Here is a 576716-nt window from a genome sequence, read left to right as displayed (position 1 = left end):
CCCTAGTGTGTCATTTGGAGTAAGGCTGGTAACCGTGAGAACTGAATGAAAGCAGTGCATGTAAATAATAATAATAATGGTGTGATAAAGGTGAAGGAATATAAAATTGGAGAGCAGGGAAAGAAAAAACTTTATTGTTTATCTCCCATGTTTCTAACGTTAAAAAGTGTACTCAGATATAGTAGGAGAAACAAATATCTACTATGAATTATCTTATGAGGTCAACATGTTTCTGCAGACTTTGGACCCGCCTAGGTGCCCTGATGCATTCTTCAGGACCAAATCTTGCTACTGCTTGTGCCCCCCAGTGAAAAGAAAGAAGGAGGTGTTTTTAAAAAATGCAATATTTGCAAAAAGTTTTACGTTACTGCAAGCGGAACAATAGTCCCTTGACTGGTTCAAGTCCTCCTTGCTGAAATGCAAAAAAATGACAGACAGACAGGCACATAAATGTGGCACAACACAACATTTAGAAAAAATGTTTAGGCTCGAAAACACATATGTTGTGAGAGCATGGTGAAGGTATGTAAACTTCATATCCTTCTCAATGTACTATGATTTACATTACCGATTATTATGTCTGACAACCCCGGCTTACCTTAGGGGTAGGAGGTACACTCTGCGCCTCACCTGGCTATGGCTCAGGTAGGTGGAGCCCCGCGCTGAAAGGATAAAAAAAGTACATATACACACACAAGAGAGAGTGTCAATCATACCACACGTAGTGTAGGTCTTTAGAGCTTAGCAAATTATTGTGTAAATGTATCTGGTTATTCGGGTTTTCATGGAAGAGAAGGGACTGATCAAAAAGCCCTTCCTCTATATTTATTTGCGTCACCAAATGTAGTTTTATTAAGGGTGACTCGTAGCTCATATTTCTAGACAATGGTACATAAAAACATAGAAACACATATAACTCACGGTACTGGGAACGCTCGTCTTCTCACTGTTCTCACACTGTCCACATTCTGAGAAAGAGGGCAAGTACAGTTTTGTTCTTTCTACCAACAACGGACCATCTGCGTGGCAAATGTAACCCCTACTAGGATTTGATGTTGTCACTCATTTATTCTAAGTGCGTTTAGTCGCTTGCACCAATACAAGTGCTGAAAGATCCCACTGACCACTCGCAAAGAATCATACAGCCTGTGATGTAAGGATATTGCCACAGCCTTATCGCTTCAATGGATAAGCAGACCAAATCAGGCGCCTGCGGCTCGGAAAAGAGACTGTTAATTTCTTACGAAAACCCGGAAGTACTATTTGCAGTGGGAGATGCAAAGAGTTCAGCAAAATTAAACAGGGTTTAAAAGATGCCCCCTGGTAAGTAACATCTTGCGTCCTCACGATAAAGCTAACTTACTGCTTGCAATAGGAGTGCAAAGAGTTTAAATGGCCCGTGACAGGTAGCAACTCGTATTGTCAAACCTCATGTTAGGTTGCTTACCTCTCCGTCGATACTCCAGGCGTCCTCTGTGCCGTTTGGGGAGGTACCGCGGTAGAGGTAAGCGCCATCTTTGCATCTTTTCAAAAACGTCATCTCGCTCGATGTCGCAAAAGTCACGTCTAATAGATGCCTCTTGGAAATGTAGTTTGGTCGCCCTGCGACCCCGTGTTCATATATTTTGAATGTTTTATTCTTGTATGCAAGATTACTTGTTGCAAATTTATAGATCTAATATAGCTGGAAAGGAGTTTTATAAAAAGCATCATCTTTGTGTCTTCTGTAACCCGCGACGTCATCTCACTCGACGTTGCGGGAGTCACGTGTGTAATGCCTGATGGGAGATGTAGTTTAATCTCCTTGCGACCTGACATTCCTATGTTTATTTCTCGAAACATTTACGAGGAGTTCTCCATATTGCTAAATTAATTAATAGTTAGGCGAAAAAGCGTTTTAAATTGTTAGCTACAAAAGGTCACAAATCTGCTGTCTATTTGCCCAACTGTGAGAACCATGGTGAGATCAACGTACAGCTCTCCAATGCTGGTGTATCATATATATGGAGCCTTTGTGTCGTGATCTTATAATGGTGTGTCGTATATATATTGTAATGCACATGTATTCTGTCTCAACACTGCTACATCAAGGTTACGGGGCCAGAAGTGTGTGGTCCAGAGCACGTGATCATGTGGCTTCGTATGTATGGACCCACTCATTGTACATCAGTGTGCGGTCTATCCATTTCGTGAGTAGAGTAAGGGACCATGTTCTATACCAAGTCCTCCTCTAGTGAATTGCGTACATATTCATATTGTTCACCACAAACACAACTGTCTACTTTGTGTGTTCATTATAGCAAGAGACCTCACAAGCCGAACCTTCTCATATATGCATGGAATATCATCTTCTGTATAGAGAAGAGTGCGCGCGAGGGTATAACAGTCCCCGCCAGATAGACATTTATTCATCACAATGACATCCAAGGGATGTCTTCGTTAAGACCAAGCTTGTCGGTATCGAGTTTGTAGACCCATTTCTGTTCTTTTTATAAAGAGATATCTACTGGTGTCTACAACATGGGCTGGAATTGCCGGTTGTTCAAGGACTGTCCATGTAAAATCGGTGGGACCATGACCCACTTCTAGGACGTGGTTAGTCAACCGGGTCACTTGTTTTCTGCACCTAATGGTGCTTTTATGCTAGGATATGCGAACCCTGATTTTCCTGGTGGTCATGCCCACATACTGCAGCTGACAAGGGCAAGTGATTAAGTAAATTAAATTGTGGCTGTTACAATTAGTAAAGCGTCGCTGCTGCCAGGGACGACTACGGCTGATGTCAATGCTGGTTGACTTAGAGGTTTGGGGACATGCTGCACAGTTTCCGCAGGGATGATGTCCCTCAACTGCTGGCATATTCCACAAGGTACCTACAGCTTGTACGTGCGTAATCTTGGGTCTGGTATGCACCAGTCTGTCTCTTAGGTTCATACCCCGTTTAAAGGCAAAAAGGGGTGATGGAAGCTGCTCTGATCCTGTGTTCAAAATTGACCAGTATTTTTTTTACGATTTTCTGAATGTTATTCGATTGTGTGCTAAAGGTTTCACGCACGTAATCCTCTGCATTTTCTCTTTAGGGGTAGATGGTTCTAATAGTGCTTCCCTATTGTTGTTCCCTATTGTTGTCCACTGGAGAAGGTCTTAAGTCTGAACTATTTAGAAAGCCCATGGCTAGAAATTCTTTGCTGTGCTACGACAGCTGTCATCCTAAGGCACTTCGAGATAATCTCCCGTATGGACAGTTTTAGCATATTCAACGGAACTGTTCTACCAAAACGGCATTCCAAGAACATGCGAAAACTCTTGAAAATCAATTGTACACTAGAAAATACCCAAAGAAGCTGGTACGTCGTGCTATGAAGAGAGCAGCGAACAACAATAGGGAAGCACTATTAGAACCATCTACCCCTAAAGAGAAAATGCAGAGGATTACATGCATGAACACCTTTAGCACACAATCGAATAACATTCAAAAAAACACTGGTCAATTTTGAACACAGGATCAGAGCAGCTTCCACCACCCCTTTTTGCCTTTAAATGGGGTATGAACCTAAAAGACGGACTGGTGCATACCAGACCGAAGACTACGCACGTACGAGCTGTAGGTACTTTGTGGAATATGCCAGCAGTTGAGGGACATCATCCCTGCGGAAACTGTGCAGCATGTCCCCAAACCTCTAAGTCCATCAGCATTGACATCGGCAGTAGTCGTCCCTGGCAGCAGCGACGCTTTACTAATTGTAACAGCCACAATTTAATTTACTTAATCACTTGCCCTTATCAGCTGCAGTATGTGGGCATGACCACCAGGAAAATCAGGGTTCGCATATCTGAGCATAAAAGCAGCATTAGGTGCAGAAAACAAGCGACCCGGTTGACTAACCACTTCCTAGAAGTGGGTCATGGTCCCACCGATTTGACATGGACAGTCCTTGAACAACCGGCAACTCCAGCCCATGTTGTAGACACCAGTAGATATCTCTTTAAAAAAAGAACAGAAATGGGTCTACAAACTCAATACCAACAAGGTTGGTCTCAACGAAGAAATCCCTTGGATGTCGTTGTGATGAATAAATGTCTATCTGGCGGGGACCGTTACACCCTCGAAGCGCACTCTTCTCTATAAAAAAGATGATATTCCATGCATATATGAGAAGGTTCGGCTTGTGAGGTCTCTTGCTAGAATGAACACACAAAGTAGACGGTTGTGTTTGTGGTGAACAAAATGAATATGTACGCAATTCACTAGAGGAGGACTTGGTATAGAACATGGTCAAATTTCAAATTTCAAATTTATTTATTATGTTTTGGCTCTCAAAGAGGGCCACATAAACATATACAATACACAACAGCAAATACACAGATAATCCAGAAGTTTGAAGAACAAAATTCAATCCACAATAGATATACACCGGCAAATTAATCTAGCAAGGCCGGACAGACAAGATATCTCCAGTTGCATATTAATAAATAGCTAAAAATCCTTTAAAAAAGTTAAAAATATAGGAACAGAACATTTCGTTCGGAGGGCAATAAAGTGCATGAAGAAAATCCTTTAAAGTGACAATGCTAAGGCGGAGACAGATTACTTTTAGCCATCGATTGCGCAAATTACGTAGCATAGGACAAATCAATAGTACACGCATACAGTCCTGGGTGTTCAATTTACATAAATTGCACAAAGCAGAAGTGCCATGCCATTTGGATAACAGTAGATTTAGTGGAATTAAATCATAGCGTAGCAAAAACCAAAATCTACGTATCCCATGCGGTAGGTTCCATAGGGCATAGGGTTGTGGCTGCTTCAACCTATAGGAAGAGATGAGAGGTTCCACGTTCCTTTTGTCACCAACTGACTTTTTATCAGAAAGGAAACAAAACTCCCACGAAGCCTCCTTAAGGACCTGTTTTAACAGCGAGGGGGAGTAGGAGAACAGAACACTTTCATCCAGTTTAAGTATCATTACAGCACTTCTAAAGTTGCTTACGAGTTTAGAGAACTCTTTAAAATTGCCCAGTAGTTCATTTTTGAGGAGAACTCGCAGGGTGCCATCTCCCGCTCTAGCCAAACTGGCCACCCATCTTATTAGGGCGCATAGACCCTGAACCCAGGTACTCCTGAGTCCAAAGTCAAGCCTACAAGCGGCTAGTGGGCAAGCATTGTTTAGAGTAGAGAGGGATCTTAAGAGTTTCCCCTCAATCTTATGGCAAAAGTCCCAGTTTTTCACCTCTATTAATTCAATACCATACAAGATAGTTGCGGGGATTTTTGCTCTAAAAACTTCTAGAAGACTGGAAAAATGCCTTTTCCCCGTTGCCTGGTATAGGGACTTTAAACCATTGCCATGGGCAAGAGCTTTGCGAGAGCAGTGCTCTATATGGAGCTTCTCACTCATATTGGCCGAAAATATTTTTCCCAAGAAAATATAGGAAGTTACGACCTCCAATCTATGCCCCCCAATAGCCCAACCGAAATTTGTGGAGCGGCACTTCTTCTTACCAGCTATACACATCACTTTACTTTTGGTAATATTAATCTTCATGTGATGATCACCAGCAAAGGCCTGGAGAGCCTGTAGCCGATTTGCAAGACCGATTGGAGTCAAGTCAAGAATAAGAACATCATCGGCATACATCAGGCAGGATATTGGAGTCCCTCCTACCATCGGGGCAATCCCCTCACTGGCAGACACGGCAGCAGGGAGGTCAACCGTATATAAGGAGAACAAAAGGGGAGCCAATAAGCAGCCTTGTTTAAGGCCATTCCAAGATGGTATTTTGGCCGAAAGCCCCCTTTCGCCCCCCATTAGGACCCTGCACCAGGTCTCAGTATGCAGAGACCGAACCAGTTCCAACAGGGGGGTAGGGACACCAAGCGTCGCCAGTTTTCTCCACAGCGTTCCACGATCTACTTTATCGAACGCTGTGGAGAAATCAATAAAGGCGGCATACACCACTCCTCCTCTCACCTGGACATATTTATCTGTAATCACCTGAAGGGCGGTGAGATTATCTAGCGTACCATGATCCCTACGGAAACCGGTCTGTTCAAACGGCAGAATATTGCCTTCCTCGACCCAATCAGAAAGGGAACTAAGGAGGCATTTCGCAAAGACCTTTCCGATGGAGTCGAGGAGTGCAATCAGGCGGTAATTACTAGGGCTATCCCTTGTACTCTTCTTAAAGATGGGGACCAAAATACTTCCTCTCCAGGAAGCAGGAACAATTTTGGAGAGATGGCACGCCTTAAACACGGGGTACAAAATTTTACTCCATCTTAAAAGATCTTGTTTGAGGACCGTCATAGGGAGTTCGTCCGGTCCCATGGCCCCAGAGGGCCGCATATTTTTTATAGCCGTCTCGATTTCTTTCTCTGAGGGGTGGAATGCAAGGTCTTCAGGGGCAGCATAAATGGAGTTCTCAATACCAGTAGTCCCGTTCCCTGCGTAGAGCTCTCGGATATGAGAGGACCATACCTCTTCTGATATAGGAATGGGGGTGGGACTATGACGCGTACCACACCCCTTCCCAATTATTGCCCAAAAGTCTTTAATATTACCATGTACAGCAGATTCCCTCAGATTAATCCAAACTTCGTCCTCCCTTTCCTTTTTGATTTTTTGCTTGAGTCTACTTCTCTTTCTTTTTAACCTAGCAATTTCTTTCCCACGTTCCAGGACTCTTTCTAAATACTGTTCGCGAACTAGTTTATTTAATTCCCTATTCAGAGTACGCAATATATTAGGGACCACTTCTCCTTTCCTAGGGGGAACAGTTTTTTTTGCGTACAGTAAAATCTTTCGCATGAATTCTTCAAAATAAACTAATTCGCTGCCATTCCACTCATTTATTACCATTAGGGTATCGGCCAAAAGGTCCTGCACCCCATTAATGGCGGCAGAGTTCCAGAAGCATCTTCCAGAAGAGGCATGGAAGGTAGCCTCGTTGCCATTAAGCGACCAAGACACAGTATTCAAAGAATTTAAAGACAATGTTAAAAACAATATACTATGATCGCTGAGTGACGTAGGTATAATCTTAAGGTCCTGAATATGGGGAAACAGACCATAGTCTGCAATAGCATAGTCCAAAATAGACGACCCAAAGGGGGATTTATGAGTATAATTAGCGGGGACGTCGGATGGAAATCTTCCATTTAAAATAATACCATCCCCAGTCGCTAGTTCTTTTAACAAAATCTTCCCTCTTTTATTTGTCACCAGGTTCTCAGGAAAAAGCGTCTGTGGAATAAAATGTACCTCTTCCTTAACTTTGTTCCTGAAGAGTTTCAGACTAGCGTTAGAAATTTTGCAATTCAGATCCCCTACAAGCAAAATTACCGGGGAAGATGGGGAGTTTTTTATCTGTTCAATATATCGGAGAACCTGCTGCAGACTAGCATTAAAACACTCCTCAGGGGGTATATACACATTAAAAATTACCATAGGATATTTTTTACCATTATGGAACAAATTTTCTAGGGTTATTGTGTGGAAAAGTCTACTAGGATCAATATAATGGGAGAATCTCCATTGCAGTTTATTTGACAATAAGCAGGCAATCCCCCCCCTGGCATGCCCTTTCTTAGAGGGCACAGCTGGTACTTCCAGGACATAAAAATCTTTTGATGGTGTTAGCATATCAATGCACCATGTTTCCTGAATGCACAATACATCCGCATCCAGAGAAGATAAAAAGGCAACTTTCTCTGGGCTGCTGTGGAATCCAGCCGCATTCCAGGAAATTATTTTTAATGAGGTGTTAAAGATGGTGAAACAATTTGGGGTTATCCTTTGTTTTTGTTGATAATGCACTATGGAGCCAATTCCACCGGTTATTATCATCTATAAGTGAAGAATTCTCAGTTAGAGGAAGTGGCTTCACGTGTGAAACTGAGCGTTTTCCCCTAGAGACCCAGATTTTTAGGTCTCTAAGGGGGGAGGTTACCCCGTTTTGCTCACCACCCCCAAACACCTGGTTACATAAAAGATTTGGCTTGCCTGGGTTGGAGATAGGGAGAATGTCAATACCTAAACGCTGAAAGTTTTCGGCTTGTTCTAGTATCAAGTTTACTATAATAGGCGAATAAAATTTCACCCGTATACTCAATACCCTACTTCCACCCAACAGAGACACCAATTCAATGTCTCTAGATTGAATATGGTAGAGACTTTCAATCTCACTAAAACGTTTGAGAAGCCAAGCTCTATTTAACAAAAGGTCAGTATCAAATAAAGGTAAGAAGTCTAACACACGCACATCCACCGGGGCCTTAGTAATATTTACAGATCGGGCAGGCGGGCAGTGATTTTCAGACTCTAATGCTACAGCAAAGGGGGGGGGCCAAAGGGTTAAGAGCCCCAGGTGGATATGAAATTGGCACTCCTAATGCGCTCCGTGGGGGAGAGCATAGGAGAGAGCCCCCCGTTTGCGGTATAACTTCCTGAGTAATCGGACTACGTTGTTCATTTTCCCCCTTTACAGAGGTTAAAGTAGTTAAGTTCAAATCAATGTCCACCTTTAAGGAAGTAGAAGAGGGCTCCACATCGATTTCATCATTCTCCCTTGACACTGTAATATTTTGGAAAATAATCCTCCGCTGCTTTTTCTTTCTGTATTTTCGAATTGGTTTCCTCTTGTTCCCTTTATTAATTTTTTGTTTACCATTTTTTCCCCTTTCTTCTTTTACCTCCGGTTTATCGTCCAGGGGTTCTTTTCCGATCTCAGGCATAAAAATAGGAAATAACTCCTGGACCACATTAGGGCCAGGCAAAGGTTTATCATCCTCCTCTATCTCCAAAGCTGAGTTTTTGATGCAGTTGGGAGCTGCAGTAAAAGGTATGTCCTTGTGTGATTCCAGAGTAGGAGATTCAACCTTCCTATCAAGTTCCCCTCTAGTGTCTCTGGTTTTCCCCTCAAACACGTAATGCTCAGACTTGGGGGGAGAAGCATTCCTCATATCAGGCGATTTTTGCAGCAATGTCTTTAAAATTTGAGTGACTGATTCCAAAATACAGTCCGAGCTGCCTACAAATTTCCCCAAAAGCAGTAAGATTGAGGCTAGGAGTTGTTCCAGAGCGATCATGGACTCTGAGATCGGCTTTTCTCGTGCTTCCACAGAGCAACGATTATCCAAGAGATTAAGATCGGGGCTCCTTGAAACATTTAACAAGTCGGATATTTCATGGCCATTGAACGATGGGGTGCTACTATACAGCAGTAACCCAGAAGGGGTGGCACCCCCTGAAGCTTTAAACTGCTCCAAAGTCTCCACTTTAGCTGGGCTTACGTAGCGTCCCCAAAGTTCCAGGTCAATAGATAGTGCGGACAAGTCGCCCCTCGGCCTATCATTCAAAGGGGACTGAGGCATCGGTGGTATATGCACTGGATCACCTACGGCCATCACCTTCCCCTCTGTGGAGTCCCGTAAGGAAGACCCCCCTACCATTGATTGTAGGGCCCCTTGCTGTACCAGAGGCAGTTGGGGGTCTATGGGGGTTGGTGTATGAACATCCAGGGCTTTAATATCCGAGCTTTCTGGAGTAGCAGGTTTGGATTTTTTTACAACAGATAGATCCCAAAGTTCAGATAATTGGCATTGACCTTTCAACGGTGGGTTATTCACTGATTTGTTTCTTGTGCGGGTAGTAGTTAATTTTCTGCCAGGTTTTTCTCCCACTACCCTTCCTGAGCGAAGAGTTTTAGACATTTTCCGTACTATTTTCCACAGAGATAAACTTAATCAAAATGGACAGTCCCCAGAGGAGAGTGTACAATAGTAAAATATTGTTATGTAAAAAAAAATAAAACTTATAAGAACCTGGAGTGACGTCAATCCCTGACCGGCCACGTCAGTATAAGGAACAGTGTAATAATATCAGTACACGGATCGTTCTCAAACCAACAGAAGTAAAAACATGTTCATCGAGGCAAAAACAAAATATAAATGACCGGGCCCAGCCCAGCCTACCTCGGTCACTGAGGGCCACAGAGGGCCCGCCCTTTGCCCGGGCTTCGCTCCGGGCGTCCCGCTCGCGTCCCGCGAGACGGGGGTGTCGCCGTATTTCAGCGCCTCCTGGCGCGAAACTGACGCGGCAAATGCTGCTAGGGCCGCTGGGATTTGTAGTTCTTTTGACCCTGCTCCGCACTCAGCGCTCCGCTCGATGTTATTCACAGGACAGGTCTGGAGAGCGGGAGGCGGGCGGGCGGGCAAATACGCTGGTTAGAGAGCCCCAGGTGCAGCGTTCTATGGCAAAAGCGGTTCAGGCAAAAGCTTCCTCAAGTGAACATGGTCCCTTACTCTACTCACGAAATGGATAGACCGCACACTGATGTACAATGAGTGGGTCCATACATTCAAAGCCACATGATCACGTGCTCTGGACCACACACTTCTGGCCTCGTAACCTTGATGTAGCAGTGTTGAGACAGAATGCATGTGCATTACAATATATACGACACACCATTATAAGATCACGACACAAAGGCTCCATATATATGATACACCAGCATTGGAGAGCTGTATGTTGATCTCACAATGGTTCTCACAAATGGGCAGATAGACAGCAGATTTGTGACGTTTTGTAGCTAACAATTTATAAAGCTTTTTCACATAACTATTAATTAATTTAGCAATATGGAGAACTCCTCGTAAATGTTTCGAGAAATAAACATAGGAATGTCAGGTCGCAAGGCGATTCAACTACATCTTCCATCAGGCATTACACACATGTGACTACCGCAACGTCGAGTGAGAGGACGTCGCGGGTTACAGAAGACACAGAGATGATGCTTTTTATAAAACTCCTTTTTATAAAACTCCTTTCCAGCTATATTAGATCTATAAATTTGCAACAACTAATCTTGCATACAAGAATAAAACATTCAAAATATATGAACACAGGGTCGCGGGCGACCAAACTACATTTCCCAAGAGGCATATATTACACGTGACTTTCGCGACATCGAGCGAGATGACGTTTTTGAGAAGATACAAAGATGGTGCTTACCTCTACCACGGTACCTCCCCAAATGGCACAGAGGACGCCTGGAGTACCAACGGAGAGGTAAGCAACCTAACATGAGGTTTGACGATACGAGTTGTTACCTGTCACGGGCCATTTAAACTCTTTGCACTCCTTTTGCAAGCAGTAAGTTAGCTTTCTCGTGTGGACGAGAGAGATGTTACTTACCAGGGGGCATCTTTTAAACCCTGTTTAATTTGGCTGAACTCTTTGCATCCCCCACTGCAAATAGTAAGTCCGGGTTTTCGTAAGAAATGAACAGTCTCTTTTCCGAGCCGCAGGCGCCTGGTTTGGTCTGCTTATCCATCGAAGCGATAAGGAGGTGGCAATATCCTTACATCACAGGCTGTATGATTCTTTGCGAGGGGTCAGTGGGATCTTTCAGCACTTGTATTGGTGCGAGCGACTAAACGCACTTCGAATAAATGAGTGACAACATCAGAACCTAGTTGGGGTTACATTTGCCACGCAGCTGGTCCGTTGTTGGTAGAAAGAACAAAACGGTACTTGCCCACTTTCTCAGAATGTGGACAGTGTGAGAACAGTGAGAAGACGAGAGTTCCCAGTACTGAGAGATATATGTGTTTCTATATTTTTATGTACCATTGTCCAGAAATATGAGCTACGAGTCACCCTTAATAAGAACTATTGTTACTTACCTGCAAACAGGTGGTTCTCCAGTATAGGTGTCTTTCATAGATTCACATGCTTGAATATTCCCCGTTGTCGGAGTCCCACGGTAAATAAAATAGCAATAATATACATTATATATATATATATATATATATATATATATATATATATATATATATATATATATATATATATATGAAATAACATAAAACCTGAAATATGTATTCGAAAAAAGGCATAACAAGCCTACACATATTTCTACATAGGAATGCATGGAAAAGGAAAAAACCATTTGCAGTCTATCCTTGTCATTATGTTGGTCCAAACCGCAGCCAATCAGGCGTCAGCAACCCTCTAGAACCTTCTCCTCAGAGCTCAGCACCTCAAATTTTCGTAGCACAAGAGTGACCAAAGAGTCTATGAGGAGAAGAGAGCCTCTGAGGGGAGGAGGGAGGGTCGCATGTGAATCTATGAAAGACACCAATACTGGAGAACCACCTGTTTACAGGTAAGTAACAATTGTTCTTCTCCAGAATTAGGGTGTCTTTCATAGATTCACATGCTTGAATATAGAATAGATAGCAGTGAACACCAATAAAAGAGTTTCCAAGGTCAGGAAGCATATGAACAGACTGAAAAAACGTATGTATGGAATACATATATATATAGAAATAACAGTCAGAAACAGTCAATAAAATACTTGGAATATGTTGTATGTGATCTTTGTCTCCCTGTGGCTCACATGATGTCACTGTGAGAATACCTGGTGACATCATAGAATGTTGGGGGCTTTGCCTGTAGTTTACTGGCAGTTGGTGCAGGCAGGCTGAGTGACAGGGAGGTCACTCCTGGTGGAGTACTTTATTACCATCTTAACATCTGGACTTGTAACTATCTTGAATAAAGCAACTTGAATATATTCCTGACTTCTGAACTTCTTTTACCCACAACATTTGGCGACGAGGATGGCACTCGAGCAGCCAAGCGTGAAAGACATGAGCTGCTAAGTGGAAAGGAAATTGACAGTGCACCTTTTTCCTCTATAATTGAAAACAACAACTCTGGTGCTGATTTATTTCTGAAGCATTGAAGTACTTTCACTTTTACATTGAAGTCTTGTATACAACGACCAATATCTTTTGGACAGATTTGCTATTTTACTTGCTGAGTTAAGTGCATCGTTAAAAACTGCCTTAATATATTTTAAAAGTTAACCACAGCTCGCGCTGCCTCACCTGCTCCTCAAGTCTTCCTTTGATTCTATTGCAGGACCGGAGGCTTCAGATTATGCTTCTCAATCTTTACTAGAAGCTCACAGCAGCCAATGAAAATGCTTGCTTTTCATATTAATAACGTTAAACACTACATATCCCATCATGCCTAGAACATAGGCACGCCCCCCTAGTCCATAAGAGGCCTCTGCCTGCCGCCATCTTCCTCTTTCTTTGCTGCTCACAGCAAGAGCTAAGTGCACTTTGTTTACTCCCTCTGCTATGGGCAATATTGCTTAACAGTAATGATATTAACAGTAATGATATTAACAGTAATGTAGCGTATTTGCTAAGGATTAAGTCATCAGACTTTCATGCTTAAACCTGTGGGGTTATGGGCAAGGGATTGTCTCCACTTTTACCTGTTTACGGAGTATTCTGAAGTGTAGGGGGTGTTGCACTGGACCACTAGCGTCGCGGCACATAGCGAGTCTCTTCTCATTCCTCAGTGGCTTGAAACGCCCGTGTGGCGCGAGGTAGTGTCGGTCGCTGACCGGGGGCAGACGGGCACCGTATAGCATAGTGAGCCTCTATTGTCCCGGCTGTTTTCCCGGGGAAGAGCGTCTCGCGCATGCGCATCGGCATCCCTAATAGGCCGATGACGCGAGTAGGGTCTGGGTGGCTCTCGGCCGTGGCGTGCGCCTAAACGCGCTGAAATTGGGCTAATTTCTAGTAGTTTTTCAGTCGCGTTTGGGCTGCACGTCACGGTGCGAACCTGAAACTGTCAGTCATAGCGTTTTGATCTATTTGAGACAACGGTGATCCCTCTGCTCTATCGAAACGCCTGAAAAGGTAGTAAAATATTGTGGCCAGTATTTAGAGTGTGCACACGCTCTGTGGATCGTGCATTGGCCTGGGTCTTAGGCCCCTGTGACTACAGCTTTGCTGAGGGGGTTTTGAACTTTGTGACATTGAGTGTGCTTCAGGGCTGACCCCCCCTTGACCCTCCTAGTGTCTGGACAGTGTGTTTGCATATCTTCATTGAGGTACTGTTCAGACAAGAAATACCACTGCAATGGCAGAGTGGGGACAGTACAATGAAGACTATGCTGAAGAGGACGTGTATGATGGACAGCAGGACGCCGTCCTTGAAGACAACATAGTCAATGCATTGGACGCATCAGTTCAATCGTCAGTCAATAGGGCTATGAAGACTACGGTCCCGCAGACAGTACAACAAGCCCTGGCTACAGCCCTCCGTTCAATAAGAAAGCAGTTGGAGGGCTTTGCCAAGAGGCATGGCTACGACAAGCCGCAAAAGAAGAAAGCGGTCGCTTCCACTTCCGGTCAACCGTCAGTTGACACTGCCACATGGCCTCATGCGCAGGCCCTAGCTACCCTTCCGGACACGGCAGAGCACTCCTACTCTGGGAGCAAGGCCAAATCTAAGCGTAAGGTCCATGTAGATGTGGACTCAGACACTGACACGGACACTTCCACAAACACTGACACGGATTCCTCTGAAGAGCATCACCCTCCAAAGATGGCGAAGACAGCGCCAGTGAATGCTCCCCAGGTGATCACACCATTTACATTCGATCCGTCTGACATCATGCATCCCAGGTCACAGGACTGGGTGCCACCTCCGGCGGTGGCTGCGTATATCCACGACATCCTCAGACGGAGTTTCCCTAGGGAAGTCAGGAACCGCCTCAAATCGGAATGCCCGAGTCCGGACATCCCGGACAAGGTTGCGGAGATGCCAGAAATCGACGCGCGTCTCTTGACCTTCTTAAGGAAGTTTTCAAAAGATCCAAAACGAGGTCTGGATAGGGCATGGTCAGGATGCCAGGACAAAATGTTGGATGCTGTCGGGCCGCTGGCCAAGATTCTGGAAATGGCTCTTGCAGCCAAGGAGGGTTCCGCTCCTGTAGATCCGGACGTACTAGCAGGGTGGACCCAGCGAGCCATATGCCTACTGGGCAACGAAAATTGTGCCATCTCTTCTGAGAGGAGAAAATCGCTGCTTATGAAGATGGACACGAATTTGACAGAATTAGCGGATGCAGAGCCGGGACCCCTTGCAGCGGGTCAATTATTTGGAGACAAATTTGTCAAGGACGTCTCCAAATATGTAGGGACATTTACGGCGCTGGACAAGGCGCAATCCGGCATTAAGAGGGCTCTAAGCCAGGGAGTTTTTACCAGGGCCGGACGAGGCGGGGGCCGCTCGTCGGGCCGAGGAGGTCCACAAGGTTCCCAAAGAGGAGACTTCGGTCGGGGCAGGAACGACTATGATTCCACCCTTGGTGGGACCTTCTACCCCTCCCGCAGGAGGTTCAACAGGAGCCGGTATCAATCCAGTAACAATAGGGGGACCTTCAAACACCAGCAGAACTCAGGTGAGAGTAACAAAGGTTTGTCTTCTTCCTTTGGGGGGACGGACGCAGCACTGCCTAGCGCAGTGGCGGGAACTTACACAGGATGCATGGGTGTTACAAACTGTTCAAGGTTTTCACTTGGAGTTTTATTCTCATCCTGTTCAGTTGGGGCTTCCTGCAGATCTCCATTTTCCCCAACAAGATCTCAGTTTTATAGACGAAGAGATCATCGAGTTTCTGCAGAAACGAGCGATAGCACCGGCCCAACAAGGACCTCGCGGTTTCTGCAGCAATATCTTTGTTATACAGAAGAAGGGAGGCGGAAACAGATTAGTTCTGAACCTCAGAGACTTCAACCAGTTTCTAACATACAATCATTTCAAGATGGAGGGCATCCATCTTTTAACAGACCTTCTACAGGTAGGAGACTGGATGGTCCGATTGGATCTGAAGGACGCTTACCTGTCGGTTCCAATTTTTCCCCCGCATCGCAGATATCTTCAATTCCGGTGGAGAAACCGATGGTACGAATATTTGGTTCTGCCTTTCGGGCTCTCCTCGGCTCCTTGGTGCTTCACCAAGGTGATGAAGCCAGTGGTGGCATATCTCCGGGAACGGGGTATCCGCCTCATAATTTACCTGGACGACATCCTGATAGTGGATCAGTGCCAGCAGACACTATTGCGACACCTCAATCTGACGACGACATTGCTTCAAAACCTGGGGTTCGTAATCAACACCAGGAAATCTGTCATGGTACCGACTCAGGTGATAGACTTCCTGGGTTTCACGATCGACTCCATGACAGCGCAGCTTTGCCTTCCAAAGGACAAGCTCAGGGACCTGAAGAAGGAAATAAGAAAACTTCTGAACGGTCAAGCAGTTTCACTCAGGGCGATTGCCAGAGTGGTAGGTATATTGGCATCGTCAGCACAGGCGATACTCCCGGGCCCTCTCCATTACAGGGCCCTGCAACAGTTGAAGATCAGACACCTACAGAAGGGACTTTCGTATTCGGACAGTATCCCTCTCACACAAGAGGTGAGAACCGAGCTGCAATGGTGGCTGGGACACGTAGATGCCTGGAACGGCCGAGCTATCTTCGGCTCTCTCCCAGAAATAACTATAGAGTCAGACGCCAGCCGGTGGGACTGGGGAGCGCGTTGCGGAGACATTTCCACAGGTGGCAGATGGACTCCAGAGGAGCTTTCTCTTCACATAAATTGCCTAGAGCTGCTCGCGGGGTCGTTCGCGGTGCGGACGTTGTCCCCGAGGCAGACATCTTGTTGTATCCTCCTGCGCTTGGACAATGTGTCGGCAGTGAGGTACATCAACAAGTTGGGCGGCACGAGGTCGTCAATGCTTGTGCAAATAGCCAAGGGCTTTTGGCACTATTGTCTGGAAAATCAGATATCGATAATCGCAGAATATCTACCGGGTCAGTCCAACCAAGTGGCGGACTGGAACTCGAGGTACCTCAGGGACTACAGCGATTGGAAATTGCTCCTGAGGGTGTTCCAGTGGCTGGAGAGAATGTGGGGTCCGTTCAGGACGGACTTATTTGCCTCCAGACTAACTTATCAGATATGCAGGTTCTTCAGCTGGAGACCAGATACGATGGCGCACGCGACGGATGCATTTCTCCAGGATTGGACGGAGGGGATACAGTATGCCTTTCCCCCCTTCACGCTGATCCCCAGAGCAATGTCTCAAGTGATCAAGCAACAGGCGGAAGTTGTCATGGTGACCCCATGGTGGACGTCACAGTCATGGTTCCCCAAACTGAAGCAGTGGAGTTGCGACCGGCCCAGACTCCTCCCGATATCGGAGTCGTTATTGCTGGGTCCTCATCAGGAACAGCATCCATTGGTAATGGAAGGCAGGCTACAGCTGATGGCTTGGAGGCTTTCAGGGAACAGTGGCAGTTGCCAGGTGTTTCGGACAGAACTTACTCGTTCATCAAGCAGGCCTGGGCACCATCCACGAGGAAAAGATACTCCTCGGCCTGGAAGAGTTGGGTGGGTTGGTGCTTGGAACGACATCTGGATCCCGTGGGGGCATACCTATCGCATCTGCTGAATTTTTGATCCAATAAAGCTTCCGAGGGTTTGGCGTATAGGTCAGTCAATAATTTTAGGTCGGCCATCTCAGCAGGCCATGCTCAGCTAGATGGAAAACCAATAGGCATGCACCCAATGGTGTGCAAATTGCTTAAAGGAGTCAGAGTGGCAAATCCTCCGAAACCCAAATACACCGGGTTGTGGGATGTGTCGCTGGTGCTGGAGTTATTTAACAAATGGCCGGTAAATTCACTTATATCCAGAAAGCAGTTGTCAGCCAAACTGGCCATGTTACTCTGCCTCTCGGCATGCAGGAGGTCATCGGACGTGCGAGCGCTGGAGATTACAGGTAGAGTATTTATTCCGGAAGGAGTTTATTTTTCCATTTCAGGACGCACCAAGACTTTATCGCGGCATATTTCATATAATGCTTTTCAAGGCAATGACAAGTTATGTGTTGTAAAATGTTTGAAAACTTATGAGGAATGTACAGCGGCCAATAGACCGCAGGGCTGTTCTCAGTTATTGATTGCCATACAGAAGCCTTTTAAAGCGGTGGCAGCTGCCACCATAGCCAGATGGCTTCGTTATGTCATGAAGGAGGCTGGGGTAGACTTCACCATTTTTGGTGCTCATTCAGTCAGAGGAGCCATGGCATCAAAGTCATTTATGTTGGGTTCCAGCATACAAGATATAATGCGTAGTGCAGATTGGTCATCAGAATCGACCTTCAAAACATATTATTATAAGCCGGTGGGGGATATTACCTCTGTTGTATTTAATAAGCGTTAAACAAGCATAATCTGAAGCCTCCGGTCCTGCAATAGAAGCACAAATTTGCAAGCATTCGCAACAAGAATTTGCAATTATATTAAGGACACGGAGGCGAGGATTATCCCACCCGGCATGTTATGTATAATTGCTTGCCCACCCAGTTAGTTATGGTGGTTACGGTCTCATATCCTTTATTCCAGGTTCTGATAAGAAGACCGACTGAAAGTCAGAGAATACCAGGATATTGCGCCTGAAGATGTTATGTTCTTCCACGTTGGAGGAGTTGCAAGTTATCCAAGTTGTTGTTGGAGCTGTTCGCCGAAAGAAAGAGGAAGATGGCGGCAGGCAGAGGCCTCTTATGGACTAAGGAGGCGTGCCTATGTTCTAGGCATGATGGGATATGTAGTGTTTAACGTTATTAATATGAAAAGCAAGCATTTTCATTGGCTGCTGTGAGCTTCTAGTAAAGATTGAGAAGCATAATCCTCGCCTCCATGTACTTAATAGAATTGCAAATTCTTGTCGCGAATGCTTGCAAATTTGTGATTCTCTATGACGTCTGCCTACTCCTGCTATAGACGCTTTGGTGCACGCATTCTCCTCTAGCCATCCGGCACGCCTGCGCCTGCGTCCATGCCTACCACGTCACTTGAATACCTCACTTGTACACAGACGGACATTCTGCTGTTGCTGCAAGATTTTCATGTTCTTCGTGTTCTTCGACACGATCTCGGAGTAGTATTTGGTGATTGTAGTGATAAGTATCCTTGCTGTGAGGTGAGCGTTCATCTTCTACTGGTTCTTCCATCTACTCGCAATATTAAATTTGACTTAACAAACACGATGTCACCCTTCAAGACTTTTCCACCATGATTCAATAATATATACTATTGCCTCAGTCTTCCATTGACCCAGACTACGGTGACTACGTTTTATTATTTTAATATATTCTTTTGTTTATATGATGTTTTATTTTGGCATGGACTTCCAGTTTCTTATTTTTGCTATCTCTTTGTTTAGCTATTAACACCTTCCGTGCGGCCCCGATTTCTGCTCTGTGCTGGACATTCCAGAACAGGGTGTGGTTGTGACGGAACCATTCCGTCATCAGCACAGCTCAACCGTGACTGATGACAGAATGGTTCCGTCACAAGCATCGAAGGGGTTAAGAAATGATCGGTTCAATGTGGGGTCATGGTATTTAACTTTTAGCAGAGTTTACATATTATTTAAAGTAGGTTGAGTTTGCCATCTTTTGGCATGATTCGGTATTACATTACATTATTTTTACTTGTATTTTATTCAAGTGTTGATATTCGTGCATTTTAAGTAAGTGCACATGAGTTGTTGACATGTTACACTAGTTTCTGTGCTAGCCTGTATTTCTTGAGTAATGTGCACGTGAGAGTGTGTTTTTATTATTGATTATTTAAATATTTGGGTGGGGTTAATCCTGTAATGTGCACATGTGTGTCCCAGTTCATTTGCATTATTTGAGTATTTGGGTAAGGGAAATCCTGTAATGTGCACGTGAGAGTGTGTCCCAGTTCATTATTGATTATTTAAATATTTGGGTGAGGTAGATCCTGTAATGTGCACGTGAGAATGTGTCCCAGTTCATTATTGATTATTTAAATATTTGGGTGAGGTAAATCCTGTAATGTGCACTTATGTGTGTCCCAGATCATTTGCATCATTTGAGTATTTGGGTGAGGGATATCCTGTAATGTGCACTAGTTAGTGTGTCCCAGTTCATTTAATTATTTAAGTATTATGGTGAGTGTATCCCTAGAAGGGTGAGTGTATCCCTTGGTATTGTATTCTTGTGGGATCAGCGTATAATTTCTTCACGCATGTTTCTTCCTTCTTGTGAAGATTCAATCTGTTTGTAGTTTTTCAGTGCTGGTTCGCTGTTAACTCTGCGGCTCCTGTTATCTTTGTCGGTAATTGGATCTATGTTGTATAAGGGGGATCTATGCTGCATTAGGGAGCCTGAGACGTCAGGTTTTCTTGTGCTACACATGTGATACGCTTATTTTTTTTGCCTCCCTTTATGAGGAATGGGGATGGTGTACGTGTCATCTATTTGCATATGTTCAAATGATTTGAGTATGTATGTTTTTACTTTCATTCGTCATATGGAAGTTATGTTTTGACTGTGCATTTATGTTGGTGTTGCTTTCTCTTATTTATCTTTTGTTACTTCTCTAAAGAAAGGAGATATGTTGTATGTGATCTTTGTCTCCCTGTGGCTCACATGATGTCACTGTGAGAATACCTGGTGACATCATAGAATGTTGGGGGCTTTGCCTGTAGTTTACTGGCAGTTGGTGCAGGCAGGCTGAGTGACAGGGAGGTCACTCCTGGTGGGGTACTTTATTACCATCTTAACATCTGGACTTGTAACTATCTTGAATAAAGCAACTTGAATATATTCCTGACTTCTGAACTTCTTTTACCCACAACAGAAACCAATAGGAGGAGGGTAGAACAGAGGCTCACCTTATTGAAAAAGATGACGAAGCACAGCTTGTCCTACTGCGGTATCCGCTTCATTCATAGCACCCAGGCAGTAGTGTTTAGTAAATGTGTGTCTGCTGGACCACGTGGCTGCTCTGCAAATTTGATGTAACGGGACACCAGCAAATAAGGCAGTGGAGGACGCCATCGATCTGGTAGAATGTGCTCTCACCGAAGACTGTAGAGGCTTACCTGTCCTTTGATGGCAGAAAGCAATGGCCGAAGACACCCAACGGGCTATAGTAGGTTTGGTAACTGGACGCCCTTTGTGAAAACGTTCATAAGCCACGAAGAGTTGGTCAGATTTGCAAAACCGAGCCGTTCTATTGATGTAGAAATTCAAGCACCGTTTAATTTCTAAGGAGTGCAAGCGCTGTTCCGCATGAGACTCTGGGTTAAGAAAGTCCTCAGAAGAACAGGTTCATTGATGTGGAAATCTGAAGGTACCTTAGGCAGAAAGGTAGGGTTAGTGCGAAGCACCACACCATCTGGTTGAAACTGAAGAAACGGATGATTTATTTATTTATTTATTTATTCAAAGTTTTATATAGCGCGAACAAGATCCTTACAGATATCAGAGCGCTTCACATGGACAAGGTAGGGGCAGTAGGAATGAACAGAGATAATGGGAGCAGTGTAATAGTCATTAACATGGTAATAATCATAACATACATAAAACATATGCATATACAATCAAATAAACAAGTAATATAAGACAGCACAAGTCGTTGATCACACTACTGATCGTAAATGCATGAATGTCACTCACGCGACGTGAAGACGTCAATGCCAGGAGAAGAGCAACTTTCCAGGTGAGATACTTTAAGTCAGCTCTATGTATAGGTTCGAATAGTATCTTCATTAGTTGTGCCAAAACAATGTTAAGGCGCCAAGCAGGAGGAGGGCGCCGAATAGGTGGAAATGTACGAAATAGTCCCTTGAAAAATTGGCGTATTATCCTAGAAGAGCAAAGGGAGGTGGAGCCATCTTGGCGAAGCGTGAAATTGCCGCCAGAAAAACTCTTAAAGTGGCATGAGAAAGTCCGGACTGAGCTAATTGTAAGAAGAAAGGAAGGAGCTGTGCATGTGTTGCACGAATGGGATGAACACCAGTAGCAGCACACCAATGGCAGAATCTCTTCCATTTCAACTTATAGGTTTTTTACAGGTGACGGAGCTATGGCCTGCGCAAGGATGTCCCTACAATCTTGCGGAACGGCTAGATGGGCAAATTCGCAGTGTTCAGGTTCCAGGCTGATAAGCTCAGAGAAGAGGGGTCCGGATGATAAATTAGACCCCTGTCCATGGTGCGAAGATGTAGAAGGATGGGCTCGCATTGGGACAGAAGGAGCAGTTCCGAGAACCATGCCTGTCGCAGCCACCTGGGAGCAATGAGAAGGATGTGGCAGGGCTCTCTCCGCATCTTCCACAGCACGCGTGGCACTAGAGGGATCGGACAGCCAGGTCTTGAGCTGCTTCCTGAAGGCGAGGTGGTCTTGGGTCAGGCGGAGGTAGGAGAAGGACCTTCCTCCTGTGGTGGCTCTTCGGATGCGGGGGACGGCGGCGAGGGCGTGGCTGGTCGATCGGAGCTGACGAGTGGGAGTGTAGAAGTTGAGGCGGCTGTTGAGGTATCTTGGGCCTTGGTTGTGTAGGGCTTTGTGTGCGTGGGTGAGGAGGCGGAAGGTGATTCTCTTGTTGACCGGGAGCCAGTGCAGGTCTCTCAGGTGTCCGGAGATGTGGCTGTGTCGGGGGATGTCGAGGATGAGTCTCGCTGAGGCGTTCTGGATTCGCTGGAGTCTCTTCTGGAGCTTGGCGGTGGTTCCGGCGTAGAGGGCGTTGCCGTAATCCAGTCGGCTGGTGACGAGGGCCTGGGTGACCTTCTTCCTGGTCTCGGTGAGGATCAAACCTGAAGATCTTATGTAGCATGCGCAGGATGTTGAAGCATGACGAGTAGACGGCGTTGACTTGTCTGGTCATGGAGAGAGAGGAGTCCAAGATGAAGCCCAGGTTCCGAGCGTGGTCTGTCGGTTTGGGTGCGCTGCCCAGGGCGGGGGGCCACCAGGAGTCGTCCCAGGCGGAAGGAGAGGAGCCCAGGATGAGAACTTCCGTCTTGTCTGAGTTCAGTTTCAGGCGGCTGTCCATCATCCACTCGGCTACGTCTTTCATCCCTTCGTGTAGGTTGGCTCTGGCGGTGGCGGGGTCGTTGGTGAGGGAGAGGATCAGCTGGGTGGCGTAGGAGATGATGTTGAGGTTGTGTTGGCGTGCGATGGAAGTGAGGGGGCTCATGTAGACATTGAAGAGGGTGGGGCTGAGCGAGGAGCCCTGAGGGACACCGCAGATGACTTTGGTGGCTTCTGATCTGAACGGGGGTAGGCGGACTCTGTGTCCTTCCGGCGAGGAAGGAGATGGTCCACTCCAGTGCCTTCTCCTGGATTCCGACGTTGCTGAGGCGCTGCACTAGGGTGCGGTGGCAGACAGTGTCGAATGCCGCGGATAGGTCCAGGAGGATGAGGGCCGCTGTTTCTCCGTTGTCGAGCAGGGCTCGGATGTCATCAGTGGCTGCGATGAGGGCGGTCTCGGTGTTGTGGTTGGCCCGGAAGCCAGACTGCGAGAGGTTGAGTGATCCGTTCGTCTCGAGGAAGGCGGCCAGCTGCTTGTTGATGGTCTTCTCGATGACTTTGGCTGGAAACGGGAGGAGCGAGATGGGGCGTTAGTTTTTGAGTTTGGTGGGGTCCGCTGATGGTTTCTTCAGTAGAGCGCTGAGTTCGGAGTGCTTCCAGCTCTCCGGGAAGGTGGCGGTGTCGAAGGAGGTGTTGATGATGTCCCGTAGATGGGGTGCGATGACAGCGTCGGCTTTGTTGAAGACGTGGTGAGGGCAGGGGTCGGTTGGAGATCCGGAGTGGATGGAGTTCATTGTCCGGGTGGTGTCTTCGGTGGTGATCGGGGTCCAGGCGCGGATGGTGGTGGGGGGGGGGCGTAGGTGTGGTCGTGGGGTGCGTCAGTTGTGTGCTGAAGCTGTTGTGTATGTCTGCGATCTTGTTGTGGAAGTAGGAGGCGAGGGAGTTGCAGAGGTCTTGCGATGGGGTGATGTCTTTGTTTCCGGCGCTGGGGTTGGAGAGCTCTTTGACGATGGTGAAGAGTTCCTTGCTGTTGTGTGCGTTGTTGTCCAGTCGTGTCTTGAATGCAGTGTTCTTGGTGGCGTGGATCAGTTGGTGGTGTTTTTGGGTGGCGAGCTTGAGGGTGATCATGTTGTCTGGTGTCGGGTCTCTGCGCCATGCTTTCTAGAGGGCTCGGCAGTTCTTCTTGGAGCTCTTGAGTTCGTTGGTGAACCAGGATGCTCTCTTGCTGCCGGGTCTGCTGGGCGGGTACCTCAGTGGGGCGAGGTCATCTGCGCAGTTGCTGATCCACTTCGTGAGGTTGTTGGCAGCCTGGCTGGGGTCCGCTGAGCTGGAGGGTGGGTCCTGGCTCAGGGATGCGGCAAGCTGGTCGGCTGTGATCTCGTTCCAGCTTCTACGTGCAACCTGTTGCTGGTGGTGGTGGGTCGTGGTTCTTTTGAAGCTGAAGTGGACGCAGCGGTGGTCCGTCCAGTGGGGTCCGGTGGCGTGGCTGAAGGCGATGTCCTTGCTGGAGGAGAAGACGGCGTCGAGTGTGTGTCCGGCGTAGTGGGTGGGGGTGTTCACCAGTTGCTTAAGTCCGAGGTTGTTGAGGTTGTCCAGCAGGGCGGTGGTGTTGCTGTTGTTGTTGTTCTCCAGGTGGAAGTTGAGGTCGCCGAGGAGGATGCAGTCAGCGGAGGGGAGGGCGTGCAGGCTGATGAAGTCGGCGATGTCTTCGCTGAATTGTGTGCGTGGTCCCGGGGGTCTGTAGATGAGGGTGCCTCTGAGGGTGGTCTTGGGGTCAGTGTGGATCCGCAAGTGCAGGTGTTCAGCGGTTGTGAGGATGTCGTCGGTGGTGGTCGTGATACGGATGTTGTTCCTGAGGATGATGGCGATGCCTCCTCCCGTCTGGTTGGCCCGGTCCCTCCGGGTGATCTTGTAGCCATCTGGGATGGCGATGGCGATGTCGGGTGCTGAGGAGGCGTTCATCCAGGTTTCCGTGAGGAAGGCGACGTCTGGAGATGTGGTGTCGAGGAGGTTCCAGAGTTCGATGGTGTGTCTGTGGACGGAGCGGGTGTTGAGCAGGATGCACTTCAGGTGGTTGTTGCTGGTGCTCTGCTTCGTGGGTGCGGGGGCAGTGCACGTCCGGATGCAGGTGAACTTGCAGGAGTGGTCCGTGGGTGCGTCTCGGGGTGGCACGGTAGCATCCCGGGATCCGGTCGGTGTTGAGTGGGTTGAGTTCGGTGGAGTCGTAGGTCCAGCGGGTGGGCTGGTGTGTGCGGGGGGCCAGGGGTCCTGGCGCTGGGCGCGGTCCAGGCGCGGACGGGTGTAGACGGGCTTACCTTTGGCGCACCTTCGGCGCTCAATCGGTGCTCCCGCTGCGCGCGTCCGCTGCGCGGTCGCTCTGGGGGCCGGGAGGGCGGGTCAGCTGGGTGGCGGGAGCGGGGCGGCCAATGGGCAGGAGGGGGGCGGAGACGCCGGAGGGCAGTGGCGGGAAAGGAGGACCGAGGGCGGCTCAGCAGTGGCTGGGTCATCCGGCGGCTGGGCAGGAAGCACACAGGAGGGGTACAGAAGGCAAAAGGGGAGAGGGGAGAGGGGAACACAAAGTTAAAAACACAGGGCGAAAGGCAACAGTGGAACAACGGCACAATACAAACGGCGGAGTGCAGAGGGGGAGACAAAAGTTAAGTGAACAAGTCGAAAGGCAACAGGGGAGACACAGGTAAAACAGACGGCGGACTGCAAGGCAAAATGAAGGCAGCAGCAGGGAAGTGCGCAGCAGTCAGCAGGACAGGGTGCTGGCAGACAGCGGGCAGGAGCAGCGGTGTGGGGGCGACCTCGCGTAAGCAAACAGATTGGACCAGTTCATCAAAAGGGCATTGCCCTGTGACCCTCTGTGGGGATGCCAACTTGCGTAAGCTGGGCATTTCCGGTTCTCTGGTGTGGCAAAGAGATCCAGTGACGGGCGCCCCCATCTACGAAAAATCATTTTGAGTGTTGGCTGATGTAGCTCCCACTCGTGGGTTGACGAGCTGGATCTGCTGAGGGAATCCGCCAGGAGGTTGGAGATCCCTGTAAGGTGAACTGCGGTGATCGTGATTTGGTGACTGAGCGACCAGTCCCAGATTGTCTGTGCCAGAAGAGACAGTACCGGAGATTTTGTTCTGCCCTGCTTGTTTATGTAATGCATGCAGGTTGTGTTGTCTGTTTGTATAAGGACTGACTCTCCTTGAAGCACGGGTTGGAATGACTTGAGTGCTAGAAATATAGCCATGAGCTCCAGCCTGTTGATATGCCAGGCTTTCTGAGGCAGAGTCCATCTTCCTTTTATGGACAGGTCTTGGAGATGTGCCCCCATCCCTCCAAAGAGGCGTCCGCTGTGAGCGTGAGATCTGGAGTGACGGATAGGAATGATGTCCCTGCTGAAAGATTTACTGTTTGTGCCCACCATCTGAGCGCTCTTTTCATGCGAGCTGAAACACATACGAGATCGTTGAAGGATCCAGTGACCTGACGCCACTGTCCATCCAATTCCTCCTGAATGGGACGTGTCCGCAGTCTGCAGTGCGGGATGAGTGCGATGCACGATGACGCCATCCCCAGAAACGTCTTCAGTAGTCAGACTGAAACGACTGCTTTGTTAGTAGTAGAGATCCTAGACGAAGAATCCTTTGCTGACGTTCTAAGGACACAAATGCTTTTGCCAGAGTGGTATCCAATGTGGCTCCTAGAAAGTCCCTGCAAGAGGCTGGATGTAAGTGAGATTTTTCCAAGTTGATAGACAGTCCCAAGGAGCGAAACACCCTCTGACAAAGGGATGTATGTTGACGCAGCTGCATGCAAGACTGTGACTTCAGGAGGCAATTGTCGAAATATGGGAATATCTGGACACCCTGGAGGCGCAGATAGGCCATGACAGGAGCCAGCATCTTTGTAAAGACTCGAGGAGCGGAACGGAGGCCGAAAGGCAAAACCTTGGACTGGAAATGTTTCCGCCCCACACGAAAACGTAGAAACTTCTGATGATGTAGGAGTATTGGAACATGGAAGTAGGCATCTCGGAGATTGATAGTTGCCATGAAATCTCCGACTAAGAGCAAACGCATGATCTCTATAAGCGTTAGCATGCGGAAGGATTGACTCTTGAGATACTGGTTGAGCACTCTCAAGTCTAATATTGCTCGCCAATCCCCGTTCTTCTTGATGATTAGGAAAAAACGGGAATAAAATCCCTTCCCTCTTTGAGACATTGGCACTACTTCTACTGCACCCTTCTGAATCAGAAGTTGAACTTGATGGAAAAGTTCCTTGATGTGAGCAGGTGGCGGTCCGGATGGTGGGGTTGGAGGAGGAATTTTGACGAATTCCATCGCATGGCCCTTTTCTACGATGTTGAGAACCCAACGGTCCGAGGTGATGGAGGACCATTGAGAACAAAACAGGGAGATTCGACCTCCAATCTCCTGGGATAAAGGGGAGTCATTGTCGTTTGTTAGTAGATCCTCTGTAAGAGGTTTTCCCTCTATAGGTCTTTGAAGGCTGTTGACGAGACTACTGTTGTTGGTTATTGGAGTAACGTTGGTTGTTTTGGTAATAGGAGCGATATTGATTGCTTCCTCCTCGAAAATTAGAGGTGGTGCCGCGTCCTTGAGTACCCCGAAAGGGCTGTTTTCTAAATTGTAGAGTTCCCAAGGAACGTACAGTGTCCGTGTCCTTTTTTATGGACTGTAACGCCTCATCAATATGCGCTCCAAAGAGTGATTCGCCATCATATGGCATATCTAGGATCTTCGCCTGAACTTCTTGGCGGAAGGAGGTGGACCGCAATCAACCTTGTCTACGTAAGACAGCTCGCTGGAAACCAGTGTAGGCTACGTCTACTGCACAATCAATCATTTCTTCTGACGTTCTCTCTCCTTCCTGGAGAAGTTGTAATGCCTCCGCTTTAGAAGCATCCGGAATCAGCTTCACATAGGCACTCATATCTGCCCCAATTTGGCGGTCGTAACGACCCAAGATGGCTAAAGCATTAGCCGCTCTCACCGTAGTGGAAGATTGACGAGAACTTGCGGCCTATAGCATTAATGCGACGGCCCTCACGGTCTGGTGGCGCCGTAATAGTGGAAGCAGGATTCCTGGATCTCCGCTGAGCTGCCTGTGTAACCACCGAATCCAGTTTCGGCTGGCAAATGAGGCATGCTGGGGACCCGACAGGTGCCTTATATTTCTTTTCCAAACTGGGTAATTGGGCAGGCAAGGAATTTGGTGTTTTCATCAATTTTACCCCTTCAGCCCAGATAAAAATCAATAATTGGAACAGTATGAATCTGTTTGAATGGTTCACTTTTAAAATCATAAAGGAAACAATCCTCTCTTTGGACTCTTGGCAATTTAAAACGCTAAGCCGCTCTGTCCATTAACTGATGGAAGCTTGCAATATCCACAGGTGGAGAATCCCCTGGCGTTACTGAAGATGGGGACGGTCTTTGGGCCCGATAGTCATCCCACTCTGCCAAATTATCATCACCATCAACATCCGTAACCTCCCCATCTTCCCGATCAGGAGGGTTCTCCTCATCATTGTCAGGATACACAGTTGTGTGTATTTGAATTGATGTGTGTCTCTGAGGGACAACAGGTGGTGGAGGTATTGAAGAAGCTGATGGCTGCTCCGCAGTAGTTAAGATTGAAGGAACTGTAGGCACCTGTGGTGATGGAGGGAAACGCCTGTTATAGTCGTCTAACATATTTTGGAGGTTTGAGATGAGCGACAAAGGCAACGTCGCTGTCGGAATTTAGACAGGAATCTCTTCATCTTGGCCATACTGTTCTTCATCATCATTACTGAACTCTTGGCACTTTATGATCAAGTCAGATGGACTATGTGCTTGTGTGGAAGACTCATATACGTCCTCTTCAGACTCCTGATCTGAGTCCGTAGCAAACAAAGGTGAGGGAGGCTGTGCATCACCAGTAACTGCGCCTTGGTCCATTGGTACCTTACGGCGTTTGTGAAGAGTGTCAACAGTGGCTGAACCGCTGGAAGATAGTGGCAGCAAAAGGCAGAGAGGCAAATGTGGACGGCATTGTAGACGGAACTGTTTGGTCTACATTCCGAGATTATCGTCTATGTCATCGTTTCCGCTGATGATGCTGTTGTCGGCAGAGACGACGACGAGAGCTTTTTGTTCTTCGTCAACGAAGCAGTCGTCGACGGTAACGCAGTCGACGAAGCAGTTGTCGACGGTGCTGTCGTCGATGGCAATGGTGTAATCGACGGAACCTTCGTCGACAGAAATGACTTCTTCTTCATCGATGGAACTGTGATCGACAGCCCACTCGTCGACGGAACACTCGTCGAAGGCGTCCACGAAACCCTCATCTTCATACCTTTCGTCGACGATGATCTAGCTGTCGACGGAGGAGGTTTCTTCGTCGTCAACGATGAAATTGGAATAATTGAAGACACAGTTTTAGAACTGAGAATTAGCTTCATCGACGACGAGGACGTCGACGAACGGACTGTAGACGACCCAGATGCAAGCGTCGTCGTTACTGTCGTCGTCGATGATCCAGATACAGCCAATTTCGTCAATGGGACTGTAGTCGACACTGTCGTCGACGCTGAGACAGTTTTCCTCACAGAAAAACCTGAGGAAGTTGCAGCAGTCGCCTGAGAGCCAGGTCTCGTGGGTGCAGAAGTAGTAGGAAGAGGTGAAGACACCGCAGGGGCCAAAGAAAGAGACATTTTGCTCTTTTTAATAAATGGAGAAGGCAACTCCTGCACACTACTACGCTTGGAGGCTGCTTGGGAATGGCCAGAAATAAGACTTTCAGCATCAGAAAGTACATTATCCTTATCCTCAAGTCTTTGGAGCCATAGAAAAAGACGGCCTTCCCTGTTTTTTAAAGTCTTTGTGGAGAAAGTTCTACAGAACTTACAGCTACCCACTTCATGGTCCGGGTAAAGACAGTAAATACACTTACTGTGTGGATCCTCTGAATAAAGATGCAGCTTTCCACAAGAAGAGCATGCTCTAAAAAGAGACTTCTTACTTAAAGACATGTTGAAAAGAACCAGGAAAAACCTGAAGAGATGAGAAAACTGAGCAGAGCTCAGGGAGACTCCCTTACACACGACGTGCGGTAGAAAATCTGAGGTGCTGAGCTCTGAGAAGAAGGTTCTAGAGCAGGGGTCTCCTAACCGGTCCTGGAGGGCCGGATCCATGCCAGATTTTTAAAATAACTACATGTATCTCAATGGGGATATCCAAAAAATCTGGCATGGATCCGGCCCTCCAGGACCGGTTTGGAGACCCCTGCTCTAGAGGGTTGCTGATGCCTGATTGGCTGCGGTTTGGACCAACATAATGACAAGGATAGACTGCAAATGGTTTTTTCCTTTTCCATGCATTCCTACGTAGAAATATGTGTAGGCTTGTTATGCCTTTTTCTAATACATATTTCAGGTTTTATGTTATTATATATATATATATATATATATATATATATATATATATATATATATATAGTATATTATTGCTATTTTATTTACCGTGGGACTCCCACTCAGACGACGGGGAATATTCAAGCATGTGAATCTATGAAAGACACCCTAATACTGGAGAAAACTACATTTGGTGACGCGAATAAATATAGAGGAAGGGCTTTTTGATCAGTCCCTTCTCTTCAATGAAAACACGAATAACCGGATAAATTTACACAATAATTTGCTAAGCTCTAAAGACCTACACTACGTGTGGTATGATAGACACTCTCTCTTGTGTGTGTATATGTCCTTTTTTTATCCTTTCAGCGAGGGGCTCCACCTACCTGAGCCGTAGCCAGGTGAGGCGCAGAGTGTACCTCCTACCCCTAAGGTAAGCCGAGGTTGTCAGACATAATAATCGGTAATGTAAATCATAGTAAATTGAGAAGGATATGAAGTTTACATACCTTCACCATGCTCTTACAACATATGTGTTTTCGAGCCTAAACATTTTTTCTGAATGTTGTGTTGTGCCTGTCTGTCTGTCATTTTTTTGCATTTCAGCAAGGAGGACTTGAACCAGTCATGGAACTATTGTTCCGCTTGCAGTCACTTAAAACTTTTTGCAAATATTGCATTTTTAAAAAACACCTCCTTTCTTTTCACTGGGGAGCACAAGCAGTAGCAAGATTTGGTCCTGAAGAATGCAGCAGGGCACCTAGGCGGGTCCAAAGTCTGCAGAAACATGTTGACCTCATAAGATCATTCATAGTAGAGATTTGTTTCTCCTACTATATCTGAGCACACTTTTTAACGTTAGAAACATGGGAGATACTCAAAGTTTTTTCTTTCCCTACTCTCAATTTTATATTCCTTCACCTTTATCAAACCATTATTATTATTATTATTATATTATTATTATTTACATGCACTGCTTTCATTCAGTTCTCACGGTTAACAGCCTTACACCAAATGACACACTAGGGCAACCACTATTCTTGACATCAAGTGGTTGCAGGATTACTTTCCTCGGTGGGAGGAGTCCCAAATGATGAACAGGGCGGAACCGATTGAAAACTGATGGGTACCTTTACAATTGTGGGGATACCCTGTGGTACTTGATTGAATCTCTTTTTTTCCCCTTTTGACATATTTCTGTTGATAGTCAGGCTCAATTTAACATTTTCTTAGACCGACAATCACCCTTTTGTGTATTTATTATAAAACCAGATTGATCTGGGTGTATTAAAGAGGAGATTACTGTCCCAAGTCGTGTAGCAAGAACCTTCGCTAAAATGTTTGCTTCCATGTTGATCAACGAGATGGGCCTATACCAGCCACAGCTGTCTACCGGTTTGCCGGTCTTGTAGATAACTGCGATAGTGGCTAGACGTTGGTCTGCTGGCAACTTTCCCTTCTCATAGCTTTCCTCGTACTTAGCATGTAAATGCGGGGCCACCTTAGAGGACATGACTTTGAGGAACTCAATGGGGGTACCATTCGGCCCCATCACTTTCCCCGACTTAATTTGACCAATGGCCTTCTTGATCTCCTCACTTGTCAGGTCCTCATCCAGTGCGTCTCTGTCTGATTCTGATAGGGTCGGCACGTCGCTGTCCAATAGGAGCTAATGTGACTCTTCTGCCGTGTACGTGGTAGAAGGGGAATATATTCTTTCTAGGTGGTCTGCGAATGCCTCCGCGATGTCTCTGGGATGATTAAGTATCTCACCATTTGGTAGCGTCAGTCTAGGCACCCATCTCGTACCCAGTTCTCGCCTCTCCAGCCACGCTAGGGTTTTACCTGCCCTGTCTCCCAGTTCATATAGCCTGTGTCGGGTGTTACGGTGTTTGGCTATCATGTGTTCTTGTGCCTTAATTCTGTTCTCATCCTGTTTTAAGTTCAATCTATGGTGCGTATCACTTGAGGGGTTATTTGCTTGGTCTGCCTCTAGCCTTTGGAGTTCCTCTTCTATCGGAACCAGTATTTGACACCTCTTTTGAATATACCCCGTTTTTAAGGACAAGTCTTGCCCCTTCAAAACCACTTTATACGCTTCCCATATGGTTTGTGCAGAGTCAACCGAACCTAGGTTTTCTTTAAAATAGTTCTCCTTTTGCGTGCATAGTTCTTCTTTAATATCTGGTATTGTCAACAATCACGGGTTAAGGACAATAGTGGTATGCGTCTGTCGTTCCCAGTGCGTAAACTCAATCCTTACTGGGGAGTGGTCCGAGACACCTATGGGTAGGACCTGAGGGCGCCTAAAACTACCTATTGAGGCCGTGTACGTTAGAAAGTAGTCTATAGGGGAAAGACTTTTGTGTACGCTAGAGAAGAACAATAGTTACTTACCTGTAATCTGTGGTTCTCCAGTATTGGTGTCTTTCATAGATTCACATGCCTGAATCATTCCCCGTCGTCGGAGTGGGAGTCCCACGGTACATAAAAAAGCAATAAAATGCTATAAATATATAGTAATACCAATAGAAATGAACCAGGAAGTAAAACAGCCAATGGTACAGTAGGCAAAAACTTCCCATCTATGACTATCATAGTCATTTTGTATAGTCCAAAATACAGCCAATCAGGCGCCAGCACCCACCAGAATGTTCTCCCCAGAGGCTCAGGCTCTCAGATTTTCTCGCAAGGAGTGAAGGTAAACCATAATAGCCTAGAAAGCCTCTGAGGGGAGGTGGGCGGGTTGCATGTGAATCTATGAAAGACACCAATACTGGAGAACCACAGATTACAGGTAAGTAACTATTGTTCTTCTCCAGTATTAGGGGTGTCTTTCATAGATTCACATGCCTGAATCAGAGTAGCTAGCAGTACATATCTTTGCTGAACAGACGCTCATAACACCCAGCTTGTCAGCTAGTAATGTAAATAACAATGCGAAGTGAATAAACACATATCATATAAAGCATAACATAATGCAATCAAGAAAATATGTGAAAACATAACATAAGAAGCGTCTGACAGCAGAACACAAGGAGGTGGGAAACAGAGGCTCACCTTAATGAAACAGGTTCCGTAGAACAGCTCGACCCACAGAAGTATCAGCCTCGCTGATGGACTCTAGACAGTAATGTCTGGTAAAGGTATGGCGACTTGCCCAAGTCGCCGCCTTGCAGATCTGCTGAAGTGGGACTCCAGCGAATAAGGCCGTAGATGAGGAGACTGCTCTTGTAGAGTGCGCTCTGGGCGCAGATGGTAAAGGTCTCCCAGCCTGTGCATGGCAAAAGGCAATGGCAGCAGAAATCCATCTTGCAATAGTCTGTTTTGATACTGCCTGCCCTTTACGAATCGCACCGTAGGTAATGAACAACTGGTCAGAGGTGCGTACAGCGGAAGTTCTTTGTAGATAGAATTTGAGACATCTTCTAATGTCAAGCGAGTGTAAAGCTCTTTCCGCAGGAGTTTGCGGGTCTGGAAAAAATGATTTAAGAACAACAGGTTCGTTCAGATGAAAATCCGAAGGCACTTTAGGAATGTATTTGGGATTTGTGCGAAGTATGACAGAATCGCTAGTGAATTGGAGGAAAGGATGATGAACAGTGAAAGCTTGGATATCACTAACTCTCTTGGCGGATGTTAAGGCTAAAAGCAGTGATACCTTCCATGAAAGATACTTCAAGTCAGCTCGATGGATGGGCTCAAATGGGTGACGCATGAGTTGACCCAGGACCACATTCAGATGCCACAAAGGGGGTGGACGACGTACTGGAGGGAACATTCTAAAGAGACCCTTAAAGAACTGTTGGATAATCCTTGATGAATACAGAGAATTGGACCCATCCTGTCGATATCTGGATATTGCAGCCAGAAATACTTTCAAAGTAGCATGGGACAGACCTGTTCGTGCCAACTGCAAGAAAAAAGGAAGAATTTCCTCAGGCTTTGCCAAAAAGGGGTGAACACCTGCTGAACGGCACCAGATACAGAAGCGTTTCCATTTGAGACTGTAAGTCTTGATGGTTGCGGGTGCTCTAGCTTTGGCCAACACCTCTTTACAGTCTGCTGGGATGTTCAAGTGTGCAAACTCATGGTGTTCAGGAGCCAAGCCGCTAATCTCAGCGATGCTGGGTCCGGATGGAAGACTTGACCTTCCTGAACACTGAGCAAGTTCGGGATTGGATGTAACTGAATTGGTTTGCTCTCTGATAGTAGGAGGAGCTCCGTAAACCAATACTGGCGCGGCCATCTGGGCACGATCAGGATCAGTCGGCAAGGTTCCTTCCTCATCTTCCGCAGAACCCTGGGGACTAACGGAATCGGTGGGAAAGCGTACGCAAACCTCAGGGACCAATCGAGGGAGAATGCATTCCCCAGAGAATTCTTGTGGGGGTGCCAGCTGGCGAAGCTCAGGCATTTGCTGTTGGTACTTGTCGCAAATAGGTCTAGGTCTGGCCAACCCCACTGATGAAAGATGTGGTCCACTGTGTTCTGGTGAAGCTCCCATTCGTGGTTGGTGATTGTGGTCCTGCTGAGTGCATCCGCAAGGACGTTTTCCGTTCCCGGAACATGCACCGCATGCAACTGTACATTGTGGTGAAGAGCCCATGTCCATAATTCCTGCGCCTCTTGAGACAGGAGAAGAGATCGAGTTCCTCCCTGTTTGTTGACGTAGTGCATGCTTGTTGTGTTGTCCGTTCTTATCAACACATTGGTGTTCTGAATGATGGCACAAAACGCCTTGAGGGCAAGAAAAATGGCTCTCAGTTCCAAACGATTGATGTGCCACCGTTTCTGTTGTACAGTCCATTTGCCACTGATCGTGAGGCCTTGCAGATGAGCCCCCCAGCCCTCGAGGGATGCATCTGTAGTGATGGTGAGACTTGGTGGTTCTTGAAGGAACGCATGACCCTGACTGAGATGACACCTCTGTGTCCACCACAGAAGAGACTCTTTCATGAGTGGTGTGATTTGAATGAGGTCCTCGAAAGTGCCTGAAACCTGTTGCCACTGCAGGGCTAGTTCCTCCTGGAGCGGCCTCATTTGAAGCCTGCAATTTGGAAGTAATGGAATACAAGCCGATGCCATCCCCAGAAAGGATTTGTATAGTCGGACAGAAACTGACTTTCTTTGCATGAGATCTTGTGCTAGCCGACTTATTTTCATTTGTCTCTCCTTTGAGACGAAAGCTTTGCATTTGTGAGTGTCCAACATTGCTCCTAAGAATGCTATTCTTTGAGACGATTGCATCTGGGATTTGGAGAAATTTATTGTCAGGCCTAGAGACTGAAACAGGTGGAGACACTGGTGAAGGTGACGTTGAACGGTGCCATGAGAATTGGCCTTTATAAGGCAATCGTCCAGATATGGGAAAATTTGTATTCCCTCCAGCCGGAGGTGCGCAGTTACTGGAGCTAAAACCTTCGTAAAAACTCTTGGAGCTGACCGTAGTCCAAAAGGAAGGACTTTGAATTGGTAGTCCCTGCCAGCCACCCTGAAGCGAAGGAATTTCCTGTGGCGAGGTAGGATGGGGATGTGGAAATATGCATCCTGGAGGTCTAGGGTGACCATGCAATCTCCCGGTGATAAAAGATGCAAAATTTCTTGAAGAGAGAGCATCCGGAATGATAATTTCCTTAGGTATTTGTTTAATGCTCGAAGATCGAGGATCGGGCGCCACTCCCCGTTCTTCTTTCTGATCAGGAAGAACCTGGAGTAAAATCCTAGTCCTCTCATCCTCTGAGGAACGCCCTCGATAGCTCCTTTTTGTATCATCATTTTGATTTGGGTAAACAGCTCCTTCAGGTGAGCTGGAGGCGGGCCCTTTGGCGGTACATTTGGGGGAAATTTTTCGAATTCTAGGGCATGGCCCCTGGCGACAATATCCAGGACCCATTTGTCCATTGTTATCGACTGCCAATTGGAGTAAAATTTGGAGATTCTTCCGCCAAGTCTTTTGAGAGGGTGAAAAGACGGTGGTGGCAGGTGAAAAATATCATTGTCGCTTGTCCTTGCCGCGGTATGTAGCCCTACCCCTGTTTGGGGTGTATTGAGATCTTTTCTGCCCATAAGACTGGTAGCGCTGATTTTGGTAGCGCTGATTACCCTGACGGTATGAGGATTGCTGATGTTGTTGCTGGTATCCACCTCTATTGAAGGACGTTCCTCGTCCTCTCGCTCCTCGAAAGGGCGGCTTGTGAAATTGTAGAGTGCCTAAGGATTTGGCCGTTTCGGTATCCTTCTTGATAGTCTGTAAGGCCTCCTCTACCTCGGGGCCGAATAAATATTCGCCATCAAATGGCATGTCTAGAACTCGGTTTTGCACTTCCTGTCTAAAGGCAGTGGAACGTAACCACCCCTGTCTACGGAGTACCGCAGCCCCTGCTAATTGGCGAAAACCTGTAGATGCCACATCAACAGCTGAATCAATTATTTCTTCAGAGGTCCTTTGACCTTCATGGAGAATCTGGAGTGCTTCCGCCTTAGATGGCTCAGGGAGTAGATCGATAAATGGTGAGATGTCAGACCACATTTGACGGTCGTAACGACCTAAGATGGCTAATGCGTTGGCAGCACGGACAGTTGTTGCAGCCATGGTGGAAACTCGTTTTCCTATTGAGTCTAGGCGTCTGCCATCTCTATCCGGCGGTGCCGTAACTGCAGAGGACGGATTTCTGGCCCTTTTCTGAGCCGCCTGGACAATTACCGAGTCAAGTTTTGCTTGTCCAATGAGACAGGCAGGCGTCTTGTCTGGAGCTTTATATTTCTTATCAATTCTTGGCAAGACTGGAGGAATGGAAGCCGGCGTTGACATCACCTTAACACCTTCCTTCCAGATGAATTCCACAATGGGTATTGTCTTAATTTGTCGTCTGGGCTGATCTTTAAAATCGTAAAGGAAACATTCTTGTTGAGTATGCTCCATCTTCATATGAAAACGTGCGATTGCACGCTCCATCAGCAAGTGAAAATTTGCTACATCAACAGGAGGAGAGGCCGACGCAGTCTGAGGAGATGTAGAAGGAGATTGGACCTGATAGTCCTCCCACTCCGATAAATCATCCACTTCTCCTTCCTCCCGTTGGTCGTCATCTTCCGAGGATTGCGGGTCCTCTTCGTGAGCAGGTTGTGGGTGTGAAGGTGGGCACACCGATGGGAGCACGGGTGGAGGCGTTTCCGAAATTGGAGTTGCTTGTCCAGAACCTGCCAATTCCGAAGGTGGAAACCTCCGATAGTAATCGTCCAGCATAAATTGTAAGTTGGATATTAAATCCAAAGGTACTTGACCAACAGGGGTAGTGACCGGCATCGATACCTCAGCAGGAGTGTGAGGATCCTCATATTCATCATCTTGAAGTTTAATATGTAACTCCGATGGACTAGTGGCTTGTCCAAAAGTATTCTGGACCATCTCATTGTCACTGTCAGAATCCAGTAGTTGGTCTGGGACTTCAGAGGACACCTTGTGAGGTGAAACACGCAGGGGTGAAAGCCTCATTACAGTGTTGCGCAGCTGTTCTGCTGCTTGGCGTGGTGTTAAAAACACCGTCGACGGAGACCACACCTGAAGTGCCGTGCATGAGGATAACTGCGGCGTCGTCGGAGGGTTAACTTCCGACGGATTTGTCGTCGACGGATCACCTCTCGTCGACGGGACACTTTTTGGCAACGAAATAGTCGTCGTCGACGGGACACTCGTCGTCGACGGGACACTCGTCGTCGACGGGACACTCTTCGTCGACGGGACACTCTTCGTCGACGGGACACTCTTCGTCGACGGGACACTCTTCGTCGACGGGACACTCTTCGTCGACGGGACACTCTTCGTCGACGGAGCACCCTTCGTCGACGGGACACCCTTCGTCGACGGGACACCCTTCGTCGACGGGACCGTCTTCGTGGACGAGTCACTCCTCGTCGACGGTGGTATTCTCGTCGACGGCGTAGAGCCTGACGACGAGCTCGTCGACGGAGTCTTTTTCGTCGGCGGTAAAGCCTGTAAAGACGTCGACGACGAGGCGTCGACGACGGACGTCGACGAAATAGGCCTCACAGAAACAAAAACCATCGTTGGAGATGCCGTAGACGAGGACATAACCATACTAGGCTTAGGAGATGAAAATGTTACCGTAGATGTCACTGAAGTCGTCGTTCTCGTCGACGAGGAAGCTGAAGAAGACTTCACAGGAGGCGGAGATGAATTCTGTGGTAAAATCCTGTCAGAAGATAGGGGAAGCTTGAGTTTTTTCCCCTTTGAGGAAGCAGAAGCGCCTTCCATGCCCCTGGAGGTGGGGACAGCCTGAGAAGTGGAAGGCTGATCCAGTCCTTTAGCAGGTGGTTGTTTTTTAGGCAGCTTAGCCTTGGGAGATGACATTCCCTCAGGCGCAGATCTCTTCCTGGAGGCTGAAGTGGAAGCAGATGTGACACTGCCTACTTCTGAAACAGTATTAGAAGAATCCTTTAGCCTCTTCAACCACAGCAGTAAACGACCCTCTCTATCTCTGAGAGTCTTCTGAGGCATGGTTCTGCAGATTTTACAATCAGAGGCCTGGTGGTCTGGGTAGAGACAATAAATACACTTTTTGTGTGGATCTTTCTCAAAAAGCCGAGGCTTACCACAGCAGTCACAGGCTCTGAAGAGAGATTTCTTTGAAGACATCCTGAAAATAAGACACAGATGAAGTAGAAGTTAGAAAAACTGAGCAGAGCTCAGGGAGACTCCCTTCACACGACGTGCGGTAGAAAATCTGAGAGCCTGAGCCTCTGGGGAGAACATTCTGGTGGGTGCTGGCGCCTGATTGGCTGTATTTTGGACTATACAAAATGACTATGATAGTCATAGATGGGAAGTTTTTGCCTACTGTACCATTGGCTGTTTTACTTCCTGGTTCATTTCTATTGGTATTACTATATATTTATAGCATTTTATTGCTTTTTTATGTACCGTGGGACTCCCACTCCGACGACGGGGAATGATTCAGGCATGTGAATCTATGAAAGACACCCCTAATACTGGAGAAATAAGTGTATTGTGTGTCTGCCGGTTGTATTTCCTGCCCAACGTCTGAGAGCCCCAGTGCAGTGGTGAATTCTGCTATAAGTTCATTTGGTCTAGCTCCTGGCCGCTGTGGGTGCCTGTCAGTCGTATCATCCATCGTCATGTTATAGTCTCCTGCCATAATTAACGTATCGTCAGGAAGCCCGGTCAGCACATTACCAAGGTCTGCCAAGGCAGTCTTACCCAATGACAGCGGCAGATAGAGATGACATTAAGTGCTCTTCCCACCCACTGGGCTTCTAATACAGCAAATCGCCACATTGGATCTGCCCATGTCTTATGCACAATAAGGGGTGTACTTCTTTTTACCAGGATACCCGTTACCCTAGAACCAGTGGTGTAGTCTGCATGGACTAGGAGTTTGTAACCCCATCTAGTGAGGGCCCTGCTTTTGTTGCCCACCAGGTGGGTTTCTTGTAGCAGCACTAGGTCTGGGGCGTGCCTTTTCAGATACTGTTGGACGATTCCCCGTTTTATTTTATCCCCCATTCCATTGATGTTCCAAGACAAGACAGAGAGTGCTAGATCCCAGTCAACATCCATCTCATAACACACTGAAATCTGCAATACAGTAGATCAATGATAAGTGAATATATGTCATGGAGAACCAATTGAGTGTGAGCAACTCCTCTTTGCATGTGTCTTCCTCTCCTAGAACCAACGTGAAAATCGGCATTTAACAAGATACAATAGCTACAATTGAAGTCAACATAACTCTGAATAAATGAACACCTCTCCCTCCTTCCGTCCCCCACCCCCCTCCCTGCCTCTCTGCCTGTGGATGTAAAACTACCCACTCCCCAACTAGGCAGAGTGCCTCTCTCCCCCCCAGAATGCTGAAAAGGCGCGGACTTAGCCAGCCCCCATCCCGGCTAGTGTCATGTTACATCATGCCTGTTACAATCTGTCTCCTGTCCGTACCCTATGAGTGTCCCGAGAGGGTCCCCTACAGTGTGGTGCAAACCAGCTAAACATTTACTAAGCAGAGCCTCAATCGGACACATGCATATATCAACTTTAGAAACAGTCTCTCACCCCCGGCGATACTTGCACTTCCGCAGATCCATTGGCCGGCGCCCCAGATCTCCAGGCATTATGCAGGCTCCATCGTCTTCTCACCTCCACCAGTGGAGTGACCCACAGGCAGTCCGTCCATGCTTCCCCTCTGCTGTCTGGGTCCGCATGTACGGTCTCTGTACCCCCACCCTCTGCCATCCCTCCAGCCAATCCCACACCTCCTATGGTGATGTGAAGGACCATGTTTTTCCATCTGACTCCACTCTAAGTTTTGCTGGGAAGAGCTTGGCATACTTTACTTCTCTGTCTTGGAGCTCCTTCTTCACCGCTTGAAGCTGCGGCCCTGAGCCTGGACTTTGGCCATGAAGTCTGGAAAAAATGTAATCTCGCTATTGTCGGTCTTCAGCGGTGGGCTAGACCTCACCATCTGCAGTATGATGTCCCTGTCACAATAGTTAAAAACATGAGCAATGAGGGGTCTAAGGAGGGGTCCTGTCTTCGACCTGCCTCCCGGTACCCGATGCGCCCTCTCTATTGGGAAATAGCATGATAGGGTCTTGGGTTGCAAATGTGAAGTGATCAAAACCTCTACATATAGATCAGCTGCTGGCCCTTCGGCCAGCTCCGGAACACCTAAAATTCTTATGTTGATTCGATGTGTCCGACCTTCATAATCGTCATCCGCTCCTGTTTAGTCTGTAAGTCGGCCACCTGCTTTTGGAGATGGGATGTGTCAGTTTGCAATGCTGGAGTTACAATTTTGAGTTCCTTAACTCATTCATCCATTTGACAAAAGTCTGCTCTGATCAGTGAGACCTCCACGGTGACGGAGTCTAATGAGGTGCGTACTCTATTGATCACCGCCATAACATCATGGAGCGTTTTAGGGCTATTTTGCTTCTCAGCCTCCTCCGTTTGGTGCGGGTCTCTGTTGTCCGCCGCCTTCCCCCAGGTGAATTTCGCAAGTTTGTTCTGCACGTTGGCCTTAGGACCCCTGCTCGACGGCATATGCGCACCCCGGGTTCCCACGAGTCAGTGACAGAATATCCCACTGGAATATCTGCCACTTACCCAGTGAGTCAAAGGGCCTCGTCGGTGGCCTGTCAGGGTTCCCGCAGGTCCTGATCTCCGAATGCTGCCACTTCTGGACTCTCCTCTGTCCGAGAGTTCGTGTTGCGCAAATGCAACAAGCTACAAAAGAGGGGAGGGGTATCTTAGTAGTCTGCAAGATATTTGCCAGCCTCTCCAACAGTACTTTATTGAGCAGGGTCTCTCACCTTGACCACAGTTACTATCAGATCCACTTCATGTGCAGTTTGCACCTCCCCTAGTGACCTCACTGGTGACAGCATGGGGCGAGGAGAAGCCCCACTCAACTCAATATAAGCGCTGCAACGGGCAATATTATTCCCTCACGGCCCCTTCTTTACTCAAACTTCTATGAGCGAGATGATCACAGCTTCACTGCTGGCGGTGCACCCTTGCACGCACAAAAACAGCTGGGGGCAGCACTCCCAACACCCAGAACACAGCGATTACATCAGCGCCCAGTAAATCCAGATGGCTCACTAGCAGTGTGCTGGCTCCTTTTTCTTTACGCAAGGGCCTGGGTTTTAATTCTTGCCAAGATCCAGAGAGGGGGGAGAGAGCAGGTCCCCACGTCCGGATAACTTCCAACTGTGTCTCTCAGTCCGCACTCTTGTACCGAGCAACCACCATGCTCTCCCACCACTGTCCACCCCCCACCGGGGCTCCGCCACCTCTTAATTTTGATTGGATCCTAACAGTCTCTCAAAAGCCGGGGTCTCAATTAACAAGTGCCTCCCCTGGGTGGCCGCTCCGTTACCTCCGCTGCTGTGATTCAGGAGTCTAGGCCCGACTGCAAGCGACCGCCAGCCTGGGTTCGATGTTGCAGCTAGGTGTAGGCCTTTACGTTCCCATCCGTCGCCCTCCCAGGCCTCGTATCCACCTTGCTTCTGGCGGAGCCTTTCCGGCCTTCAGAAGCCGGGGCCTCGAGTTTCTGAGGCTGCCATGGGACGGCCGCCTCCGTACTGCTAGGTTGCCGCACCTGCAACTTGGACCTCTACTTTTGCATCCGCCAGGTCAGCTTATTCCTTGCTGGTCCACGCCTCACTCCACACCTTGTACCAGCTGGGAAGCGGCACGGGAACCCCACAGGACACTGAACTCCATCTAAGGGCCTCCGATAGCCGCCATGTTGGAAACCGCTGTCTGTTGCTTTTTCCTCGCTCAGGAGCCGCCGTCACCGCTCAGTCCGCATTTAATCACCCTCCAATCTATTCCAGACTCCGCTACACTCCTGCACTGGGCGTATTAGAGGCATATGGCACTGGATTATGCAGGATAGCTGGCGGGGAAGCAGGAGCTCACTTAGGCTGCTGTCATCCTCGTCGGCTGCTAGCCATGACCCCTCCCTGGGAACGGTTTTGTTTGCTTTAAATTTAATCTATCTTCTGAATTAAGAATACTTTTACATTTTCAAACATTTTTTTAAGTATTGGCTTTATGACCTGCACAGATTGAGTGTTGTATTTTAGCATACATTATTGCCAATGCATTGTAGATTTTACCTGCTTTTATTTAACATGGCATCAAAAACAATACAATTTAATTGAACTGAACTATTGGATTTCTCAGGTGCTGTTGAGTTTCCTTTCAGTTTTAGAGTTGAGTTTGCCTCATTTGTTGTTGCTCCTTAGCGGTGCTTGTGGTTCGTGTAAATCTTTTGATGTTACCTGCAGCTGGATTTGGTATCCTCACATCCTCTTGGAATGCAGTGCACTCATCTAAGAGCAGCTGTTTCGGGGTGCACAGAATGGGTTCGCTCCTCCATTGTGCTTGGAGATGTCTTTCATAACTGAACTCTCTTTAGACCAGGATTTTGAAGCTCTTGCTGCAGAGTCTCTTTTCTGTGGCCCTGAGGGACTTACTCAATTACCCTTAGCAAGAGCCTTGGCTTATTGCTTCATGGCTCCTCCTCATTCTTTGAAAAGTCTTCACGTATTGTAATATTTACACTCAGTACTTACACTTTCTTCTATACCTATAGTAATGCAATTCATATTCTCCAGGCCTAGAGAGATTTAATAATGATATATTTATATAACCGGTTCTGAATTCAGTCTCCAATGAGGGCCTCTTACTTCTTTGCGTCAAGTACAATTTTCTGTTTAGGCCTCTAGAATTGCACTCTGGTTTGGCACAGCTTGATATTTAAGATGAGTAGTTTTGGAGATTGGCACCTTGGTTTTCAATGGGGAAAGGGCTCTTAGGACGTGGAGTCATACCTTGTCTGCTTTGTCTGTTGTAGATGTTATAATGCCACCATGAGGCTTGAGAAAAGGCTAATATGGTTAATAATAAATACAATGTACCCACCAACTCCTATTCAAGTAGTTCTCAGTCTCTATACTTCCAGAATATCCAGCCATCTAACCCTCTCTGATCTGAAGTGCCTCTGGTCTTCCTCTGGACATGTTGAGATCGGGACTAGGGCTTTAAAAGTCGGGTCATGGTAAGAGGGCCTGATCTTTGCTTTAATATTTGCTGACTGCACAAAGACAATGTGCTTACTTAGACCTTGGATTTGTAGGCCTAGACATCCCACAAATCCAAAAGGTTACTGTTCTTCAGCATTGATATCTTTCATATAGTCTCTTGCTTGAATTGATCCTCAAAGTGAGGCAGGAAACACTCAGTAGTCGATGTTAACATAACAATATACACATACAGCAAAATACCATTGGGCAGTCACAGAGTACTTGTAGCAGCCAAGCCAATTGGTTTGTGACCTGAATTCTCACCATTGTGTTTGAGAGACGCAGAGCTCCAACTCTCCTCAGAGACTGCAACCCTTCCATAGATTCAGATGCTTAAAGGAAATATTATTTACTTGTAATCCCAGGTCTTCACCAGGGGTATGCACTTTTAATCTATAAAAGGTAGAATATCTCAGTGCATGTGCAAGATACCAGAACACACTTGTTGAAATGTCATGTTTCCCAAACCACAAAACAGAAATAAAACAACATTTAATGTTTTTCAGTTAGCCACATTCACCTACCCATGTACATTTTAGCTGGCTGAAACATTCGCCCAAAAATAGTTCCTGCTACATAAAATGACAAGCATTAGCAAGATCAATTCGCCTGGCCTTGGCAAGCATGCATTTTTTATTTTTGCTAAAGTTCAAAAAACATTTTGATAAAAATAAAGAAGCGGACCAGCATTCAAGTCACACCAGCCCTGGAGCTGAAGTGCATTCCTTTTCAGGCGACCGTGTACAAATTAACAGTGTTGGAAGAGGAAGTACTGTGATTTTAGGGGTTGTGACCTCAAGGGGTCAAATGTGAATTCAGAATGTCACGGAAGGTATTTCTACCTACTTTATGAATATATTTGTAAATTACTGCCAATTATTTAGTTGTGCCTGTGTGTAATAAATATACTTTTCCTTTTCCACAGAAAAATGACAGCCTGGACAATCATTTACTTAGTGTTAATATTGTGGGCCAGTGAATGGTGATAACCAGCCCACAACACCTTCCATGGGTAGGCCTTGGACTGCTCTGTTTTGCTACACTGAGAAAGTCAAGTGCTACAATTGGGTGCTTGGTTCACGAAGAGGAGATCATTTTGGACCTATTATTTGCACAGGCCTCACATCTTGCGCAACCAACAACATGATTTCCTACAAATAGGCAATATGTCGCCAGTCACTATGCAAGACATCCGATGGAAGAAGTGAACAACCCACAGACCTACGCTGCATCATGTAGTGGGTAGCAGCAGATGTGAATATCACTCGAACAGACCAACAAATAAAGAAGATTGACTGAAAGCCCGTCCCTGTATGTGTAAATGCATTTGACTCTTGTTTCGATTATTGTTTTGGGTACTGGTTATTATTCCTGTATATGATTATTGTATGTACTCCCCTTATCTCTCTATGCTCCATCGCATAGCCCATTCCTACTTGTGCACTAGTTGATTCAATGCCCATTAGATTCCCCATGTTAGACTAATGTTTGCCTCAAATTGTAAAGCGCTCTGATATCCTTCAGGATCAAGTCCGCGCTATATAAAACTTTAAAAATAAATAAATAATGCTGCTGAGTGGAAAATACATTTTAAAGGAGAAAAAATAGATTTTCATATGAAAGAGAGGAGGACCATGGATGCGCATTCACCAAATTGCCACAGATATAGATATATATATATATATATATATATATGCTGTCCGTTGCGGAAATAAAGTAAATTGCTCATGGAAATCTGGGTCTCCTGTTTCTTGGCGGTGCTGCGGCTGGATTCTAGTCTGTTACATTGTTGTGGAAACCGGTGTGGATGGATATATATATATATATATATATATATATATATATATATATATATATATATATCGGAAAAAGTCAAGACAAGATTTAAGTCCCACTGAGGCATTATGAAGGGCACAGGTGGAAAGTGTGCGTAATGCCCTTAAGGAAACGGTTAACAACTGGAGACTTAAAAAGAGAAGGCTGATCTGGAAGCCGTAGAAAGGCAGAGATGGCCGAAAGATAACCTTTGATAGTGCCCAGAGCAGAGCCCTGCTGGGCCAAGGAGAGAAGAAACAGAAGAACCTCAGAAAGAGGGGCAGAAAGGGGATCCACAGCCTTTGCTGTGCACCATGCCACAAACCTGTTCCACCTGCAGGCGTATACCGTTTTGGTGGAAGGACGCATGGCTGCCAGAATGACATCACAGACTTCGGGAGAAATATCAAAGGGTGTCAACTGTCGCCGCTCCATCTCCACGCATGGAGGTGGAGGATGGACAGGTTTGAGTGGAGGACCGTCCCCTGCTGCTGCGACAGAAGATCCTCCCGAAGAGGCAGACGGATCGGGGGATCGATGCTCATACTGAGTAGCTCGGGAAACCATACTCTTCGAGCCCAGTCAGGAGCCACAAGAATGACTTGGGCCCGGTCACGCCTGATCTTCTTCAGCACTCTGGGTAGAAGTGGTATAGGCGGAAAAGCGTACAACAGACCGCAGCCCCACTCACGAGGAAAAGCGTCTCTGAGCAAGCGCCGCCTTGGAAATTCCAACACACAGTTGACATTGCGCGTTCTCTTCGGTGGCGAATAGATCTGACCGAGGCTCTCCCCACTGCTGAAAGAGACCTTGCGCCACGTCCGAGTTCAGACACCATTCGTGATCCATCATGCACCGGCGGCTAAGTTCGTCCGCCCTGGTGTTCAGAGAACCTGCCAGGTGTTGAACCACCAAGGTAATGCCTTGATGTTCCAGCCATGTCCAGAGGCGCAGACCCTCCTGACATAGGGCCTAGGACCCTACCCCGCCCTTGTTTGTTGCAATACCACATGGCGGTGGTGTTGTCCATGAATACCTGCACCACACTTCCGCGGACAGAGGGAAGGAATACCGTCAGTGCAAGCCGGACCACCCTCAGATCCAGAAGGTTGATATGGAGCCGGGACTCCGCTGGAGGCCTCTGATCTCCGCCTCTCCCATGTGGCCTCCCCATCCCAGGAGGGACGCATACGTCACCACTGTGTGCTCCGGTTGGGGAAGGGAGAGGAATCTGCCACTGACCCAATCGCGATTCGTGAGCCATCACTGCAACGGACGTGCAGGGCCCTCCGAGATCTGGACGTGATCGAGCAGGTTGCCCTGATGCTGTGCCCACTGGAATTTCAGGTCCCACTGCAGAGCCCGCACATGCAATTTGCCATGTGTCACCAGCAGGATGCAGGAGGCCATCAGGCCCAGAAGCTGGAGGGTCATCCTGACCGAAACCGGGATAGAGGCTGAAAGAGCGGAACCATAGCCTGACTATCCCGGACTCACTGCTCAGGAGGATAAACCCGAAACAGCGTTGAATCCAGAAATGCTTCGATGAAGGGGAGCTTCTGAGAGGGACTCAGGTGAGACTTCGGCACATTGATGGAGAACCCCAGCAAATGCAGGAGGTCGGCCGTAGACTGGAGGTGGGCGACAGCTGCCTGGGGTGAGCCCGCCTTCATCAGCCAGTCATCGAGGGAGGGGAAGACTGACACCCCTGACCTGCGCAGATGAGCTGCAACCACCGCCATCACCTTCGTGAACACCCGAGGGGCACTGGTAAGGCTGAAGGGGAGCAAGGCAAACTGAAAATGCTCTTGGCCTACCGTGAACCGCAAGTAACGCCGGTGGACTTGCAGGAGGGGGATATGAAAATATGAGTCCTGCAAGTTCAACGCTACCATCCAGTCTCCAGGGTCCAAGGCAGCAAGGACCTGGGCCAGAGTTAGCATATTGAACTTCTTCTTCCGAAGGAAGCGACTGATGTCCCGGAGGTCCAAGATGCGGTGCAAGCCCCCCTTGTCCTTCTTGGGGACCAAAAAGTAGTGGGAATAACAATCAATCCCTACTTCCTGATCGGGAACGCACTCGATGGCCCCCTTGGCCAGGAGGGCCGTGACTTCCTGATGGAGAAGAGCCAAATGATCCCACGACATGCGGTGGTACCGAGGTGGCATTGCTGGAGGGGAGGATAGAAAGGAGAGCAAGTAACATTTGCAGATTATCTGCAGCACCCACTTGTCCTATGTAATTTCACCCCAGTGGTGGAGGTGGTGACGGACCCTGCCTCCTACCGGCATGGGGTGCTCCCTGAAGCTCGGAATAGGAAGGGTTGAAGGCGGAGGCAGCAGGGGTGGAGGTGGACTGACCTGCTCGCTGGTTACCAGACCCGCCCCTGCGGAAGCCACGTCCGCGGCCGCGTTGAGGCTGGTCCTGCACAGGCTTTGTGGAGGAGCGTGCTTGGGTGCTTTTACCCTGGCCACGAAAGGAACGAAACCCAGTCGTGGCTGGGCTCTTCGTGGAAAGACCCAAAGACTTGCCCGTGGCCCGTGAGTCTTTAAAGCACTCCAGGACACTGTCAGCCTTGTCGCCAAAGAGGCCAGAGCCATCAAAGAGCATGTCCATGATCGAGCCCTGGACATCGGGTGAGAACCTGGTAGACGGCAACCAGGTATGGTGCCGCAACGCCCAGTTGTGGAAATTGCCCTGCCCAAGGAATCAGCCGTGTTCAGACCACACCTGATGGCAAACTTCGCGCATCCTTGCCTTCCGCAATCGCTTGGGAAAGAACAGCCTGGACATCCTCAGAGCACTGAGGCAGGACCTCTGCTACTGAATGCCACACTGCGTGGGAGTAACGGCACAATAAGCATGCAGTATTAACCGACTACAACCCCAAGCTGGCCGAGGAGAACAACGTCTTGCCATATTGGTCCAGCTTCTTAGAGTCCTTATCCAGCAGAGCCGTGGGAAAGGCGCTTTGCGACGTTGAGGCCTGAATGACCAGGCTCTCAGGCGTGGGGTGAGTGGTCAAGAAGGCAGGATCACCAGGCGCCAGGCGATTACCCCTAGCGACGTTCTTATCCACCGGTGCCCCCGAGGCTGGCCACAACCTAGTGCCCAAGAGTACTTCGGTAAGGGCCTCATTGAAAGGGAGCAGCGGCTCCGACGACATAGACGCCATCTGGAGCACCTCCGTAATGAGGTTGGTATTAAGGGCCACCGTAGGGAGGTCGAGATGGAGAGCCTCCGCAGCCCAACGCAGCACCATAGTGTAGGAAGTGCCATCCTGCATAGTAGGCGGAGGGGAGGCAAACCCTGGGTCAGAAGACACATTAAGTTCACCCGCATCTTGAAGGTCATCCACTCAATCCTGCTCGGAGTCACACTGCCGCGCAAGGGGGTCCTCGAAGCTGTCCCAATCCTCGTCCGGCTCTGGAGTAGAAGGAGCCGGCCGTGGCGGCAAAGCATGAGCCGGAGAGGGGGAAGCGGCGCTGGGTATGTCGCTGGCCAGGGCCGAGCCGTAGCCGCATCCAATGCGGATCCCAGGTCGGAACAAAATGGTCTGAGAACCGGGGCAGGGGTGGAATAAACGGCACCCAGTGCAGCGCCTGTGGTGGAGCCAGGGGTGGCGCTGGGGCCGGAGTCAAGGGCAGCGCCGGGGCCGAGCCAGCGGCGCTGCACCTTGAGGCGCTGGATCCAGTGGCTCCGGGGACGGAGGCGGTACTGCCGGGCCAACAGGATCTGGACATGAGACCGCGGGGCCCACAGGCTTGTCGGCAGGAGCCCGAGGCCCAAAAAGGTGGTCCATGGCAGCAAGAAACTCTTGCATCTGTTCGGGAGTCGCCGACGGACCCGCGTATGGAGGGTAGGGCGCAGGACTCCCAGGCTCCGGATGTGCCGCAGGGGTGGGGTCCCTGTTGCCCACGTCCGCCTCCGAGGAGCGATAGGGGGACGTGGGAGAGCAAACACGCTTCTTCGACTTCTTTTTATGGCGTCGCTTACCGGAATCTGAAGGTGAAGACTTAGAGCCAGAGGAGCGACGGCTCCGGTCTTGCGAGCGGTCCCGCGAACGGCCCCTAGACCTGGAGCGGCAGTGAGAGGAGTGCCAGCTCTCCAGCAACTTTGGGCGCCCCTCCCGCAAGGCCTTCGGGGCCATGGCTCGACAGTCCCTAAAGCCCCGGGAGTCATGGTCGGTGTCCAGGCAGACATCGTGAGGGTTCGCCACCAACATATTACGGCGGCACGACCCACAAGACTTAAAGCCGGGTTTCCCTACGTGCACCAGGAGACAAGATAAGGAGACAAAAATGTCTCAAAAGTAGTAAAAAAATGACAGAGGTACGTGCTCAATCCGGATCTGTGCTTTTAGAGCGGAAAAAGAAAGAACTGACGTCAGCGCACATGGGTGGCGCCTAAGTAGTCTCCGTGACGTCATCCTGGTGCTTACGACACCAGTGACGGACGCGGACGCCACCTACCAACGCGCAGGGGCACTGTTAAGCAAAAACTTTCCGGATCCAGTCTGACGCCTGGGGATTATTCTAAGGTAAGGAATCCATCACTAACGTGTCTCTTTCAGATTGAGAAATTTGACAAGTGACTGACAGATTCCAGAAGTCAGGCTTAAGGACAGTAATTAGATATTGATCTCTTCACTTTAGCAAAAAATAAAGACTACACGAACGGCTCGTATGCAGCCATATGTTGAAAGACTGAATGGACTGATATTCAAGTGCCTGTCTCGAGAGCTATTGACAGTGTAACTCTCACGTTTAAGATAAAGCCGGGGTTAATGATCTTTCCATTTCTGAATTTTAAACTGCAAGAACTGCTTATAAGCTGCTGAATGTTAAAATGTATGTATTTATCTTTTAACATGTGATTATAAATTAGGGGTAAGGAGACATTAACCCCATGATGTACTGCTAAAGCGATATTAGAGGGTATCTTGTTATTTAATTGGCAACATATGAGGAGAGTATTTAAATTGCTGAGAAATGGTGCTATGTTAGTTTGATAACGGCGGATTGAGCAGCCGAAACACGTTCCTGTTTCAAGCACTGTCTACATATAAAATGGAAAATTCTCAAGATGTGAAGTGCAGGCTTTCTCTTGATGGGGGGGGAGGGAATTGTGATATACGGGGTCAGTAGATCGGAATACATGTCTCCACTTTTTCCAACTCCTATCAAGATTAAAGTAAAGTTGAACAGTAGATCAGAATACGCGGTGTATGTACTAGAATGTCCCTGTGGTCTGAGGTATGTAGGGAGCACCAGACCACAGGTGTACAAAAGGATCTTGCAACATCTGAGAGCTATAACAAATGCAGATCCATCATACCCGGTTGCAAGGCATTTTGATAAGGTTCACGCTAGAAATGCCTCACACTTAATCTATTTTGTGATCGATACTGTACCCCCACAGAGAAGAGGTGGCGACAGGCAGTCTTTACTGAGAAAATTGGAGACTAGGCACATTATTCTACTAGACACCAAGATGCCTAACGGGCTCAATACAAGCGAAGATTGCTACACTTACTTATAACAGGCAGTAACCACTTTGGAGAATTATATTTTGCTTACAATGTATTATACAGATAGCAATTAACAGTGGCTGGACTGGCTGTAAAGAAATAATGAACTACCCCACAAAAAATTCCTCCACACGAATGTAATTACATGATATTTAACATCTGTCTTATGATTTTAAACTCACTGGTAGCACTTTATATTTATTGTATAATGGAGTCAGGTTTGCAACTTTGCACAGTGATAAAAGCGTATTTTGCACAGTGGTTTTTCCCACTAGGGCAGTACTCTACCTGTTGACAATGCAACTTTGCACACGGACTTAGCTCATTTTTTACACCTTGTTTGCCCACTAGGGCTGAATGTTTGCCAGTTTTAAAAACCCAGTATAAAGTTTACATGCGTTCTGGCATTAATGTGTTTTATTTTCTCTGTTGCTTAAATGCAAGCATACGGTAGAATTGTATACACATTTTAGCAGTTGGGGCAATGATTGAGAATATTTATTGTTTTAAAACAGTTTATTTATTTAAGTGTTTTAACATTATTCGTAATTGCCTCATCCGCTTTCTCCATTTTTACAATTTTGTGCAACATTTTGGGAGAACTACCATGAACTGAATATCTGTGTATAATCATTTTATGCTGATGTAAGGTTTTGGTTACTAGGATTGGGTTAAGTCCTTCCATGTGCATTATGCGATTGAGAACGTGTCAGTAACTCTTCTATCTATTATGCAAATTAACATTATGCACTTTAAAATGGGTGCTCAGCCTCCATGTCAGTGTCACGTGATCAAGGCTTGGTGAAGCCGAAACGCGTCATGGCGGACTGGTGCTGGGTCTTTGAATAAAGAAATTCTGCACTATCTATGGGTCTTGCTTCGTTTATCTATCTAGTTGCTGGCCATTTGGACGTCTACATACCGAATATATATATATATATATATCGTGACTGAGGTACGGAAGTTTCCATTAAAAGGCATGATTTGCACTCAGTACACGATGAAGAAATGTGGTTTTACCGTCATCTACATCAAAACCCAGTAAAGACTTGCAGGACAGCCATTTAGCATTGTGGGAAATAGAGTCCCGTTTTGATCGAGCTGAAAGTCATCCGCAAGCCTGTGCTGCCAATTGGAGGTTAATGTAACCTAAATTAAAAACTTGTACTTAACTGTGCATAAAGGGAAAGAACACCATGAAAGAATAAAACGAAAAAGACATTGAGGATGAACTGTCCCTTTAATTCAAACAAACCCACTGACTTTGCAGCAGTTTGGCATTTGATAAAGAGTCACAGACTCGAAACGCGTCATGCCCATGAATCTTTTTAATAAAGAATACCTTTAAAGTAATGCTGGTGTGGCCTGGATAACGTGACAGACGGAGCGCGTTTCCTTTCTTTGGAGATATATATATATATTTTATTTTGGGAAGGTGGTGTAAATAGGGCCCCCCTCCCCAAGCTGATTTCGGCCGCATGAACCCCTTCTCCAGGAGCCGCCCATGTAAATTAGATGGCGGCAGTGAGGGAGTGACCACCCATCTCTCAGCCTCTCTGAGGCCCAGGGACCCCCCCCTTCACTGGGGCTACTATTTGAACAAGTATTGAAAATGCAATAAGTCTTGCCTTTGACTAAGTTTAAGCCATTTGCTTTGCTAATGGTATTGTATAGCAATGCAAATGGCTTTAACTTAATAAAAGGTGAGACCTATTGTATTTTCAATGCTTGTTTTCCAATGAGATATTTAAACAACAGAGGCGTGGTCAGCAGATTAAAGTTTCTATCAAACTTTGAGCAAGCAAACTATTGTGCGTTTTCAAGGATCGAGGACCAGGTTTAACGCTGGAAAACCCGGCGAGGATTGCAGGATTGGAGCAGATGTCCTATTGTATATGTGGCTGTAATGTGGCTGTAGCCTGGGGCGATAGATAGATCAAGTGTCTGTCATTCTCTGTGCTTTTGTGTCAATGCACCTTATTCTGTAGGAGTGATTTGTGATAGACGCATTCTAAGAGTATTTTTTATTTTTTTTAATAGTACCGTTTGTGGTATATGTGTTTCTTACTTCTAGCCGGGGGCATTGATATTATGTGGATTTGCCGCATGAATCCACTTGCCATTGTTGCCAGAAAAGGCAGATTGTGTCACTATAATCTCGCGTTGTTGTCTTTGTAACAACCAGTAGTATTGTCTGGGCAGCAGTTTTAGTTCATTGTTATACATTCGGCTCATAATTTTGCCAATCGGCTACTAAAAGGTGACCAGTTAACCTTTGATGTGGCATCTCGAGTTTCAGTAACTTTTGAATCGATTGAGCTAGCAACTAAGTCTTTCGAAAATGATAATTGTACGGCAGAATGTGGCAAATCCATAATTATGCAGGAAAGACAGGATTTTCATTACCGCATAATTACTGCAACCCTGAAAAGTGCTGCTAGTAGCAAATGGAGTCAGTTTCGCTATGCAGCAAAGTTGTGCCTGTTTTCCTAAATGGTTAAATGCCCCCTAAACCCCGTCTACTTTTAGTAAATGTGCAATTAATGTGTAGCGCCCAATGTCTGCAGTTTGCAATATATAAGCGTTAACAGTTTTGCCACATAAAGGAACTAGGTGCAGAAAATAAAGTGATTTGCCTAGGATCATATAATATATTCTGTGTGGGGGGGGGGGGATTATGAGGTGCTCGTTCAGTCCCATCTAATATGTTAATAATATTTGCATTTATATTTTTTATGTGCAAATTTACCTGTCCAGGTTTCAAGATGCCGATTCTGTGTAGCGCTCAAATGCTTCGCCACTTCTAAGCACTGTGGTTAACAGGTGTTATTACTACCCGGTGTCTTAGTACGCAGTATGTCGACCTTTGAAGGCTGAAAGGATTAGTTGGCCCTTGCAGGGTTTGACCCCGAGCGCTGTAACACCAGCTGTCACCAGTGAACCCTTAAGGGGCGGTAACAGAAGGGAAGCTTCACCACAAAGGGCAATCCGCTTTTAAGTAATTTAGCCGTCAGATCACACAACTGGGGTACTAGCAGTCCTCTGGGGGGCGGCACTTGTACTGTCTTTTGGTCTCTTGGGGCACTGCGCGTCAATCTAATGGGAACCCACAACAGGCTGAAAAATACGATCTGAAACGGTGACGTACTGTATTTGAGCACGCCTTTTTGTTGCACTTCACAGCGGCCGGGGCTAGTGAATGGGCAAATGGCAGATGTATGCGGAGACAGGGAGGGGAAGCAGAGGGGGGCGAGGGCAGATTGTGGTACTAGGCCCGGAGAAAGAACAAGGAGAGTAGCCTAACGAGATGGTGAGGGCATGGCCCCAACGAAGCTCTGAAGTAGAGACATATTTAATATAAGGGACTGAGGAGGCACATTTTTCGTGGTCCCCAAATTTGATTCTGCAGGCCACCCATGCCATTCAGTATCTCGCCCGCCCCAAAAAATATATTTTCCTCCGCACTCTGATGCTGCATACAGTGCTAATGAAAGAAATTGAATGTTCAAACAGGGAGATAAAATCTTGCTGTACAAGGGTTCCGTTAAAATAGCCCCCTCAACGGGAAAGGCTATATTCGGGGTTTATTTCTCGTGTTACATTGCAAAAAACTATTTAGGCACCAAACCCACCTCAGCTTACAAGAGCTAGCAACAGTGTGTCGCTAGCTCTTGTAAGCTGAGGTGGGTTTGTTGGCAAGAAAAAACAAGCTGTCGGCGTTGGGAATAAATATAGTGCATAGCAGATAATGAGTGTGTAACGCCGCAAGTGAGCGATCCAATCCCGGTGGGCGGGGTTAAAAGGAGACAAGGCAGCAACAAGGAGGGACTAAGAAGCCTCCTTTTCAATTATGAGCCTGAGTTTTGCATGCAGGATGACGCCAGTGAATGAGGAAGATAGGCAGGGCTTCAGCTCCGCCTCTTAGAGCTTTGGTATCTGTATTGATTCCAAGAAGCCTTTGTATGACGAGAGCAGCGCATGCGCTGCTTCCGCCAGCCGAGACCTAAAAAGTGGATGAGGGGCTCGGCCCCCCTGCTCAAGCTTGCAGAGGCCTGGTTGAACATTCCCAGGGCCCGTCATGTTGTTCAAAAGCAGGAGGGGCGTGTGGCACCCTTTCACGAGCCTCTCTGAGGCTCCAGGGACCACCTTTCCCAGGAACCAAGAATAAAAAATGGGAGGGAGGGTGGTATGGCCCTCCTGTCCAAGCTTGCAACGGCCCGGCGATCCCGTCCCCCGAGGCCGACACACATATCTAAAGGTGAGGGGAAGCGTGACTCCCCTCCCCGAGCCTCTAAAGGCCCCAGACCCCCCAATTCCTGGAGCTGCCTACATTGATGTGTCCCAGGGAACCACTCCCAGGACACAGCTTCTCTGCCCGCAAGAACACGGGCAGGGAAAAAATGTGCACTCCCATCTGGGGGAATTTATAATGATGTGAATACCTTATTGCTGCGACTATGTTAAAGCCTTTCTGTGCATGTTTAACATAATACAGCTCACTACATCTACTGTGGGACACGCATCTCGATGACTGGGATGATTCAAGCTTGTGAATCTATGAAAGTTTTAATATTGCAGAAGTACTCATTGACAGAATAGCTGTAATCAATGGCATGGATTTTATCAACGGTATGGACTTAATCGTCGAAGAAGTAGGTCAGAGGCAGTAAAAGGGACTTTTATATGGCCTGACCTTCTCAGTCAGGTTCTCGTTGTTGAAGCAGTTGTCACAGTGCTTTCGAAATCTGCAGATTCCTGATTATTAATGTCGACCATGAGCAGTTCTTAGCCGTGGTCATTGACGAGGAAGTCATCAGTGGGATTGTCATTGATACAGGTACTGTTTGTGAGGAGAAGGGAGGTAAGTCCAAACTTGCAGAAGATCTTGATTTTATAAATGTATCAAATGAAGTGCCACCGGAGCCAGCAGTCTGGACTTTAGTGGCAGGCACAGAGGATCTTTTTGTGAAGTTCATGAGAGCCTCTCAAGAGAAGCCTGTGAATGATTCCTTAGAATGTATGATTTGCACTTCTTTGTCTTAATAAAAGGAAGCATGTGGACACCCTTCACTGATTCCATCTCTGGCCGGAGGAACCAGAGTTCAAGACATGGAGAAGGTAACCCTCTCTGTCATTAAAAGTATTAGCACTGAATGTGATAGACACACTGCAGTTCTTGGGAACAAGCCCAGAGTTGTGGAGACATTAAATGCATTTAGTGTGGAGATGGTCTGAATAAATACTGTTTGTCTGCACAAGATGTACAAGGTTTGAGGAGAAATTTAGAGTGGGATGAAGTGTCATCTATTGAGATGATGATCCCATGGCTCAGCTGACCAGGCAGCACACATGGGGCAGAAGCCACTTACTTCCTCGGGGTGAAGAATTCCCAGCTTGAGGTCATGGAATATTCAAGGATGTGACTATGAAAGACTCGGTTCTGAAGAACTACAAATACATTATCTGCTTGCCCATAAAAAGTTTGTGTGGGCCGCAACTCATTGTATCACCAGACCCTATTCAAGTTATTCATCTAGACTTTAAACCCATCAACCTCGTAACTCCTACTTGAGTTTGAAAAACCAGTCACAGACCTAATGGGTAAATACCAGAGGGGTAATTTTGAGGTAGGCAGTAATGGGGTATCTACCGACAATCAGTAGAAGCCTAATCTGCCTACCTTTCAGTTCCCTTGATTCAGTTAGAGGGGGGAGAGTCACCATCTTTCAGAAAATGAAGCTTTACCCATTACCATCAAAAAGACAGACCAGCGGCCTTAGAACTACCAGCCATCAGAAGGACTCCTCCATCTAGTGTAGGCCATTTGACACTGTTTTCCATCCCAGGACCGTCGTACATTACATGGTATTCTAAGGCCCAAAAAAACAATAATGCCACCAGACGGTCAGAAGAAACTCCAGCACACCTTCGTTGCTTTGTTTTCATTTTTCAGAAACAAATCCTGAGTGTAATGATCTACGTTGGAAAATTTGGAAAATTCGAGCCTGTGCATTGTGCCGCCATGACATGGCACCCAACAGGTAGTCTTCAATTTTGCTCGTGTTGTAACAGTAAAAGTACTTTTATTGAAAATTCCTATACCTCAGGCAGACTGGGATTGAAGTGGCAGTGTGCCTCCACTGGAACAGTCAGCCTCGGAACAGTCAGCCTCAGACCAGTTCGCCAACCTCAACGAGGATCAAATTCTAACAAGCATTTGCAATGCAATAGGTCTCGCATTAGGAAAGTTTGAGCTATTGGTATTGCAAATGACACATTTTTTATTTATGTGTTGGTTTTGAAAATAGCGAAATTAATAGCTTTGTCATTTACAATGCCAATAGTTATAACGTTCGCAAATGTGACACCTATAGCATTCGTAATGCAACGTGTTTTGTATTTACGTGACGTAGATATATGGATATTACAAATAAGAATGGCTTTTAATTTTTTTAAACAATTAATACTTAAATAAAAGTGTCAGGCTTGTACTTGTCCTTTAGTGACGTAGGATAACCAATCTAGCAATGCCCAATGCAATTGCCAATCATCTTACATGTCTTGTTAGTGCAGGTAAAAATGAAACATCATGCAGCAGCGCCATGCAGGCAGGGGGCATATAAAGCCAGTATTCGTCAAATTTTGTGCCGTCCCACAGATGTGCACCATATTACTGTGGTGTTCTGCGCCTCTCCAATGTCTGAAATCATTACAAAGTTTAGTCCTGCATAGTTTCTCTGGTGACCAGTTCCAGCTGCGGACAGTCTTCAAAAAGCTATATTTTAGCAAGCTACACTGAACGCTTTGACGTAATCGGCTAGTCTTGGTTCCCACCCTCCTTCACACAGTGTTTCCCCCCATGTGAACGGTGTGTAGGTTGGGCTGAGGAAAACACAGTGATTAATCAGGGTGGCAGATAACCTCCACAATCTGTCACCTCGCCCTTGGATTGTGTTAGCCACGAAAGACAACAAGAACAAGCCTGTTGGCTTTGCCAATGCAAGTTGGGCCCGTTCATTCCTACGGGATGTTCAAAGCCACTGTATTTTTCGATCATGCTGTTGACTGTGACTGCAATTATGTGGCTGTTTTCAATCATTCCAATAAAATAAGCTAATGCACATAAACAGACTATGCAGGTGTGTATGCACAATTCAGATATTTCATATGCACTACGTCTCGCTCCTCGCACACGTGACGCTTGCTTAGGAAGTACTCTACCCAAGCCCGACAAACAGTGGTCTGTCAACAAGACACCTGAATAAGAGCACTTGAAGATACGTTCAGCGCCTCCCACTAAAGGCAGAACCCATGACAAGTGGAGCAATGGCGCGCGCCCTGGGGGGTGTTTTAAGAGCAGCTGAGAGCCAGCCTTTATTTACCCAATTAATCTTCATCTTAGTCACGTTATGGACAAACATGGCGCTGCAGTGTGAGAACAAATACTTCACTGACTGTACGGCGATTGTTGCACAGATAGGGAAACATTGTTAGGTGATAGAAAACTGCAGACTTCATTTATGATAAACTACGTTGAAAAAAACTGTCATATCGGTGTGGGCTCAACATCCTGTGATTGTGATCAAATCCCTTATCTCCTCGTGTCGAACCCCAAACAAGTTAAACTAGCACTGCGAAGCATGCACCAATCAATCTTAATAGTCTTACCTCATTTAAATCGTTCAAAGACATTGCTCTCAATTTATCTTACTCGTCTGCCTACTTGACGATCCCTATAAAAAACGAGTTTGCCGTTTTAACAAATAAAACGAAGGTAATTTTACCTCGTATGCTCAGAACACAAGACACTTATCACTAGAACAGACTCAGACAGCGCGTAACCAAGCTTGCTCCCCGGAGAGATACTAATCACTCAGACATGCTAAGAGTACGAAAAGCCCAACAAACCAAAAGAAATTCTTTTTAACTAAGAACAAGCTCAATATTAAAGCTCAACATGCAACGTGATGTATTGGCAAAACCAGGATTGTCCGAAAGCCACGCATAACAGGAAATTAATTGGTAGCTACGCCATTTATTAACATTCATAATTCAACGGAACACCATCTGCATTGTGGACATCGGCAGGGAAAGCAGAAAAAAAGAAACTAGCGTGGCGTCAGTGTTGCCAGATTTTTAGACCCGTCCCAAGCCCAAAGCCACTCAAATATAAGCCCAAAATAAGCCCAATCAGACCACTTTCAGCCCACAAAACAGCCTAAACTCGCAACTCTCAAATAATGCAGAAATAGTCATCAGACACCACTTAAAAGATGAATATAAATTCTATTCAATAGACAGATAGTGGAAAGGGATTACCTGGGCACCTGAGTTAATGCTACTCATTTTCATGACCTGTCACCACTGTGACAGTGCATAGCTACCAAGGTTTCAGATTGCTTATATGTGATATTTTCATAATTTCAGTGTAATTATGAGTGACAGTCAAAAACTACGAAATCAAGCAACGAAGATGAGGGAAATATATATAACAAATTACAGCCATTTCAGCAGCGAGAAACTCTACGAAGATCCTAAACTATTGCAAAGCACCAGAAATGGAAGGGGACTATTCAACATGAAAACAGACTGCAAGTTGCCACGTTTTGAAGAGTGCTTATGCGTGACATTTTCAAGGTTTCAGAGAACTTATGAATGACATTCAACTGTTAAATGTATGACACTAAGAGTGACACTTTTTAGTGAGCAAAATCAAGAAAATAAGTTCATGTAAACAGACAAACATAAGAAATTAAACTCATTTAAGCAAGGACAAGCTATGAAAAGAAAATGAAACTGAAATCACATGATCCTACTGACAAACGATTGTATACCCACAATCTAATCCTACATGATTTTACACTTGTGGTCACCACTGCTGCTTTCAGAACCACCGAGAAATTGCACTGACTGTAAAATTGTCAGACTATGACTGGGTCACAAAGGGCAAATGCTAGCAGCAGTAGAACTTAAGTTTACACAGTGTGCTATGTGTGTCTTTTAAAAACAGCATCACTGTGATTGAAAACAAGTCGATTAGTTTATTTTGCCTATGCTCTCCCTAAAAGGATCGCAGCAATGACATCCTAGGATCCGGCAGGACTTGTAAAAAAAAATGCCTGATCCTGTCTGGTGTTAGACATGTGCAGAGTCATGAGAACACTGAAAGGAGCTTGTCCTGCCAAAAATTACCTGCCACATTACAGTGACTGATTTATAAAAAGCAGATGATATATTACTTCTCTTATATTACTACTTACTATTGCAGTAATTCAAAGCTGGCTTGGCCCATCACTACTGTGTGTCAATTGTCCAGCGGCCTCCCCTCTTGGCGGACACTGTGACAATTGTCGGGGTTATTACCGGCCCTGCCTCAGTGTAGATGGCGCTGCTGGCCGACCACCCGCTGGCGCCACGCTGTGCGGGCGACTTCCTTCTACCTCCAGGGATATGTGAGTACTGCCGGTCGGAAGAGGGAAGACGCTACTGTGCTCCTGGCACTTGCATGTGTGATTGCTGGCATATATTTCGTTTGCTGCTTTTTACCTAAATAAATAATATTTTGCCTCATATTTGGATTTGTGCTGACTTTCTGTTCCTGGGAGACCGGAATTGCAGTTTGCGTGTATATATATATATATATATATATATATATATATATATATATATATATATATATATATATTAAAGCACAATATCTATTATTACACCTAGTGGTTACGAAAACATAACATGACGAGGTATTCAGATATGGTTTGTTGTACACTACAGTAGAGAATGAGACAATGACTGGATCCCTAGTTAGCTTGTTTTAGAAGGCTATACCCTACCTGTTATTTGGATTGTGAAAAGCAACTCAATGGCTAAATTAAAACCTCTTATGGCTCTGAAAAAAGAGAGATTTACATTTAATATTTTACCGGCATCAGTGGTTTTATTAATATCTTAGGGACACTTCTATAAAAGAGAACGTACCTCTAGTCTTATAAACTATTAGGCGGAACAACTTGCTTTGCGATGCAAGGGTCTATAAAAAGACTGACCATCTTAATGGTCAGTGTAAAATGTAGAGTCTTTCATAAGAATAAAGGATGAAAGTTGAAGGTATCTTTCAGGAGCAATTTATTCGCCTCACCCACAAACAGCCAAAGTGTACAACTGCTCAGATATCACATTGCATTCTCCATTCTAAGAATGGTCACAAGGAAGAGATCTAAACTCTATAAGGAAGCAAGAGCTTGTATGCAAAGTAAGACATTACACATCTCCCTCCTTTACAACAGCAATAAACACAATAAAAGAAATAAGAAAAAGAAAAGAGAAGAAAGAAGAACTTAATATTCCTAATAGCGAAAACAAATGAGAATTAAACATAATCTTTCATATAAGACGGTGCTAAACATAATCTTTCATATAAGACGGTGCTCTGCGTAGTCTTTGACTTCTCATGCGATGAGCAGTAGGATTGCTAGAACAGGAAATAGGAAGATTAACAGTGGCAGAAGATTCACAAACAGGATCAATGTCACCTTGAGAAACATTCCTTGATCTAATCACAACTACCCGACTTCTATTCCAAATCCTTCCATCTTGTGTCTTAATGGCATTACCAAAAACTTTAATAACAGGTCTGACATTAGTATATTTAGACCAAGATCTTCTTCCAACAGGTGCTTTTATTTTGACAAGATCACCTACTTTAACTTCCTGAAATTGAACACATTTTTTTTAATCAAAATATACTTTTCTACAAGCTTGTTTTTCTAATTCCCTCTCCCTCCAAGCACCAACATGATTGTCAACGAACCCCTTGTTCAGATTCATCCAACCAGGACACCACATTGTGTTAGGTACTCTACCTTTGAATAATTCAAAAGGAGATTTACCAGTGGTAGAGTGAGGGGAACAACGGTAAGCCTCAATTCTTTCTCTAAGTGCTTCTTTCCAATTTAAACCATTGGCCCTTGCAAGCTGAATACATTCTTTTAACGTTTTGTTGACCTTCTCAACTGCACCATTGGTTTCCGGGTGGTATAACGAAGACCGTTTGTGCACAATACCACATTTAGTAAGGTAAGCATCAAACACAGCAGAACAAAATTGAGGACCATTATCAGATAAAATACTGTTTGGAAAACTCTCTCTCATGAAAATCTCAGACAAGAATCTGATAACAGAATCAGATGTTATCTCACTTACGGCACTCACTTCAATCCAACGTGAATATAAATCAATTAAAACTATCAAGTAAGGAGTGTCAGAGACACCCGTAAGAGGACCCAAAATATCAATAGCTAACTCATCCCAGGGATGGTTAGGTAAAACTCTGCAAACCAAGGGCATCTGTCTGGTTTTCAGAATTTTGTCACTAGCGCAACATTCCACACAGTCTCTAACCATACGTTCTATTTCTAAATCCATTCCAGGCCACCAAAACTGAGTGTGCAACATTTCCTTGGTTTTCACTATACCTAAATGACCAGTGTGTGCATGTATCAATAATCTTTTCCTTAAAGTAGAGGGAGGCACAAGTCTCAAGCCTCGTGTCAACATGTCATCAGTTATGGACAATTCCTGAGAGACTAGAGACCATGGCTTTTCTAAACGTTTATTATCCCTTAACAAGGATAATACTTTAACTAACTCCTCATCCTTTAGCAATTCATCCTTCCACTCATCTTTTCCCACAACACCCTCAGTGACTTCACAAACATTGAGAAAATCATCTTCATCCACAAACACCTCATCATTACATAAGTCATCACCTTTTACAAGTCTCGAAAAGCAATCAGCAGCTTTATTTGAAACACCAGGTAAGTATTGTACCTCAAAATCAAACTCCTGCAAAGATATAATTCATCTTCTAATCCTAGAGGAAATAGAATCCAAACCTTTCTTACAAAAAACTTCTTTCAAAGGTTTGTGGTCTGACTTAACAACAAACTTGGTACCCCAAATCAAATTCTTAAACTTTTTTAGAGCCCAGAAGATAGCTAATGACTCTCTCAATAACTGAGTAATTAAGTTCCGGTCCACGAAGACACCTTGAGGCACAAGCAATAAGAGAATCATAACCATGCTTATTTTGTACTAATACCGCTCCCAGACCTTTGTCACTTGCATCAGTAAACACATATGTTGGCAAACCAGGAACAAATGCTTGAAGACAGGGAGCTTTCTTCAACTCCTCTTTAATCTCCTCAAATTCTTTTCTACAGTCATCCGACCACTCAAATGTAACATTTTTTGCAGTAAGTCTTCTCATATTTTTTGTTCTATCCGCAAAATGTAGAATAAACTTCCCATAGAACTCTACCATGCCAAGAAACGATAGTAACTCATCTCTACTAACTGGTTCAGCCATGTTATCAATGGATGTAACTAAATCTGACTTTGGAAATACACCTTCACTCTTAATACAGTGCCCAAGATAGTTCACTTCCTCTAAACCACACTTGCACTTCTCCTTTTTAAGGGACAAACCAGCCTCAGACAACCGTTTCAACACATCACACATCCGTTCATTATGTTCTAGCATGTTGGCACCATAAATTAATAGATCATCTTGGTAGCATTTCACCCCCTGAAGTCCTTTAAGAATATGTGTCATTATTCGTTGAAATACTGAAGCTGCTGATATTAAACCAAAAGGCATCCTTTTAAATTTAAAGGTTCCCATGGGGGTTATAAAGGCAGTCAAATCTTGGCAAGAGGCATCTAGTTCCACCTGGTGGTAGGCAGAAGCCAGATCCAAGGTGGTAAAGTACTTTGCACCTTCTAATGTACCCACTATCTCATCAATGTTGGGCAACGGAAATCTGTCTACCACTACCTCTTTATTTAAAGCCCTTAAATCAATACATAAGCGAATTTCGCCAGTTGGCTTCTTAGCTATAGCAATTGGAGCCAACCATTCTGTTGCTTCTACTGGTTCTATAATATTGTTCTCAATCAGCTTTTCAATCTCTTTTTGTACTTTTCCTTGTTCAGCTAAAGGAATCCTTCTTACCTTTGTTATCATGGGGATTGCATTCTTTTTTATTTTATGCAATGTTTGTAACCTTTTAAACATCCTAACTTTTCTTTGAATACATTTGGAAATTTCCCTGCAAACATTTCTGACAAATCTTCCACCTCTTGTATTTGCACCTGAGGTGAGGCATTCGGATTAAGTGTAACACCTAAATCTCGCTGGTCTCTCCAACTAATTAAGGCATCACCCACATTCGTCACATATATCTTACCAGGAATAATGCGACTTCCCAATTCAAGAGTAGCCATGAAATAACCTAATATTTTAATTGGTTTCTTTCCATAACCTAATGGTATGATATCGCTTTTGAAAAGTTTGACATTCTTTCCAAAAGTCTTATGTAATAATTCTTCATCAATCATGGTGATCTGGGAACACGAATCAAACTTAAACTCAATCATGGCATCATCCACTTTCACTAGATGTGAGGGATGTTCTAATGGACCACCATTGACGTGGAAAGTTACAGTTTTCACCTGGGGTTGAGACCATCTTCTATTCACATTGTCCCTCTTGTTGCTCTTAGTTCTACAGCACTTTGAGAAATGACCTCTTCTACCACAATTATTACAAATGGATTTCAGAACAGTTTGGCGAGTTAGCTAGATGACCAATATTCCCACATCTAAAGCAAGAAAATTTGTTGGAAACATTAAAGTTTGCATTGAAAGTATTCATTCCATTTTCATTTTTTTCACCAGACATTTTTTCTTCTTTCTTTACTTGACATACAACTTCTTCAACTTTAGGTTCTTTTTTCTTTTCAGGCTCAGTCGTCTTTTCCTTTTCTCCTTTTAATTCATCTACACATTTTGTCATATGTTCAACCTGCTTTGCTATAACCAGAACTTCTTCTAATGGTGGTTCGTCTTTCAACCATAGTTCCTTTCGAATGCTGTCATGAGCACATTTCAAAACAAATTGATCCCTTATTCTTTCCTCCAAGGTCTGTCCAAACTTACAAGATGAGGCCAACTTTCTTAGTGCAGAAACATAGTCTTCAACTGACTCATCCTTCTTTTGCCCTCTTAAACCAAAATGGTATCTTTCCATTATTGTACTCAATCTAGGAAGATAATGTCGATCCAAATGTTCAATGGCTATCTCGTACTCATTTAAATTTCTTTGTTCAGATGCTGTGAGTTCTGGTAAATGTTCCAACACATCTTGACCTTCACCTCCTAAACAGTGTAACAATAACGAATGCTTTCTTTCTGCACTCAAGTTTGTGCCACATACTCTTGCATAGTTTGCAAATATTTTTTTCCATTTTTTCCATTTTCCATTTGGCTCTCCTGGACTTGTCAAAATAAATGCGGGTTGTGTTACATTCTGCATTTTTTTTATAAGTGACTTTTCCTTCTTAAATGAAATGAACTCCTTCGTTTAATATTTCTTGTAATAAGAATTTGAATGCTCCTTGTAATAATGAAGAGAATGCTTCTTGTAATCATAAAGAGAAGAAAATCCCTTGTAAAGATTCTTTAAAGAAATTCCATTCCAATTGTGATCTGTTGTGTAATAATTACTTCTTTCTTTCTTCCAGTTTCTTCCACTTTTTTTTAACTGTTTATGTCACAATGCTACCATAAACACTGACGCGCTAAGTTTGCTCTTTACCAAAGAGTTTTCTTATTGTCAAAATTCAGCAAGCGTCATAATGCTCATTAATTCATTGACGCGCAAGAATTCCTATCTTGCAGCTACTGCTCGTTCCACTAGAACACAAGTTAACTTCACGCGAGGCCGAACGTTATAAGTCAATGACACGCACAGTATGCGTCATTGAAACGCACGGCCATTGAGCTGCATTGTTCAAATCCAGCGCGAGTGCTTTACAAACTGTCTTTGAGCGCGCCGCGCCTATAACATTATATTTCTTTTTTTAGTTATTTTAAGTCCCTTTTTATAATAAACCTCCCGCTGCACTCCTCACCGTACGGACTTTTCTTCAACCGTGGTGATGAACTTAAAGAGCTGCCGCCGGGAAGACAACGCTTCCTTTGATGTAAAAACAGGCGCTGGAGAGGTGGGAGATGCCGCCGGGAAGACAACGCTTCCTTTGATGTAAAAACAGGCGCTGGAGAGGTGACTGGTCGGGGACGGCTGTGTGTTGAGGCGGAGAGGTAGGATGATCGTCGCCAGTGTAAAATGTAGAGTCTTTCATAAGAATAAAGGATGAAAGTTGAAGGTATCTTTCAGGAGCAATTTATTCGCCTCATCCACAAACAGCCAAAGTGTACAACTGCTCAGAATTCACATTGCATTCTCCATTCTAAGAATGGTCACAAGGAAGAGATCTAAACTCTATAAGGAAGCAAGAGCTTGTATGCAAAGTAAGACATTACAGTCAGCACTTCACTAAAACTCATCACATCCTGAAAAGCAACAAAGTGCTTGCTACCAACCATACAAAGTTACCGTTGTTGAGTTCTCTAGGTAAATCTAGGCAAGGGTAGTCACAGCAGGGCACGGTATGTGTTTGACAGACGTAGTTTGTAGACAACAGTGAGATAGGCACTTTTTATTAAACATGTCAAAGCAATAAAATCAAACCATGACAGCTAAGGAAAGAAGTAGTAATTGCTGGTGGCCTATACGCAATAGTGGGACTATGCACCCAAATGACATATTGGGGTAGTCAGTCACACTCATGTTGTACTCACTAATCGAGGAGTATCCCCTCTGTTTGAAGTGGAGCTTGTACTTACTTACTTAACTAGTGCTGTGCCATTGGGGCCAGAGTTTACCTGAAGTTCATAAACCAGCTCCATGTAGGGGACAGAGGCAGGGTTGGTGCTGCCAAAAAGGCAAGGTAAGTCAATAGTCTTAAGAAGCCACCTAGCTGTTGTACCAACTTACAGCACACAGTCAGAAAAATTACACTTTTGTCAATCTATTGGCAAAACGCTTGCAGGGAAAATGCTATTTTAGGTAGAGCATTGAAAATAGTTTTACATTCCTCGGAACGGAGAACAGCACTGGTGATCAGAGGCATTTATGTCACTTCATTCCACCAGCAAAGGCAAAGTGTTTTCTCTTGTTTTCAATATACCATCCATGCATTATTTGTCTTCTTACTAAAACCACCAATTACACATCAGGTACCAAAATGTTTGATTTTTGTAAGAATTACACACTGTTAATAATAAACACCTTTTTTTCAGAATCATTTTTAAATACATCGGAACTGACAAATTTGAAAATAGGTCACATACTCTCCTCACAGTATTACATAAATCAAACATTCATTTATTGGCTGACCTGCTTGCCCAGTTTGTGGGCTACAAAGGAGGCTTCTTCGTCAATTTCAGCTTCATTAATTGGACGAATACGAAGGGCCACCTACAAAAGAGCAACAGCATTTGTTTAATTTGTGTACTTTTAGGCTGGTTTTCTTCATGCGTACTAAAGCCATAAACAACTTTATTTTATTTTTTATTTATTTGAAAAGTTTTATATAGCGCTGGCTAGATCTGGAGGTATCCAAGCACTTTACAAGAGGATCAGCGAGTTACAGGTTGCATAGTTACATCAATTAAATCAAAGAATCACAGAGGGAGGAGGAGAGGGAGGGATGGAAACACAATGGGGAAACGAGGAAAACAATGTCAGATGACCTTTAAAAGCTTTGTTCCGGGTAGACTTGTAGATTACATCCTTGAAGCAAGGGATTAATAGATCTATATCCATCCACAGACAGGAAAGAAATTGGAAGAAAAACTGCACCCCTGATGGCCTTATGGTATGGAAATCCCTCAACACAACGTGCACAGCTCATCACATCAGCCAAAGCAAAGTTCTATAGTAACACCATCAATGAAGCTACCAATAGAAGCAGAACATGTTTCAAGACCATCAAGCACTGCATCAATCCCCAGCCTGACCAACCTAATCCTCACTTCCACAGAAAGGTGCAATGGCATGAACCTCTTCTTCTGTGAAAAAATACAGAAGATCCATCAGAACATCGATAACACCAAGCTTGCTTAATTTCTCACACCCACCACCTCCTGTAGTCTGCCGCATTGGTCCGCTATCAAAACCCTATTACTCGCAGATCTCATAGACATACTCAATCCCCCAAAGTCACTTCGAATGAAGATTATGTATTACCCTCACCTTTATCAGGACTTCCTGTCTGGGGACTTTGTCACCCCTGCTCACCACTGTCAACACCTCCCTCAATCAGGGCATTTTCCCAGAGGCACTGAAGATATGCCAGATCCTCAGACTCCTAAAAAAAACCTGCGCTAGGTCCTGATGTCCTAACCAACTACTAGCACATCATTCACCTACCATTCATCTACAAGTTCATTGAAAAAGCAGTCCATGTTCAACTCCAAGATTACATCAATGATAACCATCTCCTGCATGACTACCAGTCTGGCTTCATATCACAGCATGAAGGCCACTATTTTACACACCATAGACACTGACCTCCTGATCACAGATGAAAATGGCTCCTGCTTCCTGAAAATGCTACTTTTGATACAATCAACTATTGCACCCTCACACATACCTGGGAGTCTCGAATGGGATTCACTGGTAGTGTCCTACACTGCTTCTCCTCCTACCTTTCCAACTAACATCGGTTTGTTCACATGGGTATTTCCAGACCCAAAAAAATCCAAATCAACAGTGGGAACCCCCCAGTACCCTCGGGAAAAACATTGCCAAAAATACAGACACCCTGGTACCAGCTTTTTCTGCCTTCTAAACAGAGTGAAACCATTTCTTCAGAAACTGAATTCAGAACTGGTGTTGAAGCTCAGGTACTCTTGCATCTGGATGGTGGTAATGCCATGTTCCATGACTTCCCAGACTTTACACTGCCTTCCCTTTAGGAAAGCCTTATATCCGAAACACGTCTCATCCAGGACCTGAAGAAATATAATCACATCACCACCATCCTGATGGAATTCCATTGGCTCCCCTTGCCGACTTGCACCATCTTAAAAATCAGCTGCATTTTTCTTTTCTGATAAACAATTTTATTAGGTATTTAAATGCCACAAAGTGGCCAACAAGATCTAGGCACAAGTTGAGCATTTAATATCACATATACAGGCGAACAACGAGAAAGTCAGGACATATACATAAATGAGTTATTGTGTCTCTCCAGGCCTACGGTGTGAGTGCTGCAGATCAGAGGTGCAGCCTCTTCCCCTACACACGCCCAATATTTTGGGGACAACCTCTTGCCTCAAACACCACCTCCTCCTGTTGGGCACACCAGTCAACCCCAAGCCGCCACTTGTGATGGCGGGGGGCAGGATTCATTCACTTTGCTGCAATGTTGCGTTTTGCGACCAGGCGAGTTGTCCTCAGGAAGGCCATCTCGGCGCATGTGCCCCTGGCACCCTCTGCTATTCCCAGAAGAATCAAGTTGGGGGATAGGGGAACCATCCACCCCAGTAACTCTGCCAGCTCTCTTGCCACCACTGCTGAGTATTTTACAGTGGATCACAAGACCAGAACATGTGAAAGAAGTCAGGCGACGCAACTGCGCATCTGGGGCAGGTGACATTGGGTCTGGGAGACCATCCCTGTGTAGGTGTAAGGTGGAAGGTATGTTACGTGAAGGTAGCAAGTCTGTATGAGTCTCAATTTGGAGGAGATAGTGAGTTTACGGGGAGCCATTAGGGCGTGGCACCAATACTCCTCCTCCAGTGGTCCCACCCAGCCCTCCGACTGGGTCTGCAGGTGATGAAGTGAGCCAGGGGAGTTTATATGAGGGTGCAGTAGAGAGACACTTCAATGTCCTAGGTTGCCCATTAGGATTTTAGCTTCAAGTGGATTAAACTCCGGGAGGGGTTCTGTGTTGCCTATGTGGGTATGGAGGGCGTGACTGACGTGGAGGTTTTTGTAGAATTTTAAGTGCGCAAGGGCAAATGACTCATGTAGGTTAGCAAAGGAACTTATACGAGTTCCCAGCCACACTGCCTCTAGTTAGAAGATACCGATGGAGTCCCAAGTCCGGAAGCCAGCAAGTATTGCTACTTCTTTCAGCCAGGTGCCGTGCCATTGCGGGTTTGTTGTGTAAGTTTGGCATCCCACTGCACATGACGTAAGGCTGCATGCCAGGCTAAGAGGCACAAATTGGATATGCTCAATCAACCGTCATAGGGGCCTTACCATAGAAAAGTGCATGCATCACCCTATAGTTTTCGGAACTAAGATCTGAAGTTGAGGAAGATGTAGTGGAAGTGGAGCAGTATTAACATTTTGTACAAGGATATATGACCCATCACGTTAAGGGGGAGGGCATGGGTCTGTGGGGGATCCTGAGTGGATGGAGTTCATTAGGCGAATGGTGTCTTCAGTGGCCCCTCAGGCTGGTGATGGGCCATCAGGAAGTGAATGTCACACATCGCTCCCTTTGTGTGTGACTGTCTAGAGGGAATGCACAAAGCCCACCTGCCACCCACCCCAGACATGTATTCAGAGACAGGCAGAGGCACAGAATGGTTAAAGTAAGAAAATGCCTACTTCCTAAAAGTGCAAAAAGAACAATTGGTGGATAGAATGCAGAACAATGTCATACATTCACCCCAGTACAGAGATCTGGGCCTAAATCCAACGTTTCTCTGCTCCCCATGCCATTCCAGTTTGAACCCAGCCATATGCAAATCAATCTTGACCCTGCGCCCAATGGGAACAGTCCAGTCCGAACTGCCAGGCCAGGTCCTCCCTGGACTGGAAACAAGCATCCTAGGACCAGTTTTGGAGTTTCACCCCTCATCACCCAGGATAGCCTGAATCCAGTGGCATGGAGAGCAATTTCAGTGGCATTTTCAGACTTACAATTTAAAATCCTACTTCATCATAAATTGTGATTTTAAATTCCAGAGACACCAAACTCAAGATTTCTATCTTGTCCCAATTAGGAATTACACTTATAAGGTGCAATAAGGCAATCCTAATGGTAACTTCTGGGCATGATAGGCCTTGCAGTAGGAAAAACAAATGTAATAGTTTTTCTCTATAGACATGTAAAACTTAAAGGTTTATGTCCAACTTTTTAAATATACTGCACCCTGCCCTTGGAACTGTCCTGGGCCTACCTTAGGGGTGACTTATATGTATTAAAAAGGAAGGTTTGGGCATGGCAAGAAGGTTAACTTGCCGAGTCAAAATGGCAGTTTAAACAGCACACACAGTCTCTGCAATGGCAGGCCTGAGACATGTTTTAAAGGACTACTGAATTTGGTGACACAATCAGGACAGCAGGCCCACTTGTAGCATTTACTTTACAGGCCCTGGGACGTGTAGTGCACTTTACTAGGGACTTATAAGTAAATTAAATATGCCAATTGTGGGTAAGCCAAAGTTACCTTGTTTTAAGGAAAGAGCACCTACAAAACAGGAGGTCAGGGGGCAAGAAACTCAGGGGAAAACATGCCAAGGATTCCGGGTCTAACATGTGCTACCCCCCCCCCCCCAGTTGAAAGTGGGGAGAGCTGCCCACACCTTTGGGAGTTCTCTTCACTAAGGCAGAAAAATCTGGAGAGACCATCAGAATAGACGTGATCTTTTCCAGGGCGGTGTTCCACCATAAAGTCCATTCCCTGTAGAGATGGACCACCTTAGCAGTTTTGGATTCTCACCCCTCATCTGCATTAACCATCTGAGGGGCATGTGGTCTATCTGAACCCGGAAGGGAGTGCAAAACGGGTATGGCCTTAGATACTTCAGCGCCCAGACCAGAGCAAAGGCTTCCCTTTCTAGTGTGCTCTACCTCTGTTCTCTGGGAAGTAGCCTCCTGCTGATGAAGGCTACAGGTTGATCCAGGCCCTCTACATTTAGGTGTGAGAGCACGGACTTTACACTATGCTCTAAGGCATCTGTCTGGACAATATATTCTGGGAGAAGTCAGGGGCCTTTAGCACGGGGCTGTGCAATTGGCCTCCTTCAGGGCGTCAAAGGCTTTCTGGTATGCATCAGTCCAGATCGCTTGACGTTGATGCTTCCAGGAAGTCAGCTCCGTCAAGGGGAAAGCAATGGTACCATATGCCTTGACGAATCTCCTGTAATAACCAGCGAGGCCTAAAAAGACTCACCTCTGTCTGGGTCTTGAGGGGTTTCCAAGACAGAATTCTCTTAATTTTGACCTGGAGGGGATGCACATTGCCACCTCCTACTCTGTGACCCAAGCAGACCACAGATCCCTGCCCTATCTGGCACTTAGTATCCTTGATAGTCAGGCCTGCCCTCTACAGAGCCTAAAGCACTTCCTTGAGTTGACAAAGGTGGTCCTCCCAGTTGGAGGTGAAGACCGCAATGTCATCTAAGTAGGCGGCCCTGAAGTTCTAAAACCCAGCTAGGACCATGTTGACCATCCTCTGGAAGGTGGTAGGGGTGTTCTTTAACCAAAAGCGCATGACCCAGAACTGGAAGTGCCCCTCTGGTGTGGAGAACGCAGACCTCTCTTTTGCCCCCTCAGTAACGGCAATCTGCCAGTACCCCAACGTTAGGTCCTACATACTGAGTAACTTGGCAGCTCCAAGCCGAACAATGAGCTAATCTGCTCTGGGGGTGGGGTGTTCATCAGTCTTAGTGACTGCACTGTGCCCATGGTAGCCCACACAGACCGAAGTTTAGGTGTGACACCTGGAGAGGCAGCCTTGGGGACCAGCACCACTGAACTGGACCAAGGACTATATGAAGGGTCGGTAATCCCTAATGCCAACATTTCGAAGACCTCCTCCTTAATGTTAACCCTCACTTTGTCAGACAACCTGTATATTGTATTTTTTACGGGTGGGCTGTCCACAGTGTCAATATTATGAGTGCACCATATAGTGAGTACTGGGGTAAGTGTGAAGAGAGAGGCAAACTGCCCTAACAAGTGGTGGCAGTCTCCCTGTTGATCTAGGGTAAGTGTAGGAGGGGGGTTGACACCCTCCACGGACCCATCCTGCTCTTTTAAACACAGGAGTTTATGGAGACGTTTACTCTCCTCCTCCACCCCATCATTAGTTACCAGGAGTATGGTGATCTCAGACCTCTCGAAGTGGGACTTGAGGCACTTAACATGAAGGACACTCAAAGGGTTTTGAGTTCCACCAGGTAGGTGACTTCACTCTTGCAATCTTTTACCTCATAGGGAGAAGACCAGTGGTCTTGCAGAGCATGGAGATCCACAGGCTCCATTGCCTATACTTTTTGGCCAGGCTGAAACTCCACCAGAGTGGTATTTTGGTCATACCAGCGTTTCATGTCCTCCTGGCAAGTTTACAGATTCTCCTGGGCGAGCTTCCGGATGAGGACTGTTTGGTTGTGAAATGCCTGCATTTAGCTGACCACATCCGGGGGGCCTCTTCCAGGATCTTGCTCCCAGCCCTCCATTACCAACTGAAAGGCCCTCTCATAGGGTGTCCGTACATAAGTACAAAGGGGCTAAAATTAACCCCCTTTGGAGGTACCTCCCTATATACAAACAAAAGGCATGGCAGGAAGACATCCCAATTATGCCTCATTGTGTCTGAGACACATAATTATGCCTTTCAGGGGTTCATTTCAACCTATCAACCAACCCATTGGTGTGGGAGTGGTAAAGAGTGATGAACTTGTAGGTCACCCCACACTCCTTCCACATGGCCTTCAAGTAGTAAGACATGAAGATGGTACCCTGGTCAGATACCACCTCCTTTGCAAAACTCACATAGGTAAAGATCCCAATTAGTGGCCTCGCCATCACGGGTGCAGTCACCATCCTCAGGAAGATAACTTCCTGGTACATGGTGGCATGGTCCTCCAAGACCAGAATTAATCTGTTGCTCATGGCTGTCCTGGGGACCAGAGGCCTAATGATGTTGAGGCCCACCCTCTCAAAGGGGGTGCTAATGACAGGAAAAGGTTGCAGGGGAGCCCTGCACTTTCCCCATGTCTTGCCACTCGCCCGGCAGGTAGGACAAGACTTACAGTACGTATCTGAGGCCTCGCTTATTTGAAAACCATAAAAGTGGGTGACAAACCTGTCAAAGATCTTGTCTTGCCCCAAATGACCTCCCAGTGGCACATCATGAGTCATACCCAGTAGGAAGGTCCTGTAGCACTCGGAGACCACCAACACACTTGCTGCTGCAGGCACAGGAATCTTAGGTTCACTATGCAGGAGACCATTCTCCCAATATATTAGGTGCTTCCCAGAGGTGTTACCAGGTGCCTGGGTCTCCGCCTGCTACTGCCGACCCTAAAGAGAAAGGCATTCTTTCTGACGCCTTGCAGAACTCCTCTGTGGCGAGACCCCCCTTCCTGCTACCAAACATTCAGCTCAGGCATGTTCTCCAGTTTGGCCACTTTCTTCTCTGTAGCTACTGGGGATTCACCTTCAGGTTCAGCCTTCTCCTGAACCATGGGAATTTCAGAATCTGGATTCCTGGCCCTTTGCCCTTTGTCTTTTTGTTTTGGCAGGTGCCTCAACCATTCTTCCAGGCTTGAGGTTCTCTTGACTACCCTGATGGGCTACCATGGACCGTGTGGTCAGGCACATCCACTCAGGCAACCCCATGTCCACGTGGGACTTGAGTCCCACCTCCTTTCAGGTGGTATGTTCCAGGGAATTACTTAGCACACAATGCACAGGCATGGACCGACTCACAACTACCTCAAGCAGACCTGAGACCCCCCCCCCCACCATTCAAAAGGAACCAGAAACACTGAGTAGTGGCTCTCACGGTTGTCAGCTGCATCCACCTGGCAGAACACATTACGTACTACCTGCTCTGAGGACACTAGATAACACAGGATCCTATGTCTCTCAGAGCCTCCACCCTCTGCCCATTGATGGCCCACTGAATGTACTCCTTAGTCCTGACAGGCATGTGGGTCCTCTGTATCATCTCTCCATCACCCTGGGACACTAGGGCAGACTCTGCAACTTTTCTCAGACAATCTGGGACCATCTACTACCCAAGTACTGGACCAGCCAACCCAAGTGACAGTCCACCGGTGGGGGGCTATGCCCACTTGGGACACTTAGGATCTCCCTTGAAGTACCCTTCCTGCTGACACTCAAAACACTTCAAGGGTCCCTTCCCTGTAGACTTAATGTCAGGGAACCACTTCTACTTTTCAGTAGGGGGATAGACGCCCTGACCAACAGAACTAGTTTGTGGCCCTTTGGAGAACTCCTTGTTTTTATTTTTGTCCCCTCCTCCTTTTTCTGGGGAGGAACCTGCCCGCCCTTGTGGTGATCCCCCAGATACCTTTTTTTTTACATTGGTGCTGACCCAGCGGTCCGCTTCCTTAGCCAGCTCCCTGGGATCAGTGAGCCTACTGTCAACAAGGTGTTGGTGCATATATGGAAAACAAAGAATAAACAGGCGCTCTTGTGCAATCAAATTGTACAAACCCTGGTAATCTTTTACCTCACTGCCTTTCACCCAACCATCCAGTGTCTTGCAAAAGGTATCTACACAATGGAGGTCTGTTCGGAGAGCCTCTATTTCTGAATTTCTGTCTGTACTTTTTTGGGGTCAAACAAAACTTCCTGATTAAGGCCTCTTACATGATGGGATACCTCTCCCTGTCACTCCCCTCTAGGGACAAGAGGTTTTCCCTCCCCTCGCTAGGAAAGTGCCTCCACAGACAAACTCCCCAATTCTCTTCCGGCACCTTGCGCATTGCAGAGCAATCTCATAGACCTCATAGGTCTCAGATTATCTGTCTATGTCATCTACCCCCACAAAATCACACACCAAATCCTTGTGTATATGAACCCTACAGTCAGTAGTCACTAAAGAAATGCTGCCACCATCTTGCCTGGACTCAGCCCTCCTGGCTTTGACGTCCAGCTCTCTCAAGCTCAGGTCCTGAGCCAACATAATTTTCTTCTCCAACATAACCAATCTTTTCTCCTCCATCTCCATGGTCAGCCTTTTCTTCTCTAAGGCCTGTTTCCTTTGCTCTGCCTCTAATTTGAGCTTAGACAGCTCCAATTTTAACTTTATCTCCTCCCGCTTGTCCTCTAGCACCTCTGGGGACAAGCCCTTAGATTAGGCACTGCTCACTGCCTGGGGTGGAATCACCAGTCCGGGAAGGATGTTGCCCTCTTCCTCCACAGGCATCTGTCCAAGACCCTCTCCTGGGCCCCGGTCCAAATCACCCCCACATTCTGTTCCTCCTCATCCTCCTCTGGGGTCTCATTCAATGGAGCATGGCATTCAGACCAGGCTACCAGTGCCTTCTGCACCTCCACCTTCCTGGTGTTGATCTTTGCTGGAAGCCCAAAGTCCTTGATCAAATCCTTGAGCTGGACCACAGTGTAACCCTGAAGCTTGGCCAATTCAAAATCAATTTTTGCAGGTGCAGAAGTAGAACCTCTAGCTAGAGACATCATTTCAGGAAAAAGCAAAAATGCCAATCAGGGAGAATCTGAACACTTAAAAAGGTCAATCAGAGAGGGCAGGAAAAAAGATTAAGAACAATTGCCAATCGGGAGAAAATGACTCGAATTGGTCTTATATGTGGATGGTAGTGTAACCAAATTACTGTAAGGCACTGTACAAACACATGTTCTATCCTCATCACTGACCAATAATGTAAGAAATTGGGTCTCTAGTTGGCAAATGTATTTTCTCATTTATTTATTTTTGAGTTTTATATAGAGCTAGCTAGAGCCGATGGTTTCAGAGCGCTTTACATATTATGAGAATACGTTTAACAGTAAATAACATGTGAGGATTCATGAGGATAAAAAAAGGCATCAAGAGTGAAGAAACCATACATTATTACATTTTAAGAAAATGAACATCAATCATACATTAGAAAATTAACACCAGTAACATTTAACAGTAAAGCATTAATGTAAGGACAATAAGAGAGATGATAAACTGAAGCAGGTCAGATGCATGTCTCAGAGGATTTAGTCGATGAGGGTAGGGTTTTTGAGAATTGTAGATCAGTTTGTTTGTGCTGCAGTAGCTGTTGAGTACTACAGATTTGAGGTCCCGTTTGATACAGGGGAAGGGGGGTTGCAGCGGATATCTTTGGGGAGCGAGTTCCAAATCTTAGGAGCATTACCTGAGAAAGAGCAGACCAGAGAGGATTTCTTCTTCAGCTTTAGAGGTATAAGAAGAAGAGAGTTGGACCTGCTTTGGTCCGGCTTCTTCCTGCTCTCGAAAGTTTGATTTCAAGGTATTTGGGACTTTTTGTGTGAATGGCTTTGTGTGTGATGCAAGCCGTCTTGTAGATGCATCTTCCTTGAATGGGAAGCCAGTTGAGACTCAAGAGGGCTGGTGTGATGTGATCAAAACATTTAGTTCCTGTGAGGAGCCTGACAGCAGAACTGAGAACTGCTCTTAGGTGGGTGAGGTGACTTTTTGGAGTTCCTGTGATGATGGCGTTACCGTAGTCCAGTTTGGATAGGACTAGTGGTTTGACTACCATTTTAAGATCATCATGGGGAATACACGATTTGATTTTCTTGAGATGCTTTACTGTGAAGTGTGCTCCTTTGGCTGAGTTGTTGATGTGCACTTCCATTGACATCATTGACATATTTTTGTCCAAGATGATACCCAAAGACTTTATGGAGTTAGATAATGAGAGAGAACAGTTTAGAGCATCCATGTTCTTGAACCATTCTTGAAATGGTAAGGTATTTTTTTCTTGGGGAAAGGGGGAGAAATTCAGTTTTATTGAGCTTTAGATTGCTGTTGTTTAGCCATGTTTGCAGCTTGATCAATGTGGCATTCGGGAGGCTGATGTCATTGGGTGATTTAATTTTGAAGTAGAGTTGAGCGTCATCGGCATAAAGATGATATTTCACCCCAGATTGCTTCAGAGTTATTGTGAGGGGTTCCATGAAGAGATTAAAGAGGGCGGGGGAGAGGATAGAGCCTTGCAGCATACATTGTGGAACTGGTGCAGGCTTCAAGAGACAACTGCAGATTTTCATTTGTTGTGAACAATGCTATAGGCAGGATGAGAACCATCTCAGGTCAGTGATGCCAGTGTGGTTCTTGAGTGTCTCAAGTAAAACAGTTATTTACTTATCAAAAGCCACAGATAGATCTAGTAGGATTAGGAGACAGGACTGTCCTTCATCTAAGATTCTGTAAATATTGTCTGTTATATTGAGCATAGCAGTTTCTGTTCTGCAGCCTTTTCTGTATCCTGACTGGAATTGATCGAGTTGTAGCAGCTGTAGCAGGACACACTTCTCCAATGTTTTGGTTAGCAACGGGAGGTTAGTGATTGGTCTTAGGTTATTGAGGTCATTAGAGTCCGGTCCTGACTTTTTGAGAATAGGTGTGACTGCCCAAGTTGAAGGGAGTCAGGAACAAGGCCTAATGAAAGAGGTGTTGATGATTTTAGTCCAAAACGGGGATATGATATGGTCGCGGTTCTGTACTAGGGTGGATGGGAGGGGATCAGCGATGTGGGCTTCATGTGCTCAATCATATTGAGGTCTTCAATTTCTGTCATGGCTTTGAAGTCTGTCCAGTTAGCCTTGTTTTTCAGTTGTAGGTGATCATAGTTGTCATTATGTTATTTTGGGCACTCTGGTCCTTAATTATGTCAGAGGGGAGGCTTCCGAGGTGACCTGAGTGACAGTGGAGCATTTTTTTCAAAACATATTTTATTGATTTTATACAATATCATGTCATATAATAGCATTTATACAAACATTCCACAGACTAATCAATAGACAATAGGTTAACATTAATATGCTTGTACCACCGAGGTGTATTATATATATTGTTGCTTATTAAAATAGGGCAATAACCTCCTATTATCCACTTATGGAATTTTGTGATTTGCTTGCTAATTATCTTCCATTAACAAACTACTATAAAACAGTCCCAAACATCCCACCCCCTCCATTCCTTCTGGCTCATCCCCACTCATATAATTCAATCTCTGGATTCAGTCTTGTCTCGCTATATATGACAGATTAGGCTCTCTTATGTAGTGGCCCAGCCAGAATCGCCTGGTTCTTATCTAGAATGGAACAGGGATGAAGTTCCCACCACTGAGTAAATTGAGGGGTGTATATTCTCTGTAGGTTATGCTAAAGAGGGTTCAACTGTCTTAAGTGCCTCTAATATTATATCCCATTCTATAGAAATCGGTGTCTTCTTCAATCTCGGATGTTCCTCCCTTCTAATTACTGCACCTTCCTGTCTGACCCAGTGTACTGCCTCCTCGCGCCAAGTGTGTATGGCTGGGGGGATGGTGGATTTCCATCTCAGGGTAATGGAGGGCTTCGCTACAAGCAAAACGAGGTCCGCAAATCTAAGCTGCACTTTGTGCGCCTTTAGGGCAGTGGTAGAGGCCCAATATGCAGCGTTCTATTTTGTCACAATTAGGTATACCTGTTATGTCTCCTATTGTCGTGGACATATCTAGAGCATATGCATCAAATCCCCATCCTCAGTCTGACATTTTGGGCAACAAACCCGGGCTTCAGGGTACATGCAATTTAAATGGTGTGGAGTGAGATAGGCCCTATGTAATATCATATATTGTATTAGCTTGAATTTAGCATTACGGGACACCCTCTTAGGAAATTCCAGGAGAGAGGACAAGTCTTTATCCGTAAGGTCCCTTCCCAGGTCTCTAGACCATTTCTCCTTTAACGCTTAAAGGGATGTACCTGCGTGTGTTCGAGCGTCCCTGTATAACCATTGTATAAGATGACGACCTTTGCCCATCAGATATACAGCATATATCAGCTCCTGTGTCAGGTGTTCTTAACCACCTGGTGTCCAGTGCTTCTTTATGTATCTGGTAATGACTGCATGTAAAATAAAAAGAGAGCGTGGAACTCCCTGCCTCCGAGTAAAATTTTCGTGGTCCATCAGTGTCCCACTCTCAAAGATGCACCCACTGTAGAGACCCCTTCTCTTGACCACCCACCCAGGATCTGTCTAGTGAATAACCCCGTGGGCGTAGGGATTCCGAGCAGTGGAGTGTTAGGAGAGTCTTTGTTTTTTTTTTTTTACTTTATAAAAAGTCTGATTAATGTCCATTTAGTCAAAAAGACCAAAGCCCATGTCATCATTCAGATTCTTCAGACTCTTCCTTCTTTTCCTCCTCTTTCTTCTTGTCCTCGGCAGGAGCAGCAGCAGTTGTTGCAGCAACTGCAGCACCAGCTGCAGGGGCACCTCCACCACCAGTTCCTAGATTGCAGATCAGGCTTCCGATGTCAATGTTAGCAAGATCCTTTGCAAAGAGACCAGGCCAGAAAGGTTCCACCGACACTCCTGTCGCCTTAATCAGCGCATTGATTTTGTCCTCCGTGACGGGCACATCGTCGTCGTGGAGGATAAGAGCAGCGTAAATACAAGACAGCTCGGATACTGAGGCCATGGCGTCAAAGTCTGGGTCGCTCTGGGTGGCGGAGGGGTGGATTAGAGGGTGCTAGTCGCCGGATTGAAGTACGCTCCAAAACGGCCTTAGCTTCCAAAGAAGAACCAAGCACCTTGTAATCCTACAGAAAAGAGGAAGCAGATGGGCGGGCATAAGCTATATATACTGCTTAGAGCTGACAATCAAAAATAAATAAATAAATAAATTAAAAAATGAGGAGAGTCTTTGGTTGGTGTATTGTAGGGCCTTCTTACAATACGTCAGAGCTATCCGTAATAGCAAGGGGTAATTAGGGGGAATCTTACTTTGTGGGAATAGTAAAGTGTATAGGGTACCATGTTGTATGGAGTGTGCTGTGTAGCCCAGTTCTTGTAAGTTACATCCTGCGAGCCAATATGTAGCCATTGCAGCTGACTTGCATAGCAATATGCAAGAAGTCAGGTGAACCTAGGCCACCTCTATCCATCTCCAATTGTAATTTGGACAACCCAACTCTTCTACAGCCCTGCACCCAGATGAGATCCACTAGGAGTGAATCCAGAGTTATAAAAAGGGAGATAAGAATCATTACTGGCAGTCGTGTGAGGTAGTATAATAAGCGCAGAAGAACAACCATTTTGGAGATGGCTATTCTACCCATCACTGAGAGAGGCAATGACACCCAAAAGGAAATCTGGGTACGCAAAGACTTAACCGTCTTTATCAAGTTGCCCTCCACATTTGATACGGTACCTCATCGCCAGCTACGTGCCCATCTGTCCAACATTGGAATCTCAGGCCAGGTGTGGAACTGGATTAAATACTTTTTGGCTAACAGAACACAGCAAGTGTGGCTGCCGCCTTTTTCATCCACTTTGAGAAGTATTACTACGGGTGTTCCACAGGGCTCAACATGGAGCCATTTACTCTTCACTGTTTATGTGACACCACTGATCTATTTGGCGGAAGGGCTGAGCTCCAAAATCATAGCCTACGCTTATGAAACCTAGTTGCTCTTTACATGGAAAAAAGATGAGGTATCTCCGGACACCGCTAAAAACTGCCTGACTGAGGTTTTTAAATGGTTGGCGCGGGCCCAACTTAAATGTAATGAGGATAATACTGAGGTTCTCCTCTACGGGTCCTTCCCGAGGAATTTTGGGGATGACCTGTGGCCCGAGGGCTACCCCATGTCAAAAACCATGGGTAGCCCAGCAAAAAATCTGGGGGTATAGTTTAGTGAGGACCTCAGATTCCTAACACAGATTAATAAACTGCGGGGAGTGTGCTTCGGCACACTGCAACTCCTTAAGAAATTTCTTCCGTTATTGCCTAAAGCGGCTAAAGAAATGGTGACCCACACGCTCATTCTTTCGCGGCTAGACTATGCAAATTCTCTCTGTATCGGCCTTCCCCGCTATCAGCTGAAAAAGCTACAGATCATTCAGAATGCGGCACCTAGAATGCTACTGGGTATTCCGGGTAGTTCCAGCATTAAGCATTCTCTTTGTGATTTGCACTGGCTTCCAGTTGACCAGCGCATTCTGTTTAAGGCATTGAACATTGCCCATGGTGCCCTCTATAAATCAGGACCTCTATACCTCAGGAGTCACTTCGAGTTCTATGTACCATCTAGACATCTCAGGTCGCAGGGTCAATATCTCGATGTTATCCCTCGTCACCGTCTCGTCAGAATGGGAGGTAGCTCCCTCTCTGAAAGGGCAGCCATGGCTTGGAACAGCCTGCCTTTTGAGCTCAGGAACAACCACGATCCTAGGCTGTTTAAAAAGCAGTTGAAATCCTTGCTCTTTGTTTAGTCTTTCAGCCGCGTCTCTCACTTTCACTCTCCTCTGTACAGGTTTTCGCGCCTGGACACTTCAGAGTAGCCGCACGCGTTAGAAATGCTGGTTAACATAACATAAGTCCTATGGGGATCTATATATCTAGACTCCCAAATACTTAAAGGTGTTTGGGGCAAATGAAGGAGAACGCTGTCCTAACCTAATGGTCTCTGGGCACTCTTCTGGAAAGAAAAAGAACGCATGGGACTTCTTTTTATTTATACTGAGGCCTGAGATACATTCGAATTGTTTAAATATATACTGGGTATAGGCTCTAAGTCACTCGACAAGTCACTAATGTACAAGATAAGGTCATCCGCATATGCAGACAGCACATTTGTCATGTTGTCTACCCAGATCCCCACTCCCTCAGCCTCCATCCTGAGCCTAATAGCAAGGGGCTCCAGTGCCAACACGAACAACAATGGTGACAGCGTTACATCTGGTATGGTCGTGAGACGTAGGCTCCAGACCTGCTTCGTGCTGTAGGGACCATGTATAGTAGTCTGACCCAGCTCACATAGCCTGGGGGGATGCCAAATGTATCCAAAGCCATCATCATATAATCCCAATTGAGGGTATCAAAAGCTTGGTGCAAGTCAAGGGAGATACACCCAGCATCCACCAAGCCAGCAGGAGTGGCTTCCATTACAAGATATAATCGTCTGATATTCATAGAAGTACTACGGGCTGGGATGAAGCCACATTGGTCAGCATGTATAAGTTGTGATAAGTAGGGTAGTAGTCGACGAGCCAGAATTTTGCTTCTAAAGTTATATTCTGTGGTTAAAAGTGATAGTGGGCGAAAGCCTGACATGTCTGTTGGGTCTCTGCCCGGCTTTGGAAGGAAAATGACCAAGGCTTGCATGGTAGTGGGAGGGAGGTTGACAGTCTCCAAAGCCGATTGATCTAATTGCTCCAGATGAGAAATTAATAAATCATAGAAGCTGTCATAGAACTCTGCCTGAAGGGCATCAAGGCCTGGGGTTTTTATCAGGTGGGAGGTCTCAAATGGCCTCCTTTATTTCAGTGTTGACGATTGGACCAATTAGGTCGTCTTGTTCTACTTTTGAAAGTTGGGGATAGATTAGATCTTGTAGAAATACTTCTATGGGCTCACTTGATGTATTCTCAGAAACCTTGTATAGTGTCTCATAATATTCACAGAAGGCAGTGCATATTTCTCGCTGTGTGGTCGCAGTGATGCCATCCAGTCGGGTTATATCGTGTATGGAAATAGAGGGGTATGTATGCAATAACCGTCCGAGGAGCGCTCCTGATTTATCTGCCTCAGCATGTTTAAATTGGATGTAAGATTGGAAATCCATAACCCGCTCGAGTAGTTCAGTATGCTGAATATGTGCCTCCTGTAGTGCCTTTTATTTAGGGCGGTCACTGAACGTGTCCTGTTCAACTTTATACAAACTGCCCTCTATGGACTTAAGGTTATTATGTATCTCCTGCCTGGCCCCTACTGTGGCGCCAATGGCAGTGGCCCTCATTTTAGGTTTTTAATGCATCCTATTTCATAAGGAGTGAGGACCCCAAATTGGCATTCTCTCTAAAAAAAAAAAAAATTTTAAATCTTAAATCATACGTTCTTATATAGCGCCTTTCGCCGTAAGGTCTCAAGGCGCTTGCTTTGGGAACCCGTCCTGGCCTTTCCCTGTGAGATTACCCCTACTGGGCATCCCCAAGGTGAAGACCGGGCATCCCCAAGGAGAAGACCAGGCATCCCATCGCAGTGGGGCCGTAGTGGAGATTAAGCAAGCTATTGCCCAGAGTTGGCGAGTGTAAACCCCCGATTCGAGTAGGCACCGAGGAGAGAATTATCGAGTCCGTGGACATTTTGAGCTCAAGGCCCTGCAGTGTCGGGGATTGAACCCTGGTCCCGGGTCTGACCTCTGCATCAGGGACTGCCTCCTCTAACCGGTGAGCCACACTTCTCCACTCATATAGTAGTTAGTGATTGTCAAAGCCATAGTGGATTGGAAGACAGTGTCCTCTAACATTTGTGGCCATAACTTCCATGTAAGGACTGATGTAGGAACCCTACCCCATGTTAACACTACTTCCAGTGGGTTATGATAAGAGAAATTCTTCCCTAAATATGCGGTGTGGGTCACTTGGGCTGCTATAGAAAGAGAGCAGAATATTCTATCCAGTCTTGTGTGTAGTTGGTGGGGCGGGGAGTAAAAGGAGTATTCCTGACTATTGGGATTCTTAAAGTGATAGACGTCCCCTAATGACCAGCCCATCGCACTCCCGCGAAAGGCCTCTGCTTGCTTAAGCAGGATGCTTCTGAAGTGGGGGGTGAGATCGGTCCATCTGAACATCCAAAACTGTGTCATAGTCCCCTCCTAGCACCCATGGGAATCCCGCCCTGTCTGCTAATATTGTGTTGAGGCCCGTTAAGAATTTGTCCTGGTCATAGTTCGGTCCATATATACTGCCTATGACTATGTAAGTGCCATCTAGCGTACCATGAACAACAACATATCAGCCCTGTGCATCTATGCGCTTTTCCAGAGCCACAAACGGAACCCAATGCCTAACCCATATAGCTGCTCCCCTAGCAAAGGCGGAATATGATGTGGTGAACATTTGGCCTCTCCACTTCTTACAAAGTTTGGTCGCCTCAGAATTGGTGAGGTGTGTTTTGTGTAATAAAGCAAACTGTGTCTTACGTTTATTTAGTGGAGCATGTATTCTATGGCGCTTCTGTACTGACCCCAAGCCACTGACGTTCCATGTAATTATATTATATGTTCCTAACGTGGTCATGTATGTGTCAGTCCATTCCTAGACACATCCGAGCCTGTGTATTTCGTGAGGTGGGGGTAGGCCAGATTCCCAATAACACATTTCAAAACCCAATACTACGTCTAGCCCTAGAACTATGCTGGTCCAAACAAAATACACAACTGTGTAAACAACAACTCTAGTTTCGATTTGCATTCGCTTCAGGGGTGGTGACTCCTATGTCTAACAGCACACGTTACTGTGTGTGCTACCTTTAGAGTGACCGGACCAATATTTTATATAAAGGATACAGAGAAGCTGGGGAGGAGACTGTGTCATTTGAGTTACAGTGTCTTCTTCAGCTCTTAAATTGTTTCCAACTCGGGACGGTGGCCCATGTGAGTCCCTTTCAGCCCAAGAAGTCATTCACAGTCTTTGAGTTAATAGTGGGGAACAAAGCTAAACTATTCTCTGGGTCTGAGTGCATGGTAGTGTCCTCCGAACATTCCAGGGAGGATAGGGGGTCAGAGTCTCTGCATGCCGCTACTGCAGCTATCGCCGACTCTCTGCCTCTCAAGGCCTGTTCCGGAGATGGGTTATTCGCTTTGGTTTTGTGGATCGATTTGGTGTGTCGTGGCCCCCGGCCCATGCCCTGCGTTTATCTCTCAGGTGTTTGTGGGGGTAAGATGGCCTCTCTCCAGTCCCCTACGACCTCTGGGCTGTTGTAAAAGTGCACGTTTTGCTCATGTATGGCTTTCAAACTGGAAGGAAATAACAAGGCCTATTTGAGGTCTGAGGTCAAAGGTTCTAAGTTTCTACTTAATTTCTTGATACGAGGCCCTCTGTCACTGGACCAAGACTGTGTAGTCCGGGTACAAGGAGATCCAGTGATTTTCATATTGAATAGAGGATTTCTCCCTAGCAGCCGGAAGTAGGGTGTCCCGGTCTTTATAATTCAATATGCGTGCTATCAAAGGGGGTGGAGGGGCACCCACTGATGGTTTCCTTGTAGGGATTCTGTGGGCTCTCCCAACACAGAAGAGGTCACACAAGCCCTCTGGGGCCACCCGCTCACGCAGCCATTATTCCATGAAGCGAGTTACGTCTGGGCCTTCGCAGCGCTCCGGTAGGCCTATAATTCAGACATTATTCCTCCGTGACCTGCCTTCAGCTTCCTCGACCCTGTCCTGCAAACAGGACACTTGGCGTTGCAGCTGCGCTATTTGTACTGCATGGTCTTTAACCCTTTCGATGCTGATGACGAGCTCATCTCGTCATGATGCACGGTTGAGCTGTGCTGATGACGAGCTGAGCTCGTCATAAACAATGGGAAAGTGGGGGCCTGCAGCACAGGAGGGGAAAACACCTAGCAGCCAAGGTGTTAAGTTGCGGTAGCAGGTCTGTTAAGACTGATTTGTTGCTCTTCACCGTGGAGGCCAACTTGTCATGATCACCCTTGAGAAGTGTGAAGCCGGTTGTCAGGGAGCCTATTTGTTGCTCTATTGCCTTCCTTGACTCTCTTACTTCTTGTAATATCAGGTCTAGTTTGTCTGGGGCGGGCTCCATGTTAGTTGGTGGAATGCAGCTCATCGAAGGTGTTAGGACTGGTATTGTCTGTATCGTCCTGCTGCGTCGTGCCAGTGGTCATCAGTTCTGGCACCTTGCTCTTTGTGCGACCCATAGTGTACGGACGGTGGGGTTAATCACAAAACTTGTTTGCCAGGTCTCAAAAATTGTAGTGCCCACAGTCTGAAAATTCAGGTGTTTCTCAGCGCCTCAGGTTGATGTACACCAGGAGGCCACTCCAGTACCACTTGTATCACTGTGATTGTGTGAATGGGGGGCTTAAGTTTGTGACTATCGAAATATTGACTGGGACAGGCACCAAATTGGGTCAGGGGGACCAGGCAGTTCCTCTCTGTGCTTCCCTGTGTTATTACTGAGGGTTATGGGCTCTTCACAGCAGACAGCCCCTCGGAGAGAGTGAGGATACTCTTGTCAGTCCTCCACGGTAATTGATATATCGGCCTGTTCAGTGCCTCACCAGTGTGATCACTGTACATCCACAGGCACCAGGGCAGTTGTCCCCCGTTCACTCAGTACTAATATTTAGGCTAAAAAGACAGTGCATCACATTTTCGGTACTATAGCTGTTCATTCCATCCGGCTGCTATTGCCATTATTAGAGTGCTTTTCGCTGTTAGGGTGGAAGATTACAGCATGTTCCCTGCCATGCCATCCGTCATCACGTCCACGCCTACACAATCCAGATCAGTAGTCGGTGGAAGGGAGCCCAGTCACAGTCACGAGTCATCCACTGTTGATGCAGCAGGAGCTTCAGTACGGCTTTCGCCAAGGTCTTGGCACTGTAGAGCAGAATTTGAACTTATGCCTCCTATTGGGGAAATATACACAGGCTAAAAAGGGGAGCCTATACCTGTGTATTGTCGACCTGAGTTCGGCTTTTGATGGTGTTAACCATCAGAAGTTGTGGAGAATACTGGAAGCCATGGGGGTGGAAACCCCTTCTTAAGACAATCATATCTTGATGCCCGGGGTAGGGTTCGTTATGGGAGAACAGGAGAACTCCGTGATAATTTCCCTGTCAGAAAGGGGGTAAGGCAGGGTTGCGTACTAGCACCCTTCCTGTTTACCCTCTATATAAATAACCTGGGGGATACCCTATCTAGGGACTGTCTAGATATACCCATTGTTGGTAAACGGTCTATTGGCGTACTTTTATACGCTGATGACGCAAAACTAATAGCCCGTACACCACTAGGTCTGCAGAGACTAGTCACGAGTTTTGTGTCGTATATGTCTAATTTAGACCTAAATGTAAATATTGCCAAAACATTTACAATGAAGTGTACTAAGCCTTCTACTAAGTGCCGTGATATTTTTATTGGTAACAACAGTTTGGAATTTGCCAAGTCTCTCTTATTTGGGCATTGTGTTTGTAAACAGGGATTCGTGGGCTCCAGCTATCAATTAAATTGCTCTTTGCTAAAGCTGCGGGAGCCCTTTTAAATTTCACTAGGAAGCTAGGCAAGTTTCCTATTAAAGATCTATTGATAATTTACAAGGACAAATGCATTTCAACTGCACTGTACGGAGCTGGCATTTGGGGTTATGCAAGTGTAGAGTCAATTCAGAAAAATCGAGAACAGTTTTTTAAAGCATCTTTTAGCTGTTCCAGATAGCACTGCTACGTACGTTTGTCACGCAAAACTGGGACTACCATTTGTGTCCGACTTAATAAAAACAAAGCCAATACTATTGTGACAAAGTCTGGAATGGTATTTCTACCAGTCTCAACCGGGACGTGATAAACGACTATTTGAATTTAAAAGGGGCTTTACGTATTCCCTGGCTGGTGTATGTAAAAAAAAAGCGTGAATGACATGAGTTATCCCGAGCTTTTCGATAAACCTGACCGTCTGACTTCAATTACGAGGAAGGAGTTAAAGTCCCTATGTTTCAGTCACCTGGAGATGCTTAGATTTTCCTCTATTATTATGAAATCGACAGTCCGTGATAATCAATTGATTCTGACCAAACCAGGGTTACAACCTTATTTGTCGTTTAATCTGAGTATATGCGCTAGGATGCTTTTAACACGTTTACGTCTAGGTAATTTTCATAATATGGTTTCATTCCCCCAAATTACTGATTGGTCAGGTCTTTTGTGCCCATCCCCGTGCGATGACATCGCCCCACAGTCGACAATACATGTCATCTTTTTCTGTTAGTTTAACACCATACATAATCAGGAAGAAATGGATCATACCCATTTTAAAAACACAAGGTTTGAGACAGTGTCGACCTGCATTTATAAAACTGCAATTTGTGGATGATGAAATCTGTACTGGCCATATAGCTATATTTTTAAAAGGGGTGGTTAGATCTAGAAACTCGATGTAAACAGCGTAACTGATTTTCGATTTTATTCACGTCAGGGATGTTTAAAGAAATCTGTATTGTATTTCTATTGCATTTATAATGTTCTTACATGAATTGATACATTTTGTTTTTAAGACTTTGTTTTTATGATGTGCTTTTATGATTTAATTGTTTTTAAATCGAATAAAGCATATTTTGAATTTGACCCCTTGCGCAATTCTTAAATTTGTCTACTTTTTTTTTTTTAGCTTTCCGTGATCATGGGTTTCATACCCATATCTACCACTAACTGGAAGGAGGTTGAAAGCACAAAAAATAAGAAAAATAGGCTATGTCCCAGAGAAATGCCAAAACTGTGTAGAAAATGTTGGTTTTCTGAACAAAAGGCTGCCTGTTCCTGAAAGCTGGGAAGATGGTGATTTTAGCACTGCAAACCCTTCATTCATACCATTTGCAGGGGGGGGGGGGGAACAGATGTATTCTTCTGCAGCGCTTTTTTCCCATTTCCCCCCCCCCCCCAAAACTAAATTTAGATATATTTTGGCTAATTTCTCATTCCCCTTCAGTGGAATCCACAAACCCTGGGTACCTTTAGAATCCTCAGGATGTTGCAAAAGCAAGACAGACATGGTGTGTATACCTTATGTAGAGAAAACGTTACATCGGACTAAGCGCAAACTACCCCAAATAGTCAAAAAAGGCTTAGCACAAGGAAAAAGGCCTAGCAGCGAAGGGATTCAGAGTCAATCTGCACCACCAATCTCTGTCACATTAGGCCAGAGGTCTTCAAACTGGGGTCGGCCCCCCTAGGGGGGCCTCGAGTGATCCCAGGGGGGGCGCCAGGCTAAGCCCAAAAGAAGCATTATGCTCCCAGCAGTGTTTTGTTTCAAGCATGGAAGAAAACGAGCAGCTGTGGCCTCTCTGTAATGTGCCATCTTTAACAGCTTATTTCATGTATATCAGGCTGGGAGAAATTGTCAGAAGGGAAGGGACTCCAAATATTCTTCTACACCCCCACCCCCATTTCTATTAATCAGACTGTAGGTATTTTTACACGCAGTAAGGCCTGCCTGACCACAATAGTATGTTTGGCAATCATGTATTTGGTTGCATTTTTTAAAACACTAAGAGGATTTAACTGGAATAAAAAAAATTTTTTTTTTTAAAAATAATAAATAAATTGAGACATATTTAAACAGTGCCAATTTAATGGAATTATTGTGAATCATTCTGAAGCAGGGGGGGCGATCAATTAGATTTTTTCACTGGTGGGGCGCTGCGTTAAAAAGTTTGAAGACCACTGCATTAGGCTATCCCTGGATAAATACATTGAACTAAGTATTCAAGGTCTTGCAGCTCAACCTATAAGAGGGTCTTTTCCCTAAATCTTCTTAACCATGTCTATGAAACAGATACACGCCCCGCCTCTCCTCCTACCCCTTTTCATGTTTGGCGTTTATTGGTATACAGGCAATACAAATTAGATCGTATTTCTAGGAACAGAATTTACCTATGAAATCCTGTTCAGACAAGTTACAATACCTTTGTGCCTATAGCTCGCATAACCTTCTAGATATACTGCACGCATTGTTTAGATGGTAGTCGTTCTGGACCTGGATTGTTTTCATATATACAATGGCCATTCTCTTTGTAACAAATACTAAATGTAAACCAATGGGATTTCATGTGTAATCTGCACATTGTATCTCAATATCGTCTGATTATATGCCTTTTCTCTTAAATTAATAAAATACTTTGTAATTTAAAAAAATTAAATGCCACCCTCAGTAGTGCACAGCCCAACAGCAATGTCTATTTTAAAGTGTGAACAGTGTGTCAACTTATTCTAAAAGTCTGATCGCTAAAACACCGACAAACACCAAGATATGAATTTTCAGTGGAAAAATACGTATCAGGTTGCGCTCCATAGTCCCATCTACGGAACCTCACGGTCAACAAATATAAACTCTATAGTATAAATAATGAATTGCAGGATTTAATGTCCCTCAGCGTCACAAGTGGCGATGTTTGATTCTCGCGCGGCTCTTTGATAAATCGGCATTATAGGACGCCGGGCGCTTGCTGCGTACTCACCGTGAGCTGCTGCACCCTGGGACCCCCGCGATGGTCTTTCATGTCTCTGGATGGAGTGGACCTGCAGCCGTCAATCCGGGACCTCCACACGCACCCCTCCCCGACGTCAAACTGGGAAGAGATTAGAAAACAAGACAGGTAAGAGTGACTGCCTCCCGAGCCACCCCCCCGTGACACCTAGATAGAAGAAGGTGAGGGAGCCGCCACAGCCCCAGGACATCATTACATCAGTGACAACAGACTGCCCTCGGGGCGGAGAAGAGTCGCGACTGATTTTCAGAAGCACAGCTCCTGTCGTCACCTCAGGGGGATGCGCTGGGAGAGGATGTCATCTTCTGCAGCACGCAGACTAAACACAAGGGAGGAAGGGAGAACGGCCTCTATTCACCTGCACAGAGTATCAACACTTACTGAAGAAAGACAACTCCACAGGGATAGGGTGGAGGAGAGGGAGGGAAGGGTGGAAAGGATGGCTGCGGTGAGGTGGTTTAATAAACAGATAGAAACCCTCTAACCACCTGTGGGGAATATCCCAAGGGTTTAGTGTTGTTTATTTTAGGACCGGAGATTATATGGAAAAAAGACTGGATATGGCAAAGAAAAACACAGGAAGGAAAAACTGTGTAACTGAGTTAAACAAGGAGGGAGGGACATTAAAGTAACGTACGATAATATTAACGGTAAGAAAGAAAAACTGAGGAAAACAAGCATTAGAAATGCAATAGGTCTCGCAGCATTAGAGTTAGTGCTTTTAGAATTGTTTATGGGTTTTTTTGTAAATCTTTAGCATTTTTGTTTCCTGTAGCCAATGCTAAAGAATTAAAAAAAAAAAGCCATAAACATTTCTAAAAGCTCTAACTCAAATTCTCCGAGACCTATTGCATTGGAAATGCAATAGGTCTCGCAGTAGGAAAGTTTGAGCTATAGGTGTTATTTATTTTTTTGTTTTTTATTTATGTGTTGTTTTTTCTAAATAGCTAAATTAATAGCTTTCTTCTTTACAAAGCCAATAGTTATAATTTTTGTAAATGTGACACCTCTAGCATTTGTAAAGCAACATGTTTTGTATTAACGGGACTTATATGTGACTTATATGTATTGATATTAAAAAAATCAATGGCTTTAAAAAACAATTAATAATTAATACGTAAATAAAATGGATTTTATTTTATATTGCCAATAGCTTAAAGTTTATTAAATATATTTAGTGAAGATGCTGTGGTTGCGGTGAGTGAGGGTGAGGGTGAGTGAGGGTGAGTGAGGGTGAGTGAGGGTGAGTGAGGGTGAGTGAGGGTGAGTGAGGGTGAGTGAGGGTGAGTGAGGGTGAGTGAGGGTGAGTGAGGGTGAGTGAGTGAGGGTGAGTGAGTGAGGGTGAGTGAGTGAGGGTGAGTGAGTGAGGGTGAGTGAGTGAGGGTGAGTGAGTGAGGGTGAGTGAGTGAGGGTGAGTGAGTGAGGGTGAGTGAGTGAGGGTGAGTGAGTGAGGGTGAGTGAGTGAGGGTGAGTGAGTGAGGGTGAGTGAGTGAGGGTGAGTGAGTGAGTGAGTGAGGGTGAGTGAGTGAGGGTGAGTGAGTGAGTGAGTGAGGGTGAGTGAGGGTGAGGGGGTGAGAGGGTGAGGGTGAGTGAGGGGGTGAGGGGTTGAGGGTGAGTGAGGGGTTGAGGGTGAGTGAGGGTGAGTGAGGGTGAGGTGTTGAGGGTGAGTGAGGGTGAGGTGTTGAGGGTGAGTGAGGGTGAGGGTGAGGTGTTGAGGGTGAGTGAGGGTGAGGGTGAGTGAGGGTGAGGTGTTGAGGGTGAGTGAGGGTGAGGGTGAGTGAGGGTGAGGCGTTGAGGGTGAGTGAGGGTGAGTGAGGGTGAGGGGTTGAGGGTGAGGCTGAGGGGTTGAGGGTGAGTGAGGGTGAGTGAGAGTGAGGGTGAGTGAGGGGTTGAGGGTGAGTGAGGGTGAGGGGTTGAGGGTGGGTGAGGGGTTGAGGGTGAGTGAGGGTGAGGGGTTGAGGGTGAGTGAGGGTGAGTGAGGGTGAGTGAGGGTGAGGGTGAGTGAGGGTGAGTGTGGGTGAGGGTGTAAAGCAACATGTTTTGTATTAACGGGACTTATATGTGACTTATATGTATTGATATTAAAAAAATCAATGGCTTTAAAAAACAATTAATAATTAATACGTAAATAAAATGGATTTTATTTTATATTGCCAATAGCTTAAAGTTTATTAAATATATTTAGTGAAGATGCTGTGGTTGCGGTGAGTGAGGGTGAGGGTGAGTGAGGGTGAGTGAGGGTGAGTGAGGGTGAGTGAGGGTGAGTGAGGGTGAGTGAGGGTGAGTGAGGGTGAGTGAGGGTGAGTGAGGGTGAGTGAGGGTGAGTGAGGGAGGGTGAGTGAGGGTGAGTGAGGGAGGGTGAGGGAGGGTGAGGGAGGGTGAGTGAGGGAGGGTGAGTGAGGGAGGGTGAGTGAGGGTGAGTGAGTGAGGGTGAGTGAGGGTGAGTGAGGGTGAGTGAGGGTGAGTGAGGGTGAGTGAGTGAGGGTGAGTGAGTGAGGGTGAGTGAGTGAGGGTGAGTGAGTGAGGGTGAGTGAGGGTGAGTGAGGGTGAGTGAGTGAGGGTGAGTGAGTGAGGGTGAGTGAGGGTGAGTGAGGGTGAGTGAGGGTGAGTGAGGGTGAGTGAGGGTGAGTGAGGGTGAGTGAGGGTGAGTGAGGGTGAGTGAGGGTGAGTGAGGGTGAGTGAGGGTGAGTGAGGGTGAGTGAGGGTGAGTGAGGGTGAGTGAGGGTGAGTGAGGGTGAGTGAGGGTGAGGGTGAGTGAGGGTGAGGGTGAGTGAGGGTGAGTGAGGGTGAGGGTGAGTGAGGGTGAGGGTGAGTGAGGGTGAGGGTGAGTGAGGGTGAGGGTGAGTGAGGGTGAGTGTGAGTGAGTGAGGGTGAGTGAGGGTGAGTGAGGGTGAGTGAGTGAGGGTGGGTGAGTGAGTGAGGGTGAGTGAGTGAGGGTGGGTGAGTGAGTGAGGGTGAGTGAGTGAGGGTGAGTGAGTGAGTGAGGGTGAGTGAGGGTGAGGGGGTGAGAGGGTGAGGGTGAGTGAGGGGGTGAGGGGTTGAGGGTGAGTGAGGGTGAGGGTGAGGGGTTGAGGGTGAGTGAGGGTGAGGTGTTGAGGGTGAGTGAGGGTGAGGTGTTGAGGGTGAGTGAGGGTGAGGTGTTGAGGGTGAGTGAGGGTGAGGGTGAGTGAGGGTGAGGTGTTGAGGGTGAGTGAGGGTGAGGCGTTGAGGGTGAGGTGTTGAGGGTGAGGCGTTGAGGGTGAGTGAGGGTGGGTGAGGGGTTGAGGGTGAGGCTGAGGGGTTGAGGGTGAGTGAGGGTGAGTGAGAGTGAGGGTGAGTGAGGGGTTGAGGGTGAGTGAGGGGTTGAGGGTGAGTGAGGGGTTGAGGGTGAGTGAGGGTGAGTGAGGGTGAGTGAGGGTGAGTGAGGGTGAGTGAGGGTGAGTGTGGGTGAGGGTGAAGGTGGGTGAGGGTGAAGGTGGGTGAGGGTGAAGGTGGGTGAGGGTGAAGGTGGGTGAGGGTGAAGGTGGGTGAGGGTGAGTGAGGGTGGGTGAGTGTGAGGGTGAGTGAGGTGAGTGAGGGTGAGTGTGGGTGAGTGTGGGTGAGTGTGGGTGAGTGAGGGTGAGTGAGGGTGAGGGTGAGTGAGGGTGAGGGTGAGTGAGGGTGAGGGGTTGAGGGTGAGTGAGGGTGAGGGGTTGAGGGTGAGTGAGGGTGAGGGGTTGAGGGTGAGTGAGGGTGAGTGAGGGTGAGGGGTTGAGGGTGAATGGGGGTGAGTGAGGGTGAGGGGTTGAGGGTGAGGGGTTGAGGGTGAGGGGTTGAGGGTGAGTGAGGGTGAGGGGTTGAGGGTGAGTGAGAGTGAGGGTGAGTGTGGGTGAGTGAGGGTGAGTGTGGGTGAGTGTGGGTGAGTGTGGGTGAGTGTGGGTGAGGGGTTGAGGGTGAATGGGGGTGAGTGAGGGTGAGGGGTTGAGGGTGAGGGGTTGAGGGTGAGGGGTTGAGGGTGAGGGGTTGAGGGTGAGGGGTTGAGGGTGAGTGAGGGTGAGTGAGGGTGAGTGAGGGTGAGTGAGGGTGAGTGAGGGTGAGTGAGGGTGAGTGAGGGTGAGTGAGGGTGAGTGAGGGTGAGTGAGGGTGAGGGTGAAGGTGGGTGAGGGTGAGTGAGGGTGGGTGAGTGTGAGGGTGAGTGAGGGTGAGTGAGGGTGAGTGTGGGTGAGTGTGGGTGAGTGTGGGTGAGTGAGAGTGAGTGAGGGTGAGTGAGGGTGAGTGAGGGTGAGTGAGGGTGAGGGTGAGTGAGGGTGAGGGGTTGAGGGTGAGTGAGGGTGAGGGGTTGAGGGTGAGTGAGGGTGGCGAGGCTCGTGGTTGTACGCAATTGACTGGGAAAACTCGAAAGACCATGATCTGTGGAACGCCCTGCACACAATGCAAACCTCACCGCCATCTTGGAACTATTTCCTTATCAAAACAATGGGAGTGATGATCTAAGCACTAATTAAAAAACAAAATGCAATTGTTTTTAAGTTTGTTGTTTTATTGAGCACTCTGACGATCTTTTAGGCTTGAATATGTGGTTTACAAAAAGTTTAATGAACCGGAACCCCTGCCTCATTTCCTTAAACAGCAGGCGCGGTTTGGAGGCGCTGCCCGTATAGTTAATTCCTCGTTTCTTTATAGTTTTGACACAATTTAGAAATTGACCTGCAGGGGGTTGGCTGGCTCGTAGCAAGGACTTTTCGCCATGCAATTAGAATGTTTCGAAACATCTTTCCGGGTGCGGTTGGCAGCAGAGTGCTTCCAAGTGAAAGATGAGGCAAGTTCACAATTCCCATGTGTAAACAAAGCCAGGCATGAATAGCAAGTCCCTTTCCTGTGTTACAGTCCGATCATTCTTCCTCACTAAAACAAGAAGCAGCCACCATGTTGAAGCTGGGGCGTGACGTTGCAAAATGTGCCTGCTCCGTGCGTGAGAGAGATGGCTTACTACAGCATGAGTTGCTTAATACCCCAGTACTAGCGCGTAATTAAAAAGTCTGGGTCTTCTTTTATCAGTACGGCGCCCACTGAGCTTCATGGAGCGTGGGGCCGTGAAACGTGCACCGTGCTGACAAAAAGCTTGTGGCCACGCACAGAAGTGCCCCGTGTAAATAATAAAATAAAACTAAATGAAATTAAAAAAGAAGCACTGATGAGCAGCGGCAATGGGGGAAAGGAACATTAAAAAAAAAAAAAAAAAAAAAAGAGAGAGATATCGCACACAACCACTTAAGAACCAGAGCGTAAGGAAGCTGTACTTTACCGGTGCACCTCAACCTGAAGGGAAGTGACATGTCGGAACAAGCCTTTCACCGTAACACGGCGGGCAGGGGAGGGGGCGGGCAGGGGAGGGGGCGGAGAGGGGAGAGGTGCGACACGGCAGGCAGGCAGGGGAGGAGAGTAGGAGGAGGAGGGGGGAGGAGAGTAGGGGAGGCACGGCCTAGCGGCAGGCAGGCAGGGGAGGAGAGGAGGAGGGGGGAGGAGAGTAGGGGAGGCACGGCCTAGCGGCCGTGCAATCAAGTAGTGAGGGGGCGGAGCTGGGGGAGGCTGTGAGAGAGAGTAGGCAAGGCAGGCGGCTGGGGGCATGTGCACGCGCATTTAAGCTCAATGCGCATGCGCATTGAGCTTAAATTTCTCGTGCACTGCAAGGGATCGCCACGATTCCTTGCAGTGTGGATAAAGAGCGGATAAGTGCCAATACTCTCGCCTTGCTCGATGCGCATGCGCATCGACAGGCGAGACCTAAAAAGACGGAAGGTGGAAGGCTCGATGGGGCGATTCGAGCTCTGTAACTGAAATATATGCACCTGAAGCTACATTTATGATAGGTTCAACCTTTTTAATCATGAAAGCTACGTCTGCTCATGGGTTTTTGTCCGAGCTAAAAGCACATTTTTTTGACTGTACAATACTGCCCATAGAAATGTAAAGAAAATTATGAATAATATCCTGCGCCTCCGCATAATTAATGAAATAACGCCTGGAGGAGGCCACGCTCACTAGCACATACATAATCACTGGGTCTTCTATGAGAGAGTGCTGAGGCAACCCTTTTACAGGATTATTACCTCACCCACCAATGCTTCATCATAGAGATACCTCCTCATATTTTGAGCCAGGTCGTAATGCGGGGTACAACCGCCTCTCTGAGAAGGAGGAGCCTAGGGACGTTTTTGTGAGGAGAGGTAAACTAAAACCTATAGGGGAGCAGGGTGTGGTGTAGTGAGCAAGAAAAATAAGTGTGTGCGAACTAAAACTAAAGAAGAAGGATCGCAAAAACAAACTTTAATGGGGCATCCGTGGGTTAGGATTAAAATAAAGCACTATGACAGGGGTTGATTAAACCTGTCAAAGAGCAGTGGGGGGGGGGGGGGTCGACATTTTCAGCCTTACACCCTCCGCAGAGGTGTAGCGTCTTTCTTTAGGACCGAAAAAAAGAATTAGAAGAAAACAGGGTGGAGTAGGTTCTACAGACATGCAAACAGAAAGTGAAAATACAAAACTAGTGGATGAAATTGTTTGTCACTTCAAAATGTGGGATCCACTGATCAGTGTTTACCTGTAAAAGAGAAAATGTGTTCAAACCAAACACAAAAATCGCTATAACGCACTCGACAAATGAAGATCTAAACAATGTTTGGTATTGATGATTTGAAACCAGTACCAAACTGGTAAACCAGCTTAGTAATGTCTTACCCGTAGTACAGGTAATCGAGTGACACCTTGACCTCGGCGCAAAAATTTGAGGTGGCATATAAGTACGAACTAAGATGGTAACAGCTGGTAACTTAAAAAAGGGGGGGATGAGTTATTTAAATCAAAAGAAATTGATAGTGCAATCTGATCTCTATGAGTGCATTCCAAAAAACTAAACTAGATAGTTCATGACCTCCATAGAACCAGTAGTAACTGAAAGAATAAAGGAGAGATACAAGCAAAAGAAAAGGAGAAAACATAACTTTTTCAACATTCGTATATTGTCTGTATTATACAATGTTAAGAGGAGTGTAATTCTCCAAACAACAAAGGAGTCAATGGTTACAAAAATCTATCTAACCGCATTGTTCAGAAACTAGGATATTAGCTGTGCGGGCAGCGTAGAACAAGAGACATCTGTCCGCATAGCAAGGGAATCGATGGTTCAAAGAAACGTGTTTCCCCATTTTTTTTCTTCATCACATTTTATTGATTTTAACAGTAAGAAATAATAGTACATTCTTGCATAGTTTGTAAAGATGTGTATGGTACAGCAGTACTTATGGCAGGCAATACAGCAAGTATCCATCTGTAGTAACCATATCTCAGTACAGCCCGTCCAAAATGACAACATTGATGAACATTGCAATCAGGGTACATTTATAAGAAAAAAGTCAATAAACACCCAATTCCTCCCCCCGTCCCCCCGTAGTACTTGGTTTGCTATGCCAGTGGTACATTGCGCTCACATCCGATATATTGAGTGCTCAAACGTTGCCTGTAACTTAGAAAAACGTTTTAACCCATAGTTGTATTACGAAAACCTCCACCTCGGAGAAAGCTTTCCTCAACGCGTGACATACATAGACGGTTCAAAAAAACAGACTAGATCGTTTTGTGCACAGCAAGAATCCTACACTATTAAAAGTTGGGGCATTAATTGTGCAAGAAATGTAGACAAAAAAGAGAAAAGGGAGATTGCGGCCTACTTTGCTAGTCCGATGCAAAGGGCGCTGATTTGCACCTTGGAAGGTGATCCGCAGCAGCTGCAAGGGACCTTTTAACTTTCTGTATAGAAAAAACACTTCAAAGACCCCTAACAGGTGACCGGGCTACGCAGTCTGCCCGTTGTCTCGTGATGGGGCAAAAAAAATTTAAAAAAGGATGGAATTTGTAGTTCAAAACAAAATATGTGGCCACTTTCTCGATTGAGAAACAAAACTGCTCCGTGCCACGAGCAGTCATCCCACCCCTATAGGGTAGAGAATTAAGGGTGAGGTTGGGCATTGTAGTTCTGAGGTAATAGAAATTTTCAGGTAGCTAATGTGTCCCCCACTCGCACCCTATCCATGCACCCATGTTCCTTGTATGTCGTGTAACTTCTGTCCCGTACATGCTAGAAAGATGCATATACATTTGCGTCCATCCTTAACATGTCAGCTATCCAGTCCTGCAAGAAAATCCCGTTAATTAGGCTTCTAGGCATATGGTGCCAACGTCTTTACATAGTGCACTTCTGAATCTCACACACGTTTTTCTCCATGTTTCCTGACCCAGTCGAGCTAGGCCCTTAAACGAGGCCCCGAGTCTCATCTCTCTTGTCTCCGAAAGCTGTATGCATCCCTGACCCCTGCTTTACTTCCTGCCAGTGAAGCGGTGCCTGGCTCGGCCTGCTTGCCTGCCAAAATCGTATTTTGCCTACAAGTTATCTGCTCAGCCTCCTCGAAAACACATTCCAGTCTAGTGAAATAGGTAAACATATTCCCGGCTGCAGAGCAAAGGGCCCTGCCTTCCTGTCTCCATGCAAGTAAATTACTGCTCCCGTTACCATGGTAGGCCCATGGCCCATGGCCCATGGCCCATGGCCCCCGCACTCTACATGAAGATTCATATGCACGCACTAGCATTCAGTATTGAACGGCCTTTGCACTAGAGACCTTTTACTTCAGACACTACATCCTCCAAACATGAGATACCAGATATGTTATAGGTACAGGTTGCCCTGACATTCCAGACTCCAGTCTCCTCCACTAGTGCTAAAGTCAAAGCCCCCAGTTCTCCCCAGTTCCACGTCATGCTCGGTTGTGCGCGCATTCAGGTCATAGGTTTCTGCTGATCCTGCAACTTTCTCTATGCATCCACCCACATGTGACGTTTCTTGTGACGTTTCTCTGACATGTGCAGTGCACGCCCATGTGTACGCCTTTTTACACACCTCCTGTTACGCACATGTGTTCTTATCTCTTTCTTTTCACCTGTTACGCCTACTGTATTGGTTTCAATCGAACTGTTTTACTATATATAATGTGTAATGCTAATAAAACGTTGAATGTCCCTTCCTGAACCTTAGTGGTGATGGAACATGATATCCAATCCTCGAGGATTTTCCATTAAAGCCCGTATGACTCAGATCCCACGGACTCTGCCTCTCATTTGAATGAGCTGTCTTATTAATAATTATATGGAAAAATGATACGGTAAAATTAATTTACCACAGTTCAGGAGAAATTTCATAAACGCTTCTGCGATTTAGGGGGCAGAACACCCTGTCCTTCGTCTAATGAATAGAACTGTAGATTTGGTCGTGGTATGCAGATGCCCTAACTGCATGTAAAGAAATGTGAAAAAAAGGGCGAGGGAGGGTGGGTTCTCCCTCATATTTGTAACTAAGACTTTGTACTTAACAAATGGCTGGTGTTGGACAGGCCACGTGTAAGGCTTGTCCCCTCCCCGCACGACCAGGCCCGAGCCCGGCTCTTCAGGTGTTACAAGCAACAACCACCCGTTTCCCGTCTCATATGGGACCCCTGCCCCTGAACATCTCCACATCATGGGCCCGATTCCCTACCGGCCCTCTCGCCCGGTCTGGGCGCCATCTTGGACACAGCACCACGAGGCCGCGTGGCCTCCGATCAACCCTAACCCTGGGCCTGGCCAGGCCCCGACATCCCGGCACCACCATCCACCCAGGAGGTGAGCGGACTACTTGGCAGGTCAATGGGAGAAAGAGGTGTCGATGGCTCTCCCCCGCCAGGTGCCGATCGCCCCCAGCTCCCCCAGGCGCTGGCTCCACCCCCCTGCTGGGTGTCTGGACTCCCTCATCCCGGACCTCCCGACCTCCAAGTGCGAGGGTCCGGACATCAAAGGGCGCCAGACCTATAACTGGGGCAGCTCCAGAGCAGGAAGGCAGTTGTATCCTGGAGTCGAGAGACGCAGTGAAGAACTCATCCTTGACGGACTACTGGCGCTGCCGTAGCCCTGCCTTGCGAACTATCGACCTGCCTGCTGGCGCTGCCGCAACCTTCTGAAACCTTCATCGTCGTCGGGACCTGCTGGCGTGGCCGCGGACAGTTTGTAACCACCACCTTCATCGGGACCTGCTGGCTCCGCCGCGGACCGTCGCTACCTTCAACCATCCCGGGACCTGCTGGCTCCGCCGCGGCCCTATCATCTAGAACGCCGAGCTCGAGGATTGTGAGCTATTTCATCTACCACCATATCCACCAGATTGGTAACGAGACTGTCCCGCTACCCCTTTACCCAACCAAGAGACTAGAATAGAGGGGACCCCTGAGTCCAGACCTCCTTGTACCATTTCACCGTACTTAAAGAATTGCTTATAAAGTAACGTTGAACCTTATCCTTGTGTGGTGTACATCTGTGGGGGGGAAGTTACTTGTCTGTACGATCGCTGGAGACGGCTCTCCCCGGAGACCTCTCCCCTTGTCCTCGGCCGACCCTCCCGGTCCGTCTAACAGCTGGGTGTGCAACTACCAAAATAAATCTGTAAAATACATAGTTATAAAAATCATGGTAATAGAGTGTAGACACATACGTGCTTTTGTAACTGCTATTATTCACCAGAAAAATATATAGCTTTTAGTAGATCATACACATGGTGTGATAAAACCCTCATGTGGTGTAAGCGACCCATATCAGGATCGAGATAAACTAAACCACGGGATCTCATCATTAAGACCAAGACTGGTACTTTGGAGCCTAAATACCGAAAGTTATTCCTTCCTAAATAGGTGTTTGACATGTTTGTGACAGGTAGGGAAGCCATTGGTTTGTCTAGTACTGTCCATCTAAGGTCATCAGCATCAGGTTCCTTTTCTAAAAAGTGTGAGGTTAGTTTGGTGGTCTGTTTCTCGCAACAAATGGTACTCTTGTTTACCAGGATACGAGTTTTAACTTTCCTAGTGGTCATACCCACATATTTCAAACAACAAGGGCATGTTATCAAATAGATTAAACAAACCAAATTACAATTTGTGTGGTGTCTCTGCTCCCACGCTCTGTCTGTGCCTATAACAATGGTAGTAGAGTGTGAGGTTTGGGCACACATGCTGCAGGCACCCCATGTAAAATGTCCTTTTAACATGCGGAAGGTCCTAAAGGGTAGATTGTTGATTCATATTCTGCATTTTAGGCTTTGTGTGTACTAGTTTGTCTTTCAGATTAGAACTTCTTTTGAAGGTAAACATAGGTTAAGGTAAACACTGTGACCCTTAATTTAGCATTCTGCAATTCTTTTTAATGGATTCCTGGATCAAACCTTATATGTTGCTAAAAGGAGTCACACAGATCAATCTATCTGTAGATTCTTTCTAGAGACTCTGCTCTAGGAGAGCTTCACAATTGTTTTTTTCTGGCTCTTTTTGCACACCTTTTGACTAGAGTCCTCCAGAAGGTGACCTTGTAGGTTCTCTGATTGGCTCTTATATTTTTCAACTGGTTTACAGTTGCGTCTTAGGAAGATTTGTCTTAAGTTTTCCCTCTCTGAGAGAAGGAAACAATAGTGACAGACCAACTAACTAACACCAATCTCTGTAAGAAATCCACATTTATGCCTCCTGCACATTTAATACCTTCTGAAGTTACCACTTTCGAGAAGGCAGTAATGAAAGACATTAATTGAGGTCTCGCAACTAACCAGCCTGGTTTCTGCAACCTCTCAAAAGATGAACACCTAGCCCTTCAAACTTTGGGGACGGATGTATCCATCCCTATAAAACCAGCTGATAAAGGGGTTGCGATTGTTGTCACTGACACCTCCGCCTACCAGAAAGAATGTATGAGGCAATTGACGGTCAGGATTGCCTATTAGCCTTTAAATGTGGACCCCACTAAAAGACTCCTAGGGATCTTCACCTCCCTAGTATGGGCCGCACTTTTGCCACAAGCCTAGCAAATCTGTATGTCCACTGGGAGGAAACAGAGACCATTCTCGATTCTATGAATCTTTTTCGCTAAAACAATATTCTTTGGAAGAGCTATATTGACGATATTTTGGTTATATGGCGTGGCCCTGTAGAGGCAATAACTCTTTTCTATCAGTGGCTAAATACTTGCAATGATATTTTTGAAATTCACATGCAAATTTAGTAAAATAGGTCTTCCTTTTCTTGATCTTTTGATCTATGCATGTCAAGGAACACTCTATACAGAGTTAAATAAAAATCGAATGGGAAAACATTTATTGCTGGCCTATTCTAGTTTCCATTCAAAATCCCTGAGGGACAATTTGCCTTTTGGTCAATTTTTTAAAGCTAAGATGCAACTGTACAGAAGCTGAAAAATATAAGAGCCATGCAGAGAACCTACAAGGTCACCTTCTGGAGTGTCATTACCCATGGACTCTGGTCAAAAGGTGTGCAAAAAGAGCCAGAAACAACAAACGTGAAGCTCTCCTAGAGCTGCGTCCCCAGAAGGAATCTACAGATAGATTGATCTGTGTGAACACTTTTAGCAACGTATCAGGTTTGATCCAGAAATGAGTTGGAAAGAATTGGAGAATACTAAATAATGTTTACCTAAACCTACTTGTGCCTTCAAAAGAAGTTCTAATCTGAATGACAAACTAGTACACACAAGACCTAAAACAAAGACTATGAATCAACAATCTATCTACCCTTTGGGACCTTCCACCTATTAACCCCTTCAGCGCTGCGCGAATTCCGCTGCGGTGCTGAAGGTTCTAAAGAACCTATGGACTCATGACGGAACGGTTCCGTCATGAGCACAGGCCAACCAACGCTCATGACGGAACCGTTCCGTCATGAGCATGGAAGGGGTTAAAGGACATGTTCTATGCAGTGCCTACAGCATGGTGTGCCCAAACCACACACTCTGCTACCATTGATATTGGCACAGACAGACCATGGGAGCAGAGACACCACACAAATTGTAATGTGGATTGTTTAATCTATTTTAGAATGTGCCCTTAAGGTTTGAAAAATGTAGGTGTGACCACTAGGAAAGGTAAAACTCGTATTCTGGAACACAAGAGTACCATTCGTTGCAAGAAACAGACCACCAAACTAATCGCACTCTTTTTAGAAAAGGGACATGATGCGATGACCTTAGATGGACAGTACAAGACAAACCAATCGCTTCCCTACCTGTCACAAACATGTCAAATACCTATTCAGGAAGGAACAGCGTTGGCTATTTAGGCTCCAAAGAGGCAGTCATGGTCTTAATTATGAGATCCTGTGGTTTAGTTTATCTTGATCCTGATATTTGTCGCTTACACCACAGGAGGGATATATCACACCATGTGTATGACCTACTAAAACCTATATATTTTTCTGCCGTTTAAAAGCAGTTATGATAACATATGTCTACACTCTATTATCATGATTTTTATAACTATGTATTTTACTGATTTTGTTGGTAGTTGCATACCCAGCCATAATGCTCCAACTTTTAATAGCCATTAAATATAATGGGGTGGAAATGGATTTATCTCCCAACAGAACCATTGCCCAATTTTTAATAGTGCGGGGTTCTTGCTGTACACAAGACAATCTAGTCTATTTTTTTTAACCGTCTATGAATGTCACGCATTGAGGAAGGTTTCCCCCGAGGTGGAAGTTTCTGTAATATAATTATGGGGAAACACGTTTCTTTGAAACATTGACTCCCTTGCTATGCAGACAGATGTATTTTGTTCTACCCTGCCCACACAGCTTACATCACAGTTTATGAACAATGCGTGTAGATAGATTTTTGTAACCATTGACTTCTTTGTTGTTTGGAGAATTACACTCCCATATAGTCATCTACAGAGAGTTTTTAACACCATATAATACAAACAATATATGAATGCTGAAAGTTATTATGCTTTTTTTTAACTCATATCTCTCCTTTATGCTTTTAGTTATTATTGGTTCTGTTGAGGTCATGAACCATCTAGTTTAGTTTATTGAATGCACTCAGAGATCAGACTGCACTATAAATTTCTTTTGATTTAAATAAGTCATCCCCCCCCTTTTTAGGTCTCGACTATTTTATCACGCAAGTGATAAATAGACGAGAGTATTGAGGGCCAAATAAGCTCTGAAACCAACGGCAGATTTGCCACAGTTCATGTGCTCCGTGCGCGTGCACAAACCAGCTACGTCACAAACCACCATTTGTCTGTCAGTGCCTCACACACTTCAAAGGCTCCGCTCCCCGCCCCCATCAGACCAGGTGAGAGCTTCACACTTCAATGGAATGCTCTCCCCCGCCCCCATGCCTCTTCTCTCACCCTTTCGCTTCTCTGTGACGCTTCTCCAGCGTGGCATGGCCCGTTCCCTCCCACTCGCTCGCATCCCGCCCCCCCCACCAGGCTCTACTGCACAGTCAGGGAGTTGTTGCACATTCACTAAAAGGTATTAACCACTTTACAGAGCAATCCAACTAGCTTTTGCCTTGTCTTCATTTCACGGCCGATTTTGGTTTTTTTGCGGCCGCCAATGCTTGTTTTATGTCTCCCCACCCCGCTCCGAGATCGATTCACGGCACTCCCACGGTCGAAGACACAGGAGGCTCTCCCCGCGCCATGACAGACGCATTTTTCCCTTTTTCTATCTTTTCAAATTCCTTCCTAATTTGTTAATTGTGCCTTCCTGACTCTATAACTCTTCCCTGCAGCTCCGCTAGATCAGTCTTCAGCTTTACCCGCAGTTCTCAGTGTAAGGATGAAAAATTTAATATTATCCCTTTCGCATCTCTATATTTTGATCTTGCAGTCGCACTTCTTCTCTCACTTTTACCTCACTCTGCTCTTCCTCTCGGGCTCTCTTTGTTTCTGCGGCTGTCATCCATCTGATTTCTCACATGCTTTCTGTTTCTCACACCAGTATTTCCTGTGACACTTCACCCCTTTCCCACCGATTCCTGCCACCCTCTCATCATTCTGCTAGTGCTATCTCGGGCTTTAAGTGGGCCGGGGGAGGGGCATTGCTGCTTAGTGCAATGAGCTTAACTACCTTATAGTTCACCATTTCGGCATGTGGAGGGTCACTCAGCACTAATGCATGAGTTTGAGTTTAAAACATTTATAAAGCGCACGTTCACCTGGCGGTTTCATGGCGCTGTGGTGTACTGAACATCAGAGAACAGGAAGGTCGGGAGAGAATAGGGTGGTTATAGTGGGAAGGCTTGTAGAAAAAGAAAGGTTTTTAACGCCTTTCGGAAGGGAGAGTAATGAGTGGAGGATCTGAGGTCGGCCGGAAGAGAGTTCCACAAGGTAGGGGCGAGTGTGGAGAATTTCGAGCCCCCCCACTTTTTTCGCCTAAAGCGGGGAACTGTCAACAGATGTTGGGAGGATGAACGTAGTTCCCTGGCGGGGGCGTAGGCTTTAATTTCCGAGGAGATGAAGGCAGGGGCTGATCCGACCCGAGCCTGAAAAGTGATACATCCCATCTTGAACTGGGATCGTTCTCGAATGGGGAGCCAGTGCAAGGACTTGAGGAGCGGGGTAACGTGATGGAATTTGGCCAGGTTATAGACTAGGCGGGCGGCCTGGTTTTGGACCAGCTGTAATCGCCGCATACTGTATGCGGGCATGCCACAGTGTAGGGCGATGCCATAGTCTAAGCGAGAAATAACCATTGCCAGGACAATGAGTTTTAGGGCAGAAAAATAAAAGAAGCGGGAAACCCTACGGATGGTGCGGAGTGAAAGAAAAGAAGAGGAAACCGCTGAACTAACCTGGGAGTGCAGAGTGAGTTGATCGTTCAGCTTGATCCCAAGCGTTTTCACAGAGGAGAATGGGGAGGGGGAGGGACCTAGGGAGGAGGCCAAAAAAGAGGGGTCCAGGGACTGGAGCAACCACCTGTCAAAACCAGCTCAGTTTTGTCTGGGTTTAACTTCAGGTGGTTGTAGTTCATCCAGTCCCGGATGAAGATCGTAATAGATTGGAACTTGGCCATGGATTCGGGGGATGGGGACAAAGAGAAGATAAGCTGGAGGTCGTCCGCATAGTTATAGACGGAGACCTCCATTTGCTGAAGGGCAAAAATGAGGGGGGCAATGTACAGATTAAATAGAAGTGGGGAAAGGGAGGAGCCCTGAGGAACCCCTCATTGTACCTTCCGGGGGTCCGCCGAGAAGTCACCCAGGCGCACTGCCAGGGTGCGGCCCCACAGGAAGGAGGACAGACAGACCAGGGCCGAGCCTCCAACCCCGGCCGCCCTGACACGGGAGAGTAAGATGGAATGATCGACCGTGTCAAAGGCGGCGGAGAGGTCGAGGAGGACCAAGGCCTGGGGGAGGTTGGTGTTCATGCCCTCTCTGAGGTTGTCGAGGACCGATAACACCACAGACTCTGTGGAGTGTGCGGGTGGAAACCGGCCTGACGGGGGGCTAACACCCTGTTTTCCTCCACGAAGGTAGTGAGCGCTCTGGTCACATGTCGCTCCAATACCTTCCCAAGAAAGGGCAGTAGAGAGATGGGGCGATAGTTGACTAGAGCAGAGGGGTCAGCGCCGGGTTTTTTAATGCATATTTGGTATTATCACATTCCCTCAAAATATTTTGTCACGCAATTCAGAGTGCCAGTACTTGCTTGAATACTGTGCCTGCAATGCGCTTTGCACCGACACTAAGGATGTCTGTTGTTCTGTGGCTCTGTGAACAGGCCCAGGGCAGAGGAGAGGTCACGGGTTATCAGCCATTTACAAGTCACAGACTCCCGTGGCTGGAAGCTTTTGACCCAGCTTTACTGTAGTATTCATGGCAGTACTGGCAGCTCTTTCCCTCCCCCTCCCCCCTTCGCTTTTACTTTTGGTCCCGGCAGCCTCTGTTTTGTTTGAGTTAGGGGTGGTGGGAGTGGGCTTGGTTGAGGGCAGATTGTCTCTTACAGAGCTCTCGCCACAAAGCACCAACCCACCCCCGAGCCTTCCCACTCACACGGTGATTTAAGATCTCTATCAAATACTAGCAAAGCATTGCCGGTTGCCACCCGTGCCTTCCTGGAACTCACTAGTGTTCAGAGGGGAGGAGGGGAAGTGGCTTCCGAGTTTCGAAAAGCAGTTGGCGCTGCAGGAGGTCAATGGCAGTCACTAGTCAGCCCACTCCCGAGCAGACCATTGTTATTTCCAAACACCAGGGCTTTAAGTGGGATAGAAAAAACTATGAGGTTTCTTATTTTAGCGTGGCCGATCTAATAAAGGGAAGGGCCGAAAGCACTTAAGCTAAAAATCTATCCTTAGCTTAGTGTGCTGCCCATCTGGAATATTTTGCTGCTTCTGTCCATTCATCCAGCTATTTAAAAATAGTAACATTACACCTACAATGAGCACTCACAATACCATTCCATACCTACGTAAAAAAATTATAAACAGGGCCTCGAAATTAAAATAGTACTTTCACCAAGTTTGTCTTTAACAAGTGTCAGTGCGCTTCCAGTTCACTAGAAAGCGCATGAGCAATAATTGTATGTTTGTGTGGACTTTTGAGTGCCACAAGCCACAGAGATCAACCCTTAGCGCTTGCATACTTATTGTTTGAATAGTTTTGAGGCAGCTGCACATTCAGTTTACCTGTGTTAAATCCGTACAGGGTTTTTTAGGTGCTGGCAGGGCTTTAAATGGCCGGGTCTCACTGGGTCTGATCATAACTCAATTGATGATTCCAGCCACAAACCTAAGCTCCTGTTCAATCCAGCATTCAATCGTAGTGTTTGGTAACTGCCTGGCTTATTAAGGTACTCAATTTCAGGGTCCACTACTTCTGATCGCTTAGAAGGTGCTCTGCAGTCCATCCTACCACAGTGCATGCTGGGAACCACAGAGGAAATGTAGCTCCTGATTGGCACAATGTGGTGGGTGGCACTTATCTTGGTTTTTTTTAATTCTTTACGAAAAATGTAATGTTTTGGTCTTTTTGCACAACGTGAAGCAGAATGTGCAGTGTATTTTCAGGGCATGGTTCCTTCGCCCCAGTCCTGCCTTCTTTAATAGATCCTCGATGAAATACATCATTCTCGTCCAGAGTTTCCCTATCATTAAACACCTTGTTTTTTTCGTTGCACACTTTAAAACTTTCTCTTTGGCACACATATTACCAGCCGTCAGTGCACACTTTCACAAGGCATACACCACTTGCCGTCAGTGTTCACTTCCACCAAGTACACATACCACCAGCTATCAGTGCACACTTTCACCAGGCATACACACCACCAGCCGTCAGTGCACACTTTCACCAGGCACACACCACCAACAGTCAGTGCACACTTTCACCAAACACACACCACCAGCCATCAGTGCACACTTCCACTAGGTATACATACCACCAGCCGTCAGTGCCCACTTTCACCAGGCACACACCACCAGGCGTTGGTTGGTGGTGTGTGCCTGGTGAAAGTGTGCACTGTCAGTGCACGCTTCCACCCCAGGCATACACATCAACAGCGATCAGTGCACGCTTCCATCATTCACACACACCACCAGCCATCAGTGCACACTTTCGCCAAGCACACAACACCAACCGTCAGTGCACGCTTTCACCAGGCACACACACATCACCAGCCATCAGTGCACTTTTCCACCAAGCACACACACCACTAGCCATTAGTGCATGCTTCCTCTAGACACACACACCACCAGCCATCATGACCAGTCAGTGCATGCTTCCATCATGCACACACACTACTAGCTGTCTGTGCACACTTCCATCAGACACACACCACCAGCCGCCAGTGCACGTTTTAGCAGGCATACACAACACCAGCTATATTTACATGCTTCCACCAGGCACACACACCACCGTTTGTCAGTGCACCCTTCCACCAGGCATACACACCACCATCCGACCCGCCTAATTGTTAGCCAACTATTTTCTTATGTATTGTCTTTTACACACGTTTGTTAGGCTGATCTATTTTAGTACACATTATGCTGCAATCTGGCGTTCATGAGTTTTTTTCTGGCACACCTCTACCCCAAGGCCTCTCACTGACAGGTGTGAACTCTAGCACTGCCACGCTCGCGAATGCCTTACAGAGCAACCCCACACACAACCACACACACACACCACAACACACAAACACAACCACACACACACATTTACAACCACATACAACCACACATAAAAACATACACACAACAAACACACACACTCAACTACACTGACCGTCAGTGCACACTTTCACCACGCACAGACACCATCACTCATCAGTACATGCTTTCACCACACACAAACACCACCAGCCGTCAGTGCACGCTTCCACCAGGCGCACACCAACAGGCATAGTACACACTTTCAACAGGCACACACACACCAACAGGCATAGTACACACTTTCAACAGGCACACACACACCATCAGCCATCAGTGCACACTTTCACCAGGCACGTACACACCACCAGTCGTCACTGCACAATTTCACCATTCACACACACCACCAGACGTCAGTGCACAATTTCACCATTCACACACACCACCAAACGTCAGTGCACTCTTTCACCAGCCACAAACACACCACCAAACGTCAGTGCACTCTTTCACCAGCCACAAACACAACACCAAACGTCAGTGCACTCTTTCACCAGCCACAAACACAACACCAAACGTCAGTGCACGCTTTCACCACGCAAACACCACCAGCCATCAGTGCACTTTCAAAAGGTACACACACCACGAGCCGTCAATACACGCTTTCACCAGACACACACCACCAGTTGTCAGTGCACGCCCTCACTATCTATCGCCCTCACTCTATCTATCTATCGCCCTCACTCTATCTATCGCCCTCACTCTATCTATCTATCGCCCTCACTCTATCTATCTATCGCCCTCACTCTATCTATCTATCGCCCTCACTCTATCTATCTATCGCCCTCACTCTATCGATCTATCGCCCTCACTCTATCGCCCTCACTCTATCGCCCTCACTCTATCGCCCTCACTCTATCGCCCTCACTCTATCGCCCTCACTCTATCGCCCTCACTCTATCTATCGCCCTCACTCTATCTATCGCCCTCACTCTATCTATCGCCCTCACTCTATCTATCGCCCTCACTCTATCTATCGCCCTCACTCTATCTATCGCCCTCACTCTATCTATCGCCCTCACTCTATCTATCGCCCTCACTCTATCTATCGCCCTCACTCTATCTATCGCCCTCACTCTATCTATCGCCCTCACTCTATCTATCGCCCTCACTCTATCTATCGCCCTCACTCTATCTAACGCCCTCACTCTATCTATCTAACGCCCTCACTCTATCTATCTAACGCCCTCACTCTATCTATCTAACGCCCTCACTCTATCTATCTATCGCCCTCACTCTATCTATCTATCGCCCTCACTCTATCTATCTATCGCCCTCACTCTATCTATCGCCCTCACTCTATCTATCTATCGCCCTCACTCTATCTATCTAACGCCCTCACTCTATCTATCTAACGCCCTCACTCTATCTATCTAACGCCCTCACTCTATCTATCTAACGCCCTCACTCTATCTATCTAACGCCCTCACTCTATCTATCTAACGCCCTCACTCTATCTATCTAACGCCCTCACTCTATCTATCTAACGCCCTCACTCTATCTATCTAACGCCCTCACTCTATCTATCTAACGCCCTCACTCTATCTATCGCCCTCACTCTATCTATCGCCCTCACTCTATCTATCGCCCTCACTCTATCTATCGCCCTCACTCTATCTATCGCCCTCACTCTATCTATCGCCCTCACTCTATCTATCGCCCTCACTCTATCTATCGCCCTCACTCTATCTATCGCCCTCACTCTATCTATCGCCCTCACTCTATCTATATGTCTATCTTTCGCCCTCTATCTATCTATCTATCGCCCTCCCTCTATCTATCTATCGCATCACCACAGCATCACTCAGCACCTCCATAGCATCACTCAGGGGCACCACACCATCACTATGCTCTACCACAACATCACTGAACGCCACAGCATCACTCGTCGCCACCACAACATCACTAAGCACCACCACAGCATCAATCTGTGCAACCATTCAACAACAACTGGTTCAAATATGTTCTCTCAATGTATCAAACTTTAATACAAATGTAATCAACCCCTGTCATAGTGTTTTATTGTAATACTAACCTCTGGACGCCCCATTAAAGTTTGTTTTTGCATTCCTCTGCTTTAGTTTTAGTTCACACACACTTCTTTTCCTTGCTGCCTACACCACACGCTGCTCCTCTATAGGTTTTAGTACGCCTCTCTTCTCACAAAAAATATCCCTGAGCTCTTCCCTCCCTGACAGGGGGTTGTAGCCTGCATTACTACCAGGTTCGTAATGTGAGGAAGTATCCCTATGATGAAGCATGCCACCTTCGGCTATATGAGGCAAAACGTCCGGTAAAAGGGTTACCTCAGCACTCTTTCTCATACAAGACCCAGGGGTCTATTTGGTGCTTTCAAGTTGTGATAGAGGGGAGTTGTCCCCTGCAGGTCTTTTAACCTCCTCAGGCCCTCCTTTTTGTGTTATTGACATACATAATCACAGCAATAAGTCTCCCCAGCTCATTTTGAATTGCCATTCAACTATCTGCTTTAAATATGTTTTTGGAATGCAACTATTTCTTAAAGAAACATAATTTTGTCTTCAAAATCACAGTTTACATTTGTAGTAAATACATAGTCTACAAACTTCAGCTTGTAATTTTTATCACGTACTCACATGTATAAATGCCGCAAATGCACAGGTTAACAAAAGTAGCTGATTACGGGGGCCAAAAGATGGGGTAAACCTATGATCGGCTAAGCAGGAGGAGGAGTTGATTTAGGGCTAAGGAATACAGAGTACTCAACTCCAGAGATAACCTGCTGGCTGGCAATCTCCATGGTACTAGATGATGCATCTCTTAAGGGATCCGGACTAGTAATAGTATGGGGAAGGGGGAGTTGGTTAGCATTCTTGACCAACACTTGGCATATTTGATCTAAATTAGCTAGAGTGCTTATTCGAGACAATTCAACAGTAGAGAACTTTGCGGGTGCCCTTAATTATTTTTAACTTTCTGTACTTTGGGAGCCAGTTAACGCCCGCTTCTTGCACTTTTTATTGCACTGAAGTAGTAGTTCAGTTCAGTAAAATCTTCATTTCGATGAAAAGTTCATCATAAAAAGTACATAATACAAATGATGCATTATACAAAAAATATACATTCATTGTGAGACTGAACCATAAGATTTGAAAACATATTGCACAGGGGGTTGTTAAAAGTGTTAAAGAAATATTTCAAAATTATCATTATTCAGTCACGGGGTTTCCTGAGTCTTACTGTTACTCTCAAAAAATGTATAATTGAGCACAAAGTACGGGTATCAGCAGCCATTTGTAAAAAGTTCAGGGCAGTCTTGGCTTGGCGGATTTTAGCCTCCTTTAAAATATCAACCAGAAATCTCCGACGGGGCATTTGATAAAAGGAACATGAAAGTACAAAATGAAGGGTGTCCTGCGGAGACCTATTGTCGCAGCCGCAGGCACCCTTCTGCTCAATTGTCACTGTAAAACCTGAGGGATAAGCTAAAATATGATGTAACAAGTTAAGCCTAAAACGACACATTAAAAATAAATAAGGTTCCATGCCCGCCCCATTTCTCACTTGGCAATGTGCCACCACTGATTTCTTTGATAAATCGGAGCTTAATCTTTCTGCTTCAAATGTATCTAATAGTTCTCTTTTAATTTGATGTTTGCATGTAGGGGTAATGGAAGTCGGGTCACTAAACAGTGATGGGTGGTTAATGGCTTCCAGGGTCTCTTTAATGTACCTTAACCACGGAATATGGAGGTGATTGACTTTAGGCAGGCAATCGCTAATTATTTGCCTGCTTAATTCTGCTACAGGATTTACCCATAGCCTGAGCCATGTCATTACAGGCCTTAGCTTTACCAGATCAGTGATGTAAGGTATCCCCAGTTATGTGTGTGTTATTCCTGCTGGGGTGCCCGGTGGTACTTTCAGAATTCTTCTCAAGAATTTATACTCCTCCAGTTGCAAAAGCTTAGCATCCCTGAAGCCCCAGACCTCCACTCCATATAAAGCTTTTGCGGTACTAACCACTACATACAAATTCATCACTTGCTCCGGAGACCACCGCCCCAATCTCCGAGCAAAGTTATGAATCGCTCCGTTTGCCGATACCAGCTTTCTACATCTTTCATCAATTAAAGGGTCGAACTTTGTATCCTTGTCAAACAGCAAACCTAGATAAGAGAATGAACTTACAGTTTCTAGTTTGTGGGACCCTATTTTGAATGCAAATTTCCTACTGAGCTTCTTGCCGGCTATCATAACATAGGATTTACTTCGATTCATCGACAAATCTAATTTTTCCATGAAGTCCACGAACCCGTATACGAGTTGTTGTAGGCTCCGAGCCGTCCTGGCAAGCAGGACGGCGTCATCTGCATACAACAAAACTGGTATATGACGGTTTCCTGCTTTGGGGCAATCCACATTTAGAGCAACCAAACAAGCTTCTTATACTTTTTATTGCACTGAAGTAGTAGCTTTAAAAGAGGTTTGGTGATTTCTGAATTTTGATGTCTGTGCATTATTGAAACCTTTTAAATAACTTAAAATATCTGATAGAGATATCTACAGCAAATTACTTACCTTAGAATATTCCCAAGGCGTCAGACTGCACCTGGAAACATTTTGAGCAGTACCCCTGCACACCAGTAGGTAGCATCATTCGGCTCTGCATCAGCCGCCCCGGATGTGACATGCACGATTCCTATATAGGCGACACCCCAGTATGCTGACGTCAGTTATTTTCTTTCAACGTCAGTCGGCACATTTCCTAAGAGAGCTACCTCAGCCCTCCTCAAACCCCCCCCCCCCCCCCCCCCCCCCCCCCCCCCTCCCAAGTCTTTTTTGACTGACTTTTCCCCTGGCTTTCTCTGAATGTCTCCTAAGAATGCACCAGGCTTCAAACCATGTGGTGCCTCCCACAGGAAGATGCCTGTGATGGACCCTAGTTTGCCTCTGGTGTTTGCAGCGGAGACATGACTCCATGACCTGTGAGGCTTGGCGCTCTATGAATCGAAAGGTGCTGAGGAAACAGTTCCCTCAAGCTCCTTGTTACCCAATACTGGACGACCCCCTGATGCGCTTTATCCAGGTCATAGAGATGGACCCGCGAACACTTGCAGAGCCGCTACTGACAGTCATCGTCTAGATCCTAGTCATCGGGTAAATCACATAAGAAAAAGAAGTCCAAGATGTTGAGGTGCTCTTCGACTTCTCCACACTGGTCCAAGTCATCGGAACTGGCAAGGGAGCGTCGGCAATCTAGGCCTTGCTCCACCAAGCATCTTGTACCAAGGTTGGCCCGACACTCAGAGTTTCCAGGAGCTGGAGCGACCTCTGCCCAACCTCTGCCCAACTCAAGGAGTTAGATAACTCCATAGTTGGGATGCCCGACCTTTCTAGAGTGCTTTCGGGCCCCACTGGTGTGAGAGAGGCCCCCACTGGTTCCCAATCCGCAGATTCCCCCTTAGCACTGCTGGATACGGAATAGTGCAGCCCACAACACTGCAACCTTCCCTGGCACCTGTTCCAGTGCCGTTACTCCTGGCGCCACTGATGCCCCGTGGCAGCCCCATCCTTACACCAGATTGCGATACGGAGCCAGATGGGCATGGCCCAGTGCCAACTCTGGCACCAGCTGGTACCATGCCTTTTGACAGGTCTGGAGAGAGTAAAGATTGAGGGGTGTCAGACAACACTTACCACAATTCACTGGGTGATACTGAGGAACTGAGGACAATTGGTACAAGAAACTGGCTACGGAGGAGGGTGTCTCACTCACGATGGTGGTGCAGGGGGCAGCTGAGGTCTTGGACCTTCAACTGCCTACAATGGAGGTCAAGACGGATGTCTTGACAGGAGGTGCTTCATCTAGGAATCGCCCCTTATGAACCTTTGTTACTACACAATGAAGCCATTACATATGTCCTCCTTGGGGCCTTGTCCAATCCATGCACTAGGGTTTCTGTGCACAGGATAATTGGACGCCGCCATCGCCTCACTCCCGGGGGCTCCAATTTCCTTACCAAGCACCCCACCCACAAGAGCTTGGTGTTCAAGCTTCCACTTCCTGGATCAATCCCAGGGCTTCCCTACCACTCCCCTGGATAGGGAAAGCAAAAGGCTGGATACCTTCGGTAAGAGGATTTTCTCTTTTCCCATCCTAGCACTGTGTTTGGTGAACACCACGTGCTTTTTAGGCTGATACCAATACACTGTGTGGTTTTGGTTGTGGAAGGTTTGCCAGGGTCTTGGAGGAGGCACGAGCCATACGGTTTCAAGCAATTGCTGATGGGCAAGGTGCAGCAAAGTTCACCATCAGGGCTGACATGACCGACTTGCTGGGCAGAGCGATTTCATTGTGAGTGGCACTGAGACGACATGCCTGGCTGAGAACCACTGGTTTGTAGGGGGATGTCCAAGCTTTGCTCATGGGTGTGCCCTTTGATGGCTACCGCCTAAAATGGGGTGAAGGCAGACTAGGAGCTGAACCACTTTAAGGATAGCAGGGCTAGGGCTTTGGGCCTATTGATTGCAACCCCAATCTGCCTTTTGCCCCTTCAGTGGCTACAGTAGCAGCTATCGCCCATGTCCTTTCCTGCCCAGCCACCATGATCATCAGGGTTCTCAGCCCTTTCTCGGCCCTGGAAGCATTTTCCAGAGATCACGTGGGACCACTAGCCAGACATCAGGTCAGTCCACCACAGCCTCTAAACTCCTTTAATTTCCCCTATATCAGCATGAGCACCCATAGGGATCAGGATCCGTCATTATCTGCCTCACTGGAAGTCGATAACATCTAATTAGTGAGTTTTGCAAATCATCCAGAAGGGCTACTCCATTCCCTTTTCTGGAAACACTCCCACCCATGCCACCCACTTACAACTGGCAGATGGGGGACCATCTCTCCTTGCTCTGTCAAGAAGTATTTGCTCTTTTGGCCAAAGGAGCCATCGAGAGAGTGCCGCATCAGAAGTAGATTGTGGGTGTTATTCCCCCTACTTTATGGTACCCAAAAACGAAGGTGGCCTTCGTCCTATCCTAGAACTGAACCTTCTCAACTTCTTCCTGAGAAAGGAGGAGTCAAAAATGCTCACCTTAGCTCAGGACCTGGACCCTGGAGACTTGATGGTAGCAAATGACTTACAGGACGCATATTTCCACATCCACATCCTGCCGGCCCCCAAAGGGCTACCTACAGTTTACGGTGGACCAAGAGCACTTCCAGTTTACCATGCTCCCCTTCATCCTCACGGTGCCCCTTGGGTGTTCATGAAAGTGATGGCAGTGGTTGCAGCACATCTGCGGAGGTCAGGGTATTCCAGTCTTTCCCCACCTTGAAAATTGGCTGGCCAAGGCCAACTCGCTATAGGCAGTTGTCTCCCACCTCCAGACAATGGCGGACCTCCTGCATTCACTCGGGTTCGCTATCAATGTACCAAAGTCACACCTGACTCCCTTTCAGACACTTCCTTTCATTGGGCCTTTCTGGACACAGTACAGTTTCAGGTCTATCCACTTGCACTGCGAGTCCAGGATATCTAGGCTATGATTCTGATGTTTCAGCCTCTATCCTGAATTTCGGTGCGATTGACTGTTGGGCCATTGGGTTTGATGGCCTTCTGCATCCTGCTTGTGACACATGCCCATTGGCATATGAGGGCTCTGCAGGAGGACCTACAGTTCCAGTGAGCACAACATCAGGTGAATCTCTCCAACATGGTCCAGATCTTGGAAGGAACTCCAAACGACCTCCAGTGGTGGTTGACGAGCCACGATTGGTCAGAAACAGAACCCTCTCCCTTTCCCACCCAAAGCTGATGGCAGCCTGGGGAAGCCATCTAGAAGAGGTGATCAGAGCACTTTTGTCTTTGATGGAGTCCAGGCTTCTCATCAACCTGCTGAAGCTCCGGGCCAACCTGGTTGGTATTGAAAGCCTTTCTTTCTTCGATCAAGCGAAAGGAAGGTGTTCACGGACTACACCACTGTCATGTGGTACTGCAACAATCAAGGCGGTTGGGGTTATGACTCTTTCTTAAGAGGCCCTGCACCTCTCAGCTGGCTGGAACGTCATGGAATTGCCCTGGTGTTTCAACAACTGTGGGCTCTGTGAACGCCAGGGCAGACAAACTTAGCTGTCAATGCCCAGTGGATCATGAATGGCATCTCCACCCAGAGGTGGAGCAAGGTCTCTTTCAAGAGTGGGCAGAGCATTGGTTCGACCTGATCACCACAACCGAGAATGCACACTGCCATCAGTTTTGCGTGCTAGAGTTTCAAAGACTGGTCTTGCAATGAGACGTTTTACGTCTTGAGAGGAAACTCCGGCCTCCTGAATGCCTATCCGTAGATACCACTTCTGCCCAAAGTTCTCAAAAAGATCAGGAATGACCAAGCCCAAGTCATTCTTGTAGTCCGGATTAGGCATGGAGAGTTTGGTATCCTGAGTTTATGAGCATCAGTCCTCTGATCAGGCTGCCCCTTCAGGAGGATCTTTTGCCGCAGTAACAGGAGGTGGGTCTGCTGCTGAACCTGCGCACCCTCTATGTCTTCATGCGTGGAAATTGAGTGGCATCAGCTGACAGCTTTCGACCTTCCTCCCAAAGTTTGTGTTATTATTCTGGCAGCCACAGTCTCTCTACCAAGATGGTATACACCTGCTATTCGGACAAATGTGTTGCATAGTGTGCATCTAGACACATTGATCCTTTCTGCACCCTTATCCTAGGTTCTTCTATTGTTCTTTCTTTGGTCCAGCAGGTCTCTGCTCTGGGCACTGTTAAAGGTTATCTGTCTGCCATTTCGGCATTCTTGGGATGCCAGACCAACCTTCTTTGTTCTAGTCACCCATTGTGCCTAGGTTCCAAAAATGACTACAACACGTTTCCTCTAACCCATTCACCATGCCCCACTAGGTCCTTACCTTCCTCATATGCGCTCCCTCTGGCAGTTACACAACTGCCCACTACGCTAGCTGACTATCAAAATGGCTTTTCTGGTGGCAATAACACTGGCCAGGAGGGTCAGCGAACTGCAGACCTTCTCTGTACACCCTTCTTATACCACCCTTTACCCAGAAAAGCTGGGTCTTAGGATCCATGCTGCCCTCCTCCTGAAGGTTGTGACACCCTTTCAAGTAAGCTGAAGCATCACCTTGATTAGCTTCTTTGATCCGCCGCACTCTTCTAAAGAAGAAGAAGAAAGACTCCACTGTCTGGACCCAAAAAAAGCATTGTTGTTCAACAGTGATCACTCAAGACAGTTCCGGGTAAATGTTCAACTCTGAGGAATATGATGGAGCTAAGAAAGGGAAGGCAGTGCAGAAATGGACCATCTCATGCTGCATAAAAAGCTGCAATGCATTAGCCAAAAAGCAACCCTCTGAGGGTTTGCTTGCCTATTTTACCAGATCCAAAGCTGTGACCACTGCATTAGCTTGTGGAGTCCCTGTCATGGATATCTGTCAGGCAGCAATGTGGGCGTCTTTGCACACGTTCACCAAGCACTACTGTTTGGATGGTCAGGTCCATCATTAAGGGCGCTTTACCTTTTCGGCCTGCTGGACTTTTTGGTTTAATCTGTTTACAGACCCACCTCCAAGAAGGTTTTACTTGGGTATCTATTCTAAGGTAAGGAATCTGCAGATAGAAGTCTCCTTCAGATAACTTCATTGCTGCCTTTTTAGAAGACTGAAAGCAGATGCAGAATACTAGGTGGATGGCAGATGCCATTCTTTTTTTCCTTATATATCTTGCCGCAAAATGCCGGCTATACCCTCTCATAGAAGTTAATTTCTTTTTAAATGACAATTCAAGTAAGTGGTGTGGGGGATTAAGTTCAGAATTCGTACCTGATGTAAGTAGGTGAAATATTTCCTAGCAGAAAATGCATTTGGAGCAGGCACTGACTGTTCAACAGAGGACAGGGCAAACAAAGTCACTGCTGTGACTACATATTGGCTCTTGAAAAATGACACCCAGATGATGCAGTTTGGGGTGGAGGAGCCAAGGAAACAGTCTGCCCCAAGACCTGATGGCATAGTCTTGGCGTGATTCGATTCTTAGAAAATACCGTCTATGTTGCAGTGGTAGTTGGAAACAGTGGAGTGACTATTGCCACCCTACCTCACAAGATTTGTAGCCATCTTAGGTGTGGGCAGCATGCACTGTAATCACAGTCCCCCAAAAATGGTAAGTAGCAGCAGCATGTGAGAGCATGGCTTAGGGCTATCTGGAACAAGACAACAGCATTGCACAGAGAGAGCTGCAACCAGTGAGACGAGTGTCATATTACACACGCACCAGACTGTGTCTAACTAATTGGGGCATCCAGAGGACATCCCACTGCAGCTTCACCAACATGCCCCTCATTTGTGCAGGACCCCCTATACCAAAGACAAGAACATCTACACTTGCTACTCAGAAACAGGGCATTATGCATGTTCTCCTTTCTCTTCCCTAACTGGTCTGTAGACAAAGCAATTTTGCCATCCTACATCAGAATATGGCAGACAGCAAAGGAGTGACAGGATATGAGGGCTCATCGGAAGAAAAAATAACAGAAAGATGGAGCAGAACATGGAACAGAGTGAAAGGGAGATTTAAAACACGGGTGATGCAAATAAGAGGGGTGAGACATTAGATAGGTAGATGGTCTAATGTGATGTTCAGTCTTTTTAGCAGGTGGAGATGAATTCCTTACTTTCACACACCCTTGCACCCACTGTGCAATCCACTACCAGCGAAGTATGCCACTACAGTCATAGGCATGCACCGTTTGCCCAATACTGAATAGCTGGGTAGAAGACCCTTCAACCTGTCTGACCAAAACATCATTGAAGAAATGGACACTTTTGAATTCTCCCGAATTACCATTGCCTAAACTCACTAATGATGACATTGATAAAAGTTATTTTCCACAATCACTGTACTTATGACTGGCCCCAAGCAGTTAGAATGGTCAGACCATAGTTTAATTAACAGTTATGGTGGTCAGACCATAGGTTCATTAATATCTCTACTAAAAGCATGCTCGGTTTAAAAAGAGGAATCTTTCTTTTGCCCCTGAAAACTTTAGTCCGCAGAAATATAAATGCTAAACTTCTGGATGTACAAAACTGTTGCTCGACACACTAGACTCAATTTGGTGGCACCCAAAGATATTCTGGCACATCCATAAAAATAAAATGTTTCTTGTGCATTCAGCATTCTTGCTCTCGGCGCACCTGCAGGCCTTATCCCACAAATATCAATCAGTGATTGACAGATACCATTCACCAAGTTAAATGTCAAGGCAAGGCACTGGAAAAACAAATTTACTCTCTCAACATACCACTTGCTATCTAGAGGTGACACATCAGCTTGCACCAGTGCTCAAAATACTTCCAACCCCAAACTACTGAGGCAGATAATTCTACAAAAAGGTGTTCATACCTACAACCGGTTGCTAACCCTTTGTCTAATTATGTGTCCTGCTACCCTCAAATGAGCTGTGTGGCAAATCTCTTGCCTTCTCTGCCAACAAAATAACTGCTTGTAACGAGGTAGGGGCGCCTACCTCGTATGAATGGTGGAACCCTCGCCCTGCTGACCCTCCACCGACTCCTTCTTTTCAGTCAGGACGGTGGGACGAAGAGCGACGCGATCCGGAAGACATCGACAGCAACAGCGGCTCCTTTAACTGGGCGTTCGCCGCAGAGGAGGAGAACACACCCCGTTGGACGTCAGAGCATCCCGATTGGCCAAAAGCAGGGAAGTGACGTTCGTTGGGTGTGCAAGCACCCCGGAGGAGGAGAGACAGGCGGAAGCAAGAGGAGCGGAGAACGGAGACGAAATCGAAGAGCGCGTGGAGGAAGCCAGCCCGGAGGAACATCGCGGAGGAGACGGAGAGGCGGAAGGTGGAGGGAAGCCAGGAGGCCAACGACCCTGCGGACCGCCGTGCCACGCTCCCGAGGGAGGAGTGTAGCTGTCACAGGTACGGCGGCGTTGGGCAGCTTGGTTGGGGAGGCGAAGTGAAAGCGTGTAACATAGTGCAAATAGTCCCTGTTCGTTCCTACCCTGTGTTCTTCTCCCGTCCCATCCACTTCCCCCCCCCCTGTACCTACCTTTACTACCCCACCTCACTGACACCCCCCCAGCACTTTAAATAATAGGAGACATGATACACTGGGTTTCCCTCACGTACCCCGGACCCACTGGTGCAACCCCATAGAGGACAGGACACTAACGGCTCCCTTTCTGTTGGTTTTCTTACATGCACCCGAGCCTGAGGCAGCGGAGAAAACACCTCTTCGAGGAGACACCGGGGAGAACAGGCATTCAACGCCCGTTTAAGGAGAATAGAACACCAGCGCCACGGACCCCAGCGTGTTCGCCCGAGAGAGACTAACGCTTAGAAATAGAAAGACGTTGATGTCCAAACCTGCAAGAGCGATAAAAATAAAACCCTCTTTAACCCCATTACTTGGTGTCACGGTCGTCCCTACTCCCACGCCTACACTGGTGTCAGAAGTGGGATCTACCCCTTCAGAAACGACCATGGCCATGGAACAAGTAATCCAGACCCTCATAGACGGGCAACAAAAGCTAGAATGGGCAATCAGCCAGCAGATTAACACTGCAGATGCCGACAGAGAACTTTTCAAAACCTCCATGACTCAGCAGATGGACAATCTCCACAAAGTCGTACAGGCACCTAGTGCCGCGATACCGAGACTAGGCGGACCACATCCATCGGGAGTGGCCCTACAGAAATACGTGACAGGGGAAGATCCAGACGCGTTTCTGTTGAATTTTGAACGGGCAGCTAGAGCTTGTGGGTGGCCTGAGGACAAATGGCCGTTCTTCCTTGCGCCCCTGTTGACAGGAGAGGCCCAGGCTGCCTACCAAGTGGCCAACCATTCTGGTACTTCCTCTTATATGGACATCAAAACGGTGATACTAGATCATTTGGGAATGGATGCGGAGTCATACAGACTTCGTTTCCGAAAAGAAAAAGGTATTACAGGGGAGAACCCTAAAACCATGTACTTGAGAATTAAGATGGCCGCGAAGAAGTGGCTAAGACCTGACACACGCACCAAGGAGGAAATAATGTCTAGCATTATCCTGGAACAGTTCATGGATGTTTTGCCCTATGGCACCCAAAGATGATTGAGACAACATCCAGGTCTGACGGCAGCACAAGCCATTGAAATGGCCTCGAATTACAACAGGGCTGCTCCCAGGACATTCACATGGGATACAGACAAGAACAGCAAGCCAGTCCCGACTCCTGCAAAACAGGATAAGGATAAAAAGAAACCGGTCCCCGAGCCCCTCAAGCCCCGACCATATCGACCTGAAGGACCCCCCTTTATGAAGGGCCCGCAATGCTATGAATGTGGAGAATGGGGACATATAGCCCGAATGTGTCCCCACAGAAGAACCCCCGAGGAGCCCATGGAAGTTGGCTACATCCCTAAAGCCGTGATGTACACCGCCGAAATGGGACCTTCATTCTATGTAAGGGTACGAGTAAACTGCAAACCAGTAAAGGCCCTCCTTGATTCCGGGTGTAGGCAATCTGTAATTCAGGGGAAACTGCTACGTCCTGACCAGATAGGCCGTGATGGTAACGTGCACATCAGATGCGTTCACGGCGACGTTAAAACATACCCTCGAGCAAGCATAACCATACATCCGATAGGCAGAGAGCCCTGTATAGTGAAGGTGGGGGTGGTGGAGTCCTTACCTGAAGAACTCATACTAGGAGTAGACAACCCCGATTTCCTGTCCCTATTTAAGAGGGAACTTAAAGACCTTCTGGCCGGGGCATACCTGTTGGTCGAACCATGGGTATTAGATAGGGGTTTTAAATTCGCCCAATCCAATGACCCTTCCCTCCTTAATGCGTGGGAAGCGGCTCACATCGCGCAAAACACCCCTACCCAGGGGTACCCCAGGTTCAAGATAGTGAACGAATTGTTGTATAGAGAAGGGAAAGCCGGAGATACGTCTCAGCTAGTGGTTCCAAAAGACTTCAGAGAGCAGATACTGTTCTACGCCCACACCCACCTTACAGCGGGACACAGTGGGGCCGAGAAAACAACTCAGAATATAGTACGGCTATTCTTTTGGCCAGGGATTTATAAAGAGGCGGAGATGTACTGCAAACAATGCGAGGTGTGTCAAAAAAGGAATCTGACACGTCCGCCTGCAGTTCCCCTACAGCCCCTACCCATCATAGGAAACCCATGGGATAGAGTCGGAATGGATCTCATCGGTCCACTACCTCGGACCTCCAGAGGACACACCTACGCCCTCGTGGTAGTTGATTACAACACCAGGTTCCCGGAAGCCTTCGCCCTCAGCGCCCCGACTACCAAGAATGCAGCAGAAAAACTGGTAGAGTTGTTTTCCGGGGTGGGGTTTCCGAGGGAGATCCTAACGGATCAAGGAACCCCCTTTGTTTCTAGGATGATGGTAGAGGTATGTAAGTTGCTGGACCTCCGCCATATCAGAACGTCCGCCTACCATCCCCAAACGGACGGCCTCGTAGAGAGGTACAATCGGACGTTAAAGGCCACCCTAAAAAAGTTGTTGAACGCAGAAAATAAGGACTGGGATAGGATGTTACCCCTAGCCCTATACATAGTGAGAGCCCAAGTACAGAGTAGTTTAGGGTTTTCACCATTCGAGCTCCTCTATGGAAGGCAGCCCAGATCCCTCCTTGAAATCACAAGAGAAGCCTGGGAAAAAGAGGAGGCAGCGGAACAAAGAAGTCTCCTAGAGTACACCCAACAGTTGAGGTCTAGACTGGGGAAGCTCAGGGATTTGGCTTACTCGAACCTAGAGAAAACCCAACGAAGCCAAAAACAGTACTACGACAAGGGCAAGAAGTGGAGGACCCTAGATGTAGGGGAATGGGCCCTGGTACTCCTTCCATCCTCATCACAAAACTTCAAAAGTGAATGGAAGGGGCCCTATAAAGTCCTCAACTCTTATGGGAGAACAACCTACCAACTGCAAATGTCTCCTACACGGAGGCAGACCTTCCACATTAACCTCCTAAAACGGTGGATAGGACCTCCTCCTCGATCCGCCCATCTGGTGTTGCCATCCAGCAACACTACTTCCACCTTGGTGGATCTTCCAATAAATACCGAGCTGACTGATTCAGCAAGAAAGGAGTTGATCAAAGCCCTGACCCCTTTTTCCGCAATATTTTCAGACACCCCGGGATGTACCCATTTGGCAGAGCACCAGATCAAAACGAAGGAAGGCCAAGTGGTAAAACAGAGGGCATACCGGATACCAGCAGCAAAAAGGGCCGATGTGAGGAAAGAGGTACAGGACATGTTAAGATTGAGGGTGATAAGGCCTTCCAGGAGTAACTGGGCATCGCCCATAGTCATGGTCCCGAAGCCCGACGGGTCTACCCGTTTTTGTATGGACTTCCGCGCCTTGAATGATATTTAGTCCTTCAATGCCTTCCCCATACCCAGGGTGGACGAATTAATCGAACGTATTGGGGAGGCCCGTTACATCACTACCCTTGACCTCACCAAGGGATATTGGCAGGTCCCACTGAGGGAGGAGGACCGCCACAAAACCGCCTTTGCCACAGAGGATGGACTCTTTGAGTTTAATGTACTCCCCTTTGGACTCCACGGAGCCCCGGCAACATTTCAAAGACTAATGAATAAGGTACTAGCCCCCCATACCCGATATAGTTCAGTATATCTAGACGATATAGTCATTTTCAGTACCACCTGGGAGGACCACCTAGAACATCTGACTAATGTCCTGAGGGCTCTACAGGAAGCAGGGTTGCATGTGAATGCAAAAAAATCACGAGCTGCGTTCCCGAAAGTGAAGTACCTGGGGTTCATGCTTGGTGAGGGAGTGATTGCCCCACAAGAAGAGAAAATCAAAGCCATCACCCAGACCCCCTTCCCATCGACAAAAAGGGAGCTACGAGCGTTTCTAGGCCTAATCGGTTACTATAGATGCTTCGTTAAGGATTTTGCTGACCTATCCAGCCCCCTTACCGATCTACTTCAGAAAAACGTCAAAAACACCCTTCCAATGCCTCCCTCAGAAAAGGCCCAAGACGCCTTTCAGGCACTGAAGACTGCAATCACAACTAGTCCAGTCCTCATACCACCAAACTTTGACAAGACATTTTCCCTGGCTACTGATGCCTCAGACAGTGGAATCGGTGCAGTTTTGTCCCAGGAAGGAGAGGATGGTATCGAACATCCTATACTCTACGTGAGTAGGAAGCTCCACCCGAGGGAACGTAAATACCCCACGGTGGAAAAGGAATGCTGGCCATTCGCTGGGCAGGAGACAAACTACGATACTACTTGGAGGGTAAGGCCTTCATACTCTTCTCGGATCATGCCCCACTGCACTGGATGCAGAAAAATAGGTCTCAGAATGCGAGGATTCTAAGGTGGTTTCTGTTTCTACAGCCCTTCTCCTTCACAGTGGTACACAGGAAGGGAAGGGACAATGGGAACGCCGACTTCCTTTCCAGGATGCCTATTCGCCCCGAACGGGCGAATCCAGGGGGGGGGAGGTGTGTAACGAGGTAGGGGCGCCTACCTCGTATGAATGGTGGAACCCTCGCCCTGCTGACCCTCCACCGACTCCTTTTCAGTCAGGACGGTGGGACGAAGAGCGACGCGATCCGGAAGACATCGACAGCAACAGCGGCTCCTTTAACTGGGCGTTCGCCGCAGAGGAGGAGAACACATCCCCGATGGACGTCAGAGCATCCCGATTGGCCAAAAGCAGGGAAGTGACGTTCGTTGGGTGTGCAAGCACCCCGGAGGAGGAGAGACAGGCGGAAGCAAGAGGAGCGGAGAACGGAGACGAAACCGAAGAGCGCGTGGAGGAAGCCAGCCCGGAGGAACATCGCAGAGGAAACGGAGAGGCGGAAGGTGGAGGGAAGCCAGGAGGCCAACGACCCTGCGGACCGCCGTGCCACGCTCCCGAGGGAGGAGTGTGGCTGTCACAGGTACGGCGGCGTTGGGCAGCTTGGTTGGGGAGGCGAAGTGAAAGCGTGTAACATAGTGCAAATAGTCCCTGTTCGTTCCTACCCTGTGTTCTTCTCCCGTCCCATCCACTTTCCCCCCCCCCCTCCCTGTACCTACCTTTACTACCCCACCTCACTGACACCCCCCCAGCACTGTAAATAATAGGAGACACGATACACTGGGTTTCCCTCACGTACCCCGGAACCACTGGTGCAACCCCATAGAGGACAGGACACTAACGGCTCCCTTTCTGTTGGTTTTCTTACATGCACCCGAGCCTGAGGCAGCGGAGAAAACACCTCTTCGAGGAGACACCGGGGAGAACAGGCATTCAACGCCCGTTTAAGGAGAATAGAACACCAGCGCCACGGACCCCAGCGTGTTCGCCCGAGAGAGACTAACGCTTAGAAATAGAAAGACGTTGATGTCCAAACCTGCAAGAGCGATAAAAATAAAACCCTCTTTAACCCCATTACTTGGTGTCACGGTCGTCCCTACTCCCACGCCTACACTGCTTTAACTGACAGCATCTCTTCCACCAGCCCCTGAACTAATGGCCCTTGACCAATAGTACCTACCTGCTCTTCCAACCTTTGTGAGTTCTCATCAGTTACTGATTATATTACACAAATCTTGATGTTCTTCAAAATTCAAGGGCGTTTGTAATGCAAAAGTGGTTAGTGTGGGTTTCATTGGTCTTTCACCTTTCACTACAAGACTAATTATTACCTCCTCCTGTGATTATGGCCTGAAACATGTCATAATCACGCCTATTGCAAAACCTTTTCAGACTAAGCCAATCTTTCAAACTACCAGGCTATCTCAGACTTACCCTCTGTTGCAAAACAACCGGAAACAGGAATGAACAGATCTGGAATCTAATGGCCTTCTCACTGACATTCAATTGGGATTTGACCCATAAGAAGCAAAGTCAGCACTGCTAAATATCAGGGATGAACTACACCGTACCCAGGACCAATGCACACTCAGCTCTTAAATTTATAAGAGCTTTCGGAAAAATGGTGACACTATATACCACAAGTTGATCCCCAGATGTCGCTTTTGGTTGGCATCAGTAGCATTGCTGCTATTTTGGTTTACTTGTTTCCTATTTGTTGTGTTTTTCTAAAGCACTGCAAAAAACTTTGGGGTAATTTTGAAGTGCCGTGAATTAAATACAGAGACAAATAACAATGGAATATGTTTTGGATAATAACTGAACACCTCTGAGTGGTATTATAAACAAAATAAATCCACCAATCATGTATGCTGATACAAAGGTGACAAGACCTTGGAGAAGCGTCTGCGGGGTGAACAGCGAGAAAACTGGGTTTAGGCATCTGACCAATAGGTCTGAGGATAGGGGAATAGAGGCAGGTCGGGGGAGGGATAGCCAGAAGCCTACTTGAAGAGCAGGTTTCTGGCAATTCCTAAATTTGAGAAAGTCAGATTCCATGTTTAAAGACCGAGGTAGAGAGCTCCAAAGGGTTGAGCATTGTAGACAAAATGTAATTCCTCTGAATTTCTTCTAAGACATTAGATGCCTGGAGGGACGATAAGGGACAAACAACCTTGACAGATAAATCAGAGCTCAGCCACAGAAAACTTTTTGGATGATACAGATTTATTTATTAATTAAAAGTTTTATATAGTGCGGACGTGAGCCGAGTGGGTATCAGAGCACTTTACAGGAGTACAAACAGTGTTGCAGGTAAAAGAAAAAAAGGAAAAAAATCCAATAACAATGATAAGCAAGTAATGGAGCAGTAAAATATGCCCAGGCAAGAGGAGATAGTATAGCAAATAAGTTCACCAGACAAATCGAGGGGTAAAGCACAAACCAGCATCATAGTAGACATAGTCAAAAGCATCGGCCCCATCCTGACAGTAGGTGACGTCAAACAAGGTCATTCATCCATAGGGCTTTCAGTTCTTTTGTGAATGAAGCCGTAGAGGGAATCAGTCTGATGTGTGGAGGCAAGATGAATTTGAAATGTGCTCTTTCCTTTACACGAGCCAGTGGAGGGCTATCAGCGAGTACAGCATAAAGGCTTTAGCCCTACTGATGGTGAGAAAATGTTCACCGATGAGAATGGTTTCTCTTCCACTAAACACTAGAGTATTTTTTTTCCAAACCATTAAAACACGCTACACAAGGGAGAAAATTTATATCAAATAATATTTTGTTTGCTGGAATGAGCAACTGCTCGACCAATATGTCAGCAGTCCCCTCCCCATACAGCAATACATAGAAAACTGCCCAGCAAGCAGCACCGCTCCCTTTAGAGCACTGCAGATATCATACTGCAAAGGCAAGCAAGCACCCTCCTTCCCCACTGCCCAACCAGCCACATCCAGCAGATTAGCTACTGCTGGTGCTTTAGGGTGAGATCTGGCAATGGGCTATTCAATGCATGTGCACAATACAGTTGGAGAGTGGGGAACTTCAAGATGTATATTTTGCAGCAGCCAAGGTGGGGTAGGTGGTATTTTATTTATTTTCAAAATAAAACTACACCATCTGCCACAGCACCCCCAATATTACATATACAGCTCCTACTATACCATCTGAGAAACCCACCCCTCGATCCTCAGTGCTTCCAGAGCAAACTTTCCTTGCCTGCACAGTGCTGCTTGCTGTGATGTGGTACCAGAGTATGATCAGAGCAGACACATTTCTTGTGCTACCTAAGAGCTATAAAGCACTATGCCATTGGAAACAAATGTGGGATCAGACTGCTTCACCTCCCAGCAGGTTCGCCCCTAGGCATTATGGTCAATGCAGTTTGCCAAGTGTGTGTACTTGCAAAGTCTCTTGAGTGTTTCACCAGGTAGGTGCAGGTTGGTGCTGGCCATCTCGAAACACGTGTTTCTGGATTGTTATCCATCATCAGTAGAGATTAGGCAATTCGAATGTAAGGGGTTAATAATCCAGAAACACGTGTATAGAGATGGCAAGCACTTATTTGCACCAACCTGGTGAAATACTTGAAAGACTTTTGCAAGTACACACGCTTGACAAACTACATGCACCATAATGCTTAGGGGCGAACCTGCTGAGAGGTGAAGCAGTGTGATACCACATTGGTTTCCTGTTTAAAAGGCTCCCTCGAGACATTTGAGGTGACGAGCTCGTGGAGAGGCACCTGCGCGCCTTGAGAGGTACAGTGACCCGAGAATACTTTGGCAGCCTACTCAGCAACCCCAAATATTTGAAATGCCTAATCTCTACTGACGACAGATAATAATCCAGAAACACATGTATAGAGATGGCAAGTACTTATCTGCACCAACCTGGTGAAATACTTGAGACTTTCGCAAGTACACACGCTTGACAAACTACATGCACCATAATGCTTAGGGGCGAGCCTGCTGAGAGGTGAAGCAGTGTGACCCCACATTGGTATACCATGCATTGGAGTTAATAATTGATCATCTAAACCTAACGGGACAATATTTTGTAAACGATGTTTAAGGCGTGAATTTTATGTCAGGCGATATTTCAGCATCTGGTGTTGAGACATACAACTGTCTGCTACTGCATCGAAGCTCACAACATTAGACCACACAAGCACACAACTAACTCAATCAGAGACTCGAAAGACCCATTCGACAGTGGCAGATTGCCCTCTAGGCCAGTCCGACCCGGCACCTCGGATGGGTACGTTAACGTAAATGTTTCTTTCTTAAGAATACGAAGTGGTTCATATTCTCATTAAGGTAATGTGAGATTGAAACAGTATAGATATTTCTCATCTTGATATTGATATTGCTACTGTTGCTACTGCTAGACAGTGGTTCACCCTGTCACGCAAGATCCCCCCCCCCCCCCCCCCCCACACACACACACACACGCAAAAAATGAAGTTGCCCGGTGCAAAACTAACCACTGAGATTGGAACATACCATATTGTGCACAAAAAGCACAATATTGCTTGGAGATGTTTGGCAAACTCAGATAAACTATACTGGGGCATGTGCAATAATTTAAACATGTTTGAACGGATTGACAAACCTTTGCCAGACCCTGCAGGTGTCAGGTGTTTAATTCCTGGCACAAGTGTCCAATCTTCCTGGCAGGCGCCCCATACCTTGACAGGGCCCACTCACCAAAAGGTGTCCCCCTCTCTGGTCACCCTAGGCCCAAGCACAAACGACTCCCCTTTAACACTGTTTACCTGGCGCACAGTCTGTTGGAACTGTGAGGTTGAAGGTCACCAGAAGCCCCCGTGCACTCGCATTATTCCCAACTTGATGGTTGCATACTTAATGGCGGGAGAGGGCGTGCGGGGAGGAGTGGAAACTAAACGCGCACCGCGGTCACTCTGCCGCTACCGTTAGTCAGCTGGGGGGTTTCCATGGCGACGGGCACGCGCCGGTGCTTTAGACGGCCGCGGCGCGCTCCTCTGTAGCCTTCACACCTGAAGATGGGATGAGTCCAAAGAGAGGAGGGGGAGGGCAGCCCGCGCGCGGTGGAACACACACCCCATTTCAGGATGTTATTTGTTAGCCAATGTCGATGCAGTCACGTGCAGTCGTGGAATGCAATAGCCGATCCACCTTTCATCTTGCTTGTTGCATTTAAATTAGAGAGAAATAATTAGTGTTGTTCTGGTTTGACGACGAGAAGAAAGAAATTGAAATGTATTGTTCATTTAATAAAAACGTACAATATGTCGCATTTGCACGTTTTCCATACATAGTATTACTGTTGGACAACTTTATAAAAGCATAATAAAAAAAAATAAGGGAGCTTCCCGTGATAAAAACACTTAATTCTTCAAGTTAAAAATAAACCAGCTAAAAAACCTACTGGTAAAGTGTATTTACAAGAGACATAGTCCACCTACTATTTCTGCTTTGCCTAAAGTGCCCTATTTCTTCTGTCGATTACTAATCATGCTACAATCTATGAGTAATCCCATTCAGTTCTAGTCACTCCTATCATTGTGGCTTATGGTTCGTCTTTCGCTGCAATGGAGTGGCGCTATTGTGTTTGGTTTAAATCGATTTATTCTTCATAAAGCGCCAAATATCGCCCAACCTGACAGCATGAGCGGCACTAAACAGAAAAGAAGGTAGCTTGCCAAAACTGCTAAAAATATGTTTCCAGAAATAAAAGCTACACTCCATATTAATACAGCTGAGACTTTTGAATGCAAAGAGCTTCCTCCCTGGAGTAACCATGGCCCTGAATATCAGACCAGTAATACATATAGGGCGCGCTGTCCTTGTTTGGGCCACGCGCAAACAGGGACAGTGCGCCCTATTGAAATGAATGCGCTGACCCCGCCCACAGTCTAAATTGAGGCCGCAGTGTGTTTGGCTCTAGAGGCAGTCTTACCATCCATGCTGCTATGGGCATCCATGTTCTCAGGTCCTCCAGGCATGACCTCCTACAACCGAGGCCCATTCTGCAGGGTTGTGCAACCACAACGCCCTTTGTAATGAGGACTCAAGGGATGGAGGTCCAACTTTCATTGAACAGAATGACTAGCAGAGGGGTACACTAAGATACGTAATTTGAAACAACAAAAACATTTATCACCCCAAATATTGGGCCTCCCCATTTCTTGCTAAATTTCATAAGAACTAAAAGGTTTTCATGTAGCTACAGCAGACTCATTCTCAATATTATTCATGTAGCCCGCCACAGGTGGATGCGTTTCATACAACTACTAGTTCAAAACAACTAAATCAATGTATTGCCTTGCAGTAAATGGTTTCTAGAACTCAGAGACTCCTTTAATCATGTACACACTGCATCAGCACTCTCTCTGGTGGCCACTGTGGGACCATTTATGCAGATAGGTGAGTTTTGTGCTACTGCGCCCCTCCTCTAGGTCAGTTTGTGGATAGTTATCCCATACTATGGAGCTCCTATTGTCTTCATATCCACTGTCTTCATTGCATGCAGTGCGGTGCACTACCAGAAGGCCCTGCAGGATCTTCCCATAGAATGTCAAATGAATCATATATATAGGTTTGCAGCCCTCAGCCCTTTGCGATATGACGTGTGCGTCTACTATTAATTTCTTGAGCATTTCACTTCATACCACAGTTACTAAATGCCCAATGTTGTTTCTCCATCTTCCATGACAGTAGCTACATTGGTTCTGCCTTCTCGGGTGAAAATAAGAAGTTTAAGTACTTTTTTTCTCCGATTTCTCTTAATGTCATACTGCTGTAAAGTCGATTGTTGCAAAATTGAGAAATCCTCCCTTGGCCTACAACACAACAATTTTGCTCTCTTTCCCTTTCTTGATCTTCATGTTGTAATGTATGGTTATTTCTATAGCGCTTTCTATGCCTCTAACACTTGTGAGGTTCTGAAGCACTCTGATTTTCCTGGGTGCCCTTCGGAGGAGGGCATGGCTGAAAACGTGTTAAAAGGGGTTCAAAGACAACCAGTAACCAAAGACCCCTTTATGTTGCCCGGCGGTGTCGCCTCTATGACCCACCAATATTAATCAATGAAGAAGCAGGCGCTGGAGACTGGAAGGCAGGAAACGAGGATTTTATTCTCTCCGGAGGAGAACACATCAATTCAGACAGCAAGTATCGTCACGAGGTGCTCTAACCACATCTCTGAGGCCTGGCCTCTTATACTAGGGTTTATGACCTTTATTACACGTAACACATTCTCGCAACACTTTGATATTTGAAAGAACATCCTCGGAATCTCCCCTTCAGGCCCGTTCCCACATACATTTACAGTTGAATTCCCCACCCCGGTCACAACAGGTGATGATTGTCGCGCAGCAGGGCATTCCGCCGATTCACGGAATGCGTGGAGTTGATCGGATCTCATAGGGTGGGGGCTTTGATCGGCTCGAGGGTCTTTTGATGGGGAGGGGAAGCTTCCTACTGTACGGGGTAATAAACAGTATCCGCAGGGCCAGGTGGCGGCCTGGGAACAAGGAAGACAAACGGGGACACAGGGAAAGGGGGTTTGCATCAAAAGGATCTGAGACCATGAAAGGAATGAGGGGAGGTGTCGCGCTGGGAACAGGATGGGATTCTGTGGTGAAGCTGCGCTGAAGAGGGGTTTATGACCCAAGGCATGAGAGAGCGGGGGTTGTCAGCGTGTGGGGGATGCTTGCGAGGTTAGGAGAGAGAGAGAGAGAGAGACGCGCTGGCTATCAGCGAGGGGCAGGGAGGCCATGGTGTTTAAAATGGCTGCCGCTTATGCGCAAGGCATGTGAGAGTGGGAATGACCGGTGCGTGGGGGTCTTTCGTGAGGGTGATTCTGATCGTAACGGCTAAAATATGGTGGATGTGCATGACGAAAAGTGTGGCATCGGGAAAAAGGCAAGATGGCGTAGATAATGTTCACCAAACTGTATTAATTTTCCACAGTCCTCCCTTTAACATTTCCAAGACATCTTGCTGGCCTATTTCCTATCTATACCTATTGCAGCGGTCATAAGTAAGGGAGAGGGGACTTAGGCAAAAGAACTGTACATAAACATCACATTATAAACATCACATTGAAAAATCTCATCATCTAGTAGGCGGGTTCATCGTTAAGTTGGTTGCAGAAAAAGTCATAGTAATGCAATATCAGACTAGAATTATGTAGCGAGGGCGTTGGGTACAGATCATAGATACTTATAGTCATTTGGAATAGGAACTGGTAAGTTATCATATAAGTAAGTCCTTTTTGTACTCGGCGGGAGCATAGTCAGTCCAATGGTGGTTGGGAGAGAAATGAGATATAGTAAATATCAGAGGTCTCAGTGTCTTTGTCGTCTTCTGTTGGCACTGTTAAGCACCTGGATTACAATTCGTTCTGTCAACAGGAATGTTCATGTGGATTGAGTCGTTGGAGGTCTGCGGGCGGGAGTGCATCTTTGTTTTGTTTCGCCAGACCTCTTGAGAGGAATGCATCATGGTTCCGGAGCACGTGCATTTTTCTTCCGTAACTCAGAGCATAGTTATTAGGAGGCAGAAAGGATTGTGATAAAAAGTGCAATTGTCTTTGAGTGGTGGGGTCTGTTTGTTTCTTGAGTCTCTGTGGTGGGTATTTCCTGTTGCTTCCATCATCATCGAGGCGTTCAGCAGCGGGTAGAACCACATACTTCGTTCATCTTCTCTTCGGGGGCGACCCTTGGTGGAGTTCTAGGTCACCGTTCTGAGATTAATATAGTTCGTGGTCTACTTAGTCGGAGCTCCCTCCCTTTTGACGCAGGGAATACCCTTCTCTGGATAGCTCAGTAGGATTTGGAGGAACTTGAAAGTTCAGGTGGAAAGGTGTGTGTGTGAACAGTCCTTATGGTAGGTCGGAGGAGGAGGGGATGGAGCAGGGCCAAGTCGGGAACAGATCAGGGGGACGGAGAATTTGAGACAGGCGGGTCCATAACCAGGTTCAGAGAGCGGGGACTTTTTTTGGCACACGTCGATCATAGAGCAGGGGCTTCAGGTCAGCCCCTTCCTTAGCTTTGTCTGAAACAGTGCCTTATCCTGCGACTCCTTACTGCCGTGGTCTCGCCTTGGCCTCCGTCGCTGAGGTTCCACGATCCGCAGTCAGGCCGCGTGCTCCCACATCCGGTCTCTTTCTTCTCCGACAGTGGTACCCTTAAATGAGTTCGAAAAGACAGTCTTTAGAGATTTTGCAGAAGAAGGTAATTACATAAACCTATTTCTCTCCCAACACCAAGCAACTGGGGTAAACATCCGCTACATTGAGATTTGCAGCCAACGTATAAACAATTGATGACGGGTTTGCTGGATTTCCTACAACTTCCCTCTGTGGCTAATTCTTTGGCGTTTTGTTGGTTATTACATTCATTTGTCGTGGTACGAGGTCTGATACCCATTCATTGCATTCGTCTATTACAGTAGATGTCAGTTCTTCTGGTAGAGACCCATTTCCCTAGTACGAGTCTTGCAAGGCTAGGCCGGTCTTCAGGGCTTTGTATCTTACGGAAAAGTGCAACGTGCTATTCACCATAGTCTGATAGGCATCCTTCTGAGGGATGAACATAGGCTAAACGACTCTCCATTACATCAATGCGTCCTATCTTTTAGCTAAACATCCTATTTTCAACAAGGTTTACTGCAACAAGTTCCTTCAGTTTTCGATCTAATTTTAACTTTGCACACATCTTTCTAACTTTCTATATAGTTTCTCGCAACCTGGCTACTACAAAAACTCGGGGGGGCTTGCGATAATGATTAAACTTATCCTTGGGGTGGGTGGGGTCTTATGGAAAACAACTAGGAACACAGTGAATTGGAGCAAGGGGCGTTTTTCAGATTCTCGTTCAGGGCAGCTGATACCAAACTGGGGGCATTTTGGGAAGACGGGGGTGTCTCGATCATTTTTTACTGCTTGGGGTATGGAGACAACTTGGAATGGGGAAGGTCGTGTTACCACAGACATTTTTTTTTTTTTTTTTTTTTTTATCATAGAAGCCACTGACAAATAGTTCCCTGACTGTGGGTCAAATTTAGGGAACCTTAGTCGTCTTACCTGTCCCTTTCCTTTTGGCCAATTTAATTTTCATCCATATTTAGCAGAAAAGGAGAGGTAGTAACGTGGTATCGATACGATTTTATTTAGGACGAATTTGTGCAAATACTTGTGGTATTTGGGGCCAATCAGGAGGTGCACCAGGTTCGCCAATTAGGTGCCAGTCGCTAGGAAGAGGGAAAGTGTGGAGGGGTGAAAGAGAGAGAGAGAGAGAGAGAGAGAGAGAGAGAGAGAGAGAGAGAGAGAGAGAGAGTAACAATAGGCCAAATAGTACACGTGTGACATGGAGAATGACCGTGTATTGTTTGGGCTATTCAGTGCATTACCCAACGTTAGGCGTTTCGGGTCTGTGTTAGGATGTAGAAAGCATGCAGTTTTGGGACGGAAGAGCATTAGGTCAGGTACAAAAAGGTCGCGCATTGAGTAGGGTGTCTTTTTGTGTCGTCTTGCAGCGTTAGTCCGTTTTCATGCATCGGGCGTGACGTGGCTCCAGATCCTTTTACGGTACCCTAATCGGGACTCCAATGTAACCTGCAGAGGGAAAAAAGGAGGAAAAGGGAGGGGGAACAACATCCGAGCACATCAAATGTACGGGCACGAAAGTCCTTTACTTACCACATACTCGTACTTATCTCCTCGGGATATAATCCCTAGGGTCTTGGTTTCTGAAGTCAAGGGGGCGGGCAGTGTGATAGGTGGTTCATGGGGGGGTTCGAGGGTGGCATTATGGATCGTGTGTAGGGAAACGCTAAAAAGAGGAATCAGAGGTGCCTAGCGCGAGGTACCTGGTTTTGTAGAAGTATCTGGCCATCGGGATCCTTAAATCATTCCCAAAGCTGTGATGTTCTAAGGCATATCAGTTCTTCGGTCAACCCTGTCCCTTAGTACCTTCGACCACCATACCTTTATAACATTCTATCAATCACACCGCTTTACTTTACCCATTCTCAGAAGTCGAGGTCCTTCTTCATACGTTAGTTCCTGAGCTTAGTCGCATATTTTGGAGGCAGCGTATCATACCTTTGATTCGATCATCACTCCAGGGCCGAACAACCATTTTTCAGATAACCTTAAAAAAAGAGCAGAACGGTTGCGCACAGAAAAAGCCCTCCCACCAATTCCCACATTTACAAAAGCATGTGATGCCTATTCATAGTTTGGAAAACCTTTATTTGCATAATCGTTCAGTACGTAAAATGTGAGAGTGCAATCATATTTTGGCCGGACATGTCGACGATGGAAGCACATACAGTAGGGGGGTTATTTTGTAGCACAAGAACATGTTAAAAAAGGCCTAATTAATTATTTGCAAGTAACTAAAAACGTTTCATTGCGTGATGAGGGATCAGGGGCATTTCAGTTCATAAATGGAAACACAGTCAAACTCATCGTAATCGCATTTCCTAGATGTATACCGTGGGTGTGCATCACAAGCGACGTTATGTACCAGTTACAATAAATATCAAAATAAATCGTTCATTGGAATCAACATTTTTACGGGACCCCCCTTTCGAATGTTCGCCAAGTGAACCCTCCTCCCTTTTTCATCAAGTGCGCAAAGGTTCGTATATATATCTTAGTACATCAAGTCTCATTAGCTAAGGAACACCACGAGGCATCCGTTAGTTCCTATTGATACCGGCGCCATTTTGGGCGAGGCCGGTTTAGTCCGGAAGTAGCATCAGGGGCAAAAATGTCTCCGACGATTGGCGGTTGGACCAGGGTCCCTTTCGGCAGTTCAAAAAAACCTGTGCTAACAGAGGGGCTGGTGGTGCGGACCGTCAATCAAGAGAGGGAGGGAGGTAGAGTCTTTCTTACCGGGTCATGTTGATGTTCAGCCGGAACTTACTCGAGTTTGTTAGCCCATAATGTTCCTGGGTGGTTCAGACTGAAGCTGGTGCAGACACGAGAGCACCGCCATCTTGCTGCTGTGCCGTGGTTATTTCATTAGTGATCAATGCAGCTGTTCCCCACCGGAAGCCTGAAGGGGCCGAGGGCTCTTGGGACTTTGGTAGAATCTTCAAAGTCGAGGGGATGTTTGTCGATGGTGGGGGCTTGCGCCCAGGTGGGCAAGTGCCCGAGTTGCAATTTTCGGACAAAGTTACTCCAGCGGCCTAGACCCGCCTTCCAGAGGGCCCAGGCGCCATTTTGAGACCCTGCAGCTGCCGCCCTTCGTCGTATCTATCAGGAGTGGAAGAAACTTCTTGTGGTGATGAAAGCGGAACATCATGCTGTTGGAGCAGGGCATTTTGGTTCGGGGCGCCAGGGTGCAGCTGTGGAGCCTTCATCTGAGGAGGTGAGGGAGGCTCATCCGTGCCGTCTCCCTCTCCCGGCGCATCCCACGCCGTTCCTTTGAATCAGGGGTGCACATGATGACCACCCTACACCCCTGATTCCGACTCTTGGGGGACCATTGTACGTCCGGTGCTGCGCAAGTATGCCCGTCGGACATTGTATGTCCTGTGCTACGTAAATATATGTGCGTCGGACATTGTAAGTTCTGTGCTGCGCAGGTATATGGCCGTCGCCCGGCTGGAGGACATCGGCGCCGGGCCAGGGCTGGGAAACCTCCTACCTGCGGAGGCGGGAGAGGCTCGTCCGCGTCGCCTCTCCCTCCCTGCCCACCCTGCATCAGTTCGATGGAGGAATTCGTGATGGCCGGACCAGGAGATACGAGGGAGGGGGTCATTTGCATCCGCCCCCTCCCTACTCGTGGCCCGGGGGACGCCATCCCTGGAAGGGTAGTATGGGAAGACCATTTCATTGCCTGCTTTGAGGAGCCTCCTGTACCTTCTCGCCGGCGATCTCTTTTGGTCTATGGCTGTTGGCAGGCCCCGCCCCACACGTGCTATGTGTTTCGGGTGGGCGGGACCGTCGAACTGTTACATTTCGAGGACTTCCGGAGTGAGCGTAATATGTTTTGTCTTTCTCCTATTAGTACAGTTTGCTTTAGAGAGTGTTTTACTAGTTATTCTATTTACCGTTGGTTGTGTGTTATCTTTACCGTAATTAAATCCTAAATTATATAACAGATGCTTGGCTTCCTTGAGTCCTTTCTCTAACGGGGGTTGTTTACACTGGCCTGTAATTGTTTTTTTTTGTTTTTCAGAGTGGGGGAGCAACAGAGAGCAATCAGTCCCAGAACTCTAACATGTCGTTAAAATTGGTCTGACGAAATCTGTGCCATCGAGCATAATCAAACGTGGTGGTTCTATCCGTCCTGTCCGTGCTAGTCTGATTGGTTTTTATCTCGCGCCTTTTCCCTTTCTGTCGGCCAGTTCTTTCTGTCGACCCTCCGCTCTTACCTATGCTCTGTAGAGTCGGGCATTGGGCTTTCCAGTGCCCGAGGCATCTACAGAAAGCACATTGGTTTTGTTTTAAATCTGTTCGTCCTGTGCATAGTGTCGGGGGATTACTTTCGGGTCGTTGTGTCCCGGGGTTGTTCTGTCGGCACATCCCTTTACACCGTTCCCTTTTCATGTCTACTCCTCGGAACTGTGCCATTACTGGCCCTTCCCTTTGCCTACTAGACGTTTGGAGGGTTGTCCGTCGTGTCTCTTCACCCTTTCTGACTTCATCGCTTTCCTTTCGTCGTGTGGCTTCTTTGCGCCACATACCGAGACTATCGAGCATAATAGGTGTTGTTTCATTCCTACGAAGGGCTATTTCTACCGTTTCTATTTTGTCAAGATCGAAGGATCCTATCAGTGGCCACTGACTTTCTCGATCCTTGTTCGTATATTTATGCCACAGCTGGCTATAGGCTATAGCGATTAATCCATGCTTCATGAACATGTCCTTATTAGGGGTGCCTTCCAGCGGAGCCGGATGGTTCATCTCTAATAAGCGGTCCGGGCTAAACAGGCTACTAACCAGTGGGGAGAAGACAGGCATGACGGATCACAATGGGGATAATAGTCAGCACTACCTATCTTATCACTGCGTGCAAAGACTAGACAGAATATTTCTATTCTACGTTGTTTGCAGGCAGTGAATACCTCATGAACCAATCTTGAGCAATCAATGTTAGGTCAAAAATAAAAAATCAATATGGTCAATGGGGAGAATAAGTAGGCTCGCAAAGGTCCGCGTCACCTACCCTTTCACTGTCTGCAAAGAGGGGACCTATTCTTCCCTGTTTGCAGACAGAGAATCTCCAGAAAACAATCTATAACAGTTAATCAATGGGGGAGGGGCAATTGTTCAGTGGGGGAGAAAGATAGGTCCGATGGATGTGTACCTATCCTTCACTGTTTATAAAGGGAGAGCCTGTTGTTTCTCCGTTTGCAGACAGTGAATCTCCAAATAAATTAACAAAAAGTAATACTAGTATTTTCTCATCAATTATCAATCACTTTCGCAATTCGTCGTGTTTACACGACCTTACCCGGACCGCATGGACAGTTTCTTGTCTTCCGAATCCAGCGCCCGATCGTCCTCTTCTCTTCGTACTCCTTGCGGCACTCCTGATGGTTCCCAGTCAGGACCGCAGATCACTCGAGAGAGGTCTGTTCGGAACCAGTGAAGTTCGGATGATCGGCTGTCAGACGAGGGTCTATCGGACAGGGTACCTTCCGATCGTTGCAGTCGTTCACTCTGTCGTCAGGACCTCTCCCACTGGATCCACGAGTCGCTGATGGGCCCCACGCTTGGGACGCCAATTGTTAAAAGGGGTTCAAAGACAACCAGTAACCAAAGACCCCTTTATGTTGCCCGGCGGTGTCGCCTCTATGACCCACCAATATTAATCAATGAAGAAGCAGGCGCTGGAGACTGGAAGGCAGGAAACGAGGATTTTATTCTCTCCGGAGGAGAACACATCAATTCAGACAGCAAGTATCGTCACGAGGTGCTCTAACCACATCTCTGAGGCCTGGCCTCTTATACTAGGGTTTATGACCTTTATTACACGTAACACATTCTCGCAACACTTTGATATTTGAAAGAACATCCTCGGAATCTCCCCTTCAGGCCCGTTCCCACATACATTTACAGTTGAATTCCCCACCCCGGTCACAACAGGTGATGATTGTCGCGCAGCAGGGCATTCCGCCGATTCACGGAATGCGTGGAGTTGATCGGATCTCATAGGGTGGGGGCTTTGATCGGCTCGAGGGTCTTTTGATGGGGAGGGGAAGCTTCCTACTGTACGGGGTAATAAACAGTATCCGCAGGGCCAGGTGGCGGCCTGGGAACAAGGAAGACAAACGGGGACACAGGGAAAGGGGGTTTGCATCAAAAGGATCTGAGACCATGAAAGGAATGAGGGGAGGTGTCGCGCTGGGAACAGGATGGGATTCTGTGGTGAAGCTGCGCTGAAGAGGGGTTTATGACCCAAGGCATGAGAGAGCGGGGGTTGTCAGCGTGTGGGGGATGCTTGCGAGGTTAGGAGAGAGAGAGAGAGAGAGACGCGCTGGCTATCAGCGAGGGGCAGGGAGGCCATGGTGTTTAAAATGGCTGCCGCTTATGCGCAAGGCATGTGAGAGTGGGAATGACCGGTGCGTGGGGGTCTTTCGTGAGGGTGATTCTGATCGTAACGGCTAAAATATGGTGGATGTGCATGACGAAAAGTGTGGCATCGGGAAAAAGGCAAGATGGCGTAGATAATGTTCACCAAACTGTATTAATTTTCCACAAACGTGTTGCTTAGGGATCAATCTGTGCATGAAGTTTGACGGCGAGGTTGGTGCATGTTCAAAAACACGAGGGTGTTGCGCACTCGTAAGAATAGGCACAGGCGTGCAAGCAGGGGGTCAGACCTTATTTGGTGTGGGCCAAGGGGCAGACAGGGGCTACTGGACCTCAACCATTCGGAATGAGGTAGTTTGTCACTGATGTACGGGGGGATGGGAGGGAGTACAACTCTTTCAACACTTGGTTCTCAAGGCAAGGTGAAATGCTTTTTTTATGGAGGCAGTGGGGGTGTTCGAACTCAACCAACAGACAATAATATCCAGTCCAGCGATATCTTTACTAGAACAAAAGAATTTTAATCACACAGTTGCACTAAATACTACCCAATTTGATGATTACACAGGTTAATGTCTGATTTCGATCTCTCTGGTATGCACTAAATCCAACCTGCTCTGCTCTACTTCCAGGTGATCCACTTGGCTTTGAGTTTCTCCCCGGGTGAGTTCAGTAGTAGCATGAATCAGGCACTTTTTTTTTAATAAGTGCTCTCTGTCAAAAATGCTCAGTTTATTGTAAAATAGATGCAACCATTGGATAGGGCTGCAGCAGTCTCAGAGGCTGTGCTCCCAAATGGAGTGAGGGTAGGTGAAGCCTCGGTTGGCCCTTATGGCAATCACACAGTTGGAGCCTTCATCTGGACCGACAGCATTTGCACAGTTTTAGCTCTCATCCGGGCCTACTGTATACAGGCAGGTGTAGGACTCATCAAGGCCTACTTAGAGAGAAAAAGCACACGCATCGACCATAGTTATGTTTTTTGCAAAACTTTGAGTAGCTGCCGGGCCCTCATCAATCTTAAAAAAAAGGCAAGAAAGAGAGAGGAGGAGGAGCTACGCGGGCATCCAAGATGGTCGCGTGAGCAGAGAGCTCCCGAGACCCGCGCCGTCCTTCTTTATCTATCCTGCACCTATCCTGGTCATTTTGACGGGCTCTTGCAGCGCCATCATCGCTGATGCTACTGATCCTTTTCTGGTCGAAATCGGACCCTGGGGACCATTTCTCTGAAATTTGCAACTTTCTGGCCTGCCCGCGGGCGCGACCGGGGACTCTGTTGCCCACTGTGGCCGACCTGTAATTGAACAACAACGGCTGCCTGGCATCTGGCCCGCCGGAGGTGTATTGCTTTCACTTTCGGTTTCCTTCCCTTTGTTCCTGTCTCCTCCTACTCTGCCTCGCCTGCTGCCCTCTCAGCCTGCACTATCCTCCGTGGGACTGGCAAGGAGCCCGCGACACCTCTGTCTCAGTCGCGCGTCGGAGTTTCGAGACTTTTCTACCTTCTCGTCACTTCCCCTGGCTATCCGGCCGACGCTGAACGCGAGATGGCAACGAAAGCGGAGGCCGAAAAACGCCGGAAGGCTGCGACCCGGGGGGGATCGATCCAGTCGAACATGATCGAACGCTACACCCAGCCGAGAGGCTCCCCCGGGGCCGTCTGCATGGGTGCTGAAGGACTTCAAACGGACACATCGTCTACTTCGGAAGTGTCGCTCCAAGACCTTTTGGCTGCCATTACTGGACTCAAGGCCGACATGAGTCAACAATTCGAAGCCATAGTGTCCAAAATAGACACGGTGGCGGTGGATGTGACTCTGATTCGGGCCGACTTGGCCAAAACAAATGAGCGGGTGAAGGCACTGGATCTTAAAACGTCGAGCCTGGTGAACGACATGGCTGAGGCGCAATCCGAAATTGGCAATCTGCGTGCATCGCACGACTTACTGCTCAAGCGGATGGAGGACTATGACAACAGGGCCAGGCGGAACAACATACGCCTTGTCGGAGTGCCGGAAGGTGATGGTGCTGTAGCGACCGATCTTTTGGTTGAGGAACTTATAGTCGCCCAACTGGCTCCGGCAGGACTTAGTAAGTTCTTTGCCGTGGAGCGCGCCTATCGTTTTCCAGGAGGTCAAGTGAAGCCGGGGAACCCGCCGAGGCCTATCATCGCGAGGCTCTTTCACTACCGGGACAGGGATGCTATCCTCCAGGCCGCCCGTAAACATGGTCCCCTGAAGTATGACAATAACTCTGTCTCCATATATCCCGATTTCACTCCCCAAGTGCAGCGACAAAGATCAGGCTTCCTTGGAGTGAAGCGTCGCCTGAGAGACCGGGGACTGAAGTATGCCATGCTGTTTCCGGCCCGGCTCCGGATCGAATATCGGGAGCGTGCCTATTTCTTTGATCAACCTGAACGTGCAGCCGACTGGTTGGACTCGTTGCCGGCAGATGACTTTGGGAGCGGAGGCCCTGGTGGTGCGGAAGGTGGTGCAGCGGCCCAGGAGTAACTGAGGCCCTGGAGGTTCCGATTGAGACTATGCAACGTACTGTGTAAATTGACTTAGTCCTTAATGACTCTGCCCGTGGCGGTGCGGTAACGGGTGATTTCTCCCTTCCTCCTCGGGGGGTTCTTTGTGTAGAAGTATGGGGCGACAGGCACACTGCAGTTGGGGGTGGCTTTTTAGTCAGCAGGGGTGCAGGGAGGGGGGTGTTGTAACGGGTTTGGGTTTTGGGGTTGGCGTTTGGGGACTGGGTTGTGTTTCGTTTAATTTGTTCTGTTTTGTGTTTCATGGTATTTCGTATCTTGCAATGACTTTTCATAGTGGTCCTGCTGGGGGGTGGGTGTGGAATGTTTTTGTCGCAATGGGGGGGGGTGAAATGCGGATTATTTCTTGGAACGTAAATGGTTTGGGTGACAGGATTAAGAGGGGCATTGTATTGCAATTCTTGAGGCGCCACGCCCCTGATGTTGTGTTCCTTCAGGAGACCCACTTGATTGGCAATGCTTGCAAGGCCTTAGACCGCCGGGGTTATCGACTGGTTGCACATGCGGGTTTCACCTCGGGTTCCCGGGGTGTGGGTATTATGGTAAAGTCTTCCCTTGCTCTTGCTATCGACGATGTTATCCTTGATGAGCGTGGGCGGTATGCTGCTGTTTCGGGGAGGTGGGAGGGTAAGCAGGTCGTGTTTGTTGTTGTCTATATCCCCCCGGGACTGCAGGCTACCACTTATGCTGATTTAGGCAGGACTCTCCTTGGGCTGCCAGACGGCTTGTTGGTCCTGGGCGGGGACTTCAATTCTGTCATGTCCGGCGACTGCGACCGGCTACCCCCTAGAGTGTTGCCACAGTCCCAGATGTGGCTCAGTGAAATGGCTGACACTTTTGGCTTAGTAGATGTCTGGCGCTCACTACATCCCACACTCCAACAATACACTTTTCACTCTGGTGCGCACGGCAGCCTCTCCCGTATCGATTATTTTCTTATGTTAGCCTCCACTTTGTCCACTGTTCGTGAGATTCGGCATCTCCCCCGGGGTATCTCGGACCACTCCCCCCTGCTGATTACGATTTCTGTGGGCGGTCTGCCTGGTAATAGAGTTCCCCCGATCCCTCCCTGGCATTTTCGAAACCCCCGGCTCCGCTCAGACTTGATTAAGGCAATAGATTGCTATTTTTCTGAGAATCTGGGCTCAGTCACTTCCCCCACTGTTCTCTGGGAGGCCTTCAAGACGGTTATTCGGGGTTCCGCCCTGTCACTCATTGCCACTGAGCGCAGGGTCAAGAGGGAGGCTGTTGTGGCTCTTGAAACCGAAATCACTGCGCTTGAAAGTGAGTTGGGTGGGAATGACACGCCTGCACTGTTGCACGAATTGGAATTGAAGCAAGCAGACTATAAAGCCTGTGTCACGGATGCTGCTAAATTGATGCGGTCTAATCAACTTGGTCGACTGTATGATGTGGGTGACAAAGCTAGCAAGCTTCTTGCGTGGCTGGATAAGACTGAGCGTGCGAGTCGTGTTGTTCCTTCCATTGTTCGTGATTCTGGAGAGACTGTCTCTGATCCGGGTGAGATTGTTGAGTGCTTTGTTGACCACTTCCGTATGGTTTACACGCCTGTTAGTGATCGAGATGAGGCCGACTCCAGGCTACTCCTACGTGACATTGCCCTGCCTACTGTGTCTGATGCGGACTGCCTCGCTCTGGAGGCCCCCTTTACTGTCGACGAGATCGCCCTTGCGATTCGTTCCCTTCGCTCGGGTAAGGCAATGGGCCCCAATGGACTCCCCATTGAACTTTACAAACTTTGCCCAGACAAGATGGCCGCCCACCTGCGTCACATGTTTCTCGAGGCGGTTGAGGCTGGATGCCTCCCCCTTGAGCAGCACCTCGCTACTATAGTGGTCATTTATAAGGATGGCAAACCTCGTGACCGTTGTGCCTCGTACCGCCCCATCTCCCTCCTTAACGCGGAACCCAAAATCCTCGCTAAGGTGCTGGCCACTCGGATGCTTGCTGTGATTTGTGACCTGATCCACCCGGATCAATCCGGTTTCATCCCCCACAGAAACACTGCTCTTAATTTGCGTAGGCTCCACAGTGTCCTCGCGAGAGCTTCTATTCTCGCCGAGCCAGCAGTAGTCGCTTCCCTCGACGCCACGATGGCATTTGACACTATTGAATGGCCCTACCTATGGGCAGCCCTCGCTAAATTTGGCTTTGGCCCCAATTTCATCGCATGGGTCAAGCTTCTTTACGAACAGCCGCTGGCTCAGGTCGCGGTGAATGGTAGATGCTCAGACCCCTTCCCCTTGGACCGTGGCACACGTCAAGGCTGTCCCCTTTCTCCGCTTTTATTCGCTTTGGCACTCGAACCTCTTGCCGCGTGGCTCCGGTGGGAGCCCTCTATCAAAGGGATCCGATGGTCCCCTGACCTCGAGGATCGTGTCTCCTTGTACGCGGATGATATCCTTCTTTATCTCACTTCCCCTCAGAAGTCACTCAATGTTCTCTTCGACGTCCTCACGTCCTTCGGTAAGAACTCTGGACTTGTCATTAATTGGACCAAGTCCTGTGTCTACGCCATAGCTGGTACCCTGCCGCCTCTCCCCCGCAGATTTCCCATCCTGGTAGCGACTGACGGCTTTAAGTATCTGGGGGTCCATGTATCCATGATCTCTTCGGTCCGCTATGAGCGGAACTTGTATGCTCCGCTCCGCAGACTGAAGCAGGATGTTCGGCGTTGGCGCGATCTGCCCCTATCTCCATTAGGCCGGGCGGCGCTCTTTAAAATGATGTCGCTCCCCCGATTCCTCTATGCCCTGCAAAATTTCTTCGACCCTGTTCCAGCTCGCTATTTCCGTGAAGTCGAGAGTTTACAGCGGCAACTCATCTGGGACGGCCGTGCCCGCATTGCCTTATCCAAGCTCACGCTCTCCTGGTACGACGGAGGTATTGCGCTGCCGGATATTAGACGATACTACTGGGCCTCGCACCTGAGCGCCATCAACCATGCGACATACTCTCCGGAGCCCGCTCCTGCCTTTGCTTTGGATAAACTGCTGTTGCCCGGTGGCAACTTTAATAGGGCGCTGTATTCTAAGGCCCCCTTCCGACTCCTTACGGGCCCAACGAAATGTGCTGTGCGGGCATGGCGGGACGCTACGGTGGCCACGGGCTGGGGTGGTAGACTGACACGTATGACGCCGCTGTATGATTCGGAACGACTGGGCAACCTGTGGAAGACGAAAGGGTTTGAGAAATGGGACATGATTGGGATTAGCACGGTGGGGGACCTGTGGGCACGCGGCGCGGTTAAGTCCTTTGAATCATTGAAGCTGGAATACCGGCTCGATGATAGGGAGCACTTCCGGTACATGCAGGTGAGGCATGCCTTGTCTTCTGTCTTCCCCTCCGGTACGGACGTTCCGCAGTCCTCCCCTTTGGAGGATCGAGTTCTAGATGGCCACGTCCCAGACAGTACCATCTCCTTAATTTACAAGAAGCTTATTAATAACAGAGCTGACCAGCTCGAGAAGCTCCGGGCTGCCTGGACGGCTGACGGACTTGAATTGGACGACGAGGACTGGCAGTCAGCTGTGTCCTCCCCTAAGGAGGTGGCTATTCCGGCACGACTTCGCTTTGTCCAATTGAAAATCCTCCATCGTGTGTATCTTACTGGAATGCGTCTGGTGCGAATGGGTTTGGTTTCGGATGGACGATGCAAGCGTGGATGTGGGATGGATGGTACCTTTCTTCATGTTCTGTGGGAATGTCCGATGATTGCAGCGTACTGGTCTAGGGTGCATGATGTGATGAGTCGTGTCACGGGGGTCCCATTGCTTCCTGAGGCACGTCGTTGCCTGTTGAATGTGTGGGAACCGTCTGACTGCACTGCTGCCCAGACACTTTGGGTTACCTTAGGCAATATGATTGCGAAGAGGGATATCGCGCAGCTTTGGGGCTCCCCTAGACCGCCAGTGCTAAGTGCCTGGAAAGAGAACATGGACTGGTCCATGTTCCGAGAGAAGACGGTATATGAGGCCCGGGGGCGTCCAGGGAAGTGGTCCAGAGTTTGGGCTCCCTGGAATACTTATCGTGGAGACATCTGTTCTCCCCCGCTTGACTACGAGGTCCCTCTCTCCTCCTTCCCGTGATTTACGTTCCTCTCCTATTCTCACCACATGCTTTGTTCTCTTGCGCGCGCCACCCCCCCCTCACCATCGTCGTTCCTCCTACATCCATCCCCCCCCCCCACCTCCAGCAACCCTTGCCACTATGACACCATGTGTTTGTTTGTTTGTGGTCATTTCGACAAAAACATAAAATTAAACCTTTTTTATCCTATTTGTATGATGTTATGCTCTTGCCGATAATGTTGACGTGAGAGATTGCTCCAGCAACGTACTGCCTCATATTGCACTTTTCGCTCAGCCTGTTTTTGTCATAGCGGCCGGCCCAGCGGGGTTGTAGGCAGACGCTGTGTATTGTGCATTCGTAAATAAAGGTTTAAAAAAAAAAAAAAAGAAAGAGAGAGGATGGCAAGAAAGAGGAAGGCCAGAAAGGAAAGGAGGAAGGAAAAAGGTAAGAAGGAACAAAAGGAAAAGGAATGCAGAAAAGAAGAAAAAAGAAGGAATGAAAGAAGTAATGCAGAGTTGCAAAGATAGAGCACCCTCATCAGTTTATATTCAGAGTCCATGTGAGCTACGTGTATGGTGTGAAAAAGCCTCAGTCAGATAAAAGGTCACTTAAAAAAAATTCATGTTGGAAGGAGAAATGAACTGAAAATCCTATAATGTGCCCTGAGCTCGTATCTGGTAGAAAGTTCCCACTATCACATCAGGCTTTACAAAGAAAGGCAACACTAAAGAAATAAATGAAAAACACTGACACTGAAGAGAACTACCTTGTGTGCGGATGTCCTCGTTGCGAAAGGTCACTCAAAGTGAAGTTAGCCAATGACTGGAGCCGGCTGCCCCATGCTGTAAGCTGTAGTGGCAGAAGCACAATGTAAATGACACATAAATAGACCAATGGATGACGAGAGGTGACTGAAACTCCTGTAAGGAACTATATTATACGGGGGGCGCTAGAGGGAGCCAAGCAAGATGGCTGCTCTTGCGTGAGGCTCTTGCTGCTCGGAATCACACCCGACAATTATCCTCTTCATCTTCAGCCTATTCCTGCTTTAAAAGGCGCTGAACGATCACCGCGTTCGCGGAGCTTCCCGCTGCTGCCTTTATTGACTTCGGAGCTGACCTGAACGCTTTAAACTCGGGCTCTTGATTCCTCGGCCGCGAGGCCTAAGATGGCGGCCGCGGTGTCCTGGTGAGCCGAGCGGGAAGACATTGCCGCGGGTGGGGCGGACCCACCACCCGCAACCACACTGTTGCTGTGCCCCGCTTTGTGCGGAGCCCCGCTGGTGCTGAGCCTGCATCTGCCTGCAGCTGATCTTTTCCCCGCCCTGGCGCTGTGCCCGGGTTCTTCGAACAAGAAGCTAAGGCTCAGCCGACCCATCCAAGCGGCCTGAGCGGATGGGGACGTCGGCCCGCCGGGGCCTCTGCGACGCGGACGCTGAATTGAGGCCGTGAGTGGCTTGCGTTGCATCCCGGCCCCCTTGGCCTACCGGAACCTTCTGTCCTGCCGCCGTTGTGGCCTGTGACCCAGCGACCGCTCTCCTCACTGGGCATGGGACTTGCTGCTGTCCCTGGGGGCCGAACTGGGATGGGCTGCAGTGCTACAGCACTTCGCCGCATGCCTGCCTTCCTCCATACACGGCGGCGTCATGGGCCACTGCGGGGTGTGATCCAGTAATCTTCATACACAACAAACCCCCCCATATGCTCCGGGACTGCGGCGCTGGGAGGAGAATCATACGCTGATCTGGCCGCGCACGCTGAAGACCCGCGGGCGGAGGCTGCCACGGCTCAGGCTACTCATGCCCAACCGCCTCACGAGGCTGCCTGCTGATGCCTGTGCCCGCCAGTTTGAAGCCTACAACGCACACCGGCGAGTGGTTGCACTGCACCGATCTCTGGATACTCTGACCCAGAGCTACAACACGCGCACCGCTGGTGGGCTTGGCCTGGGCTGCACTGGGATCCATCGCCGTGACTCCACGGATCCACGCAATTCCCCTGTCCACCCCAACACCGGGAGAGTGCGGCCTGTGACTCGGACCCACACCGACTGCTTCAGAACTCCACAATCATACCCTGGTAATCACTGAGATGCACGGAGCACAAGGTCAGCCGGCGATAACTTGCACCTTACCTTCTGCCCACTGCACGCTGGTCTGTTGCTTTAGAGATCCATACCCCGCTATCACGAATTACGGTTGGCATTACTGATGTTGTTCCACCCTACCACATAGAACCTTTGTTGCAGGGGACCTGTTGATATACCAGAAATCCGTGCCTGCTCTGACTGCGGTACACTCTCCGTGCCACCTCGACCCACTTAAGCCACAGCGAGGCTCTGAGCCACTCCACAGCAACAAGCCTATTCACCTTCTGAAGTGAACTTCCTCACGTGCTCCGAGGTGAGTACCCGTTGGAGCAAGACAGCGCTTTCCGCACATAGGTACTCTTAGGGGTAGGTGAACACCCCACTGACTGGAAGACATCCCTCATGCCACCCTGCATCCCACGGCCATCGAGAAAGGGGGCGCAACTGTCACGACCACAAGACCGCCTCTTTCTGACCACAACTGCTCCTTCATATCTCCCGCTCCATCACCATGGGGAAACCAGATGGACGCCAACCGGAACTCAACTTTGACACTCATAAGTCTGCCCGCTTCCAGTCGGAACCAGATAAGGACCAGGCCAACGCCCACCCACCTCTACCGCAGATGTCAAACAACTCTTACTAGCAAAGCAGTCCAGCCTAACATCCATTGAATCAAAAATTTACCCTATGAATGCTAGAATAGATGGCCTTACCCATAGGGTTAAAAAACACGATGACCGACTAACGGAGACGGAGCGACGCATCTCTGATCTGGAGGACACTTCCACCACCACTACAAATTGCACACTCGAGATAGAAAGGGTCCTAAAGGTTATAGTAGCCAAAAACAAGGATTTAGAATCCCGCTCAAGGCGCAACAACTTGCACATCCTTGGGGTGCCGGACTCGTCAGCCACCGGCAAGATGGTAGACTACGTCAAGAGCCTCCTTATAACATTGTTTGGCAGAGAAGCCTTCTCACCAGTCCTCGTTGTCGAACAAGCACACCACTCACTGGCGAGCCGTCCCGCTCCTGGGACTCCTCCTTGCCCAATAATAGCCTGAATACTTAATTATCGGGACCGGGACATAGCCCTCCGCCTCTCCAGAGAACGTGGTAAGTTACGATATGAGGGGACAGAAATATCAATTTGCTCTGACTTCACCATGGCCGTACAGGAGCAAAGAAGGAAATTTCTCCAAGTGAAGAAAAAACTGCAACAACTCAACATGCCCTACGCTGTGCTGTTCCTGGCCCATCTAAAGGTCACACAACAAGGAAAACAGCATTTGTTTAATAACCAGCAACATGTTGAAGACTTCCTTAAGACCTTACCCAAAAGCCTAAAGGCCGGTCCTCTCCAACCAACCGACTGGAAGGCAATGGTGGCGCTTCTAAAATAGAGTGAATCCACGCGGTGCCATCCATGCTCTGGGAACCGCAGACCATAACATAACCCGGGCATTGAACTCTACAAGAAGTCTCAGGAGATCACAAAGAACTATACATTACAATGACAAGAAATAATACTCTCCTAACATACTGGGAACATTACTAGTCCCCAACGGAGCTGCACGCTCCCTCAGTGAAGACCTCCTCCAGACAAAGACTCTTCTGCAACCTTAACAAAACATTTATGCTTCGTAGACTGGAGATGAGAACTGGTCTTCACTCCATTAAGAACACTTTGCATCACCTCTTTGGAGGAAGCCATCAAACTGATAGCCGCAACACACAATATGACGAGATGAATATCTACAACGTTGCCCGAGCACCCTCGCTCTCGCGAGGTGACTGGTTTGCCATCTATATTCCACCCGACAGGAAAACCCTACGAGATTGCAGTTTACAGTTATGCCAATGTTTAGGCCACCTTTCCCAGTTAGGAATCTGGCACAAAGGTTGAATTGGGAGGGACGTGGGGAATGGGCCACAGAAGGATTGGGCTGCTGTCGTGGGAGGGGGAACCCTGCACTGCTGTTTGAGAGGGACAGGGTATTGTTTTATGCCACCATCCACTAGATCGATTAGCACATGTATGCCCAAGCTGCAAGACTGATGTAGACAGTGTCCACACTTTAGTACCACCTCTCTGTATTACCACCATGAAAGTCCGCCTTAGACCTCCTGCATATAACTTCCTGACCTGGAATGTACGCAGCCTGGGTGACCCCTGTAAACACCGGCACATTCTCTCTTACTTGGATCGCCATAATGTCCACTGCGCTATGCTACAGGAGACACAACTTAGCCCCACTGCATCGACCACATTTGCGTCCCGATAGGCACACTACAGACACTTCTCCTCATACTCCTCTTACGCCCGAGGTACGGATATATTGGTGAAGCACTCACTCCCTACACCCCCATAGGATCCCACGAAATCCTGCAGGGCGGCTACAGCATCCTTTGCTTTCGTCTGGCAGCTCACTCCATAACTCTGGTTTCCTGCTATGGAAAAAACAACGATGACCCTGAATTTTTCCGTATTCTCTGGGGAAAGATACTAGACATCGGGTCCACACATCTGCTGTGCGGCGGAGACTTTAATGTTACCCTAGATCCCACACTGGACCGCTCACACCTGTAACCGTACTATTACTCTAGTGCACATTACACCCTCAAAAACATTGTCGAAGATTGTGATCTGACTGACACCTGGCGTACCCTGCACCCGCGGCTTCGGGAGGGATCTTGCTACAACACTGCCCGCTCCTTCTGGTCACGAATAGATGGGTGGCTCTCACTAAAGGCCTTACCCCTTGGTTGTCACACGCCTCCTACCTCTCCCGTACATACTCTGACCACTCCCCAGCGCTCATCACCTTCCCGCCCCCACACGAAGACTCGCCCTTCCTATCCTGGCACCTGGCCCCTCAAAACCTGCTAGACCCAGTGTTCAAACAAGAACTAGAACAGGACATAACTGATTTCTTCCCGCTAAACGAAGACTCTGTCGGGCAATATTCCACGATATGGGAAGCATTTAAGGTCACCATACGTGGAATCTATATCGCAAAAAGTGGGGGAATCCTGCGGGATATCCGCTCCACACTCCGGAGACTGGAACTAGAGCTCGTCAGGGGCAACATCCAGTGATAGAACTGAAAACCCTTCTGGGTTTTTACAAACGAGCGTTCACCGTCGTTTCGTCGTTTCAACGAAGAATAAACGCGATCTACTATGCACGCAATGACGCGATTCTCAAAACATAATTCCAGCATCTCCCACACTTCCGTCTACATGATTGGGTTGTGGTTCTGAAATTCTGGACCCTGCTGTAATATGGTACCGAGGTCCAACATTCGTGTTACAAAATATCATCGTATCATGACGAATTTGGGGCCCAATTCACAGAATGAACTTAAGACTCAATCCTAAACTTACTACTATTTTGGTATTCACAGAATGCACTTACTACCTTTGGCATTCACAGAATGAACTTACTACTTTTGGTATTCACAGAAGTTAGGATTTTGTCTTAAGTTTGTCTTAAGACAAACTTAAGACAGACTTAAGTTAGGATTTTGTCTTAAGTCTGTCTTACGTCTGTCTTAAGTGTGTCTTAAGTTTGTCTTAAGACAAACTTAAGACAAAATCCTAACTTCTATGAATACCAAAAGTAGTAAGTTCTTTCTGTGAATGCCAAAAGTAGTAAGCGCATTCTGTTAATACCAAAATAGTAGTAAGTTTAGGATTGAGTCTTAAGTTCATTCTGTGAATCGGGCCCTTGGTGTCTACAGACCGGTAATGATTAGGGCACTATCCCTATGCATTCGCGTCGTGATTGAGTGATGCTATCACCTTTAAATCGTGGTTTCCGTCCCGAACCCTCAGACTCCATTTTGTAAACGGCATCCATCTAGTGGCTTGCCCTCATATAGTCAATTGATTAAGGCCGAGTTTGATCTGAAAGGACACGTCCACCTTAGCTGACTTCCCCATGACCTGGCCTAACTGACTCCACTGCCTCCAGCCAAACCTGTTTGGGCAGCTCCTCGCCCAGTGGCCGAGTAAGATAGCATCAAGGCACAACATGCCATAAACCATTCACTACATACAGACCATGTTTTCTACACACATACACCTGTCCATGTTTCTTGTTTATGGCCAGTTTTACGACGAGGAGGTGCCCGGTTTTATTGGGGTTTCATCGATATCTGATGGTAGTTCTGGGCCGGGCTGGGCCATCTATCACAAACTGGACATTTAAAATATGGGTTGGCCGACATGACTGTGCTTTTTGCCTTATTTTGGAAATATGTATATGACCATATTGTAAACTAAAGAATTCTTGCCTGCAGCTGTTATTTTTGTATAAAAGGAGAAGGCTGGTTCTGTAAAAACGAACAGTCTCCTGAGAACTTACGACCCGTGCTGTTGTAATTCTAGGACGCTTGTTACTTGGTTGCAGCCAATAAAACTCGATCTCTGACTTCACCTAGAAGACTCTTGGTTTCTGTGGTCCGGAACAGGGAGAACTCGGAGGTCCTTGGGTGTTATCCCCTGGCACCACCGGGTTCCTAAAAACCCGGCACCTCAGTTGGCGCCCAACTCGGGGCGGTATCAAGCGGTATCGGTCCAAGCCAGATGTTCGTGTGGAGCTTCGTGTGAAAATTCCGGAGGACGGCCAGCCACTTCAGCGACCCCTGTATGTCGACGTGGTTCCGAAGGTCTTTGCTGCGAGGTTCCCCGCGTCCCGACGGCTACGAAGGACTGCTGCCCTGACTATGGCCCTGTTTTGGACCCAGTGATCCTTGGTAGAGCGAAACGATAGACGAGTCTTCTAGTGACGTCACCGTTCTTCAATACTTCAGTTAAGTATAAGTGGAGCGTCTCCCAGTCCTTAGTTTTGTTCTTAGTTTTGGTATCTTTGAGATACACCTTGTTTGGAACTTGCAAGCGCCAAAACCGAGGGATTCGTGTATTCACGAAAATATCGTAATCGATAATCCCTTGAAGTTTGAAGCTAGACTAGTGAGCAAAGATGCCTGGTCTTAGCAGACTTGGAAACTTGTTTTGTCTTGGTTGTAGTAAGGACTCCCGATTAGAGGATTCGTGTCCGGTTCCTCCGATTGGAACTCCAACATATGAGTTATATATAAAGCACAGAGTAGGCCCTATCACGTATAATGAAGTGTGGATAAAATACACCCGTAAAGATGGTGTTTTAAAATGGCCCCAATATGGTAGCTTTGACGCAGAAATTTTAGATAACCTCGAGGTCAAACTGTTTAAGAAGAAAGCCCGGCCGGCGATGTTTGACTCTTTCCGCTTATGGCGAAAAGAAGCCAAACAGAAAGAAATGAAATTAGCAAAGAAAAATAAAAGAGGTATGTCAATGGTGCAAGCTGCCATTGCATACAGGGATAATGAGGAAGAGCAGGAAAGTGAGCAAATGCTCAGAAGCAAGAAATTAGCAGTAGATAAATGCTACCCGATGTTGCCCCATGAAGGACAAGATTCAAATGGAACATCCGAGAAAGATCCACTAATGTCCCATTTATTGAATTCACCACCCCCATACACATCGAGTATTACTGGACCCCCGAAGCGTTTCGTTATACCGCGCCCCGGCGCACGAAATGCAGCTCTTGCACAAGCACCAGCTCATCTTCAGCTGGTTCCTACTTCTCCGGCGCAGCCTTCTCAAGGGCCGCCGCCTTTGCTACATACTCCATCTACTTCTTCTACAACTTTGCCTACTGCTCCAACTGTTTGTCCTGATACTACTTCTGCCACTGCCTCGACTTCTTCTGCTATTGCCTCGACTTCCTCTTTGCATCAGCCTGTCTTCTCTGGCACATCTGCCTCTCCGCAAGCTTCTCCTTCTGTTCGACAGAGAGTGGCAAGTACTGTCACTGGTCTGCTCTCACCTTTCTTTGGGTCGCCTAAAACGACCCCTAAAACAGGACGTAGACAGTTGCGTAGTCAACTGCCTGATTATCAGGAAAGAGAAGTGTTGAATGAGTTAGCACGCAAATGGGTTACCGATACTGTTAGATACGATGTTCAGTCTGTTATGGAAGTCTTCCGACAATGGGATGCACCCACTCAGAGATACGTATTCGAAGAGATGTGTGTCTATCTTTGCGAAGATTTGGAGACGAATGATCCAAAACGCAAAATGAAGGAATTATTCCGTATGCGTTTCAAGTTCTATGAAGGAATGATTGTAGGTGCCGATGTCGAAAGAGCGATAGATTTGTTGTTATCCTATAGGAGTAAGGGAAACGTTTCTAGATCACTGTATGAGGACGACATGTCATGTAGGAAAAAGGCGCGACAGTACCCTATGAGAGAAGTTCCTCCAGTTTGGAGGGAAGGTGATGCGAATGCAAACCCACCCATTCCACCGCATTTTAGCGTGTATGGGTACATGTCCCCTGGAAAAGATCCGAAGTTTTAGCACTTAAGCAGACATTACCTGATCCTCGTAAAAATCATGCAGGGTATTATAAGGAGTTGTCACAAACTGCCAGCTCATGTATAATGAATTTAGCAGATGTAGACCTGTTGTTTGGGAATGTTGTTCCGCAGCCCTTATGGAGTAAGATTCGTCATACAGATCATGATCAAGAATTGGGTGACACGTGGGCTAATATTACTGCTGCAGATGCTAGACAAATTGGTGGGTCCAAACCTGAGCCTTTAGTAGCTGAACTTCCTGGTAGAATTATCACGTACATGAAGACTCTAAGGCCTGAATTGCGCGTAAATTGGGACAAGTTGTCTGCGTGTAAGCAGAAGAAAGATGAGAATGTGTCTGACTTTTTCACAAGGTTTGAAGAGACTTTCGTCGATCACAGTGGTCAGGATATGGCTACCGAGTGTGGCCAAAGATTGTTTGTAGACAAATTTGTACATAATTTGCTTCCTGAACTATGTAATAAATTGAAAGACTCAGAGAGTGCTTGGGCTGTTTCCACGTCAGCGCAGATTTTAGCCACAGCCCAGTACTACGAAAATAGGCGCAAAGACGAGCTAGATAAGGCAGACAGAAAGACAAAAGATTTAAAAACTAAAGTTCTTCTCCAGCAAGCCTATCTGCCACGCACTCCTAGTCAGCCCAATTATCAGCAACCACAGCAGTATTCGAGAAACTCGCAAGGAAACGAGTTTTCTCATCAGCGTTTTCCGTATGGTCCGAATCAGTGTGCATACTGCAAGGAAGAGGGTAATTTCAAGAATAATTGTCCAGCTCTGGCGCGACGTCTAAATGGTGTTTCCAGTGCAAGAGGTAGAGGTGTTCAACAGGCTCCTAGGGGTAGGGTCCGTGGAAATTTCCCCCAGAATACCACTTCTTTTCTGCCTCAGAATTCTATGAACAGCTTTGATCAACAGAATAACGCGTCTTCTAGATCAGCTCAGTACTATGCTGACGACTACTACGCATAAAACGAGAATGAGGGTAATAATTGCTAGGACAGCCATGGACAAAGAGAGGGAGTTGTTTCAGTTCCAGTAGATCAGAATGGACCTTATGTCGAGGTGATTACATCAGGAGTGTCAGAACCTTTTCTGCTGGATACTGGTGCTACGAAAAGTTCTATTATGCACTCAAAACTTCCTGGCGCACCTTTGTCTGGCGAAATGAATGTTTCAGTAGGTTTTTCTGGCGCCCCGGTTAGAAACCCGATCTCTAGTCCTATGCCCCTTTCTGTTGGCCCATGTGAATTAGAAGCACCCCTCATTCTTACAACAGGTTGTGGTGAAAATTTGTTAGGTTAGGATTTGTTAAAAAGATTATACGAGACTTTGTACTGTTCTCCTTCGGGAGTACAACTTACCCTTGGTAAGAAAGTGGTTTCTCCGATGTATCTATCAAGGGAGAATATTCCAACCGAATTGTCATCTCTCCCAGATATACTTTGGGCTACTGGTTCTAATGATGTGGGTCTTTTGGAGATAGCGCCATATGTCATTACATTGCGAGCCAACGTTAGGTTGCCACGTATTCCCCAATACAAGATCTCCAACGAATGTGAAAAGGCTTTGTTAACGATCGTTTACGATCTGATCGAGAAAGATGTCATTGAAGAGACAACAGGCAACATTTGTAACAGTCCTGTTTTTCCAGTCTTAAAGCGTACTGATCCTTCACAGCCCCCTGTGTACAGATTTGTGATTGATCTCAGAGAAGTGAATACAATTGTTGTACCACAGTTTCCAGTTGTCCCTGACATTACTGCACTATTGACTATGGTTCCAGCTTCAGCCACTTGGTTTTCGGTGATTGACCTGAAGAACGCCTTCTTCAGCATCCCGATTGCTGAGGAGAGCAGAGATATTTTTGGCTTCAATTTAGGAGGACGAAGCTTCCGCTTCAAACGCGCTCCTCAGGGCTATTGTGAAAGTCCATCGATATTCAGTCAGGCTCTGAAAACACAACTTGACACGATTGTTTTACCTGATGGTGCGACTCTGATTCAGTATGTAGACGATCTGCTGATTGCTGCAGATACTGAAGAGATTTGCAAGCAAGCCACATTGTCGTTATTGCGTCATTTATGTGACATGAAGCACAAAGTCTCTCTTTCAAAACTGCAATTTTGTCGACAAGAAGTGACCTACTTAGGTCACATCTTATCGAAGGAGGGAAGGAGACTGACCCCAGAGAGAATACAGGCAATTGCAAGATTGAGTGCCCCAAGGACACAAAGAGAAGTGCGTGCCTTCTTGGGCATTACATCGTACTGTAGACAATGGATACCGAATTTTTCACTATTGGCTAAACCTTTGCTGGCACTAATCTGTAAAGACACACCCGATCCCATGCCTTGGTCTGAAGAGTGTCAGACAAGTTTCCACAAGTTGCGTGATGCATTGTGTTCGGCTCCTGTGTTGGGCAACCCCGACTACAGTAAGCCTTTTACATTATATGTCCATGAGAAGGAAGGTTGCGCATTATCAGTCCTGACACAATACTTTGGGGACAAACAGCACCCATGCGCGTATTTCTCAGCGACTCTAGATCCTGTAGCTAAGGCATTACCAAGTTGTCTGAGGGCCACCGCTGCAGCAGCTGTCTGTATTCTACAGTCTGCTGGGTTAGTGATGAATAATACTCTGATCGTTATGGTCCCACATGCAGTAGACATTTTGCTAAACAGAACGAAGACACAGCATTTAACTAGTGCTCGACTGTCCAGTTATGAGCTGACACTATTAGCAAGTCACATACACATAAAAAGGTGTGATACACTCAACCCCGCTACGTTATTGCCCATTCCGGCAGAGACAGATGAGGTTGAAAAACAGGATTGCTGCTTTAGGACAGAAGAAGAGACAAAAGGGAGAGTAGACTTGCAGAACACTCCCCTTCCTGAATGTAATGATACTTTATGGGTTGATGGTTCATGCTTCAAGTTGCCAAATGGTGATACGACTGCAACATATGCTGTAACGACATTGCACACGATTGTAGAGGCCGCGCGCATTCCCCACAATTCCACGCAAGCAGCCGAGTTAGTTGCACTTACGAGAGCGTGTGTGTTGGCAAAAGGAAAGCGAGTGAATGTGTATACTGATAGCCAATACGCCTTTGGCGTGGCCCATAGTTTTGGAAGATTGTGGCGTGAACGTTGGTTCCTGACGTCACATGGTGCAAGAATCCAACATGGTCAGCTAGTTAACGAGCTTCTTGAGTCACTGACCTTGCCACTACAAGTTGCGATTATAAAATGCAGTGCGCACACAAAGATTCAAGATGATGTTGGTCGTGGGAATGCATTTGCAGATGAAGTTGTGAAAGAGACTGCAAGGAATACCATGAGTCGGATGTATGTTGTAGGTCATGCGAGATGGATTGCCGCCGTGGGTATGTGCGAGGACACTATTGAAAGTGTGAAGTCTATACAAACTGATGCCACTGAAAAAGAGGTGAATGAATGGAGAGAGCATCAGCGATGGCTGTTACCCGATGCATACGTGCTTGCAGTGGTGACAATGGCCCATGGAATGGCTCACCTTAGTGCAAAAGGAATCTGTAAGTTGTTGGCCCCAGTATGGCAGAATAGTGGTATCCTGAAATGCGCAGAGAATTTGGTCAGGAACTGTATGGTGTGTTTGAAGTACAATCCCGGTAGGGGAACCCCAACTCCAGCTGGTCATTTTGCGCCTCCAACGTATCCGTTCGAGGTTTTGCAGCTCGATTTCATCCACATGGAAAGATGCAACAATCTGAAATACGTGCTTGTTGTTGTTTGCGCCTTCTCCAGATGGGTGGAAGCGTATCCCCATAAGGACAACACTGCCTTTTCAACTGCCAAAGCCCTTGTCAAGGAATTCTTCCCTAGATTTGGTATGCCTAGAATGGTCTGGAGTGATAATGGAAGTGAATTCGTGGGACGAGTGATGAAGAGAGTGTGCGAATGTCTAGGCATACACCAGAAGTTCCACGCTGCAAATCACCCCCAATCAGCTGGTTTAGTAGAATGCTACAACGGCACCCTAAAACTCAAACTAGCCAAGATCCAAGCCAGCACAGGTCTTAAATGGCCTGACGCCTTGCCTTTAGCACTCCTGTCTACCAGAATGACTGTCCACTCTAGACTGGGACTTAGCCCCCACGAAATAGTGTTCGGGCGCCCAGCAAACATATGGGGAGTGCCAAGGCCCAAGAAACTAAGTGAGATAGAGCACCCTGTACTGCTTGACTATTTGTGCGAATTGACAACTAAATTGCGTGTTTTACACCAACAGGTTCACAGTTCCTCTCCGCCAGCATCTGATGATCCCGGTCATGCGATTGAACCTGGCACCTGGGTCTTGGTGAAAAACTTTCAGAGAACGAAAAACGAACAGCCCAGGTGGACCGGCCCGTACCTCGTCCTTCTTTCCACAAGATCAGCCGTTCGGGTGGAAGGGAAGAAGAACTGGATCCACAGGATCCATTGTAAACGGGTCCCTCTGCCTCTTCCATATGACCGGTGGGTCCAGGAGGGAATTGCTGACTCTGAGACCGAGTCCGTACCACGCTTTGCACCCTTCAGCGATGCACGATTGAAAGGAACTGGTTCAGAAAAGGAGAGTGATCACATTCTGCAAGGATTTGTGCCACCGTCAATGCAGTTGGACACTACAGAACCTGAAACATTGTTTGAAGACCACACCGTACCTGGGAAACAACGGTATAGTCTAAGGCCAAGAGAAACGAACTAATGACAACGAACTAATAAGAACTATTTCCCCAAGAACTATTTTTGATTTTACAGCTCTCTCGCCCAGGGAACTTGCTCATTTTTGATTTTCGAACCGCCATCCGGTTCTGCTGCTAGGGTCGCGGTTGATAGTCTGGGGAGTGCAGCTGAGACGTTTAGGTCAACGGTTCTGTTTGGCCCGAGGGAATTACCCTGGGCTGAACAGAAAGCACTCTTTGGCAGAATCAATCTCCCACCGCGGGCAGCAACTAGAGGATGGAGTTTCCAAGGGTAGAGAGACCTGCTAGATCCACGAACTTTAGAAAGAAAATATGCACTGTGATGGCCAGAAAAAGATTCCTGATAATATGTATTTTAATGTTGTGTAGCATAATGATGTTCATGGTTGGCTATACTTTATTCACATTTCGAGTTACCTTTGTAAATAACACTCAGCCCACACCTCCTCCTACCGTTCCTCCACACTCCTTTCACCCTCTACCTGAACACGAGTCTGCCAGAAGACTTTAATTTGTAAATAACTCATTCATCCAGCTCCTACACCAGCACCAGTCTATAATGAACACCTCGAACTGTTGGATCTGTGGACTTATGCCACACACAACAGATAAGGGCATCCCTTACTTCGTCCTGCCATTCAGTTACTATGGTTCTCTGTGGGCTTTCCAGACGATGTTCCTGTTTGCCATAGAACCATATCCCCCGCGTCCCACAGGGAGCAATTCCAGCAACAAGGCCCTAGTGGCAGGAATAAGGAATATGAGCAGGGATATCGACACGTATCGAGCGATTCCCAAAGATGAGTTTACCCTGTACAGTAGATGGAACATCACTAAGTATGGGATTTCCTTGAGTGAGAACAAGAAAACAAAGAAATCCTCCCCGGTTTGGATAGTACCCCACCGAGGTCACCTATGTCTGCAAGGTATTGGCAGGAATCCCAAAGCACAGTTGGGGAAGAGCATATGCACGGAAACATATGTGTTTGCATCCCGAACTTCCCCTCCATTCTTAGCGGCTAAGGGTACCTACTTCGTCTGTCATGACAAAGCATACACATGGTTGCCCCCTGACTTCTCGGGCACGTGTTTCATCTTGTTTCTGCTGCCACCCACCTACACGGCCGGGGCAGATTATCATCGGACAAGGACAGTTAGGGGTGTCGTGAGTCAAGACGACACTGCGGGTCAGGAGTTTGGAGACTTCGCAAAGGGTTTTCTGCCGTTTTGGGGGCCCATGGTGAACAGCAGGAACATTCGCCAGTTAACGAGGGTAGTTGAATCCGCCATGACCGAAACGGCCGGTGCCCTTAGTAACTTGACAGCTGAGCTCCAGTCGGACCGACTTATGACTCTTCAGAATCGGGTTGCCCTAGATGTCATACTTGCAGACCGTGGTGGTGTATGTAGAGTGATCCAATCCAGTTGTTGCATTTTCATCCCTGATAATGCTCCGACAGTGTACCAGGCCATCTCCAAACTGCACAAAATCTCTGATTCCCTTCACGTGGATAAAGGGGATTGGTCCCTGCTAGGGTGGTTCTGGGAACTGATCTCTGCCTGGGGATGGAAAACTCTGATCTTCATTGGGATGATCTTAGCCATTCTGTTTATGTTCTGCCTGTTTATGCAGTGCGCTCCTGCAATATGTGGCCTCTGCGCTACTTCATGTGTAAGGAAGCCTGTGTCAAGGGACGAATTGAGCAGCAGAATGATGCTACAGCAGCATCTCCATGACTTCATGAATACCGAATTGGACTCAGATTAGCATGAGTTATTGCCGAATATGAGGGCAAAAGGAGGGTCTGTGGTTCTGAAATTCTGGACCCTGCTGTAATATGGTACCGAGGTCCAACATTCGTGTTACGAAATATCATCGTACCATGACGAATTTGGTGTCTACAGACCGGTAATGATTAGGGCACTATCCCTATGCATTCGCGTCATGATTGAGTGATGCTATCACCTTTAAATCGTAGTTTCCGTCCCGAACCCTCAGACTCCATTTTGTAAACGGCATCCATCTTGTGGCTTGCCCTCATATAGTCAATTGATTAAGGCCGAGTTTGATCTGAAAGGACACGTCCACCTTAGCTGACTTCCCCATGACCTGGCCGAACTGACTCCACTGCCTCCAGCCAAACCTGTTTGGGCAGCTCCTCGCCCAGTGGCCGAGTAAGATAGCATCAAGGCACAACATGCCTTAAACCATTCACTACATACAGACCATGTTTTCTACACACATACACATGTCCATGTTTCTTGTTTATGGCCAGTTTTACGACAAGGAGGTGCCCGGTTTTATTGGGGTTTCATCGATATCTGATGGTAGTTCTGGGCCGGGCTGGGCCATCTATCACAAACTGGACATCTAAAATATGGGGTGGCCGACATGACTGTGCTTTTTACCTTATTTTGGAAATATGTATATGACCATATTGTAAACTAAAGAATTCTTGCCTGCAGCTGTTATTTTTGTATAAAAGGAGAAGGCTGGTTCTGTAAAAACGAACAGTCTCCTGAGAACTTACAACCCGTGCTGTTGTAATTCTAGGACGCTTGTTACTTGGTTGCAGCCAATAAAACTCGATCTCTGACTTCACCTAGAAGACTCTTGGTTTCTGTGGTCCGGAACAGGGAGAAGTCAGAGGTCCTTGGGTGTTATCCCCTGGCACCACCGGGTTCCTAAAAACCCGGCACCTCAGGGTACACGGAAGTGTGGGAGATGCTGGAATTTGGTGGTCATACTGATGGTACGATCCGATTATGTTTTGAGAATCGCGTCATTGAGTGCATAGTAGATAGCGTTTATTCTTCAATGAAACGATGGTGAACGCTCGTTTGTGTCCCCTGACGAAGGGACCACATTTATGTCCCGAAATGCATTGAGCCATCGAAATCTGATTTTGAAAGAATATGTTTTGTTTAGGTTATATTATGCAGTACAAAGTTGAGTTTATGCAAATCTATTTGTGATTGAATTGTTAAAAATCGAAATTTTAACTGCTCACAAAAGGTTATGAATAAATTGCACGGATAAAAGTGCTTGAAATTTGGTTTAAAATTGTGAAGAATTGTTAATTTTTCATGGTAGTGCGCACCTAAGTCTAGTAAGCAATCCCAGCTAGCTAGCCTCTTCTTTACTTGTACCAAACAGAGGCACGTCTCACAACCTGCGCACCCTGTTCGCAGTCCTCCATGATATTGATCCAGATACGAGCACGTCGGTTGTATTTCTCGACGCAACCAAGGTGTTTGATTCACTAGAATGGGACTACCTTGCCTTCGTCCTGCAACGCATGGGGTTTCCTGCTCCATTCCTAGCCTGTATAAACCTGCTATACACTGGCCTACAGGCTAGAGTCTTGGTCAACGGCGTTCAATCCTCCCCCTTCACCATAGCCAGAGGCACTCGCCAAGGGTGCCCTCTCTCGCCCCAGCTTTTTGCCATAGCAATTGAAACCCTTTTGGCCAAATTCCGACTCCATTTCCGGAATCACGCTCTCATCTATCCAGAGAGGCAAATACTAGTCTCCTTGTACGCTGACGACCTTACTCTATACCTGTGCAATCCAGAAGAAAGTCTCAATCCCATTCTCAGGCTACTCATCCTTTTTGGTCACCTCTCTGGGGTCAATATTAACTGGGGTAAATCCCAGCTATACCCCCTTACGGAAATCACCACGCGCTTCGAACCTGATTTCCCACTCACATGGTGTGAAGATACGCACACCTATCTCTGAATAGTTATTTCTGGGAACCGGAACGACTTGATGTTGGCCAACTACGGATGCGCGCTCGATTTTCCTAACTGAAAAAATCACCAGGTGGATATCGCTACCCTTCTCCATGGCTGGGAGAGCTTCCCTGATAAAAATGGTGGTGCTACCCAAATTGCTCTACCTTTTCATGAATATCCCCTACGCTCCTAGCCGCCATTTTTTAAAAGATATTAAAACCCAACTAATTCACCTTGTTTGGGCGGGAAACAAGGTAGGCTGAGCTGGGACATCCTCATGTGACCCTTTGCTGCCGGAGGATTTGAGATACCAGACCTGGAACTATATTTCAGCTGCGCCCAGGCTCACTTTGGATCCTACTGGATAAACCCTCCTCCTTATATGCCCCACCTGGCGATAGAGGACGGATACATGACTCCCACACCATGCTCTGCCTATCTGAGCACCCCTGCTGTCCCGAGATGTCTGGCCTCCACCACTGTTCAATGCAGTACCAGCGCCTGGCATGACCTAGCTCAACAGCTCCACTGCCCACTACTTTACTCACCCTTACTACCCCTCCAGGGAAGACAAGGCCTCCCGGTCACAGGAAGGGGGTTGTCGCCGGCTTTTCCCGTAAGCTGTCCATCCTGACCTGGGGAACACTCTACATAAAAGGCAAATTCTGCACCAGCGAGGAATTCATCGGAACCTCCCCCCTCCACCCCTCTTGAACAGTTATACTATATCAGGCTTAGACAGAACATGCAAACCCTCACCCCATGCTTCCCACAGGAACCTCCCATTATGCCCCCCTTCACTCCCTTCTGCAGCAAACTACTCCTACACATGTAGTGTCACTCCTATATCGTACCACCCAAACAGATCGCGAGTGTGATCTTCCCCCAGCTAAAAGTCGGTGGGAGGAGGAATTGGGGTCTCCCCTCACTGAAGATTAATGGTCCTTCTGCTGTCGCCAAACCGGTGATGTCTCTGCCAGCGGTAGTCTGCACATCATCCACTACAATTATATTCACTGCTTGTGTTACATGCCTGCACGCCTGCTTCGCCTACATCTGTGCGACAATGATCACTACAATCGCTGTGGGGAAGAGGGAGCTGACTTCAAGCATTTGGCTTGGGACTGCCCGTTTGTCTGAAACTACTGAGGGGAAGCTATGCTCGCTTTGGATCAAATGACTGGGTTACATGTTTTGAAAGACCCCCTCACCGCCCTCCTGGGATATACTGAGCCGCTGCCCGATAAGGTGCAACGGTATGTTTCATTAGCACTCCTCCTCGCCAAAAGAACAATCACCTGTAGTTGGGGCAGAGGAAGAGCTCCCAAATTTAAAGATTGGCTACACGATCTTATATATTGTCAAGAACAATTGCATAACTATGCTGAACTCTTACCACCTTCCTCTCGCCCACGCGATATATGGGCTCCTCTCCAGATACCACAGCCACAGACACAATCACAGAATCCCGCGCTGATGGGGATGGCGCACACGGCGGGGATGGGAACTGATGCATGTGGGAGATCACGCAGGTCAGGATGTAATAACTAAATGTGACAACAGAGTATAGGATAAAACCATTTATTAGTGCAGCTGTGTGGCAGGAATCAGCACATGTGGGCTCTTTCTCCTTTTAAATTGGCGAACAGTGCTACTGTTACTTCTTTACCCTGTTTTAGATTATAAATGTTCGAGGCCTTTCAATGCCGATAACCATACTTGCCACCTGATGTGGCTGGCCCGATGTGGTTGTAGGCGGCTTGCTGGGTGCCTCGTCCCCGCCTATAATGCCTTACGAAACGTCAATTTGCATTGCCGGCCCGCCAGGGATGTAGGCATCATGCTGTGTATAGAAACTCTTGGCATCAATAAAGGTTTTTGAAACTAAAAACAAAAAAAGAAAAAGGAACTAACTATACATATATTTATAGTAAAATCAAAACGTCTTGGCTTACGCCACACCTAAAAGGACAAGTTACTTACCTTCGGTAACGCCTAATCTGGTAGAGACATGATCTAGCTGCAGATTCCTTACCTTTGAACTTCCAGATGTCAGGCTGGATCTGAAAGATTTTTCTTAGCAGTACCCCTGCGCAGTGGTAGGTGGCATCAGTCTAATCCGCATGATGTCGTCGGCGACCGGTTTGTGGTTGTTGTGACATCTGAGTCGCCAATATAACCTCCCCTGTAATGTGCTGATGTCAGCACTTTTCACAGCTTTCAAAGCCAGAAACACGGAGCCATGAAGTGACTGACCATGGTGTGTTAAAAAAGAGACTAGGGGCCAGATGTAGGTAGCCCAATACCGGTCAGAAACGGCAGAAAATACCGATTTTCGGCCGTTTCCGACCGGTATTGGGCTATGGAGATGTAGGGTATTTTTACCGATTCGGTAAATACCGAATCGGTATTTGCTATTGAATCCTATGGGCTTCAAGGCCCATAGGATTTAATAGCAAATACCGATTCGGTATTTACCGAATCGGTAAATACCGAATCTTACGGAATCGGTATTTTTTACCGATTTTTTACCTACATAGGTTCTACCGATTCTTAAATACTGAATCAGTAAAATTCGGTATTTAAGAATCGGTAAAACCTATTTACCTACATCTAGCCCTAGGGCCCTGAAGGGGAGCAGCCCTAACACTAAAAGACAATTCCGCAGTGCCGACAGGATGAGTGGGTCGGTAAGGAATCTGCAGCTAGACTATGTCTCTACCAGATAAGGCATTACCGAAGGTAAGTAAATTGTCCATCTGATAGAGACATCTAGCCGCAGATTTCTTACCTTTGAACAAATACCCAAGCCCTACCTTCCCCGGAGGTGGGACTGCGGGAAGCTTTAAACCAAGAAATCCTGTAAGACAGAGCACCCAAACAGGCCCACCCTGCGAACCTGAGAATCCAAACAATAGTGCTTAGCACATGTGTGCAGAGATGCCCACGTGGCCGCTTGACAGATGTCAGAAATAGGAACACCACGCTGGAGGGCTGTGGTGGCAGCTTTCGCCCTGGTGGAATGGGCCCTAAGGTCTTCGGGAGTCTGCTTTTTTGCCAAGGCATAACATATTTTGATGCACAGGATAACCCAGCATGGTATGGTCCTCTTTTGGACAGCACACCCCTTTTTTTGCTCCCACATATCCTATAAAGAGTTGGGCATTGTAGGAAAGTAAGATCTGCTTTCACGGTCATCACCACTTTTAGCTGGTGTCATTATGTTTTACCTACTAGACTGACTGGGATCCTGCTAACCAGGACCCCAGTATCTGTGCTTCTACCCTAAATTAAACATGGTGAGTACTTAGGTACACTCCAGATTGGCTACTGGTGTACCCTTGTAAGCAGGGTCGGCTATAGGGCGGAGCGACTGGTGCAGCTGCACTGAGCGCTGACCTGGAGGGGCACACTGACCTCAAGTGGGTGGGCGCTCTATTAGCAATAAATTAAGATTTAAAAACACCTGCTGTAGAGTTCCTTGTGCCCAGCTTTCAGACAGCAACAAAAATGTCAAGGTAACTCTTGAGTTTAATGTTCTTACTAGAGAGAGAGATCAGAGTTCTGCTAGTGAGTTTTTCACTCGTCCTAAAGTAGCGCAGAGGGTTAATATGCTTGCTGCAAACAACAAATGTGTATGCTTTGTTGATAGCTGAGCGAAATAATAAAGCCAGCCTTTACCAGGGCTCTAAAACAAATGAAAGGTATGTGAGAGAAGGGCTGTGGAAAAATGAGGGGCACTTTTGCCAGGTAACAGTCAGGTAATCCAAAGAGGGGGTCATGGGTGGGGGGGGGCGCCAAAATAGATTGTTGCACCAGGCGTCACCAGCGATAAAGCCGGCCTTCTTTGTAAGTCCCTAAGGTACCCAGGGCATAAGTACACCGGGGGTCTCCTATGGGCTGTAGCATGTTTTATGTCACCCATGAGAGACCATTCAAATTGTGACTACACACCTGCCAATGCAGCCTGTGTAAGCTGGTGTTAGCACCACTTATGACAGATATAAGTTTCCTTATATCTCAGGTCACTGCACTTAAAACCTATAAGTAGCTTTGCGCAGTAGCAGTATTGGAGCCCATGTGGTCCAACCGAGGAACGATTATTGCTTATTGAAAACTTTACCCAATATGTCACCCCTAAGACAGGCCTTTCAATCCTGAAGGCAGAATGCTTGGTTCTAAGCATGAGGGTGCCCCTGCATGAGCAGGACACCCCTACAACCTTCGGAGTCCATTCTCCTGTGTTGCAAGTGCATCAGTCATTACGATACTTAGTGCGGCCATGCCACATTGCACGATGACCATCTCTAACCTGGCTGTAACAAACCCTGTTATGTTTGGTATCAAACATGTTGGAATCAACGCCCCACACCATAAACGGTGTGGGAGGTATTATTCCATGCACTGTAAAGCTCCTCCGGGAAGCCCTCAGTGCCCCCGGTACCAGTCTTCAAGACCCAGACAGCAAACTATGGCTGCTGCCGACCACAGGCATGATTCTGCACTCCTGCTGCTGAGCCAAGCTCGAGAAGGGGAAGGCAGGACAATAGACATCCTGTCACGCAGAGGTGTGACCACCTCCCAAACAGGACTTAGTGCATTTGGACAGGGTGAGGGCGCTTGCCAGCGCCACCAAAACTGCTTGAAGGGCACATTTGGTGCTCTCCCTGCATACTCCAGTTCAAACCAGTTCAGGCAGCTGTTGGCTCACGGTCTGGCATGAAATTCGACAAAGGACATGGGAGTATCCTCCCCACTGTGCAGCCCCTCCTCTGGGAAGGACCCCTGAATTGTTCCAGCCCTTTCCTTAGGATACGTAAGGGCTTAGCAGTGGGTGGTTCCTTTGATTTGTCGTGGGACAAGATTCAGTCCAAATACAACTTCAACTGTCTGGGCTCTCTGGACATCCCTCGACTTCACGTTGGGGAACCGAGACTGCAGCTGGAAAGACTCCTGCTGCTCCTGGTCTCGTCGTCCTGCAAGTCTGTTGCAATGTCTGTACCTGTGCATTGTACAGGTTCTTCACAAGGCCTGTGGACATCCAAGACTCCCTCAAGGCCTACACTGTCTTCCTAGCAAGTTGGATGCCAGTATTACTCTTCGGAATCGCTGGAGCAGTATCCCTGTGCACCATGTCAACTTCCTTTGCCAAGGCTTGTTGACTCTGTCCTCCAGAGATCTTTGGGCTCCAAGAAGCTCCTGCCTCAAGCATCCCCTGCAGCGAAGATCTTCACCTTCACTGCAACCATTGCACTGTGGGCCTTCATCCTTTGGTGAGCTGCTCAAGGTCCTCTTGCGACTCCAATTCCTCCGGCCTGTGGGTCCTCTTGAGGGTCTCCTTTTTCTCCAGTGGGCTTCCCTGCTTGCTCGGGCTTGCTCTGACCTACCCCCTCATGGTGAGTCACTTAGACCTTGCTGGTCCTGACACTGCACCTTTTTCTTCAACTACGTTGTTTTCTGCTGCCAAGGCTTGTTGGTGCCCCTGCCGGACACTGACCTCTTGGCCCTCGTCAACCGACGTGGGACAGTTCATGCACGGCTCCTGGACTCTCTATGCATCGCCTGGTCCGTACAGCGGCAACTTCAAGGGCACCGTCAACTCTCCCACAACATCCCAGACATCGGTGGGCATTTGTCTCCTGGTCACTTCTGAGTGGCATAGACCCTGTCCTCTCTGCTTGCAGGTCCCTCTCATCTTGAGTCCACCTTTGGGTTCCAACGGACAATTTTACCTTCTTCATCAGTGGCATCTTTCTGCAGTCCTCCATTGTAGTCTATGGCGGTTTCCGACGTCACTTCATACCTATGCCCCGGCTTCCCTGGTGTAGGTATCCTGGTTCGTGGGGTATCCAGGGGTGGGGAGACTCTCCAACCTTTCATCTTACACTGAGTTTCCTCAGGATCCGCTGAGAAGGGTTCTTCTTTAAAATTGCAATCCCGACTTATCCATTGACTTCAATGGAGTACGCAGTCGTGTTCCCACTCAGCACACAGCCTTCGTGGGGTTCCTAGATACTCACCCTGGGTGGTTCCTTGGGTCCCCGACTCTTCTATGTTTTCTGCGTTCATTCTTGTAGTAAGTCGTGGTTCACATTCCACTATTTTTGTATATAGTTTGGTCTCCCCTTCGAGACCACTGTGTATTTGTGCTATTCTATTCTATCAACAACGTTTTATGTGTAATGTGTTTATATCTCCAGGTAGGAGATAATAGATTGTGTTAGTGAGTGTTAGTCAGCCAGTCAGTCAAAAATCTTTATTCGGCTGAGTATCAGCTAAAAAATAATACATTAAAAAAACGACATTTCAAAGAAATTTACACAATCAAATGTAACCAACCTAATCACTGCTCAAAGAATCATTTTCCATCAATATTCCGGAGCCGTACACTAGAGGAAATGTACTTATAAATCATCAACAAAAATGTCAAGGTAACTCTTGAGTTTAATGTTCTTGCTAGAGAGAGAGATCAGAGTTCTGCTAGTGAGTTTTTCACTCGTCCTAAAGTAGCGCAGAGGGTTAATATGCTTGCTGCAAACAACAAATGTGTATGCTTTGTTGATAGCTGAGCGAAATAATAAAGCCAGCCTTTACCAGGGCTCTAAAACAAATGAAAGGTATGTGAGAGAAGGGCTGTGGAAAAATGAGGGGCACTTTTGCCAGGTAACAGTCAGGTAATCCAAAGAGGGGGTCATGGGTGGGGGTGGCCAAAATAGATTGTTGCACCAGGCGTCACCAGCAATAAAGCTGGCCTTCTTTGTAAGTCCCTAAGGTACCCAGGGCATAAGTACACTGGGGGTCTCCTATGGGCTGTAGCATGTTTTATGTCACCCATGAGAGACCTTTCAAATTGTGACTACACACCTGCCAATGCAGCCTGTGTAAGCTGGTGTTAGCACCACTTACGACAGATATAAGTTTCCTTATATCTCAGGTCACTGCACTTAAAACCTATAAGTCACTTTGCGCAGTGGCAGTATTGTAGCCCATGTGGTCCAACCGAGGAACGATTATTGCTTATTGAAAACTTTACCCAATATGTCACCCCTAAGACAGGCCTTTCAATCCTGAAGGCAGAATGCTTGGTTCTAAGCGTGAGGGTGCCCCTGCATGAGCAGGACACCCCTACAACCTTCGGAGTCCATTCTCCTGTGTTGTAAGTGCATCAGTCATTACGATACATAGTGCGGCCATGCCTCATTGCATGATGACCATCTCTAACCTGGCTGTAACAAACTTTGTTATGTTTGGTATCAAACATGTTGGAATCAACGCCCCACACCATAAGCGGTGTGGGAGGTATAATTCCATGCACTGTAAAGCTCCTCCTGGAGGGCCTCAGTGCCCCCGGTACCAGTCTTCAAGACCCAGACAGCAAACTATGGTTGCTGCCGACCACAGGCATGATTCTGCACTCCTGCTGCTGAGCCAAGCTCGAGAAGGGGAAGGCAGGACAATAGACATCCTGTCACGCAGATGTGTGACCACCTCCCAAACAGGACTTAGTGTATTTGGACAGGGTGAGGGCGCCTGCCAGCGCCACCAAAACTGCTTGAAGGGCACATTTGGTGCTCTCCCTGCATACTCCAGTTCAAACCAGTTCAGGCAGCTGTTGGCTCACGGTCTGGCATGAAATTCAACAAAGGACATGGGAGTATCCTCCCCACTGTGCAGCCCATCCTCTGGGAAGGACCCCTGAATTGTTCCAGCCCTTTCCTTAGGATACATAAGGGCTTCACAGTGGGTGGTTCCTTTGATTCGTCGTGGGACAAGATTCAGTCTAAATACAACTTCAACTGTCTGGGCTCTCTGGACATCCCTCAACTTCACGTTGGGGAACGGAGACTGCAGCTGGAAAGACTCCTGCTGCTCCTGGTCTCGTCGTCCTGCAAGTCTGTTGCAATGTCTGTACCTGTGCATTGTACAGGTTCTTCACAAGGCCTGTGGACATCCAAGACTCCCTCAAGGCCTACACTGTCTTCCTAGCAAGTTGGATGCCAGTATTACTCTTCGGAATCGCTGGAGCAGTATCCCTGTGCACCATGTCAACTTGCCTTTGCCAAGGCTGGTTGACTCTCTCCTCCAGAGATCTTTGGGCTCCAAGAAGCTCCTACCTCAAGCATCCCCTGCAGCCAAGATCTTCACCTTCACTGCAACCATTGCACTGTGGGCCTTCATCCTTTGGTGAGCTGCTCAAGGTCCTCTTGCGACTCCAATTCCTCCGGCCTGTGGGTCCTCTTGAGGGTCTCCTTTTACTCCAGTGGGCTCCCCTGCTTGCTCGGGCCTGCTCTGACTTACCCCCTCATGGTGAGTCACTTAGACCTTGCTGGTCCTGACACTGCACCTTTTTCTTCAACTACATTGTTTTCCGCTGCCAAGGCTTGTTGGTGCCCCTGCCGGGCACTGACCTCTTGGCCCTCGTCAACCGACGTGGGACAGTTCATGCACGGCTCCTGGACTCCCTCTGCATCGCCTGGTCCGTACAGTGGCAACTTCAAGGGCACCGTCAACTCTCCTGCATCCCAGACATCAGTAGGCATTTGTCTCCAGGTCACTTCTGAGTGGAATAGACCCTGTCCTCTCTGCTTGCAGGTCCCTCTCATCTTGAGTCCACCTTTGGGTTCCAATGGACACTTTTACCTTCTTTATCAGTGGCATCTTCCTGCAGTCCTCCATTGTAGTCTATGGCGGTTTCCGACGTCACTTCATAACTATGCCCCGGCTTCCCTGGTGTAGGTATCCTGGTTCGTGGGGTATCCAGGGGTGGGGAGACTCTCCAACCTTTCATCTTACACTGAGTTTCTTCAGGATCCGCTGAGAAGGGTTCTTTAAAATTGCAATCATGACTTACCCATTGACTTCAATGGAGTACGCAGTTGTGTTCCCACTCAGCACACAGCCTTCGTGGGGTTCCTAGATACTCACCCTGGGTGAAATGAAATGAAATGAAAAAGGTTCTTAATAAAGCGCACTGTGACCAAGTGGCTTCCTGGCGCTAGAGGTATAGAAAACTGAGGGAGATGGGAGGAGTCAAAAGTGATTAGCAGGGATAAGCAATAGAAAACAGATGGGTTTTTAGGGCCCTGCGGAATTGGGAGTAGACAGTGATGGATCTGATAGGTAGGGGGAGACTGTTCCAGAAAGAAGGGTGGTTCCTTGGGTCCCCGACTCTTCTATGTTTTCTGGGTTCATTCTTGTAGTAAGTCGTGGTTCACATTCCACTATTTTTGTATATAGTTTGGTCTCCCCTTGGAGACCACTGTGTATTTGTGCTATTCTATCAACAACGTTTTATTTGTAATGTGTTTATATCTCCAGGTAGGAGATAATAGATTGTGTTAGTGAGTGTTAGTCAGCCAGTCAGTCAGTCAAAAATCTTTATTCGGGGGGAGGAGCCAAGCAGGCATCCGAAATGGCCGCATAGTCGCTCGGCTCCGCGAGCCCCTTTGCCCCACACGTATATCCTGGCGTTTATCCTGAGCCAAGACGGCGTACTTTAATAGGAGAAGGAGAACGAGACCTTACCGTCTGCTCCTGAGGCTCCTGCGTGCGGCAGGCCCTGAGAACCATCCCCGACTGCTTTGCGGCCCACGTGGTGATGAGACCGGGGCGTTGACCTGGCTGTGCATCCGGCCGCGACTGCAACAACAACGGCCGTTGGTGGCGATGAGGAGCCGGCCGGAGGGTGCCGTTGACTTGAAGGGCTGCTGATGGCGGTGAAGGCCCGGTCCACTTGGCGGTGACCCTTGAGGGGCAGTGTGGCGAAACAGGATCGGAGGGGGCGCATGACTCCTGCCCCCTCCCCAAACTCTTTGCCCGGGCATAACCAAGGATTGCCCCCGATATAGGCGGGCGACTCCCGGGGTGCAGCAGGAATTTTAGCCTTTTGGTGACTCTCCCCCGGGGAGCCCGCCCCACAGTTTTGAGCCCCGGTGGTGTGTCCGGTGGCGCCCCGCATTGGGGCCTGGTCCCTGAGTGAGGTGGAGAGGGACGGGGCCAAATTGACTAAGATGGCGGCTGGTGCCCTCCTCTACGGTCCATGTCCATGTCGGACGGCTGTCACACGGATGGGGCCAGGATGCTTGCAACGCACGCAGGAGCCCACATCCAAGGACGTATTGGCTGCCCTAACGGATTTGCACGAGACCCTGATTTGTCATGCTCGGGACCTGGATAGAAGAATGGCCGCCATTGCAGTCTCGCCGTCTCTAGCGGCCATGGTCCACTTCCAAGGGACTGCCGACGAACCCGCAGCTATGTCCACGGAGGGAGTCCCAGCTCCGCCTAGGTACCGAGAGCCGCTGAAAGACCCGGTTCCCATGACTGATCGGGCCGACATGGATCTAAATGTGGGTGTCTCTTTGGGACACATGTTCAACTGGCGGCTGGGGATGAAACGCTATTCTCCGTATTGGACTGTCCCAGCTATGTTGTGGCGCTTGCCGGACTGTGTGACTCTCCTTTCCTGGATGGTACTACTGTGTGTTAACTCTGGAAAGTTCCTGGGGTCAACGTCGATATTACCGGATCTCCGCTGTCGATACTTGGATGGGTTTGGATTGTTGTACTTTTCTATGGCTACGCTCCGACCTGACCCGCCCAGATCGTTCGGACCTTCCGGACTGTTCTGTAAACTGATTGACGAGTGGACTTCTGGCGGTAACATTGCCAGACAGGGTCAGGGATGATGTGGTTTACAGTCTATTGGCTTTATTGTTGACAGACGGTGCAGTGGGTATGTTTGACCGGGATTTCATCGCTGTTGTGGCCGGGACTTGATGTTCTTCATTACTGTACTACTTCGTTTCTGGGATCTTCCTGGGGGTAGGGGTGAAGGGTGGGGTTGGGCGGCAAGACCGAGGGCCCTCCCCCGCTTCTTCTTATTCTTTTTCTCTCTTTTTTCTCTTTTCTATATTTCGGGTCTCTATTAGGGCAACAGGCACGCTGCTGGGGGGGGTAGGCCATGGCCTTCTGCGGGTGTGCAGGGTGGGGGGTCGGGGGCGGGTGTTCGTTAGGTATTTGTTCCTATGGCCCTTTAGTCTTTCCTCTCTTTTCAGTGTCGTTGTCGCTCATGGTCTCTGCAATATGTTTCGTTTTGTGGGGTGGGGTTTAGATTCGCTACGCGCCGGGGTTGTGCCTGCATTTCTCCTGCTTTGTGTATCTTACCCCTGATATTTCCTTCGTATCTGTACTGTTTGTAGATATCCTGATTCGAGCGTAGTATTGTAGGACTGTGCAACACCTTTTCAGTTTCTTATTTGAAAATGAACCTCTCAAATCCTGATTTCAAGTTTGTGCATTTGATTACAAGATCTGTCCTAGTATTTTTATGACCCCGGATTTCGAGCTGCTATAACTTCTCGATATTGCTTGCTGTACTTTTGCTTTGTTTAGCGGCCGGCCGGGATGGTTGTAGGCCCATACTTGTAAATGCTTATGTTACTAATAAAGGTTCACAAAAAAAAAAATCTTTATTCGGCTGAGTATCACCCAAAAAATAATACATCAAAAAAACGACATTTCAAAGAAATTTACACAATAAAATGTAACCAACCTAATCAGTGCACAAAGAATCATTTTCCAACAATATTCCGGAGCCGTACACCAGAGGAAATGTACTTATAAATCATCAGACAGATGAATTCATAATTTAAAAGAAGTAAGTAGTGTAATGCGGACCGACATTTTCTTACATTTAAAATTCTTAACAAATGGTTTTAGAAAAGTACGTCTAGGGTTAATATAAAGTTTGCAGTGCAATGTGCTCTGTGTATACTCTCAGTCTCTAGGGCACAACTCTAATTTAGCATCGCAATATGAATCTCGTGGGTATGAGACCAAAAATGAGAGATACCCATCCTAAACCTGATCGAATAAAACATTTTGGCATGATTGAAGTAAAAAGAAAGGTAGGGCTCAATACCTAGGGAGCTAACTAAGAGCGAGTGCTCAACAACCCTTTTTTTTACTGACTCTCGACTATCTCCAACTTGGTACAAATAGGAGAGAAAGTCTCTTTTCAGCTTGGCTCTCGAGATTTTAGCTATGTTTCCGGGGGTATCAAAACAATCCAACAATCCCAACTTCCCCAATTGTTCTTGTATGTGGGTAATCCAAGGAATTTTTCTCACACAGTCCAATTTCAAACAATCCGAGATTATAACGCAGTTCAGAACTGTTTCCTCTTTTACCCAGATATTATATCAAAGCATCAAATGAGCTAATTGGGTACGAAAAGACAGTGGAGTTACACCCAGTTCATTATGACAAATAGTAGCAGCGGTGCTTTTGGGCACTCGTTTCACGAACATGTTCTCATCTCTCTGTAGGCCCAAGGTATTAGAACAACCCCAAACTCAGGCACCATACAAAGTAACTGCGCAATGAGTGTTAATAATAAATACATATTTTTTATAACCACACGGTGTGGTTCTTTTTCACTTAACTCATAACATAAGATTAAGTGCTGGTAAAACAAGATGCTTTACACTACTTCTGGACTAAGCCGTAAGGCTCCTCTCCACAGCTACCATTTACAGAGCTTTCTAAGGTTGTCTAAGACCACTAAAATCACCATAAGGGTTGTCTGGATTAGTGCAGTGCAGGGGGCTAGACTTGATAAGTGAACACCATATACTAAGCCAGCCTCCCACAGTCATCCACCCAGAACTCTTTTGTACAAACAAGATAGAACAATAACACTCTTTTAGGGTCTGGACAGTGGAGATGCTCCTCTTCCTTGGAAGGATGCGGAGGTGCATAGACAGTGGGCAGAGCAACACACTGTCCCAGATGAAAGGGAGTTACAACCTTGGGCAAAAAGGATGCCCTAGTTCTCAGTACCACTTTGTCCGGGAAAACTGTCAGGTAAGGAGGCTGTGATGACAGTGCCTGTAGTTCGCTCACCCTCCTGGCAGAGGTAATTGCCACCAAAAAAACTGTTTTGATAGTGAGCCACCGTAGAAAACAGTTGTGCATTGACTCAAATGATGAGCACATCAAGAAAGTAAGGATCAAATTAAGGTCCCATTCTGGCATAAGAAAAGGAGAAGGGGGAAAAATTGGAATAACCCTTCAAAAATGTCTGTTCCAGAGGGGACTTAAAGAGTGAAAGCTGATCTGGCAGCCGAAGAAAAGCAGAGAGGGCCAAAAGGTAGCCCTTCAAATTGCCCAAGGTAGAGCCCTACTGGTCCAGGGAACGGATAAACAGGAGGATATCTGCCAGGGAGGCAGATAAAGGGTGACTAGTTCGTTCTCTACAATATTTACAAAATGTATTCCATTGGCAGGTGTATACAGATTTTGTGGAGGAACGCCTGGCTGCCAGAATAACCTTGCAGACTTCGGGAGTAAGGTCAAAAGCTGTCAACTGTCGCAGCTCAAACTCCACGCAAGGAGGCATAGAGTAGACAGGTTTGGATGGAGTACACTACCCTGATGTTGCGACAGAAGATTCTCCTGAAGGGGCAGCCTGATCATTGGATCGATGCTCATATCCCGAAGCTCCGGATACCAAACTCTCTGTGCCCAATCATGAGCCAAAAGATTAACTTGTGCCCGGTCATTCCTGATCTTCTTGAGCACTCTGGGCATGAGTGGTATGTACAGAAAGTCATACAGGAGGCATAAGCTCCACTCGCGTCGAAAAGCGCTGCCGAGCGAGAGCCGCCTTGGAAACTCCAATGTGCAAAACTGCTGACATTGCGCGTTTTCTTCAGAGGCGAACAGGTCTAACCAAGGCTCTCCCCATCACTGAAAGAGACCTTGTGCCACCTCCGGATGGAGACTCTACTTGTGATCCGCAAGGCACCTTCGGCTGAGTTTGTCTACTCTGGCATTCGGAGAACTGGGCAGATGTTGAAACACCAGGGAAATGCCCGTTGTTCCAGCCAAGTCCAGAGGCACAGGGCCTCTTGACAAAGAGTCCTCAACCCCACTCCGCCTTGTTTGTTGCAGTACCACATGGCGGTAGTGTTGTCCGTGAACACCTGAACCAGCCTTTCCTTGATTGATAGTAAAAAGCCTTTCAGTGCCTATCGGATTGCCCGAAGCTCCAGCTTCTGCCAGAGATCAGAGTCCTCTGATCTCCACCTCCCCCAGAAGGCCACCCTAGCCCAGAAAAGATTCAGTCGTTACTACTGTGAGATCTGGGTAGGGAAGAGAGAGGGATCTGCCTCTAACCCAATCATGGTTTGTTAGCCACCACTGCAGGTCTCTCGCAGTGCCCTCAGATATCTGAACCAGGTCGGTGAGATTTCATTGATGCTGTGCCCATTGTGGAACTTCAGGTCCCACTGCAGAGGCCGCATGCACCACCGTGCATGGCCCACCAGCAGGATGCAGGAAGTCATGATGCCCAAAAAGCATCAGAGTCATTCTCACCGAAATCCAGGCTATATGCTGAAACATTTGTATCATAGCCTGAATAACCTGGACTTTCCAGTTGGGAGCATTGGCCCAAACCTTCACTGTGTCCAGAACCGCCCCAATAAAAGGGAGCATCTGAGAGGGAGTCAGATGTGACTTCGGCACTTTAATAGTGAACCCTAGCGAATGCAGGAGGTGGGAGACGACTGCTTGGGGCGAGCCCGCCATAAACAACCAGTCTTCAAGATAGGGGAAAACTGGAACCCCTGATCTCTGCAGATGGGTTGCAACCACCGCCATCACCTTTGTGAACACCCATGGGGCACTGGTGAGGCCGAAGGGGAACACAGCAAACTGAAAGCACTCGTGGTCCACTGTAAACCGCAGGTAGCGAGGATGGGTAGGCAGGATGGGGATATGAAAATAGGCATCCTGCAAGTACATAGTCCATAATATCCTGTTTAGGAGGTTTGGGAGGTTGCTTCCAGCCCTCCTTAACTAGACACAATGAACCCCTAACTGGATGTCCAAACAGAAGTTCAAATGGGCTATAGCCAACCCCCTTCTGAGGAACCTCTCTGTAGGCAAAGAGAAGGCAGGGTAGTAAGACATCCCATTTTCGCCTGAGCATTTCTGGGAGGCCCATGATCATACCCTTCAGGGTCTTGTTGAACGTTTCAACAAGTCCATTGTACTGTGACAGTAGGGTGTGGTGAACTTATAAGTCACTCCACGCTCTTTCCACATTGCAGTTATCTAACTGACATGAATTTGGTACCTCTGTCTGTTAAGACCACCTTGGAGAAGCCCATTCTGGAAAAGATTCCCATGAGGCCCTGGCCACTACAGGAGCTGTATTGGTTGTAAGGGGAATTGCCACTGGATAACTAGTTGCATGGTTCACCACCACTAGGATGTAACTGTGCCCAGATGCAGTTGGAGTGTTCAAGGGCCCAACTATGTCAATCTCTACCCTCTCAAAGGGAACCCCAACCCCTGGAAGTGGAATAAGGGGGCATTTGTAGTGCCACCTGACTTACCACTGGCTTGGCAAGTGACAAAGGAGCGACATAACTCCTTGGTGTCTTCAGACATATGGGGCCAGTGAAAATGAGGGACAATTCTGTCCCAAGTCTTATTTTGCCCAAGGTGTCCTGCAAGGGGAATGTCATGTGCTAGGGAGAGAAGAAAACCTCTGAACTTCTGGGGTATCACGAACCTCCTGGTGGTACCAGGATTGGGGTCTCTACCGTAAGAATACAGAATCCCATCTTTCCAATAGATCCTGCGGGATCCACTGACATTCCCTGCCTCCTTAGCAGCAGATTGCTGTCTGAGCTGTTCAAGAGAGGGGCAGGATTGCTGCTCCAAACTCAAGTCTGCCCTAAAAAGGACCCCTACCCCTAAAAACTCTGCCTGGTCAGGCCGAAGTTTATCTGGGACAGATCCTTCACAGGAACTGAGATCATCTCCCTCAGGAGATGGATCCTCACTGGGAGTTTGGGAGGAGGACAATTCCTTACCCTTCCTGCTCCTTCTCTTAGGAGCAATGTGGTCCATTTTTTCAGGAATCAGTACTCCCTCAGTGCTCAGCTGTTTGGCCTGGGCCCTAGTTACAGCAAAGACACTGGCAGAGATGCCCATAATTTCTGCATGAGTCCTGAACTCTACCACAACTCTCTTAGGTCCAGTTACCCCTCCCCAGCTGAGATTCACAACTGCAAAGGAATGATTAGTCCTGACACTGCTAGCGTTGGTTACTTGGTACATTTGTCCAAGTATGATTTGTTCAGGGGACACAAGTTTCCCTGTCACCATTGTGACACTGGCCCCTGTGACCCTGAAAGCTACTGCTTCTTTTCCAATTATCAAAGGCTGTTGTCTGTACTTGCCCAGGTTATTGGGACTTACTAGTAAAGTGGCAAGATCCATGCCACCATCACATAATAAAACAGCGTTAGCTAGAGTTCTGACTAGGCCAGAACCCATCTCAGAACCCAAGGTTAACCCAACAAATCGCTTGGTTGCTGTACTACTACTTGTACTGGTGCTAGGGGGTGCAGTTGCCTTTGAGGCAGTGGTAGTAGGTTCCTTGGCCATTGGACAGCAGCATCTCTTGTCCAATGGGTTTTTAGTTTACACAAATAACACCTAGGTGTCTTTTTGCCTTTCTTGGAGTTTTGAGACTCATCCCCAAATGCTGATTTTTGGGGAACTTGAGCAGACTCTTTTTTGTCTTTGCCCTTTTCCCTACCCTTCTCCTGGGGTTTAGAAGACTCTTGCTTCTTACTGTTACTTCCACCCCCATGGTTATACTGCTTGACCCTGGTGCAGACCCATTCGTCTGCCTTCTTTTCCAATATTTGGGGAGAGGCCAGATCTGAGTCCACCAGGTACTGGGCAAAAGTTGGTTCTGACAGTTAAGGATGTTCTCCCTCTGTACAATCCCTCCTAGTCCTGTACCTTGCTTTCATGAAGCCAGCCTTTCAGAGCCTTAATAGCACTATCAATGAAATCTACCCAGTCTTGGGTGTGTGTCTTAATTCTGTATTGCTCAGTGGTTAAGCTAATCCCATCTAGGAGTGCCCTCTTCAGGACTTAATAATTGTTAGCATCCTCTTCTTTAACAGTGAAGAACATCCTCTTCTTTAACAGTGAAGAGTGTATCTCTAACTTTGTTAGCAAAGGAGAGAGCTGCAGGATAGATTCCCACTGCCCTTGAGGGACCTTCTGAACTTTACAGTCCCTCTCTAAAGCAGTGATCCATTTATGGATGTCATCTCCCTCCTGGTATGGAGGGACTGTCCTGCTCAGATTCTGTCAAAGGATGCTTCCCAGATTCTAGAAACACTATTCCTGCCACCATGGGACTCTAGTCCCAGTTTCTTTCTAGCTCTCTGCACTTCTAGGGACTCATGTCAAGGGCCAAATGAAAACACCTGAGCTTCAGTCTTACTTTCTCAAGTTTGATCCTTTGGTACTCCCTTACTAAGGAGTTTTCCCTCTCATTGGGTATGGAGGTCCCTATTGAAGTGCCTGAAGCTCCAGACTCAACAGAAGGGGATCTAGACCTCCTCTGCCTACTCTGAACCCTCCCAGCAGGAATAAAGGGGACACCCTCTGTGCCATCTGCACTATTCCCTTGGGGATCCGAGTTCACCAACGTAGGGTCCTCAGACTCCTCTTGGTCATGCTCAGAATTAGGGCCAATAGGGGTAACCCCTCCTGCCCCTTCTTCTGGAACATCCCCATCAACTTTGTCTTGATCCTCTGACCTGTCAGGGTTCTGGAGATTATCTATGATAAGCAGCTCTAAGAGATGCTTAGTGGTTGGTCTGCCTCCTGTCTTTAATTTCCTAAAGGTACACAGGGTTCTTAGTTCCTGAAAGATTAAGACAACTGTATCTAGAAGACTGGGCTTCGGTGGGGTCCACTACTAAAGACTTGGTGTCTAGGTGTAGTGTGGTGTTGCACCTACCTACCATAGTGTAAACTAAACTTCCTAAGACTGGAGAAAAGGTTGTGCTTGGCCCTTAAAAAACCAATCTAAAAGTTCAGTCGAACTTACTTATCCTATAAAATATATGTGCTAATGGACAAGTTACTTACCTTCGGTAATGCCTTATCTGGTAGAGACATGATCTAGCCACAGATTCCTTAGTTTTGAACTTCCAGGCGTCAGGCTGGATCTGGAAGATTTTTCTTAGCAGTCCCCTGCGTGTCGGTAGGTGGCGTCGGTCGACTCTGCATGACGTTGTCGTCAATATAACTGCCACTCTGTCGCGCTAACGTCAATACTTTTCATGACTTTCCACGCCAGAAGTGCGAAGCCATTAAGTGACTGACCATGGTGTGTGAAAAAATTAACAGCTAGGGTCCTGAAGGGGAACATCCCTGACACTTAAAAACAATCCCGCAGTGTGGGGAGGGTGGGTGGATCAGTAAGAAATCAGCAGCTAGATCATGTCTCTACCACATAAGGCATTACAGAAAGTAAGTAACGTGTCCACCTGATAGAGACATCTAGCCACAAATTCCTTACCATTGAACAGCTACCCAAACAATACCATCCCGTAGGAGGGATTGCGGAAAGGTTTTGACCAGAAAATTCAGCAATACAGAGCAGACGAATAGGCCTTCTCTGGGAACCTGGGAGTCCAGGCAGTAGTAGCTGGCAAACGTGTACAGTGATGCCCATGTGGCAGCTTGGCAGATAACAGGAATGGGAACACCAAGCCGTGGTGGCTGCTTTTGCCCTGGTGGAATGGGCACTAAGCCCTTCAGGGGATCTTTCTTTGCTGAGGCGTAACAGATTTTTATACAGAGGATAACCCAGGGGAATATAGTCCTCTTGTGGACAGTACAACCTTTCTTTGCACCCACATAGCCTGTAAAGAGTTGGTAATACACCAGAAACTGAGGTTCGATCGAGGTAGAACGGAAACGCTCTTTTTGGGTCCAGACGATGGAGACGCTCCTCTCTCTTGGAAGGGTGCATAGGTGCATAGAAGGTGGGTAGAGTAACCGGCTGTCTGATATGAAAGGGTGTTACCACCTTAGGCAGAAAAGATGCCCTTGTGCGGAGCACCACTTTGTCCAGAAAGACCGTCGGGTAAGGAGGCTGAGGAGAGTACCTGCAGTTTACTTACCCTCTTGGCAGAGGTTAAGATAAGAGGTTATTGCCACCAAAAATATTTGAAACACAGAGAGGCAACATAACAATTATTCAAAGCATAAATGCACAATATAGTAATCAGATCCAGATTCTTTCTTCGTTTCTCAGTAACAAATCTTTTAATCTAGTCTTGTTGTCACACAGAGTGCCAAGAGATGTTACAAAAACCAGCAAAAACAGCCAACGCGTTTCGTCCCACAAGGGGCTTCCTCAGGGCTGTAAATACAATATATAATTAGATCATACTTGTGACCCGTACAGATATTTGTACATATGTAAAACATATACAACACAATGACATTCATTAGCATTGGAGAGATCCTCCCAGTAATACACTAAACACCACACATCTGTAGATTCATGAGCCTCTACATTCAGCAAGAATCAAGAAGAAGAAATAAAAAAGACGAAAAAAGCAGGTCAAAGCAAAGAAAGAGAGAAAAAGAACCACCGAAAAGCGTATGGTGAAAAACACCATATATCTAGAAAACATCCTAAGGATACAGACCTAACCCATATCCTGTCATCGTCCAGAGAATATGTATCAGTGGAAACAACAAAAGTATGTGTCAAATGACAATGCTGCTGATAACCACTCAGCACCATTATCCAAAACACAAAAAAAATGCAAAGACTCCACACGTGATACCATCTATAGACCTAGATTGTTGAACAAATCCTTACAAAACTTCGCAACGTTAACGCTCAAGAAGTAGATCACTTACGATCCCTGTTAGTGCTTATATCAAAGCTAGAGGGGGAACAGAATAGGTAAAAGGTTTCCACAGAGGAAGACTAAATCAGCAACTCTACCATAAGGTGTTAAGTTCAGAACATGTCAGTGTGCACCCATATATACCTCAATAGATCACGACCCAGCACTCAATGCTGGGATAGTGGTGCCATGGACTGTTGCCCGTATTCAGTTCCTATATTACAATTCTCATGTGTTGTATTCTGCAACGTAAAAAAACATACAGTCGCCTTAATATCCCCCATTGTGATATTACAAGACAAACGTCCACAATGGTAGGACAGCACCAATTTTACCTTCAAATGTGACAATGATAATTCAGACTAGACGTGATTACTCCAAAACTCCATTATAGGAAAAAGGGTCAATGCGATGGTTGACTCCCCTAAAAAATATTAAAAATATCATGTACACAAGTACCATTCCCACTGCAGAAAATTATCCTTATGTGTATATAAGTCAGAAATCGCTATTATCAGGTTTTGCTTGATTGTTAATCTCCCATGGGAGAAGTGGGTAGATTAAAACAAAGAGAACCAAAGAAAGGACATACATCATACATACGTCTACTACACTTAAATTCTCAAAGTAGCAGACAAAATTTTATTAGTAATATATAAAAATTGAGTATGGCACGATGAAAAAATGAAACCGTGATAAATACGAACAAAACATGCATGAGCATGCCAAGCCCGTGTTAAGGCTAAGCGATTCCACGCCTGTTGCAGCAAAGTTCTAAACAGCAATGCTATATATCGTACAACCGATCTATTTTTATATATATACACAAAACTGAACACTTGAGCATATCTCAAGAGGAATACACATATACATCTCTTATTCTAGATTAGTCGGGGGAATTTCAGCAATAATACTAACACGGAGCGTATGTTTGAACCTCCATATTACGAAGCCGATTTTGTCAAAAATAATCTAGACATTTGATGTTTCCCATGAGAAGTCCCCAATACCACTCTTTTCCAAGTCACATAACATGAGTTAAAGCATATACTTACAAAAGGCATGTTAGCGTTCACTCACGACGATCAGTTACAAAATCGCCGACTCCATAATGCGCGCATCTTCAAATCCAAACAAGCATTGGAAATGCAATGGGGCTCGCATTAGGAAAGTTTGAGCTATAGATCTTATAAATGAATTTTTTTTATTTATGTGTTATTTTTTAAAATAGCTCACTTAATAGCTTTGTCATTTACAATGCCAATAGTTATAACTTTCGCAATTGTGACACCTATAGCATTTGTAATGCAACATGTTTTGTATTTACGTGACTTAGATGTATTGATATTACAAATAACAATGGCTTTTAATTTTTTAAAATAAGTAATACTTAAATAATTTATTTAAATTGTAATGGCAATAGCTTAAACTTTTGTAAATAACTTTTGTGAGGATTATGTTCAGTGTTTTTTATTGTGACGAAAATCCAAGAACAGAAGTGAAATATTTATTTGTGTTCAAATCATTTTTATTGAGCAAGAAAAGGAGAAATGAAAATAAGGTACAAACAATAATACATACATACATGAATCATTCCGTAATCAGGTAAAGTAAAATAATGTAGTACAATTACAAAATACCAATGCAAAATACGAGTCCACATAGCGCATAGAGGTCTGGTGGCATATCTATGGTTAGAGTACGCATTTGAGCTGGCATTGAAGGCACATTATTGTACACGCTAGAGATCGTCAACAATCAGAGCAGCATTCTCTAGTATGAGGACTATATCAGCTAAGCCACATCATAAGAGACATTAAAACAAGCGTATGTAGGCTAGAAAAGAAAAACAATTAACATACATTGTGTTTCACTAAATGTAATCTTTAGTGAGTAACATATGGTACTGCATGATGCCTCTATACCAGTTGCCAATGCCGTAACTACCAGTTCGGTTTACTTTAGAAAGTTACAATTGAAAGTTACAATAGTGCCCTTGTTACATACTTCCAGTGTTGGAGGAGATTGTCAGACATACAAATAGTATAGGTAACTACTTAGGGTGGTTCAAACGAGAAGGAGGAAGCGTCAAGAGCGTTCCACAATTTTTTGCTGGATACAAGCGATGGAGAAGAGTGCAAAGCAGTGTTGTCAGACCCTCTGATGCATGACACCCAATCTTTCCACAGTTTGAATGAGACCTCCGAGGCACTTTTCCATTTGCACAAGACAACTTTGCACGCTAGTGTGAGTAGTAGGTCAAGTAGTTGACGGTCATGGTCTCTTGCAAGTGTTTGGTCAATGGCACCCAGTAGTACATAAATAAATTCCCTCATTGGTTTAATCTTAAATATGTGCTCAATGCAATCAAAGACGTTAGACCAATATTTTTGTAGTGAGGGGCAGTGGAAAAGCATGTGTGGTAGATCCCCTTCATTTAGGGAACAATTCCAACATGTGGGGCTGTCTCTTAGGTTCAGTTTGAATAATTTTTGGGGGGTCCAGAAAACTCTGTTGATCAACATGTGCTTGGTTTGGGAGAGAATCGGGGACACCTTATGTGTAAGAGCCGAAGCATGAATCTTATCCCAATCAAGGTCTATGCCCGTGTTATTAGGTTCTTCTTCCCATTTAACTTCGTTCCGTCTTTGGGCTTTGCCTAGCGTTGGTAAAAGTATTTTATAAACTTTCGAAACAAAGTGACCTGTATATTGGAGGCGTGGGAGTACCGATTTCAACCAAGGATCTGAGGGTGTAAACGAGCGGGTGGACAAGGCCGTTTTCAATTTCAGGAATGGGTAAAAGTCTATTGGTTGGAGGGAATGTTTAGCTTGGATCGTAGAGTACGGTAGTGGCAGTTGGCCATCGTACAAGTCTGAGACCATGTTGATGCCGTTAGTTGACCAGTGTTCCCAGAAGGGTGATTTTCCGTTAATCCGGATGCTTGGATTATGCCATAGGGATGAGGAAGTCGTTTTTTTTACCTGTAGGCCAGTTCTATGGGTTTGGTCTAATCTAAGAAGTGCTCTCCTAGTGTTAAGCATAATGTACTTGGAGTGTGTGAGGTGTGACAGGTCCATGGTAAGTATCGCTGGGAGAGGGGCATTGCCTATGATGGAGCTCTCTATTTCAACCCATAGTGGTATGTAACTTGAGCCTTCATTAAACCAGTATGCCCCTTGTTTGCACAAAAAGGCAGTTTGGTAGTTCCTAAAATTGGGAAGGCCTAGGCCGCCTTGCATCTTAGCTAGTTGTAGTTTTTTCATAGCCACCCTGGGTTTCTTCCCTTGCCATAAGAACATACTGAATAATTTGTTTATCTTTTGTAAAAAGTCTTCTGAAAAGGTCATTGGGAGCATACTCGCCAAATAATTAATTCAGGGAGTAATCATCATTTTCAGTGTATACGCTCTCCCCCACCACGATAAGTATTTTGGAGACCATCCATCGAGGAGTTTGATTATTTCCTTTAGGAGTTGTTCTTCATTAATTTTTAGAGTCGTAATTAGATCTTTTTCGAAGTCTAAGCCCAAGTACTTGAAACTCTTAGGTTGCCAGGTGAGCCCGGAATCGCCTAGTATATCTTTACTACCCATATTATTCAATAGTTTGACCTCAGTCTTTTCTTTATTCAAGGAGTAGCCAGACACGTCGGAGAATTCCTGTATGGTGGATATCAGGGCAGGGATTGCTTCTTCAGCTCGCTCAGTGAGTACTAAAACATCATCTGCATAAGCTGTGAGTCTTATAATGCAGTCGTTGAAAGGAATCCCTGGGATGTTATCATTGTTGCGGATTTGATATAGAAAGGGCTCAATCGCCAATAGGAATAGAGAAGGGGAGAAGGGGACAAGGGGCAACCCTGTCTAGTCCCTTGTTGTAATTTAAATGGTGATGAAAAAGCCCCTCCCGCTCTTACCCTCGCTGTAGGACAAGCATATAATGACATTACCATTTTTGTGAAAAAAGGACCTAAACCAAATTTGTGCAGGACAGCCTCCAGATACGACCAGACCACTTTATCAAATGCTTTCTCTGCATCAAGTGTTACCGCTGTAGTAGGTGTGGATAGAAATTTTGCCTTCTCAATGACATGCGCTAGGATTCTAGTGTTGTCACTTGATAACCTATTTTTTAGGAAGCCGGCTTGTGAGGGGTGGATTAGGGTTGGAAGGACTTTCTGTATTTGTTGAGCCAATATTGAGGCCAGAAGCTTACAGTCCAGGTTGATTACCGAGATGGGTCTATAATTCTTTGGAAGCTTAGGGTCTTTCCCTTCTTTAGGTATAACGGCTATAACCGCTTCAGCTAGTGTCCCTGCTACCTCTCCGGTCTCGACTATTTCATGGAACATATTTAATATTGGTGACGTGAGTGACTGGGAGAAACATTTATAAAATTTTGCTGTGAACCCGTCAGGTCCGGGAGCCTTCCCACATTGAAGTGATTTGATCGCACTTGAGACCTCCGACTCTGATATCGGCTTATTAAGGGTCTCATGCTCCGTTGTGGAAAGTGTTGGTAGATCACATTTAGTGAGGTAGTTTCCCACCCTCTCCTTTTCCACACTATTATTTTTGGCATACAGCTTCTCGTAGAATTCTTTGAACAATTCCGCAATTTTGAGGGGGTCTGAATTGGGTACTCCTTTGTCATCCATCAGGGAGTTGATTATGTTTTTTTGTATTTTAAATTTAAGGTATGCTGCTAAACCCTTCCCTGCCTTGTTAGATTCGCCGATTTTAAGCCGTTTTCTTCTGTCCAACCAGACTCCTGCTCTTTCACTTATCAGTTTATTGTAGGCATACTTCTGGTTTGTTAAATTATTGAGCGTTTCAGCAGATCTATCTTTTAGATATTCATTTTGGAGTTTTGAGATGTCTTCTTCGAATTTTAGTAGAGCAGCATTATGATTCTTATTTACAGCAGACGTTATTTTTATTATGAGGCCCCTTGTGGTACTCTTTAGAGCCTCCCATCTAATGGAATCAGTGGTGTCGCCCTTTTTATTGATTGTCAAATATTCTTTAATGGCTGTTTCTATGGTGTCTCTGTTTTTCTCGTCGTTTAGGATGGCGTCATTAAGGCGCCACATTGATTGACGAAGTATTGGTTTTACATTTGTTATAGTAAGTGAGATGCATGAGTGGTCTGAGACAACCCTTGGCTCAATACTTGTGTCCTCAATCCTGGCTATAGCATTTTTGGTGATGAATAAATAATCGATTCGAGAGAAAGAGTCATGTGGTGGGGAGTAAAAAGAATAATCTCTACCAGTGGGGTTTTGTAGCCTCCATGTATCTATCATATTAAATCTGGTGCAGAGCCTGGTAAATTCTTTATGGGCTTTGTTGGGGCGGAAGTTACATTTAGAATCCCTGTCCAGGGTAGGATCTAGCGGGAGGTTGAAATCTCCAGCAAGGATATGGATCGCCGTGTCCGGAATGGTATCTAGTCGTTTTGTTAGTTCTGACCAGAAGGAGGGTTCGTCTGAGTTAGGGGCATATACGTTTGTGATGTAAAACTCTGTGTCGTCTTTAATCAATTTCGCCGTAACCCATCTACCTTTTGAATCCATTGAGGAAGAAACTATGTCTATGTTGGCCTTTTTTTCTATTAGTATTACCGCCCCGTTTTTCTTAGCTATGGCCTCAGATCCCACAAATTCCGTATAGAATTTATTCCGAGGTGTATGGAAGTGTTTTGCCTCTAATTTTGTTTCCTGCAGCAAAGCTATGTCCCCCTTCTGTGTGCGTAGGTAATCTAATATTTTCTGTCGTTTAATCGGTTGATTTAAGCCCTTCACATTTAATGAGAGTATTTTAAGGTTACCTATTCTCGTTGTCCCTATAGGTGTGTCAATGGAGGCTGCCATCATGTATCATAGGCAGATCTTGTAGAAGAACAGGTTGAACCTACTAGTCGACAATACTTTGTAACTAAGGAGCCCCAGAGTAGGAGTAGGGCAATGATCATGATTTATGTTGATGAGGCCACATCACCAACAATTACGTGAGGTATTCCGAACTGTATTGGTAGGTGTACTCTTCGTGGGCAGAGCAACTGCAGTAAGACGTAAACACTGGTATTGGTGTAGGCAAGAGCGATAGTTGAATCGAGAAACACAGTAAAAAGCGTCGTAGAAAATAAAGAAAATGTAAAAGAAAGCAAAACAAAACATTCCCATACCATCCCCTGTCCCTGGGCCCTCCCCCCAACCCCCAACCAACCCCCAACCCCCACCCTCACCCTCACCCTCAACCCTCCCCTCCCAATTGTAGAAAAAGAACATGGCAACTCGGGAACGACCACGAGACCGCCTCCAAGCAACTCACTAGATCAAATACATTTTAAGAACTGCAACTACATTTCTGAACATGAAAGTAAACAAATATGGATCCTTAAGGAGCCTCATCAAGGAGCCATCATTTGGATCTTGTCAACAGACGGTTTTAGGCAAACCATTAGTACGCCAGGTATATCTGTAATAACTTGCAATCGAACCATACTTGAACACAACAAAATTAGCGTTATTCATATAGACTTAGGAGCATTACGCAATGAAGAGAGTGCTGAGCATACTGTTTAGCAGTGGAAAATCATAATTTGATCACAGTAGCTTAGGCATCAACAGATAATGACCAAAGTTATAGGACCATAACACAGGGCGAAGACAACTGTGTGTGGGATATACGCAACTGATCTCAGGCATCTGGCGACCAGAACACATGAGGACAGTGTAGAGTTTATGTTAGAATGTGCTATGAGGTTACAATAGCAGGTGATCATTTGTAGCCAGGTGCAGTCGCACCCACCAGCTCCGGTGAGGTAACTTCCATGCAGCCGTTCTCCTGGTGATATATTAGGCGTCTGAGCTTTTGTGGGTCGGAGAAAACATGGGTTACACATTGTATTGTCACTTTAAATTTCGCAGGGCCAATGAACCCATATTGGTGACCCAATGATTTCAGTTGTGGTCTCAGCGCAAGAAATGCTTTCCTGATGTCCATAGTCTCTTTACTGTAGTCCTGCGATATATGTATTTTGTGCCCTTTCCATAGAACATGGTTATGTTTGCGGACAAATGTGAGAATTTGTTCAACATGTTGGAACCTCAGTGGTTTACATATAATCGCTCTTGGGCCTTTCTGATCTTTTGTTAGTCTCCCGGGAACTCTGTGCGCCCTGTCGAACTCCAGTGGTTGGGCAAAAGTGAGGTTTGTGGCCTGTGTAAACCATTGCTCGAGGAAGGCTACGCATGAGCCCTGGGAGTCTTCCGAATTTTCTGGAATACAAAAAATTCTCAGGTTCCCCCTCCTATTTCTATCCTCCAACTTCGCCAGTTTCCTAGAAAGGTGGTCAGAACTCAAGGTGAGATTTTTAATAGCTCCGCAGGTTTTGTTTTCAGTGTCTTCCAACTTGCTTACTCTACTCTCAGTCTCTGTCAGCCTAGAGTTAATATCTCTGATATCCTGTCTGACCACAATTACTTCTTCTTTAGTGGATTTGGCCAGATCTTTAACTTCCTCCAGTCTGCTCAGAATGATTTCCATAGCTTCACTAAATTCTTTCTTCCCTTTGAAAGGTGAAACCGGCGTTGGCGGGTCTGCTTTCAGCCGCTTAGAAGTCTTCCCGTTTTCTTTGTCCCCCATTTTGAAGACAAGGTGATGGGGAGATGCTTGATCTTGTGTCGCTCTTGTATGGTATCAGGACACAATTCCACTAATGTTTCCTAGCGTTTCAGCGTTGAACAGTGTCCTTATGAGTCATATTTGCTCATGTAGAACCCTTCAGTGCTCGTTTTATTCTCCAGATGGACAGGCCAGGCCAGGAGACACGTATCTAATATTGCGCAGTATCAAGGTCAGGTCTGTGACAATATATACCAATTAGTCAATTTTCGTGTTCAGCTTCATGGGTGTTACATCAATGGCCGCCATTTTGTAAGCAGGCAAATGTGGGTTGGAGAACCTCGTGTCAATGGACTCCACAACCGGGGCCTTGTTTAGCAGAGGCAACTTCGAGCAGCCCTCTGGAGTTGATTTAGATTCTAGCGCAGATTCTGGCGCAAGGAACACACAGCATTGTCTCCATTATTTTCACTGCCTCGCCTGCGTTTACAAAGCTCGATTCCTAGCTTGTTCTCGTTGATTTTGAATGCACGGCATGACCTTGGAGCGGTGCTTGAGTTACAAGTGTCCCGCCAGCAATTAATGTCACTGTTGCATTAGCTTGCAGCCTGGTCACGTAACAGAAGTGAAATATTAACATCTTTTTGTGATTTGTAATAAAGCGTGAAAGCTTGAAAACAGCTTGAAACATTGAAAGAACATATTTGAACCACTGATGCTGTGGTTGCGCTGAGTGATGGTGTGGTGGTGTGGTGGTGCTGAGTGATGCTGTGGTTGCACTGATTGATGCTGTGGTTCGTGCATCGGTGGAGCTGTGTGGGGGGTGCATCGGTGGAGCTGTGTGGGGGGTGCCTCGGTGGAGCTTTGTGGTGGGTGCATCTGTGGAGCTGTGCGGTGGGTGCATCGATGGAGCTGTGTGCTAGGTGCATCGGTGGAGCTGTGTGGTGGGGGCATCGGTGGAGCTGGGTGGAGGGTGCATCGGTGGAGCTGTGTGGTGTGTGCATCGGTGGAGCTGTGTGGTGGTTGCATCGGTGGAGCTGTGTGGTGGGTGCATCGGTGGAGCTGTGTGGTGGGTGCATCGGTAGAGCTGTGTGGTGGGTGCATCGGTGGAGCTGTGTGGTGGGTGCATCGGTGGAGCTGTGTAGTGGGTGCATCGGTGGAGCTGTGTGGTGGGTGCATCGGTGGAGCTGTGTGGTGGGTGCATCGGTGGAGCTGTGTCGGTTGAGCTGTGTGGTGGGGGCATCGGTGGAGCTGGGTGGTGGGTGCATCGGTGGAGCTGTGTTGGTGGAGCTGTGTGGTGGTTGCATCAGAGGAGCTGTGTGGTGGTTGCATCAGAGGAGCTGTGTGATGGGTGCATCAGTGGAGCTGTGTGGTGGGTGCCTCGGTGGAGCTGTGTGGTGGGTGCCTCGGTGGAGCTTTGTGGTGGGTGCATCGGTGGAGCTGTGCGGTGGGTGCATCGATGGAGCTGTGCGGTGGGTGCATCGGTGGAGCTGTGTGGTGGGGCATCGGTGGAGTTGGGTGGTGGGTGCATCAGTGGAGCTGTGTGGTGGAAGCATCGGTGGAGCTGTGTGGTGGTTGCATCGGTGGAGCTGTGTGGTGGGTGCATCGGTGGAGCTGTGTGGTGGATGCATCGGTGGAGCTGTGTGGTGGGTGCCTCGGTGGAGCTGTGTGGTGGGTGCCTCGGTGGAGCTGTCTGGTGGGTGCATCGGTGGAGCTGTCTGGTGGGTGCATCGGTGGAGCTGTGTTGGTTGAGCTGTGTGGTGGGGGCATCGGTGGAGCTGGGTGGTGGGTGCATCAGTGGAGCTGTGTTGGTGGAGCTGTGTGGTGGTTGAATCAGTGAAGCTGTTTGGTGGGTGCATCGGTGGAGCTGTGTGGTGGGTGCATTGGTGGAGCTGTGTGGTGGGTGCATCGGTGGAGCTGTGTGGTGGGTGCATCGGTGGAGCTGTGTGGTGGGTGCATCGGTGGAGCTGTGTGGTGGGTGCCTCGGTGGAGCTGTGTGGTGGGTGCATCGGTGGAGCTGTGTGGTGGGTGCATCGGTGGAGCTGTGTGTTGGGTGCCTCGGCGGAGCTGTGTGGTGGGTGCATCGGCGGAGCTGGGTGGTTGGTGCATTGGCGGAGCTGGGTGGTGGGTGCATCGGTGAAGCTGTGTGGTGGGTGCATCGGTGAAGCTGTGTGGTGGGTGCATCGGTGGAGCTGTGTGGTGGGTGCTTCGGTGGAGCTGTGTGGTGGGTGCATCTGTGGAGCTGCTTGTGGGTGCCTCGGTGGAGCTGTGTGCATCGGTGGAGCTGTGTGGTGGGTGCCTTGGTGGAGCTGTATGGTGGGTGCCTCGGTGGAGCTGTGTGGTGGGTGCCTCGGCGGAGCTGTGTGGTGGGTGCATCGGCGGAGCTGTGTGGTGGGTGCATCTGTGGAGCTGTGTGGTGGGTGCATCGGTGGAGCTGTGTGGTGGGTGCATCGGTGGAGCTGTGTGGTGGGTGCATCGGTGGAGCTGTGTGGTGGATGCATCGGTGGAGCTGTATGGTGGGTGCCTCGGTGGAGCTGTGTGGTGGGTGCATCGGTGGAGCTGTGTGGTGGGTGCATCGGTGGAGCTGTGTTGGTTGAGCTGTGTGGTGGGGGCATCGGTGGAGCTGGGTGGTGGGTGCATCAGTGGAGCTGTGTTGGTGGAGCTGTGTGGTGGTTGCATCAGTGGAGCTGTGTGGTGGGTGCATCGGTGGAGCTGTGTGGTGGGTGCATCGGTGGAGCTGTGTGGTGGGTGCATCGGTGGAGCTGTGTGGTGGGTGCATCGGTGGAGCTGTGTGGTGGGTGCCTCGGTGGAGCTGTGTGGTGGGTGCCTCGGTGGAGCTGTGTGGTGGGTGCATCGGTGGAGCTGTGTGTTGGGTGCCTCGGCGGAGCTGTGTGGTGGGTGCATCGGCGGAGCTGGGTGGTTGGTGCATCGGCGGAGCTGGGTGGTGGGTGCATCGGTGAAGCTGTGTGGTGGGTGCATCGGTGAAGCTGTGTGGTGGGTGCATCAGTGGAGCTGTGTGGTGGGTGTTTCGGTGGAGCTGTGTGGTGGGTGCATCTGTGGAGCTGTGTGGTGGGTGCATCTGTGGAGCTGCTTATGGGTGCCTCGGTGGAGCTGTGTGCATCGGTGGAGCTGTGTGGTGGGTGCCTTGGTGGAGCTGTATGGTGGGTGCCTCGGTGGAGCTGTGTGGTGGGTGCCTCGGCGGAGCTGTGTGGTGGGTGCATCTGTGGAGCTGTGTGGTGGGTGCATCGGTGGAGCTGTGTGGTGGGTGCATCGGTGGAGCTGTGTGGTGGGTGCATCGGTGGAGCTGTGTGGTGGGTGCATCGGTGGAGCTGTGTGGTGGGTGCATCGGTGGAGCTGTGTGGTGGGTGCCTCAGTGGAGCTGTGTGGTGGGTGCATCGGTGAAGCGGTCTGGTGGGTGCCTCGGCGGAGCTGTGTGGTGGGTGCATCGGCGGAGCTAGGTGGTGGGTGCATCGGCGGAGCTGGGTGGTGGGTGCGTCGGTGGAGCTGTGTGGTGGGTGCATCGGTGGAGCTGTGTGGCGGGTGCCTTGGTGGAGCTGTATGGTGAGTGCCTCGGTGGAGCTGTGTGGTGGGAGTCTGGGCAGAGCTGTGTGGTGGGTGCATCGGCGGAGCTGTGTGGTGTGTGCATCGGCGGAGCTGTGTGGTTAGTGCCTCGGTGGAGCTGTGTGGTGGGTGCATCTGTGGAGCTGTGTGGTGGGTGCATCTGTGGAGCTGTGTGGTTGGTGCATCAGTGGAGCTGTATGGTGGGTGCCTCAGCGGAGCTGTGTGGTGGGTGCTTCGGTGGAGCTGTGTGGTGGGGCATTGGTTGAGCTGTGTGGTGGGTGCATCGGCGGAGCTAGGTGGTGGGTGCATCGGCGGAGCTGGGTGGTGGGTGCGTCGGTGGAGCTGTGTGGTGGGTGCATCGGTGGAGCTGTGTGGCGGGTGCCTTGGTGGAGCTGTATGCTGAGTGCCTCGGTGGAGCTGTGTGGTGGGAGTCTGGGCAGAGCTGTGTGGTGGGTGCATCGGCGGAGCTGTGTGGTGTGTGCATCGGCGGAGCTGTGTGGTTAGTGCCTCGGTGGAGCTGTGTGGTGGGTGCTTCGGTGGAGCTGTGTGGTGGGGCATTGGTTGAGCTGGGTGGTGGGTGCATCGGTGGAGCTGTGTTGGTGGAGCTGTGTTTGAATGCACGGCATGACCTTGGAGCGGTGCTTGAGTTACAAGTGTCCCGCCAGCAATTAATGTCACTGTTGCATTAGCTTGCAGCCTGTTCACGTAACAGAAGTGAAATATTAACATCTTTTTGTGATTTGTAATAAATCGTGAAAGCTTGAAAACAGCTTGAAACATTGAAAGAACATATTTGAACCACTGATGCTGTGGTTGCGCTGAGTGATGCTGTAGTGGTGCTGAGTGATGCTGTGGTTGGTGCATCAATGGAGCTGTGTGGGGGGTGCCTTGGTGGAGCTGTGCGGTGGGTGCATCGATGGAGCTGTGTGGTAGGTGCATCGGTGGAGCTGTGTGGTGGTTGCATCAGTGGAGCTGTGTGGTGGGTGCATCGGTGGAGCTGTGTGGTGGGTGCCTCGGTGGAGCTGGTGGTGGGTGGAGCTGTGTGGTGGGTGCATCGGTGGAGCTGTGTCGGTTGAGCTGTGTGGTGGGGGCATCGGTGGAGCTGGGTGGTGGGTGCATCGGTGGAGCTGTGTTGGTGGAGCTGTGTGGTGGTTGCATCAGAGGAGCTGTGTGATGGGTGCATCGGTGGAGCTGTGTGATGGGTGCATCGGTGGAGCTGTGTGGGGGGTGTATCGGTGGAGCTGTGTGGTGGGTGCCTCGGTGGAGCTTTGTGGTGGGTGCATCGGTGGAGCTGTGCTGTGGGTGCATTGATGGAGCTGTGTGGTGGGTGCATCGGTGGAGCTGTGTGGTGGGGGCATCGGTGGAGCTAGGTGGTGGGTGCATCGGTGGAGCTTTGTGGTGGGTGCATCGGTGGAGCAGTGTGGTGGTTGCATCGGTGGAGCTGTGTGGTGGGTGCATCGGTGGAGCTGTGTGGTGAGTGCATCGGTGGAGCTGTATGGCGGGTGCCTCGGTGGAGCTGTGTGGTGGGTGCATCGGTGGAGCTGTGTGGTGGGTGCATTGGTGGAGCTGTGTCGGTTGAGCTGTGTGGTGGGGGCATCGGTGGAGCTGGGTGGGGGGGTGCATCGGTGGAGCTGTGTTGGTGGAGCTGTGTGGTGGTTGCATCAGAGGAGCTGTGTGATGGGTGCATCGGTGGAGCTGTGTGGTGGGTGCATCGATGGAGATGTGTGGTGGGTGCCTCAGTGGAGCTTTGTGGTGGGTGCATCGGTGGAGCTGTGTGGTGGGGGCATCGGTGGAGCTGGGTGGTGGTTGCTTCGGTGGAGCTGTGTGGTGGGTGCATCGGTGGAGCTGTGTGGTGGGTGCATCGGTGGAGCTGTGTGGTGGGTGCCTCGGCGGAGCTGTGTGGTGGGTGCATCGGTGGAGCTGGGTGGTGGGTGCATCGGCGGAGCTGTGTGGTGGGTGCATCCGTGGAGCTGTGTGGTGGGTGCTTCGGTGGAGCTGTCTGGTGGGTGCATCCGTGGAGCTGTGTTGTGGGTGCGTCTGTGGAGCTGTGTGGTGGGTGCCTCGGTGGAGCTGTGTGCTGGGTGCATCGGTGGAGCTGTGTGGTGGGTGCCTTGGTGGAGCTGTATGGTGGGTGCCTTGGTGGAGCTGTGTGGTGGGTGCCTCAGCAGAGCTGTGTGGTGGGTGCATCGGTGGAACTGTGTGGTGGGTGCATCGGTGGAGCTGTGTGGTGGGTGCTTCGGTGGAGCTGTGTGGTGGGTGCATCTGTGGAGCTGTTTGGTGGGTGCATTGGTGGAGCTCTGAGATGGGTGCATCAGTGGAGCTGTGTGGTGGGTGCATCTGTGGAGCTTTGTGGTGGGTGCCTCGGTGGAGCTGTGTGGTGGGTGCATCTGTGGAGCTGTGTGGTGGGTGCATCGGTGGAGCTGTATGGTGGGTGCCTCGGTGGAGCTGTGTGGTGGGTGCATCGGTGGAGCTGTGTGGTGGGTGCATCGGTGGAGCTGTGTGGTGGGTGCATCGGTGGAGCTGTGTTGGTGGAGCTGTGTGGTGGGGCATCGGTTGAGCTGGGTGGTGGGTGCATCGGTGGAGCTGTGTTGGTGGAGCTGTGTGGTGGTTGCATCAGTGGAGCTGTGTGGTGGGTGCATCGGTGGAGCTGTGTGGTGGGTGCATCGGTGGAGCTGTGTGGTGGGTGCCTCGGTGGAGCTTTGTGGTGGGTGCATCAGTGGAGCTGTGCGGTGGGTGCATCGATGGAGCTGTGTGGTGGGTGCATCGGTGGAGCTGTGTGGTGGGGGCATCGGTGGAACTGGGTGGTGGGTGCATCGGTGGAGCTGGGTGGTGGGTGCATCGGTGGAGCTTTGTGGTGGGCCGCATTCTGTGCCACTGTGCAGCTGTGCTCGCTTTTACTGTATTTCTGTGACTTTGTTACTGTCCCCGTGCTGTTAACTGTGCCCCCTGTACTTGTATCCCCCCCTGTGCTGCTGTCCCCTGCACCCGCTCCCCGCTGCCGCTTCCCGCCGCCGGGGAGTGTAGACACGCCCCCTTCCTCCCCGCTCCCGCCTCCCAGCTGCCCCTCCCTCCCTGCACTTGGCCATAAATGGCGACCGTGCGCACGCGCAGCGTGGGCGCGCCGACTGAGCGCCGAAGGTGCGCCAAAGGTAAGCCCGTCTGCTCCTGGACCGCGCCCAGTGCCAGGACCCCTGGCCCCCGCAGACCCCAGCCCACCCGCCGGACCTACGACACCACCGAACTCTACGCACTCAACGCCGGAAGAATCCCGGGGTGCTACCGAGCCACCCCGAGACGCACCCACGGACCCTTCTGCTGCAACGCCTGCAAGTTCACCTGCATCCGGACCTGCACCACTCCAGCAGTGCTCAAGACCTCGACGAGCAACAGCAGCAGCCACCTAAAGTGCATCCTGCTCAACACCTGCTCCGTCCACAGACACGCCGTCGAGCTCTGGAACCTGCTCGACACTACTTCACCAGACGTCGCCTTCCTCACGGAAACCTGGATGAACGCCTCTTCAGCGCCCGACATCGCCATCGCCATCCCAGACGGCTACAAGATCATCCGAAAGGACCGCATCAACCACACCGGAGGAGGCATCGCCATCGTCCACAAGAACACCATCCGCATCACGACCAACACCGACGACATCCTCGCAACCGCCGAGCACCTGCACTTTCAGGTCCACATCAACCCCAAGACCACCCTCAGAGGCACCCTCATCTACAGACCCCCGGGACAGCGCACACAATTCAGCGAAGACATCGACGACTTCATCAGCCCGCACGCCCTCTGCTCCGCTGACTACATCCTCCTAGGGGACCTCAACTTCCACCTGGAGAACAACAACGACCGCAACACCACCACCCTGCTGGACAACCTCGCCAACCTGGGACTCAAGCAGCTGGTGACCACCCCCACCCACTACGCCGGACACACACTCGACCCCGTCTTCTCTTCCAGCAAGGACATCGCCTTCAGCCACGCCACCGGACTCCACTGGACGGACCACAGCTGCGTCCACTTCAGCTTCGGAAGGACCACGATCCACCACCACCAGCAACAGGTTGCACGCAGGAGCTGGAACAAGATCACAGCCGACCAGCTCGCGACCTCCCTGAGCATGAACCCTCCCACCAGCACAACGAACCCTAGCCAGGCGGCCACCAACCTCACGAAGTGGATCAGCGACTGCGCAGACGAGCTCGCCCCCCTAAGGACCCCGCCCAGTAGACCCGGTAGCAAGAAAGCCCCATGGTTCACCGACGAACTCAAGAGCTCCAAGAAGAACTGCCGAGCCCTTGAGAGAACCTGGCGCAGAGACCCAACACCGGACAACATGACTGCCCTCAAGCTCGCCACCCGAAAACACCACCAACTCATCCACGCCACCAAGAAAACTGCATTCAAGGAACGACTGGACAACAACGCACACAACAGCAAGGAACTCTTCAACATCGTCAAAGAGCTCTCCAACGCCGGTAACAATGACATCACCCCTTCGCAAGACCTCTGCAACTCCCTCGCCTCCTACTTCCACAACAAGATCGCGGACATACACAACAGCTTCAGCACTCAACCGACGAACGCCACGACCGAACCACCGCCCCCCACCACCACCCTCTGCGCCTGGACTCCGATCAGCACCGAAGACACCGTCCGCACGATGAACTCCATCCACTCCAGATCTCCGCCGACCCCTGCCCTCACCACGTCTTCAACAAGGCCGACGCTGTCATCGCACCCGACCTGCGGGACATCATCAACACCTCCTTCGACACCGCTACCTTCCCGGAGAGCTGGAAGCACGCCGAACTCAGCGCCCTACTCAAGAAGCCATCGGCCGACCCCACCGACCTCAAGAACTACCGCCCCATCTCACTGCTCCCGTTTCCTGCAAAAGTCATCGAGAAGACCGTCAACAAGCAGCTGGCCGCCTTCCTCGAGACGAACGGATCCCTCGACCCCTCGCAGTCTGGCTTCCGGGCCAACCACAGCACCGAGACCGCCCTGATCGCAGCCACCGATGACATCCGAGCGCTGCTCGACAACAGAGAAACAGCGGCCCTCATCCTCCTCGACCTCTCCGCGGCCTTCAACACTGTCTGCCACCGTACCCTAGTACAACGCCTCAGCAACGTCGGAGTCCAGGAGAAGGCACTGGAGTGGACCATCTCCTTCCTCGCCGGAAGGACACAGAGAGACCGCCTCCCTCCGTTCAGATCTGAAGCCACCGAAGTCATCTGCGGCGTCCCTCAAGGCTCCTCGCTCAGTCCAACCCTCTTCAACGTCTACATGAGCCCCCTCGCAGACATCGCACGCCAGCACAACCTCAACATCATCTCCTACGCCGACGACACCCAGCTGATCCTCTCCCTTACCAACGACCCCGCCACCGCCAGAGCCAACCTTCACAAAGGGATGAAAGAGGTAGCCGAATGGATGAAGAACAACCGCCTGAAACTGAACTCGGACAAGAGGAAGTCCTCATCCTGGGATCCTCACCCGCCGCTTGGGACGACTCCTGGTGGCCCCCCGCCCTAGGCAGCGCACCCAAACCAACAGACCACGCACGCAACCTGGGCTTCATCCTGGACTCCTCCCTCTCCATGACCAGACAAGTCAACGCCGTCTCCTCGTCGTGCTTCAACATCCTGCGCATGCTACGTAAGATCTTCCGGTGGATCCCCACCGAGACCAGGAAGACGGTCACCCAGGCCCTCGTCACCAGCCGTCTGGACTACGGCAACTCCCTCTATGCCGGAACCACCGCCAAACTCCAGAAGAGACTCCAGCGGATCCAGAACGCCTCAGCACGACTCATCCTGGACATCCCCCGTCGCAGCCACATCTCCGGACACCTGAGAGACCTGCACTGGCTCCCGGTCAACAACAGAATCACCTTCCGTCTCCTCACCCACGCACACAAAGCCCTACACAACCAAGGCCCAGGATACCTCAACAGCCGCCTCAACTTCTACGCTCCCAAACGCCAGCTTCGATCGACCAGCCACGCCCTCGCCGCCGTCCCCCGCATCCGAAGAGCCACCACAGGGGGACGGTCCTTCTCCTACCTCGCCGCCAAGACATGGAACTCCCTCCCCACCCACCTCCGCCTGACCCAGGACCACCTCGCCTTCAGGAAGCAACTCAAGACCTGGCTGTTCGAGCAGTAGCGGACCCCCCCCCCCCCCCCAGCGCCTTGAGACCCTCTGGGTGAGTAGTGCGCTATATAAATGCGATGATTGATTGATTGATTGATTGATTGGTGGGTGCATCGGTGGAGCTGTGTGGTGGGTGCCTCGGTGGAGCTGTGTGGTGGGTGCATCGGTGGAGCTGTGTGGTGGGTGCATCGGGGGAGCTGTGTCGGTTGAGTTGTGTGGTGGGGGCATAGGTGGAGCTGGGTGGTGGGTGCATCGGTGGAGCTGTGTTGGTGGAGCTGTGTGGTGGGTGCATCTGTGGAGCTGTTTGGTGGGTGCTTCGGTGTAACTTTGTTAGAAGAGTTTGCATGCTGGCTATCCTTGCTGGAGTGGGATAAGCTAGAGCTTTTGAGGTGTTTATTGTGGCACCGAGGTACTGTTGTACTTTGGATGGTTGTAGATGGAACTTGGCGTTGTTTATTGTGAACCCCAAGTCGTGAAGCAGTTGTATCGTGGCATGAGTGTGTTCCATGCATTGGGTGTATGAGCTGGCTTTTATGAGCCAGTCGTCGAGGTACGGGAAGACATGGATGTGCTGTCTTCGTAAATGCGCTACCACTACTGCTAAGCACTTGGTGAATACTCTTGGTGCTGTTGTGACTCCGAATGGGAGTACTTTGAATTGATGGTGCTGCCCGTCTATTACAAATCTGAGATACTTCCTGTGAGCCTTGTGAATGGGAATGTGGAAGTATGCGTCCTTGAGATCTAAAGTAGAAAGGAAGTCGTTTTGTGAGAGAAGCGGAAGGACTTGTTGGAGTGTGACCTTGTGAAAATGGTCTGACTGTATGTATATGTTTAGCGGTCTGAGGTCTTGAATTGGCCTTAGACAGGCGTCCTTTTTTGGTGCAGAGGAACTGGTTCTATTGCACCTTTTTGTAGCATAGATACTACTTCTTGCTTTAACAGTGATAGATGTTCTTGTGACATTGGACGCTGTTTTGGTGGTATGTTTGAGGGTAGATGTTAGTTCTAGACAGTAACCTGACTGAATAATTTGTCGCACCCACCTGTCTGATGTGATGTTGGTCCAGGCAGGAAGGAATTGTTGCAGTCTTCCCCCACAGGAGTGGAATGTTGGGGGGAAGGGGAGGAAAGTCATTGGGTAGGGGTAGAGGCAGAGCGGGAGTTCTTGGTTTTGCCTCTACCTATGTTGTTTTTACCACTGTAACCCCCTCTCTGGTAGCCCTTAGTGAATGTAGATTGGCTAGGGGTCTTGTAGGAAGTGGAGGGGCTTCCGGAGGACTAGCCTCTAGTGTTACCTCTGATTGATGAGCGACGAAAAGAGCATCTGGGAGCTTGCTGCTGCAAGGCTCCCATAGATTTTGCTGTATCTGTGTTTTTTTCATCTTTTCTAAAGACACGTCAACATTTGGGCCAAATAAATGTGTCTCATCAAATGACTGATTAAGGATGGAGTTTTGTACCTCAGGTTTAAAACCTGAAATACGTAGCCAAGCATGTCTACGTAGAAGGGTGCTGGTATTGATTGCCCTTGAGGCAGTATCTGCAGCATCTAGGGCACAACAAATGGAAGTATTAGTAATATTTTTACCTTCCTGTATAAGTTCATTGGCCCTATTTTTGTATTTGTCTGGTAGATGCTGCATTATGGACTCTAGTTCATCATAATGTGCCCTGTTATATCTGGCCAGCAACGCTTGGGTGTTGGCAATGCGCCAGATATTAGCTGCTTGTGACGCTGTTCTTTTGCCGGAGGCGTCAAGTAGCATAGATTCTTTGTCTGGTGGTGAGGCCTCACCTGATGTCTGAGAATTAGCACATTTACGTGCATTAGACACTACTAAAGAGTCTAATGGTGCTGGACCTTTAATATAAACTGGATCTGTAGGGGCAGCTTTATATTTTTTCTCAATGCGAGGATTGAGGACCCTAGCCCTGACAGGGTCTTTAAAAACCTCTGTTACATGTTTGATGACACCCTTAAGCATTAGCAAAATGGCAGTAGACCTTTGTGTTTTATCAAAAGTGTCTAGTAGGAAATCTTCCTCCGGCGCATCAGTGTGCAAGTCCACCCCATTATATTGGGAAGCTCTTTGGACTAGTAGGTTAAAACCTATAGTGTCCTCTGGTGGGGAAGGCACATCAGGGGTGTTGTTATCATCCCATGGATTAGGTGACTGAGGCAGTGGCGTCAGTAGGGTTGGTGTCACCCAGGGCGGGTAACTCATGGTGTCACCCCCTCACGACTTACCCCATGAATCCATGATGGACCTCCTCCGAGTCCGCCAGTGCCAAATAACGGGACCATCAGAATGGTTTCAGTGCTAACTCCCACATTGCCCCATCCCTTGTCAACCAGAGTCCCCACCTCTCATTTGCCCCTATTCCCTCCAGGTCCGGGACCCGACCGCTTCATTACAGAAATGCTCTGCAGTCTGCGCATAATCCCCCCTCTCCATCCCTGCAATACCCCTGCATCCACTAAAAAAACAAAAGAAGGGTCGGCTCACAGCATCTTTGCCATGAACAAAGAAAAATATTGAGGTGGCCTTTGATGTTTTTCTTCAGAATTCTGTTCCATTGGGGATGAGAGTACAACAAACTGACATAAAAAAACAGGCCGACATTGGAAAATATGATGCCACACGCTACATACACACGCCACCAACCAGTAAACTATTCTTAGAACACTAGGACAACTGCTAATAGACAAAGCAGAGTTCCGCATCTCAAACTATAGGGTGATCTTGTCATAAGCACACTACATGGAGCCGAGATATCAGAGGAAGACAGCTCGGAGCACTCTGGGCAATGGGAGAGGAAGTAAGAGATAACGGGTGAAGTGAAGGGTGAATAACATTTTATCATTTCAAGACAGTGTTTCAACTTTTGTGCAATGCCTTGCACATGTGCACGCCTCTGTCAATTCCAGAGCAATGCTTCTTTCAGTGAACGCTTTGAATAAAAGGTGCGCCCTTTTTATTCATTCCAAAGCATGTTTAAAATATTAATGTTGTTTAATGCCTGTGTGCATTAACCCACCGAGCTCTCTGACTGACCCCGTTATACGCCTCACTAAACTCCAGATTAGACTGCGCGTCTGTGTATACGGTGGAAGTCTTTCTTAAGGGTGGGGGGGTCAAATGCCGTTTTTGTTTTGAGGATTACTCCTGTGACCGTCACAGACGTTTCAGAAGCCCTGAGGCAGAATTGAATATTGTCACAGGTGGGTGGTGTGCGCGCGGGGTGGGGGTGGGGGGCTTAATAGGCACCGCTAATACTTCGAGCCGTTAATTCATTGTGTCAGTGACTGCAGTTATGCTAAGGTTGGTCTCTGGCAGAAGCAGCGTGCAAGAAAATGTTCTGCCTCATGCCACGCAGCCAGTTTATAAACCTTGGCGACTGTGTTAAAGTTCTTCAGTTAAACTATCACCTGAGAAGTTGAGAGCTGCGAAGGTGAACAATCTCATAGCACAGAGAGAGACATAGAATCAACGGTGTCACCCCACGTGTTGGTGTCACCCGGTGCGGTCCGCACCCCCCGCACCTCCCTAGTGACGCCACTGGACTGAGGGAGACTATTGGTCCCTGCTGGGTCATGTGCACCCCCACCTGTGTCTTCAGAGTCTGTGTCTACATCATCGTCTGGATTAGGGGATGGTGTAGGTGAATGGTGAGGTGGAGGAGGAACAGTATGGGGAGGTGTCGAGAAGAGAGGTTGCAATGTCTCTCTTTGGAGGAGGAAGAGGTGCTGGCGCATCAAGTGGTCTTCTTGGAACTGAGAGTCAATTGACTGGTTTTAGGATCCTTTACAAGAGTTTTTTGGTTAGGATCAGGTGTGAAAAGTTCCTGTGAATAGGGCAGATCCTTTGGCATTGAGGATGCTACTTTGGTTTTTTCGGCACCTAGACGGTAGCTACTTTTGGACCTTTGGTTTAAAAGTGTGCCCTTTTGAAATGTCCTTTAGCGGAACCTGTTTCTTCGGTTCCAGGTGTTTTTTCGGTTCCGAAGCGTGTTCTTGAGCTTTCGGCGGTTTTTTAGTCAGCTCCGAATGCGGTTTCAGCATCGATTAGCCGCTGCCAGTCTTCGGCGCCATGTGCTTAGGTGTCGGAGCAACGGTCGGCGTGGTTGAGGAAGATGGCTTTTTCTTCGGTGTCCGCATAAGATCGGCACCGGGGATAGGCTGGCTCGAGCCCGAGCCGCCTGAAGGCTTAATGGGCTTCTTTGCCGGGCCCGAAGGCAGGGCGTGGGAAGCAGTCTCAGTGTGAACCCGGGCCCGAAGGTGAGGGCGTGCCCGAAGCCTTTTTAGAGGGTGTCGAGGAAGGGTTGGGGTCGATGATCTTACTTACGACCCGTTGAGCTGGATTAACTTCCTTGATGTCGGAGTCTTCGGCGTCTGAGGAGCTGGTACTCTCTTCGGCGTGCTGGTGTTCTGGCACGTCGACGCCCTCTTCGAAGATGTCGTCGGGGATGGAAGCGGACGAGCGAGACATTGTTCTTCGAGCTCGTCGGTCCCAAATCGTCTTCTTGGGGCGGAAGGAGGCAGAAGCTAAACAGTCTTTGGCCTTGTGCTCCAGTGAGAGGCAAAGGTTTCATACTTCATGTAGGTCGGTGTGGGAAACTTCGACCCACATCGAGGACACTTTTTGAATGGCTTTGAGTCATCTGTTGTCTGGCCGCTCTTGATAGAAAAAATTAAAATTGCTGCAAGAGACGTAGCAGGAAAAACAGGTGCTCACCACAATGACTTGGGTGAGGAAAAGCAACTGGTTGTCCATTAAGAACCCCGGATTTTTCACTGCCTAGCCCATGGGGGCTGGTGAGTCAGCTGGCCAAATAACTTAAAGCAGTATCTTAGCACCCTTTCCAAAGAAAAGTAACTCTGTCTTTCCTGCGTTACAATTCAGTGGATTCACAGCAAGCCACCCAAAAACTGCAGAAAGGCAAGCACTGATAGGCAACCCAGGACAGACCCTCCAATATTTCGCGGTTTGCCGCAAAATCTGCACTTTTGTAAAAATGCAGCGATTTTTTACAAAAGTGCCCGCGAAATCGGCATTTATCTATTTTTTCTCATTGCACCTATTGCATCTTCAACCCTTTGAAAGTGTTTAATTAGCTCGTGCAGTTTTACTGTTTTTAAATACTTTTGTGTAGTCTCTACATTCTTTATTTCTTGTCGGTTTGAGTCATGCATCTGTCAGTGTTGAGCTTTTAGGCTACCTAATGGGCATCTCCGGTGCCTTTGTTCGCTTCGATGCGCTTACGAACAGATTTCGTAGTTTGCAGGAACTTTGCTCCAGCGCATTAAACCCATTGCTTCTGTGCCTCCGGGACCCTGTCAGTGATTTTTTAGCAGAGGCCCGCCCTGTGGATGCTTTTTCATATGGAATTGGGGCATGCGCAGTTCACTGCCCCCTCAGTTTTGTAAATTGGCTGCTCCCAGCTGGTCACCCTTGCTCATTGCACCATCAGGATTCAAGCAAACCGGGCCGAAGACGGCTGTAATGCCAGAAACCGGTCCCCGGGAGCTTGTTTCCTTCCCAGTGTAAGAATTGGCTTTTGTAGTTTGGTTTGCCCTGTTCCCATCATGCACTGGGACAGGAACAGACTAATTTGCATACAGCCAGGTTCTGAAACTGGGATGGTGCAGTGAGCTAAAAAACGGTGTTGGATCTAGCCCTGATCTCTTGACTGGGTGAGAGCTTTCTGCTTAATTCAGAGACTCTGTCCCTCACCACCCCTTGTTGTAAATATTTTTGTCCACCCTAAGCGTGGAAGGGTATTCTCAGATGTGAGACCCTTGCTCATTGCACCATCAGGATTCAAGCAAACCGGGCCGAAGACGGCTGTAATGCCAGAAACCGGTCCCCGGGAGCTGGTTTCCTTCCCAGTGTAAGAATTGGCTTTTGTAGTTTGGTTTGCCCTGTTCCCATCATGCACTGGGACAGGAACAGACTAATTTGCATACAGCCAGGTTCTGAAACTGGGATGGTGCAGTGAGCTAAAAAACGGTGTTGGATCTAGCCCTGATCTCTTGACTGGGTGAGAGCTTTCTGCTTAATTCAGAGACTCTGTCCCTCACCACCCCTTGTTGTAAATACCCAGCTGGTCACAGGCCTTCACAACTGCCCCGTCACTCGGCCCCCTAGAGCACACAACCCACGAGATAAGAGAAGGGACGCTGACGGGCATCATGGGAACAGAGTTAAATGGTCAAACACAGGCAATGGCCTGGGCTGCCTGAACTTGGCTTTCCGAGCTGGCTGTAACATGGCACCCCGAATGTGGGGGAGACGGGGTGCTCGACCGGCAGCATCCCACACTTCCCAGGCTACCGCGTTGTCTGGAGTGGCAGCTCCGAGCCAATAAGGTGTTGCAATTAATCTGGTGGGTTTTTTCATTCCTCTTCCTCAAACCCTCCCTGGTGACATTCTCATATGTTCAGAACTTTTAAAACAGTTGTACAAGCAGCTCATATCCTGCCCACAAAAACTACCTTGTTGCATCATGAAGGGTGGAGCTAGCAAAACAGGCACAAGCCTGTGGGGGCGCAATGATCTTCGAAGACAACCAGTAACAGATCAGCAAACCCACAATGCCGGAATCCAATAAAGCAGGGTTATCCCAGGTCCTCTGCAGTCTAGGGCAGCAAGACGGAGTGATTGTGATTGTTACATCAAATTGTTTGTATGTTGTGCTTCATACCACACTCCTGCCGTTTCTAGGGGAGGGCATATCTTATGGTTCCATCACAAAGGTCGCACTGCAAGGACGGTTAGGGGGCCTCTCTCTGCATACCAGGGCCCCTAGTCCCACCCCAAAGGAAGCACTGACTGTCACTGCCCAGGGTCCTAAAGGGGGTGGTGATGGACGGAGCATCTGAATCAATCAAACACTCACACCCAGTCAAAAGATCTAGGTTTAATCCATCACTGTTCTTTAGCCCACTCTGCCACCCCAGTTCAGACATGGCTATATGCAAATCAGTCTGACCCTGTGCCTCATGGGAACAGTCCAGCCCGAACTGCCAAGCCATGTCTTCCCTAGACCGGAAACAAGCTTCCGAGGACCGGTTTCTGGCATTCCAGCCGTCTTCAGCCCGGCTTGCTTGAATCCAGTGGCAAAGTGAGCAAGGGGTCCTCTCACCGCACTACAGAGAGAAACCAGAAAATCTGGATAAAATTGTGGCTTCCATGCTGAAATTGTGTGATCTTAGGCAAATATTTAATTTCACTAAGGTAGGTTCTGGAATGCCATTTCCTATGGGATGCTACCAGGCCATCTTTGATGGGCTTCTCAGAACCTATTCTAACCGCTTCGACGCTGATGGAATTCCCCCGCAGTGTGGGAGAATTCCACACGTGCGCAGAACGGACGGCCCCTGGCAGTCCTCAGCACCCGCCCACAGTGATGTCAGACGGCAGGGGGCCGTCCAAAGCATGGAAGAGGCTAAAGCAAATGGAGGATTGCATTTCCAAGAGATAACAGCCTTCACCTGTTGGCTGCATCTTCTGTATCCATATCCCAGGTTGCCGATTTCAAAGCAGAATACTCTGCTAAAACAGTTTCCATTGATTTAAGGCTGAGAATTAATGATTAGGAGTAAAATAAAGTGCAGCAAAAATGTAGCTAAAATTCCAATTTTGTGCCACAAAATTGGATAATCCATGCATCTATATCCTGGGGGGTCGGACAGGAAATGGCTTGTTGTTCTTCCATGTAAACAACAGCTGCGTGTCATCGGTGTATGACACAATTTTAGCCCCCAGCCATTCCGCCAGCGGGGCAAGGGGTGTGAGGTAGATGATAAACAGTGTTGGACTCAACGCCGAACCCCGCGGGACTGGCGCGAGGCATTAGAGTAAGGATGGCGCCAGACCTCTTGCCCCCTCCCCTCAAGGAAGGATGCCATCCATTTCCAGGCTTGATCCCTGATGCCAATCAAGTGGAGCCGAGAGAAGCATACGTGTGAGACCGTGTCGAAAGCAGCAGATAGGTCTAACAAGACCAACAGCACTTTCTCACCTGCCTCCCTGCTAAGCCGAATGGAGTCAGCTACCTCCAAAAGGGCTGTTTCCTTACTATGATTAGGTCGGAAATCAGACTGGCCTGGATGAAGTAGGCAGTTAATTTCAAGAAAGGAGGATATCTGCTGAATAACATGTTTCTCCATGATTTTAGAAAAGGCCGGGAGAAGGGTCCTTTGCTTGTTTCCATTTAGAAGAAAGCGTGGCAGATGTAAGGGAGGAATTCAATAGCTGGTTCATAGATGGATTTATGGCTTCCGCTCTCAGGACTAGAATAGAAACAGGGCGGGGCCGGGTCAAACGGAGAACCCGACTTAAGACCTTTAAAGGCCCTAAGAGAATCTTTCAGGGAGATGGGGTTCAAGGAACAGGTCACTGAGAGGGGGGAGTTTGCAATGGTACAGTGTGTCAAGATCATTGCCCTCATCTAAGACAGCCATTACACTAAAGGGGGTTTTACCCATGCAGTCACGGGGACCTGGGCGCTATGTGGTACATATAAATAGGGGGTCCCCCCAAGAAAAGGTGTATTGTACTAGCTGTACTAGCACTTAACAAAATTCAAGGACAAAGTTCACATTTTTATGAAACTTGCAAGTATTGTAATTTGTTAACAACACTGAACACCTAAGCTGGTGACAATCACTTTATATTAATTGATATTAATTAGGAAGCCCCAAGGTGAGGGGAGAAAGGAAAAGAAAGGGGGTGCTTAAAGGTGTGAAGTACAAAAAGAGATAGGCATATTTAGTCAGAAAAACCAAATGTTGATACCACAATCAATACAGGATCAAACATTTCAGATGCAACAAAACCGAAATTTGTGGCCAAAATTGATAAAACATAGAAAGGAGACATTCTACGGTCACAGCCTATAAATGGAAATGTCAGGGACTCGAACCGGATGTCCAAAGAAACAAAAGCCGGCGACGTTTCGACCCCTGTATTATAGGTCAGATTAGGTCCTTAAGCGGGGTCTTCATCAGGACAAAACAGGGAAGGAGGTAGTTGGGCAAAAATATCTGAAAAGTTAAAAACAGAGAATTACTTTCCGCCTTCTCACCCACGCACACAAAGCCCTCCACAATCTAGGACCCGAATGCCTCAACTCTCGACTGTCCTTTTACAAACCCACCCGTCAACTTAGATCGTCCAATCACGCCCTCGCCACAGTCCCGCGTATCCGGAAATCCACCATGGGTGGCAGATCCTCCTCCTACCTGGCTGCCAAGACATGGAACTCACTCCCCACTCACCTCCGCCTTACTCAGAACCACACCTCCTTCAGAAAAGAACTTAAAACCTGGCTTTTCGACAAATAAGTAACCCCTCCCCCTAGCGCCTTGAGACCCTCTGGGTGAGTAGTGCGCTTTATAAATGTCAGAACTTGAACTTGAACTTATTTTGCATGCTTAAGCTCTCTTCAGCAGAATGATTCTTCAAGGTGAGGGAGAATGGTTTAGACAGCTGGGTCTGTAGATAATTCCTCCTGGAATGTCCATGGTATAGAACATTTACATAGGCCAATTGATCTTACAAAGTAATGCAGAGGTATTGAAATCATGTGTTTCCAGGTGACACGGTTACCTGGTGATAAGTTGTTTCAAAGCAATTTTGTGCAATTCTCAAAAGATGCAATTTAATCAGGAGCTGGACTTTCATTGGGGGTACTTTTGACTCTAATTTCTATGAAATGTGCAAAAACAACACCAGGTTAATGTACACTAGTTGTGATTGGGTGCTGGCATGTCTTAAATCTGTTTGATGGCTTCTTGCCTGTGGACACTAAGTCGTCACTGTATATGTGGACCTAGGGCCAGACTTATAATGATAAGCAAAGGGAGTTCTTTGATAACGATATGATGCATCTGCCAGGATGGATTCATCTCACCCGTTTGAAATGCGGGACACTTCTTTTTTTTTGTCATTTTATTAATATTTAACATTTTAAATCAGAATATTAATAAAGCACACACCAGGGCTCTTTAAAAAAATTTTTTTAATGACATTAACAGATCCATAGTCACCAAGTACATCGTAAGTGGACCTCAAATGTCTTTAGGTCTCGGGCCCATGGCAGTTCTTCGGCGTACAGTTCCAACTGGGACCTACAATAGGCCAGATCCGACAGTCCTTTCTTCTTGGGGGGCACAGCTCGTTTACCCCAATACAGCGCTACGCTTCTTAATGCCAACAGCAGAGCTACAGCCACAAATTTACGGTTTACCGGTTGCAAGCCCTTTATCAAACCCAGCAGGCACACTCTAGTATCACATTCCACAGCACCATGGCTGTGAGTGCTTCTGTGATTTGAGTCCAGTATCACTTTATAGAGTCAAAGTTCCAAGCTAAGTGCAGAAAATCTGCATCCACCAACCCACATTGCACTCAGTTCGCATCTTCTCAGGCCAGATTCACATAGTTCAGCAGGCATATAGTATTTGAAGTGTATGATAAGTAAGTAGTAGTTTAATTGTGGAAGACTTGAACCATCTTTACCCAGTAGGGTAAATCTACACAGCTAAATACTTGAAATTATCAGAGGCTATTTTCCCATATTGTTGCCAAACAGGGAGGGCTAAAACATGGGCCACGTTTTAGCTGAATCAGGTGGTTTGATTATAGGGCTGTTTTAAGAGTGATATACCTGCAGCACAAATCTATGCATATGGTAATCAGAAGTGTCCAATAGATTACATATTTATCCATGCATTGTCTTTCGATCTGTGTAAGAATTTTAGAGTTTTAAAATGCGTGTGATCATTAGGCACGAAGAGCAATATTGCCTTCTGATATTCTACAAAGGCAAATCGTGATCCCTTTAGAAACTTACATTCCTAAATGCATATCAATTCGAATAGATAAGTATATAAAATTGTTGCCTCATTATCAATAATCAAATGTTTCTTTTAGAGGGAGGAAGCTTTTGCAGATGTTTAGAAGCTTTATGAACAAAACTGAGGAGGTGGTGGTTTGTCTTACTCCATCGATTGTGAAGTGTAATGCAACTGCCTCAATAAGGACGCTATATTTCCTAAAAGAGTAACCATGGTTTAATGGTCAGTGCCAAGTATTGAAAATAAAGCTTTGCATTATGGGTCTCTCTAGTTGCTCAGCGGAGAGGGAAAAGCAGCATACGGTTAACACCGTGGCAGCGGTGCGGATTACGCCGCGGTGCTGGACATTTCAATCGCGGGCGTGGCTCGGACGGCCCCCGGCCGTCATGCGCACACGCTCACCGTGACTCATGACGGCTGGGGGCCGCCATGATCACGGAAGGGGTTAAAATAGACTATTTTGCTTTGGTAAAGGCAAATAGACATGGTATTTATAAAGCAAAAGGCAAAAATATGACAACATTCTGGAAGTTAGAACAGCAAGGCTGTAAGGTGGAAAGTGAAATAATAAGGCATATGGTACCAGATAAAGTCTGGGAAATCTATATAAGTAATATTTATAAGGCAACTGAAACCTTAAGGTAAAAGTGTGAGGGTTTACCCAGATGAATTGGTTAAGCATCTGAGTCCTCATTGGAAAGGAATATGCTACTTACCAGTATGCATCTGTTCTTGGCATGTAGGGCCGCTAACATTCATATCTTGTGCATAGATCTCCGCCTAGTGTTGGGTCCGGATGATTGCACCTTGTTGTCCTGGAATAGTCTTTGAAGTATCACGAGATAGGTGGTTCTTCCCCTGGACTACAGTGCGCATGGGCATCCTCTCCATCCTTAGATTGTTTTTCGCCATTGTGGCAGAGATGGAGTCCAATACAATACAAGATGACCATGCTTACAAATAATTCTGACTACTACAGCTGCGACAGGCACCGCGGAGGATGGGCGGGCGATATGAATGTTAGCGGCCCTACATGCCAAGAACAGATGCATACTGGTAAGTAGCATATTCCGTTCGAGGCATGTGGGTCGCTAAATTCATATCTTGTGCATAGAATAAATAGCAGTTTCTCCCTTAGCGGTGGTTGCCCGGGCCAGCTGCAGCAGCCTGAAAGAGGGACTTAAGAACAGCCTGTCCTACAGCAGCTTGCTGCTTGGAATGTACATCAACACAGTAGTGTTTGGTGAAGGTATGTATGTTATTCCATGTGGCTGCTCTACATATGTCCTCTAATGGAATGTTACCCAGGAAAGCCATGGATGCCCCTAGCTTGCGTGTGGAATGCGCTCTTGGGGGGACTGTTGGTGTGCGTTTAGCCTTCTGATAACAAATCTGAATACACTGAACAATCCATCTGGCTATACCTGATTTGGAAATGGGTTTGCCCTTGTGCTGTGGTGAAAAAGCAACAAAAAGTTGTTTTATCTTCCTGAAATCCCTCATCCTGTCTATATAGTACAGGAGAGCTCGTTTGACGTCTAATGTGTGCAGTGATCTTTCTGCTACCGAGTCTGGATTAGGGAAGAAAACTGGCAGTTCAATAGTTTGATTAATGTGGAACTGAGAAACTACCTTGGGCATGAATTTAGGGTTAGTGCGTAGCACCACCCTATTTGCGTGAACCTGTATAAAAGATTCTTGAATGGTTAGGGCTTGCAGCTCGCTAACCCGTCTCAGCGACGTGATCGCTACTAAGAAGGCAACCTTCCAAGTTAGGAACTATATCTCAAAAGAGTGGAGAGGTTCGAAAGGAGGTCCCATCAGTCTGGTCAAAACTATATTAAGATTCCAGACCGGTGAAGGTGGCCTTCTGGGTGGAATGGCTCGTTTGAGTCCCTCCATAAAAGCCTTTATGGCTGGCACTCGGAACAGTGAAAGGTGTTGCCTGTTCTGTAAGTAAGCAGCTATTGCCGCCAAATGAATACGTATAGAACTGTATGCCAGATTGAATCAGTATAAATGTAACAGGTAACAAATAATGTTCTGTGTTGATGCATCCAGCGGGTTTATGTCATGGTTGGAACAGTAAATGACAAAACGTTTCCATTTGGCAGCATAGCAGGCCCTAGTTGTAGGCCGTCTTGCCTCCTTGATGATGTCCATACAATCAGGAGGCAGGTTTAGATACCCAAATTCTACGACTTCAGGAGCCATATCGCAAGGTTTAACTGTTGCGGATCTGGGTGCTGAACTTCGCCATGGCTCTGGGTGAGAAGACTGGGTTTAAGACGCAGTCTTTGATGAGGCACCACGGAAAGTTCTAGGAACGTGGTGTACCATGCTTGCCTCGCCCACGTTGGAGCAACCAGGATGCGAGTCATCGAGGGCTGTCTGAGTTTCCGTGCCACCAGATGTATGAGCAGGGCCGGCGGAAAAGCGTACGCAAATCTGCCTGACCAGTTCATCCATATCGCATTGCCCTGAGACCGCGGGTGTGGGAACCTGGCGGCGAAGTTTGGGCATTTTGCATTCTCGTTTGTGGCGAACAGGTCGATGTCTGGATGTCCCCACTGCTGGAAGTACGGTTGCAGCACCGAGGGATGAATCTCCCACTCGTGCACTTGATGGCTGTGTCTGCTGAGCAGATCCGCCATCTGGTTGTCCTGGCCCGGGAGGTGCTCCGCCATGAGGAAAATGTTCCTCTGAATGTCCCACTTCCACATGCTCTGAGCCAAGTGTGACAACTGTGGAGAGTGAGTACCTCCCTGCTTCTGAATGTAATACATGGCCGTCATGTTGTCCATCCAGATCAACACGACCTTGTTGCACAGATGTATCTTGAAAGCCTTGAGTGCCATGAAGATTGCCATCAATTCTAGCAGATTGATGTGCATCCTTTTTTGTTGATCCGATCATAGTCCCTGCACTGTATAATGAAGGAGATGCGCCCCCCCCCCCCACCCCAGGTGGGATGCGTCTGTCGTGAGCACTACTTGTGGTACAGGCTCTTGGAACGGTCGTCCCTGGCAAAGGTTGCGTGTTTCCACCAATGCAGAGAGTTGTACGCACGACCGGTCACCAACACTAGGTCTTTCAATTGTCCTTGAGCCTGATTCCACTGTCGTGCTAAACACTCTTGGAGCGGACGCATATGCAGTCTCGCGTGCGGGACTATGAAGATGCAGGAGGCCATCATGCCTATCAACTGCAGAAACACTCGCGCCTGTAGTGAGTGTTGTGGTCTGAATTTGCGAATCAGCAGCTGCATGCTGTCGATTCGCACTGAGTTTGGCTGGGCTGTAGCTGTCACAGTGTCCAGCGTCGCTCCCAAGTATTGCTGTACTTGAGCGGGTTGAAGATGCGACTTGGGATAGTTCAGAGAAAATCCCAAACTGTGCAGAAGATGAATTGTGCGGGACACGTGGCTGGCGCACTGCTGGGCCGACTCCGCTTGCACAAGCCAGTCGTCCAGGTAAGGGTAGACATGAATGTGTTGTCTCCGAAGGTGTGCCGCCACTGTCGCCAAGCACTTGGTGAACACTCTGGGAGCAGTGGTCACTCCAAAGGGTAGCACCTTGAACTGGTAATGCTTGTTCTGTATAGTGAACCAGAGGTATTTCCTGTGTGCCTGATGTATGGGTATATGGAAATATGCATCCTTCAGATCCAGAGTTGCCAGGAAATCCCCCTGACTGAGCAATGGCAGGACCTGCTGCAGAGTCAGCATGTGGAAATGTTCTGAAAGGATGTATAGGTTCAAGGGTCTCAGATCCAGAATGGGTCTGAGAGACCCGTCCTCCTTTGGGACTAAGAAATAGAGAGAGTACACCCCTGTTCCGTGCTCCTCTAGAGGCACCAATTCTATGGCCCCTTTTTGCAGCATGCTGGCCATTTCTTGCTGTAATAAGGTTAAGTGCTCTGCAGACATAGGATGGTGTCTTGGTGGTATGTCGGGTGGAGTGGATGTCAGTTCTAAACAATACCCGTACTGGATAAGTTGCCTCACCCACCTGTCTGTGGTAATGCCTTCCCAGACTGGCAGGAACTGCTGGAGTCGTCCCCCGACCGGTGTTATATGGTCCGGGGGCAGTGACAAGACGTCACTGTTTGGTATTTGCTGAGGACCTGGAGTTATTATTTCCACGTCCTCTGCCTTTGGTGCTGTTACCACGGTATCCACCTCTATTGTTTTTGTTAAAGGTGGTCTGTGCACCACCTTTATTGTATTGTGTTTGCTGAGATGTTTGCCCCCTTGACGGCCCTCTACTACCTGAGCGACGAAAAGAACCCCCTCTGAACTGTTGAGACTGCAAGGCCCCCATAGACTTAGCCGTCTCGGTGTCCTTCTTGATCTTTTCAAGAATCGTGTCAACGTCAGGCCCAAACAAGAAATCTGGGTTAACGGGGTGATAGAGCAAACTTGTTTGTATTTCTGGCTTAAACCCTGAAATTCGTAACCATGCCTGCCTCCTTCGCATTACACTAGTGTTAATGGCCCTGGCTGCAGTGTCTGCTGAATCTAGGGCACACTTGATAGAAGCGTTTGATATCAGTTTCCCTTCCTGAATCAACATTTCCGCCCCCTCTCTATATGAATCAGGCAAGGGTGCAACAATTGCTCTAGGGCAGTGGTCTCCAAACCGGTCCTGGAGGGCCGGATCCATGCCAGATTTTTGGGATATCCCCATTGAGATACATGTAGTAATTTTAAAAATCTGGCATGGATCTGGCCCTCCAGGACCGGTTTGGGGACCCCTGGTCTAGGGTATCATAGTGAGCCCTATCGTATCTAGCCAGTAGAGCTTGTGTATTGGCTATTCTCCAAATATTCGCCGCCTGCGCAGCAACCCGCTTCCCAGAGGGTTCTAATACTTTAGATTCTTTGTCTGGGGGAGGAGCATCACAACTTGTTTGTGAGTTCGCCCTCTTCCGGGCATTGGAGACCACCAAAGAGTCCAATGGCAATTGACCCCTGATATACGTAGGGTCCACAGGAGCAGGCCTGTATTTCTTTTCAATACGTGGGTTCACCACCCTTGCTCTGGTTGTGTCTTTGAAAAGGTCATTGGCATGCTTAAGGTCACCCTTCAGCATCGGCAGCGTCTTCACTGATCTGTCCGACGTAGAGAAGGTATCAAACAGAAAGTCATCCTCAACTGAGTCTGCATGCATGACCACATCATGGTTCAACACTGCCCTTTCAAGTAGAGCGTTGAACGCCACAGTATCCTCTGCGGGGGCGGTCTTTACTTGGTAAGACTGGGTGTCCGCCGTGCCTTGATCGTCTAGCACATCCTGCGAGTCATCCTGATTAGATTCATCAGGATAGTTGAATTGCTAGTCATTCTGGTCATCACCCCCACCATCCTCAGTGCGTGGGGGGGAATGAGTAAAGGCTTGTCCATAAGGCCTTACGGACTCTAAAAGAACTGCCGAGGAAGCATAGTCTCTTGTCCTTTTGAGTGGAATTTGATAGGATTACATTGGTTTCTCTGGCAAGATCTTCCGTTTGAAAAGGGTGAGTCTTCCGGTTGCAGAGTCAATGTACAACTTCTTTGAGCTTTCAGAAGAAGGTGGAGTGGAACCGACGCCTTCAGGAGTGGCGGTCGTTCCCTTAAGTTTTGACATTATTTTACCAGGGTCGGTGCCCTGTGCCGGCTTAGACGTTTTAGGTCTTGCAGTCGGAGGCCGTTTTAGGTCTTGCAGTCGGAGGCAGTCCAAAAACTATAGGTGGAGGTCCAGATGGCTGTTTGACTTTTTTCACGGCCATTGCCAACTTCGAGCCAGGTGTTGCCCTGGGATTCCCAAAATGGCCGCGGCTTGATGCGTCACGTTCCAACGCGGCCATTTTGTGCTTGTCTTCGAGAACCTTCACCAGCATCAACTTGTATGCATTCGGACTGAGGGGCGGCTGCGACTCAAGTCCGTCTTCAGTGTCCACGCCCCGAGGGTAGCCTTAGATGACGTCGCCTTGTCTCTTTGGGCCTTTGGCACCTTCTTGGGTGTACCGATCTTCGGGTTGGCACCCTTCTGGTACCCCGAAGGGGCAATGACACTCTGGGCCTTCTTAGGATCCGATGGAACGAGGCTTTGCGAAACGAATACTGGTTTGACCAGTTTCAGTTTGTCTTTAGTCAGTTTCGTTTCCGTTTTCGAAGGCGTACCCACCGAAGGCTCTGAAATATTCTTAGCCGGGCCAGATTGCGGGCTGTAGAATGAGTATAAAGATCTTGGCTAAGGCCTTCCGGCGATGCTTCGACCTGAGCCTTTGACAAGACAGGGTCACCGTCGACCCCTGACACGTCAGAGAGGATACTTCGCGTTACAGACCGGGCAACGCTTAAACGGGGCCTGGAATTCCATCGTCGATGTCAATCTTCGATCGGGCCTAAAAAGCTGGGAGCACACGTGCTCAAGTATCTGGGAAACCGGATAAGTTAACTCAGAACCGAACTAAGTACAATACCGACGCTTAAAGAGGCCTTTTGGCCTGAAGAAAACAAGTTTTTCCTATAGGTTCCGAACGAGAGTCACGGAACACATCCGAACCCAATGACGGAAAAAAACAATCTAAGGATGGAGAGGATGCCCATGCGCACTGTAGTCCAGGGGAGGAGCCAGTGAAGTAGCGTGGCTCACTGGTTAGAGGCGGCAGACCAGAGAGCAGAGGACGGCCCGGGACCAGGGTTCGATTCCCGGCGCGGCAGGTTTCTGGACCAGGGTCAGCGGACTAGATAATTCTCTCGCCTCGGTGCCCACTCTGATCAGCGATCACACTCGGCAACTCTGGGCATTAGCTTGCCTCATCTTCACTAACGGCCCCACCAGACCGCCGGGGATGCCTGGTCTCACCCTGGAGATACCCATTAAGGGACCATCTCTCAGGGAAGCCAGGAAGGGTTTCGCAGCAGTCGAAGCGCCTTGGGACCCTACGGGTAAGTAGTGCGCTATATAAATGCCTATACATTTACATTCAGCCACCTATCTTGTGATACTTCAAAGACTCTTCCAGGACAACAAGGTGCAATCATCCGGACCCAACACTAGGCGACGATCTATGCACAAGATATGAATTTAGCAGCCCACATGCCTCAGACCCAATGTTATCTTCCCCTTATTTGTAAAGAGTAGCCAGACCAGACAATCTCCCAGCAGTTGTTTAAAGTTAAACTGTCTGGTTGGCTTGTTTCTTCTCAAAGGTATTTATTTCTGTAAGCAAAACACGAACTTTCATAGGAAGTTAGAAAGGTAAGTTCGATAAGCCTATCCTTAAGAAAATTATCATTCAGACCCAAGTAACTTCGGTCTGATTAGCCTCAATATTGTTGTATATGAAGGAGTGGATAGAGAGTAAAAGTCTGGGCCCCATGGATCAAGGTTGCTTTAAACAGGGAAATTCTACGATGGATCACTGTTTTAGCTTGTGGGCTATGAGAGCAGCAGGCTATTGAAACACATGAAACCTATTCTGTTCCTTTGGGGGCGTCCAATCAGCATTTGATCATATGAGTTTTGAGATTCTGTGGTCCAAATTGAGGGATATTAGTATGTCAAACTCCCTATTTGGGAATTTTAGAAGAACTCCATTGGGATAACTGGGCTGTGGTTGAACTGGAAATGAAGGGATTCGTTTCTAGGAAAACCACTTTGGAGAATGGCCTTAGGGAGAACTACGTTTGTGCCAACATGCACCCTTTTCTGTTTCTTGCCGACCTGCCTAGAGCTTAGATAGAGGACAAAGCCGTCCCACCAAAGATGGGGGGTAGGCTTATATCCTATCACCAACATGTCATGATTTGGCTATTGTGGATCTGACAAAGATGTGGCTTAAAAAAAAAAACTTGATGCCTTTAGTAAATATGGTGTCAAACAATGTAACCATCAATTTGGAGAACAAAAAATTGCTAAATTAGAGACGAAGACCAAGCCTTTTATGTGGTTCTTGTGGGATGAGTTTGTGGAAGTGGCTCAATGTAGAAGCACCTAGGAATGATATTTAATGAACAATTAAATTGGAACTTACACAGGTAAGAAATTAATTCTAGGGCCCTATCAACAGTTGGGAGGGTTTAACCACAAAAAAAATAGTTTGGTGGGTCTTTGTTGACTCCGGTATTTGCAGCCTAAAGTGCCCTGGTGACCACACAATGCTTATATGGAGCGGAACTCATATGCTTGGGTTTAAATTTCAGTTCTAAGAGTAGAGATAGATTAATTTTTTAAACTACTTGGTTCACCGAATAGTGTTATGGCTCCCGCTATAAGAGTAGAATCCGGTCTTCAGTCCTGGAATTTCCTATCATGGAAATCAAGTATGAGTCTTTAGGGCAAACTCCGGTGTGCAGATAATTTAACAATTTCAACCTTTTGTGCAATAGAAATTTGCAAGAGTGAACTACAATGGGCTGGAAGGGTCTAAGGCAAACTACCAAGAATGGTGTTTAGTCTGAATATGGTAAACTATAATGTGATGGAAAGTGGAGAGGTGCAGAGCAGCGGCCAGAGGGGCTTACTCCGGAGCACAGGCTCACGGTCCCACCGCCGGCGGCAGCTCAGCATTCAGTGACTGTGCAATAGCTCACTTTATCTCCCAGATGGCCCCCAGCCCCTTGAGACCCTGGGATGTGATTTAGTTTGTGCTTTACTAATACCAGATACAGATACCCTCAGCCGCTCTCGAAAAAAGAATATGAAATATGTGAAAAATAATCAAGGCTTATGGATTTACGGTAATTTGCCAGAAGGAAATCCACTCGTTATTTGCTGGAATCATGGCAGGCAGTATCAGTGTACTCCTATCAGTCAATGTTAGCCAGCCCACAAATACGTATTGTTGATACTGAAATTTCACGTGGCTTTTAATTTTTGTAATAAAACCCAAATACATTTTATGGGTTATTGGATGCTGATGGAGAACGTACCTGCGGGCTTACACTGAAATAATTTTAATGCGTCTACTGTTTACATATTTTATCGGCCAGGCGGAAAAATATAAAACCCATTTTTATAAAATACAAGCTATAGAAGAGAAGTGATTTGCCTTTTGTTTAACATGGATCTATTTGATGAAACGTGCAGTTGGAAGATTTTAAAAGTCAGCCCTTAACTAATGATATTATTTTAGATAGTTTTAAAATGTTTTAATGTAGGCCGATCCATCCAATTCTGTTTTTACAGACTACGGTCTAAAACAACATTTTTTACTACTAGTAAAAAAAGAAATGGCAAAGACAACGTATTTAAAAGTTCAGTACTGGCTTCTGACAGAAAAATCCATCATGCTGAAACCTTTAACCATGCCCTACTCAAAAACATTCCTTGCTCCCCTTACTCTTCGTGTTGGGTGCTTTCAAGTGACTGCACTGACAAACCAACGTTTGTTGATTACATGCTAACATTTCCAGAAGAGGCAACAAAGAGACAGAGCCAGACACCCAGTGACAATCTAGGGAAATCCAAACACTAGTGGCAAATTGACCAGCCAACAAAATAATTATAGTGTTTTTCTTTTTAGCCACATCTCCGACTCTGTTACCACACTCAATTACCCTCCCAACTCAAGATCTTAGTCCCATTATTTTGTAATGCTCTAACTGCTGCCTTCAAGCTCAGACTAGTAACAGGGCAACTATGAAGATGGCGTGCTGACTTTTTTCAAATTGCACTCACGCATACACAAGGAGTCCCCCAGGTGAGCGTACAAGACGCAAGCATGCAAACATTCACGCCGTCCCCATCAGACGTACACACACACTTCTACAAAGTTTGAGAAACTGCTGAAAATAAAACTGTCCTCTTCAACATGAGCTTGCATGCCATTTATCCACAGGGCCTGTAATTCACGACTTCCATCTCCAGCAAGCAGCACTCCAGCCACACGTCCACAAGCTTCTATCCAATCGGAAGCTGGGACAGGGTTGAAGGTAGACTCTGCTTCACTATTCGGATTTCTTACAGGGCAGAAAGGGTGGATTGACAAGCTTGGAAGTTTCATTGTCTGCAATGCTGCACTGTTTGAAGCTAGTGCAGCATGTCTGATCTATACTGCGACTGTGTGAAGCTGTGTTGTAACAGGCACTGCCTTCCACATGCACAATACAGCCAGGGGAGCCCTATTCTGCTGCCAAAGTGTCATTACAACCACAAGATCATTTCTTTTTATGTAAAAGCTGTAATATGTCAAGCAATTTGTTGCCGAGTGAAGTGGTGGGTCTGTGCCCTATACTCCACCTATGGATGAACCACTACTGCTAAGCATTCTGCAGCATGCTGTCATCAGCCCGAGTGAAGGAGTAACCAGGTACAGACAAAAGGATAGCCCTCGCCTAGAGACTTCCTCACCTTTTCACAAGTCTTATACCTCAACCCCTACCATTCTCCAAAAAACAAAGCTCTAGAAGAATGAGCTTCTTGATAACAAAAAGGGCTCATAGAATTTGTAGAGACGGGTTTCTCTCCAGTCCCTCTCACTTCAGCGTCTGGGTCTTCTCCCTCCATCTACAGGAATGCAGGCAATACAGTTGCAATGCCTGGAAGCAGTCATCACACTCCATTGTGTGCTAGGGCAGACCAGGAATAACTATTCCACGGCGCCTCCATTTCTCGGCATCACTCACACAACATGCATGTAACACTTGTTACACATTCATTCCGGTATATACATATAAACAGAATTTTAAGCACATGGGACGGTAGGCTTCAACCCCAGTGACACAAAGATCTGGTCACACGGAGCCCTATTAAATATGGCATGGTGCTACCACAGGTCCATGCTTTGTACCCTCCAGTTAAAAGTGCAGGTGCAGGACCTAACAGAGGTGACACCAGGAGCAAAATATTAAGTTGTGATACCAGATACACACGATTTTCTTGATCCAGGGCAAGGGAACATATATGCGTACGATGGAGGCGAAGCCTCTATCCCAAGACAAGTACTTACTGTGGTGGCCATGGTACCCAATGTCAGGCTGTTACATTCCAAAATCTCAGTTTCCAGTTTTTTCAAAATAATTTTTCTTTCAGAGTCTCAACGCAATTGTCCACTTCTTTAAGTGTTAGTGCAAAGAAATGTATTGGCCAAACCTTGGCAAACAGAAATATTAAGATTGTGCAGTTCAGTAGATATTAAGTGCTGGTTACATATAGACCCATGATTTTATTATGAAGTTTTGCAGCTTTTGTTCCTTATATTCCCTATTTACTTGGCCCCTTAAAGATTATCCTTGCAAACACATGCGTCTGCATTTGTGAGTTGGCACCAAGGGGACATTATTTCATATTTAAAACTTTCACAGGATTACACCAAGCATGTGAATTTATTGTAGAACAGTACAGCAAACCCCCAGAAGTGAAGGCAAACCCCACATCAATGTATGAGATGGACACATCAGTTACTTCTGGTCCTTCATTCCATTTCTTTTATTGCACGACAACTATTTTTATTGGGTACGCAGTACGCAGTCTAGGATGCTCAAATGTTGGTATGCAGCTCTAAAATATATAATTATTGCTAAACTATGCTGGAAAAAAGTACAAAATAATAGGTGGAGTAAAGTAAGTTTCTTCCAAAACGAAGCCGAGCTGTCAAACGTTTCCCGGCACAGACAAAGGCAACACCAATTTTTCATATATAGATATTTTTATTTTCATTGTGAATCTGGAAATAGATTCACTCAACCTGAATGGAGGAGGATACAGCCAGTTGTAGTGCTGGTTCAGCACGCTAATGTATGCAGTTTGAAAATATATTTCTTTGTCAGTCCTTTCCCCAACACAAAACCCGCACGTCCACTTTGCTGGGAAGCAACAGAACAAAGTGCAAGTTTGTAGAATTCCAAGTGCATCCATGATACCTCAAGCAGGATTTTGTTAGCCCATCAATCACTGTCCTCAGCACACAGTCACGTCGAGTAGAAGTAATATCAGATGTTGGTAAGAAAAAGCACAAAGAAATGGATTTGAAACTTTAAAAGCAGCACTCTTTAAGGGCCCTCGTTGCAAAGGCAACACGTTCTTAAAGGCACTACAGTAACGTTAAAATAGAAATATTTGCTGCATTATCCATCCAGGTTGAAGTATGGATTAAAAACAAATCCCTGGAGATTTGGTGGCTCTGTCCAGAGGAAAATTCTCAATCCAAGTTATGATGGTGCTGAAACAGAGCAAGAAATGAAATCTCAGTTAACACTTGACAAGTTAGAAGAGTCTATGTACAATCAGGTCTGTTCAAAACACAACAAAAGGGAATATATTTTAAGGCTTACCAGAACCACTAACAAAACCGCAATATAATTCAAAAGGTATAAAACATCAAAGTCTGGTACATACAGAATACGTGCTAATATGAAGGTGGGAGATCACAGGACGGTGATCAGCAGCAGAGAAGTTTTTCATTGCCAAAGTAAAAACAAAACACCTGTGTTAAACACATAAGGAAGAAGCAAATAAGGAGTATTTCTGTTTTTTAAGTGGAAATTGCATCCTATATGTAAAAAAGCGAACTGGGTTGACAAAGACAACTGGAATCAAATATCAACACGTCCCTCAAAGGAAACCCTCGGAACACACACAATTTGATGCTTCTACAGCTTTTCATTTAACGAGTTACAAAAAAGGAGATTCATAGTCACTTAGTAGTATCAAATCAAAATGAGTATTCTTAATCCACCTTGGGTGGATAAGCTTTTTGCGATTGCTAGATTTCTGCTGTGGCTTATTGTTTGGCCTCGAAGAAATGAAGGGAAGCACAGTATACATTTTAAAATTAACAAGTCATTCACATTACATTTTCCCCAGATCCCCGATGAAGGAAATCAATCTCACCAACACTTGTCCGGATTACTCGTCAATGGGAATAATTTCTTCAGTGACGAAAAATTCTATGGTTTCTTCCTCCCAATCTTCCACGTTGCTGTCCAGCTCATCTGTGTCCACACCTGGTGTAGGAAAACCAAAATGAGCCACTACAGCACAAAACGCCCAACACATTACCGATTAAGTTTAACCATTTCGCTGCTAAACCTTTTCTCGCTAGAAAGCACAGCCTTTTTTTTTTTACACTTATGCAAATTAATGCTTAATAAATGCCTTCATATTTTTAGCCGCAACTGATATCCAGGTCATATTTTCACCTATCTTTCAAGCACACATGATTTACTCTTCATGGAATCTGAGAAAACAGCCAAAATTCGGTTGCTGTAATGTTTTCACTAATAACTGAAAAAAATATGTTTGTTTTAAATGGCATTGACACAAATTTTGCCTCACTAAAATAGATCAGTTTGCAGCTATTTGAAACAAACAGAAAGATGGGAAAACTTTCCCCTCCCAATATTTTTTTAATTGGTGATCTATATTTCCAGTATTTACGTTTTTCTAAAGGTTTGTATATATTGTATGAAAATAGGTGGAAAACCTTTTGGTGAACAAAAAAAGCTAAAAAAATATGTGAAAACAAGACAATGCACCCAAGGGCCTTTTCTGCAGGTTGGCAAATATTTTCCTGAAAAAGTGAATGTATGAAACAGTGAATGTAATGGTAACAAAAAGACAATGGTGATGAGATGTGTAACATTTTGTATTTAGAGCCCTATGTACAAAAGTAATAAACCGCTATGGTTTACAACTATTTTTCATTGTGTATTGGCTATGTAACACTTTAGAAATTAAAGAAAATTTAAAACCTATAATGCTACGGCATTGAGAGTTTCTGCAAAAGGTCCTTTAATGGATAACCAACGCAAAATTGTGCAAAAAACGAATGACAATAGTCAATGCCCCAACATCCTTCATTTCTACACTTCTATCACACGCAGATGAGACAATTAATTTTCCGAACAGTTTTGGCATCCATTAGGATGCATTAACTGAAGGCCTACACAGCCTTAAAAATGGATGTACAACAGCTGGCTTAAGATTAATATTGATAAGACTTAAATCTTGGTATTTTCTGTCAAGCTAGGCCTTAAACTCAAAATGGACCTCCAGATTTCCAATGCAACTTAGACCTATTCTACCTCCCTTTTCTAAAGATGATAGATGCTACAGACTATGTTTAGATCTAGAGTTGGGTTATACAAAGCAATTTATCTGAAAGCCTCTACACATCCTTTTCATAGACCTAAGACAATCCGAATCAAGCTACTAGATCAATAACCGCAGTCTCCAGTCATCTCTGCTTAGCCCATCCTTCCTAAACTTCGTTGGTTGTCTATCCCAAAAAAGATCCACTTAGAAGTCTAGTTCCCAATGATTTAAACGGATCTACCTTTTTTCTTTTTACAAAGGCTTACTAGATATTCTAATTCACATACTTTGTGATCTACATAATAAAATCTTCTGGTCACTCATTAAAAAAAATCTTTCTGTGGTCAATAATTTTCAGTTGTAGCACCTCAGCATTGGAACTGTCTCCCCTCTGAATTGAAAACGACTTTGTTTTGTACTTTAATTGCATTTACATAGCATTCATTATCTCTGGTTGAAGCTCTAATCTTCTCTTTGGGAAAAGACTTTAAACTTTTCCCTTTATTTAGTAAATTTGTCTTTTCTTCTAATGCTTCCTTATGCCTCACAGGGCACAGAGACCAAAGGGTGTAAGTTTGCGGTTTATATACACATAATATACAAAAAGTACCCCACATACGTGTGGGTGGGTATATTATACAGGCCACTAATGGGCCAAAAGAGCAAACCTACATGTCAAGTGATATTTTCCCATGGAAATTGGCCATTGGGAAGTTGTGGCTTGTATGATTACATTACATTTTGATACACAGAATCGCCCTTGAACATTACATTATTGTTCAAACAATCTTCCCATATAGGTGCCTCAAAACACGAGAATTTGATACCATGCTGCACACTTCTTCTGGAAATGGTACCCTACATTGATGTATGATAATCAGTAATACTAACTGGAGAAAGCTCGCCCATTGCTTCCTACAACCATTCTTGCCTGGCTTTTTGTAGTTTTGTTTTTATATCGCCCAAATAATGCCCCATGAGCCTTCAAAACGAGAGGGAAGGGGTACCTAAAGTCACACAAATATCAAGGTTACTAGGAACCTGCCTCGCGGCGGTTTCACAGTCACAACGAGGCAGTGTCCTAATGAGGAGGTAACCTTGATATCTGTGTGACTATAGGTACCCCTTCCCTCCCATTTTGAAGGCTTATGGGGCATAATCTGGGCGATATAAGTAACCCATTCAGCAATATACCTACTGGGGTATAGTATACTGTGCATGTTAAATTTACGTGCACCACTTAGTTAGGATTATATGTAAATATACAGTTGTTTTGATTCGAGTGTAGAAGGGATCTCTTCTAGGGCCTGTTTAGAAGCCGGGGGGAGGGTGCTTCGAAACATGTCGACACAGGAGACACTGCTCATTAAAGCATAGTATCTCCATCTCATTCCCCACTTTTAACGATACCAGCTCAAAGGAACATAGAAAAAAATTTTTTTCCACGGACCCAGGTATTTTTTTACTTGTTCACAATTCACTCACTTCTGACCCTTCCACTCACACTCCTACACCACACAGTATTGTTTTTCATAACCAGTGCTCCCATGTAGTCGTATGTCGCAGCACGCACCGTCCAGCAGCGGGCGGGAACACTCCGATGATGACGCAAGCCACCAAGGGTCCTTTTGGTGGGTGAGGGGTATTTGAACAAAGCTTTTGAACAAAGCTGTGGTTTCACACATTACATTTTTTACCCCGATGCTCCAATATTGGTATCTTCCATCTTGGAATGGTTGATAAATAATAAATAACAGTAGCCACATGGTGAAGGAGCAGGCATAAGTCATCATGCCATGCAACTGTGGCTTCATGACACGTATGCATGATTTACAAGTCATACTTTGTCTATGCTAAACAGTACGGCAAAAGAAACCGACAGACAATAGGTCTGCTGCACTGGCAGCCAAAAGGCAAGCCTATCTGTTTTTACCAACGCTTGTTTTCATAGCTGGTTCCCAAGGCAAAAATGTCATTTAGGGATACTATACTAAAAGGATACCTTTGCAAAAGACAAAAGACCTTTAACCTACACAGCTGAGTAGCAGAGAGCGCGGCTTCGTGTGTCTCAGTTCTACACATTATAAACATGGCCTTGTGGCCTCCAAGGTACATTTTGCAGGCAACTAATCTTAAGGTAAGACTTCAAACCAGACAAAAAGACTTATTCGAACATACCTGCTGCAAATTTTCTTTTTCAGAATATACTTAGGCAGCTCATTTTTTTGCCATAGGATATTAACAGGGGCATTATTGGTAAGTGACGTTTGTGTTATCAAAACAAATACATCTCTCAGAGGCTTCTGGTTACCAATTTTTCAAAAATGTGTGGTGTGTTGGATCTTTCCTGGATCCCTGTGTCACACTGCTACACCAGAGTGAATGGATTTGGACTATTTGTAAGTATCCCTCTAATCCTATATTGTACGTTTTATGTTAGGGTAGGCCCAGACATAGGTCACTTCCTTTCTCATAGACAAGGCCTAACTAGACTGAAAGGATTAGTTACTTACCTGTAATCCTAGTTCTCTTGCAGGGGTATACTCATTAAAGTCATAAGCACTGAATTATCTCCGCCCATGAGCGGGGACCCGGAACACAAACAATATACATATATATGTGTAAATATAACCAAAAGTACATAGTACTAAGTAATTATACACATATACATGAATAATCATAATATGCAGCCTAACATTAACACATAGGCTAATCAAACCAAACCTTACACGTTCTGAAGCATGAAAATATGCTGTATATAAATGCAATAAACAGGCATGAGCCTAAAATGCATTTCATAGCCATGAAAAACCTTTTATTTTCATCAAAGAACCTGTTGTAAACAGTTATTAGCCTAAAAAAGGCTGCATATGAAAAAATGTCTGTGTACAGAAAATCAGACTGGCACCCTGCCAGTCGTGGAAAACGCCCTTCGCAATGAGTCCCTGGTATCCAGTCCACACCTGATGGAACAACACACCGCATCCCGCCCCTCAACAAGGGCTTGGGCGAACAGGGCCCAGGCCCAGGCCTCCTCCGGGCACTGGGGCAGCATGTCCGCAACAGTGTCCCACAAAGAGTGGGTATAACGCCCCAAAAGGCAAGCAGTGTTGATAGGCCGCAACCCCAAACTCAATGAGGAGAACAGTTTCTTCCCAAACTGATCAAACCATTTGGATTCCCGATCCGGGGGAACAGTCGGGAATGCGGTCTAGGACTTAGATGTCTGGATCACCAGGCTCTCGGGGGTGGGGTGCACGGTCAGAAAGCAAGGGTCGCCGGGCGGTGGAGTCGGGCCACGTTCCGATCCACAGGGGGCACTGTGGAGGGCTTGGACCAGGTGCTCATCAGAACGTCCGCGAGGGCCTCATTGAACGGCAGCAGAGACTCCGAGGAGCTTACTGGCGGCTGAAGCACCTCAGTGAGGAGATTAGTCCTCACAGCCGCAGTAGGTAGCTCAAGAGCGAAGGCCTTGGCTGCCCTATGCAACACCATACGTAGCACCCTCCTCCGTAGCCACGGAGGGAGGAGAGATGAATCCAGTGTAGGTGGATGTGTCCAAACCACTGGCCTCCCCAAGCTCATCTGCCCAGTCCTGACTCAAATGGCACTGCCGTGCCAGAGGGTCCTCAGACCCCACCCAGTCCTTTCCTTCATCCATGTCCTGGTAAACAGGCTGGAATGACGGAGCCGGGTCGTAGGTGAAGGCGTCACCCATCGACGCCGGAGACGGCGCCGTTCCGACGCCGGACCCGGACTGAAACTGGGGCCAACTTCGTCCGAGGACTACGCCGGGAGCGAAACCATTGGGGTCGGCGCCAGCCGAGGAGTCGTAAGGTCAACTGGCGTCGACCGGGATCCAGGCACGGATCCCACGGGGGCTGCCGTCGTCGGGACCTAAGTCGACTACAGTGCCGGGGCCGAAGCATCCGACGGCGCCGGGGCCGGAGCCACCGGCCTGCCAAGGCCCCCAGTCGGGTCTGCAGGGCCCGAAGGCGCGCCTGCAGGCCTCAAAGGAGGGAAGTGAGTCCTCATGGCAATGAGGAAATCCCGAATCTCCTCCGGCGACACTCGCAGGCCAGGGACCGGAGGCTATGGACTAGAGGGAATGGGCCTGGTGGCGGCGCCTGCGGCTCCAGCGGAGCTGCGCGGGCAGTGTCGCCCGAACCCTCAGCCGCGTCGCGCAAGGGGAGTCCGAAGAGCGATGTCGTCTCTTCGACCTTTTCTCTGAGTGCCTCGACTTACCGGAGGATTTGGAGCCAGACGAGGGATGGTGATGACTCGATGAGCGATGACTGTGGCTCCGCGATCGGTCCCTCAACTTCCTCCTCGAGCGGCGCGGAGCCAACTGCCGGATCTCTAGTAGCTTGCGGGACCTCTCCCGCCTAGCTTCCGAGGTCAAGGCCCGGCAGTCGGGGCACGACTTGTCGTCGTGGTTGGACCCGAGGCAGTAGAGACACCGATGGTGGGGGTCGGTCACCGACATCAGGCGGTGACAGGCGTCGCACGGCTTGAAGCCAGGCATCCCTACGGCACCAGGAGTCGAAGTCGACTTGAAAGAAGTTCCAAAATAGATCCAAAACGTTAGTCAAAAAATGACTAAGAGTACTGCTCTTTCCGGATCTGCGCTAGCTGGCACAGAAAAAAGAAGAACTGACGTCAGCGCGCGAGGGTGGCGTCTAAGTACTCAGACGGTGTCATTCCGGTGATCACGACGCCGACGACAGACGCGGAGCCGCAGACTACGCCTACCGACGCGCAAGGCTACTGCTGATGAAAACTTTCCGGATCCAGCCTGACTCCTGGGGATATTCTAAGGTAAGAAATCCAACACTAACCTGTTTCTTTCAGATATTAGATCGTGCTCCAGACAGTACAGTCCAGAAAGAGACAAACGGCGCGGAGGTCGGCCACAGACATCGTGCGGCGGCAGGCCCTGCAGTATTTAAATCCAGGCATCCCTACACAGCACCAGGAGTCAGGACTCAAAGAAATAGAGACAAAAGTTAACAAATTTAGTCAAAAAATGACTAGGGTACGTGCTCTAACCGGATCTGCGCTTGCTGGCGCGGAAAAAGAAAAAACTGAAGTCAGCGCGAATTGGTGGCACCTAAGTAGTCTCCGTGACGTCATCTTGGCGCGTACGACGCCAGCGACAGACGTGGAGCCGCACGATGCCACCTACCGATGCGTAGGGGTACTGCTGAAGAAAAACTTTCCGGACCCAGTTTGACGCCTGGGGATATTCAAAGGTAAGGAATCTCTCACTAACTTGTCTCTTTCAGATACTCATTTCACAGTTTATATTTTCAGAGTTTTTGTACAGTGCCATAGGCAAATAGGTTTACAAGGACATTGGAGGAACAAACCATTAGAAGAGAAGCCACAAACTCACTAAAAAAGTCTTTAAGAAGGTGCACTACTGAAAATACAGAGTAGACACCAGTGACTACACAATATTAATTGTTATGTTTCCTTGTGTGTCCTGGTTTTACCCAATGGGGATAGCAGAGTGAATCCTGGAGCATGGTGTCAAAGCCTTAGAGCTCCAAGGTACTGGAGATGGTGTGATTAACCCAGAGTGTCAATGTCAGTTCTCAAGAGGACACAGACAGTCATTGCAATATTTCCTTACTGAGATGCTTGGTTATGCCCTCCAAAAGACATCTCCATGTATTTATATCATTATTATAATTATCAAGTGACACTGAATCTTACAGTGGCAACAGAAAAAGTCAGAGGGCAATGCAGACGAAAGACTTAAAATTGACAAAGATGAGACTAGACCCAAGAAAAAACGCATTGCAGCATAGAGGATTGAAACGCTTTCTCGCTTAGTTAGCGACAATTATTTTGAAATATCAAAGATTTTCACTATTCTGAGACGTTTCTACAGGCAGAGAGTCGGGTCATATACTAAACCTGACAATATGCCATGAGAAAAAAAAAATCAGTTCAATTTATAGGAAAAACCTACTGCATAACAAGACTTCACTTTCACACATGCTTTCTTGTTTTCTCACTAAATTCTTTGTTACATTTTGCATTAAAATGCAGCATTTGCCACTTTTTTCAAAATTTTCTGGGGGTGGGGGGTGAATCACCCAGAATACCCTAGGTCGGTAGGGCTCGCTCGCTTCTCATTCCCAATTTTTAGGCCCCACCACTTTGAAATGTCAGCAGACGCCACTGGCTGTATACCAAGTTGCTGCACTCCAACCTCACCTCCCTTCTTTCCATGCCTGTATTTCTAAAAGGTACAGTTGCCACATATCCCCAAATATCTCAATTGCACAATTTACAGGAAAGCTTACCTCCTCGCAGTGACATTCGCTCTTCTCTCTGCTCCTGGAACAGACCCTGAGCCCTTTCCTTGTATTTACGGAACTCATCCAACATATTTCTCCTCTTGTCTACCAATTCCTATTAAAAAGGAAAAAATATATCGATTAGGAAATAACTTTTGGAACATTCACTGTAAACATTTTTTAACTATGTAGCAAGTTGAATACATGGGTATCTTCATTAAATTCATAAACTTAATTCTATGTCAGGACCCGGAGGCGAGGATTTGGCTGTTCTCTCTTCACTTAGTTTTTCTCAAGCAGCCATTTTCGAAAAATCATTTAAGCCATATTACTACATTTACCCATGAACAACTGGGAAAAAAGAAACAGAAACAGTCCATCCAATCATAGCGCTGCCATCTGTGTAATCGTCCCTGAAGCCCTTTTATCTCCTCCTTTCTCCGCTGCTCCAGCAGCAATTCAGATAAGTGCAGCCTCCTCATGTTTTATTGTTACTGTTTATTGCCTTGTTATGTGTGCGGCGACTTGAACGCCGACCACTGATATTTTGGAATTGGTTTTGCCTCAATCGTGGGTACGATCTCGCTCCTATGCGGTTGTTTTGCAATCTCTGCCGGCTTGCATGCTCATGTCTTCTGACCGCCAGAGGACCCACATACTCTTTCACGCGGTGCATGTCCTTGACGCGCCCCCCCCCACGCAGCCGGAACACGTCTATTTCACTGTCGGCTTGCAGTGAAGCGCTCCGACATAAACATGGTGGAAGGTCTTGTCAATTACCGCTCGCATCGACAAAAGAAGGGTTTTTCTTTTTTGTCAGGGCAGAGTTTGTCATGAGAGCTATTAATAATTAGCTATGCGAACCATTGCCTGAAGAAAGCAACACCCTGCTGGGTTAGACTAGCCTCACCCTTTAGGGACCTCCCAGGGTGTTTTTCAATCCCCATAAATCACTGGGGTGCACGTCACAAATTCTCTACCTCCCCTTTAGGAGACTAAAGGGCTCAGACATTGCCCGATAATGGAATCTGCCATATTGCAATACCCCATTATGGAGTTTGAGGATACTGAGGACTATGTGGAAGAAGAGGAGGTTACCTACCTCCCAATTGATGAGCACTTTTGCGAAGTGATGGACGCTTCCATCTTCAAGGCTGATTCACAGGTGGTAGCTTCCCCCTGGAGAAGAAGATCATGGCTCTCCAGGCGCAATGCCAAAAAAACCCTTAGGCAAAGGGAAGATATTACAGGGCCACCGCCCCCACTCCCAACCTCCAGGGCAGCCTGCTAACCCTGCTCCCAACCAGTCCCAGATCCTCAACAAGTGGAAGGACGACCGTGGGGTCCATTTAGACGCTTTCTCAAAGGCGCTCAAGGACTCCCAGCCCTTGCTAGACTCTCAGACTCCTGGTCCCACAGGGAATTCCCAATCCACGCCTCCACAATCTCATCAGGGGGATGGGGATGACTCGCCCAATACATTGGACGGGGATCATTCTAGACCTTGGCACCCAACTACCAGCCCATTAGCTGACGCTGTCCCACCCACGGACACAGTACAAGCCTTGGAGGGGGACTTGCTGGACCCCGATGATTTGTTACACGTACGTTTGGCGGTGTGGTGCCCTGCACCAAAGGTAGCAGCCTATATGGCAAGCCGCCTGAGGAAACCTCTCGATAAGGAGGTGAGGACCTGCCTTAAGGCAGAATTCCCTATGCCATCTTTGAAGGGAAAGGTAGCCGCCACTCCAGAAATAGACGCCAAGATGGCCAACTTCCTCACCAAATTAGTCCGTGACCCCAAGAAGGGCATTGATAGGTCAGGGCGCTCGTGCTAGGATAAGCTCCTGGACGTGGCAGGCTCAATTGCTAAAATCATGGATATGGCAGAACTTTCCAAAGCCTCTGGATACCTCATTTCACCTGACGCTTTAGCCGGCTGGGCTCAGAGCGCCTTTATCTTCCTGGGAAACGCGAACTGCGTGATTTCTACCGAACAGCGCAGATCGCTGTTGATTAAAATTGACTCAAAGTTGGGAGAGCACTCTACCTTGGAAGCAGGCACAAACCACTGTTTGGGGGCCCATTTATTAGTGAGCTAGGCAAATTTTTCAATACTTTCAACTCACTAGCAAAGCTCAGACCTCTATTAAGAGGATATTCACACCCCGTGTTTTTGCCACAGCCGGTCGAGGTAGGGGGTGCTCGACCAGCCCTTCCTTCCAGCAAGCATCCAGAGGTGGCAATTCCCGCCTGGGCCAGTGGCAGGACTCTAACAAGTTTGGGAGCTTCTACCAGACTAAGCCCTAACCTTGCCGCCGTGGGGGCAGAGGGAGATCCAGAGGCTGCAACTTCAACAATGCACTAGGTGAGGATACAAGATCCAGTGGGCATTCAAATTGGGAGTTGCCTGGCCCTTTTCTGTCAAACTTGGAAAAGCTCTCCTCAGATGATTTGATCCTTTAGACAGTTGAAGGTTTTCACAAAGAATTTTATGGGCTTCGTAGCAGACACCAGACCTCTGGTCTTTTCCAAGGAACAGGAAGTCCTAATGAAACAAGAGATAACCAGTCTACTGCAGAAAGACATGATAGTAAGAACGAAGGTTCACCCTCATGGCTTTATTAGCAACCTTTCCTTAGTAGAGAAAAGGGAAGGCAGGCAACGTCCGGTTGTTAATCTCAAGGAGTTCAATGCATGGCTCCTGCACTGTCATTTCAAGATGTAGAGCATCCATCTTTTGAGGGACCTCCTCCAGATTCTGGATTGGATGGTCTGTTTGGACCTTAAGTACGCCTATTTTGCGGTCCCATTTTTCCCCCTCACAGACAATTCATGCAGTTCCAATGGGGCTCCCAGGTGTTCGTGTTTGCATTCCTTCCTTTCGGTCTATCATTAGCCCCTTGGTGCTTAACCAAGCTGATGAGGACGGTTGTGGAACATCTGCAGGCATGCAGGGTGAAACTAATAATCTACCCCGATGATATTCTGATCATGGACCAATGCCCGCAACGTCTCTCCCTAAGCTTGCAGATCGCCGTGGACCTTCTGGAGTCATTGGGGTTCGTCATCAACACGGAGAAGACATTTTGTTTCTGTTAAAGGAAAGAGGTTCAACGTCAGGTTTTTTTTTTATTAATTGCTACTTGGAAAATGTAGTTTATGTTTCGGACTCTAAATGCACTTAGAGGTTTTTGTCAAGTGAGCTGTCTGACCATTATAAAACAAAAAGCTGTAAGATGTCAGTTTTGTTTCTAAAACTGAACATTTAAATAGCTTGTAAATGAACAGTACAAATATTTCAAAATATATCAGGAATTACGAAAGCACTTTTTTTGTAATTGAGAAGTTTGATGCAAACACAGATTTAAAAAGGAGCAAAACAAATCAGAACACTTTACTTGTAGATGTGAAAATGACCAATATTTACAGAAACTTGATATCCAAACATTGTTGTTCGAACAATACCTAGTTTTATCAGTAAAACTGCATGTCAGTGGGAATTTGTGGCCATTTCAATGTAAAATCTGCTGATTACAAATTACAGTGTGCTACCATTTCATGCTTTAGTTATGCATTTATTAAATTTATTGGTTTTAAACATGATTTTGAGAAACATGCCAGCCCCGCCCTGATGACAATGCTGTTAACGAACTAAAGAGGCAAGTCGGAGTATATGTGTATCCTTTATGTGGGTAGGTGTGTATTATATATCGAGCAAACTTTTAGCTTGTTAAATCAAACAAAAGAGTTTTTTGTACAGCAGAGATGCTGAACTTGCATATTTGAAGGTGCTCCCAAAAGAGGTAATGAAAAAAATGACAGCTCAGTGAATTTAAATATTTGCCAGGATCACATCATTTGAAACCAGTTTATGGATCAAAAGCATTACAATTAAGTCGGATAGATTATTTAAGTCACTAGACCTGTAGGTCTAGCAAAATTTGTATGATTTTTAAATGCCTGTGGTTCCTGGAGGAGAACATCTGGAGCCAAAGATGTGTGTTGCCTTGCCTCTTGCCTAGTAACTGGGAGGGCAAGAGCTGGCTTTACCCAGGTGACCACCAGTACATCCGTGAGGGCCTCACTGATGGGAAGCGGAGGTTCTTGGTTAGTTTGGCCTTGGTTAAGCACTTCAGTTAAAACATTTGTCTTCACCTTTGCTTAGGTAAGGGTGAGATCCAAAAACGCTGGCCGCCCTCCTAGCCACTGTTGTGAATGAGACAGACTCCTCGGTTTCCTTAGCTGGGTTTGAGGTAGAAAGGACAATATCTGGAAAAGTGGCTAGTCCACTGGCATCTGTCAGATCCAGAAATAGGCTTTAGTCATAATAAGGGGGATCATCACCATTATTTTCTATTGGCATCAGCAAGAGGTTGGGAGGTTTATGGGTCAGAGTAGGCATACATGTTTTGCTTGTAACCTTGGAGGTAATAAATTAGTTTCAGAGTCTGATAAAACTACTGACTCCCTGTCTGGCTCTGTTGGAGCTGGCGTCGAGACCCATGGTGTTGACCGTGGTGCCATAAGTAGCATTGAATATTGTGTTGCACTGGATTCAACAGAGCCAGGGACGGTCCTGAAAGAAGGTCGAGAGGAGCAGTTGGCATCAAGGACTAGTCAGCCAGTGGTAACCCAACTGAAGGCCACCCTGGATCATTAGGGCCCATAGGCGCTGTCGAATGATCCAGAGGAGTGCCAAATATTCTATCCAAGGTCAATTTAAACTCGCGGAGCTGTTGAGGTGTCGCTGAAGACTCAAGAAAATCAGGTCAATCACAGAATCGATTCTGAAGGGGAGTTGGGGATTAGGGGCTATTACTCCGTGTCTTGGTAGTAATCGGGGCAGTGAACCACTCTGATTAGTGGTGTGACAACGAGACCCCGTGCTTCAACTTCTTGTGCTTTTTGGATTGCTTTGACATACTGGAATTCTTGGGCTTCGAAGATAAACAATCGCAAGAGCGGAGAAGGAAATTAAAACAAATTTGCACAGCCCGATCAGGACTTTAGACTTTCTCAGAAGTTCTGTGACTGCAAGTTTGGCTTTCCGATTGCAGATTCCCGCCTTATTCATCTCCGCACATTCACGAGACGCAGTCATGCCTGAAGCAAAGGCATCTTGGGTACCTATTGCTGACATTTGTCAGTTGCAGTCATTGCAAGATTAAAACCCTGTAGATTTTGGAGGGATATATTCCTTGCACATTGGTAACCTTTTGAGGGTCAGGAATACTGTCAGAGAATTAAAAGGAGCTCGGAAGATGTGGAAAGCAAGGAACAGACATCTGCGCATGGAGGTGGTGCAGATATATAGTCCCCAATGTCGCATACGGAACAGGACGGATCTGACCCAGAGCCACACACTGCCACCTATCGAAGCAGGTGAGAATGGATATCAACATTCTCCAGATCCAGTCTCAAATTCACATGGTGATGAATCTGCGGTTAGAAGTCTATAAGAAGAGCATTTTTGTTGGCACTCACAAAGGAATTTCAATGTCAGAGCAGTCAAGTAACAATTGTTACAAAATCTAATAAAAAAAATCAAAATAAGTCAGCTTTATCACACCTTGTAAAAGTCACACAAGATTGTAGACCATCCAAACCGGGATACAATTTGTCTGATCATATTAAGATACACTGGACTTTACAGCTCCATTCAGAAGTTACCTTCCACATAATCTGTTCAGAAGAGCAAGCATCTAGTGCTTTTCAAAATAAACAAAACAAATATGTAAATCCATGAGGAAAAAAATCTCTAATCGTACCTTAGAGGCCTTGGACTGGCTTAGACGATCCTTCTGTTCAAAGATCTTCGAGTACTTCTTCAAATCCTTCTTAATGGTCTGCAACAAAGAACAAAAGAGAGATACTTTGCATGAAGCTTTCAATTGATGACACAGGAAAACCCATACCACAAACACAGTATGAGATTAGGAGGATGGAGGCCACTTCACACCTTTATTTGATCTTGGCTAAGAAGAGTTGGAGGTCGAGGTCTCCAAAGCAGCTGGCAGAAACGATCTTTACTGTTCTTTTGGAGAAGACGTCCTTGGAAGGTCCACAACCAGTAGGCATTATCCACCTGAGAAAGTGAGAGTATTGTTGGTCTATGATAATTTTAAAGTTTCAAGAAGAGGGGTTTTACAAGACTAGAAAGGGAGGCTACTAGGTTTACAAATAAATGAATTAACGCATACCCATCCCTCCACACACATATAGAAATCATCACTTGAAATTCTTCACATAAACTTTCCCACAATGCAATATATGACCCAACCCATTTAACAGGATAGTTACAACTTTTTCCATTCTGGCAAACTCTCTTCACCAAATACCATTCTAATTTTTTAAAATGAAAAAATGGGAAATATTTATTTTTTGCCTAAGCATCCCTTAGAATATTTCAGCCTTTCAATGATAGGGAAACATAGTTTTATCAGATTAATTCTGCATCCATACTTATTCTGGTGAGAGCAATACTACCATGAAAAATGTCATGACAGTTGTGGGTTTCAAATTGATCGATCTAGATCTTTAGCAATGTCGTGTTGGAGAAGATTTCTGAGTGCAAAACAACTATTTAATCGGAATAAAAAAAACGAGGGGACCAATTACCATTGGCGTTTCAAAAGAAATGCGTTACTTACCTGTAAGGAATATGCTACTTACCAGTATGCATCTGTTCTTGGCATGTAGGGCTGCTGACATTCATATCTGTGCATAGATCGCCGCCTAGAGTTGGGTCTGGATGATTGCACATTGTTGTCCTGGAAGAGTCTTCGAAGTATCACGAGATAGGTGGCTCCATCTGTTTCAGTAAGGTGAGCCTTCCTCTATCCCTCCATCCTTTGCTGGTATGCACATTTTATTATAATGTTTCTGGTTACTGAGTATTGATGATTCATAGTCGCATGATATGTATTATCTGATGACTTGCAATGTTCCACCAGAAATGTGCACAATGTATTGCTTGCTACTCTGATTCAGGCATGTGAATCTATGAAAGACACCCCTAATACTGGATAAGAAATGCGTTACTTACCTGTAACTGCAGTTATCTAGTATTGGTGTCTTTCATAGATTCACATGCAACCCTCCCGCCTCCCCTGGAAGGACTCACCTATCTCTTCATCAATGCTACGCCTACCTAGCTTGGTGCGTACGAAAATCTGAGAGACAGGCTCCTGACAGGAAGGTTCTAGAGGGAGGTGTTATCTGATTGGCTCTCTTCTAGAGTTTGATCATTTTTACAAAAGGACATAGATAGGCTACTAAGGTGGGACCCTTAGGCCTACTTCTCTCGATGTATGTCTATGGGACATTACTTTTCTATATACCGGAGACTCCAGTCTCGACAACGGGGAATGATTCAGGCATGTGAATCTATGAAAGACACCCCTAATACTGGATAAATAGAGATACAACGGAAATAAGATGCTTACCTCAATTTGCATAGTTAAGGAAATCTTTATTGTTTACGAAATTGGAGCTATTTCTCACTTGCATGATGGCTTGGAGCGTTAAGACCACCCCTTGGCATCATCCACTTCATTCAAATTCTTAGTTTTATGTACCAAGACTTCTACTTACGAACTCCGACCAGAGAAAGCCGCTTTCAAGGGAAAAAATTGGCATACAAATAACAAATAGTTTCTTACCTGTCGGTGTAGTTTTGCAGCTTGAAGATCTTTCTGGATTCACTATGCTGTGCATTATTCCGCGGTCTTGTGGTTGAGTCCGGAATCGTAGTCTTTTTTTTGGTTTTTTTTCTGTTTTTTTTTCGTAGCCCAGGTGGGCATCGACGTCCCACCTTTTGGTGTATTTCCGGTGACGTCGGCATGCATCCTGCGGAAGCGCTCACTCTTGGGCGCCATCTTCTGATTCTTTTTCCTCGTGTTCGTTCTGTTACCGAAGTTATGGCAATGCTTAACTAAATTATTCACCGCTTTAACCTCTAAAGTTTGTTTTTCCCAGTATTGTCTTTGTTTAAACACCCTTTTCTCTCCAGCCTCATCTTTCTGGCGGAGGTAGGTGGGTTCGCTAGTGAATCCAGAAAGATATTCAAGCTGCAAAACTACACAGTCAGGTAAGAAACTATTAGTTTTGCAGCATGAATCTTTCTGGATTCACTATGCTGTGCATAGACTTTGTAGCGGTTTCTCATGTTTCTGGCGGCTGGGTGGAAGATGAGCGTTGGTTATTGAATATGTGCTGAAGCACCTTTTGTCCGACTTGTGCTTCCTAGTTCATCTGTATATCCACACAGTAGTGCTTCGTGAAAGTGTGTACTGAAGCCCAGGTTGCCGCCAGGCATATGTCCTGAATGGGTGTGTTAGCTAGGAAGGCTAATGTAGCCCCCTTTTTCCTGGTAGAGTGGGCACGAGTCTGTAGCTGTACCACTCTCCAATAGGAGGGCCACCGGACCAAACACGGTAAGACGCAGGAGTCTGACGGGTTAGCCACGGGGATTACAATCCCCGTTACATAGAGGGATAATCCTATATAATAATGTACCGATGCACTATTGCAGAGAGAAGCCGTGGGCAACTCAACAGGACGGGGAACCCAGAGGAAAGAAATTAGAGTCAGTCAGCCATTTGACAACAAGATCATATAAATAAAATTGGTAAGAAGTTAATAAGAAATTATGTAGCTTGCCAGCAATCGACCGAGGCAGCACTCTAGATAGTAATAGCATTTAACTTATGTTTCAGGTAACAAGTCATACGAACTGAAAGAAACTGAGATATAGGCGGACTCGAGGAATTATCATACCTATCACAAGGTATCCCTTTTTTACATTCTCGCGAACAAACATGGACTTAGCCCAATAATATCAGAGAAGTAATTCACCTATCCTTAATTATGCAGCTTTGAAAAAAAATGTCTGGAGTCTTGAAGTCCCGAAAAACCACAAATGAGATAACTAACATGTAAACAGGTAAAAAACGAACAAAAAACATGTTCCCCTATCGAATAAACGAGGTAGAAACCATCACCAAAGACGATGCAAATACCCAATAGATCAAATAGGTGCATAGAAATGAGCAGCCAAACAGACCAGCATGAAGATCAACTATATTTTTGGGACCCATTTTGTAACCCATTATAATGGTCCCAAACTTATACCACTCTAACACCGATACATAGACCAATGCTATAATAATAATGAGTTGGAAAAACAAGAAAATGATGCCCATTTATTATGCACAAATAGACCCCTGGGCAAGCATCCAGATAGGTATGGAGGACCAGCAGTGAAACATGGGGGCCCCATAGAAATTGACTAGCAACAGGCGATTTATAAATGTATAGTATATATTCTAATGACAAAATTTAGGAGATTCGTTCCCGTGTATAGTATACCATCCCTATGACTGTATAGAGCATGACAGCTTAGGAACTATGAAGTGCGAATGATCATGTTGCATGAATTCTTACAGCATATTATTTACCCCTAGGGGAATCCCTGACAAGTTGCAACCATCCAGTGCCCAGTGTGTAGGAGAGACCAATTGTACAGTCTTGAAAAAGATGGCACAGTATCAATAAATAGCCATCGAAATGCGTCAACGCAGCACATACACAATCAAGAGAACTAATCTACTCTGGAGTCAAGAAAACAACGGGCCTAGGCTTAGATTTTGATAACAGTAGCGTCTCAGATGTGTAACTTTTATGACTGATTGTTCATGTCTTTAGTATGTCTCTCCCTTTATGTACATTTTTTCCATTGTATAACCCAGTGCAAAATACTTAGTATTGCGCTTTTTAAACAAATGAAGTGTATGATATTGTGTTTATGAATTTTTAAATGTTACATTGTGAATGTATTTTTTATTATGAAGAACCTCTCTTTATAAATTGTCTAATGATTTTGTATAAAAGTAAAAGACTTTTTTAAGAATAAATGTTTTAATTATACAATAAATGTGTGGATAGCAGGAATTCATGCAAATAGGCATGAAAACATTAGTGTGTTAGCCAAGGGACAAATCTTTTCTTTACTGTTTAAGTACTCCAATCCCCTGGCACATAAGGGGTCTCTCTCAACAAATTTAGGCACGAGTCCCTCCTTCCAGTTCCTGTCCTGCCTGCCTGTGGCAGAACTGTATTGTTTGTGAGATCCATCTTGCAATTGTTCCTTTAGTTACTGGTTTCCCCATGAAACTCTTTGCGAAGGACACAAAGAACTGTTTTGTCTTCCTGTGTTCCTTTGTTCTCTCAATGTAGTGCATGACCGCCCTTCTGGCGTCTAGGGTGTGCAGAGCTCGTTCAGCTCTTGTGGCCGGTTTCTGGAAGAAACTAGGTATTTGTATGGTCTGGTTCATGTGGAACCTTGACACCACCTTTGGCATGAAGTGTGGGTCCATCCTCATTACCACCCTATCATTGTGGATCTGTATGTAGGGTTCCTGTAGCTTTAGTGCCTGTAGCTCGCTTACTCTGCGCAGTGAGGTGATTGCCATCAGGAAAGCTGTTTTCTTGGTCAGCATCTCTAGGGATGCCCTATGGATTGCCTCGAAGGGGTGTTTCATGAGCTCCGTAGGACTAGGTTAAGGTTCCATGCAGGCGGCGGCGCCCGCTTTGGTGGTGCAATCCTCTTTGCCCCTTCCAGAAATCTCTTAATCACTTGTGATGTGAAGAAACTCCTACAAGTTTCTCTTCTTGCGTAAGCGACTATTGCTGCCAAGTGAACTCTTAATGAGGATGAACTTAAGTTCTTGTCGAGCAGGTGTGTGAGGTATCTTAGCACTGTTGAGTCCTTTGGCATTTTGTTGTGAAGTTTTTCTCTCCTGCACCACAATGTAAATCTCTTCCATTTTGATACATAGCACCTTCTTGTGCTGGGCCTTCGTGCCTCCCGAAGTACCCTTACGGTGCTCTCTGGAAGTTTCAGATGCGCAAACTATGTCCTCAGGAGCCATGCTACTAAGCTCAGGCTCTCTGGCTCTGGGTGCAGCACCTCCTCGTTTTGCATGGAGAGTAGGTCTTTCCTTCTCCCGAATCTGTGGGGTGCACTCTGCGCCATCTCCACGATCTGCGAGTACCATGTCTGCCTGGCCCACTGCAGTGCGACCAGTATGAGTGTCATGTTGCTCTTTCTGCACTTGCTGAGTACTCTGTGCATCAGAGGTATCGGGGGAAAAGCGTAAGCAAATGTCCTCGACCAGTCTTTCCATAGGGCATTCCCCAGGGACCCCTCCCCTGGCAGTCTGGATGCGAAGTTTTGGCTTTTGCATTCTGGCGTGTTGCAAATAGGTCCACCGACTGTGTCCCCCACCTGTCGAACAGCCTCCTTGTTTCCTGTGCATTGAGCTCCCACTCGTGGGATGCCGATGTCGGTCTGCTGAGCCAATCTGCCTCTACGTTGTCCTTCCCTGGTAGATGTATGGCTAGCAGGTCTATGTTGAGAGGGATGGCCCATGCCCATATTTCCTGCGCTGGCTTTGACAGCGGAGCTGATTGTGTTCCCCCTTGCTTGTTGATGTAGAACATCGCTGTTGTGTTGTCTGTCTGGATCAACACTCTGGTTGTACAGTTTTGTCTGGAAAGCCTTTATAGCGAGGAAGATTGTCTTCAACTCCAGGTAATGGATGTGTTTGCCCGCATCCACTGGTGTCCACAGGCCCCTCACTGAGTTTCTTCATGTGAGCTCCCCATCCCTTCAGGGATGCATCTGTGGTGATGGTCACTGTTGGCGGTGGTGGTGGTGGCGTTCGAGGTTTTCCCCTGGTAATGTTCCTCATGTTCCACGATGCCATTTCTTTCTGCACTGCGTGCGTTACAACCACTAGATCCTCCCAATGACCTGTAGATTGTGACCATTGTTCCTGTAGCCATTCCTGTAAGGGTCTCGTGTGCAGCCGCACATTTGGCACTCTGTGTATGCATGATGCCATCATGCCCATAATTTTGCTCGCTGTTCTCACTGTCCGAACTTGCCCCTTCTGGTAGAGCCGTGTCTCCTTCACCAGTGCTAGCGATCTCTTGTTGCTTGGGAACACCTTGCTCTGCAAGGTGTCGATCTGTGCTCCCAGGAAGATCTTTATTTGTTCTGGCTCCATTGAGGATTTGCCCCAGTGGATGGAGAATCCCAGGTTCATCAGAATGTTTGTTACTCTTTGTGCGTGCTCCTTGCACGTCCTGTATGATCTTGCTTTTATTAGCCAGTCGTCCAGGTAAGGGTACATGTGTATTCCCTCCCTTCGTAGGTGTGCCGCGACCGTTGCTAGGCACTTTGTGAAGACCCTTGGTGCTGATTTGAGTCCGAATGCCAGTGTTGTGAACTGGTAGTGGTCTTCTCCTATGGTGAATCTTAGCAGATGCTTGTGAGCCCTATTTATTGGGATGTGCAGGTAGGCATCTTTGAGGTCTATGGTGACCATGAAGTCCCCGCCTTGTAATTGAGGAAGTACCTCTTGTAGGAGGTCATTTTGAACTTTTGTGTTTTTATGAATTTGTTTAAGAATCTGAGGTCCAGGATGGGTCTCATTGTTTCGTCTACCTTTGGTACCAGGAAGTATGTTGAGTACACACCCCTGTTTTTGCAGGAGCTCTTTTGCTTCTGCTTGCAGCAGCTGTAGCTCTGTCCTTGCTAGCTGTCTTCTTGGTTTTTTGGCTGTTGGTTTCCCTTCCAGCTCTATGCAGTACCCGAACTGTAGGATGTAGAGAACCCATTTGTCTGAAGTTATTGACTTTCATTCCTGGAGGAAATGCCTTAGCCTTCCTCCCACTGGGCTTACATGTTCTCGGGTTTTCAATTTGTGTGACCCCTGTGTGTTGTTCTTGTGCTTCATCCAGTGGGCTCTTGCTTGGGTGAGCACATGTTGTTTTGGCAAGTCACTTGAGGGGGGTTGCTGGCCCCCTCTCCTGTTCTGACCATGTCTGTTCCCTTTCCCGCGAAAGGACTAGTCTCTCTGCTGGTACTGCCAGGGTTGTTTGTTGCCCTTGTTGCGCCTGGTTGTCTGCCTGGTGGGCTTGTTGGAATGCCTGGTGTGATGTTCCTGGTTGATTCCCACCTCTCCCATTAGGTCTCAGAGATGGGGTGCCTCTTTTAGTACCTCTGAACTGCAAAGCTCCCATGGACCTTGCGGTTTCGTTATCCTTCTTTAGTTGGCTGAGCTTCTCGTCTACTGGGTCACCGAACAAAGTTTCTCCATTGAACGGGGAGTTAAGGATGCTGTGCTACACTTCCGGCTTGAAGCCTGAAATTCTTAGCCAGGCTTGTCTCCTTTCTGTAACGCCCATCATCATGAGCCTGATTGAGGTGTCTGCTCCGTCCAGGGCTGTTTTGATGCAAGAATTTGCCACCTTCTTCCCCTCTTTTACTAAGCTTTCAGCTTTCTCCTTGAACTCTTGAGGCAAGTTTTTTATTAGCTGGCCCAGTTCCTCCAGGATTTGGTACTGGTGTCTGCTCAGAAGAGCATTGGAATTTGCAATGCGCCAGTGCATAGCGGCATTCTGTTCAATTCTCCTCCCTACTAAGTCATCCTCTTGCTTTCTTTGTCTGGAGGTGGTCCTGAAGTAGTAGGTACATTGGCCCTCTTTCTTGCTGTGGCTGCGATGGAGTCTGCAGAGACCGTGCCCTGGATGTAGGGTGGGTCTTTGGAGGAATGTTTATATTTCTTCTCCGTCCTAGGAGTGACGGATGTGCAAGTCGCAGGCTCCTTGAAAGCCTCTTTCCCCTGTGCCATGACACTTTCTAGCATAAGCAGGTACTGGCTCCTGGTCTGTGTGGGGAGCATTGTCTCTAATAGTAAGTCTGCCTTCAGATTCTCTTCGTCGGGTTTCACCCTGAAAACTGCAGCTGCATTCCGGATGACTATTATAGACCGCAATGTCACCTGGCGGCGAGGGCCTCGAAGGATACGTGTCGATGCTTTGTTCTGGGCGCTCGGCGTCGACGTCCTGCCAATTTATCTCCTGAGTTTCTGAGGATGCCGAGCAGAGGAGCGTCCTGCAGTCGTCGTCCCCTTCATAGTCATAGTAGGAGGCCTCTTCCTCTTCTGGATCGTCGAAAGTTTCGACGTTCTCCGATTGTTTCTCGACTTCTTCCTCCACTATCTTGACCACCTGTGTCTTGGGTTTCGTCGGGATTATGTATTCCTTCATCCTGGCGTCGAATTCTTTCTTCCGCTGCAGGATGTTTTCCATCTCGGCCTCGAGGCGTCTCCATGCTCTGCGTCTAATGGTTCTGCTGGTCTTTTCGGCGGAAAGCTCGCCGCAGAGCCGATTTTCGGCTTTGAAGGTTTCGGCGTCAAGCTGATCTTCGGGTCCTTCGTCAGCGCTGAAATTTTCTACAGGTCTTTTTCCTTCGGCGTCGAACGTTCCTTTTCGGGGACGTTTTTCAACAACTTTGGCTGTTCTTTAGCACTCGGCGCCGGGGACTCCTTCACAGAGGATCCGCTGGGCCTGGGTTTTGCTGCGGACGCCGAGGTTTTCGGCGTCGGCGCTTTCGAGGCTTACTGGCCGATCTTTCGAGACTCTGGGTCTCGCGGGGCTCTAGGGGCCGTAGAGTCTCCTACCTTTCCAGGGGTCTTCGTAATATCGGTCTCTACGACCGAGTAGCCGTCGTCTTCGGTGCCGTTGTTGTCCTCTTCGTCTGTTGATAACCCCAGGTCTCGAAGGACGGTGGCTGGCCCTTGCTCTGCATGCTGGCGTTGACTACCCTCTGTCCCACTCGAACTCGCAGAGTCTTCGGCGTGAAGGCGGAGCAGGCGTTGCAATCTTCGCTCTCGTGGTCGACCGGTAGGCAAAGGTTGCAAACCGGGTGCTGGTCCTTCTGCGCGTACTTGTGGTGGCAGTTACGGCAGAATTTGAAGGGGGTGTTGTCCATATCCTGCGTTCAGGGAGCCCCCTGAGCGCGCATTTCCCGATAGACGTCCAAGTTCTTGAAGTTCCTTCCTTCCTTCCTTAGTCGTCTTCTTCGATGGTGTAGTCTCCTCTAGTCTCTCTCAATCTTTTCTTGCAAAAATTGCTTCTTTTCCTTCTTTCTACAAAAATGTCTGGAGCCCTTTCGGGAACAATCCAGACCCAACCGCGGAAAAAAGAATCTGAAGATGGCGCCCAAGAGTGGGAGCTTCCGCAGGAAGCATGCCGACGTCACCGGAAATGCACCAAAAGGTGGGACGTCGACACCCACCTGGGCTACGGAAAAAAAAAAAAAAATCAAAGAAAAGACTACGATTCCGGACCCAACCACAAGACCGCGGAATAATGCACAGCATAGTGAATCCAGAAAGATTCACGCTGCAAAACCCAAACATGTTGCGGGGTTACAGACGCATACGTCAATAAACTCTCAAACTATAGTTAAGTATCTAAGTTAAGGAACTTGGGGTCCTCCAGACTATGGTGCTGTTTTGTAAATAAGGATTACGCATTTGATCCAAAAAGACCTGGCTAGGCATCAAAGGCTCCAAAGTAGCAGAAGCAAGCTTTGGACATCTGTCAACATGGCAGCCTTGGAATCTTCAATGGACTGAGCAAGTGCCAGAACTTCAGATGCTTTCAGCTAAATTCAGACAAAAGAGACCACCTCCTCAGAGGAAAGACCAAAGGGGCAGCTCAACTTCACATCGGGAAAGATGCTCAATTCACAGGTATTTTGAAAATCAACAAAGAGGCCAGTATTAAAATAATATATAGGAAAATAATTCTCCACATCATTATTATCAGCATTAATGTTGAAAAACGAATATGCTACTTACCAGTATGCATCTGTTCTTGGCATGTAGGGCTGTTGACATTCATATCTGTGCATAGATCGCCGCCTAGTGTTTCGTCCGGATGATTGCACATTGTTGTCCTGGAAGAGTCTTCGAAGTATCACGAGATAGGTGGCTCCTCCCCTGGACTACAGTGCGCATGGGCATCCTCTCCATCCTCAGATTGTTTTTCACCATTGTGGCAGAGATGGAGTGTAATACAGTGAGTGATGTCCATGCTACATAGTAATTCTGAATGCTACAGCTGCTACAGGCGCCGGGGAGGAGGGTGGACGATATGAATGTCAGCAGCCCTACATGCCAAGAAAAGATGCATACTGGTAAGTAGCATATTCGGTTCGAGGCATGTGGGCTGCTGAATTCATATCTGTTTATAGATTACATAGCAGTCCCTCTTGTTAGCGGCGTTGCCCGTGCCAGCTGCAGCAGTCTGAAAAAGAGTTTTGAGAACAGCCTGTTCTACAGCTGCCTGCTATCTTGAATGTACATCTACGCAGTAGTGTTTCGTAAATGTATGTGTAGTGGACCATGTGGCTGCTTAACATATCTTTTCTAAAGGAATATTCCCCAGGAAAGCCATGGATGCTCCTAACTTGCGTGTGGAGTGTGCTCTTGGAGGAATGGTTAGTGTGCATTTAGCCTTTGCATAGCAAATCTGTATACACTTAACTATCCATCTGGCTATTCCTGCTTTGGAAATGGGGTTGCCCTTGTGCTGTGGAGAAAAGGCAACAAACAGTTATTTTGTTTTTCTGAAATCCTTTGTTCTGTCTATATAGTACATAAGAGCTCTCTTGACATCTAATGTGTGTAGAGATCTTTCTGCGACATTTTCCGGATTAGGATAGAAAACTGGCAGTTCTATGGTTTGGTTCATGTGTAACTGCGAAATCACCGTAGGCATGAATGTAGGGTTGGTGCATAGTGCAACTCTATTTGCGTGGACCTGTATGAATGGCTCTTGAATGGTTAGTGCCTGGAGTTCACTAACTCTTCTTAGTGAGGTAATGGGTACTAGGAAAGCAACTTTCCAGGTCAGAAATTGAATCTCAAGAGTGCAGAGGTTCAAAAGGTGGTCCCATCAGTCTGGTGAGGACCACATTTAGGTTCCAGACTGGCGAAGGTGGGTGTCTGGGAGGGATCACTCTTGAGTCCCTCCAGAAAAGCTTTAATGGCAGGCACTCTGAATAGTGAAAGGTGCTGCCTGTTCTGAAGATAAGCTGCTAATGCAGACAAATGTATACGAATGGAACTGTACGCCAGATTACAACTGTATAAGTGCAACAAATAACAGATAATGTCTTGAATAGATGCATCCAGTGGGTTAATGTCATTATTGGTACAATATATGACAAACCTTTTCCATTTAGCCGCATAATATGCTTTGGTTGTGGATCTTCTTGCCTCCTTGATGATGCTCATACATTCTGGTGGCAAGTTGAGGTAGCCAAATTCTAAGACTTCAGGAGCCAGATCGCCAGGTTGAGCTGTTGCGGATCTGGGTGCTGAATTTTGCCATGGCTCTGCGTTAAAAGTCTGGGCGTTAGCCGCAGTCTTTGATGCGGTACCACAGAAAGTTCTATTAGCATGGAGTACCATGGCTGGCGTGCCCACGTTGGAGCAACCAGGATGAGTGTCATCGAGTGTTGCCTCAGCTTGCGTGCCACCAGAGGTGGTGGGGGAAAAGCTTACGCAAATCTGCCTGACCAGTTCATCCATATCGCATTGCCCTGTGACTGCGGATGTGGGAACCTGGCGGCGAAGCTTTGGCATTTAGCGTTTTCCCTTGTGGCGAATAGGTCTATCTTTGGATGACACCACTGCTGGAAGTACGGTTGGAGTACTGATGGATGTATCTCCCACTCGTGCATTTGGTGTCTGTGTCTTCTGAGCAGATCCGCAATCTGGTTGTCCTTGCCCGGGAGGTGTTCCGCCATGAGGAAGATGTTCCTCTGAATGGCCCACTTCCACATGCTCTGAGCCAGATGAGAACTGTGTAGAGTGTGTTCCTCCCTGCTCCTGTATGTAGTACATGGCAGTCATGTTGCCCGTTCGGATCAACACGACCTTGTTGCACAGGTGTACTTTGAAAGCTTTCAATGCCATGAAGATCGCCATCAATTCCAGAAGGTTGATGTGCATCTTTTTCTGCTGTGTCGTCCATAGTCCCTGCACTGTGTAATGGAGTACATGAGCCCCCCATCCTTGGAGAGAGGCGTCCGTCAGTATTATTTGTGGTACAGGCTCTTGGAACGGTCGGCCCTTGCAAAGGTTTTGTGGGTTCCACCAATGCAGAGAGTTGTATGCCCGACCGCTCACCAACACTAGGTCTTTCCATTGTCCTTGAGCCTGATTCCACTGACGTGCTAAGCACTCCTGAAGCGGGCGCATATGTAGTCTCGCATGCGGGACTATGAAGATGCAGGAGGCCATCATGCCTATCAACTGCATGAACACTCTTGCTGGAAGTGAGTGTTGGGCTCTGAACTTCTGTATCAGCAATTGCATGCTGTTTATCCTCGCTGAATTTGGCTGAACTTTGGCTGCCAGAGTTTCTATTGTCGCGCCCAGGTACTGTCGCACGTGGGCGGGCTGAAGATGTGACTTTGGATAATTCAGCGAGAATCCCAGACTGTGAAGAAGATGAATGGTGTGGGACAGGTGGCTGGCACTCTGCTGAGCTGTCTTTGCTTGAATAAGCCAGTCGTCCAGATAAGGCTAGACATGTATGTGCTGTCTCCTTAGGTGTGCTGCTACTGTCGCAAGGCACTTTGTGAACACCCTGGGTGCCGTCGTTACTCCGAAAGGGAGGACTTTGAACTGATAATGTTGGTTTTGAATAGTGAACCGGAGATACTTTCGGTGTGATGGGTATATGGGCATATGGAGATACGCATCTTTCAGATCTAGTGTTGCAAGGAAGTCTCCCTGACTGAGTAACGGTAGAACCTGCTGTAAGGTGAGCATATGAAAATGCTCTGACAGAATGTATCTGTTTAGAGGCCTTAGGTCCAGTATGGGCCCCGAGAGACCCGTCCTTTTTGGGTATTAAGAAATACAGAGAGTACACCCCTGAGCCTTGGTCTTCTACAGGCACGAGCTCTATGGCTCCTTTTTGCAGCATGCTGACGACCTCCTGCTGCAATAAGTGTAAGTGCTCTGCGGACATAGGACGGTGTCTTGGTGGTATGTTGGGTGGAGATGTCAGCTTTAGACAATACCCGTACTGGACAATGTCTCTCACCCACCTGTCTGTGGTGATGGATTTCCAGACCGGCAGGAACTGTTGCAGTCGCCCCCTCCACAGGTGTTATATGGTCGGGGCAGTGACAGGGCGTCAATCTTTGTTATTGGCAGAGGATCTGGAATTGTAGTTTCCTCTTCCTCTGCCCTTGATGTTGTGTCCATGATATCCACCCCTGTTCTGTTTATTGTAGGTGGTTTGTGTACCTCCTTTATTATACTGTGTCTGCTGTGTGTTTTGGCCTCTTGAAGGTCCTCTATTACTGGAGCGACGAAAAGAGCCACCCCGAAACTGCTGTGACTGCAGAGACCCCATAGACTTTGCAGTCTTGGTGTCTTTCTTAATCTTTTCAAGGCTGGTGTCAACCTCAGGCCCAAATAAGTAGTCCGGGTTAACTGGTTGATTGAGGATAGTTGTTTGTATCTCTGGTTTGAATCCCGAGATTCTTAACCAGGCATGTCTTCTTAACATGACGCTAGTGTGAATGGCTCTGGCTGCAGTATCAGCTGCGTCTAGCGCACACTTGATGGAAGCATTGTTTATAAGCTTTCCTTCTTGGACTAGCAGCTCCGCTCCCTCCTTGTACTGATCTGGTAGGTGTTGCAACAGTGTCTCATAATGGGCCCTGTCATATCTGGCTAAGAGTGCCTAAGTGTTGGCAATGCCCCAGATGTTAGCTGCCTGCGCTGCCACCCGTTTTCCTGAAGTTTCCAGTACTTTCGACTGTTTGTCAGGAGGAGGAGCATCACCTGTAGTTTGGGAGTTTACTCTCTTACGTGCATTAGAAAGAACTAATGAGTCCAATGGCAACTGTCCTCTTATGTAAGTAGGGTCCACAAGTGCCGGTCTATATTTCTTTTCAATTCTAGAGTTTAATACTATTGCTCTGGTGGTCTCCTTAAAAATGTCATCAGCATGCTTAAGGACCCCTTTTAGCATGGGCAGAGCCTTGACAGTTCTTTCCGAAGTTGAAAAGGTGTGTACCAGAAAATCTTCCTCAATAGGGTCAGCATGTAGTTGCACATCATGGTTACCCGCTGCCCTTTCAATAAGGACGTTAAAGGCAGTAGTGTCTTCAGTAGGAGAAGTTTTTACATTGTATGTTTGTGTGTCAGGGGCATTCTGTGGATCTCTTGGCTCAGCTGGGTCTGCCCATGGTTGGCTCTGATAGTCGGGATCAGTGTTCACATGATAAGTGTCACCCTCATTATCGTCATCCCCTGCATCCACATCTGAGTATGTGGGTGAAAAAGAGTGAGGTTCTTGTCCATAGGATTGCAGAGGTTCCACAAGAACTGGTGATGTGGTTGAATCCCTCTTCTTTAATGGAATCTTATATGACTCCATGGGTGTTTCTTGTATTATTTTCCTCTTATACATGGATAGTCTACCAGTGTCCGAGTCGATAAACTGCCTCGACTCCTGTTCTTCAGGCTCTTCTGTAGCCCCTAGTCCCATCGACACTCCTTTAATGGCTCCGATACCCTTTTTCGGTTCGAACATTTTTGGTCGCACCATCGGTGGCAACCCGAATTGGATTGGTATCAATGCGGTCTGAAGGTTACCAACCAACTTCGGAATTGGGGCCTTCTTTGGTCCGACCGTTGCAGCCTTTTCTTTGATGCGTTGGAGGGACTCCGACACCTGTTTTGATATGAATGGGGTCGGCTGCGTCGACTAGACAGGGTCCTTGGAGCCAGTCTTTGTCTTGGTCTCGGGTCGCGTCAGAGGATCGACCCCCTCTCTCGGTTCGAGCCTTTTGACTGCGTCGACTTTGACGCCGACGGTTCGACAGCCTTGACCTTGGTTTTCGGTGCCCCATCTTCGGCTCGACGACCTTTTTGACCTTCTCGGTATCGACGGCCTTCTTCTGTTTCTTCGGCTCCGCGGGGTTTGAGGCCTTGGAGACGAATGGTTGCCGAATGGATGAAACAAAGCCGTCTGAAACTGAACTCAGACAAAACAGAAGTCCTCATCTTAGGTACTTCCCCCTCTGCATGGGACGACTCCTGGTGGCCGGAAGCCCTCGGAAAAGCACCCATCCCGACAGACCACGCACGGAACCTGACCGTCATCCTGGATTCCTCACTTTCGATGAACTGACAAGTCAGCGCCGTATCCTCTTCCTGCTTCAACATTCTTCGCATGCTCAGAAAAACATTTCGCTGGATCCCCTCCGAAACAAGGAAAACAGTCACCCACGCTCTGGTCACGAGCCGACTGGACTACGGAAACACCCTCTACGCGGGTACTACCGCAAAACTCCAGAAGAAACTCCAACGAATCCAAAACGCATCAGCCAGGATCATATTAGACATCCCACGCAACGAACACATCTCCGGTCACCTTAAAGACCTCCACTGGCTACCCGTCAATAAGAGGATCACTTTCCGACTGCTTACCCACGCACACAAATCACTCTACGACATCGGACCAGATTGCCTCAACACTCGACTGTCCTTCTACACCCCCCCCCCGCCAACTACGGTCTTCCAGCCAAGCCCTCGCCACTGTACCTCGCATCAACAAGACCACCATGGGAGGCAGATCCTTTTCATACCTGGCTGCTAAAACATGGAACTCACTCCCCGCTTACCTGCGCCTCACCCAGAACCACCTAGCGTTCAGAAAGCAGCTTAAAACGTGGATATTTGACAAATAATCCTCCTCCCCCTCCTAAGCGCCTTGAAACCCTCTGGGTATGTAGTGCGCTATATAAATTTTATGACTTGACTTGACTTGACCAGAGTTAGTTGCACTTTCGGTTTCGTTTTTGGTAGTGATGCTATCGGTTTCGATTTCTTTTGATCGACCGATGGCATTTTCAATACCGATGGCTCTTTATATATGTCTGTAGCCGGGCCTTTATGCAGGGCTGTAGAACGATTCGATAGATCTTGGGTAAGGCCTCGTGGCGATCCCTCGACCTGAGCCTCATCGAGTGCTGCATCGTCGGCCCCCGTATCAACGGTTGGGCCTAGCTCCTCGCCTGAGCTATATTCTACGGCCCCAAGGGCCTCTGCGTCGTCTCCTACCTTATCGTCGACGTTTTCTTCTTCTTCCAACACTTCTTCATCTTCGGCATCCTACTCTGAGTCATGGTCTGAAACAGGATCCGAGTGTTCTCCCCGAACCTCCAGATCAATGACCTCGACGTCTTCGGTCCCGAAGATGTTGTCTGGATTAGGCGCGGATCTCTGCGTCTAATCGAGCCGTGCGTCGAATCCGAAGAGTTTTCTTCGACCTGAACCGGGCACAGGCCATACAGTTGGCTTCATTGCGATCCGGAGACAGGCACTTGTTGCACACCGGGTGGACATCGATGTGCGGGTATTTTGCATTGCAAAGTGGACACCTCTTGAATGGGCGTCTTTCCATTGTAGATTGAAGATCGGGTCGAGTGTGGAAAGAAAACCGCCCGATTCCTCGATGTCCTCTCGAAACAAAGTTACCGGTACTGAACGAAACGATACCGACGTTGTCGAAAGCCTTTTGGCTTTGTAGAAAGTTTTCCTAACTTGAGCTAAGATAGTTTTTTTCCGCCATTCGGATGTTACTATCTGAGGTTGGAGAGGATGCCCATGCGCACTGTAGTCCAGGGGAAGAGCCACCTATCTCGTGATACTTCGAAGACTCTTCCAGGACAACAATGTGCAATCATCCGGACCCAACACTAGGCGGCGATCTATGCACAGATATGAATTCAGCAGCCGACATGCCTCGAACCAGAGTATCTAAGGCATCTGTGAAAAAATGCCTCTTTTGACATGGTTTGCCCCCCAATTTCTGCCGGGAACTTGATGTGCTTTCGATTAAAGTTCACAGGGTCCCTGCCAACCCAGTCCTCTGCGCCAGATCTCCTTCCCTAAAACTGAACCACAATTGGCACAACTCCAGATCCCCTGTAAGTCTTTAATAAATGGTACCCTGGTACCTAGGGCATTGGGACTGAAGAGGTATAGGGACCCTCACCAAGGCCATGCTAATTACCACTGCAGCCAGCATGCCTAGGTGCAGACAAAAATAACAGTCAACATGGCATATTGCCCGTGTGCCATATCAAAGCAGCGCTACCAAAGGTATGGGCAAGTCACCCCTCTAGCAGGCCTTACAAGCGCAAGGTGTGGGCATATCTGCATGAGCAGATATACCCCTACAATATTTAAAGTATATTCTTAATATTGTAAGTGCCAGGGAAGTCAGAGTACATGGGCTGGAAACTCAACAACTCAAGTTCACCAGCACCATGATGGCTTCACTGAAAGCAGGAGTGTTTAGTACCAAACAACTCCTCTTAAACCCACACCGATGCCAGTGTTGGATTTATTAAAACATGTACTCAGAGGAGAACTCGGAGGTGCCCCCTGAAAACCTACCAACCGTGGAGTGGTCTCTGACTGGCTTAAGGCAGTCTGCCAACACCAAACATGTTTCGGGCCCCTGGGTCGAGAGTCCATGCTCTGAGGCCAGAAACAAAGTCTACCCTGGGCAGAGGAGTCAACCTCCTCCCCCAGGATGAGCACAGTGCTCGAGAGGGAAGATTCAAAGGCCTTGCCGGCTTTACAATGCAACCCCAGCCTCTACTAGCAGCAGATGGCAGTCCCTGATTAAAACCCCACTTTGGGAAGGAAAAACAGTAGGAAACCTAGGTCAGAATGGAAGGTGTCTCTCCCCCCCCCCCCCCCTTCCCTTCGCAAAGTCCACCCACAGTTGCCAAACAAATTGAAGCACATTTTCAGGGCTCACCATCTTGAAGATGGTTGGACTTATATAATCAGGGTTAGGGCTATTCCCCTCCCACAGGAGGGTGGCATATTAGATGGTGTTGACACCACAGGTAAGCAACCCATCGGTCCCTACCGGTCACTCCCCTGCAACACCCTTAAATCTAGTATTTAGGTGGCATACTCAGACCCTGAATGCAAATTCCTGACAACCTACGTAGCACGGACGCTGAAGAGCTGCCCCACCAGAAAAGAGGAAGGACTAGTTACTGACTTAGCCCAGCCCCGCCGGCCTGTCGGTTGCCTTTGGCCCGAGCTACAAAAGTCAACTCGTCCTGCAGGCCCAGCAACTTCCAAAACTCTGGGAGTGCTGTCTGCCTTCTTTAGAGATCAACAAACTCCCATAGGACAGCGGGCCTGTCCAAGAAGAAACCAACTTTGAAACCAAAGAGCTCTGCCCTGAGGAAACGCGAAGCACAAGTTACTACTTGTGTAGCAATATATCTGTAAGAGACATTAGTTAGTGATAGGTTCCTTACCTTAGAATATCCCCAGGCGTCAGACTGGATCTGGAAAGTTGTCAGAAGTACCCCTGCGTGTTGGTAGGTGGCGACATGCGGCTCCACGTCTGTCGCTGGCGTTGTAAGAGCGGAGAGGACGTCACTGAGACTACTTAGGTGCCACCCATGCGTGCTGATGTCAGTTCTGTACATGACTGTCCGCGCCAGGAAAGCAGAGTCATGCAAGATACTGACCACTGGTGCCATGAAACTAGGGCTGTGAAAGTATGACCTTAACCCTAGAAATCAGTTCGCAGAACTGAGAGGATGGATTAAGCTGTAAGGAATCTATCACTAACTAATGTCTCTTACAGATATATTGTTACACAAGTGTGAGAAAGTTCCATCTTTCTTGCATTGGTATGCCCCCACTTTTTGCTGAATTGCTGATGTGCTTTGACTGAGTGTGCCCTGGGCTCCGGACAACCAGGTGCCTAGGGCCTGAGTTCATTTCCTAAAACTGTTTTGAAGGTAAAAACCAATTGGCATCTCTGGCCACCTGTCAGCCCCTAGTAATTGGTACCCTAAGTACCCAGGGCATGGTGACCAGAGAACACCCCTAAGGGCTGCAGCACTTATTGTGCCACCCTTAGGGGCCCTATGCCCTGACACCCACACTCTGCCTTTGCAGGCCGAGTGTCTCAGTGCAGACCTAAACAGAGAGTCGACATGGCACACATCCCTGTGTGCCATGCCCACAAGCTCATTGCCCTGGCATCCAGTCATCCCTCTTGCTGGGTGCCCTATGCCAGTGGTGTGGGCACAGGTGCATGAGCCCTGTGCCCCTACAGTACCCAGGGCCATTCCTGGACACTAAGTGCAGTGCTGCCATTAAGAGTATACAGTTCTGGGAGGTCGTCATTACGAACTCCACAGCACCATGATGGATTCACTGAAGACTGAGAAGTTTGATATCAAACTTCTCAGCACATTAAAAATGCACTGATGCCAGTGTGAGATTTAATGTAAAATGTACCAGAGAGCATCTTGGAGATGCCCCCTGAAACCTAACCTACAATCCACGTCTGGTCTGAGAGGCTGCCTCGGCTGACGCACAGCCGACATGTTGCTGGACCCCTGGGTGGAGAGCCCCTCCGCTCCCCTGGGCCTGCAACAATGCACATCCTGGGCGAGGTGCTAGGTCTCCTCCCACAGGATGGGCAGGGGGAAGCTTCAAAAGCATGCTGCCTTTGTGAGCTTCTCCAGACCACTTGCTGTACCCGGCCTGTGCCAAACCCACCCCTCAGGTGGGAGAGTCGAGGGTGAAGCACGACCCCGGGCTCCGGCCATCTTGAAGATCGGAAGCCCTGCCCGACCACAGCTAGGCTCCTGCCCCCCCTCCCACAGGATAGGAGCAGACTAAGGGGTGTACCCACCCCAGGACAGGGACCTGTTGGTCCCTGCCCTACCCTACCTGTAACGCCCCAAATTTAGTATTTAGGGGCACCCAGAACCTTCCTTCCTCAGATCCTGATAAGAAAACAAGAAAGAAGATCAAGAAGAAGACCCGCGTGCAGCTGCTAACAGGACGACACCAACTGACTTGGCCCCAGCCCTACGGACATGTCGAACCTGGAGGACCTGCCTGCCTTGACCCTCTAAAAGACTGGAACTCCCATGAGCAGAAGGCTCTACTCCAACAGCAATACCCCTGGTGGGAGCCAGGAACGGCGAATCCAGCCCATTCTGCACCCGCCAAGCCCGGCCTGTGCCTGAGTGATCCATGACCACGAGGACACCCCCCCCCCCCCCGGTGACTAGGACTCGTAGTCCAGTGCCCAAATACCCTCCTCAACGACCCTGACGATGACTGCAGCCTCAGAACCAGGGACCCCTCCAACCGCGACCAGCTGAGGGTAAGATTACTCGATGCCAAGACACACCCCTGCACCCGGAGCCCCACCACCCCCTGTGCCTTCCTTTGGGGTACCTACCTCTTCTCCAAGATCCCAACTTACCTCTCGAAGTGGTGGGCGCACCTGAAGAATCTCCATCCCCGAGCCTGCAGCCTTTGTTCACTTTTTAACTTTCCCATTGGATGACATTGAGCACCTACGGCTCAAAAGCACCCTGCACCCAGCTGCCAGAATGCCGCTGGAAGTGCAAATTCTACCCTATTCTACTTCCCCACTTGCACGGAGTAAATTACCAGGAGCTCAGCTCCCAGAGCCGCGTGGCCTGCTTGCTTGCAGCCACCAACCACAGGTACCCTAACCTCCATTGCATTGCATTGGGCCTACTCTCTCTGCACCCGGCTGACCCTGTGCCGCTGAGGGTGTAACAACCGTACCTTTCCAACCCTGGGAGACCCCTGAGTCTATTCCCAGAACCTTAACTCTACCAGTCGAGTACTTACCTGTAAGCTGATAACTCACTTTCGTTCCATAGGCTAACATTGACTGGTTTTCACTGAAATTTCTTTTAAGTGTGGAGTTTTGAAACTTTAAAATATTCATCTAAAAAAATGCCGAATAACGAATTCCGAAATACTCACCTGTGATCAGGAGAGAAGCCAGTACTGTACCTTCTAGCCCAGTACTGAACCGCAAAAGTAATCCTAACTGTACTTACCAGTAACTTGAATTCTCTTCCATAGGAAACCATTGTCTGTTTTTCTCTGAAATTTCTTTTATGTGTTGATTTTTGCAAACTAGAAATATTCCTTAAAAATTGTACCAAATACTAAAACGTAATTACTTGCCTGTCTTAGGAGGAGGACCCAGTGCTGAACTTAGGAGTCCAGCACTGGATTACAAAAGTAACGAGAACCTACTTTACCTGTGACTTGAATTTCCTTCCATAGGATAACATTGCTAGTTTTTCACTGAAAGGTTTCTAAGTGTCAACTTTGAAAGGAATATGCTACTTACCAGTATGCATCTGTTCTTGGCATGTAGAGCTGCAGAGTTGTACATTTAGCAATAGATCGCCACCTGGTGTTGGGCTCGGATGATTGCAGGCTGTTGTCTTCTTGGAAGAACTCTTTGCAGTCACGAGATAGGGATATTTACAACAAGGGGTGGTGAGGGACAGAGTCTCTGAATTAAGCAGAAAGCTCTCACCCAGTCAAGAGATCAGGGCTAGATCCAACACCGTTTTTTAGCTCACTGCACCATCCCAGTTTCAGAACCTGGCTGTATGCAAATTAGTCTGTTCCTGTCCCAGTGCATGATGGGAACAGGGCAAACCAAACTACAAAAGCCAATTCTTACACTGGGAAGGAAACAAGCTCCCGGGGACCGGTTTTTGGCCACTATAGGTGTGGCAGGGTATACTCAGACATGAGTCCCTTTCTCACTGCTCCATCAGGATTCAAGCATGCCGGGCCGAAGAAGGCTGAAATGCCAGAAACCGGTCCCCGGTAGCTTGTCTCCTTTCTGGTGAAGAATTGGCTTGGTAGTTTAGTCTGCCCTGTTCCCATGATGCACTGGGCCAGGGACAGACTGATTTGCATATAGCCAGGTTCTGAGCTGGGATGGGGCAGTGAGATAAATAACGGTGATGGATCAAGCCCTGATCTTTGGACTGGGTAAGAGTGGTCTGTTTAACTCAGACACTCTGTTCATCACCACCCCCTTTTTGTAAATCGTCACGAGATAGGGGACTCCTCCCTTGGACAATACTGCGCATGGTCATCGACTCCATCCTCAGATTGTTTTTCGCCATGATGGGAAATGATGGAGTTAGTAGAAGAAAAGAGAAAAGGATGTCCATGTGTGTTTATCTAAGTAAGATGAGTACTGGAACAGATTCAAGTCCCGGGGAGGCAGGAGGGCATGTACAACTCTGCAGCTCTACATGCCAAGAACAGATGCATACTGGTAAGTAGCATATTCCGTTCGAGGCATATGAGCTGCAGATTGTACATTTAGCAACGATTGTGCAGCAGTGTCTGCCCTAGCGGTGGTCGCTTGTATCAGCATACAGAAATAGTGTTTTAGGTACAGCTTGGCCTACTGCAGCTTGCTGCTTGGCTAGCACATCAACACAATAGTTTTTAGTGAAGGTGTGTATTGTAGACCATGTTGATGCTTTGCATATGTCCTCTAATGGTATGTTTCCTAAGAAAGCCATAGAGGCTCCTAGTTTGCGAGTGGAGTGCGCTCTAGGAGGAACTGTTAGTGTACGTTTTGCTTTTTGGTAGCATATTTGAATAGACTTTACAATCCATCTGGCAATTCCTCCTTTAGAGATGGGATTGCACTTGTGTGGGGGAGAGAAAGATACAAATAGTTGTTTTGTCTTTCTGAATGATTTTGTCCTGTCTGTGTAGTATAGTAGAGCTCTTCTAACATCTAGGGTGTGTAGAGCTCTTTCTGCAACAGAGTCCGGTTTTTGAAAAAACATTGGTAATTCTACTGATTGGTTAAGGTGAAAAGAAGTAATGACTTTTGGCAGGAATTTTGGATTGGGTCTAAGAACCACTTTGTTAGGGTGGATTTGAAAAAATGGTTCTTCTGTTGTGAATACTTGTATTTCACTTACTCTTCTGAGAGAGGTGATGGCAACAAGGAAGGCAGTTTTCCATGGTAGGAATTGCAGTTCACACTTGTGTAAAGGCTCAAAAGGGGGACCCATGAGTCTTGTAAGGACCACGTTTAGGTTCCATACTGGTGCAGGTGGTAACTGTGGTGGGATTATTCGTTTTAATCCTTCCATAAATGCTTTTATTGCAGGTACTCTAAAGAGAGATAAATGCTGTCTATTTTGTAAATAGGCTGAGATTGCTGCTAAATGCAGGCGTATGGAAGAATAAGCCAAATTAGACCTTTGTAGGTGAAGAAGGTAGCAGATGATATTTTGGATGGAAACATCCAGTGGATCAATGTTATTGTTGTTACAGTATATTGCAAATCTTATCCACTTAGCCGCATAACATGCTCTGGTAGTGGGTCTTCTAGCTTCTTTAATTCCGTTCATACAGTCTTGTGGTAGGTTTAAGTAACCAAACTCTAAGACCTCAGGAGCCAGATCGCCAAATTCAGTTGGTTTGGGTGTCTTATTTATCCATGGTTCTGTGTTAACAGGGATGGCGTGAGCCGTAATTTTTGATGTGGAACCATTGAGAGATCCAGTAGCGTGGTGAACCACGGCTGATGTGCCCATGTGGATGCCACTAGTATTAGTTTGAGAGACTGTTGTCTGAGCTTGCGTACTACTAGTGGAATGAGTGGGAGAGGCGTAAAAGCGTACGCAAATCTGCCTGACCAGTTCATCCAGATCGCATTTCCTACAGATTGTGGGTGTGGAAATCTGGCAGCGAAGCTTGGGCATTTCGCATTCTCGTGGGTGGCAAACAGATCTATCTGTGGATGCCCCCACCTTTGGAAGAATGGTTGGAGAACTTGTGGGTGCATTTGTGAATCTGTTGTGACTGACGACTCAACAGATCTGCTATCTGATTGTGAATTCCTGGAAGGTGTTCTACTGTCAGATGTATGTTTTGAGGGATGGCCCATGTCCAAATGTTCTGTGCAAGCTGGGACAGTTGCAGAGAGCGCCCCCCCCCCCCCTGTTTTTGTATATAATACATGGCTGCTATATTGTCCGTCCGGATTAGGACAGCTTTATTTTGTACTTGTACTTTAAACGTTTTGAGTGCTAGGAAAATTGCTAAGAGCTCTAAATGGTTGATGTGGAATTGTTTGTTGATTGTTCCACTGACCTTGTGTGGTATAATGCAAGAGATGGGCTCCCCATCCTGTGAGGGATGCATCTGTCGTGAGCACTATCTGTGGAATAGGGTCTAGGAACGGCCGTCCCTTTGTCACATTTTTGGTGTTCTACCATTGCAGAGAGTGATATGTACGGCTGTCCACCAACAACAGGTCTGTAAGCTGACCTTGAGCCCGATTCCACTGTTGTGCAAGACATTCTTGTAGTGGGCGCATTTGCAGTCTTGCATGAGGAACTATGAATATGCAAGACGCCATCATGCCTATTAGTTTCATGAACACTCTGGCTTGAAGAGAGTGTTGGCATTAAAAAAGGGAAACTAAGTTGTGAATGCTTTGAATCTTGGCTTGACTGGGATACGCTAGAGCTACTGATGTGTTTATGGTAGCTCCTAGATACTGATGAACGTGCGAAGGCTCTAGGTGAGACTTGGTGTAGTTTATCGTAAACCCTAAGATGTGTAATGTTTGGATCGTTTGTTTTGTGTGCTGTGCACACTGGTTGAACGATCTTGCTTTTATGAGCCAGTCGCCTAGGTAAGGGAAGACATGTATCTTGTCTTCTGAGATGTGCTGCTACTACTGCTAAGCACTTTGTAAACACTTGTGGTGCTGTTTTGACCCTGAATGGAAGGACTTTGAACTGATAGTGTTGTCCTTGTATGACAAATCTTCGATACTTCCTGTGCGATGGGTGTATAGGCACTGGAAAGTAGGCGTCCTTTAGGTCTAGTGTTGAAAGAAAATCTCCCTGTTCTAGCAATGGGAGTACCTGTTGTAAAGTGATCATGTGAAAATGATCTGATTGTATATAATGGTTGAGGGGCCTGAGGTCTAGAATTGGTCTCAGTGTCCAGTCCTTTTTGGGAATTAAGAAGTACAGTGAGTAAACGCCTGTTCCTTGTTCTTGTAGAGGAACTACTTGAATAGCATCTTTTTGTAGGAGTGCTAGAACTTCCTGTTGAAGCAGGGTTATGTGTTCTGTGGACATTGGACGCTGCCTGGGTGGTATGTTTGGGGGGGTTGCTGCGAGTTCTAGGCAGTAGCCATGTTGGATAATCTGTCTTACCCACTTGTCTGTTGTGATGGAATTCCAGACAGGTAGGAACTGTGATAGTCTGCCCCCCACAGGAGTGGAGTGCTGTAGGGGAGGCAGAGGGAAGTCACTGTTTGGGAGTGGAAGAGGAGCTGTTGTTATTACCTCTACTTCTTCCCTTTTTAGGTCGAAGGCCTAAAAGGCTGCGCTTGCGCAGTCTTAGGCCGGAGATTTAATGAGTCTGAGTAGCGGCGAATGTCCCGCCTCCGTGCCCCCTCTCTCCTTCATTGGCTGGCTTCCTAAACGGAGGCCAGCCATTGGAGGAGAGATGCGTCACTCCAAACAAGCTCCGTCCTTTTCGGATTTGGGGGCGTAATTTTTGATGTTCTTTAGACAGTGACGTTGCCTGTCACTCAGAACTTCAAAACCACGCCCCCAAATCCTCAAAATCCGGAAGCTAGTGTCCGCCATTTTCTATCCTTCGCAGTGAAGGTAAGACCGTGTTTGTTTCCCTCCGTGCCTTCTTCCCCCTGTTTCCCGCCCCCCTCCCGCTCTCCGTGTATTTTTCCGCTGTCCGTGTGTGTGTTTCCCGCCCCCTGTCTGTTTCCCGCCCCCCTCCCGCTCTCCGTGTATTTTCGCTGTCCGTGTGTGTGTTTCCCGCCCCCTGTCTGTTTCCCGCCCCCTCCCGCTCTCCGTGTTTTTTTGCTGTCCGTGTGTGTGTTTCCCGCCCCCTGTCTGTTTCCCGCCCCCCTCCCGCTCTCCGTGTATTTTTCCGCTGTCAGTGTGTGTGTTTCCCGCCCCCTGTCTGTTTCCCGCCCCCTCCCGCTCTCCGTGTTTTTTTGCTGTCCGGGTTTGCGTTTCCTGCCCCCTGTCTGTTTCCCGCCCCCCTCCCGCCATCTTGCCAGTATTCACGAGTGTGCCGTCAGCAGGGCCCTGAGACACAGCAACTCACGGATCTTCCAAATATCCCCTGCACACAATCTTGCACCCAGAATTTGTTGGAGATGGATTCCCGGCAGCGTGTCAAGAGCGAGAGAGAGGGAGAGATGACAGGTACCTGGGGACCACAGGGTACAGCAGAAGCCGCCCTCCTCACTCACAGCAGCCCAACAGAGGCCCACTCTCATCTTAAATGCGAGTGGGGGGCTGGGCTCTGCGTTTTTACAGTGCAAAGAAGTTGGAACGCAGGGGATGGTCCACGCTTTTATGTCCCCACAATCCAATCAGCAGGGGCAGCTCATCAGAGATTACAGGCCACTCGAAGAGCTCGGTCGCACAGGGAGATGGGAGTGCGCCGTGTAAGCCGATTAGCAGGACCAGGTGCCCATCAGGAACCACCGGCAGCAGCCTGTTTCATAGCTCCGCAGGAGGTGCGACCGATGCCAGGCACTCCCACACACCGGTCGGCAAATGTGGAGCTTCGCCAACCTTAACACCCCCTGGCCAGTGACAAGGTTTTCTTCGGTCTCGGTGCACACCATCGGTGTTAATAGGAGGCAGGGACTCGGGAGATAGTTACCACCCGCCGTCTTAGCAGAGCAATGCGTCCGCAGGCTGGCATGTCGAGTAGTTGTCTACACCGACCTCGGCTCCCCAGTGGGACGAGAGCCGGCTGGTCAGAGATCTCTTCTCTCTAAGTCAGGACTGTGCCAGGATCGCGAAATTGCAGCTGACCTCATTGGCTGCTGTGGTAAGCATTGTTCGCCATCTTGGAAGGGTGGCGTGGCTGCCGGCCCATTTGGCCGGAGATTGCTGTCAGATGGCTCATCCACTCAGTGGGACATTCATTTGTACTTACATGGCCCACGGTGTTTGCACCGCAGGCCGGCTCCCAGATGACGTCAGGTGGATGTGATTACGGCTGGATTACGTGGCGCAGGGCCTCGGCCTGGAGGAGAAGGTGGCGCCTCCCTTGGACGCGGTGTCCCTCAGCAGCAGCCTGGACAGCGGCATGCGGACCCCCCAGTGTCGGATCTGCTTCCAAGGTCCCGAGCAGGTGAGTGCGGGACCCCGTCCCACCTGCGGCGTCAGGCTGTGTGACCCTGCTCCCCGGGGGGAGCCCCCCGAAGGGTGTGTGCTCCTCCAGGGTGCACCGTATTTATTGTTTAGTGTCTTGGCGTGCCATCCTCATCTGCAAATGTGTCTGTGTGCCGTGGCCAAGTCTTTGTGATCAGGCCTGTGTGGGCCTGTGCCTGGTGTATAGGGGGCCTCAACTTGGGGACTGAGTCTGGCTGTGTGATCCTCTGGGCATATGATGTATTCGCTGCTATAAAACGCTCTGCTGTGTGGCCATGCCATTCAAAACGCTAGATGACGAGGGCAGTGTGGTCGGGTATCACTACCAGAAGCAAGCATATGTTAGTGTGTAAACACGTACTTAAAATGTATCTGGGCCTGCACACTTCACACCTAACAGTGTCTTGTTGTAGACAACAGGAGCAAAAGCCCATTAGTTGGTTTTCACCACAAACAGTTGTGTCTGTGTTCTCAATGCACACTTCAAAAAAATACTCGAGCGTTCCATCTGTGGGGTGAATGGTGTCTGGTTTTGTTATGTGTAGTGGGAAAGGTGTGTGGGCGTGACCAGCAATGGCACGTGTATCTGGACGTGACTCCAGGGGTGTCTGGATGTGTTACCACCAGTGGCAAAGACAAAAGGCGCCTGGGAGCCCAGGAGCAAACATGTGTATGTGGACCTGCCGGACCCAGAGACTTCCGGCAAAGATGAACCGCGCGCGAGACTCGCAGCGCCTCGCTGTGCTGGGCTTCAGAACGCCGGGCAGTTGCGTGCAGTATGTGTCCGAGGTGGGTGCTGCACGAGCACCCCCATCACCATCCAAAGCCATCTCTGTTCCCATTGCTGAATTGAAGCTGGAGGTTGTGTGAGTGTCGGTGCTGGCGTGTCTGGAGACAGGGCCTCCTCTATCACTAAAGCTGACTGATTCAGCCGGCCTATCAGAGGCACTAGTTCATTGAACAATCTCTCCATGTACCTAGATGCTGATCGAGCTGTGATGCAAGAGAGCCACCATTGAGTTTTTTTAGGGTACCCTAACGGATATGGCAGTTATATTTCTGCATGCATGCATTATGTCCGTCTGTGGGGGGCATATGCTAGGAGGCCTTATAATGCTTGTTCGGAATTGCTTCCTGTCGCTGAATGAGAGAAATCTGCACTATCTTTGAAGCCTGCCTTCAGAGATCCGTCATTCCAACTTCTTGAAAGCAAGGTCGATTCCCTGATCAACTAGGGTTGATGCTTTTAATGACAAGAGCATCTCCTGTTAACAGATAAACCCTATTGCCATGGAGCAGAGCTCACTCACTTATATCACAAAGATGGTTGCCTTGTATATTTTAAGTTGTCGTGTACAGTGCACTTAACGTGGGTGGGGCTGAAAGTAATCCATGTGTGTGTACTTTCCTTGCTTTTGCTCTCTATTTTATCGATTAATCGGCACTTTAACACACAGCCTCACTCTCCTTCAAAAAGAAATATATCGAATTAAACACTTGAGCTGAACTACTAGTTCAGCTCTCTTATTGCCTATAAGGAGTAGGGCTGTCCACTGATAGCACAATGTGCCCAGGTAAGATGTGCTGGGTTCAGTTTGTGTCAGTACAAAGTAATACAAATGTATGTACAAAACAAAAAACACAGGGCATACACCCGAAACTAGGAAATGGCAGCTTCTTCTGGGAACTGCAAATGATAGAAGTAACTCCTGCCACACCCCTCCTGACCAAAGCTGTCTATAAGCTTGTGATCACGGGCAGTCTTTCTTTTGTTTACTGGCAGGAAGATGTCAGCTTTCAGAAGCAGCTGCCACATCCTTTTTAGTAAAACAGGGCCACAATCTCGTTGTTTTAGGGATGTTTCATTTTTTCTGTATGTTAGTTATTTTTACTGGAATGTCTTTCATACGTGTTAATATCAAAACAAATTAACATTTAGAGTTACCTTTAAAGATACAGAACTAAATGTCTTGTTCTAATGGGAGTAATTCACACTAACAGCGGTAACATTTATCTTTAATCCAAACTCATGTTTGGGAGAAATTGGTGACAAGTGATTGAAATAAACTAACACCGTAAAAAATGTGCATTCAACATATTTATTTAAAAAAAATTTTTTAATTGCTTTCCAAAAAAAAAGGATCTATGTTTGGCTTAGTGGATTCATTGTCGGCTGGAGAGCCATCCCTCCAAAGAAGCCCCGTCTTTTTCGGATTTGGGGGTGTGATTTTTTGCATTCTTTAGCCCTGTGACGTCGTCCGTCACTCAGGACAGCAAAACCACGCCCACAAATCCTCAAAATCCGGAAGCTTGTGTCCGCCATTTTCTATCCTTCGCAGTGAAGGTAAGCCTGTGTTTGTTTCCCTCCGTGCCTTCTTCCCCCTGTCTGTTTCCCGCCCCCTGTATGTTTTCCGCCCCCCCTCCCGCTCTCCGTGTATTTTCGCTGTCCGTGTCTGTTTGTGCCTTCTTCCCCCCTGTCTGTTTCCCGCTCTCCGTGTATTTGAGCGCCTCGGCTGCTCCTCCTTATTTGTAAGATTTCATCTTCATACCCACATGCATTACCCCCTTTTCGCTTCTTTAATGGCTTTTAGTGACCTCAATATCCTCAGTAGCTCCTCCAGCGCTGATAAATAATAGTTTTACATTCTTATAAGAGCCTTTTCATCCGGACTCCCTAGTAGCTCGGGTCATGCTCATACGACAATCCTATCCCTCTGGGAATTGACCCCCTTCATATGATCACTTTCGAAGCGACGGGGGACCCCACCCGCTAAAACGAGAACGCTGTTTACGCGCTATAATCAATAGGCAATTAGAATCTCGGTTCCCGCGAACAGTGTTCCCTGGGTTATGTTTACCTTAAAGTGCAAACTCTTTTTTTAGCCACTGATACTCTACATCAACTGACCGTTAGCCCATGTATGCAGGTTGACTCTACTACTCCTCCCTATTTAATCGGCTGCCAACACTGCTCACTACCTCACAACATCCCTCTCACTCTTTACTACCTCACTCTTTACTACCTCACTCTCTATCTACCTCACTCTCTCTCACTACCTCACTCTCTCTCTATTTCAATACCTCACTCGCTCTCTCTACTCACTCTCTCTCTGCTAATGCAATAGGTATCACATATGCAAAATACAAAGCTAATGCCAATACAAATGACAATGCCATTTATTTAGGGATACAAAAAAGATTTAAAAAATGAGCAATTCCAATAGCTCTACCTATAATGTTGCCGAGACCATTGCATTGTAAATGCTTGTTGTTATTGCCTCTGTATCCTCCTCTAAAGTAGCCTTTATTAGAGGAGGTTTGTGTGTGCGTTTTAAAAGATGATGTGGTATCTGCACCGGTTTGCTTGGAGCCTCCTCTATAAGAGGAGCGGCGAAAAGAACCTCTAGTTTGGGTGGATTGTAATGCACCCATAGACTTAGCAGTGTCCGTGTCCTTTTTCATCTTTTCCAGTGTATTATCTACTTCCGGCCCGAACAGTTGGTTCTGATTGAAGGGCTGTTTCAGGAAGGTAGTTTGTACTTCTGGTTTGAAACCCGAAATGCCTAGCCATGCATGACGTCTGAGAATAACACTAGTGTTAACTGCTCTGGATGCTGTGTCAGCTAAATCTAGTGCACATTTAATTGAGGCATTAGATATTAATTTGTCTTCTTGTAAGAGCTCTACTGCAAGATATTTGTGTTGATCTGGTAGGTGCTCCATTAACTTTTCGAGCTGGTCGTAATGAGCCCTGTTGTATCGTGAGAGTAAGGCTTGTGTGTTTGCTATGCGCCATATACATTTGTTGCCTGTGCTGCAATTCTTTTCCCCGACGCATCAATAATCTTGGATTCTTTGTCAGGCGGGGGCGTGTCACCAGAGGTTTGAGAATTGGCTCTTTTGCGTGCATTTGATACTACCAAAGAGTCTAGTGGCAGATGTCCCTTAACACCTTGGCTGCTAAGGCAATTCCCATCATGTGCTGGAAATTGCTATTCTACTTTATTCATGACGAGCTCAGCTCGTCATAAGCACAGCTCCAGTGTGCCTCATGACGAGCGGAGCGCGTCATGAGCAGGGAAGGGATTAATGTATTCTGGATCAGCTGGTGCTGGTCTATACTTTCTCTATTCTAGGATTTAGTACCCTACACCGTACTGGATCTTTAAGATCTCTGGAGAATGTTTAATGACTCCTTTGATCATGGGTAATATTTGGGTAGACTTTTGTGACTGCTCAAAAGTGTCTAATAAGAAGTCCTCCTCAATTGCATCAGAGTGCATAGGAACCCCATGGTAAAGTGCAGCTCTGTTGAATAAGTGATTAAACTCAACACTATCCTCTGTAGGGGAAGGTTTTGATGGGTAGGATTGAGGATCAGGGGTGTCTGGTGCATTGTTTGGTGCAAAATTATATGCATCGTCATCCTTGAGATATTCTGTGTTGATATCCTCATCTAAAGGGTATGCATGTGTCTCTGGTACATTATCCCCCCCCCCCCACCTAAATCATACTCCTCGCCAGTGTGGTGTGATGTAGGAGATTGAATAGGAGAAGTTATAAGTTCAATATATGGAGTAATAGGAGAGGAAGAAGGTGAAGGAGAGGAAGGGTGCATTGGAGAAGTTGCATAATCCTTTTTGGCAGGAACCACAGGTGTAAGTGGTGTGTCTGCTGGCCTTTTTTTTTTTTTTTTATAAGGAATTAGTTCCACATGTCCAGTTTTTGGATTAATACTGACTTTTTTCTGTCTAGGATCTGGTCTAAACAGCTCTTCCTCTTCTATGATCTTCTTCGGCGTCGATAGAGGTTGTTTAGTGTTTTTTGCCATAGGAGGAGTAATTGAGTCCTGTGGCAATGTTTTCGGTGCCAAAGGTTTTTTATTAGTCTTATCTGGAGTCTTGGGTACCGATATTGGAGATTTCGGCGTGGAGACCGGTTTTGCTGGTCCTGTGGCACCGGAATCGGTCTTCTCCTCTTTGTTTTTGGAACCGGAAGGTTTTGGAGTCGGATCTTTCGGGTCCGGTACGTGTTTTGGCTTCGGCACCGATGTGTCTTTTGGGTCAGATGCCGAAGGGTCTTTGTATTTGGGCACCGAAGGGCGTTTTGGCTTCGGTGTCAACGAGTCCTTCGGTATCGAAGGATGTTTCGGTGCCAATGGAGGTGGTAGAATTGGCACATGGTGTTTCTTCGGCGCCGAGGCACCGGAAGGCGCAGCCTCTTTCCTTGGAGCCGAGCCCGAAGGCGGGGCGTTAGAGGGTAAATTTCGGTCTCGACTGGGCCCCATGGGCGGAGTGCTGACCATTGCCTTTTGTTTGGGTAGTGTCTGTCGGGCAGAGGTACTCACGGGTTGTCGAGATGGAATTGAATCGTCCGACTCCTCTGCTCACGATATGATCTGGAGATCAGGCGAGTCTTCCTCGGTGACGAGTGGAGCCTCGTCTTCGGAGATGTTTTCTTCGACGATCTTCTCCTCAAAGATGGCCTCTGGTGCGGGCGCTGATCTCATCTCGTGTCGACGGGCCCTCCGATCCCGAATGGTCTTTTTCGATCGGAAGGAGGCCCAGGCAGTGCAGGTCGACTCGTTTTCTGGCGAGAGACAGAGTTGCAAACCTCGTAATGGTGGCTATGAGGGAATTTTGCTCGACATACCTGGCATCTTTTGAATGGAGTTCTGTCCATGAGGCGTAGGCCGTACGGCGCCGATGGGCCCAACAGCCCGCGTAGACGCACCGGGATGTAGCTGGTGATGTCGAAAAGTCTATTCAATGTCGAAGAAGTTTTTCTAAAGTTTCACGCTTCGAGAATGCAGAAAAGTGTTTTCTAGCCGGAGCGGAAAACTTTCATCCGAACCCAGTGGCGGAAAAAAACAATCTGAGGATGGGGTCGATGACCATGCGCAGTATTGTCCAATGGAGGAGTCACCTATCTCGTGACTACAAAGACTTCTTCCAAGAAGACAACAACCTGCAATCATCCGAGCCCAACACCAGGTGGCGATCTATTGCTAAATGTACAATCTGCAGCTCATATGCCCTGAACATACATTTATATTCCTTACAAATCGCAACTATAATCAATACGCTTTTACTTAACTGTTTACAGCTTAGGTCCCAGGACTGAATCTAGGATCCAACCCTGCAGTTAGAAAAGTAATACTTGAAGTAATCAACTGCATTTATGTAGAAAAACCCATTGAACAAAATGCTAAATTGTGTTTAGAATTGTGTTGCCTATTGCAACCAATGTAGCTATTGTACTTACACAGTCTCTTGCCTTTCTGCAAAGCATTTACATAAAGTCACTCATGGAGAAAAGTATGTTTTGATACCTTTTGGTTCTAAAAATAAAACGATATCTTTTTATATACAAATTGGCCTAGAGTTCAGTTCTTGTGTGTGTGTGAAACCTTTTGCTGACTGAGTGTGTACAACACATGCTTTACACTGTCCTCTGGTACGGCCTTACTGCTCAACCAAGCTACCACTTTAGAGAGTAAGGTCATACCTGACTTTAACCTCTGTTATACCTCTGGAGATTGGGGACTCCATACACACTGTATCTTACTTTGGTCCAGTATATATAGACAACTAAACAAATTCTTTGTACATGGGGTCCTAGGGATCAATATTTAAAGACCAGGCAGTCTTTAAATTATCCTTGTGGCTGAAACATGTAGACTTGCCATTTCATCGCTTTCTGACAGTTATTTTTTTAAACTGTCAACGCACTGTTTTTAGATTTGACACTAGGATAGCGTTTATTAAAGTATTTTTGGTGTCCTAGTAGTCGATTTTAACACGTGCACGCTCTTACTTTTCTCCTTTTTGCACTGCAAATTATCAGCACCACTTTCAAAAATAAAGGTTTGGCTCTACCAATCACTGGGTTTTGAACCAAGCATAGCTTTTACATCCAGCACTGTTGGTTGCACTAGTTTTGCAACCAAGAGACGATCCCAGATGATGAAAATTGCCACTACGGTGGGCTGATGGGATATGTATTTTCTTTGACCAGACACTTTGGTTTTTCTGTCAATCCTTGTCTCGTTGTTCCTAGACCAGTAGTTCCAGTATATATAGAGCCACTTTCTTACAACAAGTAGTAACTTGTGCATCTGAAAGAGACACGTTAGTGATAGATTCCTTACCTTAAAATAGGTACCCCCAGCATTACCAACCCCGGTGGTGGGTCTGCAAACAAGATTACACACCAGAAAGTCACAGAACAGAAAGGCGAAAGAAGCCATCTCTCTGGACCCGACGGTCAAGGCTATGTTTGGTAAACGTGTGCAGCGAGGCCCACGTAGCTGCCTAACAAATGTCCTGCAAGGGAACGCTGGTCCCAAGGCAGTAGTGGCTGCCGTTGCCCTGGTGGAATGGGCACACAGCCCCACAGCAGGCTCCTTCTTAGCCAACGAGTAACAGGCTTTGATGCAAAGAACGACCCACCTAGAGATGGTCCGTTTGCACACTGCCTGGCCTTTTTGGCGCCCACGTAGCCAACAAAGAGCTGGTCATCCACCCGGAACTGTTGTGTGCGCTTTAGATAGAACGAGCATTCTGTCGAGGCGACTTAGGATCCTTAGGTGTGTGCTGTGGATATACACCGCCGATTTATTGGGCGCACTAGAGTGTGGACTATTGACACCACTTACTGATTGAACTGCAATCTGTGGACACAGTATGTCTGTTCCGAAAATTTGCCTTTCGCAAGCTGGAATTATTTGGACAGCCATTAATTCATGATTGGTCCGTCTTTCTTTTAGTAAGCGGTGTAACGCTCAAGCGACTTCAAGTCCTGCAGTAACTCAGTGGTCGAAACGCCGTCAACGGTTTTTGTGGCCATAATTCTTTAAGGACACATTATTTTTGTTTGTGTTGTTCCTTTACACATTAATGTTTTTTGTTAAGCCAAGTGTTTGGTCTGTGATATGTTTGTTTTTATGTTTACCAACATTCTTGTCTTGAGCAAAATTGTTCTTTTTAACTTTCAATATATGTAATAAACTAGAATGTTTTTTGAAATTTGAAAAAACTTTTTTTGAATTCATGTATGTATAGGCTTCTCTTTCTCCTTTCGATTTTAATTATATGTATGAAGTTGGATAATCCATTTGAACTCTCTTCCTGAACATTTTGTTAGGTATATCGATTGTCTGTCCCTGGTTTAGGGTTGTTGGACAGCCCCTGTAGTTTGTAAATCAGATAGAACAAGAGCACACGTTTTGGGTCCAGACGGTGGAGCCTCTCTTCCTTTTTTGAAGGATGCGGAGGCGGAAAGAAGGTGGGCAAAGTGATGGTCTGCCCGATGTGGAAGGGCGTAACATCCTTTGGCAAGAAAGAAGCCACCTTGTCTGGATGAACAGAAAGGAAAGGAGGTTTAGAAGAAAGAGCCTGGAACTCACTCATTCTTCTGGCAGAGGTGATAGCAACCAGAAAAGCAGTCTATAAGGTGAGAAGACGTAAAGGAAAGTTGTGAAGCGTCTCAAAGGGAGCGCACATCAAATAAGTCAACACAAGATTCAAGTCCCACTGAGGCATTATAAATGGAACCGGAGGGAACGTGTGTGTAATGCCTTTCAAGAAACGACGAACGGGGGACTTGAAAAGAGAAGGCCTTAAGAAAGCGGAAATGGCTGAGAGATATCCCTTGATAGTACCCAGGGCAGAGCCCTGCTGGGCCAGAGAAAGGAGGAACAGAAGAAGTTCTGAAAGAGGGGCAGAAAGGGGATCTACAGCCTTCGCTGTGCACCATGCCACAAATTTATTCCACCTGCAGGCGTATACAGTTTTATTGGAGGGACGCCTGGCTGCCAAGATATCACAGACTTCGGTAGGAAGGTCAAAAGCTGTCAACTGTCGCCGCTGAATCTCCACGCATAGAGGTGGAGGCTGGACAGGTTCGGGTTGAGGACCCTCCCCTGCTGCTGCAACAGAAGATCCATCCGAAGAGGCAGTTGGATCGGGGGACAGATTGCCAGACTGAGTAGCTCGGGATACCATACTTTTTCTGCCCAACCTAGAGCCACCAGAATGGAAAGGAGCGAGTCTCGGCTGGTATGCCCGAAGCGGCGTAGCCGGGGCGCGTGTTTTCCCGCCCTAGAGTGGGCTGGCCTAGACACTGACGCGGCTGGCCACGCCCTTGGGGCAGGCAGGGGCGGGTGTACGCCCGCCCTGAAGACGGATAAAAGGAGAAGCAAGACCAGAAGGCATCCTCTTGTTCCTGTGCTCTGAAGCTGCACCTCCTCGCTGCACGTGAGCTCGAGACGGAACGAAGAGCCAATTTTGAGCGTTGTAATCGTTCGTTTGTTTTTCAGATACTCGGTTGGAGAATGCCGAAGAAGGCGGGAAAGCGCATGACTACTGACCAGATGTTGCGCGTTCTCATGAGAGGTGACCGACCTAAAAAGACGGATGGATAAAGACGAGGAAGGGGGGCCGAAACGTCCTTTGGCAGGAGCAGCCCCGGGGGGGAAGAACAAGAGGCCCAGGAGGGGAGCAGCGGGGGGAGACATCCCAGGTCCGAGTGCCCCGCTCGAGGCACCCACTCCCGTGCCGGAGGAAGGGAATCCGATTCCCGTTGTGGTCACCCCCGTGTCCAAGGAGGATATGCCGCCCGAGCTGGCAGCACAACTAGCAGCGTGGTTGGGTGAAGGTAGCGAGGGCGCCACGGCTGCCGAGGCGCAGGTGCTGATGAAGCAACTGCGTGAGAAACGGGAGGCAGCGAAGGTGTCCACGCCGGCTGCAATAGTAGACAAGCCACAGGGGACGAATACGATTGCTGAGGCAGCGTCCAGTTCAGGTAAGCGGCCATTGCCGATTGTGAGGGACGAGTCAGCACCCTCTCGTAGGGAAAAGTTGGGTCAACATGTTCCGTTGGCTATTAAAGAGAAGATTTGGGCAGGGGAGTATGTGAACATCTTCTCGTTACTTACTGATCACTATGAGGTGGAGCATGTTAAGGGCCAGAAGGAACTTATGCATCCGAGTGTGTGGCGCGCCAAAATGGCCGCCTTCAAGGTAAATGAAAACATTGGCAATTGGGGCAAAGCATGGGGGGTTTTTACGTCGATCTTGGGGGAACGAAGGCCCGAGTTGCTACCCGAATTGCCGACTTATCAGTCACGAATCATGGGGTACTCGATATCACACGAGGGTAATCATTGGTTCTGCTATGATAATCTTTTTAGAAAGGCTAAGGAACACGAGAAAAGCTTAACTTGGGATTGTTACGATTCTGTGTCATGGGATAAAATGAAGGAGACCGGTATGTTAAAAATGCCATTGGTGGGGAGTAACGTTGGCGAATCCTCCCGCCAGTATGCGGGGACGCCCTTTCGATCAAATGCGGGTACCGACAATTACTCGAGGCCTGCGGCAATACAGGAAAAAGGGGGGTTTGTTGGAACTTCAACAGGGGTAAATGTACTAGGCCCCAGGGATCGTGCAAATTTAGACACGAATGTAGTGGGTGTGGGCAAACATCCCATCCTGAGTCCACGTGCAGAGCCAAAACGGGTGATAACGGGGGTAGAGGAGGCGCCAAACAGGTCTAACGTAGTCCGAGGGGCGCCTTTACCTACCCCGATTGATACCTTGGCGATGATTCCATGGCTCAGTGAATACCCGGATCGTACTTCTGCTGGGGTGTTGCGGAACGGGTTTTCTTATGGTTTCCGCATCCCAGTAGGGGACTTTCGGGGTGTGGAGAAATGTAAAAATCAACTTTCGGTCCTGCAGCATACGACCGTGGTACAGGATAAGATCCGGAAGGAGGTTGCTCGAGGTCGAGTCGCCGGCCCATTTAATGTACCTCCAGTTCATGATTTTGTTTGTTCTCCGTTAGGAGTGGTCCCCAAGAAGGACCCGGGTGAGTTCCGGCTGATACATAATTTATCAGCCCCACGTGGTCTTCCCGTGAACGAAGCTATTGACCCGGAAGTGTGTTCGGTGCGGTACGCATCCTTCGATGAGGCCGTAGCCATTTTGAATCGCCTGGGGCCCGGGGCGCTGATGGCAAAATCGGATATCGAGTCAGCGTTCCGGTTGCTCCCGGTACATCCAGACGATCAGCGTCTTCTAGGTTTCACGTTTCAGGGTCATTATTACATGGATAGGTGTATGCCGATGGGGTGCTCTATATCTTGTGCCTATTTTGAAAAATTCAGTACTTTCCTACAATGGGTCTTCACAAAGAAGACGGGTTTCCAACATGTAATGCATTACCTCGATGATTTTTTGTTCCTGGGGGCAGCCGGGGATCCGGAATGTGGTCAGGCCTTGGCCGAATTTTGTGTCTTAATGAATCAGTTTGGCGTGCCATTGGCACCAGGTAAGACTGTGGGTCCTGCGACTTGCCTCGAGTTTCTGGGGATCGAGTTGGACTCCAGAGAAGGTTGTTTTCGTTTACCAGCTGACAAAGTGTTAAAGTTCAGGGCAGCCCTGCAAATGTGTATATGTGGATCTAAGGTTAAACTGCATCAATTGCAGCAGTTGGTGGGACAGTTGAATTTTGCCCTGAGGGTTATACCAATGGCCCGTCCTTTTTCCCGTTCAATTGCCCAAGCCATGGTCGGCCTGAAGGAGGGCCATCATCGCACAAGGCTCTCGGCTGAGGTCCGCCAGGACATGCGCATTTGGTTGGCATTTCTGGCGGATTTCAATGGTCGAGTTGTCTGGAACAAACCGGCAGTCTCCTCTGAGGAGCTGGGGCTATGGACGGATTCGGCAGGGAGCATAGGTTTTGGTGCCATCTTCGGTACAAGATGGTCGGCACAAAAGTGGCCGGCATGGTGGCATGACAATGGACTGACAAGTAACATCGCTTTCCTGGAACTTTTCCCCATTCTGGTGGCCCTGAGAACTTGGCCCGAGGGGTTCAAAGATCACTCTGTGGTATTTTGGTCGGACAATATGACCGTGGTCGAGTGTATCAATAGCCAGGCAGCACGATGCAAATTGATGTTGAGACTGCTCAAAGAAATTGTGTTACTGTGTATGCAATTGAATGTGCTATTCAGAGCAAGACATGTCCCAGGGGTAATGAACCAGGCGGCTGATGCACTGTCTCGTTTTCATATACAGGCTTTCTGGGGTTTTCTTCCCACAGCGGACCCGGAGCCGGCACCCTTTCCCGAAGCTCTCTGGTCTCTCGGTGCCCCGAACTTCGTCACCTCGTGGGAGAGAGTTTAGCACTCAGGACGAGGAAGGCATATGAAGGGGCGTTCCGGTCCTATTTGGCCTTTTTGGGGACTGATAGAGAGGGGCTTTGGGGCCACGAGGAATGGGTGGTTAATTTTCTGATGTCTTTACATCTGGCTCGGAAATCGGTGGCCACGGCTCAGAGGCATCGGGCTGCCATTTCCTTTGTTGCTAGGGCTCATGGGATCCAGGACCCGACAGCGTCTTTCGTGGTACAGAAAGCGCTACGTGGGTGGCAACGCCTTGAGGGTCGCAGAGTAGATGATAGGCGCCCGATAGGTTTGGATAGGTTGGCCCAGTTGTTATCCACACTGCCTGCTACATGTTCATCTCAGTTTGAGGCAGTGTTGTTCCGAGCCGCTTTTACGCTGGCATTTCATGGGGCGATGCGGGTAGGCGAACTAGTGGCGAGGAACAAACGGGACGTGACAGGAGGTTTGTGCCAGGAGCACGTCCAGATCAGGGGGGAGACAATGACTGTCTCATTTGTCAGGTCCAAGACTGATCAATGTGGGATGGGTGACTGCATAATCATACGCAGGATTCCCGGGTCCTCCATGTGTCCGGTAAAGTGTTTAGAAGATTACCTAGCACGAAGGGTGGCATCATGGGGGGGGACCTTGTTAAGACACGCTGACGCCACCCCACTGACAAAATTTCAGTTTCAGCGGGTGCTTGCGATGGCGATTGCCGCTGCGGGCTTGAACCCGGGCGAGTTTGGGACCCATTCCTTTCGGATAGGGGCTGCTACAGAAGCTACAGCCAGGGGTCTGAATGTGGAACAAGTGAAACGAGTGGGGCGTTGGTCCTCCAATTGTTATAAAAGGTATGTGCGGTTGCACATGTTGTGAAGCTGTAACGATGTACTCACGCTTCTTGGTTTTTTTTTGGTTTTCAGTTGCGCAAGCCTACGAGGCGGGGCGGACTATGCAGTCGACCCAACACCGGGCCAGCGGTCAGACATCACCGGCTGTGAAAAAGGAGGTGTGGGTCGTGGGCCACTCATACGTGAGGCGTGCCGCGGACGTATTCAAGGCAGGTGACATGATTCACGTAGCTGGGGAATACGGGTACAGGGTGTCCTTTTACGGAAGAGGCGGTCTCTGTATTGACCAGTTTCAATCATTTTTCGAGGGTTTGTTAGGGCGGACGAGGTCACCGCCGTCTGTAGTCATAGTGCATCTTGGGGGCAATGATTTGGTCACCACTGGTAGACGACTTCTCCTTGAGGCGATGCTTTCCACTGTAAGTTGGTTAGCAAGGAGAGTTCCAGGGTGCACAATTGCGTGGTCCCATATGATCCCACGAAAAGTGTGGCGGGGGGCTATTTCGGTTCCTGCTTTGAATCATTCTGTTAGAAAGCTTAATAACAAAGTGAGTAGGCTGTTCCGATCCAAGACACTGCATTCTATTTCGCATGGGTGTATTAATGATGACAGTATGTATTTGGGGGATGGTGTGCATTTGTCTCGGGTGGGGAATGAGTTACTCATAGGAGACTTCATAGCTTGGCTAAAAACGTTATAATATGACCTTTAGGTAGGAATGTTGTGGGGGGTCCGGATAGCCGGTCAACTATCCGGCCTGTGGCGGTAAGGTCATGATCGGTGAGCACTAATTGGAAGATCCCTATGAGTGGGCGTCACCCAACACGGATGGGAGCGCTCGGGGGAGGTGGCCATTGGCCCCTCAACGGGGAGGCGGTCCCTTCTAAGGATGGGTCGCCGAAAGAAAAGGAAAGGCGGTCAAGGCCCCTTCCTTGGTAGGAGGGGTTACAGCCCCCTCCTGGGGAATTTCCCGGGGCCAGGACGTCTGCGACGGCAGATGTGGTAAGTTGTGTGGGGTTTGGGGGGGGGTCTACGCTACCTTCTAGATACCTCACACGAGTCCTCGGACGACCTTTAAGTGGCGTCGAGTTTTATTGGGGCCCCCGTCAAGTCCAGGGAAATTGGTAGTTGCACTTGAGGTACGCCTCTGTGCGGTCGCCCCTCACAAGTGAGGGGGATATTTCTGGTTTAGGGATCTTGACACCGGTTATGACCTTGCCGTTGGCCCTTAAACATTAGGATGTACAATTTCAAAATTTCAAGTAAATGCTTTGTAGGATGTTAGTTCGGCTAGGAGAACCTTTGTATTAGAGAATCTGTTAAGGTTAGCCAAACATCGCAATGTGGTAATGAAATTGTACATTAATATGAAACTGTTGATTTAATGTTTTAATTTTGTTTCATATTTTAATAAATACGGCCGGGAGGGTCACTCCCTCCCTCTTCCAAAAACTTCAGAACTGTTTCCGGTTTCCCTTCCTTTGGGGATTGTGTTGAGAGGGGGTGGCAGGTATCTCAGCCATATGGAAAGGGGCGACCACTCGGTCCCCCCGAACGTATGGTGGAGTACCACGATCCCCCCGGGAAGCCATCTTGGGCGGGAAGCGAGTCTCGGCTGGTATGCCCGAAGCGGCGTAGCCGGGGCGCGTGTTTTCCCGCCCTAGAGTGGGCTGGCCTAGACACTGACGCGGCTGGCCACGCCCTTGGGGCAGGCAGGGGCGGGTGTACGCCCGCCCTGAAGACGGATAAAAGGAGAAGCAAGACCAGAAGGCATCCTCTTGTTCCTGTGCTCTGAAGCTGCACCTCCTCGCTGCACGTGAGCTCGAGACGGAACGAAGAGCCAATTTTGACCCACCCACCAGCCCCTGAGGACAGCAAGCGGTTTTGAATAAAGTTGATGGATAACTCTGATTTTCGTTTACAGGTTGTGGTTTTACCGTGATGAATTTGAGTATGTAATAAAGAATGGTCGATTTGGGTTATGTTTCGGGAATAAAAAAATTCTGCTTTAGTGTTCACTGGTAAGCATGCTTTTCATACAGTTGTAGTAGTCAATGTCTTTGTAGTTTAGTGAGTTAATTAGCATTGTCGTATTTATTCTGGTCGGGCGGTAAGGTCATGATCGGTGAGCACTAATTGGAAGATCCCTATGAGTGGGCGTCACCCAACACGGATGGGAGTGCTCGGGGGAGGTGGCCATTGGCCCCTCAAGGGGGAGGCGGTCCCTTCTAAGGATGGGTCGCCGAAAGAAAAGGAAAGGCGGTCAAGGCCCCTTCCTTGGTAGGAGGGGTTACAGCCCCCTCCTGGGGAATTTCCCGGGGCCAGGACGTCTGCGACGGCAGATGTGGTAAGTTGTGTGGGGTTTGGGGGGGGGGGGGTCTACGCTACCTTCTAGATACCTCACACGAGTCCTCGGACGACCTTTAAGTGGCGTCGAGTTTTATTGGGGCCCCCGTCAAGTCAAGGGAAATTGGTAGTTGCACTTGAGGTACGCCTCTGTGCGGTCGCCCCTCACAAGTGAGGGGGATATTTCTGGTTTAGGGATCTTGACACCGGTTACGACCTTGCCGTTGGCCCTTAAACGTTAGGATGTACAATTTCAAAATTTCAAGTAAATGCTTTGTAGGATGTTAGTTCGGCTAGGAGAACCTTTGTATTAGAGAATCTGTTAAGGTTAGCCAAACATCGCAATGTGGTAATGAAATTGTACATTAATATGAAACTGTTGATTTAATGTTTTAATTTTGTTTCATATTTTAATAAATACGGCCGGGAGGGTCACTCCCTCCCTCTTCCAAAAACTTCAGAACTGTTTCCGGTTTCCCTTCCTTTGGGGATTGTGTTGAGAGGGGGTGGCAGGTATCTCAGCCATATGACTTGGGCCTGGTCGCGCCTGATCTTTAGCACTCTGGGCAGAAGTGGTATAGGTGGAAAGGCGTACAACAGACCGCAACTCCAGTCTCAGAGTGACTGTCGCCTTGGAAATTCCAATGCGCAGAATTGATGACATTGCGCGTTCTCTTCGGGTGCGAATAGATCTAACCAAGGCTCTCCCCACTGCAGAAAGAGAGCTTCCACCACGTCCAAGGTCAGACGCCATTTGTGATCCAACATGCATCTGCGCCGAGTTTGTTCACCCTGGTGTTCAGAGAACCTGCCAGGTGTTGAACCACCAGAGACATGCCCCGATGTTCCAGCCATGTCCAGGGGCGCAGAGCCTCCGGACATAGGGTCCACGACCTCACCCCGCCCGGTTTGTTGCAATACCACATGGTGGTGGTGTTGTCCGTGAACGTCTGCTCTACCTGTCCCTGAACAGAGGGAAGGAAGGCTTCCAGAGCAAGTCTGATCGCCCTCAACTCCAGAAGGTGGATATGGAGCCGGGACTCGGCCAGAGGCCCCCGATATCCACCTCTCCCATGTGGCCACCGCATCCAGAAGGGAAGCATCCATCACCACTGTGAGCTCCGGTTGGCGAAGGATCAGCCACCGACCCAATCGTGGTCCGTGAGTCACCACTGCAAGTGTCGTGCAAAACCCTCCGAGATCTGGACATGATCCGACAGGTTGCCAAGATGCTCTGCCCACTGAAACTCCAGGTCCCACTGCAGAGCCCGCATATGCCATCTGGCATGTTGCACTAGCAGGATGCAGGAGGCCATCAGGCCCAGGAGCCGAAGGGTCATCCTGACTAAAACCCGGGATAGAGGCAGAAAGATCGGAATCATAGCCTGAATATCCCGGACCGGCTGCTCGGGAGGATAAACCCGAAACCGCATGGAATCCAGAACCACTCCGATGGAGGGGAGCTTCTGAGAGGGACTCAAGTGTGACTTCGGCACATTGATGGAAAACTCCAGCAAATGGAGGAGGTCAGCCATAGTCCGAAGGTGGCTGACAACTGTTTGGGGCGAGCCAGCCTTCAACAACCAGTCGTCGAGGTAGGGGAAGACTGACACCCCTAACCTGCGCAGATGCTGCCGAGATCACCGCCATCACCTTCTTGAACACCCGAAGGGCGCTGGTAGGATGGGGGGTAGGTAGTGCCGGCAGGACAGGGATGTGAAAATATGCGTCCTGCAAGTCCAATGCTACAATCCAATCTCCAGGGTCGAGGGCAGCCAAGACCTGAGCCAAAGTCAACATCTTGAACTTCTCCTTCCGGAGGAAGCGATTGACGTTCCTGAGGTCCAAAATGGGTCGCAGGCCCCCTTTGTCCTTCTTGGGGACCAGAAAGTAGTAGGAATAACAACCACGTCCTACTTCTGGCCCAGGAATGCCCTTGATGGCCCCCTTGGGCAGGAGGGCCATAAATTCCTGCTGGAGAAGGGCAAAGGGATCCCTCGACATGCGGTGGAACTCTTTAAAAACTTACCTGTTCCGTTTGGCGCATGGCTAGCTGCCCGGCCCCTGAATGTTCTCCTCCCACCCGGTCTCGAGCGCCAAGAAACCAATTGGTGTATGTGCGCGGTACCAAATCTTTTTTAATAATAATAATAATAACTGAGGTGGCATGGCTGGGGGGGGGTCGGGGGTGTGTTGGGGGTGGGGAAGAGACTCTAAGGGGAAGGAGTAACCCCTTCGGACAAATTGCAGCACCCATCTGTCTGACGTGATAGAATGCCAGTGGGGGCGGTGATGTTGAATCCTGCCTCCCACACGCGTGGGTGCACCCCAAAGCTCGGACTGGGAAGCCTTTGAGGCGGATGCTGCAGGAGCAGAGGTGGACTAACCCGCCCACTGGCACCCTGCGCCACCAGGGCGGCCTCCACGCCCTCGTTTATTTTAGTTCTGCGCAGGCTTCTGGCTGAACGAGCGTACAGGGGCGCCCCTTCCGTGGCCATGAAATGAACTAAAGGTAGACGTGGCCGGGCGAATCGTGGAGTGACCTATGGACTTGGCCGTAGCCCGATAGTCCTTTAAACGCTCCAGCACACTGTCTGCCTTATCACCAAAGAGGCGAGTACCATCAAAGAGCATTTCCATGAGGGAACTCTGGACATCTGGGACCGCAGCCAGGCATGGCGACGCAGGGCCACTGTTGTGGAGATTGCTCTCCCTAAAGAGTCCGCGGTGTCCAGCACACACCGAATGGCGAATTTAGCGGCATCCTTACCCTCAGCAAGAGCGCGGGAAAGGACAGCCCAAACATCTTCGGGGCACTGGGGCAGCGTCTGCGCCACCGTGTCCCACACCGCGCGAGAGTAGCGGCCCAACAGACATGGGGTGTTGCCTGTCCGCAACCCCAGGCTGGCAAAGAGGAAAATAACCTTTTTCCAAATTGCTCCAGCTTTTTCGATTCCTTATCCGGCGTGGCCGTAGGGAACACACTTTGTGAAGTGGAGGCCTGAATGACCAGGCTCTCCGGAGTCGGATGATTAGTTAAAAAGGCGGGGTCACCCGGTGCCGGGCAATGACGCCGGGCCACATTCTTGTCCACAGGAACCCCTGTGGCAGGTCTGGACCAGGTGCCCATCAAAACATCTGTCAAGGCCTCATTGAATGGGAGCAGAGGTTCCGTAGAACTTGCCGCCGGCTGAAGCACTACAGTAAGGAGGTTGGTTTTTTGAGAGACAGTAGGCAGATCGAGGTCAAGGGCCTCAGCTGCTCTAGGGAGCACCGCAGAATAAGTGGCAAATTCCTCCACGACAGCGGGACGAGACTTACAACCCGGCTCAGAGGAGAGTCAACCCACCTGCATCCTCCGATTCCTCCGCCCACTCATGTTCGGACTCGCACTGCCATGCAAGAGGGTCCTCAGACCACTGCCAGTCATCCCCCTTCTCCACAGCCCGAGGCACAGGCGGCAGCAGCGGGGGAGGTACAGGGGTAAACAAATGTTCCAACGGCGTCGGAAATGGCGCTGATCCGACTCCATGTCCCAATTTGGGTCCCAAGTCGAGGCTACATTACCCGGAAACTTGGGCAAAGGCAGAACGAACGGAGTACACACCGGCGCCGGGAACGGAGCCGCAGGGGGCGCCGGGGCTGGAGCTACAGACAGAGGGCCCTGGGGCTCCGGGGTCGGAGCCACAAGCGGAGGACCTTGCGGCGTCTGAGCCGTTGGCGTCAGAGCCGAAGGCGCACCAGCGGGAGCCCTAGGACTGAAAAGGTGGTCCATGGCAACAAGAAACTCTTGCACCTGGGCCGGACTCGCCGACGGACCAGAATAAGGAGAGTAGGCCGCCGGACTCCTATTCTCCAATGGAGCTGCAGGGGGAAGAGCCCCTGGCTCTTTCGTCCGCATCCAAAGACAGGGAGATGTCAGAGAGCGAACACACTTCTTCGACTTCTTTTTGTGACGTCTCTTACCCGATACAGAAGGCGAAGACTTATACCCCGTGGAGCGATGAGGGCTCCGCGGACGGTCCCTTGAGCGACCCCTGGATCTCGAACGGCACGGAGACTACTGCCGGGGCTCCAGCAGCTTTCGGGACCGCTCCCGCAAAGCCTTCATAGCCATCGCCGAACAGTTGGGACATGACCGAGAGTCATGGTCGCGTTCCAGACAGTAGACACAAAGGTCTTGGGGGTCGGCCACCGACAACGTACAGCGACAGGACCCACAGGATTTAAATCCAGGCATCCCTACTTGGCACTAAAGTCAAAGACTCAAAAGAGAAGAGACTAAAGTCTCAAAAAAGTTAGTCAAACAGTGACTAGGGTACATGCTCTAACCGGATCTGTGCTTGCTGGCACGGAAAAAAAGAAAGAACTGACGTCAGGGCGCATGGGTGGCGCCTAAGTAGTCTTCGTGATGTCATCTCGGCGCTTACGCCAGCGAAGCACGCGGAGCCGCACAACGCCACCTACTGACGAGCAGGGGTACTGCTGACGAAAAACTTTCCAGATCCAGTCTGACGCCTGCGGATATTCTAAGGTAAGGAATCTATCACTAACGTGTCTCTTTCAGATACTGCCTTCAGACCCACCTCCACACCAGACGGCCATGGCCTAATTCTAAGTGGCCCACCGGTACTACAAAGGTTTCCCAGTGATTACGACCCAGAGTCCACTGTGGCCTGACCCCTGCTGGACTCTACCTCGACAACTGCAGCCTCAATCCGAAGACTCAGCCTTGTATTGTAGTTCCTATTTCCCTAATAGGCTCTGCACATTGGAATAATAATCCCTATAGGTTTGGCATAGGACTGAGGTCAGTATGCCCTTATCGAGTACATTAAACTTCATTTACTTTGTACCAGCTAACTCAGAGGCCACTAGAAACTCCTTGTAAACAAGAAGGGAGTAATTTCTGGCAACCGCATAAACATGACAACTTTGTTTCCCTTTTAGAATTGGAACAAGTCTCAGAATCGTGGCAACAATAGATAACAGTTTCACTCAGCTAATCGTGCATGCTTAGTTTCTTCAGAGTTGCACAAAGGAATAGACGGGCGTTTCAATAAAAGGATTTATTGAACAGTCTGGTTTCTAGTGTAAGAGAAATGAGCTGTTACATTCGTAAGACAGTATGCAAGATATATTATATACAGGGTAAGCTGTAGAAAGAAAGAATACTGCAATAGCATTGTCTTTTAGCAACAACACATTCATTTACATATACATAAATAGCACAGGCTAAAAAGTGAGTACTGGTATGATGCTTCTCTAACTAGTTCTACCCCAATACAATAGCGGTTCATGCATAATAAATGAGTTCTTGGAGAAATCAATAACTACTACAAAGTTTTTTTTAATTGAGTCTGGCACCTGGTAGGGTTCACAAGACTAGGTAATTCTATCTGGAAAATATGATACCCGAGACTGAGCAAACAGTCTCAAGACAGCCCACCCTGTACTGCCATCAGTGTGTGGAACTTACGTCTAACAACATTTACAAACAAATTCTTGACAAATAAACATTATTATATACTGAACAGTGCAAGCACTAACAATATCAACCTTCGGCATTTTTGTTTTATGGATACTTCAACAACATTAATGCTTGCCTTACCTTGTGGCTCCACCAGGAGACAGAGGTCACAACAAACCGACCAGTTGGATCCCACTCTACATCAGATGCAGTATAGTGTTCAGCAATGTTCATGAGTGTGCAGTCCGATGTGTCCACAAATGCCAAGGCACCATTCATACTGAGAATACAAAGTAATACATGGTGCATCACAAATAGTAGAACAATCCCACGCTCAATTTGTAAACATCTTGGGTACAGATCACATTTACTAGGCCAATAGTCAAACAGTATAATCCGTCTCAGAGAACCACTAATTGCTCTGCTTGAAATTTATTTTCTCAGAACCACAAAACAGACTTAATTTTATCATGAAAATACCTTCAAACAAAACACATTTACAGTAAATCCCAATATTATAGGGTAGACTAAACACACATCTTTACATTGGCATGGTGTTCAATTCAATTCAGACATGCCCCTATTGTTGCCTTTCGCCAAAAAAGTTACTCATTTTTTGAGTTATAAAGCACACTATTGGCCAAGGCATAACAGCACACAGACCTAAAGTGGGATGCCAAATGGGACAAGAACCTCCTAGAGTAACCTTGGACGAGTATGAAATACTATATGCTGAGAGAGGACCTTAATTTAAAGTAGACCAGTCTGATCCGCAGCCAATGTAACAAGCAACAGTTATCTAAGAAATGGTCACATTTTAGCCTCAAGGCCAAATTTGTGATGCAAACTTCTCCTGGGTGATAAAAAGAAAGATTTTCCAGTCTGCACAAGAGAAGAAAGTAGTACAAGCCAAATGATCCCACCTTCTGGATCTGTCCTCCAAAGTTTAGACTTATCAATCAAGACACATGACGTCTATGTTCAACTTCCAAGTCACATTAAATATAGCCATCACCTGGGGGGCGGAGCTTGCCAGCGTTGATGGCGGACGCCTAAGTGAGAGGCTCTGCACCATTACCCTAAAGATCCTGATAATTATCCTTTTCCAACAGTATTAGACGGTGTTTGAATGAAGCATTGTTCTCCTGAGGCCTGGCGATATGGGTATATGCTCTGGAGTCGTGTGCGCTCTATGTCTGGGATGGTAAGGCCAGGAGCAGTACTTCCGAGGATTGATCTTGAAGCCGGAGACCACTCAGAAGTGTTCCATTTCAACAGACACTGCCGCTAGCGAGGAGTCAGGGTCTGTAAGGGTGAGGAGCACATCATCAGCGTACAACATTATCTTGTATTCCCTGCCTCCCATTTTGATCCCAAAGATAAGCCGGTTAAGCCGTTTTCTTTCTGCGAATGGTTCCATATACAGCTTGATAAGTAACAGCGACAGAGGGTAACCCTGACTGGTCCCTCTCGTGATAGGGAAGGCAGGCGACTTAATCCCATTAACTTGTACGTTCGCTTGAGGGGCAGAGTAGAAGGAGTGGACCCAGCTCTGAGCAGCAGCCCAAATCCAAATTTTTCCAGCACCCAGTGTAGATAAGGCCAGTGCACTCAGGCAAATGCTTTCCCAGCATCGGTCGTCAGCACCAAAGCCGGGACCTGCGTACGCTGAGTTTTGTCTAGTAAATGGCACAGTCTTGTGGTGTTGTCACTGCAGCCTCTTTCCTGGACAAAGCCAGTTTGGTCAGCATCCACCAAACCCTGCACATATGGGGCCATCCTGCGCACCAAGACGCTAGTGAAGATTTTTGCACCCACATTCAGACCCATGCCCGGATAGGAGCTAGCTGTTCCCCAAACAGTTTATAAAACTCTCCGCCATGGATGGCGGGGGTGGGGGGGAAGGGGGCCGGGGTACGGTAGTACAGACGTGAGGACGAGAGAAGTGGAAGGGGAAAGGGCGAGTTCAGGGCGCTGGTTAGGATCCCCATTATTTATTGAGGAGGTGCATTTTGAGATCTTTTTTGAAGCTAGAGTAGGAAGGGTTGCATCGTAGGTCTTTTGGGAGGGCATTCCAGATGTTTGGGGCATTGCCAGAAAAGGAGCAGGACTGAGTGGATTTCTTTTTTTGCAGGGGTAGGACTAGGAGGAGAACGTTGGTGCTTCTTATGGGTCCTGGGACAGCTGCAAAGAATGTGTGTCTCCTTGTTTCTGAATGTAATACTTGACTGTCATGTTATCCGCCCAAACTAGGACAGTCTTGTGCTGTCGATGTACTTGGAATGATTTTAATGCAAGAAATATTGCCAGTAATTATAGGTGATTGATGTGGAGCACTTTCTGTTGAGTGGTCCATTTGCTTTAAATGGTGTGGTTTAGGAGATGGGCTCGCCAGCCGGTGAGTGATGAGTCTGCTGTTAGCATTATCTGTGGAACAGGCTCCAGGAGGGGCGTGGCTTGGCACGCGGCGAGATGGCAGCACTTTAAGGCTGCTCCGCTGGCCACTGCAAAATATCCTGTAATATCCTGCATTTCGAGGGTCTGCTGAGGCCCCACTGAAAGGGGGCGAGCTGCGAACACCACCCGACAACTTCTGAGGGTTCTCACACGGCCGAAGCTGCCAAGAGGCGCGGAGAAGCGCGGTGCACTTCTGAAGGCTAGTACCGCCGGCAAGTATCTGCGGGTGTGGGTTCGCCGCGGTGCCTGCGCCGACCTGCCGCCGACCGAGTGAGGGATAAAGAGGCTCGCTGTGCTGCCACCGGTGTCCCGCAGCGAGAGGGTGAGTGCCTGGCACCAGGGGCGGGCGGACCGCCCGGGCCGCAAATCGCAGCGGACTGCGAGGTTGACTGTGTACTCCTCCCCGTGCTTATGAAATTGCTGCATGTTTCCTGGCACAGATTACGGTACTGGAGGAGGACAGATTTGTGCGCCGTTGGGTCGCGCTTGTATGCTCCGTGGGCTCCAGCACGTTACGACCACAGGAGACTGGTGAGCGCCCCTCGAGTTTCGCGCTGCCCGGCGGGAGCGCTGATTGCTGGGAGCGTGTGCAGGCAAGTGCCCGGCTGTGAAGGAGCGAGATGAGCCTCGGCTCATCTCGCCCCCCCCCCCCCCCCTCTCCCCCCGAGGCTGGAAAGAGTGCTGGGCTTGCGTGTGACTGAGGCCCTGGGACTGACGTTACAGCCCCTGAGACAGCCTCTGGGGTGAGACCCACGAGCATAACCGCATAACAGCGGGGGACTGATTGGCGAGCTGCAGAACCGTGCTTCTGTGACAAGTTGGCGCCAGTGGAGGAAGAGCACAGTGGACTAGTGAGCGCCCGTCGGGTTTCGCGTTGCCCGGCAAGGGCGCTGGGGGCTTGGAGTGGATACAGGACAGTGCCCGGCTGCGGAGGGGGCCGTGGCTAGGTAGCATATCCCAGTGTGTCGGTCAAAGAGAGGTTGAGACCCTGGGCCGGACTTTGCGACCCCTGTGACGTCTGCCCGGACCGGGGATAGTGGTTAAGCGCGAACCCCGGTGGTGGCGGGGGGAGTGGCTGCTCGAGCGGAGGGTAGCTGCGGAGAAGACGCTGGTGTCCACCTGGGGTGACAGCGGGGGAACGAGTGGCAGCCGAAGGACATAGTGGGCACTCCATCTTGCCACACTGTGTTGCCACCTGCTGAACAGTGGATTAGTGACATTGCTATTCCCCACTCCTACCACATCGGCTGGAGAAGCTCCACACGTGCAGTCAGGGGACGGGCACAACTGGGGGCCTGGGCTGTGACAGTGACCCACCAAGAGACCAAACATGGGCAAGCCAGACAGGGCTCAACCGAAGTGGACTTTTGAACTTCGGAAAAATGGTAAGCCACCACAATCGGACGAGACTGAATCAGACACAGGAGCTGTGGCGCAGAGTGGTACCAATCTAGAAAAAGCCATTCCTATCGATGTAATACATCAGGGCTCTTTTGACGTCAAGGGTTTGGAGCATTCTCTCCGCCAATGACTCAGGATTCTGGAAGAAAACTGGCAATTCAATAGTGTGGTTGATTTGGAATTGAGACACAACTTTGGGTAGAAATTTAGGGTTAGTGCAAAGCATCACCCTGTTAGAATGAATTTGAATAAATGGCTCTTGGATAGTTAGGGCTTGTAATTCACTAACTCTCCGTAGCGATGTAATCGCTATGAGGAAAGCCACTTTCCACGTTAAAAACTGAATCTCACAGGAGTGCAGTGGCTCAAAGGGAGGACCCATCAGCCGGGTGAGGACCACATTGAGGTTCCACTCCGGAGCTGGAGTACACGGTGGAATGACTCGCTTGAGTCCTTCCAGAAAAGCCTTAATGGTAGGCACCCTGAAGAGGGAGAGGTGCTGCCTATTCTGGAGATAAGCGGCCATTGCAGATAGATGTATGCGAATGGAAGCATAGGCCAGATTACATTTGCACAGATGGAAAAGGTAACAGATGATATTCTGAATAGAAGCATCTAGCGGGTTAATGTTGTGGTCTGCACAATAAATGACAAACCGCTTCCATTTTGCTGCATAGCATGCTATGGTGGTGGGCTTCCTCGCCTCCCGAATGATGTCCATACAGTCGGAAGGCAAGTGCAGGTAGCCAAACTCTAGGACTTCAGGAGCCAGATCGCCAGGTTGAGCTGTTACGGATCTGGATGCTGAATGTCGCCATGGCTCTGCGTCAGAAGGCTGGGTGTGAGACATAGCCTCTGATGCGGTACCACGGATAGTTCCAGAAACGTGGTGTACCATGATTGGCGAGCCCATGTTGGAGCAACCAGGATGAGAGTTATCGAGTGCTGCCTGAGCTTGCGTGCCACCAGCGGTATCAAGGGTGCTGGGGGAAAAGCGTACGCAAATTTCCCTGACCAGTTCATCCATATCGCATTGCCCTGCGACTGTGGGTGTGGGAACCTGGCGGCGAAGCTTTGGCATTTTGCGTTCTCCCTTGTGGCGAAGAGGTCGATCTCTGGATGACCCCACCTTTGGAAGTACGGTTGGAGTACTGATGGATGTATCTCCCACTCGTGCATTTGGTGGCTGTGCCTGCTGAGCAGGTCCGCCATCTGATTGTCCTTGCCCGGAGGTGTTCCGCCATGAGGAAGATGTTCCTCTGAATGGCCCACTTCCACATGCTCTGAGCCAGATGACAGCTGCGGAGAGTGTGTTCCTCCCTGCTTCTGAATGTAGTACATTGCCGTCATGTTGTCCGTCCGGATCAACACGACCTTGTTGCACAGATGTACTTTGAAGGCTTTTAGTGCCATGAAGATCGCCATCAGTTCTAGAACATTGATGTGCATCTTCCTCTGCTGTTGCGTCCATAGTCCCTGCACAGTGTAATGGAGTACATGAGCTCCCCATCCCTGGAGAGAAGCGTCCGTTGTCAGGATGATCTGTGGCACAGGCTCTTGGAACGGTCGGCCCTGGCAAAGGTTTCGTGGATTCCACCAATGCAGAGAGTTGTATGCCCGACCGCTCACCAACACTAGGTCTTTCAACTGCCCGTGAGCCTGAGCCCACTGACGTGCCAAGCACTCCTGAAGCAGACGCATATGTAGCCTCGCATGCGGGACTATGGAAATGCAGGGGGCCATCATGCCTATCAACTGCATGAACACTCTTGCTGGAAGCGAGTGTTGAGGTCTGAATCTTTGTATCAGCAATTGAATGTTGCTGACCCTCACTGAATTCGGCTGTGCTGTGGCCGCCAGAGTATTAACGGTCGCACCCAGATGCTGCCGTACGTGGGCGGGCTGGAGGTGGGATTTTGGGTAATTCAGTGAGAATCCCAGATCGTGCAGGAGGTGAATGGTGTGGGACATGTGGGCGGCACACTGCTGGGCTGACTTCGCTTGGATGAGCCAGTCGTCCAGATAGGGGTAGACGTGGACGTTCCGTCTCCGGAGATGCGCCGCCACTGTCGCCAGGCACTTTGTGAACACCCTGGGTGCCGTGGTGACACCGAAAGGCAAAACCTTGAACTGGTAGTGCTGGTTTTGGATGGTGAACCGGAGGTATTTCCTGTGTGAAGGGTGCAGTGGAATGTGAAAGTACGCATCCTCTAGGTCTCAAGTTGCGATAAAATCCCCCTGCCTGAGCAACGGGAGCACCTGCTGCAGGGTCAGCATATATAAGTGCTCCGACAGGATGTAGTAGTTGAGTGGCCTGAGGTCCAGGATGGGCCTGAGGGACCCGTCCTTTTTTGGTATTAAGAAGTACAGGAAGTATACCCCTGTGCCTCTCTCCTGCAGTGGCACGAGCTCTATTGCTCCTTTTTGCAGCATGATGGCGACCGACATAGGACGGTGTCTTGGGGGCATGTTGGGTGGAGTGGATGTGAACTCCAGACAATAACCGTATTGGATACGTTTTCTGACCCACCTGTCCGTGGTGATGGACTTCCAGACGGGCAGGAACTGCTGGAGTCTCCCCCCGACCGGTGTTGTATGGTCGGGGGGCAGTGACAAGGCGTCACTGTTTGCTGGTGGCAGAGGATCTGGAGCTGTTGTTTCCACGTCCTCTGCCCTTGGCGCTGTTGCCACGATATCCACCTCGACTTTTGTTGGTGTAAGTGGTCTGCGTGTTGCCCTTGTAGTATTGCGTGGACTGGGAGAGCTGGCCCCTGGAAACGCCTCTAGTGCTGGAGCGACGAAAAGACCCACCCCGAAACTGCTGGGACTGTAAGGCACCCATGGATTTTGCAGTCTCAGTGTCCTTTTTTATCTTTGAGGGTGGTGTCAACCTCTGGGCCAAACAGGTGATCTGGGTTAACCGTTTGGTTCAGGATGGTGGTTTGGATTTCTGGCTTAAATCCAGAGATTCTCAGCCAGGCATGTCGCCGAAGCATAACACTAGTGTTTATAGCTCTGGCAGCGGTATCAGCTGCGTCCAGAGCGCACTTAATTGAAGCGTTAGAGATTAGCTTCCCTTCCTGAATCAGCATCTCAGCCCCTTCCTTGTATTGATCAGGCAGGTGTTGCAACAGGGTCTCCAGTGTATCGTAGTGTGCCCTGTCATAGCGCGCCAGAAGCGCTTCGTGTGTTAGAAATGCGCCAGATGTTGGCTGCCTGTGCTGCTACCCTCTTCCCCGAAGCATCAAAGACCTTGGATTCTTTGTCTGGGGGAGGAGCATCACCCGTAGTCTGAGAATTAGCCCTCTTCTGGGCATTCGAGACGACAAGGGAGTCCTGAGGCAACTGTCCTTTGATGTAGGTAGGATCAGTAGGCGCCGACTTGTATTTCTTGTCAATTCTAGGTTTATCACCCTTGCCCTGGTAGGTTCTTTAAAGATCTCAGCAGCATGCTTTAAAACACCTTTCAGCATAGGCAGAGTCTTGACAGTCTTTTCTGAGACTGAAAAGGTGTCAAAGAGGAAATCTACATCCACAGGGTCAGTATGTAGCTGGACGTTGTGATTGTTAGTTGCCTGCTCAATGAGGGCATTGAAAGCTGTAGAGTCTTCTGTAGGGGACGTTTTAGCAGAAAAAAGTTGAGGGTCTTGTCCTGATTGAGGATCCCCAGGGTCACCACCAGCTGCCCAGGGTTCATTGGTATCCTCAGGGTCTGTATACACAGGATAACTGTATTCCTCCTCCTCATCTCCCTCACCAGCGTCCACATCTGAGTAAGTGGGCGACACATCACGAGTCTGTGGGGAAAGGGGTTCCACCAAGACGGGAGAGCAAGCAGAGTCCTTCTTTTTCTTGAGAGGGATCTTGTAAGACTCCAGTTAGGGTTCTGGGGTGATTTTCCGTTTCAGGAGGGAAAGCCTGCCCGTTTCGGCATCGATGAAGTGTTCCTGACTCTCGTCCCCCCGAGGGTCGTCGAGGTCGCGGGCCGTGGACCACCGATGACGCCTTCGGCGCTGAAGAGATCTTTTCGGGCACGCCGGCCACCGCCTTAGGAGCGAAAGCCTTCGGCGCCGTCTTAGGCGGCAACGTGAAGTGGATCGGCGTGGACACCTTAAGTGGTTTCTCCACAGGTTTCGCAGGCGGAGGATCCTTCGGATCGACCGACGCGGTGCCTTCACGGATGCGCTGCAGTGAGTCCGTCACCTTCTTGGTGAACGCGGCGGATGGGCGCGCCGGTTCAATGGAATCCTTCGAGGCCACTTTTGAAGTCGACCCTCGGGGCGTGGCGCCATTGGCCTTGTCCTGCGGACGCGGGGTTGTGAGGACCTTTGGGTCATCGAGCCGCTTCTTCGGGTCACCGAGAGTCTTCTTCGGCTCGCCGACAGCCTTCTTCGTGTCGCCGAGGCTTTTGCCGGTGTCGATCGTCTTCGGCGCCAGCGCGCCCGCCTCGACCACCTTCACCTTAGTCTTCGGCGCGGCAGAATTCGTCTCGACGCCCTTGACTTGAGCCTTTGGCTCGACAGCCACTTTCGGCTTCTTCGGCGCCGAAGCCTCCGAGGCCTTGGAGCCGACCAAAGCGATGCGCACTTTCGGTTTCGAGGCTGGCACCTGCGCAGTATCTGGCGTCGAGACCGTAGGTTTCTCTTTCGGTTTAGTTTTGCCAGGGAGTGGCTCGGCTACAATGTCCGTGGCCGAGCCCGAAGGCGGGGCCGTGGAACCCATAGCGAGATCTTGGGTAAGGCCCGAAGGCGGTCGCTCAACCTGGGCCTCATAAATCGGCACGGCACAGAGTCGGTTTGAGGAAGCTCCTCATCCGAGCTATCCTTCATGGCCCGAGGGCCCCGTCGTCGTCCCCTACCTCCTTGACGACTTCTTCGCCCTGGAACATCTCAGCATCTGCGTCGTAGTCATCGTCGACGTCCGACGCAGGGTGTGATTCAGAAATGTCCTGGATAGATTCGTCCGACATCCCCTGCATCGAAGATGTCCACAGGCACCGGAGCAGATTGCTGGGCCTCCTGGCGCGCAGCTCGTCGAAGCTTAAGCGTCTTCTTGGACCTGAAGCGTGAACAAGCCATACACTTTCCTCATCGTGGTCCGGCGACAGACACTTGTTGCACACCGGGTGGACGTCGATGTGGGGGTACTTAGAGTTACAGACCGGACATCTCTTGAATGGACTTCGTCCATGATGGACGGTCGATAGGTCAGGAGTGTCGACTGGGCCTTCCGCGCCGAGAGCACGCGGGAGTAGATAATCCGGCTCGGAACCGAGCTCGAAGTAATGCCGAATGCAAGACAATACCGACGTATAGACTAAAGACCTTTTGGTCTCAAGAAAGTTTTCTATTGATTCCGACAAGAGGGAATTAAAGACATCCGAACCCAATGGCGGAAAAAAACAATCTGAGGATGGAGTCGATGCCCATGAGCACTGTAATCCAGGGGAGGAGCCACCTATCTCGTGATACTTCGAAGACTCTTCTAGGACAACAATGTGCAATCATCCGGACCCAACACTAGGCGGCGATCTATGCACAGATATGAATTTGATGCTTCAAGCATCAAATGTACACTTCCAATTGTACGCCGATGACACTCAACTCTACCTCAAGCTACAATCCCCGGAAGACATCAAGCTTTTGAACGCCACACTAAGAAACACCCAAACATGGCTGGCCGATAATCACCTCAAACTAAAAGCTCTGAAAACTGAGTTCCTTCTGATCTCACCTCCTGCGAAAAAGGACATCACCCAAACCTGGCTCACTCATCTAACCGCACTCAATGTCCAACCCACCATCGTGGACTCTGCGAAATCCCTTGGCATCACACTTGACTCCAATCTCAACATGCAGCAGCATATTAGCAAAGCAACTAAAGGAGCCAACTTCCAAATCAACACTCTGAGAAAACTCAAACCCTTCCTACCACCCAAAGACTTCCAAACTGTTGTACAAGCCCTAGTCATTCCTCGCATAGACTATGGAATTGCGGCTCTCAGCGGGCTGCCCCTAACAACAACGGCACCACTAAGAGCCTCTCTGAAAGCGGCCGCGAGACTCATCACTGGCTCAAGAAAACACTTGCATATATCCCCTGACTTAAAAGCCCTGAACTGGCTGCCTTTTGAAGCCAGAGTTCAGCTGAAAATTGCCTGTATGACACACACACTGCCGTACACCACAAGTCACCCAACTACCTCACTCACAAGCTGACTGTATCAGGAGGCTCAAGATCCAACAGAAGCAAAAAAACCTCCTCCTGAAACCTCGTAGATTCCGGAAGGAAAAAACATACAAACGCTCCTTCTCAGGAATGGCACCTAGGATCTGGAATGCACTCCCGCCAGAAACTAGGCTTATCCCCTCCACTGTTCTCTTCAAAAAAGAGGTAAAAGCCATCCTTATGGCTAAGTTCACCTGAACACTATTGCTACTGGAACATTGACATTACACGGCCCCTATATTATCGGCTACCTGCGTGTTTATCTGTGTTATACTCTTTTTTGATTGCTACTGGATCAAAGTCATTGCACGGATTCTATATTATTGGTTTCCAGTTTGTTTATTAGGGTTTATACTATGACCCGATTGCTCTACTAATTTGCAATCCACTTATTTCTGACTACTATACTGTTTTCAACAGTGCGTTTACTCACCCGCTAGGGTGCTATAATCTTATTTGATCGCCACTGGAGCAAAGACATTGCACGGCTCCTATTTTTTGTTTCCGGATTGTTATTAGTGTGTTTACTCTTATGCGATTGCTACCCTACCACCCACTCACTACCGAATATTATATTGTCTCCAAGAGTTTGTCTACCCTACCTCCTGTTTCTGTAAAGCGCTCTGATATCTGCAAGGATCTTGTTCGCGCTATATAAAACCTTAAAAATAAATAAATAAATAAATCTCGTGATACTTCGAAGACTCTTCCTGGACAACAATGTGCAATCATCCGGACCCAACACTAGGCGGCGATCTATGCACAGATATGAATTCAGCAGCCCACATGCCTCGAACTAAGAGACCACTACACCACATTCCCGGACGAACCGTCTGTATCGAAATCACTACAATTGGTGGTAACAGCACCCACTAGGAGAAACCAACTTACTAAACTATCAGACCGTGCGAGAGGAATCGGTATACCCGATAGACAGGAGCCTGGACAGGTGGAACGAGGCGTTAGACGCGCAGATCACAGGAGATATGTTGTGCTGGATTTGCGGATTGACAGGCAAACTCTCAGCTAATAGCAATCTGCGCATTATACACCTAAAGTTCTTGCACCAGACGCATCATACACCAGTCAAGTTACACAAAATTGGGCTTCGAGACACCAGCTGCTGCAAGCGCTGCGGGCGGAAGGGCGTAGACTTTGTCCACTTAGCATGGGGCTGCCGGAGGGTACAGACATATTGGACAGGGTTATTGGACAGGGTTGTTGGACATGTTGTATGAGATGACGGGACATAGGTTGAAGTGCACACCGCTGATCTGCTTGTTTGGGTACATACCTGAGATACGTGGGGCAATGGGTCGCTTTGTCCAGATAGCAGTGCTGCTGGCCTAGAGGAGAGTACTGTTTACGTGGGATGGGAAACGGGATCCGATTACTGCTAAGTGGTTAACTGATATGACATATTGTAATGAGCAGCTGTCGTTGTACGAAGAGGAACTTTCTAGAACGTCGCGTCCTAAGGACATTTGGGCCCCTCAGAGACTTTTTGCTGGCCCGGAGCGAGCAGACGGACATCTCTGGACGCGATTAGTTGGTCTGAAGAGACCTGCAGGACCACTGCTGGGGGGGAAGCATATTGATAATTGGTCTCCCTGTTTGCGCTGAAATTGGTCAAGACACCTGTGTTCACCATCGGGTGTAGTCTGCATTGTATTGTGGGGTCACGTCAAATGTGAATTGAGACTCAGGAGGGAGGGGAGGGCTAAGGATGTTTATTAGGGTTTGTAATGATTTATTGCCTACAGATTCCTTCAAGCTGAATGGGCTAGCACGGAATGTCTGTGCAATGTTTGTATATTCTCACCTTGGAAAATCAATAACAATTTTTTTTTCAAACAAACATTTTTTAAAAACAGGCTCCAGGAACGGCCGCCCTTTGGACAGGTTTTGTGTGTTCCACCACTGCAGAGAGCAATGTGTGCGGCTATCCACAAACACCAGATCTGTAATTTTTCCTTGAGCTTGGTTCCACTGACGTGCTAGGCATTCCTGTAAGGGGTGCATCTGAAGTCTTGTATGAGGTACGATAAAGATGCAAGAGGCCATCATTCCAATGAGCTGCATGAATACCCTTGCTAGGAGGGAATGCTGTGGTTGAAATCTGGTGATTAGTGTTTGCATACTGGCTATCCTGGGTGGGTTGGGATATGTCAGAGCTCTGGAGAGGTCTACTGTGGCACCTAGATACTGATGTATGTGGGAGGGCTGAAGATTTGACTTGGGGTAGTTTACTGTGAATCTCAAGTTGTGAAGCAGCTGGATGGTTTGAAGTGTGATGAACACACTGGTTGAATGACTTGGCTTTTATTAGCCAGTTGTCGAGATATAGAAAGACATGGATTTGTTGTCTGCTTAAGTGTGCTGCTACTACCGCAAGGCACTTTGGGAACACTCTGGGTGCGGTGGTCACCCCGAATGGAAGGACTTTGAACTTAAAGGGTTGTCCGTAAACTATGAACCTTAGATACTTCCTGTGAGCAGGGTGTATGGGAATGTGGAAGTAGGTGTCCTTGAGATTTAGTGTGGCAAGGAAGTTGTCTTGTTGAAGTAGTGGGAGGACCTGTTGGAGGGTGATCTTATGAAAATGATCTGACTGTATATAGAGATTGAGGGATCTGAGGTCCAGTATTGGCCTTAGGGTCCCGTCCTTTTTGGAGATTAAGAAATACAGCGAGTAAACTCCTGTTCCCTGAGGTTGTATGGGAACTAGTTCTATTGCCTGCTTTTGAAGCAGTGAGAGAATGTCTTATTTTAAGAGTTTGAGGTGTTCCGTGTACATTGGACGCTGTTTGGGTGGTATAGGGGGCAGGGTTGCTTTAAGTTCCAGGCAGTAACCATACTAGATAATTTGTCTAACCCACTTGTCTGTTGTGATCGAATCCCAGACAGGTAGGAACTGTGAGTCTCCCTCCGACCGGAGTGGAATGGTCTGGAGGGAAGTCAGTTTATTAGTGGGGGAGGCGCAAGTGTTGTTGTTACCTCGGCCTCTCCCTTTGTTGTTATTTCCCCTGTATCCGCCTCTAAAATATCCTCTGCTGGGAGATGCTTGCGTGGTGTTTTTGTAGGAAGAGAAGGCGGTGTCTGCTCCAATGTTTTTGGATGCTTTTCTATAGAAGGAGTGACAAAAGGAACCACGTGTGGATGGAGACTGTAATGCTCCCATGGATTTTGCAGTCTCTGTCCTTTTTCATCTTTTCTAGAGTGGAGTCTACAGCCGGTACAAAAAGTTGTTCTTGATTGAACGGCTGGTTGAGGATAGTTGTCTGTACCTCCTGTTTAAAGCCTGAAATGCGTAACCAGGCATGTCTTCTGAGTAGCACACTAGTGTTAATGGACCTAGAGGCTGTGTCGGCTGCATCAAGGGAACACTTTCTTGATGCGTTATTAATTTGAATTAAATCATTTGCCCGGGTTTTGTATTGATCAGGTAAATGGTAGGGTTTCTAGTTGGTCATAGTGAGCCCTATCGTATCTAACAAGTAATGCTTGTGTGTTGGCTATGAGCTGGTGATTAGCTGCTTGGGCAGCAACTATCTTGCCAGAGGTATCTAACAACTTAGATTCCTTAGTCACCGAAGGTTTGAGAGTTGGTGAGTTTCCTAGCGATGCTTACGACTAGTGAGTCTAAGGGTAGCTGCACTTTGATGTAGGTGGGATCATCAGGGGCGGGTTTATATTTTTCATCAATCCTGGGATTGAGAATTCTAGCTCTCACCGGATCTTTGACTATGTAGGGAGCATGTTTAATGACCCCTTTTAGCATTGGCAGGATTTGGACAGTTTTCTGTGACTGTTCGAAGGTGTCTAGAAGGAAGTCCTCCTCTGCCGGGTCTGAATGCATGTGAACACCATGGTAGATAGAAGCTCTATTCACAAGCTGACCAAAGCCAATATTGTCATCTGGGGGAGATGGCTTTGTTGGATATGGCTGGGGATCAGGGAGGTCTGGGGGATCTATTAGGTCATCATAATCGTCCCAATCGTCCTGTGGTGTCTGTGTCGTCATCTGGGTCATTGTTGCCTCCCCCACCCCCAAAATTATTATCATTCTGTGGTGGTGGTGAAAGTTTTGGAGGCTATGGAGTTGAGACAGGCTCAGGAGGAAGAACAGGCTCAGGAGGAAGGAAAGGCTTAGGAGGAAGAACAGGTTCAGGAGGCAGAACAGGAGAAGAGGGTGAAGTGGCACAGTCTTTTCTTCACAGGCACTGCAGGAATGTCTGGTGTGTTCAGCTTCCTTTTGTGTGGAACAGCAGCCACATGTCCTGTTTTGGGGTCTATACAGAGTTTTCTGCTTTGGATCGACAGGATCCGGTCGAAAAAGTTCTTCCTCTTAGGTAACCGCTTTCTGCGCAGACTTCTTCGGGTCCGAGCGGAGTTTGGATTTCTGCTCTGAGGCTTTAGGGGGTGCTTTGGGGTCCTTTGGCTTGGCTATGGAGATGGAATTTTATTTCGGTTCCGAAGGCTTTAGTTTTGAATCCAATGGTTTTTGTTTCGGCATGGAGGTGGCCGGTGCCGATTTCTTTTTGGGAGTAGGTTGCTCTGCTGTCTTCGGTGCTGAAGGCGCCTGTGGTACACTGATGTGAGGTTTGCTCAGTCCTGAACTACCGGAAGGCTTGTTCTTTTATCTTTGGAGCCGGGCCCGGGGCGGGTATTCTAAAGCTTGATTTCGGTCTCTACTGCGGCCAGCAGGCGAAATCTTGACCAGGGCCTTCTTTTTTTCGGGTGGAGTTGGGGCAGTTGTACTCATTCGTTGACCAGGAGTGATGTGGTCGCCTGAGTCTGGATTGTCTGCTTCGGATACGATTTCTAGGTCCTCAATCCTTCTCCGGGACAACGGGGCCTTCATCGAAGATGTCCTCTGGTGCCGGAGCTGCTCGCTGCACCATGTGTCGTCTGGCCCGGCGATCACAGATGTATTCTTGGATCGAAAAGAGGCTCAGGCCTGGCAATTGTTCTCGTCGTGCTCTGGCGAGAGACATAGGTTACAGACCTTGTGATGGTCACTGTGTGGGAATTTCGCTCCACACTGGGGGCATTTTTTAACGAAGTCCATTCCATGAGCTGTAGGCCCGAACATCGTAGATAGGCCCAGCGGCCAGCATCGACGACTGGAATCGAGTAGCTGAGATGCGCCTCGAAGATCACTTGATAGAAAACAATACCATCGATTTGTAGATAGTTTGTGCGTTGATAAGTTTTGGAGAATACGGTGCCGAACCGGAGCGCAAAAGTTACATCCAAACCCAATAGCGGAAAAAAACAATCTGAGGATTGAGTCAATGCCCATGCGCACTATCGTCCAAGGGAGGAGTCACCGTTCTAATGACTACAAAAGACTCTTCCAAGACAACAACAAAGTGCAAGCAGCCAAGCCCAACACCAGATGGCAATCTATGCATAGTGTACAATCTGCAGCTCATATGCCTTGTACATAGTTATTTATTGATAATAGTATATTCAATATTTCATCATTAAAATTCAAACAAACCGCATACACTCCACCTCCGTCTCATCATTCGTACGCAACAGTCATAATGTATACCTGTACGGGTATGATCAACACCTGAAAATTCGTAAGTCAAGGCATTATATACATGTTCTGATATTTTATATTCGCATCATGGTGTTTATTAAAACCTTTTCTATAGATGGACCTTGTATACAGGTTTTTGGTTGATAGGTATGTATCTGTGTCAGAGTGGCTGCAACTCCAGGATGGTTTTTATGTGCGTTTCAGCATAAAAATGCCATCTTCAGGAAATGTCACATCAGATACAGGCACGATCTGTAAATATACGTTTGTACGCTTTCAGTATACCATATACAGAGCCAGTTTCTACAATTTTCTTTATACTTAACCTAGATTATGACCTGCCCGCTAATGGATAACTAAATTAGCCAAGACATAAAACTACCATTAACATGGCGGATGCAAGACATTTCAATGACATGAGGGAGAAGACACTGAAAGGCTTAAATATTGATTTTAAAAGGCTCTGCAATTTCAGACAACCTGATTACTATGGTACATATTTTATGGAAACTTAATGATAAAACAACTTTCCCAGTTTTTTTTTAGTAATTTGCAATGTAAACTAATGCCTCCTAATGGGAAGGGAAACGCTATATCAAGGTTATAAACCGAGCACCAGAGAAATTGGAGGACTCAGTAGAACACCAGTCATCAGTTGCTTTGTAAAATATCGGAACCATTTTAAATCCTAATATGGGAGAGTTAAGATCCAGCAATTTTAATTTTTTGCCATAGAAAGCCAATTGTCATAGGCAAATGGCCACTTAAACACTCACCTTCTTAAACCTGCGAGCACCAAAAATTGTCCCTGTGGGCTCCAGAATATCGTATTTGCCTGCTGCTTATCATAAGATTCTGAAAGAAAAACATTTTTCTTAGAAACATGTAGACACAAATATAGACAACATTCCCAAATTAAGTACAAAAAGATGATGGCGAAAAAGATGCTTATCGTTCTGAAAATCAACCAGTCTTATACAAGAACATAAGGCACTTTCATGAATCACATCTATTCATAAAAAAAACAAAAATAAAAAATAAACTATTTATCTTATCTGTATGAAGAATTCCATATAACATGCAAGTGGTATAAAAGGCCAAATGTCAAACATTTGAAAACTTCTTGCAGTGATCCAACAAAGCTTGATTAAGGACATTAAAATCAAAAAGGTTCTTGTAAAATGGTATGGATATCTACAAAACAGCTTACTGTACATATCTGATAGCATTTCTAAAAAGAAAGTACAAATCACTAGCATGTTTCAATAATCGCGTTACTTACTGATGAGCTCGATCTTGCCATTGTTTTTAACATGGTAGAAAGTAACTGATATTCTCGGGACTTCTCCGTGCAATACAGCAAACTTGCTTCCATTAGGTTCCCAGGCAAAGGCAATGATGCCATCTGCAAAACAAAGGAGCATGTGAAATGGAGGACTAATGGCAACATCACCATTTCCGTCTTGCTTCTTAGTGCAGAACTAGTATAAGCTTGAGAAAAATATTACAATGCTGGGGAAAAAGCGTAAAATCCTATGAAATGAATTCACTTATCTAGCAAACTAAGTTTAATACTCAAGCCTATTTCAATAAAATAAATATTTTCTAAAAAGTGAATCCTAGAACACTGTCTAAAATGCATGTTGCCCATGCTAAGCAAGATGCAAAATCTAACTAATTAGATTAGTGAGTCACCACTGTGCAAGCTGAAATAAGTTAGCCCATTGCAATGGTGTTGCATCCAGTAGGCAACCATGCTTTCTCACATTAATCAAAACAACCATTGGAAAAGCCCATGGTCTGGTGTTGGCTGTTTGACTTTTAGCTTTGTCAATGTTTATTTTATTATGGTTTTGTAACACTATTGTTGGGAGAGCCACCGGGCCCTTGATATTTATCAAAATAAAAATCCTAATAAATTAATCAAAACAATATAAATCCCAATAATGTGTGTCTGCTTGTTTAGGAAGATGGCTGTTTGCAGGTTCACTCATTTTTTGCACCCACTTTTTTAGGACTTTAGGTGCTGGTGTAATGACGTTGCACAATGGGGCATTGATGTCTCAGGTGCAGTGTATGTGCTCTGACCCCTGCATGGTTTTACCAGTGGGAACAAATTGGCTACTACCTGATCGGCAAGGTTAACTTACATGTAGATCCCTTAGTTAAGGGTAATCAGAGAACCTACGCCCTTGCAGGTTAAAGTGCCTTTAGTGGACTGCAGAAAATGGCACTTAAAGATTTGGCTCTAGGCCTGTCTGCCGCCTAGATAGCAAGTAAAAAGCTATCTCAATAGAAAAGGTTAAAGGACTGCAGGTCCCTGTTATAGGCTACTCAAAGTACATAGGGACTGCAAGATAAGGTACCTTTATTGGACTGCAGCACTGTAGGAAGCATGCTCTGTATACACTACACCAAAATTAGGTATAGTGTGCAGAGTCCAGTGGAACCCCAGGGAGGCAGAGGTAAAAGTAGATAACACCGTACTCTCTATAAGTGGTAGTGTGGGTGAGCCGTAAGGCTTTATCTGAGGGTAGAGTTAAACATTTGTTGTACACACTCAATCAGCAAATGACTGCACATACTCAAAGACTGAGCTCAAACCAATTTGCTTTCTATAAAAATATTATTTAGTTATATATTTTTTTAGAACCAAGCAAGCCTGGCACAGGTAAGTGATTTATACCTTGCAGTAACAATACAGTATGAATTGCAGTTGTGTATATATACTTTGGTTAGAGTAGAATTACTGGAAATGCAATACCTTGAAATATTGTACATATACTGTGTAATGACTTTCAATAGGAGGTCGTGTATATTACTTTGCAGATTACTTGTCTAACACAGTGTAGTATACCTGGCTACTGCACTGGGACATTTCCTGTAAAAAGGTAAGTAAATGTGTTTTGGTTATTTGTACACAGTTGCATAGACTTTTATAGATTTTCCAACTCCACACTTAGAAACTTTTTCATAGAAAACAGTCATTGGGAGGAAATAGAGTTATCGGTTAAAAGGTAAGTACTTTGTTGTGGGGGTTGGTTTTCTGGGGATAGACTCAGGGGTCTCCCAGGGCCGAGGATGCACTCTCAAAGCACCCTCAGCGGCAGTAGGGCGGCAGGGTGCAGAGTGCTGAGGCCTAATGTTATCCAATGCGGGATATGGGCCCTCCGGTTGGTGGCTGCTCTAGAGTAGGCCACAGGGTTATGGGAGCAAAGCTCCAGGATTTTAGCTAAGGGCAAATGGGGGTTCAAGTTAGTACCAAAGATACACCCTCAACGGCACTAGGGTGGCTGGGTGCAGGGTGCTGTTTTGGCGTCGGGTGCCCTATTACTTTAAATGGGGATTCTCCGTTTTGCAAACACACTGCAGGCTCGGGACGAAGGTCTTCTGGGAGCGACCACCACTTGTAGAGGTAAGTTGTGATGCTGGGGGTTGGCTGGACACGGTCGGTGGGGCCACCCAAGGCAGCGGGGCGTCCGATCTTCTTACTAGCTCCTGGTCGCGGTAGGGGGGAGGGACCCTCAGGATTGAGGCTGCAGCTGTCAGCTGGAGGCAGCTCAGGGATCACTGGATCTCGGGTCAGGATCGCTGGGGAGACCTCCATGTGGTGTTGGGCCACTAACTCAAGCTGTGGGTGTCCGGTGCAGACTTGCGGATTTTGTCAGAGCTGGAGTCTGTGGATGAACAAATCTAGTTTTTTCAGGAGACAAAGTCTTTTATTTGGAAGGCAGGGCAGGTCCTCTGGGTTCTTGTGGTTGCTGGCTTCAGGACACACTGGAGTTTTGCTTCTGCAGGTTCAAAGTGGGGACAGGATAGGGCGGGGCCAAGTCAGTGGGCTTCCTCCTCTTAGTTATGAATTGGCTTTTTGGTCCTTCTTGTAGTCGTTTCTTGTCTGAGGAGGAAAGGTTCGGGGGTGAACCTAAATACAAGGTTTAGGGGCATTACAGGTAAGTAAAGGTTGGGACCAATGGGTCCCTTCCTTGAGGTGGGTACACCCCCTATTATGCCACCCTCCAGTGGGGGGTGGGGGCATATGCTCACCCTTTTTGGCTGGGTCCCCCCATCTGTAAGATGAAGATGGTGGGGACAGAGTTGTGCTTCACCTCGCTTCCCCAAACGGAGGGGTGGGGTTGGCAAAGGTGGGCACACCTCTCTTCCTCACTTGGTTTCCCCGCTGATTCTCCTGCCCAAAGTGGGGGTAGGAACCAGTGGGGACCAATTCCTGAAAGCAGCAACAGGCCTGGAGAAGCTCCCAAAGGTGGCAAGCCTTTGAAGCTTCGCCTTCATGGACCCTGCGCATCCTGGAGAGAGGAGGCTTGGCACCTTTGCCAGGTGTGAACTGTTTCAGACCCCCGAGAGCAGCAGGGTCTCGACCCAGGGGTCCAGAAACATGTCTGTGGTGGAAGTTAGTGAGCAGCCACTCAGCCTGGAAACTAGTGTTATGTGGTTTTTTAAGGGGCATCTCTAAGATGCCCTCTTGGTGCATTTTTCATTAAATCCCACACTGGCATCAGTGTGGGCTAAATGTGCTGAGAAGTTCGAAACCAAACTTCACAGTTTTCAGCAAAATCATATTGGTACTGCGGAGCTCGTAATGACAAACTCCCAGCACCATACCCTCTTAATGGCATTACTGCACTTACAATGTCTAAGAATTGGCTCAGACACAGAAGGGGTACATGGCTCATGCACCAGTACCCCCACCACTGGTATAGTGCACCCAGCTAGAGGGGTTGCTGGTCTATGCCAGGGAAGTGGGTTGTAGGCATGGCACACCGGGATGTGTGCCATGCCGACTCTTCACTTTGTTCTGCACCAAAACGCTACGCCTGCAAAGGCAGTGCGCGAGTGTAAAGGTACAGGGCCTCTAAGGGTGGCACTATAAGTGTTGCAGCCCTTAGAGGCCTTCCCTGGTGGTACCATTTACCAGGGGCTGACCTGTGGCCAGGGAGTGCCAATTGGGTTTGGTCTTCAATGCAGTTTTAGGGCGAAAACAAAGGGCCTGGGTACCCGATTGGCAGATGCCCAGGGCACACTCAAAGTACATGAGCAGTTCAGCAAAAAGTAGGGGCAACCATGTAGAAAGAGGACACTTTCTCACAAGTACTAGTTGAGCCACCACTAAAATGGCAAGTGGACACATGATAGTTAAAGCAATGTCAAATTCGACCTGTCAAATCAACCCTTTTGAAAGCTCAAACCCCCCTATTTACTACCTACAAGTCCTCCCAAAACATATCTGAAGTGCCCGTAGGATATGGTGCATGGTTCTAAATAGCAGGCAATGTATAAACTAGTCTGGTATTGGAAAATCTCCAAAGTCGATTTCCATATTGGATAACATTGGGTGACTTAGTTATAATAAAGCATAACGAATAGTTCTTACAGGTCGGTGTAGTTTTGCAGCTTGAAGATCTTTCTGGATTCACTATGCTGTGCATATTCCGCAATCTGGTGGTTGGGTCCGGAATCGTAGTCTTTTTTTTTTTTTTCGTAGCCCAGGTGGGCGTCGACGTCCCACCATTTGGTATACCTTCGGTGACGTCGGCATGCTTCACCCTTGGGCGCCATATTCAGATTTTTTTTTCCTCTTGTGTCCTTGTAGTGAACCCATGGCTATGTTTGTTAATCCTTTTTCCAACGTAATTCTTTTCACGTATCTTGTAAGCTTCAACTTGCTTTCTACTCCATGTGTTTCCACCTTCTTTTCCTGCCTCATCTTTCTGGCGGAGGCGGGTGGGTTCGCTAGTGAATCCAGAAAGATCTTCAAGCTGCAAAACTACACCGACAGGTAAGAAACTATTCGTTTTGCAGCGTGAATCTTTCTGGATTTACTATGCTGTGCATAGATTTTGTAGCGGTTTTGTTACTTTCGTGGCGGCTGGGTGGAAGATGAGCGTTGGTTGTTGAATATATGTTGAAGCACTCTTTGTCCTACTTGTGCTTCCTTGTTCATCTGTACATCCACGCAATAATGCTTAGTGAACGTGTGCACTGAAGCCCATGTTGCCGCCAGGCATATGTCCTGAATTGGTGTGTTGGCCAGAAAGGCAATTGTTTCTCCTTTCTTCCTGGTCGAGTGGGCCTGTGCCCCTCCTATTAGCTCCTGCCCCGCTAGCTTGTGGCAGAATTGTATCATTTGTGCGATCCATCGAGCTATGGTGTTCTTAGTCACTGGTTTACCCAGGTAACTGTTTGCGAAGGATACGAAGAACTGTTTTGTCTTCCTGTGTTCCTTCGTCCTTTCAATGTAGTGCATTACTGCCCTTCTTGCGTCTTGAGTGTGGAGCGCCCTCTCGGCGCTTGTCGTGGGGTTCTGGTAGAAGCTAGGAATTTGAATACTCCGATTCATGTGGAACCTTGACACCACCTTTGGCATGAAGTGCGGGTCTGTTCTCATCACGACCCTGTCACTGTATCTGGATGTAGGGTTCTTGCAGTGTTAACGCCTGTAGTTCGCTCACCCTGCATAGCGAGGTGATTGCTACCAGAAAGGCTGCTTTCATTGTCAGCATTTGCAGTGATGACTTGCGGATGGGTTCGAAAGGTGCTTTCATGAGCTCTGTCAGCACCACATTCAGGTTCCAAGCCGGCGGCAGCGTCCTTTTAGGTGGCGCTATTCTCTTAGCCCCTTCCAGGAATCTTTTTACTACCCTTGATGTGAAGAAGCTTCTACCAGTCTCTCCCCTTGTGAATGCCACAATTGCTGCCAGGTGTACCCTCAGCAAGGATGAGCTTAGTTTGGCTTTCAGTAGGTGCGTGAGGTATCTTAGCACCGTTGATTCCTTGGTCAGCTTCCTCTGCAGCTTTTTCTTGCTGCACCATTGAGTGAATCTTTTCCATTTTGCCCCATAGCATTTGCGTGTGCTGGGCCTCCTTGCCTCTCGCAACACCTGCAGGGTGCTCTGTGGGAGCTTTAGGTGTGCGAACTCTAAGTCCTCAGGAGCCAAGCCGCTAAGCTGAGGCCCTCTGGCTCTGGGTGTAGAATTTCTCCGTTTGCATGGAGAGTAGGTCCTTTCTTTTTGAGAACTTGTGCGGTGGACCTTGCGTTATCTACATAATCTGTGAATACCAGGTCTGCCTAGCTCATTGAGGTGTCACCAGGATCATTGTCCTGTTGCGTATCCTGCACTTGTTGAGCACCCTGGGGATCAATGGTATCGGGGGAAAAGCGTAGGCAAATGTTTTTGACCAGCTTATCCATAGGGCATTCCCCTGGGATTGTTCCTCTGGTTGTCTGGATGCAAAGGACTGGCATTTTGCATTCTGGCGTGTTGCAAACAGGTCTATTGTTGGGGTGCCCCTTCTCCTGAATAGTCTCTGTTTCCTGATTGTTGAGTTCCCACTCGTGGGATGCTGAAGTCTGCCTCCTGAGCCAATCCGCCTCCACATTGTCCTTCCCTGGTAGGTGTATGGCCAGCAGATCTATTTTGAGTGGAATTGCCTATCTCCATATTTCTTGCGCTAGGCTGGACAGAGGGAACGACTGAGTCCCTCCCTGCTTGTTGATGTAGAACATTGTTGTTGTGTTGTCCGTTTGTATCAACACCTTCAGTTTGTACAGCTGTTTCTGGAAGGCCTTCAGGGAGAGTAACCCGGTCTTCAGTTCCAGGTAATTAATGTGTCTGACCGCATCCGCTGGTGCCCACAGACCGCTCACTCTGAGCCTGTTCATGTGTGCGCCCCATCCCTTCTGGGATGCGTCTGTAGTGATGGTCACTGTTGGGTTGGTGGAGTTAGAGGCTTCCCTACTGTAATGTTCTTCTTGGTCCACCACCTCATCTCTTCCTGCACTTCGTGCGTTACAACCACTAGATCCTCCCAACTTCCTGTAGCTTGTGACCATTGTTGTTGCAGCCATTCTTGGAGTGGCCTCATGTGTAGGCGTACATTGGGGACCAGGTGTATGCATGACGTAGTCATCCCCATGATCTTGCTCGCTGTCCTCACGGTCAGAGCTTGCCCCTTCTGGTAGTAGTGAGTCTCCCTTAGTAGGCTGAGTGTCCTCCTTTCGCTGGGTAACACCCTGCATTGGATTGGATTGATCTGAGCCCCCAGGAAGATCTTCACCTGCTCCGGCTCCATTGAGGATTTTCCCCAGTGTATGGAGAATCCCAGGTCCATCAGCGTGTTTGTGACTCGTTGTGCATGTTCCTCGCATGTTTTGCGAGAGTTCGCCTTTATCAGCCAATCGTCGAGGTAGGGGTACACGTGGATCCCCTCTCTTCGTAGATGTGCAGCCACTGCTGCGAGGCATTTTGTGAACATCCTTGGAGCGGACTTTAGCCCGAAAGCCAGAGTTGTGAATTGGTAGTGATCCTGGTTTACTGTGAATCTTAGCATGTGCTTGTGCTGCCTGTTCACTGGTATGTGCAGGTATGCATCTTTGAGGTCCACGGTGGACATGAAATCCCTGTCTCTTCTTTGTGGGATGACCTCCTGTAGGGACGTCATCTTGAATTTTTGAGTCTTTATATGTTTGTTTAGGAAGCGTAGGTCCAGGATGGGTCTTAGGCTTTCGTCCAGTTTTGGTACCAGGAAGTAGTTTGAGTACACTCCCCTGTTCCTTTCTCTGAATGGGACCGGTTCAATGGCTTTCTTTCGGAGGAGTTCCTGAGCTTCTTCTCGGAGCAGTGTTAGCTCCCTTCCAGAGTGCCTTTTTTCTTTGGTCTCCACTTGTCTGTGATTATTTTTCTCCATTCCTGGAGGAAAAATCTTAGTCTGCGGCCTACTGGTGTTACATGTTCCTTTGTCTCTTGTCCGTGTAACCCTCTCCCCTTTGCTTTTCTGTGCTTTTCCCCCGGAAGGCTTGAGTGGGGGAGCACATCCTTTCGTGCGAAGTCACTTAGAGGAGGGTTGCTCACTGCCTCTCCTTCTCTGGCCTTGGCCGTTTCCCCTCCCGCGAAAGGACTGGCCCCTGTACTGGTAGTGCCAGGTCTGCTTCTGCTGGCCCTGATTGTCACCCTGGTGACCCTAGTGGAACGCCTGGTGCGATGTTCCTGGCGGGTTACCACCTCTTCCGTTTGGCCCCCTTGCCGGAGTGCTTCTTCTCATCCCTCTGAATTGCAGGGCCCCATGGACCTTGCTGTTTCGTTATCCTTCTTCAGTTGGGTGAGCTTCTCATCAACCGGGGCGCCGAACAGCGATTCTCCGTTGAATGGAGTGTTCAGGATGTTGTTCTGAACCTCTGTCTTGAAGCCTGAGATCTTGAGCCAGGCTTGCCTTCTCTCTTCCTATAGCCATCAGTCTGCTGGAGGTTTCTGCTCCGTCCAAGGCCGTCTTCAGGCAAGAGTTTGCAATGTTTTTATCCTCTTCTACGAGGTGTGTGGCTCTCTGCTGGAATTGCTCTGGGAGGTGTTTGAGCAATTGCCCCACCTCGTCCCAATGTGGATATTGGTGCCTGTTCAGAAGGGCGTTGGAGTTTGCCATCCGCAAGTGCATTGCAGCATTTCTTTCGATTTTTCTGCATGTCAGGTCCATCCTCCTGCTCTCCTTGTCAGGTGGTGGCCCAGATGTTGTCGGGACGTTGGCCCTTCTCCTTGCCGTTGCAGCAATAACAGAGTCTGCTGTGACGGACCCCTTGATGTAGGGAGGGTCCTGGGAGGAGAACTTTTACTTCTTCTCCGTCCTTGGTGTGACGGATCTGCAAGTGGCTGGTTCCTTGAACGCTTCCTTCCCTTGGTACATGACACTCTTCAGCATGGGCAGGAACTGGCTCCTTGTCTGCGTGGGGAGCAAGGTTTCCAGCAAGAAACCTGCTTTAGGCTTTACTTCCTCCAATTTAACCCCATAAGCTGCTGCAGCCTTCCTGATGACCTCATTGTAAGCCCCAATGTCATCTGGCGGCGAAGGCCTCAAGGGGTATGTCTCCACGGCATCCGCCTGGTTTTTGGCATCGATGTCCTGCTAGTCCAGGTCAAGAGCCGTCGAGGATCCAGAGTCGTAGCTCGAACGCTGATCCCCATATTCCCCCTCTGTGTAATATAGGCCTTCCCCTTCTCCCTGATCCGAGGGCTCCGGAGTTTTCGGCGGCTCTTCGGCGTCGAACTCCTCCTGCTCCTCTACCTTAGCGACGGCCGTCACAGGCTTCGAGGGGATCCTGTAGCTTCTCATCTTTTCTTCAAAGTCTTTCTTCCTCTGGAGAACGTTCTCCATCTCATCCTTGAGACTTCTTTTCTTCCTCTCCATCTGCGCGGCATGCTCAGCGTCAAGCGTTTGGGCCGCCCTCTTCGATGGCGTCGTCAACGTTGAAGTGGTTTTCAACATCTCCCTCGAAGTCGAGGTTCCTTTTTCGGGGACCTGCTTCGACGACCTTGGCTTTTCGCCGGTCTTCGCCTTCTGGGAGTCCTTTTCGAAGGATCCGCTGGGCTGTTTTTTCGGAGGATGCAGCTTTGGTCGTCGAGGTTTTCGGTGCCAGTGCTCCCTTCGAGGCTCTAGACTCTGATTTTCGAGAGTCTGCCTCGGGCCTTCGAGGCCCTGTCGAGGGTTTCGGGGTCGTAGAGTCTCCTACCTTGTCTGATGTTTGCTTATCGGTCTTTGCAACCGTGGAGGCATCTGGTCCTTGGACTATGTTGTCCACATCATCGATGGAGAGACCCAGTTCGTACAGCGACGGGGCCTGGCCCTTGCCCTGCATCGTGTGGTGAGCTATCCTCTGCTTCTCTCGAATTCTGAGTGTCTTCGGTGTGAAGACTGAGCAGGCGTTGCAGTCCTTGCTCCCGTGGTCAACCGGCAGACAGAGGTTGCAGACCGGGTGCTGGTCCTTCTGCGCGTACTCTTGATGGCAGTTACGGCCGAATTTTAAGGGTGTATTGTCCATTACTGCGCTCATGGGGACCCTGTGCACGCATTCCCTGTCGGACGTCGAAGATCTCGAGTTAAGTCTCCTCCGTCGTACCGGCTTTGATGGTCTTCTTCTCCTAGTCTTTTCAAGTCCTTTTCTGTAGAAGTTCGGTGTTATCCTCTTTTCTCCTACAAAATTTCTGGGGCTTCATGCGACGATCCAGACCCAACGGCGGAAAAAAGAATCTGAAGATGGCACCCAAGGGTGGGCGCTTCCGCCGGAAGCATGCAACGTCACCGAAGGTACAACAAATGGTGGGACGTCGACGCCCACCTGGGCTACGAAAAAAAAAAAAGGAGAAAAAAAAAAAAAAAAAGACTACGATTCCGGACCCAACCACCAGATTGCGGAATATGCACAGCATAGTGAATCCAGAAAGATTCACGCAGCAAAACTTCCTAATGAAACTATCCAGAAGGGTGCTTCAAAGTGTCAAATTAATAGTTACATTAAATCCAACATATTGCCAAAGTAGGATTCAACATAAATATTGTGTAAAAGTAGCTTTAGAAGCTTTACTTAACTAATCTGCCTAAAGGCCAATGAACGCATTTAAATTTGGCCTAGCGGGGGGGGGGGGGCTAGGCTAGTGGGCTAATTACACTTCAAAGTTTATTTACCCCAGCCAGAGGAGATGTCACTGAGTCCATGCCAGCCCAGTTTCCTTTGTTGGCCATCCAGTCTGACTGCACTTTAGATTATTAGGAGTTACCCCAAAGGGGAGTGTAATCCTCACTTAGCCACACCTCTGGGGTGGGCTAGGGAGCTCCCACAGAGAAAGAAGGTTCTGGCCATATTGGTAGTGGCCCAAATTGTTCATTCGAGGAGAGATAGATGCACACTTCCCAGTCACAAGGGGGTGGGATGGCAGAGGGGAGCCCTACAGGCTAGGGAGTCCTCCTCTCCTACAAGCTTGTGCAAAGGATAACATTGGTGACCCTGCCAAGAAAACTTGTTTCACTGCTGGATCTGTAGAAAACAGAAGGACTGTGCCTGCTAGATTTACCAGACTGCACAAAGAGGTTGCACCAAGAAGTACTGCACCAGCTGCACCAATGATTTCACCAAGGAGGGCTGTGCCTGCTGTTTAACCTGTGAGGAGCAAGCCTACTCTCACTGTAGGAAGCGGTCTCATTATATAGTATGGCAAAAAAGAGGTATATTGTGGAAAGAGCCCAGATATTCCTTATAAGTGTACAGGGGCTTGTTCTAGCAATCCCAATGTGCTCTCTCAGTGGGTGGTGTGGTCGAGTAGTCTTGGGATTATCAGAGAGTGATTATGGATTAGTTACTTACCTGTAATCCTAGTTCTCTTCCAGAGGTATACTCATTAAAATCATAAGCACTGAATTATCTCCGCCCATGAGCAGGAACCCGGAACACAAACAATATACATATATGTGTAAATATAACCAAAAGTACATAGTACTAACTAATTATACACATATACATGTATAATAACCATATTATGCAGCCTAACATTAATACATAGGCTAATCAAACCAAACCTTACACACGTTCTGAAGCATGAAAATATGCTGTATATAAATGCAATAAACTGGCATGAGCCTAAAATGCATTTCATAACCATGAAAAAACCTTTTTATTTTCATCAAAGATCCTGTTGTAAACAGTTATTAGCCTAAAAGACTGCATATGAAAAAATGTCTGTGTACAGAAAATCAGACTGGCACCCTGCCTTTAAGGAAGCAGTTCGTGTCTCCGGTCAACACTCGGGAGCCGCCATCTTATGCACTTCGGCTCCCAGACCGTCCGGGTGTTCGCTCACTGCTTCCAGGGGGTAGCGGCCCCGCAAGCGCTTCATCGGAGCCACCTTGAAGGTGCCAGCTATCTAATCGGGCACTCTGGCTCAAATTAATCCAGGTCCGCAGTCTGTAAAAGATATATTTAGCCACGGGCAGGGCAGAGCTCGCTCAAGCTGCGACCATTACTCTCGGCCGCTAGCCACGCCCCCCAAAAGCAACACCTTTTTTTTTTTTGGTGTAAGATTTTTATTGACATTTATCATCAAAATAACAGCAGTACATGTATTCCGCATTTTCTGGCTTGCGGCAGTGCAGTGTTTTGTACCTTTACACAGCTATTCAGCCGACAACCCTCCGGTCCGGCAGCGAATGGTAGAGATGATATGGAGTGCCATCAGGATACGATAGTCGAAGGCATGAAATCTTACATTTTCAAGTCCATTTTTTATAATTTTGTAAAAAGAGAACGAACAGAACAAAGTCGATGGCTCATTTGTATTGTATAGTCACAGAACAAGAGGAAAAATACTATCAAAGAAGTACGCCGATCCCAACCACCCAGTAAGGTACCCCTCCCCCCCAAACACCACGCTAAGTCGGAACCCCCCTCAAAAAGTTACAGGTCTGTGTCCTACCCAAAGCACACCCTCGATTCAGTCAACCAAGTCCTCCTCATCCTCCGATTCGTCATCATCATCCTCCGGCAGCGGTTCACAGATATCCCCTCTATATCTATTCCATGCCTCCCACACCCTGTTCCATTTCTTGGGGTTAGCTCTCACCTTATATACAGTTCTTTCAATCACCATCAATTTATCCATATTTCTGCACCACAATGTCAATGTAGGTACCTCCGCCACCCCCCATCTTTGTGCCACGTCACGCTTGGCCAGCATTATACCAACCGTAACCCACTGCTGTTGTCTAAGATTAAGATCAGTGCCCTCCCAGATATTCAGTAGGCAGAGGCGTGGCTCCGGCGTGAGGGAAGAGTCAAGGGCCTGTGATATTGTTCGCATGACCTGTTGCCAATACCTGCTAATCAATGGGCATTCCCACAGTGTATGTAGTAGCGTACCATCCTCCCCACAGCCCCTGAGACAATGTGGGGTGTCAGCCCTGTGTATTCTATGTAGGGTGGTTCTTGTATAATAAACCCTGTGCAATATTTTCAGCTGTATGAGCCGGAACCTGGCCGATATCCCCGCCTCCCTCGGAGACGCCAAGGCAGCATTCCAATCCGTCTCATCCATAGCTCCAAGCTCAGTTTCCCACTTTTCTCGTAACTTCTGCAGGGGATCCGGGAGATTGTTCAGTAGTTTGCGGTATGTGAGTGAGGTGGCATGTGTCTGTAGAAAGTCCGTGAGAAGCCGGTCCTCTAGAGGTGAGGACTCCGGGACAGTGGCGCCGGGTTCCAACACCGCCAGTAGGGCGTGCCTTATCTGGATGTATCTATATGTTTCAGTGGGGCGTAGGGCATATTGCTGCTGTAGTTGTTCGAAGGGGACCACCCCTGAAGAAGTCCAAAGATCCCCAACCGTTGAAATGCCTATATTATCCCATTGGGTGAACCCTTTGCTAGATCAGAGGCAACCCAGTTGTTTGGTGTCCCAGAGTGGGGTAAGCTTCGTGATGACCCCCTTCCACCGCAACCTGGTGAGCGCCCTGTACCACAGGGTGACTGTGTGTTTAGTAGGGCCAATCAGTCCTTTAAGAAGACTCGGGTTGTACAACGGGGCCAGCAGACTTTGCATCCCCAATTGGACCCTATCAGCCAGATACGCTGGGTCGTCGTGAGGTGCGTGGAGCCATTGGTTGAGGACCTTAAGTTGGGATGCCCAATAGTAAAGTTGCATGTTCGGTAATGCTATACCTCCATCGTACCAACCACGATTAAGTTTAAGGTGGGCAATTCTCGGTGGACATGCACCCCACAGCAGAGTGGTCACAGCTGCGGTGACTTTACTGAAGTATGCGGGCGGAATAACAACCGGGGTGTTTTCCAGCACATATATGAGACGCGGCAGCGCCATCATTTTAAATAAGGCAGCGCGCCCTAGTAACGTAAGTGGCAGGGCTGTCCAATGTCGGGCGTCCGCCTTCAGACAGAGGAGGGGGGGCGCCAGGTTCAGGTCATAGAACATGTCCGCATCGCCGGTGACATGGATGCCTAAATACTTAAAGGAGACGTCGGTTAGCACCAGAGGACAGTGCTCAGGGAGGACTGGCATAGGGCCCTTCAAGACATACAGGACTGACTTCGTCCAATTAATGGTGTATCCGGAGGCATAGCCATGCTTATCGCAGAGTGCTAGTAGTATCGGGACAGTCGATTCGGGATCGGACAAGTAGACCAGCATATTATCTGCATACAGAGATACTCTGTCTTCCCAGTCCTCCGTCCAGTTAATACCTTTCAGTAGTGGTGTCTTTCTAATAACGATCGCGAGCGGTTCAAGGACCAGCGCGAACAAGAGCGGGGATAGGGGGCAGCCCTGACGAGTTCCACGCGCCAAAGGAATTGCCCGAGAGATGTGGCCGTTGGCCACCACGTGCGCTACCGGTTCCGTGTAGAGAAGTCTAACCCATGATAGAAATTTCGGTCCGAAGCCCATCCGGGTCAGGACCGCAAACAGGTAGTGCCACTCCACCATGTCAAAAGCAATTCTGGCGTCTAACGACAAAATGGCCGCCGGCCCCTTCAATAAATGTGCCCGGGCCAGTGCGCCGTGCACTCTACGGAGATTAAGTGCCGTGCTCCGGTGCAGCATAAAACCCGATTGGTCCGGGTGAATCAAGTGGGACAAGTGTGGAGTAAGTCTATTCGCGATCAATTTCGCTAAAATCTTCGCTTCCGCGTTGAGGAGCGAAATTGGGCGATATGACGTGCAGTCCTCAGGAGGCTTGCCTGGTTTTGGGATAGCCACTATTGTCGCCAAGCGCTGGTCTAAAGGCAATGCTCCGGCCTCTCGGCAGGTCTCAAACATGGCCAACAGAGGTGGGCTTAATGCATCAGCCATCGCCTGAAACCATTCGATCGGCAACCCGTTAGGACCCAGCGCTTTACCCGTACGCAGCGCACCTATTGCCATGCGGAGCTCCTCTATCGTGAGATCCGCCTCCAACTCATTTATCGCCTCCGGCGACAGTGTCTCTACTTCCACATCCTGGAGAGCAAGTTCTGCCGCCCCCGCTGTGACCACCGTCACCGGGGTATAGACTCTCTGAAAGTGGTCCGCCAGTAGGTCAACAATTTCGGCAGGGTGCGTGCGACACGTCCCTTCTTGGTCCCGCAGTTGTAAAATGTGTCTGCCACCATCTCGTTTCTTATCTAACCAGGCCAATAATTTATTGGCCTTATCGCCCATATCATAAACCCTACACGCAGACGATTCAATATGTTCTAATGTTCGCCGCCGAAGAAAGTCGTCATGTCTTTGTTGGCAAAGATGTAACGCGTGTCGAGTGTCATCCGACGGCGCATCCATATGAGCTACGTTCGCCTGTTCTAACTGCAGTTCCAATTCCACCAATTCCTGTTTCTGCTTACGCTTGTGGTCGGTTACAGCCGCAATCGCTTGGCCTCTCAGCACTGTCTTATACGCCTCCCACAGTGTTGTCGGGGAGGATACCGAGCCGGAATTCTCCCGGAAGTAGTGTTTGGTGGTCGTTTTTAAGGATTTCCGAATATGGGGAAGTTTAAGATAACCGGGGTGAAGAGGGTAGAGCCGTTTGCGAGCCGCTATTGTGCAGGACAGTGTGACAGTCAAAGGGGAATGGTCCGATATACCCCGGGGTTTGATCTGCACGTCCGCTATCGTGAGTCTACCACCCCCCAGTGTGAGAAAGTAGTCAATGCGAGACAGGCAGTCATGGGTGGATGAATAGTAGGAATAGTGACGATCAGTGGGGTGAAGCTGCCTCCATACATCAACCAGACCCTGAGACTCCAGGAAGTCCCCGAATTTCGTAGGGCCAGTGAGGGGGGTGCGGACCGGGAATCTATCCATATCAGTATTGGCCAGTGCATTGAAATCTCCTCCCACCACCAGGTCCCCCTCTAGGAGTTCCAGAAGAAGTTTGCCCAGGTCCGGGAATGCCGATGAATGCAGCGCCGGCGGGATATACACAGACACCACATTAATGGGCACACCCTCCCATTGTCCACACACCGCCGCGAAGCGGCCATGCTTGTCAGTTCTTGTGGTGTGCAGTATAAAACGTGATGTTTTCTTCACCCAGACGCCCGTCCCCCGTGACCCTGAAGTGAAGTCCGAGTACACTACCATGTGGTAACCTCGCCTATCCAGAGCTTTAGTAGCCGCCCCCACCAAGTGTGTTTCCTGAAGTAAGGCTATATCGCAGTTCAGCCGCCTAATGCATTGCAAAACTAGTCCCCTCTTAACTCTGTCCCCCAACCCTCGAACATTCCATGACAATATTTGTAGCGGTGGCACAGGCCCCACCCCATGGTCAGTCGTTACGTTATTAGGTTGTGGAAGATCCGCCATTGTGTAGGTGTTTGTCGGTGTACCACAGGGTGAAACAGAACCATGGCAGCCAGAGGGCCGCTATGCCCTTCGCTACCATGCGCATATTGGTGCATTCTCAGTACAATAAAATCAGAGGTAAAACACCCGGTATAGGGAATACGGCCACATGTTACTACAAATGAGTTCCATACGATGAATAGAGCCAAACAGTTCAAACAAACAAACCAACAAACCCCCCCCCCCCCCCGTCCCAAAACCCCCACCCGCCCTGCTTCCCTGCTACACTGACTCAAAACTGCCCGCCACCCCAATTTAGCAGAGTGCTTAATCCCGGCCCCAAGAAAACACACAGTTACTTGCTCGTTGGGGGTGAGGAATGCTCCGGAATTAGCGACCCCTCATACCCTCAGCAGAGGCCCTCAGCCCAGTGTCCACGGCGGTTCCAGCCACAGTCCCGAACAACAGTGTTGCACACCTGTCGAGTGTTCATGGGTTCACCTCCTGGTTTAGGTCACCACCATCTCTTGCCGGCGAGCTTCTGCCACTGTTCATACCAGCTTCTCCAGCGTCGTCCCGGTCGTGCGAATGAGAGCTATTCTTAGTCCGTCCAGGACGGCGGGAAGGCGGGGGCAGGTCGCCAGCCGTCCAGCCAGTCTCGTGCACTTTCAGGATTATCAAAAAACCAGGTCCTGTTCTCTGCCACCACCCGGAGCCTGGCAGGGAAAATCATGGAATAAGGGAGTTCTCGTTTTCTGAGTTCCTTTTTAATGTCCAGGAATGTCTTCCGTCGCCTGGCCACCTCCGCCGTGTAGTCCGGGAAGAATGCCACCGTAGAGTTGAGGATTTTCACCGGCGGTGAAACCCGTGCCGCTTGGAGGATGACATCCCGGTCGCGGAAATTAAACATTCTTGCTAGGATCGGCCTTGGTGCGGCCCCTGGCTTGGGTTGACCCCCCGGAACTCTGTGGGCACGTTCCACTGAAAAGAAGGCCGATAGTCCCTTGGGTTGAAGATGAGTTTTAATGAGGTCTTCTACATATAAGTCCATCGCTCTCGTGCCTCTGATTCCGGTACACCAAGGATGCGTACATTGTACCGCCTGGAGCGGCCCTCCTGGTCGTCCAGCTTATCTTTCAGGATTTTTTTTTCCGCCATGACCGATTCCATGGCCGTCTGCAGTTCCGAAACATCCTCGACCAGCGATTTCGTGACCAGTTCCAGTGAGCTTACTTTTTCGGCCATTTTGTGGAGGTCCGCCCGGATAAGGGTAATTTCGGTCGAGATGGTACCCACCGTCGTTTGGACCTGCGAGAGCGCCTTCATAACATCATCCAGCGTCGTCTTCTTCGCCCCCGCAGGCTCGCTTGGTTTCGAGGAGGATTGTTTCCCCTCCGCCGGAGGGGAAGCGGTTCTGTCGTTGGTGTACCGCTCGATGCGGGTCTGGGTCGTACCGCCTCTAACACCTTTCCCGGCCATGGTTCGTGCTCGGAGAGTATACAGTTCGTCGGTGCGCTAGGGCACCAGGTGCAGTCACCGCCACTGCACAGTACCAAGTTGAGTTCAGAAATAAGCTATTATAACAATGGGGGAACCGCCCCGATGTCCTCCGCGGAGCAGTCGGCAAGAGACTGTGCCTATGATCTTTCCGCAAATCCACCGTCACCTCCTTCGACGAACCGTTGGCAGGTATGGCATATGTCCTGTCCCTAGGCAGGGATCCCGTTCGTCGGTCGTCCTTCGGGGCAGTCCCTCAGCACCGATCACTTCCTGTCTGTGGTAGCCGAGCAGGCTGCACTTCCGGTCGGCTTCACTCGCCACCAGAGCGCCCGGAGGTAGGCCTGTGCTTCGAATGGATCAAAACTCGACGATAACTCCGTCATACAGTCCTCGATTTCCGTTCGGAAACTTGCCGCCAGTTCCACCCGGTCCCGGGTGTTCGGTGCCTCCGCCTGAGGCAAGATGTAGCCACGGATTATTGTGCGGATAGATGGAGAGGCCGCTTCCCTGCCGGAGCTAGTCTTCTATGCTGCCGCCATGTTCGGCCGCTAGCCACGCCCCTAAAAAGCAACACCTTTTGAAGGAGGAGGATTTCCTTTGCAGTCGGGGCTACAAATTTTATGTGCGTTTTCAGCATCCAATAACTGATATAAAGGGACGTCTAAAAACTTTTAGATAAAGTACAACACAACAAGTACAACACAAGAAAGAAATTTAAATGAAAACATAACACCATTTTTAATCGAATTAAGGATGAAGATCAAGTTTAATTGCTTCTAAGTGCTAGATTAGGTTATTTAAACATACCTTTCATTTCCACCACATCAACCGGAACCTGCTTTTCCCTCATTCGGAAGATCTCAAAGTTGGTCACAACGCCCTAAACACAGGGGGCAATTCTACTTTTAGTCTCATGTCTGAGAGGTCATTTGCAAAGAAAACTGATTTTAAGGAACAAAGGAAGTCTTTTGCCTTCATAAATAAGAATTAACATCACATCAGAGATTAAACATACCTGAGTGCCCTTGGGTGTTCGGTCAACCTTGACACACAAGTAATCACCATTCTTTTGCCACTGAAGCTTGCAGTCTACCACATTGAATAGATTCCGCACTCTAATTTCTTGCCTGGATGGAAGCTGCATCAACGTTACTCTTGCAGGAATATCTTTGTCTTCAGGGACCCAAAATGCAATTATATTTCCCCCTGGGGACCACGAGAATTCCCTTGGAAAATAAAGAGTGCAAATTAAGAACAGAATAGTTGTGCCTGGTGTACAATTATGTTCAAGGAGTTGAACATGAATTATTTTAATACTGCTTACAATAAGATACTTCACAAATATTAGATAAGAAGAGTACCACAAGGAAAAGGCAACAGCTGAAATTGGGCACAAGATTATTTCTTCTGTAATACAAAACAAAACACTGCCACATCAAAACCTTTAGATGCTATTTACATCATCTTAGAATTAGTGTGCTTAATTGTCACCAATATTTATAGGTCTATAGATAGTGTGACTGATTGCTACAGAATCTAGCTTCAATATAAACTGCTATTCATGTGCCAACAGCCAACCCATTGGCTTCTGGGGGAGATGATGTGAAGAATTGTTACTCTAGTGCTAGTACATCATCATGAATATCTTCTTCACATTCATAAACACTGGAATAGCTCAACTTACAAATGTGATGTGGAACATTTTTATTAAGAGAATAGTATCTTTCCCAAACTTTTAAAACCTTAACATGACCAAATCATTAACAAGCCAAAAGCCGGTTTAGGTTGAAGCCTCAAGATATCTTAAAACACATTCTTAATGCTTTCCTGGGAATGCATTCCGCCCACTGCTTACCATTGGCTTGGTCCTATGGAACTCACAGTTGCTTGCTTTCCATTTTATAGCTTTCTTTGGTTTAGGTTGTCCAGCTGGAGTTAGTCCCTCCAATGGAGCATACACTATTAACTGTATTCTTCCACGGATCACTTTCCGTAAACAGGCCTTTAAATCTTAATATTATCTTGTCACATTTGTTGTGTATTCAAGGATAGGTGTCAAATGTCAGGCTCTGTCATGTAAGGGAGCTTGGAGTTCAGGCTTTTTCGCCGCTGGGGTTTAGTTTTTTTTCTCACCAACTTCAAAGTGAAAGGATGTGGCAATTGTGTTGGGTACCCATGTGAGAGGAGAGACTATAGGTTATTTTTTAGGCACACAACAAAATGTAGATGTCTGTAAATGAATTGTGTAAATATCTCAGAATATATCAGAATTAGGAAAGCACAAATGAAGTACTTTATGTAATTCTGAAGAGTGGTGGAAATAAATATATTAATACGATCAATATAAATCAATACATTTGATGAAGCCATTTGCACAAATTGTTTGCGTGCTGTATGATTTTATCAGTAAAACTAAGTCTGCAACAGTAGCAGTCATTTTAATTGAAAATATGTTGTCTGGAATAGTGCGCTATCACACCATGCATACTCCACTCTACAATACTCTATTCCACTGCACACTTTGACACTCTCCTCTATGCCACTCCACTGGAATACAATCAACGCCGCTCCAGTGCGCTATACTACATTTTATGCACTGCCACTCCACAAAACTTTGCTCCACTATATGCTGCGCCACTCTACACCCCTCCACTCTATATCACTAGTCTCTATAACACCCTACTCCACTCTACGACACTGCACTCTACTCCACCTTATTCTCCACTCTGTGACCCTCCACTCTATGCCACAACACTCTAGGTCCCTCTACTCCACTCTGCGACCCTCAATTCTATAGCACAAGCAACTCTTTTCCTTCCCGTTATGGATAGTAAACTACTATTTTAATCTCATGATTAAATTTGGTGAGAACATTTATATCATGTATTACTCACATGAATAACCAGCAATAGAATTGTAACCCAGTGATGCAAGGCCACTCTGGAGTAGATAGGTAGTCAGTTGTGACTGGGCAGTAACCTGCGTTAGAGCTGTAATTTACCACTGGTATCCAAGGGTCACAAGTACTGGTAAACTGAAAGGTAATCCATTTGACTGCTCCTCAATGGCAAAATTGAGGAGTCAAGGTATACCATAGGTGGCAGCATTTGCTTACCTAGGGATACACAAGAGTGACAAGCAGGGACACAAATAGAAAGCAGGTAAATTATCAACAGGCAAGCCAACCATTAGTATGCAATGAGCGGGCTCCAAACCCCTGTTCGCTCTTGGTAAGCCCACAACATGTCTTGCAACTGACAGCACATTAGTGGTCTAGTACGCGAGCCATGAAAATCCATTTCTTGCCAAGTATCCTTTAAGGGTGTCAAAATGTACGTGCTTCCGACATAAATCCGTTCTACTACTATTTATCCAAAGTGGCAACCACTAGTGAGACAAAAGTCGCCAAATGGTCCTTAAATTCAAAATTTAAATATCTCCAATTCTGTGCTTCGAGGCAGCTTTAAAAAGGTCAGAGAGATTTGCCAATTGTCCTCAGAATTGCTACAGCATTAGGTCATAGCCGCTAGACAACTGCCAGCACAATACAGTATGAGCAGCAAATTAATCAGACATCTACATTTACAAAGCAAGGATCAGGTTGACAAAAGAAATGCGGGTTGTCACATCCAAAAATGACAAAGGCAACCTGAAGGAGTATCAGCTGTCATCAACCTTCAGGTGAAAATCTCCATAGACATCGTAAGATGAAGCAGCTCCGAACTAACACAGGTTTAGAAAACTTACTAACTCATCAAGCCTAAGTTGTGTTACACAATTTCAAAACAAAATAAAAGAAGTACCCCCAATGGGCTACGATGTCGAGTGTACTAAAAAATAAAGCAAGTCAGAAAGAAAGGCAATGGACATTTACTGCCACAAATTTAAATGTGTGCTGATAAACACATCGAGCAACGCCGCAAAACTGCTCACAAAGTACTTTAAAGAAAAAAGACAAATGCCAGTATCCTGGGGCCTTTGCTTCAGAGTGAAAAGGTTAATTCAGTGCAAGTGGAAGCGCTCAGGAAGCTACCAAGCGATGGTCACATATTCTCTAATCGGCTGATACCCATCAGCCTGTGTTATTGGTCCTCTTTTAAAGAGGAAGACAACAGTCCAGCTGATTTTTTTTTCTTTCTTTTTTTTGGTGGGGGGTCGGTCGTATTCACCCTAGATTCTATATCGCCTCTAAAACATGAAAAAGATGAAATTGGGTCAGACTGCTGTGTGAAAAATTAAACAAGAGTTTTCTTCACATAAAATATTGCTGAATTTCACACAAACACATAATACAGACATTTTCTAGTGATTACGAAGATTAATCAAGGCCATATGTACTAAAAATGTTAAGGCATTTTAAACGCTTCAAAGTTTGATGTAAAAAAGTAACTTAAGAACTTACTTTATTCCACTGATCTTCAAACTTTTTTTGTCCAACAGTCCCATTGACTGCAAGAAACCAATTTATTCCAGTTTAATAACACCTCACAACAAATTTATAGAGCCACAACCCACATGCTCAATACAAAGCTAACATTTTTTCAGTTATTAATCTCCTAAAACAAATGAGTTAGAGAAAAATTAGAACCTCTTTGTTTGTTGATTTTAAACCAATTATCAAACAAATAGAGAAACCGAATACCACTTCTTTCTTAAATCAGGGTCAACCCATTGACGACTGTAGCAAGTGCACAATGAATGCAGTACAAACATAAGCTGTAAATCAGGCACAATTACACATGCAGAAAACCTCAATACAAAAACCAATAGAAAACAAGCATTGGAAATGCAATAGGTCTCGCATTAGAAAAGTTGGAGCTATTGGTCTTGTAAATGAAAAATATATTATTTATTTGTTGGTTTTTAAAATAGCTAAATTGATAGCTTTGTCATTTACAATGGCAATAGTTATAACTTTCGCGAATGTGACGCCTATATCATTTGGAATGCAACATGTTTTGTATTTACGTGACTTAGATGGCAGCTCTGGTCGTTAGGCCACATCTTTATAGAGCAGGAGAGTGCAGCAGGGGAGAGAAGCACAGCAATGCAATAGTTCTCGCAATAGGAAAGTTTGAGCTATTGGTATTGTAAAGGACACATTTTTTATTTATGTGCTTGTTTTGAAAATATTCAAATTAATAGCTTTGTTATTTACAATGCCAATAGTTTTATCTTTCGCAAATGTGACACCTATTGCAACACAATATGTGTTGTAGCACTGAGTGGGGTGGGGTGAGGGGTGTGAGGGTGAGGAGGTGTGAGGGTGAGGATGAGTGGGTGTGTGAGTGTGTGAGGGTGAGTGAGGGGGTATGAGGGTGTGTGAGGGTGAGTGTGTGAGGCTGAGTGAGGGTGATAGGGTTGTGAGGGGGTGTGTGAGTGAGGGTGAGTGAGGGTGTGTGAGGATGAGGGGGTGAGGATGAGTGAGGGTGTGAGGGTGGGTGAGGGTGAGAGGGTGTGTGATGGTGGAAATGCAATAGGTCTCGCAGTAGAAAAGTTTGAGCCATTAGTATTGTAAATAGCAATTTTTTTTTTTACATAGATAAATTAATAGCTTTGGCATTTACAATGTTAATAGTTGTAACTTTTGCAAATGTGACATTTATAGCTTTTGTAATGCAATATGTGTTGCATTTCTGTTATAAGAGGTCTATTTCGCGCTATATGAAACTCTGCAAAATAAACTTCACAGTTTTTAGCATTTTGATTATGCCATTTCATGTCTAACTTGAAAGTGCAAAAGGCACGGGGTAATGTGAATTGGAATGTTACTTCTTTTTTCCTCTATTTTGGCAATGAGAGTGACTCCTTAACTCTCATTCTGTGCTTGCCGGCTGCAGAGCACTTCACTCGGGAGTTTGCACAATTAAGTTCTATTACTTTTAGAAGTTACGAGCTGCCCTGCACTTAACGTGCTATGAACCTCGCCCCCAGATTAAGGAAATTCACACAATCAGAATTATTCTGTTAATTGTTAATAGCGGTACTGCACTGTAGGCCGCAGCAGTGTGGCAGTTGCTTGTATTGAGCATACTAGAAAACACTAGTTTGGGCTGTTCTTTGGTAGGTTGTGCGACAATGTGCGCATTTTTTTTTTTGCATTGATACCACGCCGTAGCAAAACCGCTACAGCAGGCAGCTCACCACGAGAGTAGCATCGCATGAAATCTGCGTGCTTACTTGACTCGACTTGACGCCGACTCAGCGCGGCGTTGAGGTAAGCATTGATCAGCACATCATTGACCAAATTTTAGTTGTATGCAAGACTAGTATCTGAGTGGTAGTAATTAATATTATAAAGCACCAGCTACGCTGCTAGCCTGTGTCTAAGAAAGTATCATGGCTGCGTTTTTTGTTCTGAGGCAGATTATGGTATATAAGACTTGTTTTGCAGTACGGCTGCGTTTGTAGTCATTGCGCATTTGTACAGCACTAAGTAAATATTGACAAAGGCTATTTGAACGCTAATGAATTATAATTACCGAATAGCTTATTACTGCAAGAAAATACGTTATTTATTAGCATTTGCTATCGCACTTTGAGGTGGCAAACTTTCATCATAGACAACAGCGCTCAACTTTAAGCTCGGAAAACCTAGTTCGAGTCTGAAGAATGTTGCTAAAAAAGTGTCTTGTAATTTTGGGCAAATTACTTCATTTTCTTGCGCTTAACAAAATCAATGTGTGTCTTTGTGTAACGTAAGTAGTGCTATGTAAAGCGCTCTGAAACCCAGTTCAGTTTGAGTCTCGGTCGCGCAATATAAAACTCTGCAAAATAAACGTAGTTTCTTGCGTTAATCGCAAGCTTTAATTAGGACTTAACATGAAGTTTTTGGAAAGTTCTTTTACCATAGGCAAGAAAATACGTTATTTATTAGCATTGGCTATCGCACTTTTACGTAGTAAGCTTTCATCATAGACTAAAGCGCTTTATTTTAAGCTTAGGGAACACAGTTCAAGTCTCAGTAATGTCGCCAAAAAGCCTCATGTGATTCTGGCCAAATCGCTTATTCTACCTCTGTCTAACAAAATAAATGTGTGCCTTTATGTAACGTAACTCATTGACCAAATTTTAGTTGTATGCAAGACTACTATCCGAGTGGTATTAATTAATATTATAAAGCACCAGCTACGCTGCTAGCCTGTGTCTAAGAAAGTATCATAGCTGCGTTTTTTGTTCTGAGGCAGATTAAAGTATATAAGACTTGTTTTGCAGTACGGCTGCTTTTGTGGTCATGGCGCATTTGTACGGCACTAAGTAAATATTGACAAAGGCTAATTGAACACTAATGTATTATAATTACCGACCAACTTTCTACTGCAAGAAAATACGTTATTTATTAGTATTTGCTATCGCACTTTTACGTAGTAAGCTTTCATCATAGACTAAAGCGCTTTACTTTAAGGTTAGGGAACACAGTTCGAGTCTGTTATGTCGCCAAAAAGCCTCAGTGCCTAACAAAATGAATGTGTGCCCTTGTATAACGTAACTGGTGCTATGTAAAGCACTGCGATACTACGTTGAGTGCAGGTCTATTTGGCGCTATATCAACTGTGATTCTGGGCAAATCAATTAATCTCCCCGTGCCTAACAAAATGAATGTGTGCCCTTGTGTGATGCAAATTACATATGCTGCGCTAAAATTAGCAAAATAAATATGCTGAAGATACTGCATGTGACATGTATTGCGTAAAAAGCGCTCAACTTCAGCCTTGAAAAGCCAGTTTCAGTCTCAGTAATGTTGCCAAAAAGCCTCTTGTGATTCTGGGAAAATTACTTAATCTCTTTGTGCCTAACAAAATGAATGTGTAGTTAACACCACCTTCCCAGTATAGAAAAATACATTATGTGAAAGCATTGCCTATCGTACTTTCAAACAGCAAGCTTTTATAAAAACTTTTACATAGAGCAGTTTTAAAGTTTAGTTCTCGCGCCGACGGCACACTTTTATAAAGACTTCACATGAAGCATCTTTAAGTTCTCTTTTTACATTTTGATTAAATCGTGACACTTTATTTGCTTAAGGCGAATAAGCTGAACATTTGCTAACTGTTCCTAAACTGAAAGCAGACATGGTGACGTCTGCTAAGTATCTTCTAAAGTGTCCCTGTGATTTGTAACAGTTTTTAATGTAATGAAAGACGAAACCGTGTTAATGGCTGTAGGGTGGGGGAAAGGATGTCTTGAAGTGCCTAAATGCAAGCAAATGGCTCTAGGCTGGGGGAAGGGTCGCAACATAAAATAAGACGGAGGGAAGAGAGAGAAGGGGAGGGGGGAGGAGAAATGCGACACGGCGGGCAGGGGAGGGGGCGGAGAGGGAACAGACGGAGGGAAGGCAGATAAGGGGAGGGGGAGGAGAAATGCGACACGGCGGGCAGGGGAGGGGGCGGAGCGGGGGCCTGAAGTGCGGCTGAGGGAACTGATGTGCACGCGCTTTTAAGCTCAATGCACATGCGCATTGAGCTTAAAAGTCACGGGCACTGCAAGGAATCGCCACGATTCCTTGCAAGTTGGTTCAAGAGTGGATAAGCCCCCATAGTCTCGCAAGCTCGATGCGCATGCGCATCGACAGGCGAGACCTAAAAAGCAACGTGAGAAGGAAAATTTACAGCACACAGAAACTGGCACGAAAAAAGTGAAACGCATTTGAATGTATTCCAATAGAAAAGAGAAAACTGATTGAAGCTTAAGGTGCACATGGGACAGGCAAACAGGAAACATCTGAAGGGCTTAGAGAAGACAATTAACAGAAGTGAAGGGCGTTTTGCACAAGCAACACAATCAATGCACTTTCGATTATAAAGATAAAAGGTTGCAAAACATAAGAATCCCACAGTGGAAAAATTGCCACAAGTGAGAAGGAATTAAAAAGTGGAGAAGTTTGGAGCAGCAAATAATGAACTCAGTCATGGGGTATGACGAGCTTATTTCCGACAGTTTTAAACAGTTAAAGGCAATACTCACAGGTGTTTCATAGATGCTTAGTGTGTCCGAGGTCATTCGTGCAAAGAATTTACCATCATGGCTCCACCTAACAGAAAATAAAAATATGGCATCAAAACGTTTGCTTTTCTACGCCAATCACAATTAACAAGGTAGAATGCATACCAGTTGGTGTAAAATGTCAAAATCAATAGCTCAAACATACTTAAAAATAGGCCAATGTGCTGAGCTTTCACAATGAAATCCTCTCTTCTTCTGTCCTGTAAGGATATCCCAGATTATAATGGCTTGGGGGTCGTCCTTTGTGTCCATCAGGGGGCTGAAGGTCACCATGTATCTAGAAGGAGAAAAATCCCACTTATTAATCTATGCAGCACATAAGTATGCTCTTCTCCAAGGCAGAATCAGTAAGTAAACTAAATTGAAGCCACTTGAGCAATAATTGTAATTGATGTTCCCAAAAAAGAGCCAGAAATGGTGTATGTATTATTGCAGCATACATTTTTTGTGAAAAACTACTCTCCCTGTTAAAAAAGTGCTTGAATATGTAAAACAACACCTTCACCTTCCAATGAGGTAGCAAGTACAAGATCTGATTCTAAACATTCCAGCTCATGACTGGGTCAGACTCATTTGAATCTATGTATTCCACTGCATGCACTCCAACTTCTAGCTCCTAAGTGGATACCCTTTCCAAAGGGGGTGAGATAAAGTTTAATTTGACTGAAGTAGCAGAATCCATAGCAGCCCTCTCATCCAATAAAACTCCTGGGCCAGTTCGGGTTCCCGGCGACCTCTATAAATCATGCGTGGATCTTTAGGCCCCTTTGGTCACTCAGCATCTTAATGCAGCAGCGCGTGGAAATATGGTGAATTCTTGGTATAAGTCGATCATTGTTCCTGTATTTAAAAAAAGGGATTTGTGCAGATCCAGCCCATCTCTTTAGTGGATGCTGAAGTGAAGGGCTTAGAGTACTGTTGAATCGATTGAAAGACTGGGCAGAGAAAAGAAAGATTCTATCAGATATCCAATACGGGATTAGGCCTGGTAGAGGAACCATTGGGCAAAATTTACATCTGAATCCACTAAGTATGTAAAAGTGAGGAAGGAGTTGATACACTTGGCCTTTATGGACCTCAGTACAGCCTTTGATACTGTAGATCGAGTGAAACTATGGGCTGGGGTGGGGGACATGGGGGTGGAGAGTGCCCTAAGAAATGTTCTGATGAGTTTGCATGAAGGATTGGAAGACTCAGTAAGAAATGGGACCAATGGAGAATACCCTGTGCACTTTCGGCTAGGAAGAGGAGTTACATCAATTTTTAGAAGCTCAGTGTAAGGACGTTCCTTTGGTGGGGAAAAGGAAGGTTTTAGCCTTACTATACTCTGACGATACAGTACTTACAGCACATACAGCAAATAGACTGCATCTGTAAATAGATTGTTTTTATGAATTTATGGCCAATCTGGGTCTGAAAGCAAATTTAGCAATAACGTATACGATGGTGATAGGGCCCAAAAACAATTACACCGGAAACCCACGTGATTAAGGTACAGCACACTGTAAAATTCTGTTATTTAGACATCTGGTTAGATGCTAGATTAAATAGAAATCAGCGTGCATGTGCAGTCCTGAAAAAGAGTGGCCCAGAGTATTGATGCCTTTGAGGGGCGATGTGGTAGTAGTCCTCATGCCAGATCCATAATGGAGATTCATAAAGTCAAATGTGTACTAGCAGTGGCATTTGGAGAAGAGATTTGGGGTTATAAGTCTTGCCACCCCATTCAGGTTGCTGAAAACACATTTTTAAGGAGAATCTGGAGGATACCGCAGATGGACCTGCAGAGGTTGTGCATGAAGAATTGAATGTAGGGTTTATTATGGATTACACACAAATCTGTCCAGTTTTACTGTGGTTTCCTGTTTGGTTAAAAGATGATTTTGAATTTACCTGCAGGATCCTGAAAGATTGTTTGGAATTGTAACATTGGCATCAGATTCACTGGATGCAGTATACTAAAGGTATTCTGGAGGACCTTGGCAGGCTGAATTTGTTTAGTCACCCGAGCGAATTTCTAAAGCGGATGTTCGATGGCTCAAATAGGCATATTAAGCTTTTGAACTAGGAAAAGGGCCACAAGTTCATTGGCTAAAGTGTGTGTGTAGGCATTATGCAATGGTGAACATTTCCTGGAAATACAAATTTCATTCAACTCTGGATATGCCAGTTTTACAACTAATTTTAGTTTACATTTATTGGCCCAGCTGATAGCCAGATGGCATAAACCAGCAGAACCTGCAATTTGCATATGTGAATTGGCTGCTGCACTCAGCACTTAATATATTGTTTTTATTTGTCCAAAAGTCATTACTCTGCGTTATGAGTACATCAGTCCTTTACTTTGGCCATTGGGCTTCAGCAAAGTGAGGCCTGCTGTATTATATCTGCAACTATAGATAACTATAGTTTGTTTTTATGTATCATTGCTTTTAGCTGGGGTGTTCATTCTGCCAGTTGAACTGGGTCTATTATGTCCTGCTGATTTAAAAAAATTATGTTATTTATTGCATGTGCTTTTAAGAGTTAAATAGACTACAGTGATTCTTGACACCTTCACCAAACAAGACTGTAAGACGTCCTTCTCAGAAAAGGAAGCTGTAGAACTTATTAGTGAGGTCACTCATTTAATATTTGACCTCACGACCATCCAGCAGTGTCTAGATTAAATGTTTAATATTTACAATACAGTTTTGAAAACAATGTGTGCGTTTAATTTGCAAAAAGGCAAATCATTACCGATATCCTCAAAACAACATATTTCAAACTGAAATCTATTTCAACACATTTGTTCAGAGCTGGGCTGCAAACTATACACTAGTGATCGCAGGAATCTCATGAAAACAGCGTGAGAATTCAGTGTCCCAATACATTTAAATTCAACAGGTACCCACGAGGAAAATGCAAGCTCAATAGTTGTGTTGGTCACCATGTATGTGTTCAACGTAAGATGGGGCAGGACTGAAATGAATAAATAACGTTTTGTGGTCAATGACTCTAGGCCTGTACTAGCAAGAAATAGAAAGGAGGCAAATACATTTTTTGAAGCACATGCCAATCGGAATATTCCTATGCATGGTGTTAATATTGCTCAACTAGCTTGAAAATAAAATGTAGTCTAGTTGAGGTCCATGTGTGTTGTACTCACCCATCCTAGAGAAGGATAATTTTACTTACCCAGTAAGCATCTGTTCTTGGCATGTAGAGCTGTAGATTCACTTGCTTTGCAAACACCTGCCATCTAGTGTTTGGTCTGGATGTTTGCAAGTTGTTTTTGTCTCCTAAGAAGTCTTTCCAGTCACGAAGTTCAGTGACTCCTCCTTTCGGTGATAGTGCGCATGGTTATCGACTCCATTGTTAGATTGTTTTCCCGGAAGTGGGTGAGAATGGAGTACGTAAATGTAGAATAGAGATGACATGCGTTTGTAGGTAAGTAGGAAGAACTGCAACAACTACAGGAGTCCGCGGAGGGGGGTGGGCGCCTGTGAATCTACAGCTCCACATGCCAAGACAGATGCTTACTATAAAGCAGTATTCTCCTCAAGCAGCGCTTACTTGCAGGTGTTGCAGTTGTTTGAAACAGTGTCTTAAGCACTGCCTGGCCTACATTCGATTGTTGCCTTGCTACGAAGGCCATAGTAGCCCCTATCTTGGGTTTAGAATGTGCTCCAGGGGGTATGGATAAAGTTATTTTGGCTTTTGCATAGCATATTTGCTTGCATTTAACAATCCATCTTGAAATGCCGGATTTAGAAATGGAGTTGCCTTTATGAGGTGGCACAAATGCAACAAACAATGGTTTAGTTTTGCGAAAATCTTTGGGCCTTTCTATGTAATATAAGGCTCTTCTAACATCCAGCGTGTGGAGAGCTCTTTCTGCCGCTGAATCAGGTAGAGGGAAAAACACTGGTAACTCAACTGATTGGTTAATATGAAAGGCAGAAACCACTTTAGGATGGAATTTTGGATTGGTGTGAAGAACTACTCTATCTTTGTGGAGTTGAAAGAAAGGTTCTTCTAGGGTTAAAGCCTGTAGCTCACCATCTCTCCTCAATGAAGTGATAGCAATGAGGAAAGCAACTTTCCATGAAAGAAACTGTAGAGGACAATTATGTAACGGTTCAAAGGGTGGACCCATAAGTCTTGGAAGGACAATATTAAGATTGTGGTGGTATTACTCTTTTGAAACCTTCCATGAAAGCTTTGATTACTGGAATCTTGAATAGAGCTGTATGTTGTCTGTTTTACAAATATGCAGCCACTGCTGCAAGGTGTAAACGAATTGATGTGTAAGCCAACCCTGTTTGCTGTAAATGTAACAGATAATATTCTGTACAGAAGCGTCTAGAGGATGGATCTTGTTAGAAGATTTTTGATTTGGTAGATTGGCGTGCTTTATTTTTTATTTTAGAGAAGTTCGGTTTTCCGCCACAATTGATATACATGTTAAAAAAATTATATAGTCAGGCGGAGGCCAACATCATCATCAATGGAACTGAGCCCGGCAGGGTTAATATTGAACGTGGTACGCAACAGGGTTGTCCATTATCCTCCCTTTTGTTTTCTCTGTTTATTGAACCCCTAGCTGTTAAGATTTGTAAAACATTTTTGATTTTGCCCCCCTTGGAGGGGAAGGCAAAAATTAAGCTATATGCAGACAATATAATTTCATATCCCAACGCAAACCGGTCTAATATACAAAATGCATTGGACGAAATTTACACAGATAGGGGGAATATAAAGTGAACCAAGCTAAAAACAGAAATGCTTACATTTAATGCTGCGCCTTCTGACGTCCCAGTTTTCTTACAATTAAGACTACCACATCCAGTCAGAAACCTAGGTATCTGCCACGAAAGATTATGGTCAATTATTTTCATTGAATTACAGCAGCACGCTTGGGAAAGTGAAAAAATTATTAGATAAGTGGTCTTTTGTTCGATCTATCACTGACAGGACTAATCTCTATGGTTAAAATGTTGGTGCCCGCACTGTTAGTTTCTTTTTATAATATCCCTTTAAAAATCCCCAGTTATTTTAAATAACTGGATGAAATTATCTTGAAGTTTGTGTGGAACAATAAACCCCCCCCCCCCGGGTTAAGCGAACCACACTACAACTAAATGTAGCACAGGGGTGGGTTAGCACTCCCACATTTTGCAATTTACTATCAGGCCTCCTTGTGCAATTTATCACAATTTGGAGAGGAAAATTCAGTTTTCAAGAACTTTTTTTTTTTTTTTTAACACCTATGGTGAAGGAAAGTGCCATAAAACTTCCCACTTTCTTACGAACACCAAAAATTCCTAAAAAACCTAGATATAGGGTGAAATTGGTATTAGCAGCAACAATCCAGGCTTTATTTTTAATAAATCTCAAAATATTCCAGCATATCATGCTTATACACCCATTCAAGATTGTGTAGCAGGAGGTTTGAAGTTGTTGGGGGGGGGGGGGGGGGGGGGGGGGGGGAGAATTTGCAAGAACTAGGTTTCGGTCAGCTTGGGGATTTTTATAATCACAAGACATTAATTACCTGGGAAACGGTTTGATTGCAATTTGACAATCTAAATACCGCTTTCTCTACGAGTTTTCTTCAGCACGTGAGTTCTCAAAAATAATTATACCAATATGGATGAGGCGATGGTGGCGGAAAAGGCGTTTTTTAGCAATCGTGGATGTCCCCGAAAGTGTGAAACGGTATGGGGGCATGGAACACATTTAGCGGATAGATTCGTGATCAGCCAGAAGTTGTTGCAGAGGATGTCTCCCTGTAATGTGGCAGTAATGTCCTGGGTGGTGGGAGACGGGGGTCATGTGTATGGATATGCTTTTATAATATGTGGAAGTGACAATGTGTAACGTTGCATTATAAATCTTATATGCTCGCAGCCAATACTGAATATTGATGTATGTAATTTTGCCCTGATTTACAAAATTAATAAATATTTTTTTTTTTAAATAATAATCATTATTCCATGCTGAGTGAGGTTGCATGTCAAATTGCCAGACCGAGGTCAACTAAATTTTGCGGGGTTGGATTTTGGCATCAGTTATTGAATCAGACGGCTGATAGCCAAGAGATTACTTTGAAAGAGCTTCAGAAAATTCATTCAGAAACAGGATGCAAGTTTATGAAAGAGTGGTAAGCAGCTTAGTGAGTTATCTAATAAAGCACTGTGAGGCGCTACTTTTAAGAGGATTAATTTTTTATCCAGACGGTTGGCATAGAACACCCCTCTGAGATTGCATAAGATGTTTCCAACTAATCTGTACCAATGTTTTAGATGCAATAAACAGGATGATTGGGGTTGGGTGCACATATTTTAGGAGTGCAGCAGTCTACAGCAATTTTGGAAGGACGTTTATACTTTGATTTCTCAAATTGTGTCCTTAACAATTGCTCCCACATGTATGTTGGTGCGGTTTGGTTCGTCAGGGGAGGTAAAATGTTTAACGAAATAGCAGCAGCATTTTATAGTCATTTCTTTTTTTAAATATTTTTATTGGGTTTACTCTGCGTGAAACATTACAGTCAAATAAATCCCCTCCCACCCATCCGACTTTGGTCGCAAATCCTGTCCGGACAATAATGTGACATTTCCCTCTAAGGTGAGTACACAGTCATTTAGCCAACAACCCATAGCTGGGCAGGCGGCGATTTTAAAGTCCCATCTGATGTGAACGCCGACGAGTTACACCACACCCCTCACTCAGTAAGTAACCATATCTCATAGTGTAAAATGTATCTCTGCCATGCACGGCAATGCATCATCCCCCACCACCCGGTGGCAATCTAATGTCCCTGTTCATCCTCCGTGGTGTGAGTGTCTCTTTTACTATTCAGGTATGTCTAGTATAACCCCCAGAAGTTTTTAGGACGACTAGTGGGAGGCAGCAACTCGCTGTAATTCTCGGACTGTGTACAGCAATATAATATATTGTGTGCCCAGCGTTTAGGTGTAGGCGCGGGCCTCTCATCCAACAGCATGCCACCACCCTGCGGGCCATGAGCAGTCCCATGTCTACCAATCGCCGTGTGGCTTTGCGTTGGGACATTATAATCATTTATATTATTTTATTGTTCCCAGTAGGAGAAAACGCTCCCTGATTGAACAATATAGAGAGCGGCTATCCAACAAAGGTATTATTGTACCCTCTATGCGCCAGTTTGTAGCCTACTAGTAAAACATTTAATAAAAGTATACAACTTTGACTTTTAAAAAAAACTTAATACCACAAGAAAGATAGTATAGTGCCCATACTTACTTATATCCGCATGACGATTCAAGTGAACCAACAGCTTTTGGGTTAACGAGCAATGTATATTATTGAAATCGTACCATGATGAATAAATGATTATAATGTCCCAACTGTGTAAAGATTGTTTTCAAGCACCAAGAGGAGAGTTAGCATCTATTGATGTTTTAGCATAGCACTTAAGTTTAACACATGTACTAAAGGTGTAAAATGCTATGTACTATGAAAGAGCTCATTCTAATATTGTATATCTTTATAGGGAAAAGAGGAAAAAAACTCTTACAGAGACAGACAAACCGAACTTGTCTTGAAAAAGATGGTGTGAAATATTTAAGCCATCGAAACGCATCAACGCATTCACCTGTCCATTCTTATGAAGCACACTTTCGTCAATCATTAATTATTTGAAAGTGTATGACATTGTGTTGTGAAATAATTTATGAGATGTACAAATAGTATTGACAAATTTAAAGTCATACAACCTGTTCTGTCTTTTGTAATTATGCCGGTCATAATTGTCCTACTGTGTTTAGGGTGATTTTATTGATGTTTTTGTACTGTGGGGCACTGAGAATCGAATATAAGTTTTAATGCTTTTTTAACATGTACTTTTAATAAATATTCAATTTGTACATAGAATTACATTGTTGTATTATATTGTTATATTGGGTTTCTACAAAATTACGGTCCAGGGAAATACTCTTTTCTACTGGTTAATTACCCTATTTCCCTTGACGCTTCCAAGGGGTACCTCTCCCATTTTTAGTCAATACAGATAGACACACTCATTTTGGTTGGGCACAGGGAGATTACGTCATTTGCCCAGAATCACAGGATGTTGAGCGTCGTTGCAGAGACTCGAACCCGGTTCCCCAGCTTCAAGGTCAACTTCTTTAGCAGTACGCCTAAATCCTCTCCTCACCCTCAATTTAGTCCCTAAACTACTGTCTAATAGAGTAACCAAAGAAAAGTCACTCATTTTGATTAGATTCAAAGTCTTGATGTCCGTAAAACAAACAAGAAGCCAGATTCAAAATTGGATCGTAATCAAAAAGTGGAATAAAATCTAATGTGCAGACATCAACGTTACAATACGATAAGTGATTATCTTCTGGGTTGAGCAATGCAAAGAGACCCTTCTTAAGTCACCAAATGGAGCAGCCGCTGGATTGAAATGAAATGAAAAATTACATTTATAGAGCGTATAGACTACCAGTAGGCCTCGCAGCGCTTTTAATTGAAATCTAAGGCAGCCAACTAGGATGATGAACAGGCATTACTGAACAAGTGAGTCTTTAGAAGCCTCCTGAATGCCATCCGGTTGTTGTTCTCTCTGAGGATAAGCGGAAGAGAATTCCATATTCTCGCAGCATTGTGTGAGAATGAGCGGCCGCCCCAGCGAGCTCTGTTTATCTTGGTCGTGGTGGCTAGTTGCGATGAACTTGAGCGCAAAGCTCTGAAGGGGAGGTAAGGGGTGGCTAAAGGGTGCATTATGGCTGGCCCAGTTCTGCGAATTGCTCTTTGGACAAGACACATGGCCTTAAAAATTGTACCCTAGCTGCCACAGGAAGCCAATGTAACTTTTTTAAGGCATGTTTGGCCGACTGCCAGAGTGGAATTTGAAAAAGCAGCAGAGCCGCACAGTTTTGGGTGACCTGGAGTTTATTGATCACTGCCATCGGGGCTCCCAGATAGAGGGCATTGCCATAGTCCAGGCGTGAGAGTATCAGGGCCTGGACCATGACTCTCCTCGCCTGGAATGGGAGCAAGGGGAGCACCTTCCGGAGCATTATCATCAGCTCAAAACAGATGGATGCAGTTTTGGTGGCCTGAAAAGTGAAGTCCAGTGATTTATCGAGCCAAACTCCCAGGCTTTTTATCTCAGATTTGGGGAGGGGAGGGGGGCCTAAACATGTGGGCCAGAGGGAGGCCAAACTGGTAGCTGAAGGGTTGCCCAGTAACATTGTAGGAAGGCGGATATCTGACTATGGCTACCCCCAAACTTTTTGCCTGGTGTTTAGCTGGTTTTTGACATAGTTGGCCTGGGATCCTGCTATTCAGGGCCCCAGGCTGATTGCGCTCTCCTTAAAATGGACTCCATGTACCTTAGGTGCATACACAATTGGAACTGGTTCACCTTATTGGCCCCTGTAACAGTGTACCCTAGGTACCCAGGGCATAGGTGCTTCCAAGGCCTACCAGGGGCTGCAGCATGTATTGTGCCACCCCTGGCCTCCATATTTTGACAACTGGCTGATAACTCAGCTGGGGTAAGTTGGTGTAATCACCTCTTGCTTAGATATAGTATCCCTATATCTAACCTTAACTGGACACATATGTTCATATCAGCCACTCCTATGGAAGGCCTCATCAATCCTGGAGGCAGAGTGCTTGGAAATATGTGAGATGGTGCTCTAGCATGAGCTGAGCCTGTCTGCAGCTGTCGGGAACCACTCCCTTAGCTGTTCCGGGATATTGCCATACCATATACTCTTAAGTGCATTATAATCCTCGCGGTTATATGCTAACTTTGGTTTGGCTTTATCAAAACATGTCGAGTAAGGTGTCATACGATTTGGAATACTATCCCCTCGACAGTTATGTCAACGGGGATAGCATTCCACCCTTCTAGAGGGACACGACATGTGTGTAGCCTTAACCCCGGTTAAAGTTAACCAGAGCCTCAGCATCACAAAATGGATGCTGCCACCACAGACACAAGTCTGACCTCCTGCTGCTGGGAGTCCTTCCAGCGAGGGAGGCTTGGACAAAGGGTTTCCTGCCTTGGGAGGTGCGAGCACCACCCCAGACAGGATTTTGTGTATTGGGTAGGACAGGGCTGAATAGATTGAGACATGCCCGGGGCACACAAGGTGTCCCCGTGTATAAGCCAGTCCAAACCGGTCCTGGGACTTTCCAGACCCAGGCCTGGCGAGGAGCTGGACAAAGGAAAGGGGGTGTATCCGCCCCCCTTCCTGGTCCCACCCAGAGGAGGGACCTAGCAGGTGATCCACCCCTCAGATTGGGAATAAGAGTGGGAGCAGTGCCAGAGCACCTCAGATCATCCCGAATCAACTTTAAACGAAGAAGACGACTGGACTTCGACATTCTGCTGCACAGAAGACTGAAGAGCATCTCCCTTGTGGCCTAGGAGTGGCCACCCTGTGAACACAGGTACCAACCAGCAACTCGACGTCTGCTTTGCCGCCGCCTCCCGCCGGAGCCCGAGCCCAGAGCCTGACAAGACCCAGACTCCCAGACTTCTCACCGCCCGATCCACAGTCCCTGCAAAGAAGGGACCCGTGGAGGCATCGAGAGACGTGGGACCGGACCTCTTGGAAGAGACTCGAAAAGCTGACTGCGCAGCATCAGAGGCACCCTCGACGTTGTGCTTTGGGGACTGAGAACCCCCACCACCGAGCAGCCCTTGCACCGAAGATCAGCTCCCCAGCATCTCCACGATCTGCGTGGGGCCCTTTTGCATCGTGCCACTCGACGCGCCATCCCGGCCACTACCCAAGTGGTCAGAGGCCATCTTGGCGACGAAACCGACGAACTACACTGCGGGTCTGGTTGCTCCAGGCTTGCCCTCGCTCCTGTAAAAGGGAGCACCCGCTCTGACCTTGTTGGTCCGAGTGATAAGCCTTTTTCGATCCCTGCGTGGCTTGCATTAGCCAAGGCCTGTTTGCTCCAATCAAGTTGCCGACACCGCCAACAGCGAGAAGCCTGCGTGGGACAGCTCGTGATCGACTCCTGGACGTCCGACTCTTCGTGTCCACGTGGCTGCAGAGAGAAGCTACACCTCAACGCCTGTTTGCACCCGACATCGCCTGGTTCCAATCTGGTTCCACGGTAGTCACTGGCCAGTGACTTTGAACATTGTCCCCCTCTGCTTTCAGGTCTTCACAACTTCAGATCCACCCTTGGATCCACCGGAACTCTTCACATCGAGCCGCCTGAAGCATCTTCAGCTCCAAGCACCATCGACCAGCGTGACGAAGCCCGACACTACTTCGACCCTATGCACCCGCGTCCTGTGGGTGAGGTAACTCAGCAACGCCGGTGTTCCCACACTGGTACACACCTCTAGGGCCTGTGTCTTAAGTTTCAGCTTTCTAGGTCACTCGGAATGTTCCTAACTAACTTTATAACTTTTACGCACCATAGACATTGCATTGGTGAGTGCGTGCACTTTAAACACTGCACCCAAGTCCCGCGGGCCTTTCCAGACTTAGTCACTGCTAGTCCCGATCAGCTCCAGCGATTCCCAAGGCCCTAGGCCTGTTTCCTTTTCGATTGGTATCTCTTATACCACTTTCTTAGTATATGGTTTAGGTGGCCCCTAAGGCTCATCCATATTGTGCAACTTTTGTGTATTTTAAACTGTTTTGTTTAACGCTTGTGCTTCTGTGCTCTTAAAGAGTTCAGGGGATATTTGTAGTTAATGAATATATATATATTTTCAATATATATCTTTGTGGTGTCCTTTCATTTGGTATTCAAAGGGGTTGTGTATGATAATACAGCTGGCTTCACATGCCTTTCAGAGTTTAGCCTAAGACTGCTTTGTCCACGTTACCACTAGGATAACTGGTCTATAAGGTTGACTTACAACCAATCATCATAAGGGTTGCTTGGCATGGTACAAGGTGATCACTAGAACTAGTGAGCATCATATACCAGGCCAACTTCTCACAAACATGACTTGGTTTTGGCGGTGATAGGGTCTTTGGTGAGGGAAAGGATCAGTTGGGTGTCGTCAGCATAAGAGATCATGTTATGGTTGTGTTGTCGCGCGATGGATGCGAGGGGACTCATGTAAACGTTGAAGAGGGTGGGACTGAGTGATGAACCTTGTGGTACTCCGCAGATGACTGAGTGTCGTCTGCGTAGGTGACAATACGGACGCCAAATGGATGAACTATCTACGCTAGGGGCCTCATGTAGATGTTAAAAAGTGTGGGGCTCAGGGCAGAGCCCTGAGGAACCCCACAACTGAGTGGCTGTTTGGTGGATACAGCCTCGCCCTCAAACACCTGGAAGAAGCGTTCGTCCAGGAAGGATGAGAGCCATGCCAGGGCCGCGCACGTCACTCCCATGCCCTTCAAACGATGTATTAGGGTAGCATGGTTAACCGTGTCGAACGCGGCGCTGAGATCTAATAATATGATGGCTGCTTTCCCTCCCTGGTCCAACACTGTTTGTGTTTCTTCGGTTACTGCTAGCAAAGCTGTCTCAGTCCCGTGTCAGGGACGGAATCCCATCTGAGAGACACAGACTATTGGATTCCAGGTAGTCTACTAAGATGTTGTTAATGTGCTTTTCTAGCAGTTTACTTGTCCAGGGTAACAGGGAGATGGGGCGGAAGTTGGCTAGATTGCTTTGGTCTAAAGTGGGCTTTTTTAAAAGAGCCCTGACCATTGCACATTTCCACCCAGTCGGAACTATGCTCGTAGCAATTGAGGTGTTAAGGACGTCGAGAAGAACTGGTCGGATGACATCCATGGCCAGAGTGAGGCACTGGGGGGGGTGCTTGGTCACTCTGGGATCCTGATGTGACATAAGAGATTATTTCATTTAGGGACGTAGAGTCCAAGAAGGTAAAGCTTTCCAACATACAGGGAACTGGGGTGTTGGGGCAGGCTGTAGTGGCAACCTCCAATTCGATTCCATCAGTGGAAAAGGAAAGTAGATGGTCTGAATCTTCTGGAGGAAGAAGGTTGCTAAATTATTACAGCGAGCTAATGCCCCGTCTGATGACATTCGCTCGGAAAGAGGGGAGATCAGAGATTTGGCTATTTTAAATATTTCTCTGAGAGCATTTACTGCCAGATTAATCCTTAAATCATAAAACTGGGCTTGGGCAGATTTAATTTTCTTTTTGTATAGCCTAATTGCGGCTCTGTAGTCCGATTTCCTGATCGGAGAGCGATCTTGTCTCCATGCTCTTTCAAGTTTGCGACAAGATAGTTTCATTTCTCTTAATCTAGGAGTGTACCAGGGGGCTACTTTTTGTCTCTTTATAGAGTGCAAAGGTTCCTTCGGGAGTACTAAATTAAGGGAATTAGTAATCCAGTTATTAAAAATAGTGTTGGCTAAGTTAGGATGTGTAACCTTTAAAGGTTTAGATTCAGCGAGCGCTGATTCCCATTTGGAGAGGGTAAGTGTAGCCCACTTCCTGCCCCGGTGTTTTTTTGGGTCTTGTATAGGGAGGGAATTCATAGTAGTCCATAACAATGGAATTAAATAATGATCGGTCCAGGGCAATGGTACAGGCAATTCAGTATTTAGATTGTCAAGGGTACTGTAAATGTGATCAAAGAGATGACCTTTAGTTTGAGTAGGGAGAAATCCTTTTTGTGCCAGGCCAATTGCTTGAAAATTCAGTCGGAGACGGTTAGCTGCTGAGTCGAGCGGGTCATCTAAATGAAGATTTAGATCGCCCTGCACAGTGAAATTAGCAGAGGTAATCACTGGATTGGCAGCTAAATCCGTCATATTCGAAACAAACTGGCCAATCGTTCCAGGCAGTCGATAGACCAGGAGGCCTGAAAAGGTATTAGTAGGGGATAGTTCTAAAGTGAACATTAAGCTCTCGCAAGCTGACGTGGTAGAGGGGGTGGTGCGACACTTGTATTGTTCTTTATAAATGATGGCTAACCCTCCTCCTCTACCCGTGTTGCGATCGGATCTCTTCATTGTATAGCCCTGTGGGGTAGCCCAGACTGTAGTAGGATCGGCTTCCAGCTGGAGCCAAGTCTCCGTTAAGAAGAGGGCATCGGATTTAAGATCTTCTATTAACATGGCCAGCTCTGTATAGTGTTTGGGCATTGATCTGCAATTGAGAAGAAGCAGCTTCCAGCTGCGATAAAGTAGCGTAATTCCCTCTGGTTTTAAGGGATGCCTTCCAGTTGCAATAATTACAACGGATCTTGCTACCTAAAGGTCGTACTGAATGCAGACAGTTGAGGTTGGTAGCTAATCTTAAGGCATGTAAAGATCGGGAATCATAAGTGATCGGATTGCCCACCATAGTTCCGGGAATCATGGGATCTGGGAGTGGTTGACGCGGACTGGCTTCTCTTAGGATTGAGAGAGGAGGAATTCAATTATATCTGACAAGCAGGAGATACAGCCAATGGCTCCCTGTATTCCACTCGCTAGGAGAGCTTGAGCTTGTAGTGTAGTTCCTATATTCCCAATAGGCTCTGCGCATTGGAATAACAAACAGCAGTGTAGACGTAGGACTGAGGTCATCAAGGTCTCTACTGACTATGTTAGACTTAATTAGGTTTGCCAGCTAGCTCAGAGGTCACTAGAAACTTTCTCGAATGAACAGGGAGGGGTTAACTTCCCTGATTAGACAAGAAGGGATTAGTTTCTGACAACCGCATAAACATGACAACTGTGCTCCCTCAGAATAAAGAGTATATCTCTCGAGTCGTGTGAAAACAATAGACAGCTATTTCACTCAGTCAATCGTGCATGCTTAATTTCACCGGAGTGCAGAGAAATAGAGAGACGGGCGTTTTCAAGAACAAGGTGTTATTTATTGAGCAGTCTTCTTTCTCATGCAAGAGAAATGAATTGCCACCATTGCAATACTTATCATGAAGTAAAGTGCGTACAGTAAAAGGAGTATTATAAAATAATACTGTAAAAGCATTGATATGGTTTCTTAGCCATATGATACTTTAAAACGGATACAATATATACATACATAAAAACATTGACTAACATACTCAACTGGTGCTTCTAAGATACGCCTACCCCGGTGTACCGGACCTAAGCCTAATACGTGGGGAGTACGTAAGTTGCAGTTTTAAGTTAAGTTGGTTTTTGCCAAGAATCTGAATCAAGAATTCTCTTAAGGTTTTAATCAGCTCTGTACCTTGGTTATAAAATGAAGGAGGTCTTGTATCTCGTTCTCAGGACTCGATCTCCCAGTAATCCGCAAGGGTGACTGGAAACACTGGAGCTGGATTTTCTCGGCAGGAGAAAAAGACAGCTTCTTTCCCAGTGCGTCAGCTGGGCTTCGGGCAAGTAGATAGCCGCTCTGCTCCCAACCACCGTGTGTTTGCTTAAGACAACGTTGGTATATTTATACCTGAAAGGTGCCGGGTTTTGACGTAAGGTTGGACATAAGACGTCACTAAGAACTGTCACTAAGAACTGGCAGTTCTTCAGGACTCTCGATTCCTAGGACAAATCAAAACAAAAGCAGGGAGAATTCCCGGGCTGCTGGAGGTTTGGTTTGTTTAAAGAACGCGTTGTACTTTCTAGGAGTCCAGGGAAGTAGCCTTGCTGTATTTGGACCGCATTGGCTATGACTAAATATGGATATGATTCTTATGCCTTTATAAGGATATGTATTGTTATAACCACATCAGGGCATGAATCGGGAATATTTAAATAGGGTCCTAGATACATTCACAACAGTGGGCAGACCACCAGAGGATCTAATTGAAGATGTTGAGTTGATCACTCTGACCTTTGTGGAATGTCTATCCTATCCCCAAAACATAGTTTTTTGTGGCACCTCTTTATGATTTGTCGATTAGGCTTTTCTTCCCTCTGAGCTTTAATAGTCCACCTTTAGACTTAGACTGCGAAGACATGGGGCGCCCGGACTTCGATTCTGCCTAGTGGTGGATTTGAAAAAGGGGAACACTTACTGTTCTAAATGAGACTTTCTCGGAGGTCCTCCTTACTTCGGGCTCAGCAGGAACAGAGTAAAAAATATATCTTATAGAGCAAGCATGGCTTTCAACAGCAGGGGCTTCTTTGAGGATACCTTTGCATTTTGGCTTTCTGCTGGTGAGCTAAAGTCGAGACGTGTCCATCGCTTTTTAGTAACCCGCTCTAGGTTTTTTGCTGGAATCGTCTTAATCAGGGCTATTTGGCTAGACCCACACAGGTCATTTGTAGTACCTCTTCCTCTTTCTTCTTTTCCATTCGTCAGTACCTTCATTATTACCATCACCATTTCATGAATAGTCACTCCCCCCCCGCACATTTTTCCAGTAGGGTATCTTGTACACGCTAACAGGAAACTTGGACATAGCCCCTTTTAGAAGGGGAGACTGAACCTCTTGTTTAAAGAAGTGTAGGTTATCCGGTGAGTTTGTGTGACCTAGGGGGAATGTTTGGAGGATTGTTGGTGAACTCCAGGCAGTTATCAGAACCAATAATTTCCAGAACCCACTTGACTGTTATGGACTGCCAGACTGGTGTTAAATGGTCAAGGGGAGGGACAGAAATCACTGCTTTGTGTTGGAGGGGAGGTGCGCATATTTGAGCCTCTACCTCTGCTGATGTTTCCTCTGGAACCCCTTCTGAAGTAACCCTTCGAGGCAAAGGGTTGGTTGTTGCCCGTGTACGTGGTGGTGGTTTCTGAAGTGTTATTTTTGGACCCTCTGCGGTAGATGGAACACTGAAAGGAACCCCATGCTTGTGTTAGTTGAAGGGCTCCATGGATCTGGCCACTTCAGTGTCTTTATTAATTTTTTCCAGTGAGGAATCTACCACTGGGCCAAAGAAGTGTTCTTTGTCAAAGGCTGTGTTCAGTATTTAAGTCGGAACCTCAGGTTTGAAACCTGAGCTACGTAGCCAGGCGTGCCTTCTTAAAAGGACGCTGGTGGTTACAGCTCTAGCAGCAGTGTCTGCAGCATCTAGGGAGCACCTGATTGTATTGTGTGAAATGAGCTGTCCCTCCCGCACTAGGTCTTGCGCTTTAGATTTATGTGCATCAGGTAGAAATTGGAGCAACTGCTCCATCCCGTTCCAATGCACCCGGTCATACCTTGCAAGCAGCGCTTGCATGTTAGAGATGCACCATAAGTTTGCTGCCTGGGAGGCTACCCTTTTCCCCGAAGTGTCAAGTAGCTTAGATTCTTTATCTGTGGGTGGAGCTTCTCCTGTAGTTTGGGACTTGGCCCTTTTACGTGCATTGGACACCACTAGGGAGTCCAATGGTAATTGTCCCATTAGGTACGCTGGGTCAGATGGTGCTGGCTTGGACTTTTGATCTACCGTAGGAGTGAGGATACGGGCCCTGACGGGGTCATTAAGTAGGTAATCAACGTGTCTTATCATACCCTTGAGCATGGTGAGTGTGTGCAATGACTTGTGAACTGCTAAGGGTTTCAAAAAGGAAATCCTTTTCAAGGGATTCTTTATGCAGCTGTACACCATGGTAGTTTTCAGCTCTACCTAGCAGTTCTATGAAACCTACGCTGTCGTCCGGTGGAGAGGACTTGGTAGGGTGAAGGTCAGGGTCATTTCCTGTGGGAGAGTTGGTATTCTAATCTGCCCATGGGTCTGGAAGTAATGGTGCATTGACCCTAGCCCCATCCTCATCCTCCTCATCTCCAGGTGTATGTGGAGGTGAGTGCTCAGGTGAAATCATTAAAGATTGAGGCTGAGGAGAAGAAGGAGATGGAAGGGGAGAAGGATTCGTCCAGACATTCTTCCTCTTCAAAGGAATGTTGTAGATGTCCTCTATGTCAGGTTTCCTTTTAAGGGTCACTTTTGTGGTGATAGGTCCAGTAGTTGGATGGATGTACAACTCTGTTTCGGATCTGGTTTCGTAGGCATATCATTGAAATGTTGTTCTCGAGATGTAATCGGCTCATCTGGTGGTTTCAGTGCCAATGGTTTTGAATCCTGATTTTGGATCTGAAAGTATTTTCGGCATCAAAGGGGGCTGGCCAGAGCCTGGCTTAGACTCAGATCCTGAAGGTTTCGGATTAGAGCCCGTTTTCAGGGATCTCGGCTAGGAGTTGGAAGGCTTTTGGGCGTGTTTCTGGTGCGGTGCCAGAGGGTGGGGCGTCGGAAACATGTTCTTGGTGCTGACCGAGGCCTGGAGGCGGGGGTTGGACCAGAGCCTTCTTCTTGGACTGAGGTGGACTTTGCAGCAAGGGAGGATTTGTACTCGCAGTACTCTGCCCGTGCGGGATTTCGTTGTCCCCCTCTGAGCTGTAGTCGGAGATGGGATCTTGCTCTTCTTCGGCTCCCATGGAGTCTCCGGCTTCTTGTTCCGAATCTTCTCTGAAGAGGTCCGGAATGGAACTTATATGTTGGCTCTGCATGTCGCAACGTCGAGTTTAATGGCCGCGACGCGTCTTCTCGAAACAGAAAGCCTTGCACACATTACCGTCCTGTTTTCTGTGCTCCGGAGACAAGCACAGGTTGGGCAGAAACTTCGCATGGCACTGGGCAGAATTTAAATGGAGTCTGTTCCATTGACTGCGATGCGGACTGAAGCGGTTAAGTAGGGTTTTCTTTTGAAGTAAATACAATACGCAGTGAATGGGATACGCGATCGAAAACAATACCGTTGAGGGTGTCTTGCCCACCGAGGGAAACCAAATAAACGGCGAACAGGAGCGCAACAATTCACAACCGAACCCGTTGGTGTAAAAAAACAATCTAACAATGGAGTCGATGCCCAGGAGAAGTCACCTAACCCGTGACTGGAAAACCCTTAATCGAAGAAAAACAAACTGCAAACATCTGGACCCAACACTAGATGGGAGTATGCAAAGCATGAAATCTACAGCTCACATGCCTTGAAAAAAATATAAATATATAAATATAATAGTGTCTTAACTGTTGGTGTAGTTTTGCAGCTTGAAGATCTTTCTTGATTCACTATGCTGTGCAATATTCCACGGTCTAGTGGTTGGGTACGGAATCGTGGTCATTACTCTTTTTTTTCGTAGCCCAGGCGGGCGCTGATGTCCCACCTTTTAGTGTACTGCCTGTGACATCGGCACACTTCCTGTGGAAGCTCCCATCTTTGAGCGCCATCTTCGGATTCTTTTTTTCTTGTTTTTGTGTTATGTTCGTGAATCCTTTTGCAATGTTTTCAAGTTCTTCCTTAATGTAAACCCTCCCGGCAATCGTGAAGCCCTCTTTGCGGACCTTGGCACACTGCTGGAAGCCTGTGCACCCCTGCACGCAAGGATAATCGTAGCGCCTCGCCGGACCCGCTTCGCGGGTCCCGCAGCGCTTTGCTGACTCTGGGAGCTGCTCTGTGGAAGTTTTGTGGAGCGCGGGGCAGGAGAGTGTGCTAGCGGGGCTGCGAGCATTGAGGCAGGGACTCGAGCGTCCAGGAGTCCCTGCGCGCCCAACCAGTTACACCTGGGCTGCTCTCCCCGCTGGCCACGCCCCCCGCCAACGGAGCCAAAAGCGGAGCCAACACCCGACTCTCTGGGACCCTCCAGGCAATCGTGAAGCCCTCTTTGCGGACCTTGGCACACTGCTGGAAGCCTGTGCACCCCTGCACGCAAGGATAATCGGAGCGCCTCGCCGGACCCGCTTCGCGGGTCCCGCAGCGCTTTGCTGACTCTGGGAGCTGCTCTGTGGAGCGCGGGGCAGGCGAGTGTGCTAGCGGGGCTGCGAGCATTGAGGCAGGGACTCCAGCGTCCAGGAGTCCCTGCGCGCCCAACCAGTTACACCTGGGCTGCTCTCCCCGCTGGCCACGCCCCCCGCCTATCAGCCCTCCAAGAGGGTGAGGCTGTGTACAAAGGTGATCAGAGCTTCCGCTTCGCGGGAGAGAGCGGGAGTGCGCCGGGAGAAGCCCGGGACAAGGGCGGGACCGTCTGGCCGTCAAGGGCCAAAGGAGGCCGGGCTGGGCCATATCCCTTACCTTCGTCTTACAACCTCAGTTGAACTGCGATTCTGACTAGGGTGATGCACTCACCGGCACCACGTGAAACTCCATCAAGGGAGGGGGGAAGCAACACAGGGACGCTGGACAATTACTTTAAATCCGCCAAAGGAGATGGGGGCAAAGAAAACTCCTTGGAGAGACTTAGGGCGGAGCGCCGGCGCTCCATTGAATCAATGAAGAGTAGACCCCTGACAGAAATTATCCCGTATCCCATCTCTCAAGAGGAGGGTACCCCCCCCCCCAATAGCCTAAATCTACCAACTCTTGAGGATTTTCCCCTCCTACTTCGGGAAATCCCAAGCACCCCTGGTATGTCGCCTGAAAAGATCACAGAGATAACTCCATCCCTGCCATCCAATATCCCAGTGAACTTGGTCACCCAAACTCCCCCTTCGAACACAAATAAGAAGAGTAAGCCAAAGCAAAGTGTTGTGGTGGAGTTGCACAGGCCTCCACCTAGCAAACGCAGTAGGAAGTCAAGGGGGGGGCTGGGGAAAACCAAACCATCCCATCTAGATTTTGGTAAAAAATATAAAAACGCACTCCTATCTGGCAAGGATAATGAGACTGCGCCTATCGCTGCCCCCTCCAAGGATCTAAGCCCCAACACAGCTGTTACTAACAGCGATCCAGTGGCTAATACATCTAATATAAACCCCTCTCTCACATCTATAGGGAGTATAGAATTCTTATTTCGTTCCCTTTTGCAGCTCATTAGTGATAGCTTGAAAAAAGTTGAGATCAGGCTTACTATTCTAGAGACATCTCTTACTACCTTGAACACCTTAGTTAGTAAGCAATCCAAAAATGCGGGACCTAATCTCCCCGTAGGAAACCCTCTTAAAACAGGAGTCTCACAGGGTGCCAATAAAGTCCCCCCTCAGGGCGCTCCCGCTGCCCCCCCCCTGCAGCCACTAATGGCTATTCCAGTCCAGGCACCGCGCAATAACCCTACCAATAGGCCTTCACAATTAATAGACCCTGCCCCTCACAGCCCTCAGGCAGGGACTAATGCTGGCCTTCCCCAAGCTGTCAGCACTTCCTCTCCGTCTCCGGTTCGGCCAGTCCCAAGACCACGGAGACCAGATTTGCCGCCAGAAGCTAACGGACTAACGGTGGTGTTAGCAGGCGCCCCCCAACTGCGACCAGGAGAAAGTGAAGATTTCCAATCCCTAAAGAAAAAGGTCATTAAATGGCTAAATTGGAACCGACCCCTACCACCACATTTTAACAATGAGATTATTATGGTTAGAAGGGTCCCCTGGTTAGGGAAGACCAGAAAAAACAATAGGGAACTGTATTCTGGTAACTTTCAAAGATCCGGGCACCGTCTTGCATATCTGTGGAGGAGGGAACCGTTCATTGGATTCCACTATTCAGACCCTGCCAGTATCCTTTTTCTTCCCTCCTATTCGCATGCACCGCATGATGAATGGATAAGGGTGGAACGTAGACGCAGACACAAGGATTATGCACAACGCCCAAATTTTCAATTGCCTGACACACCCTATTTCCATTTTAACCGCTTTAACTGCTTGAACGGTTTGGATGGGGTTGACTGACTTTCTGCTTACAACCCAGTGACTCTGGATAATGGCACCTGCAGACTTCCTGAGCCATCCGCCCCCACTGTTGGTAATGCTCCTGAACTACTGAATGATCCTGTGTCCCTGGATAATGGCTCCAGCACATTTCCTGAGCCATCTGCCTCTACTGTTGGTAATGCTCCTGAACTACTGACTGATCCAGTGTCTGAAACCATCCCCTCCAACCCTCTTGGCACGGCAACTGACACCTCTGAACACTTGAGGTTAATCTGGTGGAATGTTGCTGGACTGGCCAACAAATTGGCTGACCCTGACTGGGCAAACTACATCGAGACTGGAGACGTTTGTATGTTCCAGGAAACCTGGGCTAGAGAGTATTATGGTCACCAAGGCTACATGTCATTTTTCATTCCAGCAAGGTGGGAAGGCAAAGGCCGTCCGTCAGGGGGGCTTACGACCTAAGTTGCATCTCATCTAGGCTGTGTGGCAACACGGTTGTCGGCTACCTCCGATGACATCCTTGTGGTTTCATTATCCTGGCCCAATCAAGCTAAACTTGTGTTAATTAACATCTATTCTAGGCCAGTGGGAATTGCAAAGGAATCACCGACCATAGATGAACTTACGAACTATATATCCGAGCTACTGAGTGATTCATTCTATGTGCTGGGAGGGGACTTTAATTCTCATTTTGAGCCACTCCCTGGTCTTCTGGAGGGGTTCTCATCGGACGAAGAGGCCAGATGGGCAGTGCCCTCAGTAGAAGCTCCCCCCCCGAAGGCTTGGACCCCACTTGCACTACAAATCACAGCCCTTACCCTAAAGTTCGGAATCAGAGCCTGTAACGGGCGAATGAAATCTGACATACCCAGCAGAACCACCTACAATAGAGTGGGAAGAGAGTCTCGCTTGGATTATGTCCTGGCCCAAATAGTGAAGTGGCCGACAATCCGGGATTTTAGGGTAACGGAAAGGACCGATAGCGACCATAATGCACTCGAGCTTGACCTTGTCCACCCTGGTCTTCAAACTCCCACGACCACTTTGGAAGGGAACAAACCTGCGCTTCTCCTGGAAAATAGCAGGAGAAGAATCAGGTGGGAGCATTTGGTTACAAGCAAGAACAAACTTCCCATGATCTATGATGGGATAACTCCCATCTTGGAAACTGTGGGGAGTTTAGATACAGAGGCAAACAACAAAGATTCCCAGGCTAAATTGTATAAGGCTCATGAGGACCTTATAAAAGCCGCGGCCCCTCATCTCTTTAGTAGCTCACAAAAGCCAAGAAAGGGGCGACAAGGCAAAACAACATGGTACAATCCAGCATGCAGAAGGGCAAAAGGAGAACTCCTCAGACTTATTAAGGAGGGTCTAGGGGGGGGGACAGCCTAAGACAAAGTAGGCGGGCCTACAAGAAACTCGTTGCCCACGCTAAGGCCGAATGGGAGGAAAATCAGTGGGAAGAACTTACCAAGGCCCTAGCGATCAAAAATCATCGTCTGTTTTGGAGGATAGTGGGTGGGGGGGTCGGGAAATCTCCAATCGGCAATAGAGCCTAATATTGCTCCAGGGGTGTGGCAGGCACATTTCCAGTCCCTATACAGTTCAGAGCCGGGAGAATTCTTTGCTGTTACCGGGGTTGGCTGGCCAGATTATGAAGGGGGATCTAATAACGCTGGGTGAGGTCACTGCTGCCATTGCAGGTCTTGCCTCTGGAAAGGCGCCGGGACTGGATGGCCTACCTGGGGACCTGTTTAAACAGGAGCCCACTGTTTGGGCCCCCTACCTTACCGCTCTTTTCAACGGAGTTCTTAGCGGCATGGAAATCCCTAGTACTTGGCTGGGGGCAGAGGTGGTGCCCATTTTTAAAAAGGGCTCGCCCCTCCTCCCAGCCAACTACAGACCCATCAGTTTAATTGACGTAGCACAGAAACTGTTTGGCAGGGTTTTGCTGAATCGGCTCCAGGACTGGATGGAAGAGGTGGGTGTCCTTAGTCCCTATCAGGCGGGATTTAGGAGGGGTGTTTCCACAGTGGACCAGGTTTTTAGACTGAACATCATCTATTGGAGAGCAGCAATATTAGAGGGCGGTAGTCTCTACACAATCTTTGTGGACTTACGGGCCGCCTTCGACCTGGTGCCCAGGGGGAAACTCTGGAGCGTCCTGGCAGAGATGGGCGTTCCCCCGGACATCCTATCAATCTTACAGAGGCTGCACCATAATAATTATGCCCGAGTGAGGTGTGGGACGTCCGGGGAACTTACCGATAGATTCCCCGTTGACCGAGGGGTAAGGCAGGGTTGTGTGTTGGCACCGACCCTGTTTTGCCTCTTCGTCAACGGGGTAATCGCCCACCTGAATGCCACGGACTACACCGACGCCCCTAAATTGAATGGCAGCAGGGTGCCCGCAATTATGTTTGCGGACGACACCCTGCTGCTATCCAAAACCCCTATGGGGATACAGAGGATCCTCGATTCATTTGTTGCCTTCTGCACTGACAGGGGGCTAGAAATCAATGCGGCCAAAACCAAATTCATGGTTTTGAATCCGAGCCAAAAATTGCGGCCGAATCCGCAATTGGGAGCAGCACGGCTCGAGAGAGTTGCCACCTTTGAATACCTTGGTGTGACTCTTAACGAAACCATGTCTTGGGGATCCCACCAGAGTAGGGCGAATCTTAAACTTATACAAACTACTGGGGGCATCACTCGGATGATGACCGGCTCCTCATACCGCCCGCTGGGGGCGCTCATCTAGCTATACAAGGCCCAGGCCAGGGGAGCGACCATGTACGGGGCGGAATTGTGGGGACACACACCTTGCCGGAGACTGTTACTAACGGAAAACAAGTTCATAAGACAGATAGCCGCGCTTCCGCCCAGCACCCCGCTCCTTCCCTTGAGGGTTGATCTGGGTCTACGACCATTAGCTGATGAAATAAGTTTGAGACCCATAGCCTTCTGGCGTAGGCTGTGGAGCAGTAATGATCTTGCGGCATATAGGGCGGAATTGGTAGAACTATTGAATCGCCCAAAAGCGCTCCGTATCCCCTGGGTTAAAAACATCCAATCCACTTGTATGGAAATAGGGCTCCCGGATCTATGGACTGACCCTGCTAATGCCGCATTAAACATCTCCAAAAGGTCCCTGGCTAATGTATACCATGAACAAAAATTAGCTAGGGCCCTAGATGCCCAGGCAGAAGGGTCTTTATCCTCTGTGTTTTTACTAAGTAAGGACCTTTATAGGTTTGAGAGGGTTTTGGATCCTATTTCCCCTGTGCTTGCCAGGAAGCTGTTTCTCCAATGGAGATACGGCACATTGCCCTTTCGGTCTTTTACTAGTACCTGGTCATCGCCTCCCACCACAAAGCAGTGCCCGGCCTTTGATGCCATGGAGGAAACCGACTTACACGTGGCTTTCTTCTGCCCAGCCTACATGGTAGCGAGAAAATATTGGCTCCTCCCATTGATCAGAAACATTGGCTGTAGGGAATATGCCCCAATGTACAGGATTTTAAAATCTGATGTCTCTGGCCCAACTGTCTTCGCACTGACAACATTTCTTACTAATGTTTGGTACACTCGTAACCGTATTTTAAAGGTGTTGGGTCCCTCCTAAATTTTAGATGCAGTTTTTACAGTATTTTTAGCATACGCATTTCCAATGTTTTTCATCTTTTTAATGCATTGATCTATTTGTGATTGTATGTGTATTGTTTATCTTTTATGGCCAATGGCCGAAATAAAGATTGGAAAATGAAATGAATTTCTACTTTGTCTCTTAAGGTGTTTGTATATTAACCTTGTATTTCCACCTTCTTCTTCTGCCTCATCTTTCTGGCCGAGATGGGTAGGTTCGCTAGTGAATCCAAAAAGATCTTCAAGCTGCAAAACTACACAGACAGGCAAGAAACTATTCGTTTTGCAGCGTGAATCTTTCTGGATTTACTATGCTGTGCATAGACTTTGTAGCGGTTTGTTATGTTTGTGGCGGCTGGGTGGAAGATGAGGGTTGGTAGTTGCATCTATGTTGAGGCACTTTCTGTTCTTCTTGTGCTTCCTTGTTCATTTGTATATCCACGCAGTAGCGCTTAGTGAACGTGTGCCGTGAAGCCCATGGTGCCGCCAGACATATGTCTTGAATCGGTGTGTTAGCCAGGAAGGCTATTGTTGCTCCCTTTTTCCTGGTAGAGTGGGCTTGTGCCCCCTCTGTTAGTTCCTGACCTGCCTGTTTGTGGCAGAATTGCATAGTTTGTGTGATCCATCGTGTGATGGTGCCCTTTGTTACTGGTCTACCCAGGAAACTGCTTGCGAAGGACACAAAGAACTGCTTTGTTTTTCCTGTGCTCTTTAGTTCTTTACATGTAATGCATTATTGCCCTTCTAGCTTCCAGAGTGTGCAGTGCCCTCTCTGCGCTTGTGGATGGTTTCTGAAAGAAGCTTGGTATCTGTATTGTTTGGTTCATGTGAAACCTTGACACCACCTTTGGCAGAAAGTGTGGATCCGTTCTCATTACCACCCTGTCATTGTGTATTTGAATGTAGGGTTCCAGTAGCGTCAGCGCTTGTAGCTCTTACCCTGTGTAGCGAGGTGATTGCTACTAGAAAGGCTGTCTTCATTGTGAGCATTTATAGTGAGGCCTTATGGATGGGTTCAAAAGGCGGCTTCATAAGCTCTGTTAGGACCAAATTAAGGTTCCATGCCGGTGGCGGCATCTTTTTTGGTGGTGCAATCCATTTAGCCCCTTCCAGGAATCTTTTTACTACTTGAGATGTAAAGAAGTTCTTTCCTGTCTCTCCCCTTGTGTAGGCTACTATCGCTGCTAGGTGTACTCTTAGAAAAGGTAGAACTTAGGTTTGCTTTTAGCAGGTGTGTTAGATATTTTAGCACCGTTGATTCCTTCGTCATCTTCTTGTGTAGTTTTTCCCTGATGCACCATTGTGTGAATCTTTCCCATTATGCCTCATAGCACCTCCGTGTGGTAGGTCCCCTTGCCTCTCGTAGCACCCGCAGTGTGCCCTCCGGCAGTTTCGGGTGTGCGAACTCTAGGTCTTCAGGAGCCATGCCGCTAGGCAGAGGCTCTCTGGCTCTGGGTGGAGTACCTCTCCGTTTTGCATGGAGAGTAAGTCCTTTCTTTTCCCGAACTTGTGAGGTGGTCCCTGCGCCATCTCCTTCATTTGTTAAAACCATGACTGCCTGGCCCACTGTGGTGCCACCAGAATCAGCGTCATGTTGCTGGTTCTGCATTTGCTGAGTACCCTGTGTATCAGTGGTATCGGGAGGGGAGGGGGGGGGGGGGGGGGGGAAGCGTAGGCAAATGTTTTCGACCAGCTTATCCATATGGCATTTCCCTGGGATTGTTCCCCTGGTTGCCTGGATGCGAAGTATCAGCATTTTACATTTTGGTGTGTTGCAAATAGGTCTATTGTTGGTGTCCCCCACTTCTTGAATAGCTTTTGTGTTTCTTGTGCATTGAGCTCACACTCGTGGGATGCCGATGTCTGTCTGCTGAGCCAGTCTGCCTCCACGTTGTCCTTTCCTGGTAGGTGTAAAGCTAGGAGGTAAATCATGAGTGGAATGGCCCGTCTCCATATGTCCTGTGCTAGGTTGGATAGCGCAACTGATTGTGTTCCTCCCTGTTTGTTGATGTAAACAGTGTTTCCCAAACTGGGGTCCTTGGACCCCCAGGGGTCCGTGACATATTCCCAGGGGGTCCTCAGGCAACAGTTTTAAAAGCACTCTAAAATTCCTTGTAGAATTAGCAGTTTGAGCCACAATAAAAGTGTCAAGATAACACCAGTGATTAGTGTACCTGCTGGAAAGAGATGAGTTGTGTCCAGTGGCAGGTTTGACTTATCTAATGTAGCACAGAGGGTTAATATGCCTGCTGCAAGGAACGCGTACCATGCATTTTAAAAAACAGATGTGCATAGGTCAGTGCATTACTTCTTTTGTCAGAGATTCTTTTGTTACTCTAACGCTCATAAGAGACAATAATAATCTAGCACAGGGACCAATAAACTGTCAAAGAGCTGCTTACACACTGCACGGTACAAGTTAGTAACTTATGTTTTTCCCAGTCTTTTATTATCCTGATGCTGCTTAAGGGGTTTATTTGGGTGGAAATACATTTGTATTGTTAAAGTCAATGCTAACCACTATGTTAGGTCGTGACTCCCGATTGTGTGCTTTTCCAGACCAAGCACTCTTTAAAAATGCCTATCAGAAAGAATGACATAAGAATCCTACACATTGTAGTCCCCTTTGCCTTACGTAACATTTTATCTACACTGACTTACACATATGATTCATTGTCTCTATATGTGTGTGATGTAAAGTGCTCCGACATCCTACAATGGTACGAGAGATGCTATAAAACAAATGAAATACATGTGACAGATGTGCTATGGAGAAATGAGAGGCACTGCTGATAAGGGAATCATTGAAGAATCCCAACAAAGATGGTTGTATCCTGGTGCATAGTAAGGTCATCATTTACTAATCTTTAAAAGCGAATACAATTCAATATATAATGATAAATGTGCTGTAGAATGCACCATTGTATCCTAAATTTTCTTGGGGGGGGGGGGGGGGGGGGGGGGGGTGAGCCTCCCAAAGCTCCCTTTGTAATGGTCAGCCTCACTCACTGCACTTGGTGTGTACTGTATGGGGACTGGTCTGAAAACATTTGCCAGGGCTGCTTTTGGTTTCCACTCTGGCAGGAGCCTTGTACTGTGGAATATAAGTAACCATTTAAAAGGTAATCACAGAGATGCAGCCCCAACCTTCCCATTAAAGTTTCCAGTTTTTTGCAAACTCTTTCAATATAAAATACTAAAATTAGTAATTTGAGTATTTGTTTTGTGTGTACATGAGTTTATTTTTTTTAAATTACTCTTTTAATGTTTGAAATTTAAATTGTACAAATTGCTGGGGGTTCCCTGGCTTCCTGTGGTGAATAAATGGGGGTCCTCAGGAGTCAAGTTTGGGAACCGCTGATGTAGAACATCGTTGTGGTGTTGTCGGTTTGTATCAACACTTTGCCCGTATAGTTGTTTCTGGAAGGCTTTAAGGGCGAGGAATGCTGTCTTTAGTTCCAGGTAGTTGATGTGCTTGATCGCATCTGTTGGGAGTCCACAGGCCCTGCACCTTGAGTTGGTTCATATGTGCTCCCCATCCCTTCTGGGATGAGTCTATGGTGATGGTCACTGTTGGGTTTCGTGGTGTTAAAGGCTTACCCTTTGTTAAGTTCTCCTTGTTCCACCACACTATCTCCTCTTACAACCACTAGATCGTCCCAACTCCCTGTAGCTTGTGATCATTGTTGTTGCAGCCATTCCTGGAATGTTCTCATGTGGAGCCATATATTAGGGACTAGGTGTATGCATGATGCCATCCTTCCCATGATCTTGCTTGCTGTCCTCACGGTCAGAGCTCGCCCCTTCTGGTACGGACGTGTCTCCTTCAGCAGGGTAATTGTTCTCGTGTTGCAGGGGAACACCTTGCTCTGTATGGTGTTGATCTGTGCCCCTAGGAAGATGTTCACTTGTTCTGGTTCCATTGAGGATTTCCCCCAGTGTATTGAGAATTCCAGTTCTGTTAGTGTTTGTGACCTGCTGTGCACGTTCTTAGCATTGTTTGTATGAACTTGCTTTTATTAGCGAGTCGAGGTAGGGGTATACATAAATCCCTTCCCTCCTTAGGTGCGCTGCCACGGTTGCGAGGCACTTGGTGAAGACCCTTGGCGCGAATTTTAGTCCGAAGGCCAGGGCAGTGAACTGGTAGTGTGCTTTGTCGATGGCAAATCTCAGTAGATGTTTGTGCTGCCTGTTCATGGGAATGTGTAGGTAGGCCTCCTATAGGTCTATAGTGTACAAAGTCTCCGTCCCTTATTTGAGGGATGACTTCTTGTAGAGATGTAATTTTGAATTTTTGTGTTTTTATGTATTGGTTTAGGAACCTGAGGTCCAGGATGGGTCTTAACGTTTCATCCACCTTTGGTACGAGGAAGTAGTTAGAGTACACCCCTTTGTTTCCTTCTTTGAATGGTACGGTTTCTATGGCCTCTTTGCGGAGGAGTTCTTGTGCTTCCTCTATGAGTAGCGCTAGTTCTTTTGCTGAGCGCACCTTTCCTTTTGGTTTCCTGTTTGGCGGTTTCTTTACCAGTTCTATGCAGTATCCGAACTGTATGATGTGAAGTATCCATTTGTAGTTATTTTCTTCAATTTCTGGAAGATGTGTTTTAGTCCGCCTCCTACTGGTGTTACATGTTCGTTGATCTTTAGTCCGTGTAACCATTTTTTCATGACTGCCCCTCCCATAGAGGTGTTGTGTGGGTGGGCACGCTTGTTGATGATGAGTCACTTTGAGGTGGGTTGCTGACCCCCTCTTCTTGTTTGCCCTCGTTCATTTCGCCCTCCCCCGAAAGGACTGGCCCCGAGGCTGGTATTGCCAGGTTAGTTTTTGCTAGCCCTGCTGTGCTTGATTGTCGCCCTGGTAGGTCTGCTGGAATGTCTGATGTGACGTTCCCGGCTGGTTTCCCCCTCTTCCGTTTGGTCTCCGTGTCGGGGTACCTCTTCTCATACCTCTGAATTGCAAGGCTCCCATGGACCTTGCAGTTTCATTTTATTTTTTGAGTTAGGAGAGTTTCTCATCCACTGGTGCTCCGAACAGGGTTTCTCCATTGAAGGGGGTGTTCAGAATGTTATTCTGTACTTCCGGCTTGAAATCAGAGATCCTCAGCCAGGCATGCCTTCTTTCTGTGACCCCGATCATCATGAGCCTGCTGGATGGGTCTGCTGCATCCAAGGCTGATTTCAGGCATTAGTTTGCTATATTCTTGCCTTCCTCCACCAGGTGTGCTGCTCTTTGTAGGTATTGCTCAGGGAGGTGTTTGAGCAGCTGTATTACCTCGTCCCAATTCTGGTACTTATGTCTGTTGAGTAGGGCATTCGATTTGGCAATGCGCCAGTGCACTGCTGCATCTTCCTTCCAGTGAGGTCTATCCTCTTACTTTGTCTGGTGGTGTGCCCGAGTTTGTGAGAACGTTGGCCCTTTTATTGGCTGTTGCTGCAATGATGGAGTCAGCTGTGACGGATCCCTGGATGTAGGTAGGGTCTTTAGAGGAGTGTTTGTATTTCTTCTCTGTCCTAGGTGTGACAGACCTGCAACTTGCTGGTTCTTTGAATGCCTCCCTCCCCTGGTCCAGGACACTTGGTAGCATGGGGAGGAATTGACTCCTTGTTTGAGCAGGGAGCAGGGTCTCTAAGAGGAAGCAGGCTTTTGCTTTTTCTTCCTCCAGTTTCACTCCATAAGCTGTTGCCGCATTCCTGATGACCATGTTGTGGATACCCGATGACCATGTTGTGGATACCAAAGTCATCTGGCGACAAAAAGGCCTCGAAGGATACGTCTCCAAGGCCTCTTCTGGGCTTTCGGTGTCAAGGTCCTGCCAATCCAGGTCCTGCGCCACCGAGGATGCCGAGCCCAAACTCGTGCGCTGGTCTTCCTCGCCTTCCTCGTCATAGTATAGGCCCTCTTCCTCTTGGTGTTCTTGGGAGTTTTCGGCGGCTCTTCGGTGTCTAATTCCTCTACGTCCTCAACTTAGACGATCGTAGTCTTCGACGGGATGGTGAACCTGTTCATCCGGTTCGTGGAATTCTTTTTTCTCCATTGCAGGAGGTTATCCATTTCGGCCTCAAACCTTCTCTTTTTCCTTTCTATCTCGGCGGCCTGTTCGGCGTCGAGTGTTTCGGATGATCTCTTCGACAGACATCTAAGTCACCTTCGGGTCCTTTTCCTTCGGCGTCAAGTGCTCCTTTTCAGGGACGTGGCAGTCGTAATTTTCGGCGCCAGTGCTCCTTTTGTGGACTTAGACTGTTTTTCAAGAGTCTGACTCGGGCTTTAAAGAGTCTGTAAGGGTTTTAGGGGTCGACGTATCTCCCACCTCTTTTGTAGTTTTCTTATCAGTCTCAACGACCGTGTAGTAATCTGGTCCCTCGGCGATGTTGTCCTCTTCATCACTGGAGAGGCCCAAGTCCTGAAGCGACAGAGGTTGGTTTTGCCCTGCATGCTGTAGTTGGCTCTACTCTGCCTCTCTCTAACTCAGAGAGTCTTCGGGTGAAGACTGAGGAGGCGTTGCAATCTTTGCTTTCGTGGTCGACTGGCAGGCAGAGGTTGCAAACCGGGTGCTGGTCCTTCTGCGCGTATTTGTGGTGGCAATTGCGGCAGAATTTGAACAAAGTCTTGTCCATTCCTGCGCTCAGGGGGCCCCCTGTGTGCACATTCTCTGTTGGACGTCAAAGTCTTTGATGTTCTCCTCCTTCTTAGTCGTCGTCCCGGCTCAGTGGTCTTGTTCCTGGATGTATTCTCCAATCTTTTTCAGTAGATTTCAGTCTTTTCCTTCTTTTCTCCAAAAACTCTGGAACCTCTCGGTGACGATCCAGACCCAATGGTGGAAAAAAGAACCTGAAGATGGAGCCCAAAGGTGGGAGCTTCCGCAGGAAGCGTGCCGACGTCACAGGAAGTACACCAAAAGGTGGGACGTCGACGCCCACCTGGGCAACGTGAAAAAAAACAAAAGAGAAAAGACTACGATTTCGGGCCCAACCACTAGACCGCGGAATAGTGCACAGCATAGTGAATCCAGAAAGATTCACGCTGCAAAAAAATAAATAAAAAATTATATGCATTATGTGCATCACTTACACAACTACAGTAAAATCATGGCACAGTTGAATAGCCCACTGGGGCGAGATTTATTTAGTTAAATGGAGGCAATTATAGTTTTGTAAACATTGAAGTGAGTGCGCTAAAAAACGGCACCCAAATGGATAAATATTTCGCTAACCGGCGGAAATCCCTGGAAGTTTATTTTACAATTAACTGACTATGAACATTGAATGGCCAGATGTATGTCATTTATTTTGCCTCGGTTTGTATAAATGTACTAAACAACAATTGGTCAATTGATGGTGCAATACACCATTCAAAGATGGCGACCAAAATTGGCTGAACAGATGAATTGTAGTCCTACCTCTATGCACTTGATTTTTCACCATGTAAATAGCACTTTGAAGTTGTACACGCTAACCGTGACCAAGCCTTAGTGGCGAAACGCGTCGGTGGGGAGCTGCCGATTCTGTGCCCTAAATAAATCCACTTGAAGCATTCAAAGGCAGCCTGTGTCGTTCTTCTTAGAGGGGGAACCTTGGCTTTGTATATGTATATATATATAGTAGTTTCTGTCCTGTAACTCCAGTTCTGTAGTAGGGGTATCTCTGTTATAGTCATAATCTAGTGAATAGTCCCGCCCATTAAAGACAAATAATGCAGCCTATATCCACAGGCTACACTGTCCAGTACTTCAACTAGAAATTCCACCAAAAAACACCACACACAAAACAGCCTGCCAGTTTCTACCATAGAGAAACTTGCCTCCCCCAGTCAAAGACTCTGGAATGATAGAGAGGAAGGTAGGGACAGACAAGCCCCATAGGCTGCCATTATGTGGCTTAAATAGGATACTGTGCCTTTAAGAGAACTTTCCAGAACTTCTCCCAGTATCCCAGAATGCATAGCAGGTCCCTCTACTTTCAGTTCTTTTTGAAGGCGAAGCACGCCAGACCGGTCGCATTCCGTACATGATGAAATATCTCCACCAGGGAGGAGGGCGGGCGCTTATGACTATAACAGAGATACCCCTACTACAGAACTGGAGTTACAGGACAGAAACTACTCCTTCTGTAGTAGGGGGTCTCTGTGTATAGTCATAATCTAGTGAATAGAATGGCAAGCCCATCCCCACACCAAAGCGGCGGTGGAGAATAAATACATAACGCCACTACTGTGCGAACAAATTCCGCAGCGAAGGCTGCCCAACCTGAGCGTCTGCCCTGGCGTCAGTGTCCAGGCAGTAATGCTTAGCAAAGGTATGAACCGACTTCCAAGTGGCTGCCTTGCAGATTTCAGCAATCGGCACGTTACGGAGCAGAGCCGTCGTGGCAGCTTTGCCCCTGGTGGAATGAGCCTTAGGCTTACCTCCTACGGTCTTATTAGCCTTTTGGTAACATAATTGTATGCAGGACACAATCCACCTAGAGATGGACTGCTTAGAGGTCGCAAGACCCGTCCTGACCGAGCCATAATTGATGAACAACTGGTCAGACCTACAAATATCTTTGGTTTTATCCAGATAAAATTTCAACACCCTCCTAACATCCAGGGAATGTAAGGACCTTTCCGCTGGAGAAGAAGGGTTCTGAAAAAACGTAGGCAAAGTTATGGTCTGGTTGACATGAAAATCAGAAATAACCTTGGGAAGAAATTTAGGGTGAGTACGCATAACAACATTAGCAGCATGAAACACAGTATAAGGTTCAGTACAACACAACGCCTGAATTTCACTCACCCTGCGGGCCGATGTAATGGCCACGAGGAACGCCGCCTTCCAGGACAGGTGCTGCAACGAAGCCTTATGAATAGGTTCAAAAGGCTCCTTCATCAATCTGGACAGCACCACATTCAATTCCCATGAAGGAGAAGGAAGCCTGACAGGAGGGAACACTTTCTTCAATCCTTCCAGAAAATCTTTGATCACAGGGATCTGGAAAAAGGAAGTCTGTGAAGGGCATTTCCTGTAGGCAGTCAATGCAGCAAGATGAACCATAATGGAATGAACATTAAGGCCAGACTGCGCCAAATGTAAAAGGTAAGGAAGGATGACATTTTCCTTACAGGTCGTAGGATCATGGTTCTTAGACTGGCACCAGATACAAAACCTCTTCCACTTGTAAGCATAAGAAGTCCAAGTGGAAGGTCTCAGATTCCTTCAGTATGTCCATGCAATCATCGGGCAGATTCAGATGGCCATATTGCACTATCTCAGGAGACATGCCGCCAAACTCAAAGACGAGTGGTTGGGGTGTAACATCCATCCCCCGAACTTCGTGAGAAGGTCCGGCCTGCACGGCAACCGAATGCGAGGAAGGAGAGACCGGTGAAGTAGGTCCGTGAACCACCACTGCATGGGCCACTCCTGGGCAATGAGTATCATCCGAGCCCTGGACCGGGCCAGCTTGATGAGCACCGCCAGAATCAGGGGTATAGGAGGAAAGGCGTACAGAAAGCTGTTCGTCCAGTCTATCCATAACGCATTCCCCAGCGTCCCTTGCTGGAAGTACCTGGAGGCGAAGTCTCTACACTTGCTGTTTTCGGTGGTGGCGAACAAATCTACGTCTGGAGTTCCCCACCGTGCGAAGACTTCTCCTAGTACTTCGTCGTTTATGACCAATTCGTGGTTTTCCTGAACCAGCCTGCTCAGTGCGTCTGCCTGAACATTCTGCACACCTGGCAGATGGGTAGCCGCTATCGTCAATCCTCTGGCTAGGAGCCAGTGCCAGATCGCCTGCGCCTCCTGTGACAGAGTGCGTGATCTCGAGCCCCCCTGCTTGTTGAGGTAGTACATCGTGGTAGTATTGTCCGTCTGTACAAGAAGAGTTGGTCCGGAAGGACGGAAGGAAGGCCTTCAGTACCAAGTGAACAGCTCTGAGTTCCAGGAAATTGATGTGATACATGGCCTCCATCGGCGACCACGTTCCTTGAATCTGTAGAGTCCCGGGGTGCGCTCCCCATCCCAGGAGAGAAGCGCGAGCTTCAGGCGGAAGCGGATATCCTGTTGAGGAAAAGGGCGATAGAAGAAGTACCTCTGTCTCAGAGAGGAAGAGGTCTGTACTCCCAGTTCTTTCTGGTTCGCAACAAGGACAAGAACGAGTTCAGGACCATTCTGGACTTGCGACAGGCAAACAAATGGATTCGCAGGGAAAAGTTTCGCATGCTGTCATTGCATCAGATTTATCCTCAGCTGCAACAGGGAGACTGGCTATGCGCTATAGACCTACAGGATGCTTACTTCCATGTGCCCATTGCACACAAACACAGGAAGTTCCTGCGGTTCCAAGTCGGCACCAATCACTATCAATACACAGTACTCCCATTCGGACTGAAGTCTGCGCCGAGAACATTCTCGAAGTGCATGGCGGTGGTAGCAGCACACCTGAGGAAGAACAAGGTGTTCGTCTACCCGTACCTGGACGATTGGTTGATCAAGGCATCTTCATTCTCGGAAGCGCGAGCACACTTCCAGAAGACGTGCGTTCTCTTGAACAAGCTGGGGCTGCACATCAACATGGCCAAGTCTGTCCCGACTCCGGTCCAATGCATACAGTACTTGGGAGCCTCCACCAATACGCTGTCAGCAAGCGTGTCTCCTTCGGAAGAGAGACGATTATCTCTCCTTCGGAAGGCTCAGTCTCTTATCACAACGCCATCTACAACAGTGAGGACGGTGTCTTCTCTACTGGGATCGATGGCCTCTTGTATCTTCCTGACTCCACACGCACGGCTGCACGTGAGATCGCTGCAGGAGTGCTTGGAGGACCAGTGGGATCAGAGGAAAGGATCTTGGGACGACAAGATTCAACTGTCGCTGCATGCTCTTCAGTCTCTGAAGTGGTGGTGTTTGGCGGAGAATCTCCTCAGAGGGGTTCCCTTTCACAAGGACATTCCCACGACAGTCTGGGAATTGGGAGTACAGACCTCTTCCTCTCTGAGACAGAGGTACTTCTTCTATCGCCCTTTTCCTCAACAGGATATCCGCTTCCGCCTGAAGCTCGCGCAGCTGAAACTGCGAGCTGACCGGTGGAATTGCTGGAGGAGGGCTGGTGAACCGAAGACTGTATCCATTGCAAACAATATTCAGCACCCACTTGTCCTGAGTAATTTTTCTCCACTCTGCCAGAAAAAATTGAATGCTTCCCCCTACCGGAGTGGGTAACAGATCCGGGGGAAGTAGGTTCCTAGGGCCTAGACCCAGCCTGGCCCTTGGGCGCCGGAGCCGACTGCTGGCTTCCTCTGCCCTTCTGGAACGGCTTACGGAATGGTTGTTGATGTTGCGACTGTCCCGAAGCCTGGCCACGTCCTCGGCCTTGCCCACCGAACCGCCGTTGGAAGGGGCGGTACGTCTTTTTGGTCTCTTTAGGCTTCTCCAGGCCCACAGCCGTGAGCGTCTCGGCCTCCGCCTTCATGCGGGCCATCTCATCGTCCGCATGCTTCCCGAAGAGGGTCTCGCCGGAGAATGGTAGGTTGGCCACCCTCTGCTGTGCGTCCGGTTTCAGGGACGTAAGCCGGAGCCATGCGTGGCGTCGTTGGTTGACTCCATGGCAGAACCCATGAGCAGCCAACAGGGAAGAGTCCGCAGCAGCGCTGATAATCTGGTTCGCCACCAGCATCCCTTCATTCAGCACTTCCTGGAAGTCCTCACGCTTCTCGCGAGGTAAGTGCTCTGCAAATCGCTCGAGGGAGTCCCAGAGGGCGCGGTCGTATCGGCCCAACAGCGCCGTGGCCCTCGCAGCTTTCATGGAGGTAGCGGAAGTTCCACAGACTTTCCTCCCCGCCGAATCCATCCATCTGGACTCCTTATCCGGGGGAACCGTGGATGACGGGGTGGTGGCATGTTGTTTGTGGCCGCCGTCACAATTACGGAGTCCGGAGGGGGTTCCGTTCTCAGAAAGGCCGGATCCGAATCTGGAGCCCGGTACTTTTTCAGCAACCTCGATGGAGCCGCCTTAGTCACCGCAGGGGTGAGAAAAACTGCCATAGCCGGTTCCTCCAGGCCCGGGACCAGAGGCAGGAGAGGACGAGATAGGTGTTTTTGATGCAATGTCTCAAAAATGACGGAAGTTTTAGGAGTAGGCACCGTCAAGGATATGCCTAACTTCGCAGCGCCCCTTAAAAGGACGTCATGGAACGCCACCAGGTCATCAATCGGGGACACCCTCGTGTCCGGGGACTCCGACAAGGTAGGAGAATAGTCCCTGGTACCAGAGGACCTCGTGCGGGAGCGAGATTCGCGCCTCCTATGGCGGCGTCTCGACCTCCTGGACGATCTGTGTCGCGATCTTTCCCTTCTCCCAGAGCGAGAGCGAGACCTGCCAGCCCGTGGCCGCTCCACCGGTTTCCGTGGCGGGGTCTTCCTTGGCTCCTCTCGGGGTTTCGGTTTTGGGGTCCCCTTAGGAGGTACAGGCAAAGACGGCAGCGAAGTGGACCTCGGCGGAGGAACCTTCGGCTGCGGGGCGGGCCCATGCGGAGGGACCGGAGGTGGTGGTGGTGGGTCGCCTGCAATAAGTGGACGTTTGGGTGGAGGATCCTCTTAAGGAACAGGAGGAGGAGTTGGCGACCGAGGCCGAAATGGCGTGTACACCTCTGAGCACACCGAGCCCGGTGACCCCTTAGGCGAAGGGGGCTGAGATCCAGCACCTTCAGCAGGTGAACGCTTCCTCTTTCGTCCTCCACTGGAAGCTGCGTGACTTCTGGGACTAGAATCCCTCTTGCGCCGTTTTGGAGAGGCTGAATGACTCCCAGACGCCGACCTCTGTCTGCTAGACGTCGAGCGTCGCTTTTCTGGCGTCGAACGCCGACCCCTCGACGTCGACCTCTTCCTCCGTGCCGTCGTACGCCGCCTCCGCGACGCCTAGCGGTCCGTCTTCGACGACGAACGTCGCCTTGATGCTCTCGACGTCGAGGAGCCCCTCGACGTCGACCGGTGCCTCGACGGCGATCGACGGTGTCGCCTTGACGGCGAGCGTCGATGCTTGTCACTTCGCCTACGGCGTCGATAGGAAAACCTTGACGATGACGTCGACGGTGGCTTCGACGGCGACTTCTCCATGATCTTCGACGTCGAGCCGTCACGCCGTCTCGACCTGGAGCCCCGGGGAGAAGGGGAGCACACCACCGTCATCCCTCTCGACGTCGTCGTCGATGCAATCGACGTCGACGGAGACCGGGACCGTTTGCTGGACTTCCTGCCTCTGGGGAGCCCCCCAGAGGCCTCAGCAGAGGCAGAGGGAACCTTCCCAGCCTGCCTAGACCCACCTGCAGCCTGCAGACGCCTCTCCTCAAGGCCAGAAAGCCTGATCTTCATCCTGTCCCTCAGAGTCCGAGCAGTAAACTGCTGGCAGATGACAGTCCTCAGGGACATGATCTTCAGGGAGGCAGACGATGCAGACATCATGGGGATCACTCTTGGCCTTCTTCCTCCCACATGCTGGGCACTTATCAAAAAGGCCAGGCATTTTAGAGCCCTAAAACGCCTGAAACAGCACACAAAAGAGAAAGGGAACACCAAGAAAGTAAACTGAAACCCTTTTAGAACACAAAAGTGCCAAAATATCCAATAAACCCTTGAAACAAGGGAGAGCTCAATGCCAGGGTCCTGTAAGCAGAAGCCGGAAAAAAGAACTGAAAGTAGAGGATCTGCTATGCATTCTGGGATACTGGGAGAAGTTCTGGAAAGTTCTCTTAAAGGCACAGTATCCTATTTAAGCCACATAATGGCAGCCTATGGGGCTTGTCTGTCCCTACCTTCCTCTCTATCATTCCAGAGTCTTTGAATGGGGGAGGCAAGTTTCTCTATGGTAGAAACTGTCAGGCTGTATTATGTGTAGTGTTTTTTGGTGGAATTTCTAGTTGAAGTACTGGACAGTGTAGCCTGTGGATATAGGCTGCATTATTTGTCTTTAAATTCTCTCTTAAGTGTCTTTGCAGTTTCTGCATTATTTTGACAACTTAAGAGATTATTTTTGATTGCCAGGGTCCACGCACATGGGCGGGACTATTCACTAGATTATGACTATAACAGATTTCCCCTACTACAGAAATATATATATATATAGAGTTGTTTTTTTAATTATTTATTTCTCAAAAACGCAAAAACGAACTGGTTTTGCATTTTTGAAACAGGACTTGTAGTTTAAGGAGGTTGCTAAGATCCTATTCTGGTTAAATTCCCAATTCTGAAGCTATAAAGCCATGAATAAATATTATGTTTGCAGTTGAGGATTATTTGTTTGCATCATAATAGTTTGGTTCATAAAAATACATATAAATTCAACAACTATTATGATGCAGTCATAGAAATAACTTCAGGTCTAGCAACAGATAATATATGTGCACACTAGCGTTTGTAGAGTTATGTCTGTGGTAGACTAACAGCTGTTGGATAGTTTCCTGTGCATACTGAACTATTCCGGTAAAAATTCTAGGATCATTGCGGCTTAACTGAATTCAGGTAGCTGTTAGTGCAGAAACATGACTACGTTGTTTTACAGCAACCAGGTTAATTTGAAACATTACATGAAATAATATCCACTTGTGTTAAGTACATCAAGCGCTGTGCCTGATGGATAAGCTTAAGGGTGGGAAAGGAGAGACTATATCAAATAAGCATGAAACGTAGCAACATCATTGTAACCAATAATGCATCTCCGCATTTTTGAAGTGACCTGATGTTTCTGTATTCAAACAGATAATCCAATTACGTTCTCATTTTATCAAGACCCATCATGATCTCTTTTCAATTTGTCCTATTGAGCAAAGGGTACAAATTTTCATGTGTGCGCACTAAATGCTCTGTCAGAGTGAATTTGAAATCTAATTTGTGTAAGTTCCTGTAGTGTTTTTGTAAGAGGATTTTTAATGGATGGTACTTTTAATGTATGCAAATTTTGCATGGACATATAATCTTGTAGATCATGTATGTACTTGGGAAAGTTAGACACTTGTATATGGGGTCCTTGAAGAACAATTTATTTTTTAATCTTTACCGAACTTGCAAATAGAAATATCGTTGCAGCAGAAAAAGGGATTTACTATAGCTTTGCTCTGTAGTTAATTTCGGAAGAACAGAGGAGGTCTCAGATCTGTGAACTTGCTAAATATGAATCTTAGTAAATTTGCGATGCCTTCCAACAGAAATGGATTGTTGTTCAACATATGCCAATGTTTCCCCAATATTTCATGAAAATGACGTCCCTCATGACAAGTAGTCATGAAGCATATGCTTTCATCCTTGGATAGGTGCGTTTTGTTCTCTAAAGGGCAACGCCTGTCCCAATGTCTACTGTATTTGTGAGTTGGGTTAGTATTTGTCTTGAAGCAACATCCTTTATATGTATTCATCTCTTCTGAAAAGATTACAGAAAAGAAGCTGTGAAACATACATGAACAAACACATGGCAGATAATAGGACCACAAGGTCAAATGACACCTGCTATTTTGCATGCTCTCGACAACCGTGCAAACGTGGTCTCTTGTAAAGTCTCTGCTCTCAAAGACATTTGTAGCATTTATAAATCATTGCCATTAAAGAGCAAAACATATGAAATCCTCTGGTATAACAATTAACCGAAATGCCCCAATTTACTCAACATTACACACATGTTGTCTTTTGTAAAGGACTACCAGACACAACTAAACTCTTGTGCAAACAAATTAAAGTTTCACTAGAAAACAAAAGCACACCTAATATACTTGATGGAGCTAGTTTATTTTTTACAACAGGTAGTTTCAACAATTAATAAAAACATGTCATACCCAAATGAACACTGGCAATGAATACCACAAATGCACTGTCCACTAGCAGTGGGCAGAAAGAAAAGCATTTGGGCAGTAAAACAAAATAAGTTACAGTATTGAAGGCTAAACATATAAGATTCTATCCGTTGAGAAGCATATGTCTCTCTCTTGTATGCTTTATTTGTTCAAGAAGCACAAGTTACTACTTGTGTAACGATATATCTGTAAGAGACATTAGTTAGTGATAGATTCCTTACCTTAGAATATCCCCAGGCGTCCGACTGGATCCGGAAACTTTTGCGTAGCAGTACCCTTGCGCGTCGGTAGGCGTCGTCTGCGGCTCCGCGTCAGTCGCCGCCGTGATGACGTCGGAGTACTTAGACGCCGCCTCCGCGTGCGGACGTCAGTTCTTGGCCACAGCTTTTCCGCGCCAGAAGCGCAGAGCCATGACAAAAACCAACACTGGTGCCATGAAACTAGGGCCCTGAAAGGGGATGACCTTAACCCTAGATATTGGTTCGCAGAACGGGGAGGATGGGTGGGTCGGTAAGGAATCTATCACTAACTAATGTCTCTTACAGATATATCGTTACACAAGTAGTAACTTGTGCATCTGAAAGAGACACGTTAGTGATAGATTCCTTACCTTAGAATAGATACCCCAGCAATAACATCCCCGTGGTGGTGGGTCTGCGAACCAATCACACCAGAAAGTCATAGAGGACGGAACGGCCAAAGTAGCCGTCCCTCCGGACTTGACTGTCCAGGCAATAGTGTCTTGCAAACGTGTGCAGCGAGGCCCACGTAGCTGCCTGGCAAATGTCCTGCAAGGGCACACCTCAGCCCAAGGCAGTTGTAGTGGCCGTGGCTCGAGTGGAATGAGCCCTCAGCCCAACAGGGGGTTCCTTATTAGCCAAGGAGTAACACGCCTGGATGAACAAGATAATCCACCGGGAGATGGTCCGCTTGAGCACCGCTTTCCCTTTCTTAGCGCCCGCGTACCCAACAAAGAGTTGATCATCCACCCGGAACTGTTGTGTGCGATTCAGATAAAACGAGAGCGCACGTTTTGGGTCCAGATGGTGGAGCCTCTCCTCCTCTCGAGGGGTGCGGAGGCGGAAAGGTGGTGGGCAACTTGATGGATTGCCCAAAGTGGAAGGCCGTGACTACCTTGGGCAGGAAGGAGGGCCTTGTCCATAACACAACCTTGTCCGGATGGACTGAAAGGAAAGGAGGCTTACAAGACAGAGCCTGGAGCTCACGCACTCTCCTGGCAGAGGTGATGGCTACCAGGAAGGCAGTCTTCAAAGAAAGAAGACGAAGAGGACAGTTGTGAAGTGGCTCAAAGGGAGCGCACATCAGAAATGTAAGAACCAGGTTCAAGTCCCACTGAGGCATCACGAAGGGAACAGGAGGAAACGTATGAGTGATGCCCTTCAGGAATCGATTAACGATAGGGGACTTGAACAAAGAAGGTTGGTCAGGCAGCCTCAGGAAGGCTGAAAGAGCCGAAAGATAGCCCTTGACAGAGCCCTGCTGGGCAAGAGAGAGAAGAAAGAGGAGAACCTCAGAAAGAGGGGCATTGAGGGGATCCACAGCCTTTGCTGTGTACCATGCCACAAATCTGTTCCACCTGCAGGCGTATACCGACTTTGTGGAGGGACGCCTGGCTGCCAGAATGATGTTACAGACTTCAGGAAGCACGTCAAATGGCCTCAACTGTCGCCGCTCAATCTCCAAGCATGGAGGTGGAGACTGGACAGGTTCGGGTGGAGGACCGTCCCCTGCTGCTGCGACAGAAGGTCCTCCTGAAGGGGTAGGCGGATCGGGGGACCGACTGACATGCTGAGTAGCTCGGGATACCAGTACCTTCGAGCCCAGTCCGGAGCCACAAGGATGACTTGTGCCCGGTCGCGCTTGATCTTCTTCAGCACTCTGGGCAGAAGTGGTATAGGCGGAAAGGCGTACAACAGACCGCAGCTCCACTCACGACGAAAAGCGTCTCCGAGCGAGTGCCGCCTTGGAAATTCCAACGCGCAGAACTGATGACATTGCGCGTTCTCCTCGGTGGCGAATACATCTAACCAAGGCTCTCCCAATCGCAGAAAGAGGCCTTGCGCCACGTCCGAGTTCAGACGCCATTCGTGATCCATCAAGCACCGACGGCTGAGTTCGGAGAACCTGCCAGGTGTTGAACCATCAGAGTCACGCCTTGATGTTCCAGCCATTGCCAGAGGCGCAGAGCCTCCTGGCAGAGGGTCCACGACCCCACTCCGCCCGGTTTGTTGCAGTACCACATGGCGGTGGTGTTGTCCGTGAACACTTGCACTACATTCCCTCGGACAGACGGGAGGAATGCCTTCAGTGCCAGACGAATCGCCCGCAGCTCCAACAGATTGATATGGAGCCGGGACTCCGCCGGAGGCCAGAGTCCTTTGATCTCCGCCTCTCCCAAGTGGCCTCCCCAGCCCTGGAGGGACGCGACCGTCACAACTACGTGCTCCGGTTGGGGAAGGGAGAGGGATCTGCCATTGACCCAATCGCGGTCCGTGAGCCACCACTGCAGCGGTCTCGCAGTGCCCTCCGAGATCAGGACATGGTCGGACAGGTTGCCCTGATGCTGGGCCCACTGAAACTTCAGGTCCCACTGCAGAGCCTGCATCCGCCACCATGCGTGATGCACCAGAAGGATGCAGGAGGCCATCAGCCCCAGAAGCCGCAGCGTCAACCTGACCGAAACTCGGGAAAAAGGCCGGAAGATCGGAATCAGAGCCTGTATATCCCGAACCCGCTGTTCGGGTGAGTAAACCCGAAACTGCGCCGAGTCGAGAACCGCTCCGATGAAAAGGAGCTTCTGAGAGGGGCACAGGTGTGACTTCGGCACATTGATGGAAAATCCCAGCAGGTGCAGGAGATCCGCCGTAGTCTGGAGGTGGCTGATGACTGTTTGGGGCGAGCCCGCCTTCAACAACCAGTCGTCGAGGTAGGGGAAGACTGAGACCCCCAACCTGCGCAGATGAGCTGTGACCACCGCCATCACCTTCGTGAACACCCGTGGGGCGCTGGTAAGGAAGAAGGGGAGCACGGTAAACTGAAAGTGCTCGTGGCCTACCGTGAACCGCAGGTAACGCCGGTGGGCCGGCAGGACGGGGATGTGGAAATACGCGTCCTGCAAGTCCAACGCTACCATCCAGTCTCCTGGGTCTAGGGCAGCTAAGACCTGAGCCAGAGTCAGCATTTTGAACTTCTCCTTCCGGAGGAAGCCGTTGACGTTCCTCAGATCCAAGATAGGGCGTAGGCCCCCTTTGCCCTTCTTGGGTACCAGGAAGTAGTGGGAGTAGCAACCACGTCCTACTTCTGGCCCAGGAACGCACTCGATGGCCCCCTTGGCCAAGAGGGCCGAAACTTCCTCCTGCAGGAGCCGCAAGTGATCCCCCGATACGCGGTGGTGTTGCGGTGGCATGGCTTGAGGAGTCGTCTCGAAGGGGCGGGAGTAGCCCCTCCGGACGATCTGCAGCACCCACCTGTCCGAAGTGACAGTGCGCCAGTGAGAGTGGTGATGGCGAACCCTGCCTGCCACTGGCGTCACATGGGCCGAGAAGCACGGACTAGGAGGGTTTAGAGGTGGAAGCCGCGGGGGCAGGTGTGGACTGACTCCGCCTGTTACCACGGCCGCCGCCGCGCTGGACGATAGTTTGCGGCGAGTGGCTGGCGGCGCGTGTGGGGACGCCCCTTCCTTGGCCACAAAAGGGGCGAAAGGCACCCGTTTGCTGGCGCGGGCCGAAAGGCCCAAGGACTTGGCTGTAGCCCTGGAGTCCTTAAAGCGCTTAAGCGCGTGGTCTGCCTTGTCGCCAAAGAGGTGACGGCCATCGAACGGCATGTCCATCAGAGTGTTCTGAACGTCTGCCGAAAAATTGGCGGATCTCAGCCAGGCGAGGCGTCTGACCACCACTGTCGTAGCCATCGCTCTGCCCAGCGAGTCAGTTGTATCCAGTCCACACCTGATGGAATACTTGGCTGCGTCCCGGCCCTCCACAAGGGCTTGGCCGAGTTTGGCCCGTACCTCCAACGGACACTCTGGCAGCACTTCCGCCACCGTCTCCCACAGAGAGTGGGTGTAGCGGCCCAAGAGGCATGCGGTGTTGGAAGACCGCAGTACCAAACTAAGGGACGAGAATATCTTCTTGCCATAATTCTCGTACCTCTTGGATACCCTGTCCGGCGGGGCCGACGGGAATGCGGTCTGGGAATTAGAGGCCTGGATGACCAGACTCTCGGGGGTGGGGTGGGAGGACAGTAAACATGGGTCGCCCGGAGCCGGGCGGTGGAGTCTGGCCACGTTCCTATCTACGGGCGCACCCGTAGCGGGCCTGGACCAGGTGCCCAAAAGAACGTCAGTCAAGGCCTCATTAAACGGCAGCAGAGGCTCCATGGAGCATGACTGCGGCTTAAGGACCTCTGTGAGGTGATTAGTCCTCACGGCCGAGACGGGGAGCTTAAGGCCCAAGGCCTTGGCAGCCCTCGTCAACACCACACCATAGGTAGCCCCCTCCTCCGAAGCCATGGTAGGAGGAGACACAAATCCAGTGTCTGGAGAGGTGTCCAGGCCACTGGCCTCCCCAAGGTCTCCTGCCCTGTCCATATCAGACTGACACTCTTTGCTCAGAGGGTCCTCAGACCCCTCCCAATCCTCCTCATCACCCATCTCCTGAGATTCAGGGTTGTAATTGCATGAGGCCGGTTCATAGTAGTAAAAATCTCCAAACGGCGTCGGGTGCGGCGCCGATAGGCGCCGTCGGAACCGGAACAGAGGTGGTATTGGGGACGGCGCCGCCCGAGGACGGCGCCGGAGGTGACACCACACGGACCGACGCCGGGGGGGTCGTAAGGTCCACCGGTGACGGTCCAGAGCCAGAGGAAGACCCATCGGCGTCCCGTGGCGCCGGGCCCGAAGGCACCGGCGGTGTCGGGATCGTGGGGCCCTGCGGCGCCGGGCCCTGCGGCGCCGGGCCCTGCGGCGCCGGCGGGGCCGAAGCACCCAACGGCGTCGGGGTCGGAGCCCCCGACCCACTAGGGCCCCCAGACGTGTTCGCTGGGCCCGTAGGCGCCGCGGAACCCGTCGGAGGAGAAAGGGACCTCATGGCCATCAGGAAACGCTCAATCTCCTCCGGCGTCGCGTTCAGCCCAGGGACCGGAGGGTATGGGGCCGGACGCGACGCCCGCGACTCCCGAGGAGCCGCGTGGGCGGTGTCACCAGATCCCCCGGCCGCGTCGCGCGAGCGTCCGGGTGAGTCAGAAGAGCTATGATGCCTCTTCGACTTCTTGTGTTTCTTACCTGACGACTTGGACCCGGAGGAGTGGTGCCGACTCCCGGAGCTGTGACGGCTCGGTCCCCGCTACCTGTCCCTCGACCTCCCGTGGGACCGGGACCTCACGCGGCCCGACTGCCGGAGTTCGAGCCGCCTGCGGTACCGCTCCCGCCTGGCCCTCCTCGAAAGAGCCCGACAGTCGGGGCAGGCCTCGTCGTCGTGGTCGACGCCCAAACACGTCAGGCACACAATGCTTGAAGCCGGGCATCCCTACGTCACCGACGGAGTCGATGAAGACTTCGAAATGGATCAAAAAGATCACCAAAACGTAGTCAAAAATTGACTAGGGAACTGCTCTTTCCAGATCTGGCTGGCTGGCGCGGAAAAAAGAAGAACTGACGTCAGCACGCGGAGGCGGCGTCTAAGTACTCCGACGACGTCATCACGGCGCCCACGACTGAGCCGCAGCCGACGCCTACCGACGTGCAAGGGTACTGCTACGCAAAAGTTTCCGGATCCAGTCTGACGCCTGGGGATATTCTAAGGTAAGGAATCTATCACTAACGTGTCTCTTTCAGATAGCAGAAAACACCCTTATCCAATTACTGCAATGCAACTGCACAAAGCATGAGGCCAAGCCACTCACACAGGTATTCTTAAGCTTCACATATACTATACCTTTCACAGGGAGAGAAGTCTATGAGCTGCACTCCTTGGTGACTGAACCTTTGAATCTGTTTAAATTTCTCTCCACCCCACAAAGCAATGCCCCTCTGATGGAAAGTGGATAGGTAAGTTCCTCTTGGGGACCACCGTACATAAGTCTCTGTCCACCGCTGCATAAAAAACAAATCAAGAGTTAGAAAGGAAACCGCGTTTTGATCTGATGATGGTAGTCAGGCAACCACCTAACCCACAAGCACTTGTTATACTAACCTTTTAAATAGGAATGATTATCGAATTAATACATTTTAGACGTATACCGTCATAATAAAACAATTCAAAAAGGCTTGCAATAAAATAAGGAACTGTTATTTATTGGTAATTCTAGTTCTGCACTGTTGGTTTTGTCACTGAAGTCATTAATATAGAATATCCCGAAATGTTTCAGAATATAAATCATTTCAGCATAAGCTCGCAAATGTGCTATAAAAAAATTCCTAACAACAAAAAACGGAGAAAAAAAAGTACATGAAGGAAAATCCGTCTCATACACAAGAGATCACTCTACAGAAGAGGGAAGAAGGCAAAGAGTCGTCAGTTTGAGTATCCAAAGGTGTGAAACTTGTTTTTAAGACGGATACTACTTTAAAAAATGTTTTATTTATTGAATTTTGCAATAAAACTACGGCAAAAGAACACACAGTCACAGTGCTACATCTATATTGGTCGATCTGTGTTCCTTGTTACAAAATTCAAATCTGTAGAACTAAACAAACTGTGAAGCATCTTAAACACCATCCAGTACATAATATATCTATGCATAGACATCTTAGGTTTACAGTCATACACAGGCTAGGCAGGGGGCTTACAGGATGAAACGTACACTGCAATTGACAGGTGGTTATGTAATAAAAAAAGTGAGGGGGGGGGCAAACGGATATTTCCCATCCGAAGAGGTACGAGACAGGTCTGCCCCATCTCCCCGCTCCTGTTAGCATTGGAACGCCTGGCATGTCTCACCCGCACAGACAACTCGATTCAAGGTTGGATGGGGAATCCACCACATTGATAAAACTGCCCTATACGGATACGAAGTCCTGCTCTTTTTGGCATACCCAGCCTGCTCCGGCTCTAAATGTCTCCAATCCCTCCAAGCCTTCAAAAAGGTTTCCGAACTCCGGCTGAACCCAGCCAATCGACACTCATGCCTCTTCATCTCTCTAGGGAATGTTTTGACTGGCAGACTAACATTACCATTAGAAAGCAGTCATTAAAATATTTAGGTATATGGGTCGCTCTACTCCCTGAGTTAGAATGGGCGTTGAACATAACCCCACTTGTCAAAAAGGCTAAGGAGGACCTGAGTCGTTGACAAACCTTGCCACTTAATCCACTTGGAAGGGTGACATTTAAGATGACCCTCCCGCGGTTCCTGCACATTATTCAAAATACCCCCTTCCACTATCCCCGAAGCTGGTTTTGGGACATCGATGCCATGACAACAAGATTCCTATGGGGAGGTGGGAGGCCGCGTATGGCTCTCGCCCGTTGCTGCATTCCATCCTTTGACGGCAGCATGGGCATGACGGGCCTTTACCTATACTATCTAGCCACCCGGCTGCTTCTCCTTCACGACTGATTCACCGGAGGATGGTCCAATCCAGCTTACAGAACTTCGAGACCTGGACTTCCCTCGAATCCAGGCCCTCATGTGCGGATGCCCAATTTTTAAAGCACTTCCAAAGGCGACCCAGACATTCTTTCTGGCCTGGCACTCGGCCCTGCGTCATACACAGTGGGACTCCAAATTGACCCAACAAACGCCAGTCTGGCAGGGTGTGTGGCTAGCTGAAGTGACGGCGTTGTAAGGGTTTAAGTCTTGGGACTACATTGGCATCTCACAGCTGGGTGACGTGTGGGTGGGAGACCATATGAGGACCTTTCAGGATTTACTGTCAGGCCTTGAGATCATAGGGCGCGTACAGGAAATAGCCGAACTTCAATTCCCAGACGGCCATCCTCGGCAAAGCTAATGCTTTATTAATCACGCACAACGCGGGAAACGTTGTACGTGATTCTAAATGGTAACTCAATGATTCTAGGCAGAGCGGCTGCTCTGCAGGTTCCTGGATTGTGCACCGGAGGAGGTCTTTCTCCTTGCCTTGTGGTTACGGGAGGGAATTGCCTTCCGCCCGTAAAAGTGTGTTCGCTCGTGAGACGAGCGTTTGACTATCAACGCCTTTGATCCTTCCTTCGTTAGCTGTCCGGAAGGGTTCATGGTGGCACTTTGGATTTCGTGAAGCTGCACCGCGAGTCTAGCGCAGGCTTCATATTTACCGTGTTCTCTCCCGGAGGTGCTGAGAGACACGGTTGTTCTCTTTTCTTTTACTGTCCGGATGCTCGCGGGGTCCCTCTCAGGTTTTCCATGTCGGCGGAGTAAGAGGGATTACCCCGGGGGTATTTTTCCTGTAATATTTATGCTACATTTTGGAGCTGGCTATTTCTGCTGATTAAGGATATGCCGTTCCAGGTTCTGGAGACACCGGGGAGCAAATGAGGTATCGGATTCTTGTTTTTTCTTTCTTCCGTGACTTTGTGATTGTGCCTCTGATTCTTTCTAGAGAAATTAGCCCTTGAAAGTTATTTCGGTTTGGTTCTGGACTTTATCTCGTGACCTTAGCCAGAAGACCTACTGGAAGATTTCTGGTATCGGAACGCTAGTTGCTTATTTGTTCTCCTGAGGAGATCTGGAGTTGGCCTTTATTAGTTTACTCATTTCTTTGTTGCTGCATGTATTAGGGTATGTATGAGTCTTGATATGTTTTGATATATACTCAGGAGGTACAGTGAATGAATCACTGATGTACTTGTGCTGGGTTTACAGGTGCCTCCCACACGGTTCCAGGGTGAGAGAAGTATCTTACTACTGTGAAGCTACCTTTACCTCAGCACAGAATGGTGCAAGGTATGGGAGTGTTATTAATGAGAAAACATTGAGAGTACAGAGTCTGATATGTCTTACTAATTCCATGTTCCTTTTGTTACAGGTATCCCTGTTCCCCTGCAGCACCTTCCCTAACCCTATCCCTCGCTTGATCGCCTCATTACTCTGGGTATGTTTCGGTCAGAGTTGGGGATGTCCGGAGGTGGACACCTTTGAGCATCGCACAGATGCCGGGGAGCTCCTATGGTCATTACATTTACAGAACCACTTTACCCTACACACGTCACAATTTTACAGATACGCAACACCCTGAATACACACATTTCGATGGGCACCACTCTTCTTGAATTCAACCCAGTGGAAGTGCAGGTCATGATGGGAAATCTAGGGAAGGGAGGCATATTACGCATATACTGCACCCTCACGAACAACGGCCCTGCAACGCTGGACTCACTTAAACTTCGCTTGAACAGTTGGCTGGGCCCCCTTGAAGATGAAAATTGGTGGGGTGCCATTATGGCCCCCAAGACCATCACTGCATCTTCTAGAGTCACTCATTCAGATCTACTACCTCCAAACTGCATACCTTACCCCAGAGAGACTACACAGAGCTGCGTGCCTCATCTGATTGAGCGCGTTGCAGGTACCAACCAGCAGACTTCCACCATATGGTCTGGTCTTGCCCCCAACTCATAAAATACTGGGAAAAAATAGAATCTGAACTCACATTTCCAGGGTTGGCATGTGCCTCAGGACCCTATGCGCTTCCTCCTTGGCATTATGGACAGTCTAGATGGGTCCTGAGTAGATCAACTATTCCTGGGGACGACCAGCATGTTGGACAAATGAGACATCGCAATGGCCTGGACACAACCTGACCCACCCACAATAGCTAAATGGCACAGAGGGGTTGACTGGTGTGCTGCTCAAGAGTAGCCCTTGTTTGAAAGCCAGAGGCTGCCCGACCAAATACCAGAAAGTTAGGACCATAGATATTAACAATAAGAAGATTCAGTTGAGTACCCCTCAGCATGGGTGAAAAAGGCAGCCGCATGAAAGGGGCCATGCAGACGCTTGTGCGTTAGCATCTTTGCCGCCTGTGGGCAGATGGGTCTCCTGCAGGAGGGCAACATCATTACAGTGTCTTGTAAGATAACCAACCACTTTTCGTGTCTTCCAAGTTAGGAGCCATACTCTATTACCCAGGCCCTGCGCCATAGCTGGTATTCCTAACTATTCACTCATTATTTCTGTCCATTATAATACCCCAGTACTCGTTTCTGTGCAAGTGCCTTGCTAGTGAGATATATGAATGCGCTGAGGACACTGACCATAAAAACAAACCCATAAAATTCCCCCACCACGCCAGGCAATCCCCAACTTGGCATAGTAGAAATACCTTCCAAATTAGAATTTTTAAGGCATTTCGCCATATGGTGGGTAACAAACAGAGGCGGATGTTGCCTGTACACCGCAAAGTGCACCATTAAAGTAGAAACAAGATAATACCATCTAAACACATAATATACATCCATCTAATGACAAATGGTGAATCCTCAATATTACAGGGGAAGGCCGCCATGGGCAAGGTATATCAGCCGCAGTAATCAATAGGTCCAATAACACAATGATAGCCTCAATATTCGCCAGTTGCAATCTCTACTGTTCGTACAACAATGTTCTCTTGGTCTACCGTAGGACAGCGGCCACCCGGTCCCCACAATGTACATCCAAACCCAGTCTCGATATCCACCTACCCTTTCTGCGATATGTGGAAATGCCAGCAAATCACCATTCTAGTCTTGCTGTTCCAGGCTGCCGCCAGCTGCCTGGACCAGCTTCTCCGGTTTACTGCTCCGCATGTCAGTTTTGGAGTATTCCTTGAGGGCTTTCTGCAGAGATTTGGGATCTAAGATCTTTGATTTGCCATTCATGGTGACCCTCAGCCTGGTTGGGTATAACATTGAACAGTCCAGATTATACTCTCGCAGTCAACATTTTAAAGGAGCAAACTGTCTCCCGGCATGCTGTACAAATTGTCAATTTTGCTGTCAATAGCAGACAGACTTTTCTGCATTGCGGTCAGTATTTTTCGGATATCTCCAGCAGAATCCTCGACAGAGTCCATCTGCCTTTCAGGAGACCTGGCCTCTCCCTCCTCCGTATGCCTCCTTTTTCACTGTTCAAACTAAAGGTTAGGCTGAGATTTGTCCACCTTGCCCATACTGATGAGGGGGCAAAGCCAAGTCGCCACAGTACCGGGACCCACAGCGGCTTCAATCGCAGCACACAGAAGCTAGGGACCACAGGGCGATTACTCCTAGGCCCCAGTGAAGGCTCTAATCCAAGACAGGAGTTACTAGTGGGTCGAGAGCAGCAGTCCAAGAGGGAGATCAGTGAGAGGCAAGGAGGGGTAAGGAGGGGGGAGGGGTGGGGGGGAGGGGGGGGAGGGGGGAGGGGTGGGGGGAGGGGGGGACGGGGGGGGGCTTGGAACGGGGACGGGAGCACCACCAGGCTACGATCAGGGTGCAGCAGCAAATACTCAACATGCGTGCGCTCACTGCAGTGTGTCGCTTGGCCTCTGGGTGTGGACGAACAGATGCACTAACGTTGCAGAGCCCCTCCCGTTATCTGGGCATTAATGGAGGATCCCTGTTGCGCCACAGGCTAGCTAAGTATGGCCTCTCACCGCCAGATTTCATTTAAGGGCCGTACTCACTGAATTGCCCCAGCTCTCCTCACAGTCCTCTCCGCCACCCGGGAGTCGGGAACAGGTCTCCTTCTCAGTGGGCGCGATGTGCGGAGAGTGGTTTGTCGCCGGCGCCAGGCGCCTCCAAGTCGCTCACCCGACAGCAACACACTCCACTAGGGCCAGGTCGCTCCGCACTCCATAGACTGGGGATAGGGAGATCTCAGAGCAGTAGGCTGCATGCGGCGCGCCCTCATGCCATACAACTGGGCAATCGGCCTGCTCAGTACCCGGACAGGCTCCGGGACTTGGCAGCAAGCCTCTAGATCAGCTCCCCTGTGCCGCCGCAGAGCCCCGCTAGGGCCTGACCACTTTGCTCCCACTCAGCTTAAAGTGATAAGGCGGCAGCGGACTCAGGGATTGCACCACAGGCAAGGCACTCTACCTTCTCTATGGCTGCCACCGGGCCAGGACATCAGCAAACAGGCCCCAGTTAGTTTTGCAGTCCCGCGGTCACCGACGTTAGGTCTCACTACCAGGGAGCAACAAGCAACAAGCTTCGCACGTCCGTAGCACTTACACTCGCTCCGGGCGTTCTGCGCGGGTTGACAGTGACTCTGGCCGAGAGTGCTCTGCACGTGCTTTAAGCGGCGAGGAAGGGGCAGATTGTTGTCAGCACGGATGTCTGGACACCTTACGGATAGTCACGATGGCCTGCGGAGCTCGTTTAGAACACAACCATTTTGGGCCTCAGCAAGATCCTCCCCCTCGGATACTTCTAACTGCAGATTTCACACCCTAAAAATAGATACTAAAGGAGGAGGCTGGTTCTTTGCCAATGGGTAGCAGATCTTAATACCACGAACTATGTCCAGTCCTTTTCTGAGACCCTCACCTTTCTTTGGCCCAGGGACCAACAACAACCATTTGCAAGGCAATAGGTCTCGCATTGACGCGAGTTTGAGCTATTGGCATTGTAAATTACAATGCCTTTTTATTTATATTTTGGTTTATAAAACATAAATAAAAGACATCGTCATTTACAATGCCAGTAGCTTAAACTTGCGTAAATGTTTGCAAATGCTGGTTTGAAAAATGGAGCCCATGCTTTTCGCAGACAGCTCATAAAGGCCAATGTGGGAAGGCGCGCACATTCTCGTGAGTGAAGACGAGAGTGCGTGCGTGCTACTCCCCGCTTTTTGTGTGACCGCAAAACTTGGTGAAAGCTTTGCTTTAAAAACACACAAATTCGTCATTTTTTTCCAATTAAAATTGTGCTTAGTTGTCGTGATATTTAAACAGAAGGCATGGTAGAAAGTGAAATCGTATCCTTTTTGCTTTGCATAGTATTGGCGCAGTTATCGCTGGGAGCTCCGAGGGTGGCCTTTGATTCGGAAGGAGCGCTGCCAGGCGGACTCATTTACGAAGACTTTTGACTGTTTATCACAACACTGGTTCGTAAATAGCTGAGAGCATGTGCAGTGCTTAAAGTGATATTAAGGAATATGCTACTTACCAGTATGCATCTGTTCTTGGCATGTAGGGCTGCTGACATTCATATCTGTGCATAGATCGCCGCCTAGTGTTGGGTCCGGATGATTGCACGTTGTTGTCATGGAAGAGTCTTCGAAGTATCACGAGATAGGTGGCTCCTCCCTTGGACTACTACAGTGCGCATGGGCATCCTCTCCATCCTCAGATTGTTTTTCGCCATTGTGGCAGAGATGGAGTATAGTACAGTAAGAGATGTCCATGCGAAGAGTGAATTCTGCGGCTGCGACAGGCACCGGGGAGGTGGGTGGGCGATATGAAGGTCAGCAGCCCTACATGCCAAGAACAGATGCATACTGGTAAGTAGCATATTCCATTCGAGGCATGTGGGCTGCTGAATTCATATCTGTGCATAGAATGTATAGCAGTATCTCCCTTAGCGGTGGCTACCTGTGTCAGTCGCAGCAGTGTGGAAAAGAGTTTTGAGAACAGCATGTCCTGCAGCAGCTTGCTGTTTTGAATGTACATCTACACAATAGTGTTTTGTAAATGTATGTGTGGTTGTCCATGTGGCTGCTTTACAAATTTTGTGTAAAGGAATATTACCCAGGAAAGCCATGGATGCCCCTAGCTTGCGTGTGGAATGCGCCCTAGGGGGAACTGTTAAGGTGCGTTTGGCTTTTAAATAACCTATTTGGATGCATTTAACGATCCATCTGGCTATACCTGATTTTGAAATAGGGTTACCTTTGTGTTGCGTGAGAAAGCAACAAACAACTGTTTTGTTTTACGAAATGCCTTAGTTCTGTGTATATAGTATAGCAGAGCTCTTTTGACAACTAGAGTATGCAAGGCCCTTTCAGCTACTGTATGTGGATTTTGAAAGAACACTGGCAGTTTTATGGTTTGATTTATGGGGAAATGGGACACCACCTTTGGCATGAATTTAGGGTTAGTTCTGAGAACTACTCTATTTGCATGTATTTGGATGAATGGCTCTTGAATAGTTAGTGCTTGCAGCTCGCTAACTCTTCGAAGCGAAGTAATGGCAATAAGGAAAGCCACCTTCCAAGTAAGAAATTGTATTTCCTATGAGTGTAGTGGTTCGAAAGGTGGTCCCATAAGTCTGGTTAAAACAACGTTCAGATTCCAGACTGGTGAAGGTGGGTGTCTTGGAGGAATTACGCGTTTTAGTCCTTTCATAAACGGCTTAATTGCTGGAACCCTAAATAGTGAAAGGTGTTGCCTGTTTTGAAGATATGCTGCTAACGCAGCTAAATGTATTCTGATGGATGAATAGGCTAAATTGCAGCGTTGTAGGTGCAAGAGATAGCAAATGATGTTTTGCGTTGAAGTATCAAGTGGGTTTATATCATTGTTACTGCAGTAAATGATGAAACGTTTCCACTTAGCTGCATAACACGCCCTGGTAGTGGGTTTTTTGCCTCCTTGATAATGTTCATACAGTCTGGAGGCAAGTTTAGGTATCCAAACTCAAGGATTTCAGGAGCCAAATCGCCAGGTTCAGCTGTTGCGGACCTGGATGTTGGATTTCTCCATGGCTCCGATTTAGGAGATTGGGTGTGAGTCTCAGTCTTTGATGAGGCACCACTGATAGTTCTAGGAACGTCGTGTACCATGGTTGCCTCGCCCATGTAGGAGCAACTAGGATTAGCGTCAGTGAATGTTGACGTAGTTTGCGTGCCACTAGCGGTATTAATGGAGCTGGGAGGGAAGCGTACGCAAATTTGCCTGACCAGTTCATCCATATCGCATTGCCTTGCGACTGCGGATGTGGGAACCTGGCGGCAAAGTACTGGCATTTTGCATTTTCGCTTGTGGCAAACAGATCTACCTCCAGGTGTCCCCACTTTCGGAAGAATGGTTGGAGCACTTTGGGGTGAATCTCCCATTTGTTGACTGTGCCTGCTGAGCAGGTCGGCTACCTGATTGTCCTTGCCGGGGAGGTGCTCTGCCATGAGAAACATGTTCCTTTGAATGGCCCATTTCCACATTGCTTGAGCTAGGTGCGACAGCTGTGGCGAGTGTGTTCCTCCCTGTTTTTGAATATAATACATAGCTGTCATGTTGGCCGTCCGGATCAACACAGTTTTGTTGCATAAGTGTGTCTTGAACGATTTTAGGGCTAGAAAGATTGCCATCAACTCCAGAAGGTTTATGTGCATCTTCTTTTGTTGTACAGTCCAGAGTCCGTGGACTGTGTAATTTAGGACATGGACTCCCCACCCTAGTAGGGATGCGTCCGCGGTTAACACTATTTGTGGGACAGGCTCTTGGAACAGTCTACCTTTGCAAAGATTTTGTGGATTCACCAATGCAGAGAGTTGTATGCACGACTGGTCACCAACACTAGGTCCTCTAATCGCCCCTGAGCCCGATTCCACTGCCTTGCTAGGCACTCTTGGAGCAGACGCATATGTAGCCTGGCATGAGGGACTATGAATATGCACGAGGCCATCATGCCTATTAGTTGCATAAACACTCGAGCTGGTAATGAGTGTTGTGGTCTGAACTTTTGGATCAATGTTTGCATTCCGTTGATCCGTGCTGCGTTGGGGTATGCTTTTGCTGCCAGTGTATCTATTGTTGCTCCCAGGTACTGTTGGACATGGGAGGGTTGCAGATGTGATTATGGGTAGTTTAGCGAGAAGCCTAAACTGAGCAGGAGATAGATGGTTTTTGACATGTGGTTGGCACACTGCTGGGCCGATGGCACGTGTATTAGCCAATCGTCCAGATATGGGTACACATGGATGTGTTGCCTTCTGAGATGTGCGGCCACTGTAGCTAGACATTTGGTGAAGACGCGTGGAGCTGCTGTGACCCCAAATGGTAGGACTTTGAACTGGTAGTGCTGTCCTTGAATGGCGAACCTGAGATACTTTCTGTGAGCAGGGTGTATTGGTATATGAAAGTATGCGTCTTTGAGGTGTAGAGTTGCTAGGAAGTCTCCCTTGCGAAGCAATGGTAAGACTTGCTGGAGAGTGAGCATATGAAAATGCTCCGACAAAATGTACAGGTTGAGGGGCCTGAGGTCCAATATTGGTCTGAGAGACCTGTCCTTCTTTGGAATCAGGAAGTATAGGGAGTATACTCCTGTTCCTTGATGTTGTAGTGGGACAGGTTCTATAGCCCCCTTTTGCAGCATACTGAGGACCTCTTGCTGTAGCAATGTTATATGTTCCTGTGACATTGGACGGTGCACGGGTGGTATGTTGGGAGGTGTTGAAGTGAGTTCGAGGCAATAGCCATGTTGGATAATTTGCCTGACCCACTTGTCTTTAGTGATATTTAACCAGACTGGCAGAAATTGTTGTAGTCTTCCCCCGACCGGTGTTATATGGTCTGGGGGTAGTGCCAAGAAGTCACTGTTTGGTGTTAGTGGAGGATCTATTTGCATTGCCTCCACGACCCCTTCCTTTGGTGTTATTGCCCCTGTATCCACCACTGTTGGTGTTATTGTTGTACGTGGATTGCGTGTTCGTTTTGTAGGTGGAGGATTGCTGTGATGTATTACTTCTGGCTCCTCCTCTAGAATTGGAGCAACGTAAGGAGCCCCGTTGTTGTTGGGACTGGAGAGCTCCCATAGACTTCGCTGTTTCCGCATCCTTTCTCATTTTGTCCAGAATTGAGTCAACTGCTGGATCAAATAAAAAGTCTGGGTTGATGGGCTGATTAAGAATAGTGTATTGGACTTCATTCTTAAAACCTGATATGCGAAGCCATGCGTGGCGCCTTAGCAGCACGCTTGTATTGATGGATCTGGCAGCTGTATCAGCCGCGTCTAGGGCACATTTAATTGAGGCATTGGTGATGAGATTCCCTTCTTGTATTAGTTCATCTGCCTGCTGTTTATAAGGGTCAGGTAAGTGCTGGAGAACTTCTTCTAAGCTGTCGCCCTGTCATATATGGCCAGCAAGGCCTGTGTATTGGAAATTCTCCAAGAGTTTGCTGCTTGAGCTGCTACTCTTGCCTGATGCCTCAAAGATTTTTGACTGTCTGGAGGAGCAGCCTCTCCGGTAGTCTGGGAGTTAGCCCTCTTACGTGCGTTGGACACCACTAGGGAGTCCTGGGGTAGCTGCCCTTTTATGTATGTAGGATCGATAGGTGCAGCCCTATATTTCTTCTTAAATCTAGGGTTAATGACCCGTGCCCTAGCAATGTCTTAACAAAATTTTGTGTGCATGTTTTAAGGCGCCCTTTAACATGGGGAGTGTTTTTACATGTCTCTCAGATGTTGTGAGTGTATCAAAGAGAAAGTCTTCTTCAATAGCATCAGAGTGCATATCTACGTTATGGTAGGTAGCTGCTCTATCAAGTAAAGAACTAAAGGCCACTGTATCTTCAGTGGGTGATGGCTTAGTTGGGTAAACTGCTGGTTCTGTAATGGGCAGAGTCCCCTCATTATCTGGTTCCCCTCCTGCACCCCATTGTTGTAGGTTGGGGTCTCCAGTTGGGTTTTGTGGATTACCAAACCCCACGTCTGCATCCTGATCTTCATCTGGGTTGTAGTCAGGTGATGTTGGGGCATATGGGGTTGTAGGCATGGCTGGATTGAGGTTTAAAAAGGATAGGAGAGGTAGCACAGTCTTGTTTCTTTTTGAGTGGTATTCTAGGAAAGTCAGCTATTGGCAGAGGCCTTTTCTTTTTTGTGTACACAGTCACTTTGCCAGTTGCTGGGTCAATGTACAGCTTTGACTGGTCCGCTGTGGAGGGGTCTGGGTGAATAAGCTCTTACTCCACAGTTCTTGCCTTTGGTGCCGTAGCCTTTGGTTTGCCAGATTTTGGGTCTGCAGGTTTATTGGGTTCGTCCGCTTTTGGTGGTTGGATGGCTTTGTGATGTTTCAACACTTTTTGTCAGCTGGATGTCTTTAGCTGGCTTCACCACCTTTTTCGGACCAAGCAGTTTGTTTGGTTCGACAGTCTCTTTAGTATTAAATCTTTTTTATTGAGCAACAAATAAGCACATTGCACCTCCCACAACCATCCACACCAACCCGTATACAAGGCGACCGACAGTCTCTTTAGGTGTTTTCGGAGTATGTTTTGGCTCGATGCCTTTTTTCGGTTCGAGGGGGTTCGGCTCAACCGATTTGTTTTTGTACACAGTAGGTTTCACTTTCGGTTCGACGTTTGGGCGTTGGCCTTTTACTATTGTTGATAGTGTTTTTCCCTTACTCGATATTTGAGGCTTGTTTGCTCGATTCGACGTGCTTTGGTTTTGATGTTGATTCGACGTGCTTTTGCTTGGGCGTTGGAGCGACGTGTTTGGGCTGCGAGGTGGACTCGACGGCTTTTGGCTTTGAGCTCGACTCAACAGGTTTTGTCTTCGATGTCAACTCGACGGTCTTTGGCTTCGAAGGTTGTGTTTGGACTACGGCCTTCGGCTCGAGGACCTTTTGCTTAACTACTTTTGGATCGACGACATTCAGTCCGAAGACGGTGTTGTCGACGAGTTTCGGTTTCAATGGAACCGGTGCCGTATGGCGTGTCTCGGAGAACTTTTCAAATATGTTCTTAGCCGGGCGGTACGGCGGGGCTGTAGAACAAAAGTTTTGATCTTGGCTAAGGCCCACTGGCGATGCCTCGACCTGAGTCTCTGATATCGGTGTAGTGTCTATATGGGGCGGTGTACTCGCGGTTCGCCCCTCGTCGTCATCGGAGTAGTCTTCAACAGCTACGATGTAGTCTTGATCGTATTCCTCGAGATCGACGATGTCTTCGTCCTTTTCGAAGTAATTTTCAGGGTCGTGCTCCGAGTATTATTCTTCGTCTTGATCCGATTTTTCAGCGCTACCTAGTTCTTCCTTATCGTCGAAGATGTTGTCTGGTTCGGGCGCCGACCTCTGCATTTTTTGCCTTGCTGCCCATCGATTCCGGATAGTCTTTTTCGACCGGAACTGGGCACAAGCTAGGCAACTATCTTCCTTGTGATCGGGGGATAGGCATTTGTTGCACACAGGATGCTTATCAGTGTGCGGGAACTTCGAGTTGCACTGCGGGCAGTATTTAAATGGACTTCGTTCCGTCGACGGTCGGTCCACGTGGTGTCGAGAAGGCCTCACGGCCCGATTCGACGACCAGAGTGCAATAGATGTTACTGAAGTACTATCTACGGTAAATCAGAGGAAGGCCACAAATGCAAGAGCTTTTGTTTAATGATGTATGAAAAAGCTGCCTGGTAAAGTGCACCATTAAGAGAAGCTAACAAGGGAAAGTGAAAGAGCACCCGCGCGTTGTAGGCACGGCCTGAGCGTGCACATCGGCGTGACCTGCAGCTCGTTACCGTGGCAGCGCCCGAGTGCTGCGGGGCTGGTGCGTCCCAGGGAGGGGGGCTACCAAAGAGCTTAAAGCAAAAAACAACAAAAAAACAGGAAGCGTACAACTCGGCGAAGCAGGCACTGCTGAAGTTCAGCAGGTGAGAGTGGGCCGAGTCGGAGGGCGTGGGCAACTGACCCTGCATCAGAAGGGCACTTAGGTGAGAGTGTGGCCTGAAACTGCGGAGGTAGGGAAAGCGGCAGAGTGTCTGGTGTGTGTGTGTGTCTGTTGTTGAGGGAGACAAGTATGGGTGCACTGGCTGGGGGCGGCTGGTGCGTGCGTGTTTCTTGCCGCACTTACTGCATGCAGCTGCCGTGCCTAGACGGAAGGCGGACAGGAGATGTGCACAGCGCGTGGCTGTACGTGCGCACCTGCTCCAATCGCCCTGCGCATGCCCATCTCCTGTCCCACTTCCGAGGCAAGTTGCTGACAATAAGCCTCGCTGGTGACAGCGCTTCGCGCTGCGTACGCCAGGCTCGACCTAAAAAGCTTACTGTCCACCCAATAGTCTTTTGCACGATCAATGTGAAAACTTAAAGCTAGTCTGGGCTCCATCTGATGGAGCGTCTCCTCCTCTTTCAACAGGAAAGGCGGAGAAAAAGCTTGACCCTTAACGCTGTTGCAGCGTTCTTGATGCATTCATTATATAGGCCAATGTCGTCCGGTGGCGAGGGCCTAGCTGGATATGTGTCCACTCCCTCTTCTGGACTTTCGGCGTCGACGTCCTGCCACTCGGCCTCCTGTGTATCCGAGTATGTTGATTCTTGGTACACAGTCTGTTCGTCCTCTCTCTCCTCCTCGTAATAGGCATTATTATTTTCCTGAAATGCCAGATCTTCCAAGGTCTCCAACGCTTGCCCTCCTTCGAAATCTTCCTCTTCATCCTCGACCACATGTACTTCTGGTGACTTTGGCCTCGAGGGAATTGTGTAAGATTTCATTTTGTCTTCGAAATCTTGCTTTCGCTGTAGGATGTTCTCCATCTCTGCTTCGAGTCTCCTCTTCTTTTTTTCCATCTCCGCCGCCTGTTCGGCGTCGAGTTGTTGTGCCGGTCTCTTTGGCGCGCTAGCTGGCGCCGAGATGGATTTCGGCGTCGAGACTGTTTTCGGTGGCGACGCTGTTTTCGGCATCGAGGCTGGTCTTGCGTCTTTCGCCGTCGACTTCGAAGATGTTTTCGTAGTCAGGCGCTCCTTTTCTTGGAGGCTTTTCGACGACTTTGGTTGGTCGCCCTCCTTCGGCGCCGGGGAGTCCTTCTGAGAGGATCCGCTGGGCCTGGATGCTGCTGCGGACACCGAAGTTCTCGACGTCGGCACTTTCGGGGGCTTGGCCTCGTTTTTTCGAGAGTCTTGTGTGGACTGTCGAGAGTCTTTCGGGCCTTTTTGGGTTGTCGATTCTCCTACCTTATCAGTAGTCTTCTTATTATCGGTCTCTACGACCGTGTAGCCAATGTCTTCTTCGGCGACTTAATCCTCCTCGTCGGTCGAGAGTCCCAGGTCTCGAAGGGACGGGGGTTGGCTCTTGCCCTGCATGGTGTAGTTTGCGATCATTTGCCTCTATCTCAGTCGAAGGGTCTTCGGGGTGAATGCGGAGCAGGCGTTGCAATCTCTGCTTTCGTAGTCGACCGGCAGGCAGAGGTTACAGACTGGGTGTTGGTCCTTCTGCGCGTACTTATGACGGCAGTTTCGGCAGAATTTGAATGGTGTGTTGTCCATGTCCTGCGTTCAGGGTGTCCCCGGACTGCGCATTCTTCTCTGTACGTCGAGGAATCTCGAAAATTTTCCTTCTTCGCAGTCCTTTTGATGGTGTAGTCTTCCTTCGTCTTTTCCAACGTTTCTCTCCAAACTCGAGTCTTGCTTCTTCTTTTCTCCAAATCTCTGGAGCCCTCTCGGGAACGATCCAGACCCAACGGCGGAAAAAAGAATCTGAAGATGGCACCCAAGGGTGGGAGCTTCCGCAGGAAGCATGCCGACGTCACAGGACGGACACCAAAAGGTGGGACGTCGAAGCCCACCTGGGCTACGAAAACCCCCCCAAAAAAAACAAAGAAAAGACTACGATTCCGGACCCAACCACTAGACCGCGGAATAATGCACAGCATAGTGAATCCAGAAAGATTCACGCTGCAAAAACTGCATTACAACAGGTGATTAAAGAAAACAGCAGGTCCTACAAATGCAAACCCCTGAAATGGCAATCAAATAACTAACTGCAAGCCTTTGCTGTGCAAACACAATACAAACAAAACATCTAATAGCTTTGTTTGTGACAGATCTGGGCTGTAGACCAACCCCAAGGCTGCAAATGTGTTGCAGCGCCCTACCTAAATAGATTTTTAAGAGGGGTGCCTGGCCAGGAGGGCAATATCTATCTCTTTAGGTAGATCGACCACTGTCACCTGCCACTCCTTACTCACCATGCATGGAGGTGTAGATTGCACAGGTTCAAGGTACAGAACCCTATCTTTCTGCATGGTTGTACTAGATGATTTTCAGAAGTTGGACATGAGTGGAAAGGTTTACAGAAGTCTCACGCTCCACTCTAGCCTGAATAAATCTCCCAGAGTGTGTTTTTGGGAACTCCACAGTGCAGAAGTTTGGACACCACACATTTGACGGTGGTGAAGAGATCAAACCAAGGCTTTCCCCACTGTCAGAAAATGTCCTGCATCACATTGGGATGCAATAGAGGTTTGTAATCGACCAGGCATCGCCAGCTGATCTCGTCCATCTTGGCATTTAAAGATCCTGCCAGGTGATTCAAGATTAGGGAGATGCCCTGACACTCCATTGAACTCTAAAGGCCCAGCACCTCTTGATATAGGACCCCAACCTGCCTTGTCAATTGCAATACCACATGGCAGTTGTGTTGTCCATGAGAACTTGCACGCCCTTTCCTTTAAATTGTCCCACGCATGACATCGGTCTGAGGGGGACGGTGCTCAGTTGGTTTCGTTCCTTTCTAGCCAACCGTCGACTAACGGCCTGGGCCTCCCTTGGATCTGCCGAAATGTCGCCTTTGGGAGTCGGAGTTCCTCAGGGCTCAGTATTGAGCCCAACTCTATTTAACATCTTTATGACCCCTCTGGCGACATTGGTGGAGTCCTACGGGGCCCAGATCGTTTCCTATGCTGACGACACCCAGCTTCTCTTCACCTGCCGGAAGGGCGAAGAATTCGATGGCGAAAGTATCCGTGAGTGCTTTGGGGCTGTTTTTAACTGGTTCCAACTGAACAGCCTCAAGTGCAACTCAGATAAATCCGAGATACTTTTCTTTGGATGTCCATCGGAACCGGACTGGCAAGGGTGGTGGCCTGCCGACATGTTCCCCCCAGCTCATTCTTCTGAGTCAGCTAAGAACCTGGGAATTAAAATAGACAACGGGCTTACGCTCAAATCCCAGGTGCTGACCCTCACAGGAACATGTTTCGGTATCCTCAGGGTGCTCCGGAAGTTCTTTCCGCTGCTTTCTGAGGAACATAGGGGAACAATTGTTCAGGCCCTCATCGGATCCAGACTGGATTATGCCAATATCCTATATCTTGGTCTCCCGGAATACCTCCTACAGCGCATGCAGGTGGCTCAGAATGCGGCCGCACGAGCCATCTTCGGCCTGCATCGACGAGCGAGTGCTTCGAATCTACTGCAAACTCTACATTGGCTCCCCATCCGGAAGCGGATAATATTCAAGGCCATGACACTGGCTCACAAAGCGTTGCATGCCACGGGAGCCCAATACTTACAAAAGAGGCTGGCTTTTTACCTTCCGGCACGATCTTTAAGATCGGAGCCGCTTGCACTAGCAGTAGTCCCCCGTATAAAGAAAGCCCGCATCGGAGGACGCTCTTTTAGGTTGCTGGCCCCTCAGTTGTGGAACTCTTTACCTTTGTCTTGGCGTTCCACCTCCAACTTACTCGCTTTCAGGAGGAGTCTAAAGACCTGGCTCTTTACTCGCTAGAGTCTTAATCCCATTTTTTGGTTCTGCCTTTTTATCCTTTCACTGTTATGTTTTGTCTGTTCCCTTCTCCTAGGTCTGGAGCACAAAGCGCCGGGACACTCCTTTGGAGTAGCTGCGCGCTATAGAAGACCTTTAATAACATAAAACATAACATAACGCATCCTGAGCAGCAATTTGGTTTTCATGTAAGATTTCTGTGGGAGCTTAAGAACAGGGAAAGAAGTTTTGGGAACCCGCATTGTTTCGCCCAATAGGGAGCAATTAGTCATCTGCATGTGGGCATAACGCAATTTCGTCAGGATTGGTGGGATCAGTTTTTTTTGTGGAAAAGCAAAGATAAACTTGGCCAGTCGATATGAAAGGAATTGCCTAGTGATCCCGGTAGCCGCACTCTGAAGGTTATTAACGTATCTATTTGAGAAAGACCATAATTCGAGAAAATGCCTTAATCGTCAATAACCTATTTGTGTTTTTCTAGAACGAATCTGCTGGACATGTCTCCCAGAGAATTTCAAAACCCAGAAGATGAAATGCTTAGACAGGAGCAAGTGTATCGCCAACAGCCGTGAAACTCTACGGGGGTACTTGTTGCTTTGCTCCCTACCTGTTCCTTGGTGCAGTACGCTCCTTGTGTCTTCCCGGTGGGGCCGCTGGTGCTCTGTTCCCCCTCCCGCCGCCGCAACAGTCATCGCGGCCGCAGAGTGGAGGTGGGGACTACAAATCCCATGCTGCACAGCGGCAAAAGCCGCCAACGATACTTCCGCGCCCGGAGGCGCATTTAATCCCAGGTCAGCACCGGCAGAGCGGGCAAACACTGAAAATCTACGGGAGTACTTGTTGCTTTGCTCCCTACCTGTTCCTTGGTGCAGGACGCTCCTTGTGTTTTCCCGGTGGGGCCGCTGGTGCCCTCTGTTCCGCCTCCCGCCGCCGCAACAGCCATCGCGGCCGCAGAGTGGAGGTGGGGACTACAAATCCCATGCTGCACAGCGGTGGAAGCCGCCAACGATACTTCCGCGCCCGGAGGCGCATTTAACCCCAGGTCAGCCCCCGCGACGCTGGACCGCGCGCGGGACTAGCTGGGCTAAGCCCAGGCAAAGGGCGGGCCCTCTGTGGCCCTCCGAGGCAGAAAGAGACTGGACTGGGCCATCCCCCCCAAAGCCTGGCTACGTATACTGGTAAGAACTTAGTGAGACAAATTGAACGCCCGTGACTGTGTGTCTTGCATTCTGGACCCCTTAGGGCCTAAAGTAGAATGGCCCAAAAACCAAGGAAGGAGAAGACAATCGACCCTATGGCAACCGGTGCTAATACTACTACAGGGCCTTTGGATAGCTTTTTACCAAAGCTGCAGTAATATTGGAGAAGGAAATCGCACACGCTGAAAACGGCTGTCTCTGGACCTTGCTGGTGCTAAAAGGTCATCTCTAGGTGAAATAAGAAATGCTGATAGACAAAACCACCCTGAAATTAATTTAATATCTTCGAATGAGGACCCAGATTTAGATGTGACTGATTCTACCACTGTTGATAGCTTGTCATCATGTAATAGTATTTTGTCTGAGGAATTTCGTCTGATTAAATTAAAGTGTAAAACGGTGCCAAATGAGATTAGCACAGCTTGCTCCAAACAAATGGGAAAAAGGAAGAGGGGAGGGAGGCGGCAAGTGGGCAGGAAGGCGAAGATTCCTAGAACGTCCAATAAAATGGTAAAAACCCTCCTGAAGAAAGCGTTGGAAAAACCTTATACACCCCCTACGCTTCACTTGTAATTCAAAAATTCCCGGCCAAGACCGCTCACCAACCATTAAAATCGGCGGTAAGCGATGGGGCTGGCACAATAATTCATCTAGAACATTTGTTACGATCATTTACACTGCCTATCATTGAGAGGTTGAAGGCCTTAAATGAAAAGGTAGATAATCTTGTTAAGGAAATCACTGATAATAAATCTGGGGCAGTAAATGTAGCTTCCGAAAATCAAAGAGGGGGTATGGCTATACATCTAAATAAGCAGGGGACAACCAGTAAACCTCCCTCATGTCCGACACCAACCTGTATAGTGAAGGAACTAAGACCGAATAAAACAAAGTGTGAGCCAGCTAAAAAAGAGGGTATAGAACAGAGTAATAATACCAAAGAACAGAGTAATCCTAGGATAAATCCCCCAAATGTATTGGTGGAGGGGTAAATCCTGCTGACAAGCCTGACAGCTCCCGGACTAAACTACAGACACTCAATTTACCGCCACAATCAGCATCCCTGGTCTTAGTTTTAGGAAATGTACCACCCCTTAAAGAGGGAGTGACAGAGGATTACAGTCAGTTAAAAAATAAAGTCATGCACTGGCTGTCCAGCATAAATGGTCTGGAGAATAAGATCTCAAACATTGAGTGGTCTGAGTTTATACATGACTTTGATATCCTCTGTATACAGAAAACATGGTTAATTGGGGACACACACATAGATGGATATAAGACCTTCAACATCCCAGCAGTGCCCTCTACGCATGGGTGACAAAGGGGGTATCTGTGTCTATGTCTCCAACTTGATGAATGTGCGGGGGATAAAAATGATGAAATATACATCCTATTATCAAATAGTCTCTATCCAGCTATTGGCGGGCCTGGACATGGTGGTGGTAAACTTCTATAATAACACTAGTAAAGGTAACTTTATAGAGGTAATGTCTAATCTTACGGAAGACCTAATTCATGCAAACTTTGTCAATAGCAGAGATGTAATTGTGGTATGGGGAGGGGATTTTAACATTAGTATATGTAAGTCTTTGATGTGTAGCTCCCGAGAAAATGAATGGGAAGAAAGCAGTGGTTCAAATCATCATTTAACTCACACGGAGAAAGGAGAGAAAATGAACGACATTATGGCTACCCTGGACTTTGGGTTTGCAAACTTGATGTGCTCCCCAATGGTGGAGTTTAGTTCAACTTTTTTATCAAGGGGTTTCCAGTCGGTGATTGATTTTATACTAGTTCCTAATAAGCATGCCAATAGGGTAGAGAGGTATGAGACGCATATGAATAGCCTTAGTGACCATTTGCCAATTAGCCTATATTTATCCTTACCGCAATGGAATAAATCTAAGACTATCGAGTCGTTGGCATGGACGCAAAGTATAACATTGGCACGCAACAATGGGTTTGCATTGAAGTGGAGTACATTAAATCCTATAAAAACAAATAAGGGTATAATTTCCAAGACATTGCCTTATATCCAGGTCTGCCTGGATGAAGATTCCACACAAAGAAATTCTGGATGCCTATGGAAATATTACCACGGTAATACAGGAATCTCTCACTAAAACTAACAATAATATTCGTGATAAGACCACTGGATGGTTTGATACCCACTGCACAAAGACCCATAACAAGCTTAAAACTGCTCTTAGTAATAAACCCATAGATAACAAATTAATAGGAGACTGCCGAAGGGCATACAATCAAGCAAGGTCCCGTAGAAAAAAGGAGGTTGGAATTGGCATGGCTTAACCTAGTAAGTGCGTCGGAAAGTAAAAATCCCAAACTGTTCAGGCAGGCAGTGAAAGCCACATACTTTAAAAAGGAAGACATCACACAAATAGAGATTGCCATTGATGAATCCACTTGGATTGATTTATTTTCTAAGTGTATATAAAAAGGACGGGGTAAATGATGGCCCCGCTAAAATGATATCGGAGGTGGAAGTACCTCTAATGGAACACGCACCGATAGATATAGAAATTCAACATACTGAAGTCGTGATGGCAATAAATAAGAGCAAAGGAAGTAAGGCCCCGGGCCCAGACGGAATACCAAATGATATATTTAAATTGAATACCGATCTGTGGGCTCCGATCTGTACGCGCGTCTTGCAGGCTTGTTGTGCAATGGGTTTTATTAAAACCTGGTCCGAATCGGTAATTATACCGATCTACAAAAAGGGAGACAGAGAGAGCCCAGTAAATTATAGACCAATCTCCCTATTAGATTCCCTTATGAAGATTGCAGGGAGGGTGATCCTAGAGAAACTTCAAATTTGGACAAGTGACAATAATATCTTAAGTCCTGTCCAATATGGCTTTAGAGAAGGGATGGGCACGGTGGAGCAGGTTCTTAATTTTGTAATCTTTCAGGGGAAATATACCCAAGCTAAGAAAGAATCCTGATATGCCATCTTAGTTGATCTCACAGCCGCATTTGACTGTGGATCATGCGAAGTTATGGCAAACCCTGGAAGAAATAGGAGTGGAATTGGCCATAATACAATTCCTACGCCAGCTGTATACCAGGGCTATGGCTAGGGTAAGACACGGAAAAAAGGGAGAATGCACAGGGCCCTTTCGCATTAAGAAGGGGGTGAGACAGGGCTGCGTGCTGGCCCCTTTCCTATTCTCCATCTATACGAACGCTTTGGAGGGGGAATTGGAGGCCAGCACAATAGATTCTCTCAGATATGGTAAGAAGCAGGCCGTCTCACTCCTTTATGCGGATGACGCAGTGCTTATGGCCCGCACATTGATAGGCGCAAGGAGGGCACTAGCAATATACAATCAATTTATGGGAAAAAGAGGGTTAAAAGTCAATGCCAAAAAGTCTTTCATGATTAAATGTGGGAAAGTTCGTGCCAAATGTAAGACAATCCAGACGGATGGCCTCTCAATTGAGTGTACCAAAACCTTCTCTTACTTGGGGGTGTTACTGGACGGTTCAGGTTCATGAGTGGCAGCCATAAAATCTAAGACTATTCAAACAATCTATAGTGGCCCTAATGAATTTTGCAAAACAACTAGGAAAAAGACCACCCGAAATCCTGCTAAAAATATATACGGCCAAATGTAGGAGCATAGCCCTATATGGGGCCGGAATTTGGGGAATCCGGGACGAATCCTACATTCAAATAGCCGAAAACGGGTTTTTAAGATATTTGTTATCGCTTCCCCAGGGTGCGCCTGTATTTAACTGTCATGCAGAATTAGGGATGGAACATATTTCCGACCTAATAAAACTACAGCCAATTTTATTTTGGCACAGGGTATGGACTGTGGAAGCCCTGGGTCTCTACAGGGACAATTTAAAGGATTCGATGGTCCTGGACAAAGCTAAAAGTATCCCGTGGCTAGCTTATGTCAAGAATACATTCACTGACTTGCAAAGACCCGAATTGTGTAGTAACCCTGAATCAAACAGTGGAATTTCAAGGAAGGGCCTAAAAAGATTATGCATGACCCACTTTAATACGCTGAGAGTAACAGGTGAACTTACGAAAAGCACAGTAATCCAGCACCAAATGACATTGAATAGCCAGACAAATCAACCTTATTTATTAATCTGTGTTGTGGGCTTTGATCGCTTTATATTGACCAGGTTCAGATTTGAATTATTTTTCCGGTTAATAACTTTTCCAGTAAGAAATGACTGGTCAAGAACCCTGGTACCATGCCCATGTGATAACCAGTCCATACAATCCACCTTCCACTTGATTTTATTCTGTAAATATTATGATTATGAACATAGAAGGTGGATTAAACAATATTTGAGACAGGGTTACTGGCGACAATGTAGACCAGCGTATTTAAGTCTATTACAATTAGGTAACGATAAATGTATTATGGTCATGGCATGTTTTTTAAAAAGCATCCTGAGGAAGCGGAGATTACTGGAAACTAATTTTGATTTTGATTTTGTAATGCTTTGTTCTGACAAATGCACTAATTTAATGACTTTTTTAATGGATGATGTCTATGTATCTATATATATATATATATATATATATATATATATATATATATATATATATATATATATATATATCTTTTATGATTTTATATTTAACAAAAATCGAATAAAGCTTTACTGAACTGAACTGAGATTGCGGAGGCCTCAAGAGAAAGCGAATAGGACGTGGAACCCCCTTGTTTGTTGAACTAGTGCACTCCGGTCACATGGCCCATTTAAAATTAGAATCATTTGTTGTCAGAGAAAGTAGAAAAGCCTTTAAAGCTACAAGGAAGGCTATCAAATTCAACACACTGATAAGACATAGGGGGCCTTGTTGGACTACATGCCCGGCCCATTAAGCTCTGAAGATGGCCTTCCCATCCATACAGGGAGGAACCTGTCACAATGATTTGAGATGGAAGGCATAGTCAAAATGGTAGATTCAACGTCCTGTACCACCACTAAAGAAGAGACTAGATTAGTTCTCTCAAATTGTTTCCTATTGATCTTCCAAGCACAGGCGTAGATCCTCACATGAAGCCTCGTAATTGGACTGACAATGCAGGAAGCCATCAACCCCAGAAGTGAAGACTTCTGGCCAGCAGTTTGAGAAGGAATCTGGTCAATAAGGAGAATTTCCTGAAAAATAGTAGACAAACTGTGAAAAACGCCACCACCACTGCAGTGCTATTGGGAAAAGTCCACAATGTTGATTTCAGACCAAACTACAAAACTCTGAAGAGTGAAAATTCAGTTTGCCCATTATGAACCCATAGAACTGATTCTTTTCCTCTGAGAGGTAAATATATGCTCTAAATAATTTGTAAAATCGACTTGTTGCAGTTTACACCTTGCCTCTTTTGAATGGAATGATATACTCCTTCCTACCAGGGCAGTGGAGCAGTTACAGTCCAGAATGGGCCTGTCTCTCAAGAAAAAGAAAAATGTTGCTGCTTTCGTCTGTTTCTGGTAGATAATCTGTAGTATGTCAACTGTTGTTGCTGTTGACCTTGGGTGTTAGGTTATGACCAAAGTGGGGATTGAACCACCTTGGCTGGTAGCAACAGTCAAGCACCACTATTAAGACCTGAAACACATTTTCTTTTCCTCAAGGTCTACAGCCTTGAGTGCCTCTGCCTCATTCCAGGAGAGTTTTGAATAGAGTCAGTGAAAGGAAGGTTCATGGTCTTCAAATTTGTGTCCAGTGTTAGGAAAGTGAGGCACAGCCACCAAGATCACTTCGGAGAGATACCGTGGCAGAACAAAGAAATGGATAGGCCTGCTGAGACTATGAAGCTAATGACATAACTGGAGAGTAAAAGCCCTTTCCACACAATAACCAAGAATGTCTATGTGTTTCGGTCATCATCAAAGCCTTGCATTCTCTCCCAAAGCCCTCTGTCACACCTTCTAAAGCGCCAAAGTACTTGCACAACTTGAAAGCAGTTACCACCTTGCCACAGACTTAACTCCTTGCTACCTCTTTAAATCTGCTCTCTCTTTCAGAAGTAACAGATATACCGGAACACAAAGCATGTTTTTGCTATTACTGCAGGCACTATCACAAGTCAGGTTTGGGCTTTTGATTAAGAGATATTGGGTCCTTCTCGGACAGTGTGTATTTTTACTTTTAACAGTCTTGGAGTCACAATTTTGGTCAACGCGAAAAAAAAAAATCCTAATCCAGTTCACTAAATCTATATGCCAAGCATAACAGGCCTATGAGCTGAGTGAGGCTGCAGTGTTATTTCTGAAGAAATTCAACTGGTTTAATTTTGCCATATCTCTCAGCCAAACATTCTCGAAGGTTGTGATCTAGCCAATGGGCGACAGCTTTACTTGAGAACTGGTTGGTGAAGTAGGCGTGTAAGAGGAGTTTGAATCTGCAAACCATAACCTACTATGAGAAACAGCATGATATCCAACACTGCAAGGAGGAATATCTCAACATTAAAGGTCTAATCGATTAACAGTTTGGTACGGGGTTCATTCACACCATATGTTTCCATGCTAAAAGCTTGCCTGGGATTGAGACTTAATTCTTTGACCGATGTATCCATGTTTCAGCGTCGAACCTGCAGTGGTGTTGGTCAATGAAGGAGAACATGTTGATATGTCCCCATGCCTTGACATTAAAACATACGTCGAGCAGAAATGTCGAAGCAGCCTCTTCTTTTCTTCAGTCTCCCTCTTTCAGAGTCTTTTGATAGACGGTTCGGTCTCAGTAGAAGGAACATATTCCTAGACCACTCTGCATGTTGGTCTTCTCTGCTTTCACATTGATGTTTTCGGGCTTCACCATGGAGTAGATCTCCTCTCTAGCTCTTGGGATTTTAAAATTCTTATCACAAAATGTGTAATCTTTGAGCCCAATGTATATATAAATATAAATCACATTAGTCTGAGGCAACCTCACTACAACCATAGTAGGGGCACCTCACAAACATTGGAAGCATAGACAAGAATTTGACATTCAGTTCAAAAAGAAAATGGGAAAGCTTCAAACAAGTAAAACACATTGAATTAAGTAAAAACCAGGACAGAGTTGTGCAACACAAGAAGTGTTCCAAGATCCTGTCAGCATGAACCCGGAAAAAAGGACAGAGCCTGTGAGGCAACTTCCAGTATAATGTACACTATGTATTTTGGTATCAGGGCAATTTATTCTTTATTGGACTTGATCTCGGAATTTAGAAATGTGTTCTTTATTGCAGAACGTGAGGGCAGATGCTGCAATTGAGGTTCATGTTATTTTTAAAGTCAAAGAAAGTATTCAGAAAAAAATCTAATCCAATACTTCATATTCTGCTGGCATTTGGCTGGCTTTTTATCTCCCATATATGTACATGATACATTTATAAATGAAGTGTTCTGGATCCCCACATGGAGGCGGGGATATTTTACAAAAATGACTATTGGTAAAGATCTTGCGTTGCAGAATGACATTTCTATTGCTCAATATGCTATTATTATGCCTAGTAAATCTATAACATGTATTGTGAGAAGCTGGCTAAGTATATAGTGCACACTTATTTAAGTGATGCACCTTGCACTAATCCAGACAACCCTTATGGTGATTTTAGTGGTCTTTCATACCCTTTCAAAGTTCTGAGATTGGCAGCTGTGGAGAGCAGCTCTCAGGCTTATCTTGAAGGCGGGTAAAGCTGCTTTTCTTTACCAACTTTATTATGTGGGGCAGGTTAGATGAAAAGATAACACAAGTCTTTATAAAAATAGGTCTTCTCTATTACACACACTTTCACTAACACATTGGTATATCTCCAACACATTGGTATATCTCCTACCAGGAGATAACACAATACACAAGAATACTTTACAATAATCAGGCAAGTAGCACAAATACACTGGTCTTCAGGGGGAGACCAAACCATATATTAAGAAAGTGGAACGCGAACTGCAAAAGGAGAACAGGACTTGGACCAGAAGACCCAGAGGACCTGGGGACTCAAGAAACCATACAAGGTAAGTACCCATGAAACCCACGGAGGCTGTGTGCAGAGTGGAAACACAGCAGCTTGCCCGATGGAAGTCAATGAGAAGTTGTGGTTGCAGTTTGAAAGAAGGACTCTTCCTGGAGGACCCCGAAGAAACCCTTTGGAGGACAGAAGGTTAGAGAGCCACCCCACCAATAGATGCCCCAGGCAGGGAAACCAGGTGCATAGGGGTAAAATGACGTTGGAACCTGCCATAGACTGCAATGGAAGATTTTGAAGATGCCTCTGGAGAAGATTGCAAAAGTGTCAGGTAGAATCCAAGAGTTGATTCTGTAAGTGAAGAACCTGCAGAGGGGACAGAGTCTATGCCACTCAGATGTGACCAGGAAGCACGGAAACACAATGACGGTGACCTCGTCGCTGCAAGGACCAGGCGACGCTGAGGAAGACCAGGAGGCGTTCATGAGCTTACCCACATCGGATGATGGTGTCTAGGTGATCGGTGTCTGGTGGGAGCACAAACAAGTCTTGGTAGCCCCAACTGGCGTGGAAAACAAAAAGGAGCAACAGCTGGGATCAGCAAGGACCCAACAGGAGAGTCAGAGCAGGTCCCTAGCAAGCAGGGGAGCACACTGAAGCAAGAGAAGACTCTCAGGAGGACCCACAAGTCAGAGGCACAGGAGCCGCAAGAGGACCTCCTAGAGCTGCTTGTAGCTCTAAGATCTCTGGCGTGCAGGTCCAACAAGACTTGGCAACGGCAAGCCGGCTCAGTGCACAGGTGTTGGGTCACAGTAGACCAGATGAGGGATACTTTCATCAAAATTGCTGAGTAGACAGATTGTGCCTCTAGGGAGCTGCAGAACCACCACCGCTGCCGCTGGACCTAGCGACGGTCGTAGTTTTGTTGTGGTGCCCGCAAATGCAGGGGAGTGACTCCTCTACTCCAATGGAGATTTCTTCAGGTATTCTTGATGCCCATAGGTCTGTTGAAGAACCTGGGTGAAGCACAGACTATGAAGAAGACTTGAACAGCGAGACCAGGAGCCGCAGCAGTCTTCCCTGGTGCAGTTTCGGTTCCAGTCGATTTCCAATGAAGTCCAACTATCCAGACAATTGAAGAGCGATGTAGTTTCAGGGTTGTCTTGTCCCACAATGAATCTGAGGTCCCACTCACAGCAGAGCCCTTAAGTACTCTAAGGAAAGTCTTGGAACGACTCGAGGATCCCTCCCAGACGAGGAGCTGGACAGAGGGGAGGCTACACCTATGAGCATTGTCCAGTTTCATGCCAGAGCGCGAACCAACGGTTCCTGAACTGGTTCAAACTAGAGTATGCAAGGAGGGCATCAAATGTACCCTTCAAAGCAGTCTAGTGGCACTGGCAAGCGTCCCACTCCAGCCCAATACACTAAGTCCTGTGACAGGAAACATATTGTTTAACCTTCCTGTGCTCGAGCTTGGCTCAGAAGCAGGAGCGAAGAATCATGTCTGTGGTCGCTAGCAGCACTAGCTTGCTGGCAGACCCTGAAAGCCTGTTACTGGAAGTACGGGGGGTCCCCTAAGGCCCTCTCACCCAGTGCATGGGATCATACTTTAACATTGGAATCTGTGTTGGGGTATGTTTCAAACATGTTTGATACCAAACATGGCAGCGTTCGGAGCAGCCACTTTATAGTTAGACATCTCGGAATGACTGATGTCCACTATATGTCTAAAAATAGCTGACCACACTTACAAAGCCTGGTGAATCGACTGAGGTTTGTAGGGGTGTCCTGCTCATTCAGGGGCACCCTCGCACTTCTAACCAAGCACCTTGGCCTCAGGACTGAAAAGCCTGCCATAAGGGTGGCTTATAGGTTAGTCACCTCAGATATAAAGAAATACACCGGTCATGAGAGATGTAAGCACCACTGTACACAGGCTGAAATGGCAGGCCTGTAGTCACAGCTTAAGTGGACTCCCATGGGTGGCATCAAACATCCTGCAGCCCATGGGAGAGTCCGGGTGTACCAATGTCCCAGTTATGTTAGTATCAAATACTAGGGACTTACAAGGGCACACCAGTTGCCAATTGTGGAGGTACCAAAGTACTTACCATGTCAGTATAGGGGAGAAAGCACTGTTACTGCGTTCCCCTAATTAGGAGGATCCCAGCAGACTAGGTCATAAACACACTGACACAAAGCAAAAAATGTGTGGGGGTGGGGGGTTGGGGCATGAAAGCAGATCCTACTTTCCTACACGTACAAAAATGCACTCCATGGTCACCGACGGCTCCTCTATCTCCCGCCACCCCCCGAACGCCACCATCGACTAGGCCCAAGACCACCTAACACAGGGCTGGATTTAGATCTCGGTGGACGGGCTACTCCATCACACCAGTGACGGCTATCCTGTCTGTCAAACTATAAATCCTATAGGATATAATGGGATTTATAGTTCGGCGGAGGGGATATCCATCAATTTTGTGAAGGAGTAAACCATATACCAAGATCTAAATCAGGCCATAGTCTTCACCTGCTGTCAAAAGTGTGACTACGGAGTTGCAGACAGTACACATGTTCTGCACTTAACTAATATGACCTCTTGGTATAAGTATTTATTGCATATTTTTTGTACAGAGCGTAGTGTAATTGGCTGTTAGAAGGGAAATTTCTATCACTATACCAAGTAGGGAGCTCTGAACTAAAGACTAGCCTTAAAACCTCAATTTGAGAGTACTCTGAATTTCAGGCCCACAGCAACATTCTGGAGTTTGAGTCCTAAGGAATTGCCCTTGTTTTGGTTCACTGATTTTCTTTTGATGACAAGATACTATATACTGGCTCTAGATATACCATACCAAAATGAGGTATAGTGTGCACAGAGTCCAGTGGAACACCAAAGGTCGGCAGAGGTAAAAGTAAATAGCACCTTACTCTCTATTTTTGGGGTGCAAAGGTGCCTTAAGGCCTCTGATTTCTCTTACCAGTTCCGGTCGCAGTTGAGGAGGGGGGAATTCATTATATCCCACACTGGCATCAGCGTGGGTTTAATGTGCTGAGAAATATGAACCCAAACTGCCCAGTTTTAAGTAAAGCCATTATGGTGCTGTGGAGTTCATAATGAGAAACTCCCTGCACCATATACTCCTAATGGCATTGCTGCACTTACAATGTCTAAGAATTGGCTTAGACACTGTAGGGGTACAGGGCTCATGCACCTGTACCCTCACCACTGATATAGTGCACCCAGCTAGAGGGGTGGCTGACCTGTGCTAGGGCAGTGGGTTGTATGCATGTTACACAGGGATGTGTCCATGTCGACTCTACACTTTGTTCTGCACCAAAACACGCAGCCTGCAAAGGCAGTGTCTGTGTAAAGGTACAGGGCCTCAAAGGGTGGCACAGTATAAGTGCTGAAGCCCCTGGAGACCGTCTCTGGTCAGAGTGCCCTGGGTACCTGTGGTACCATTTACTAGGGACTGACCTGTGGCCAGAGATACCAATTGGGTTTTGTCTTCCATGCAGTTTAGGGAAAGAACATGGGTCCAGAGTACCTGTTCGGCAGGAGTTCAGGGCACATTTAGTCAAAGTACATCAGCAGTTTAGCAAAACGTTGGGGCAACCACGCAGAGGGCTCTTTCTTACAATTCCTGACTGCAGCGTAACAAGGGGATGTGGTTTCTGTAAGTAGCATCAGTAAGCTATTTGCATGATACCTTACCCCAGCACTGAAAAAATTTATGTCGAGCTAAACGGATACTAGGAGCATTTGTAATGCTCTGATGTAATCACAAGTAGCCACTGGCTTAAGGTTTATTCAAACAGCAGAGTTTGGGTATTGTAATACCTAAAACTACGATCCGTCTCCATCATTCAATGGCATGCAGGGTCATTGTTTTTAGTAATATATTAGTGGTTAACCGATGCTCTTTAAGTAATTTAAAATTGGGCATCGTCTACATACCTTTGGAAGAGCATCTTGTACTACGCCAGTACTTAAAGCTACAAGAGCATGTAAACGTTGATCAGTGGTGGAGAAAAGGCTCTTATCTGTAGCCCTTAACATGTAACCTTAAAAGTAGATGAAATAGGACGAAATCAGCACCGTTCTAGACTTTGGGTGCTGAGAAGGATACATCGAAGCCAGCATGTTGGTAGCCAGGAGTTTGAAATAAAGGGCGTTTGATGATTTGTTACGACTGAAGCAGTTGGTGAACTTGGCAAAAGCAGTGTGTGATTTAAGTGGGTAGGAGGCCTAACCATAAACTAATATTTGCTAACCAAACTACCCATGATTTGCCTCCCAGGCAATCTATTTCAATAATTAACAAGTCGACAAGCAATCAAGAAATAAAATGATTCTGTTAGTAAATGAAGAAAGCAAATAGCGTCCCAGATCCACGCTAGGCTATAAAGATGAGGAGTTTATTAGAAATATAATGTATTGTATTATAGTGTAATTGTATTTATATAGGGGGGGTCGAAGTGCTTTTTCAGCAAGTAATGTGTTACAGTTGGAACAATGAACGCCTGTAAAAAAATGTAGAACAGCCACTGGACTGAAAGATAACTATATTTATGTTACTAGAACCGTGATTGTTTTGATTGTTTTGTATTGTCAGCAAATGTAGTGGATTGTTTGGTTCACCAATGATACACAGATTAATGAAAAGTAAACTCAGCTATTTGGGGATGAAGGGTGAGGGTCATTGTGAAATTCCGCGCCAATCCGAATCTGAAATTAAATGAACTTTGGGGTTCAAAATTCCTAATGTAGAGGTAAAAACTTGCAAAGTTGTTCCACTTAAAATAATTACATGTGTACAACGCCGACCATACAATGATTCCATATCTAGCTGCAATTCATACTCAGTTTTACTGTAGTGGCAAGAACAGTTTAAAACTGGGATAGATGTCTGTAAGCTAAAGCCTTGTTGTAATTGAATGGGTGTCCTCTGAAGAGAGCCAGTCTGGAGATGCATATTCTATACCCTAAATGGCAACTAGTCACCCCTTCACACAGCATGCAGGGCTATACATGTAACCTTTGAGATAAAATAGTGTTTGTACGTTAAGCTCAAAGTGAGATATTGAAAAATTGTCAATCCTCTTCCGTCAAAACTCTAAGTTCAATATCATGCCAATATAGTTTTACGTGGCAACAGCTCTATTATGACGTTCAGATACAAATGTTTAAGAGGATCTTAAAATACCCATATTTATGAACGGCACACCTCCTATGAAATGAAGAAACATTGCAATAATGAACTAGTAGATGCTTTACATAAACTTACCGCTCTCTCCTCAATTAGAGCTGGTTCCTTGGCATCGTTCCAGAAGATGGAGGTACGGTCTCCAGACTCAAAAATCACACTGTACTGATCCCTACAGTCAGCATCCTCCAACCAATAGGTCAGATTTCCCTGCAATCAAGGCATAAAAGACATCTTGTAAACACCTAGCCGGTTTAATATTTTGATCAGAGACTAATTATACCAATCAGTAAAAAGTGCAAGATATGAAAAGGTTGTGTGCTTGTATTGTTATACTATTGAAAATATAATTTTAGCAGAGAAGTCAAATGTACAGCTGAACTGCTTAAATTGTCTGTATCTTAAGTCCCAGGAATGTCTATTTTTACCTTTGAACAGAGATAAAGATTACTGGGTTCAAAAGCACAGTTCCAGTTCAAATGTTCCCATATACGAGTAAAAATAATGTGCACTATTTCAACATGGACCATTTGCCACAGGTGAGACAAAGATTGACAATGGATGCTTAATTCCCAATACTTTAATCCCAAACCAGAAAAAGGCTTCCACACCGGTTAGTTTTTTAATGCAGGAATGAATAATCTGCTTACCTATGTTTTTTGCTCTTTGGGGTGAATACTCTATCCACCCAAAGATTCCTCATCTTGTCAATTTTCCCATGTGTAAACTGGACCCACCCACTCTTACATTAGCTCTTGTGCATAAGCAGACACTACTCACCTCCATCAGGACTATGTTAATGTAAATGTAAATGTACAGGAATTTATATAGCGCAAATCACCAACCGGTTTCTAAGCGCTTGCTTAGGGAACCCGTCCTGGTATTCCCCTGTGAGATAACCCCGGCAGGGTATCCGCAAGGTGAAAGCCAGGCATCCCGCCGCGAGGGGCCGTTGTGGAGATTAAGCAAGCTATTGCCCAGAGTCGCAGAGTGTGAACCCGTGAATCGAGTAGGCACCGGGGCGAGAATTGTCGAGTCCATGGACATTTTAAGACTCAAGACCCCGCCGAGCCGGGAATTGAACCCTGGTCCCGGGCTGACCTCTGCTTCCAGGTCTGACTCCTCTAACCAGTGAGCCACACTTCTCCACAGGACTATGTCCTGGCCCAGTCATGAAGACACAAAGCTGCTTATAGAACCACTCCTATGCAATTATGCCAGTTTACCTTAATTCTTCCACACTTATAGATTTGGCACTTGTCTGACAAAGTTAAAATGATTACAGGCAGTAAGCACTTCTAGCGTGAAGCCTTGTCCATTACCAAACGTCCATCCCAAAGAATGGGGAGGCAGGCAAGCATGGCGCGTTCTGCAGGTAGCTAGTAAATCCCCCAAAGGGAGGAGCATTACCAAAGGTAAGCAACTTATTTTTCGTACAGCTACCTCTACCTACATATTCCACAACTTTTAAAACAATAACAAACAAGTACCACAACAAAAGGAGGGGAGTCTGCGAAGTACACTTACACAAGGAGTATCACCAGTAGAACTAAAGACAAAATGGCTCTCCCTGCCGACCAGATAATCCTATCAGTAATGCCTGGTGAAGGTATAGGTAGAAACCAAAGCAGCAGCTTGTGAAATGTCAAAGACCAAACACGGTAAGGCTGTAGTCGTATCATTCACCCCAGTGGATTGAGCCTCAAGGATATTGGGAAGTTCATTTGTGGCCAAAGCATAGCACAGTTTAATGCGGAGGATAACTGGTCTATCAGGTGCACTTCTAGATCACTCTTCCATTTTTCATATCAGCAAAGCAAACAAAAAGCTGGTCATATATGCAGTACAGCCGAGGCCAATGAACAAAGAAACTCAAGTATGCCATTGTTCCAACAAGTGCATTCTCTCCGCCTTGCTTGATAGGTGCAGGGGAAAATAATGTGAGAAGTGTAGTAGATTACCCTAACACGGAAGTATAGCCAAATCTACTGCCACAAGAAATAACACATATGTTTAGATATACATTTTGTCAAGGAAGCAGGTAGTATACAGGTTGAACGGACAGAACATGCTGATCACTAATGCGACACAAAAAAGGAAACGCGTGAGGAACAAAGTTTTTAAAGTAAGGAGCCACAGAGTACAGCTTTAAAACAGCTCACATGGGGTGACCCACACATGTACGTGGAGGTCCCACTGGAGCATGATAAATGGAGCAGATTATATATGTGAAAGCCCTTTTGGGAAACTCCTCATACAGGTGATCAGAATTAAGAAAGCTGATGAGACAAACAAAAGACAAGCTGAAGCTGCTGATAGGTAATCGATGCCAGGACAGAAGGTCCTAAAAGGTTTAGAGCATCAGATGGGGCCTAAACCCAATCTGGAGACACTAAAATGACCTGCCCCTGGTCCCACCACACTTTCCACATAGCAAGGGGGATCAGTGTCAGAAGTAGCAACATGTGCAGAATGCCGAAGGTGAGATGAGTGGGAATGAAAATAAAGCTCCCCAGCACAAAACCCTGGACAGCGAGCTTCCACACAGGATGAACAATTCTTGAGCCACATCCTGGTGCATAAGCATAAAGATCATAATTTGACTGTACCAGATACGAAGGTGGCGACCAGGCCTTATAAGAAATCATGTCACAGAAAGCCTCTAAGAAGGTTAGCTTCAGAGCAGGTTGCAAATGGTACTTGCAGACACCAATAAAGAACCCCAGGCTATACACAACAGTGGTCCGAGACTAATTGAGGGGAGCCCACCTTTAACAGCCAGTTGTGATAGAACAACATATGCAGCTATTTCCCATCTATTATAAGCATCACCTCTACCTCAAAGTATCTAAAAATTCTGCACCAGTTGTTATGGGTCAAGATGGCTAAAATAGACATTAGGTGAAACCTCTGATAAACTTTGAGCTAGCTGCCACAACTGTTTTGGGGAGGCTAACCTCGGAGTACACACTTTGGCCCGACTATTCTTTAATTTTTTCCAAGCCAAAGTTAACATTCAAACAAAGAGATTATCAAATCACAAGCAAGAAACCCTCTCCAAAACGTTTGCAGACTACATCCTCGTGCACTGCAGATAATTACACTAGCTCCCATAACGCAGGAAAGCTAGTCTGTGGATTCCAGGTCAGAGCGCAAAATCTGCTTAGCTCTACCCAAACCATCTTTACCGCTCTATGTAAAGTACACACACAGGTTCTCCAGTGATGCTGGAAAAACTCACATGCCATTCTCAAAAGGGTGGTGCAATAGCAAGCCAGACCAGAAACATGCGAACACAACACAGCGCCAAGCTGCCAGAACTAGGAGTTACTTACTTTCAGTAAAGCTTTTTCTGGTGGACACTAACAGCAAATTTCTCATTTTTAAATAATCCCAGACATTTATTCCAGCAACGACCTACGTGCTGGCAGGAGACACTGTGGCGTTCTTGTTCCGCTTCGGGAGTAACCGAGCGGGGCTGCTTATAGATGCCACCTGTTAGAACTGTGGGTCTTTAGTTGGCTAAGGTAGGTACCTTAGGCCAAACAGGGACCTTTGCTTCCAAGTCAGGGAAAGGAAGGATAGCTTCTCAGATAGCCCCTGCTCTCCCCCCCGGGCCCACCACCTTAGGCCAAACAGGGACCTTTGCTTCCAAGTCAGGGAAAGGAAGGATAGCTTCTCAGATAGCCCCTGCTCTTCCCCTCCCCCCCCCCCCTCGGTAGCTTGGCACGAGCAGACAGGCTGATCGAAGCAAATGTGTAAAGTATTTGCAACCACGCTCTCAGCAACCCAATGATGACAACAAATGGACTCCACAAGAGTTACCTAAAACAAGCACTGGTGTTGCCAATAGGTCTCGCAGTAGGAAAGTTGGAGCTATTACAATTGCAAATAACAATGCCTTTTATTTTTATTTTGCATGTTAAAAACATAAAGGGCTTTGTCATTTACAAAACCAATATCTCCAACTTTCCTACTGCGAGACCTATTGTGCGAGTGGCGTTGCATGTGCGAGTGGCGTTGCATGTGCGAGTGGCGTTGCATGTGCGAGTGGCGTTGCATGTGCGAGTGGCGTTGCATGTGCGAGTGGCGTTGCATGTGCGAGTGGCGTTGCATGTGCGAGTGGCGTTGCATGTGTCAGAGGCTAAATGTAGCACAGGGAGACCTCCAGCGGTAAGACAATCAAAAACAACTTAGAAAACATTTCACAGTATGAAAAGATCAAACTCATGAACAAGCGTGATACACCTCAGCTAAAAATCATGATAAATAACACACATTAGAAGTGAAACTGCAAGTACAGAAGGACCAGCTTTGCTTGTTTAAAACTCCCACTTCAGGCAGATGAGTGTAATGTGTAAAGCGTCTTGTGCACATGAGCAGATCGTGGAACACACATTAGAAGTGAAACTGCAAGTACAGAAGGACCAGCTTTGCTTGTTTAAAACTCCCACTTCAGGTAGATGAGTGTAATGTGTAAAGCGTCTTGTGCACATGAGCAGATCGTGGAGTCTGAGAATGGCAGCCGAAGCAAATACAAACAAGAGGAATGACTGTGAGGCGCATTGGTGTGAAGCACATCAAAGGGCTTCTCCTCCCCTAATTAGGTGAGCAGAAGCCGTTTCGGGAAACTGAAAGTACGGCCGGCCTGCGGCCGGCCATGAATAATTAGGGGAGGAGAAGCCCTTTGATGTGCTGGGCTGGCTGGCCCTGAATGCGCGTGCCTGTTATCACGTGGTTCACGTGAACAGCATAAAACCGCGGGGCTGAAAGCCCTTTGGTTTGAAGATGTTTTCGCCACTTGAATTCCCGCTCCGCGAGACCTAAAAATAGGTCGCGAGACCTAAAAATATTATAGGTTTATATGAAGAGATCTACGATGAGACCACACGATAAAAATCCAACATATGCGTATTTGTAATATTTCATCTTGCCGGTTATTAGGCCTGCAAACCCTTGTAGGATCTTGCAGTATTAATGAGCAATTCTCTATGATCCAATGCAGTCCTAATGCAATGCTATGCAGTTCGTAATGCAACAATCAGGCAATTCGTAATGCCAAAATAATGCAATGCGTAATGCACCAATCAAGCAGTTCGTAATGCAAAAATAATGCAACAATCAGGCAGTTCGTTATGCAAAAATAATGCAATGCGTAATGCAACAACCAGGCAGTTCGTAATGCAAAAAAAAATGCAACCGTAATGTACTCTGGCACTGATCACGGTGCTTTGGACTGTCTCTATGCCACTCGTACTGACTCGCTGTCAGCTTCTGCCAACATATGCCCCCAACACGGGTATGGTGTAAAACTAAGTGCAGCTCCACACTCCGGCCCCAGTACTGCCACTCCTCGGCAAGTACGGACCACAATACGAGCTTGTGCGGAGGCTCGCACTGCGAGAATGGGGAAGACCAAGAGCGTTTCTCTCGGAGCCCGCACTCCGCCCCAGGCGGCGACATACACACGCTCGCTGAGCATTACCTGGGAGGCGCGACCTCACTCTCCTCTCCTCGCGCCTTGGGCCTCCGATACGACTTCTTGGATTTTGGGCAGTGGAACTAAGGGGGCCCCCCGAAGGGGTTGGTTCGAGGCCCCTCCTCGGCAAAGGCAGACTCGGGCCAGCGGCACAGCTCCTCTGGGGATACCGGTCCGGGCCAAGGACAATGATTAAGATCTCAGGCTGCAACAGGGCGCGCGCACACGCACACACACACAGTCGCTGAGACTCACTTGAACTACGGGTGTGCACGGTCACAGGGCAATCCTCACGAAGGTCTCAGGCTGCATTAAGCACATGCACACAGCGCCGCTCAGACTCAGCTGGACTCTGGATGCACACGATAACAAGGCAATTCTTACGAGGGTCTCAGGCTGCAAAAAGCACACGCAGACCGCGTCGCTGAGACACCTGGAAACGTGTGTATTCTTGAGTTCCCACAACAGGAAGCCAGCTCTCCTCGGGCCCTTGGGGATCAGTTACTTCAGGACACAGCACACAACAAAGTCCTTTCAAGCAAGGGAACAGCACGCAGCAAAGTCCTTTTAGCCTCTCCTTGGTTAAATCAGCAAACTGCAGGCCAGCCTCAGCACACACAGCAAGGGTCAGTCCTTTCCTTCAGCTGTTTCTTCCTAGGCAGAGGTTCCTCTTGACCACAAAGTAGTTTCAATCTTTTATAGTCTTTAACAGTTCCATTCCAACGTTCAGGGGTTTCAGCTTTCTTAGTTATACCCCTAAATATCTTTGAAGTTCTTTGTGTTCAGTGGGGCACTGACCCCTGTCCAAACCAGCTCTGGGTGTCTCCTGGTCACAGACACCTTACTTGAATAGTGGGGGTCTGGATCCTCAATCACTCAGCAGGCGATAGAGCCATTGTTTTATGGCAGCAGCCCAGGCCTCTTCGCCTCCAAGGGCTACTCGTCCCCCCTACACTCCAGATGCAGGTCAGCCTGTTGCTGTCTCACCTCCTCCCCTGAGTCAAGACATTCCCCAGAGCTTATCGCATTCAAATCCAGACAGTCAATCCACAACCAGGCAGAGACACCAAAATGTTAGAACATAAAAACCACCCAGCCACTTCTAAAAGAGTGGTTTCTAAACACACAATGCAAAAACCACCTTCACAAAAGGAATATGCTACTTACCAGTGTGCATCTGTTCTTGGCATGTAGAGCTGCAGAGTTGTACATTTAGCAATAGATCGCCAACTGGTGTTGGGCTCGGATGATTGTAGGTTGTTGTCTTCTTGGAAGAAGTCTTTGTAGTCACGAGATAGGCAACTCCTCCCTTGGACAATACTGCGCATGGTCATCGACTCCATCCTCAGATGGTTTTTCGCCATGATGGGAAATGATGGAGTTAGAAGAAGAAAAGAGAAAAGAATGTCCATGCGTGTGCATCTAAGTAAGATGAGTACTGGAACGGATACAAGTCCCAGGGAGGCGGGAGGGCATGTACAACTCTGCAGCTCTACACGCCAAGAACAGATGCATACTGGTAAGTAGCATATTTCGTTCGAGGCATATGAGCTGCAGATTGTACATTTAGCAACGATTGTGCAGCAGTGTCTCCCCTAGCGGTGGTCGCTTGTATCCGTTGCAGCATACTGAAATAGTGTTTTAAGTACAGCTTGGCCTACTGCAGCTTGCTGCTTGGCTTGCACATCAACACAATAGTGTTTCGTGAAGGTGCGTATTGTAGACCATGTTGCTGCTTTGCATATGTCCTCTAATGGTATGTTTCCTAAGAATGCCATAGAGGCTCCTAGTTTGCGAGTGGAGTTCACTTTAGAAGGAACTGTTAGTGTACGCTTCGCTTTTTGTTACTATATTTGAATACACTTTACAATCCATCTGGCAATCCCTCCTTTAGAAATGGGATTGCCCTTGTGTGGGGGAGAGAAAGATACAAATAGTTGTTTTGTCTTTCTGAATGATTTTGTCCTGTCTGTGTAGTATAGTAGAGCTCTAACATCTAAGGTGTGTAGAGCTCTTTCTGCAACAGAGTTCGGTTTTTGAAAAAACACTGGTAACTCTACTGATTGGTTAAGGTGAAAAGGAGTAATGACTTTTGGCAGGAATTTTGGATTGGGTCTAAGAACCACTTTGTTAGGGTGGATTTGAAAAAATGGTTCTTCTGTTGTGAATGCTTGTATTTCACTTATTCTTCTGAGAGAGGTGATGGCAACAAGGAAGGCAGTTTTCCATGTTAGGAATTGCAGTTCACTCTTGTGTAAAGGCTCAAAAGGGGGACCCATAAGTCTTGTAAGGACCACGTTTAGGTTCCATACTGGTGCAGGTGGTAACCTTAGTGGGATTATTCGTTTTAATCCTTCCATAAATGCTTTTTTTGCAGGTACTCTAAAGAGAGATAAATGCTGTCTATTTTGTAAATAGGCCGCGATTGCTGCTAAATGTAGGCGTATGGAAGAATAAGCCAAATTGGACATTTGTAGGTGTAGAAGGTAGCAGATGATATTTTGGATGGAAACATCCAGTGGATTAATGTTATTGTTGTTACAGTATATTGTAAATCTTTTCCACTTAGCTGCATAACATGCTCTGGTAGTGGGTCTTCTAGCTTCTTTAATTATGTTCATACAGTCTTGTGGTAGGTTTAAGTAACCAAACTCTAAGACCTCAGGAGCCAGATCGCCAAATTCAGTTGGTTTGGGTGTCTTATTTCTCCATGGTTCTGTGTTAACAGGGATGGCGTGAGCCGTAACTTTTGATGTGGAACCAGTGAGAGATCCAGTAGCGTGGTGAACCACGGCTGACATGCCCATGTGGGTGCCACTAGTATTAGTTTGAGAGACTGTTGTCTGAGCTTGCGTACAACTAGTGGAATGAGTGGGAGAAGCGGAAAAACGTACGCAAATCTGCCTGACCAGTTCATCCATATCGCATTTCCTTCCGATTGTGGGTGTGGAAATCTGGCGGCGAAGCTTGGGCATTTCGCATTCTCGTGGGTGGCAAACAGATCTATCTGTGGATGCCCCCACCTTTGGAAGAATGGCTGGAGAACTTGTGGGTGCAACTCCCATTCATGAATCTGTTGTGACCGACGACTCAACAGATCGGCTATCTGATTGTGAATTCCCGGAAGGTGTTCTACTGTCAGGTGTATGTTTTGAGGGATGGCCCATCTCCAAATGCTCTGTGCAAGGTAGGACAGTTGCAGAGAGTGCGTCCCCCCCTGTTTTTGTAAATAATACATGGCTGTCATGTTGTCCATCCGGATTAGAACAGCCTTGTTTTGTACTTGGAAAGTTTTGAGTGCTAGGAAAATTGCTAACAGCTATAAATGGTTGATGTGGAATTGTTTGTTGATTGTTCCACTGACCTTGTGTGGTATAATGTAGGAGATGGGCTCCCCATCCTGTGAGGGATGCATCTGTCGTGAGAACTATCTGTGGAATAGGGTCTAGGAACGGCCGTCCCTTTGTCAAGTTTTTGGTGTTCCACCATTGCAGAGAGCGATATGTACGGCTGTCCACCAACACCAGGTCTGTAAGCTGACCTTGAGCCCGATTCCACTGTTGTGCTAGACATTCTTGTAGTGGGCGCATTTGCAGTCTTGCATGAGGAATTATGAAAATGCAAGACGCCATCATGCCTATTAGTTTCATGAACACTGGCTTGAAGAGAGTGTTGGCATTGAAAAAGGGAAACTAAGTTCTGAATACTTTGAATCCTGGCTTGACTGGGATACGCTAGAGCTACTGATGTGTTTATGGTAGCTCCTAGATATTGATGAACGTGTGAAGGCTCTAGGTGCGACTTGGTGTAGTTTATCGTAAACCCTAAGTCGTGTAATGTTTGAATCGTTTGTTTTGTGGGTTGTACACACCGGTTGAACGATCTTGCTTTTATGAGCCAGTCGTCTAGGTAAGGGAAGACATGTTGTCTTCTGAGATGTGCTGTTACTACTGCTAAGCACTTTGTAAACACTCACGGTGCTGTTGTGACCCCGAATGGAAGGACTTTGAACTGATAGTGTTGTCCTTGTAAGACAAATCTTAGATACTTCCTGTGCGCAGAATGTATTGGCACATGAAAGTAGGCGTCCTTTAGGTCTAGTGATGAAAGAAAATCTCCCTGTTCTAGCATTGGGAGTACTTGTTGTAAAGTGATCATGTGAAAACGATCTGATTGTATATAATGGTTGAGGGGCCTGAGGTCGAGAATTGGTCTCAGTGTCCCGTCCTTTTTGGGAATTAAGAAGTACAGCGAGTAAACTCCTGTTCCTTGTTCTTGTAGAGGAACTACTTGAATAGCATCTTTTTCTAGGAGTGCTAGAACTTCCTGTTGAAGCAGTGTTATGTGTTCTGTGGACATTGGACACTGCCTGGGTGGTATGTTTAGGGGAGTTGCTGCGAGTACTAGGCAGTAGCCATGTTGGATAATCTGTCTTACCCACTTGTCTGTTGTGATGGAATTCCAGACCGGTAGGAACTGTGATAGTCTGCCCCCACAGGAGTAGAGTGCTGTAGGGGAGGCAGAGGGAAGTCACTGTTTCGGAGTGGAAGAGGAGCGGTTGGTGTCATTGCCTCTACCTCTTCCCTTGTTGTTATTGTGTCTGTATCCTCCTCTAAAGTAGCCTTTATTAGAGGAGGTTTGTGTGTGCGTTTTAAAAGATGTGGTATCTGCGGCGGTTTGCTTGGAGCCTCCTCTATAAGAGGAGCTTGACTCAAGTGATGTGGAGAGCCTGGGACTCACGTCTGAGCATACCCAGCCGACTCGGGGTGAAAATTGCAAAAAAACAATGTGTTTTTTGCAATTTTCATCCCCTCAGACGTGAGTCCCAGGCTCTCCACACCACTGGAGTCAAGCTATCCAGGCTGATAGCCAGAAACCGGTCCTTGGATGCTTGATTCAGGTCTGGGAAAGACATGGCTTGGTAGTTCGGACTGGACTGTTCCCATGAGGCACAGGGTCAGAGCTGATTCGCATATAGCCAGTGTCTAACCCAGGGTGACGTGGAGTGCAAAAAAACAATGGATTTAGGCCCAGATCCTTGTACTGGGGTGAATGTATGACATTGTTCTACATTCTGTCCATCAACTGTGTTTTTTGCAATTTGTTCAATATGTTGAAGCAGACATTGAAGGCAGGTACCTGCTTTTGCGGATCAGGCTGGATGACAGGGAATTCCTACTCTTGAACTCCTATGCACCAAATATTGATGACCCGAGCTTTTTCTCCCGCCTTCAGGATCTCATTGTTTCGGACTAGATGCTCCCTTCCGCTGGCTTGGGGATTTCAACCGCGTCCTTGCGGCCAATGTTGCTCCGTCTCTCACTTTGACGGTTACACACCAGGCCCGCTTTCTGTCAGATCATGCCTCGGTGGCATGTATGGCACAATGGGCTCATCAGGCTGCCCGTCCCCGTACTTGGCGGATGCCGATGGACATCCTCCAGGACCAGGTGGAAAGAGACCATGTGGCGACTGCCCAATCGAATTACATAGATTTGAACTGGGAGAGTGGTGACCTATCCTACTCCACCAGATGGGAGGCCCTGAAGGCAGTGATACGCGGGGTCTGTATGGGCCTCACATATGGGGTTCGGAAGCAGCTGCTCTCTGACGTACGTGATGCGGATGATGTGCTCCGCCACTGTCAGACTCGGCCAGATCCTGACACCTCGGATCAGGAGGCGGAGAGGGCGGCCCCGGTGTCTGTACATGACATCCTCACCCGCCTTGATAAATTCACTTTGGGCCAGTACAGGCAGCGTCTCCACCGCGTGGTTAACCATCTGGCCGGCTACTGGCCTGGATTCTTCGACGGGAGTTCGCACCTGAGAGGATAGTTGCCCTACGGGCTCCAACTGGTAATATGGTACACTCGGAATCTGCTATTCTTGAGGTCCTCCGATCCCCCCTGCAGACCGTGTATGCAGCTGACCCCTCGATCACGGAGGCCTCCTATCGGCCCTATCTTCAAGACTTGGCTCTCCAGACCCTCGAGGGAAGCGGCGGAGGAACTAGATGCAGGGTTGACGCTTCGGGAGATCAACGTCGCGTTAGCCGCCCTGCCGCGGGCTAAGACCCCAGGCGGGGACGGTTTCCCACCTGAATTTTATCATTCGATCGGCGACGTCCTGGCCCCCCTCTTGTTGCAGGTTTAAAATGAAGCCCTGGAGTCTGGCGTTCTACCGCCCACCATGAACCAGGGAGTGGTCTGTATGATCCTGAAACCGGGTGGGGACGGTTGTGACCCCGCAGCGTTCCGGCCTATCACCCTGATCAATACGGACGCAAAGATCCTCACTAAACTGTTGGCCACTCGTCCAGCCCCGCATATGGCCCACTTGATCCACCCGGACCAGTGTGGGTTTATCCCTGGCCGTAACAGCGATGAACTTGCGGCGCCTGAATCATATCCTCCATGAGGTACGTGGGAGGGAAGATCCCCATGTACTGGGGTCAATCGACCTGGCTAAGGCTTTTGACACGGTCAACTGGGGATATCTACTGGAGATGCTCCAGAGGAAGGGACTCGGGCCGGTGTTCTGTAATTGGATCCGAGTGCTCTATGGGGCACCCCGAGCTAGAGTTCGGCTTGGGTCGGCCCGCTCTGGGGAGTGGTCTCTAGGGAGAGGCACTCGTCAAGGGTGCCCCCTCTACCCGCTCCTATTCGCCCTAGCAATAGAACCCTTGGCAGTTTCCGTTCGTACTGAGTTGGAGCAATGGGGCATTAAGGTGGGCGACACCGTGAACATGATCTCCCTCTATGCCGACGACGCTTTATTCTATTTGACGTCCCCCAGCGACTTGCTTCCCGCCTTGATGCGGATTCTGGACCGCTTTGGCGCAGCCTCGTGACTGCGCATCAACCTTGGAAAATCTTTGATTTTCCCGCTGATGGGCTGTGCTGCCGACCCGGGGTTGGATCTCCCGTGTCTAGGGCTAAGGTGGGAGCGAGAGGCGTTCCGCTATCTCGGCATTCAGGTGGCCTCGACCGACGAACACCTGCTGGCCCGCAACGCCGACCGAGTGCTCCGGACTCTACACCAGTCTGTGTCCTTCTGGAACACGCTTCCTCTCTCCCTTATGGGACGATTAGCGGTTGCCAAGATGGTGATGCTACCTAGAATGTTATATATCTTGCAAAATACCCTGTGCCCGCTTCCTTCTCGAATATTTCGCACGCTCGATTCACTGCTCACATCTCTGCTCTGGGCGGGCGGGCGTAGCAGAGTTGCTCTGCGCACAGTCGTCCGGAGTTGGGAGGAGGGAGGCCTGGAGGCCCCAAGGTTTGACCTCTATTACTATGCGGCACAGCTCCTGCCAGCTGCACGGTGGTTCGCTGAGGAGTATAGCTGGGAGCTGCAACTACTGATGGTCAGAGCAAACGAGAAGGCTCAGAGAGGCTTTGATGCAGGGAAGGGGAGCAGACGAGGCTTTGCCCTACGTGGTGCGACACACGGCGGGAGTTTGGCAGCGATTTGTCGAGAAGGTATTGAGACGAGCCCCCTTCCATAGGGAGCTGCCGGTGTGGATTTTAGCCCCGGTGCTCCGGATGGAGGAGAACGTGTCCTACCGGGAGTGGCGGGACGGAGGCTGCGAGACCCTGGCAGACCTCTATCCGGATGACTCCTTTGAACGGGCCACGGAGTCCTTTGCATTGAGCAGGGGGGCAATACCTGCACTACAGAGGGCTCCAGGAAGTAGCTAAAACGTGGCCTCCATTCCCAGAGGCGCCTCCGCTGACCCACACCCTCGATATCCTCTTATGTGGTAGAGGAAGGAGGCTGGTCTCCCTATTTTACTCAGCCATGCGAAGGGATTCGACCCCACCGACCGCACCGTCCTGGGTGGCCTGGGAGGCAGACTTGGGGATGGCCCTGGAGCCGGGACAGCACAAGCGTATCGGGCTCCTGACCCGGAAAGTCTCGTGTAATGCGCGGTTCAAGCTGATCCACTTTAACTTTGTCCACCGCACCTATATGACCCCGGTCTCTCTGAACAGCATTTCTGCGGATAGGTGATACAACTGCCCTAGGTGTGGGGCGGAGAAAGCTGGATTCTTCCATCTGGCCTGGGAGTGCCCACAGGTCGGTAACTTTTGGAGGGAGGTGGTGGACCATATTGGTCGTGCTGCAAAACTCCGGATTACTCTGGATCCGCACCATTGTCTCTTGGCCCTGGTACCCAAGCCCAAAAAGAGGAACCTGTCCTACAAGTTTCTACAATTAGTGCTAGTGTTGGCAAGGCGGCATATGGCCATAACCTGGATGGGGCAGAGAACTCCCGAGATGTCCCTCTGGCTGAGAGATGCTAGATAGAGAGTTGTCCCTAGCTGAGGAGACGCATATGCAGCACACACGCCGTGATGGGAAGCTCCAGGATGACATGCTTGCCTGGAGGATGAGGTGTGCAGAGGGGTTGACGGATGATGATTCAGATGCCACTAGTGCCGAATTGTTCACCCCTAGGGAGTCCGGGTCCGAGGGAGACGGGTTGGAGGGCCCTGGTCCGGGGTAATGCCCTGCTCAACACGCACTAATGTTCCCTGTTGTATATATCTGCGATTTGCTTTGATTCCCGAATGTCTACTTCTGGATGTGATGTCTGCGATTTTTCGGGCCTCCCATGGAAGACCGGAATTATTCACATACTTTATTACGGATGCCACGCAAGGGGGGGGTTGTTTGTTGTTCTATGTTAAGACTGTGTTCTATTGAAAAGCATATCTATCCAGAGGGATAGGAGTAGGATTACATGGAGGACATAGGAGAGATTGTATATATATATAAAAATCAGCGGCTATAACGATGTATGCATACTGTTCATATACGGCTATGATTACTTGTGACATGCTCCGACTCTACGCCGCCCAGCCTCCAGGATGTGGGCCCATATGGCTGTGTTTACCCTGAACGTTGCATGTAGCTAATCTTTGCCCTCGGTCTTTCTGAGAGGCTATGAAGACCTGTGCCTTCTGTGTTTCCGCAATAAAAATATTTTTCAAAAAAATAAAAACTTCAACTCTGCCTACCATAGGGTTCCACTGGACTCTGTGTACGCTATACCTCACTTTGGTATAGTATATGCAGAGCCAGCTTCCTACAGAGCCCCATACACTTAGGTGGGTCTCAAGGTTGCCCCAGAGGCAGCAATAGCACTTGAAAGATCTGCAGCATGGCTTCCTTAAAGGCTGTATAATATGTTTTGTGGTCAACGACAGCCCAAGGAATTCAGGGCACACCTAAACCAACTACGGCTCCAGATTGAACACTGGAGCTATTCAAGTTTCACCCTCCTAAATTCACACCCAATTTAAAGTGGCAATATAGGGTTAAGTCCACTTAGCTTGCTTGCACATGTGTGTTTTCTCAACTTATCTGAAGATCTCAGACAAAAATGGAACTTCGAAAAGCAGTGGCTTCATAACCTACAGCGGGAGCGAGACCGCAGTTTTGAACGCTACCTCTTATTATGCTCAGTAACATAATTGCACCTATTGCTCTGGAATCAACTTTACTGCGGGCATCACTCTTAAATGCCTCAAATTTGTGACTGCAGCCCAGGTACAAAGATAAACATTGTGCAGGTCTGTAACAGACATCTGCTTCTTAAGTGGTGTGAATCCTGTCTTCAGGGAGACACTGTCCCTAGCAAACTGCATGGAAAGTTTTTAGATCTCGCCTGAGCCAGCGCTGGTCTGCAAGACATTTAGTAAGTGGCTTTCAAAAGTTCTACCACACACTTCTGCTGGCCTAGTGCTTGCGGTTACGCGCGCAACCGCCAGCTTTTAGCGCCCAATCAGGCGCCATCTGGCTTTCCTCTTGCTTGCTCTCCCAAGCGCCTTGCTCCGTCCCTCCCCCACCACAAAGCGTGTCTTGCGGCCGCATCTGCTTCTGCCCACCTTGTTGGTTTCAATCCCTTCGCCTCCACCAGTGCATCTTTACTATCACTTTTCCCCATTTGTTCCCTTAATGGTCCGCAATGCTGTGATGTCCTCAGTGAAACATTAGGAGTCGTATAGATTTGAAATGTACTCGGAGATTCGTCCCACCCCCTTTTTAGATGCTCCAAATCATCTCACGAGTCAGAAAGTCAGTGATGCCCTCGTTGGGACTCTGCTCAGGTGCCTTTCTCTTGCTCATGGATACCTTCTGATGCTGCAATAACCACAAATGAGGCAAATGAGTCTATCATAGACTAAACAAAGGGTTAAAGCTGCAGACAGTGTTGGGAGGATGCACAAAGCTGTGAGGCATTATGTCTTTACTTCACCACCCAGACTGGAATGCTTGGTAGCTGTACTTTAGGTTCGCGTGAGCGTCAAATCTTCTCTGATCTGACTAGATAGCCCACCTGCAGCGCAACAGCGTCACCTGCTGGATCGTGACGTGTGCTACATCGCCAATCCACATACAAGAGATTTGCAGATCACCTGAGAAAACCAAGCATTGGCATAGCTTTTTTCTCGCTTTTTGTTACGAGTCTGTTCAGGACTTTGGTAATCTTTGTGGGCTTTCAGTTTTTAACCAGGGATGGTCTCCAGAATTCTTGGAAAATAACTGTGTCAAGGAAAACTTTACTTGTACTCCATAAGATGGAGGCAAAAGATTCCTGGTCTGCGGTGCTTTAATTAGAACAAGCATTAGCATAGCCAATAGGTCTCGCCTTTGGGACATTATAAGTGTTTAGCCATGCAACGGTTGATATTGTTGCACCAATGATATTGTGCTGCATAACTAAATACTTATAAGGTCCTAAATGCAAGACCTTTTGGATATGCCAATGCTTGTTTGAGTTGTCGGACACACAACAAAGTTGGGAGCGCAGCGCCGGATCGGTGTTGAAGGATGTGGAAAGAAAGGGACTTTAACTGTGCAGAGGTGGTGCCTATAAATGTGCCTGCTCTGTCACAATTGGGGCATTTAAAGATCCAGATGGCTCCAACTGTTCTAAAAAGTGAGGAATCTGCAGATCTGAAGAAAATATCTTCTTTTCTTGGTAATCACATGAATAGGTTTCAACTCCTCTTCGAAGGAGTGGAAGGTAAAGAGTTTGGATTAACTTTACAAGGCAAGGCTTGCACCGCATGGCTAAGGCCTAGGGCTATATGGCAGTAACTAGGAGCACACAGGTGGTAATTAGAACTGGAATGGCAAAGTGGAAAAAAAGGCTTGACAAAGAAGCAAACTTTTACACTGCTAATGTAGTGTCAACCAAAGCCGTATTGAAGGCAAAACCTCAGAAATAGGTGTGCACAGCTGAAGGATTTCAATAAGCAAATCAGCATTCTGTCCCTCACAATAAAATACTTCTAACACATCTGCAGCGCTCTTAATTACTGTAAACAACAAAAACAACTTTCTTACAGAAGAGGGCCATTTGGTGATTCAAAAGTCAAACCGGCAAAAGAGTCAAGGCCACAGGCATTCTAAAAGTCCAGATGTAGGTGCTCTCTTCTCCTTCCCTCCCCCTTCTCCTTTTCCCTCTCTCCTCCTTCTCCTTCACTCAACCCTCTCCTTTCCTCCTTCTCTCCTTTCCTCCTTCTCTCCTCCTCTCCTCCTTCCCCTTCTCCCTCCTCCTCTTTCCTTCTCCTCCCTCCACTCCTCCACCTTACTCGTTGTGTAGTACAACAAGGGTTTCAAAAACTCAGAGAAAGGATGTGGATCTGAGGGCAGCATTGCCAGATGTGGTATCGCTATATGTGGAGCTGGTGGCGGCGTCAATACAGCACAGTCTGGCAAGTGCCCTGGCAGAGAACTAGGAGCCCATTCCTGTGGTGGGGCACTTAAATGTTCAGCGGAGTCAGTGTTGTAGGACAGTGAGCCAATAGAGGTACAAATAGAGGCCCAGACGGTTCCATGGGACTAAGCAGCATGCCAAATGAAACTGAAGCAAAGTCTAGTATCTGAAACATGCCCTTCGTGAAGGACGCTACTCGAGCCAGAATCAACAATGGCCTCAGTACCAGGAGTGTGCTTGTGAGAAGTTAGCCTGGCATATAATGTCCACTACTTCTAGTGCGCACCTTGTACCAGTCTAAGCGACCCTTATTGATGGTGGCTGTAACATCAACCTTATAGAAAGCTATCCTAGTGGTAGCATGAACCAGCATTCTTCAGGCTAAGACTTCAGAAGGCGATTTAAGCAAGTTGTTTGACCATATATAATCCCTTGAATACCAAATGAAAGGACACCACACAAGGTATTTATCAAATATTTATGTATTTCATCTAAACACAACCCCTCTGCACTCTTTATGAGGTCAGAGGTAAAACTATAATACAAGTCACACAGTTAATGCACAATAAGTTGCACAGTATATGTTATGCCCTAGGGGCCTCACTAACATATACTAAGAAAGTGGTATAAGTACCGCGAGAGAGTTAGAAAGCAGGCCTAGGGCCTGTAGAATCGCTGGGGCTACACTAAGCAACCAAAGGTTAAGAAGTAGGAGACCCACGGGAGCCGCGTGCAGTGTTTAAACACAGGCGCGGGTTCCCATTGACTTTCTATGGAGTTCGTAAAAATTACAAAGTTACAGTTCAGGACACTTCCGGATGGACTAGGACGGAACCCTTTTAGACTTAGACACTAGGAGGGCCAATACCCTCGAGACTACCAGAGTACTCCCGTTACCTCACCCACGGAAGCCGGGCGCAAAGGTTTTTTTTTATTTCGGGTTTCGTCGTCGTTTTCTATGGAGAGCTGCAAAGTAGTGCTGCAGGCGACCAGAGGAAATGTGTCCGGGTGGATCCAAGGGTGGGTAGGAGATGTGAAGAACCAGAAAGCATAGCGGATAGATTCTGGGTCACTAGCCAGTGACCAGGAAGGAACCAGGCGATGTCGCGTGCTTGAAGGTGAAGAAGGTGAGTTTGTCTCTTCAGCCACGAGGTCCAGGAAGCATCGACGATAACCAGGAGCTGGATTCGCGCTGTCCCACGAAGGATCTAGATGACTGCAGCGTTGGTATCCGAATTGGACCTAACAAGCCTTGGCAACCGCAACCCACGCAGGATGTCGACATTGGCTCTGTTGCAGACCAGCAAGGTCTGTGGCGCTTCTCCTTTGCAGGGAAGCTAGGGCAAGCCTGGAGCCATCAGGATCGCAAGTTAGATTCAAGATGGCGTCTTCAGGGGGCTCACTAGCCAATAGGCAAGGAAACGGGAAGACGCGTCGAGCACAAATGTGAAGGCAGGCCCACGGGACACTCGCAGATTGGGTGGGCCTGGGCTTCGGGTCAAATGATGCTGGAGCTTCTCGTACCCCAATGCACAACTTACTGAGGCTTCAGAAAAGGAGTGCAGGTAGCAAAATGCAGGATGTCCAAGATGTCTGGTCCCACGTCTCTCGTATCCGCCACGGGTCTCAGCTTTGCTGTGGATGTGGGTCGGGTCAGAGAAGTCTGGAAGTCCAGTTCTTGATTCGCAGAGCCTTCGGGAGCCTTGAAACTGCAGACCGGCAAAGTTGCTGATGGTGCCTGTTTGAACAGGGTGGTCACTCCTTGACCACAAGGGAGATGTCTTCCATCTTCTAGTCAGAATAGAATGTCGAAGGTCCGTGAGTTCGGTATCAAAGTTTCGTTCCAGGATAATCTGAAGTCCTGGGGACACAGCCCCTATACTTATACTAAGGATGGGGGCTGGATTACCTGTCCAGGTCCCTCCTATGGGTGGACCTGAGAAGGGGGTGGTTACACACCTTTCCCTTTGTCCAGTTTCGCGCAAGCGCTGAGGCTGGAGTGCCCCAGCAACTGGTTTGAACCGGGCTATGCATGGAGCAACTTGTGTGCCCCAGGCAGGGTCTAGATGCATTAAATGAATGCAGCCCTCCCAGCCCCAATACACAAAACCCCTGTCTGGGGAGGTGCTGGCACCTCCCTGGACAGGAAACCTATTGTCCAGGCCGCCCTTGCTGGAGTTTCCGCCAGCAACAGGAGGTCAGACTCGTGTCTGTGGCAGCCGCATCTATTTTGTGATGCTGGGCCTCTGACGTTAACCGGGTAAAGCAGTAACATACATGGTTTTTCCCTCTAGAAGGGTGGAATGCTACCCCCGCCGCCACATTTGGCGGGGGAAGTATTCCAAAGTGTTTGACACCTTACACAACATGTTTTGATAAAGCCAAACCAAAGTTAGCATTAACCGCGAGGATTAGAATGCACTTAAGAGTACATGGTATGGCTATATCATAGAACAGCTGTAAGGAGATGGTTCAGAGAGCTGCAGAGGGGCTCAGCTCATGCTAGGGCACCCTCTCACATAAAACCAAGCACTCTGCCTCCAGGATTGTCGAGGCCTACCTTAGGAGTGGCTTATAGATGTATATGTGTCTATATATAAAGGTAGATATAGGTATACTATATCTAAGTAAGGGGTGAATACACAACTTTACCCAGGCTGTGTGAACAGACCTGTGGTGTCAGTTTGGAAGGCAAACCAGGGGTGGCACAATACATGTTGCAGCCCCTGGTAGACCTAGGGTGCACCTATGCCCTGGGTACCTATGGTACACTATACAGTGGCTCACAAGGGTGACCCAGTAACCAATATCTGGTATGTACCGAAAGTACATGAGTCCATTTTATAGAGAAAGCAGATAGTTGGCCAGGGACCCTGATAATCAGGGCCCCAGTCTAAGTCTAAAACCAGCAAGACAGCAGGAAAAAAGTTGGGGTAACCATATAGTCAGATTCCACCTTCCTACAATCCTTAGGTCCTTTAACCGTAGGTAGGTCGTGAAGGTTTGTTGTTCTAATACGTTCGGGAAGCACTGCTTTAAAGACATCACTGAAATTGTCAAGAGCAGAGCTGTGAATCAGTAGGCATGGGTTTGGCAGGGGGGGGGGGGGACCGACATCACTGCTCAGGTGTGGCGCCTGTATGCAGCCCTGTGTCGTCATGTTTGGGGCGGGTCTGAGTCACAACTGCTACCTACTGGTAAGAAAGAGCTACTGGTAGCGGTCCAAGAATGCAAACTGGCAACAGGGAAGAATCAGAAGGCAAGAGATCTCCTGATGCAAGTATCCATCAGAGAGAAGAGTTTTACTGCAGTATAAGCAAACACTATAGCAAACATTTTCATAATTACATACCACCAATGGTAGTTAGTCACAACCCAAAGGAGAAAGCACCAAACCAAAGTAAAAGTCCTATTTCCATGATAATGTCGGCGATACCATTCAGAAAAAGAAATGTAACATTGCTACCCTTTAAGGGTGAATTGTCCAGGTGCCTCCCAGCTTCTCCCTTCTTCATCCGATCAACAATTTACAAAACTATCAAAACTTGCAAGACCCCTTCTCTAACTCCCATACCAAACACTTGCCAGATTTTGGGAATCCAATGAGAGTTACAAGAGAAGACACAAACCTATCTGACAGTCTCCTGCTGTAACGGTTATTCAGATATTAGTCGCTTACGAGAGGTAGGGCTCCTAGTTTTGTAGCATTTATTTTGCTTGATGTTTTCATGTGTAGGTATCCTTATTTGCATCTCTATTTTGCTGTTTAGCCATCTTTATATTTGGCACATGAAAAGTTGAGGTAAAACAAGAATATTTCTGTATATGCTTAACAGTTCAGTATCTACATGGCTTTGGAGCTCTAAACAGGCATACAAAAAACAGGGTACCAACCTGTAGCATTCTATTACTAGCACCTGTGCACAAAGGCAACTATTTAAGTTTCTTTAATAAATCTCACTTTCATACTTCAAAAGCTGTCAATATACACCGCAACTGACCTTTGTATGGCAGAACTGTCGGCCAAGAGAGACGGAAAATATTAGGTTTCTGAATCTGGCTTAATTCAAAATTAAGTACAGATGGAAAAATGTTCTATGCCCTGGAAGATTTTTTTGTAATATTTGGATGAGCTGCTGACTCCAAAGATTTTACAACAGTCAGATGGGAAAGGTTGGTGATGGGAACTTTTTACATCGGAGATGTGCCATTAAAATATCTTGGCAGTTCTTGGATGTATTAAAGATTTTTCAAAATAAGATCCACTGTTATGATTAGGATTCTCATTCATTCTAGCCCTGCATTGAAATAAATTAAGAGATATTTAAATTTGGGAACACACCAACATAACACCTAAAAGTGATAAACTATTTCTCTCCTATGTCCATCAGCTGCAAATTATGCCATGCTTCTGTTCACTAAAGCCCACATTTATACTTAAGATTACTTTTAACAGGCAAAAATGAACCATGCCATCAATAGTGTAACTAGACTTGCAACATTACATCTAAAGAAATAAGCTTCTACATGCCGTCAAATAACCATTTAAATTAATCTTTTTTTTTTTTTTTTTTTAATAGCACTCAAAACAAACTTACAAAGTCTTTGAACGGCTGCTTCTCTGGAATTTCCCAGTCATCGCTGATGTTCATGTACCTGCAACAATCAGGGACTCCAAGTTAGCCAAAGGCTTGCTCTGACAGAATGTGAATCAAGGTAAAATTTATTGCAAAGTCAAATATAATTCATTAGCCAAGCAACAAAGAAACACAGCAGTATGAACCAGTCTTACTTGTCAAAATCTGTGAAGAGATTCACTCGAAAGGTGTGCTGCTTGTCCAGCTTGTAGCCATCTGCATTTTTTACAGCATCTTGGGCATTCGCAGGAGATGCATATTCAAGAAAGATGTAACTGCAGCAGAAAGTGATGAAGAAAGATTAAATTCTGGTTTAAAGACTAACAAAGGCCTTCGCAAGAGGCAACCGACAGTGAGGAGGGAAGTGGGTTGGGTATAGCCGGGGGAGGGGAGTCTACTCACAATGGGGGGCAGGTGGGTTGACCCAAGTGCTGTGGGGAGTGGACTTCAGTAATGTGCCCGGTTTCCTCCCTCACGGTGATATGATTGTACAGGATTTTCTCCTTATCCCCACTCTACTTCTCCCTCCCGGATGCCATCTTATGCCTTATAAGCCACTGATAATGCCAAAAGTATGCCTACATATATTGATTTGATGCCAACTGTTTTTTTATTATGATATTGTAATTTGTAAACTCAAAAATAAAGTTTATTAAAAAAAAAAAGAACAAAGGCTATAAGAAGTATGGTGGAGATCAGCAGTAATTATTGATAATTTCTGACCTACCAAATACACAAAACTAGTGCTAAGCTGCGTATTTTATTTTAAGACCTTCAATGGTGCAACGGAGGAATGGAATGTAATGGCATGTGAGGGGTCTAAATATTCAATTACATTATTCATTTGCAGGTATCTGACTGAATCTGGAACAATTTTAAAATACTAAGAGAAGAGCACCAAGGCAACGTTGGGGTTCGTAGTCTAGGGTCCGTACCAGTATGGACGCATTGATGCCATCACTCTATAAACACACAACCTACACAAAGATCAGTTTCACTAAATTTCTGAGAAGCACTGCATCAAGAACGAAGCAGGGACGATTAGAGTACCAACAAGAAATAGGCATGAGCAAAGTCATTAGGTCTTTTGTTTTAGTCCTACTGGCTCTGCCAGTGCCTTTAAATCATGCTGTACACCATACAGCATGTACATAATGAAACAAGCATTTGCAATGCAATAGGTCTCACATTTTCGCTAGACCCATTGAATTGCAAATGGTCGTCATCACTGACAACAGGATGGATGGAGGGGGGAGAAGGCATGGACAACGAATTGGCGGGGGAGAAGGCATAGACAATGAATGGGTGGGGGGAGAAGGCACAGACAACTGGAGTGCGGGCGAGGGGGAGAAGTCAAGGACAACGGGAGGGAGGGAGTGAGTTAATAAGGCAGTAGGAGAAACTCATTAATGAAAATAGGGCTCACAGTGCAAGTAAGACGTCCAGCGTAACCCTCGAAGTAAAGAGGGCAGTCGCCATGGGAGGTGACAAATGAAGAGGAGGTGGTACTAAGGAGGGACTAACAAGCGGGCTGACGAACCAGCAGCCAGCATTTAGGACAGACAATGACAAGCCAATGGCAGAGTGGGCTGGGGTTATATTAGCTACTCGTCTACAATAAGTTTTGCAGAGCAGCGCATGCTCGCTGGCTCAGGCTCGACCTAAAAAGGAGTCAACATCTACTCGAGTGGCCTCCCTTGAGTTTCAAACAAAGGTCATTAAGGATGGGACAGATATCAAGGCCAACTAAATGCAAGGAGCATGCAGCTAAATTACCGAAGTGCAGGCGCAAAATGCCCATTGGGCTCAAAAGGCTTCAGCCCCCCCCGTTGTATGCGTCAGCCCGAGCTGAGACCAACTTCCCGGGCACACATACAGCCGTACCAGAGTACTTCACAGGTCTTTAAAAGACCATTTACTTGTCAACAAGGTTTTGCTGTTCTTTCACCCAATCTTAGAGCCCCTGCATATTGACGAGGCCGATTGCTGGAAAAATTAGCCCCCGCTGTTTTTCACTCTGCAAATATTATCAAGTTTGACAATTTACCTTTGCGCGCATAATAAGAATTGTAATTTGCGAAGTGACAATTTCACTCTAGCAAGCTTGAAGGCGTGTACAGAATATTCGTCTGTAACATTTCGTCTCGCAAAGCTTTCTTTCATATTCAGAATGAATGGGTATTCAGAATGGAAAATGTTTGTTGATTTTTTTCCTGCAAGCTTACCTTATGCTGAGATTTTAGAGGCACGAGTGGCAAAGAGAACAAGCATTTACAATGCAATGGTTTTGCCTTTGTTAAAGTTAGAGCTATTGGCATTGCTCTTGACACTCTGAAGCTCCACTCTGAAGCTCCACTCTGAAGCTCCGGCACTCTGGCACTCTGGCACTCTGGCACTCTGGCACTCTGGCACTCTGGCACTACGGCATGCGCCCGCTGTGTACTCTATACACACAGTCCAGTCTGTCAGTAAGATCCTGCCTGTTGGGATGAGGCGAGTGACCTCACATTGGTAGATCACCCCTGAGGTGCGCCAACTGACCTGTGGCCTACACACCGTGCACACAGCACTCTGGGACAGAGGCTGCACCCACTGAGTAGTTACTCTGGGAGTAGACCATGGGTGGAGGGCCTGTGTGCCCGGGTGTGTTTGTGTCCTTGTACGCACGCACCGTGCTTTGCAGGGCCTGTATACACCATGCCACCTGTCGCACACGGGAGCTTGCCTCTTTTCTCTCACGGAGTGATACAGTGTGCAGTTTTCAGACTGTCAGACCTGCTCATTCACTACTGTGACAGAACTGTAGGCACGCTCCTGTAAACTCGGAAATTCACACCCGACAAACATGCAGCGCCACCAATGTGGGGTTACGGCCAGAGATGCTGATTTTCAGAAGTGGGGAGATAGGTTCGATTCTCCGCAGCTGGGCATCGTGCGCTTCTGGGCAAATCACTTAAAGTCCTGATGCTTAACAAAACAAGAGGCGGCGGGACTTACGGCTTGCTTGCGGCCCGGCCGGACCAGATTCGGGGGCGTTCCCGGCTTTCGGCTGACGTCGCGTGACGTCGGCAAAAGCCAAAGAATCTCGGGAACGCCCCCGTGTCTGGTCCGGCATTGACGGACAGGCCCCTCGTCCAATGGCTAGGCTCCATTTATGAAGCCAGCCAATGAATGACGAGGGCCGACCCAAACCCACACACAGTACTCATTAGGTTTTTGCTGCGCAAAAAAGATGCGCAGAGCGCATCTTTTTGGCGAGGCAAAACCTAAAAACGTTGCTTGGAATCTAGGCAAAAATTTACAAGGCCTTTGCAAAGGTTGCAAAAAATAAAGTATAGTTTTCACACCTTTTGTTCCGGGTTGACTGAAATACCACGGGAGGTTCCCAAGCGTCCTCGGCAGGGCCCCGAGATCGGCGCGGTACTGTTGCGCCAGAGCGGCGCGCGCGCAGTCTGTGGTGAACTTCCTAGCTCTCCTAATGGCTCGGTGAAAAAGCGGCGGGAAGAGCGGCGGACCGGCCTCAGCTCCCGCCACAGGCCCTCAGGTCATGAGAATGGGCCCGGCTGAGGCACTGTGGCGGGAGAGTTGAGAAGGAGCAGTAAATAGCCAACCTCGCAATACTTCCAAGGCACCGCCGAGACGTTTAGAAAACCAAACATCAACTCAGCGAGGGTTGTTGTACCCATTCCTTATCAGAATAGGTTGCCTATTTTCCCCATCTGCGACATGTGCTAAATCATTTAGGGCCAGACCAAGGGTTCTGCCCATTCTGTGTCTATGGGAAAATGTGTTCATACATATGGCCCTTAGTTCACAAACCGGCACAAAATAAAAACTTGGAGGCTCCCCTACCAGGCGGATCCCCAAGAGGGAGCTTAAAAATTTTAAACATTTGGTCTCAGGGACACATGGAAATCGGTTATCGACATGGGCTGCGAGCCTTGCCATCTTTTTTTCTTTTTTTTTTAAAGAGGAAATGCGATGTAAAAGACAGACCTGTGTAATGGCACAAAGTGGCTTAGAGAAGTTCAGGAGTGAGTGTGTTCAAAAACTAAAGTGGCCTTGGCAAATATGGAAAGCCGCTAAAGAGGTTGTTAATGTAATGGATTGCAGCTTCCAGGCCATCTCCTCTAGTAGGTTTTAGGCAGGCCGATTTCACAAAGCGATAGGGCTTATTGGGAAAGCAATCTGCCAGAGTATCACCGAGCTGCCTTTCCCAACAGATCTGTGCAAACTGCCGTACTGTGCATACACAAATGGTTGTCCCTGGGCTGCAGATGCATGGCTTTCAGAGAGGTGCGCAGGTGTGGCCTTCTGCATCACATCTGGATTCCTTTTTGCCTCACCAGGTAGTGCCATATCCCTAGCTCTGTTCTAGACTCCGCTCTAATGGCCCTACCACATGCCTAAGATGGAACCCAACACTCAGCTGCTGCACTGCCACCGTGCTCCTAAGCAAGGACTGGCAATCTTGTATTCTGTGGCTTCTGCAGTTTTAACATCTTCCTGGATTGAGACAGCATCTATGTCTCTTCAAGAACTTCTCCATAAACCATAATCTTCCATTCTGTCTACACAATGTACTCTAGCATGACTCCCAACTACATGAAAGGCTTAGACAATGATAATGCTTCGGGCATATGCATAGCTCTTTCATGCGGCGGTCACGGAGAGATCGCCTGTGGTGATCTGCAACTACTACGCACCTATTGGGTAGGCAGAGAATTCACATGCTTCGTTTAAGCAGTTCTGATCTCCTTCTGGTCCACCTTGCCGGACAGCGGCCTAAAGGACGAAGTGTCGCGTGGATAAAAAAAAAAAGATGCATTTCCCCCATCCCACCGTAGCAGGAAGTAATAGTAGCAGCAGAACAAGGAGAAACAAAGCCGAGGAGAGGCACAGGAGTGCCCATTCGCTTTGTCCCACTGGAGGAACTCTCAATGGCTCTCCGCTGTATGCCTGGCCTGTATCCTACTTAAGCCTGGACACTGCACAGGCTGATCGGCAGGTGAAAGTGCAGTACAAGCATGTCAGTGTCACAAGCAGCTATTTTGCATAAACCACAGCACAGAGGGCATCAAGAGGTTCTTGCAATGAGCAACACGCCTGGTATATGGTGTAGAACATATAACAGGCAGCACCCTTGGCGCAATGGATAGCACCCATGAGGTTCCTGCCAGCGCCAATATCTGTCCCGAAGAGATACACAATACCATCTTTAAACACTCCTTTCATGTTTTTTTCCCTAAAGGCAAACACGTTATACAATCCAGTAAAACAAAGCAGCTCAGGCTAAATTTGCAAAACACGCATGGTAAAATAGCTCTTAATCGCCTGGGTAGCGGCGCTACCATGGCATGGGGTTAAAAACCGGCAGCAAAACACAACAAGTGTGTGTCTGCCTTGTAGTGTGAGCGCGGGGTGGGAGCGTGTGAGGTAGAGAGGAGACACCATGCTCGTGCACATCGCCTGTCCGTGCGCGCACATGATATGTCTCCCTTGGCTCACTAAACCCACAATAGTCTCGCCAAGGCGAAGCAAAGCATGCGATGAGTTCGCTAGGTGAGACCTAAAAAGGTGTAATGACGAGGCGGCATCATTGTATAAGTGAACATGCGTCATTGTGACCACGCATGCTCACTCCCAAAATTACGGGAGTGCCTTTATAGGTCGAGGACCGTCGCACTGCGTAGCAGTGGGCGGAGCCGAAGAGTTAATGTTTCTTAGAGGGGGCTTGGAACCCGCCCCTCTTCTCCATTGTCTGGCTTCCTAAACGGAGGCCAGCCATTGGAGGAGAAGGGTGTCACTCTGTTCAAGCCCCGTCTTTTTCGGATTCGGGGCGTGTTTTTTTGCGTCCTTTCTATCGGCGACGTCATCCGTCACACAGAAAAAACACGCCCCCGATTCCAAAAATTTCAGACCTTTGCGGCAGCCATTTTTTTGGGGGGGGATGTTGTCAGGAACAGCCCCGCTGCCATTCCAGGTACGTTTTTAGGGCTCGCCTGCTGATGCGCTTGCGCATAGCTGGCGAAGCTCTATAGTGGCTTATCCAGAGTTTAACCACTGGCGATTCCATGCAGTACATGTGCTTTTTACGTCATTGCCCAAGCGCAAGCCCAAAAAAGCGCGTGCACAATGCCACCAGCCAGCCTGCCTGCCTCGCATTACCACATTAAAGGCAGTCCAGCCTCCCTCCCACAAGCTTCTCAGCGTGCGCTCTGCATTTCTCCTCCCAGCGCCGGCTGTACTTTCAGTTTCACGGCCGCCAGGCCGTGTCTCCTTTTATGCTCCCATCGAAAATATCCAAACGTTAACATGAATAGAGAGTTTGAAATGTCCAAGTCTACTCACAAGGGCTTCGCCAGTTCGCCCCCAAGAGTCTTGATTTAGTCGAATTTAGTAACATTTATTTTTTTAGTTTCAGCGCATTTTCACACGCGCATTCGCATTCCTTGTTATTTTTTTCTTGTGTCTTACTGTCGGCGCTGTGATGCTAAACCCCTATCTCAGGTGCTGGGCTGCATTTAATGACTTCCAAAGTCAGCTTTCGTCTTTGTGTCTTTTTTCCTTTACCCCCTCCATGTCGCAGGTGAGGTCCGGCACCTCATTCACTGATTACTGCTGTTTGCACAAACTTCTCCAGCCGCCTCCCTGTGGCTTTCCGGGACTAGATAATTGGTGTAAATTTATTATTAGTGTGAAGATGTCAACAAAGATTTGTCTATTAAGCTTTCTTCTTCAGAACAGATAGGTAAATAGTTCAGGACCTGTAAAGACAGCCTGCTCCCTTAAGGGGCACTCTACAAACACTGGCACATTTAAAACAAACCCCGAGCGAGGGACTGGGGCTGTTTGTGACGAGTCAGTGCATCTATTAGTGAGGCAGTGGGTGCACAATTGAGTGACTGCCATCTTGCTGGCGTCGCGCTCTCTCCACATATGAATACTAACACTCATCTGTACATTAAATGTGGGTCTGGGTGAATGTCACTGTATTATCGCTTGAGTGTACATGTGCGATCACGCAATGTGTGACACATTCTTGTGTGTAGGAGTAGAATCCTCTAATCCTGTTTTTGGGCAGGTGATGTGGATTTGGTATTGCAAATTGAATTTGTGTCAACAATGAACCACTGCTTAGCTACGGATTCCTTAACGTTGCAGTTTGGTTAATTTGATATCATTGCCCCAAAGAGAGGCACAGGGAATGTTAGAAATTAAAAATCAGTTCCAGCCCACTATTCCACAGACAATACTGTTGTATTTTTCTCTTGATACAGCACCAACACAGGTCTGTTGGATATTAAACTTTGCTTTTGAAATATATAGAAACTAAAGAAACTGCTGTAAATGGACAGATGCATCTCCGCACCTGTAAGACAAAGAAATTTGGCAGTATTTCCACCTGTTCTACCAATGCTGCTACAATATATGCATACAATTCTCCAACACAACAAAGTTAAGTAGCGCTCCGACATCTGTAACAAGCCACTATGTGCGTGCTATGGAAGACCTCGTCGGGTAACTACAGCCCACACCCGTGCACTGCCCCTGTTCATTAAGACGCGCTCACTTCACGTTGCTCCTAGCTCCCGTACTTAATCCTTTGCATTTCTTGTTATAGAAAGGGCCTAAGATCGTAACCATCGAGTTTACAACCCAATGACTTAAGAGCGGACATCTAACATTCCAAAGGCGTGTTTTTTTTTATCCCTTTCAATTTTTACCATAGTTCAGTTTTTGCTATCTTGTACTTCTATCCCTCATGTTTATTTAAACAGGAATACATACAAAGACACTAAGGCATTCATGCATTGACAAGTGGAATGAAATCTCACAGATGAGATTCCATGAGTTTAACAACATAGCAATGCTTGATATGCTGACCATGCAAATATTTTTAAATAATTTTATCTAGACCAGTGTACTTCTTACAAAAAAAAAGGAAATAGTCTCACCCTCCTCCTTTGCGATACCTGTCCACCTCCTAGCTGCCCCACAGTTTTTTTTATGTTGTACAGCAGTGCAGACTGCTGTGCAACAAGTAATAAAACATTGACCAAGCCAATAAAGCTTGCGTAGGCGAGACATATTGGCTGTGTCAAAGTTTACTCTTTTTTTCCATACAGCACGCCATGAGAAAGCATGTGTTCTTTAACTCTTCTTGTGTGATACCTCCTCCCCGAAAAACCCATCCCTTGTTCTCGGTTTTGCTACACACCTATCGCAGATTGTCCATAAAAGCATAACAGCTGGTATATTGTTTTTCCTGGGTACGATTAAAGAGCAGACTTTCAGAGTTGTTTGTGTAATATGTGAAATTCAGGGCATATAACAAAAGGCATTTGTGATTCAGGGGAAGAGCAAGCTGCTGCACTCCCTCAACTGGTGTTTAAGCCGGAAGGTGTTAGCAGCACGACTAAAATGGAGTTGTCATTTTCCTAGAGGACCATCATTCTATTCCCTGGGCTATTGCAGATGCAAATGGCGCGAGAATGTTTCTGTTCTGAGTCCCCAGGAAAGCAAATTAGGCTTTGGCAAGTGTTTTCCTTTAAAGGTCCTTATTCTTTGTGAATTCCGTTTAGAGTTTCCTGGGTGAAGATAGAAGTATTTGAAACATAAACCGTGCCATTTATAAATATTAAAAATATTGAGTTCAGTGTACAGATTTGAGATACTTGAGAGATGTTTGCTTATCCTTCACGATTTTTCCTTTTTTCTTTTTAAAATCCTGTTTTACAAAGAAAGATTGGCAATCCAATAGCTTGATGCTCCCTTTATAAATGTGAGACCTATATGCTTTGCCAGTGTTCGTTTGCTGTGTCTGCAGACTAAGTGCACACTTTGTGTCGATTTGCCTGACAGACTCTTTAAACCGTTTGAAAAGTGTATCCCATCTACAGAGTCCTGTTCATCAAGTATGAAGTCTGTACTAGGTGTGTATTCTTTTAATAAGTGTAGTAGCAGAATGTTACTTTAGTGTAATTTCTAAGAAGCTACTGTACTTGAAGCAGAATTATATTTAATTTTAACTAGAAGACTCTGTACTTGCTCTTCTCGCACCAATATCCCAGTCCGAAGTTTCTGGTTCCTGTGCTGCACCTGTTCTTTGTGAGGGACGCTTGGACTGCTTTTCCTGTGCAAGCTGAGAGGGTGAGGCTTGGAGTCTGTGTGTGTTAGTGATGGAATATGCAGCTCTTTACACAGAGCAGTTACTCCACAGGAGCAGGAGATGCATACTATCCTGTGTGTGTTCTGTCTGTCCTCAAATCCATGCATTGTATTTCTACAATTTCTTTGTGTAGGAAGCTTGCACTGTGCTGTACCTCTCTGCATCATGGACGTGTGTATTACTGCTGCTTGTACTGTGTGTGTGTGTGTGTGTGTGTGTGTGTGTGTGTGCGCGCGTGTGCTTGCGTGTGCGTGTGTCTCTGTCTGTGTGTGTGTCTCTGTCTGCGTGTGTGGCTCGGTCTGTGTGTGTGGCTCGGTGTGTGTGTGGCTCTGTCTGTGTGTGTGGCTCTGTCTGTGTGTGTGGCTCTGTCTGTGTGTGTGGCTCTGTCTGTGTGTGTGGCTCTGTCTGTGTGTGTGGCTCTGTCTGTGTGTGTGGCTCTGTCTGTGTGTGTGGCTCTGTCTGTGTGTGTGGCTCTGTCTGTGGCTCTGTCTGTGGCTCTGTCTGTGTGTGTGGCTCTGTCTGTGTGTGTGGCTCTGTCTGTGTGTGTGGCTCTGTCTGTGTGTGTGGCTCTGTCTGTGTGTGTGGCTCTGTCTGTGGCTCTGTCTGTGGCTCTGTCTGTGTGTGTGGCTCTGTCTGTGTGTGTGGCTCTGTCTGTGTGTGTGGCTCTGTCTGTGTGTGTGGCTCTGTCTGTGTGTGTGTGGCTCTGTCTGTGTGTGTGTGGCTCTGTCTGGGTGTGTGGCTCTGTCTGGGTGTGTGGCTCTGTCTGTGTGTGTGGCTCTGTCTGTGTGGGTGTGTGGCTCTGTGTGGGTGTGTGGCTCTGTGTGGGTGTGTGGCTCTGTGTGGGTGTGTGGCTCTGTGTGGGTGTGTGGCTCTGTGTGGGTGTGTGGCTCTGTGTGGGTGTGTGGCTCTGTGTGGGTGTGTGGCTCTGTGTGGGTGTAAATGCAATAGGTCATGCATTTGCGAGCGATTAAGCTATTGGCAATGAAAATGACTGCCATTTATTTACGATTTAAAAAAATAAAAATCATGAGCAATGCCAATAGCCCTAGCTTTGATAATGCCGAGACCATTGCATTGTAAATGCTTGTTTTGGGTAATTACTAATCCAATACGGGCCGCTAAATAAATGGGGAAAAGAAGCATAATGAAAGTTTTTTTTTTTTAAAGTATAAAACAGGTTTTAAAAACGTCTTTGAAAGGAGGATCTGGCCGACTTCAGTCCAGTGGAGGCGAAGTTTCCATGAGTGATTTGCGAGACCATAAGATCTCTAAAATGTATCAATCCCTGGTCACACATAGTTCCCCATCTCTGCAGCATCTCCGTGAGGCATGGGAGAGTGATGTGGGCTCGCTCGAAGAGGAGGAGGACTGGACGGAGAGGAGACCCTTGCCTCCCCTTGTGTGGCGGCCATTGCAATGAGCCTAAATAGGGTATACTTCACTAGAGTCCGGCTATACAGGGCAGGCTTGGTGGCTTCCCCGGTGTGTCTTCCCTGCATGCATGAAGAGGGCACCTTGCTTCATACAATATGGGATTGTCCAGCGCTGGCGCAGTTTTGGCGGGGACTAATGACCTGCCTGTCAGAGGTTTTGGGTTGGGACCTCCCTAGTTAACCTAAGCTGGTTTTCCTACACGTCATGGACGATATCGGGGGCAACATTTACAAAAGTCACCCTATGCTCCTGGGTTTCACCCTGGCCAAACGCGACATTGCTAGAGCCTGGAAGGCGACAGCAGCGGCCTCCGTCTCGGTTTGGAAGACAGGTCTGGATTTCTGAATGGGCTTGGAGGATCCCATCTTTGTAGCGAGGGGGTGCCCTCGTAAACACTACAAAATCTGGAAGCGCTGGACAAACTATCTGGGACTGGAATTGGAGCCTGTTGCAGCACAGGCCTAGGACTGGCTCTAATCTTCTCCCCTCCCCCTTGCTGTTTTTTTTTTATTTTGTATACACTGGGTGGGATAGAGCCTTCCTAGAAATGTACTGTAGTGAGTGTAGGACTGTTGCTCTGACTGTATATACTGATCTTGCTTGGTTAACAGTGCGATGGGGTGGGGGATATTGTATGTTCTTTGTTTTCTTCGGTTTTGCTTTAATTGCATGTATTTTCAATATTCTTTTCATATATGAGAAAAGTGTCTAAGTCATGATAATGCATATTGATGCTACGGAAGCCTCTGGGTTACAGAGCTCCACTCTATGTACTTCTGACAAATAAAATAGGTTAAAAAAAAAATCTTTGAAAAATAGGTCTGCAGGGTGGGGGCAACGGAAGAGGTTCATGGCAGGAAGTAACAGGAAATGGAATGGGAAAAGCAGCACGCGAGAGCGAGCATCAATGAGGGTGGCAAGACTAATACAAGCAAAGCAAACAAGAGCAGCATGGGGGTATCAATTTTTACAGGTAAGTAAAACAGTTGCATACATTCGTTTTTAAGCTGTGAGGCTTTCATACGGAGAAAAAGGCATAGACTGCATACAGTCGAATTCCGGGGGTTCCCTTTAGGACTCAAGATGCTTGGGGACCAAGGTACAAACTACCACCAGCAGTTCGGATTTACCAGATTTGGAGCATCTGGGTGCAGAGATACTGGATGGGTTTGGTAGCCTGGCTCGCTACACCACAGGCAAAGACAGGGGTCACCTAGAAACAGGCTACAGATGGGGACTTGGTGACAAGTTAGAGAGCTCTCAACAGGGGGCTCAGTTCGTGGGGGTCCTTCAGGAACAGGTCTGTGGTGGCAGGCTGGACAATACCAGTCAGCCAGCACACCAAGAGGCTGGTAGGTTTTCAGGGGGCACCTCTAAGATACACTCTGGACGCATGTTTTAATAAATCCACTACAGGCATCAGCAATAATTTATTAAGAACAGATTTTTGATACCAAACACCATAGGTGTCAGTGAAGCCATAATGTAGCTGGCGAACTCTTAATGAACAGTGAATAGCATATGTACTTAAGATGGCTTTCCTGCTCACTTGTACTATCTAGCAATTGAACTAAACAGCACAGGGGCATATCTGCTCAAGCAGATCTGTCCCCACATGTATATAATGCACTATGCCATAGGGCTGAAAAGCCTGCTGTTGGGTGACTTACATATATTGCATGTTGTAGTGCCTGTGGGCATCATGTGATGTTTTCACTCTTGTTTGCACCATTTCACACAGCCTGCAATGGCAGTCGGCATGATTTTGGTGGTGGATCCCCTAGGGTGGCACAATACATGCTGCAGCCCATAGAGGCCCTCTGTAGTACCCTTATCATTTACTAGGGCCTTACGGAGGTGCCAAAGGTTTTGCCAATTGGGTAACAATTGAACTGTTGTCTTATTTCAGCAAAAGAACACTGGCACTGGGCACCTGGTTAGCAGAAACCCAGACCACCTCAAAATTACAACAAATACCAGGCAAAAAGTGGGGCTGACCATGTCAAAAAGAACAAGCATTTGCAATGCAATAGGTCTCGCATTTACTAGAGTTTGAGCTATTGGCATTGTCGATTACAATGCCTTTTATTAATGGGTTGTTTTTAATAAAAATGAATAAAAGGCATTGTCACTTACAATGCCAATAGCATAAACTCTCGCAAAAGCGAGACCTATTGGCTATGGCAATGCTTGTTTATACATTGTTGGTACCATGTTTGCTTGCGGGAGACAAGTAAGTAGCTACACTGCTTGTTATTGATTGTTGGTTCGCAGGAGGACTGGTAACTAGCTACTACATTTTTTATAAATTGTTGGTATGTGGGAGGACCAGTAAGTAGCTACTCAGTTTACTATTCATTGTTGGTACAGCGCTGGTTTGTGGGAAGCCAGCAAGTAACCACTCAGTTTCTTATAGAAGGACAGTATAGCCATAGGTTTGCAGAGTGGCATATTTGGCGTCACGCCTGAGGTTCGGGGCATGCTCCAATCACATGGCAGCTGGCTTGTGGTGGAACCTAACCTTGAAAAAGGAGCAAAGTATAGTGCGAGCAAGACCCACAATTAAGCGGACTAGACCGTGGCAGCAAAGATGACACACCATACAGTGATAACGTGTAACAAAGGTCAGTCAAACAGGAATACACAATTCATTGATCACGGGTTTTCATGTTTTGAGCTAAAGGAGCAGTGGTGTGGATTTTGACAAAAGGATACCTTTAAGATACGCTGTAGTGACCATGGACGGAGTAGTCGAACAGGAAAAAACTCGAGGGACCACAGAGTCTATTGCGAGTCAAAAGCGAGACCTATTGGCTATGCCAATGCTGGTTTGCTAATGTTGTGGAGTTGTGTTCTATTGTAAGACGAACCCTCACACTTTTGGTACAATATCTTCATTTATTGGCATCAATGTTTTTTGCCTGGCTTGCTCTTAAAAGCAAGTGAATGCTGCTTTTAGCAGGGATCATGGTCGACACTTTCAGAGTCTAACATGTGCACAGTACTATACAAAATCATGGATTGAGCTGATTTGAGCTGTCCTAACGTTTCCTTTCTCGCTGTGCTGTAATCTATGTCAAGGAACACTTTACAAGAAAAAATATGAAACTATTTCCCAGATAGCGAATAAAGTCATTTGGAGAGAACGATCGTTTCATTTAAAGATCCCGGTTCGTTGTATTTTCATTTATTGACCCGCAAGTTACGGTTTGTTTTCATATGCAATTATTGACAATGTCCTGGGTTTACTCAATATCTCCTTCAACTTTATTGTACTCTCATTGGAGTTTCATCCCCGCTACATGCAAAATCTGTTTAGTTGTTGCTATGTCAGTGGAACACTGAGTCCAGATGTGCAGCACAAAGCAGTAACAGCCTCGAGGTTACAGGCTTGTGTTTATCTTTTAACTTCATTTACTCTTGCCTTTGGAGCGAAGTTCTCGCGCTAAAATCGAACGTTGTGATCATTGCGTTCTTACATTTACTAAAACATTATCCATCTTTATGTATAGTTGGTTTCCGGTTCTTAAGTTTTACAAAAACATTAAAAAAAACAGCTGTATTCAGTAGCTAAAATTATTATTTTAGTTCGCGTCTGAATGTCACCTTTACAAGTACACGTTTTCCTTTAGGAACTCGTGAGAGAAATAATATATTTTATAATTACACGTCTTACGATTTTTCTCATGATATCCCGTGATAAAGCACTGTTTTGTTTTTCCTACTGAAAGCACATTTTTATTTCAAAGCACCGAAGATGAACTCTCGAGGCCGAAAAGACAGAAGTACGCTGTTACTAGGAAATTGCAGCCTTGAGGGAAAGTGTGATGCCTTTAAAGCGAAACAATCAAAACAAGACGTGAGCGTGCACTGCCGAAACCTGTCGTGGGGCGGGACTTCCGTTCTCTGCTGGAAGCCCACGCCCACGGAGTGGCTGGCCAGAGGAGCAGTGGTGACGCGGGGCTCTCATGCCCGAGGGAGAGCCCCGCGGAGGCTGCAGAAGTCCGGATCGGTGCTGATGCGGTGAATGGGGCTTAGTTGTACCGGGGGTGGCGGCGGGGGACGGGGGGGGTGTGGGGTGGTGTGCATCTCTGTATGTGTGCGTGTGTCTCTCTGTGTGTGCGCGCCCGTGGGTGTGCGCATGCGTGTGCGAAAGCAGGGGGAGGTGTGGCTGTGTGTATTGGAGGCTTTCTAGGGAGACAAGAGATGGTGAACGCGCGCGCGACCTGATCTGAGGCTGCGCGTGCCCATCTCCTTTCTCCTGTCTCCTTGTAAGCAGAGCCGGCAGCAATAGGTCTCGCTGCGACAGGGCTTCGCCCTGTATCGCAGGTGCGAGACCTAAAAAAGGGCACTTTGCTACAATAACCTAGATCTTTCAAACTATTTAAAGCCTAATATGAAGCATCCGTGACATTCTATTAGGCAGAATCTCAATTTACCATTTTCTCTCATAAAGAAGCATATGCAAGCTGTGGATTGCTTCGTCAATGTGAGGTCTTTGATAGTTAGCCGTTATTATAAACTTACTTCAAAAAACTGATGCTAAATGGGGTGCAAAGAAGAATGTGCAAATAGTTAACTGGACGGAGAAGACAATACAGTTACTTGTGAGGCTGTCAATTGCATTTAAAAGGTTTGTCTTAGTCCGTATTCTAAAGACATAGCCATTACAGAGGACACCTAAGTGACAAATTCAAGTATTTGAACATCTGATTTAAACAGATCTGCACAATGGCAGTGATAAGTTATAAAAGGAATTTCAAAACACCAATATTTTTAAATCGTAACTAGGATTGGACATGTGCCAACTGAGATTTGCCAAAAGTTAAATATCAAGAGCTAAGAGTTAGGGTTACGCAAAAAAGGATGTTGTTACTTACCCAGTAAGCATCTGTTCTTGGCATGTAGCGCTGTAGATTCACATGCTTGGATTACTCCGGCCATCTAATGTTGGGCCTGGATGTTTGCAAGTTGTTTTTCTTCTAAGACTTCTTTCCAGTCATGAGGTAAAGTGACTCCTCCTTTCGGTGATAGTGCACATGGGCATCGACTCCATTGTTAAGATTCTTTTCCCGCAGAGGGTGAGAATGGAGTTAGTAAGTGTAGAATAGAGATGTCCTTATATATGTATATAAACTGAGAACTGCAACAACTACTGGAAACCGGGAAGGCGCATGTAAGCCTACAGCTCTACATGCCATGAACAGATGTTTACTGGGTACGTAACATTATCCGTTCGAGGCATGTGATCTGTAGATCACATGCTTTGCATAGACTATAAAGCAGTATGAAGTGATGATGGTCCACTCAGCAGGTAGTAATTCAAGATGTTTTATTCATAAAGATAACAGGTAGTAAAGTTGATAATATCAAGTAGATAGTGCTAGATCAGAGCCTCACCAGGAGCTGCCTGTCAGCTGCTCAGCCCATGACTGTCACTCTGCCTCGCTCAGTCCCAACATTCCGAGGCATCATGAGACTCGTACATTCCAATGAGTCAGAGCACAGGCACTGGCTAAGTAGGGGAGGTAAAACACTTAACATATATGCAACTTACTACATATATCCCTTTTCCTTCCAAAAGAAGAACAATGCAAAATACGATAAAAGGAGTGAACAAAGAACAGATAGCAAGGAAGGAACAACGGAGTGACAGAGAACAACAAGGAAAAGAGCAAGCAAAGCGAGGAAAAAGATGGAAGACAAGGAGGTAAAGGTAAGACGAAGTAAGAAAATGGAAAACCCAACTTCAACAACAACGAAATAAAGGAGGCAGAGAGAGGAAAGAGAGGAAATACGAAATAGAGAGAGAACAGACGTGCCAAAGACAACCCCCAAACATACCCACTAGCCAGGCAGGCAAGAAAGGAAGGAAGAATAAGGCACGGCACAAACAGGACACCAGCCTACACACAGACACAGAGGGGTGGGAAAGCGGATCTCTTCCTGAAAAGGGAAGAAGAAGAAAGAACAAAAACAGGAGGGAATGCTGGAGACAAAGCAAAACGACAGGCAATATAAGTCCAGAGACCAAGGATTAAAATAGGTAAGACATCATGAGGAAAGCTGGACATAATGGAAACCGAGAAGAAAAGAAGTACAATAGTGCAACTGATCCTCTCCTGATTTCCAAAAAGAAACAATTCAATCGTGAGAATAACATTGCGTTGTGAATAAAGCAATAAAACTTAATGTAGAAAGACAATATCAGCCAATGGAACTAAGACCCATGACTGTCCTCTACTCCTGTGCAAAAGTGTGAGGAGCAATGTGAATGGGACTGTAACCCATAAGTCGCACTATGTAGGGTGACTGATGAGTAAATGTAAGTGGGTAAAAGACCCATAAAATTGTGCCCTGTGTAAGGGTACTATGTAGATATAAAATGGGACTGAGACCCGTGCAACGGTCCCCTGTGTAAGGAAGAAACCCGTAAGTGGCCCTTGTAGGCACGTGTAAAATAGCAAATGAGGAAATAACCTATTGCCCTCCCTGTGTAGGGAAATGTAAAGTGTAAAATAGTACACACAAGAAAAACGCACAATGAGCCCCTGTAGGCGAGTGCCCAAAGTCCATGAACGCAAAATGTAACCTGTTTAGGCAATAGTGTAGTAAGCAAAGTGGGAGTAGAACCCTTTCCCACCCTATGTGATTGGATAAAGGTGTGAACATAACAAATAATGTAATTGGCAAGAATACTGCCAACCAATAACGTAAGCTGAAGGAGAAAGAATAAGGTGTGCGTGTCACCATAGTACTGTGACACACTCCAACGTTTGTAAATAGACCACCTAAAGGAGATAGCAGACAGCAAATATTGTCAAGTAGCTACTACGTGCACTGCCAGTTCAAAGAAATGTCAAAATCCCATTGTAGATAACAAGGAAGAATTGCCTCTAGCCGGATAGGGTGTGTGTGTCTCTGAAATCTGACAGTCGGGTGATTAAGACACAAGAGATGCTTATAAACGCCATTCCTCTGAGGGTTTATATTTCCACTTATTTATCCATGGAGCAGAAGCATGACAGTAAGCATCTGGAGCTACACAAAGAAAGCTCTGTAGCGCCACTGAGCTTTTCACCCGATGACAAAAACATTGCCGCATGTAAAAGGCGCAGTGCTGGGAGGCTCCGGCGCGACAGAGTGCCAATCAACTGCGTAGAGTCAATTTTAACAAAGCGTGACCTCAAATCCACTTACCTGGTCCATGTAAAAGGGACTAGAATGAACAAGTATGCAATGCAAAGTACGTTTAATTTATATATGGAATACAACCTCAGCACAGGTCTATCTTCTTACCTTACATTTGTCAGTATTAATTCCCATCGCTTTGTTCTTGCGCGCCTGAGGCTGGGAATAGTTCACCACCTAGTGGCTTTCCCCACCGCAAAAAAACCTGGGACATGTCCGTGTCCATGTGATGGAAAATCCAAACAGAGCATCTGCCATTTCTTATTATTTTGTAATTTTTATACTGGTTTTAGAAAGTTTTATCTGAAGCAATTGTTTCTAAATTACAATATGTGCAATACAAGAGCCGCGATGCAACTGTTATTTAATTTAGCCTCCCCAGACGTGTGCTACTATCTGGCCACCTACATTTTAAAATGTATATCACTAAGGAAATCAATCATAATATGACTTTATATTATGAATGTGTACTATTTGCGTGTGACCCACCGCTGAGTTAAATTGTTAACATATGTATTTACTTGCTATGCACTCTATATTGCATATTTGCACTTGTTGAAAGTATCATATGTATACGATAGGCTTGGTATTTTGCACTTTACACTAGCGCTTTTGCACAAACTTTTCTTATTATATTAACTGCTGCTACAATGTTTACAGTGACTGAATAGCCTTTTTGCACTCAAATGAGACATGCTTTGTATAATAGTATAAATGAAAAACGAGTTTGGTGTATAGATATTGATATAATTTAAACTGTTTCATCATTTAAAACCTACATAAATGTGATTTTGGAATTGTATTTATGTATGTTGCTATATGCTTGTACTCGTACAAACCGAATAAAGCATTTTGAAACGAGTGCCAATCAAAGTCACACATTCATTCTGTGACGAAAGGCGGGTTGAATATAAGTTGTGACTCACCACAGTTTGTGTAAAAACACAGCAAAAAAAAAAAATGTGTCCCCTCCAAACCTCACTGAGGCGATGAAAGTGGAGAAAGTAGAATGACATGACAGAAACAGCTCCGGATCAGGCGCTTTCCTCAACAACAATTGAAGGCAGAAATGTGTGTGCTGTAACAGTCTTGAGGCTTCGTTTTTTTTTTAAAGCGCAGAGCAACAGTTTAACGCCCAAATAATCAAAGTCCCAGAAATAGGGTAAGGTTACCTATCAAAATAAACCCACTGCAGGCAGGCAATAAAACTCCACAAATTCCATACATAGAGGCACAAAGTCAGTGAAAAACATAGGACACAATGACTTACTCAGCGCCACAACTTTGGAAAAGTGTGAAACACACCGCTTTCTTTTACAGCTGGTCTCAAACAACGCGATGCACCTCTAGAGATGATAAAGCTGTGCACACATAAGCTAAGTGTGTGGTTAAACATTTCCTCAGAAGTTGAAACAACGTAGAGGCCAGTACAGGCAAAAGGCAGAAATGTCAATGCGGATCGAATTACCAGCTTAGCATAGCTTGCCCTGAGATGTCTGAAGTAACCAAAAGGTGATTGAACTTTGCTTTCCAAGGCACCAGCGCAAATGTAGACAAGAATATGTAGCAAATTCCATAATTTATTTTCATTTTTGTTGTTCTAAATACAGAATGAGCGCTGTAGATCAAAAGACGGAAATCATGTGTGCTGCGTCACAACCTGTAGAAGATTGTTTAAAAAAAGATATTCCCATCCTTACAGACAAGCAGTATGTAGAAGTGCTAGATGACTAGAATTTAAATTTAAAGTCCAAGGAAAGTAAGCTGGATGAGCACAGCACGCTAGGGCTAGGGCTAGGGCTGTCCAATGGTGAGGACACTGGAGGCTTAAAGGAGTTGTGCTTAATGCTAACTTGTTTCATGTTGTAATCTTTTGTTTCTTGAGAGAGGCTTTTCTTCTTTGATGATGTAAAAATTGTTCTGTGTCAAACATTCCTGTTTCTTGCTCGTGGTTAATTCTTTCCTGTGGATACCTCTTCTTCTTAAAATTGTGGTTGTTCACACTGTAGTTTGTTAGTTGCGACATCTCCATGTCTACCTGTGTTCGCCAGGTACCTTAGATCCGCTTGTAGCTGTAGGTTCGTCTCGTCGTCGCCAAAATATGTAGTGATGAAGGTCCACTCAGGAAGCTAGTAATTCAAGATGTTTTATACATAAAGATAACAGGGAGTTAAGTTGATAATATCAAGTAGATGGTGGTAGATCAGAGCCCCACCAGGAGCTACCTGTCAGCTGCTCAGCCCATGACGAACTGTCCCTCTGCCTCTCTCAGTCCCAACATTCCGAGACATCAGACTCCAACATTCCAATAAGTCAGAGCACAGGCACTGGCTGAGCAGGAGAGGTAAAACACCGTACAACATGTATGCAGGATACTACACAGTATACTCCCGGAACGGTGGCTAACCTGTAGTTGTTGTAATTGTCTGAAACAGTATTTAGGTACTGCTTGGCCTACATTAGCTTGTTGCCTCACTAACACATCTGCACAATAATTTTTGGTGAATGTGTGCGGAGTAGACCATGTTGCTGCCTTACAGAGGTCTTCTAGGGGAATATTCCCTAAGAAGGCCATAGTAAATCCTATTATGCGAGTGGAAAGCGCTCTCGGGGGTATTAGCAAAGTTCTTTTTGCTTTCGCATAACATGTCTGGATACATTTTACGATACATCTTGCAATGCCTGATTTAGATATGGGATTGCCTTTGTGTGGTGGAGAAAAAGCAACAGAAAGTTGCTTTGTTTTGCGAAATTCTTTTGTTCTTTTAACCTAATAAAGTAGAGCTCTTCTAACATCATGGATGTGAATAGCTCATTCTGGTACCAAATCAGGTTGAAGAAAGAACACAGGTAACTCAAATCGATTGATTGATATTAAAGGCAGAAACTACTTTAGGGAGAAATTCAGGATTGGTGCGGAGGACCACTTTGTCTCTATGAAGCTGAAGGAATGGCTCTTGCAAGTTAATGCCTGGAGTTGACCAACTCTTCTCAGTGAAAATATTGCGATGAGGAAAGCAACCTTCCATGAGAGTAATTGTAATTACTTCCTATGCACTGGTTCAAATGGCTGACCCATTAGCCTTTAAAGTACTGTGTTGAGGTTCCACACAGGTGCAGGTGGGACTCTTGGTGGAATCACTCTTTTTAATCCTTCTAGAAAGGCTGTAATCACTGGTACCCTGAATAGAGATAAGGGTGTCTATTTTGTAAGTATGCAGCTACTGCTACTAGATGTAAGTGAATGGATGTGTAGGCTATTCCAGGTTGCTGTAAATCTAACAGGTAACAGATGATGTTCTGTACAGAAGTATAAAGAGGATTGATATAGTTACTATAGATAACAGATCATTTCCAGAATGCAGCATAACATGCTCTAGTGGTATGCTTTCTAGCCTCTTTTAGGATATTCATACAGTCTGGTGGTAAGTGTAAATAACCAAACTCTATGACTTCAGGAACCAGATCCCCAGGTTGAGTTTTTTGGGATTTGGATGCCTGTTTTCTCTATGGCTCTGTATAAGGAGACTGAAGGTGAGCTGCAGCTTTTGGTGTGGAACTATTGACAGCTCTAGCAGGGTGGTGAACCAGGATTGTAGTGCCCATGTGCGAACTATGAGAATTAGTGTGAGGGATTTTTGCCTGAGCTCCCGAACTATCCGTGAAATAAGTGGGTGAGGCAGAAAAGAGTAGGCAAATATCCCTGACCAGTTAATTCATAGGACATTGCCTTTGGAGAGCGGGTGTGGGAACCTGGAGGCGAAGCTTAGGCATTTTGCATTTTCTGCGGTGGCGAACAGGTATATTTGAGGAAATCCCCTTTCCTGAAAGTAGGGGAGGAAAACCCAAGGATGAAGTTCCCACTCGTGGAATTGCTGCTTCTGTCTGATGAGAAGGTCTGCAACCTGATGGTTTACTCCTAGAAGATGCTCTGCCAAGAGATAAATCTTGTGGTGTACAGATTACCAAATGTCTTGTGCTAGGCGTGACAGTTAGGAGTGCGTGTCTCACGCCTGTTTTTGTATATGGTACATAGCTTTCATGTTGTCCATGCAGACTAGGTCAGCTTTGCCTACGAGGTGAGTTTGAAAGGTTTTGTGCACCAGGAACACTGGTGCACAATGTGCAGTGCGCAATGGAGTCTGGAAGCCAGCCATGCTTCAGTGTCCCAGTGTGGTGCTGGACTGGTATTATGGCACCAATGATATGTGAAATGAGCCTGGGCTACATGAAGTTCATGTACATGACCTTTAAAGTTGGGAGCTGCAAACACACCTTGCTAATAGAGTAGTTGTGACTTGCTCCAGTTTATTCTAGGTTGTCGCCAAAGCCATGTGGGTTTAAGGTGTGTGAAAGGGCCTTATTTAGTGGGATAGGAATGCTTTGGAATGGATATGATTTGGGGAGGAGCACCATCATCACAAGACCCACTCTTCTAGCCATCAATATCAGTAGTTTGAGCCACCCATCTATTTTGGCAGATGTGTAATGTATTTTTCATAGTTTTTTCTATTATTTTTACAGCCCAGTGGCATTGAATACCTAAGTATATGACAGGTTCCATCTGCCAATGCAATGAGATACCAGTAGGTCTGTAGTGGCATCCGTCTAGTGAGAATCATTAACACCAACATAGAAAAGTTCGTTTTTAGGCCCAACCACTCCTGCCGCACCCCAGCAAAATGTGACTATTTCATCAATTATGGGGTAAAGCTTCAACGCAGGTTCTTTAATCAGGAGCAGGATACCCATGTACATTGAATGTTCAATTCTACATGCAAAATATTTTGAGCCCCAATGATGATGGTATGCTCTTAGAATGCTAGCAAGGCACTATACAATCAGAGTTGAAAGAATTGGTGATAGCAGGCAACACTGGTTGGTGCCTTCTATTAATCGGGGGTTAGTAAACTGTTTACTGTATTGACCTGTTGATTCCTGCCTTAGAGTCAGAGTAAAGCAACGTTATCCAGGTAAGCACTGTCTTTACTAAATCTTCTAAAAAGTATGTGGTCACAGGGAGCTGGGGACCTATAATGGAAGGACGGGAAGAAGATTACAAGCCAGAATCCAGATGCACAGCTAATGTTATGCTGTAACACCATAACGGATGGTAAGAGCGGTACAGTATTACAACTAGATATGCCAGTAACACAAATGAGGTAGTGGGGAAGAGGTAGGAAAGGAATGCAGTTGAAGGAGTAAGTGGTGTGTGAGATACATGGGGTGGGTGAGAAGAATAGGAACCCACAAATGCGGCAGATTAAGTTATATAAAGTAAATACAAAAAAACACACAAGGCTTCGCCCAAACAACAATCGAGAGGCACTGGAGACAAGGTCTAGACAATCCGGTTCAGAATATAGTGTCTACAGGCCATCAACAAAGCAGGGTCTAACGGATTTCAATATGATGTGATATTTGGGGAGGGACAAGGGGGATTTGATGGTGGAGCGTTGGATGCTCAATGCCTGCAACCAAAAAGGGCCCTGTGAATTTGAAATCAAGTAAAATGGAAGCCCCCTGTACCATCATTTATGTCCCCCCAGATCATGCCCTCGGCTTTCACAACACCACTGAAGTTCAAACCCTGAATCCATCGTAGCGAAATCCAGGGTCAACTTGAAAACAGAATTAGAGAGACCTCAGAGGTGATCGCCCGGCTACTGAGGAAATAAGAAAAGCCATCAAGCCTTTAAAGGGTGATACAGCGGCACACTCCAAAATGAAACTTGATAATACAATGGCTTTAAAATAATGCATTTGGCAAAGGTAATTTCTCTCCCTTTGCCAATGTTGAGCAAGTGATGCGATCAGTTCCACAATGCCCGAACATCAACGATAAAAGTGTATAAAACAATGCATTAAAACACTGTTTTGTAAACTTCTAAAAGGTGGCTGCCATATTGCATTGCAAATCACTATATAATGTGATGACACAAAGTGGAGCCATCTTGAAAGCATATAAAACAAGGGTTTCCTTGTTTGCTCTACTTATATCACTGACGCTTATCACTATTACCTTTGCCAATGCCCAGGGAGCTTATAAATGTCTGCCAAAGCCAATTGTGGCTATGGAGATGGGTAGCACTGCATATTACAGTAGGGAAACATCCAAGGCATCCCCAATGCTGCTATCCAGTATCTGGCACTCCATGTCATTAGACACAGCTGCAATTAGACGCTTGGTGCACCGCGGAGGAGCCTTAGAAAGTAGGATGGGAGCAGAGATGACGCGAGACAAGGCAGTAGGGTAAAATACAGAGCTGCACCCTGAACACCAATATATTTACTTCCACGGAGTGATAACCCAATAATGGAAACAAGTTGATTCCATGAAATCAGCAAAAGATAAAATGAAGTGGCGCCATTCATGAAGGACCTACAACAACCTCACTCAGAACTACAAGCCACACTGAGTAATACCTTTGCAGAACAATTGCATGCAACAATAGTGGAAATTAGGTCTGGTGCAATACACAGCGAAAGGCATACAGCCAATATGTGAAAGACTTAAGGCCCGATTTAGAGTCTGGCGGAAGTGTACTCTATCACAACCATGATGTGCCTTCCGTCCGTCTTATTACAATTGCATTATAGCCTAAGGCACTTGTAATAAGATGGATGGGATATCTGTAAAATTTGAGATAGAGAACCAGTTTCCCAAACTCTAAAATCAGGCCATCTCCTCTATTCATTTGACACTCGGCGGGGAGTAGACATTCATCTCGATCATGGTTTACGAATTTAATGAACTGAAGGATAGGTCCAAAAGTGACAAAATAGGAATCAGAAGTGGGAAAGAAGCGATTGAGGGGGATGATGCTGACGTTTTCTGCTCCAAGCTACTGGGGCACACTCTACATGTTATGGATGGGCACAGAGTGGCACTGCTATTATCTCCTGGGTCATGATTTTTTGGCTAAATTGTCCTGGTCAATGCTAATGGAGAAAATACTGCAGGCCAGACAACTGTCTACAAAGAATGCGAGAACCAGGTGTAACAAGACCTACTGCAGGCTACACTTAACAAGTGGAAGATCATGCAGGATGTAAATAAATAAAGATCAGGAACAGATGAGCAGTCCTGTTCGCAATAGTATTTCACAAGGAAGGGAAGACTCACGTCACCAGGCACACTGATGAGGGAAAAGAAAACATGGAACTTTCCTTGGCAGACACCTCTTGGTCTCAGATGGAAGAGCTACAATCACAACCCAGGAAAAGAAGAAGGTTCAATGAGCCAGAACAACAAAAAGGAGGGAGAACACAAACTTGCATATGAGATAAACTTACCTAAACCAATGCTGTGGGGGTCTGGATTAAGAGGTTAGTATCAGAGATCACAATGCCATTTATGGGGTGGGTGACTAATAAAAACGCATATGCTCCTACTGGGTTAGAGGGTCAGCTGGGGAGGGTTGGCTGTGGGGTGGGATCCACCGCCACAACTAAAAGTTTACATTTCCCATGTATAGGGTTTGCTGACTAAGTTTTCTTTAGTTCTATAGATCCAATGCTTGTTTCAGAGCGTGAGGGGGAGGCACGAGGAACAGGTTAATCAGACATTTGTCAACCTGTTTCGCATGAATTAGTACCTGAAGCGTATGGGATGTGAAGGCAATACTCTTCGTAACCACCATCCCTAATAACAATGGTGTGCCTACTTGCTTAGAACATATGAGGTTTGAACTACTTAATCAAGAAGAATGGCCTGAAATCATTTGCCTGCAGGAAACCTACCCTACTGCCAAAGACACAAGATTAATGTACCAGAGTGTACTTTACCCAATGTTACACCTCCTCGAGATAGAAAGTATGTAGAGTGATGGTGACAATTCATAAAAAGAAATACTTCAAGTTAAGGAGGCCCTGAAGGGTGACCGAGAAGGACCAGATGAGTTTCTAATGGAGAAACTGTAGTGTAGTATCATATTCCTACTTTCCCCCTACATTCTTAATTCTAAAAAGGCAACATATATATGAGAGAATGTAAAAAGTAAACTCAATTGTAGTGCAAACACCGTCAAGCTGATAAGCATCCAGCCACAACACTAGTGGAGTAATGTCTCAGTTCCTATTAATATCCTTCACAGAACTAGGCATATTTAAACCATGGAGAAATATTCATCCAGTCCATGATTATATATATTTTACCTAGAATGTTGTACGATAAATTGCTACAAGCGAATGAGAAAAACTGCCCCCACAAGAAACATCACAAGAGAAGATTAAACAAACGTATCTAAATACCAATGGAAAATGTTGCTAACAATGAGGAATGAGGGGAGATATGCAACATGTGGTGGTTGTGCCCCCTTTGAAAAGTGTATTGGTAGTGGGTATTGAATCACTTAGTTAAATGTTTTTATTTATATCAAATAATCCTGTGGTGAGGTTTTAAAGTATGAAGCCTACTTTAATGGAAGGCCCAACAAAGGATAATTGGATGCTGGCTGTTTGTATGTTATTAGAGTTGAAACAAGAAATGGCCGGGAGCTGGAAAAGAGGTTGTCCACCAACTATATAGACAACCAGTCAAAAAGGATGTGGAACATAATGGGGATAGGGATGCAGACTCTGGCCTTAAGAAATTAGAGGAAAAATCTCTACCCAACTATGAAAACACTTACAAATTTCTTTAAAACACGGGCTCCAAATATAGCTTGTCCAAAACATTGATAACTTAACGGGCACCCTGACATGAAATGCAATTATCTGTGTTTGCCAAGATAATGCATTATAAACTACAGAGAAGGAACGTTGAATATAATGCAGGGTATCTTCCTGGATAACTCAGTAAACCTTTTGTTTGCATCTCATTCAGTGGCAGGAGGATGGGATTTGGAAAGGGGAGGGGGGGTGGGACAAGCACGGAAACCGTGTGCCCCTTTATACCACTATATACAGTTTGGGGGACATTCTTGCGTTTTGTATGTGCACCTAAATCAATAAAAAAATGATGTGCCAACAAACCCAAAAGGAATAAACAAAACAAGCAAAAACCTGTCCCCCCCCCCCCCATTTCATTTGCATTTTAAGCGGGCTTACAAATTCAGATTTCCCTGAATTCTAAATATTCTATTCAGCACACCCCTAGAATAAAGAAACAAGCGTGAAAGAAATATGGGAGCTTTCACTAAAGTAGAGTACTTATATAGTTAGCAAGCACAATCAATCGACTAAGCTTTTCTAATCTTGGTTACTTAACAGAAAAACTCAGGTTTTGCTTACAATACTAAATGAAGAATACTTGCCAACACATTTTTGGGGAAAATACCCATGGCTGCAACCTAGCAAGACATGCACAAACACTGAGGAGGCTAGCAGTTTCAAATCCTGGGCAAGCACAGTAAAATTAAAACCCTTGCAGTTTTCGCTCAAACCTTTAAGTTGAGGGAAACTCAACAGGAATTATGCAACTTCGAAGAGACTTGCTAAAATAAAGCACAATTTTACAGCTATGTATGGAAAGGAATCCAAGCTAATGTTCCAATCGGGCTACCACATGTGTCTGCTAAGATTTTTCAATACAATACAGCTAAATAAGAAAGCCAAGATTAGGTTATTTATAACCAACCGATCTTCAGTTTTATCAGTACTCACCCCTTTGTCTTCCCGTCAGCTTCTGGGTAAAATTCATTCGAAATTTTTCCAAATTTGGAAAAGATTTTGTGTATAACGTTCTTTAGTTTTTCAAGGCGATCTGGCCCAACTTGGGGGACATTATCCACAACGACCACTGAATCAATCCCATCTGCTTCCTGAGGCTGGTCTTTTAAGAGATCTCCCAGCAACTCTGTGGGGTACACAAATTACAAACGTAATCAGGAATGTTTTTGTTACACAACAACAATTTAGCATACACAGCCATTGCCTATTGTTTGTATAGAGAGGGGTTTAGTCCATCAACCAGTGGTAAACAATAGGAGTGGCTGAAGCTGAAGCTTCCCTAACACAAAAAGGCACTAATTAAGCACTGGCATCAATAACAAAACAAGTACAGATTGTGAAGCAACACAGCACGATTCTATACTACACAATGTTGACAGAACATGACCCCCTTAGTGCAAGCCTACGACACATGCAGAGGGCAGGGAACCAACCGCAATACATGGAATTAGCATCAAGAAATTCTGGAGAGTCACAGGATTATAAGCAGTTGCCACACATATTAATCAGTTAGCTTTTAGTGGAGGACTGAAGGTTACAGGAGGTGCAGGGCCTTCAACAGATCTATGCAAACAAACCAGAGTTTGGTTGGTGGGGGTTGGTGTGAGTGGGTATACTCACCACCACCACCTCCATTCGCACAGGTACACAGGGAAATTGATAGTCTTATGTCCACCATCAAATTAACTGCCAAGACTCCTCATTCCTTAACCTTCGTCTTATCTCCAACCTAGCTGCCACCTGGATGAAGCAGCAAGTTGTACACATGCCACTAATTAATGTGGGACTGGTCTTATAGTGCAGACATTCTTGCAACAGGCACAGGTTGGCTTTAACCCCTTCGCTGCTCATGACGAGCTCAGCTCGTCATGAATAATGGGGAAAATCAAATTTCAGCACAGGAGGGGAATCTGCTTAGCAGCCAAGGTGTTAATGATGGGATTACTTCAATGAAGGAGCAGAACTTCTAAGGAATGCCACAGGGTGGTAATCAAAGCACTGCTAGGTGGCTGATGGCCAAGCACAGGGTTAAACTCGGGGCGTGCCATTCAGCAGGATAGTAAGTTGCAACAAAGAATAAAGCTATACATCTTGTCACTTCTGTACCCTCTTCTCATAGCAACTTCATTTCACTTCAGCATCAACAAGCTGTCCCACTATAACGTCAATATGTGCATAACATTTCAACACAGCCATTTGTTGTAAATAGCTCTTTTGTGTTCAGTCTGTTTTCACCGTTTCCTACGTGGAACTTTAGTATGTTCCTAATGTTATGATTCCAGCTAAGAATTCCAGCTTGGTCAGTTGGTGCCTGGCCAGATGGTGATCTGCTGTTTTACTCTGTGCTGCGAATAAACCTGTTCTTGACAAGTCTCTACCTGCTTGGATCCACATTTATACTTTGCTACATTTTGGCGACAAGGACTAGTATCTGGCCAAGGGATCGGCGGCGCAGCGGGACAAAGGTTTACAGAGTAAATCCGACTTTCATCACAAAAGAACTCAGTGTGCATCAAGTGAGTCATCACTACTGTCATTCTTAAAAAACGTCGTCGTGTTAATGTTCTTGGGAAGGTGAGCGCTTTTCACAATATTTGGAGGATTTTATTCATGCCATAAACTTTCCTGATTCGGTTACCTTGGTTGCCTGGTTACTGCTTCTGAGCGCCCCGCGACCTGTATTCTCCTTCGTTATCATAGCAACGCTCCTCGCACTTCCAGCGCGATCCTTCCGACACTGACTACGAGGATCACGTCATTCCGCAATAGACGCTACTCGTCACAACCACGTCAGTCGTCAGTTTCTTTTCGACACTGCTCGCTATGCGCTTGCAGTCATCGGTTACTACGGAGCCAGCAAGTGTATGCTTTTCAGAAAAAGAATACCAGTCAGCAATATTCTAAATCTCAATTTAAAGTGTGTTCTAGATGTGGTAGCAATACACATTCTTCAGATGTTAAATTTTGCTTTGCCAATAATAAGGAATGTTTAAAATGTGGCAAACAGGGTCACTTTGCTAAAATGTGCAAAAATAGAAGCAATGCTAGGGTGACTGTTGTAAATGATTATTGTGAACTGAATCGGAATGTCAACAAATTACTTGTTCTACATGATTCTGTATGTTCTTGTCAAGACAGAAGAAAAAGAATTCTCAAGGCTGAATTTATAATTGACAAAAATCTATCAGCCTAATGGTAGACACTGGTTCTAAATGGACCATCATTCCTATGTCATTGGTAAAACAACTATGGGGTCAGAGAACTTAACTAGATTGTGATATTTTTCCTTCTGGTTATCAGGGAGAAAAAATTGATCTTGGGTATTTTAAAACTGAAATTCTTTTCAAGAACAGATCTACACATGGTAAAATGTATGTCTCTGAGGATGGACCGGCCATTTTAGGTCGTGTTCATCAATATGATCTTCACATAGTGATAGATCCCAGAGCAGAGGAGCCTGTGATGGTTGTGAATGATTCTAGTGTGAATGATATACTCTTAAAGTTCCACAATGTCTTTAGAGAACAATTGGGAGAATTACAAGGCTATTCTCATAGAATTTTGTTAAAAGAAGGTAGTATCCCCATTCAGCATAAGGCAAGAAGAGTTCGTTTTGCTGTAAGGAAGGTAGTGAAGGCTGTTCTGGAAGAAATGCTGCAAGCGGGGATTATTGAGCCTGTAGAGGCATCTCTGTGGATTTCTCCTGTGGTTATTTCCCAGAAACCGGACAACAAAATCAGATGTTGTGTGGACCTTAGGTCACTAAATAAATGTGTTGTTGCAGATGTTTTTCCATTACCTAACATGGGGGAGCTGGTCTACCTTAAAAGGGGATACATTTTTTAGCAAACTTGACCTCAAACATGCCTATCACCAGATTAGACTTGATGAAGAATCTAAACACCTCACTGCATTTATCACTGGGGAAGGTACCTTTCAGTTCACAAGATTACCCTTCGGTCTGGTTTCAGCCGCAAGTGTTTTTCAGAGAATGGTTTCTGAAGTATTTAAAGGGTTGGAGAAGGTCATCTACTTTCAAGATGATACTTTAATCTTTGGGGACTCCATTGAAGAACATAATAATGTTCTTCAAGCTGTTTTGCATAGAATACCTGAAGCTGGTCTTACTTTGAGGAAGGAGAAATGTGCATTTTTAGTTTCTGAAATTGAGTACTTGGGTTTTTCCCTCTCAGCTGAAGGTGTTAAACCTAAAAGGAATTTGTTAGAAGCAATTGAGCTTGCTCCTTCTCCCGTTGACAAAGACCAGTTGCGGTCCTTTATGGGCTTAATTGAATTTTATTCAAAATTTGTGAAGTACTTTTCTAGTAAGACTGCCTCTTTGAGGGGTTTACTGAAAAAAGGAGTTAAGTTTTCATGGGCAAATGAACAGGAAGTTTGTTTCAATTCAATTAAAGCTGAACTCTCTTCTGCAAATCTTCTTACCCCCTTTGATATCAAACGTTCGTCAATTTTAATGGTAGACGCTAGTGGAGTTGGTTTGGGTGCTGTGCTTGTTCAATGGCATGGGAACGAAGAAAAGACCATTGCCTTTGCCTCCAGACCTTTAACTGTGTCGGAGTGCAATTATTCTGTAATTGAACGTGAAGCTCTTGCTGCTGTCTGGGGTGTCTATTATTTCAGGACGTACTTATGGGGTACTAGATTTGTGTTGCGTTCTGATCACAAGCCTTTAGTAAATATTTTGGCTCCTGGTGGTACTGGCAAGGGCTCACCCAGACTAGCAAGGTTGGCATCACGTTTACAAGATTTTCAGTTTGACGTGCAATTTGTTAAGGGGTGGAAAAACATTCAAGCTGACTGTTTGTCTCGTTTGCCCATTCAGTCCACAGCTGGTAAGAATCCTTTGATGGAGGTTCAGGAAGATTCTGCCTTTGCTTTTACCCAGGATGTTTTGTTTCTTTGTGCCGAGTCATTTTCGTTTGATGAATGGTCTAAGGGTATGGAGACTGATGTTGTTTTAAAACAAGTTGTGGATCTTATTGTAAAGGGGTCTAGAAGGGAGAGCACTGTTGAGGCCTCTGTTAGGCCCTATATTAGGGTCTAGGATGAGCTGACTATTTCTGATAACAATGTGTTAATGCGAGGTGATAGGTTTATTCCTCCTTCTTCACTTAGAAAGAAAATACTTGATCTAGCCCATGAGGGACATCTAGGCCAGTCTCTCACCCAGCGTAGGGTTGAAGAAAATTTCTGGTGGCCTTCCATTGATGCGGATGCTGTGGATTGTGTGGTGCTTTGTAGTTTTTGTAAGGAGGGCGAAAAACGTTTGAAGGTTGTTGGTTCTCAGAGTGAGTGTAATATTTCTTTTGAGAACTTTCCTTGTCACACCATCTGTCTAGATTTTATTGGGCCCATAAAGGAGTTGCCTTTCAACCAGCGTTCTGCTATTGTAGTCATTGATTGTTTTTCGAAGTGGCTCACTGTTCGCTTTGTCAAAGATATCACTACTGACTCTACAATCTCCTTTTTAAAAAGTGTTTATTTGGATGAGGGTTTTCCTTCTGTGTTAATAACTGACAATGGCACACAATTAATTTCTGGAAAAATGGTTTCTTTTCTAAAAGAGTGTGGGGTTCGTCATCATCGGACCAGTTTATACAACCCACAAAGTAATGGTATGTGTGAGAGGGTTAACAGGCTAATTAAGGGGATCATACAGATGTCTGTTGAGTTTGGTTGCTTTTCTAATGATAAGGTTCAAGAACTTGTTTGGGCCTATCGTTCAACTCCCCAAAAACATGAGTGTAAGTCCCTTTTGAGTTGATGCGTGGTCGTCCTCCTGTAACCAAATTAACACCTTCTTGGTTAAGGAATCAGGACAATGTTTCTCCCCTGAAGTCTTCTTTGGATGGCTCTTCTTCACCAATTTCTGTGGGGGATTTGGTCAAGGTAAAGCCTGGGAGGTTCTCCAAGGGTCTCTCGAAATTTAGAGGTCCTTTTGCAGTAAAGCGTGTCTTTCCTCATAGTGTTCTTCTTGACAATGGGGAATGGTGGAATTTCAGAAGGGTAGCTTTGTAGAAGCGTCATTCTGATGTGGATGTTAGGTCTACTCTACCTTTTTCTGTTTCTTCCAGTAATGGTTACATGTTATCTGCTCAGTGTGACTTCAGTTCTTGTTCCCAATCCAGTGCAAGGGGGGAGGTGGGTTGTGGTGATACTTATTCCTTCTCTGGGCGTGATGTTTCTATTCCCAAACCTTCTTGTTCTGGTGATGCGGTCTCCTCTTCTACACCTTCATTTTCCTCTGTAGCAATTTCTACAGGTGGTGTTACTTCAAGAAGTGCTCGTTCCCGTCGTCCGCCTGTCTATCTTTGTGATTATGTTCATTAGTTGTTCTTTTATTTTCTCTTTGCTTTATGGGTTTAAGGGAGGGAGATATGTTGTAAATAGCTCTTTTGTGTTCAGTCTGTTCTCACTGTTTCCTACGTGGAACTTTAGTATGTTCCTAATGTTATGATTCCAGCTAAGAATTCCAGCTTGGTCAGTTGGTGCCTGGCCAGATGGTGATCTGCTGTTTTACTCTGTGCTGCGAATAAACATGTTCTTGACAAGTCTCTACCTGCTTGGATCCTCATTTATACTTTGCTACACCATTAATGCTACATTAAGGATAACCCATTTCTATCCTGTCAGTTTGAAAATGTAATCAATATTAAATTCACAAACAAGAATAGAGTCTAAATCAGCACTATTCTAGTTTGAATCTGAACTGCCCCTGCTCAAAACACCACCAAACTGTAGAGGCTGGTATATGCTTTTAAGGATATTCACAATCAATATGATGATTGCAAAAAATGAAGACGACATGATGTTATTGGGTACTTGTTGGTCCTTCTGAAGACCACACGCAAATTGACTATTCTGTGGTTCAATGCCACTAACCCTACATACTCTCTTGTAGACAATATCTATGGGGATTGCACACAGTTATGCCCGCTCCTCTTTTTAATGGGGGAAACTGTTACTATGAAGAGTGGAGAGGTGAAAAAAAATGAAGAAAAAACACCAAAAAGGAGGTCCCACATGGGCACTGCCATGACTCATCCTGAGCAGCAGTAGGTGTAAAGTCAGGATAGCTTACCCAGATTTGGTTCCTTCAAGTGTCAGAAAAGAAAGACGTCACAGTCTAATCCTACATGTAGAAAAAAATTAGTTATTTTCAGGCATCCAAGGGTTTTCCCCAAAAACATGAAATCTAATGGCCTTGTACTGCCATTACCTAATTATCTCTTATCTTTGCCATCCAATGAGCATTGTTTACCTATTTACGCCTTCTGATCCTCCATTGTTATCCATGCATCACACCTACCATTAGTCTCGCCATATTGCCCAGAATAAACCCAGCTGACAGAGAAACCATCTAATTCTACAGAACCAAGTGCCTTTGGTCACACTTGATCAATGTGCCTTCCACCAACTTCCATCTTCTCAATCCTCTTGAGAATTGTTTCCTACATGTAGTTTATGCAGCAGAGGTCTTGGACCTTATATTACCACCTACTGAAATCAATACTAATGCTCTTAGAGGTCCTTCATCCTGGCCAAACATTTTAAGACACTCTCTTACTATTCAATGACACAAGGACACACTGACGGGTACCTGGGCAAAGTCAGAAGCTTGCCCCAAGTCAACAGTCAAACTGCAAGGTGGCACAGCCTGCTCTAGGGACCAGATCTTCCCCCTTCAGCCTACTCTAGAGAGCCTAGTTGTGTAGGCCGCCACAATTCGACTTAACCCAAATGAGTTACTGATCACCCCCCACAAGAATCATTTGAAACAGGAGGCATTTCGCTATACAAAATGTTCTCTTCAGCCAAACTTGCACTCAGTTCAGTGAACTTCAGCACCCTCCCAAGGAGATACTTACATGCATTACGGGACATGGTGGCGGACAAATATGCCAGATATCATCTGGCCCAATCTTCAAAACCTTATCCAAGATAGTCATGACACAGCAAAGCACTCCAGCTGCCAGGTCTGGACATCACCTACTATTTGAGTAGGGCAGCTAGTGTGGTACTTCTATGCCATGCTTGAATTCACGCCACGGAGTTTGAGACACATCAAATAGCCACCTAAGGGCATGCCATTCGATGGCAAACGTCTCTTTTGAGACATGACAGGCTCAGCCCCGGAGCGCTTTGAAGAAAGTAAAGAGACAGCATGCTTCATTGGGTTAGCACCACCCACACTGGCATTTCATCCCTTCATGGCTTCGGAAGGGAATTCCAAAAGGCATCATCAAACCTTGCCACAACAGCAACAGGTCTCCAATGCCTTTTAGAGATAAAGTCTGGGGACCTGGCAGGCAGACCAGAGGCCGCCAGTTGCAAGGAACTACCTAAACTCAAGCCGGCCCTATGCTTCAACAAAAATGTTCTAATCAGTCCTTGGCTGCGCACGATCGTGCAATAGGAAGTAAATTTCATTACAAGACCGGAGGCTGACATTATGCATTATCCTTTAATAGCAACTCGCTCAGCCGCACTACATCATAAAGGATAAAGTTCTAGAGTTAACAACAGTGAACAAAGGATGTATCCAGGAGATGATCTGCCTCTTTTAATAGCGGCTCGCCAGCAGATAAGTCACTACTTCTTGCTTCTCCTTCATTTTAAGCTTTTTGGCTTGTACCTTTATTTATTATGTAGCTATGTTATGCTGATTTTAATGTTTTATGCAGCTTATATTAGCTTGTGTAGTATTTAAATGAAGAAATGTATCCAAAATATATGGTTTCCAAAGGATTTATTCTCAGGAAATAAAGCACGTCTGGTTAGATCCGCAGTCAACAGGAAACTGACCAACAGTAAAATATAGAATAAGAACATTCAATGGCAGCATGACTGGAATGTGGAACATGACAGAAAAGAATACATAAGTCTTAAAGGGAAAGAGGTACTAACTACTAAAGGCTATGTAATAAATAATAAACTAACATACTACAGCTTGTGCCTCCTTGCCGATGTTTTGCTGATTCTAGCCGTTCTGTGCCTTTTCTGATCTAGCTTTTGGCTTTATGCCGCTTCAACCCCCAACACTGTGCTTTGTCCTTTTGCTGTAGCATTTCCCTTGCTCCTTTGCCCGTGGGTGGCGCTGGCTTCCCCATTCCAACCCCCCCCCCCCCTCTGGACTTCCAATTTATGGTCGTCCCCCCTCTCACCCTCTGTAAGAGCCTTTTCTCTCCATTTCGCGACTTCGCACGTTCATTTTACAACTTCTGCCATCGTCGAAACTGCCTTCGTTTTTTCACCTCCGCTTCTTCACCGAGGTGCGCTTCTGGTTAAAGGAAAGAACATTGGCAACACCCACGTTGCGTGCCCCCTTTCCCAAGCAACTTTCCTCTTCTCCGGCGGCTGGGCTCGAGCGTTCGTCTTTTAGCTTGTCAGTTGCTCTGCCTCAGCCGCCGGAGATACCTTACCTTACCCGTCTGTTCCTCCATTTGGGTTCTAGCCTAAAATAGATTACATTTCACCCTGGGAATTGTATCTACTTGCTTATTTGCTTACACCTCAAGCTGGGAGGGTATATTAATTCTATACTACAAGCTAGTAGAGTATATTAATTCTACACTACAGGCTAGGATAGTATATATGGACCTACCTTGTATATATAAAAAAAATAAAAGGAGCTCTTGGATTATTTAAAACTCGATATATATATATATATATATATATATATATATATATATATATATATATATATATATATATATATATACACATATACACACACACACACACACACAAAGCTCCCTCGTTTGCACCTACTTCACGCACTCAAGGACGGGTGCTTCCGCGGATGGTGCCTTCCGCAATAGATTAAAGCTCTCACTCGCCTCGTTTTTCGAAGAAAAGAGGAAGCACTCACAGGAGCGAGTTCAAAGTTTTATTTCAAAACCCACAGCGACCAGACGCGTTTCGGCGTTTTGCCTTTATCGATGGTAAAGTAAGCGTCCGAGGCAGCCATTTTTATTTTACATCCCCACGTGGTGTTTGACATAGAAAGAGAACATCAACGTGGAAAGTGTAGGCACCATCTTGGCATGGTCAAATAACACATTAATACACAGCGATCCCGCATGGCATCATTACAGATGAACACAATATTGCACTTCATCCCGCTTAATCGTAAACGTCACATGTGATTATCACAACAACACGTTACGCTATAATAACGCCCTGGATGGCTTGTGACCAATTCCTCTTTCCGCAGTTACGAGGCGAGTGAGAGCTTTAAAATATATATATATATATATAACAGCGAGGAGTGATTTTAATACTTACTCTTACTATTAACTTTGTTTTATCTCCTCGATTTAAATCGCTTTATACCCCTTGGGATATTTTATACACCATGTCCGACATGGATTCGGATGAGGCTACCGCAACCTCTCCTGCCCTGTTGCGTGTTTATCTAGGTTCCTGATCGATACTGTGACCTTATGCCCCTATTCGGCTATAACTCCATTTATTCCCTATATTGGCATAACCGTTCAAGTGCGATTTTCTGAAAAGTCATCTCTGGCCTCACACGAACAGAGCCACATTCCAGCATAGTTCCCTCTGCCACTTCCTTTGCGACCAATTAGTGCAATGACAGAGCAGCAGTCACTATCTGATATTCCTAGATAACACTCCGAGTTCTTCAACAAGATAAAAACTCAGCAAACCTGGAAATCCCCGCTTGCTATGTTTTGATTAGTAATAGAACTCTAATGAGCAACTGATAACTATCACTTCCTAGTGACATCTTTAATTGACGTCTTATGTCCAGCAAACTTGCGTCAAACCCGGCACCTGTCAGGTATAAATATTACCAACGTTGCCTTAAGCAATGCCTGTTGTACGAGCTACTGAAGCCAGCTGCCTGCACGACCCCGTGTTGGTAAATCTAGCACTCTGTCGCTGCAGCCTGCTATCCTGTGGTGGTGAAGCTGCTGATACCATTATCGCCGCTAAAGCGCGACCTATGGTGCAGTACGCTTAAGGAGCTGAACAGCCGTCCCTCTGCGAAGACATCCAGCAGATTCCAGCTGCCCGCGGACGCTGTCCCCCCTCCTTCCTCGACGCGCTGAAGAGACCCGCTGCCTTTCTCGTGCAGAGAAATCCAGCTCCGGCGCTTCCGGTTTACCCTCGCGGGTGACTGGGATATCGAGAGAGACCCCTGAAGGAGATACCAATCCTCCATCATTCTATTCAGTTCTATTTCGCAATACTTATCTTACTGTACGTACTTTTTATAATAACAATTATTGCAATTGTGGCAATACATTTCTCTTGTACGAGAAGAAAGACTGTTCAATAAATGTTAACCCTTTATTGACAAACGCCCGTCTCTCTATTCTCTACATCTCGTGAAAGTAAACTGCACTAGACTGACCGAGTGAAATACATGTCTATTGTTTCACACGACCCTAGAGATTGACTCTTGATCTGAGGAGAAAAGTTGTCATGTTGCACGGTTGTTGGAAAGCTGAATCCCTTCTTGTCTGTGCCAAGGAAGCTGATCACTTCCTATGCAGAGAAGAAAGTGTCCAGTGACCTCTGAGCTAGTTGGTAACACAACCCAATTAAGTTTAGCATAGTCAGTGGAGGCCTGGAATATCCGCAGTTCCACGTCGATACTACTGTTTATGTTATTCCAATGCGCAGGGCCTAGTGGGAAACTAGGAACTACACTACAGCCCCTATTGGCAATTCACTTAAGAAATTTCTTCAACAGGAGATTAATCCTGTATGATGTCTTCCCTGAAGGAAGTCATGTCCTCTAAGAGATCCTCTGATTCACAAGACCTCCCCCCTATTCACACTAAGAGGTCCAAAAACAAAACATTGTGAAAGCACTACAGGCCCTAGCGCCTCTCACAGTTCGGGAGGTCCTAGCACCTCACTTGAACGTGATGTCCCTCGGGACACTCCCTTGATCGGTGTCCATGGCGGCACAAATATGAACGGTGTCCCTCGCGGCATGCTTTGCAGTAGTGCTAACCAAAAAAAGAATGTTGGTTTTGACTCCTCTTCCTCCTCCTATGATGGCAACTCCTCCAGAGATCCCTCAGACGAATTAGTCTTTGACCTAGATGAGGTCCAGCATGACTAATTCTCAACCTGATTAGGAACCCGCCTCTAAAAATACCATCCTTAACCCTATAGGAGAAGAGATGTTCTCTCGCCTGAATATCTCTCGCCCTAATAACTCGAAGTGGTTCCCACAGGAACATGTTTCCCAGTTCGTCACGCGTTGGTTAAGAAACCTTCTAGATAGGGATACTAGAAACAATGAGATCTGAATCTCCCAGACCTATTGATGAGAAGGTCTGTCAGACTCCAAATTTAGATCCAGACCTTATTAAATTCCTATTTAAATTAGGGAGAGACCCTAGAAAGGGCCTGGAGAGAGCTCTTAAGGGCTGTCAAGACCGACTTTTGGATGTCTTAGGACCACTTGTTAGAATATTGGACATGGCGGAACAGTCCCACCTCTCCTCTACCCCTTTGGATGTCGATCTCATTCCAGGCTGGAGCCAAAGAGCCGTTCTACTCGGCACCGCTAATTCCAGTTTAAACGTTGAAAGGAGGAGATCCATTTTGAATAAAATTAACCCCAAATTAGGAGACATAGCAGAGAGAGAACCCTCTCAAAACCCTAGGGGCCTCCTTTTCGGGGAAGATATTATCAAGGAGATTGGTAAATATGTATCTACCTTCACTGCTCTCGATAGGGCTCAAAATAACCTAAGACGGGTATTTAACACCAACCTTTTTGGTCAGTCCGGCAGAAGGGGTCGCTCTTCCGGCCGAGGCAACCAACGACCCTATTCGTCATTCAGAGGAACTGGAAGGGGCTTCTACCCCCCTCGACAACACTTCTTTCCCCAAAGAGGAAGGGGTCCAAGAAACCGTGGTTCCAGAGGTCGTGGTACTCCCAACACCTCCAATTCTACAAGTAAGTACTACTCCTTCTTTCCCTCCCATAGTAGGGGGGCAGACTAAAACTGTTTTATCATGTTTGGGATTCAATCACCCAAGATCCATGGGTTCTAGAAACCGTTATGGGCTTCAAGATAGACTTTTTACAGATCCCCTTCCAATCACACTTACCACAACCCTTTGTCCTTTCACAGGATCAGGAAAAGATCGTGGAGGAAGAAATTATTTCTATGCTCAAAAAGGGCGTAATACTGGAGGTTCCCTGGTCCGATGCAAGGTTCATAAGCACATTGTTTCTTGTTCAGAAAAAGGACAAAGGGTGGAGACCCGTATTAAACCTTCGAGAAGCCAACAAATTTTTGGTTTATCGTCATTTCAAAATGGAGGGTATCCACCTTCTAAGGGATATCCTTCTCGAAGGAGATTGGATGGTCAAGTTAGACCTCAAGGATGCCTACTTCACCATCCCTATGTACAAGGAACATCAGGCTTTCCTTCAATTTGCTTGGAAAGAACGTCTTTACCAGTTTCAAGCTCTTCCCTTCGGCCTCTCTTCTGCCCCTTGGTGTTTTACCAAGATCATGAAGTGTATTGTTACAATTTTAAGAGAAAGGGGTATCCGTCTCATCATCTACCTGGACGATATTCTTATCATGTCCCAATCCCATTCAGATCTCCTAAAAGATCAAAAAACTTCCATGAACTTAATAGAGTCTAGGATTCATCATCAACAAAGAGAAGTCCATTCTCTCTCCCTGCAAGACCATAGAATTCCTTGGCTTCACTCTAGACACCGTGAAATGTCTTCTCCTTCTTCCTGCCAAGAAGATTGTCAAGATCCGGAAGGAGATCAGGTCCGTTTTGAAACAAGAGTCTTTAACACTTCGCGAACTAGCCAGACTTCTTGGGCTTCTTTCTTCTTCCATCCAGGCTATTTTCCCCGGTCCTCTGAATTACCGCCCGCTTCAGAGAATAAAGAGAAAAGCGCTCATTTCAGGTCTATGGTATGGGGATCTTGTCTCTCTCTGGACCCAGACGCCAGAGCAGAGCTCTTTTGGTGGCTGGAGAACTTAGACGCCTGGAATGGCAAAGCTATCTTCGGCTCATCCCCGGATTTTGTCCTAGAATCAGATGCCAGTCTTCATGGCTGGGGTGCACGTTTGGAAGACCAGAACACCGGTGGGGGTTGGACCCTGACGGAATCTTCTCAACACATACATTTTCTGGAATAGACAGCTGGTTTATACGCTCTTATGAGCTTCAAACACTCCATTTAAGGGAGGTCTGTTGTTCTGAAAATGGACAACATTTCTGCTGTGGCCTATATCATTCGTCTTGGAGGAACGAAATCTGCAGATCTCTTTAATCTTGCCAGGAAACTTTGGATGTTCTGTCTGGAACACAAAATTTCCCTCAGGGCCGAATATCTTCCCGGGAAATCGAACATTTCTGCAGATTGGAATTCAAGATTCCTTCTACACTTCTCAGACTGGAAACTCGATGTGAACGTCTTCAATACCCTCTTCCACTTTTGGGGTCCTATAGATGTGGACTTATTTGCCAGCAGGCTTACCTTCCAGCTTCCCAACTACTTCAGTTGGATGCCAGACCCGGGCGCTCTTGCTGTGAACGCCTTTCTTCAACCATGGTCTCCCTTCCTGGGTTATGCCTTCTTGCCTGGAAAGTGTCAGGTTTTCTAACGAGTTGTCTGGACTTTCGTCGACATCTCTCTCTTCTCGTAGAATCTTGGGCACCCGGAACACACCTTCGGTATAACAACATTTGGAAGAAATGGTTTCATTGGTGCCTGGAAAGGAGTCTGGATCCCGTGGAGGCTCCCGTCGTCAATATCGTAAATTTTCTGGTCGAACAATTTGACAGAGGCCTATCCTATCGTTCTATTAATTGCTTTAGATCCGCAATCTCCGCGGGCCATTCCCCTATCAACGGTAAATCGGTAGGTAAAAATCCTATCATTTGTAGAGTCCTCAAGAGTATAAGGTTAAGGAGACCCCCTAGACCTAAGTATCAGACCCTTTGGGATGAAGTGTATTTTAGACCTTTTTTGTTCTTGGCCAGATAACTCTTCCCTTAATAGAAAATTTCTCTCCTTCAAACTCGCCACTCTTGGGTTTAGTCTCCTGTAGGATGTATCTGACATCAAAAGCTTAGACATTTCAAACAGATGTTATGATTTTTGGTGTCAAGTTTGAATTACTAAGAAGAACTAAAACCATGTCAGATTTTATCTTTTATCCTCGTTTTGACAGTTTCCCTAAGCTTTGTGCGATTGCTTGTATGAAAGAGTATGACGCTAGGATGTCTCTCCTACGCCCCAACGATGCAAATCAACTTTTAGTTTCTTTTGTGAAACCTTTTAAACCGGTTTCATCCACCTCCATAGCTAGATGGGTTAAGTCTACCATGAACCTTGCTGGTATCGATCTCTCTAAGTTTCAAGCACATTCTATCAGAGGAGCTATGGCCAGTAAATCCTTCTGGTCAGGTGGTAAGTTGGATGATATCCTGAAAGCTGCTGACTGGTCAAATGCTAACACCTTCGCTCGTCATTATTGCAAGCCTATCGAGCATATGTCTGGTGTTGTCCTTCGGGGCTACGAACATGCATAATGTAGCCTCCGGTCTTGTAATGAAATTGCGATTCTCCTATTAACATGACCAGAGAATCTGGATTTCATTAAAGACACAGAGGCTGACATTATCCCTCCCTCCTCCCTTTTACAACTTTTGATATTTCTTTTTGAACTTATTACATCTTTTGATATGTATTTTATGAACTTATTGTTTGCTTCAATTGTTGTTACTCTTTTATTATGCCTATGCTTCTGTTATCTGATGAGGTCTTTAGCTCTCTAGGCTCTTGGTTCTTAATCTTTTCTTTCTTTCAGGCAATTCCCTTTAACCGGCTGTCCATTGAGATTCTGAAGTTTGTTACATGATAATTTTCAAGCTCTTCTTGGATCTCTCCGTTTATGAAGTTCTTTCCTGATGAGATTCTTTTAAAAGAGGCAGATCATCTCCTGGATACATCCTTTGTTCACTGTTAACTCTAGAACTTTATCCTTTATGATGTAGTGCGGCTGTGTGAGTTGCTATTAAAGGATAATGCATAATGTCAGCCTCCGTGTCTTTAATGAAATCCAGATTCTCTGGTCATGTTAATAGGAGAATCGCAATTCACCTTTACCTCTCCAGGTGGAAGAGCATTGCATCAGTGCAGAGTGCTCTAAATTGTCCTGAACAGTTATTGCCTTCCCTTTTCGACCCCAACATGCCACCAATTCTGCCTTCAAGTACCACTTGTCCACAGTCCAAGAAGCAGCTCAAGCTTCTTTGGCCAAGGAAGCCTCAGAGAAGCTGCCAGTGCCCAAAATCACTCGGTAGTGCCAAAGAAGAATGGATACATCTGCCCTATTCTCAACCCTCGCCCTCTAAACTTCTTCCTTTGGAAGGACACGTTCAAAATGCTCCCTCTTGCCCAAGTTTAGTCTGCCCTAGATCCAAGAGATGAGTGGTGTTGGACCAGCAGGATGCTTACTTCTACATTCCTGCCCTGCAGTCCAACATATACCAGAAGTTTCAAGTAGGCCATGAGCACTTTCAGTTCTTGGTGCTTCCGTTCGGCATTACCAGGGCACCTCGGGTGTTTCGAAAAGTGACTGTGCTAGTCATAGCTCATCTGCACGGGGGATACCAGTCTTACCCATACCTAGACTACTGGCCACTTAAGGTGGGCTCACCACAATAAGTCGTAAACCACCTCCAGCCAGCAGTCAACCTGTGGACACATTCTTCAATCAAAGTGCTGATCAGAGACTTCTCCTCATTGAAAGAATTCCGGACACAGTGCCCCCCCCCCCCCCCCCCCCCGCAATCCGTTCCAGTTCCTCAGAGAGCCCAGGCCATGATTAATGTTTCTTTTTTTAATTTCAACATATTTTTATACATATAATCATCAACGCTTTGTCATTACAGGGTGGCAGCCCAAACTTGCTGTGTTGTTGGTAGTACAGTTACACAGTATGTATGCTTGGCTGTCCCCCTATCCACTGTCACACTAAAGAATAGGAATGATAGGATTTAAGGTAGAGAGAAGAAGAGAAAGTATACCAGAAGTTTACTTCCTTTTCGTTAGTGTTTTGATCCTGTGGGGGTGTAGATTAGAGCAATTTGGTTCCTTTTGTTAGTAGTATTCATGGTGGTTCGTATGGGGTCTAAGAACTCGTCCAAGGACGCCCACATTCCCCTGTAGGCATGTCTCCATGCAAGCTCTGCAATGCAATTTGAAGACTTACTGGGCTCAGCACCAAGGGAACCGATCAGATCAGATCCAGGTGTCAAAGAACAATGGCAAAAGACCTTCAGTGGTGATTATTATAGAGCAATGGGAACAGCGGCAGGCCCTTTTCTGGACCCCACAGAGTTAATGGTCATGATGGATGCATCATTGATGGGAGGGGCCAGTATCTGGCAGAGGTTGAGATCAGATGGTTCTCGTATTGTGTTTTTATCTAGGAACCTGAATCAATATTGCTATTTTATGCCCTTGTACGGCTATAAATCAATAATATCCCTATAATGGCATAAGAATCAAATCCATATTTAAGTAAATAGCCCTTGCAGTCCAAGGCACGGCAAAATCTACTTCTTGGATTCCTAGAAAGCACAACAAGTTCTTTCAACACACCAAACCTCCAGCAACCTGGGAAATCCCTATTTGCTTTGATTTGTAATAGAACTCCTGCGAGCACTGTAAGAACGGCCAGTTCTTAGTGACCTCTTTATTGATGTCTTATGTCCAAACCTTACGTCAAACTCGGCACCTTTCAGGTATAAATATACCAACGTTGCCTTAAGCAAACACACGGTGGTGGTTTTGGAGCAGAGCCGTTATCTACTTGCCCGAGAGCCCAGCTGATGCGAGAGCCCACGGACGCTGCCCCTCCTCTTTGACGCGCTGAGAAAGAAGCTGTCTTTTCTCCTGCCGAGAAAATCCAGCTCCGGCGTTTCCAGCCTACCCTTGCGGGTTGCTGGGATATCAAGTCCTGCGGAAAGAGATACCAGACCTCCTACATTCTATTCTCAAGGTACAGTGCTGACTAAACCCTTAAAGAGAATTCTTGAATCAGATTCTTGGCAAAACCTACTTAACTTAAACTGCTACTTACTTACTCCTTCCCACGTATTAGGCTTAGGTCAGGTACACCGGGGTAGGCGTATTTTAGAAGCACCAGTTGAGCACGTTAGCCAATGTATATATGTATGTATATATTTTATCCATTTTTAAAGTATCTTATGGCTAAGAAACCATATCAATGCTTTTACAGTATTATTTCATAATACTCGTTTTACTGTACGTACTTTACATTAATTATTGCAATTGAGGCAATTCATTTCTCTTGCATGAGAAGGAAGACTGCTCAATAAATACCTTTTATTGAAAAACGCCCGTCTCTATTCTCTGCACTCTGGTGAAACTAAGAACGCACAATTGACTGAGTGAAATAGCTGTCCATTGTTTTCACACGACTCTAGAGATCTACTCTTATTCTGGGGGAGCAAAGTTGTCATGTTATATGGTTGTCGGAAGCCAATCCCTTCTTGTCTATCCAGGGAGGTTAAACTCCTCCTTGTTTATTCGAGAAAGTTTCTAGTGACCTCTGAGCTAACTGGCAAACCTTAAGTCTAATATAGTCAGTAGAGACCAAGTTGACCTCAGTCCTACGTCTACACTGCTCAATATATTATTCCAATGCGCAGAGCCTATTGGGAATATAGGAACTACACTACACTCATTTACAGGAGAAGCCCGTCCCCACATCAACTTGTAGGAGCTACGATTATTACACTTTGTACTGAAAGCATTCTTCCCTCAATCAAGGGGGAATGGGTGCTGGTTTTCTCAGACAACACTACCACCACAAGGTACTGCAACAAACAAGATGGAGTGGGGTCGAAGATACTGTGCCAAGAGTCTTTGCATCTTTGGAAGTGGCTGAAAAGTCAGGACATCACCCCGATGGTACAATATCAGGGAGGATCACTGACCACCAAGGAGAACGTTGCCTACCAGTTCACAAGTGGTTACTTCACTCGGAGGAGACACAGGCGGCCGCAAAGTAGGTCTATACTGGAATGCAACCAGGAAAAGCTGTTATGCAGAAAGATTGTTAACTGTGTGTGTAGCCTGGGGTATGATAATGCTGTTAACGAGATAGAATTGACGACAGTTATGTCTTCATGTCATTGCACTGCATTGTTCAACACTATCTCGTAGACTGCCTACTAGTTCTATACGGCAACATATATGTCATCATATATGCTTTCAATCTTGATTCTGAAGTGTCCCTCAACTAAATCGGTTTATGCAGGATACTATGAAGGTTTTTTGTCTGGTGTCTCTCCCCCCCCCCCCCCCCCCCCTCTGCAAAAATCAGCCTCTTCAGGCATAGAAAGGGGACTTTGTTATTTTGTCTTTCTTTAACCCTGCAAGGCCTTGCTGCGGCAAAAGGTACAGGTTACTGGTAAAAAGATCAAAAGGGCAGACATCGACAACTATCTTTTTTTAAATCACCTCTTCTGATAAGTTTCTTAAATGGGCAGATTCACGTTCCAGTTAACACCATTTTCTCATGTCACAGTGGGACGTTAATTTGGTTTGTACTTTTCTCATGTGCGCCCCATTTGAAGAGATGCACAGTTGTTTTTCATGTCTCCAGACACTGAAAACTGCAGGTCTCATCGTGATTACCTCAGTTCGCAACATGAGAACTTCAAACGGATGGTCCAGCATCCATATACAAACTTTTTTTACTTACAAACAGGTTCTTCTGACAAAAGCTGCTTTCCACATAGAGATTATCACGCCCTTCCATATAGGGGTGTCAATCAACCTACCAACTTTCTTCGCACTACCTCATACCTTCAAGAAGAAAGACTGACTCCATTGCCTAAACCCCAGGACAGGCCTGGGCTTCTATGTTGACTGCACCAGAGAACATTGGGTGGGAGATCAACGCTTTGTGGGCTTTTCGGAGACAAAAAACTGGAAGCAGCCAGAAGAGGACCATCTTGAAATGGATAGTCCTGCGCATCAAGATCTGGCATAGAAGCAAACCCTGGAAGACAAATGCGTTCATTCTACTAGAGCGAAAGTAACAATCACTGCACTGGTGTACAATGTGCAGTCTTGGACATTTGCCAGGCTGCTCATGTGGCTTCAGTAAGAAGTTCACAAAGCATTACTGCTTGGATGGTCAGTTCCACCGGAAGGGACACATTGCTTGGTCTTTCTTGCAGGATTTACTTGTCTGAGCCATTTCACAGTCCATCACCTGGGGAGGCACCGTTTTGGTATCTATTCCCCTGATGAGGAATCAGTGGTTAGGCATATACACCTGAAGAAAAACGCTCTTTCTGATGGATACTCCATGTAACTGCATATTTCTCAATGACCCACCCATCTCTATATTCTGTGGAATTTACTCATCTAGTTCATACTAATAAGATTCTAGTCTAGAGATCTGCACACCACCACAATGTGATTTTTAAGGGTGTGCATCTGACTTAGAAAGAAACTGACATCGAAGGGAGGTAGTGGCTAATTAAGGGACCCCTGGCCATATTCTGGATGGGACGAACCCAAAGCGGCGGAATGATGCCATCTGTAGACGTGAAAGAAAATTGCTGAGAATATGCTTCGGATCTAGTCTGGTGTTGGGGGGGGGGGGACTTCACAAGGTGAGAATTCTGCAGTTAGAGTATTCACTAGAAAGAGTGTTATCAATAGTAAGTAACCTTTTCATTAGAAGTCTGTACTGTTATAATTGCAAAGACAATGGGGGTGGTCAATTAACCAAACAGGGTTCAAACTCAGAATTTGATTAAGTGTAGAGTTTTTGGTTTTCACTCTCCCAAACAATATGCAACAGAAGGCAAACTTGGTGAACAGGTAGAACCACCAGCAGCTTTTTGAGATCAACCAATGATCCTGTAGACTCAAAAACCATCAGATGCCAAGACCTGCGAACTAGATTTTGGATCTTTACTCACATTGTAATCCAAATTGAGATCACTAACTCCTTGTACCTCAATGGCTCGTGACCTCAATTGGGCTTTGTGCAGGAATCTAATCCTTGCCCTCTGCCATTTAACATCTAAATGCAGCCTCTGGTAGCTTGTTACTATATATACACACAGAAGACAGGTAACTGATGTTCTATATAACCAGAGAGGGAATCACTCCCAGGTAAAATGTCAGAATTTCACCTTACATCATGTCCGTCAGTGGTGAGAGAGTGGACCTTTAGCAGTTAAATGAAATTAAGGTAACACGGTTTTGATTTTCAGCAGACAAATCTAGATTCCCGAGTTGATCCTCACTTGCATGGCCTCACAAGATAGAAGCTGGAGCTATCCCAGACAAACTAGACTGAACTTGGACTTGACTGAGTTGCACATGATTTTGTCATTTATTGATTTTAGTTTAATATTACCGTAATCAGATCAATAACTTATAGCTCGATTATGATAATGACATCTATCAAGGAGCTTTAGCGTAAGTAATGAACAGTCTAGAGTTGATCAAACATAGCACCATTGCTGCTAGGAGAACAAAATAATGGTATTAGTTGGAAATATGTGTCTAGCATCTGCAAGTCCCTAAACTGGATGCTGATGCACAACAGGGGACAATTTCAGGCAGCAGCAATTGTTCAAAGGGGACTTCACCACACCTCCTCCGCAAAAAAAGCCCAAGTTCATGGCAGCACAAAGCCCAGAGATACCTGAAGGGCAATAATAGGCGAATGAGCGAGTCTGACACAACAACTAAATTATGCAACACTCTTCATCTTCAACTCCCCCTGGTACTTTCGCTGTCTAACGCCATTAACTCGCTCTAGACCTTGTTGTTTACCAAGTATGTTGATGTATTTTGTTGGATGATCTAGGCTTACCATCAAATTTCAATAGTAGATAAAAAAAACTACATTCTACCAAATAATCTCATTCCTCACCCAATCAATTTTGAACAAGTTCTCAGAGATCAAATTATGATGAGAACTAAAAGTAAGAAAATACAGGCGCGTCTATGGATGGGAACTGAAACTACTCTTAAGGCTGTGTTAAATATTGCTAAAGGCATCGAACAGTCTAAATTATTTGTAAGTGAGATCAGAGTTCAGGAAAATAAAAATAAAGTTGTGATTCCTGAAGTGTCTATAGTGAAGGAATCTTTCAATTTTAAAAAAAACGCAGTTTGTTCCTAATAAACCTCAGTTGTTTCCTAATAAGCAAAAAGAGATTTTTAGAAGAGACTTTAAACCTTTTGAAAGGAGAAATCAAATTGTTTGTTACAGGTGTGGAGGTGTCGATCATGTAGGGAGCTACATAGGTTGTCCTCCTTGGAACAAAATATGCGTTAAATGCAAACGTTCAGGCCATTTTAGTAAAATGTGTAGGTCTACTCAAAAGGTGAATTTATTGACTGATGAAGAACCCGATCTGATTGATGGTCTTGGAATCAATAGTTTGTTGTGTGTTGGTGACACCAAATGTAAAGGGTTTCCTAAAGATATAATTTTGATTGATGGCAATGAAGTTTCCATGCTCATAGATTCTTGTGCATGGTACAGTATAGTAGGCATGGACATTTTCAAAAAATGTTGGGATTCGGTGAAGTTGTCACCACCAGATGTACAACCCGGTGGTTACACTGGTCATAAAATTGATTTGCTTGGTTTTATGTGGGCTAACATCACTTTCAAGGACAGGAGTATTAAAGGTAAAGTTTATGTTGCTACTAAATGGCGCTTCCATTCTCAGTTGGCCTCATCAGCATGAATTAGGTATTAAACTTGATTCCATCCTCGTCGCCAAAATTGTGTAGTAATTCAGGAAACAGATGTAGTTGTGGATAGAGGATTTAATAAGGAAGAACAGCTTGAACATCCACAGTCTTCAGGAGATAGGCTTACACTGCCCAATTCCCACATATAGAATGTAGAACCATAACAGCACATAATTCTTAAAGGGACAGAGGGAGGGAATACTACATCATACACGTCAGAGTAGGCATATTCCCTGTTATAATAAGATGCAAACTGGGGCACGTTTAAGCATGCTGTTAGTACAGGTAATGCCTTGATTACTTGCGGTAATCCCCATTACTCTTAGTCCTACTCGTCCTCGACCCAGTCATAACACATGAGGTATTCCACCCGACAGGAAACACAACAGGAAACGCTTTTTAGACTCCACCCACCCTCCTGTCAGGTGCTATATTACACCTCACCACCAGAAGCAAATCCTGATGTACCAAGCACCAAAGGCCCGGCAAGGGAGGGCGGGCGGGTTGTATGACTGGGTCGAGGACGAGTAGGATTAAGAGTAATGGCGATTACCGCAAGTAATCAAGGCATTACCTCTACGTCCCTCATCCTCGACCCAGTCATAACACATGAGGCATACCAAAGCAACCCCAAAAGGCCTTTGGCACACCACAACCAGAAAACAGAACAGACACAAAGGTGTGCAGCAAGACAGAGTTTATTAAGAAACAAAATCAAACATGCGGGGGAACCCCCACCGCACGCAGCACACCAGAACCAAAATTGGGGTGGCCCGAAAGGGCACAATTCAGGCGATAATGTCGCACAAAAGTGGATTCGGACGCCCAGGTCCCCGCCCTACAAATCTCATCAAGGGGAACCCCATGGAAAGCCGCCCATGAAGCAGACACACCCCTGGTAGATCTCGCCTGAACACCAGAAGGGCAAGGCAAACCAGAGCGCTGGTAAGCCAAGGAAATCATGGCCTTGATCCAACGACCCAAAGTAAGGCGAGAGGCAGCTTTACCCCTACTAACCAGACCAAAAGGCAACAAAGAGGGAGTCAGAGGACCGAAACCCAGCAGAACGATCAACATAAACAGACAAAGCCCGTCTCAAATCCAAAGAATGGAGCAAGACGTCAGAGGGCGAGGAAGGAGAAGGACAGAGAGAAGGAAGAATCAATTCCTGGGAGGAATGAAACCTGGAACGAATCTTAGGTAGAAACCCGGGGTCCAAAGAAAGGACCACCGCGTGGTCCAGAAACCTCAAGAAGGGGGGAGAACAGCGCAACGCCGTAAGCTCGCCCAACCTCCGAGCAGATGTAACAGCGACCAAAAAGGCCACCTTGAAAGATAGGAACTTCAAATCCACGGACTCCAGAGGCTCAAAGGGAGGCGACTGCAAGGCACCCAAAACCAAAGAAAGATCCCAGGGAGGAAACGGGGAGCGGACAGTAGGTGCAGAAAGAGAAAAACTCCGAAACAAACGGGAAACCAACAACCCGTCCGAAGGCAGAAGAGAAGCTGGATCCCGAAAGGCCCGGATTGCGGCCCACTGACCCTTCAAAGTGGACAAAGCAAAATGTTTGTGAAACCCATCCAGAAAAAACTGAAGAATAGCAGAAACATCACAAGAGGCAGGGGACAGGCCCACGGAAGCACACCAAGAAGAAAAAGAAACCCAGTGCTTAGAATAGGAGGAAAGCGTGGACTTCTGACGGGAAGCCTGCATCACAGTGATGAGGTGATCGGGCAAACCCCGGACCCCAAGAGACAGCCGTTCAACCTCCAGACCGCCAAGGTGAGATGTACCAACAGAGAGGAAGACTGGCAACTCAGAGGAGACGGGTAGCGGGGCAGGATCCAGGGAGGGCCCACCGCTAGCCGCAGCAGAAGGGGGAACCAAGAGCGGCGAGGCCAATAAGGCAGAACAGCCACTACCTGAGCTCCCACCCGCTGAACCTTCAGCAAGAAGGCAGGGATCAGAGGAAAGAGGGGGGGATGCATAGAGTAGCCAAGGAGGCCAAAGGACAGTCAGAGCATCCACTCCCCAAGCCCCCGACTCCGGAGTCCTGGAGCAGAACAGGGGAAGCAGGGCGTCCTTCCGCGAGGCAAAGAGATCCAGCACCGGAGTCCCGAACCTCAGGCACAGCAACCGGAAAATCCGAGGTGACAGACACAGGGTGAGAGAGGACGGGAACCTCCGACTCAAGGAATCTGCAACCACGTTGTCCACACCCCTGATGTGTTGAGCAGAAAGGGCCACCAGATGACACTCGGCCCAACTCGCAATGGCACAGGCCACCAAGTTCAGGGAAAGGCAGCGGGTACTGCCCTGGTGGTTGATGTAGGCCACGGTCACAGTGTTGTCCGATCTCACCAACACGTTGAACCCCAGAAGACGATCCTTGAAAAGGCGAAGAGCCCTCTCCACCGCTGACAGTTCCCTCCAATTCGAAGACCGGTGCGACTCCGAAGGAAGCCAACACGCCTGGATCGCCCAAGGACCCAGAGTCGCACCCCAACCGGAAGCGCTGGCATCCGTCGTCAACACCAAGGGGGGCGGAGGATGGAACCACATGCCCCTCGACAGATTTGAACAATCCAGCCACCATTGGAGAGCAGACACCAACCCTGGAGACACCGGAACAGGAATCGAGAAGTCCAGGACAGGAAAGGGCACCCAACGCTGAACATGCCACAGCAGAGGCCGAAGATGAACCCTGGCCCAGGGCACCGTGAACACAGTGGCAGACATGTGTCCCTGAACCCCCAACCACTGCAGGAGAGGAGCCGACTTCCTGGAAAGCAACCTCCTCAGCAAAGACTGTAGACGCAGAAGCCGGGACTCCGGGAGAAAAACCTTGCCCAGCACAGAGTCGAACACAGCCCCAATGAAGGTCCTCCGAGTAGACGGGACCAGGTGACTTTTCGGCAGATTGACAAGGAAGCCATGGTCCTCGAGCGTACGCATGGTCAAGGAAAGGTGGATGGGCATGACCTCCGAAGATGGAGCCTGAAGCAGCCAATCGTCCAAGTAAGGAAACACGGACACCCCCAGGAGATGGAGATGAGCCCCCAAAGGAGCAGCCACTTTAGTGAACACCCTGGGGGCGGACCGGAGACCGAAAGGAAGGACGCAGAACTGCCAATGACGACCATCCAGGCAGAAGCGCAGGAACTTCTGATCCCCCAACGCCATCGGGACATGCAGGTAGGCATCCTGGAGATCCAGCGACGTGAACACCCAACCTTCCTGGATCAGGGGGATCACCTTCTGCAGCGTCTCCATTTTGAATGGTATTTTCTGAACAAACAAGTTCAAGGCCCGAAGATTGATGACAACACGGAACCCCCCGTGATCTTCGGAACCACAAAGACAACCGAATAATTCCCCAGTCCCCGTTCCAGGGAGGGAACCGGGACAATCGCCCGCTTGTCGAACAGCGACCCAACTCCCTCCAGCAACGCCCGACGGCGAGCAGGGTCTGCAGGTAAAGAGGTCACCACCACCCCCGAGGGAGGAGGGGACAGGAACTCCATCCGGTAGCCCCGTGAAAGAACATCCAGCACCCACTGGTCCGATGTCGTCACCAGCCAAGCCTGGAGGAACAGCCGCAGTCTCCCACCAACAGCGGGCTGACCACCAGCGAGAACGGGCACTGGAACGGAATAGTCAGGAGCGAGGAGCACCAGACTCACCATCCGGCTGGGGCTTCTTCTGGAACCTCCGAGGAAAGGACCTGCGAGCCCCACGCTGGCCCCTAAACGAGGACTGCTGGAACCTGAAAGGTTGGCGAAAGGACCTGGCATTCGAGAAGGACGACCCCTTCTGAGAGGTAGTATGACGGAATGACAACGAATGCTACCTCTCCTTGAAGACCTTATGGAGCTTGGTCTCCAGGGCGTCCCCAAAAAGAGGAGTACCAGAGAATGGCAACCTCAAAGCCATAGAACGCTGCGCAGCATCCGTCTTCCAGCCCCTCAGAAGCAAGTTCCGACGGGCAGCCACCGAGGAACCACAAGACAGCGCAGAAGCCCTGACAGAGTCAAAAGCGATGTCCGAAAGGAACTCAGATTGACGCTCCATCGACTCCAGCAACTCCGGACAACTGATCCCCTCCTGCATAGCAGAGAACAAAGTCTTGAAGTCAGCCAGCAAAGACTGTGCCACATATGCCCCATAGACCCCTGACCGCAGCGCCAAGTGAGAGCCAGCATAGGACTTCTTTAGAGCAGAGTCAATCTTTTTATCAACGCCATCCTGCAGGATATTATCATCAGCCATGGAGGGTCGACCAACCAGGGAAGCAACCACAGAATCCACCTGCACCGAATCAGGCAGGGCAACCTCTAAATCCTGCAACGGATACAGTTTAGACATGAATCTGGGCACAGAAATATGGTCCGGGTCCTTCCATTCCTTAAGGAGGACATCCATGACAAACGGGTGTACGGGCATAGAAGATGACGCAGGCTTCCGAAACTGCGGCAAAACAGTATCCTGGGAGGTACTGGGCACAGCCTCCACAGGGAACCCCATATTCTCCCGAACATGGCAAAGCAGATCAGGCATCAACTCCCTCGAAATGTACTTGCCCTGCAGATCCACTGCACCCAAAGTAGACTCATCAGAGGAAGCAGAGGAAGAAATATCTGAATACAGGGGGGCAGCCTCCCCAGAGCGACCCCCAGCACCCTTCTTGGAAGCCTTGAGACTGGACAGAGTCTCCAAAAGTAGGCGCTTCAGGCGCCTTGAGCCCCTTGGACCAGCACACCGACCAGCAGGCGCAGAATCTCGACTGTCGGAGGAGGAAGAGGAGGAGGAAGAGGACCGAACAGGAGAGACATGTTTTCTCTTCCTGTGGAGTTTCCCCATCACAAGTAACGTTTTCAAATACAGGAAACAGCCACACGTAACACACAGCAACACTAAAGCGTCACAGGATAAACTGAACTCCAGGTCAATATATAGGTATGAAAACACTCACCCCCGCAGCTGCAGCCACTTCGAATCCAAAAAGGAGGGGCAGAAAGCAGCCTCCCAGTAGTGGCCAATGAGGAATGCCTGCCAGGACACACCCGCCGCAACGAGCCGATGACGTCATCGGGAAACGCCATCCCGCCAATCAGGTGAGGGGGCAGGGAACCCGGAGCCCACCCGGGTGCCCGACCATGCGGAAACGAGGCGACATCCGGAAGCGTCCCGCTCCCACACCCGCGGACTCCTCGTCCGTCCGTTGACTCCCGCCCCTCAGGAAACACCGCCGAACCGGCGTCCGCCAATCAGGGGCAGCCGTACCCGGAGTGGGGGCGTCCATGAGGAAATTGAAGAGAGCGCGTCCCGCCCACAAACACCGGCAAGTGCGGGACGCGCGGGCAGCCGCCTGCCCCTCCCAGCAGCGGTCCGCCCCTCCGGGAGTGATGTCGAAGAACCGGAAATCCACGGGGACCCGAGAAGCCCCGAAACCCAGGGTCCCCGTCCGGAGGAAAGCACAGGAAGCCCAGCAGCCCGGCTTTGGAAAAGGTCCCACGTAGGTCCATGAGCACCCCCAAGGCCCCGCCAAGGAAGAAACCACAGGACTCCAGTTGCAGGTAAGTGCCCGGCACTCACCCCAGCGTAACCCATCAGTATTCCAACCGACAGGAAACAAAACAGGATTTGCTTCTGGTGGTGAGGTGTAATATATTTATTTATTTATTTTATTTATAATGACATTTATTAAGCGCACAGCTACCCGGAGGTTTCCCGGCGCTAGAGCAAACTGAACGGTGAAAAGAGGGAGGGACATTAGTTGTTAAAAAGCCATGTTTTTATTCCTTTACGGAATTTCAGAAAGCACGATTCCGTGCGTAAGGGTTGAGGAAGAGAATTCCATAAGGATGGAGCCAGCAGGGCAAACGAACGGCCCCCCATTTTGGCTCTGTTGATGCGTGGAATTTTAAATTTGTTTTGCGACGAGGACCTGAGTGTACGGGGGGGGACATATCGCTGGACTAGAGCAGCAAGATAGCGCGGGGCTCTATCAGTCATGATTTTATGCATGTAGCAGAGTGCTTTAAAATGCACTCTGCTTTCAATGCGCAACCAGTGCAGGTTACGCCTGTGATGAGTGACCGAGGATCTTGCGGGAAGATGACAAATCAGACGAACTGCCATATTTTGAACCACTTGGTATTTTCTAGTGACCTCTTTGGCAGCACCCAAGAGCAGGATGTTCCCATAGTCCAGGCGTGAGATGACAAGGGCCTGGACAACGGTTCTCAAGGTGTCTGTAGGCAGCATCCAAGTGATCTTTCTCAGCCACCTGATGATGGTAGTACAGGTGGCCGCAACTTTCACAACATGATGTTTGAAAGTAAGTTGGTTGTCGAAGATCACACCAAGGTTGCGAGCAGACACTGATGGAATGGGTAGGGGACCCATCTCCGGAGGCCAGTGGTGAGGGCCCCAGAGAGAGGTATCGGGTCCAAACAGGAGCAGCTCTGTTTTATCCCCGTTGAGCTTCAGTTTGTGCTTCAACATCCAGTCCGATATATGCTTTAATCCAATTTGGAGAGAGGAGGAAGGAAGGTTTTTGTTAGTAGAAAGTGAATAGATGACTTGAGTGTCATCAGCGTAGGAATAAATTGTGAGACCAGCCTGTTCGGCCAAGAACGCAAGAGGCCTTACGTACAGGTTAAAGAAAAGGGGACTGAGGATAGAGCCCTGGGGAACACCGTGAGAGGAAGGAAAGGTAGATGATACAGAGGTAGAAGAAAAGACCTGAAACGTGCGATCAGACAAAAAGTTAGCAATCCAGGCCAGGGCGGTACCACCAACACCAACTGCCTCCAAGGTGGATAATAAGATGGAATGGGAGACGGTGTCAAAGGCGGCACTCAAATCAAGCAAGATGAGTGCCACCGTCTCACCATTATCCACTTGGCGCCTGATGGTTTCTGACACGCCAAGGAGAGTAGTTTCCGTGGAGAAACCAGCCCTGAAACCGGACTGAGATCCATGGAGAAAATTGGAGGATTCAACGAAAGAGCTATATAGCTATATATATAGCACCCGACAGGAGGGTGGGTGGAGTCTAAAAAGCGTTTCCTGTCGGGTGGAATACCTCATGTGTTATGACTGGGTCGAGGACGAGGGACGTAGAGGTAATGTTACCTTACTTATCTCTACAGGCTTTTGTTTTTCTTGACACCGGTTTCAAATATCTCACTTGTTGTACAACGTGGCTTGGTAAAGGGGTTCAACTCAATTTAGGTGTGATAAACTCAGCAACTTGTTTCATCACACAGATTATTTGAGTACTAAAAGGCATATCAATGCAAAGAAAAACAGCCTCTAGCATGAAGAAATGTTACTAATAGCTCTAGTAACACAAATACAACAAAGTTGGCAACTTTAAGATGTATACCACCATACTATTACTGTAATAGTACCCAAAAATTCCCCCACTGATGTGTGTAATGTCGTATTTATATTAATTTAGCAAAGTTAATAAAACATGGGAAACAAGTCACTTTAGTACAGAGGCATTATATATGTATACTTAACAGAAAGGAGGGGAAATGTTGCACCGATTAGCTTATATGAGCCTGAATGCATTAGAAGATACGGGGTGCATCATAACAATAATCTTACTCGTCTTTACTACACCTTAAGTCACAGTCCACATCTTATCAGGCGTTCAAGTCACGTACCCTCACATGCCATCGACTTCTGGCTGAACTGGGAACGTCTCCGTTATAGACAATATGCTTCATAATCATTGACCGTTCCCTACTCTCCCCTCACACACGCCTTATCAAGACTAAGCTTATTAGAATGTAATTTACTTGTTAGTCACAAGGCAGGGCTCCTCAACTCGTGTAGAATTTGTATTTATATAACGTCAGATTCCTTATGCTCCAACAGAAAGTCTTGAGGAGTAGGTGTAACAACCCCACTAGAAGAAAGGACTTGCGCCACAACCTTCACATCCAACAACTATTTACTGTCAACACTCCACACACATATTCAACTCAAGTGTCACTGGGCAGGCAAGTTGAACAGTAAAAGAGAGCAAGAAATTAAACTATTCCCATACAAGGGGCAACAGATGTAAGGCTGTCCTGCTCTTTTTAATGGCAACGTGTACTCAACACCTGAACATCCATGCACCCTTCCACATAACCAAGACAGAACTGCATATTAGTGCAAACAAACAGTACACTTTGCATCCAATTTACACAACCACCAACCGAGGTAAGTCACCAACCGCCATTAACATTTAGGCAGCCTGCAGTGTAACAGAGCAAGATTTGCAGAAATCGGACAAGCAAATACTTTGTTACATCAATATAGTTGAGCAATGCACATAAAGAGGTTATCGACAGTCCATACTTCTGATCCTGCTACGTCGCATGTCACCACGGCACCAAATCTCCATTCCTGGTCTTACTAAAAAACGACCTAAAGGCCAAATGTTATCAAGCCAGGTGGTACCTGCTCCCCCCCACAAAGAACTGCACACTCCACCTCACGCTGTCTGGCTAATAAACTACAAATATAAGGCAGCTCTAGACCTTCAAACAATGCGGAAACTTTCTGCTCGAACCTCCTACCCTCAAAAGGAAAGGACTTATGGTTCAATTCTTCTCTGGTAATGCGGCCAGAATATGGAACTCATTTCCTTCTCCCTCTGAACCACCACCTCCTTCTGGATCTTCAAAATTGATCATAAAATACTCCTCCGCCAGGTACTTCCTGGAATAATTCAACCCATTTCTTGTCCCTTACGGTCATCTAGCACTTTCATGAGGTCAACTGTGTAAATATGTCTTTTACTCTTGCTTTAACCGGACGCTAACACCTTTTATTTTTTACAATATAAACATGCAACGTGTTAGCTTTGTAACTGTATATAAGTAACTTGTTTGTGAGTTTAGCCTATCTTGTGTACCTTTTGTAACTTACCTGGTTCTTTTGTAAAGCGCTCCGACACCTTTGGGTAAAGTTCGGATATATTAAAACTGAATTAAATTCATCAAAAGCAGTTACTTTCTCAAAGCCTACTGTGTTCCGCCCTAGCACACGAATACACCTGCACAAGAATAAACTCCACAGGTAGAACCACCTGCCTTCTTCTGATATGTGCATCCCCCTTCCAGATGGCTGTTGCGGTCACTTATCTCTCTTTCTTTTACTGCTACCTCACTATCCCCTTGGTACTACTAGCACCCACGGGTCTTCATCTCCCAGACCCCTTTCGCATTAACAGACGGCAGTCTCACCTTCCTCGTCGATATCATCCACAAAGTCCTCTGGGTCGCTGAAACACACCCCATCATCGTCGTGTTGTTCCTCCTCTTCATCCTCATCGTCCTCATCCTCCTCGTTGGGAGGCTCCTGGGTCGCTCCAGGTTGTTCTTCTCCTTCCTCTGCTACCTCTTCCTCCTCCTCCCCGGACTCGTCAGGTCCTGCTGCTTCCTCCCCGGGTTCGGCCTCTGCAGGAGAATCCACATTCTCAGGCGGCTCCTTCTTTACCGCCATCTCGGACTCCAATTTGTCACAGGCTGCTTCCTCTAGTTCTTCACCTAGCCCCTCCACCGGACCCGGAATCTCCTCGGTAGCAATTTTGACTAATATCCCGCTTTATGGGCCGAGATGGAATCAGTAGGCCATGTGCGCTACACCCGGCGCGAGACAGAAAAGGATCCTACCAACCTTGGCCGCGGGGGTATTGAAATTCTTACGAGCAAGCTGTATCTGCTTAGGGACCAATTTACAGCGTAAGCAAAATAGACATCACGCTATCTTATTTTACTCATTGTTTCGTTTGTGCTATAGTCTTGAGACACTCTAACTATAAAGTTCTCACTCTGTTCCAAAGAAACACACCCGCACCTATGGATAATTAGTTTAGTCCAAGATGGCTGCACACCGAGAGCCCATCTCATCATAGACATAGAAACAGGGTTGTAAACAGCAAAGACATCGCTTCACACGTATACGTTATTACCCAGAGTTCTAGAAAAGAACTATTGAACGCTACGTATGGGGACAGGAAGTGCCAGTACTGGGCTTTAATATGCCATCGTTTCACTATGTATGTAAAAGCGGGTAAGATTGTTGAGGAAAACGGTGCTACTGCCGTCATTTGCTGTGCAGGTAGGTATGGATCTGAAAATATTAATTATCCTTTCATATATTTAGTTATAAACTCAGAATTTAACGTCTAAAAGCTACATTTTAGAATCCATTGTTATATTGTATTTTTTAATGGTCTATGTTTATAGCCTAAACACTCCGTTAGAATTTTTAAAACGCCAGAAATTCCATAACAGCCATATTTTAGGTCTTGCTTAGGCAGCGTTTGCACTGTTTCATCGAGACATGCTGTATTTAGGATATGATCAAAGAAGAAGGGTGGCTGGGCCCAAGGGGAAGGAGGGTAGGCAGGGCCACATAATATGAAATAGAAGTATTTGCCTATGCCTCCATGCTGTTTCAAGTACACACTGGTTTATGTACAAGTAAACCACACCCTGTTAGTTTACAAAAAACAATTTATGTTTTCAATTTTGTACTTAGTTTACAGAAACAATTCGCAAAAAAGAAAATCAGAACTAAGACCACTATCGACCACACGTCTTAGCCATGCGAAATTCAAAAACATTTACTATACATGTGCAATAAACCAAACATGTGATGAAAAAATAGAAAAACAGTGATTTTAGACATTTAAAAAAACATTAACATGAATACATGGACCATACAATCTTGTGCATTAATGAAAAAGGTGCTTTCACAAACACTTTAGAACACAGGGAGAAGGTGAAACACAACTTCTTATACAGTTATACTCCCACGTCCTGAACATGAACTAATCAATTATTTATCAGGAGCATTGCCAGTGTCAGCAAAAAATAACAATGACCAACTGGCCAGACACAACAAAAGGGGATGCCGACGCGTTTCGAATCCTGATTAACGACTTGCAGAATTCTCGTCAGGGCAGACTGAATCTAGTCCATGGGAACTGTTAAAATGAAAAACAAAAAAGGGTATTTACTATCTAGCAGGTCCTCTTCCCACTACTCTCCGGACAGTGAGTTTGTGAAATTCATACCTTGTGTAAATCCTGCCCACTGTCAATCCTGTTTAGGTGGGAACTGTCGTCTATGCATTGGTGGCCTACGCTGCAACAGAGTAATAGGAAGGGTAAGTGCCTTCGAAGGTCCACGGAGAGGGATTGCTTATTAAAAGAGGTTTCCTATTACTCATTTACCTGTCTTAATTCTGGAAGCTAAGCCACGTCTTCGCCACGTGTGGTGAAGTTCTTATGTTTTTCTGAAAGAAGGGTAACAAGATGCAACTTAGAACCCTGCTCGCTCAATACCACGCTAGTCGCGTGTACAATATGAGGCTTGAAAAAGTGCACTTACTTAGACACCGATCTGCGGTGGCCTCATTGGGGGTTCCGATTTCAGGGCCGCTTATCTCCACACTGGGAGCAGTTTGGAAAGGTTTTTCTGTAAGGGTAAGGAAGGGGGAATGTATTACCGCGTTACCGCTTCTGTACTTTGCATGTAACCAGTGGCAACAACAGCGCTGATCGCGTGTGGGTAATTTACAGAAAAAGCACTTACATAAACACCGGTCCGCGGTGGCCTTAGTGGGGGTTCCAATTTTAAGTCCGCATTTCACCACACAGAGGCCAGTAACTGTGGGGGTAGGAAAAGAAGGGAAAAACTTGTTACCGCGTTATTCTTTCTGGCTTAAACCCATTATGTGGCAGTTTAGAAATGACCACTCCCGTGCTTACCGCGAATTATTTAGAAAATCTCCGATCAGTGTACTCGCTCCACCACGACAAACCTAGGGGTATGAGTGTCCCTGGGCGTCGCCGGTCTTGAAGCTCAGAACATATGGTTGGGAAAGGGAGCCAATCAGACCGCCGACCAGGTACTGATGTATTATGGGACATGTAGTCTCAGAAAAATATTCCAGGAATTTTTAGGACCATTCTGGTGCATTATGGGACATGTAGTGTCCGCCAACAGGCGAGAAGTATTTTACGCCCTATTTATTTCACTAAGGCTGTTTAGACCCTTATTAACGCTGTCAAATTTTAGGATTAAGTACGCCTCCTTGCGCAACAGCATTGTCTCCACATCTTGGAAGTGTTTGGGGTCAATCCATGCCAGTGTGGTCCATTTAAAGTCATTCTCAGAATGGCCATGGGACATAAAATGTTCCACCATTGGGGCAGTCTGGACTTTTTTCTTTAGCCGAGAGCGATGTTGGGTAATCCGAACATTAATGGGCTGGTTTGTTTTGCCTATATATACTCTGTTACACGTGCAAACCACCGCATAGACGACATTCCGAGTCTTACAATTCGTGAAGCAATCATGCTTCCATCTAATGCCATTATGTACAAATGTGTCACCCTCTATGGTGCTTGAACATGAAACACAATTGCCCCTAGGTTTGTCGTGGTGGAGCGAGTACACTGATCGGAGATTTTCTAAATAATTCGCGGTAAGCACGGGAGTGGTCATTTCTAAACTGCCACATAATGGGTTTAAGCCAGAAAGAATAACGCGGTAACAAGTTTTTCCCTTCTTTTCCTACCCCCACAGTTACTGGCCTCTGTGTGGTGAAATGCGGACTTAAAATTGGAACCCCCACTAAGGCCACCGCGGACCGGTGTTTATGTAAGTGCTTTTTCTGTAAATTACCCACACGCGATCAGCGCTGTTGTTGCCACTGGTTACATGCAAAGTACAGAAGCGGTAACGCGGTAATACATTCCCCCTTCCTTACCCTTACAGAAAAACCTTTCCAAACTGCTCCCAGTGTGGAGATAAGCGGCCCTGAAATCGGAACCCCCAATGAGGCCACCGCAGATCGGTGTCTAAGTAAGTGCACTTTTTCAAGCCTCATATTGTACACGCGACTAGCGTGGTATTGAGCGAGCAGGGTTCTAAGTTGCATCTTGTTACCCTTCTTTCAGAAAAACATAAGAACTTCACCACATGTGGCGAAGACGTGGCTTAGCTTCCAGAATTAAGACAGGTAAATGAGTAATAGGAAACCTCTTTTAATAAGCAATCCCTCTCCGTGGACCTTCGAAGGCACTTACCCTTCCTATTACTCTGTTGCAGCGTAGGCCACCAATGCATAGACGACAGTTCCCACCTAAACAGGATTGACAGTGGGCAGGATTTACACAAGGTATGAATTTCACAAACTCACTGTCCGGAGAGTAGTGGGAAGAGGACCTGCTAGATAGTAAATACCCTTTTTTGTTTTTCATTTTAACAGTTCCCATGGACTAGATTCAGTCTGCCCTGACGAGAATTCTGCAAGTCGTTAATCAGGATTCGAAACACGTCGGCATCCCCTTTTGTTGTGTCTGGCCAGTTGGTCATTGTTATTTTTTGCTGACACTGGCAATGCTCCTGATAAATAATTGATTAGTTCATGTTCAGGACGTGGGAGTATAACTGTATAAGAAGTTGTGTTTCACCTTCTCCCTGTGTTCTAAAGTGTTTGTGAAAGCACCTTTTTCATTAATGCACAAGATTGTATGGTCCATGTATTCATGTTAATGTTTTTTTAAATGTCTAAAATCACTGTTTTTCTATTTTTTCATCACATGTTTGGTTTATTGCACATGTATAGTAAATGTTTTTGAATTTCGCATGGCTAAGACGTGTGGTCGATAGTGGTCTTAGTTCTGATTTTCTTTTTTGCGAATTGTTTCTGTAAACTAAGTACAAAATTGAAAACATAAATTGTTTTTTGTAAACTAACAGGGTGTGGTTTACTTGTACATAAACCAGTGTGTACTTGAAACAGCATGGAGGCATAGGCAAATACTTCTATTTCGTATTTAGGATATGGGCATTCAACACACCCAGCGCTTCTGTTTGGTTAGTTGACCTGCCTTTCTCGTGTTCAAAAGTTTTTATTATGAGTTTAAGAGATATACAGCTGTGTAAATGTTATTAACAGAGTAAAGAATTTGAAAATATACACATAAGGGGTAAACAAAACAAATAAATAAAAGAAATTGGCGTATGGAGAATACATATGAATTGTACAAAAATTATACAATATACATAAATCATACATAGGAGAGTTGCATCTATTTACTGACATGAAGGTAGGCGTACAGAGTCGTAGATTGCTATCATTACCACAACATCATGTTAATTAGGAGGGTGGATGTACGGGATGGTCGCAAGTCCATCGTGTAGTCAAGGTGGCTTGTGCAGGTCAAAGTAGTCATCTAGCGAGGACCAGAGTTTTCTGAGTGGGGGACGCCACGGGGTAGAGGCGAGGGCTATGTTGTCGGCTCCTCTTAAATTGGTGATCCAGTTAAGCCAATGGGGGAAAGAAGCCCTGTTCGTGTTTTTCCAATTATGCAGTATGATTTTAACCGCTGCCGTCAGCAGTAGCTCGAGTAGGGCTTTATCGTTATCATTGAGTGTGGCGGCTTTGGCAAATCCGAGGACGAGCGTTGAGAATTCCCTTGGGAGCGTGATATGTAGGGCTTTGGAAATGAGATCAAAGATTATGTCCCAATAGGAGGTGACGCATGGGCACTTGAATATTAAGTGCTCAAGGTCACCTCCCTCTTCTCTGCAGTTCCAGCAGGTGTCATCGTCCCTGATATTGTGTAGAAAAAGCCTCCTAGGTGTCCAGAAGGCTTTGTGGAGCAGCCAGAACTTGGTTTGTGAGAGTGTGGGGCTTATTTTGTGGCGTGTGGTGGATTCCCAGGTTCTGGCCCACTCTGAATCTGAAGTAGGTGTGGTTGAGAAAGAATCCCAATAGAGCTGGAGTGGTTTGGTTAGGGAGGATGATTGTGGACGTATTAGTTTGTATATTCTCGAAACTTGATGGCCAAGTTTGTTTAGTGAAGTGAGGAATCCAGGGAGGGAGGGGGTGACGTCTTTCAGGTCCGCTTTCGCTAGTGCTACTTTAATATGTAGAAAGTTGTAGAATTATATGTGGTGGAGGTGGAATCTGTTCTGTAATTCACTGAAGGAGAGTGGTAACGTCCCTTCAGAGAGTTGGTGGGGGAAATGTATACCTCTTTCTATCCAAGAAGAGTAGTTTAGAGGTTTCCCTTTATATGTTAAAGCGTTGTTGTGCCAGAGCGACTCCCAATTTGAATTCTGGAATTGGTGTGGTAAGTGTTTGCTGACTAGGAGAAGAGCCATTTTCGTGTTCTTAAAGATAGGGCCCGAACCTAAGTTGGGTCAAAGTTTAATGGTGAGCAGAGCGGAGGGGTCGAGGCCATGTAAGATGGATCTTTCCACGGCAAGCCACATCGGGGTATACTCCGTCTGTGGGGTTAGCCAGTATGATCCTTGTTTTGCCAAAAAGGCAGTTTGATATAGCTTGAAATCCACCAAGTTGACTCCCCCTAGGCTTTCATCTAATCGTAGTTTTTTAAAACTGATTCTGGCCTTCTTGCCCTGCCAGTGAAAGGAAGAAATCAACTTATCTAATTTACTGTGGAACTCTTTGGAAAGGATAAGTGGAAGCATTGTGATGAGGTAGTTGACTAAGGGGGATATCATCATTTTTAGGTCTCGCGACCTATCGATGTGCGCAAGCGCATCAAGCGGAGCGAGAATTCACGTCGGCAAAACACAAGTCAAACCAAAGGGCTTTCAGCCCCGCGGTTTTCTTGCAGTTCCCGTGTACATGCACGCGCATCGCATGCAAGCCCAGCCTCTCGCATTCCCAGGCTCTCCCGCCCCCATCCGGCATCAGGCTTCTCCTCCCCTAGCAGCACTCCTCCCACACCAGCAACTCCCCCCTCCCACACCAGCATCTCCCCTCTCTCTCACCGCAAACACACCCTTGCCCAGCAGCACTCCTCCCACACCAGCACCTCCCCCCTCCCACACCAGCACCTCCCCACTCCCACACCAGCACCTCCCCTCTCTCTACAAAAGAAAATTTCTCATTGAACCTAGTCTTACAGATAAATGCTGGAACGCAAATTCATTCGCTGGCCTCACTTCTCCCCCCTAATTGCTTACCAGCCATGTCACACACCACCATTTGCTGTGCCTCGCATCGGAGCATCAGACCTTCTCTTTCCCCTCATTAACAGGCTTCCCCGCCCCTAAAAGCTTCCTTCAGCGATGTTCTTGTTAGTTTGTTTACTTCTGTGGTGAATCATCAGGAAGTGCTTGTTTTTTAAGTGACTACAAATGTATATTACATTTTGCGCCAAAGCAGTGTTCCTCTCCCTTTTACTGATACGTGTAGCGTTTTTACACACATTGATACAGTTGCTGCTGCAGTATCACAAAGATGCAGACAACGTTTTTTCCTTCTGGAAAAGAGATTGCGCTGGGAGAGGAGCGACTTTTGTTTCAGGTCACCATGCAAGACAACAAAAATTAATACTTGCAAAAAGGCAATGCAAATGTTCTTTTGTTTCTCATTTTGCCGTAGGCGTCATTGGGGATACATAAAGCACAGGCATTTTAGCTAAATTGTAAACAAACTTGTTGAGGAAAGGTTTCGATGAGAAATTAAAGGCAAGCTGATCAGGAGGAGACAAAGAGAGGGTCGCCAAAAGAGGAATGTGGGGGCTGTAAACCGGACCCAAGAAACCGATCCACAGACTGGAGAGGCAGCAGGCGTCAGCAGGGGACAAGCTGGTGAAACTCACAAAGGAAATGAAGTCTCAAGGTTGGTCTTCGTTTCCCCTCCGCAGATCAAGTTACACCCCTGCCCTGCTGGGTATCAGCGGGGGGAGGGGGGCCTAGTCAAAGTGCACGGAGTCCCTGCAGTCTTCAGAACAGAATATTGCAACATGTACAGGTCGAGTATTTAGTGTTCAGCTTACCAGAGTGCTGAAGAATCAGGATATATCATCTCATCCCATCCCAATGTTTGACGAGAGTCACAGGGAGCCCCAACTGTTTAGAGTTAGGTGCATGAAAGGCCCCATTCTAAACTATAGTTACTTGCTTCTAGAACGGTCACGAAAATTAGGAATCCTAATAGTAAAACAGCATTTATAGCGATTAACAAACATTTCCAATTTTGAAGCACTTAAGGAAAGGAGCTAATATAATCACATCTCAGTCAGACCAACTTCTTTGTGCAATGGATCCATCGTCTTTGCTGCTGTTGATTGTACGATTCATCCATTGGCAAAATCAAGCACTGGATGTCATGCCATTTCCTCTAAGGTCACACCAACAATATCAGAGCATCCACTAACTCGCAACGTCACTCACACCCACGCAAGCCCACTATCACCCACGCAACGCCACTCACACACGCCACGCCACTCACACACGACACGCCACTCACACACGCCACGCCACTCACACATGCCACGCCACTCACACATGCCACGCCACTCACACATGCAACGCCACTCACACATGCAACGCCACTCACACATGCAACGCCACTCACACATGCAACGCCACTCACACACGCAACGCCACTCACTCACTCACGCAAAGCCACTCACAAACACGCAGTGCCACTTTCACCCACACAGCACCACTCACAGCCACGCAACGCCACTCACAGCCACGCAACGCCACTCACACATGCAACGCCACTCACACATGCAACGCCACTCACACACGCAACGCCACTCACTCACTCACGCAAAGCCACTCACAAACACGCAGTGCCACTTTCACCCACACAGCACCACTCACAGCCACGCAACGCCACTCACAGCCACGCAACGCCACTCACACCCACGCAAGCCCACTATCACCCACGCAATGCCACACTCACCCACGCCACACCACACTCACCCACGCAACACCACTCACCCAAGCAACACCACTCACCCAAGCAACGCCACTCACCCAAGCAACGCCACTCACCCACGCAACGCCACTCACCCACGCAACGCCACTCACCCACGCAACGCCACTCACCCACGCAACGCCACTCACTCAAAGCCACTCACACCCACGCAGTGCCACTTTCACCCACACTGTGCAGTGCACAATAGGTCTCGCAGTAGGAAAGTTGGAGCTCTTGGTTTTGTAAATGACAAAGCCCTTTATGTTTTTAAAATGAAAACAAAAATAAAAGGCATTGTTATTTGCAATTGTAATAGCTCCAACTTTCCTACTGCGAGACCTATTGGCAACGCCAGTGCTTGTTATTGTTTCTATACGGCCCCACCATGTGATGAATCGGGGAGACCAACCGTCAAGCAGTCGTTTGATTTTGGCAAGGGTTGTGGTCTCATTGTGTTTGAGTGTACTTAAGAGGTCATCAGTAAATTCTGTCCCCAAGTATTTAATCACGTCAGTTTGCCAAGTTAGACCAGAGTTGCCTAAAACTTCTCTAGTGGTGTGGATGTTTAGAGGTTTGACTTCGGATGTATCTCTATTTAATTTGTACCGGATAGGGAGGAGTATTTGTCAATTGAGGACATAAGCCCCCCAATGGAATTTGTAGGGTCTTCTGTTGTAATTAAGATGTCATCAGCTTACGCTGCCAACTTTACTCATGTGTCCCCGAAGGAAACACCCGCTATGTCTTTGTTATTTTTGATGTCTGTAAGGAGGGGTTCAAGGGCTAGGAGGAAAAGCGCTGGGGAAAGTGGACAGCCTTGTTTGGTTGCCTGGTGAAGTCGGAACGGGTTGGATAGGGTACCGTTTATAGCTGTTCTGGCAGATGGAGCGGATTATAGGGCCATCACCATCTTGGCAAAGGAGTCGCCAAGGTTGAAGGTGTGCATGCAGTGCCAGAGGAAGGACCACGAGACCTTGTCGAAGGCTTTTATCCGCGTCCAAGGTTATCGCTACCATTGGGGAGGAAGAGGCCTTTGCTTTCTCCAGAAGGTGGCACAGTAGTCTTGTATTATCGTTTGATATCCGGTGTTTTAGGAAGCCAACCTGCGCGGGGCTAATTAGTTTATGAAGGACGGAATTTAGTCTGGTCGCTAAGATCTTTGCGTAAATTTTGCAATCAAGGTTTATCAAAGAAATGGGGCGGTAGTTTTTTGGTGAGGAGAGGGTCTTTCCCTTCTTTGGGTATAACTATGATCGTAGCTTCACTCATCGATGGGGAAATACTTCCGCTGGATGCTGTGGAGTTAAAAAGGTTAAGGAGCGGGGAGCTGAGTTGGTCTGTGAAGGCCTTATAGAATGTCTCCGTGAAGCTGTCCGGTTTAGTGTATTGATTGCTGCCTTGATCTCTGCGCATGTGCTGGGGGAACCTAGTTGAGTCTTATCCGTTTCTGATAGTTTGGGGAGATGAAGTGATTCAAGGTAATCAGTGCAGGCTGGCACATCTAATGGTTTGTCGTTTTTATAGAGGTCTTCGTAAAATGATTTGAACGTGTCAAGAATATTAGATAGTTTTGTGTGTGTGTTGTTTCTGGAATCTTTTATGGATGATATGGTGGATAGCTTCTGCTTGTGTTCAAGATAGGAAGCAAGGAGTTTCCCTGCTTTGTTGCCCTCACAAAGTTTTAGGGCCTTGAAACTGTTAATCCACACCCCGCTCTTTTACTGGTAATGGTGTTGTATTCAAATTTCTTTTTGGTTAGTACTTCAAGTGTTTTAGTGTCTAGTGGGTTGGACTTATGTTCCGATTCTAAGGTTCCAATCTGTTGTTCTATTGACTTTAGCTCCTTATTTAGTGTTTTGTTAGTCTTGGCTTTGATATTGATGATGACTCCTCGGATTGTGGCTTTGAGAGCGTCCCATAAGGTGTTGGGTGTAGTGTCTTGGGTGTCATTTAAGGTTAGGTATTCATCAATGGCGTTTGCTATTAGCAATTTGTTTGCGGGATCGGATAAGGTTTCATAGTTGAAACGCCATCTCTTGGGGGGAAGGATTGATTTGGAACCAGCAAGCTTGGTGCGAATACAGGCGTGGTCAGAAATTAGTTTAGGGGCTATTTCAGTTTCCTCCATCAGGTGCGTGAAGGGGCTCGAGATCAGGATAAAGTCAATGCTTGAATATGATTTGTGTGGGGCGGAATAAAAAGTATAGTCCCTTCCGTCTGGATTTTGAAGGCGCCAAGAATCTTTAAGACAATATCTGTCACAAAGGCGAAGGAGGGCTTTGTGCGAACGGGAGGGGTGGAAGGTGCATTTGGATTGTCTGTCTAATATCGGGTCAAGGGGGAGGTTGAAGTCGCCCCCTACTATCAGCAAGTCATCTGGAGGAATGGGTTCTAATGAGCGGGAGACCGAGTCCCAGAATTCCGGGTCATCAGCATTTGGGCCTTAGATGTTTATTACATGCATAGGGTCATCTTCCCTTAGTAGGTGTGTTATGGATAGCCTTCCTTCTTTGTCATGAGAGTGCGAAACTAGTGTCAGATTGGATTTTTTCGCTAGGAAGGTGATTACCCCTCCTTTTTTGTGTGCCGCTGGCGAGTTCAATATATGTGACGCCCAGTGAATGTTCAGGAACTGTAAATCTTCCTCAGACAGTTTGGTTTCCTGGAGTAAGATAATGTCCACCTTTTGATTTGGCGAGATATTCAAAAACTTTCCTCCTTTTTACCGGATGGTTGAGGCCCTTGACATTAAGAGAGATTATGTTAAGATCATCGGCTAATGATTTTGTATTAGACATCGGAGTGAGATTTTATCGCTGAGTAGTAAAATGGCAATCGAACGCTACTGGTGTAGGGTGTCATGGATTGACCACATCGACTGGGCGGTCGGTGTGGGAACTGGATCTTTGTGCTAAGGTTGTGTGGGACAGTGTGAGGAGATACAACTCTAAGGACAGGGTGTAAGATACAGCATTTAAATAAGATTTGAGAATGCAGCGAAAGATGAATGCCGTACCTGTAAGAAATGAACATAAGCAAAAGGCAGTACAAAACATAAAGAAAGTCTGTTATTCTCTGAACTCTTTTAACTCCATTTTCTCCCCCCCCTGACAAAACAACCCGCGTTCCCCCCCCTCCCCCCAAATTCGTACATAGGGAGTACTACGGCAGTACCGTGCTAGGTGGAACAGGAGTAGTAGACTACTAGCTAGTAAACGTCCCTAGATATCAAAAACAGCATAGTATCAATAAACATGTAACTTGTCTTATATAACAAACATTTTTGGGGGTGCGTTAGTGCCACTATAGTTAGCAGTAGTAAGCGGTAGTGGAATGAGAACATAAGCATTTTAAGCTAAGATATTAAAGATTAACATTAGTGTGCCATTGCAGTGAAGCACAAGACTTGCAGGTTAATAGATGTTATAGTCTTTTAGATTGTAGAGTTGTAAACTTCATGGAAAACATATGACACAACTTTAAGAGCATAAACTCACAATACAGGAGAGTGTTCAGGTGAGATGATGGGCTTCGATGTTGAAGCGGACGACATCAGACTGAAGAACATGGCGCTAGATTAATATCAAGCCCGTTTGGGAACAGGCAAAGGCTTGTTGGCATTGATTACAAGTATACAATATGATGTCATAAGAGCAGGTGGAGTTCACGTTTTCCTTTTGTTCGAGAGGCCGGTCGATAGATCCATTTCTTGTTCACGTCGATCTTCGAGTAGGTCTGCAAGGGCTCTGGGGTCCATGAAGAATCTTGGGTGGCCATTTACTACGATTCTGAATTTTGCAGGACCTGCGAAGGAGAAGGCAGAGTTTTTGGATCTGAGTTTGTCTCGGAGTTCCACGAAACCTTTACGGATCGCTACCGTGTCTTTTGAAAAGTCCTGCGTACAGATGATTCTATGTCCTTCCCACGTGATGGAGTGGTTTTTCCTTGCGAATTGGAGGATCATCTCGACATGTTGAAATCTGAGCGGTTTGCATATCAACGATCTGGGGCCTTTGGAGTTTCTAGTAGCGAAGGTGGGGATCCTATGTGCCCTATCCAGTTCAAGGCCGTGTGGGAATTCTATACTGGTGATCATAGGTATTCATGATTCAAGGAAGGCCACGCATGAATCTGCGTCTTTTTCGGAGTTCTCCGGAACGCCAAAAATTCTGATGTTCCCTCTTCTGTTCCTATCCTCTAACTCTGCGTTATGGCGTTTGATAATAATAATAAACTTTATTGCGTGATTAATAAAAATCTTTGCAATGACTCTTTTAAAAAAAACATTGGAGTGGATACATAATCAAAAGTTTTACAAAAAAGTTAAAACAGTTATGGCGTTTGAGTTCGTCCGTGGTGTTCTCTAGTGTTGGGCTCCCACACAACCCACACACTGCAGGAACGAAGTATGTCCCAACCACTTCCCCGACTCACTTGCCACTCACTTGATGTAACCAATGAGTAAGCCAATGAACCAGAAAAGGGGGTGGAATTAGTAGAGACACCAAGCCTTCCACCCCTGTAGAGCGAAGCACAAACAAATCCCTCCTCCTCGCTTCTGCACCTGCATGAACAGGGAAACAAAACACCTCACAATTATAATTCAGTCCCCAATCTATCACCGACAACCATATCCAGCATTGTACCACACACGGACTTACCAAGGTCGTTTGCAGGCTTTGCTTCGAGGGGGTTTCAGTCCAAGAAATTAGCCACACCAAGATAACTTCTCTTGGTTAAGTATTAAGGGACTGAACTCAGGGAAATAATACTTGGAGCTCTTTCGTGATATTACAGGGTAAAAAACATGTCATAGGATGTTGACATGAACAAAAAACCCCTGCGTGGGCAAATACGCTTCTTGATACGATAAATGGTAGACGGCAATATACACCGTCTCAGGGGAAAACAGAGTGTAGTTCTGGGACTGGGACTCACTCGCGGAACGACCGCAAACGTCAGTTCCGTATTAAAACGACAAGGAGCGGTTACTGTAATTCTCTGCACAGTAAACGAACCGCGCATACCCCGTTACAGTTTTACCGTGCTCTGGGACGGGGAAAAGAAATCAGGCCATCCGCTGGGGGGGGTAACCAGGAGCCCCTGAATACCCACCACCCGATGTTATCGCGGAGAACCAGTAAGTGCAAATGAACACGAAGCACAAAAAAGGGGCAAAACACTACAGCTAACTAAACTCACTGGAAAAAGGGAAAAAACGAAGGACAGGGAGGGGAGGATAGGAACAGGGATAACAACTCAGTAACTGGATGTCAAGGAGTTCAAAAAAAGGGCAGACCACCAATCCTCACGAGCCCGTGAGAATCTGCAAACGTGAAACAGGATACACAGGAACCAGGATACCAGGAACCCACAGGTTAGCAATAACAAGCGCCAACACTATGGTAGGACTAGCTTTTATGTGTAACTGGCGAGTCATGTGACAGCAAAAACATGGTCATCAATAGAGGACTGGGGACCGAATCCTAACATCTAGGCGTTGGATCTTAGTCGCTGATTGTCGTGCCAGGACTTCCACGTCGCTAATACGTTGTTCGGCTGCTCCCAAACCTGTGTTTATTGCATCCATATCGGCTCTAATCGCTGTGAGTTCTAGTTGCATAGAGTCGATATTAGATTTGGTAGATTTTGAAAGTTCGTGGAGGTCTGCAAGTTTTCTGAGGATCATTTCCATCGTGGCAGCCGTGTCCGATCTGCTTTTAATGGGGGAGTCCGAGTTTAGTGGGTCTGGCTTCACCTTTTTGATAGTGTTTCTGTCCTCTCTGTTCGCCATCACGATGTGTTGAGGGTTGATTGCTATGGGAAGCAGGGTGGTCCCGTGTAGAGCCGGCAAGAAGGCACTGTGGGCTAATGGTGCTGGTCTCTCACACAAGTAGGACAGGGCCGCTGCTCGACTGCTGTGCTTGGGGCTTCGTGAGGGGTCCGGGCACAGAAACTAAGGCTGGTAGGACAGTGGCACACAGACTTATGAAAGCGCGGGGTGTTTATGGAAGCGCAGTACCTGTGGTCTCTTACAGCGAGAGGTGGAATCAGCCGCACATTAGTTGGCGGGCTGTGGCTCTGACTATAAGGAGACGCTCGGTTGTGAGGGCAGATCCTGGTGAACACGTGTCTGGCAGCGCTGGGCGTGAGCAGTCGCTCCTATGCTTGGTAGAGCATGGTGGAATCGCTCTGATGCAGGAAAATCCCTCTAGGATGATAAGGTTGGGCATTTAATAGGAGTCAGGAGCTCATCGTGTGTGCATGCAGTGTATTCTCGGAGGAACCGCCGCCGCCATTTTGGGGTCAGGCACGTCGTGCCGGTTATTAGCTGTCGAGTCGGCTAATTGGGCTCTTCTCACCGCATGGTAGCCTTATGGGTCGATTCTAGGTGTCCGTTTCACTTTCCAGGCATGTGGTGGGCGGCTGTTGACTGTGGATAACTTTTCCGGCGCTCGGTGTCAGGCGCTGTTTTCGCGACCGGGCGCCGCCATTTTGTCTTCTACCCGGGTTGGAGAGCGCTCGGTTATCAAAGTTAGCAAAAGACCGCAAACGGGCAGCTGCAGGCGGTTATCACTTCACCGGAGGGCTCCTCATGCTTTCAGACCCTGGATCCTTGATTTTGGGTTGTGCACATGTGGGGAATACGGGGATAGACGAAGAAGTCGCTCTCCTGATTCACGGAGCTCCCAGTTTAGGCGGCCATTTCCTTTACTCTGGTTGTCCAATACTATCCATCTGTCCCGCCCTTTTGTGCCTGCTTCCTTCCCAGCGGACATCACTAATTGTTTTTTTTGGTTGGCCATCTGTTGCCTCCTCGCTTGTACCCCCTCCCTCCCGTTATTGCTGCTGTTATTCCTGCGGTATGCCCACACCCCGCACAACACTGCATTAACTTTTGTGGCAATGGCGGCACGTAGAGCTTTAGCTTTATACATCTAAAGCTAAAGCACTGCGTGCCACCATTGCTACAATAGTAAATAAACAGGAAAACAAGGGTGGCCTCACAACTTCTCATGAGCACCAGGTACTCTAAACAGTGAGCACCTGCACTTATATTTCCATTTAAAGCACTGCTCCTAACAACTACATAAATCGCTCAACAAAATATAATGCTGTTCTACTCTTCACAACAACAGTCTTAGAACATTTTTACTCTAAAGACATCTCGTGATCACCAGACAAAAGCCAGGTCCAGTGACTTGTTTAGTTTTCAAGGCTGTTCAGATCACAGTACATGACCACACCCTTCCTTCTGTGCATTCCTGTAGACCTGGACAAAGTCTAAACACCGCTCAGGTTACACCCCAGCGAGCCATGCTAGCGGCCAACAAGCAGTGCTAATTGCATCACTGTGCGCATAACAGCCACAAGTGTGCCGTTTATACAGCAGAATACCTTAGTCTCACCTGTGCAACCCTGGCTAAAACCATGACAGAGCCGTTTTCCATTCCAGGCTTAAACCATGACAGAGCCGTTTTCCATTTGAGGCTTACAGCTGCTAATTTATTAGCCTCTTGTAAATATAAATAAAGAAATCGTTTAGCGCAAATATAAAAGTGAATGACTGTAGGAAGGTGGATACCTGACTATGGTTACCCCAGATTTTTTGCCTTGTGTTTAGCTGGTTTTCGACTTTGTTGGCCTGGTTCCCTGCTAATCAGGGCCCCAGGCCCCAGGCTATCTGCTCTCTCTTTAAAATTGACCCTAGGTGCATAACCAATATGGTACTGGACACCTTTATGTGAGATAGTGCTCTAGCATGAGCTGAGCCTGTCTGCAGCTGTCGGGACCCTCTCCCTTAGCTGTTCCGGGATATTGCCATACCATATACTCTTAAGTACATTATAATCCATCGCGGTTATGTGCTAACTTTGGTTTGGCTATATCAAAACATGTTGTGTAAGGTGTCATACGATTTGGAATACTACCCCCTTGCCAGTCCTGGCGACGGGGGTAGCATTCCACCCTTCTAGAGGGAGAAGACATGTTACTTTGCTAAAACGCAGTTGATTTTTAAAAGAGCCTCAGTATCACGAAATGGACGCTTCTGCCACAGACACAAGTCTGGCCTCCTACTGCTGACCGAAACTTGGCAGGGGAGGCCTGGACAAAGGGTTTCCTGTCACAGGGAGGTGTCGCACCACCCCAGACAGGAGATAGTGGATTGTAGCAGGGAGGTTTGAATGAAACCAGACACTGCCTGGGGAGCACAAGGCTTCCCCTTGCATAATCCGGTCAAACTGGTACTGGGGCACTCCAGCCCCAGTCCCAGCGCGTCCCTGGACAAAGGGAAAGGGGTGTAACCACCCCCTTCCTGGGTCCCACCCATAGGAGGGACCTAGCAGGAAATCCAGCCCCCCAGTTTGGTATATAGGTGGGAGTAGTGCCCATGCACTCAGATTATCCTGACTGAAACTTATGAAACGAAACTCTGGACCCTCCGACATCCTACTCGACGTAGAAGACTGAAGAATCTCCCTTGTGGTCAAGGAGTGACCACTCTGTGCAAACAGGCACCATCCAGCACCTCGACGTTTGCTGTGTTGCAGTTCCCGCCGGAACTCGAGCGACAGAGATCGACAAGAACCAGCGTGCCTGCCTTCTAACAGCCCGATCCACAGCCCCTGCAGAGCTGAGACCCGTGGAGGCGACCTGAAGCGTGGGGCCAGCCATCTTGGAAAGACCATGAGGCGCTGACCGTGCAGCTCCCGAGGCTCCCTCGAAGCTGTGCATTGGGTTTGAGAAGCCCCAGCCCTGAGCCACTCTTGCACCGAAGCTCACCCCTCTACACTCACCGAGTGCTGCGTGGGGCCCTTCTGCATCTTTTGTCTCAACGCGTTGGTCCGGTCGCTTGCCCGTTGGCTAGCAGCCCCAGTACCGACGAACCTTTGAATTTGACCTGCCAGTCTGGTTGCTCTGGACTGGCCCTTGCTCCCCTGAAAAGGAGCACCCGCTCTGACCTTCCTGGTCCGAGTAAGAAGCGATCTTCGAATCCTGCGTGGGTTGCGCTTGCCAAGGTTTGTTTGCTCCGATCCGGAAGCCGACACCGCCGACAGGGAGAGCCTTCGTGGGACAGCTCGTGATCCACTCCTGGACATCCTCGGTGCCCCAGAGTCCACGTGGCAGCGGAGACGAGCTTCACGATATCGACCTGATTGCGCCCGACATTGCCTGGTTCCTTCCTGGTTCCACCCTGGTCACTGCTGAGGGACCCAGACTCTGTCCCCTCTGCTTTCAGGTCATCTACATCTTCGATCCACCCTTGGATCACACCGGACACTTCCCTTCTGGACGCCTGCAGCTTCTTCATCTCCAGGCACCATCAGACTGCGTGACGAAACCCGACACTACTTTGCACCGGTGCACCCGCTTCCTGTGGGTGAGGTAACTCGTGAACGCCGGTGCTCCTGCACTGGTATACACCTCTAGTGTCTAAGTCTAAAGTTTGGTAATCCTAGTCCAGTCGGAAGACTCCTTTAACAGTAACTTTGTAACTTTTACGCACCATTGACTTTGCATTGGTGCATGTGTGTGCTTTCAGCGCTGCACCCGAGTCCCGCGGGCTTTTCCCGACTTCAGCATTGCTAGTCCCGATTGGTCCCAGCGATTCCCCAGGCCCTAGGCCTGACCACTGTTCGATTAGTGATACTTATACCACTATTTTAGTATATGGTTTGCGTGGCCCCTGGGCCTCATCCATAATTGTGCAACTTTTATATGTTTAACTGTGCTTTTGTTTAAACGTTTGTGCCTCTGCACTCATAAAGAGTACAGAGGATTATTCTAGTAATAAATACATATATTTTTATAATATATAACTTGTGTGGTGTCCTTTCATTTGATATTACAGGATTGCATATGGTAAAACAGCTGGCTTCACATGCCCTCTTGAGTTAAGCCTTTAAGGCTGCTTAGTCCATGCTACCCCTAGGATAGCTTGTCTATAAGGTTGACTTACAACCAGACACCATAAGGGATTGTTTGGACTGATACAAGGTGCCCCCAGAATATATCAGGCCAACTTCTCACAATGACTTTCAGTTAAAGTGGAAGAATCTTCAACACCGGCTTTTCACCATGTTATTTAGGTTGTCTGAGGTGAGGAGTATGGTTGTAAAGTGGTTCACTTGTTTCTGCTTGCTCCATCTTACTTTTGCAATATTTTTGGCTTGGCGCGTTTCACCTTTGACTATTGATTTTCTGTTTCTCTGCTAAATGTGCGCAGAAATTGATCCCCACAACAGCTTGTGCAGATTGGCACCTGCGATCTGTTGGCACTGCCAGGGCGCTCTTTCACCTGCCTTGTTTTAATTGCTGCTTTTTGTAGGATGGGTCCCTGACGGAGCTGTTTATCTACTTCAGTAGGATCTGTAAACCTTGGTCCATTCAATAAAGCAGCATTCGTCATACCCAGCACCCAGGCCGAAGACCACTGAAAGGCAGTGTTTATCAACCAACTATGTCGATGTTAGATCAGATCGTGGGCTTGCTCAACTCTCCTTTGTCCCACCATTATCTCTCACAAGACCCTTGCTTGCCACACATTTATTCAGTAGTGCATCCCCTCTCCCCTTCTGCTCCTGTGTTGTCGCTTCAGGTTTGTGCTTCCTTTGCCAAGTCTTGTTGGTTTTCCATCTCCACCTACATTCCTTTTTCCCCATTCTATCAGTCAATGTTAGATTTAATTGACTCGTAAGAGCCCATGAATAAACAAGCACTGGCGTTGCCAATAGGTCTCGCAGTAGGAAAGTTGGAGCTAATGGTTTTGTAAATGACAAAGCCCTTTATGTTTTTAAAATGAAAACAAAAATAAAAGGCATTGTTATTTGCAATCGTAATAGCTCCAACTTTCCTACTGCGAGACCTATTGGCAACGCCAGTGCTTGTTTTTTGGGAACCCACGGGGCACAGCGTTCACTAGTGCGTGCCCTTCAGCGTTTTTGTGTGTCCTTCTGCCCTCTGTTTTCTCCACGCACCAACAACAGTCACACGAACACCCACGGGGCACACCCGAAAATAATGGCTCGTGAATGTTGGGGGCCATGCACAGGGGGAGTGGAAGAGACTAATATGCCCAAAAAATTGAGTCCTGGGGCTGTACCTGGAAGGAGAAGCGGCCTGCAACAGGTTTGCCACGTTGGCCATTGTCTGGATTTAGAGTGGAGACTGAGAAGAGCGGCACACTGGGCAAGAGAAGGCCTGCTGCAATATCGGGGCATTTACTGGCACCCAAGGTAGCGGTCTCCTGGTAAAGCAGTGACTACCGGGGACCCACATAGGTGAGACGACCCGGCAGCCGCAGCAATAGAGACTGCATTGGTGTGATGCGCTGGTCTGAGCGGGCCTGGTGAACCCAACTGGGGAGGTGCAGCAGCGGCGCTGATGCCGGAGTCACCAGGTGTGCTTGTGGTCCTGTCTCTCCGAAGTGACTGTAGGGCCATTTGATGCGATCCGGCTGAGAGCCTAGAGAGGGCCTCGTGAGGAGCAGTACAGTGATTTCGTGGCCTTCTGCCCTCTGTTGCCCTCGTTGTAGCGTGCCCTTCTGCCCTCTGTGTTCCTAGTTTTTTGTTTTGTTGTGCCCTCTGTTGCCCTCGTTGTAGCGTGCCCTTCTGCCCTCTGTTTTCCTTGTTTTTTGTCCTGTTGTGCCCTCTGTTGCCCTTGTATTTCGTTTCCCTCGTTGTAGCGTGCCCTTTAACGTGCCCTTCTGCGATTTTGCGTGTGGCACCGTTACTACATCTGCGAGTGCTGTGTTATGTTCCAGGACTTCTATTGTTGATGGATTCTGTTATTGTATTTTGTTTTTATTTTTGTTTGCTATTAAAGACATAATAATTATTGAAGTATTTGGTATTAATGAAATGTAAATAAAACGAAAAGGTTCACACGTGTTAATGCAATGTAAAGAAAATTAAAAGGTTCACACGTGTTCTTGTGTATGTGTTTTAATTTTTGCATGGTTCAAGGGTAATTTTCATAATCCATCCACCCATACACCCCATCCATCCATACATACATCCCTGCATCCATACACCCATCCATCCATCCATCCCTGCATCCATACACCCATCCATCCATCCGCCATCACCCATCCATCCATCCCTGCATCCATACATACACCCATACACCGATCCATCCATCCACCCATACACCCATCCATACATCCCTGCATCCATACACCCATCCCTCCCTGCATCCATACAACCATCCATCCCAGCATCCATACACCCATCCATCCATCCGCCATCACCCATCCATCCCTGCATCCATACATACACCCATCCATCCATCCACCCACCCATCCATCCATCCATACATCCCTGCATCCATACACCCATCCATCCCTGCATCCATACACCCATCCATCCATCCGCCATCACCCATCCATCCATCCCTGCATCCATACATACACCCATACACCCATCCATCCATCCACCAGCACTCACCCATGCATACATCCATCTATTTTTCCTGTAAATCCATAAAAAAGTTTCCTTGATAGGAGACTCGAACCCTGCTTGACAGCACCAAAGTCGGGAGTGTTATACGTCATGCCACAATGCAAGTTCTTAATTTGCATTTTGATTCCCATATATCAGTAAAATGCGAAATTGTTGTTAATTTGCATTCGTAATCCCACATATCAGTTAAATCCATCCTAAATGTTTGAATCCCACAACTGTTTTCATGTTTGTTAATTTGCATTTTTAATCCCACATATCAGTATACTTTTTTCCATAAAAAAGTTTCGTTGATAGGACACTTGAACCCTGCTTGACAGCACCAAAGTCGGGAGAGTTATATGTCATGCCACAATGCAAGTTCTTAATTTGCATTTTTAATCCCATATATCAGTAAAATGCGAAATAAAATGTGAAATTGTTGTTACTGTGCATTTTTAATCCCACATATCAGTTAAATCCATCTTAAATGTTTGCCACATATCAGTATAACCCATCCGAAATGTTTGAATCCCACGTGTCATTAAAATCCGTAATGTTTGTATTTCGATTATAGTAACCGTTGCGATGAGAACGCATGCAATGAGAATGCACGTTAACATCGCATGCGTTGCAATGACATGCAATGTTAATGGCCTCGCGTCCTCGTTGCATGCGCACTAAAGGCATGCGATGTAAACGTTCATCCGATGTTTTGAAACCGATGTGTTTGGTGTTTCCCAATTGCGGTACTTTGAGTGTGACTGGTCAGGATTTCACATTCTTGTGTGGTGATTGCCGTGTGCAAAACACTTTGTATTTTTATGGCTACATTTTGAGCTCCAGACACAATGTTGCCTGGGAAAGAGACAAGCATTGCTACAAAAATTGCTGTAACCAGTGCCATTCATAATTTCGGATGTTTGTTCAGCTTCAAAGGTGACCCTTTTTAGAAGCTGTGGATGTTAACGAGCATGGTCAGGGCTAGGCCACCGTTCAGCTACGTCTGCTGTTTTATTGTTGGGTCTGAAAACATGTCATTTTTGGGCGAAGTGAAAGCATGACTCATGTAGCCTTATGGAGCAATGTACAGACATGTGAAAAAGTGGTTTTCTACTTGAAGGGCAAGTTTGTAGTGTAGCTGGTAAGAAGAGGAAAAGAAGAAAACAGAGCTAAACTATTTTAAAAACCGACTCAGAGAAAATAAAACAAGATTATTATAATCCCAGATAAGAAAGGAACGTGTCTTCCAGGAAGCAATAAACTGCATTGAGGTAAGACGCATTTAATCCTTTTAACAGAAAATATGCTTTCTGCCCAACTGAAATTAAATCAGAGAGCACAATTACAGGTTTAATGCATTTGAAATGAAAAAAGGCAACGTTTCACTGCTATTAAGAGATGTGAACAAAATGAGAATGTTTTGGCCACTTGATGGTGTAAGAAAAGACGAAATTATCTGGACTGACTTTAAAAAGCTTTGAATTCTGCTGTTAAATAATGTTTAACAGAAAATATTTCATCGCTTTGCAGCTGACATTAATTTAGGCAGCGTGACCAAAGTTTTTATCATTAAGAAAGAAGATGTTTTACTTTTTGGTGGTCCAGCGGAAATGGATCTGGGCCGCTCCGTATTGTCTGCATTGCTATGGATGTAGAAAACACGAGTTAAAAAGCCTTTTAGAAGAGAAGAAAGCATGGAAAGTCAAATGCTTCCAGGGAGTGCTGAAAGAACAAGGCCGGGAGAGAAAATAAAGAAAAAAAATGAGGCGAGAGTGGAGAAGATAACGAGATAGACGAAAGGAGGGTCCGGCTGGGAGCTGGGAAAGAGACTAAAAGGGCTGATAGGGAGGGGAGAATGCACGTAGCACATTCCAATGAAGTCTGGTGGGGGGCGGGGTGGGGAGCAGGCATATGGTGTTTGAGTGAGCAGCCTTTGATGTGCGAGCGAGTGGGAGGGAACAGCAGGGGGCGGAGAAGCAGATTGCCTTCAAGGCAGGAGGCAGGCAGAAGGCTCGGGCAAGCTCATGCACGAGAGCACATGCACTCGTGAAAAACCTCTTTTTTGGGCTCATGGTGAACCTCTTGGTTTCACTGCTATAGACTCGTCCTATTCCATTCCTGCGGAATGGAAATGGGCCGAGACCTAAAAAATTGGGGGAAAAGTTGTGCGCCCTTTTTTTTTCTATTCATTGACTTTTGTAACAATGGCGGCACGCCGCACTTTAGCTTTAAACATCTAAAGCTAAAGTGCGGCATGCTGCAGTTGCCAGTTGCTACAATAGTAAATAAACAGAAACATAAGGCGGCTGCTCAACTTTTTTTTCTATTAATTGACTTTTGTAGCAATGGTGGCTCGTCGCCCCCTCATAGCTTTAAACATTTAAAGCTAACGCATGTTGTGCTGCCATTGCTACAAAAGTCCTCGAGTTGCGGCCGCTCTCCAGCGTCCTCCTCTGGACTCCACCAGTCCTCCGTCCAGACCTCGTCTCCTGGTTCGGGATCGTCTCTCTTCTCCGGGGGTTCTTCGCACGCCGTCTCCTGCCACGAGTCTTCCTGCTTGAACGCTGTGTTGTTGGGTCTTCCGGCTTTTCTGTGGTCCGCCTCCGGAAAGGGGGAGGGACTTCCGGGGTCGCGGGGATGTACTTCCGCTGTGTTCCGCGTTGGTACTGGTTCCTGCAGGGAAAGAGAAAGGGGTGGAGTCCTGGTTGTTTTGGTTGTCCGGGCAACAGGGAATGGTGGTTGTGACCGGGAGGGGCGACGGGATATCCGCGCTGACGGTGCCGTGGTCCCATCACAGTCAATAAATAAAAAAACAAAGGCAGGCAGACGCCGCATTTCTTTTACATTTGCAAAGCCAATAGCTCGACCTTTAACTATTGCGAGACCTATTGCATTGCAAATGCTTGTTTTATCCTCTGCTTACAACAACTAATTGTATGAAAGGCTAAATAAGTATGCATCTGCACAAAAGGGAAGTGGAAATTTATAATTTAATTGCATTCACACCAAGAATTTTCAATCCTATTAAGGACACGGCGGCGAGGATTATTGCGTCTCTTTCTTTTACTGCAAAAAGCACAGCAGCCAATGAAAAATATTTTAACATCATATAAATTACATTTCCATGATAACCTGCACACAACTACGAGTCATGGTCCAGCAGTCCATATAAGAGCAGCGATCTCCATTTTACGAGCCTCTTTCTTTGCTCCAAACAGTCTATCAACTCAAACTGTGACAAGAGTCAACAGCTTCTGTAGGGCCAACTCCAGCGGCCATCCAGCGGCAACAGCTCATCCAACAAGTACACAAAGTATCAACACCAACATGAATACTTGAACAGGATCATTCTGATTTCTGATCTTAACATGGAAAGAAAAGAAGACCTATAACATCCATATAACACAGACTATATATTGGCTGGCAAATAATACACCATAACAATCATAATAAGCGATATGTTGGGCAGGGTAATCCCCGTCTCCGTGTCCTTAATAGAACTGAAAATTCTTGGTGCGAATGCTACAAAATGTTATATTCTATTTTAGGACCAGAGGCTCCGATTATTGCTAGTTTAACGCTTATCGAAAACCACAGAAGTAACATCGCCCACAGCTTTATAATGAAACTGTTTAAATGTAGATTGAAATGACCAATCAGTTGATTTCATGATGTCCTGAATGGTAGAACCCAATAAAAAGGATTTAGACACCATTGCCCCTCAAACAGACTGAGCCCTAAAGACTTGCTTATCAATACCAGCTTCTGCCATGATTGATTTCAACCACCTAGCAATTGTGGCAGCGGGAGCTGGTTTAAATCATTTTTGCAAAGAAATCAATCATGTAGAGCTTTCAGGTCGCGAAGTACATGCTTTGTACACTTTCAAACAGTGAACCACTCACAATTTAACATTAGTAAGAAATGCATTATACTCAATACAATGTGAAAACGTTTTTGTTCTGCCAGTATTGGTAAAGGAAGCTCCTTCCAGAGTACATACTCTACCTGTTAAATCCAGGACTCTTACATCCAAAGTGTGTCTACAGGCGGATACCCAGCTAATAATTGCTGCAGCTCACAACGACTCATCAGGCCCCTTAAAATGCTGTAACTGCATCAAGGCAATCATTGGCTGGATGAGCGGGCACTGCCTGAAGCTTAATGCAGGGAAAACGGAGATTATGGTGTTGGGCAATCCCTCCCCAGCCTGGTCCACCAATTGGTGGCCTGATAATTTCCCACAGCCACCTCGTCCTGTGACTAAAGTTAAGAATTTGGGAATCATCATTGATAACAACCTGCACATGAGCACAAAAATATCATCAGTCACTTCCGCAGCTTATTATATCATTAAAATGATAAGAAAGATTCTTCCTTTTATCCCAGACAGACACAGAAAAACTTTAATAAACCTGCATGTACTCCCTAGGCTGGACTATTGTAATATTCTTTATCTAACTGTTTTAGGAAAGCATATGAGCCGACTACAACCAGTCCAGAATGCTGCAGCAAGACTGGTTCATAAGCTTCCCAAATACCATTCCATTAGTCAGGGACTTCGCAAGCTGCACTGGCTTCCCATGCGCAGCCGGGCTAAGTTTAAGGCCCTATGCTGGCCCACAAAGGACTGCATAACTCAGGCCTTGATTTCCTCAGGTCAGCTTTCAAGAGATACAAGCCTAACCGAGAACTCAGGTCGACCAAGGCCAACCTTCTAGCGGTTCCAACATTTAAAAAGATGCATTGGGGCGGCAGAGGTATTGTCCTCAACGCCATAAAACTCTGGAACAGCCTCCCACCCCACCTCAGAGCCATCCCTTTATTGACATTTTTCAGGAAGGACATAAAAACTTGGCTATTTAACATCCAAGTATCCACTCTCTGACCTCTTCTGATAGCGCCAAGACACCTCTAGTAATCGCGCACTTTAAACATTTCCTAACATAACATAAACATAACAGCATAGCCAGCTTAGCTGATAACTGTTTTCTAGATACATGAGAATTGTCTGGTCACTGTTAAAAAAAAGACAGGACTAATGATACATCCCACAAAAAGGAATACTTAACCGTGGGAGGATTTGCAACCCAAATACCCTTAAGAAGTTTACTTACAGCCAGGTGCATACCTATCGGCTTACTAACAACCTGTGTATGCCCAGTAGAGATGGCAGATCAAACATTATTCACAGACCTGTAAGATAAACCTTCTGAGCCTTGTGAGAAAGAAAATTCACAACATGAGAACACTGCCTCCATGGGATCCACGTGCCATTCCAGGCACCAACCCATCAGGCATCGCCATGGTGAGGAGTATGGATTTCTAATGGAGGGGGCCCAGACCTGTTGGATGAAACCTGAAGCTGCCTGCAAAATGCCTGGCAAATTCCACTGTTGCCTGAAAGCCTTCAGACCATAAGGGACAACTGCCTAAATATTATTAGTGGGTGCAGTTCTCCATGAGGGCCCTGGAGCATCACGTGAGACCAAGGCAGGAGGAGAGGGCAATCGCTTGTCAGCTCCAACAGAATCGAAAACCAAGGCTGAGCCTTTCAAAGAGGAGTGAGTAAGACTATCTCCATCATTTCCCGAGTGATCTGAGTCCACCCTGGGGATGAGAATGAACTGGGGAAAGGCATAATTCAGAGTCGCAGACCAGTCCTGCAATATGGCCTCTGTCACCTTTGCTAATGGATCCAACCTCCAGCCGAAGAATGGCTCTAGCTGGCGATTCAGCCTGGAGGGGATCAGATCCCCAGTGCAAGGACACCAAAGGGATTGCAGCCCCTGAAACAGGAGCGGATGGAGCTGGCAATCGGTGTAAGCTGTCAGATACCAGGAGTTCCATTCTGCCACAGTTTTGAATTGACCCGGAACGTAATCCGCTATTACTGATATCTGATGACTCAGACAATAGTTCCAAAAGTCATTGGCAATCTCCACCAACGGGGTCGATTTCGTGCACCCCAGTTTTTGTTGATGTACCTCACAGCAGATACATTGTCCATCCTTTGAAGGATGCAACAAGATATCTTCTTGGGGAAGAGGGTCGGGATTGCGAAGGACCCCACCAACAGCTCTAGACAGTTGATATGAAATATTGGAGAGACATCTTACCTTCAGTGGAGATAGCTCTGCAACGCACCCCCAGCCCCAACGGCTGGCATCTGATTCTATTAGTACCTCCGGCTAGGATCTGAAGATGGCCCTGCCGATCCAGGCATCCACATGTCCCAACCACCTATAGAGCTCGTCACTCACTTCTTCTGTCAGGCGAACCTGATCCGTGTGAGAAAGACCCTTCTGAAGATGTCCATCTTTAATCTTTGAAGAGCTCAATAATGAAGCGGGCATGGAAAAATGGCTTGGATTCAAGATGCAGTGGGCTGACCAGATGAACAATCGCTCTCAAGAAGACCACCTGCTGGGAAAGGATCAACTTCAGTTCCTTCTTCAAGTTTAGCAATTTTTTGTTTTGGGGGGTTGCAGTTGCGCCAACTGGGAGTCAATCACAAACCCCAGAAAATCTATCATCTGAGAGGGGCAGAGAACAAATTTGGTTCCATTGATGAAGAAACAGCGGTGTTGTGATCTGCAAGTGGAGAGAGGCCAATGAGTGAGACTGAGCCATGATGAGAAAGTCGTCCAAGTAAGTTATCATGCATATTCCCTGTTCTCTGCAATGGGCTACCACAGGCTTCATTGTCCTGGTGAAACACCAAGGTGCAGAAGAAAGCCTGAAAGGAAGGACCAAATATTCCAACCACCGGCCTCTCCACCGGAAATGAAGAAATCTTCGGTGGAGAGGAAATATGGGAATGGTCAGATATGCATCTTTGAGGTCCAGCCAGACCATCCAATCCCCTTTCCGCAGTAGATCCGCTAACAGATAGATGCCCTCTATCTTGAAGTGTTGCACATGATGTAATGGTTGAAGCCTCTCAAATTCAAAACTAACCTGTGTCCAACTCCCCTTTTCTGTACTAGGAAAACGCTGCTGCAGAAACCCCAGGTGCTGCTGTCACAGTATGCCACTGCATGCTTCTGTAGCAGGTGTCCTTTTTCTGCATCTATAAGAGCACTCTCTTGTAGGGAAAAATGCAACTGCTGTGGAAGTGTTACTTGCTGTGGCGTCTAAAAAAAACTCCAGATGAAACCCTTGAACGGTCTCCACTATCAATGCATCTTTCAAAGGAGCCCTCCAATAGTGGAGAAAGAATTGAACACAACCCCCAAGTGGAACAACTGAGGTATCGAGAATTCTTCCCTGTGGAATTTTTGGATTGGAATCCTGCTGTGTGACTGCCTCTGTTGAAGCGACATCGGTAGAATTGTTGCCTAGTAAGGTAGAATGTGCCACCCCTGGTAGACTCTTGCCACTCTCCTCTACCCCGACCATAGCCACCTCCGGGAGGGCCTTGGTAATAATAACAGCCTGAACAGCGGCCCCAGCCTCGCGCTGGCCTATTAAAAAGGCCAGCCTGAAAAACTTGTTTGATATTTGACTGGGCCCTTATCCAATGATGTAAAGGTACCCACATACTTTGAAACATCTTTGACAAACTTATCCCCAGATAGATGACTGTGAGGAACCCCAGGAGGAGTGCGAGGGGGAAGAGCAATTCCAACCTTCATTAGCTGATCAGCTACTGGAAGGAAGAAGCCGAAGGGGGAAAATAAAGAATTACCTTTGTTGTCCCTCACATGAGGAAGAACAGGGCGTGACAAACTCCACGGACCAATCACAGGGCATCAGAGAAGGACGAAAGCCGGCCACCAGTCCTAGTGAGGGAGAGGATTGGGGGCGTAAACAGGAAGAAGAGGAAGACGCGCAGATTGGACCAGAGAAACACCAATGCTGTGGTTGGGAGACAGAACTAAACACTTAATCGGAGGGTCCTAGGGCAAGTTTAACGACCCAAACTAGATACATACCCCAATATACAACACTTATAACATAAATAGTATCTAGGAGTCCGATAATAATGTAACTCAACTGTGGATAAAGACCTCAACAGAATGGGAAGACACAGTGGAGACCCAAAAGTGCAACAAAGTGTGACAAGGTTGAGCTAAGACTCAAGGGCATAGGTGAATATTCCCATCAGTAGCCACTCTGTACCGCCCTTTTTAACATCATGTGGGTTCTCCTTGCCCAGGAGACAAAGAACACAACCTACAGGTATTCTCACGGCTGTGTTAGAACCTTAACAAAATGTATTACCAAGAAGGGGGGTTATGTGAAGAATTTGTAATTGTAAATGGCCACTGAATAAGCAGTGCAAAAAGTGAGTGAAGAAATAATCCGTGAAAAAGAGTAAAATTGGATAAACTGAGTAGATGTTTAAGTTTAATATTATCTCCCAGTTCTCCAAATTTAAAACCTAACGTGAAAGAACAGATTTAACATAATACCTGTGAGTGATAATGGTCGACATGTTTCAGCATTTAAGTGGAAATGTACCAATGCTTTCTTCAGGACCCGATGTTAACTACTGCTTAATGTGCAAATAAAAATATCAGCTATCACCTGCAATTTTCAGGTTATGTACTCCACCACAGACCATTAGTTGTGGTGATGGCGCTTCACCCCACCTGGCTGCAGCTCGGGTATAGAGGAGCACCGCTCTGACCGTCGGTGTATCCGGACTAGCGTCCATGCTAGATCTCTACCTGAGATAAAATGCGTTCACCACGTAGTCCTTCTTTTATTGTTGGTCGTGGAATGGAAACAAATTTATCTAGGGGTTAGACAGAGATACAAAAACTGAATATTGGTGTCCAAGATCGAAAAATCCTACTCACAATATTGACTGTGGGCCAGCTAGTGGGCCTTATTGACCCACAGATTACGCCAGAATCGAAAATGTATCTACCTTAGGAATCCTAGGGATCCTAGAAAGATAGTTTCGTCTTCAAGTAGATAGCATGTTGGCGATTAAATATTCATGGTCACAGTGGTGTTTGGTTGTCTTTATCTGAGCAGGTACGCTCTTCCTGTCGTTAAAATGCAAACCTATATGGGGCACATAAAAAACCGAGTGAATAGAGCTACTTCTCGTATGTTAACAAAAACGAGGGCTCAATACATATGCGACGTACCTTCAAGTTTGGCAGGATTATTTCATTAATAGGAAATCAGGCTACAGATCACAGTGGATATTCTGAATTGTAGCGATGAATAAAAGGTCGGCCGTATGTGGACTGTCAAGCCTCTGAAAATAAACATACACAAGCACTTGATAAAGAGCTAGGGCAAATGAACGTGTACTATACCCTTACAAAACCAACTCTATGGGTCTCGGGGTTTAGAATAACGCATGGATAAGCCTGCGCTCCACAGGCCAAAATAGTAGGGGATACGCAAAAGAGCCCGTTTACCTTAACACGTGTATCAGCAGGATAATGCGGAGCGACACGGCGTCTGTTTGATGGTACAAGGAGTAATCAATATTTTCGTAGTACTTCAGGGGTTTAAATATCCCGCCAAATGACACGGAGGACGCCAACCAGGGCGGTCGCATCAAAATAAAAGATGGACTAGTCTATTCATGGTAGTAGACATAGAAAGGGTGAGGGGGGCGGGGCTCCGGGGCCGGGGCTCGCAAAGCTGGTGTGCGAAAACATGTCCTCCATTATGAAGAGGGAACAATAGAGGCAAAATTCATTAAGGTGCCAAGGTTAGCTCTAAAAGGGTAGAGCGTCGCTTCAAGGGAATGAGACGACCGTATCAAATATCAAAATTGAAGCAAATCTCAGCATTCTACAACTACACTAATAAAAATGGAAAAGTGTGGGGGGGGGGGGCGCCGATGCTCGCAAAGCTGGTATGCGAAAAAATTGTCCTCCATTTTGAATAGGGAACAAATGAGGCACAAGTCATTGAGGTGCCAAAGATGGCTCGGTGGAGGTAGAGCGTCGCTTCAAGGAAAAGAAACGACCGAATCAAAATCAAGATTAAAACACATCTTAGAGTTTTTTAACGGCATCGAAAAAAGAGAAAAATATCTCTTAGAGATAGCAGGGTGGAGGGACAGAAGAGAAACCAACCTCAAAGGCCGAATATGCAAATACATATTTTAGTAAATAAGGTGTAAGGTACATGAAACCAAATTAATGATCTAAATATTAAACGAAAAGTACTAAGTCATGACTGAAAGCAACTTCGTAACTAATTTATATCCAATAAACAAGAGAAGTTCATGTATGGCCACCACAGGAAAAAATAGCAAAGAGGGCCAAGAAAAAATTTACATATTAGTAACTCAGAAAAATTCACAATAAAAGCAATTTCTCATCCATAGGGTACAGACGAGAAGGAGTTGCAAGGGCACTTATATGATTGCGTTTTCCCACGGGATGTCGCTATTCAGCCCGTGTTTAAAAGTACCCAAACTAAAAATCCAAAAAACTTCTCTTTTCTTACGCACTTTACAGCCACCTTTACCTTCAGGTAATCTAATCTTTTGTATGATGCGCCATTTTAAGTCCACCCACATGAGTACTCCCACGGTCTACCTAATAATGCTTGACTTTATAAGCTTTAGAAACATGATGTAGATAACATTAATTTGACAGCAAGAAGGGTGTGTATTTTTAGATTATGTAACTAGATGTATACATTCCTTATTATGTAACAATTCCTTATTATGTAACTGTTTTCTAATTATGTATTGTAACAAAAAATGTTTTTAAATCATAGGTTTCAGATTTGAATGTGTGGCTCCTGAAGAAGGCGTTTTTTCTACGCCGAAACGCGCGCCGAGTTTATTTGCCACTGCTCCAGGACATCTACGATAATTGTACAAAATTTCTTTTTGAGGGTGTCCATGTGTTAGGATTAACACTGTGAATGAATTTTAAGATTTTTTTATTATTGTACTGTCATCATATAGTTTCTGTTGTCTAGTATTCTATATGATTTTTAACTATGTTCATTAAAACTGTGATTGTTTTTATATGATTTTGGTCTTACCTTTCTTTGCTGTCATTTTAAGTCACTTGTTTTTCAATATTTGAACTGTCTAGGAATTTTTATTCACACACGGTGGAGCCAGCAAGTCCAGACTGAGCTTTTTGTCTGGAGAGCCGGGAGGCTACGCTGGCACCGTTGGCCCACTTCAGTTCGGGCTAGGCAGTGATGATTTCTGGTGTCGGGTATTGGTGGTCCAGAGTCCTCCCAGGTCTCTTTGGGTGCCTGCAGGATGCAGGGAAGCAGCTCCACTGCTCCACAGAAGTTCATGAGTCTTGGCAGAAAAGCTTGCAGGATGAGTCGACTTTACCGCAATCACTGGGAAGAGCTGACAGGCTGGCAGGATTGGTGCCATCTCCGTTGCTTCTTCCGCAGTTCTTGCTTTTCACAGCTCTTAGATCCTTCTTCTTCTTTTGGTCAGCATGATCTAATTTCCTGGTGTCAGGGTTCCCCTAAATAATGCACTTGGGGAGTGTAGGGTAAAAGCCAATGGGCTACCTATCCTTGTGGTCACTACGCTCCCTATTTTGCCACTTCTTGGGGTTGGTGGTCTTAATCCTGTCCCAGAATTCATGATTTTACCATCACCAATATGGCTAACTTTGAAAAGTCACCAACCCTTCAGGTAGCCCACTTTAGGGGTGACACCAGCATGAGGATGGACATGCCTATCTGACTTGATAATTCTCCCACCTGTCCAGGTGCAAATGGCTCTGGACAAAGAAGGTCAGCTTCTTCTCCTGTGAGACACACCAGATTCACATACCAAAGGCCATAGGCGCTTTGAATCTCCCCTGCTTTGGAATGTTAATCTGCAGGTCATCCTATGGAAGGAGTTGAAAACGCCCCCTGCCTGAGCAGGCCTGGTTTTTGGCCTCCCAAAAGCAAAGGCCCTCACCATTGGGAGAGGAGGAATCAGACACTCGTCTCTGGTGGCAGGCTGATGAAAGACAGTCACTCAGCAACAAAAGCTGTTAGTTTTTCTCTGAGGTGCCCTCTGGAAGAGGTGTGGCGCCGCTGCAAGGGCGACTGGCGCTGGAATCTGGGGCTCACTTTTGGGAAAGAGAAAGAGATCTGGCACTGGGGACTTGGTTAGCAGGAACCCAGTGCACTTCCAGTCAAAATCACATCAAATATCAGGCAAAAAGTGGGGGTTGACCATGTCAACAAGGACACTTCCTACAGTTATGAAAGGAACAATGAGACAAAATAATCATGATAAAAAAGAATACAGAGGTTTCTCTTATGCTTTATTTTCAATTGGTTAAGAACCTGTGAACCATGCACTACTGAAGTGAATAAATGAAATCCTTTGTTCAGAATCCTAGATAAGCATATGATTTCTTGATATGAAAGAAGCCCTTTCCCCTTACCTCAGAAGGCAAATCTATGGTGGAATTTCCCCCCATTTTATACTTTGTAATTTGCCAATCTGACCTTCACTAAGTTCTTGATATTTCATTGTCTGCTAATTATGCTGCTATTTATGTAGGAACAAATGTTTTCTACTTTTCTATTATTTGAGATTGCCACGTGTAACTTATTAAATTGAGACAGGTCCAGTAAGGAGCAACAAAGTCTGTCTAGGGGCTACACGACTCCCAATTCATCAAGGCTTGCTGTGAGGCAAGATTAAATGGGTTTTGCACACCATCAGTTGCTTCCTGACACCAGTGCCCTCCATGTTGTACCGCATATCCACGCACTCCCTATTATTCCGGCCACCCATGTCCTTTGTGATACTTCCCCACACGCTATTCCTCTGTTTTGCTCCCACACCCTATATATGGATCCAACTCAGTAAATTAAAAAAAACTTGTGTCATTATGTAGGCACAGGCATGTGTGGTGCTTGCCTACAAAATGACGTGGCTGCTGCATCTTAGCAACTTTTTTTGTTTTCTTTACCATGCTACACAGCATCAGGGATGCTGTACAGCATGGCTAAAAACCATTGTCAAAGCCCATAGGTTCCAAAGGCAAGAACAAATTAGCCTTACCAGTATGGTTTTTTTTATTTTTTTTTATTTTTGGAAGACCTTTATTGATAAGAGGTTACACTTACAATCAAGCGCACAGCCCGGAGGCTCTGAAATGTATTACATATCAATAAGGCAAGTCCGTCAGGATCCATTACAGAAGCAGTGCGGTCTAATTTTCAAATTAAATCTGGAGGAGAAATGGCGTCAGGATATCAAAAAGCAACACATCGGTTCCGGTCACATGAAATCAGGAGAAAACAGTATGTAATGCAAAACATCCCCAGAACCACATCTCGCCGCAATTGAGAATTATCATAAAGAGCACAATTCGGGAAGCGTAGCGAACAGCAAGCAATTATCAAAACGCAGTGTCCCATCCGTAAGAAGCAAGGGTCTATAACCAGGTCGAAAATTGACACAATATGTAAAAATCCCCAATCGCGCAGAACCCCCAATCCCAAGAAAGAGAGAAATATATAAAAGAAGAAGAAAATAGAAAAGAAGAAGAAGATAGAGGGCCATAGAAACACAAGTTACACAAAACACGTCCCATCCCCCAGCCCCCCACCCTGCATACCAGCGGAAGGCCACGGCCCACCCCCCCCCCCATAGGCATGCCTGTCGCCCCAAGAAACCCCAAAAGCGGGAAGAACGGAGGAGGGCCATAGCACCAGCCCCTTATACACCCCCAACCCCAGAAGCAAGGGCCCACTTAAAAGAAACGTGGGCGCCGACATACAATCATCCCAACCACCCATGGTCTCCAGTGCAATCAATAATCCGCTTCGGCATCAAGGTAACAAAGAAGTGTCATGAATAAGCAATAGTCAGCCCTGGTCAGTACGAAAAAAGGTCAACAATGTACCCCACATGCACACAGGTGATGGCAACAGATCCGCAGTACCAGGAGGGGCAATCTTGGTTCGAGCCAAAGACCAGAGTAAGGACTCAGGAGTGTCGCCCCGAGACAGAACCACAATCCGCACAAAGGCAGGGCGTTGGCAGTCAGGCAAGTAGGCAGTCAGCAGGGAGGGAAATGGAGGAGCAAAATCGCTGATCTTGTCGTTGCGCTCCCCGGTCCCATCAACATACATCCTGTGCACCTGGGAGACCTCAGCTGCAGCAACCGGGGAGTAATCGGGCTCGCATTCCACAGTGCACATTACTCTATTCAATTGTTCCACAGCAGGAGAGATGGTGAGCCGCGAGATGTGTGCAGCTGCCCGCAGGTCCTGCAATTCAATGTGCCAGTCTCAGAGGGCCAGATAAACATCCATTAACGTAGGCGCCATGTTTGCACTTCCAACGCCCAAGGACCTCAAGCCACACACGCCAAAACAATTCCGTCCCTCTGGCGGCCCGGCAGCAGCAGGCAGTTCGCGGTTTAATAAGAAGCAGAAATGAGGCACACGCAAGCTCCCATGAATGCGCAGCGCTACACGCCTCTCACCACAGTGCGAGCAGAGTCCGGTCGAGGCAAGCTATTCTGCCGTATGATCAACTGCTCAAAGTCGCCGGCACCAGCAGGGTGTTTACGCCGCTGTAGTCAGTGTTGCGTCGTGGCGAGGATTTCAGGAGAGCGGTTTCAATTTCACCACTCGGGCCGCTGGGTATCCATGGCCGATGGAGGCCGGTGTTTACGCTGTGCGGGGCGGCTGCATCACTACGCGAGGTCCCGGCTCGCGCCGGAGAAAAGGCCGAAAACTTGCAGACGGCAGTGCTCAGCCGTCAGAGGCCGTGCAAAGGTCGGAATAACGCGGTCGGGCTCCGCCGCGGTTCCGCCGCACTGGGCCGTGGCTGGGGTGCAGGATCACTGCCAGGATAGCATCGGAGGTGAGGGCGAGCTGCGGAGCCGGGCTTCTATGCGGCCATTTTGGCCGCCGTCTTGACTCCTCCTCTGTTTTTTTTTAAAAATATTTTTTGTATCAATACATTTTTATGGGCTGAATCTGTGGGCTGGTAATGGTACTCTTGATGGGTTACTAGGTGCTCCACTGCTGCTGTTCCAAGTTTGTCAGTTGTCTGCAGTTTTGGAATGTCAGCAGAGGGATGCCCTGACACTCTCAGACCAATAACGGTTATCCTAAGAGGATCTAGAAAGACTGATAGCTTGCTGCTTCAAGTCTCTTAGTGAAAGTACTGTGCCCTCATCTTCAAAACTATTCAATTGTTGTTTGGCTTCCTCAATTATTTCATTTTGGGGTTAAATGCATTGCGCTGCGGACTCCACGCTCAAGCTAATTGTCTTCAATTAGGAGGTGCACAGCCCCTCCAGTCGTAGAGCATCACACTCGAGCTGCCATTCTTCAACCCAGCATCGCGCGTCATCTACATTCTTCAATCTTACCACAGTTGGCTGGGCTGCCTACAGCGCCAGAAAGTTGAAATTTACTCTAACCAATTCATGAGCGTGGCAGGAATTAGTTCTCTGCATTCTTTCAATCTGTTGGTACGAGTGGCTTATTGAAGCTGCATACCTCATCCTGCCGTGCTAAGCAGCTCTGGATTGGTCCAGGAACACTGCTTCCTGACTGGGTATTCACTTTCCAGTGGGCGGAAAAACCGATCCGCAAAATTGCCACTTTCATTCCTTCATAAACCAGGTGTTCCTAAATTGAAATGGAATTAGTGGTATAAAAACCTTTGAGCTATTTGCTGGCTATTGATGGTGTTAGCATTCCTACAATTATGAAAAAGGCATTCTTTACAACTTTAGGCTTAGAAGGGCAAAGAATTTTTGACCATCAGCCGCAATTAATGCTGTTTTCTACTGAATGGAATGTATTCACAGAAGCAGTCAAAAGATAAAGAATCATTTCAAGCTGTAATTGTGGAGAAGCACAGATTTTTTACATGCAAATAATTTCAGCAGAAATCCATTGACTCGTTTCTAACAGAGTAGAGGGTATTAGATTCTACTTGCAAATTTCAAGGACCTGTAGGTAAATATTTGAGAGACCATTTAGTAGTAAATTGCTTTAATCACATACAGGAAAGGATTTCCTGTTGCAGGAATCAGTCTCTTGAAGCAACACTAGAGATTGCAAGGGGATTGAGAGATCAGTTGTGGCATTTAGAGAATTGGGAAGAGCTGAACAAAAAACTTCAGAAGCTACGATATATTCAGCAGAAAAACATACATCCAGTACAGAGGTTATGTTGAAATATAAGAGTTGCCCTGCATCAGGGAAAAAAATGCACAAAGTACAAAAATCTGGTCATGTTGCAAGATTTTGCAGGAAGACACAAAACAATGTGTACGTAGCGGAGCATTCAAATTCTCTTCATTCAGACAAGCAGGTCAATATGTGTCCAGCAAACAGAGTTATCTTGTCTATACAAATGGGGTCCACAGCAAACTGAAGAGATGAAAGGGACCCAATCTGTAAAATACTTATAGGACAGTTAACTTTAGCTGTCACAGTGGATCTCCCATAATGATTATATCAGATAAGTTGTTGTACAAGAATGGAGTTGTAATCCTGTCTGCACCAGGTATTCGCACTGTTGCATTCGGTGGACAGGAAATTTACATGGTAGAATACTTTAAGGAAGATATCAGATATAAAAACAGATGAATTCATTCTAAGACTTATGTGGCAAAAAGATGATATAACGTTTTGGGTTGCTGAGATCAAAGAACATTTGGCATGGTGCTGAGACCTTGTACAGAATGTCCCAATTCTTTGGTGGATCCAGTAGAGATGTAAGATTTATCACTGGCAGAGGTTTTAATTACCACAAGTCATTATTTGAGAACAAACTTAGCATTATTAAAGGGTTGGAGCACATGATCATTCTGAAACTGGATACAGTTCCAGTATCACATAAAGTAAGGAGTGTAACTTTAAATATAAGAAGAAGATTGAAGAAACACTTGGGGAAGTTATACAAGGACAAAGTCATAGAACCAATATACTCTTCTCTGTGGATTTCTCCCATAGTGGTAGCCATGAAGAAGTCTGTAGAATTTAGGCTCAGCGTAGATCGCAGGTCACTGAATAGGAACATTTTGGTAGTGTGTTTCCCTTTCCACAAAACCTAGGAGATGTTGGCGCCAAGAGTTTTACCTCACTCCATCTGAGAGCAACGTTCCAGCAGGTGGAACTTTCTTCAGATTTGTTTTATCTTAAAGCATTTAGCATTCAGTATTTCAGTTGGTGCATACATGTTTCTGTGCATACGTATTAATATAATATCTTCATTTTCTCTGACACAGTTCAGTCATATTTACAACTCCTGAGTAAAGTGTTGGAAGTATTAGAGAAACGAAAATTAAAAAAATAAATGCATGGTTAAAGGTGCAGTATTTAGGACACAATCATTCAGCGAGAGGAATTACTTCCAGGGAATCCCTTGTACAAGCAACAGAAGGTAGTCCTGCACATATGGATACAGATCAGTTACAATCATTCCTGGGGTTGTGCAAATATTATTCATGATTTTTGAAGAACTTTGCTCTTCGAATAGAGCCTTTGAGGCAGTTACTTAGGTCATGTGAAAAATGTGGCTGGGGTCAGGAGCAGTCCCATTTGATCATCTGAAATGTTGATTGATTTGTACCCCTGTGATTCTCACATTTAAAGACGATGTACTATCCATAATCACAGTTGGATAACAGCTGTGTTGAGTCAAATGGTAGAAGGAAGGGAGAACACTTGCCTTTGCCTCCAGTCATTTATCATCAATGGAAAGTATTATAGCGTAATAGAGAGTCATTGACTTGTGTTGTGAGGGGCATATCATTTTTCCACATTTTTGTGTGGAAAAGAGTTCATTCTGATTACATATCACATATCTTTGTTGAATGATTAAGGTCTGGGAAATGCTAGTCCCAGATTAGTAAAATTGTTATCCGGAATGTACGAATACAATTTCAAGGTAAAAAACATCTCCAGAGGGAAAAATTGCAGGGCAGATTTTTTGGCAAGGTGTCTGTTAAATTCCTACAAGGATCATTTCAGAATGCAAGAGGAATTTGTGGTTGGGCTTGTGGATGGTGTGGTGGCTACAGAGAATATCATCACCCTATAGGAGTGAAAGGTGTATGTAAATTAGGATATGTGTCAAAGAAACTCCGGGAGGTCATTAACCATGGATAGATTACAGAAGGGGCATTTCCTAATGAAATAAAAGACTACAGAAAAATCCAAGATGAGTTGAGTGTGTAGATGGTATGTTCTGAGAGGGAACCCATTCATCCCTCTGGATGATTTGAGAGCCAGCCTCATCATATTGGCTTATCAGGGTCACTTGGGATTGACCGGGACAAAAAAAAAGTTAAGGCTATACTATTGGCCTAGGATAGATGTCGATGTGAAGGTATCACTGAGCAGATGTGTTGAGTGGTATCTCGCATATAGATCCTTGTGCACACACAATCTTCCGATGGGTTCCACAGAATTTCCAAACTCTCCTTTGGAGAAATTGGGGATGGACTTTGTTGGACCTATGAGTTTATTATGTGACATTTTAAGATTTGCACAGGTGGTGATGCGATATACAAGTTCATGACAGAATCTAACACAGGAAATGTTATAGGTGTCTTGAATAAGCTATTCCATTGTGAGGTAATTCCATCCTTTCTAGTTACTGACAATGGAGTGGCATTCAAGTAATTATAGAAAAATTCCCTTTTTAAGAATTTGGGCATTATACATTTGACTACTGCCCTGTAGTCTCCCGAAAGTATTGGTATTGTAGAAAGAGTGAAACACATGTTGAAGAAGACCATGCAGTTATCTCTTTCTTCTGGGTTGAATGTGGAGAAAACTGTTTCCAAAAGAATCTGGAGTTACCACAACACACCACACTCCATTTGTACTGTTGTGTGGCAGGAGTTCATTCAGTCGGTTGGCACCTAAGTGGATGGAAGAAAGGACAGGATAGGATATAAGAGGTTTACCAAAGTTTAAAGAAGTGAAGGCAAAGTGGAGAAGAAACAATTGGAGAGCAAACTTAATGTACGATCAGTTGAAAAGTGTTAAAGATGTGCTTTACCAGATAAGGGACCAGGTAAGGGTGAAGATACCTAATGGTACTAAGAAAGGGTTCCTCTAAGTTCTATCCCAGAACTACAGCAGTAGACGTGTCCAAGCATTCAGTCAGAGTTGAAAATAATAAATGGTGGAGTAAAAGAAATGTTGCTAAAGTAAGTGGTGGTGTGGAAGTTCGGGGAAATGGATGTGATTCGGAATATTCTGGTGCATTGTCTTATGAGGTCAGTCAGTCTTCCCAGAGCCCTGTGTTTCCTAATTCATAGGGAGGGAGAATCAGGATTATGAATGCCTACATCACCGTCAGAGTCAGGATTTTGAACTTTTCTCACAGCTCCTGCAGGGATGTGGAATTCCTATAGCCCGAAGCCCAGGACATATTTTTTGGGGTCAAGGGCAACAAGTTTTAATGTGCATTTTGTCCTTGGGACAAGTAGGCCCAACCCCCTGCAGCACAAACCCTTTGGCTGCCAGTTTGCAGTTCCACATTAAGGATCAGGGAAGGGCACTGTCTGCAGTTCAGTTAATATTTGTGTGCATATGTTAATGCTGTTCAAACTTGTATTTATGGTTCATTAATTGAGACCCTTTATTATTAGGCTGAGCGCTCTCAGTAAATGTAAGTTCCGACTGCAATACTGACAGTAGTGCCATTATAAAAATGTGGACAAATGGTTTCAAAGTTTAGCAATATGAGGCTATGCATAATGCTCCCAGAATGCTCTCTGATTAGATGCAAATATTTGCAGAAGCTTGAGAGCAAGATTAATGTTTCTTTGCTTCCAATATAAAATGTTCCTAAAAAAATGAAAGTAGGAAAAAAATACATTTTGCTAAACTACTGTGAAATTTCAGGTACCGTTTCTTTGCAGCATCATTTAGTAAAATATGTTGATGCATGCTAGTATTTCACAAAAATATTCATATTGGAAAATCAGTGTAACCAGTTTCAATAAGATTATGAGAAACATAAAAAATAAACAAGCATTGGCAAAGCCAGTAGGTCTGAAATTAGTGTCAGCTTTTTAATTTTGCCAATACGTGACTTGTTTTGGCATAGTTTTTGTAAAGCCTTCTTAATGTGAGAGCTGCCGGGCCCTCACCATTATAACAAACATTGGCAGAAGCAAAAAAAAGTTGGTCTAAAAAAGCACTCACTGCCACATTAGTTACTGCCACTGAACAAAACTACTTTGTGTGCCAATATACTCCGTGTGAAAGAGCTTAATGCCGTCACTCACAGTGAAGCCAGCCCATACAGAGAGAGGGAGAGAGAATTTTAATAAACACAAAAGGTTGTGGTTAATGCCAGACCAAATTAGGGGCCCTATTATTAAAGAAAGTCTCAAAGTGCACCCTTGGTATATGTCCTGGCATTAAGTGCAGCTATATGGCTTTCATGAATTTACAAGAATTTATAGAAGTAGGGCAATAAATGTACTTCTGGAAAATATTTGTAAACTGCAGTTTATCATGACCAAATATGCATGTGTAGATTTGCTCCTGCGAAAACCCTAGTGTTTGCTGGGTCATTTTCCCATCAACCACTTTTTTCCCTACTCTGAAAGAAGGTTTACATTTGACATTGTCAGGAGTAAATTTCCAACATTTCTCAGTATTGGAAAAGATTAGAGAAGAGTTGTTGAAAACACTCAAAACATGCAAGTTAGTAGATTTGCACAGACTTAAAGGGCATTTCAACCCTGGAACCATTGCTTACCACTACCTTCAATCCCAGTATGTCGATCTGCAGAAACGTGGCAACATAAAGGGATTGAAAAAACAAACGGGTGTGTGGAGGGTCGGGGGGAAATATTTATAGACCTTACTGCTCGCTCCCCTATGCCAAGGTAAGAAACACACAAAAGAGCAGACAAGGTCTGAAGATGGTGTGTAACTGCAATAGCAACCGTGAGGCACTAGTGGAGAGCACATGGGGCAAAGGGTTGTTAAAAAATTTTTTTGGAGACTATTGGTCACAAAAAGGCTAAAGAAATTCCCATCAGACCACCCATGTGGTGGAATTGCGTCATATGGGAATCAATGATCATCCCATCCCACATCTGACCACATAATGTCGATCCGGGAAGGGTTGTCAAAAAAATAGTCCTTCTGTGACACCATGAAGTGACTGTTGTGAATGGACAAAGTGCAGTGCTCAGAAAAGTGTGTGAAATAAAATTAACTACCAGGATACCAAAGAACATTACAATAGGAGTCCAAGTGTCAAGAATAAAAACACGCCAAGTAGTAAGACTACTCAAAGGCGCTGTGCAGTACGGTCGACATGTTTCAGCTGTAAGAGCCATTAGCTCAGCTTTCTTCAGGACCTTTAGACAAAAACAGCTACTGCAACTACATTTGATGTGTGTAAGTGAGGGGTAATGCAAATGTACCGATACAGAGTTACATATATACCAGGAACTAATATTCTTAAATGTCCGCTGGAGGGAAAGAGAAGTATCTTCTTCCTAACAAGGGGAAAAGAAAGAACACAAAAGACAATGTGTCAAAACAACACCAAAAACCCACACGCTCACCCACCGTACACACACAGAGACCGTGCAGACACACCTGCAAGAATAATTTATATTCTGCATTCTAACAAGCATATTAGCCTTAATCACTCAGAGGCATTTCCTCTTAGTGATACTCACCCAGCTTTGTGTGGGTGATAGCCTCACCTCACCCGGCAACCGCTCGGGAGTATGAGGCCCCGCTCTGTAGTATAGAAATAAAAGACAGTAAGCACACAACTTTACGAATGTCCTACTCAATGGTTCTATACATATAACCCAACTGACGTGTGATAGTACACAAGATGTCGCACCCAACACTAGACACCATAGAGATTAATAAGGGATACATAGAAATCGCACATCCTGCGATCCTTAACAACACACAGAAAGCTGCTATCTATGTGTATCTCAAGGAAACTCCTTTGCAGGGTATTGTATGCCCTGAAACAATATATAGAGTATTGCATATCATGAAGTGTCACGACCTATGGGGACTCCAGTGTTGCTGTATGAAGGGGGGAGGGGGGTAGGTTTTGGAACATTACCCCTAAGTTGCTACCTGAGCCAACCCTGTTAAAGGATTACTGGACTCTTACCCCATATCAAAAGGCAGGGTTCTTAGGGCCTCCCACACATGAAGAGGTAGGGTCCCGGCCGGGTCATCCTGAACTAATTAGTAAACCGGTGAAAGCCCTGGCCTCAACAAAGATCCAAGGAGAGGGGCCTGCCAGGTCCTCCTATACTGACTAGTACACCGTTAATTGATTCCTTGCTGAACCCATAAGCGAGCACTCCCTGACTCACCTGTCCGTCGGTGCTCTCGCTGCACATACGAGCGGAAGTGGAGGTGAAGATATTCCCACCCCTCCTACTTTTAAACCTTCGTTGGTTGGGTAATAGGTGAAGGTTGGAGGTGGTCGCGGTAAAACGCAACGCGGAAACCGCTACTATCTTGCGCATGCGCGAAGGCAAGGAACCATTACTCTGTAACGCATGCGCCGACCAAACAACGGAAAAAATAGTAAAAATACCCGGTAAGAGCTTTTACGAGCGAATATTAATACTGTGTGATGGCAGGTCCACTGTGCTCAGAGAATCACGTTTACATGACACCACGGAAAATAGAGTTTAAATAACACCAGTTCGGCGAGACTGTCATCGCGCTGAGCTCTTAAAATGTGTGTCTGCAATTAGTGATAGAACACAGGAATGTTGCACCATTGACACCGTAGCATGTGATTATATGTTTTAAAATTGGGAACCAGGGCTTTCACCGGTTTACTAATTAGTTCAGGATGACCCGGCCGGGACCCTACCTCTTCCAAAACCTACCCCCCTCCCCCCTTCATACAGCAACACTGGAGTCCCCATAGGTCGTGACACTTCATGATATGCAATACTCTATATATTGTTTCAGGGCATACAATACCCTGCAAAGGAGTTTCCTTGAGATACACATAGATAGCAGCTTTCTGTGTGTTGTTAAGGATCGCAGGATGTGCGATTTCTATGTATCCCTTATTAATCTCTATGGTGTCTAGTGTTGGGTGCGACATCTTGTGTACTATCACACGTCAGTTGGGTTATATGTATAGAACCATTGAGTAAAGTTGTGTGCTTACTGTCTTTTATTTCTATACTACAGAGCGGGGCCTCATACTCCCGAGCGGTTGCCGGGTGAGGTGAGGCTATCACCCACACAAAGCTGGGTGAGTATCACTAAGAGGAAATGCCTCTGAGTGATTAAGGCTAATATGCTTGTTAGAATGCAGAATATAAATTATTCTTGCAGGTGTGTCTGCACGGTCTCTGTGAGTGTACGGTGGGTGAGCGTGTGGGTTTTTGGTGTTGTTTTGACACATTGTCTTTTGTGTTCTTTCTTTTCCCCTTGTTAGGAAGAAGATACTTCTCTTTCCCTCCAGCGGACATTTAAGTATATTAGTTCCTGGTATATATGTAACTCTGTATCGGTACATTTGCATTACCCCTCACTTACACACATCAAATGTAGTTGCAGTAGCTGTTTTTGTCTAAAGGTCCTGAAGAAAGCTGAGCTAATGGCTCTTACAGCTGAAACATGTCGACCGTACTGCACAGCGCCTTTGAGTAGTCTTACTACTTGGCGTGTTTTTATTCTTGACACTTGGACTCCTATTGTAATGTTCTTTGGTATCCTGGTAGTTAATTTTATTTCACACACTTTTCTGAGCACTGCACTTTGTCCATTCACAACAGTCACTTCATGGTGTCACAGAAGGACTATTTTTTTGACAACCCTTCCCGGATCGACATTATGTGGTCAGATGTGGGATGGGATGATCATTGATTCCCATATGACGCAATTCCACCACATGGGTGGTCTGATGGGAATTTCTTTAGCCTTTTTGTGACCAATAGTCTCCAAAAAAATTTTTTAACAACCCTTTGCCCCATGTGCTCTCCACTAGTGCCTCACGGTTGCTATTGCAGTTACACACCATCTTCAGACCTTGTCTGCTCTTTTGTGTGTTTCTAACATAAAGGGATTGCCAGCATTCAAGAACCACTATGGTATGAGCGCTGGCATAATCAGAGAGGCTATATAAGCTCCTATATAATGAGATTGCTGCCATAATTTGTCGCCGAACCACATGGCACCAAAGGGACAAATGGATTTTGTTAAAGGACAAGTAGATTTATGAAGCAACTTGCCCCATGGACAAGTAGATATTTTAATAAATTCCACACCCCTGTCCTGTAATCCAACCCAAGAGAAGTATTGTTAATCCAAAGTATTTAGAAGACTATATTCAGGAGTAATCACCATTATATAAAAAAAATTATATTTCTTTAGACTGCATTTTTATTATGCTTTGTTACAAGGTATTTATGATGCAGTGTGTTTTTAGAGAAATATTTGTATCTTTTCTCAGAGGTGGTATTTTTCTATGCATTATTATTAATTTATTTATAGCGTTTTATATAGCATGAACTTGTCCTGAACGTATCATAGTTGGCAGGGAAACAGATTACCCAGGTTAAATATGGGTAAATACAATAAGATAAAACCAAATATAAACAATAGCATACAAAGAGGAATATTGTGACCAGTGTTATCTTTTTTTTAAAACATGTATTTATTGTTTTTTTGTAATAACATTATATAATATGGTCACATCAATCAATTACAGACGTTTGAACAGTATACACTGTCAGATATCAATCAATATATTCCACGTTGTTATACATAGTAAGGTTCATATAAGTTTCATCCAGAATTGGTCCACCATTCTCCCCAGGGTTGAATCGCAGTCTTTCACTTAAATAACCACCCCAGTTCGGATATAATGCAGGTCTTCTGACATTCAAGGGCACTGACTGTGGACATACCTTATATAGCCATACATATCATGTAGTCACACTTCATTGTGCTTGTTTACCTGACCAGTGTTATATTACGACATAAGTTAGTTAAAATGTATTTTTTGTAAGCTGTCTCTTTGGTATGTTATTTTAGCGTAATGTTGGTTGGATTGTTTTGGATGAATAAGAAAGGAGGTGTGTTATGGGCTGGATCTTCTGTGTGTGACCTGGATTGGGAATCTTGAGGGGTTGCTAGGTGCTCCACTGCTGGAGTTCCAAGTTTGTCAATTGTTGGCAGTCTTGGGATCTAGGAAGAGAAAAGCGATGTGCTGTCATCTCTGAGCAGTAAAAGAATCCAAATTACTCTTGGAATTTCATGTGGTACATGTATATATATATATATATATTACCTACTGGCGATAGCCAGTAGGTATATATAGTTAGGATTTTTTCTCTATGGAACTTTTGAAAATTCTATGTCTAATAACTTTGGCGTTTGTGGACGGAATCAGCTGAAAGTTTCAGGAAAATGGCACATTTTGTTTCTGAGCAGCCCCTGAAAATTTGGGGGGGTTTCGTCAAGGGGGGGCCGAGAAAAAAGGGGGGTCCCAAAACGCGTTTTTCCCATGTTAATTTCCATAGGGCCTTTGGCCTCACTTTTAGCTCGAACGGCTGAATGGATTTGCACGAAACTTGGCAAAATTGTAGGGACTGTTAGCCCGATGTGCCTTTGCTAGGTCTCAATATATGTGCTCCAGTGGATTTTGAGAAATTAACGTTCAAAACAAGATATATATCTGTAACAGCGCTCCGGGCTGCGCTCCGGTCCGCTTACTTTTCGCGTAACGGAACTTTGCGATGCGAAGCTGATTGGCTCCCCGGTGTCTGTCAACATTCTAAACAGTCCGGAGCGGCCGCCATCTTATCTCTCGGTAGGATCAAGAGAGAAGAAGAGGTGAAAAACGAAGGGGGAATTTAATGAAAGGGGGCAAGGTATACCCCTCTTGACCCCCTAGGAATGTTGTTGGGGTTATTAAAGGGTCCCGTGGGGAAAATAAAAAAAAATTATTTTTCACGGTAGAAGCGCTTCACGGGCCGCGAACTGGGCCGCAAACTGGTAGCGAAACGGGAATTCGCCATTTTGTGCTTCGTTTTAATTAAATTACTAGGTATAAGGGGGTGCGGGAGACGTATCCTAATCCCTTATGTTTTCTGAGGGTGGCTGAGGAGGCTCATATATGTTGATACATGTCTTCCAGCGGCTGTGCGTGAGCTTTTTTTTTTTTTTGCTGCGTGACGTCTGTTAACGTTCGATTCGATGGAAATCAGGAAGTGTTGACCGCCAATTTGTCAGTGCGATAAAATATTTTGTTAAAAATGAATCCTTATTGATAAACATTGTCTGCGCCATCTTGCCTTTTTTCCAATGCCACAATTTTGTCGTGCACGGCAGCCATTTTAGATGCCAGGCCGGTCCCAGGCTATCACCTAGCCCTGCGGATGTAGTTTATGGCCCCAGCTGTAGAGAATCCAGACATGCCAACCCTCCCGATTCAGGCGTGAGACTACTGATTTCAGTGCTAGTCTCCCGCCTCCCGATTTCTGCAAGCAAAAACCCGGGGGCATATTACCAACAACTAGCGAAAATTTTTGTCTCTAACTTGTTTAGAGACAAAAATTATCGCCGCACATCGGCGATTTTTATCGCAGATAAACCTTGCTATTAGCAAGGTTTATCGCAAATGCGATAAAAAACGGCCGCAATGCATGAATATCGCTGAAAAGTCAGCGATATTCATGCATTATCGAGCAAATGCTCTTAGCCATGTTATCCACCTCCCATTGGATAACATGGCTAAGAACTGCTCAGGGCAGGTGTTAGCTTTTTGAGATATTCGCGCTTAGCGCGAATATCTCCAAAAGTTGGTAATAGGAGATAGCGATGTTAGGGACTGTTTCCAGTCGCTAACATCTTGGCACGCCCACTTTGCATGTCATTAGTGATAAATATCACTGACATGCAAAGCGGGGCCCAAGATGGTCGCTATCTCCTTTTAGCTGTCACTAACTGGTGTTAGCGACAGCTTGGTAATAGGGAGATAATTTTATCTCCGCTTTCTAGGCTTTTAAAGCCAAAAAAGCGGAGATAAACCCCCTTGATAATATGCCCCACGATTCCTCGGGGGTTTCAGCTGACAAGGCTTGGTATTGTGTTACGTGGTAATTCTTCCAGGAAACGTCAGAGGGTCGATGCAGGGGTTCTAGAAGGGGTGATAAACCATTTAAGCCTCATGAACAAGCGCATGGTCTTTTAAAGATCTGTGAAGTACTCGGGGCGGCGGTGTGTGTGTGTCCTCTTTCAGGAGCGGGCGGGGGGGGGGCACTGCCAGCAACTTGCCAGGCCAGGCAGTGTTCAACACTTGCATCACCCTTTCTCTGCCTGCTATTGCGCTCCATGCTTCGGAAAGGTAAGAAAAAGAACGTGCATTTGAGTTTGAAATGTCCGATCCTGTAGCAGTACACTTGCAAAGCCCACACATGACAATAACCCGATTCAAGGCCCCATTCACCCGATTTTTTAAAAATATATAGCACTCCAACAAAGTAGGATTATAAAACTTTATTAACTTTTAAATATAACGAACGGAACAAAAACTGTAACAAACATTTAAACATTTTTGACAAAAAAAAGCAACAATGGTCAGAAGCTGTCTTTTGTGCGAATAGTCCCAAGGCAGCACAACGTGCTGAGTTCTGGACGGCACCCAGGTGATGTCACCTGGGTGCCGCACTGGTTTTTGGGATCCTACAATGCAGCTCAGAAAAACAGCGTGGGGCGTCCCGGGTGGTGCGGGGGGAGGCCTCGTCAGTAGCGGTCTGTTGTGCGAATAGTCCCAAGGCAGCAGAACGCGCTGAGATGTGGATGGCACCCAGGTGATGTCCAGTAAACTGCCGCACTGGTTTTGGTATCCTACAATGCTGCTCCGAAAATTGGCGTGGGGCGGCGGCGTGGGGGAGGTGGCGTGAACGGGCCTCCCCAGGTGGCGGCCATCCAGCTGAGTTGCGCCCGCTCTTGCGGCTACAGCGTCTCGCTCACCATGTAGTTGAGTTGCTCCCACTCTTGTAGTGCAGCGATAGGCGGCTGCCACAGGACTCTTAAAATGGCGGCCGGCTCTTCGGTTTTGGGCCTGGTCCACTAAAATGGCCCTGGGACACCTTGGAACTCGGACGCTTGCCTGCTAGGGCTTGGGCTCCATTCTCGAAAGCGTCCCCTCAGCCGTGAAGATTCTACAAAAGTCTTGGGGGCCCTCGACTCCTGCAGGCTTCCGGTGGGGAGCGGCTGCCATGATTGCTCGCGGAATGACCACGACGGAGCCACGAGATGGTGGTGCTCTCATGCTGACGCCAGCTTCAGTCTGAATCATCCAGAAACAAGGTGGGGCTTTCATCGTTTGGGAAAAAAAAAAATTCTAAACCAATGAAAAGTGTTATTTTTAGGTCATATGACCAAGCCTTCCATCTTTAGGAAACCAAAAGTAAAATGAACCAATGAAAAGTTTTATAAACAAGTCACATGACCTGTTATGCGGCATAGGGCTACAAAAAGCGTAGAAAATCCGTTGGCACGTGAGGCGGCGTCAGTAGCGGACCGATGTGCGAATAGGCCGAAGGCAGCACAACGCGCCGAGATCCGGATGGCACCGAGGTGGTGTCCAGCAAATTGCCGTACTGGTGTGGCCATCCTACAATGCTGCGCCGAAAGACGGCGTGTCCAGCTGAGTTTCGGTCACTCTTGCGGTACAGTGACTCGAACGCGCCGAGATCCGGATGGCACCGAGGTTGTGTCCAGCAAGTTGCCGCACTGGTGTGGCCATCCTACAATGCTGCGCCGAAAGTCGGCTTGGGGTGCCCCGTTGGCTTATGAGGTGATGTCAGTAGTGGACCGATGTGTGAATAGGTCGGAACCAGCACAAGGCGCCAAGATCCGAATGGCAAGTCCTGGATGTTGAGTGCCATAGTTGAGAGTTCTGAGCAGTGCTTGTAAGACTATCTGAAGCTTATTTGCACCTGCTGCAGCTTCACTATTGCCCGAGGTGGTGTCCAGCAAATTGCCGCACTGGTGTGGCCATCCTACAATGCTGCGCCGAAAGACGGCGTGTTCAGCTGAGTTCCGGTCACTCTTGCGGTACAGTGACTCGAACGCGCCGAGATCCGGATGGCACCGAGGTTGTGTCCAGCAAGTTGCCGCACTGGTGTGGCCATCCTACAATGCTGTGCCGAAAGTCGGTGTGGGGTGCCCCGTTGGCTTATGAGGTGATGTCAGTAGTGGACCGATGTGTGAATAGGTCGGAACCAGCACAAGGCGCCAAGATCCGGATGGCAAGTCCTGGATGTTGAGTGCCATCGTTGAGAGTTCTGAGCAGTGCTTGTAAGACTGTCTGAAGCTTATTTGCACCTGCTGCAGCTTCACTATTGCCCTGGTGTGGCCAAAGATCGCCCATGACATAGGCGGCCGGCTCCTGAGGTCCGGCGGAACTTTTTTCCTTTTCCTTTCTGCTTCTTGTCCCACAATCCGTTTCACCTGAAGACACGACCAGGTCCCTGAATGTGTGCAGGGGGACGCTATTGATTGAATGAAAATGGCGGCTTGACAAAAAGCTGACGCAAGCGTTGCTGTTGATGCTATACAGACAAAAATTGGTTTTCAGTTTGTACATTCTTCAGGATTTTTTTTTCCATCCAAGGCTGATTGAGAGTTTGTAGAAAAATCGCTTCAGATTTTCCACATATTACTCTTCAACATTCTTCCTAAATGTAACAATGTGAGACTCACTAGGAGAACGGCTGTTTATCTTTCCTTTCAAAATGCTGCCAACAATATTTTCTGAATGGAAGACACCATCTTGTAGCATAAAGGGCCGAAAGGGGTTCTGGTCTGGCCGATGGTTGGTGGAGACATTTTGACTATATCTTGGACCTGCCCGGCCTCGCCCAAAATGGCGCCGGGATAAATGGGACTCGTAACTCCTTGTTGTGTACTGGTTGAACAACCTTGATATCACGAGATATGAATGCAGTTTTGATGCTCATGGCGGGCGGGGACGAGAATTGATTGAATATTTCGACATCCCTATTGATATTAAGTTCTGATGTGTTATTGATTACTGTACTATTGAAAGTTCGAATTAACGTCACCCATGGTACTTGCACGCAAATGTATATCTAGATAACTTTTTTGTAAGTGGCCCTGTCGTATTTTAATTACAAAATGTACGTCCACCGATTCCGCAACTGTTAGACACCTTAGTTCTTGCAACCTAATGGCTCGTTCGTTACGTTCCTCTATAATGTAAATGTCTCCTCATCATATACGATTTCAGTTTGCTCCGTGGCCGGCCCACGTGGTTATAGGCCCGTATTTGTATACTGACATTTTCACAATAAAGGTTTTTAAAACAAAACATGGTAGTAGTATTTACATTGGTAAAGTTTTTACTTTTAGTCACTGTTTTCGAATCAGTAAAAGGCAAGTGAAATAAAGCAGTCCAATTACATGACGGATAAAAGGTATAATATGTAGGAACGCAGTAAAGATAAATGGTCAAGGGCAGTTGTGTTTTCCACTCCTGCAACATAAAGTGATCGATAAGAATCTGATAATCAGGCGTATCGGCGACTAAGACAGCAGGCCGAGTCTCTTTTACTCAACGGCTCCGTCATGGAACGAAGAAACGCCCTTTTTCTCGAAAAAGGAATATATTTTACTTGCAGGACAGTTGAAATTTTTCCGGGAAAGTACATTAGCCTGGAATATTATAACATATATGTTATAAAAAAAAAAGTTCGAAATCAATAAAAAGCGTATTTTTTAGGTCATATGACCAAGCTTTTCATTATTAAAATAACAAAAGTAAAATGAACCAATAAAAAGTTTTATTAACAAGTCACATGACCTGTTATGCTTACGTTACGCGCTGCGCGCCGCGCCCCGGATCACTTACGGGTGCGCTAACGCGGCGTGTCATATAACGCATTACGCGACAACGTAGGTCAAGAATATAGTCAAAATGTCTCCACCAACTAGCGTTCGGAACACAACCCCTTTCAGCAGTCCAAAAAGTTCTGTAAAATGACAACAGAGGGGACAGGCAATAAGAACCATCAGTCAAAGAGGGGAGGGCAAGTTCTTCTCTACCGGGTCATGTTGGGGCGCTACCGGAACTGATCGAATTGGTAGTCTACAGTGTTTCTGGATGTTTCAGACTAAAGCTGGAGTCAGCATGAGAGCACTACCATCTCGTAGCTCTGTCGTGGCCATTCCACGAGCAGACATGGCAGCCGCTCCCCACCAGAAGCCTGCGGGAGTCGGGGGCCCCCAAGACTTTTGTAGAATCTTCACGGCTGAGGGGACGCTTTCGAGAATGGGACCCAAGCCCTATCAGGGAAGCGTCCGAGTTCCAAGGTGTCCCAGGGCCATTTTAGTGGACCACGCCCAAATCTGAAGAGCCGGCCGCCATTTTGAGAGTCCTGTGGCAGTCGCCTATCGTTGCATCGCAAGAGCGGGAGCAACTCAACTACATGGTGAGCGAGACGCTGTAGTCGCAAGAGCGGGCGGTAAACAGCTGAATGGCGGAAGAGGCACAGTGTAGCAAAAGCGGACGGAATGGCAACTAAAACGGTAAAGGGGCGCCCCACTACAGCGTGTCTTCAGGTCAAACGGATTGTGGGACAAGGTCCAGAATAGAAGAGTCATCAAAAGGCAAAAAGTTCCGCCGGACCCCGGGAGCCGGCCGCCTATGTCGGGGGCGATCTCAGGATAAACCGGTGACTTGGGGAGGGGGTCGGAGCCAAGCGTCTTCTCCGAGTCCGTGCCATCACACCGCCCCTCGGGGGCCTCCGTCAAGCGGTTTAGGGAGGTACCATATCACATTGTTTTCAAATGCAGTCAGGTCCACAAACGACACTCACTTACTTTGAGAATAGTGAAGCTGCAGTAGGTGGAAATAAGCTTCAGACAGTGTTACAAGTGCTGCTCAGAACTCTGAACTATGGCACCCAACATCCAGAACTTATGCCATTTGAGAATGGCAGTGACATTGAAGCAACTCAGGGACCAAAACCATTAACGTACTTTCACGTATGAAAATCTTACTTGGGGAGGGGGCAGGAGCGAAGCGCCCCCTCCCAGTCCGCGCCACCACACCGTATGTTGAAAATCTGAAGCCATCGTTCTACAAACTCAACCAACCTTGGATGGAAAAATCTAGGAAAATGTACAAACTGAAAACCAGTTTTGGTCTGCATAGCATCAGTAGCAACGCTTGCTATCAGAGTGCATGAGTTTCATGCTCGATCGATTGAGCTAGCCGGATCGGGCAATAAAAAGTATAAAATAGTTATGTAAATAGTTATTTAATAAAATGTTTTACCCTGTTTCTTTGCTGGTGTGTTGTCTATATTTTTAATATTTGCATAGGGTTTGTCGTTATTTTGGGCGGGGTGGGTGACGGAGCCGAGCTGTCTTGCAGCCCTCATGGTGTGGAGCTCAGTTCATCTCACTATTTTCGTATTTCTCATGAAGGGTTGTTCCTAATGTTTCTATTTTAGCGAGGTCAAAAAGAGATCCAATTAGTGGCCTACTGATTTTGCTCGATTACTTTTATTTTTTTACACGATTTTTCACTATCTGCAAAGACTAAACAGAGTATTGCGACTTTGTGCTTGTTTGTAAATAGAGAATGATCCAAAGAGAACCAATTCTAAAACAGTAAATGCTTGGATAACAATCAATCAAATGGAGAGACAAGCAGGCACGACGGATTACAACGGGGGTAAAGGCCTGCGTTAACTACTCTTCACTATCTGCAAAGAGAGAGTACTACTAAGAGAAAAGAGGGGAGGGGGGCAGCGTTCAAAGCACATCAGCGTGCATAAACACGAAAAAGTTTTTACCTATCACGTACTTGACATTTTACAGCTTTTGATATTTGCTATTAAAAAACCAATGAAATTCACTGAAAAAACCATAGGTTATAGGCCATATATAGTTAGGAATTTGCATTTACAAAACCTTGAAAATTCACTGAAAAAACCATTGGTTATAGACCATATATAGTTAGGGATTAGCCTTTTCAAAACCTTATTTTACTCACACAAAACCATTGAAATTTCATATATAGTTAGTTCCACTAACTATATATCGCGCACCCGCAATCCACTGCTGATGATGTCACATATTACATCATTCATGACATGGTTAGTGACATCACTGATGACATCACTGATGACATCTCAAATGACATCACTGATGACATCTCAAATGACATCACTGATGACATCTCAAATGACATCACTGATAAAATCACTGATAACATCTCATTTGACATGACTGATCACATCACTGATGATATCATTCATGTGATAATACCATGAACCTCTTCAGACTCTAATATAACCTTAGATACAATCAGTGTAAACAGACAGTCACAGACTGTCACTCATCCATGGAGTTACTCACACACCTAGTCAGTTATGCAAAAAATCAATCACACCTCCATTTTCTCAACTATACAGTTATACACACCTTACTTATTCAAACATATACTAACACATATTTACTTTACTCTCTTATACAATCCCTGATACATGTTCACAATGATCCATACAGCCACTCACACATTCACTGGCTCTTATGCACAGTTATTTATATATGTCAACTCTCACATGTACTGTGTTTTACATATGTACTTACTTTGACATGTAGCACTGAGATATCCATTCACTCACTAATACACTCATGCACAGTCAACCGCCCATACAGCTGTTTCCACATGCACTTTTGAACCCATACATATAGTGAATCAACTACTCGCACATCTATGTACAGAGGCACACACCTCCCAGCCACCCATACACACACACTCAGTTTCCCATACAAATACTTGGACAACCAATGAATAACCCATACAGTTACTCATATAGCTACTGATCAACATATGCAGCAGTTTGTAGAACAACAGATATAATGATGCACAAATTAAAACAGTTTAGTCACTAACCCATGCACTCAGTGAGACACATTTAATCACTCACTCATACAGTCAGTCATGCACCTACTAAATCCTTCATCCAGACACTTATACATCCACTCATTCTTCAATATGTAAGACATATTTTAACTTTACAGAAACATACAGTCACTGGATGTTGTCATCAGTGATGTCATCAGTGATGTCATTTGAGATGTCATCAGTGATGTCATCAGTGATGTCACTAACCATGTCATGAATGATGTAATATGTGACATCATCAGCAGTGGATTGCGGGTGCGCGATATATAGTTAGTGGAACTAACTATATATGAAATTTCAATGGTTTTGTGTGAGTAAAATAAGGTTTTGAAAAGGCTAATCCCTAACTATATATGGTCTATAACCAATGGTTTTTTCAGTGAATATATATATATATATATATATATATATATATATATATATATATATTTATCACCAATTGTTGTCCCCAAAATGAGTCCGCACTCCATAGTCAGGTCGGTTACTTTCCGTTAATACTCCGGACCAAGCGGGCATCTTAGTCCAATTTACACCCCCCTCTCACTGCTGACGCGTTTCGGAGATTCTCTCTCCTTCTTCCCAGGCGTTTTGTGAATTAGAAGCAGCACAACGCTGCCACAGTCCCTCATTATTTATCAGCGCTCCCACGTGACTTACAAAGCTTCCCTGATTCAAAAAGCTGGTGTGTACACGCGGGGCATTGTGGTATCTGTGGTTTTTTCCTCTGTCCCTCCAGTGGGTATGTGACTGTTTCTTGAGTGTGCATTCAGGAGGCAGCCCTCCAGTGGGCTTATGGGCTGAGATGTCAGCTTGCATCGTGTTCGGATTACCTGGCTGAGCCCAAGGCATGTCGGAACCGTTCCCGCTGCCGGGTGTCCTCGATTTCAGGATGGTGCGTAGACTCTACGGCTGAGACCGCCGTTAAAAATCACCAATTGTTGTCCCCAAAATGAGTCCGCACTCCATAGTCAGGTCGATTACTTTCCGTTCATACTCCGGACCAAGCGGGCATCTTAGTCCAATTTACACCATGTCATGAGTGATGTAATATGTGACATCATCAGCAGTGCATTGCACGCGCAAGTTATAGTGAGTCCAACTAACTATAACGTGGAATTTCAATGGTTTTATGACAGTAAAATTTCCAGTTAACTATAACTGGTGTGAAACCTATGGTTTTTTCAGTGAATTTAATAGGTTTTTTAAATGCTAATTCCTAACTATAACTGGTGTGAAACCTAAGGTTTTTTCAGTGAATTTCTTAGGTTTTTTAAATGCTAATTCCTAACTATAACTGGTGTGAAACCTATGGTTTTTTCAGTGAATTTCAAAGGTTTTTTTAATGCTAATTCCTAACTATAAGTCTCACTTTATAAGTAAGACTGTTAGCGCTCTAGTTGTTCTTTAGAACACTCTGGTACATTCTGTCATTGGGCTATAGTTGCGCTACATCTGGCTGATATTTGGGCTACATTTGTATTTTTCTGTCTCTGGTGCCATCTTTGGGCTACATTGGGCTACATTTAGGCTACATTTGGGCTACATTTGGGCTCTAACATATATATATATATATAGCCCAATGTAGCCCAATATATATTTTTTCAAAGTTAATTTTCTTAAAAACCACTGGAGCATATATCTTGAGACATAGCAAAGGCACATTGGGCTACCAGTCCCTACAATTTTTCCAATTTGGTTTTTTTTGTATATATATATTTTTTTTTTGCCCTGGAGCTCTCCCGGTGAAAAAAATTCAGGGCCTTATTTATGAAGGCCTTGCACCACCAAAGCGTCACTTATTTCCCATGTTAAAAGTGACGTACCGGCGCCACAAGGCAATCATAAATAATGGCCAAATGAAAATACCATTGATTTGCACCCAAAGTCATTTTTTGAATAACATTTTAGAAACACAGCAAAGATCCTATTTACAAGCTCTCAATTTCACTACTGAACCCTCACTATTTCACAAAATACAAATCCTCTATCTTGCAAATGTTGATATCAAGCATTATCAAAAAGCAAGACACAAACCAACAACAAAAAAACTCAGGACCTTATTTATGAAGGCCTTGCGCCACCAGTGCGTCCCATGTTAAAAGAGACGCACTGGTGCCACAAGGCAATCATAAATAAGGGCCAAATGAAAATACCATTGATTTCCCCCCAAAATCGTTTTTTGAATAACATTTAAGAAACACAGCGCAGAACCTATGTACAACCACTCAATATCACTTTTGAAACCTCACTGTTTCCCCAAATACAAATCCTCTATCTTGCAAATGTTCATAGCAAGTATTATCAAAAAGCAAAAAACAAACCAACAGCAAACAAACTCAGGGCCTTATTTATGAAGGCCTTGCGCCACAAGAGCGTCATTTATTTCCCATGTTTAAAGTGATGCACCGGCTGCACAAGGCAATCATAAATAAGGGCCAAATGAAAATACCATTGATTTGCACCCAAAATCGTTTTTTGAATAACATTTTAGAAATACAGCAAAGATCCTATGTACAAGCACTCAATTTCACTACTGAACCCTCACTATTTCACAAAATACAAATCCTCTAGCTTGCAAATGTTGAAATCAAGCATTATCAAAAAGCAAGACACAAACCAACAACAAACAAACTCAGGACCTTATTTATGAAGGCCTTGCGTCACCAGAGCGTCACTTTTTTCCCATGTTTAAAGTGATGTACCAGCAGCACAAGGCAATCATAAATAAGGGCCAAATGAAAATACCATTGATTTGCCCCCAAAATCGTTTTTTGAATAACATTTTAGAAACACAACACAGGACCTCTGTACAAGCATTCAATTTCACTACTGAAACTTCACTATCTGCTTCCAAATATTCTCCATAGAGCAAACAAGTCTCTATCTAAATTAAATAAATCATTACTTACCTTTACAAATGCTTTGGGAGATTGAAAACAGTGTCAGACACACACACCAATTTTTCTTTAGCAGAGCAAAAGGTGTGCACTCAATACACTGAAACCAAGACTGGCATAGAAAATCTCTAACTTTACACACATATGCCTTATTTCAACCAATCAAAAGTCTTCCCACACTATTTTCAAACCAACACCCTTTCCCTTCTCAGACCTTTCTATCTGTTACCATAGCAACTCCCTCCTAACTGAACTCTCAGGTTCAAAAGTTTATTCTACAATGTTGCAAATTAAGTCAGCAAGGATGTTTGACCTCTCAATACACCAGCTTATCCAGGGCATTATTGCTTTTCAGACCCTCCAGGATTTCGCGATTTCGCGATTTGCCGCGAAATCGGCACTTTTGAAAAAATGCCGCGATTTTTACAAAAATGCCCGCGAAATCGGCACTTTTGTAGAAATCGCGGTATTTTTACAAACGCTAATCCATCGCGCTATATCCTGGGGGGTCTGATTACATGGAAACAACTGAATTTATGTACTTTTGATTAAGTGTCAGTCAGTAATACGCTAAGGACACTGAAATGTCACACGTGCTCACAGAAAAACATGGGACTGGCACCGAACTGGAGGAATATGATTGCCGGGTTTACTGTCAGAAACACGTCCTTTTTTGGACAAGTGCAAGAGTTACATTAAGCCCCCCGATAAAGACACCGTAAATGTAACGTAAGAGCTGTTCTTTGAGCGTCCTTCCTTAGTTTGCATCGCCGACGATCCTACACTAAAGAGTAAGTGAACCTCGTACGTGACAAACCTGCGCCATCTAGTGGCTAAACTGAAACTTGCACACCCTGTGCGTTAGCTGCCTCGAACTTGCATGATGCAAACATTTGCAATTTGCAGCAAAACTAAATAGGGAAACCGCCTTGGACCGGGCCTGACTTAATCTTTCTGGGACCATAATGGTGTTATTTGCTAGCAGTGGGTGTTGCGAGCTTCCTCAATGCCGCTCCATTTCTGGGTTTCTTCTCGTACACTGCCCTCCCATAACATGGTCTAGCATCCACTCCACTGTGATTTGAGTAACAACAAAATGTAAAACCAGTGAAGATTTCAGAGCGGACGGAAGTTAAAAGTGACCACCCTTCTCCCCCACAGTAAAGCAGAGGCCCATCTCCACCCACAGCTCCCCCTACTCACTTATTGAACACTACATTCGCAACGGGTCATCAGCTCATCTGTGGCTTCGAATATTACGTCGACCCGACCGGGAAATCGAAAAATAGTTTGCTGACACCCAAGCTGCATACATTGTAGGTCATTGGATTCTGCGACAAAATCCAATTCCACTAGAAATCAGAGTTTGGAGAGACTGGGCAGGCAACCAAAGTACGAGGTGTGACAGGGGGAATATGAAACTAGTAACAAAAGGAGACTCAAACTCTTGTGTATTCTGCATTTGAAAGCACAACGTTCTAACAAGAAGCCATGCAGACAGTAAATATCTTACACATTTATCACATAAGTGTGTCATACACTGCAAACTAGATACAGAATGGTTGGAGGTTTTGGGCACAGCTGTTGCATTGGGAAGGCGCTGACACCGCGCAATAAAGCGCCGCCTTGCCCCACGCAACGCGGGACGCCTGTAATGCTGCCATGGGCTGCTGACGAGCAGTCTTTTGCTTTTCGAGGGAAACAAAGTATCTACATTGTAAATAAACCAAATATACATAGCTTCATGTTGTTAAATAACAAAAAAAGCTAAGATATCTGTGTTTGTTGTAGCAAAAATGGCCAAATAAAATGCCGCAAAATTGCCGCTAAATTTCCATATTTGTGCCGCTAAATTTCCATTTTTGTGCCGCTAAATTTGCTAATCTATGCCGCTATATCCTGGGGGGTCTGGCTTTTAGTGACTTTTTCTTAACCATTCAAATTGCTTCTTACACACAACACAACCATGCACCCTAACTTTCTGTTTTCAACTAACTGAATCCACCAATCATTGCTTGTGATTAAACAGCAGGGAAACTCCACAATTATTTTTTTGTAAACTCCTACTGTTCCAACTGCCATTTCATTCCCACACTTCATCTGACTGCACCTGAACCTTCTCACATCATGTATTCTGTATGGATTATTGGACATAGCTACATCCACTGGGCTCAAAGGTATGCAGCAAGCAGAAATTATCACAACCTTGATTTATCAAATGTGGAAATCAAGTGGATTGGCCAGAGAGGATTGAGATGTCATCAATTGATACCATTGGTGAAAACCTTTTTGCATCTGCCAAACCCTGACCTCTTACTAGTGCACTGTGGTGGAAATGATTTGGGCACTATGACTGGGGTTGGTCTGGAAATTCTTTTAAAGGACACCTTTGATCAATTGATGACACTTTTTCCACAAACTGCCTTGGTATATTCCAAAGTATGCCAAAGACAGAAATGGAACTGGTCCAACCAATTTTGTCCACAATTTGAGAAAGCACGGAAACATGTGAATAAATCTGTTTCTGCCTACATGAGAGACTTTGGAATGGGTTCAATGTACAACAACAACTTGCGTTACAACATGCAAGACATCTACAGAGGAGATGGTGTGCACTTCTCAGATGAGGGGAATAGAATATTCCTCCTGAATTTAAGACTGTGCATTGGAACCTACTTGTAGGTACCTAAATCAGTCACAGAAACCAAAAGCTCTTTTCAGAGCTACCCTACCTCTGATCATTCAAAACGTTTATCTTTTTCTAACTTTTTTCACTATTTTTCACCAAAGTAAGCTCCCCGGTACGCTTACCGGTGCGCGTACCGAGCGCTCCCCCCGCGAAATTTTTCAATTTTTTTTCTTTCATTTGTGGCCTATATGAGCGTCCTAAGCCCCCCTCAGAAAACCTAGAGGGTCAGGAAGTGACTACCGTGCCCCCTTCTACCCATTCCCAACGTTGTTTGTCCTCCATTTTGTGTCTCGAATCTACCGAAACACAAAATGGAGGACTCCCGTAACGCTGCCGGTTCGCGTACTGGGGCGCGCACCGGTAAGCGCGCCCTAAAAAAAGGTCGGAAAGTAATTTACAGAAAAACCACTGGAGACACTTTCATCAAATATAGAATAGGCCCAACTACATAGCAGTCCCTACCATTTACCCAAATTTGATGGAATTCCATTGAGACATTTATGCTGTAGGCCTGACTAAATATCCTGAGGTAAATTACATGACAAAAACACATATGAAGTGTTAGAATTGACAACCAATTAAAATGTTACTTTCATTTTCTACTATTATTTCATGACATTTGATTGGTTATGTACCTGAAGATATATATAAAGAAAGAGAGAGAAACACAGCCATTTTGACTACTACTTCCTGAAGTACATTTCAAGAGCATTTTCACTGACAACTTAAACTTCTTTTTGAAAGGTAAGATGTTATTTTAAAAACTGAAGTATGTTGTGCACTTTAAGTTAATTTGGAAAACATTTTCTGATAGTTATATACTATCCCTCTGTAATAGTTATAGAATAAGATAGACTTCTCTGTTATAGTTATGGATGGAGTTAGGCTTGTCTTGTATAATTATGAATTTACTTAGGCTTTATCACATACACTTTTTTATATTTCTACTTCCAGTCTGATACCATACACTGCCCAAAGATAAAATCACTGTTAAAAAACCAAAGTACCTGTCTGAACTTAAACCCAACAGTGTCCTATCTCTACTGATATATTTTTTTTAAATGCAAATTATAGCACAAAAATGGAAGGAGAGCAAGAAATTTCCATCTAAATTGTTCTGGAGAGCAACAATAATAAAGTTATTGAACCCAATTACTCAGAATTCATGGATGAATCACGGGACTATGAACTACTTCAATGTGTACAATCAGTAGATTTCCTGATTCAAAATGAGGACATTTCTGACAATCAAATATTAGAAGTTCTGTTAAATTTGGAAAAGGAATCTGAAAAATAAATTTATATTTAATAATTCAAAAATTGTTTGAGACATTATTCATTTTCATATGTATTTCTTAAACTAGTACAAAATTGATTATAATGTAAAGTCAGACTTAAAATATACTGTGCAACTTTTTTGTGTTACATAGTAAGTTTGCTCATAGTTACTTCCTTTCTCCCACTATATTATCTCCAATGTGTATTTAACATCTCTTTATCATCTCCTGCCTCCATATTGTTTCTGCTTTCCTGACAGACTATGCTATGAATCGCATATACCACAATAACTTCTGTAACAACATGCAAGATATCTACAAAGGAGACGGTGTATATTAAATTTTAGACTCTGCATTGGTACCTACATGTTGGTACTTAAATAAAAAATAAAATAAAAAACAACAAAAGAAACAATTAATAAACATACAATATTTGAAAAGTCTATCATTCTTTTTTCCCCATAGTACGCTCCCCGGTCAGCTTCCCGGTGCGCGTACCGGGCGCTACCCCGGCAAAAAAACGAAAAAAAATTATTATTTTTTTTGCCCCGCGGGGCCCTTTTAACACCTTGGCTGCTAGGTGTTTTCCCCTCCTGTGCTGAACCTGCTTGAATACTATGGTTTCATGACGAGCTCAGCTCGTCATCAGCACGGCTCAACTGTGCCTCATGACGAGCTCGTCATGAGCATCGAAGGGGTTAAAGCCCCCACATCAAACCTAGGGGGTCAGGGAGGGTCTACTCTGCCCCCTTATGGTCATTTCCCCCTTTGTTTTGGCCACCTCTCATGTCTCGATCCTACCGAGACACAAGATGGCGGCCGCTCCGGACTGTTTAGAATGTTTACAGACACCCGAGAGCCAATCAGCTTTCCGTGCGCAAGTCGCGTGGCGCGCCCGGTGCGCTCCCCGGTGCGCGTACCGGGGCGCGCTTATAGATATATATATATTTTTTTGAACCTAAATTACTCAAAATCCACTGGAGCACATATCTTGAGACATAGCAAAGGCACATCGGGCTACCAGTCCCTACAATTTTGCCAAATTTGGTGTAAATCCATTCAGCCGTTCGGCCTAAAAGTGAGGTCGACCGCCCTATGGAAATGAACATGGGGAAAACGCGTTTTGGGACCCCCTTTTATCTCGGCCCCCGCTTGACGCATCCCCCCCAAACTTTCAGGGAAGGACCGGAGCTCGACGAGGCCATTTTGAGGAAATTTTCAGGCAGATTCGTCAACCGGCGCCAAAGTTATTCCAAATAGAATTTTGAGATTTAACATTGAAAAAAATCCTAACTATAACTACCTACTGGCGACCGCCAGTAGGTAATAGATATAGATATATATATATATCTACAGTACAGCCAGAATATATGTTACCACAGTTTGTCCTTAATTGAAGACGCACTCTCCTGCCTCACTCAGAGCCCAGTAGCAGCATAGTGGATTTCAAATGAAAGCCGGATTTGCTTTCTGAGGCCCACTGGAGGGCTAAGAAAATGTTTGTAATATTATTGTGGCAAAATCACAGAACCCACCAGAGGGAAAGAATCAGCATCACACATACTTCAACAACCCAGCATGGACGATCACTGCAACTCACCTGAGAGGCCCACTGGAGGGCAATTACCTATTAGCATGCATAAGAGGAGAGGGTGTCTCACTGGTTCTGTGGATTGAAAGTAAGCTTATGAACAATGAGCAGGCAGTTCCGAAACACATCAGGCCATGAACAGAATCAGAAAGGAAATGGCGGTTTTGAAAATAAAAGGTTCTGGAGAATCATCCACTGTGAGTATGTCTTCATATCAGGGCATCGATGGAAATATATATATATATATATGTATATATATATATGTGACACTGGGGACCCGGACGAGGGGCCCCCTGGTATGCCTATTAACGTGTCTGCCCTTTTTGTCCAGCATACAGAGGCGTGGAACACCCCTGATGTGGTGAGGAGACGACCTGAAGCGGAGAACCGACAGGACTACACCTTTAAGGGGGCGGAGTTTGATTGGCACCACGCCCTCCCCGACGAGGTAAAGCCCATCCCGGAATCTACCCAGGTGTGCGAGACACCCGGAGGCGGAGTAGGAGGTTGGTGGAGCGAGTGGCGAGACAGCGGAGCGGAGTGGACGGAGGAAGACGACGAGAGGAGGACGGAGGAAGACGACGAGAGGAGGAGAGAGGAAGAACGGAGGACGGAGGACGAGGAGGACGGAGAGAGTAGTACGGAGGTGGAGGAGGTGCAAGATCATCACAGACACGGCGAGGAAAGCGGTGAGAGACCTCGATCGTGGACCCGGAGTGAACCAGAGCCGAGGCGGAGCTACGAGACGACTCCAGGAGGGAAGGCGGCGGCAGGATCAGAGAACGAACCTGAGGGGGACTACCGCGGGAGGCCAGGAGGCTCTGCGGGACGCGCATCGCCCAGCCACACTAACACGGAAGTGTGGCTCCCCCAGGTACGGTCCAAAACCACAGGGTGGGGAGGCAATAGACGAGGGAAGCCCTCTTAAAGACAAGAACACCCCTTCACGCCCTTGTGGTTAAATTTGTTTGGCACAAGGGCTCACGTCCCGAAGTCAGGGTAGAAGGTTGCACGTGTGTTTTCCCTCACTCCCTTCCCTGAAAGACATTCGATTGAGTACCTATACTGAGACGGACTTTTCTCTTTCCTTTTGTTTCGGTGTACCGGCGCTACGAGACCAGCGAGACGGCGGGGAAAAGGCCTATGACTCCCAGGAGACCTTGGGACAGACGACCCGTAGGAGGAAGATCCAGGACAGAGGAGGCGGACCCGCCATTACCATTTTACAGAGTGCCTGTTCAAAAACGCCGATTGTATAAAGCAATAAAACCTGCACTACCCAGACAACCCGTGTGTGCGAATCTGTTCGAGACCCCCTCAGTACACACACCGACCCCATCCGAACCCCCACAAGTGGTGGAGAATGCGGGCAGCGTGCCAGTGAGTGACATCGAGGACACAACGATGGACGCGATCCTGCAGGCCCTCGTGAAGGGCCAGGAACAACTGGCATGGGCAGTAGAGCAGCAACTCGCGGCGGCCCAATTGGACCGGGATACCTTCCGAAGTACAGTGGTACAGCAACTGGAAGGCATGAGGGTTACGGGAGACCCCGCCACTGTCCCCGTCCGGGAGACCCGGGCTTCCCCAACACCAGCGGGTATATCCTTACAAAAATACGTTACGGGGGAGGACCCAGACGCCTTCCTAACGAACTTTGAAAGGGTGGCCCTGGCGTGTGGTTGGCCTGGAGACAAGTGGCCATTTTTCTTGGCCCCATTATTGAGCGGAGAGGCACAGGCGGCATATCAGGTAGCCAACAGCAATGGCACTACCCCTTATGCCCAGATCAAGACTATAATTCTGGATCACCTAGGATTAGATTCAGAAGCCTATAGGGTTCGGTTCCGCAAGGAGAGGGGACAAGCCGGAGACAACCCCAAAACCTTATTCTTTAGATTAAAAACCGCAGCAGACAAGTGGCTTACCCCAACTACGAGTTCCAAAGACCAAATCATGGACAAAATTTATCTCGAACAGTATCTGGAAGCCCTTCCCTATGGGACACACGGTGGCTACGCCAACACTCGAACTTGACCACGGCTCAGGCCATGGAGATGGCCACCACCTACGCCCGGGCCCAACCCCGTCTTCACAATGTGGAAACAGACAGGTCTACCAAGGGACCGACTAGACCCGAGCGCCGAGTGAGGGCTCAACCTGGACCCCTCCCTCCTCTCCTTCGACCATCGGCTGTAGAACACCCCCCTTTCCGGGGTCCGCAGTGTTTCGACTGTGGACAGTGGGGCCACATAGCCCGTCTGTGCCCCCAGAAACGAACCCAGGAAGAACCAATGGACATCAATTATCTCCCAAAGGCGGTGTTGTATTCAGCTGAACTAGGAGGCTCCTTCCATGTGAGTGTTACGGTTAATGGGGTGGTGGTCAGGGCCCTCCTTGATTCCGGCTGTAAGCAATCAGTCATCCAAGGGACTTATGTGACTCCACTACAGTTGGTACCTGAGAACAGTGTGTTTATAAAATGTGTACACGGGGATGTGAAGGAATACCCGGTGGCTAACATTCCCCTAGGTCTAGAGGGGATGGAAAGGATGGTAGTTAAAGTGGGAGTAATGGACACCCTACCCGAACCCCTGATCCTGGGCACCGATAACCCGAACTTCCTGAACCTCTTCAAAGGCCAGTTACGCCAGGACAGTGACCAGGGGGAAGCAGTAAATAACCTATTGTCCACAGGTCCTTGGGAAGGAGATAGGTCCTTCCGATTCGCCCAAGCCAATGACGATACGCTCATCAATGCCTGGGAACAGGCCCATGTCAGTTTAACCAATCCAAATCCCACCTACCCCAGGTTCGTGATTAAGGAGGATCTTCTGTATAGACTAGCCTCTAAGGATGAGCCGATGCAGCTGTTGGTGCCAGCCTGTTTTCGCGAGCAGATTATGTACTACGCGCATACCCACCTACTGGCGGGACACATTGGGAGTGAGAAAACGACCCAAAACGTCCTCAGGAACTTTTACTGGCCCGGTATCTATAGTGATATAAAAAAGCATTGCCAAACCTGTGACCTTTGCCAACGGAAGAATACCCAACGACCTGCGGCAGTACCTTTACAACCTCTGCCAGTCATCGGGACCCCATTCGAGAGAGTGGGGATGGACCTGATAGGCCCCTTAACCACCACAAAAAAAGGTTTCAGATATGCTCTCATCATTGTGGACTACGCCACTAGATTTCCTGAGGCATTCCCTTTAAAATCACCCACCTCCAGGAACATAGCCGACAAGTTTCTTGAATTATTTTCTCGAGTGGGGTTCCCTAAAGAGATCCTCACATACCAGGGGACCCCATTCATGTCCAAGGTTATGCAGGAAGTTTGCCAGATGTTGGGTTTACACCAGATCAAGACGTCCGTGTACCACCCTCAAACAGACGGGTTAGTCGAAAGGTACAACAGGACGTTAAAAACGGTCCTGAAGAAAATGGTGGAGGTGAATCACACCGACTGGGATTCGTTGTTGCCACTAGCCCTGTACGTGATAAGAGGCCAGCGACAAAGTAGTCTTGGGTGTTCATCCTTCGAGATGCTCTATGGGAGACAACCCAGGAGCTTGCTAGACATGACAAAAGACATGTGGGAAACGGAACAAGGCGGAGAAACCAGAACTCTTCTCGAGTACAGCTCGAACTTGAGGAACAAGTTAGGAAAAATCAGGGAACTCGCTTTTACCCACTTGGAGGAAAGCCAGAAACACCAGCAGACCCAGTATAACAAGGGAAAGAAATGGAGGTCGCTAAAAATCGGTGACTGGGCCCTCGTATTACTGCCTTCAATGGCCAAAAAGTACCGTAACGAGTGGCAGGGCCCCTATGAGGTCATCGAGACGATAGGCAAAACAACCTATCGGCTCCGTCTCACCACCAGGAAGACCCAGATTTTTCACATAAATCTATTGAAAAAATGGCTAGGAACGACTCCTGTGGCAGCAATCCTGGTGACTAACCCCAAGATGGCCCTCGCAACCTCCATGGATGACTTGGTTATCAGTGAGGACTTATATGAAAACGAGCAGGAGGGGCTCCGACAAGTTCTGAGGAAATATGCCCACATTTTCTCCGACCTTCCCGGTAAAACTACCTTGGCAGAGCACAGAATCGAGACGCCTGCTGGTACCGTGGTCAAACAGCGTCCGTATAGGATTCCCGAGGCAAAAAGGGAAGCCATAGCTAAAGAGGTGGCAGAAATGCTTAGGTTAGGCGTGATTCGGCCATCCAGGAGTGAATGGTCATCCCCTATTGTCATGGTGCCTAAACCCGATGGCAGTAGCCGTTTTTGTATGGACTTCCGGGCGTTAAACGAAGTCTCAGCGTTCGATTCATACCCAATACCCCGGATCGATGAACTCATCGAAAAACTCGGGGATGCCAAATATATTAGTACACTGGACCTGACCAAGGGCTATTGGCAGGTACCCCTGTGCGAGGAAGACAGGAGAAAAACGGCATTCGCTACTTCTGAAGGGCTGTTTGAATTTACAGTACTACCCTTTGGTCTACACGGGGCCCCCGCAACGTTTCAGAGACTCATGAATACGGTCCTACGGGGTCATCATCAATATTGCTCCGCATATCTTGATGACATCATCATTTTCAGTCCCTCCTGGGAGGCTCACTTGCACCATCTGGATGTCGTGTTCAATCTACTCGCATCCGCAGGTCTCCATGTCAACTCCAAGAAGTCCAGAATCGGATACCATAAGGTCAAGTATTTAGGGTACCTTCTGGGACATGGTATCATTGAACCTCAGGTGGAAAAAGTGCGGGCTATCGCGGAAACTCCATTTCCTAAAACCCTGAAGGACATGCGTGCCTTTTTAGGCCTGGTAGGGTACTACCGACGATTCATACCCTCCTTTTCGGAGGTCGCGACACCCCTGACCGATACCCTCAGGAAAACGAAGATCCGCCCGGCTTCCACAACCCAACACCGGCCATGTGGACGGCCTTTCAGACCCTGAAAAAGGCTATCACCACCAGGCCGGTTCTGACGTCACCAGATTTCAACAAACCCTTTGTGCTACATACGGATGCGTCCGACTTTGGTATCGGGGCAGTGTTGTCCCAAGACACTGGGGAGGGGGGCCTTCGGCCCGTTCTTTACATCAGCCGAAAGTTGTTTCCTCGGGAGGTCAGGTACCCGACTATTGAGAAGGAGTGCCTCGCCATCAGGTGGGCCGTGGACAAACTGCGCTACTACCTGGAGGGGCGTTCTTTCCAGCTGTACACCGACCATGCCCCTCTCTTGTGGATGGCAAGGAACATTTCCAACAACCCTCGTGTCATGAGGTGGTTCCTGGCCTTGCAGCCCTTCCGGTTCCAGGTCCGGCACCAGAAGGGAACCGAGAACGTCCATGCGGACTTTCTTTCTCGGTACCCTCTCCCCGATCGGGAGAATCCTAGGGGGGGGATGTGTGACACGGGGGACCCGGACGAGGGGCCCCCTGGTATGCCTATTAACGTGTCTGCCCTTTTTGTCCAGCATACAGAGGCGTGGAACACCCCTGATGTGGTGAGGAGACGACCTGAAGCGGAGAACCGACAGGACTACACCTTTAAGGGGGCGGAGTTTGATTGGCACCACGCCCTCCCCGACGAGGTAAAGCCCATCCCGGAATCTACCCAGGTGTGCGAGACACCCGGAGGCGGAGTAGGAGGTTGGTGGAGCGAGTGGCGAGACAGCGGAGCGGAGTGGACGGAGGAAGACGACGAGAGGAGGACGGAGGAAGACGACGAGAGGAGGAGAGAGGAAGAACGGAGGACGGAGGACGAGGAGGACGGAGAGAGTAGTACGGAGGTGGAGGAGGTGCAAGATCATCACAGACACGGCGAGGAAAGCGGTGAGAGACCTCGATCGTGGACCCGGAGTGAACCAGAGCCGAGGCGGAGCTACGAGACGACTCCAGGAGGGAAGGCGGCGGCAGGATCAGAGAACGAACCTGAGGGGGACTACCGCGGGAGGCCAGGAGGCTCTGCGGGACACGCATCGCCCAGCCACACTAACACGGAAGTGTGGCTCCCCCAGGTACGGTCCAAAACCACAGGGTGGGGAGGCAATAGACGAGGGAAGCCCTCTTAAAGACAAGAACACCCCTTCACGCCCTTGTGGTTAAATTTGTTTGGCACAAGGGCTCACGTCCCGAAGTCAGGGTAGAAGGTTGCACGTGTGTTTTCCCTCACTCCCTTCCCTGAAAGACATTCGATTGAGTACCTATACTGAGACGGACTTTTCTCTTTCCTTTTGTTTCGGTGTACCGGCGCTACGAGACCAGCGACACGGCGGGGAAAAGGCCTACGACTCCCAGGAGACCTTGGGACAGACGACCCGTAGGAGGAAGATCCAGGACAGAGGAGGCGGACCCGCCATTACCATTTTACAGAGTGCCTGTTCAAAAACGCCGATTGTATAAAGCAATAAAACCTGCACTACCCAGACAACCCGTGTGTGCGAATCTGTTCGAGACCCCCTCAGTACACACACCGACCCCATCCGAACCCCCACAATATACTACTATAATAAAGGAAGAACTTTGAGGCTTTGAGGCGGGTAAACTCGGGAACCACAGCGCCAATCCACACACCCGATACACCGTTGTAATCGTCAGGGTGTGCAGATGGTTATAGGCTATATACATTTTTTAAAAAACGTTATTTAAAAAATGTACATTAAAAAAAAAGTAGTCCCTCCGAAGTAGCCCGGGCTTTTGGACAATGGAAGGACAATGTCAGGGCGGGCGGGGGTGGGGAAGCCTGATTGTAACTGAGGAGCGCGGGGGAGGAGCAGCGGATGAGGTAAGGGGACCGACGGACAATGTCGAGGCAGGCGGGGGTCGGGGCAGGCGGGGGACGGGCCGGGCGGGAGCCCTGGCTTCTGGACAATGTCGGGACGGGCGGGGGTTGGGGAAGCCTGATTGCTCCCGGACAAGGTCGGGACGGGCTGCTAGTGTGTATATATATATATATATATATAACAGAATGTCGACGCCGAGTCGTCTGGCAAACATCTTTTATTGTCTGACTGAAAAGAGTCAGACGCGTTTCGCCTGCCCAGGCTTGCTCACTAGCATCTTCGTTAAAGTTGCGAAGGGGCGACCCGGCTGAGAGGCCAGGAGTGTGCTCCCTCCCTGTTTCCTGTTTAGTTCTCCTGTGAGCCTCCGTAGCTAACGAGCTATAGGCGAAGCACCTCCGTGCCCGAGAGGCAACGAAGCCTGGATTTTTTGGCAGCCTTTTAGCCACCCCAAACTGATCTCTACTGATGAAGGATACTATCCTGAAACACGAGCCATGTCTCTTGTCTAGAGATACCTTGTACCAAGCACCTGCTTTCACCAACCTTGGTGTAATACTTACAAAGTTTGTCCTGAATCGTGTGAACTGCAAGTACCAGTATGCGAAGGGGCGACCCGGCTGAGAGGTCAGGAGTGTGCTCCCTCCCTGTTTCCATCTTCGTTAAAGTTAATTCGCCATTTTAACTGTGCTTACTTTTGTGTCACGTTTTAATATTGAAATTAAGTATTTATTGTGTAAGGTCAATGCCAGTAATGTTTTTATGGGATTTTATGAAACATGTTATGATTGAGATTTTTATAATGTTTTTTAGAATTGGTTATGAAGTATGTTATTGGTAACTCTTTATATGAGCATAGCACTGGTCACTTTATTCAAGCATTAAGGCTGACATAGAAAGTATTATGGAGTATTTATGCATTGAGGCGGATATAACAAGTGTGTGTAGCTAAAATGTCGCTAAGTCGTATGTTTACAAATGTGCTAGCATACAAACTGTATAATAGTTGAATGTCAAAGTGAAACCCATGCTGAGTGTTTTTTCTATGTTTATGTGTGCGATCATGTGACCTACACAGGGGGGTGTATCACTATGCAAATATAAAAGAGTATGGCTGACGCGTGTTTCGCTGTGTGAGCAAGGGCACTTAGTGCTCGAAACACGTAACAGAGGAAGGAACAAATAAACATCTACCTGCCAAGTCCACTGGGTCCGCTGATTTCATTTCGCCCGCTGGGAAGTGATGGGATCGTGAAATTTTGGAGATATATACATTTTCCAATAACAGAATGTCGACGCCGTGTCGTCTGGCAAACATCATTCATTGTCAGCTGAAAAGGGTCAGACGCGTTTCGCCTGCCCAGGCTTGCTCACTAGCCTCTTCATTAAAGTTAATTCGCCATTTTAACTGTGCTTACTTTTGTGTCACGTGCGAACTAAAATCATGGAGAGTGAAAACATACTCGTAGTTCATTAAATTTACAATGCACCAGTCTGTTATCCCTTGTCTGAAAGAGGTCACAAATTAATATATATATATATATATTTAATTTATTTATTTTCACGGCGGGAAAAAGGTTACAGGGAAGTTATAGTTAGGCTGACATTTCACTTGTACAAAACCAGAGAAATTCATCAGCCATTATAGTTAACTGAGCTAACTATAACTCACCCTCCCGCAAAGCACTGCTTATGACCTCACATATTACATCACTCATGACATGGCCAGTGACATCACTGATGACAGCTTAACTATAATGTCCCTGTAACCTTTTTGTTCTGTGAATTTCTAAGGTTTTTTAAAGTGCAAATTTCTAATTATAACATACCTTAAACCTGTGTTTTTTTCCTTGAATTTGTAAGGTTTTTTAAAATGCTAATTTCTAACTATAACGTCCCTGAAACCTTTTTTTTCCCAGTGAATTTCTAGTTTTTTAAATGCTAATTTCTAACTTTAATGTCCCTGAAACCTGTGTTTTTTCAGTGAATTTCTAAGGTTTTTTTAACTAGCATTCACGTTTGCAGAGTGGTGGAGAAAGACTCTGGGCCTCCGACCAGCTCTCAGGAATTCTGTTGCTTAGAATGTACTGGAGCAACTGGAGGGCTTCTTGGCCCCCAAGGTCCCTCTAGAGTAAAGTGGACTTCATCCCCCAACCAGTGGTGCACAAGGAGACATGTTTGCAGAGTGATGGAGAAAGGGGGCTTGGCCTCCGAAGACCTCTCAGCAATCCCCCTGTGTGGGATTTAATGGAGTTAACATGAAGGTTTGTTGGCCCCTAAGAACCCTCGGCATCCAAGGGGACCTCCTTCCCAAACCAGATGTGCGCCAGGAGGTGTATTTGTAGAGTGGTGGTGCTAGGAGGTGGAGCCTCTGGCGACTTGGCAGTCCATCTTTTTGTTTAAATATTTTTGGTTTATTAGGGAAAGGAGGGCACATGGCCCCCTTCCCTGGGACTATTTAAGGCCCAGCAACCCCATCTCCTGGGCCTTGTCTTTTCATTTTGTTTTTTTCTTCAGTTAAGTGGAGGGGGCCAAACTGCCTTTTTATTTTTGCTTTTTTTTATGAGTGGAGGGGGCTGCACGGCCCCCTCCCTGTGCCGATTTTAGCCCCAAGAACCCCACCTTCAGGCCCCAGCATTTTTCTTGGTTTCATTGTAAAAACCAATAGGGGGGCGCACGATCCCCCTCCCGTGTCGAATTCGTCCCCAGGGAACCCATCCCCCGGGTCCTGGCCTCTATTCTGGGTGCCCTGGTGCCACCCAAGGCAGCAAGTCTTCAATCCACCTGAATGCCCCCTCTGTCCCTGATGACTCCCCGCCTTCTGTGGGAGCAGGCATTGCTTTCAGACAGTAAGCTGCTACACATGCAGCTCTCTAAAAGCAATTCTGCTGTGCTTCCAGCAAGCAAGAGCATGTTTAATGCTCTTGCTTGCTGGAAGGAGAGTGTTTGCTATGGCTTGCAGGAGCAGTAAAGCTCCCGCCAAGCCACAGCAAACAGCTATGTCCCAGGGGTAGGCACCCCAGGTCATAGCCGGACCTGGGACGTGGGGGTCCCCAGGGCCATCCATGACTCCAGGAGCGGGTCCACTTGGCCCCAATCCTTGCTTTGATTTTGTCTGGGAGGTGGTGGTTTCTGGGGCACGGCGGACCATGCAAGCCCGCCTGCGAATATATCTCTAAGTGCTCCGGGAGGTGCTGGTTCCTGGGGCTGCGGTGGTAAGCACACGCCTCCCTACATTCAAATTAGGTAAAGCCCCAGGGAGGCCCCCAGTGCTGCAGGGGGGGGCTATGCGAACCCCGCATTAAATTTCAATTTAACCCCCGGGGCTGCTGGGGGGGTCCGCATAGCCCCCCGCATTCAATTTAAATAAAGCCCCAGGGAGGTGGCGGTCCTTGAGGCTTCAATAAGCCCTAGGAGTGGGACTCTGTGCGCCTGCTTCTATTATTATTATTATATGCCCCTGGATCTTGGCCCCACCCGGGGGCTTAATGTAAAACAAGCGCTGGAGCCTGCGCTTGTTTTGTGCTTCAAATTCACTAATATTGCATATTTCCATCAATATATTTTATTCAATGCTTTTAGGACGCGGTCGGGTCTCAGGGGGACTCCATGGCCATGGTTTGGGGGTCAGGGTATGCCTACCCTGCCACTTATTCTTTTTTTTACACTTTCATTTCTTGGAACTCTGTGAAGCGAGTCCCAAGATGGCTGCCAACACTTCCTGCTTGAAGTGTTGGCAGCCAATCCATGTTCTGTATTACACTGCACAAGCTTGTCTTTTTACTCAAAATATCTTTAAACACAGACATCACATACTTAAATAAAAAACATCAACAACTACTGAACTGATTTCCACTAAATAACAAAAAGCACGATCTCTGAAACCAAATCTACTTTCTACCAAATTTGGTGTATTTCCGTCCAGCAGTTCGGGCTGTAGTCGTGTTGGCAGGTCCTGTGGGAATTAATATTGCAGACGCACCTCATTTTTCTCAGCCCCCCCCCTTCAAGATTTCCCCCGAAATGTTCCATCTCCAACAACAATTACTGGCATACTTTTTAGCAAAATATTGTTAAGATTAGTCCAGCCAACACCAAAGTGTTAGGCAAGTCAACAAGTGCTTTCCCTATCGAAACATGGTCCTAACTGTAACTACCTACTGCCAACCGCCATGTATATATATATATATATATATATAGTACACTTGGTCAGCTGAAGTCATAGTAGAGCTTTACATAAGCAGGGGACACGTGATTACACAAGGTCAAATGATATTTTTTTGGCACTGGGAGATTAAGTGATTCACAGGATGATGAACTTGCGCCTCGACTAGAAGCTAGATCATCAGTTCCAAAGGATAACTGTGGCCGTAATGCCATTTCCCTATACAGGCTTGCGCCACAACCTATATTCAGGGCCCACTTGTCGGAGCTCGAAATAGCCACACTGTCATCACAGGTAGAGTGTGGGCAAAGACCCCATGCAGTCTTATACCAGTTTATTTATAGCCTGTGGCCACGCCAGGCCAGAGGATGTCATGCATGCGTAAATGGGGCAGTGAGCTGACCCTGAAGTGTCAGGGTGGTTTACTGCATCCCTTACACACTTAGCTTTCAACCTCACTCCAGGACGTTGCTAACAAAGTGCTTGCACCATTGGTTCCGCTAGGGGTGTGGCCACAGATTAAATTGCTGATGTTGTGAGCTGTCTTTTTGGGCCACATTCTCGATTACCTTCTCTGTGAGACTGGTACTGCCCCTCTCCTCCTGTAGATTGTTCTTTGGGCGTCCCATCAAGCTGTGACTGATCCTACGGCTCATCCACCACTAAGGGATAGCAAACACTTTGAATCTCTACTTCCTCCTGACTCCCTTGACAAGCTGGCACTTCCGTGGTGATTGAGGCCGGCAGTTCGGAGTTGCTCTAGGCACCACCGCACCAGATCATTCACTTTTGCTTCCACTCCTGGGAACCATACTATCTCCGGCAGGTGAGCGTTCATCTTTGCAGTCCCCCTGGTGTCCCCCCTGTGCCAGCTCTGCCACACTCCTAGCCAAACTTTCATGAATAACCAGCTGATCATCTCATAAAATTAGACCTTTCGGAGTAGCGCTGAGTTTGTGCACTCTCCTCATCTGTGTGAAGCATTCCTTGTCCAGACCGCTCCAGCTGCTTGTACTTTGCAGGAGTGACTGCCAGGAACCATGTTGCAGTGTGTTTCTGGCTTTTTCCAACCTGCCATCTCCAGCAATCGCTTCCTCAATTTCCATCAGATTCAGTGCCCTGGGCAAGCCTCTTGAGACACCGAGCGGATATACTCTTCAGTCTGATCAGCATCCTCCACTATCACGCTATTTAGTTGGGGAGGATGTCGAGAAAGTAAATCAGACTGATTTTTGGACCCTTTCTGTAGATCAATTTGAATTGATAGTGCTGATGCTGAATGGCCCATTGTTCAATTCAAGGTGGGGGATGGGGAGCCGTGCCCTTTGACAGAGGCACCAATGGCTGATGATCTGTGATCAAACTAAAGGCTCGCCCACGGAGGTATAGGTGAAAGTGTCTGCATGCCCACTTATTGGCAAGGGCTTCCCTCTTGATTGGAGCATACCTCACCTCCATTGGCATGAGTGCCATCCTTGCAAATGTCGAAGGTGCCCATCTTCCTGGCTCTACTTCCTATGTGAGAAAGGATACCAGAACCACTGGACTGGCATCGACTAAGCGCTCCGTCATGTTCTTAGGATCAAATAAGCCATTGTTTCTTTACTCAGTAATGCTGACTTGACCTTCTGTGACGTGCCTCCTCACTTGGGCCCCATTTTCCAGCATACGTCTATTTTTGTCAACACTCTCAGTGGCTCTGCAATAGTCACCAGATTGGGAATGAAATGGATGCAGTATGTGGCCATACCAAAGAAGCTGCGATCTTCTAAGGGATTACAGGGTGCAGGTGCTTGTTTGATGGCCTTTGACTTCCTCCGGTCCACCCGCACTCCATCTTGAGTGAACACATAGCCGAAGAATTCTATGTTGGTTTAGAAGAAGGAACACTTCTCCCGATGGAGGGTGATGCCTTGCTCCCACAGACGTTTCATGGTGGCTTGCAGGAGCTGGTAATTTTTCTCTGCAATCGCCGAATAGGTCAAAATGTCATCACTGACATTCGTAACGCCTTGTAGGCCAGACAAGACTTCTCTGATCGCATCCTGGGCTACCTCCACTGTGGATGTTACACCAAAACGTAGCCGCCTGTACCTCCAAAGCCCCAGGTGCACAGAGAATGATGTGATATATCTGCTCTCTTCCGCTAGCTGGAGCTGGTGATAGCCAGCATTGAGATCCAATTTAGAGAACCATCTGGCCTCATTCAAATCAGCTATAATTTTGTCTGTAGTAGGAGTGATGTGCCTCTCGCGCTTCATAGCCTTATTTGGAAAGCACAATTCAATACAGTCTCACCTGATGGCTGTTTGGGTTTCTCCGCAATCACCAACAGCAATACCCAGTGCATTGGGCGAGAAACCTTCTTAATCACCCTTAAGCTGACTAGCTTGTCGAGTTCCTGTTCCACTAGCGGCCGTGGAATGACACACGTCAATGGCATAGGGCCAGTACTTTGACTAATATATCGATAGGCAGAGTGCTGGGAGGGGCTCGCAGGCATCCTAGTCCCATGAACAGTTCCGAGAGCTGGTTCAGCAGTTTGTCTACCTGATATGCCTACATTCCTTGCGAAAGGCACGAGGCGCAATTCTTCTGCTGTATGACATCCCAGCAGACGCTGCCACTATCTCTTGGTCATTCAACCTCACACAAATCTTCATCAGCTATTTCAGTGGCAGCGGGGTTTGAAACCCATACGTGTAAATCTTGGTGCGTGTTGTGGCTAGTGCAAACTTCGGACATACGTCAATATTGTTGTATGCCCATTACGTAGGCCCCTGTTCAATGAGAGCCTTGCCTTCCGAACCTGTAACTTCCACCATGCATATGGGTTGCGGCCTCCTAAGTTGCTTCAGGTCCCCTGTGAATGAGATAAGAATACCTCCTCTTCCTCTTCTGAGGATGAGTCCTCCTCTCAGTGACAAACCCATGGCTTACGTTTGGTAGCTCGCATGCCTTGGATCATCTAACGATAGCTGTCGGATGGCTTTTGTCAGGGTCCTTCTCCCTTGTGCTCCTCTTTCTCTTGGACCACCCCTGCATACTTAGGCCAAGTGGTTGAACTTGCTGCCGCTCGAACATGTTCGCCCCTGTGCCAGGAAGCTCTCAAGGAGGTGTTCCTCACAACCACAGTAATGGCACTGAGGGCTAGCTTGTGACGGGCATGAACTTGGGACTAGTCACCTTCACTCTTGTGGATATAGTGTCTGCACGCTCTATTTTCATGTTGGACGGTTTTCTCAATGCCTGCGTGATCGCCATGTCCATCTCCGTGACACTTGCAGCCGACTGGTCATGTGACTATGCCATGATGAGGATGCCATCTAGACTAATGTTAGTTTGTTACAGTATGGGGCCCCAAAGTATCTTGTTTTGGCATCCTTGTATGATCTGTGCCCGTATCTCGTTAGGCTGATCATCCACTGTACACATTCTGGCTAGCTCATGGAGGCAGGCATAGAATGCATCATTAGATCCAGTCTCACACTGGCAGGCCTGGCATAGCTTCAATCTCTCAAAATCCAGATTCAGTTGCGAGTCAAATTGAGCATTGAGGGTCCTCACTGCTGAATTGTAGTCATTGGCTGCGCCCATTTTGGGAAGATGTTTGAATAATTTGTAACTTTCTCCTGCATAGTAGAGCAAAAGTGATTGCTTCACTGCATCATGGTCGGCCATTAGCCCCGTCCTGTTTAATGTATATTTACAGCCACTCCTTCCCCTTATTAAATCATTTGGGGTAGAGGTAGTCAATTACGCAGACGACACACAGCTGGCTTTCTCCCTGGAAGGGAAAAACACAGACCCAATGGAAACATTCCAAGAATGTATATTACATACAGCCACCTGGCTCCGGAAGAACTCCCTACAGTTCAACAGGGAGAAAACAGAGGTGCTGTACTGCGCCCCAGCCGGGCTAACTCAGCACCTACCGAGGGAGTTCAGGCTTACTCCGGAGGAAGAGCCAGTCTCCCCGTCTGATACATTAAGAAATTTAGTGGTCCTGCTCGACAAAAACTTACAAATGAAGTAACAGGCCAATAGGATAGCCGGCCTGTGCTTTGGTCTCTTGCGGATGCTGCGTCGACTCCTCCCAATTCTCCCAGATGATAAGCGGTCTTTGGTGGTGAGAAGCATTGTGCTGAGCAGGCTGGACTATTATAACTCTGCATCTGGGGGCCCCTCAGTTTGTCATCGACAGGCTGCAGAGAGTACAGTTGGCAGCAGCCAAGTTGGCTCTAAAGAGGAATCGCAGTGCCACATCGTCCCAAGCTTTACGGGACCTGCACTGGTTGCCGGTCAAAGAGAGGGTATCATTTAAGTCTCTATGCATGGTATTCAAAGCGACACATGACCTGGGCCCAGTCCCACTGCAGGGTTGCTTCTCCTGGTACCGGCCACAGAGACAGCTCCGTCCGGCTGGTGCTGGTCTGCTGGAAGTCCCAAGATTCAAGCGGACGAGGCTGGGGGGGCAGGGCTTTTCGGGTGGTTGCGGCACGCCTGTGGAATGAGCTTCCTTTGAGTATCAAACGGAGTGAGTCCCTCATGAGTTTCAGAGGTAGCCTGAAAACCTGGCTCTTCCCGACCTGCTAGGGTTTCCCCGTGCTCACGTCCTTCCATCTGAGGATGATGGTATAAGATCTAAAGCGGCAGGATACCCTTAGGGTGACAGCATGCGCTATATAAGTACCACATACAATACAATACAATACAATCATCAGTTTCTCTGTGGCTATGAAATAATTATTTAGTCTCCCCTTCCACCGGGTGTCAGGTTCTTGTATCCTCAGGGTTGTGCTGATGCTCAATAGGGTCCACCTCTTGACTGCCCCACGTCCGGAATATATATATACACACACGAACTACTGAGACAGTCAAGCGGGGAAGGAAAGGATGGGAACAGCTGGGAGGGAGATCTGGGAATGCCACAAAGAAGAACATAGTAAATACACTGTCAAGTGAAGTGATAACGTCACCTATGATTACCCCGCTAACCAACACAAAGACATCTTAATATCACTCTACCTGTAAAGGAAAAAAGGTGAGCAGGACCAGGAGAGAGAAGAGGGTGTATTGGCAATTCTCAACACATTTCTAAATAAAGAGAAAATATGCAGTAAAATTTGTGAACATTAACAGAACCCACAGACTCCAGTGAGTACGTAAGATACCTTTCTCATATACCCTACTTATGAGTTGAGATGACTGATATGCCAGGCCAGTCACTGCTTGGACATCCTCTAAAGGCTCTCCTACGATTAAAGAAGAAATAGAAATACTATGGATGACCTCGTGGCTAGGTGCATTGCAGTCTTGCACTAATACCACTGAAGTTTTGAAATCATAAAGCTCTCCTTTTGTTATTACAGCAGAACATAGTTGTTTATATACATCACAGCACAAAGTTATAAGATGGGCTATCCACCACCGCCTGCTGGCTCTTCAAATACCAATACAAAAGCATAATCCAAGGTAGTTACCTGCAAACACTGTGCGCATATGCTCTCGACAGATCCTAGAGCGAGCAACAGATTAGATCAAAAGTAATGTACCGATTTCTTACAGAAAGGTGTCCTCCCTGCATGAGATCGCAATTCACGCCGATCTCGCCAACAGGGATCTCATGCAGTCTTCCCATACACCAGCCCCGCTTTCTCCTCCGCAAAGACCGCCAAAAATGCGGTCTCGCCAACTGAGGAAACTAGACAGCGGATTTGCACTGGGAACGGGAAAAGATACTATTCCCAGGGAAGCCAGAAAACAGAACGTGGTGCATGAGCACCATTACCGCCTCCTGAGCTGCAACAAGGAAAATACAGGAGATCCTCTGAATAATCGGCAGCGTCTTGTCTCCCTGCCACCGTTATATCTGGTTTCTTTTGCGGCATACCTATCACGTGGGGCGTTCCTTACACACAGAATGCCAGGAAACGTAGTCTAGTGTAGATCCTTATTCTTGGTGGCCGCTAGAAGCGTGAGTCAGTGTGCGCCTATGCGATGCGCACTGACACCGGGGCACGGCTGTTTTTGGATTAATAAGTTCGCTAAAAGACTATAATACACCTACCAATGCATGTTGATGGAGCATCTGCTGCTAGTTGGGCCCATGGCCAGGCACTGCATTATCATCATCTGCCATGGTGGACCACCACTGTCCTGTCGCTCTCTCCTTCATGCAGTGTTGTGCGTACAGGCCTGGTATCTTTAGCCGCAGGGTACTGGTGGACTCAGTCTTCCCCCAGCAGGGTGCACTCAGGGCCTCCGGGTGTGCTCAGAAAGCATTACCGGGCCCTTTTTTAGGCCTTTATGTTGTAAAATGCTGTCAGCAGGCACACACCTCCAGACCTCGCCTGGCGCCAGATCCTCTGTACGGCCAGCTTACAGTGCTTAGTATAGCCTTTAAATGTATTTTTTCCTCGTTTCTTTCTCTTTGCTTTTCGTGTGTTTTTTTTCACTTCTCTACTTGTCCCCCTTCTGGCCCGTGTTGAACACGCGCCAGCACGCATCGCTGCTTTGGAACATCAAATGGCGTCCCTCCACAGCCGCAATGCAGGCTCCCAATAATGCCGATGCAGATGCTGAGAATGGTGTGATTTGTTCTTCCCACCAGGTAGGAACACAGGGGCCAGCACGTTCACCTCACTAGGCCACTGCATATTCCAACGGGGACGCAACAAGCCTGTGCCGTCAAGTGGGATCACCCAGGAGTGCCAACATTTCACGTTGCGGCAGCCCAAATCTCCACTGGAGGGCCTTTGACTGAATAAATTTATTTATTTTATTTATTAATGACATTTGTAGAGCGCGTACAAATACCCTTGGGCGTCTCGGCGCTAAAAATGCATTGATGTCTCACCATGATCAGGAGGTACGAAGATCTGAATTACTGATTGAATAACCACGTTTTCAGTTTTTTTCTGAACTGAAGAAGTGTGGGACTAGTTTTTATGTGGTTTGGTAGGGTGTTCCAAAGTCTAGGGGCCGCGATTGAGAAGCGGCGATCACCCCAAGAAACTGTTTGGCTGCGTTGAACCACTAGTTGGTTAAGAGAAGTGGACCGGAGAGTTCTCGGTGGGTTATAGGGAATCAGTTGGTTTTTGAGGAAACGAGGTCCTTGATCCTGGAGTGATTTGTAGACTGTACACAGAGATTTGAATTTTACCCTGTTGTGGATGGACAACCAGTGGTAATTTTTCAAAGTATCCGAAATAGGTGCAAATTTAGGTTTTTTTGACAGTACACGAGCGGCAGCATTCTGCACGGTCTGTAGTTTTTTGGTGACTCTGCTCTGAGCGTTGAGCAACAGACCGTTGCAATAATCTAGTGATGTCAGAACTAGGGAGGTGACTAACGTTTTGGCTGCTGAATCTGGTAGATAAGGTGTGATTTTTCTTACCATTCTGAGCTTGAAATGGGCGTTAGCTGCCACCTTGTTTGCATGGGCCATAAAGTTAAGCTGGTCATCGAAGGTAACACCTAGGTTTCTGACTTTGACCGAGGGGCAGGGAGGTGTGCCTAAGGTCGATGGCCACCATGCTGCCGACCAAGCTGGCGAGAGATTACCAAAGATAACCACCTCCGTTTTATCGGAGTTAAGCTTCAGGCAGTTCCTTGCCATCCACTCGCCGATAGCAATCATCCCACTTTGGAATCTCTCTGCCACCCTCTGTCCATCGCCCTTTATAGCCAGCACCAACTGAGTGTCGTCAGCGTATGAGGTTAGGCTCATCCCATGTGCTTTGATGACACTAGCAAGGTCCGACACATATATATTAAATAGTGTCGGACTTAGGGATGAGCCTTGGGGAACCCCACACGGTAGCGACAAGTCAGCCGACTGGAAGGGGCCCAGTGTAACCGCCTGGGTTCTGTTGGCCAGAAAGGAAGCAAGAAGGTCCCTAGCAGTGATCTGAATGCCCATCCTCTCGACACGGTCGACCAAGATCTTGTGGTCAACCGTGTCGAAAGCAGCTGAAAGATCAAGGAGAACTAACAAAGCAGTTCCTCCTTGATCGCGGATGACTCTTATGTCATCAGCTGCTTTGATGAGAGCGGTTTCAGTGCCATGATGTTTGCGGAAACCGAACTGCGTATCATCCAGCAGATTGTTGTTTTCTATGTAAGCTGATAGCTGCTGATTCATAGCTTTTTCTATAACCTTGGCTAGAAAAGGGAGACTTGCTATAGGGCGGTAGTTTTTTAATTCACCTTTATCTAAACCAGGCTTTTTGAGCAGTGGTTTGATCAATGTGTTTTTTAGTGAGTCAGGGTAGGATCCAGATGTCAGTATTGTATTACAGACAGCGGTGATAATGGGGGAAACTGTGTCTGGTACAGTAGCGAGCACAGAGGTTGGGCAAGGGTCTAAAGCTGAGCCAGCTTTAATCGTTTTTACTATGCTCTTGATTTGGTCAGTGGTGAGGGGGCTAAAACAGGTCATGGTACTTTTGGGAGTAATCATGGGGGTTGTAGCACTACTACTAGCCTGGTCTGAGTTGATGCTTGATAAATATCGTTGACCTTTGCAAAAAAGAACTCTGATAAGGCATCACATAGTGTTTGCGATGGGGGTGGATTAAGATCCGGGGCATTTCCAGCGAGGGTTTTGGCAATGTGATATAACTGTTTGCTGGAGTTTTTTGCAGTTTCTATATGGCGTGTGAAAAAGTCTTTTTTTGCTGCTATTATCATAGCTTTATAAGTGGCAAGGGCTTTCTTATATATTTCCTTATTTTCACTATCATAAGTTCTTCGCCAGTGTCTTTCCCTGTTCCTGGTCAATTGTTTTTGAATTTTTAGTTCTGTTGTATACCACTGAGCTTTAGGCGTATTTCTGTTTTTGGAGAGTGATTTGGTGGGTGCCAGCTGAGTCGTGGCTTCTCCCAACCACTTTTGGAATTGGTTGGTTGCGGTGTTGGGGTCTGTGGATAGTTCCGGGGTGGTAGTATTAAGAAGTAACGTAAGGTCATTAGGATTGATGTCCTTCCATGCTTTGAAAGTGCCCTTTTTCGCAGGGGCCACTTTTTTCCTCTGCGGGCCTTTGATAGTGAGTCTACTAAAAATAACTGAGTGGTCTGTCCAGGTCATAGGGAGAACTGAGGTAATACACAATCCTTCCACATTAGTAAAAATTCCATCCAGCGTGTGGCCTGCCTGATGGGTAGGAGCCGTGACCAATTGTCTAAGGCCCATTATGTCTAGGTCTGATACGAGGGTTGTGGTATCCCTATCACTGAGAAGTTCTAGATAGAAATTGAAGTCTCCCATAATCGTAGTAGAGTCTTCTGTAACTATGGACTCGGTGATATTGCTAAGATTTGCGAGGAACGCAGATCTAGTCCCAGGGGGTCTATAAATCAGTATTCCCTTGAAATTATAGGTGGGGGACAGTTTTATATCAAAATGCATGGCTTCGCATGAATTAATGGGAATCGGCGAGCAACGGATTTTTAATTGGTCTCTCACTATGATGGCTATCCCACCTCCTTTTCCTAAGGGCCTGTCCTGCCGGTAGGCACTGTAGCCTGGAGGGACTGCCGTGACATAGTCAGGGGCAGATGCCTCATCGGACCATGTCTCTGTGATGTAGAGCACATCTAGTTTGAAGTCGCTGATGAGGTCGGCTATTTCCTGGCAGTGTTTGCTCAGGGAGCGCACGTTAATGAGTGCCATAGAGACATGCGTATCAACCTCAGTAACTAAGGGTTTGGCATCCATAGTTAAGTTAATAAACACGGAGGGAATGTTACAATGTGAGCATTGTATATGGGGTACCAAATGCATGAGGGATACATCGAATTTGGTGCACAACGGGGCGTAAGATGGGCAGATTTCCAGAAGTGCATTACGGGGATAGGAGAGGAGAGGGGCAGGGGTTATGGCCCTGGGCCCGGTCCCGGCGCGGACGGGCGCAGACGGGCTTGCCTTTGGCGCGCCTTTGGCGCGCCCGCTGCGCCCGCCCGCTGCGCGGACGGGCGATATTGTTATTTTTAAATAATAAATAATAAATTGATTAAATAAATAAATAATTTTCCCTCGTTATCTGTCAAAATACCCCCTAACTCGGCCCCACCGCTCTTACCTGCACTGGCCGCGGCTGACCTCCAGGGTGGAGCACAGCGGTCTCACTGCACAAATCAGAGATATCATCAGTATAGCATGGGTGACTGCCCCAGCGCCAAAATGTACAGGCTTGCGCAAAAGCCTGAATTCAGGGTTGTGGAATTCCTATAGCCCGACTCCCAGGACATATTGTTTGGGGTCAAGGGCAACAAGTTTTAATGTGTATTTTGTCCTTGGGACAAGTAGGCCCAACGCCCTGTAGCCCAAACCCTTTGGCTGCCAGTTTGCAGTACCACATTAAAGGTCAGAGAAGGGCACTGCCTGTAGTTAAGTTAATATTTGTGTGCATATATTAATGCTGTTCAAATTTGTATTTTAGTTCATTAATTTAAAGCCTTTATTATTAGGGTGAACGCTCTAAATAAATGTAAATTCTGACTGCACTACGGACAGTGGTTCCGGTATAAAAATGTGTACACAGGGTTTCAAAGTTGAGCTATATGAGGCTATGAATAATGCTCCCAGAATGCTCTATGATTAGATGCAAATATTTGCAGAAGCTTGAAAGCAAGATTAATGATTCTTAGCTTTCAATATAAAATGTTCTCAAATGAAAGTAGGGAAAAAAATGTTTTGCTAAACTATTGTAAAATTTCAGGTACCATTTCTTTGCAGCATCATTTAGTAAAATGTGCTGTTGCATGCTAGTATAAATCAGAGTAACCAGTATCAATAAGATTATGGAAAACAAAAATAAACAAGCTTTGGCAAAGCCAGGAAGTCTTAAATTGCTGGTCAGTGTTTTCGTTTTAGAAATACATGGCTTGTTTCTGCATTGTTTTTGTAAAACCTTATTGATGTGAGAGCTGTCAGGCCCTCAGGATTACAACAAACATTGCCAAAAGCAAAAATAGTTTTTGGTCTCAAAAAGCACACACTGCCAAATTAGTTATTGGCACTGAACAAAACTATGTTGTGTGCGAATATGCTCCTTGTGAAAGAGCAGAATTCTGTCACTCACAGTGAAGCCAGCCAATACACAGAGAGAGAGATAATTTCGATAAACCCAAAAGGTCATGGTTAAGTCCAGACAAAATTAGGGGCCCAATTATTAAAGAAAGTCTCAAAAGTGCACCCTTGGTATATGTACTTGCATTAAGTTTAGCTATATGGTTTTCGTGAATTCACAAGAATTTACAGAAGTAGGACAAGAAATTGTAGTCCTAGAAAATATTTGTGAACTGCTTTTTAGCATGAGCAATATGTGCATGTGTAGATTTGCTCATGCGAAAACCTGAGTGTTTGCAAGTTCATTTTCCCTCCAACCACTTTATTCCTAACTCTGGAAGAAGGTTTGTGTCTGCCATTATCAGGAGTACATTTCCAACATTTCTCAGTATGGGACAAGATTAGAGAAGAGTTGTTGAAAACCCTTAAACATGCAGGTTAGTAGGTTTGCGCAGACTCAAAAGGGCATTCCAACCCTGAAACTATTGCTTACCACTACCTTCAGTCCCAGTATGTAGATCTGCCGAAACATGGCAACATAAAGGAATTGCTAGTATTCAAACACTACCATGGTATGAGCCCTGGCATAATCGGAGAGGCTATATAAGAGCTCTTATATAATGAGATTGCTGCCATAATTTGTCGCCGCACTACATGGCACCAAAGGGACAAGTGGATATTGTTACAGGACAAGTAGATTTATGAAGCAACCTGCCCCATGGACAAGTAGATATTTTAATCAATTCCACACCCCTGCAATGTATTCAGGGCCCACTTGTCGCAGCTCGCAATAACCTCACTGACACCACTGATAAGAGTGTAGGCAAAGCCATGTGCAGATAGCCGTTCATTTATAGCCTCTGGCAGCACCCAGCCAGAGGATGTTGTGCATGCATATCCCGGACAGTGGGCTGCCCTAGAAGTATCCAGGTGGCTTACTTCAATCCCCTCGACCAATTCTTCTATTAACTCACAATAAAAGACCGTTAACGCATTTCACAAGATGTTTCATGTCTTCCAAGAACCACTCACCCAATTAAGTTTTTTATTTGCACTATTGGACCTGCACTGCCGCATTAATAAAGCAAGCACCAGAATGCAAACTATCAAACTTGATCACAATAATCTACATATTCAGAGAGCCCTGCTATTTTGACGTTTTTAGTTTTGCATTTTTAAACCTTTTATGTTATTATAATTGGTGAAAGTCGCTCTGTTTTTTATTACTGCATTTAGATGTGC

At 46.9% G+C, this 576716-nt stretch overlaps 2 protein-coding genes, 2 non-coding genes and 1 pseudogene across 5 annotated transcripts in view; 2 read left to right on the top strand and 3 right to left on the bottom strand.

Annotated features, from left to right (window-relative positions):
• LOC147684768 (kinesin-like protein KIF19) overlaps positions 1-131393 on the bottom strand; it is a 1367439-nt gene extending 1236046 nt beyond the window's left edge. For both annotated transcript variants that reach the window (XM_086940625.1, XM_086940626.1), the window contains exons 1-3: positions 131273-131393; positions 91041-91151; positions 67423-67503 (exon numbers count right to left, since the gene is read on the bottom strand). In XM_086940625.1, coding sequence (XP_086796751.1) covers positions 67423-67503; positions 91041-91082 — 123 coding nt within the window. In that variant the 5' untranslated portion in view covers positions 91083-91151; positions 131273-131393. The remainder of the gene's footprint in view (positions 1-67422; positions 67504-91040; positions 91152-131272) is intronic.
• On the bottom strand, positions 80096-80586 carry LOC147684769 (large ribosomal subunit protein P1 pseudogene; annotated as a pseudogene).
• Positions 131394-169719: 38326 nt separating the features above from the next.
• Positions 169720-169853, top strand: LOC147684767 (U4 spliceosomal RNA). The gene has a single exon (XR_015300761.1). It is a non-coding gene; the product is annotated as a U4 spliceosomal RNA (small nuclear RNA).
• Positions 169854-172629: 2776 nt separating this feature from the next.
• LOC147684766 (U4 spliceosomal RNA) lies at positions 172630-172763 on the top strand. Its single transcript, XR_015300760.1, has one exon. It is a non-coding gene; the product is annotated as a U4 spliceosomal RNA (small nuclear RNA).
• A 52509-nt stretch (positions 172764-225272) lies between these two features.
• On the bottom strand, positions 225273-490762 carry EIF3B (eukaryotic translation initiation factor 3 subunit B). The gene is made up of 19 exons (XM_086940624.1): positions 490125-490762; positions 458981-459173; positions 431733-431852; positions 431539-431596; positions 409807-409935; positions 377960-378117; positions 331212-331343; positions 331028-331094; positions 326466-326512; positions 323079-323289; positions 322871-322943; positions 304744-304866; positions 304238-304316; positions 287966-288104; positions 239949-240074; positions 239758-239835; positions 233993-234101; positions 226476-226588; positions 225273-225804 (listed from the first exon to the last, which is right to left on the bottom strand). Exons 1-18 carry the CDS (start codon positions 490381-490383, stop codon positions 226491-226493), a joined length of 2199 nt encoding a protein of 732 aa, XP_086796750.1. The 5' UTR covers positions 490384-490762; the 3' UTR covers positions 225273-225804; positions 226476-226490.
• Between the last annotated feature and the right edge of the window lie 85954 nt (positions 490763-576716).

This window comes from Lissotriton vulgaris, chromosome 10 (assembly GCF_964263255.1).
Source record: "Lissotriton vulgaris chromosome 10, aLisVul1.2, whole genome shotgun sequence".
Classification (NCBI taxonomy): domain Eukaryota; kingdom Metazoa; phylum Chordata; class Amphibia; order Caudata; family Salamandridae; genus Lissotriton; species Lissotriton vulgaris.
Note: the sequence above shows the minus strand (reverse complement) of the source record. Positions and strands in the feature narration are given on the sequence as shown.

Coding starts and splice junctions, on each gene's coding strand:
- EIF3B (XM_086940624.1), bottom strand. CDS start 490,383: ATGGCGGTAAAGAAGGAGCCGCCTGAGAATGTGGATTCTCCTGCAGAG. Junction 304,317..304,743: donor TGGCAAGATCGAGCTCATCA/GTAAGTAACGCG, acceptor TTTTTCTTTCAG/AATCTTATGATAAGCAGCAG. Junction 288,105..304,237: donor GTGCTCGCAGGTTTAAGAAG/GTGAGTGTTTAA, acceptor TTGTATTCTCAG/TATGAATGGTGCCTTGGCAT.